The sequence below is a fragment of the Canis lupus genome, chromosome 4 (genome assembly GCF_011100685.1).
Source record: "Canis lupus familiaris isolate Mischka breed German Shepherd chromosome 4, alternate assembly UU_Cfam_GSD_1.0, whole genome shotgun sequence".
In the NCBI taxonomy this organism is placed as follows: domain Eukaryota; kingdom Metazoa; phylum Chordata; class Mammalia; order Carnivora; family Canidae; genus Canis; species Canis lupus.
Window position 1 is genome coordinate 59,883,067 of NC_049225.1, and position 575,125 is coordinate 60,458,191.

The 575,125-nt window shown below is 46.2% G+C and overlaps 8 protein-coding genes, 3 long non-coding RNA genes and 4 other non-coding genes across 40 annotated transcripts; 5 read left to right on the forward strand and 10 right to left on the reverse strand.

The window, feature by feature from the left end:
- The first annotated feature begins 12,548 nt into the window (after positions 1 to 12,548).
- Positions 12,549 to 42,505, forward strand: CSF1R (colony stimulating factor 1 receptor). Its single transcript, XM_038535049.1, has 21 exons — positions 12,549 to 12,773; positions 17,021 to 17,278; positions 17,718 to 18,002; positions 19,231 to 19,367; positions 20,035 to 20,194; positions 23,714 to 23,900; positions 26,561 to 26,676; positions 26,867 to 26,987; positions 27,095 to 27,282; positions 29,003 to 29,118; positions 34,418 to 34,544; positions 34,683 to 34,787; positions 35,283 to 35,393; positions 36,035 to 36,197; positions 38,200 to 38,291; positions 38,418 to 38,515; positions 39,557 to 39,679; positions 39,763 to 39,874; positions 40,409 to 40,508; positions 41,391 to 41,499; positions 41,596 to 42,505. Exons 1-21 carry the CDS (start codon positions 12,725 to 12,727, stop codon positions 41,740 to 41,742), a joined length of 2,904 nt encoding a protein of 967 aa, XP_038390977.1. The 5' UTR covers positions 12,549 to 12,724; the 3' UTR covers positions 41,743 to 42,505.
- Positions 42,506 to 42,648: 143 nt separating this feature from the next.
- HMGXB3 (HMG-box containing 3) lies at positions 42,649 to 89,698 on the reverse strand. Of its 3 annotated transcripts, none has more exons than XM_038535048.1 (20): positions 89,549 to 89,698; positions 86,803 to 86,941; positions 85,730 to 85,904; positions 82,095 to 82,592; positions 80,932 to 81,030; positions 75,356 to 75,487; positions 69,893 to 70,311; positions 67,680 to 67,855; positions 67,460 to 67,557; positions 64,873 to 64,971; positions 62,944 to 63,093; positions 58,938 to 59,239; positions 58,299 to 58,426; positions 53,793 to 53,924; positions 52,772 to 52,956; positions 48,835 to 49,054; positions 47,869 to 48,002; positions 46,917 to 47,033; positions 45,084 to 45,293; positions 42,649 to 44,075 (listed from the first exon to the last, which is right to left on the reverse strand). In XM_038535048.1, exons 2-20 carry the CDS (start codon positions 86,937 to 86,939, stop codon positions 43,608 to 43,610), a joined length of 3,879 nt encoding a protein of 1,292 aa, XP_038390976.1. In that variant the 5' UTR covers positions 86,940 to 86,941; positions 89,549 to 89,698; the 3' UTR covers positions 42,649 to 43,607. The 3 variants fall into 3 exon arrangements, with proteins under 3 accessions (XP_038390976.1, XP_038390975.1, XP_038390974.1); XM_038535047.1 differs by lacking the exon at positions 89,549 to 89,698 and adding an exon at positions 89,410 to 89,427; XM_038535046.1 differs by lacking the exon at positions 89,549 to 89,698 and having other exon boundaries at positions 69,893 to 70,068; positions 70,165 to 70,311.
- A 413-nt stretch (positions 89,699 to 90,111) lies between these two features.
- Positions 90,112 to 96,649, forward strand: TIGD6 (tigger transposable element derived 6). Of its 2 annotated transcripts, XM_038535051.1 has the most exons (3): positions 90,112 to 90,302; positions 90,535 to 90,609; positions 92,926 to 96,649. In XM_038535051.1, exon 3 carries the CDS (start codon positions 93,009 to 93,011, stop codon positions 94,581 to 94,583), a length of 1,575 nt encoding a protein of 524 aa, XP_038390979.1. In that variant the 5' UTR covers positions 90,112 to 90,302; positions 90,535 to 90,609; positions 92,926 to 93,008; the 3' UTR covers positions 94,584 to 96,649. The 2 variants fall into 2 exon arrangements, with proteins under 2 accessions (XP_038390979.1, XP_038390978.1); XM_038535050.1 differs by lacking the exon at positions 90,535 to 90,609.
- A 3,826-nt stretch (positions 96,650 to 100,475) lies between these two features.
- Positions 100,476 to 122,682, reverse strand: SLC26A2 (solute carrier family 26 member 2). Its single transcript, XM_038535052.1, has 4 exons — positions 122,549 to 122,682; positions 110,570 to 110,747; positions 109,221 to 109,957; positions 100,476 to 107,675 (listed from the first exon to the last, which is right to left on the reverse strand). Exons 3-4 carry the CDS (start codon positions 109,926 to 109,928, stop codon positions 106,155 to 106,157), a joined length of 2,229 nt encoding a protein of 742 aa, XP_038390980.1. The 5' UTR covers positions 109,929 to 109,957; positions 110,570 to 110,747; positions 122,549 to 122,682; the 3' UTR covers positions 100,476 to 106,154.
- Positions 122,683 to 135,892: 13,210 nt separating this feature from the next.
- Positions 135,893 to 195,800, forward strand: PDE6A (phosphodiesterase 6A). The gene is given in 22 exon segments (NM_001003073.1): positions 135,893 to 136,463; positions 143,572 to 143,724; positions 144,463 to 144,552; positions 145,108 to 145,248; positions 150,342 to 150,416; positions 156,658 to 156,722; positions 163,865 to 163,931; positions 167,093 to 167,140; positions 169,832 to 169,981; positions 170,511 to 170,654; positions 172,555 to 172,620; positions 172,836 to 172,982; positions 173,967 to 174,074; positions 175,685 to 175,794; positions 177,297 to 177,384; positions 177,564 to 177,664; positions 178,079 to 178,186; positions 189,597 to 189,660; positions 189,949 to 190,023; positions 191,594 to 191,677; positions 193,176 to 193,323; positions 195,230 to 195,800. Coding segments are annotated over 22 exon segments (2,586 nt in total). The 5' UTR covers positions 135,893 to 135,989; the 3' UTR covers positions 195,310 to 195,800.
- Positions 195,801 to 202,051: 6,251 nt separating this feature from the next.
- Positions 202,052 to 310,958, reverse strand: PPARGC1B (PPARG coactivator 1 beta). Of its 3 annotated transcripts, none has more exons than XM_038535054.1 (12): positions 310,810 to 310,958; positions 232,205 to 232,378; positions 225,133 to 225,354; positions 221,781 to 221,897; positions 219,368 to 220,514; positions 218,385 to 218,421; positions 217,716 to 217,780; positions 215,624 to 216,416; positions 212,277 to 212,352; positions 210,122 to 210,243; positions 207,562 to 207,716; positions 202,052 to 206,647 (listed from the first exon to the last, which is right to left on the reverse strand). In XM_038535054.1, the coding sequence occupies exons 1-12, from the start codon at positions 310,885 to 310,887 to the stop codon at positions 206,547 to 206,549; spliced, it is 3,087 nt and encodes a 1,028-aa protein (XP_038390982.1). In that variant the 5' UTR covers positions 310,888 to 310,958; the 3' UTR covers positions 202,052 to 206,546. The 3 variants fall into 3 exon arrangements, 2 of the variants coding, with proteins under 2 accessions (XP_038390982.1, XP_038390981.1); XM_038535053.1 differs by having other exon boundaries at positions 210,122 to 210,246; XR_005358436.1 differs by lacking the exons at positions 202,052 to 206,647; positions 212,277 to 212,352 and having other exon boundaries at positions 207,579 to 207,716.
- Positions 308,305 to 308,364, reverse strand: MIR378 (microRNA mir-378). The gene has a single exon (NR_049320.1). It is a non-coding gene; the product is annotated as a microRNA mir-378 (primary transcript).
- Positions 310,959 to 329,707: 18,749 nt separating the features above from the next.
- On the reverse strand, positions 329,708 to 329,814 carry LOC119871745. The gene has a single exon (XR_005358723.1). It is a non-coding gene; the product is annotated as a U6 spliceosomal RNA (small nuclear RNA).
- Positions 329,815 to 344,079: 14,265 nt separating this feature from the next.
- On the reverse strand, positions 344,080 to 363,858 carry LOC106558733. 12 transcript variants are annotated; one of them, XR_005358438.1, is made up of 5 exons: positions 358,542 to 358,929; positions 354,943 to 355,191; positions 352,845 to 352,996; positions 349,331 to 350,391; positions 344,080 to 345,059 (listed from the first exon to the last, which is right to left on the reverse strand). It is a non-coding gene; the product is annotated as an uncharacterized LOC106558733 (long non-coding RNA). The 12 variants fall into 12 exon arrangements; XR_005358440.1 differs by lacking the exon at positions 352,845 to 352,996 and having other exon boundaries at positions 349,331 to 349,488; positions 350,217 to 350,391; positions 358,542 to 358,923; XR_005358445.1 differs by lacking the exon at positions 352,845 to 352,996 and having other exon boundaries at positions 349,331 to 349,469; positions 350,217 to 350,391; positions 358,542 to 358,922.
- Positions 363,859 to 389,536: 25,678 nt separating this feature from the next.
- ARHGEF37 (Rho guanine nucleotide exchange factor 37) lies at positions 389,537 to 444,754 on the reverse strand. 3 transcript variants are annotated; one of them, XM_038535057.1, is made up of 13 exons: positions 444,449 to 444,754; positions 427,257 to 427,453; positions 425,943 to 426,066; positions 417,477 to 417,624; positions 408,802 to 409,001; positions 407,320 to 407,450; positions 406,567 to 406,671; positions 404,001 to 404,111; positions 402,976 to 403,305; positions 400,633 to 400,761; positions 397,193 to 397,388; positions 395,277 to 395,434; positions 389,537 to 392,502 (listed from the first exon to the last, which is right to left on the reverse strand). In XM_038535057.1, the coding sequence occupies exons 2-13, from the start codon at positions 427,440 to 427,442 to the stop codon at positions 392,293 to 392,295; spliced, it is 2,028 nt and encodes a 675-aa protein (XP_038390985.1). In that variant the 5' UTR covers positions 427,443 to 427,453; positions 444,449 to 444,754; the 3' UTR covers positions 389,537 to 392,292. The 3 variants fall into 3 exon arrangements, with proteins under 3 accessions (XP_038390985.1, XP_038390984.1, XP_038390983.1); XM_038535056.1 differs by lacking the exon at positions 444,449 to 444,754 and adding an exon at positions 443,847 to 443,993; XM_038535055.1 differs by lacking the exon at positions 444,449 to 444,754 and adding an exon at positions 443,824 to 443,982.
- A 19,161-nt stretch (positions 444,755 to 463,915) lies between these two features.
- Positions 463,916 to 466,524, reverse strand: LOC111095594. The gene is made up of 2 exons (XR_005357633.1): positions 465,849 to 466,524; positions 463,916 to 464,357 (listed from the first exon to the last, which is right to left on the reverse strand). It is a non-coding gene; the product is annotated as an uncharacterized LOC111095594 (long non-coding RNA).
- Positions 466,525 to 466,654: 130 nt separating this feature from the next.
- Positions 466,655 to 517,255, forward strand: CSNK1A1 (casein kinase 1 alpha 1). 8 transcript variants are annotated; one of them, XR_005358451.1, is made up of 13 exons: positions 466,655 to 467,312; positions 467,954 to 468,060; positions 490,472 to 490,598; positions 493,970 to 494,068; positions 496,497 to 496,580; positions 501,174 to 501,313; positions 502,368 to 502,446; positions 503,563 to 503,637; positions 506,503 to 506,609; positions 507,431 to 507,543; positions 509,325 to 509,381; positions 513,285 to 513,359; positions 514,562 to 517,255. XR_005358451.1 is itself a non-coding variant. In XM_038535061.1 (12 exons), exons 1-11 carry the CDS (start codon positions 467,190 to 467,192, stop codon positions 513,314 to 513,316), a joined length of 1,086 nt encoding a protein of 361 aa, XP_038390989.1. In that variant the 5' UTR covers positions 466,655 to 467,189; the 3' UTR covers positions 513,317 to 513,359; positions 514,562 to 517,255. The 8 variants fall into 8 exon arrangements, 6 of the variants coding, with proteins under 6 accessions (XP_038390989.1, XP_038390986.1, XP_038390988.1 ...); XR_005358450.1 differs by lacking the exons at positions 513,285 to 513,359; positions 514,562 to 517,255 and adding an exon at positions 512,256 to 513,147 and having other exon boundaries at positions 509,325 to 511,542; XM_038535061.1 differs by lacking the exon at positions 509,325 to 509,381.
- A 14,559-nt stretch (positions 517,256 to 531,814) lies between these two features.
- On the forward strand, positions 531,815 to 535,700 carry LOC111095595. Its single transcript, XR_005357634.1, has 2 exons — positions 531,815 to 532,318; positions 535,007 to 535,700. It is a non-coding gene; the product is annotated as an uncharacterized LOC111095595 (long non-coding RNA).
- A 28,823-nt stretch (positions 535,701 to 564,523) lies between these two features.
- Positions 564,524 to 564,606, reverse strand: MIR145 (microRNA mir-145). Its single transcript, NR_049452.1, has one exon. It is a non-coding gene; the product is annotated as a microRNA mir-145 (primary transcript).
- A 1,322-nt stretch (positions 564,607 to 565,928) lies between these two features.
- On the reverse strand, positions 565,929 to 565,983 carry MIR143 (microRNA mir-143). The gene has a single exon (NR_049319.1). It is a non-coding gene; the product is annotated as a microRNA mir-143 (primary transcript).
- Between the last annotated feature and the right edge of the window lie 9,142 nt (positions 565,984 to 575,125).

The following is a 575,125-nucleotide window of genomic DNA, read 5'->3' on the forward strand; positions in this document are numbered from 1 at the left end:
TGAGCATCTTTTCATGTACCTGTTGGCCATTTAAATGTGTTCTTTAGAAAATGTCTAGGCACCCTTTTTTTTTTTTTTAAAGATTTCACTTTTAAGTAATCTCTACACTCAGTGTGGGGCCCGAGCTCCCAACTCTGAGATCAAGAGCCAGCTCTGATCCCAACTCTGATCCCAACTTCCAACTCTGAGTTCCACTGACTGAACCAGCTGGGTGCTCCACTTCCACCCATTTTTAACTCAGATTCTTTGGTTTATTGTTGTTTTTGTTTTTTGCTGTTGAGTTATATGAGTTCCTTAATATATTTTGGTTGTCAACCTCTTATCAGGTAGATGGTTTGCAGATCTTTTTTTCTCATTTAGTAGGTTGATTTTTCATTTTGTTGACTGTTTCTTCTGCTGTTGCAGAAGTGTGACCTGTGTACTTTTATCGGTGTAGTCCTTGCCACTGAGGGTGCCCAGCCCACTATGGCTAAGGGCAAATGGGCCCAGATCAAAGCAATCTCCTCCAAGAAGCCTTCCTGATCACTCAGTGGGAAGTGGTTTTTCTTCCCAGCCCTTTGACAGCCTCAGTCTCTGAATGTCTTTATCTCTTGGTCTGTTCCATGCTATCTCTCTTTTCTGGGATATTCCCTACTCTTCCCTGCACCTCCCTCCAACTCCTGGTCAGCTTAGGCAGACTCCTTTTGACTCCCCTCTTCAGTGTTCCCAGGAAGTCCTACCACCCCCTGAGTTCCTGGTTCCTCTCCTGGCTCTGCCACCAGGCTGTGAGCTCCAGAGCAGGGACAGGGGATGATGACAGCCATGTTCACCACTGTGTTCCCAGGGCCAGGACAGAATAAATGCTAGGTAAATATTTGGGGCGTACACTAGCCTGTGTTATTATCTCACCGGATCTAAGTCAATGATCCCTCCCGCATTTCACCAGTGAAGAAACTGAGGCCTAGGGAGGCCAGGGACCTGGCTGGGGTCACACAGCTAGGAGTGGAGCATTCCTGGTCTCTCTGGCTCTAAGGCTCAGGTCATTCCCCTCTAGCCTTGCCTTTCTGAGAGCCCCTGCCATTGCTGAAGGCAGATGGTTAAGCAGATGGGTTCTGGAGCCAAGTTCTTGGATTCAAATGCAGTTCTGCTACTTACTAGCTATATGGCCCTGGGCAGGTCGCTTGCCACCTCTGAGCCTGTCTTTCCGCATCTGTGAAGTGGGATAATTATAGCTGTCTCCAGATGTGCTGGTGAGGATAAGATGAGCTGGTCTGTGCAGAGACTGACACAAGGGGAGTGCCCAACAAGCAGGGTGATGGAGAATGATCCCTCCTCATGCCCCTGTGTTGGTGAAATTATGCATAGCAACCCTCTTGGTCTCAAAGGCCCCCATTTGGATGATGGACATGGCAGCACAGATCCTGCGGCTGCTTAGTGCTCATGTTACCTCCCACTGAGACGGGCAGGGCCCTGCAGGCAGGAAGAGCCCTGAGCCTTCTCCTTCCCAGGCAAAGAGCAGAGCCAGATGCATGAAGTACCCTGTGTAGTGGCTTCTGAGAGCCCAGAATTCCCTCCACTGTCTTCTGCCAGACGTGGGCCCAGCGCTGGGTGAACAGGAAATGATGAGGAGACACGTGGGCCCCACCAAGGAGCTTGCTTTGGGGGTGGAGTCAGTCAGCAACCCCCTTGGAACAGCACTTGTGCTGGGTGCTGTGAACTCAGGGGCCAGGGAGAGGGTGAGACAGGCCGAGCTCAGACCAGACAGAGGCAGGGCACATCCACAGCAAGAAGCAGCCAAGTGAGATCAGCAGCTGAAAACCCAGCATGCAGTGCAGGGAGAGGGTGGACTGAGAGAGGAGAGACCAGCAGGGAGGAGATCACAGGGCTCCCAGAGGCCCTGCTTGAGTAGGGATGTGAGCTGCACTACTGGGCTGAAATAGGGTCCCATGGTATCCTACACCAGCTGCTAGCGCCTACCTGATCCTCCAGCCTGGAGGGAGGGCCAGTGGGACCTCTCTGGCCTGGGGTCAAAGCAGGAACAGTAGCCAGCTCTCCTGGTCCCTGGCTCCTGGCTCAGGCTCCTCCGCTCTGAGATGGGGGAACTTTCCAGATTCGAAGGTATGGGTTGGGGCTGGGGTTGAGAAATCTGCACGGTGGGGGCCAAGTTGTCCCTGCCATGAGGTCTGGAGGTGCCAAGAGCCAGGAGCCAGGCAGGGAGATGAATTTCAGGCCCTTAGTATGTGCAGAAGCATGACAAGGCTCACACAGTTACTCTGGGATTTCCTAATCCTCGGGCTGACATGCAAACCCTTTCTAAAGTTCCTCTGCTGCAGGAAGGAGTGATGTCAATCCAGAATTCCTGCTCATCAGCCTCCCGGCTGCATCATTGAGGCTTCTGCTGGGCATCACCCCACTGGACCGCAGGCCACCTCCATCCCATGGCCGCTGGTGGTCAGCAGGCTTGCTGCTGGGGAGGACTCAGCAGCACTCTGTGCAGTGAGTGTGGTGGTCACTGGCACAGGCTCTGCAGCCAGGCTGCCTCGTTCCAACCCCAGCTGTGTCACCTGCTGGCTCTGGGACCTCGGGCAAGTGACCTAACCTCCCTGAGCCTAAGTTTCCTCATCTGCAAAATGGGAATAATTACTAGAACCAGGCTCATGGCTGAGCGGATGAAATGAGATAAATATGCAAAGAGCCTGATGTGGTGCCTGCCACATAAATGACAATCAGAGCATGTTAGGCTTCCAGAGACCATGTTCACAGGAGGGGAGAGTACTTTCCTGCTTAGAGTTTCAGAACACAGCCTTTATCCAGGGACTCATTCATTCTTCAAATATCTAAAGTCAGTGGATCAGAATGGTCATGGACACCATAGGCTCAGGAGGCAGAAATACCTTCACTAGCTGTGTGATCTTGGGAAAGTGACTTAACTTCCCTGAGCTTTGGAATAATAACAATACCTGCCTCTAGGGTTGAGGATTCAATGAGAAAACTTCAAAGAGCACGTGGTGTGCTGCTGATGCATAGTAAGCACCTGATAAACCTTTGCTAAACCTCATCTGCTAAGTGAGGAAAGTACCAGAATGGCCTGGGATGCATAAGGACACTTACCAGTCTGTCAGGGCTAGGAAGGCCTCCTGGAGGTAGGGGGTGGGAGGAGCGATAGGGGTTTGCTGGGTGGACAGAAATGACAGAGGGAGCAGCTTCTTCTGATCTGGGGACAGAGACAGGTTCTGCTGAGGTGGCCTAAGCCACCCCTCAGGGCCACCCACCGTGGCCTCCGACCCCCAGGCCAGCCGCGCCCCTTCTCTACCTCAACAACTTCCACCTGGGAGTGGTCTCTGCCAGACTGGGTCAGGGACTTTGTGAGAATGGCATGGAAGCTGGGCATCCGATCCTGGGCTCAGATGCAAACTTTACTGATATGTTAGGGGTTCTCAGGTTTCCTTGAGGCTATCTGTGGGCTCTTGAGAGCAGCGGCCACCACCATGAGTGAGCATCGGAGTCCCGTAGGGAGCGTGTTTCCTGTGCACCCCTAATTCAGCAGGCCTGGGATGGCCTTAGATTTTGCATTTTAACAGGTACTTCTATGAGTCTGAGGCTGGAGTCCCCAGACTACCTTGGAGGCTCCCATTAAAAGTCCATGGCCTACAGGGTAAAGTCGGAGCTCCAGGCCGGGTTGTCAGGGACTCTTTGCTTCCTACCTCCACCTCTGCTCCCTCCCTCTGGCTGGCCTGGATTTCTCACCCTCTCTGCCCCTACATTAGTCCTTCTACTAAATAACCTCTCTGCCTGGAGTACCCCTCCACGGCCCACTCTAAAGGCCTCCCAGATGATCGGTCCTCTTTCCCCTTATGACATCTGCACCCCTTTGGACCTCTGTCACCACATGAAGGAGCTCCCTCTAAATGTGTTGGACTTGAAAAAGTTAATGTCACATTGATGACCTCACGTATGTTAAAGATCTGATGAAAGTGAAGATGACCAGATGCTTTTGGAGACCAGGTCGGAGGAGGACTATTAAGGGATCAGAGTGCCCAACCCAGAGATGTGGTGTCTTCAGGGAACACAGGGCTGCCTCCACATCACGGGAGGCTTATCGAGAGGCAAGGAACACAGTTGTTTGGGGGTCCAGAAGGCAGAAGCAGAAGCGACAAGAGGTGCCCCAGAGAGGCAGTCTGTTCCTTGGTAGGGAAGCATGGGCTACAGCTTTCCAACATCAGGAGGCACGCGGGTGACCTGCCAGGGGACAGGGAGGGGAATGGTATTGGCCCAATGCCTCCAGAAGCAGGGAGTGGTGACCTTGGCTTAAGCTGAGAATCCCAAACTGGCTCTGAGTTTTCCCCAAAGTAGCCCTGACCTGAGATAAGTCACTTACCCTCTTTGACCTTCCTGTTTTCTTATCTTTACGGTGGAGATAGTGTGCACTTCGCTTCGTGCCTGTGGCTCAGGCCTGTATGAGAACGTGGAAATGAAAGTGCCTGGTAAACAATAAATGGCTCGCCCTGCCTTCGACCGACATGAAACCCAGAAGCCAGAAATGAAAAGCCCAACAGATTTGACTACATATAGAGTAAAAACTTCTGTGTACCTAAAGACATCAACAAAGAGAGTTAAAACGGTAGACTAGTGGAAAATACCTCAACGTATGTGATGGTAGGGTTGATAGACATAATGCAGAATACAAATAGTCCCAACAAATCAGCAAAAGACAAAAGCAAATAGAAACATGGACAAAGGAGATCTAGAAGAAATACACTTTAAAAAACGTGTAGATAGCCAATGATCCGTCCAATGTCCTTCCCCACCCTGCAACCTTGCAGTGCCACGTCCATCATTTATCAAATGCCTGCATGTAGAGATCTGTTTCTAGGATCTTTATTCTGTACCATTTGTCTGCCTGTGGGTCAAGAGCAAACTCAACCACACTTTATCACAGTATTTCTTCATATCTAGTAGAACAAGACCTTCCATTTCTTTCATCTTCTTTAGAACTGTCTTGGCTATTCCTAGCCCTATGCTTTTAGTTCTCGTTTTCTTTGTTAAGAGTTAAATAATACAGAGGAAAACTCGCCCTATTAATCTACAGTTCTTTATAGTAGTCTATAGTGCTGCTTCTGTTTTGTTTTGTGTAATCTCTGCACCCAGCTTAGGTCTCGGACTCAACACCTGGAGCTCAAGAGGTGCATGCTCTTTGGCCTGAGGACACCCCTATGGTGCTACTTTTGACAAAGGTATATAGTCATGTTATCACTACCACAAGTAAGATATAGTTCCATCACCCCTCATCGGATGGATCATTTGCGAAGATCTTCTCCCATGCAGTAGGTTGCCTTTTCGTTTTGTTGATGGTTTACTTTGTTGCACAAAAGCTTTTTATTTTGGTGTGATCCAAATAGTTTAGTTTTGCTTTTGTTTCCCTTGCCTGAGGAGCTATATCTAGAAAAGCGTTTCTACGGCCAATGTCAAAGAAATTACTGCCTGTGTTTTCTTCTAGGATTTTTATGGTTTCAGGCCTTACGTTTAGGTCTTTAATCCATTTGGAGTTTATTTTTGGGTATGGGGTGAGACAGGGGTCCAGTTTCATTCCTCTGCATGTAGCTGTCCAGTTCTGCCAACACCATTTGTTGAAGAGACTGTCTTTTCCCCGTTGCATATTCTTGTCTCCTTTGTCATCGGTTTACTGACCATACAAGTATGGGCTTATTTCTTGGCTCTCTATTCTGTTCGTTGTTCTATGTGTCTGTTTTTGTGCCAGTACCATACTGTTTTGATAATTACAGCTTTCTAGTATTCCTGAAATCTGAGTACTCCAGAAACCTCAAGCTTTGTTCTTCTTTCTCAAGATTGCCTTGGCTATTCAGGGTCCATACACATTCCATACACATTTTAGTGTTGTTTATCCTAGTTCTACAAAAAAATGTTGTTGGTATTCTGATAGAGATTGTGTTAAATCTGTGGATTGCTTTGGGCAGTATGGAAATTTTAATAATATTGGTTCTTCCAATCAATGAGCATAAAATGCCTTTTCATTTGTGTCATCCTCAATTTATTTCATCAGTGTTTTATAGTTTTTGGAGTACAGGTCTTTCACCTCCTTGTTTGATTTTATTCCTAGGTATTGTATCATTTTTTGGTGCAATTATAAGTGGGATTGTTTTGCTTCTGCTACTTCATTGTTAGTGTATAGAAATGCAACAAATTTCTGTACATTAATTTTGTATCCTGTGACTTTGCTTAATTCATTTATCAGTCCTAGTAATTTTTTGGTAGAGTCTTCAGGGTTTTCTATATATTATATCATGCTATCTGCAAATAGTGAAGGTTTTACTTCTTCCTTGCCAATCTGGATGTATCTTATTTCTTTTTCTTATCTAACTGCTGTGGCTAGGACTTCCAGTACTATGTTGAATAAAAGTAATGAGAGTGGATATCCTTGTCTTGTTCCTGATCTTAGGAGAAAAGCTCTCCCTATTGAGTATGATGTTAGCTGTGGTTTTTCATATATGGCCTTTATTACGTTGAAGTATGTTCCTTCTAAACCTACTTTGTTGAGAGTTTTTATCATGAATGGATGTTATATTTTGTCAAATGCCTTTCTGCATTCTGTTGAGATGATCATATGGCTTTTATATTTTCTCCCGTTAATGAGATGTAGGACCTTGATTGATTTGCAAACACTTTAACCATCCTGCATCCCTGGAATAAATTCCACTTGATCGTGGTGAGTGATTTTTAAAAATGTATTGTTGGACTTGGTTTGCTAATATTTCTGAGGATTTTTTGCCTCTGTGTTCATCAGTGATATTGGCCTGTAGTTTTATTTCCTTGTGTCTTTGTAGAGTTGTGCTATCAGGGCAGTGCTGGCATAACACAATGGTTGGAAAGTGTTCTCTCTGCTACATTGTGGAAAAATTTGTGTAAAGTTGGTATTATCTCTTCCTTGTTTTGTAGAGTTTGCCAGCAAAAATATCTGGGCCTGGAATTTTGTTTTGTTTTGTTTTCTAGGGGTCTGTTGTTATTGTTAGAAGGTTTTATATAAATATAGGACCATTCACGTGAGATTGGCACATTGTGCCTTTCAAAGGAGTAGTCCATTTTCTCTAATCTAAGGAATTTATGGGACTAGGGTTGTTTGTAGTATTTTCTTACCAGCCTTTTAGTGTCCATAGGGCTGGTAGTATTATCCACACTTTCATTCTTGATATCAGTAATTTGTGTCTTTCTTGTTTGTTTGTTTTTTCTTGGATATTTTATTTATTTTTTTCAAGAGTTTTACTGGTTTTTCTCCAACATTTTTGTTCTGGATATCATTGATTTCTGGTAGTATCTTTAGCTTCTTCCTTATAGTTGCTTTGGGTTTAATTTGTTCTTTTTCTAGTTGCTTAAGATAGAAGTTCAGATCATTGATTATTTTTTTCTTTCAGTTTAAAATATTTTCTGATTTCCTTTGTGATTTCCTCATTGGCTCATGAGTTGTTTATAAGTGTGTTATTCAATTTTCAAATATTTGTGATTTCCCAGAGATCTTTCTGTTAATGAATTCAAGTTCAATTCTGTTGTGGGGCTGAAATAATTTGTAAAATTTAGTTATCGGTGTTTTTTATTTTTATTTTTTGTGAGCCAGAATATAGTAATTTTGGTGATTTCCCATGTGCCCTAAAAAAGAATGTGTATTCTGCTACCATTAAGTGGATTATTCTATAAATATCAATTAGGTCGAGTTGGTTTATAGTTTTGTTCAGGTCTATATCCTTACTGTTTTCTCTCTACCTGTACTATTTATTATTGAGAGAGAAGTGTTGCCAGAGATTTGTCTATTTGTTTAGTTCTATTGGTCTTGTCTGCTATAGTTTGAAGCTCTGCTCTAATTGAGGTGCATAAATATTTAGAATTGTTACGTCATCTTGGATAATTGACTCCTTTGTCATTCTGTAATGTCCTTCATTATCCTTAGATGTATTCCTTGTTCAGAAGTCTACTTTGTTTGATATCAATGCAGCATGCCAGCACTCTCTCTTTCTGTGTCTCTTTAAAAATAAATAAATAAAGTGGGGTTCTTGTAGAAAGCAAATAGCTGGAGTTTGCTGTTTTTTTTTTTTAATTAAAGGTTTTATTTATTTATTCATGAGAGACACAGAAAGAGAGGCAGAGACATAGGCAGAGGGAGAAGCAGGCTCCCTGCAGGGAACCCCATGCGGGACTTCATGCCCGGACTCTGGGGTCACGCCCTGAGTCAAAGGCAGATGCTCAACCGCTGAGCCACCCAGGCGTCCGAATGTCTAGTTCATTCTTATCACCCCAAAAGGGAACATTGTCCCCATGGAGCAGTCACTCCTCATCCCCCACCCCCCCAACCTCCTCCTGGCAACCACCAGTCAGCTTTCTGTCTCTGTGGACTTATGTATGTATTCTGGATGTTTCATACAAATGTAGTCATACAATATGTGAGTTTTGCACCTGACTACCTTCACTTGGCATAATGTTTTTGAAGTACATTCATGTTGTGACATTTATCAGCACTTTATTCTTTCTTTTTTTTTGTATTATTTATTTTGTTTTTTAGTAATCTCTACACCCAACATGTGACTCAAACTCACGACCCTGGTATCAAGAGTTGCATGCTCTTCTGACAGAACCAACCAGGTGTCCCTAATTCTCTTTATGACTGAATAACATTCCATTGTATGGAGATGAAATGTTTTTGTCTATCCATTCATCAGTTGTTTCCACCTTTCACTTATTGTAAATGGTGCTGCATTAAACATTTGTGCTAAGGTATTTGCTTGAGTCTCTGTTTTTAATTCTTTTGGATATACCTAGGAGTGGAATTGCTGGGTCATATAGTAATTCTGTTTAACTTTTCTTTCTTTCTTCTTCTTCTTCTTTTTCTTCTTCTTCTTCTTCTTCTTTTTTATTAAGAGTTACTTATTTGAGAGAGAAAGAGAGCATGCATGAGCTGGGGAAGCGCCAGAGGGAGAGAGAGAGAGATAATCCTTAAGCAGACTCCCAGTGAGCACAAGGCTTGATCCCAGAACCCTGAAATCATGACCTGAGCCAAAATCAAGAGTGGGCCACTCAACTGACTGAGCCACCCAGGCGCTCCTGTGTTTAACTTTTTGAGGAACTATCAAACTGATTACCACAGCAGCTACATCATTTTATGTTCTCACCAGCAATGCACAAGGGTTCAATTTTCTCCCCATCATGCACTTGTTATTTTCTGATTTTAAAGTTATGGACAACCTAGTTGGTATGAGGCAGTATCTCATTGTGGTTTTGATTTGCATTTCCCTGATGACTAATAATGTTGAGCATCTTTTCGTGCTTTTTGGTCATTTATACATCTTTTTTTTTTTTAAGATTTTATTTACTTATTCATGAGAGACACAGAAGGAGAGAGGGGCAGAGACACAGGCAGAGGGAGAAGCAGGCTCCATGCAGGAAGCCTAATGTGGGACTCGATCTCGGGTCTCCAGGATCACGCCCTGGGCTGAAGGTGGCGCTAAACCGCTGAGCCACCCAGGGATCCCCTATGCATCTTTTCTGGAGAAATATCTACTCAACTTTTTTGCTCACTTTTAATTGAATTGTTGACCTTTTGATTCATGAGTTAGAAGAGATACATATATTATGGAGACTAATCCTTATCATATATGTGATTTGCAAATATTTTCTCCTGTTCTGTATATTGTCTTTTTATTCCCTTGATATTGTCCTTTGATGCACTAAAATGTTTCATTTTGATGGAGTTCAACTTATTGACTCTTTTGTTGCTTGCACTTCAGGTAACATATCTAAGAGATTTCCACACCCAGATCATGAATATTTACCCTTATGTTTTCTTCTAAGAGTTTTTCAGTTTTAGCTTTTGTATTTAAGTCTTTGATCCTTTATAATTTTTATATATGGTGTGAAGGGTCTAACTTCTTTCTTTTGTACGTGGACATCCAGTTGTTTTAACATCATTTGTTGCAGAGTTTTCTTTCCACATTAATGGTCTGGGCACCTTTGTTGAAAATCAGTTAACTATAGATATAAAGTTTTCTTTTGGGACTTTCAATTTTCTTCTGTTGATCTAATATGCCTTTCCTTATGCCAATACCACACTGTTTTTATATCTGTAGCTTTATACTAAGTTCTAAAGCTAGGAAGTGTGACTTTTCCAACTTTGTTCTTTTTAAAGATTGTATTGTCTACGTGGAGTCTCTTCAAATTCCATGTGGATTTGAGAATCAGCTTTTCCATTTCTGAGAAAATGGCCAGTGGACTTTTAATAAGGGACTGCATTGAATCTGCAGATCACCTTGGGGAGTTACTGCTATCTCTATGATATTAAATATTACAGTCTATGAACATGAGATGTCTTTCCATTTACTTGGTCTTCTTAACTTCTTTCAGCAGTGTTTTGTGGTTTTCAGGGTATATGTCTTGCAACTTTTTTGGTTAAAGTTATTCCCAATTATTTTTATTCATTTTGGTGTTATTGCAAATAAAATAATTTTTTAAACCTCCTTTTTTGGATTGCTCATGGTAATTGTATAGAAATAAAATTGGATTTTGTGTGTTGATCTTGTACCTTTCAACCTGGTTGAATTTATTAGCTCTAATAGGTTTTTTGTTTTTGTTTTTGTTTTTGTTTTTTTTACCATACATTCTTTAGGATTTTTCTATACATAGGATTATGTCATCTGTGAAGAGAGATCATTTTACTTCTTCCTTTTGAATTTGGGTACTTATTTTTCTTTGTGATTGCTCTGCCTAGAACTACCAGTACAGTGTTGAACAGAAGCAGTGAAAGTGATGTCCTTGTTTGTTCCTGATTTAAGGGGAGAAACTTTCAATCTTTCACCTTGGGTTAACTGTGAGTTTTTTATCTACGGTTTTAATCATGTTAAAGATGTTGCCTTATATTCCTAGTTTGTTGGTTTCTTTTTTTAAATCATAAATTTTGGCAAAGGTTTTCTCTGCATCACTTGGGATGATCATGTGGGGTTTTTTTTCACTCTAGCAATGTAATATGTTAGATTGGCTTTCATATGTTGAACCATCTTCTCATTTCTAGGATAAATCCCACTTGGTCATGGTGTACAATCACTGTAATGTGCTGTTTCTTTCCACATTAATGGTCTGGGCACCTTTGTTGAAAATCAGTTAACTATAGATATAAACTTTTAGATATAAACAGCTTTTAAGGTGTTTTTTGCTAGTATTTTGCTGAATATGTTTGCATCTATGTTCATCAAGGACATTTGTCTGTAGTTTTATTTTCTTGTGATGTCTTTGTCTAGCTTTAGTATCAAGATAATGCTGCTTTCATAGAATGAGTTAAGAAGGGTTCCTTTCTCTTCTATTTTTTGAATGAGTTTGAGAAGAATTGGTGTGAATTATTTGAGTATTTTGTAGAATTGATCAGTGAAGCCATCTGGTTGTGGGTTTTTCTTTGTTGGGACATTTTTGTTTACTGATTTAACCTCTGTACTAGTTATAAATCTATTCAGATTTTCTATTTCTTCTTGAGTCAGTTTTGGTTGGTATTCATGGTTACTCGATGTTAAAAACTCTTTTTTTTTAAAGATTTTATTCATTTATCTGACAGAAAGAGAGCGAGCACAAGCAGGGGGAGAAGCAGAGGGAGAGGGAGAAGTAGAATCCCTGCTGAGCAGGGAGCCCAATGTGGGACTCGACTCGATTCCAGGACTCTGGGATCATGACCTAAACTGAAGGCAGGCACTCAACTGACCACCCAAGTGCTCCTCAAAACACCTTTCTGAAAAAAAGGTATATATAAAATATATTGCATATACTTAAGTACATGGAAAGACTAATCATTGGAATTTTTTTTATGTTGGAATTTTTTTAGTTTCAAGAAGTAACTTCATAACCATGTTATTTAGAAATAAGAAGGAAAATACTAAGGGAATCCATTGAAAGGGATAAAAGCAATTGACTTCAGGAAAGGAAGTGGCAGAGGAATGCTATTTTTCTGAAGAAATATAGCTGCACAATTAGACTCTTTGTAAAAATAACAAACAAATAATAGGTGATGTAACAAGAGTTCTACAATCAGGCTGTCTAGATCTAAATCCCACCTTGCCATTCAGTAGCCGTGTAATTATGGGCAAGTTCAAGGTGTCTGATCTCTCAGAGCCTCAGGTTTTCCATTTGCAAAATGGTAATGGCAATGGTACCCAACATATAAAGGATCTATGGGAACTGGAGGAAACAGTGAATGTGAAGGGCTTAGCTGGGGAGTGTCCTGGAAATAGAAGCTTCTTCTACATCAGGCTGTCTCAGACCAAACTAACTTTCCTTTTGACTAAACCAGAACTGTCTGGTCACTCTAAAGACCCCCTACTTGTGTTACTGACTGACTACTTGACCTTCAGTGTGTCTCTTCTCCTAGGATCCTTTGGAGGCAACTTCAGAAGGGCCCTAAACTTAGCTAGCTCCCCCAAGCACAGGCTGGCCCTGTCCCAGACTCCAACTCCTCCCCCTGGGGGTCATGGCTTTGTTTTCTTCTGAAGACCCAAGATTTCCAAACTCTGTGGTTGCCTTGCCTTGCTAAAAGGGGAAGAAGAGGATCAGCCCAAGGAGGAGGAAGAGGAAAACAAGAGAAACAGCCAGTACAGCAGAGAGGAGTGTGTGTCCAGCAGCCCTGGTCCCTGCGGAGCTAGCAGCTGAGACCCCAGTGCCTTGTCTATCCCTCAGCCCCGCATCAACCTGCCGCCTCCCCACTGAGGCCATGGGCCTAGGGGCTCCACTGGTTCTGCTGGTGGCCACAGCTTGGCATGGTAAGAGCAAAATCGGGAACTCTTTGGGTTGGGGGGCGGAGATGAGTGACAGAGAAAGCCCCTGTGTAAGGACCTCGTAAACTCCTGCCTCTCCCTGAGTGTCCCCACTATATGCCTCCATCTCCTTAGCCTGGACTGCAGGTTTGTGGGTATCTGCTTTCGAGAGGCAATGGAGGGAAAAAGAAAGTGTGAGTGGGGTGGGACCAGCCCAGCCAGGGTTGCAAATCTGTCCCAGCTCAGATGTTGACTCACTGTGTGTCCTGAACAAGCCCCTGATGCCCCAGGGCTTCTGTGTGCCCATCTATTCAATGGCAGGTTGTTGGGGGGCAGTGGTGAGCTAGGCGAAAGAATGCTTTTCAAACTCAGCTCTGCACAGATTACCTGGGGATGTTGTTACACTTTCTCACTCAGTAGGTCAGTAGGTCCCAGGTACGAGATTCTGCATTTCTTACAAGCTCCTAGGAAATGCCAATGCTGCTGATCCAGACCTACAGCTCATTGGGAGGCCCTAGAGAGCTCCGAATGGCCCTCCAGCTCTGCCAGCCTGTGAGCCACAAAGTAGGCAGGACCTGACTTGGAAAGGGCCGAAGAGGCAGGGGTTACTCTGGGGAGGCTTGGATAAGGGGCTGGGAAGTTCGGAAATAAGAGGTTAGCCTCTCTGGTCCAGGGCTCAGGTGAGGCAAATTTGGGAGGCTACTAGAGGAGGACTCGAGTAGGGCCTGTGGAGAGGACAGTGCAGGTGGCCCTGGCCAGCACGTTCCCAGACACAGGCTGCCTGGCCTCAGGACAGGTAGCTCTGTGACAGACCCTGTCCCACCTCCTACCTTCTGGTAGCAGCAGCATTGATGCAGAAACTCTCATCCCAGGTGGGTGCCCAACTGGAGGTGAGGGGCTGGCGGCTTGGCTTGTAGCTACAGTTCTGTTTTATCACATGCTTGTTTGGAGGGACCTTGGGACAGGATGGTGATGGTGTGGGGTTGGGAAGGCAGACTCAGCTCTGGCCTCCCCATAGCAGGACCTGAGGAGTAGGTGCAGCTGGTCCCCATGAGGAGATAGCCCACCGAGGGTCTTTTGGTGGCCCAGGCTCTCTGGGCCTGAGCGTCTGTTCTTTGTTACTGAGATGTAGTTTACATACAAGAGAATGCAGATTCTTAAGTATACAGCCTGATGGGGTTTGACAAATGCATATGCTTGTGGACACGGCATCCCAATTAAGATGGAAACGATTCCCCTCTCTCCAGAAAGCCCCTTGGGTTTTATTTCACTTCCTTGTCCTATCTTCCTGTCCAGATTCTCACTACTGGGGGGTGGAAGGGTTGTTCAGTATCTAGACCCAGAAAAAGAAAAAATGGAAGGCAGCAGGCCAGGAGTCTCAGCTTTCAGCCCAGGAGACTTATGAGTGAGAGGTGAGTGAGTGGGGGTGCAGGGGTTGCTGTGAGGGAGTCAAGGGCCGGGCTCTGAACACCCTAGTGATGAGGAGAGGCTCACTAAGATCCTGCGCTGAGGAGACCGCGATGTCCTAGGCCTTGGTGTGCAGTGTGGGGGAGGTGTTGAGGGAGAGGTGTGGAGGTCGAGGCACATCCTGGAAGCCGAGATGGGAAACAAGACAGAAGAGGACCTTGATCAGTGTCCACCAAGGCCCCAGCCCCCACCCCAAGGAGGATGAGCCTGAGCAGGCTTTCCTTTCCCGCCAGCCAAACCAGCAGGGGGAAGTGAAGGGCAGAAGTTGAGGGTGTCAGCCTGGCCCTGCATGAATATCCGGGACAACAGGACAGGACAAAACAGGACACATTTCTCTGACCACATTTCCAGGAGACCGAGACAGGGGCTAGAGGGACAGGGCAGGGGAGGGGAAGGAGAAGGCGCCACTGAGACCAGGCGGGTGCAGAAGAGGAACACAACGAGAATTACAGAATTCAAGACAGCGGATGGTACAGTCACAGGCTGTGACCTTTAAAAGTTAAAAATTGGGACTCCTGGGTAGCTCAGCGGTTAAGCGCCTCCCTTTGGCCCAGGGCATGATCCTGGAGACCCGGGATCGAGTCCCGCGTCAGGCTCCCTGCATGGAGCCTGCTTCTCCCTCTGCCTGTGTCTCTGCCTCTCTCTCTCTCTATGTCTCTCATGAACAAATAAATACAATTAAAAATAAATAAATAAATAAAAGTTAAAAATTTTAGGGACACCTGGGCAAAGTCAGTTAAGTGTCCAACTCTTGATCTCTGCTCAGGGCTTGAACTCACAACCCCCTAGATTAAGGGGTTGTGATCTCGGGGTTGTGAGTTCAAGCCCCATGTTGGACTTCATGGCTGGCATGGAATCTACTTTAAAAAAATTTTTTTAAAACAAGTTAAAAACTTTAGGCGTTAAAGTGTCAGGATCAGAACGGGGGGTTAGAAATGTCATAACTGAAACTGTAGCCCAGGACAAGAGCAGTTGAACGAGCCTGGGACTGCTATAGTTTCATTGAATTCTCCCAAGACCTCAGAGGTGGAAACACACTGTTCCCATTGGATGGAAGAGTAGCCTAAAAGTCAGAGAGGTTAAGCAAGCTACCCAGCACAAGGAAGAACCAAGTTTCAGCCCATGGGGGTGTGACCCTACCATCCAAGCTCTTCCCTGCAGTAAAACCCCAGCTGGGGCCCTGCATAGCTGCAGCTATAATGGGGGAGCACAGGCTCCCAGAAATGGCGCTTGCTCCTCTGCCTGGTGGTCATGTGGCCCAGGAGGGATACAACCCCCGTGTTGGCTGTGGCAGTATTCACCAGTTCACTCCATTTTTTTATGCTGCTCAGAAGCTCAGGCAGTGAGGCAACTCACCTCTAGATGGATATAAAGTCAAAACATTTAATGAAGCCATCCTGAAATACTTCGACAGAGGAGATCTTCCCAATTCTGGAGTCCACGGTGGGGATGGGGTGGAAATACCCACCCAGAGAACTTTTGTGCAGGAGAGCGGAGAACCCTGAATTCAGCCGATACTCGGGGGGCAGCAGTGTCCATGGCCCTGTCACCGGAGTAGAGGGGTTGGATTCATTAGAGACACCCAGGTGGTCAGTGGCAGAGCCAGGCCCTACAGCCCAGCATGTTCCAATGTGCAGCAGGTGGCACTCCATCTCCTGGGGGTCTCTCCACTGGAGAGGGGACAGTAGCCAGGAGGGCCAGGAAACAGAAGTGAGAACATCCCTGGGACAAGGGCTGCAGGCTGAGCGGAAACTGGGGGCCAGGCTGGATGCCAGCAATGTGCTTCCGCCCACACAGGCTCAAGGGTGCCTGGCCGCCCCTCCAAGGCCTTGAATCAGCTCTCACTTCCCTCCTTTACCCCTATTTTAGGCCTGGAAAAATGCTGACACTGCAGAGGCAACGGGCCTTCTTCCCGGAGGGCCTGATACGGGTTTCAAGTTCTCTTTTCTCCTTCAAGAAAATTTTCCTTAAAAGAGATTGGCTTCCTAGTAAACACAGCAGTGCTGGTGTACTTGGCTAGAGTGATGACCAACTCTTACTATTTATTTGGAGATAGGTGAGGTTCCAAAGGCTTTCTCCATGCACTTAAACCTCCTGGCATCCCAAGAAATGCATATAATTATTGCTCCCATTTTATAGGTGGGGCAAGTGAGACACAGAGCCTCTGAACCGTCCCATGGTGCTGCAGAGCAGATGTCCAATGGTGGGGGTGGGCATGACACAAGTCTCCTGGAACCCTTCTAAATCTGCTGTGCCAAGATCCTATGGCCTTTCTCTTCTTCCCCATACAAATTATGTTGGAGGACTTTGCTATGAACATTCCACTTATTTGTTTTTTCTGTTGCTTGTTTGCGCCCCCTGCTCTGAGCCAGGTCCTGGGTCTCGCACGAGGGATACAGCACATTTTATACATGAGGCTAAAGGGGTCCGCCCCTAGGGAGAAAGTTGCATCACAGCTGGGAAGGCTGAGGCTGGGGGAGACTCCGTGGGACAGCAGCTGACTGGGAGCTGAGAAAGCTCCCAGGTCTCTGTTTCTCAGAGGAGGGGCCTGCTGGACATCAGTCCCTCACCTGAGTAGATTTGAGGTGCGGGGAAGGGAGGGTGGCGGGGAGGAGGGCCCAAGCAAATGACAAAGGGGACAGGACTGCTCAAGGTGACCCCAAGTCACAGCTGAACCCCAGCCCCATACTTCCCCTGCCAGGGCACCACCCATCTCAGAGGCTAGGGTCAGCAGATCAGGGAGTGCCTCCTCAGGGCTCACCTCTATCCCCTCTTTGCCCCACCAGTTCAAGGAGTCCCAGTGATAGAACCCAGAGGCCCAGAGCTGGTCGTGGAGCCAGGCACAGCAGTGACCCTGCGATGTGTGGGCAACGGCAGCGTGGAATGGGAAGGCCCCATCTCCCCACACTGGAACCTGGACCCTGATTCCCCCAGCAGCATCCTGAGCACGAATAATGCCACCTTCCTGAACACCGGGACCTATCGCTGCACTGAGCCTGGAAGCCCCCTGGGGGGCAGTGCCACCATCCACATCTATGTCAAAGGTGAGGACTCTGAGCCCACTCCCAAGAGGCCTGGCCCAACAGGCCCCGCCAGGAACGGGCAGGAGGGCTGAGCCCTAATATTAATAACCATAACAAGCCAGCTCTACATTTATTGAGCGCCTGCCATTGACAAAGACCAGTGGCAGTGCTTCCAATTTCATGTAGTCCTCATAATAACCCTGGAGGTAGGTTCCATGACTATGCTCATTTCCCAGAGGCTCAGATGGGTTGAGTCATTTGCCCAAGGTCACACAGCACCAAGGAGTAGGGCTGAACCTGGTTCCAGCGCCCCCACTCTGAAGCATCGGCTGAGCTTCTCAGGTGTTGTGTGACCTCTGGCAAACGATCAGCTTCTCTGAGCCTCCCTGTCACCAGTGTTCAGAGACCACTTGGCCTGGTAGAGGAAGACAGTTGTAACCCCATATCCGCTCTACCCCAGACCCTGTTCGGCCTTGGAAGGTGCTGACCCAGGAAGTGACGGTGTTGGAGGGGCAGGATGCGCTGCTGCCCTGCCTGCTTACCGACCCAGCGTTGGAGGCAGGCGTCTCGCTGATGCGGGTGCGTGGCCGGCCTGTCTTGCGCCAAACCAACTATTCCTTCTCGCCCTGGTATGGCTTCACCATCCACAAGGCCCAGTTCACCGAGACCCAGGGCTACCAATGCAGCGCTCGAGTAGGCGGCAGGATGGTAACGTCGATGGGCATCTGGCTTAAAGTGCAGAAAGGTGTGTGGGGCTGGGAGGGACAGGCCAACGTGGAGGGCAGGGACAGAGAGCCGGTGACTTGCGAGCCGTGGCAGGGCTTGGGCCTGATGGGGAGTAATGGGGTGTCCCTCTTCTTTCACTTCTTCCTTCTAATTGCATCATGGTCATCTATAAGGGGACCTTTGGGGCAAGAGAAGCAAAGTGTTGGGCCCAGAGGCAGCCCAAAGATAATCTCAGCTCATGAGACACACTATGCATATCATTCCACAAGGGGATAGGAGAGAGTGGGGAGGGGAGGCGCTCTGAGAGAGTGACATTTTATTGGAGCTGAACTGTGAATGATGGGAAGCAGGTGGCCGTGCAAAGCTCTGCTTCAGCAGAGGAAACAGCAGGTACAAAGGCATGAGGTGGGAACAGGTTCTGACTGTTCCAGGAACGGGAGGAGAGCCTGAAGCTGTCCCACATCCTCAGACCTGGGTTTCCCACTCAATTCATTGAACTTGAATTCAGTGTCTACTCTGTCTCAGGCACCGCGCTAGCCACCGGGGATACTGCTGTCCACCAGGGGTAGGGGAGACAGACTAGAGAGAGCAAATAACATGCTGACGGTGATCAACAAGAAACCAAGCTGGAGAAAGCTAGGTGTGTGTGGGATGGGGAGGCTCATTCAGCTGACTGGTCACAGAAGGCTTCTCAGAATGAAAGATCTAGAGGATGAGAGCAACCACCCACTCACAATGTGGAAGGAAAAAGCACTCCAGGAGGGTGGGCAAGTGTGCAGTCTGTGTGGCCAGGAGGCCGGTGCGGCTGCAGAGCGGTGAGCGAGAGGTAGCAGGCACTTGGATGGTCAGTAACGGGCCTGGGCTAGCATCCCATGAGTGATGGGAAGCCACCAGATCCCAGCCCAGGAGTTGCATGTGATCCAGTCCACATTCTTAAGAGCTCCTTGGGCTGCTGCAAGCAATCTGTGTTGTGCAGGGGTCAGAAGAGAAGTGGGGGTCTTCCAGGAGGCTGTTGCAGGCACCCAGAGCAGAGACCAGGGTGAGACTGGGGAGAGGTTGGCGATGCAGGGGAGTAGGCTTCTCAGAGTCCGTTTAAAAAACAGGACCTACTGTCTGAGGCCTCCAAGGCTGCCTCCTGGGTTTTGTGATAGGAGTGGGGTGGGGGCCTCAGCAAGTTTCTCCCTGTGGCAGGGAGCAGAGTGACAGCTCCGGCCTGGGTGTTTATGGGTCGCTTTCCCTGGCCTCAGTCATCCCAGGGCCCCCGACCTTGACGCTGAAGCCTGCAGAGCTGGTACGGATTCAGGGAGAGGCCGCCAACATCGAGTGCTCGGCCAGCAATGTTGATGTTAACTTTGACGTCTTCCTGCAACACGAAGACACCAAGGTCAGTCCCTGGGGTGACAGTGGGATTAGGTGTGCCCATCGTCCCAGCACACCAGGCCCTGCAGGATGGAGCCCCAGTCCTCCTACGAGCTGGCTCTCTGGACTGAGGGAACGGCCCAGGCCCTAAGATCTCACTGCCCATCAATGGCTGATTCAGAACCAGGACTCAGGCTCACGCCACTGAATCTTGTGGGGGGAAGGAGGTGATACTCTACCACCTTGACCCATGACCTTTGTTTGCCCCAGTCTGTAGACAAGAGCCAGAGGTCAGTTCACTTCTGACTTAGTGAGGGGTTCCTAGGCCACCTCAAAGCCCAGGAATATAAAGGCCATTTCAAAAAGATTGGAGAGAGGGAAGCAGAGAGCATCTCCAAAGGAGAACGGCACTGGGCTGCTTCGAAGAGCCCCTTGCTGTCCCACTGTGCCTACTGCGTGCCAGGCACAACCCTACCCACATTTACAAGCAATAGCTCCTTGTTCTTCCCTACAACCCTAGGAGTATGGGCTAGTATTAGTCCCATTTTGCAGATGAAGACACCAGGGCTCAGAGTTCAGTCTTTTGCCCAAGGAAAGGCAGATGGTAATCTTTAAGGGTTGATGATTTGAACGCAGGGTTTTCTAATCCCTAAACAATATTGGTATCCCATTTTCATTCTTTCTGGCTACAGCTCACAATCCCTCAACAATCTGACTTCCAAGGTAACCAGTACCAAAAAGTCCTGACCCTCGAGCTCGATCACGTAGGCTTCCAAGATGCTGGCAACTACACCTGCGTGGCCACCAATGTTCGAGGCATCAGCTCCACCTCCATGATCTTCCGGGTGGTAGGTAAGCATCAGGGTGATGGGGGAAGGCTGACAGAGATCCCAGCTGGGGGTGGGGGTGCAGAGAGAGTGTGTGAAGGGATTGAGAAGGAGGGAGTTGATGGCACAGAATGAAGAGACACTGTTGAGAACACCTGCACTAGATTCCCCTTATCCTGGGCCTGGCTAGGGAGCCACACCACTGGGATCCTTCCCAGGTCCTTCCCAGGTCCTTCCCCAGAATCCCTCACTCCCTTCCTAGGGCTCCTATCGTGCTTTTTTGTTTTGTGACTGATGTCCAGTAACTCCCTGTTGGATTGCCGTTCACTCCATCATTCATCCCTTCATGCCTGGAACACCCACATCACGTGGACATGGGAGCAGACGATGCTCACCCAGTGTGATCCATGCAGGAAGTATGGAGTGTCCTGAGGACACCAAGGGGACCCCCCAACCCTGACTTGAACAAAGTGGCCTACGTTAGGCTCAGAAAAATCGAGGCAGGTTAGCAAGGCAGAAGGGTAACAGCACAGCATGTGGAAGGCCTAAAGGGAAAGAGATCAGAGAGCATTTGAGACGTGGAGAGAAGTTGCCCATGGCTAGGATGTGAGTGGTGTGACAAGTGGCCCAAGAGAAGCAGAGACGGAGGCACCATCCAGATAGTAAAACGGGTGGGAGGTTTGCATCATATCCTGTTGGGAAGTCATTGAGAGTCTAAGAGGGGAGTGATGGGATGAGACTGTGTGGAGGGGTACGTGGTGGTGGCCTGCAGCCCATACTCCCAAGGCAGCATCCCAACCTGGCTCCGCCAATGACAGCACATTGCTTCTCTAAAAAACAGGGATACTAACAGTACTAGGAGTCACTGTCTCATAGGTCTGTTGTGGGAATTGAGTGAATCTATTTATCATTATCATCTATCTATCTATCTATCTATCTATCTAATCACTCTGGCACAGACTAAATGCTGCCTCGTGTGCATAGGAGCTGTGATCTCAGAAGGCCAGTCAGATGTCCTGTGCATTAGATGGGAGATGGGAGTCTGGGCAGGCTAAGTGGGAGTTTCTCAAGGTCAGGACAGGCTGAATGACTTTGGTCTGGCCACACCTCATGTGTTCAATGTTATGGGAGATAGAGGGGTATTGGGGAGACCAAGCATGACCATCACCACCCTTATAGCACCTGCACTCCCCTAGGCCCCATTGCTGGGAGCTGTGTGGGGTGAAAGAGGGGAGGAGCTCATAGCATTGTTCCCCAGTTACGGGTTCTGAGCCTGTGTGTTTCCTAGTGTACGGGTACCACAGTCACTCAATGTTCGTGTTCGTGCACACTTCTGGGCAGACACTGCTCTCGATGCTGAGGGTGCGGCTGCAAAGGAAACATACATGGAGGCCCCTGCCCACATGAAGTTTGTGCTCGAGCTGGGAAAAGACAAGTGATGAGAAACACAAATTCTGAAAACTGAATCAGTTCTAGAGTTTGCCATTTAAAGTAGAGTGTGTCCTCAAGGAAGGTCTCACTGGCCAGCTCACATTTGAGCAATGACTTGAAGTTGGTGAGGGGGTAAGCCATGCAGATGTACTGCCGAACAGAGCTCCAGGCAGAGGGCAAGCGATGTCCTTGGCAGGACTGTGCTGGCCACGTGCAAGGAATAAGTCAGCCAGTGTGGCTGGGGTGGAGCTCGGGAGGAAGAATGGTACAAAGTGAGCCAAGACGTATAGTATCCAATTCCACAGGGCCCTGTAAGCTGATATAAGGACTTGGTTCTTTTCCCCTTGAGAGAGATGGGATGCCATTGGAGGATCTGAGTAAAGCGGTGTGACACAATCCGACTTGCATGTAATAAGATTTAACATGGTGCTTTGTGGAGAGTAGAAGAAGGGAGACGAGGTAGGAGGCTACTGTGATTGTCCAAGCTAGAGGTGGTGGTGGCTTGATTAGGCTTGATTAGGGTGGTGGAGGTGGAGGTGGTGGGAGGATGGATGGAGGATGGAGAGACTCATCCTCCTCAGATAGATGGCTGAGGGGAGAGAGAGAAGAAGACAGAAGCCTTGCCCTAAAAGCTCCCAGATTAGTTAGAGAGGATGGCTATCTGAAGGGAGAAGATGTATGAAGTAGAATAGATGTGGTGCCTAATGGATGTGTAGTCTAGAAGGGCAGCAGGAGTCCTGAGGAGGAAGAGCCCCCTGTGGCCTGAAGTGGTGGATGGGGACCCCCTGATAGGGATGAGCCTGGAAGGATGAGAAGGATTGAAATAGAAAAGAGGAAGTGGAGGGGGCTCCTGGTGGAGAAACTGGCTTGATAGAAACCTCCACGGTAGGAATGACTGTGGTGTATTCAGGGCCTATGAGAACGCCCAGATGGGTGGAGCAATATGTGTGTGTGTGTGTGTGTGTGTGTGTGTGTGTGTGTGTGTAGGAAGAGGGGCGACAGCTAGACGGGCATAAAGAGAGACCTGATTGAGGAGAGCCTTGACTGCCAATCTGTATGGCTCCAAGGGGAGCCAAAGGGACTTAGGAGCAGGCAGGTAAAAGAGTGAGTTTTAGATTTCATAGACGAGTAAGGAGAAGAACCTTTAGAGATCATCTAGTTCCAGGCTTTTTGTAAAGTCTTGGGGGATTTGAAAAAGTATTTCAGGAGCTTCCGTGAGAGGCATGGAGAGGGTAAGTGGGGATTCTTGCCATAGCTCCTCTGCCTGAGATTCAACCAAAGCAACTTGATTTTAATTCATGCAAGATTTAATTAGAAGAAACAAGTCAGGACTTTTTCAGGCATAGGTAACAGAAATCAACTTGAGCTAGCCTGATCACAAGAGGATTTTATTGGCCTTATAGCTAAAAAGCCCATGGATCTGAGCTTCAGGTGAACTGGATCTTGGTGTTCAGTTGATATGGACAAGAACCTGTTGCTTCTTGCCTCTCAGCTCAACATTTTTCTTGTGGACTCCTTCAAGTATCAGGCTTGACAACCCCCTGGAGTTAGGGCTTCTCCTTTCCCAGAGCTCCAACAAAAATCATGGAAGTAAGTGTCAAAGGACCCAAGGGCTCATGTGCCTACTCTAAACCACTCACTGGTCCAAAGGGGACACACTACTTTGACTGGCTGGCCTAAGTCACATGCCCTCCTTAGAGCTAGATGTGGAAGCTTCACTGCCTGAACTATAACCAGAAGAAGGGGAAATGAGTGAGGGTGTCTTTGCATTTTGCCACTTTGATTTTTTTGCCACTGAAAAACTTTCAAAGGTTATACCAACACAAAATATTCAATCTCTTGGTTATATAAATAAGGAGGCAGAGGTAGCAAAGAGGATAAGAATTTGTCCGAGTTCTCCCAGGGGCTCAGCGAAGTGTTTGGGTTTCTGTGGGGCTGTGGTGGGAAGGGAGATGCCAGAGCATGAGTCTTGGTTAGGGGTGGGGGCTGCACACCTGGTGCACACAGGAAGGGTCCAGCTAAATGGCTGAGTCAATGGGTGGATCACCAAATGAGCAAATAAACTGAGACATCTTCCCAGCAATGCCAGATCTTTACGTGTTCTGCTTTCCAGAGAGTGCCTACTTGAACTTGACCTCTGAGCAGAGCCTCCTCCAGGAAGTGACTGTGGGTGAGAAGGTCGATCTCCAAGTCAAGGTGGAGGCCTACCCAAGCCTGGAAGGTTATAACTGGACCTATCTGGGACCTTTCTCCGACCAGCAGGCCAAACTCAAGTTTGTCATCACGAAGGACACATACAGGTACCACCTGTCAGCTCAAATCTGGATGGCCCCACAGCCAGAAGGGGAACACTTCAGCCAGGAAGCAGGACACTGACTGGGTCATATCTCAGCCTTGCTAGTGACCTGGATCAAATAAATCCCTTCCCTTTTCCGGGTCTCACTTTTCCTGACTATAGAACCTCAATATCAGTCATCTGTGTTTGAGACTTTGATAAAATTGGCTTGCCCCTCTGTCCCACATCCTTGGAAAATCCAATGCCCTCCTCAAGAGTTCTACTATTTCTTGGGGTGTGTATTCTCAGGCTCACTGAAGATTCTTTTTTTTTTTTTTCACTGAATAATTCTTAATCCCATTAATTCTCTTCTTTTGTGGCCAATCCAAATATAGAAGACAGTGCTTCATGATTTCTTTTCTTTTTCTTTTTTTTTTTTTTTTAAGATTTTATTTATTTATTCATGAGAGACACAGAGAGAGACACAGAGACACAGGCAGAGGGAGAAGTAGGCTCCATGCAGGGACCCCGACGATGTGGGACTTGATCCCGGGTCTCCAGGATCACGCCCTGGGTTGAAGGCAGCGCTAAACTGCTGAGCCCCCCGGGCTGCCCCATGCTTCATGATTTCTACTCCTAGACACCCTCCTAATAATGACTACACAGGCAATCTACCGCATACATGGGTTTAGGGGGTAGACAGAACTAGCATCACACAATCACATATACATCAAAAGTTCTTTAAAGGGCTCATTCTTCTCTACAGGCTCAAAATGCTTCTCATAAAGTGTCATCTGACTCCTTTTCCCCCTTCTTTCCACTTCTAGAATCTGGCTTATCTCCCAAACACAACATGTTAGAAGTCTATTTTCTGTCTCCTTACGACCTCAGGGTGTCACTTTCCCATCCAAAGTGGTGTAACCAGGTTGTCTACTACATAAGAGTCTCGTCTATAGGAGGAACACCAGTAGCAGGTGTTAAAACAATAGCTTCTTTACCCACTTGTGTCTGAACAAGAGTACGGCACTCAAGAACAGCAAGCATGCGCTGTGCATGCAACCCATTCCTATCCCACGCTCTTGACAGACTTCTCTATTCTACTGTCGAGCTCTTTCCCTCAGGGTCCCCATGCAGCCTGGGAGTCCTTGACACCATCTCCAGCCAGTATTTTCATCATTAATTGACTTAGGAGAGGAGACATATTTGCCATTATTTAGGGATTTGCTAGATGTTTGCTAGATACTCCCTTAGCCAACTTCTAACTCCAGAACTCTCCGGAGTTCTTTTTCTAGCTTCTGAAGCCCAGACTTCATGAATGCCTGGCTTCCAGCTTGCCAAATTTCAGAATCAAAACAGAACAAAATGTTCAGCAGGACAAAAATGTTTCCTTGTCCTCCTCATTTTTCTCCTCCCAGTTCCTTTCTCATCTATTCTGGTCAGGATTTCTAGCTTCTCCTTGTCTAAAGCAGAAGTTCTGAATCTAGAGTCTATAGACCCCTGGGAGGGGGTGGTCCATGGACAGGTTTCAGGGATCCATAGACAACAGGGACATTGCAAAAAAGAAACTCTGGAGATCCCCCAAACACGGTAGTGTGGGGTCATCCAGCACAGGGCAGAAAAACCTGGTCACCAAACAGCCACCAAACTGAGCTCATGTGATGGATGTGTTCATTCATGATGGTGACTTTGAGTCACACAAAAAAGTTAAATTCTTCCAGCTTAAGAGGCAGGTGTGTAGAGGGGTTCTGTATGCCTAAGGTCTAGCTGAATGAGATTGCCCTTTGAATACCATGGGTATTAGCCCAGTGTAATTTATAATGATATGCTGTAGTTTATTTTTAAAAAACATATCTGTTACCTAAACAGTGCATGTCCATAATGGACAAATGCTAAAATAGAGCTTAAGAAAAGAAAAAAAAAAGGAAAAATTATCTGGAATCAGCTGAGGATAACTTGTTATTTGCATTTGCTTCTGGGTCTTTTCTGTAACAAAAGGCACCATTAAATTGGTATATAACCGCAATCTACATTGAGTTGGGCTCTGAGTCAAGTACCCCGAATATATGCCCCTTTCGTCCCCAGGCCAAGCCTGTGAATTAATAACCATCAGTGTAACCCTCACAGAAAGGGAAGCAAAGGATCAGACGTTGAGTACCTTGTCTAAGATCACACAGCTAAGAAACAACAGCACAAGAACTTGAACCCTGGTTTCTGCAGCCCTGGGGCTACATCCTGCCTCTCATCCCTCTCACAGTCCCTCTTGGCAGGGTTGGTGCTTTCGGGGCTGCAGCTAACCTGGGTGCTGGTGTTTTGAGCAGGGACTGCTTAACCCAGTGATGGTGGTGTAAGTAGATACATTCGGGGGCTGGGGGGAGGGCTTTGATGTGCTTTCCAGGGTCGGCACTTCACAGACATCATTTCTATGAAATCTCAGGACAAAAAAAAAAAAAAAAAAAGAAGAAATCTCAGGACAAAACTACTTTGCAAATGAGAGAAGCAATTAAGGAATTGGGTTGCTGATTAGGTTTGCTGATTTTCCCATGTCTCAATGGCACTCAGCCTGTGCCTGGCTCAGCCAAGGCCTTTGTGTCCTGGACAGTTTACCAAAAATAAAAAAGCCCTTTAGGAAGGTTGTCCAAGTACCAGGACTGGGGTTCACTCCAGACAGCTTGCCCCTCTTTGCAGGTATACCTCCACCCTCTCCCTGCCTCGCTTGAAGCCTTCAGAGGCCGGTCGCTATTCCTTCCTGGCCAGAAACACTAGAGGCGGGGATTCTCTGACCTTTGAGCTCACCCTACGATGTGAGTGATGGGGCAGGTGCGTGGGGGTGGGAGCGGGAGTTCAGTTAGGGGGCTGGGGAGTAAGGTCCCTGGGCTGCCTGTAGGTCCCTGGGGCTTGCAGATGGACGATGGAGGGAAAGCAGCTCAGTGCAGGGGACTCGGGGCGTCTGGGGCTGATCCTTCCCTCTTCCACTCCTCTTTTTCTCCTCAGACCCCCCAGAGGTCAGGATCACATGGACCACTGTCAACGGCTCTGACGCACTGCTCTGTGAAGCCTCTGGGTATCCCCAGCCCAATGTGACATGGCTGCAGTGCAGAGGCCACACAGATAGGTAAGAGGCTCTGCTCACCTTCTTCACCCCAGGCCGAGGGGCTGAGGGGCCGAGGGGCCGAGGGACTGGGCATCCTGAAACTCTAAGCCACACTCTGCTCTTCTCAGATGTGATGAGGCCCAAGCGCTGGTCCTAGAGGACTCCTACTCGGAGGTCCTGAGCCAGGAGCCCTTCCACAAGGTGATCGTCCACAGCCTGCTGGCCATGGGGACCATGGAACACAACATGACTTATGAGTGCAGGGCCCTCAACAGCGTGGGGAACAGCTCCCAGGCCTTCAGGCCCATCCCCATAGGTGAGCCCTCACCCCTCCCAGGCCAGCGTGGGAGCTGGGCCCAAGAAACTGCCCCAGCCCCAGGGAGCCAGGGAGCCAGGGAGCTGGAGCCGGAGGGCCAAAGTGGAGCAGATCCCAGCCCTACCGAGTTCCACCTGTCTGGGTCCGACTCCAGCCACCTCCTGAACAAAGGTCTCCTGAAGAGGCAGGTGGAGGAGTCCAGAACCCATAGGACTAGAAGCACAGGGGGCGGGGAGGAAGAGCGGAGGGCAGGAAGCCATGAGGTCCGGAGAGAAAGCAGCCTGAAGCGTGGCTTCGCAAGTATGTATTTAGCATGAGCTGTGTGCCAGGCACTCAGGGATGCACAGGGGGACGGGGCATCCGTGCAGCTCCGAGCACGGGGACAGAGACAGGCAACAGGTGGACACAGCCCAACCACACCTCAGGGCCAGCCCCCTCAGCCTCCTCCTTCCCTCTCAGACACTCTTCCCTCCAGATACAGTCTCCTTCACTCCGGGCCACTGTCCAGGGGTGCTGATGGCTAGCCGGGCACTGACGCAGGCCGCGTCTGCTTAGAGGAAGGGGTGCCTTTCCCTGTCACACAAGGGCTCCGGCTGAGTGTGAGTGAGAGGCCTGCAGCCGCAGACACCCGCCGCACCTTCAGACTTCGGCCAAGCAGGACTCAGCACCACTGTGTGCCTGGCCCTGGCGGGGCTCTCTGGGCGGACAGCGCAGGGCGAGCCTGTGCCCAGCTCAGCGGGGGCCCTGCGGGGGCCTCGGAGCAGCTGCGACTAGGCCCAGACTCCACACGCAGCTGCCTGCGGCTGCTCTGCCTCACTGCTGGGGGGCGTATGTGGACAAATCTAAACGGATGGTGCGCTGAGTGCTTACGCTGTGCCAGGCGTCGTGCTGAGCACCTTACGGTCATTGTCTCAGCTCACACAAGCCTGGGAGGTGAGCACTATTTTCCTTCCCACCTGGGAGACGATGAACCAGAGGCTTAGGGAGAAGTCACAGACTCGACGTCACATGCCTCTTGAGAGGCAGAGGGGAGATTTGGCCTCAGACCCCCACACTATTGATCTGGGCAAGATGATGGACACAGTGTCCTTCAAACGTATTGAAAGAAGTAAGGTTATTGATCTGGGAAGAGGAGGCCCAGGGGCCATAAGCCAAGCTTTCAGACCCTCAGAAAGGCTGTGGTTCCAAGGGATGTTCGAGAAAGCAGTGGGGGAAATGCTGGGACGGCAGATTAGTCCAAGCGCTAGGTCTTTCTGTGTGAGCTGTCCGGAGGTGTGGGTGGTGAACGCCCATCCCTGGGGGTGGGGGTGGGTGGGAGTGTGTATGGTGTGCATGAGTGTGTGCATGCGTGCATGCGTACACACAGAAGCCACAGCTGGGCACTAGGCCAGCCTGCTGCAGAGGCTCCTTGTACTGGCAGGAGGGGGTACTGCAGCGACCTGAGGGGCTCCAGCCACAGAGGCTGTGACTGAGCAGGATTTGGGGCTGGGCGTGAGCAAAACTGGAGGGGCTGTCCTCCCTGCTCCTGGCTGGGGGAAGGTCTATAGGAATACTCCCTGAGGCTCTGGGGCCTTCTGGGTGAGAAGACACTTTGTTCAGTCAACAGGCATTTATTGAGCACCTACTGTGTTCCAGGCAGTGCAGTGGCCTGATCTCAGTGGTGGCAGGAGGTCTCGGAGGCCCCCTCTGCCGGCTTACTCCTCTGCTCCACCCCTTCCAGGAGCCCACATCCAGCCTCCTGACGAGCCGCTCTTCACGCCTGTGTTGGTCACCTGCATGTCCATCATGGTCTTGCTGCTTTTGCTGCTCTTGCTGCTTTTCTACAAATATAAGCAGGTGAGCCTGGGCAGGGCAGTGGCGGGGGGAGGGTGCATCCGGGCGCCAGAATGAGCCAGACCCTGGGACGGTGCCACCAGGTTGCGAGAATCCACCCTGTAGCCCCCCTAAAAGCTCCCTCATTCTGTCAGCCATTCAGCCAACAGCTCTTTAGTGGGCACCAACTGTATGCTAACATGAGCAGCCGGGTGCTGAGTGAGCCAAAACTCAGAGCCTCTGAGGCTCTTCCCTCGAGGGGTTCACTGTCTAGAGTAAGAGGTGGTTGCCTGTCAAACAACCAGAAAAGGGAGGGTGAGGATTACAGAGCCAAGGATGCAGTGGGGAGAGGAATGGTGTTCCGGGCGAGCAGGAACATGGGGGTCTGTCCCCCTGGGGGATTCAAGCACACAGAGAGGGCCTCACGGGGCCGGGTCTGTGTCTCACGTCGGGTGGTGGGCGGTCTAGTGGAGGAGGAAGGCTTGACCATCATCATCCCCTTCGTTAGTTACTGCTAACGGAAGCTGCCCTGGACGGCACATTGACGTTTAGCGCACTGCCTGTCACCCTGAGCTCTCAGTCAGCGATGGCAATTTTAGGGGCAATGTTGTGAAGCCTGTCACTTACCTCCTCTCACTGAATGTCCTCGACAACAGCGCGCGGATAGCATCGCTAAGCCTGTTTTACAGAGTTGGAAGCTGAGATTCCGAGAGGTGGAGGCAGCTGCCCTAGTCTACGGCTGGTCGGTGGCAGAGGCTGGGTTTTAAGAAACCATGTTCCTAGTCATCATGTGAAACACTGAATCATCTTATCTTCCCCTCCCGACAAGCTGGGAGCAGGGACTGTCTGGCAGTCAGTATTTTATTTCATTTTTTTGGCAGTCGGTATTTTAGAGTTAAAGGCGCTGAGGGCTGGCGAGGTTGAAGAACCGGCCCAAGGGTCCCAGGTGCCTCCCACATGGCAGCCCGAGGCCTCCTGCCACCCCGCCTCGCTGCCTTCCTACACAAAAGGTGGTGTCCCCTGCAACAGTGGCTGAGGCCAGGTCAGAGCGGGATGGATGTCTTCCCCTAGTGGGGAAGGGAGACTGCTTGGAGAAGGTGGTTGTCATGAGTGGGACAGATCTTGGAGAATGCAGGGTGTAGCAGGGGGACGGTAAGGGATGGAAACAGTATCTCTGGGGGAGAGGGCAATGTGTACCCGGGGGAGGGTGGGGTGGGGTGGGGACCACCAAGGCAAGATTTAGAAATGTTGGTGCCTAGAAGAGGAGGCAGGTTGGGGAGTCCAAGGAGTTGGGATCCATCCTGTAGGCTCAGAGCTATCAGTGGGTTCGAATAAGGGAGCAATGTGATTTAGGGGTGAATAACCCACGTTGCGGGCCTCCTCTGGGCCTTCTCTTCTGCACCCCTGCCTTGGGGGTTTTAGTATGAGAAGAGGACTTAGTGTGGATGGGATGAGGGGGCCCATGGGGGCCCATGGGTTCAGCTCTCATGCTCATGCCAACACCCAGCCTGAAGAGGCAGCTTTGACCACAGCCTCCAAGAAGCAAAGCTGCCGGGTCAAGACTTGAAGGATCTGGGTCCCGCTCTGAAACTCTTATTTGCCGTGTGACCTTGGCTGACTCACTGCCCACTCTAGTCCTCAGTTTCCCCACCTGTACCATGGGACTGGTTACCAGTCTTCCTCCTCTGACACTCCAAGAGCCTACTGATAGTCTGGTTTAAGAGCCAGGGGTTGGGAGTTGGATGGATGTGGATCCTGCCTCTGCCAGTCTCCAACTATGGTAACTCAGGGGAAGCTGGAGGTGTCTCTGTTTCTCCATCTTGCAATGGGTTTAATAATGGTGGCCGCCCCACCAGGTTGTCATGAGGATTTAACAAGGGACTGCATGTAGGGGACTTAGCAAGGCGCTGGGCACAGACAGTGCTCAGGACAGAAGCTGCACGCCCTTGTGCCAGGAGGAAGTGGCCCGGGGAACCCATGTTAGCTCATGCATCTTGGGATTGTAGGAGTGTCCCAGATTGGGCATCTCCTTGACCACACACCCACAGTGGTTGTTGGGCCCTGCTCGCCCACCTCTGAGGACAGGCCTTAACTCACTCCTGTGGCCACCTCTTCCTTCTCTGAGCAGCTCCAATTGTTGCAAACTTCTTCCTTTTATGGAGCTGAAAACTGCCTCCCACTGCCCCTCCTAGAACTGCCTCCTCAGCCCAGGACACTCCTGCAGAGATTCCAGAGTAGGGCCCAGTTCCCTCTCCAGCCCTTTCTACCTTGAGGTGCCCAGCTCCCCGGGCCAGCATTGGCTTGGGGACACCTTACCCTCTTCTCCATGGGACCATTTTTGGAACATGTGGTCCCAGCCACCTTGTTTCCCATCCAGGAAATGTAACTGCCCCCCTGAACCAATCAATCTAAGGCCAAGAAAAGGAGGGCATCCCATGGGACAAAACCTCAAGGGGTCAAGATGGTCATGCTCTTGCCTCTAGGCCCTTCCGTCTAAGTCCCCTCTGCTTTGCCCCATGGGGTTCTGAGCTTTGCGTCTGCACTGGGGACCCAGCCTGGCCCGGCCTCCCTGCCTGTGCCTGCAGTGAGGGGGAAGGGTTGGTTCTGCCTCAGGCCTGAGTCATCACCTTTCTGGCCCCTAGAGAGACCACGGGGGTGGGGCTGGGGGTGGGGGGGAGAAAAAGGCAGGAGTCAGCAGGCTGGAAGGAGGAAGGAGGCAAGGAGGAAAGGATGAGGCAGGGAGGCAGGAAGGGTTGGGATCCTGGAGTCAGAACTGAGCTCTGGGGCCTGGAGGCCAACTGGGGCAGTACTGGAGGGTCCCCAGGGTTTCCAGTGGGAAGTGTTGAGGTCCTACCTTTTCCTAAGACAGAGAACATCCAGCAGCCCAGAACCGGCAGGCCTAGATGGGGAGGGTCACAGGACTTGGAGGTCGGCCTGCCCAGCTCAGTCACTGAGGGGAAGTGGGGTGAGGCCTGGGCCTGGGCCTGTCCTACGGAGTAAGTGAGATGTGAGATGACGCACACCCAGTGTGCTGCCACAGGGGCTGCTCAGGGAGCACGCTGCCATTAGGGACAACTACTGCCATTAGGAAACCTGGCCCAGGTGGCCCGTCCCGACTTCCCTGGAAGGGCTCTCCGTCAGGCGGGCACCCCAAGGGAGAAGCCCTGGGCGGCCAAGGGCACAGAAGCCGAGCTGCAGGCTGCCTCCCAGGAAGGGGTCGGGATGCCAGAGACGTGGAGGGGGAGGTGGGGGGGGGGGGCGAGCTGCGTCTTCCTCCAGGTAGAGTCTGAGATTCAGAGACCAGAGATCCAGCCAGAGGACATCTTCCTCCTTGGAGCCCCCCCTTTCCCCAACACCCCTGCCTGGCTGGGGGCGGGGCAGCGCTGGGGAGGGGGCTGACTCAGCTGCAGGGGCCAGAAGGAGAAGTGGCGAGGAGGAAAAACAGCTCTGGCCACAGGAGCCCCTGGAGATGGAAGTGGCCTGGGGGAGGTCAGAGAGTCCCCTCCACCCCCCCAGGGCTTTCTCTCCATGTTTTGAGCTGGGGAAGTCACCCCACACGAGGCTGGAGTCCTCTGTGACTCGGGAGCCTCCTCCTTTGCTCCTGCTTCCGACTCTCCTCCCCAAACCATGGCATGGATGTTAAGTTTGCCCGCAGGCTCCCTCCAGAGTCAGAACCCGGAAGTTCTTCTTTGTGTCTAACCACAGTCTCCTCTCCCAAACTGCCATCAGGAAGTTCTTCCCTACGGCTCTCTGGAGTCTTTTCATCTGGTGCAACTTGCAGCCCCCGGCTGCCTGCCTCCCCAACACCCATTCACGTACCCTTTAGCTCCCCCAGGCTGGGTGCCTGGAGAAGGAGCCCAGCTGCTAAGCACAGCCCAGCTGGTCCCTGTCCCCAGGGGCCGACCGGAAAGAGTGGGACTGCTGAGCCAAGGCCTCAGTGTCCTCTACCATCCAAGCCCAGCTTCCACTTTCCCCCTAAAGTCCCTCTTCCATCAGCACTTCTCAGGGGCACCCCCCCTGGCATGATGCCCCCAGGCAGCTGCCACCCTGGGCAGGAAGGGGAGGCAGCCATTCTCTTCCCCAGATCTGGCTCTGGCCTCTCCCTCCTGCTTTACCGATATAAAGTCCGACGTCTCCCTCACTTCCATCCCACCCTCAAGGGCTCCTCGGTGCAGGTAGGAGGGAATCCATTCACCTATCCCAGTGCTCAAGATTTGCCGCCTCTGGAACAATCCCCACCTCCCTGCAGCCCACGGCAGCTTCCAGCCCCGCACACTGGCTAGGACTTTGCCCACTGCAGGCCTCTGCACCTGCTACCTACTGAGCCTGCGACGGTCATCCGACCGGCTTCGCACCTCCTCTGGGGCCTTCCCTGACCTGCCCTCGGACCAGCACTCTCTAGCCCATTACCCGGTTTTATTTTCTCCACAGCACTATACGAAAATGTCAGACATATACATTTGGTTGAGGTGAAGGCCTGTCTTAGCCCCTTGCATGCAAACTCCGTGGGGGCAGGGGCTTTATCTTCTTCGGGTCTGAATCCATGGTGTCTGGCACTAATAGGAACCCGGTGAAATATTTGTCTGGAAATGTTATTCAGCCTTAAAAAGGAAAGAAATTCTGACACTCAGATGACCCTTGAAGACATTAGGCTCAGGAAAATAAGCCAGTCACAAAAGGACAAATACTGCACGATTCCAAATAAATGAGGTACCTAGAGTCGTCGGATTCAGGAGATAAGTGGCCAGGGGCTCAGGGGAGAGAGGAATGGGGAGTCACTTAATGAGTACGGTCGCTTAATGAGACGCTTAATGAGTCACTTAATGAGTTTTGCAAGATGAAAAGAATTCTGGAGACGGGTTGCACAAGAGTGTGAATGAACTAGTGAAGGGTCTACTCAAAACTGGTTGAGATGGTAAATTTTATGTTGTATGTAGCTTACCACAATTAAGAATAAAACTAGACAACATTTGGATGGGAGGATGGATGGATGAATGGGTAGAGCTCAAGATCTTCCCCTCCCTCCTGGCTCAAGAATTACCAAGTTGTCAGAGCTGCCAAGGCTCTCAGAGGTGACCCTGTCCACGCATTTCAATACAGGGATGGGGAAACAAAGGCTTGCCCAAGGGAAGGTCACATGGTGAGGCCAATCCAGGCAGGGACAGGGCTCTCAGTGCCAGCCCCTCCCACCCGCATCTCAGGCCACCCCTGCCTCCTCCTGCCTGCCTTGGAACTGCCCACACCCCTGTTCTCGGGGGTCAGGGATGAGATCCCAGATCCGCCTGTGGGTCCAGCTGACATATGCCTCCCCTCTCCCCTGCAGAAGCCCAAGTACCAGGTGCGCTGGAAGATCATCGAGAGCTACGAGGGCAACAGCTACACGTTCATTGACCCCACCCAGCTGCCCTACAATGAGAAGTGGGAGTTTCCACGAAACAACCTGCAGTTTGGTGAGATGGGATCTCAGCACCCACCATGCCCTCCCGTCATGGTGCACTGCAGGGAGCCTGTGGGCCCTCAGATGAAGGGCCCTTTGTCGTCCAGGGCTCTAAGTAGGCTATGTGTGTGTGTCTGTGTGTGTGTCACAGGGAAGACTCTCGGAGCCGGTGCCTTTGGGAAGGTGGTAGAGGCCACAGCCTTTGGTTTGGGCAAGGAGGATGCTGTCCTGAAGGTGGCTGTGAAGATGCTGAAGTGTGAGTGAGGGGCAGGGGCTTCGGGAATTTGGGGGAGTCAGGAGAAGGTGGGTATGCTAGGGGAGGGCCTGCCCTGGCCTCACAAGAGGCACCACCCACATTTTTGGCCTATCAGAGCCTGGGGGACAGGGCCTGAGATTGGGGGCAAGGACTCTTGGCCTCTTTTGTGAGCTCCAGCCTCCCGCTAACTCCTGGGTCAGGAGAGGCTTCTGATGGAGCCTGAAAGAGGCCAGGCACACAGAGGTCACCCTGGGCCATGGTCTGGCCACAGCTTGGTTTTCTGCCACTTAAGAGCAGTTCAGGGATGAGCCACCTCTCTTCTCTCCCTAAGTGCCATCTGTGTGTCTGCATTTTTCCTTTTCCCTTTTTTGGTCACTAATCACTTTGGGGCACTGGGTGCACCTGCTTGCTCTCCTGGGTGTCTCCCGTCTGTCTGTGTGACTCTCTATGTCCTGCTTTCTCCCGATCTATGGGACCTGTGGTTCCATCTTCCAGCCACAGCTCACGCAGACGAGAAGGAGGCCCTCATGTCGGAACTGAAGATCATGAGTCACCTGGGCCAGCACGAGAACATAGTCAACCTTCTGGGAGCCTGTACCCATGGAGGTGAGGGGTCCTGGCAGGCAGTGGAGCCCATGGTGTTGGAGCCTCTTGAGTGTCTCAGGGCCCAGGGCCACCTCACTCCATCCTCTCCTTCCCATCTCCTCCAAGTGACTGTAGGATTTCTATAGACCTCAGAGTTCCTCAAATTCCTGGACCAGGTGCCTGGATTGGTCAGAAGCTGTTTATGACGGATTGACAGTTCTGTGTGCTCTGATCAGTGGTTCTGACCTTGGTGGGTGTCTGAGTCAGCCAGAGAGGGGATAGAGTGCAGATCCCTAGAGTGCAGAAAGTCTGATTCTGGGGATCTAGAGTGAAGCTCCCATCCAAAGACACTTGGACACACCACAGATGGGCCTCAGGGCCCGTCAGGACTTCCAGTCTCTCCCTTCCTCTTCCAGAGCAGCTTTGACCCATGGAACCCATGGAACTACCATAGACTTCCTTTGAAGAAAGAATTCTTCAGCTACAGTTTTTGAGATTCCTCTGCTTTAGACAGATGGGATTACTGAGATGCAGAGAGCAGAAAAAGCTGTTCACAGACAGGATTAGAATCTAGGACTCCCGAGTCCCATTCCAGGGGGCCATGTTGCCCCACCTCATATTCCTGTCCATGTGCCCTTACCCCACTGTCTTGGCTGCTGTAGGCCCGGTTCTGGTCATCACCGAGTACTGTTGCTATGGTGACCTGCTCAACTTTCTGCGAAGGAAGGCTGAGGCCATGCTGGGACCCAGTGTGAGTGTGGGCCAGGACCCCGGGGCAGGTGCTGGCTACAAGAACATCCACCTGGAGAAGAAATATGTCCGCAGGTAAGATCCTGGCAAAGGACAGGAGCAGGGGTAAGCCCTGGGTGTGGCCGTAAAGCTAACTCAGGCTTGGGTGGCTGTGTGGCCTTCGCATTCCTATCTCTGCCATGGGGAGAAGTCACCCCAGATTATATGGGCCAACTCAGCTTTTCTACTACTTGTTCCTATCATCCAACAAATACTGGGGCATCTACTATGTTCTAGGAGTATTGAGGGCAAAGATGTGCAGCTCAGAGTCTGGTGGAGACAGGCATTAATAAAATCATCACTTTAATGTATATAAAAGATCAAACAAGATCCATTCAGGGCTCTGGGCAGAGATGGGCAGATCTTGGGGGCAACTGCCCTATTTCTCCCATACTGTCAGGGGCTGATGCTGTCAGGGGCTGGCTGCACAGCACCTGGACAGAGTCTGCTGTTTGTTGGGTGAGAAGGTGCAAAACAATGTGACTGTGGCCAGGTCCCTGATCTACTTGGGCCTCAGTTTCCCTGGGGTGAGCTTTCAGGGGGTTGAACCTCTCAGAGTCTTTCCTACTCTGTTATCCTATGATGCTGTGATTCCTGGAAGCCACCCGGACGCAGATGGACAAAGCCACATGGGGAACCAGAGAGAGGAAGTGGCCAGTTCCCTGTCACACATGAGTCAGGGGCAGAGGCGGAGCCTGGGCTAGAACTCTGTTCCCTGAACTCCTGGTCCAGTACTCACCTAAGCCCACACCACTGTCCTGAAGTCTCAGTCTTGGGGCGTGTGGGGCCTCAGGGTCAGGCTGCCGAGACAGGAGCAGAACGAGAAGGGTATACATTGGGTTCCTAACTTAGCCACTGTCAGCTGCCAAGCCTGGGGAGGCGAAAGGGGAAGGAGGCCATTTCATTCCACCCAGTATCCTCGAATATGAGGGCTGGCAGGATCTGCTTCCTCTTCTATTCTCTGTTGCCCCTCTGAGAGGGCAGCTCACGCTGGGCCCCTGCAGGCTGGAACCTCAGGCCAGGTCAAATCAAAATGAGAACTAAAGTAAAGTATTAACTTCTTATCTTCAAACATACAGGTGGGGAAAGTGCTCAGTGGAGCAACTTCAAGGGCAAATGGCATGTGAACCAATCTTGCCAGTGGGTTCCCAGGCCACATTAATGGAAGTATAGTTTCTAACCCAAGGGAGGGGATGGCTTTGCCATGGTCACAGCATAAATAAGACACTCCCTTCTCTTTCTGGGAACACTAGAGTATGGGTATTGTCAAGGTGCACATCTTCATCACAGAGGGAACAGGAGGGGGTGGAGAGAGTCCAGAAATCATACCTAGTTGGAATATTAGAAGCAGTAGTGACTATTCAATCTAAAGAAGTGCTTTCTTCAACTGCCAACTCAAAGCATGAGCTCATAGGCGTCACCTGAGACTTTTAGAAATGTAGGAGCTCAGGCCACCAGACCTGCTGAGTAATAAGATCGCTATTCATAGGCTCACAAATTAGTTGTGGTCTCAACTCAGGCTGCACCCTGGAATCACCTGGCCAGATTTCAAAGTGTGAATGACTGGGTTTTGCCCCTAGTTTTGGAGGTGGTCTGGGCACAGGGAGAGTTGACAACTCCCCAAGTGGTGAGAGACACTGTCCAGACAGAGAAGGCTCAAAGAAGGGGCCCTAGAATATGCTCAAATGCCTGCAGAGCTGTTATGGGGAAAGGGAGCTTAATTGTCTATGGCCCTTGAGCAAGAACCAGCGGGAGGAAAATCCCAGGGGGCAGACCGGCATGAGGGACAGTGAAGAGCTTTCTAGCAGGCAGAGAGCTGCCCAGCGATAGAACAAATTGTCAGCTTCCTCATGGAAGGCCAAGCAGAGATCAATGTTTACTCACATAGAACGTGGCATGGGATTCCCGGTCAGAAAAGGATGTTCAAGTTGACCTTGAGGTCACTGTCCTTCCCTGCCCATTGGTGAGGCCAAGGCCTGAGCTGAGTGGTGTAGCAATAAGAACTCACCCGCCGTCCCCAACCTTTTCTCCTGTACAGGGACAGCGGCTTCTCCAGCCAGGGTGTAGACACCTACGTGGAAATGAGGCCTGTCTCTACTTCTTCGTCAAACGACTCCTTTTCTGAACAAGGTGAGGAGGTGCTGGGCTGCAGGGTGGGGTGGGGGTGGGGTTGCTGTGCAGAGAAGGGCTGCTGGGGTCTGGGCAGGGAGGGGCAGGGGTGCGATGGGGCTGCTGTGACATCTCTCCCCACACCAGACCTGGACAAAGAGGATGGGCGACCACTAGAGCTGCGGGACCTGCTCCATTTCTCGAGCCAGGTGGCTCAGGGCATGGCCTTCCTTGCATCCAAGAACGTGAGTCATAAACTGGGTCTGAGCATGATCAGGTTGGGCAGGGGGGATGGCTGAACCTCTCCCCCACCCCTACCCCGATGAGGCTGGATGACTGAGGATGAAGGGGAGGAAAGGGGAGCATGTGATGGAGCTAAGGAGGAGCCAGAGTGGCAGAGAGCAAGTGGGCAGCGGCCACACTGCCTCTAGGAGTGAGTGGGAGAAACCTGTGCCTGCGAGTTCCTCCTCCGCAGGACAGGGAGAGCCCCAGCCTGCGCAGCCCCGTTTCCCTGGTGTGCAGCAGGCTGCAGAGGACCCCATTTCCAAGAACAGGCTTCATTCCTTGGTTTGGGTCAACAGTGTGAACAGGACAACCCATGTGTCCCCTTGTGAAGCACACGGTCTCGTGGGGCTGATAAAGGGAACTCCCTGAGTTGTTGTGAGAGTATGAGAAGGTGTTGTGAGGGTATGTGTACAACACACTCAACCCAAGAAGGGCCCAGTGAGTGGGAGCTGTGACCGTCCTCCTTACAGCAGATCTGGGAGTCCAGAGTTTGATTATTGGCTCTGCCATTTGCTGTGCGACTTTGAGCAACTATTGCGATTCTCTGAGCCTCAGTTTCTACATCTATAAAAATGGGCATAGTCACAGGGTTATAATGTGGGTTGATGCTTAGAGAAGAGCCTGGCTTGGTAGAGCCCTAGAGGTGGCAGGTGCTGTTGTTAGTAACCAGCGAGGGGGGCAGAGGCTGTTCCCAGTGCCAGGGCTCACTACTTCTCTGCCCGAGCAGATTGCTTAGCTCCAAGTCAAGACCTGGTGCTCAGGGCCAGAGGGCCACAGCAATTGGTGGTTTTTAAATACTAAACTATCTGACAGCATTAAATTTCCTCCGACCTGGGTCTCAGTAGAAGGTAGGGACAGGAGCCAGAGTAGAGGACCATGACTGATGCCCACCCCCTCAATGAGGAGCCCAAGGCCTTCTGGGGCCCTGGCTGGTCCCCCCCAGCACCTCAGGCTCAAGTAGGGGAGGGGCTGAGACTAACCCTGCAAGCGCTTCCCTTCAGTGCATCCACCGGGACGTGGCAGCCCGAAACGTCTTGCTGACCAGTGGGCGTGTGGCCAAGATTGGGGACTTTGGGCTGGCCAGGGACATCATGAATGACTCCAACTACATCGTCAAAGGCAATGTGAGTGCGGGGATGTGAGGGTGGGCCAGGCTGGGGAGCGGGGGTGAGCCAGGGTCCGAGATGACCGGTGTCTGCTGTGCCAGGCCCGCCTGCCCGTGAAGTGGATGGCTCCAGAGAGCATCTTTGACTGTGTCTACACGGTTCAGAGTGACGTCTGGTCCTACGGCATCCTGCTCTGGGAAATCTTCTCACTCGGTAAGCCGCTGGCCCAGTGCAGGATCGGCCTGGGGCTGACTCGTGTTGTTACCATGGTGTCCGATAACTCATGGAGGATGCCACTCAAGGATACCTGGTGCCCAGGGCGGAGCAAAGGCTGATGGGAGTGAAATGATGGGCAAAGAGTCTGAAAACCAAGCAGTGCAGCTCCCGTGAGGGCTGAGCAGAAGCTCACGCCACCAGGCATCCTCTCCAACCTTTTCCCTCACTTGCCTGCCCATGCAGTTGCCACTTCCTCGATGCAGTTTTCTCTTGTAATGTGCCTATCTTGCTTTTGGAGCACTAGGCCCAGGGACTTGGGCTAAGCCCTTCAACAAGCTCCTCTAACATCTTATTCCAAAGCCTGTGCTGGAATTCTGGGTGTAACTGCGAGGCCTGCGTGAAAACCCCCCAGTTCTATTGAAGCCTACGGCCTTTGTAATGCGCACCCCAGCCTTCCCAAGATGTATGTGGGTGTGGGGAGATGAAGGTGAGCACTGAGCATGGTCTCCTACGCGATCTTGGCCTTTGCAGGGCTGAACCCCTACCCTGGCATCCTGGTGAACAGCAAGTTCTATAAACTAGTGAAGGATGGATACCAAATGGCCCAGCCTGCATTCGCCCCCAAGAACATGTAAGTGAGGGACCCCAGGAAGGAAAGAAGACACCCCAGGCTTTGGCTGAAGGGGCTAGAAGTGCGCCTGGTCCCAGTCTCCCTATCGGGTGGTCCAGGGCCAGGCTTTACCTCCCCCACAGTGGGCCAAACCAAACCTGTTTCAGAGCGAGTTCAGGGTTTGCACTGGTTTCCCAGGTAGCCTAGAGGGTGTTCTCAGAGGTCTCCTAACTGGGACTGGTTACACAAATGATTTTTAAATCAGACTCTTATCATGACCTCAAGGCAGGCTCCTGTCATTTCTTCTGTCCTGGCAAACCATAGTGTCAGCCAGCCTTTCACTGCACAGCCTGCAGCCACTGCGGCCTCTCCACTGCCTCAGCACAGCTGGCCCACCAGGAGCTGCTGACCCCCCACCGCACCGCGGCCTCTGCACAGGCCAGCCGGCCATGAATCCACCCACTGCACTCCTCCCTGGCCACTCAGCACAGCCGCTCCCCGTGCCCCATCGGGTTCACCAGCCCCAAGCCCCTGCAGCCCGCCTGCCCTTAAGTCTCCCGTTAGCCACTTACTCATCTCTCAGCCCAGCCCTCAAACCACCTACCGGCAGCAAGAGCGCCCCTTCTTAGCTCTGGGAGCTTGGGCAAGAGAACACTTCTGAGCTTTTTCTCCTTTCAGTTGTCAAATGGGCATGAAATAAATACCTCCCAAGGGCTACTGGGGAGATTAAGATAATGCAGGTCAAGGGCTTGGCACAGGTCTTGCGTCAGGCCCGTTCTCACTAGGTTTCAGGACCTCTGCTGGGCAAGACTGCAAGGTGTGGGGGGGGGTGTGTGTGTGCCTGCTTGCCGCGCACAGCTGTGTCACGATCCCCAGATCCATAAGCAGTTTCTGTCCCATCAGATACAGCGTCATGCAGGCCTGCTGGGCCCTGGAGCCCACCCGAAGACCCACCTTCCAGCAGATCTGCTCCCTCCTCCAGGAGCAGGCCCAAGCAGACAGGAGAGAGCCAGTGAGTGGGGTCAGCCTCAGGGTGGGTGGGTGGATCCAGCAGGCCAGGCTGGGCCTGAACCATCAGGACTGACCACCCCTGGCCTCTCCAACCCAGGACTACACCAATCTGCCAAGCAGCAGCAGTAGCAGTGGCAGCAGTAGTGAGCCAGAGGAGGAGAGCTCTAGCGAGCACCTGGCCTGCTGTGAACAGGGGGATATTGCCCAGCCCCTGCTGCAGCCCAACAACTACCAGTTCTGCTGAGGAGACGACCGGGAAGCACTGCTTTTCCCTTCCTCCAAGCTTCAACTCCACTGTGGATGGGGCACCACGGCGGGGAGCCTACGGACTCTGCCCTTGGTCATTTCACTCAACAGCTCGGCCCAGCTCTGAATCTCAGGAATGTGAGATCCACAGGAGTTTGGGAAGAACCCTTCCGGGACCTGGGCCATCACTGCCAGTCAGGGGCTAGGGCTGAGCCCCCCGCCCACTGTTCTCAATGCTATGGCCTCATGCTTGCTATGCCAAAGGGGAGAACCCCCAGCTCACCCTCTTAACCTTGTTCCCACTCCCAGGAACCCCCTTCCCTACTCTCCCTCTTATCTCATTGGAAACGGACCGGTTTTGTGCCTATCAACTTTGGGAAAACCAGGCTTCTTGGGCTTTGTCAGAGTAGGACGCCTCCTGTAGCTGAGTGCAATGGCAAGAGCAGAAGGGTGCTCAGAGACTTGTGCCTGGCTCGGGCGCCTCAGAGCAGGGTGGCTCCTAAGAATGAATTGGACCTCCTAGTCCGCGCCCTCTAACCTGGTCTCTACAGCCCCACTCGCTCTGGATCTGGTCGCTACAATGAGCCAGGTGGCAGCTAAAAGTTCGGGGTTCTGACCAGTCCCCTATCATTCTGAGCTGGAAGGCAGGGGCCCGTGTGGCTGGCCACACCAAGCAAGCAGCATGCACTCCAAGCTGACTCCCCGTAACTAACAGTTGCCCTGCGGGATGTCTCAGTCATTAAACTAACAGCATTAACACAGCTGGCCTCCAGTTCTCTGTGTCCCTGGGGGGCCTGTGGATTCCCCAGGGTCTCTTCCACCCTCCATGTCAAGTGACCAGCTTGGCACCTCAGATGCTCAACCACACTGCACCCCACACAATGAGCATGGAATTGACTCTTGCTTCACCAAAACAGATAATTTAATAAATTTTATTCTTGGCAGGGGAAGAAGGAGGGGAAAAAAGCCACCTACTCCACTCCTCTCAATAAATTAAATAACACACGGCCAATTCCCGTGCCCTAAGCAAACCTTAGGCACTTGAGCCAGTCCCGCTGTTTCCTTATGGCCCAGTCTGCTTCCCCTTCACAGAAGGGAGTTTTTCCTACTGCCGCCAGGTTATGTCATGCCAACGGGCCACATCCCCTCTGTGGTGAGGGTCCAGGGCCCAGAAAGGATGTAGGATGCAGCAGCAGTGGCCAGGGAAAGGAGGAAGGGGATCCTCTTCCTCAAAGCTCAGGGCAGAGAAGACAGTCCTGGAAGAGAGCTGTGGCTGTTTCTCCCTCCTCAGCTTCCCCTAAACTTGGGTGGAGGAAGAGGAGGAGGAAAATGCATCCCTCCTCTGGGAAAATCAAGAGCCCAAAGGGACCCCTAGAGCTAATGAGGCCCCCAAGGCCCCAAGTCAAAGGCAACAGGCTAAGGAAGTCATGTGGCTGCAGGGGCTGGAAAGAACATTCCCCAGGGGTGGCAAGAGAGACCGCAGCAGCCTCCCCACCTAGCGCCGGACTCCGCCGCCTTAGCCTACCCCAGGTTCTCCACCCTGACCCACAGGAGGCTCCAGGGAAGCCACCAGCTACCAGCACTCCCTCAGCCCTCCCTTCCTCTCCGCTGAGCATACGATGTCCCCCAAGTGTTCTCTCAGGGCTAGTAAGGAGTGTCCTGGTGCTTCTCCTGACCCCCAGAAGGTTGAGAACCACGGACCCCAGGCCCCACCGTGCTCAGGAAATGGAAGCTCTTTGGTCAGTCCCAGCATCAGAGGCCTCCCCAAAGGTGAACGTTCCCGTCAGTCCCCTGGATGGATCTGCCTTGGGCAAGGGCCTCACTATGGCTTGAGACGGTGCAGTCCCTGTGCAAGAGCCCAGCTTATACTGTCACTGCGGCCACCTCTTCTTCTTCACCCTCCTCCTCTGCCTCTGTCTTGATCTGAGCAACCCCAAGGCGGTAGAGGGTATCTCGGATGACCACCTCGCCAGGCTGGCAGCTCTGCACAATATCATGGATCTGCCGGTTGACAATTTCACGGCTGGTGAGGAAGTCCATGAGGCGGTTGTAGAGGTAATAGTGGGTGGCATTGTCAAAGGCAATGGGCCGCTGGCGGACACTGTTTGGTTTGCTGTCTGCTATGGAGGCCAGGATGGTCGCATAGGGTGCCAACTCAGGGCACAGGGCTGAAGAGTGGTGCCCAGTGCTGGGGTCACCAGGACTGGGCTGTGTGTCTACGTGGACGATGTGACGTGTGGCAGTCTTGGTGACTGGGTGCTGGACAGAGTGCTCAGCCTCCATCATGTCCACGGTATAATGCTGGTCCAAGAGTTCTGGGCAGGATACGCTCTAGAGATAAGAAACCACTCTGACATGAGAGAATGACTATGGTAAAAGCTGTATGGTGGGTGAGAGTGAAGGGGGGTGGTGTCAGTCAGCCCTACTGAAACCCTCAAGTTACCACATATGCTCACATCTCCTGGGGCAAGTCCCCTCTCCTCTTCCTGGGCTTCCGTCCCCTTGGGAGGACAGTGACAGTCACAGAGGCCACTTCCCAGAACAGATGTTAGATTACCTGAGCTGCTATTGCTTATTACCATGCCTAGTCACTTCAGGCTGGGCTGCAGGGGAGTGGAGAGCGGGGCTCTCACTGAGGCTCAGGTGCTTTTCAGCAGTGCCTGGCACAACCTCCCAGAGCCAGTGAGTCCCTGGGAATAAGGAGAAGGTAAGTGATGATAACGTCCCCTTCTTCCTGTTGCCAGTCCTAACGGCTCTTCCAGCAAAGTGCACGTATGTCTGGTAGGAATCACTGCCTGGTACAAAGCACTAAAATACTGAGATGAGGGTCCTGCCACTTATCTGCTATGTAACACTGGACAAAGTCCATCTCCCCTCTCTGGACCTTACTTTACATTTTCCTAAAAGGAGAGGGTTGGCTAGAGTGGCATTTTCTAAGCCTCTGGGCCTCTAGATCACAACCGGTATGCCATGCATTATATTCAGTCAGACCCAAGACCTGATTGATCCAGGCCTTTAGTATGCCAATGTGCATGACATCTCCCAGAGGCAGTACTGTTAAAGGCTTATCAGTACTTGGAAGGCAACCCCTTTGACCCAAAATATCTGTGCTTGGGACACCTTGGGCACTCTTAAGTGATATGTAGGGGACTCACACACACATACAGGGCTTGGTCAGTAAAAATCTGTGCAGTAAATGCTGGCTCAGAGCATCAAGACAAAATATTAGTTGAGACAAAGGATGCTAGAGATGGTTCCCAGAAGGCCTTCCCAAATAACCAGGAGGTGAGACATGGTCAGTCTGTGGGACTTATTCTAGCTTCTCAGAAGGGAACTTACCACAGGTGGCTCTGCGGGGCTAGAGAAACAGCCCTGGTTCCTCCCCCACATTTGGTTGGTCAGCTCGGGGTAGCAGAGGTCAGCACACAGGGCCACTGGTGTGGCCATGTCTACCACGTAGACAGGTGGCCAATGGCGGGAAGAGACAAGCAGATCCACGTGGTCGCGGGCACTCTCACCTCGCACAAGATACTTGGAGCCACAGATCACCTGAGCAGGGAGATGGAGGGCATAGCACAGAGTTAAGAAATCAGCAGACAGAGTTGAGTCTTCTTCCCAGAAAGATGAATAATCAGGTTTCATGACTAAAGCCATGGCTGTCCTGCCAGAGCCCATCACATTCTGCTTCCTATTTCTGTCCCTAAATAAAGTTGCCAACTCATCCCTGACTTCCTGAGAGAGTACAGCTGGGAGCATCTGGTCTTCAATCGAGGCCAAGAGGTCCCCAACCCCACCCTCCACACTGCCCTACTAAGTACCATCTAGTCCACAGGCTCCAATTCCTAGCCACACAGCCCCAGCAGCTAACAGCTGGTTAGACGTGGGGGTTCCTGGACCCTATCCCAAACCTAAGGAATCAGCCTTTGGGGATGGGGTCTCAGCATCTGGGCTTTTGAGCAGCTCCCCTCCAGACCCGGATATGTCGCCCAGATGGGAACCCCATGTAAACTAGTAAACACCTCCACTGATTGTGCTTCCCAGGAGCCACTTCATTGCTGGGGAGGAGGAGCTGTGTGTGCAGTGGGGACCCAGTGTCTCCCTCCACCTCCTTTCCTTCACCCCCACCAGTCTTAGTTATAACCTCTTAGTGCTACCGCTCGCCCATCACAGCCCTGAGCTCTGTAGCTCTCACAGCTGTGTGGTCATGTGCTTCTCATGAGCCAGTCCCTAGTCAACAAACACAGTCCTCTGCTCAGGGTCTGTTCTGCCAGGGGAAAGGCATCAAGCCTGCCCCTCAAACACGGCTTTTGTTGAAGAAGTTGATAATCAGATTCTTTCTTGACAGCCAGTTGCCATGCCCACTCATGCAGCTGAGTGAACTGAGGGCTCTGCTAGGAATCCCTCCCCCATTTGGTACCTGTTCAGTGGGTCTTCAACCCCAGTATCTTCCTGAACCTGCTTTGTCATACAGTGCGAAACCTTCCCAGAGCTATCCCAGTGCCTTACCCTGTCCACGCTCCACAGACTTGAGGTGTGCCCTCCTTAAACCAAATCAGAACTACCTCTTCCCCAATTCCTACTCAGAAGAGTCCAGTGGGTCCCTCACCACCCTCAGAAGGAAACCCAGACTGCTATTGCGGCCTACAAAGCACTACATGATCTGGTCTCTGGTTACCTCTCCAGTCTTCCTCTTCTGGGCTCACCATGTTTCCCTACTAAGGACTTAGTGGTCACCCTTCCCTCTGCTGGAACATTCTTTCCATAGCTCATCATTGGGCTTTCAACCTTCTCTGGCTGCGCCAGACAGGAGCTCCCTGTTGCCTTCTATCTCAGGGCTTTATCTTGTTCCTTCAGAGCTAGCCCCCTAGGCCATGGTAGCTCTATTTCTTCTCTAAGTGAGGTCAACTAGAGAGGAATGACATCTTCACTAGTCACCTCTGTACCTTCAACAACTGACACAGGGCTAGCATCCGAAAGGGTGCTTAATATTCACTGATGATGACCCAAGCTCCCTTCCTAGTCCAAAGGGTGGCATCTGACCCAAAATGAGCTATTCCACAGGCTGTCCAGTGACCTAAGTGCCAGCTCCCACAGGATAAGCTGATCAACCAGATTCTGTGTGGGCAATCTGTCATGGACAAATTCACCCCAAGCTCCTCGTTATCCACTTACCTGATGGGGGCACACCTTGTAGATTTTACCCCCCGTGAGATGAGGTGGGGGCTGTCTAGCTCTGGTTCCATTCTGTACAGACTCATAGAGAGCCAACAAGGAGAAGCAGAGCTGTTCCTGGAGCAGGACAAGATTAAAAACAAAGTAGTAAATGCTAAGGGACCAGGCTTGGTGTGCAGCACCAAATGCTCACTTCAATACCCAAAGCAAGAGAATAAACTGTCAAGGTCAGAGTATGCCTTGGAGCCTTACTAGCTTAATGTCTTAGGTACAGATGGGGACTCTGACGCCCTGAAAGGACCAGGTCCCAGAGAAAGCCAGCCAGAGTGATCAAGGTGCCAGAGTCTTTGAGGCCTGGGGGTCTTCCTACTTTTCACAGGGTAGGGAATGCTTCAAAAAGAAGCTAATATTTGAATCTGAACTTGAAGGAAGCATAAAATGTTCAAAAGAACATTAGTTTGAAGAAAAGTAAATAATGAATGGATAATGCACACACACATAGCCTCCGTCCCTTTCTCCCTACCCCTCTCTCTGGATATAACAATGCTCATTCACAAAGGGCCTGGAGAGGCGATAACCACACACTGCAAAACGCCTTCCTCACAACCTTGTCAGGTCAGTATTTTGGTTATTTCCACTTTGTAAACCAGGAAAATGAGGCTGAGATGAAAGATAACTTATCCAAGGTCATACCTAGACAGCGGGAAAACCAGTATTCCTGACCCCAGAGTCTGGACCCATTACCTTGGCCAGAAGAACTGATTGGAGGGAAAGGCCTTGCATACCTGTCATGACCTGGCTGCAAATGATCCCCCAGGTCTCCCTGACTGCCAGCCAAGCACCTTGTGTACCACAAGAGGCACTTGTTGCAGATGCTCATCTCCTTGCTCAGAAAGCAAACCACCAGTCTGCTCCCTAAGTCCCTGTCTGCACGGAAGCCCCCACCACTCACCTTGGAGTCCTCTGTCCCAAAGGGGATGCCACACTGCCTCAGCAGGTGCCGGAGCTCCTCCTCACTGTAGGAGCCGATCTCCTCCAGCTTGCAAGTGCCCTCGTGGAGCAGCCTCACCAGGGCACTACCATGGCCTGTAAGAGACGACCCTGCTGAAGGGAGGACACTGCCACCAGGCAACAGGGGTTACAGGGAGTCCCTCAAGTGTGAGGATGAGAACCAGGGAACGAGGCCTAAATCCGGCAAGCAGTAGAAGCAGGCTCTGCCCTGAGCACTGCCCTCGGTGCTGAGGGAGGTGGACTCCAGGTGGGTCTTCTAACTTCTGCAGATATTTCAAGTCTCTCAGAACTGGCTTTTTGACCTTGAACGTCTAGGATAGAGATCCAGCAGAGTGCCCTTGCAAAGAACTCGAAAATCGGTATGGCTTTTCATCTTTTAAGGTTTTTCAGAACCAAGATCTCAGAGGATTACCACAAGGGCAGCAACACGATGAGCAGTGGGTCTCATTTCAAAACTGTACCGCCTAACCAACAGTGAACTATGTGGAGATGTTAAAAAGGAAAATGAATTTTAGGCCCTAAAACATCAAGTATGAGGTGGGACCTCAGCATCTAAAGTTAGGAAGTACTGTTTGAGAACTAGTGGATCACAACATACTCAATACTTATAAAATCACCTCAGTGGGTCATATCCAGAATTTTAAAAATGAAATAGAACAGAAAATACATTCCACTTTGTAAGGAAAAGTACTGTTTTGTGAAAGGTGGCTGCGGCTCTTCAAAATTCTACACCTGACTTTAACCTCTAGGGAATTTCATGACCCCTTGTCATGATCTTTCTATTAAGAGCCCTCTAAGTGGGCCTTCCTCCACCCCCTTCTGCCACTGATGCTATCTGGCCATGGAAATGTTCCAGCCTCTGGACTGGGCCCTTCCCTGACCCGAGTGAGCCACCAGGTGATCTTACCAGGTACCGGCTGCACATCCAGGTTTTTGTCCTTCTCGGTGTTGACGACCACAGCGCCTCTCATGAGTGGTGGGAAGAAGGGGGCAATAACAGAGGCATCAAACTTGGTGATAGGGATGCTGGCAGGGAAGGCCACCTGCTCAATCACCTCTGTCTCCATCGTGGCCCAAAAGTCCTCCACGTTTACCTCACTGGGGCCCAAGAACTCGGGCCAGGTGAACTAAAAGGTCAGGATAAAAAGATCAAACTATAGGAGCCACAGAGTATCAGTAACACAAGAGTCCACCATCTTGATCCACTCAAGACAACAAAGGTGGAAGGTGTCAGCCAGCCATGCACTGCTGGGCGCCCCCAAATCTGATATCTTAGTACCTAACTGCCTTTTGGCCACATTCATCTCCCCCATACCATAGCTCTCCCCAATACTTGAACAGCTCTCAGGCCCTTCTGCATCTGCCTTTGTTCAAGTCCTTTCCCTGACCTGCAAGGAAAGGGGAGCTACCACCAAATACCTGTTACATGTTGGACACTGTCTGTCTGATTAACTACTGCACAAGTCTGGGGGCTGTCTGAGGTGAGACTACCACAGCAAGGGGTTGAAAGAGAATGTGACTGAAGGTCTAGTTCCAAAGGCCAAGCCCCCTGTTCCCCACCACCTACAGGGCTAGTGCACACTGTAACTACACAAGTCTCCCACCACACTTCGCAGTCACTGAGCCATCCTCTCCATAAAACAAGGGGGCAAGGAATGCCAACTGAGCGTACTGCTGTGTGCACAAACTGATGTGTGACTATCATCAGTCTAGGGGGTCCTTCTCTATGCAGTCCCTGAGGGGAGAGGCCACCAGACAGTCTCCTCGTGGACAACTGCCAATTTGAGTTTAGTTCAGAAACTTGTTTCACCTCACTGACTTCAGAATACCCTTTACCTGCTTTTCCACACAGGCACCACATCACTTGCAACATACAAAAGGGAGAAATAGAGTAGACCCTGATCTCTAGAGAGATATAGCCAGTACCGTAGAGAAGAGACATGCATACTGAAAGTGAAGGGAATTCTACTCGATTCTGTGGGAAAGAGCCTTGATCAGAAAGGCAGAGGCAGATGCCAGTTAGGACTAGGAGAGGAGTTTTTGCAGGGAGGTGGGCATCTGTGGTCTCTATAGCTAGATGTGTTTTTAAAATAAAACTTGGGGGATCCCTGGGTGGCGCAGCGGTTTAGCGCCTGCCTTTGGCCCAGGGCGCGATCCTGGAGACCCGGGATCGAGTCCCACGTCGGGCTCCCGGTGCATGGAGCCTGCTTCTCCCTCTGCCTGCGTCTCTGCCTCTCTCTCTCTGTGTGACTATCATAAATTAAAAAAGTTTAAAAAAAAAATAAAATAAAATAAAATAAAACTTGGGTTCAGAGTCCCAGGAAATGCTAGTGAGCATGATGGCAATGCTCAGGAGCTCAGACTCTGGAGTCAGACAAAGGTCAAGTCCCAGCTCCACCCCTCCTGGCTGAGTAAGCTTGAATAAAACCCCTGGGCTTTGGTCCTTTCATCTACAAAAATTCACAGGGCTGAGGTGAGAAGTGAGTCAAGCCCTGAGCACAGCATAAGAACTGGCACATGTAGGGTGGGGGTGAATGGGTGATGGGCACTGAGGGGGGCACTTGACGGGATGAGCACTGGGTGTTATTCTGTATGTTGGTAAATTGAACACCAATAAAAAATAAATTATATATAAAAAAAAAAGAACTGGCATATGTAGTAATATGCTCAATGAATCCTAGCTGTGTCACTATTAACACTGCCATTAGATTGCCATTTGACAAGCACATCCAAAAGAGTTTGAAAATAGACTCTTGGTGAGATAACATAAAAAAGCAAAATTTTTTATAGTTCATTTTATCTATGAAGAACACTTAGAAGACTCCAGAAAGCATTATACTTACTTTCATATGTCTTGTTATGCACCAGCATCCTTCAAATGGGATATGTGAACAAGATATAGACTTTTTTTTTTAATTGGGAAGAAAAGGAGGAATATACATTAAATCTCTAAGAGCCTCAGCTGGCTATGCCAAAACGCATCCAAGCTTTTCTCTAGAGGGCTCACAGCACCCCTGGTGGTGAACAGGTGAGCTGCAGGTCCAGTGCCTAAACAGACACTTCATGTTGCAGTGCTCCTTCTGGGATGGAAAACTCACCCCCATCCCTCACACCTGCTACTACTAGCACACTCACAGGTACTCCATCCCTATGCAGGCAGACCAGACCTCCTGAGCATGATCATGGGAGAAAGTTCAGCAATCTATGCAATTTTTTAAAAAACACCATGTACCAGGTCAAGAAAGATTTCTATTATTCTCAGTTTAGTAAGTTTTTTTTTTTTTAAAAGATTTTATTTATTCATGATAGTCACAGAGAGAGAGAGAGAGAGGCAGAGACACAGGCAGAGGGAGAAGCAGGCTCCATGCACCGGGAGCCCGACGTGGGACCCGATCCCGGGTCTCCAGGATCGCGCCCTGGGCCAAAGGCAGGCGCCAAACCGCTGCGCCACCCAGGGATCCCTCAGTTTAGTAAGTTTTATCATAGATGGTGTTGAATGAGAACGAAAGCCTTTTTTACATCTACTGAAATAATCATATGGGTTTTTTTCTTTTAAACTGTACAAGAGCAGGGCAGCCCAGGTGGCTCAGTGGTTTAGCACCGCCTTCAGCCCAGGGTATACTCCTGGAGACCCCGGATCGAGTCAGGTTCCCTGCATGGAGCCTGCTTCTCCCTCTGCCTGTGTCTTTGCCTCTCTCTCTCTCTCTCTCTCTCTGTGTCTCTCATGAATAAATAAAATCTTTAAAAAATAAAAATAAACTGTACAAAAGCAAATTATATTTGTATATTTTCTCATGTTGAAACAATGCTGCTTTCCTTGGATAAGCCTGTCATGATGGGTTACTTCCTTCACTGTTAGATATGATCGGCTATTATCCTATTCAGCACTGTGGCATCTATATTCATGAATACAAGCAGCTCCAATTTGTTTTCTTATATTAAAAGTCTGGCTTTATTTTCAAGGTTATCTAGCCTTATACAATGAGGTGGGGAAATATATCTGCTTTTGTCATCTATGATTAGAATCATATTTCTCGGGTAACTGTTAGAATTAATGTATGAAACCATATAAATCTGGTATTATCTTTATGTGAGCATTTTTTAGTTAAGAACCAAGTCACAGATCAAAATCTATCCACAGTTCTCCATCTCACTCGGTCTAAGTCCTCACAGTGGCCCACATGCCCCCATGGAGAGTCTGGCTTCCCGCAGTCTCTTGAACCTCACACGTCCTACTGTTTTCTCTGCCAGTCACGTGCTCCAGCCACATGGCCTCCTTGCTGTTCCTCAACCATGCACAGCAAGCCCAACTCAGACTGTTTCACTTCTTTCTCTGCCTAGAATATTCCTCCCCTGAAAGCTACTTGGACTTCAAATTTCTCCTCAAATGCCACCGTATCAGAGAGGGCCTCCTTGATTACCCTCTAGAAAACAGGAATCCCCCTCTTTACCACACTATTCTCTTCTCCTTACCTCCTTTACTATTACTATGCTACTTTTAATTACTACATACTGTTTATACAATAGACATTAATATAATATATACAATTATTAATAATGTTTGTTTCCTGTCTCCCCAAATCAGAATTTGAGCCCCATGAACACAGAAACTTTAAGGGTTTCTTACTGGCATGTACAAGCATCTAAAAAATGCACCTGGTTCATGTTTAATAATTCGTTGGAAAGTAACAAATGCCTCTATTTCCATCCAGCCTTCCTTAGATGAAAAAGCCATTCGCCTCCCCCAGGCAGGACTAGAGCCATCTGCTCCTGGGACAGCATGTAGGAAGGTGGCTGCCGAGTGAGTGTGAAGACAGTTCTAAAGGTGGCCAGGAGGCACTTACTTCCACACTCTTCAGTGCCAACACGTTTTCTTCATTCCTCTGGGCCATTTCCACTTTGGGGGCAACACCACAGATGCCACAGATCATGTCATTATAGTCTCGGACAGTGAGGCACTCGAAAGCCCAGTAGCCATTGCATAGCAGCTCCTGCAGCTGGCTCAGCTCGTCTGAAGTCAGAGTCTTTTCTGCAAGGAGAGCAAGAGCTCTGAGAAGGTCACAAAAAAGACCCCTAGGTCACTGGGGATGAGCGAGGGGCCAGGCCAGCAAGAATAGCGACTCTTCAAGAGTGCTCCTCTAAGGACACTCAAGAGCACCAACCACCCCAAGGGTCAAACACCCTGGCCTTCAAGGGCTTGGGTGGCAACCCCTAAGGGCAATTCCAGTCAGTTATATAATTGTCTTGCACTAACACCTATCAGGCACCAGACTGTGCTGACAGCTTCAGATACGTTATTTCACTTACCTCACACCTTTACAAAACAAGCTATTCTCATTCTCAATTTATAATCGGAGAAATTGAGGCACAGAGAATAATTGGCTCAAAAATCATACTGCCACTAAGTGGCAGAGCCAAGACTCAAACACATGGCTGTCTGACCCTAGAACCTTTGCCCTACTCCATCTGAGCTCATAGCAGGCAAGGTGCAAGGGAACTGAAGTCTACAGGGTTAGGAGGGAAAAGTATCAAAAGAAGGAAAGCAAGTAGAAAAACAATTTCTAATATTAAGGAGGGTGGTCTCCACCTTCAGGTCTCAATATAACATGCAGCAAGGCCAACTCTACTTATGATCCTTTGATCATAGAGTCAGCTTACTTTTGTGCTCAGGGTCTCTGGATGGATGGAAAGACTCACACTTTGGGTATTTGTAAAATTCAAAAGGAGGAGTGTACCAGGGAAGCCAAGAATGTCTCCTTTTCAAACTATTAGACTCTTCTCTAAGGTGATTCAACCAAAGCCCATCACTAAAAGTTCCCAGGGAACTCAGGACTAGTACGGGAAAGGGAGGAAGCCAACCTGTACCTGTCTGTTCCTGCACCGACTTCAGAACAGCACTGATGGACACCCTGGGGTCCTCTCCCAGCTTGATCTGGTTCCGGATTGCAAAAAGCAAGTCCAAGCTCACTAGTAGCTTGTTCCCCACATTAAAGAGACCTGCAAAGTTAAAAAGAGGCAACAGAGAAACTCACTGTAAAACATCCACAATGGCAAAAAATTAGAAATAAACTAAATACCCAGTAATAGGGGAACAGTTACATTAATTATGATACATTCCTAAAACAGAAAATTATGCCTCGTTAAAAAAGAATAGGGACGCCTGGGTGGCTCAATGGTTGAGCATCTGCCTTTGGCTCAGGGCATAATCCCAAAGTGCTGGGATCCAGTCCCACATCGCGCTTCCTGTAGGAAGCCTACTTCTCCCTCTGCCTATGTTTCTGCCCAACTCTGTGTCTTTCATGAACAAATAAAATCTTTAAATAAAATAATAAAAATAACATAGACCTAATTGCTCTGACATGGAGTTGTCCATAATACACTGTTAAATGAAAAAAGCCAGCCATGAAATCTGTAGAGAAATTTAAAAAACAAGAACAAAAATCCTCTCTATGGGCCACCTTAGCCCTCACGACCACCAGGGCCCACTCTTCCTCTATTTCTTAATGACTGCACTGTGGGTAAAGGCCAGGAGCACACTCCAAGCCCAGAGATGTGTAGGAGATATAAAAAAGCTACAAAATCACCCCTAACCAAACAAATCCCAAGATAAAAGACTCAGAGGGATTTATATGCAGTCAATTTAAGACAAATAAAAGAGGATGATTTTATAAATACAAATTTTTTTTGCACAAAGTACAATGCACAAATTTGCACAAAATCAGGTTCTGGAATGTGCAACCATGAAAGAAGAGTATGGAGGAGTGGGGAAAGCCTTTCTGGGAATGATACCAAATGCTGAAACCATAAAGAAGATCAAATCTGATTACATAAAAATTAAAACAAAAACAAAAAGCAAATAAAATCCCCAAAAGACAAAAACACTTTGTGTCCAAAAAAAAAAAAAAAAAAAAACCCACAAACAAGTTAAAAGATGATTGATAAAATGGGAAAGAACTCAGTCAACAAAATATTCCAATGAATGGAAATATTTACAAAATTCAAAGAAATTAAAAAAAACAAAAAACAAAAAAACCCCATATAATCCTCCTTGTAATCAAAGAAATGCAACAAATTAAGATATGATACCCCAGGTTTTACCCATCAATATGGCAAATTTCAAAAAATATTGATCTACAAAAAGTTCCTAAAGCTGCTAAGTGAGTTTAGCATGATCACCAGATAAAAATTCAATAGACAAAACCCACTGTGTTTCTACACTGATACTGAACAGTTAGAAACTGAACCACATCATTTAGCATTGAACACAGTAACTTAAATAAAACAAAACATGTAGAGGATCTACATGCTGAAAACTACAAAACACTAATGGAAGAAATAAAAGAAACTCTAATAAAATGGAAAGGGATAAGTTTTTAGGGATTAGAAGACTCAATATTTTTAAGCATGTCAAGTTTTCACAAATTGATCAACGGATTCAACGTAATCCCAATTAAAATTCTAACAGGATTCTGCAGATACTGAGAAGCCGATTTTAAGATTTATACAGAAATGCAAAGGAACTAAAATAGCCAAAATAATTCAGGAAACAACAATTCAGTAAGAAGGCTGGAGGTCCCACACTGATTCTAAGATCTACTACATGGCCGTAGTGATAAAGACCAGTGTGGTATTGGCAAAAGAATAGACAACATGAACCAAAAGAACAGAACAGACCATAGAAATAGACCCACACATATATGATCAACTGTTTTTCAACAAAGGAGCCAAAGCAATCCAGAGATGGCTGACCAACTCTGTTAATTTACGAGTCACTGAATTGTACACTTAAAATGAGTTTAACACTATATAAATCATAACACAATAAAAAAAAGTGGAAAAAAATGACCCAACTACATTCCATAAGAAACTCATTTTTTAAAAAACATGAAACTCACTCAATGCAGAAAAGACTACCTTTCAACAAACGGTGGTACAACTGTATGTCCACATGCAAAAGAAGAAAATAAAGAACTCAATCTGGGTCTCCCACTAACAATTAACTCAAAATGAATTACAGACCTAAACACAAACTACAAAATAATAAAACCACCAGAAGAAAACATAGAAAAAAATATTTATGATAATCTTTACCTACACAGAGAGACCTTAGATCATTAAAAGCATAATCCCTAAAAGAAACACTTGATGAAGTGGTCTTTGTTATGACTAAGAACTGTCCTGTGGAAAATTCCATTAAGAGAATGAGAAGTCAAGCCAGAGACCATAAGACAACATTTGTAAATCACTTATCTGACAAAAGACTTATGGATCCAGGATATATAAAGAATTCTCCAAAAAAAAAAAAAAAGAATTTTCAAAATTTGATAGTAAGAAAACAATCCAATTCAACAGGCCAAAGATGGAATAGATACTTCACCAAAGGAGACACATGGATGGCTAATAAAACCATGAAATGATGCTCAATTTCATTAGTCATTGAGGAAATACAAATCAGAACCATAGTGAGATTCCACTTCACACAACTATCAGAGTGGCTTAAAAACAAGAACCAAAAAATGGACAATACCAAGTGCTCACAAATGGAGCAAACCAGAACTCTCACTAACTGTTGGGGTAATGCAAAATGGTACAAACATTTAGGTAAATAGTTCGGCAATTCCTTTAAAAAAATTAAACCTACACTTAGCATATAGCTCAGCAATTTGACTCCTTGGTATTCACCCAAGAGAAATGAAAATTTGTGTTCACAAAAGCTGGTATGTGAATGTTTATAGCAGCTATATTGGTTAAGTGTCAAAATCTGGTAACAACATAGATGTCTTTCAACAAGTGAACAGATAAACAAATTGTGGTATTCCACACTGTGGAAAACTACTCAACAATGAAGAAGGAACTATTGATACATTTAAACAATATAATATAGATGGCTCTCTTTTTGAGAGTGTGCATGAACATGTAAAGTAGCAGAGAATTCCAGAAGACTCTATTCTGAATGTGGAACCTGATGTGGGGGCTCAATTCCAGGACCCTGAGATCATGACTTGGGCTGAAACTAAGAGACACTCAACTGAGTAAGCCACTCAAGTGGCCCCAACATGGATGACTTTCAAAGGCATGATGTTTAATCAAAGAAGCCAGATTCACTTAAAATGCTACTTACGTTGTATATTAACTATACTTAAAAATTTTGTCATTTTTAAAAATCATTTTTAAAAAATGCTACATATTATGATAAATGCCATTCAGAAAAGATGGAGCTATAGGAATGAAGAACATTATCAACTGGTTGCTAGAGGCTCAGGGGGAGGGCTCAGGGGGAGGGGTAGGTATGATTATCAAAAGCACAGTACAGGAGGGTTCTGGGCAATACAACTCTTCTATCTACTTATGGCGTTGGCAGTTACACATCTAGGTGCATTTGTCAGAACTCACGCAACTGTCAAACGACGAAGTAAACTTCACTGTATGTAAATTTAAAAGTAAAGCTAAAATTTAAAAAACATAATCCTGTGTACTACTGCACTAGACAGACTGAAGGGAAATGGTGCTCTCATTAACTGCTGGCAAGAGCATAAAATAGTACAAACTAAATAGAGCAACACAAGACATTAATTAAGAGCATGAATTCAAAATAAGGCACCATAAGGTTCTGAAGACAAATAGAAAAATATTCTTTCATCTTCAGCGCTCAATTCTACATGTAAAATTCAAGATCCAAATTCTGACAGTGTTGGTACATGGTGAATGTTCCATAGATGTTTGACACTGATGAATGTATAGGGGGAATGGGTGAACACATAGCAATTCCATTTGGAGCACTTATCCAAAGGAAATAATTAAGGCCTACACACCATGAGTGAGAATTCTAAAATGGAGTCCCACACAGCCCTTAAAAATGGTCATGGATTTCTCTACTTGCTGGCATAGGAAGATGCCTATGCATGTCACCGCTAAACTTAAAAAGAATATTCCAAAATGATGAATAGCACAATCCCACTTTTGTTGAAACAAAAACTATAAACCCATTAATCTCATACTTCCTTATATTCTCTATAGATGAAAATAACACATCTGAAAGATTAAAGAGCATAATGTTAAGTGTTTATCTCATAGCAGCACAATTACTAGTGATTTTAGTTTCTTTTTTAGATTGTCAGCATGTCCCATTTTTTCCACAATGGAGATGTTATTTAGGAATGAACTTTGTTTAAAGATCCCAGATTAAGAGTCCTAACACTTGAGAAATAAATATCATCTACTGGGGCTGAGATACCCAGGAGGAAAAATTCCCTCTCCCTCAGAAGCCCCATCTGAGAGAAGGTCCAGTGCTCAAAGGAGCAGAGGTGTGACCCACAGAGGCTGTTCCCAAGCCTGCTTTGGGACCTTTGAGGAAGAAAGGCTGACACCCACCTGTATAGATGTCCATGAAACTGTGCAGGGCCAGACAATGAGGATTCAGACACACCTTCACCTGGGCAGTCACCACCTGCAGCCGGCTAGCTGTCAGCAGCCAGCACTCCTGCGGCCCAGCCAGGGAGCTAGTACCAAAACATCACCAACAGAAGAACAGAAGGGAAATCAACATGATGCAGTTCCTGGGCTCAGGGATCAATGGCAAAATTCTCAAGACTCTAATGAGGTAGGCAAATGAAGGTGCTGAGTGGGGCTTGTGTTCCAGGGTTTTCTAGGCGGGTATTCCCACTCTGTTGGAACAAGGTCTGTGAAATCACCCCTAAAGTTAACGTAACTCTGGATTTATTACCCAATTTAACCAATCCCCTTGAACTCCCAAATCCAAGCTTTGTGCTGGATAGTCCAGATGTAAATAAAATCCTAACTTGGTGACAGTAACTTTCAGGCATTTTCCAATAGAAATAATAGATAATTACTATTATTTTACTTTAGCAATTCAAAAGCAAAGGAAACTTAAGAGAAGCAGAGAATAACACCTTCAAAGGCTATAGTTTTACAGCTGTCTGAAATAAGGTACAATATGGGCCGAGGAAGACCGGGCACTACAGACAGGGTAATTCTGAAAGGGGTGCTTACTTTTGTCCCCCTTTGAATAATGGGCTGCTACAGAGTAGGCACTGCGTGGACGGAGACTCATAATAATTCGACCAAGACGTTTGCTCGATGGTGACTGTCTCCTCACTCACGTTGGACAGAATGAGTCGAGAGCTGTTGAGTTCGTGAATCAGGGCGAAGACCTCGGCCAGCTCTGACTCGTTCTCAGGAATCTGCAGGACTTTGCGCAGCAGCTGCAGCGTGGACTGGCGCTGGATCTCCCTTTGGGCCAGGCTCAGCGGCTCTGTGGCACTCAGCACATCTGGGAGGGGGGAGCTGACCTCCTGGGAAAAGAGCAGACTGAACGATCAGCCAGCACCGAGACTCAATCAGAGAGGCTACAGGTAACAGAGGGACGGGCCTGGCCATGGTGGAGGGGAGGAAACCAAGGCTTCAAACCAGCTCAGTTAGTAATTTGCTTTGTGACTCAAAGCAGGTGCTTTCTCTCTCTGGCGCTGGTTCTCTCTCAGTGAAACAAGAGGATGACACACACTGCTTAGTAACAGTTCTAAGAGTCAGCTTCCATTCACCAGGGATAGGGTTTGGAAAAGAACACACCCAGGTCTCACTTCTGGACATGCCACCTAAGAGCTACACCTGTGTGACCCAAAGCAATATACTTAAATCTTTCTGAGCCTCAATTTCCTTACCTATGAAATGAAGGATGAAATACTAGTTATCTCCTATAGTTGTACAGAGTAAATAAAATATTGCAAGTATAGTACTTGGGATAGTACCGGGGAAACAAGGAAAGCTCTACGAACAACAGTTTCAATATGTAAATAAGTAGCTGCATTGCTTCAAGTATTTCTCTAACACCTTTATCTTGCAGGTACAAGGGAACTATTTTAAACACTAGTCAGAGGCTTTCAGGAACAAGGTTCTGAAATGCTCATAAAAATAGGTCCTTTTTAATGGAGGTTCCTCCCTAATCCCTTGTACAAATGCAGTAGGAATCACTCCCTCCCGGATACTCCCAGCATCCATTCTTTTACTGCAGAATTCACTGACTCACAGTTGGTGAGACTATTCCCTCATCTTTGGTGAGTATAAGCATCTTTTCCGTGCTTGTTTACACATTCTCGATACCAGCATAAGAGCACACAAAAATGCTAATTCATACCTGCTGGACATATTACATGTTGCTTTGCAGAAATTAATTGCTTAATAACAAGAAGGAACTTTCTATTAACTCTGCACACCTACAAGAACTCTTACCTCATTATAAGTTTGGCTACCTATCTTTATTCCCACACTAGACTGTAAACTCAAGAGAAGGGACCACCTCCTATTTATCTCTGTATCTCCAAATGCCTGACCTATAGTAGGCATTCAATGTATGCTTGCTGAAAGAAAGAATGAATGGCTGCAGAGAGTTGACACGAGGAGTTGCCCCGGAAGATAGTGTGTTCCCAGTCATGACTATGTGAACCATGGACTGGAAGAAGAGTTGGCAGGAATACTGTATCCCTTTGCTCGGAGTCACAGATCCAAGATGGAAAGGGATGAATATCATTCCTGTCCAAAGTCTTAATTACAGCCTCCAATTACAGCATGGGCCATGCACAGGAAAATGTATGGCCACCAGGGGACTCCAAAGAGCATGACAAAGGATCCGGGGTCTCTGACCAGTGTTTTAGTTTATGAAAAACAGGACTTACATTTTATTTCTCTAAAATTTAGTAAGCTGAAAAGAGACAGAATGTCAGAAAATAAATGTCCTGCGGGTAGGCAGCTATTAGCCGAAGACAAGAATATAGATACAAATCTCATAAAGTAGGATTTGAAATCAAATGGCCAGAAGTCCTGACCATTCCCATCTGACCTGGAAAGGTAGGTCATCTCATTACCCCAGATCTAGGGACCATCATTCATTTCCATTCTGCATACCACATCAACAGCTACAATCAAATAGGAGAAAGGAATGTTCAGAGCCTCTACTTATACAGAACTCAATTCCATTCTATAATCACTGATCCACACATTGAGTATGCACATTCCAGGGTCAGAAGGTACAATGAAGGGATGCCTGGGTGGCTCAGGGTGTGATCCTGGGGTCCTGGGATTGAGTCCCGCATCGGCTACCCTGCAGGTAGCCTGCTTCTCCCTTTGCCCATGTCTCTGCCTCTCTGTGTCTCTCATGAATTAAAAAAAAAAAAGAAGAAGAAGAAGAAGGTCGGGAAAATAGATATACCTGCCGTAAAAGAGATTATGATGTCACAAGGAGCTAAGAGGAAGTCAAGACACAATGTGGTCAACCTTAAGTGAAGAGTACCACATTAGAGCATGGAAGATCCAGGAAGCTCATTGCCAGCAAGGGACAGCCAATGGAGCAAGAGAAATCTAATGGAAGCTATGGATCTATTTTACATGCTATTTCAGGGATTTACACTTTTTTTTTTTTTAAAGATTTACCTATTTGAGAAAGAGGGTGTGCTTGCATGAGCACAAGTGGGAGAGGGACAGAGAATCTCAAGCAGATTCCGTGCTCAGCGCAGAGCCCAATTCCACGACCATGAGATCAAGACCTGCACTGAAACCAAGAGTCTGATGCCCAACTGTGCCACCCAGGCGCCTCAGGGTCTACAGACTCCTTAAGGCTCAATTCTGAGTCTTCTCTGGGTCTGATGGCCCTGAGAATAAAATATCCAGACGGAATCTACCTTGCCTGCCTTTTTTGTCAATGGAGAAACTAAAACTCTGAAGAGGGAAGGCATCCAGCTCAGGGCCAGGTCTCTCAATTCCTGGTCCCTGTGTTTCTTCTACTAGGCCATCAGTGCCCACATACTTTACCTCCACTTCACTTTCTCACAAGGACAACCTCAGACCACCACCTTGAGCATGGAAACAAAGCCAGGACCAGGGGGATGAGATTCATCAGTCAGGAGTTCCCCCTGCCCCACCCCTCCACATGTATTGAAAACAGCTTGAAATAGTTCCTCACCACCTCAGTAGTCCTGTCCACTCCCAAACCCCCAGAAGTCTCTCTCCTGACATAACATCTGGGCCTCACTCTGGCTCAAGGACATTCAATGTGACCCTATTGCCTAAAAACCAAATTGCCTGGTCTAGCACTAAGGATCTTCCACAATATGACCCCAACATGCCTTCTGAGCCTTATTTTCCATACTCCTCCCTAAATATCCTTCTCTTTTAGGTGACTGGACCACCCTCTCTAGCTCTTTACTTTTAACCTTGCTTAACCCGGAGTATGGCATGCCCTCCCCTTCCATCCAAATCCTGCCCACCGTGCAAAGTCCAGCTTAGATGTGGAGTGGCCAGGCTCCACCTTGGAACCTGACCTGGTCTGGATGCCATCCTGTGTTGCTCCAAGGCAGATGGGGAAGACTGTCTTCTCACCCCCATCCTACTCATTCTATCTGCTGTCTCAGGTGCTACATTTTTCTGTTCAGTTCATGAAAGTCACAGGACCTCTGAAAACACCCATTTTTCCTGGTTCTGATAAATAAAACACCAGCCCTAAGGAGCCAAGTGGAATGTGTTTTACTATCCACAAACAGCTTGGTCCAACTTCAGAGAGATTTGCCAAGACTGCTAGAAGTAAAGCTCTGTGTTAAGCCACAAGCTCTGCAAGGAACCTGAGAAGCAGTGATCTAATCTACAAAGTCTTTGGGTCAGCCTTCTCCAATTCCCAAAATAGTCTCTGAGCTAAAGAATGTAACCCTTCTATCCCTCTCTTCTTCAGAACCCTCCTTACAGCCTGTATTCCATTCTCTTTGGAGAATGAACTCTTGGTCCACTGGGCTAGAAAGTTCTCAGAGATTAGGGTACCTAGGCAACCTAAACCAAACTTAACAATAAAGATAAGCAAATCTGGAGAGAAGGTGGCTAGGCTCAGAACTTAACTGGTTCTAATTCTGGTGTTCTAACTATCATCACGTACTAAGAAATCATCTTACTTCTACTAAAACAGGTGCACTAAGAGCTCAACACAGGGCTAGGGAGTGTGTCCAGGGAAAGAACTCACGAGAGCCTTGGTGGTTTTTTCAGTCCGGTCTTTGGCAAGGTTAAAACCGCAGCTGGGACAAATCCTCGGCTTATGTCTGTTGGTGTAGACATAGTTACAAGAGGGATTCTTGCATTTTCCCCGGCCTCTTGAAGTAGCCAGGCCCAAATCCTAAAAAAAAAAAAAAAAACAACAACAACAACAAAAAACAATATTCAATTTTACAAAAGTGACACCTGAGCAGAATCAAAACCAGGATGACCAGCTATCAGTCAATCAAAGAGAGTGACAACTGCAAAAGCCGATGTGGACTAACTTCCAAAGGGCCTTGAAGCAAGATCCTTTTCCTGTATTAAGTTGAAAGTTACCCCCTTTCGACTTAATGCAGCCTGCGTAATTTTGGCAAGTCCTTCTCCTCCATTTGTGAAAGAAACAAGTGATGAGTGGACTCTTAAGAGTCAGGTATTCAAGGCCATTGGCAGAGTGAAGTACGCCTGTTCTAACAGCAGGCTGGTCACTGTGGTGAACTAAAGAGTGTGCACCCTGCCTGAAGACAATCGTGACCTTTGTACAACCTAAGCTCAAATCTCAGGGATCTAGGCTTCTATGACAAACAGCTATCTAATCAACCAAAAAGAAAGGTCCTGAAAGTTGCCCCGGATGGTAACCCTAGTAGCCTCCTGTAGCCAAGGGACAGGGAAGTAAAAGTACAGATGGCATGGAGAAGGTAGTAATTAGGTCTCTGGGAAAAAGAAACCTGAGCAGACATCCAGGGTAAAGGAGATATTCTTTTTTTTTTTTTTTTTAAAGATTTTATTTATTGATTAATGAAAGACAGAGAGGGAAAGACAGAGATGTAGGCAGATGGAGAAGCAGGCTCCAGGCAGGGAGCCTGATGTGGGACTCGATCCTGAGACGCGGATCACGCCCTAAGCCAGGGGCAGGTGCTCAACGGCTGAGCCACCCAGGCATCCCTAAAGGAGATATTCTTAAGGATCAGCGCAGACTATGCACTAATCCACCATTCTGTGCTGTCTTGCTACTGTGGAAGCATCAGCACAGGGCCTGGCCAGAGTAGGTGCTCAGGAAATATTTTTTGAATGAATGAATGGTTCTCCATCTGTCTGCCTTCATCAGATAAGAATTTTCAAAAATCCAGCTGCTCTCTCAAAACCTGTGTATCTTACTCAACTCAGAGAACCGCCTACCTGATACCTAAAGGACCAACAAAATTAGAGGATATTAAGAGCAAACAAAACAAAACCACCCCCCCCCCCAATATGATATCTAAAACAATGCAGCATTTTACAGATGGTGAAAACTGAGGACCAGAGAAGCAAAGAGCCTTGGCCAAGGTCACATGGCATGCTGGCAACCAACAGAGCCAGAACCACTTTAGGACTAAGTCCTTCGAGTGTTTAACCCACTGCTCCATGTGGCTTACCTTGCTGAAGAATGCCCCAGAGTCACACAAAAATAAAAGGTGGGTAGGGAGGGAAAACCTTGGTAAGAAATGCCAAGTGAAACAAAGTTGCTTTACCAAAGTACTTCTCAAATCCTTTGATACATCAGTACCGAATGTGACACTGTTTTAAGGAGGAAAAATATAACTTTCTCAAGCTTATCTGTGGAAAACACTTTTGAGGCTGAAAGTTCCAAAGATTGCTGAATGCTAAAGCTGGACTGGATTCTCATCTCCAATTACTCTCCAAGAACCTTCCATGGCTCAGTTGGCCTACACTCTGTAGATCTCATCTGGGAAAAATATAGCTGATTTACCCAGCAACTATCATTTTTTAGTAATAGAATCTTCAGAACCAATGATCTGTCCCTGACCCTACTCTCACTCCCAACTACCACTCCCCACCTCCCTCACACTTCTACTCACCCTCTGCCCGAAAACCAAAACCACCTCCATGTCAACTCACCATCACCTGTGGCTGCACTTACCAGTGTTACAGTGCAACTGTACTTGTATGGAGGAAACATATCAGGCTTGACCTCTACAACTTTCACCTGAGACGTCCTACTGGCTGGGCCATTTGGTAGCTGTGGATCAGAACAAGTGATTTAGTGTTTTTATATAAAACCTCAAACTGCTGAGGTGCTGTGTCCTGAAACAGCTTGAGGAAATAGTTTCCCAGGGATGAGTGGAGCTATGCACCATGAGAACCCTCTAAGGTGCTAGTCAGCATCACCAGCCCACCACAGGTTGAGTATCACTTCCAAGTCCAGGGTTGCCACACTCTTCTGTGCAGCGTCTAACACAGTATATTAGAAATATTGTGAGTCAGATTTATAACCACTACCAAGTGAGAAAAGCTCATAATAGTTATACATGTAAATATGTGGTTGAATAATGTTGGCACAAAAAAACATCGGAAAGATTGTTTACTAAATATAAAATCTCACGTAACTTAACTGGCTTAAGACTAGCAAAGGAGGGCAGCCCTGGTGGCGCAGTGGTTTAGCACCACCTTCAGCCCAGGGTGTGATCCTGAGGACCTGGGATCGAGTTTATTTTTATTTATAAATAAAAATAAAATAAATAAATAAATAAAAAATCTTTAAAAAAAAAAAAAAGGACTAGCAAAAGGACTATGGCTTTTAACAACCCAATGTTGTCAGTCAAAAGGAAACTATTTACAGAGAAGACTGAGAGTTTACAGAAGTAAAGGGAATCTCAGGGCTGGAAATCTACAAAGCAGTGGAAAGCTGACTAGATCACCAGCCTCTACACCTAGAAATCCCATACAGTCCCAGTGCTGACACCACCTCTGGGTAACAAATAGATCAGACTTCAAAGTAAAAGCCACTTGATGTTCTTCTTGGGGCAAATCTGGAACAAGGGAAATCTGCTCTACATTGCCTGGTAGAGCACACAGCAAGGGAAAAGGCCAGCCTGATTTTCCTATTCCAATTTGGTCTAACAGGGTTTTTGAACTACAGGTCACAATCCACTTGAGGGGTCATGAAATTAATTTAATGAGTTAAAGCCAGCATTCTACAAAAATGGAAAATACCAAAATGACTGGCTATAATCAAGGCATAACTTCCTTATACTTCTTACATATGTAGGAATATGGATAAGTTTACTGGGCTGTGATGTGAAATATACTACTGAGGGTCATGATCTAAAAAAAAAAAAGAGGTCTAGTAAAAAATGCTGATTTAGGGAATTTTGATAATTATTCTAGTCACAAATGGAAAAAGAACTAAGAAATAAAAATCTAAGAGTAAGTGTGCTAGAACACTGAATTTTTGGCACCTGGGAAACCTCTAAAAACTCTATCATTAAAGTTGAATGAATTATACTGGCTATAAACTAGAATGCAGAGTAAGAGCTGTTTTTTGGTTTTAAAAATTTCTATTAAAACACAAATAAATAAAACATACAATACAAAATACACACACAAGGGGTGCCTGAGTGGCTCAGTTGGTTAAGTGTCTGTCTTTGGTTTGGGTCACGATTCCAGGGTCCTGGGATTGAGTCCCTCATCCCGCTGAGCAAGGAGCCCGCTTCTCCCTCTCCCCGCCCTGTTCATGCTCTGACTCTCTCTCTTAAATAAAATCTTTAAAAAACACAAATATAGGAAAGGACTCAGGATGCTCAGAATGGGCACAGAATGCCAACAGTAGTTCTGGGCAGCAGGATTTCATGGGATTTATTTTCTTTCTGCCTTAACCTAAATTTTCTGTATTTTCTACAATAGCCATGCATTCATTTGTTTCAAAAGAGGCTAAAGGAACAATATAACTAAATGCAATATCTAGTCCTAGACTGAATCCTGTACTAAAGTGGGAAAATGCTATAAAAAACATAACTGGGTAAAACTGATGAAATGGGAATGCAAATGACAGACTGAAGTATTGTATCAATGTTTCAGCAACAGAATATCCTGATTCTTATGAAATACACACTGAAATATTAAGAAGCAATAGGCCATGTAACCTCCCCTTAAATTACATGTATTTTAGAAGTACATTGGAGCACAAATGACAAAGTGATAACAAACGACAAAATGGACGATAAGAGAAAATGACTACAGGTAAAAAGTACATGGCTGCTCTTTGTACAATCTTTATGCTACTAACTCGTTTCCTAAGTTTCAAAATTATTATTTTTTAAGGTTTTATTTATTTGAGAGAATGAAAGAGAGAGAAAAAAGTGGGGGGGAGGGGCAGAGACGGAGAACCAGGCACCCTACTGAGCAGGAAGCCCACCAAAGGGCTATCCCAGGACCCTGAGATCATGACCTGAGCCAAAATCAAGAGTGGGATGTTTAACTGACTGAGCCATCCAAGCACCCCTCAAAATTATTTCGAAAGCCAAAGTTTAAAAACATGCATTCATTTTATAACAAGAAAAAAAAATTAACTAAAAATGAGTGACTCACTCATGCTCAGCTTCATTTCAGAGGTCTACCAATATAAGAACAGGCTTTTTGCTTATAGCTTTGATACACTAAATAGAAGCCCTGTTCTCAGAGCAGTAGACCCGCAAAAAGGCCCACCTCTGGACAGTAGTAGATCTTACCTTCACCTCACTGGTGTTAGATGGCTGTTGGAGCGGCTGGCCCAGCTGCTTCAGCGTGCTTGGCTTCAGGCCACAAGTCCTCACAGAGGGGGTTTTATCTGAGACAATCAGGAACCAAACTGGTGACTTAAGTGCACTGAGTCTCCATCCTCAACAATTCACATTCCTGTCCCTTTCCCATTGGACAGTCCCCCACTCCCAGGTTTGTCCTAGCCCTTACCACTCAAGGGGAAGGGCTGCCTGGCCCTGGGCAGTCCCATGCTGCTGCCTCGGCCCACGTTAGATGGGGCTGGGAGAATTGCTCTCATGGGTCTTGCTGCAGCCAGTAATGAGGGCTTGCCCCGAGCTTTGCCTTTAAGCTCTGGGGCTCTGGCCCCGGGAGTGAGCAGCTCAACTCTGAAAAAAACAAGAAGGCAAATCTAAAAATTTCAAACCAAGGGAAAGAAAACGAAAGTACAATATCCAAATAGCATTTTAGTAGAGGAATAGTATAGTAAACCGTCGGGCTTTAGCCATACATTTCACGGGATCATTATGAAGATTAAAAAAGCACAAAATAGTGCCCACAATGTAGAATACCAATAGTTATCATAGCTATACGACCTGACCTGCCTCAAATTAGTATTTCAAGTATATCAGTCTCCCACAAGAGGGCAGCTAAAAGACCCCGCAGAACAAAATCCATGTTTTCTTTGCAGCTTTCTTTGTAGCAGAGTCTACATGACAGAAGGCCTCAATACACATTTGCCAAGTGACTCAGTTACCCAAAACAAAAGGTCTGAACTGCATGGCTTCATTCTCTAAAGATTCAGAACCATCCCAAAGTATACATTAAATAAAAACAGGAAAGACGTAGAAGTATGTAAGTTATGCTACCATTTGTGTAAAAAAGGTAGGAAAAAGTTATACCTACAAATACACATCTCCACATACGTATACATGTATGTGTGTAAAATTATGTCTAGAAAGCAGAAAGGTGGAATATTTTTTTTAAGATTTTGTTTATTTATTCATGAGAGAAACAGAGAGAGAGAGAGGCAGAGACACAAGCAGAAGGAGAAGCAGGCTCCCTGCAGGGAGCCCAAAGTGAGACTCGATCCCGGGTCTCCAGGATCACGCCCTGGGCTGAAGGTGGTGCTAAATTGCTGAGCAATTACCCGGACTGCCCAGGAAGGTAGAATATTGACTGTGTCAGAAAAATGGAAATGGATGAGTGAAGGACAGGCTAGAATACAGATTTGTTTCAGTTTATATCCTTTGAGTTTGAACCATGTGAATTTATTTCCTATTCAACAAAACATTTTAAATCAAATAATATACACCAGAATTTCTAAGTCTTGGCACTACTGACATTTTGGCCTAGATAATTCTGTTCCCAAAGGCCTGTCCTGTGCACTTTAGGATGTTTAGAAGCACATCTGGCCTCTGTCAACTAGATACCTGCAGCACCTCCTCCCCCACAGTTGTCACAATCTCAAAAGGTCCCTAAACATTGCCTCAATGTCTCCTGGGGGCACAAGTGTTCCCTGTTGAGAACCACTGATATAAACAAATAAGGGCCATTAGTCATAAGACCACAACGGACGCTGAGAAAGGGCCACATGAAAAATCCAGTCAGGCCTTTAAGGAGGGAAGTAGGAGGAAAAATAGTCCACATTTATGGGCCTCCTCCTATCTGCAAGGTACTGGGCTGTGCAAGCTTTACACATAATCTTTTCTGTAAGATTGTAAGTCTGTAAGGTCAGCCATTTAAGATTAGATTTGTTCAATACCCAACTCAAGATTTTTCAGAGGAGAGAATGGATATGAAGGGACAATGTCCAAGGTCAAACAGAAATCAAGGGGATCTTGGGTGGCTCAGCGGTTTAGCACCTGTCTTCAGCCCAGGGCGTGATCCTGGAGTCCTAGGATCGAGTCTCACATTGGGCTCCCTGCATGGAACCTGCTTCTCCCTCTGCCTGTGTCTCTGCCTCTCTCTCTGGGTCTCTCATGAGTAAATAAATAAAATCTTAAAAAAAAAAAAAAAAAATCAAGAGACTGATCACAACTACAATTGAATTCTCTGACCACCAGGACAAGAGTCATTCTGTAAGATGACTTAATAAAGCTTTTCTTTCCAAATCTAGTAACCACGATGCTAGTTTGTAACACCACCCTCAGCGTGTACCAAATGGACTCTAATAATTGTTTTAGGGAAAATGACAAAAAGAGATGTACAGGAATGTAATAGCAATGCACAGACAGCAGAGTGTAAGAGGAAAGGCAAATCATCCCATGGTTCTAGGCCTTGGTTTCTTTATCTCTAAAATAAGAACCATTATTTGGGGTCTCCTGTCTCTCAAGAATGCTGTAAGGACATAGGACAAAACATGGCTCATTTCCCAACCTGCCATTCTAAATACAGTCCTATAATATATGAACATATTAGTTTACCCTGTAGGCTTCTTAGGAGCAGGGAGAGGACTGGAAGTGCTAGTCCTCTCAGCTGGTGGTGGTAAGTCTGGTCCAGGACTATCGTTCTCGGTTGTCCCCAGAGAGACCTCAGGCTGCACACCACTCTTGACCACCGACGTCTTCATGGCTGTTGTACCACGATTCCGAGGAGCTTCCTTGACCAAAACATGGGCATCTGAGATGATCACTTCCTCCCACTCATTCTCCTCACCCACTTCTCTTGGAGGAGCTACACTTAGGAGCTGGCTTACAGCTTCTGAGTTCTCCAGAGTCAGTTTGGAGGCATTTTCCTTTGGGGAATTTTGCTCAGTGTTGACAGGCTGATGATTTCTTTTAACCACCGAACCTTTGGAGGAGATACCAGGAGCCAATTCCACTTTGACTTTGGATGGCTTTTCCTAGAAAAAATAAGACTGCTTGTATGCACACACCATTTTACAGTGAACAACACATCACAAATATTCTCTCATTCGATCCTCACAGCTATGTATGGACAACAGATTAAGAGATGAAGACCAAGAGAGAGCAACAGGCTAATGTAAGGGCCAAGTACAAAACTGGCCTGAATCTAAGTCTCCTGACTACAGGTCCCTTCTACTACAGTATTCAACACGCAGGATAGGATAAAGCTGTTCTTCCCCTAACAAATTTCTCATCAAATTTCTCTTTAAGTGGGAATCCCTGGGTGGCTCAGTGGTTTAGCACCTGCCTTCCGCGCAGGACATGATCCTGGAGTCCCGGGATCAAGTCCCACATCAGGCTCCCTGCATGGAGCCTGCTTCTCCCTCTGCCTGTGTCTCTGCTTCTCTCTCTGTCTCTCATGAATAAAGAAAGAAAATATTTTTAAAAAATTTCTCTTTAAGTTTCCAGCAAATAAATGCTGATATTTTGAGCCTGATCTTTGTTCAAAGCCTGCTTCTCCACATCTAGAAAGAAGCTGACATGTTGCCATACTGGGTCTAGAAATCCTAAATTGTCATCTTGGTGGTCCCTTTATGAGATTCAGTTAATCCCAATGTAGTCAACTCTCACATAGGGAGACTCAAAGCCTCCAATTCTTTTGGGAAAACTTCTATTTTTCGTTCCAGATTCTTTTCAGGTGAGTCTTAAGGCTAACTTACACACATACCACAAACTTCTCCCTTGGTCAAATTAATCCATACATATTAATTACTTGCTAGAAAATATTCAAACTCACTAAAAATACCAGCTGCTATTTCAGAACAACCTATTTTAAAAAATTCCTTGGTATGGTAGCTTTCATTCCATCAGCTCTGCTGTGGAAATATACTATTATTTATACATATACCTGTACACATACACATATATTTAAATACATATATATAGAAAATTTTTTAAAAGTCTGTAGTTGTCTCAAGAATACGTCTCAGAAAGGTTTTTAAATTCCATGTGAATAGCAAAAGGCACTATAAACAAGGAGGTATAAAACATAAAAGCTGAGTTCTACCTAGGTGGTGCTTCACCTCTAACTACTTATGTCACACAAGACAAACGTCATTAGAACCCCCCATTCTGCCACCATGAAATAGGAGACAGGCTCTCAGAGTTCATCAACAACAGTGCAATAGCCTTTTGGGTGGCCCAACTTGTGGTGCAGGATTCCCCTGACACTGCATTAGATTAAGATCTGTGGCTACTGAAATTAAATGTCCCTATTCTCACCCAGTCACTGACTACCAAAACCCCTTATATTTCCAAAGCCACCTGGGCAGGACAGTGCTTCTAGTTAAGAACAAATAAGGATGACCTTTAAGAAATCTCCAGTAAAGGGACGCCTGAGTAGCTCAGCGGTTGAGCATCTGCCTTCAGCTCAGGACATGATCCTGGAGTCCTGGGATCGAGTCCCACATCGGGGTCCCTGCATGGAGCCTGCTTCTCCCTCTGCCTGTGTCTCTGCCTCTCTATTTCTGGGTCTCTCATGAATAAATAAATAAAATCTTAAAAAAAAAACCAACCTCCAGGAAAGCATTCTCAGATTCTAACACACAATAATAATCCATGAGAATAAGTAATACAGAGAAAAATTCCCAGTAAACCGCACAGAGCCTACTGACCACTGGAGAAGGGAAAAGTCATCAGAAAAACAGGAGACAAGTTAAACTAAATCCCTGTAAAGAAATCTCTGAGCAAAGCACGGCCCACTAAGGAGGCTATTTTAGATAAAAATCCTTTGCAGGGAGACTGAATAATTTAAGAAATCACAGCAAAAAAATTAGCTAGTGAGCTAACATTTCCTTAACTCAACCTACCCTTTTTAGATGTCACTTTCTTTCAAGATGGAAGGTAAATGCTACCAGTTGCCCGCTTACAGAGACCTCAATTACCATTATTAGAGAGCTAAAGGAGTAAGGCCTTGAGCTAAAGAACTTTATATGCCATCTTTTGTTCCATCCAATTCATTGGGAACTGTGCCGAACGTTTCTTGGGTTAATTTTAGCCAGTATGAACTCTGGAACAATGCAAGAAAAGGTGAGTCATTTCCTGACGGGCATGAACACATTTGGAGCTTTTAGAAACTATTTATACTTGCTGCTTCAAAAATCAGACAAGAAATCTTAAGATTCTGCAGCTAAACAGCACAGCAATGCCTGAGAAGTGTGATTTAGTGGAAAAGCACTGACATAATTAGCTATGTGACCTTAACAAGTCACTTCTCTTGAATCTATTTTTCCTCAGCTAGAGATCTGGACTTGAACTATCTGATAACCAAAGTTACTTTTATCTCTAAAATTCTTTTTTTTTTTTTTTTTTTTTTTTTTAAGATTTTATTTATTTATGAGAGACACAGAAGGAGAGGCAGAGACACAGGCAGAGGGAGAAGCAGGCTCCATGCAGGGAGCCTGATGTGGGACTCGATCCCGGGACTCCAGGATCATGCCCTGGGCCGAAGGTAGATGTTCAACTGCTGAGCCACCCAGGCGTCCCTATCTCTAAAATTCTAAGTGCACTAATGCTAAATGTTACACTTTTTCTTCTTACACTCACCTATTCTGATCCTATGAGATTTAGTAAGTAGGGCATCTACTCTTTACAGGGTAATTCTTTTTTGTTTTTTTTCAAGATTTTATTTATCTGAGAGAGAGGAAGGGAGAGACAAGAACAGGAGCAGAGGAGGAGGGGAAAAGGGAGAGAGAAGCAGGTTCCCCACTGAGCAGGGAGCCCATTGCGGGCCACCCAGGTGCTCCTACCAGTAATTTTCTTTTTTAAGATTTTGTTTATTCATGAGACACACAGAGATAGAGAGAGAGAGAGAGAGAGAGAGAGAGAGGGAGAGGCAGAGACACAGGGAGAGGGAGAAGCAGACTCCATGTAGGGAGCCCGATGTGGGACTCGATCCCAGGTCTCCAGGATCAGGCCCTGGACTGAAGGCGGCGCTAAACTGCTGAGCCACCCGGGCTGCCCTCCTACCAGTAATTTTTAAAAAACCTTTGGAGAAAAAAATCTGGCTTAACACGTCAAGATGAGGGACAAGTAGCTAAGAAAAAAACTGGTTTCACATCATGAGTTTGATCTCAGAACCATGGCTCAAAAGTTATTTCAGTCAAAGGGGGAAAAAAAGACATAAACAAAAAAGTCAAAGTAAAAACAGAACCTGAAGGAGACACAGCCACAGGATCAGTTAGAACCCTTCCATACAAAAGCACAAGAAATAAGGTCATCTGACAGACCTGCTGAGCACCTGTGAAGAAGGGCCAAGGAGAATCCCGACTATCCTAGTCAATCTCTCTACTGCAGATGAGGTTGGGGAAAATAATTAGGGTAGGAGGAAACCAAGTGTTGTACAGCAGCACAACAGAGATGGTGAGCACAAGAAACTCAACAAAATCTCCTCAAACACACTGCCACTAGGTCCTTCCTGCCCTTGAAGAGATAGTGTGAAAAGCAATAATAGAGACAATTACATTGGTGCCAATAGTCACAGCAGTGACCCCTCTACTGAAGGATTTCTATACTAGGAATATGCCATCCACTTTAGAGAGATAATCTCATTTGATCCTTCTGTCAATCCTCATGAAGCAGGCACAACTATTAATTTCCATTTACAAATGAAAGATAAACCAAATAAATAGACATAAAGTGACTTGTCCAAGGTTTCACAGCTAACATCCTTGGGAGGCTGAAGTTTAAACTGAGGAAAGCTGACTCCAAAAGCTTCCCCCCCCTCCCCCCAAAGATGCTCCCCTCTCTTTTTATCACTTGAAATTTCTAGGGTTTTAGGAACTCAGTGCCAGGAACCTGGTGCAGACACCAAATACATTTTCTTTTTTTCTTTCATGTTTGTTTATGTCTGTATGTATGTAATCTCCACACATGGGGCTCGAACTCATGACCCCAAGATCAAAAGTCTCATACTCTCCCAACTGAGCCAGCCAGGCTTCCCCAGGGGTGTATTCTTAATTATGAACCTATTCTGTCTCCTGGAATTAGTGATGCTTTAAACTCCCAACACACAGCCAGAGGGGAAAAAAAGTCACCACCCTAGTATTTTACAGAGATGTTCTATGGAAACTGCCTCTGAGGAACTTAATAGATGTGCCACTATATAAGTTTTCTCCACACAGCTAAGTCTGGACCATGCTGAGTTAGACACCTAACAAACACAAACCTAGTCTAAGTTATTTTCACAAAAACAATGCCCTCTTTTTTTCTACCTACCTAAATTCTACTGATCTTTCAAGATCATCTGCTTTATAATCCAACCTTGACTACTCTAGTTCTTTTGACCCTAATAATTTAGTCTTAAACAAAAAATGTGGCAAGTATGTATGATTTATATAATCAGTGCAAAGCATAAAATAAGTAACAACATGTTGAACTGAATTTTACAGGGCGTAGCTCTGGTACTCATTTATTTATCAAGCATCATTTACTTAGAAACAGAGACAGAGGTATACATTTGGAAAGTTAATAATGAAAGACCTAAATATCAGGTTAAGGACCTTTGCTTTTAATAGGAACTATAGGATACTGAAAGGACTCAGCTAAAAAGTGAACAGATGTGAATTATGTATCTAAATAAAACTAAACAGTGTAGAGGGTAGATTATTAAAAATTTAACCCTAACAGGAAATGAGTAAATCAAAATGGTGTAGTCATTCACAGAAGTTATAGAGCAATTAAAGATAATGGTCTTGAAGAGTATTTAATTACGTTAAGTTAAAAAAAAAAGGGCAAGCTACAGAACTTGTAAATTCAAAGAAAGAAAGACTGGAAGAAAATACACCAAAATGACAATAATTGCTTTTCTCTGGATGGTATAACATTATAGGTAATATTTTATTCTCGTTTTTAAACAGTCTACAATAAAACTAACTTGTATAGTCAAAAAATAAAAACAAATATTTAAGTCCTCTGTTCTAAAGGGGAACAGGGAGCCTACTTTGTGGGGCTTCGAAAGCAGCAATGGCCAATGGACCTTACCTTTGGGATCCACTTCCCTCCTAGGAAGTTACCACAGGTAGGGCACTTAGGTGGTTTGTGCCTGGTAACATATGTAAAGGAGCAACCCGGGCTGGTGCACGTCCCATGGCCCCGGCGGGTGTATGTAGTGGTCTGTAAGGAAAAAAGCAAGTCAGAATCAACACCACAGTATAACCCCTCTCAGATCCTGATGACCATTATAACCCCAACAATGCCAGGAGGATGCCAGCTTGCAGAAGAATCGTCCATTCATGACATCTCAAAAGGTCAGAATTGGAAAGGTACTAAGATACAGTTAATTCACTTTTCAGAAATAGAGAAATTGAGTTCAAATGAGAGAAGACAGCTGCTCAAGGTTACACAGATAGGTATAGGAAGAATAAAGATAGCAACAACCACTACTAATTAAACCAAGGACCACACAGTGCTAAAGGCTTTACCAGTATCTCATTTAGCACTCTCAGCAATGCTATCAAGTAGATATAATTATTGCGATTCAAAGTGGTTAAACACTTTGGCTCAAATTTTACAGTGAATCAAGGGCACACGTAGACCTAGAACCTGAAGTCTTTGCTTCTTGGTCCAAGATTCCTTCCACATACTCCACTACTTGAAAACCAAGGACTTAGGGTTCAGAGAGATAAAAATAGATCATGGCCACTTTAAAAAAAAAAAAAAGGGAATTCCAATAGACCTCAATAATTTATTTGCATATGAATATATTCAGCTAGTGGCTCTCATTCCCTCCAATGACTTCTCTTTGAACGTAATGATTACAACAGGTTATTACATTTCAGCTACAAACAGAAATTAGCCATGCTCCATTTCTTGATTAATGCTGCAAAGAAAACATTTCCGTCTCAGATTTGTTCTGTCACTTATGAATGCTTTATCAGATATTAATCCCACCTTCCCTAGCCTGGCCAAAAAGCAAAAGCCTCTCTTAGGGAAACACCAAGCTACTAGTAGGCTATCCCTGCCAGAATGCCTAGGGAAAAGGTGATGGTAATAGCAGCAGCAAGTCAAGGATGAGGGTGAAATGGTGTGGCACTGAGGAAAGAGATTGGGCTTTGAGTTCCAACTCTACCACAGACACACTAGATGACCTGGAGGTATGTCACTTTAGCTCTTGGGCCCTGGGTTTCCTCCTCTGTAAAATCATCTGCCCTTCCTATTTCATGGATGTATCCTGAAGAGCAAACAAGGTAAGAAATTAGGAACCATGTCACTTAAACTGTACAAGATTCTATAGGTTTGTGAGAAATTATTGCTAGGATATAAAACATCTCTATCTTTGTTCACTGTGGCTCCATATAGAATATTCATTCTGAACACCACCAGAAAGCAGAGTAAAAACTTAAGTTAGGTCAGTTCTATCAATAAATTACCATGAACTTGGAAAGACTCCTAAATAGCAGCTTATAGAAATAGCTTTAGAAAAAAAAAATGTCAGTGTTCCAGGCTGATGTTTCATTCTTAAGTATTATTTATAAAAGCCTTCTGGAAAAGTCTGGCTGACACTTATTAAATCATGAAAGAACAATAATAATTTCCAGGAAAGCAAAGGCTCAGGAGAAACATGTAATTTCTCCATGAATGAGAATGCAGTGGCTGTTCCTGTTCAAGATATGACAACTTTCTCATCTAAAAATATACTGTTTATCCACAGGTTTTAGAAGATAATCTATTGCAAGTTAAGGATGTACACTATAAACCCCCAAAAAACCACAATAACTAAAACAAAGTTAAAAGCTAAAAAGCCAAGAAGGGAGTTATTAATAATATGGATTCATAAGAAACATTCAATTCCAAAGAAAGTAAAATAAAACAGGACAAAGAGAAAACAAAGAGTAAAATGACAGATTTAAACCTAACTATGTGTTTATACATTAAATATATATGGCCTAAATACCACAATTAAAAAAGAGATTGTCAGATAGGTCTTGCTTTTAGATCTAAACTGTATTACTGCCTACAAAAAAAAAAATAAATACAAAGATAAGCTGGAAAAGTAAAACGCTGGAAAAAGATACAACTTCCTAATAACAATAATCAAAAGAAAGCTCATTACCAAAGTAAATGAGATAGCAGGCAATACTGCCAGATAAAAAAAGTGGTCATCTCATGATGATGGAGGAGTCGATTCATCATGAAGACATAACAATCCTGAAACGCATGGGTAGCTCAGTTGGTTAAGCATCTGCCTTTGGCTCAGGTCATGATCTTAGGGTCCTGCCTATTGGGCTCCCTTCCCATGAAGAGTTGAGTCTGCTTCTCCCTCTCCCTATGCCCCTCCCTCTGCTTGTGCTCTCTCTCAAATAAGCAAAATTAAAATAAAAAAAAAAAAAGACATAACAATCCTAAATGTTTAGGTACTTAACAGAGTCAAAATAAATACATGACAAAAAAACTAATAAAAATGAAAAAAAAGATAAAACTTATTAATAGTGATAGGTGGATGCCTTCTCTCAATAACTGACGGAAGAAACAGACAGAAAATCAGTCAGGATATAAAAGAGCTGACCACTATCAATCAACATGACCTAACTTGACATACATAGAACACACTACTCAACAGCAGAAGATAACATTCTTTTTCAGGGCACACAGAACATTTATCAGGACACACCACATTCTGGGCCATAAAATAGGTTTCAATAAATTCAAGAGGATTCAAGTTTTATAAACTGCAGAGTTCTGACTATAATGGAATTAAATCAGAAATCAATAAAAGGGAGTATCTTAAAAAAAAAAAAAAAGAGAGAGAGAGATATCTGGAAAATCCCAGATATTTAGAAAGCAAATAATGTACTTTTAAATAACGTATGGGTCAAAGAATAAATCAGAAAGTACTTTGAACAAAATGAAAATGAAAACATACCATATTAAAATTTGTGAGATGCCACCAAAGTAGTGCTTAGAGGGAAATTTATAGTACTAAGCAGCTGTATTAGGAAAGAAAGGTCTTGAATCAATGACCTCAGCTTCTATCTTAAGAAACTAGAGAAGAGGAGTGCCTAGGTGGCTTAGTCAGTTAAGTGTCTGCTGTTGGCTTATGTTATGATCTCAGGGTGTTGGGACCAAGGCCTGCACACATTGGGCTCTCTGCTCTGCAGGGAATCTGCTTCTCCCTCTCCTTCTGCCACTCCCTCCCACTCGTGCTTGCTCTCAAGCTCTCTCAAATAAATAAAATCTTAAAAAAAAAAAAAAAAAACAACTAGGAAAGAATAAATTAAGCCCAAAGGAAACAGAAGAGAGATAATAAAGATCTGGGCAAATATCAGTGACTACAACACAGAAAAACAATAGAGACAATCAATGAAACCAAAAGTTGGTTCTTTGAAGGTCAATATAATCGATAACTTCTAGCCAAGCTTGTCAGGAAAAATAGAAATGAGACCCAAATTACCACTATCAGTAATGAGAGAGGTAAAATCACTACAGTCTACAAATATTATAAGATAAGCATTTATTAGAATTTTAAAACCCAGCATTACCGTATGATCCAGCAATTCCACTCTTAGGTATCTCCTGAAAAACTGAAATCAGGGACTCAGACACGTATCCACTAAAGTTCACAGCAGCAATATGCACAATAGCCCAAAGATGAAAACAAACTCAATGTCCATCAATGTCTATGAATGGATAAACAAAATGTAGTATACACACACAATGGAATATTATTCAGCCACAAAAAGTAATGATCTGATACATGGCACAAGACAGATAGTATGCTAAGTGAAAAAAATGAGACCATAAGGATATTCGCATGATTCCATTTACATGAGGTACCTAAAATATGCAAATTCAAAGACAGAAAGTAAAACAGATGTTACCAGGAGCTGGGGGAGAAGAATAGAGTTACAGTTTAATGGGCATAAGGTTTTTGTCTGGGATGGTGAAAACTTCTGGAAATAGGTATTGGTAATGACCCCACAACACTGTGAATATACTTAATGACCCTGAATTGCACACTTAAAAAAATGGTTAAAATGGTAAACTTGTGTTATGTATATTTCATCACAATTTTAAAAATAAGGGAATGTTTTGAACAATTTTATGTTCCCTGAAAGACAAACTACGAACGCTCACTCAAAAACAGATAATTTAAATCTATATAAAATTATTTAAAAATATATAATCTAAATAGTCCTATATATATTTTAAAAATTGGACTTGCAATTAAAAATCTCCCCACAAGAAATCTCCAGGCCCAGATTTGACCTCAAACATTTAAGGAAGCAATAATACCAATACTACACAACTCTTCCTGAAAAGTAAAGAGGATAAAGTATTTCCTGACTCTTTCTACTAGGTAATAGTAGATACTAAAACCTGATACTAAAACCAGACAAACATTATACAAGAAAATTGGAGACCAACATCCCTCATTTTGTGTCTAGAATATACACACAAAACTTCTGAGAAAAGTTTTAGCAAATTAAATCCAACAATATGCTAAAAGGATAATACATGATTGCTAAGTGGCATTTATTCCAGGAATGCAGGATTGATTTAACATTTGAAAAACAATGAAATTAACCATATTAACAAACTAAAAAAGAAAATTCCTACAACCATCTCAGCAGACCTAGGAAAAACATTTGACAAAATCCAACATCCATTCCTGATAAAAGCTCCCAGCAAATTAGGAATATTAGAGAATTTCCTAAACTTGAGGAGGATATCTATGAAAAACCTATAGCTAATATTACACCTAATGATTGGTGAAAGACTGAATGTCTTCCTCCTAAGATGAGGAACAAGATGACAATATCTGCTCTGACCATTTCTAGTCAATATTGTACTAGAGATCCCAAACAGTACAGTAAGAAAAAAGAAATAAGGAATCCAGATGAGAAAGGAAGAAATAAAACTGTCTTTATTCACAAACAAAACTATGTAGAAAATACAACAGAAACTACAAATGTTAAAGTTGTGAACACAAGTTTAATATGCAAAATAAAAGTTGTAGAATGTAAGTTTAATATGCAAAAAAAGTCAACTATGTTATTATATATTAGTAGTGAATAATCAGATATTGAAAAGTTTTGAACTACCAATTATAACAGCACTAAAAACCTTAAAATATTTAGGGAGAAATTTCAGCTCAGATGCTGCAGTATGTGATGAGGAAAACCATTAACTGAGAATCAAAAGACCAGAGTCCTGGTTCTGGCCTGTTTTGCAGCTCAGTGTCTTTGAATCATAGAGTCCTTCCCCTTCTCTAGGCCTTTTTTCTAATCTGTACAATAATAGGATTGAATCAGATCAGTGGCCCTCAATTTTTCTATACCACATATACTTCTGAAAATTTGGTAAGAGGCACTGAATCTATCCCAGGTAAATGTTCTTAAAGAGAAAAATTTGTATGTATCTTGAGGAGTTTAAGATCCTGCAGAGCTCCATTCAAAGACTCTCCTCACCACCCCCACACCCACTAAAGAATACCTGGAGCAGGTGATTTGAGACCTTTGGCAGTCCTATCTCCCTCAACGTCATCAAGACTTTTAGAAAATTACGAGGGGGAGAATTCTTACAGAGCCCTTATCTCCATTAACTCTCCACACACTGACCAGTTTGATGGAGGTGGGGTTCTCCACAACTGAGTAGGCAGGAAGAGGCAACATGATGAACTGTGTGGCTGGCACAGAGGAGCTACTCTCACTGGAATCCTGTGGGCACAACGGAGAGAAGGACAGTTATGGAATGAAGAACACCCAGGGCCGCCCACAACACAGACTGATCGAGTTCAATAATCACAAACAATGTGCTTATCCAAAAAGATGAATCTATCTCAAAACTTTAAGAACAAAAATAAGACAGAGTAAACTGTTATCGCAGAGAATGCGGACTATCCTCATTTTAAAGATGAGAAAACTGAGGTCTTAAGAAACTTAAGACTCCTAAAAATCACATAAGCAGTTAGTGAAAGAACCCAACTGTTCTGACCCTGCCAAGTGTTCTTAACATCCTATTGATCTAGCTTAACTAGGCAGGTGGCATGCTTCATTATCATAAATAGCACTAAGGCAGGAACAATAAAATGGATTTAGGTCTAACACAGATTCCTTTGCATGGGGCTACAATGCTCTCGTACTTATAGGTCATCCTATATTCCTCTTGACCGGGGCAGAACTCCTCCTCTCTGAGGATGCCACACTACCCAGGGTAATAGAAGGCGTGGTGGTAGCTCCCCTGCTTCTGGGGGGACCAGGCTGTGGGATTGCTGAAACTGCTCTTTTCCTTCAACCGGGAATGGCTGGACTTATGCCACTGGAGAGACTTCCCTCTTAACTATCGTTCTTATCAACCTGGCCTTGAAGAGAGCTTTCTTTTTCCTACCCACTCTGCACCCAGGAAGACTATTTGGAAATTCTCCTACTAAACAGTTCAAGGTGCCATTGTGTCTGCTGACACAATCTTCAGGGAACATAAAATCCTAATAGCCTGAGAGATCCTGGCTTTGATTCATGGATAGCCTGTATTATTTAAATGCTGTTACATACTTCAGGTACTCTCATGTGAAGAAAGTCCTGGCTATGCTGGGCAAAAGGAGTTGGTTGAGTGCTTAAGAAACTGAGGAGAACTTTAAGTAAGCCCAGGGGCAAAAGGTTCAAGAGGACTGTAGTCCTACTAGAAGTCCACACCAGTACTCTTAATCACCACTGCACAGTGCTAGCTGCCTTTGTAGTAGTTCCAGATAAACCAAAAGAGACATCAGTACAAAGTCACTTACCCTCATGACAGTTACCACTGACATGCTCTCCCCAACCTGGGGGTGGGGCACAGCCAGGCTTCCAGAGGGGAGGTCTGGTGAGCCATTCACTAAGGTCTCTTCAATTACCAGGCTTGTCTGGTATGGTTGGTGGCTCTCCCCTACCTCCAGGGAAGCCTCCTCCAGGAGCACATCCTGGCTGAGGATCTCTGAGGTGGTGATCTCTTGTACGACACCCGGCTGGGCAAGGGCTCCCACCTCCTCAGCTAGGGCCTCCACAGCCAGGCACTGCTCTGCCATGCCCGCATGGCTGGGCACTGCCTCCGGGGCAGTGTTGGACACAAGCGATGGTCCTTTAGGGGACATCTGGTTCTGGGCCACACAAAGCTCTAGCTGAGGGCAGTTGCGGTCCTCCTGCAGGCTGCTCTTGGGGATGATGATATAATCTGAGCGGGGGAGGATCTTGCGGAAACCTGGGATGTCCGGAACAACAGCAGTCAGTGCAGAGAGCTTGGAGTTCTGAGGGCCAGGAAGCCGGTGAGGGGGAGACAAGCAGAGATAAATGTAGTTAAGACCACATGCACATATATTTATGATTACATTTTTCAGTTTTTGGATTATTTTCTGCAAAAGGGACCAGAAAGACTCCTCTCTTGACCTAAGATTTTGAGAGGGTCAGCCTCTGCCAACAGCAACGCTGTCTTCCTCTGAACCACACTTAAGCCCATGTAGCTTACTTGCTCAATCACACAGGAGCTCATAACAGGGATCAGACTCTGGAAAGGGCAATGATCTCGGCATTCGAAACTGGGAGCTGGAATCCCAAATCTGCACAGCCTTGAGCAAATACTTTCCACTTTTATGTCTTGCTGCCCTATCGGAATATAGTTATTTATGAGCTCCTTTCCAGCTCTGATACTTTAGAATTCCAAGGTAGTAGAATGTATAATGTTCAGTAAAACCCCCAAAAGCATAAAATACAAGCCAATAGGCCATACTGGACCTCAAGACAGAAAGCAAGGGTTCTGATAACACTGGTTTCTCCCAGACTTACAGAGCAGAAAATGAACTGATCTCTTCACGAGAGAAAGGATGTATGGATGGGGATATCTGACAAGGACCTGAATATACTGGGGGATACAAATATTAACACTGACTAGGATCTTAAAGTTTAGAAAATACTGTCCTGACCTTAACAATGCTATTAAGTTGGGTAATATTACTATTCCTATTGAAGCTCAGAGAGATAAACCTTCTCCAAATACAAAATCAGTAAGTCGTAAAGCTAGGATTCCAAGCCAGGTCTTCTAAGGAGCAAGGAAACCAGGTACTAGAAGTGCAACCTTTCATGGCTAAGGAAAAGGTACTTTTGTTTTTTATTTTTTTCAAATTAAGCTTCAAGTTACCCAATAAGGAAAACAGAAAAGTTCAAAGTCAAGTTAAATGAAAGCTGAAATTAAATGGAAATCATTTCAGATGCATCTTTTAAAAGGAACACTAAGTCCATTACAAAAGGATCCTTAAATACATCAAAAGCAAGAAGTCGATGAGACTACTTAAGGTACAAAGGAAGCACTCAGAGATGAAAGTTGAAAGAAGCACTCAGATGAAACATAAAAGCAGACAGGCCAAATCCTTTATGGAGCCTTTACTGAAGAGATAATGGAGAAATGACATTCTCAAGTCACCCTTTGAAGCAGACAGGTCAGAACAAGATTAAATGGTAGCAAATGCATAGAATGATCTGGACTTAATCAACAAATCCAGGCACCTAGACACCACGGCGGCCTGAATGACATGGAACCACTGGTCCAGCAAGAGACTAGAAGGGCTGCCGAGAAACCAGGCTGCCAGTAGGTCTCTGACAGGCTCCCAAAGTATGCAGGCTAGAGGGTCTCACCTTCATACCAGGCAATCTGAGAGAGGTCAAACACGGCACCCCAAAGCCTTACCTAGTCTTGGCATATTCAGACGCTCATTAAATCACGCCTTTTCTTATTATATGGTCACTGGACACTTAACCTACTAAAGAGTGATATTTACTGACCAAGGCAATATGTGCCAAGGGCTCAGCTAGGTCCCTTATATTATCTATTTTAAACATTGTGATACTATTATTCCCCACTTTCAGATGAGGAAATGAAGACTCAAAGGTTAAATGATTCTTCCAAGGTCACAGTTAGTAAATATCAGAGCTAATTCATTCATGTCTTGATAATAGCAGTAGAGATAATAGTAGCTATAAAGTCCCAGACAAGAAAAAAATCATTGTAGATGATTTATATAAAAAACGTCTTATAAGTATTAACCTACATTAGTGTCTAGCTTTAAAACGGTTATCCCTCTGGGAAAATGTAACATTTTCTTGTACCAGGGCAGAAGGTTGCTGACTTTATGATGGGGAAACCACAGAGAGTAAGTGCACTTTTCCTAGACTTCACTTGCCCTCCCCTCTAAACTGTCCCCCAGATTCAGTTTAGAAACAAATCATCTGGGCAGCCTGGGTGGCTCAGCGGTTTAGCACCTGCCTTCAGCCCAGGGCCTGATCCTGGAGATCCGGGATCGAGTCCCATGTCAAGCTCCATGCAGGGAGCCTGCTCCTCCCTCTGCCTGTGTCTCTGCCTCTCTCTCTCTCTCTCTCAATAATAAATAAATAAAATCTTTAAAAAAAAAAAAAAAAAAAAAGAAACAAATCATCTAAAGGAAGGGGTATGGACTGGTATCTCCAAGACTTTAGATAACACAAAACTTTTCCAGAAGAGGAATGCCAAGCCAATAAGAGCAAGTCATTTAAATGGCAGTGGCAGATGGCCTCCACTAAGGGAAAACACAACCTCTTCTGCTATAACATAGCTGTTGCATTCCTAAAGAATCTGTGCTCTATATTATCAAAAAAGAAATCAGAGGGATCCCTGGGTGGCGCAGCGGTTTGGCGCCTGCCTTTGGCCCAGGGCGTGATCCTGGAGACCCGGGATCGAGTCCCACATCGGGCTCCCGGTGCATGGAGCCTGCTTCTCCCTCTGCCTGCGTCTCTGCCTCTGTCCCTCTCTCTCTCTCTCTCTCTGTGACTATTATAAATAAATAAATTAAAAAAAAAAAAGAAATCAGAAATAATATTTTAAATGAAAAGAGGAGTTAAGGTTAACCTTGCAATAACAAGGTTGTTTTTCCTGCAGGAATCTCAGTCTAACAAAAAACCAGCGGTACAAATAGTTGTCAGTGTTATGTTACTATTAACTAGAAATACAAAATGGCTGACAAACTGGAACACCTCCTCATGCATTCTTTATTTCAAGCCTGTCTCCTCCATCATCTTCGGCTTCTGGCATAGTGCATAACCACCAGTGGTAACTGAAGAACATCACATTATACAAGGCAGCTGTATCTACTTCCAAGCTCCCCAGCCCAATTGCTGATTACATTTTTAAAACTGACACCAATCAGTAGAACACATACTCATGACCTTCAATGAATAACATGAACCCATGGTGCAGGAGAAATGCCTACATAAGCTACTCCATTAAGATAGGTAAAACTGACTCAACTCAAAGTTTGCTCAAGAAGAGAAAAGGAAAAAGGAAAACAGGGGGTGGGGGCTTCCCAAGGCCTTCCCTACTGACCCAATGGAGAAATTAGCTGGGAAAAAAATTACTTACAGGATCCAAGCCTTCTTTCTCTAGTTTGGCTTTCTCCAGGTAATAACTCCTTTCCGCCACGCTGAGGAGCCTCCAACTTTCACTAATCTTCTTATTGATCTCAGACTGAGGGAGGTGGGGGAGTTCCTGCTGCACTTTCAAGTAGATGTCGTAATAGTATAGAAGGTAAGCCGACCTAAAGGAAACAAGGATTTCTTAAGATTTTCCTTCATTCAACCAGTAAGTAGTTCAATGGTCAGGTCTGAGAGTGAAGAGGCAAAAACCTAGCTTTTCATTTCAAAGCACTTATCTAAATATGGGCTGAAGCAAACAAAGAAAAGCCCCAGATAGTATATAGGAGGTTTCTCCCTCCAGAAACCTGGAAGCAAAAGCTTGTCTGATTTACTTTTCCATGGACTACTTTTTCTGCAGGAATGATTGGCTTTAAAGGTCAGTATGAGCAGATACACATGTGCCCTGTCATCCCACTATCAGAAAAGGTTACTCATGGAGCTAATCAGTCTGGTTATGGCCCCCCCCACACAAGCTTTACTCCTCTACACAGCCTCTGATCACCTCACGGGTCAACAGCACCTCCCGAGAGCTGAGAAACGGAAGTAAATTAACTACCAAAGTAACCCAAAAGTGGTGACCTCAGCAAGAAGTTGGAGTGTCCAGTTAAGAGGGAGATTAGAGCTAGAACATGGATAATCTTTACACATATCACTGGTACTACTCATAACGCTGTACATGAATTTCATTAATTCTCTATTTTCAATCCTTAAATGTTGACAATGTTAATAATAAATAACATACTTCATTTGTACACAGCTTCCACCATTTGTATTGTACAATTTCCTATGAGAGCCTGAAAACATGATCAAGATCCAGCCCAGGAATGGCAACTGATGGTATCAATCAACCACTTCCTATTCCCCATCTCCCTCTCCCCACAACACCAATGCCCATCCAGAGACTTCAACAACAGGCACAGCACCCTCGGTGAATCCAGACACAGCCTAAAGTCTTCCTCAACACAGTTCTCCAAGCAGCTTGTGTTTATAAATGTCAGCTACCAAAAGGTGTTGGCTAACCTGGGTTTCTTGGCCTTTTCTCCATGTATTTTATACTTTTTCTTCTTCTTGGGTGGCCCAGGGGAGGTATAACAGTAGGCTTCCTCAATTTCCTCCATCACGACAGTTACCTCAGTACCATCATATGATGCATCCATGGCTAGAGGAAAAGTCAAATACAAACAGGTTTCAAGAATTTATCCTAAAGGTGGCAGCCACTTGATCCAATGATCCCCTATCCCTGCTAGGGCCTCAAGGTTGTCATCTCCCAAACTCAGCAGATCCTAAAAAGCACTGGGAGTACTTAAGAAACATACAGAACCCAGGGTTCCACCTCAGCTCTTCTGAATCAGAATCTCCAGAGGGTATGGAACTCTATATGCTTAAGTACCTCCGGTGATTTCTCTGACCAGGCAAATTTAGGATCACTAGCTTTGACAGCTCATTTGCTTATATTCACTCACGAGATATAGTAATTCTTCAACTCAAAGATTAGGCCCACAGTACAAGAATTCCACATGGTAACGGGTGAAAGGAATACTTGGCCAGTAGTCAGAAGTTCTGGACCTTCTCTCATGTTTAATTACCTTAAGCAAACTGCCTCACTGATTCATTCAGTTATTCATAAGATATGAAGTGCCTATATGTAAGACATTTCTTTACACCCTGCCAGCTTGTGTGACTTTGAACAGGTCCTTTAGCTATTTCAGGTTCAATTTTTTCACATATAAAAAGATAGGTATCTCACCCATCTTAGTACAGATTTATGGTGACAAGGCTCAAAAGATATTATAGATATAACTCTATTTGAGAACAGTCAAGTGCTACACAAAAGAAAGGGTTCACCAGTAAAGATTAATAACTTATGGCTGAGGTGCTTAATGACCCGCCTAAGGCCACCACACCCAAACAGGGACTTGAAAGACAAGATTTTTTTTTTTTTTAATTCAAAAAGCCAACTCTCTAAGCCTTCTTTTGTTATACTACACTGCTCCCTATTTCCACTGGCAACCCTCTAAACCAGCACTGTTCAATAAACTTTCTGCAACGATGGAAATGTTCTGTATCTGCGTTCTCCAATACAGCTATTAAACACCTGAAATGTGGTTAGTGTGATTGAGAAACTGAATTGTTTTAATCGTAATTAATTTAAATTAGCCACATATGACTAGTGATAATGGTACTGGACAGCTTAGGTCTAAACAGTAATCTGACAGACCAGCATTAGTTCTCTGGCTTCAGAAACAGAAAATCTAACAACAGCTTTTCCTAGGAAAAGGAAGGCACACACACAAAAAACCCCTGAATGACTAGTTCAAGAACAGTTAGTCTATTTGTGGCCACATTCTTAGTTGGGGTTTTACCCAAAAGACTCAATCCTTGAAGGGAGAAAGGTTTCCAGAAACCACTTCAATTTTATGAGACAGAAATGATACACTGCAGTTGCTCTTAGGATCTGTCAGAAAAGAACTTAGGATTCTGGAAAGACAGAGTTGCGGCAATAAACACAGGATAGATCTGTGTATTACAAACCCACTCACACCTCATTTAAACCTCACTCTACAAATGAGGTATCTGGTAAGGTGAAATGAGAGAAAGAGCACTGCTTGATAACTCGGGAGACCCGGCTCCAAGGCTCAACTCTAACCATGTGATCTCAGACATGTCTACATCCCACCCTGAATTTCAATTGTTCCTCATGTGAGACCAGAAGGCTGAAATCAGTAGCTCCTAAATCTGGGGGAGGCAAGAATACCTCTGAGAATGTTGGGAAAGCCAAAAACTCTCCCCTAGCAAATGCAGACAAACAATAACGTGACCTACAGTTTTAAGGATCTCTCCCAGTTAAAAACACGTTATTCCTAAGGTTCTTTCTTGTTCTGCGTCATCTCTTCATGATTTTCCTTCCCATTTAAGACAAATAAATCCTGCATTCCGCCAGGGTGCAACCCAAGAAGAGAACATAGCCCACAACTTGGTTGGGTAAGCCATAGGCCAGTGCCTTCACAGGGGAAGGGCTAGAGTTCAAATCAAGGCTATCCAGGGCGGGATCTGTGCTTTTTCTCTGCCCCTAACAGTCTTGCAGGGAAGCAGTTAACTGCAGGAGCGCATCTGTAAGGGATGACATCTCGGTTTTACCACCCAGAGCAAAATAATTTAGGAAACATGGTCATTACAACCGCCTTGGGGTGGGGGTGGGGGTGGGGGGCAGGAAGGGACGACTCTGGATTTCTGCTTGTTTGACCACCCCCATTTTCAGCCTGGTTATGAGATTATTTTTCAAACCCTAGGCCTCAGTACAGCAACGCCCAAGAAGGCAGAATAATACAGAGGTTGAAACCAACCGAGGGCTTTGAAAGGCGAAAGCTGAGGATTTAAGTTGCACGTTTCTAGAACACCCACACAGAGCTCTATGACCTTGAGCAACCCATTTGCTCTAAGCCTCGGTTTTCTCATCTGTAAAACAGGATTAAGGGCAGTACATGAAATCTGAGGCGCTTCCGCTGTTCCAGCAGAGGCTCCTCCAAACCTCGGGAGGTGGCCTTTGACAGTCGGGCCGGCGGGGGCCCGGGCTGGCCTCTGGGCGAGCTCCTGTCGCGGCCCGGGTCCCGGATGTCCCGCACGTACCGAGCGCGGGAGTAGCCGACTAGGCGGCCGCTCGCGTCCGTGGCAGGGGCGACGGCACAGGGCTCGGAGCGCCGCGGCAGCCGCCCGAGGTCGCCCGGCAGGTCGGCGGCACCGTGCGGCGCTCGAGGGCGGGCCTTACCCGGAGGAGCGTGCGAGCCGCGCGGCTCACATTCCCGGAGGCGCCCGGCCCGGGGGCTGGACGAGGGGGCTGGCCGGCGCGCTCGCGCTCGCGCTCCCCGCTGTCGGCGAGAGGCGGCTCCGGTCGTGACAGCGGCAACAAGGAAGTGGAGGCGAGGGCTCGCGCGCGCATCCCGGGGGCTGGAGGAGCCCCGGCCCCGCGGCCCCGCCCGGCGACACACGGCGCGGAGTCGCGACAGCTCCTCTCGCTCCCCCTCGTCGGAGTCGCGACGTGGGGTCGCGGAGGGCGCGTGTGGGGCACGGGTTCGCCCCGCAGGCTCTTCGCCGACGCCTGCCGAGGGCCCCGGGGGTCAAGCCCCGGGGAGCCCGAGGGAGACGGCAGGACCACGGGCGTCCCCGCAGCACCGGTTCGGCGGCGGCGGCGGCGGCAGCGGCGGCGGCGGCGGCGGCGGCGGCGGCGGCGGCAGCGGCGGCGGCAGCACACCTCGGATCGCCAGGGAGACCCTTCCCGGCGGCCCTCGCGGCGCACCGGAAGCGGCCGGCCGCGCGTGACTGCGTGCGTCCCCTGGCGCATGCGCGACAGTGCGGCCCTCGTGGAGGGACGGGCCCCCGGGCACTGCCTAGACGCCCGAAGGGGGCTGATGAGGCGGACGGACTGTTTCCGGCTAGAGGTTCCGGGACGAGGAGGAAGCTGCGGCCGCCCGCGGTGGGACGCGCAGGCCGCTTAGCCCCGGGCGTTGCCGTGGGGCGCTCAGGTAACCGGGGCGGGGCTGTGCCGAGCGCGGGAGGTCGAGGCCCCGCCTCGCCTCTCCGGGCCGCGTCGGGCCCCGGGGAGCCCCCGCAGCACCCGGTCAGCGCGGTGTTGGAGGCCCGACCCCGACCCCGACCCCGGCCCCGCCCAGCCCGCCCCTGCGCGTTCAGGATGCGGCTCTCGCAGCTTAGTGCCGCATCGCGCCGTCCGCCCCACCGTCCCACACACACACTTAGGTGGGGAGTTCCTCGAGTGATTGAAACCGCGCCCAATGACCAAGTGGAGAGGCTCTGCAATCAGACAAGGATGCTGTACGTTTCTCCCGCCAGCGTCGCAGACTGTTCTACGTTTGGACAAGTCCTTGCACGACCCCACCCCACCCCCACTGTCTTGCAAGTGTATTTCCAATCTGCATACTTTCCTCCTTGGACCACTGTCCCCAGTCTCCTAGTCACCACTATCCCCCCTCCTGGATCGATGCAGTGTCTTCCCACCTCCCCTCTTGGCGCTCTGCAGTCCATTCTCCACGCAACAGGCCGATTGATCTTTTTGCATCTTTTTTGCGCCGTAACTGATTCAGTCAGTCCCTGCTCAAAACCTTCCAGTGTCTTTTCATTCACGTAGAATAAAATTCGAACTTCGCTTGACTTACCAGACGCTGGCCTGGCTCTTACGTCATTCTCTTCTCAGGTCACCTCTCCATATTGGTAGTTCCCAGAACAAGGTGTGTAGTACTGTATGTTCAGAACGCTGGCTTCGTGCTGAGTCTCCCTGGATTTGAAAATCCCAAGTCCTGCCGCTGTGTCAGCTGTATTAAAGCATGTAAAGTAACAAATTCTGATTACGAAGTAGATCTTCAATAACTGGTTTCCATCCCTTCAGTTGGTTCCCAATCTCTGTAAAAATGGCACGACCATCCATTGATGGCTCAGTGCTCCGGCCAGAAATCTGGCAGTTATCCTGAACTCCTCTTGCAGTTGACATCTAGTCCATTAGCAAGATCTGCAAAAACATAGTCCCTAACCAACTGCTTCTTACCATATCCACGATTACTGTAGTCCAAGCCACCATTATCGCACATCTGGACTCCTGCAGCAGCCTCCTAACTAGTCCCCTGCTATTTCTCTCAATTCCATTCTTTACCTAGTAGTTGTCTTTCTTCTTCCTTAAAATCCTTCAGTAGCTTCCCTTTGCATTCAAAGTACTGTATCCCAACTGTCTGTGGCCTACTAACCTAGCTTGCCTTTATCTTCAGATTTAGGGCCACCTCGTAGGAAAATGGATTTTACCCATTAGGTTCTCCATTTTGCAACCAAAGGACTCTTCTAAAGTGCAAATCTGATGGCATCATTTAAATAAACAGACCTCTATGGACTCTATTGTCCCAGGATCAAGCTAGAATTTCTATGATCTGGCTCTTGTGTTTTCTCCAAAGACTTTTTTCCCTGGACCATGCCATCTTGTTTTCTATACTACTTTGTTGCCTTTACACATATTTCCTTCTATCACATGAACTCCCACTTGTTTATACTTTAAGGTCCGACATCAGTATCATTTCTTCTTTGAAGCACACTACCCATCCGTGTCCCACCCAGTTGATCATCCTCATTTCCGTATTCTAGTTCATAAGGACTCTGTAACCTCTTATAGTTTTCATGCACTCCAGTGTTCATCTTCCCTGCTTCCCGGATAGGCTTCTCAATGGTGAGCAGTATGCTCCTTCCGTCTTTGGTTGGCTGGCATCGAGCACAGTGCTTTGCACACAGAGGATGCCAAGAATGGATAGATACTTGTGTGGAGGTGGTGGTAGGAGTCAGCCCTTGCAAAGGGGCAGTCACAGCAGCTTCTCTTGTCCTTTGAGGACTCTCATGATAAAATGTCTTCACAGGCAGTTACCAAAACTGCTACTGCCTGATTATGTTTACTTCCTTCATGGTCATATAACACTCTATAATTATCTTATTTATCTGTTCTTATTTTGTTTATCTTACTCCAACGTATTGTATGTTTCATAAGGGCAGGGACCTTGACTGTGTTGTTCATCACTGTATCCTTACCACTTGGCACCTATAAATATTCACTAAATGAATGTGTGGCTACCAGAAACATTCCCTCACTGAAAATCCATCCAAGCCAAATAGTGATAGAGCTTTGAAGATCTGATTTGGGTGGAATATCCAGCAGGATTATGGAATTGCAAAAATGGCACTAATTGAGTCACGAAATCTGAGCTGTATGAACTTGAGTAAGTCCCTTCTCTGAGCCTCAGTTTCTGTTATAAAATGACCCAGGTAATAACACTTTGAATTTATACAGTGCACTGCTGTTTGTAAACCTCTTTTACCATATATCATTTCAATCTATTCCCACAATAGAACTGACATTATTTTTATAGAAGCTCCAAAAGTTTAAGTGAACTAGATCCTCTGTAAGATCTCTTCTATTTCAAACACTCCTTGAGCCTATATAAGTAATCCTTACAAAAAGTCAGTTGTATAAATCCTATTTTCTCTTGGCTTTGGCCTTATGTTATCATTTCCTAGTAGGATTTTGAAAAATATGACATCTTTTAGGGGGAATTCATTATCTTTGGTTCCTGACACGTACGCCACATTTTGTCTCCTCAGTTTTCTACACTTGCAGCAAAACAAGCCAAGAGGAGGAACACACTCAGCCCTGGTAGTTGTAACCCAGCACTCATTCTGTGAATATGGCAAACAAGGGGAACAAGAAACGTCGGCAGTTCTCCCTGGAGGAGAAAATGAAAGTTGTGGAAGCTGTAGACTCGGGAAAGAGGAAAGGTGATGTGGCAAAAGAATTCGGTATCACTCCTTCTACTTTGTCTACGTTCTTAAAGGATAGGGCCAAATTTGAAGAGAAGGTACGGGAGGCATCTGTAGGACCCCAGCGGAAAAGGATGAGGAACGCTCTCTATGATGACATTGATAAGGCTGTTTTTGCTTGGTTTCAGGAAATCCATGCCAAAAACATTCTTGTGACTGGTTCTGTCATTCGGAAAAAAGCACTAAACTTGGCCAACATGCTTGGCTATGACAATTTCCAAGCAAGTGTGGGCTGGCTGAACAGATTTAGGGACCGCCACGGAATTGCTTTGAAAGCAGTCTGTAGAGAGGATAGTGACAGATTAATGAATGGTCTAGGAATAGATAAGGTTAATGAGTGGCATGCAGGGGAAATTATAAAACTGATTGCAGACTACAGCCCAGATGATATCTTTAATGCTGACGAGACAGGAGTGTTTTTCCAGTTGCTTCCCCAGCACACGCTTGCTGCTAAAGGGGACCATTGTAGAGGAGGCAAGAAAGCAAAGCAGCGGTTGACAGCACTCTTTTGTTGCAATGCTTCCGGGACTGAAAAAATGAGACCATTGATTGTTGGTAGGTCAGCCAACCCACACTGTCTCAGGAACGTCCATTCCCTCCCATGTGATTATCGAGCCAACCAGTGGGCATGGATGACGCAGGATCTGTTCAATGAGTGGCTGATGCAAGTGGATGCCAGGATGAAGCAGGCAGAGCGCCGCATCCTCCTGCTCATCGACAACTGCTCTGCTCACAACATGCTGCCCCGCTTGGAAAGGATTCAGGTGGGCTACCTGCCCTCTAACTGTACTGCCGTCCTGCAGCCACTGAATCTCGGCATAATTCACACCACGAAAGTGCTGTACCGAAGCCACCTCCTGAAACAGATCCTCCTCAAGCTCCGCAGCAGTGAAGATCACAAAGAGGTGGACATTAGGCAGGCCATTGACATGATTGCTGCAGCATGGTGGTCAGTCAAGCAGTCCACGGTGGTGAGATGCTGGCAGAAGGCAGGCATCATCCCTATGGAACTGATGGATTCTGACACAGAAGCAGCAGTCAGTGAACCAGAGGTAGCCATTGAGAAGTTGTGGCACTCCGTGGCTATTGCCACTTGTGTCCCCAATGAAATCAATGTCCAGGACTTTATCACTGCAGATGATGACCTCATCATCTCGCAAGAGCTGATAGACGCAGAGGTCATCCCAGGCATGGAGGTTGGTGAAAATACAGATGAAGCCGGAAGTGAAGAGGAAGAGGAGGCATCTTTAGCACAGCAGCCAAAAATCACCATCACAGAGGCCATCTCAAGTGTACAGAAACTTAGACAGTTCCTTTCCACTTGCATAGGGGTTCCTGATGCCATTTTTGGACAGCTGAATGGTATTGATGAATACTTAATGAGAAAAATGACACAAACTCTTGTTGATTCCAAAATTGCAGATTTCCTTGAAACAAAATAACATAGGCATTTCCTACCTCTATTCATTTTGAAAATGTAGTTTATGAGAATAAAGTTTTTTTTTTTTTAAGATAGGCTATTGAACTTAAAATGTAAGCAATATTATAATGACAACATTCCAGTCCTCTGAAATAATCAGGAAACTTCCTTGAGTGGAATCTGTAAATGAAATTTGACTAATGTGTGTTATCTTTTGATTAATCAAGTGGTTCCCAAAGTTGTCTGCACCTAAGGATCTCTTGAGGATCTTTAAAAAATTTCCAAAGCACAGGCCTTATCCCAGACCAATGAAATCACAATCTATGGTGCTGGGTCACAAGCCTTAGTAGTTTGTAAAACTCCCCAGGTGATTCCAATGTCCAGAAAAGTTTGGAAATTACTGTGCTGACCACAGGAAAATCAAGCACACTGTGGGTCTGGAGCTCAGTGGTTTCCAAATGTTAGCTCACTTGGAAGGTTTGCTAAAACCCAGATTGCTGGGCTCTACCTCCAGTCTTCTGATTCAGTGGGTCTTAGATGGGGCCCCAAAATTTGCATTTCTAACCAGTTCCCAGGTCATGCTGATGCTAATGTGGTCCAGGATCCCTACTTTGAGAACCACTGGTCTAGCTGGATTCTAGTACTTCTCCCTTCAGCCAACCAACTGAATACTCACACTAGCAAAAGAAAAAGAGGGGAGCATTAGCTGTTCTTATTCCGGATCCACTAACTCCTTTCTACTGATTTGGTAACTCTAGAATCTTCTTAGCTTTTCTCTTGGATGCCCCACCAGCTAACCAAGTAGTGAGTAGAGGTACATCTGTCTGTGCCCAAAGCATTGACAGGAGCCACCGAGCATATTAACACATCTCGTAATGCTTGAGGCTTGTTACCCAGAGGGAGCTGGGGCACAGGAGAATTTGAGAATTAAGGAGAAGGTATGATACAATGTAGGGGGCCTTGTATATCAGAATCCTGGGAGAGAACATACAGCTTTGTGTACCTCTGACTTTCCAGACAAGGTGAGAGGGAAGTTTGTGGGAGAGAGGACACGTGTGACAGGATTTGGATTGGTCCCTGTTTGGATTATTCACGCTGCTCTCCACACCTGTGGATAATCCAGCCCAGATTTTGTGATTAAGATGAAGGCACACTGTTTGCCTTTGTTAAAATCACTTCACCTTTAATTCCTTTATGTTTGTTCTGCATAGACGTCTGCAAGAGCAGAGTTGATTTTAAATTATTTAGAGCTACATAAATTTATAATCAGATTTATATTAAAGTTTTTCTCCTATAAAGAAGTCATTCTTAATATCCTTTATAACCCTAGTATCTGTTCCTAATATGGAAGATAAGTGTCTCTTTCATTTTTAGAAGATACATACAAATACCTGTCAGTGTTGTAGTATAGTTTTTCCTTTCATACAGGTTAATTTTGTGGTTACTTCAGGAACCCATTGCAATTCAGTTATTTTTCTTTCTGTAATCATTTAATCAAAACATATATAAGGCAGATATATCATAGAATGTATGGCTCAGCGGTTTAGCGCTGCCTTTGGCCCAGGTCATGATCCTGGAGACCCAGGATCGAGTCCCACGTCGGGCTCCCTGCATGGAGCCTGCTTCTCCCTCTGCCTGTGTCTCTGCCTCTCTCTCTCTCTCTCTGTCTCTCATGAATAAATAAAATCTAAAAAAAAAAAAAAAAAGTACGGCTTCCATGTTGAACAAAACAACAATCACAAAAAGCATATTTAAATGGATTTTTGAAACCTTATTTTGTATATTTTTCCTTTTAACAAGTATAATTTTAATTAAAAGTACTACACATATTTTAAATCCCTAACACTTCAGAAAGGAAAATAGTGTCTTCTGGCTAAGTCCTGTGGTTCCACTTATTGACAGCAACTTCACTACGTTGCTGTGTCATCGTTTTGTGTCAGGATTACTGACACAATTTCAAATTCCTTTCTTCACCTTTCTTCTGTTTGGCACATAATGTTAGATCTATTGACATCCTGCCATTTCCCCTGCCTGAGTGTCTGTAGTAATTCTCAAATGCCTAAAATAAATAAATAAATACAAGACTAATTATTCAGTTGAGTTTTAGCACCCTCTAGAGTTGGCTACAACCTACATTTCCAGCTTGCTTGCTCAGTACAATTCAGTGTGGGCACTGCCCCCGATAGGCGGTTTTCTTTCACTCTGTACCCACGTGTGCTGGCATGATTTCACTTGAATGCCTCCCCCTGCTCTCTACCAACGTAGGTCCTCCACAAAACCCCTTCAAGAACTGGAGTTCTCTTTCATAGCCTTTTTTGAAGATTCAGTACCTGTTTTACCCTTTTCTCAACTCCTTGGCACTTACAGTCTCTACCAATTTTTATCAATGAAAAAATATTTTTTTATCAATGTTTCGTGGCTCTTGGACTAGACTGTAAGCTCCATGGAAGCAGGGACCTTTGGTTATAACCTTAATGGTGCCTAGCACTGTGCTGGGCCCATCACAGGCACTTCAATAAACATTTGTGTATAAATTGATATATACATATAATGCGTCAATGCCACCTTTTTATAAAACTGCATGAAGCACTGATTCTATTAGAAAATGACTTGAAGATAGGGTAAGGCTGTCCTCTATTTGATTTAATTTTTTTTTTTTTTTTTTTTTTTTTTTATTTTTTTATGATAGTCACAGAGAGAGAGAGAGAGAGGAGAGAGAGGCAGAGACACAGGCAGAGGGAGAAGCAGGCTCCATGCGCCGGGAGCCTGACGTGGGACTCGATCCCGGGTCTCCAGGATCGCGCCCTGGGCCAAAGGCAGGCGCTAAACCGCTGCGCCACCCAGGGATCCCCTGTCCTCTATTTGAAAGAATTTGCAAAAATTTTCCATGGATATTATTGCCTCAAATAGTATTCCAGTCCAGATTATCATCTGTTTTTTGATAGTGAATAGTTCCAATATATAAAGTTAAGCCTATTTCCTTCCACATAAAGTCATTGCAGGATTTACACACATAAGACTTTGGGGGCGAAAGCTTTAAGTGCCTTGCACATAGTAGTACTCAGTAAATATGTGCTTAAACTTGCTTAAAAAAAATACCATGTTCTTGATTCATTTAATATATCATAATGAATTAAACCCTTGTAGGTGGAAATTATAGCCAAAAGAGAGAGCTTCTGTAGTCTGGTTTACACTGGCTAAACGTTTTACTTTGATTCTGTTGGTACATTATGGTTTTGTTTGATACTTTGTTTTTTAAACTAAAAGAGGTTGCTATTATCCCTTCTGAATCAGCTGTTTCATCAGGCCTGTATAGCTTCTCCCTGACTCTCTGGTCCCTCCTTCCCCACTTGATTTATTTCGCCCCAGTTGACCAATTCACTCGGTAGGCCAACATTCTGGAACTAGGCATCTACCTCAATTGAGCTATTATGAGGAAAAGAAAGTATATCTGGCAACAAGCAGTATTCTACAAATGTTATGTCATTACTATCCATCCTTATTTGGAACTTTACAAGTACTATCTAAAGGCAGGGCCCTCCCTTACCAGACTTTCCTTTCACTAACAGATTTTGGGGTTTAGTGTTCCAGAACCAGCAAGCCTGATTATTAGATAAAACTCAAGTTTTCTTTGCCCTGTTCTTAAGATGGGCTCTTTCATTAAAAAAGAAGAAAGCTGAGAATTGTTGCCTATTACATGCCAACCACCATTTTACTCCTTGTCATTCAATCTTTCCAGAAAATTGTAATGCAAAAGGACGAATGGGCTCAGATAATGAATTCCAAAGTTGCATAACAATTAAAGAATTGTTCAGGCTACCAGAAGCCACATAGTTCTTTGAAGTGGAATGTGGTAGCATATTCTGGCCACCAGAGGGCAGAGGGAGACTATATAATGGAGACCACTTAGCCAACTCCAGAACCCTTGGAAACAGCCGCGTGTAATTTCTCTGACATGGTAGAGATTGAAAAGGAAAACAAGGAAAGATAGAAAAGATAGGATGTGAGGCTTGTTCAGGCAACTAAGAAATAATCGTAGCTTGGACTATCTAATCTACCCCATTACACACCTATCCCTCCACCGGGGAACGGGGAATTTTTCCAACCTATTGATAACCACAGGCCATGTAATTGACCCTGGAAAGATAGACATGCTCTGCAGATGAACCAATGTTAGAGCACTAACTATCCACCAAAAATATCTATGCTTGGACCTTATACCCACTGCCGGCCATAGAGGTTTTAAGGATGAAATACAGGGGCCCATCTTCAGCGAGTCCAGTTAGTAGGTGAGATAGAAAGGAAAAAATAATAGAGTGGTAAATGCCATTTTAGAGAATATGGAGAGATGAAGTCCAAACGAGACTTTGCATGAGAAGAGGAATTCAATAGGAAATATTGCAAGAGCAAAGGGACATTTAGTAAGAAGTATTTGGAAGAGGAGTAAAAAGTTACACATACAGGGCTGGAAGGCTACCCCTGGCAGAAGGAACAGGATATATATATATATAAAGGCCTGGGATATTTTTAAATGGCCCATTTGGGATCATCCAAGGTTGAGCAAAGGGATGTGTGACAGGACAAAAGATTAAAGATGTAAGCAAGGCCAGAGTTTTTAAGGTCTTGTTGGCTATAGTATTGATTCTGAACTTACTCTGAAAACACTGTAGAACCACTTAGAAGTAACAAAGGTCTTTTTTTTTTTTCTTTAAGAAAATAATTGATAGTGTGGGCTGGGTTATAGATAAATAGATTAACTAGTAAGGCTGTGGAATTGTCCTGAAGATAAATGAACATTGAGGGCAAGAAAGAGATGTTAGATTTCAGACTCTTACCAGGTAGATGGACTTGGTGATGGAGTTGAAGAGGAATATTCTAAAATTTTCTAGGTTTCTGGCTTGAGTTGCTGGGTCATGCCATGATCAAGACAGGTTAACGGAGAAAGAGAAGATGAGTTTGAGGATGTGTTGCATGTGAGGTGCCTCTGGGCATCCACCTGTTATTGGACAGCTTTGAAGATTTATATATAGATACACTGACTGGTGTTCTAGAAAGACTAGAAATGTTTGGCTGCCATCAGCACACCAATAATAAAGCAATTGAAGCCATAGATGTGGATGTAGTCATCTAGAGAGAGGCTTATATGCAAAGTATTCATGACACGGGGGTCCATGAACCAGCCTTTTTTATAATCGTGTGTATATACATGCACATGTGGCATTTCTCTAAGAAGAGCCATACTTTCATCAGTCTCAATCAGATCTGAAAATTCAAAACTTAAGCAATGATGCTGAGGAGAAAAGAGGCCAAAGACACAAGAACTGAAAGGACAGGTGGGGAAGCAGAGCCTTCCAAGGTAGCTGGAGAGATGCCAGAGACTGTGAGGCACATCACAAAGCTCTGGATCCCAGGTGCCGCATGCACACAGGGGGAGTATATAGGATGGTAAAATTGGAAAGGCCCTTAGAAGACCATTCAGTCCAACTCCTTCATTCTATTAGGTAGGTAGCCTCAACCTATTCATGGGGGGAAAAGTGGCTCAAAATTCACTTATCAAAATTCAGAGTTAGGAGTAGTAAATCATTAGACAGTTTGGGGTTTTCTGATTCCAACATGGTATAGAATAGTAGTCATGCAACATGAGAACTGGAAAGGTCCTCAATCTAAAGCTCCTCCCCTCTTCACTGATGAGTCCCCAAAGGGTTAATGTATTTACTCAGAACCACAAAGCAAAAAGGAAAGAAATGTGTGTTTTTGTGCATTATGTCTTTCTAGAAGGACAGATCCTCTTGTTAGAGTTGGGAAAAATTAATAACTGAATCACTCTGCAAATATAAAGAGATGGTATTTCAAAGCTTACTGGTGACCTGAATGTGTTTCTTAGTTGCACTTAAATAATTTCGACACAGAGCAATATTTTATTAGCATAACAATTAGCAGAAATTAAAATGACACCTCTAGATCTCAACACATGTTGGATCTTACATAATAAACAACACAAACATATCCTTCCAGAAGAAAAAGACCTGCTATTAACCAACTCCCCCCTCTCCTGCAACAAGCTGCAATCCATCAACTCATCCTCATCCCATAAAGGGTTAAGCCTGATTTATATGGAATGGCATCAAGGCACTTGCTTTAATTAAAAAAGATATATGTGGTATAAAATATGTTCCTAAAAGTCATTAGCTGTGAATAATTGAAAAAAAGGGCAGTATACTGAGTACACAGAACTGAGACTTTATGTTCATTCACCTGTCACCTGATAATGTCTTGTTTTGTATATAAAATTGCAGAGACAAAAAGGGTAGCATTTCATATAAATTGATTTGTTCCCACCAATTTTTGAGAAATCATAGTAGCATCAGAACTTAAATAGTAATTTCCCACCTGATTTGAATGAAAAAGACATGAGCTTTTTGATTCCCGGTTTCTTATTATTTTAGGGTTAGGGGATGGGAAAGAGGGGGAGAGAACTTCCCTAAAGTAAGTTTATTAAAGCTGCCGTTAAAAATCTCTTCTGGCTAAGGCTGCTTATCTATCTGCCAACTAAAAAACCTTCAGTTAGAAATTCTGTCATTGGTATTTCAAAATAAGATTATAATTATTTGGCCTTTTTCAGAGCCATAATTCAAGTCCAAGAAAGGTACAAGGTTCCAGTGTAGACTTGCAAACATGGTATCTCAAATAAGGGCATTTAGTGTCCTTCATTATTCTAGTTTTCACAATTCTCCTCCTTCTTTTATATCACTAAGAGAAAAATAGAATACACACCAAAAAAATCCAGTAGTTAGTATATTGCTTATTTAACTTTCCCAACTGTATTTAACATGTTTACTTAAAAAATAGGTGCAAAACACTTTTAAAAACAATAGTCCTTGTCAGGATAAAAATGACCTTATAAAAATAAATCTTCCCCTACTCCCACATCTAAATTCTCCTTCCCTAGAGTTACTAATGTTAAAAAAAAAAAACAAACAACACACACACACACAACTAAAATGTACCTTTAACTTACAGTATTTCAATAATATTTTACTTTAATAATAGGCTATGATAACAAAGCAGTAGATTTATTATTTTGGCCTGTTTCATTATATTTTTCTTTTTCTTTTTTTAAGATTTTATTTCAAAGAGCGAGCACAAGCAGGGGGAGGGGCAGAGGGAGAAGCTGGCTTCCCCTTGAGCAGGGAGCCTGACAGGGGAATTGATCCCAGGACCCTGAGATCATGACCTGAGCCGAAGGCAGACACTTGACTAAGCTACCCAGGAGACCCCCATTCTACTTTTCATTTTTGTATTAACACTTGATGATTCCAATCTTGATTATCTAATAAAATCTTAATACAAACGGGGGAAAAAGCCAAGTTAGTTCAAAACTGAAAAGGTTCCTAGATCTAATTTCCTCCTCCTTCCAGTTTTTTAAACCCAGCTTCAAATTAAGGCATCACTAGAATAGATAAAGAAAACAGGGGGAGAAAAGAAAAACATCAAAGAACAGAAAAACTAAGCAAAAAGCCTAAACTCTGTTGACTGGGTTTTTGCGATCTCACTGTAGAATCATTCCCTAAATAGATCAGGGGCATCCATGCCTCCTTGTTTGCCTCAGTTGCCTGTCTCCTGTTCAGACCTCGGTCCAGGCTCAGCTTGGCTCCTCCAGAAAGCTCCTCCAAGTGCCCCGGTGTTACCTAGGAGAGTTACCATATGGCCCATCTACTAGATTTGGTACCATAGTCCCAGCACCTGGCCCAGGACTCTAGACCCCTGCATGGGTCCTCAGTAAGTAGTGAGGTATTATCTACACTGGTGCAAAAAAGATCCTATAGCTCATCTATAGCAATATATAGAGGAAAACAATTCATTAAGAACAGTAACAAAGACCATAGAGCTGAAATTGATCATTGTAACTTCCAGACTCAATTTTAGTTCCCAAGAAATTCACTGCCTTTTTCTCATTTTTATAATAAGATCAGGGCTAACACCCAGACAATGTGTTTGTTCTTCAGTGACAAACTATTTAAGTATACATCTGCAGAGAATAACTGTTCCTGTTAAAACATGTTCATTAGCATTAGAATAGTCTAATGAACTCATCTAACATCTTGATACATGTTTAAAGATCACCATTTATCATACTGTAAATTTACCAACAAATTCTGGCTTCAATGACTACTACTGTTTCAAAGCTAAGTTGGACTATTCAGATTTTCCTTTGGTTCCACTAAAAAAAAAAAAAATAATAATTGTCAATTAGACATTTGTCCCTTTTACCACCATCAGAGGCTACAGTCACTCAGTCTATGCTCCAGATTAGGTCAACCGGGCCTTTGCCCCAACTCTGGGGTTCCACATGCTCCTCAGCTCTTTCATCTTTGGTGAATCCACCCTCCCTTTCTAGAAACCAAAACCAGTTCTGACCCTGCTGTCAAACTAAGGTGTGGCTCCTATTTCTGATCTCCCTACTGCTACATGGGGCTAAAAAGGGATTGTATCCTGTTCAACTTAGTCCTCTCCTTTAGCCCTCTTTTGGTCAAAGAGGTTTTTTTCTTTTTTCTTTTAAAACATTTTATTTATTTATTCATGAGAGACACAGAGAGAAAGGCAGAGAGAGAAAAGAAGGCTCCGTGCAGGAAGCCCAATGTGGGACTCTATGCCGGGACCCGGGAATCACGCCCTGAGCCACCCACCCAGGCATCCCCAAGAGTTGTTTTCAACAGTATATTCCTTTCACTCCTCTTGAATGTTATCCTTACTCTGCACATTAGCATACTCTGTCTCTGGCTCTAAGTTTTTAAGCATCAAGAATATATACACTATGTTTCAATTAAATGACTATTTTAAGATATTTAGAATTTTATACATGTCAATAAGCAATGAGAAAATGCTTTAGACTCTAAAGTGTAGCATAAGCAAGATATTTTTGTATCAATAAAGTGTGTAAAGTATCAGCTTTTGAACTAAAGTCCAAGCCTTGAGCAAGAAAGAAAATGAAAATAGTTTTGTTGGTGAGTTAGATTTTGGCTTTAGGCTGATTTCTTTAAATACTAGCAACCAACAATGTGTCACAAAAGGTGGACCGCAACCTGAGCAGAGAAGTGAGATATAAATTTCTGTGAATCTTAAATGTTTTTACAAGTGGCTGCCAAAAGCAGAATCTCCTGTATGTTTGTCTGGGTAGAAGAGGAACAAACCAGAACATAATTCAAGAATTTGCTTAATTGCATAAAACTCCAGAATTGTTAATATCCATATATGGACAGAAATGTCAGGTAAAAGATCCTGTTACTCCATTCTAAGGCATTTTCTAAATTTTTTGGATCCTTTTTTAATTTTTTCTGTGCTAGTGTTTGCTAAATTATAGGGTCATCTTTAATATGTACTCATTTACTTTCTCACATGGCATTCGACATCTGGATTCAAACCTGGAGGGTGAGGGGGTGGATAAGAGGGATTAAAAATAACTAACCAAGACACTATAATTGTACTATTACTATTCCTAAAATTGGATAGAAAGGGCAAATAGTGGCTAAAAACAAAAGGAAAAAAACCCACAAATACAAACAGCAGCTAATATTTCTGAAATTCTAGATTTAAATTCTAAAAGGATGTCAAAATTTAGTACTATTATACTTAATCATGAAGTCAATCACCTTCAAGACAGAAATCCAGCTTTTCTATTGAGCAACTGCTTTGTTTTAATAGAAAGGCATTTTCCATGTAAACAGATGGACAGAGTTCTATCAGTAGAAAAGCAACACTTGAAGGTTTTGGAACCAAAAAGAAAGTTAAATATATTTAAAAGTGTCCAACTCCAATAGATGCCCAACAGATAGGGCTTGCTTCTCATAAATATTTAAGTTGTTTAGAATGTAGTAACAAGTTAAAAAATTATTCACATTTCTGTAATTATTATTTTGCTTGCTTTAAATAGTGTGGGTAAATGTTTCAATCTTGAAATTTTTTATTTGTTTATGATAGAGAGAGAGAGGCAGAGACACAGGCAGAGGGAGAAGCAGGCTCCATGCACCAGGAGCCCGATGTGGGACTTGATCCTGGGTCTCCGGGATCGCGCCCTGGGCCAAAGGCAGGCGCCAAACCGCTGCGCCACCCAGGGATGCAATGTTTCAATCTTGAAAAATTATTCTCCTAGTCCTAACTTTGGAAAACTTTTTTTTTTCCTTGACTATCAAGGTCCACATACAGAATAAGCTTTTAATGTGGGACATTCTTGCTTTTCAAAAGGAACTGAGTAAAGATGAATAGTAGCTTCTATTTGAGAAAGACTGTCAATCCCCAGTGGACCCTTGCTAAAATGCCATGGAAAGGAAAAAAAATTCACTGCTAAGTAAAAAAATTCTTTTTTTTTTTTTAGTTTTTTATTTTTTTAAGATTTTTATTTATTTACTCATAGAGACAGAGAGGCAGAGACACAGGCAGAAGGAGAAGCAGGCTCCACGTGGGGAGCCTGACATGGGACTCGATCCAGGGTCTCCAGGATCACACCCCGGGCTGCAGGTGGCGCCAAACCGCTGCGCCACCGGGGCTGCCCAGTAAACAAATTCTTAAGGGAAACCGTCAATCATCTCTTTTTTTCAATCCATCCTTACAGTAGCCTCAAGCTCATTTAAAATGCTGTCTAGAATTGTGTAGTCAGCATTCTGCCCTTTACCGAGCAATCTTGTAGCAGGTAATGTGTAGCAGTATAAGACAGATTCTGTGGGAAACACTAAATGAACGAAAGCTACAACAGAGGTAATAGTAGAGAAGAGTAGAGAAATACTCAGTGACAGGGACAGACTGAGATCACAGGAAAGACATGGAGGTGTCCTAGTATTTGGCCGATTATGAAGAAGAGCTCTTTGCTTACTTACTCTAAATAAAGAGGCATGAATAAAAACATCAAATGTATTACAAAGAATGTTCTAAGTAACATGAGGCTGGCTGATAGGATTTCACCTATCAGCCCACCCAGCCATCAAATTCCTAATAAGACTATGCCTGTGGAGTTCCTAGCCCTAGGAAAGGAATGGTGCTCTCCTACTAAAAGCCAGAGATCCTACTGCCATAGGGGAGCAAAGACTGGGACCGGAGAAGTACAAGTAAGAACAAACCTTTTGCCACAGAAGTCCCCTGACCTGCTGGTATCAGAGCAGGTACAACACTATTTCCCTGCCTCCTTTCTATTCTCTCCTAAGAGTCACATCAAGTAGCCTCTAGCACTTCTCACGTCAATGTCAACTTTACCTCCAGGAGAAGGAAGAGTCCAAATGCTTTATCTTCTAAAACAGCATGGTAATTGAGTTTGAAGCCTACTTTACAGTTCAATTCAATAGGTATTTATTTAATTTCAAGAATACCTCATATCTGCAAAAAGGCCTAAAACCACAAAATTGTCTTCTTTTTGATTCTGCCTAACTATAAGCTCTACTGCATTTGTGTCTCTACAAAGGCCATCAACTTCAAAGGAATAATATCTCTCCATAGGTTAAATTTTCAAGTACAACATTTTCCACTGTGGAACTAGAAAATATTACATACTTCAAATCTTAAGCTATTGGCTAGACATCATTCTTCTTTCCATCTACTTTCTCAGTCAATCACTGGAAAGGCTTAGACCATTGGGAATACACACTCCTTTCTGATTCTGAGATTCTTCTGCAAAGGCCATTGCTTCATACACACTATAAAAGAGAAGGTTTTCTTCTTCCTTTTTGCAATACTCTCCACGTGCCAGGGAATCCCTCACAGAGGGATTGCACTGAGCCAGCAGAACCTGGATGCCGATGGCTTCATAATCTCTACGAACCTCTTTCAGCGTATGAATCCCCGCTGTATCTAAAAACTGTATTGCACTGCAGTCAATCACTATGGTTTGAAGCTCCAAGGGATCATGGGAAAGTTGCACTGAAACTTCATCCTGGACTCCACTGAGAATCACTGTTTCCTTTGTGATCTTTCTCTTTGCGGCCTTCTTCTGAGCTGCCTTTACTAAGACTGGGTTGAGTGTTTTTTTGTATAAAGCAGATTTAAAACATTCTTTGTTTATGTAGTAGAGAGGGGCTACAAAACGGAATATCTTGATTCCCGGCTTAGTCTGCAGATTCTTGTAAGCAGACATGGATTCAAAGATTTCAGACTCTTCCACCAAACCAAGCAATGAAGTCTTTGGCTTCTGAGTACGGAGAATGACACAAAACATAGAAAAACAAACCCCAATAAGCAGGCCTATTTCAGTACTTATCAGTGCAGAGGACAGCATGGTAACAAACCAGATAACCGTATCCATTCTGCTAACCTTCCACATTTTGGGCAGATCCTTAAACTTACGTAGGGCTCCCCGGAGATTTACAATGGTGATTACACCAAGGACACTTTTCTGAAGGGAATAGAATAAAGGAGCTATTACTAGGAGGACCAACAGAAGAACCAAGGCTGTTATCACACCAGAAAGCTGAGTTTGGCAGCCTGTTGATTCTTTAACCAAGGTCTTTGCAAGAGCTGCACTAGTAGTAAAGCAGTGGAAGAAGGAAGGGATGATATTGCAAAAGCCAATGGCATACATTTCCTGATTAGCTTTGACTGAGTAGCCATGTTTTTTGGCAAACATCTCAGAAAGTGATACAGTAATAGCAAAACCAATGATTGAAATAGCTATTGCATCTACGGCCAAACTAGGTATTAGGTTCCAGTCCGGTGCTGTGGGTGGCATAAACCCTGTGGGAATAGACCCAGCAATACTGGTATTATATTTCTCATTTAGTTTTCCAAAATGAGAGGCTAATGTGGCTGCCACAACAACAATGAGTTCAGTAGGAATTGGTGCCTTAAGCTTGGACTTGAAGTGCTCATTGAGTTCTTTGGTTGGCAAAAGAACCAAAAGGCACAAAAGGCTGGTGATGAGATCACAGATATTGGTCTTATGGATGTTTTTGAAGATATGTATCCACGTAGTGATGAGCGAGCCCACACCATTACTCCGAGGAAGGCTGAGCCCAAGGAGATACTTGGCCTGAGATGTAAGAATAGTGAAGGAGGCACCAGTGACAAATCCACTCAGCAAGGCATCTGAGAGGTAGACAGAAACAAAGCCCACTTGAAAGAAGCCCATCGCTACCTGGAAAGAAGGATATACAAGTGTTAAATATAAATGGAAAAGAGCTTCCAAACACTCTAATAAATACCCTGGCATTGCTTTGTGTGGAGGCATACCATCAGAGCATCGCAAAATGTCGGAGGTAGAAAAAACACAATTGTACATCAGTTTTACAAAGAGGGCTCTCATTTTACAAAGGGAGGGCTCATTTCACTGACACTCAGAGGGCTAAGCAACTAGCCCAAAGTCACACTATTACTCCGCCTGGATAAGACAAGTAGTTAGGATTCCTACTGTCTTATACAATCTTTCTTAAATGTGGATAAAGTTCAGACCTTTTTGAAAAGAAAAGAATTCTTAAAGACCCACAAGAAATTATAGAAACTCAAATTGGAAAAATTCTCCTAATTAAAAAACCATGTATTTTCATTAAATTACAAATCATTACTATAATAAAGTGAAGTTTTAACTGATAAACAAAACTGGATTCATATCAAAGAATCACATTTAAAATTATTATAGAACACACTTCTTTAGCCTCACGCAGAGAAACTCTTCTCATTCAGGGTATATGTGCTTATTATGCCAAACTACTTCCCATACTTATTCTGTATCCTCAAAGAGAACTTTTTTTATTTTTTCCTTTTTCCAATGATTCCTCAGAACTCTGCTGAGCCCTTCCTCATTCTTGATGAGACATACTAATAAAAAAAGAACAAGAGATCCTGCAGAACACCAGTCTTCTGCACATCCCCCACTTCTCCTTTTCCTCTTCACCAGGCACCATATAAAGTGAGCTACTCTTCCTCTGCCCATATTGGAACCAAATGCCCATATTGGAACAGAGAAGAGGTTTAATGCTGGCAATGACTCCTGGATGCCAAAGACAGGGGCATGATAATAATGGCGGGTTAGTGGATTCTATGAGAGACTCGAAGAGAATCTCATTTTCTAATCCTTTCTTTTGGCTGATTAATATGAAATTGTGGTTCTCAACTTGTTCCCCAGAAGTCCAAGAAAATTGCTCTCTTTGGCGAGGGTCACTCACTAGAGCAACAAACCTAAAGGCAGGCAGGAGGCGGGGTGAAGTATGGAGGGGAGACACCTATAGTTTGAGACCTCCTCCACTCCTCCCTTTGCCATCCTTTATCCTGTTACCCTTCTCCTGCTTGTTAATGCTGACTCTGCCAATAACCAACCACAAATAAACTCAAGCAAACCCAATGTTTCTCAGCATATAAGATTAAGGAGTTGTACTAAATGATCTAAGGTCCCTTTCTGGTCAACATTTTTACAAGCAAATAATTACAATCTGGCTGACTGAAATTGATTGGCTAAGAGGTAGCCTAAAGTTGAGAAAAGAGAAGCAGCCTTATCTTACCTGTAAAGCCAAATCAGGGTTAGAATTTTGGCTCTATCCTTCATATATCCTAAACAGTCAGTAAATGATAGCTTTGATTATTATGATCTCAGACATCCCTTGCAGACCTGAGATTTCATGTACAGTGATTTTTTTTTTTTACAGTGATTTCTTTTGCTAGCAATAACCACTTGTTCGTTTCTTACCTGATAAACTCCAGCCATAAAGGTCACAGTGCTGCCAACTGCAATTGCATAGCAACTTCTGTCACATATCCGGTCTGATGTCTGGTTTAATAATGTGCTCCCATTCAACACCAGTCCTAAATCAGAAGGCGCATTATCGGCAGTGTCATAGCCAGCTTTGTGTAGTTCTCGGTCAACTACCTCACCAATCATAAGGCACAATATTCCAAAAATGCCCACAGAAATGTGACGGGAGGTACCCAACAGGAAATAAATGATGCTGGCAAAAAATGATGTGTACAGACCATAGATAGGTTCTTGGCCAGCCAAGAGGGAATAAGCAATGGACTGGGGCACTAATAAGATGCCCACAATCAAACCAGACATCACATCCCCTAAAATGTTTTTCTTCATATCATATTTTGGGAGCCATCGCAAAACAGGAAGGAAATCAAAAATCATATTTTTGGCTTTGGCTGGACTGCACTGGCAACTCTTCTGCAGTTTTCTAATGACAAATTGCTTGAAGTTAGTACTTGATTTCTCTCGAGGCTCCATATGGATCCTACGATAAAGTGTGCATTGATCATTGGCTTCAAATTGCTTGAAGTCAGTACTTGATTGCTTTCCAAGCTCTGGATGCATATTAGACAGAGGACTGTGTTGGTCATTTCCTTCAACTGAATTCTTGAGTGACAGATCATGTTGTTGTTTACTTTCCAAAGACATTTCTGGAGATAGACACTTCAGCCTCTACCCTGAAAAAAAACACCAGAATTAACCAAGTAATTCTCAGTGTTCACACATTTTAACGGTTCTATTAGTCATTCATGAGAATTAAGAGGAGTTCAGTTTGGAGGTAGTTATCTCATATTTACTTTCTTTATTTGACCCTCATATGTCTTGATGGGAAAACAAAACCAACAAAACAAAACAAAACCAACAAACCATAATTAGCCAGTCAAAGCAAATAAGTCACTGGGTATAGGATTTCCCAAAAGTATAAACCATGAAGAATTTTTCTCCATCTTGTGTTAGTTAAGTAAGAGTCTCTCCAGCTCCTAGAGGAAAGGATATCTTGTTCATCGTTGTAATCACCAACAAATGTATAACGACTCTGAGATAGGAGGCTTACAAAATATTTGAATGAATTGAAGAATAAATTAACACACAACTTTATGACTTTAGCCAAATACAGATAAGATATATTAGATGGAAGACTCAAAATTTCCTATTTTGGAATTGATAGAAAAATACACCCTTTACTGTAAAATTAACCCACATTAATTTTAATAAGAGTAAAGTAATGTTACTTGATGGTCTTATTAAGTACATAAAGAAGAAAAGAACAGATTTAGATGACCACTTACCCTGAGCAAGTCAATCAAATTTGTGGCTACACACAGCAACTCTTCATTCCTCAATGCAACTCGTCTATAACTCTCTTCTTACTTCCTACTCAGGCCAAGCTAGTTTGAATACATTTCTTATGTCCTTCTATTTTGGAACAGCTTTTAGTGATTCCTGGGTCAAAAGGCTTTTCCAAACCTAAGATATGCAAAAGAGGCATAAGAAAAAAACAAAATCCAAATCTTGCCCTACATGGCTGCTATCTGGGACGGAAAAAGATAAAAATTAATGCTAGAAAGTCTAACAGTGATGGAAACTGTAAGAAAGAATTGAATTGAAATACTAAAAGTGAAAAAGACAGTAACAGATGAAGAATGAATGCCTCTGACAGGATCATCAACATGCTTAACAGAGCCATAGAAAGAATCCATGAAATTGAGGACAGGTCAATAGAAATTACCCAAACTGAAAAAGAAAGAGAAACACAAAATTAAAAAAAATCAATGACAACAATGTAAGAGAACATTCAAGAGCTATGGACATATTAAACAATCTAACTTATGTTTAATTGGAATCCCAAAAGGAAAGGACAAACAGTGGTCAGAAAAAATATTTGAAGACATAGTAGCCAAGAATTTTCCAAAATTAAACACAGACACCAAACTATAGATCCAAGAATCTCAGAGAATACCAAAAAACAAAAATATAGAAATGAAAACCAAACAAAACCCCACACCTACACATATATTCAAGCTATGGAAAATGAAAATAAAATCCTGAAGACAAAGATACCATCCTGATGACAACCAAATTAAAAACACACATTAAGGGGCACCTGGGTGGCTCAGTGGTTGTCTGCCTTTGGCTCGGACACACACATTAAACAGGGCACCTAGGTAGTTCAGTCAGTTAAGCATCTGCCTTCAGCTCAGATGATGATCCCAGGGTCTTAGGATTGAGCCCCATGTGGGGCTCCCTGCTCAGCTGGGAGCTTGTTTCTCCCTCTGCCCCCATGCCCCGACTTGTGCTCACTCTCTCTCTCAAATAAGTAAATAAAATCTTTAAAAAACAAACAAACAAAACACACAGGAATAAAGACAAAAATTATAGCAGACTTATTTGAAACATCAGAAGATAACAGAGTAATACCTTTATCACAGAAAAATAACTGTCAACCCAGAATTCTTTACCCATAGAAAATATCTTTGAAGGAGATAAAGGAGAAATAAAAACTTTCTCAGACAAACACTAAGAGAATTTCTAGTAGACCATCACTACTATATATACATATATACAAAGGACATATATATACACATACATACATATATATCAGAAACTATGTCTACACAATACACAACAAAGAAATAAAGTCCAGGAATGGAAAACATGGAAATTACATACAATTCATTTTTTAATTTAAAATATATTTAATTGCTTTAAAAGATAAACATCTAAGCAAAAATAGGAATGTATTTTGTTTATAGCATAAGCAAAATAAAATATATAAAAATAGCACAAAAAGTGGGTGGAGGAATTGGGAATTGTAAGGTCTTAAACTAGATGTGAAGTGATAGATTATTATTTGAAGGCAGGCTCTGATTAAGATGTATATTGTAGGGGCACCTGGGTGGCTCAGTGGTTGAGCATCACCTTTAGCTCAGGTCGTGATCCCAGGGTCCTGAGATTGAATCCCACATCAGGCTCCTGCAGGGAGCCTACTTCTCCCTCTGCCTATGTTTCTGCCTCTCTCTGTGTGTCTCTCATGAATGAATAAATAAAATTTAAGATTGTAAATAAAATCTTTAAAAAATGTAAAGATGTATATTATAAATCCAAGAGTAATCACTAATTTTTTAAAGGTATAAATAGTAAGTCAATTGTAGAGATACAGTGGGATCATAAAAAATTCTCAATCCAAAAGAAAGCAAAGAAAGGAAAAAAGGGACCAAAAGTCAATGGAACACATTGAAAACAGCTTGCAAGACAGTAAAATTTAAAACAAACATAAAAATAATTACATCAATTGAATGGTCTAAACATGTCAATTAAAAGGTAGCAAATGTCAGATTAGATTAAAAAAATAAGATTCAGCTATATGCTATCTATAAGAAACTCAACCAACCTTCCTTCCTTCCTTCCTTCCTTCCTTCCTTCCTTCCTTCCTTCCTTCCTTCCTTCCTTCCTTCCTATCTGAGAGAGCTGGGGGCAGGGGTAGAGGCAGAGAGAGAAAGAGAGAATCTTAAAGCAGGTTCCACACCCAGTGTGGAGCCTGACACTGGGCTAGATCTCACGACCCTGAGATCATGACCTGAGCCGAAATCATTCTCTGTCTTAAGAATCAGACACTTAACCAACTGTGCCACTTAGGTATCCTAAGAAACCCACTTTAAAAACAGATTACTAAAGTGAAAGGACTTGCTCAGTATAGTAATTTATTTAGCTTGTAAGTGACTGAGCCAAGTAATAAAATCCAGATTTTAGGACTCTAAGCATAGCTCTGTTAGAGCATGGCACTATTCCTATCACCTATCTAATTAGCTTTCTCTAACTTCAGATACTTCCAAACACTTTAGAATTCAGCTATCCTTCACATCTCACTATTACCTCCCTGCTACCATAAACTTACCACTGACAACCATAAACTTGTGCCCTCTCCATTTGCTATACTCTTGGCCATGGTCCTTTTCTACTTCAAGCTTTCAAAAATTTAGGTATTCATCCACAAACAATCCTAGAAGTAGAACTGACACAGCCATCAGTCTGAACCCAAAAGTCATCTAGTCTCCTTTATCTGTCCTATTCACCTTCTAAAATTCTCAACACTATATTTCTTCTTCACACATATCTTAAAACCCAAAGCAACATAAAACTACACTTAAAAGTGCCTTAAACTAAATTGTAGGTATGACCTTCATACTAACGAATTTGAGAGCAAGCTCCACTCTCATTCATCTTTGTATCCCCCAAAATGTCCAGGTATGTGCTTTCTAAAGTAGGAACTACAACATCTGCTAAGCAAATAACTCAAATACAGAAAAAGTAGGATGCAAAGCAGTATTTATTTTCAAGTGGAAATATCTACTTCAGAACATATTTTCCAAATATTCCTTTCTGCACAAAAATCCTCTTACTTCCCAAACCAGTTACTGCTTTTAATTACAGTATTCATCAATTATTTCATGAAAATTAAGAGATGACAGTGTTTATTCTTGGAATAGAGCCTACATCCAGACATCCATTTTAAGGAGACTGAAATACAAACTATTCATCCCATGAAGTTCAATAAAAGACAATTCTACTGTATTGATTGTCTAGGGTAGTTTCTCCCTTTATTAACACTGATAACCGAGAGTGAGAAAAGGAAAGGCTCAAGGGGAAGACACTTGGACTTTCCACATTACTTTGCAGAAAAAAACATAACATTTGAAAAATACATTTACATATTCATACATAAAGTACAACAGTAGGTCAAGCAGCACAAAAAGGAAAGATATTCTGTCCTTTCTTCTTTGACTATCTAGAGAGTGGACTGATCCATATGAGTAACCAGCAGCACTGGCATCATTCCCATGTGAATGAGAAGCTAGAGCACTGGACTAGAAGAGAAGTTGCATCTCTTCTTCTTCTTCCTCTTTTTTTTTTTTTTTTTTAAAGATTTTATCTACCTATTCATCAGAGACATAGGCAGAGGGAGAGGCAGGCTCCCTGAGGAGAGCCCGATGCAGAATTCGATCCCAGGACTTCAGGATCACGACCTTAGCCAAAGGCAGACGCTCAACCACTGAGCCACCCAGACGCCCCAAGAGGTTGCATCTCTTCTATATATGCCCAAGAGTGGTCAGCCAACTTTTTTTTGAAGATTTGGTTATAAGCAAAACAATGTCTACTTTTGGTAATTATAGCATATCATTTTAACTAATGGTGCTTATATAGCAGTTTTGCAATTTGTGAAACCGAAATGCCTTTTCAGGGGACAATTGTTTTCAGAGGACAAAAGTAGAGTCTACCTCTGAAACATTATGGTTCCGTAGTTAACGCTTTGTTTGACCTGTATGTGCGTGCCACAACTTACTGCTACATAAAACCGAAATTGCCGACTATGATCACAGCATCTACACAGGGGAGATATCTCCAAGAGCTGGACTAGTTTAGAAATGCTTCAAGGGAAGAACCTGTCTCATGTCTTACCTGGGCTCTAAACTCTAGGTCAGAATTGAAAGGAGAGGACTTGGAAAATGTAGAAGGGAGAAGAAAACTCAGAGATAGTTCTGAGGTTAGAAAAGAATCAGGAATTAGAATGTTTAAAGCACCAGATGTACATGGGGAACTGGTAGAAGAAGGAGCTGCCAAGGTACCTGGGAGAGATTCTGAAGGGTCCTATATGCCAGGTTAAAAAGGTAGACTTTAATCTGCAGGCAGTACAGCATCCCTAAAGGTTTCTGAGAAGGTTTCAGATATTATTCATTTGATAAATGATTATGTATTATCTTACTACATCTTCTGGTCTGTTACACTCTTTAATTATTTTCCTACTAAGCAATTAATATTTTACTTTTTTTTGCCTTTTATGAATACAGAAATAGGCTTAAGATTGTTTTAGAAAAAACTAAACCATAAGCAAGTACAACTAAGGGAGAGTCTCCAGTTACACAGTGCCATCTGATCCTCCAACTTAACTGTTTGTTGCCAGACAAATCCAGGGAAGATCATAGCTTCCATTCCACTCTCCATCCCACTCACAGGTTCCTGAGGCCAGGATGGCTGGCGCCTAAACTACTATTCCGGGCCCCTGACCTAGATTAAGAAAACACTGAGAGCATAGGAACTCCTGGAGGAAAAGGAAAGACTGGTCCCCAACAGATGAAAATTCAGACCCATCTTATCTTTGTTCTATGAGTTTGCAACCCTTGCTTATTCCATAAATGTTCATTAGTGCCAACAAGTCTTCCATGGCTAGATTGGTTAACTTTTCTATGTGAGCTCCTAGAGACTGGGTACTGGTCTTCCACTATATTATATTTACTAAGCACCTACTATAAGCTAACCAATGTGCTAGACACAATGCATCAGAACCTAGACCCCTGGGATGCCTGGATGGCTCAGCAGTTGACGGTCTGCCTTTGGCTCAGAGCCTGATCCTGGTCAGGGGATCGAGTCCCATATTGGGCTCCCTACGAAGAGCCTGTTTCTCCCTCTTTCTGTGTCTCTGCCTTTCTCTGTGTCTCATGAATAAATAAAATCTTAAAAAACAAAAGAACCTAGATTCCAAACCGAGAAGTCAGTCTTTCTTTTCCCTACCCCACTAATCAATCCTATCCTATATATAATCCATTAGTAAGTCTTGTCTGTTCTACTTCAGATAAGATATTCTTCTTCTTCTCTACTGCCCAAACTACCTGGAATCTAATCACTTTTCACTCTTCACCACCATCACATCTTATCTGGGCTACTCTCTAATAGCCTACAAAATCTGAACCCTGCCTATCTCTCCACCTCATTTCTTATTGGCTTTCTTGCTTTTCCTGGAACATGCCAAGTTGATTCCTTTTAGGGTCTTTGAACTTCTCAAGTTCTCTTTGCCTGAAACAATCACCCCCAGGTCTTTGGAGGCTGTTTCTCATCCTTCAGGTCTCAGCTGATGTATCATCTCCTTAGACCTTCCCTGGCCATTCCAAATAAAATAATACTCCATCCCATCATTCTCTAAACCCTTACCTGGCTTTATTCCTTCATAATACTTTCACAGTGACTTCTGAAATTATATTATGTATTTATACATTAAAGAAACTATTACAGTCTTTCTCACACATACTGTATCCCCAGTGCCAAAAACAATGCTTAGCACATGATAGATCAGTAAGTTCCTATGAAAATAAATAAGAAACCCAGGTTTTACCCACAATCAAAGGGTTAAAATAATTATTAACAGATAATCGATAAAACCCTCAGACTGGGCAGGGATGGAAGAGGTTTGACTTTTCAGTGTACAACCAGACAAGAGACAGTAAAGGAGAAGAACAAATCTAAGATGAATCTGAGATGGACCACACAAAAGGAAGAATTATGTACAGATATATGGAAGAGGAAATGGAAAGAAAGGAGACAACAAAAAGCTTGACTTTAGGTTTCATAGGTTTGAAATTTCTATTATGTCCAAATGAGGATGTTCACTGAGCACTTCGAAATGGAGGTGTCAAGTACAAGAGAGAAGCCAAAACTGGAAAAATAAATGAAGAAAGGAAAAGTATTTTGATCATTAGCACATAAATGGTATCTCATTTTTCTCTGAGTTCCCATTGTGTAGATGTTCAATAAATGTTCAATATATGCTTTACCTTCTCAACTAGATTAAAAATCATTCAAGGAGATGTTTCACACATTTTGCATACTCTCACAATTTGTAGCATAAAACTTGGCACACAGAGAAGACATTTAATAAATATTTTGTTAATCGGCAAACTACTCTCTATTTTTAAAAAGTTATTTTAACAAAAAACTCCAAAAAGAATTACCTTTGACTTTTAAAATCTGATTTTTGTTTCTCGAAAAGATAACTGATACACTGCTGGTGGGAATGTACAATGGTGCAACCACTGTGGAAAACAGTCTGGTATTCCTCAAACAGAGAGAATTACTGTAGGACACAATTCCACTCTCAGGTATATAACACCTCCCCCAAAAATTTAAAAATTGGGACTTAAACAAATACTTATATGCCACTGTTCATAACAGCATTACTCACAACACCCAAAAGGTAGAAACAACTTAAGTATCCACCCACAGATGAGTGGATAGATACAACTGGTACAACCATATTGTTTAGCCACTAAAAATGAATGTAGTTCTGATACTCCTCATCTACATCATGGATGAACTCTGAACCTGTTATGCTAAGCAAAAGAAACCAGACACAAAAGGACAAACACCATATGATTCCGCCTACATGAAATATCTACAACAGGCAAATTTATAGACAGAAAATAGATTAGAGATTACCAGGAACTACATAGAATGATTTCTTGCTTAATAGTTACAGTCTCTATTTTAAGTTTTAAAAATATCGACTGCAGATAGTTATACAACATTGTGAACTGTACTTGATGCACTGAATTGTAAATTTAAAATGGTTAAATGGAAAAAAAAAATAAAAAATAAAAAATAAAATGGTTAAATGGGACACCTGGGTGGCTTGGCAGTTAAGCATCTGCCTTTGGCTCAGAGCGTGATCCTGGAGTCCTGGGATCGAGTCCTACATCAGGCTCCATGGAGCCTGCTTCTCCCTCTGCCTATGTCTCTGCCTCTCTCTCTCTCTGCATCTCTCATGAAAAAATAAATAAAATTAAAAAAAAATAAAATGGTTATATGGCCAATTTTATGTTTAATATATATTAACGTAAACAAAAGTAGGAGGAGAGGAAGCATAGTATTAGAAGTACAGTATTATGCTAGACACAAAACGGTACAGTATCACTGAAGATAGGCTATGATAAATTAGGGATTCCTACTATAAATTCTGGTGTAATTCCCTTAATAACACAGAGTTATGGCTAAAAAACCAACATAGGAGATAAAATGAAATCACAGAAAATATTGAATAACCCAAAAGCAGAGAAGGGGAAATACATAACAACTATATATAGTAACCTAGATCTAAAGTTTTTGGAAAACTTGAAGTTTTAACATTAACCTAATATTAACGTGAACAAGTCCTCCGCCGAAAGACTCTCTTCACTTAAGTGGAAAAATCTCAACTAAACTAGGCTGTAACTGGCGTGGACTGTGTAGTTTGGAAATAATTTTCCAGTACCCGTGCTGCTTATAAGCATTGGAATAGTGACTGGAACCAAAGCCTGTCTGATTCACACCTACTCTGTCTCTGGATTGCTTATTTTGAAACTTTTCAAATCTTCAGAAAAGTTAAAAGAATGATACATGGAACACTGGTATATTCACAATTCACCTATTACACAATTTAACAATTCACCAATTGTTAATGTTTTGCTACATCTGCACTTTTGCACTCTCCAAACGTACTTGTTTGGGGTTTTTCCATTCAACAACTTGAAAATTACAGACATATTTCAGCCTTAAACACCTAATGGAACTAACTTTTTTTTTTTTTTTTAAATATTTTATTTATTTATTTAGGATAGTCACAGAGAGAGAGAGAGAGAGGCAGAGACACAGGCAGAGGGAGAAGCAGGCTCCATGCACCGGGAGCCTGACGTGGGATTCAATCCCGGGTCTCCAGGATCGCGCCCTGGGCCAAAGGCAGGCGCCAAACCGCTGCGCCACCCAGGGATCCCGGAACTAACTTTTTTTTTTAAGATTTTATTTACTTACTTATTTACTTATTTTTTATTTTTATTATTTTTATTTATTATTTATTTATTATTATTTTATTTATATTTTATTTATATTTTATTTATTATTTTTTATTATTTACTTATTATTACTTATTTACTTCTTTATTTTATTTATTTACATGAGAGAGAGAGAGAGAGAGAGAGAAGCAGAGACATAGGCAGAGGGAGAAGCAGGCTCCATTCAGGGAACCTAATGAGGAACTCGATCCTGGGACTCCAGAATCATGCCCTGGACCAAAGGCAGGTGCCAAACTGCTGAGCCACCCAGGGATCCCCGAACCAACGTTTTTTAACCACCATGCTATGCTGCCTCTTTCCAAAAGAAGCATTCAATAACAACATGAGATCAAACCATTTGGATACACCCTTCAAAACCTGCAATGGCTCCCCACCTCCTCCTGCATATAGTCTAAAAAGTTTAGTACAGGCTTCTCTCTATCAATGAGCTGAACTTGCCTTTCTTTTGCTTCCTTTCATGCACTACTGTTCTAGTCACCAATCCACGAAAATATTACACATCCTTTGTTTCTCTGGGTCTTTGCTCATGTTGTTCGTTCATCTGGAATGCCTTTCCCTTCTATCTCCATCGATCTTAGTCCTTTTCCTAATCCTTTAAGGTTCACCTCAAATGCCACAGGGCAAAGAGGTTAAAACTTCTGTGGCTATGCTGCCCTGACATATTCCATATAATCCTTTAGCACTTAAGGCTCCATGTCTTTCAAACTAGAGTATACATTTAAAGGCATCCTCGTTCCTACATAACCCAACACCTGACACAATGCCTCTATTGGTGTGTAGGTGGTATACCTATATTTATTGAAATGGACAAACAGGTGAAGTTTCAAGTAATTGGAATGAAGACAAAAAAGTCTATCTATTTTCCAGTCATCACAAATAATCAACAATGTTCTTTTATGTCTGTGATGCAAAAAGAAGAACCACCATAAGGCTTATACAGTAGTACAAGCACTATGACATATCATTTCTGGTATAAAGCCCAATGTAAGACAGAAAAGTAAAATACCCAAGAGGAAAATAACAATGTAAAACCACAATCGAATTATTTAATAGTTCCTTCACAGTAATTCACTGCTTTCAAAAAGATTTTATATATATTTCCCAACTGCCTCCTGAATAAATCTGAGAACAGATTATGAATCCTTTCCTTCAGTCACTTGCTCAACTAGCAGGACCAGATTCTCAACCTTCATTTTCCAATTTCCAAGGCTCCCTCTCTTTCTAAAATACCACTCACTCACCCCTAAATTCGTTTCCTTGCTAAGAAGTTTTAAGAGCTAGCTCAAATCAATATTTCGTGGTCAAGTGCTCAACTCATTTCTGAATCTTACTAATTTTAATAAGTCAAGGTAACAAACTGCCTGAAGCAGTTTACACAACGTTATTGAAGCAGGTGTGGTAAAGGAATAAGAGTGAAATTACTTTTATCTTTCATATGAACACACATGCATTGGTAACATTTTCATTTACCTTTTCTATCAGGAGGAACAATGTAAAATTTACCTCTGTAACTACACTTTGGGTTCAAATTCATATCCCAGCCAAGAGTCAAACAAGCCAAGCAGGTTCCTCACTCCATCTACTTTTGCTGGCTCTAACTGGAATGCTGCTCGGGGCTAGGTTCATGGCTTTGCCTCTTGCTTCTTTTAGGTTTCTGCTCAAATACTGTCCTAATTGGTCCCTTCTCAGACACAACTTATAAAACAGCACCACTACCAAAACCATGCCTCCCTCCTGGGCCCATCTCTGTCCTGCATTCCTATCCCCCACCTCCCCTTACTTAGCTTTATTTTTTTCCATGGCCCTTCTCACTGTCTCACACTATATACATCTATCTATCTATCTATCTATCTATCTATCTTCTATCTATCTATCTATCTATCTATCTATCTATCTATCTATCTATCTCCATGGCCCTTCTCACTGTCTTGCACTATATACATTCATATTCATTCACTCATTTATAGTTTCTCTCTCATGGGGCAGGAACTTGCAGTTTTGTTCACAGCTGTATCTCCTGTGCCTTGAACCATATATACAGCACCTAATAAGTGCTTAAACATTTGTTGAGTGAATGGATGATAGGTTAACAGCTATGGAGTAAAGAGAAAGGAGTGAACCCTGTCTTTCCACCTCCATACACCGTAACTAAGCTACATCAAGAAATTACAGTTTGGTAAGCACCTGCTTGGGGATTTATGCTCACTAAAAGTAATGTCAATGTTCAAAATGCTCACCCCTCATAAATCTAGTCTAAATCTCTCCAAAGCCCTAACTATGTTAACTCTAGACCTTCCCCTGGGAGGCAGCATATTATAGTACAATGATATTTAAATGCAGAGATCTGTTAAAATTCAGATTCTCAGGCAAATTCAGGAATGAGATGCAAGTGGGCACCCTGGGTGACTCAGAGCCAGTGAGGTGACGTCCATAAGAGAATCACTGGGTATATACTGGAATCAGACAAATCTCTATTCAGATCCCAGCTACACTATCCAACAGCTGTATGGCATTGGTATAAAAGTCCCATTTTACTCACTATCAATTTCTCACCTGTAAAATGGGGATAATATTATCTGACTTGCAGGTTGTATAAAACTAACATGAGTACTTAGTGCAGTGTCTGGCATATAGTATTTGTTCAATAAGAAAGCTACTAAGTCTGTCCTTTGAGATTCTTAAAAGGAAAAAAAATGTGCTCATTTCTTCCAACAGGATTGGCTCTCCATTTCTAACTCGATTTTCACTTGGTCGTACGCAAAAGGCCGAGAAGCAATCTTGCCTGATTTTCAAAAACAAGAACTTCTGCTTAAGCCAATACTGGATCTCACATGAGTTCCAGATTTTACATAAAAGTCCCTAGAGATAAGGAGGGGTGGGGGTGGAAAAACGGTACTAGGGTGCCAGAAAGTTTGAAGTCCTGTATGCTTCTAACTCACGTGGTCCCCCAATCTGTGCAAAGGAAGGGGCCCAGCCTGATAGTCTGAGTTTGGGGGAGCTGGGAGCAAGTTCCATCTCGGCAAATGACTTGCTGTGTAACATCAGGCAAGGATCTGGCCTTCTCTGGGTCCTTTCAGCGTCTCTCCATCTTACCCAGCGAAAGAATTCCAATTTGGCCTGCACGAGACTGCAAGAAGTACAGTTCCCCGTTTGTACCTAACCAGGCATGTGGTTTTAAAAGCCAAGATAATGAAGTCCTCTCGCGGGTCCGAGCCTCTCAGTCTCCCCATCTGTCCAAAGGTGGGAGGCTGGGTGGAGCTGGTGGCTCCAGTCTCCTCGGTCTTTCTCCCGGTTATCTGGGTTCAAGACGGCTGGACGGAAGACTCCGGCAGAAGAACAGCACCGGTATCCGCGGGGGGCGAGGGGCGCGGGGCGGGGGGCGGGGTAGAGGCCCGGGGAGCGAGGAGCCCGGGCGGGAAGGCGGCGGCGGGAGACCCGGGCTCCGCCCCCGCCGCCCCCGCCGCCTCCGCCGCCGCCCCCGCCGTCCGCGGGACAAGCCCGACGCACGCCCACCCGCGACGCCCGCGCTTCCCGCCACGGCCCTCGGACGCGGGCCAGGATGCCCCCAGGGGCGCCGCTGCCGGCGCGGGGCCGGCACTGTCCCTCCCTTCTCACCTGTCGGTCCTGGGCCTCCCGGCGCGACGAGGCCCCGCGGCGCGTCCTCCGCCGTGGCGGGAGCGAGGGGACACGACGGCGCGGGCAGCGGTAGCCCGGTGCCGGGCCGGCCTCGCTTTAACCTGCCCGTCCCCTTCCCCGCCCATCGCCCGGCCCCGAGGAAGGCGGGGCCCGGCCGGGCGGCACCGCGGGGAGCGCCCGGCGCACCCGCCGAGAGGCGCGGAACACCCAGCCCGGACGACCGCTCGGGAGGTGGCGGTCACGTGGCCCCGCGGGCGAGCGACGCGGCCGCCAGCCAATGGCGCGGCCCGGCCCGCGGGGGTACCGCCCCCTGGCTGCTCTCCTCCTCCCCATTGGCTGTCGTGAGCCGCGGAGCCACGAGTCCCCGAATCTTAGGCAGATTCCTCCTCCGCGCTCGCGCTCGCGGGGACGTGTCACCCGCTCTGCACCTTAACTCTGGGCGCGTGGGGAGGAAAAGAGACCCGTCGGCGGAGACCCGGAAGCTCTCTGTCTGGAGCTGTTAAGTGGTGTGCGTTGCGCGGGGCGAGGTCCTGGTCCCCGACTCCTTGGGACCCCCTTCCCTCCCGCCTCCGCTCTGCAGACGGCGCCTGAAGGCCCAGGAGGGGGAAGGGGCGGATGGGAAGTTAGGCGCTTTGCCCCCAGGGCAACCCACTCTCCACTGAAGGTCCCAAGAGCCGGAGTTGCCTTTTCAGATGTGAATAACAATATAAGAATAAAAAATATATATATATAAGAATAAATATGAGATATGATTCCAACCTCTTTTAAGATCCTCAAGTGGCTTTTCTTGACATTTGTAGATCAAAATCAAATTCCTCCCTATTCTTTCGAGGCCCTGAATGCTCTGGGCCCGCCCTGGCACCTTTCTCCTCGCTAGGATCTGTCTTTCCCTCTCTGCTCTCCACCATCCTGGCCTCCTTTGCCCGCCAAGCTCGTTCTCTTTTGGGACTCGGAACACTGCTGCTTAATGCCTGGTTTCTTTCTTGTCTCAGGTCTGGGCTAAAAGTTGGAGCCCCCCCCCCCCCCACCCCGGAGGCCCACGTATCCTGCCAGTCACATCCTATGGTGTCATCCTGCTTTAATGATCTGCCCCCTAGCTGGGCGCTCTCTGATACCGAATTCGTGTTTATTCTTTTCTTCCTCTTGTTGATAGCCCCCGGGGCGGGAGGGCGGGTGCCACTAGCCTTGAGTGGAAGGTCAAGAACAGCTGCGAAAGAAGAAAAATGGTTCACTTCCTTTCTTTCCCTTTCCAGTGAACCTCGTCACAGTAATTTTAAGGAACTCCGTTTCTTGTCTAGAGATGATCCTCATGTTTCCATCAACCATCAGATCCAGAGCTTCCAGAAGTCACAAGCCGTATTGGGAATCAGAACACCTGGATTCTACTCCTCTTGCTGTCCCTTGTAACCAGAGTTAAGTCAATAGACATGATGAGTGTTCTCATGTCTCCAATATAGTTAGTTGATTGCTCCCGGCCTCCCAACTCACACCTCATGTACCCCTCCTTCCAAGTCCTGGAGAGGGTCAAGTAAAACAACGAATGTAAAGTACTTTGCCGACTCCCTGTAGGCTACAAAACATACAATGGCAACAGATGCTGATTTCTGGATGTATATTTCTGGATGCACAAAACTCTTTCCATTTATTTTATTTAATCCTTATAGCCACTTTCAAGGAGGTCCTGTAGGTGAGGAAATGAGACTCAGAGGTGTTAGGTGACTTGCCCAAGGTCCCAGCTAATAAGTGACATAGATATGATTTTAACTCAGTTACATCTGACTGCAAAGCCCACTTTTAACCACCACACCCACTATTTTGGTCAAATGTAAAAATCGACCTTGCATCCTTGCATGTAATAGACACCAATAAAAACTGCCGTCTATTTAATAATGGCTATGGTTTTCTTTCCCTTATTCCATATTTTTAATCCACATTATGGATGAGGAAACTGAGGGTCCGAATATTAAGTTATTTAAGAGGTCACACAACTGGTAAGTAGCGGATTTTGAGGTGGGATAGAGATGGATTTTGGAAATGCCAGATGCCAAGACACAAGAACGGGTGCTATGACCTAATGCAAGGGGAAGGTGCTAGAGAGGAAGTTTAGGCAAGTCATTGGTGCCTCTCTCCTTCCCAGTTCAGCATCTCCAACTGCAACTTAATGCAGTGGGCCTCTGTGCCTCCCTTCACACACATGCCCAGGGCCCCTGGAAGCGGACTTTGGTCTGCCATTCCTACCTTATCCTCGTCAATGCTTAGGTCCCTGCAGGAATCTAAGAGGCAAAACAGATTACCAAATCCCTGCTATTCTGCTTTTCCTCAATAACAGGAGGTCAGCTGCCCCAGCCAGCCAGAACCCAGATCTGTTTATCCCTCCCATGTAAGCCTGGATATTTTCCTCCTGTTGGTCTCAGGGTTCACAGAGGTGCTGGCAGCTGGAAGGTCACGTATTATAGCCATTACTCTGTCCTAAACTGCTTTCCAAAGTGTAACTAAACTTGAGGGTGTTGTGGGTCAACAAGTAAGTCATTTCAGGTGAGAGGCCACGTCAGGATTTACCTCTGCAGCACTTTCTGACCAGTCACACTTCCCAGGTAGGACAGGTCACTTGCTCGGAGGCCTTGCTATAGTGGGCCCCAGACTGACTCCCATTATTGAATAGGCTATTCCCGATTTGCTATTCTGATTTATTTTCACTGCTATGGGTTAATTTTACTTTTTTAAAAATGTGATTGTTCTTGAAAATGGGTAACATGTATAAGTAAATAAATTCAATAGATCAAAGAGTTTAGGATGAAAAGTAAGTCTCCCACACTATCCATTCTTACCCCATTGTTCCTTCTGGAGTCAAACACAGCACCGGTTTCCTGTGTTAGCTTCCGGTTATTCTATACCAGCAGTTCTCAATCCTGGCTATACATCAGAATCTCCTGGAGAACTTTTTTATTTTTAAGATTATATTTATTTATTCATGAGAAACATGGAAAGAGGCAGAGAAATAGGCAGAGGGAGAAGCAGGCTCCCTGTGGGAAGTGTGATGTGGGACTAGATCCCAGGACCCCAGAACCCCAGGATCACAACCTGAACCAAAGGCAGACGCTCAACCACTGGGTCAGCCAGGTGTCCCTCTCTTAGAGAACTTTTAAAAGATAACAATGTTTGGGTCCCATTCCCAGATATTATGATCGAATTCTAGTAGAATGCCTGAGCTCAGGCATTGATATATTCTTAAAAAACCCAGGAGATTCTAATGCCAACACAGGATTGGCAAACCAGTGATCTATGCATATACAAAACTATTTCTTTTTATTTTTTTTTATTTTTTTTTATTTTTTTTTTTACTATTTTTTTTTAAATAAAAGGGACAATATACACTATTTTACACTTTTAAAAAATTAATATTATACATTGAAGACTGTTCCATATCAGTGCATAAAGAGCTGCTTTCTGGCTATCTACTGCTGAATAACGAATCACTCCAAAACTTTTAGTGGCTCATCATTTTGCTAATTTGCAGTTTCTGTGGGTCAGGAATTTGCTAAGAGCTTGACTGGGTGGTGTCTCATAGACCTATAGTCAGAAAGTGGCCAGGTTGGGGACAGGGCATAGGGATCAAGCTGAAGGCTGTCTGGGCCTCTCCTTGTGGCTCTGTGTGGGCCAGTTTGTGCTTCCTCACACTATGGCAGTCTCAGAGAAGTCTCTGTTTAAATGACAGCTAAAGGCTTCTAGAGCCAGTGTTCCACCAAAAAGGACACTGGATAAGCCTTTTACAATCCAGCCTTCCCGCCTTGAAAGGCTCATAGCTTCACTTCTATTGCACTGAGTAGGTTGAAAATCATAAAAGCCTGACCAAGGGGTGCTGACTATGTGGTTCAGTTGGTTAAGCTCAGATCTTGATCTCAGGGTCTTGAGTTCAAGCCCTACATTGGGCTCCATGCTTTCTGTAGGCATGGAGAAAAAGAAAAAAAGAAAAAGAAAAAAAGAAAAGAAAGAAAGAAAAGAAAAGAAAAGAAAAAAAGGAAAAGAAAAGAAAAGAAAAAAGAAAAGAGAAAAGAAAAGAAAGAAAAGAAAAGAAAAGAAAAGAAAAGAGAAAAGAAAAGAAAGAAAAGAAAAGAAAAGAAGAAAAGAAAAGAAAAGAAAAGAAAAGGAGGGAAGGAAGGAAGGAAAGAGCAAGCGAGCCTAACTAATTTCAAGGGTAGGGCAGTAGACCCCAAATCTCCATGGGAGAGGTGTCAAAGTCACATTATAAGAAGGAGTGGGATGGGAAATATTTTTTTTTAAGATTTTATTTATTCATGAGAGACACGCACAGACAGAGGCAGAGACATAGGCAGAGGGAGAAGCAGGCTCCCCACAAGGAGCCCGATGTGGGACTTGATCCCAGACCCCAGGATCATGCCCTGAGCCAAAAGCAGACACTCAACCACCCAGGCATCCCTGGGATGGGAAATATTATGGCTATCTTTGGTCACAGCAGCTGAATAATATTCCAATGTTTGGGTATACTGTCATTTATTTAAGCATTGAGGGACATTTATGTTGTTTCCATTCTTTTAATATTACAAAGGGTGCTTTGAACTATTATGGATGTTTTCCTTCTGCTCCCTATCCCCACTCCTTAGAAGGGGCTTGGTCTTTTGATCACTTACCTCTCAGGGCCACTGTGCAGCAGGACAGGAAGTAACCATTCTCAGGCTCAAGAAGAGATCCCCTCCCTCTTTGGACCTTTGAGGGAAATTGTGCTGAACTGTCCCAGACAAGGAAAGAATGGAGAGCCAAGTCATTGGGGGAAAGGAGATTTTTGAAAGCCTCCCTAAGGTTGATGTGGGCTTGGCCTTGTAGGACACTTGAGTGGCAAGGATCTAGACCTTTCTCTACCCTGGGCAGGCAGGAAATCCTCCCACATGGGTTGCCCTGGAAGGCTGGAGGACCTTTGAGCCCCTGGGAAGAGGAGAATTGTGGGCCTTTCAGGGGCCATACCAAACTGAAAGAGGGGCACATTTATGGTATCAGGGTGAACGGAAGGCCAGAGGGCTGTTCCCTGGCTGCCCTGAGTTAGACTGACAGACTTTCACATGAACCTGGGGTGGGCAGCAATCATAATAATTATCCAGATTAATATCTTGCCAGCACTGTGGGATGGGGGCTTGGAACAGAGAACATTTAATCTGGAGAAAGAAAAGACATGTGACTCTTAACCAGGGTAAAAAAGCATAATTCACTTTTCCTACAAATATTTAGGTACAGAAAGTAATCTGTTATTTGACTTGTCCCAGCAATCACAAGCCCCAGAGTTCCAGATTTGTTCCTTCACAGGTATGTGCCAGGTGCTATGGGAGACGGTCATTCAAAATAGAACATGATCTTTGCATTAAAATATTGACTTTCCCACTACTTCTTTACTTAAACTTTTACTTAAACTTTCGTATTTTGGGATAGCCAAGGAAAATCTTCAAAGATTAGTAATGAAGTTGTTCTGTCTTTCAGGTCAAGTTTTTTAATAACAAGGTAAGAAGATAACCAGGCAAGTATGCAAAGGTTTCACCACAAAAGTATTCATTGAGAATACCAAAAAATTCGAAAGAGCCTAAATAACCAACAGCTAGAAATACATTAGACAAGTTATGATTCAGCCACCCAACAGAAGTCTATGAGGCCATTAAAGAAGAATATTTAATGGCACAGAAAGATGTTTGCATATGTTATTAAACAAATAAAATACAAGATTACATAGTCACAGTTACATTATGAACATATTTATATGATTAGAAAAGAAGGATGTACATCAAAATGTTTCTCTGGGTGGTAACCATTCTGTTCTTTTTATTTGCCTGTATTTCCTCAATTTTCTACAACAAGATGTATAACTTTATAAAGAGAAAAATAACAAGAATTTTTGCTTAGAAAAGAATAGGAAAATAGATATATTTGCATTACTTCTGTTTTCTACAAATACCACTGCCTCATATTCCACTATATTATCATTATTAAAGGTTACATTTATTGAGAACTGGCCATCAACCAAGTTCAATAGATACACTGTCTCCAATCCTCACAACAGCGCTATAAGTATTGTTATCCACAATCTGCACATGAGAAAACTGGGACTAGAGATTAAGTAATCTGCCAAATGTCAAAGTTTGTGAATGATATAGGAAGAGGATTCAAACTCAAACCACTCTGGATCCAAAGCCCAGGTATACTCTCCTATTTGTTGCCTTTCTACTGCTATGGTCACAGGGCAGGTATTTAGGACCTAATTTTACTTGTCTTTTCAGGATTCCCTAGAGTTCCTAACTATTTTTGAGTTACAGATTCCTTTCAGAATCTGACCTTTGAGAAAATGAACAGAAGGTTAAAATGCACTTAGGACAAACTTCTACTAGACGCATCCACTGACCCATATAAGACCCTGAAAGTCAAACAAGGAGAACATCATGGACTAGCCGAGTAGCAAGGATCGACCAACAGGTAACCCAAGGAGTTGAATAAAGTTACTAAGTCAACAGATGACTGGACAATTAGGAAATGATAACAACTGTAGGTCAAGGGTATGAACACGTGAAACATGGAAGTGAGCCAAGCTAAGTATAAACGAGGGTGGAGACCAACCAAACTATTTCTTTCAGCAGTTCTAAGGATGTAGCCAGAGAATGGCCTTCTCTTTTGTGGCCTCACAAGGACATGGGGTTTGGCAAGCCTGGAGAGGAAAGGCCTTCAACCAAGAAATGGAGACCAAGTCAACATTGGACACCAGTGAAATGTTCTGAAGGGGGCCACACAGTGCCAAGTTTCCTATAGGGATCCAATAACACACAAATTACCCAGGCCTACCCCATTCTTTCTTATGTTTCTCTTTCCCAGTCAGCCAGGATGTCTTCAACAGCCTTCCTCTTGCTTCTATGCCCACTCACTTCTCTTCACTCTCTCAACCTTCATCCTAGACCTGTTCTTTTCCTCTGGGAAGATTGAGACAGCTTCCTTACTGACTTCCTAGCCCCAGACTCATCTTTCTAATGCTGGTGTTTGAAACCTCTTTGCCAAGTCCTCAGCTTGTATACCTTCAAAGACAGGGAGCACACTATCTTCAAGTTAATCCAGCTCGTCTTTGAAAGTTGTGATAACTAATGACAATAGGATAACTACTTTTAAATTGAACCATATATAAATTGTTGTTTGTGTAGGACAAAAATAGTCAAATGGGATGATTTCATAGAGTTCACCTTAATATGCACTGGGTAATACATCGCTGGGCATTATACTATAAATTATCTCAATCTCCACTACAGTCATGGAAAAGCATTCTAATTTTAGAGAAAAGCAAAATGAGGTCCAGGAGAAACTCAATAATTTACAGAAATAGTAAGTGACAGGCCCAGGGTCAGTCTCAGATCTGACTCCTGAGCTCTACCTCTTACACACTCTGGGTATTGCCTTCTTATAATAACCTATTCCTCTGTCCTCCTCCCTGGATCCTCTCTGAACAAACTGGCACACTCTCCATCCCCAACATCCTTTCAGAGCTTCCTCCCAACTGAATATCTCTGGTTCCTTCACTATTGCTATTTATAAGAGGGATAAATGGTGGGGAGCCCATGGAGACCTTTCACCCAGCACTAGAATTTGTGGAACTAATATGCTGATCATTCCCATTCAAAATGATCCCAAATTTCAGAGTCCTATTCTTTCCAAAAAAAAGTGTCTCACAAAACACCTTTCCACAATGCATCTTCTTGACCCAGTTGGTTCCTTGCTATGTCCTATTTCTTTCCTTATACCCTCCTTTTACCTTCAAATTCAGAGTCATAAAATAACCCATGGACCCAGCAATTACACAGCCTGGGTATATACCCAATAAAACTGAAGGCTTATCTCCATATAAAGACTTGTGCGTGGATGTTCATAACAGCCACAAAGTGAAATAACCAAATGTCCATCAACAAATAAATGGATAAACAAAATGTGGTATATCTATACAGTGGAACATTATTCAGTCATAAAGAGGAATGGAGTTCTGATACATGTAACATGGTTGAACCTTGAAAACATTACGCTATATGAAAGTAGTCAGACACAAAGGGCCACATATTGAATAATTCCATTTCTATAAAATGTCCAGAAGAGGCAAACCATTAGAGAGAGAAAATAGATTAGTGGTAACCAGGGGATGAAAAAGTAGATCATTGGTGGCATATCATAACAAATATACTAAACAAAAAAACAAAAATGCTGAATTGTACAATTTAAAATGGTGGATTTTATGTTATGTGAATCAGTTCTCAATTTAAAAAATTTTTAAGTCACCTATGATTTGAGTCATCTAACTTTTCAAAACTTTTCACTTTTTTCACCCATGAAACATGGATCCTGGAATAGAGATCATTCTAAATAAATGGTTCTAGGTAGTCTTTCAAAAGAATCCTTTAGCAAGGCTTATGGTCAGGGATGGACAAGTCAGCTGTTTCAGGTCAGTCATCCTGAGCCCATCTGGAGTCATGGATCCAGATGTGTTTGAGACACATTATTAGATGTTTCTGTGAACTGGGAAATCAACAAAACCTTGAAGGAAGACAAGACTTTTTCAAAGTCACAGAATGAATCAGTGGCATTGCTGGGCCTACAGTCTTGTTTTCTTCTTTCTAGTAGCATTGTTTCTTTTTCAAGACTAGACTACAGAAAAAAATCTTTCCTAACCCTACTGCTAGTCCCTGCTCCCAATAAAAGAAGTTTCAGATTTCCTTCTGCTGATACCTGAAATCAGAACCATTTGGCAAGCAAGGTAGGAGGTCACCTGCTGCAAACATCTGCTTATATGTACCTACCCAATGATTAGAACTGAAGTTTTTCAACAGGCTCGATTTCCTCATTCTGGCATATTGAAAAATGAGGCGAAAGTAGATTTCTTACAAAACTCTTGCTTCCTTGATGGGCACTAAGGAGGGGACTTGATGGGATGAACACTGTGTATTACACTATATGTTGGCAAATTGAATTTAAATAAAATATTTTTAAAAAAACAGTTGCTTCCTAAGCCAGTTGCAACTAACCCAATATAACCCGTTGGTATATTATGATAAAATACTTGGGCTGGGCTTTTTTGGAGATTTTAAGAAAAAGTAAAGTTTTACTCCTATCTTCAAAGAGCTTGAGTTTGGTGAGAGGACAGATGAGCAGAAGTAATACAACCTAGAATGAAGAAACTCCTATTGGAATGGAAGGAAACCAATAGCTTAGGGGTTCCAAATAGAAAAAGAGTCTAATTGAGGCATCAAAGAATCCATGGAGGGAATGGCATTTGAACTGGACAAACAGCGGGCATGGCAGGTATGAAGGTGCAAAAACCAGAATGAAAAACAGTAGGGTGGAGCTTATAGTGTTTACAGAGAAATTGTGAAAAACAAAGCAGAAAGAGTTTTGGAGCCACATTCTGGATTTCTGTTAATGCTGAGATTAAGAAAAATTGCTGGGACACCTGGGTGGCTCAGTGGTTGGGTGCCTGCCTTTGGCTCAGGTCGTGATCCCAGGATCCGGGATTGAGTCCCACATTGGGCTCCCTGTGAGGAGACTGCTTCTCCCTCTGCCTATGTCTCTGCCACTCTCTCTCTCTCTCTCTCTCTCTCTCTCTCTGTCTCTCATGAATAAATAAATATATCTTAAAAAAAAAAAAGAAAAATCGCTTACTTTCTGATGGGAGGGGTGGGGGTAAGAACAGTCTCATATACTCTGGTATAGCCTTGGAGAGCAAAAGTAGCATTCTTTATCTAAATGCTTAGAGAGCTATAAGCTGGATCTCCCTTCTAGGTTTTTCTTGTTTGTTTGCTTTTTGTTTTTTGTTTTTTACTAAAAAATATAATGATGTTCGTTACAGCATTGTTTATAATACATGAAAATTATGAACAACCTAAATGTCTAACTGTAAAGTAGTGGTTCTCAACAGAGGTGATTATGACTCTAGAGAACATTCAGAAATGTCTGGATTTATTTTTGGTTGCTGTCACAATTTGAAGAATTCTAGTCTAGTAGATGGAGGTCAGGTGACTAGTAGGTGTCTAGTAGGTGGAGGCCAGGGATGCTGCTAAACATCCTACAATATGTAAGACAGTCTCTAGAGCAAAGAGTTACTAGGCCCAAAATGTTGAAAGTGTCAAGATTGATACTATGTATATATTTTTTACTTTTATGCCTAAATCTTTAAAATACATATTTTAATATCTTCCAAAAGAATATATATATTCCATATATTTAAAAATATCCAAAAAATATTGCAATGGTAATATCTGGAATTATGTTTAATTTCAGTATTTTTCCTTTGTGTCTTCTTGTCTTTTCCAAATCATACTCAAGAATATATAGGAATTTTTATTTTGTATGAGTCAGGTTTCTCTAGAGAATTGGCTCACGTGGTTATGGAGAAGTCCCACAATCTGCTATCTGCAAACTGGAGAACCAGGAAAGCCATTGGTATAATTCAGTCTGTGTCCAAAGGCCTGAGAACCAAGGATCAAAGGTGGAAGTCCTAGTCTGAATCTGAGAACCAGGGGTGCCAATATCCATGGGCAGTAGAAGATAGATGTCCCAGTTCAGGCAGAGGGCACATTCTCCCTTCCTCCACCTTCTGTTCTAGTCAGGCCTTCTACTGATTGGGTGATGCCCACCTGTACTGGTGAGAGAGATCTACTTAGCTTACTGATTCAAGTGCCAATCTCTTGTAAAAGCATCCTCCTAGACACACTGAGAATTATGTTTTACCAGCTATCTGGATAGCCCTTACCCCGTCAAGTTGGCATCTAAAATTAACCATTCCAGACTTACAATTAAAACAATTTTGGGGGACAGCCCTGGTGGCTCAGCGGTTTAGCACTGCCCTGGGCCTACAGAGTGATCCTGGAGACCTGGGATCGAGTCCCACGTTGGGCTCCCTGCATGGAGCCTGCTTCTCCCTCTGCCTGTGTCTCTGCCTCTCTCTCTCACTCTCTCTCTCTCTGTCTCTCAAGAATAAATAAATAAAATCTTTAAAAAAAAAAACAATTTTGGGGGCAGCCCGGGTGACTCAGCAGCTTAGCACTGCCTGCAGCCCCAGGCATGATCCTAGAGACCTGGGGAGTCCCAAGTCAGGCTCCCTGCATGGAGCCTGCTTCTCTCTCTGCCTGTGTCTCTGCCTCTCTCTCTCTTTTTGTGTCTCTCATGAATAAAAAATTAAATCTTTTTAAAAAATAAAATAAAAATAAAACAGTTTTTTACTGAGCATCAAGAATGTGCCAGGCAGCATTGCAAGGCCTAGGGAATCAGCCCTGGCAGGTCCCCACCTCATAGAACTCACAGTATAGATGTGAAGACAATCAATTGACAAAGAAATGAAACACAAACAAGATAATTTCTAACAGTAATAAATTAAATAGAAGAGATAAATAGTATGATGTAACAGAAAGAACCTGAGGAGGGCTGTACTTGGAATAAGATCACTAGAAATGACTAACTTGAGCAGAGACCTGGAGGTTGAGAAGGAGCTTGTATGCAGAGCTGTGGAAGAGCATTGCAGGCAGAGGGCTCAGGTTATTTATGGTGGGAATGTTTGCAGAAATTCAGGTTGCTGAGTGGCCTGCCAGACTGAGCGGTCACCTGTGTACACAGGGCTAAATGGGCACAATACTCTAAGAATTTACTACACACTACAATAAAGGAAGTAATCTACTCTCCATTAAAGTTCATTTGCAAAGTTCAGAGTGCCAGCAAGAGTCCATTGGTCTTGCGATGCCTGAGGTGAGTGGCTCAGCAGTTGAGTGTCTCTGCCTTTGGCCCAGGGTGTGATCTGGGACCGAGTCCCACATCGGGCTCCCTGCATGGAGCCTGCTTCTCCCTCTGCCTGTGTCTCTGCCTCTCTCTCTCTCTCTCTCTCTCTCTCTCTCGCTGTCATAAATAAATAAATAAATAAATAAATAAATACATAAATAAATAAATAAATATCTTTTTTTAAAAAAGTCTATTAGCCTGCATTCCACAGTGTTTACAAGACAGAGACACCAGGCTCTCACATGTATATTCACGGAAACAAAAGTACAGAAAGAAAATGTTCTCCTCCTCCCCTATTGTCCTGGAGGGTACTTCAATGAAGATTCTGGTGTTTTCAAGATTCAAAAAGAGCCGATAGCATTTAGACTCTCGTGTGCATTTCTGACTGACAATCCCAAAAGGTACAGATCGTATCCAGAAAAACCACATTAAAGTATCAAGAGAAAGATAGGGGGTGGGGGTGGGGGTGGGGGGGAGATGCAGTCAAGGGAAATAGATTTTAAAGGTAAGTCTCTACAGAAAGGACAGAAACAAAAATGCTCACTAGAGGTTACCTCTGAGTAGCAAGATTATGGGGGACTTTAATGATCTTCTTTGCGTATTTTCTGCAGTGAACATGTGTTTTGTAATGAAAGAAAAAGTATGAATGGCGTTATTTTTATGAGGGCACCTCGAATTCTACAGTTAAAGGGTCGTTGAAATCTAAAGCTGGGAAAGGCTTTGATGCAGATTCTGAAATCGGGGCCCATTAAGTGCCAGAGCCGCACCGAACACAGGGAAGCAGGCGGATTGGCGAGCCGGCGCAGTGAAGCTGGACTGCGGGGGCCCTGGGAAAGGGGGCACAGAAGGGTAGGGGTGACAGCCAGGGGGGCTGGGGGCTGGGTGGGCAGTTGCTCTCGGCTCTGGCCATTCCAGTAGAAAGCAGGCCCAGGGTCGTTAGGTCTTCCAATTCTCCAGGAGAAGCTGAACGAATCTCAACAGCATAGGTAGGCTTCTGTGTCAAACACTGAAGAAAAACACCCTGCAGGGCAGAGAAAACACACCTCCGTTAGTAGCAGTTGGTCCTGTGCTGCCCTCTGCCTTGGGGTGGTTTTTGTTTTTTTTGGTTTTTGTTTTAAGATTTTATTTACTTATTCATGAGAGACACACAAAGAGAGAGAGAGAGAAGCAGAGACACAAGCAGAGGGAGAAGCAGGCCCCATGCAGGGAGCCTAATGGGGGACTCGATCCCAGGTCCCCAGGATCAGGCCCTGGGCTGAAGGCGGCACTAAACCACTGAGCCACCCGGGCTGCCCCTGGTTTTTGTTTTGCCCACCTCCTGCTCTGTCTAGAAATCCCTTCTCAGCTGTTAGGCCAAGGTGAAAAGGAAATGCTCACCTTCTCCCGTCTGGGGCCTGGCAGCATCTGGAACCCTCTTGATCCTCATAATCCTTGTTCTCAGGAAATATTAATAATTTAATCTCCTGAGCCCGAGCTCTGTGCCTCACCTCTACAGCCGTAGTGGCCACATCCCACAGAAGCCCAGGTGGGAACAAAACACCTCCTGACTCTGTCTTGCCCCCAGCTATAGACCTTCCCTGGGCAGGCCAGCTTTAGGCTCTCCTGGGAAGTAGCCAGCGGGATTCCAGTCATGGGTGAGGTGACAGCAGAGCAGGTGGAGAAGTTCCTGGACTCGAATATTATCTTTGCCAAACAGTACTACAACCTCCGCTACCGGGCCAAGGTCATCTCAGACATGCTGGGGGCCAAGGAGGCAGCGGTGGACTTCAGCAACTACCACTCGCTGAGCAGTGTGGAGGAGAGTGAAATCATCTTTGACCTCCTGCGAGACTTCCAGGAGAATTTGCAGGCCGAGAGATGCATCTTCAATGTCATGAAGAAGCTGTGCTTCCTCCTTCAGGCAGATCGCATGAGCCTGTTCATGTACAGGGTCCGAAATGGCATCGCAGAGCTAGCCACCCGGCTCTTCAATGTCCACAAGGATGCTGTCCTTGAGGAATGCCTGGTGGCGCCCGACTCAGAGATTGTGTTCCCCCTGGACATGGGTGTGGTGGGTCACGTTGCCCACTCTAAAAAGATCGCCAACGTCGTCAACACAGAAGAGGTACCCTCTTCCCCAATGAGAAGGGGCGCAGGGAGGCATTATTTCCTGGGGTCCTGGGCGGGTTCAAGTGAGGAGAGAGAGCTGCTGGCCATCAATGCTGGGATGGTGAAAGTTTGGTGCTTCTCTTAATTTATTTATTTATACAATTTTATTTGGAAAAAAATCCAAACCTAACAGAAGAGCTTAAAAATAGTACAGACAACTATATGTCTTTCATCCAAGTTCATTCCTTGCCACATTTGCTTTATTGCTCCATTTTTCTGACCCATTTGGGAGTCCATAGCAGACAACATGCTGCGTATTTCCAAAACAAGGACATTTTTTTTACCGTCTCTGCAGTGCAGTGATCAAATTCAGGAAATGTAGCATTGATGCGCTACTATTTTCAAATAAATAGTCCCGATTCAGTTTTTGCCAGTTGCCTCAATTACCCCCAGATAGCACTATCTCTTTGGTCCTCTCAAATCTGAAACAGTTCCTTGGTCTGTCTTGTTTTCCACAATGCTGATGTTTTTGAAGGGTACAGGCCAAATACTTTGTGGAAATGTCCTTCCATTTGGGCTTTGTGTCTTCATGATTAGATTCAGGTTGCATGTTTCTCTCAGGAGTATTGTAGAGGTGATATTGTGGTTATCTTTGTGCATTTCGTTAGGAGACGTATGATGGATGTCTGTCTCATCACTGGAAATGTTAACAGTGCCACTTGGTTAAGCACTTGACTTTTGTTTCTGAGTCTAGTGTTCTGTGGGATTCTGCTGGCAGCTCTGATAAAGACCTCTTTGATCACCAGGACAAAGCACTTCATACAGCTCTCCACATGGCTCTCTACCCCTGGCCCAACTCCTACTTATCCTCTGGATCTCAACTTAAAGGTCACTTCTTCCAGGAGGCCCTCCCAGACCCCTCTGTTACAGTTTCCTTCCTAAAATCATATATCATAATAAGCCTGGGGGCCAGGGACCATGCCTGTCTTATTCTCCACTTTATCCCAGCAAATGTCTGGCACAAAGCAGAGGCTCGGTAAACACTTGGCATTAAAAAATGTACCATCAAGTAATTATACTTAATTCCTTTAACTCCTGTTGTGCCCAAAATGTTTGCTCTATGAAAGCAGGGCCCAAACCTGGTGAGCAGCACTGACCAAACCAGGAGCCTGTGTTCAGGAATTTCCAAGATGCAGCCTGGACATTTTGTGACTTTGCTCACCTTACCTCTGGCCTTATTTCATATTAGCGGTCATAAGGTTAAGAGGGGAGAGAGGAAGCTTCAGAGATTATCTCATCCAACTGCCTTATTTAATGGTTGAGGAGTCTAGAGTCAGGAGAGCTTGAGAAGGGACTTGTCCAAAGTGACCAACGAGTTAGGGCAGAGCCAGGACTTCACATCCACAAATCCAGGAATTCAAACAAGTTATTTTTTGGACTTGGGTTCCTTGGCAAGATAAAAAGCACAGACTTCAACCTCCATGGGAGATAGTTTTCTTTGAAATACACTGGGCTGGATCTTCCATGGGGTTCATCTGTCCCTTGTTTCCCCTTGGACATCCAAGAGCGGGGGGAGGAGGGAGGATGGTTCTGCCTCCAGGAGGCTTTCAATGGGACTGGAATCTGTTGTCCCTTCAACTCTCTCTGGACTTGAATTGTAGCCAACATGGACCACCAGTCTTATGACATAACTGATTATCCCTGTTTCACAGATGGTGAAGCAAAAACCCAGAAAGGTTAATAACTTGCCCAGAGCCTCTCTGACAGAAAGTGGTGGAGCAGGTATTTGAACCCAGGCACTCTGGCCTTGTGCCCACATTTTCCACTGCTCTGCTATTCTATCCTTCTTCCTTATCTGTAAAATGAGGGCATTGAACTAGGTGCTGTTTACCAGTGGTCATTTCAATTCATATGGCAGAGAATTAAGAGGTTAAGCCTTGAGGTCACATCTGGGTGTGAATCATGACTCTGTAACTTTCTTAGACCAGTGCCTTGGCATATTGTTGAGCCGTCTAGGCTCACTTCCTAATTTATAAAATGGGGTGAGAATACCTACTGTACAGTGTTGTTGTAGGATCAAAGGAGAGAAAGATTTCTCATCTAGCAAAGTTCTTGGCACATTGTAGTGGCTCCTATTGGCAGCTCCTGCTCCTTGTTGTTATTATTATTATTATTTTGTTGTTGCTAAGGATCTATTCTAAGGGATGGACTGTACTGGGTCTGTGGTGGGATTTGGAGAAGAATCCAGTCCCGCCCTTCTGGAGCTTTCAGTGGGAAAAACAGAAGAGAGGTGCTGACAGTTTCTGTAGATTCTGGTGTTGAAGGACTGAGCATTTAGGCTGGTGCTCTGATGCTAACGTACTCTAGTGCAAGAGTTTGCTGAGCCCCTGTGCTAAGGGATCACCCAATATTTCCTGCTCAAGACCAAAGTTCACTCTGGAAGTAATGTCTGCACTTACCTGGAAGCTTTCAAGCCTGGGTCAGTCTCCCTGGTTGGTGACTCAGGCCTGAGGGTGAAGTTCATCCAGGATAGTAAGCCTTGGTACCTACTATTTGCCTGTGTTTGTTCCCTTCTAGAGAAATCTTGCTCTGTTCGGGACTCTGGAGAGTGACTGGAGGCTGGGTGGAGGAGAAGGAAGATGGTATAGACTCAGGTCTGGGTTGATCCTGCAACATAAAAAAGTGATAGCCTTCAGCACCCTCAAAAAACTTGGGGCATGGTTACAATCACTGGATTTTTGAAATGTGAAACGATGAATGAAGAATCTCCCCAGGGTTGTAATATAACTCCCCATGTCCTAGCAAATTCCTGCTTAAACTTGGGATCTCTTCAGGAAGACTTGCCATTAGGGTTGCCAGATGAAATATGGGATTCTCAGTAAAATTTGAATTTTAGATAAACAAAGAACAATATTTCAGTATAAATATGTCCCATGCAATATTTAGGATATACTTGCAGTTTAAAAAGTATTTACTTGAAATTCAAATTTAACTAGACATCTTGTGTTTATTTGTTAAATCTGGCAACCCCGCTAGCCCTTCAATATTTGTGTGTTTTATTCTTCAACATTTCTCCTTAGGAAAGCCCACAAGGCCTGCCTATTCCTGTCTGGTTTATTCACCACTGGTCCCCAGATTCTAGTCCAGGGCCTGGAACAGAGTGGGTACTCATTACAGATTATTGTGTAAATTAATAAATGATGGTCCTTACCCAGTTGGCTATGATATTGAGATTTATAAAAAGAAGTATTTATTTGGTCTTTGTCCTGGTTCCTGACACAGAGCTCCTGAGACTCTTATCATTTCCTGAGTAATAGGAGCATCTGACACAGAGCTTCTAAATTCCTTAGAATTTCCAATATATTAGATGGTTTTTTTGTTCTAATGAGGTGACTTTTGGGCTCCTGGATGAAGCCAGTCACCAGAAAGATCAAGTCATGATTAGAAACTTGGAACCCTCAGCCCACCTCCCCATTCTCTGACAACAAGGGGATGGGCTGGAAATGGAGCTAATAATCAATCATGCAGGTGTGATAAAGCCTCCATAAAAATCTGAAACATCAGAGAGTTTCTGGGTTGGTGAACACATGCATGTGCCAGGAGGGTGGCACACCTCAACTCTAGGGGACAGAAGTGCCTGCTCTCAAGGGCCTTCTGGATCTCACCTTATATATCTCTTCATATGAAAGCTTGTCTATATCTTTTATTCTGTCCTTTATCATACAATAAACCTGTAAACATAAGTATTTCCCTGCATTCCATGAGCTGTTCTGGCAAATTATCAAACCCAAGGAGGGGGTCTTGGGACACTGCTATACCCAGCCAGTCAGAAGCATAGGTGACAAACTGGGACTTATAATTGGGATGTGAAATGCCAATGGGGGCAGTCTTGTGGGATTGAACTCAACCTGTGGGGTGAGATGCTGACTCCAGATAGATGGGGTCAAAACTGAACTGAATTGTTGGACAGTCAGCTGGGGTCAGATAACTGGTCGGTGTGGGAGAGACACCTACATATCTGGTGTTAGAGTGGCATGAGTGTGTTACTCGTGTGAGACGAAAGGAGAATAGGGAGTTTTTCCAACACACGACCATTCCCATTTCTCAAGACTGAACCTGAGAGCACATTTCCAGAGACTCTCACAGCTATTGTCCTTCCTTGCATGGGGGACCCAGAACCCAGCATTCTAGACTAGGAGAAAACCTCAAGGAGGACCCACTCCAACACTCTGATTTTACCAAAGGGCAAACCAAGGCTCAGAGAATCTTCAAACTACTGATAATGTACAAATTGACCCCCCGAAGCCCAAGAGAACAAGTCCCTCTCTCCCCGTCACCCATCCTGTGGGGACATCCTTCATGTTATGGTTTGAACTGTGGGTTCAAGTTTTGCATGATGTTCCCAGTATCCTGGAAGAACCCAGTGAGGACAACCCCTTCTTTCTTATTGGTCTTGGCATATCCAATACTTCTCACAGAGCCTATGCTCAGCAAATATGAATGAATGAATGAATGAATGAATGAATGAATGAATGAGTCAGTGTATCAGTATATAAACCAGTGAATGAATGGCTGTCCCGCTTACCAGCAAGGGAGCTGTCTATGTGATGGTTCTATGTGACAGCGCTGATGTGTGAGTTAATGAGATAATAGATTAAGTCGTCAGGCTTGGGGCTGCATACATCACTATTGCTCCATAAAAAGATCTCACATGGGACACAATGGAGCTTGGCCCCATGAAGGTTTGAAAAGAGGAATTGGGGTTTTCAGGAATGAGAAGCCATCTTCTCATTGGAAGATGCTGCATTGGAATAGAATTTAAACTCTTTACAGTGGCCTCCAAGGCTCAGCCGCATGGGGCCCCTGACCACCTGTCAGACTTCCTAGCCCTCCACTCTGCCTCTCCCTCGCTGTGCTTCAGCTATGCTGGTCTTTCTGTTTCTCAGATGGGTCAACTCACTGCCCTCTCCTGGCCTTTGCATTCTCTGTGCTCCCTGCTTGGAATGCGTTTCATCCACCTGGCTCCCCTGAAACATCAGCCCTCAGCGTGGTTCACTCCCTTGTTTGCTGCTGTAACCTCAGAGTCTAGATCAGTGTCCAGCATAAACGTACTCCACGAATGCTAACTAACTGAATGAGTGAATGACTCTGGGTTTTCCCTAAGCTGGGCATCTGATTCCCAGACCTTAAAATAAACAGTTTGAGCTAAATGGCTGCTAAGGCCCCCTCTGCTTCTGATAATCTGAGGTTCTGTGACATGATCGTGTAGAGCACTTTCTATGCTGAAAATACAAGGATGGCAATGATTGTGCAAACACCAGTCAGTCGGCAGCTGTGTTATTTGTGAGAGAGTTCTGGAATTCTCAGTGGGAAAGAGGGTTCTGGTGGCTTAGTAACATCTGTTTCAGATGTAGGTAAGGCTCAAGTGTTGCTTTCCTTGATAGAAGTGAATATTGCAGACTGAGCTGACTTCGTGAAATGAATCTGCGCATGCCCCACCCAGGCCTGTGTTTAGGGATTTATCAGTGTCCTTAGAGAAAGACATGGAAAACCCTTCATGGCTAATGCCTCTTTAGAGATTTTGCTTAATCTTCTGATGCTAATTCAAGCAGAGCCCTACAGGTGTCTCTTAATTACTGTACTCTTAACCTGGTTTGAGACATCTTCACTGACAACACGGCTGTTGCCTGTCTAATCCCACTCCAACTGGAAGAAAGCCAAAGATGCAGAGCATTACGCTCTGAATTTCTCAATTGTGGGAAAGGTTCTGCACACCCAATCCTAGAAAAGCTATGTGAATCAGCTCTGTGAAATACACGTCCTTTCTCAGAACAGCATGAACTGTGCATATCTGGGCTGGCTTGTGTACCAAGCAAGGCCTATGGTCGGGAAAATTCATAGTGCTACCAAGAAACTGAAAGGTGGATTCTTTTGGATTTAAGACAATTCATGCTCTGTCTCTTCTTTCTGACCACTGCCCTGTGCTGGCCTCCCAGGCTGCTTTAGGGGTGGGGGGAGTCGGGATGTGTACTTCTCTGTACTCTCACAGCTTTGAGCCAAGCCCTGTGTCCTGTATTACTATTATTGATTTGACTGTGAGCTGGCCTGAACCTTAGTATCCCCAGCACTCAGCACAAGGCCTGCCATACAATGGGGCTTCCATGAAGATCTGCAGAATAGGGATACCCATTGGACAGACCATGCTGTGCTAGAATTGCTCAACAAGCTGGAAGTGCCAAATTCTTTTTTTTTAAAGATTTTATTTATTTATTTGACAGAGAGAGAGAGAAAGAGGGAGAAAGAGCACAAGCAGGGGAAGGAGCAGAGTAAGCTGCAGAGGGAGAGGGAGAAGCAGGCTCCTGGCTGAGCAGGAAGCCTGATGCAGGGCTGATCCCAGGACCCTGGGATTATGACTTGAGCCGAAGCAGAACTTAAGTGACTGGGCCACCCAGATGCCCCAGTACCAAATTCTTTTGTTCGATGACCAAAATGCAGGTCTAACCTCACAGAGGCTTCCCTTAAAGACAGCAGAGCTGAGGGCAGGTTCTGGAGTCACACACACACACACACACACACACACACACACACACAGAGTATGTCATGTTAACCTGCTTGAGTCTCAGTTTCCCTTTGTAGAGAATGGGCTACTAGCAGCCCCCATCTCATAGGATTAAAGTGAGTTGATGCACATAAAGCACCACACGTGATACCTGCTAGCAGTGGTGATTATTATACTCACTAAAGTCTTTTTCTCACTCAAGTTTCTATTTTGGCTAACTGCCATACACTCAAGAGAACCTCCTCTAGCCCTCACTCCCCAGGCAAAATCAGTCTCCCCATCCTCAGGTTTCCACAGGGCTTTGATCGTATCCCCTTCACAGTCCTTAGTAAGTTGTATCTCAGACTTTCTCCTACTGGAAATTGGAGGCTTCCAGGGCAGAAATCACCCCTGATGGCTTTACTCTTGCTGAAAGAAGTATATGGAAATATCTTAACTCTCTTGTCAACAAGATAATAGTGATACCCTTCCTCCCACCTCCTACCATGGGCACATGGGGCTCTGGGCTGGTTTACTATCTTTGCTCTTCCTCCAGCCACCCATGCCTGTCTCTGTCTTCCTTCAGGATGAGCATTTCTGTGACTTTGTGGACACCCTCACTGAGTACCAGACCAAGAACATCTTGGCTTCCCCCATAATGAATGGGAAGGACGTAGTGGCAGTAATCATGGCTGTGAATAAAGTGGACGAGCCCCACTTCACCAAGAGAGATGAAGAGGTAAGAATGCTTCAGAAACTGCTGGGGTGGCCACGCTAGCACATTCTCCCAACTTGTGAAGTTCTCCGAGCCTTGTTACTTGACCTGGCCTTGGTTTCCCCATCTGTAAGATAAGGGGGTTAATCTGATGCTTTCTGAGGGAGGCAGGACAGGGTAATGGTTAGGATGTTGGGGTCCGGAGCTAGGAGTAGAGATAATTGTCCTGGCTCTGCAAATACCTAGCTGTTTGATTTGGGCAAGTTACTTAATTTCTTTAAACCTCAGGGGGTTTTTGTTTGTTTTTGTTTTTGTTTTTCCTTTAAGTAGGTTCCACTCCCAACATGGGGCTTGAACTCAGGATCCTGAGCTCAAGAGTCAGGTGCTCTACCAACTGAGCCAGCCAGGCACCCCTAAACCTCAGTTTTCTTATCTGTAAAATGGCCCTAGTTTTACATCCATCTCTTGGGGTACTTGTGATGATCAGATAAGATAACATACCTAAGTGACTTATCACAGGAACTGCAAACTCAATAAATAATACTGATTTTTTATTAATACATCCTGTGAACATTGACATTCTACATTCTATGAGTTTTACATTCTAACAATGCAACATTTTATGAGTCAGCATTCCACGATCCATCTGTGAAAATTGCCTCTGATGCTTTTAAAGTATTCAAATATTTGCTGAAGGTAGAAGTGGCCAGAGGAGGAATTTCTTCTTCTCACCTATTACCCCTCGTGCTGTTTGATTTCCAGATTCTTCTCAAGTACCTCAATTTTGCAAACCTAATCATGAAGGTATACCACCTGAGTTACCTACACAATTGCGAGACTCGGCGTGGCCAGGTAAGGGGCTTGGTTCAAGGGAATGGACTGACCATGTCTTTTTACTGAAGCATTGATGTGGTCAGGCTGGAAAGGCTGTGGTGATAAAAGTGCCTGGGAACCATCCTAGAGTGTCTGCCCAACATCCCTAGTGTTAGTAAGGTGGACACTAAAGCTGTATCCCAGAATTATTATATGCACAGTTTTCAAGTCAGGCAACTTAGATTAAGTTATTAAACCATTTACAAGCCCTAAGACCCTACCACTTCCCCTGTCTAAGCTTCAGTCTCTCCCATTTGAAAAATGAGGCTTATTATTATTATTATTATTATCAATAGTAAATGAGATAATGCATGTAGAACACTTATGTTCAATCAATATTTGTTATTATTATTCTTATCAAACAATCTGTGAAACAAAAGAAATGGAAAGAGTTGGATCCAATATTTCAGCTCTCTGGACTTCAGTTTCTCCATCTGTAAAATGGGGATAATTATCCTGTCTCTGTCTTGGAGTTATTGTGAACCACTGCTTTGTGTCTCAAAAACTTTGACTATGTTTTTGTACTTTGTTAAGATACTGCTGTGGTCTGGGAGCAAAGTCTTTGAAGAGCTTACGGACATCGAGAGGCAGTTCCACAAGGCCCTGTACACAGTCCGGGCCTTCCTCAACTGTGACAGATATTCTGTGGGACTCTTAGACATGACCAAGCAGAAGGTGAGAGGGCTTTAGAAACAGACATCTCCAAGAACAGGTTAAATATACAGTGGAGCCTAGACTTGTGTTGCACATTCAGTTCATAGGGAAGAGGCAGGGAGGATGTGGCTAGTTGCAAAAAGGTCTTCACATTGAAGTCTTTTATACTGAAGAGTGATGCACCAAACTTTAAAGAGGAAAAGTTGACCAGGGCATGAGTGAGTGAAAACAACCTGGTCTTCCCTGGTCCGTGGCAAAAGAAAGCTTGAGGAGATGGTGACGGGGAGTGATAAAGAGGTTCTACATAGGGTGAAAACCAGAAAGAAGAAAGTTGCCAACTTCACGAATTAGAATTGTACCCAAACCTTCTCCATGGTTTGTCAAGCCTCCAGCTCACCCGGGCAGTTGAAGTGGAGGCAAATGATTGGAACTGGCCCTCTGGACACTCAGGGGGCAGATCTGTAGAAGCTAAGGATTCAGAGACTTATACAGCCCCTGCAATATTTTTCAGCCAGGTTTTCAACCCAATCAGTTTCCCCATTTTCCTTTCTCTACCTGTCTCTGCTTCCTGCAGCTAATCATTTTCTGCCTTGAAATAGAGTTCCAGAGTTATCTAGATTTGTGATCTCTAGTTATCCTAAAGAGCCATGATCCACGATTCCTGTCAGTTTCATTTTTGTAGGGCTGTGTGCTGAGTGTGGTGCACAGACCAATGCAGACCCTCCAAATATTTAGTTTGATGATTCAATGAATTGCAGAATCTGGAGTTGGAAAAGACTTTGGGTCTAGTCCAGAGGTTCCCAGACTTGATTCAGATTCTTCTGAGGAAATGTTTGATAAATGCTGGATCACATTTCCTGATAGTTTGCTTTTTTTTTCTTAAACTTAATGCTTGTGAACATCTTACCACATTAGTACATGTGGATTCTTTTTAATAAGCCTTTATGTTGAAATATAACATATATACTGAGACGAGCACTAATTATAGGTGAATAGGTCAATGAATTGTACAGAGAGTCTCCTCATGTAACAACAAGATTAAGAGATAGAACATTACTAATACCTCAGAAGCCCCTTGCCTACCCGTTTCCATTAACTTCCATACCCTCCTCCCTAAAAGTGACCACTATGGCCTTTAATGACTTCATTAAAGAAGTCTCAGGTAGGCCGTGAGCTCAACAAACCATGGGGAAGGTTTATACCCACCTTCGAGGGCATTTTCTGAGAATTCCTGAAGTTGGCAACTTCTTTCTGGCTTTCACCCTGCATAGAACTTCCTTATCACTCACCTTTAATGCCATGTTAGTTTTGCCTGTTTTTCAACCTCCTGTATACAGAATCATACAAATACATATTCTTTTGTATCTAGCTCCTTTTGCTCAACATTTTGGTTGTAAGATCCATCTTTATTGTTCCACATAGAATTATTTCATTCATTTTCATTCTTATGGGATGTTGCATTATAGGAATAATCCTCAAAGTATTTATTCATTCTACTCTTGATGGGCATTTGAGTTTTCAGGTTTGGGCTATTATGAATATTGCTATATTTTTTTAATTTTATAAATTTATTTTTTATTGGTGTTCAATTTGCCAACATATAGAATAACACCCAGTGCTCATCCCACCAAGTGCTATTATGAACATTGTAGTACATATCTTTTGCTACACAGTTGTACCCATTTCTGTTAGATGTTTACCTAGGAGTAGAATTTCTGGGTATTAGTTTTAACAGATACTGCCCATCTGATTTTCAAAATTATTTTACACTCTCCCTAGCAATGTATGAGGGTTTCCTCCCAACATGTCGTTATCTCCAGTCTTATTAATCTTAGCCATATTGGTGGGCATGTGGGTATTATCTCATTGGGTATTAACATGAACCCCCCTAATGACTGATGAGGTTGAACACTTTTTCTTGTTTATTGACCACATGGATATCTTCAAAAGAAGTACCTATTCCAGTCTCTCTCCATTTTGAAAATTCTTTTGTCCTTTTTAATCTTAGGCTTTGTAGGCATTCTTTATACATTCTAGAAATGGGTTTTCTGTGGAATACACACATTCTAAATATCTTCTCCCACTCTGTGTTTTCATTCTCTTAATAGTATGTTTTGATGAATGTAAATTCTGAATTATAATGTAGTTCAATTTATCAATCTTTTTTTTTTTAATGGTTATTGACTTTTGTGGCCTATTTAAGAAATCTTTTCTGGCCCCAAGGGAATAAAGATACTCATCTATGTTAACTCTAAAATTTCATTGTTTTAACTTTCACATGTAGCTCTATGATCTACCTGGAATTTTTTAAATGTACAGTGTGCAGTAGGGTCAATATTAACTTTTTTCCAAATGGAGATCCAATTGACCCAGCACCACTTACTGAAAAGACCATTCTTTCTCCACTGTCCTCTTGAAAATATCATCTTTCTCTAATGTACCTCTGTCATCAATCAAGTAACCATATATATGGGACACTTGAGTTTTGGATTCTGTTAAGAAGGACTTCCCCAACATTAATATTATAAAGATAATCTGAAATAATCTGGTATGCTTTGATTAATATATTTTAATCTTTCATTCATCTTGAAATTATGAATGTGTATGGTTTGAGGTAGGGGTAAACGTTGTCCCTCACTCATTTTTCTCCAGTTAGAGAATAGTCTACCCTTTCTCCACTGTTTTAAAATGCTACCATTTTGATATGCCATGTTATCATATACCACATTTCCATATACTCATGGGTCTATTATTCTGATTTTTAAAATAGTTCTGTATGTGATTTTTGGTGCAGGTGGGCTATCTACTGATTTTAGGGAACCTCTGATTCTAGTGTAGATATCCATTTGACTTCTGCATACTTATGAACCAAATACTTTGCTAAATATTGCCTAGTCCAGCAATAAGTCCTTTGACACACCTTCAGGAAGTAGCAAATGAATAAATTAATACAAATGAATTGTTCTTTCTTAATCAAAAGAATTTCTGAATAGTTGAACTCAAAAGGTGCTCACACCCTAAAGGATCTGGCTCCAGGTGTGGGCTACTGTGTGTGGTTGTATTCTGTTTCTCCTGAACTCTCTCTCAAAAAGGAAAGTCACATTTAAACAAGAATATTCTGACTTAGTCATCCCCCAAATATGGAACAATCTAGCAATTAGAAGTGGGCTGGCCTGCACATAATCATTCTAACGACTTGCCCCCTCAGGTAGCTAAGCTCTTATCTGAGCTATTGACATTATGAAAGAAGTCAATAAAACCACTGACTTGTATATTTCAACTGGGTGAATTATATGGCATGTGAATTACATGTCAATAAAGCTGTTTAGAAATAAAAGAAAGGAGAGAGATTGAGAATGAGGAAGACAAGCCTGAATACGCCCCACTCTCTGCCCAACCCCTCTGCTTCTCTCTGGGGCAATCTTCAAACCCACTCAGTGTTTGACACAAAGGCTGTCAGCCTGATGTATTTGCCTTTCTTCTGGGCTCCTCTAACATTTTTGTTCTTTTTCCATTCCTGTTTTGGTTTTTACCCTGTCTACCTGATATATTTACTTGAGTACTTGATTGTCTCCTCCAAGAGATAGCAGGTTCCCCCAGGGCATGAACTCTGCCTTATTTGTCTCTGTGCATCTAGCAGCAAACATGTTGTGGGGCTTACGTAGACTCCCTCCTCACATTTTCACCCAGAATTTAATTTCTTCCTGTTGTGTAGTCAAGACAAAGAGTCCAACTGGGCAGAAGGTTGAGGACAAGGAGTTTGAATTTCATGATGACTTTCTTCTGCTTGTGCTCTGGATGATATTAGAATAGTAACCCACTGTGTTCAAATGAGAAAGAGGCCAAAAGCAGAAGGGCTTAGCATCCTATCTATGATGACCCAACACTAACAGATCACTGTACCTAAGCAGGAACAGATGAATGAACAGAGAGGGCAGTGAAGCATGGAGGTCTCCTGTGCCAGGCCCAGGAAAACCAGCAGACAAGTGGCAAGGAAGAGCTTGTGCAGTGTCCCAGTTTTTTCTGAGGCTGTGTGTCCATGCGGTGCCTTAGCTGGACCTTTCTCTCTTCCCTATCTGTTCCTTTGCCAGTTGTTTTATGGGTGTCATTTTTCTTGTTGGAGCACAGCTACAGGTCTGTCCATTTTTGGCACCATTGTTTTTTCTTTCTTATTTATTTATTTATTTATTTATTTATTTATTTATTTATTTATTTTAATTTTTATTTATTTATGATAGGCACACAGTGAGAGAGAGAGAGAGGCAGAGACATAGGCAGAGGGAGAAGCAGGCTCCATGCACCGGGAGCCTGACGTGGGATTCGATCCCGGATCTCCAGGATCACGCCTTGGGCCAAAGGCAGGCGCTAAACCGCTGCGCCACCCAGGGATTCTTTCTTATTTAGGCAAGATATTTTTTTTCCTGATTTCAAAAGCAATTAATTTTATTACAGAAAAATTGCTAAATAGAGTCTCACTGCGACTACCCAGAGAAAACTAGTTATGATGCTTTGTTGTGAATTCTTTGAGAGGATTTTCTATGTGTAATTAAGCATTGAAGTTACATGATCTATATTTTTTGTTACCTCACATTATTCACTCATCAATGCAGCAAGGACACCTTTTTAATCAACATATAGACATCTGTAGCATTAGTTAATAGAGGTGCCATAATTGTTTCATAAGTCCCCTCTTACTGGACACTTAGGTTGTTCTTAACTTTCCACAACTATAAATGATCCTGCAGAGGACATCATTTTAACTAAACCTTTGGTCACATGCTTAGCATGCTTAGCAACTTTTTAGACATAGAGAGCCCAATTTCTTTCTCATGTTGACTTCCACAGCATGGAGAGCATTAAGGTGCTCCAACTCAGCTCTTACTTATTGCTTAATGATTAGACATGCTTAGTTCAACAATATCTTGAAGCACAAACATGACCAACATCCTCTGACACTAATGAACTTTGCATCCCTTCCAAGCTTAGTTTTCAATGAACTTTTCCCACCTTCCAAATTTCAGTGATAGGTGACTCATATAGGTGGGTCTTCTTTTCTTAATCTTTTTTCCCTGACCTATTTTCAAGACTGTAATTATTGTCTTTCTCATTCCTAGGAATTTTTTGATGTGTGGCCAGTCCTGATGGGGGAGGCTCCACCCTATTCTGGTCCCAGGACTCCGGATGGAAGGGTAGGTCTCTCTCTGGCCTGCTCAGTATGATCTAATGTTTATTGAAATACAAATGTAAGGCACTGTAGACCTTGCTGACATTTCCTTTTTCACTTATTTATCTTCTCTGGGTTGGGTCATTTCCCTTGAAGTTTTAATAATTGTTCATAATTGCCACGCCTTATAATTTGCAAGGTATTTTTAATATCTTGCTAGAGTTTCATAATAACTTGGTGGGATAGACTAAGGAATAATTAATATCCTCATTCCACAGATAAGAAAATAGCCCCAGAGAGGTCAAGCTATCTGCTCAAAAATTCACCCAGCAAATGTTTAGAATTGCAGACAATTAGAGCTGGAAATAACCTTAATATCTAATTGAGACTGTATAAATTGATAGCTAGAACATCAATTCCAGCCAATAGATAAACCTATTTGGCTGCATACATTTAAAATGCTTTCTTTGGGATGCCTGGGTGGCTCAGCAGTTGAGCATCTGCTTTTGGCTCAGAATGTGATCCTGGAGTTCCGGAATCGAGTCCCACATTGGGCTCTTTGCATGGAGTCTGCTTCTCCCTCTGCCTATGTCTCTGCCTCTCTCTTTCTGTGTCTCTCTGAATAAGTAAATAAAATCTTTTTTAAAAATTTTAAAAATACTTTCTTTTTACTTTAATTTTTTTGAATTTGTAGCTTAACATTAAAAAAAAAAAAAAAAAAACACCAAGATTTATTTCCTCGGACCCACAGTCCCACAGGGTAAATTTTTTTTTAATTTTATTTTTAAGTACTCTCTACACCCAACATGAGGCTTAAACTTACAACCCCAAGATTAAGAGTCACATGGTTTGCTGACTGAGCTAGCCAGGTTCTCCCACAGGGTAAATTTGATGGGAGCCGAGTGACAGCTACCTCCTTGGAACCTGGCCTGAGCTCTCTAGCTTGTCAAAGCCCCCACCACTCCCCTTGTGTACCCCTGCCCCCCAGGCCCCACTCTCATTTATGTTCCTATCAGACCTCTCCAGGCACTGGAGTTTGTGACCTCTGCTTTTATAGCATTGCTATTTTATTTTATTTTATTTTATTTTATTTTATTTAAGGTTTATTCATTTATTTGAGAGAGAGAGAGGCACTTAATCAACTGAGCCACCCAGGTGCACCCCAGTGCTTTATTTTAAAAGATGAGGCATAAACAAACACCTTAGAGAAGCTGAAATGGTATCTGTGGAGAGGAGATGAGGCAAGGTAACCGGATGTGTCACTCAAATAGCCTAGGGCACCTGTGGAATAACTGGTTGACCTTAGTTGAGACCATATAGTACAAGTAAGCAGCAGAGTCACCCCCAGAATTGAGTTTGAGTCTGGTGCTTGTCCCAAAAGATCTTTTAGCCTATCTGAAATTGTGTAGCGATTTTCTGGTAGGAGGCCTGATTCCCCCAGCCAACGGTAACCCTGCCCCAAATTAAAATGTGCATGGGTGTGCAAGTATGTGTGTGTATAATGGACTTTATCTTAATTCAAACTCAAAGGCATTGAAATTAACACCCTTGCCTGTGAGCTTCATGTACTCACCAGGAAAGATTTCACTCTGGAAATCCATATCATCTGCTGTGCTTCATCCAAAGTATCTTTTTTAACCTGCTCTTGTTCTGCTTCAAACCACTGTTCCACCCACACAATTCCATGATTTCATAACTGGGAAGACTGAGTCTTCAAGTACTGCATCATGTGCTGCTGCTGGAAAGCAACTTGGGGACACTTTTCTTTTTAAGCACAGCCTTTTCTGTCAGTATAGTTGACATGTTACCACTGAGCTTTCTAATTCATATAAGAGCTGGGTTTGTATCTTCTGGAAATTTAGATGTTGAGGACTGGAATAGAGTTCACCATTGCTTTCAGACACCACCAACTTCAGTTAACTTCAATTTCCTAGGCTGTTTTTAATATTCAGCTCTCTGAGCTGAGTCCTGAGGTCAGAGGTCATCTCCAACTCCATGATGGCCAGAGCCATGCTGGGCTCTGAATTATCTGGCTCTTCATCCTCCAGCACCCCAATCTTCAAGATGGAGCCGAACAGAACATATTCTCACAGCACTAGTCCAAGAAATGCTGCCAATCGTTTGATCAGTTCAAGAAGTTTGGCATTCCCCAAGGTGACTAGCACATTTATGGTTAAGACTTTCCTTTCCAGAAACTCTTCCACACCTCAGGTAGCAAGGGCTCAGTCCTTGCAAGCGTATGATGCATTAGGTTGTGATGGAAAAGGCCAGGAGGCAAAGGACTGTGGTTTTGGTTGGTTGCTGACCTGTAGGGTGAACTTGGTCAAATAATCCTTTTGGTCCTCGATGTACCCAACTATGAGGTACTGTCACCAAACTTGTCTCCAAAGTCAGTTGTAGGTCCAAGACACAGCTAGGGAGGACACACACATAGGCCTGAGCTGGGGCCCAAATCCAGTAGAAAAGGACTGACCCAAAGTAGATCTTTTAGAAAGACTGGGCTTGGAAAGAACCAGCCTCAGTTCCAGAGATCCCTGCTCCATCAGCCAGTTGTGTGGCCTTGGGCAACCTCTCTAAACCTCACCTTCCTCATCTGTAACGCCTGGGTAGTCGAGATGGCCTGGCAGGACCATGGTAGCTAAAGCACACCACACACAGACACATAATAGGCAAACAATCATCATGGCTACTGGGGTTGAATCTCATTATCTGCTGGCACTTTACCCGGATTATATTATTTACTCTCCTCAACAAGTTCATAAAGGAAGTATCCTCATGATCTCCATTTCACAGTTGAAGAGATTGAGGTTATGAGGGGTCAGTTTATTTGCACAAATTCAAAGGCAAGCTGCTTTTCTTTCTGCTAAATCATTACAGTTGTGCTTTTTAGCACTCCCTCTGGCCTTCTAATGGCCTCATGCTTTACCTGCCACATTCATGTGAGAAATATAGCTTTTGTCTGGACTATGACCAATTAACCTCCCCAAATCTTGAGTCTAAAGATCTCCAACGGCAGCTACACCTCACTTCATCTCCTTTTAAAAATAAAACATTATACATGTGTGTGTTTTATTATTAAAAAGTTATACAAGCTAATGATGCTTTGTGGAAAACAAACAAACAAACAAAACACCAAAACAGCACTCGTTTAAAAACTGGTATATTTTCATGCAGGATAATTTCGCTCTGGCTATATTTTAAGCTCTTTCAAAGCCTCTTGTGTTATAGCCTTAGCTGCTCAGGTGGAAGGTAACAAAGGTGCCCATTGATGGCTCAGTTTTGACTTTCCAAAGGCTGGTGAATTCTTAACACGAATATGGCTTTAAAGGCAACTTGGCTGAGCTGCAGTGTGTGGAAAAAGCCCTATTTACCTCAAGCACACTGATCTTTTTGTTGCTTTCTGTGAAAGCAAATTTATTCTCCTGTGGGCTTCAGAAAAAAAAAATCAATTTCTAACCTTTCTAAAGGAGTCTCGTACAGACCCCTGGAGAGGGCAGCCTGGGGGAGGGGGGCCAGGGAGCCAGCAGCCCACTTCAAGGAGCACCCCAAGTTCAAGGACAGATGGCCTGAAACAACGACCTGAAGGTCGAGAAGGTTCTAGAAATCAGCCTCCTTTTCCCCACAGGGGGCACTTAGCTATACCCAAGTCTCAGCAGATAACGTTGCCATTTTTGTTTTCAGGAACTGCCTATAGGGTAGAACCTCACTTTAAAAACTGTCCTTAGTGCAATCCGTTTACATCTATTGAAAAAGTGATTCATGAGCAAGTGAAAAGCTCATACTATACAAAATGACGCACCACAGAAATCCAGCCTCCCCGAAGGCAGCCAGTGTGAGCAGTCTATCCTTCCAGAAATGTCCACAGATGCCCAGATAATCCTAGAATTCTACCCCCAGCCCAACCCTCAATAAATGGGATGCTTCTGTTTTGTGCCTCATTTCCTAGCCTGACGATATTTTGGCATCTTCCCTTATCAGCCCAGATACAGCTACCTTGTTCTGGAGACATGCACGGCACGCAGCCAGTTGGCCACTCTCCTAATGGCAACATTACATTGTCTCCAGACTTCGGAAAGCAGTCTGGCTGAGACGCTGGATGGGGCAAACGATGCTTTGACCCACATTTAGAAGGGTGTCTCTAGGGTTCATTACCAATTATGGAATGGCTGGGTCAAAGGAGATACGCATTTTAATCTACGAGGGATTTGACTAACCATCCAACCACAATCTTAGAAGCATAGCTGGGAAGAACTTTGGGGATTATCTAGTTTAAGTTTTAAAATGTTCTGACTGGGGACCCCTGGGTGGCTCAGTGGTTGAGCACCTGTCTTCGGCTCAGGGCTTGACCCTGGAGTCTCAGGATCCAGTCCCATGTCGGGCTCCCTGCATGGAGCCTGCTTCTCCCTCTGCTTGTCTCTCTCTCTCTCTCTCTCTCATGAATAAATAAATAAAATCTTTAAAAAATAATAAAATAAAATGTTCTGAGTGTCTTTAGACCCTTCCACTTCTACAGCGGTTGCCTTGGCCAGCAGCGACTAATGAGGAAGGTAGGACAGGAAAGGCAGTGAGAGGAAGCAAAGAGAAATGCTGGATCGACTTGTGCCCAGCTCTGCCTCCACTGTGGCAGCTGGAACAAACACACACCGCTGGTTTTCCGACTGGGGAAACTGAGCCCCCAAGAGTGCACATAGTAGAACCAAGACTAGAGCATGGGTCTTTTCAGTGGCTGCTAGTCAGGAGAAGCAGAGCTTCTCCCTCTGAAGCCTGAAGAAGGTCATGATCACCTGTCTACCAAATGGGCTTTCAGACACCTTTGGCTGGATCAGGAATTTCTTTTTGTTGAGGTCTCTGAGGAGACCAGGATGGAGCTCAAGTATCTACATTTAAATCTCTAGAGCAGGGCACCTGGGTGGCTCAGTGGCTCAGGTCATGATCTCGGGGTCCTGGGATCAAGTCCCATATTGGGCTCCCTGAAAGGCATCTGCTTCTCCCTCTGCCTATGTCTCTGCCTCACTGAGTGTGTCTCTCATGAATAAATAAAAAATAAATAAATAAATCTCTAGAGCAATACTTCTCAAAATACTGCCCTCAAGGAACAGTTTTGTTTTAATTTCCAATCCATTTTGGACTGATACTTTTTAAAATGTGGTAATATATAACTAGAAAAATAAAAAATTTCAAAGACATACAAAATGTAAATCCCTTACCCCTTTTTTTTATTAGTTTCAGCAGGCCTAAGCTAACTCAGTCAGACTGCTATACAAGTTTCTAAACACCGACTCTCAGTTTCTGTTTTTATGTCAGCATGGAATGACACCTGATAGTTTGCCGGCAGTCTCAGTCTGGGGCCCATCTTTCAAATAACTTTCTTCTGGGTGAGAGTGGATGCAGAGAGTAAAACACTATCTTTGATTAACATAAGATTAACCTTCAGTAGCGTCACAGAAAGAACCCTGAGTATAGGACTCAGGGGCTTTGCTTTTGGCTCACTGTCTACTATAAATGAGTCTCTTCCTCTCTCTGGGTTTCATTTTTCCCATTTGTAAGATGGTTTCTAACCTGCCCATCATAGCTGGGTGTTCAGAGGATCTAATAAGGCAATAGACTTTTCCCTGGAGGGTTAGGGGAAAGGAGCCACCTGCCAATATCGTACTACATGTTAGGAAGTCATGTAACTGAACAGATCTACTTTAAAGGATGGGAGTTTTCATGGTGCAAGGAGGTAGGAGAGATGGAAAGTGGGTTGGGAGGCATGAAGTAAGATGGGGAAGACAGGTCTGGAAGAACTGACAGAGCAGAGAGTAGCTGAGTGATGGGAGACAAGGAGAAAAGGGGGTGGTGACCATGAAGCTGAGCCCTGCTGGGATGGCTGAGTTGACCACAACTCTGAATGGGACAGGAGTCTCCTTTCCACCTCCCTCTCTCCCTCAACTCCAGAAAGCAGTCTTTCTCTCTGTCTCCTTGTACTCACCCCCCAGCTCCCCTTGGAACACTTCCTACCCCTCTTTCCCAGATCCTAGCTCCTGCCTGGCCCCCGTGAGCTGCTTTGAAGGTTAAGCACGCTGAATTGTGAGTCAGCTGAGGACAGTGAGCTCCAGAGGCAGCCGGGATACGCCCTGAGAGGGCCAGGCTGGTGTTTCTGGAAAACCACAGGGTACACGGTAGAGAACAAGCCTTGTCTCATGAACACACTCATGCTGAAGTTCTGGGATCTGGGAAAGAGGGATCTGGCTCTCGAGTTATGTATTTTTTATCTCTTTTGCCAGGAAATCAACTTTTACAAGGTCATTGACTATATCCTACACGGCAAAGAAGACATCAAAGTAATCCCGTAAGTTTCTTCTCAAAACCTGTAGAATTGTAAGCATGTTATCAATGTCCACAAATACTCATTCCAAGATCAACACCCAAGAAGGCCACACATTTAGTTAGAGGCAGGGAGAGCAGTAAGGAGACAGTGTGGAAGAAAGACCATACAGGTTGGGAAAAGAGGCTGGATTTTGAGTCAGCTGCTGGGAGTTCTGGCCCCAGGCCTCAATTCTCCATCTACAGAAAGAGACCGTGGGATCTGATCAGGGTTTTCCAATGGTTTTCTGTGGAGGCAGATCTGGAGCCTGGTCAGGGAGGTGAGGCAAAGGCAAGAAGCTGGCACAGGGAAAGCTCATTCTCTGTTGTCCTCTTCCTACTGACCATGGAGGATAATGAAAGGAAAGAACTTCCTAGAGAGTGAGGCTTCTACCTCCCTGTACATGGTAAGAACTCAAGGCCATTTTAAGAATCTAACAGTTAAGAACCTTCTTTAGTATAAGCTTATCCATTTTTGGTCAGTAGATCACTGGCAGAAACCTAGCTGCCTTATTATTTATTTGAATCCTCTCTGCGTGCTAAGAGGCACACCCACAGTTCTGTCTTGAAATTGGCTCACTTTCTTAACTGAATCGTAGACACCTCCAGGCCAAAGTCAGACTCTGGGATTTACTGTTGGTCACCTTGCTCCTCAAACAGTGAGTATGAGAGGCCACAATGGGAGTTAATCTTGGTCATCACCAGACTGAATGATAATAATCCATCGCACAGACAACGCAGTTCACAAATTTATCTGTAACTGGTTGGGGTTGAGAAGTTGCTTCAAGGGCCTGAGTTTCTGGGTTCTCTCTGTTCATTCCTGTTTGTATGAAAACTGATTTTCTAAGCTTACCCCTTCCTTCCTTCCTCTTTCTTCCTCTTTCTTTCTTTCTTTCTTTCTTTCTTTCTTTCTTTCTTTCTTTCTTTCTTTCTTCCTTCCTTTCTTTCTTTTTTTCTTCTTTCTTTCTTTCTTTTCTTCTTTCTTCCTCTTTCTTTCTTTCTTTCTTTCTTTCTTTCTTTCTTTCTTTCTTTTTCTTTTCTTTCTTTTCTTTCTTTCTCTTTCTTTTCTTTACTTTTTGCATAGGCTCCAGAGCCAGCGTGGAACCCAATGCAGCACTTTAACTCACAATCCTGAGATCAAGACCTGAGCTGAGATCAAGAGTCAGATGCTTAACTGAGCCACTGAAGCACCCCATGTTTTTTTTTTTTTAACCTTTAACCTTGTCAAAGGCATACCCTTTAACCATTCTAACTTCTTTTCTAGGGATAAAAGTTTATTAAACTCATTATCTGTTACCACAGATCACAGTTTCCCCCAGTGTTTTACCACCTGTGCTCAAACATTGTGTCCTCCTAACTTCTGCTAACACTCACTTTGCTACCTTCCACACAGACCATCCTAAGTGGTGTCACCTATTTTAGATTCTTTGTTATGGTGGCACCCTGTCACTGATAGTAATTTTTGTGTCAGCCAAAGCAGGCCAGGCTGTATTATGGCAACAAACCCTTAAGACCTTAGTGGTATGGGCAGCCCGGGTGGCTCAGCAGTTTAGCGCTGCCTTCAGCCCCAGGGCGTGATCCTGGAGACCTGGGATTGAGTCCCACATCAGGCTCCCTGCATAGAGCCTGCTTCTCCCTCTGCCTGTGTCTCTGCCCCTCTCTCTCTCTCTCTCTCTGTGTGTGTGTGTGTGTGTCTCATGAATAAATAAATAAAATCTTTAAAAAAAGAAAAAAGACCTTAGTGGTATGAACAGTAGAAATTTATCTATCCTCCCTCTCCATGTTAATTGCGGGTTGGGGTGTGGCTGGAGTATCTTGTATGGACTGTAGGCAGGTAGGGATCACAGCTGATAGAGCAACCACCTTTCGAGGTTAACTAACCTTTCGAGGTTAACTAACTTGCCAAAGGGAAGCAAGAACACAACAAAACACACACTGGCTCTTAAACATCCCTCTGGAGGTGGTGCTCTTCACTTCCTCTCATGTTTCATTGACCAGAGTTAGTATAGGGCTGCACCTAACCTCAAGTAGATAGAGAATGCAACCATCCCACAGGCCAAGAGTGAGAGCCAGAATATTCACAACTATCCTAAATGACTGCTAAAGTATATGCCATCTGAACTCAGAGAGGGGAAAACAGAACAGTAAATAAATGGTTAACCAAACCAAGAGAAGACAAAATAGGTTTAGAGAGAACATAGAACAGATGAAAAAAATAAAAAGTACACATTAAGGTGGTATTTAAACCAAAATATATCAATAATTACTTTAAATGTCAATCAACTAAATGTTCTAGTTAAATGATAAAGATTGCCAGACTGGAAAAGAAAGAAGTCTTTCACATTTCATTGATTTTAAGATGCATACTCTTCTACTTTTTGACATTTCTGGAATAGAATCAATGACACTATATAATTTCTGTCAGCCAGATGGCAGTCATGATGTAGGTGTTGCTGCCTGTCTATGCGTGAACTTGGCAATGACAGTTCATATTGCTAGGACTTCAGTTGAGTTATGTGCACTGTTGTTTGTACCCATGTTTAATTTAGTTACCATATAAAGTAATTTAAAGAGGGGTGCCTGGGTGGCACAGTCAGTTAAGTGTTCAACTCTTGGTTTTAGCTCAGGTCGTGATCTCAGGATCATGAGATTGACCCCCACATGGGGCTTTGTGCTCAGCTCAGAGTCTACTTAAAACTCTCTCTCTCTTTCTGCCCCTCCCCTCTGTGCTTTCTCTCTCTCTCTAAAGTAAATAAATAACTCTTTTTCTAAAAAATAAATAACTTGAAATTATATTCTATAATGTAGCACTGAAACAAAAAGTTGCTTTGAAAAGCACAAAAAGATAGGAAAAGGTGTGAAATATAAAAATCTATTTCTAAACTCTAAAAGAGTTCTATTGATATTAATAAAGTAATAATACAAGTTCAAAAAAAACATTGTGTTACTGATTAACTGCAGCATTCTATCTTTCTAGTTGCATGTATGAAATGGTCTGTCAAGGAACAGTTGGCTTTCTAGGTATAAAAAAATATTGTACATCCTGTTTATTAGAAACCCATCTAAAAGAAAAGAATACAGAAAGGTTAACAGTAAAAGAATGAAACAAATATATACTATACAAATGCTAATAGAAAAAATTAATATAACTATATTAATATCAGATAAAATAGACAATATGACAAAGAGAACAAGTAGAGATGTAGTCACTTCTTAATGATAAAGGGGTTAATTCACCTGGCTATTACAGGAAGATATTATAATTCTAAATTTGTATACACTTATTAACATGGCCTCAAAAAGAGAAAAAGCAAAAGCTGATAGTAATATAAGAAGATAAAAGCAAATCCATATTTGCTAATTGATAGGAGGGACAGACTAAAACAGAATATAGGATATTTTAATAACACAAACTTAATCTAATCGGTATGGAGAGAACATCACACCACATTCTCCAAGCTAGAGGACACTCGGTCTTTTCAAGCATATATGTGACACTTAACAAGAACTGGTGATAAAATGGGCCATATATTTATATATTTCAAAAGATTGAAATAATACATGGAATGTCTCTTGGTCACAATGAAAATATTCTGGAAACCAATAACAAAAAAACTGATTAGAGTAATCTTCATATGCAACCATGAAGCTAGAAAATACCTTTAAAAAAGATTTATTATTTATTCATGAGAGACACAGAGAAAGAGGCAGAGACATAGGCAGAGAAAGAAGCAGGCTCCATGCAAAGAGCCCGATGTGGGACTCCATCTCAGAACTCCAGGATCACGCCCTGAGCTGAAGGCAGACGATCAACCGCTGAGCCACTCAGTGGTCCCAAAAATATGCTTCTGAAAGAACAAAAAAGGAGTCACTTCCCAAAAAACTCATGCGTAAAAGAATAAATCAGTGGAAATTAGTAATATTCTGAACTGAAAAATAACAAAAAGATACTATATATCAAAACCTATGTGATGCAGTGAAATCATGCTTAAGGTGAGACTTACAGCCTCAAATATACATATCAGAGGTTGTCAAGGTGCCAACAGATGGTAGGTGTTCAAACTAGGATAATTTGAGGAGGGTTTATATACAAAGGGAAAATTACAGAGGTGTGGGTGGATGAAGGAAGAAAACCACAAGAGAAGGTACTAGTAGTGATGCTGTTATAACCACTCCTGGACCCGAAGAGAGATTTCTAAAACTTGAAGAAAGAAGGGGTCATGCAGAACAGGCCACCTTGAGAGAAGCATTGCCTTTTAGTCAGGGAACAGAGTGAGCCCAAAGTGACCTTGCCAGGGGGGACCCAGGGAAATAAATAACCTCAGCTCGCTGTTCTGTCTTCCTCTAGTCTTTGGCCAGGTCCCCCCACTGGGCCAAACCCAACTAGAACCTAGAAGGCCAAAAGCTCTGTTGATGTAGTCCCTCCTGGCACAGGAAGGAACAGGTTTGAGAGTGGATCTGGAGGGGCAGACAGATGCTATCTACAACATCATCTTAAGAAATCAACAACAAACTAGCAGAAAAATAAACCCAAAGGAAAAGATAAGCAGAAAAGAAGCAAGCCCAGAAATTAATAACATAGAAAAATACAAATGATGGACAAATGCCAAAAGTTGGTTCCTTTTTTTTTTTTTTTTTTCAAAAGTTGGTTCCTTGAACAGACTAACGCAATTCACAAATTTCTGACAAGACTAAGCAAGAAAAATAGAAAATCAAATGAGTTATATCAGAAATGAAAATGGGGGTAGGGATCCCTGGGTGGCGCAGCGGTTTGGCGCCTGCCTTTGGCACAGGGCACGATCCTGGAGACCCGGGATGGAATCCCACGTCAGGCTCCCTGCATGGAGCCTGCTTCTCCCTCTACCTGTGTCTCTGCCTCTCTCTCTCTCTCTCTGTCTCTCTCTGTGTGTGACTATCATAAATAAATAAATTTTATAAAAAAGAAAATGGGGGTAGCTTCAATGGCACAAACAGTAAAAAGATAAGAGGATATTTTGTGAAAAATAATTTAAATCTAGATGAGCTAGGCAAATCCCTGGAAAAATAAAACTTACTAAACACAAATTGAGAAGAAATAGAAAACTGTAATAGTCTTACAGCAATAAAATAAATCAAAACCTTCCCACAAGGACTGTAGGCTCAGATGTCTCCAGGGGTGAGTTCTAGGAAATATTAAAGGAAGAAATAATGCAATTCTCATGCAAATTATCCAAGAGGACAGAAAAAGAAATGCTTGGTATAAACTTGGTAACAAAATCCAACAAGGGTTGTATAAAAAAGGAATATTCCGATCACTTGTGAACATAGATGCAAATATTCTAAATAAATTTTAGCAAATTAGAAATGAATAAATTGGGATCTCTGGGTGGCACTGCGGTTTGGCGCCTGCCTTTGGCCCAGGGCGCGATCCTGGAGACCCGGAATCGAATCCCACGTCGGGCTCCTGGTGCATGGAGCCTGCTTCTCCCTCTGCCTGTGTCTCTGCCTCTGTCTCTCTCTCTGTGATTATCATGAATAAATAAAAAATTAAAAATTAAGAAAAAAAGAAATGAATAAATCACAGGGATAAAAGGTACAGCATAAGAAATACAGTTAAGGGTATCGTAATAGTATTGTATGGTGACAGATGGTAGCAACTCTTGTGGTGAGCATAGGATAATGTATAGGGTTGTCAAATCACTATGCTGTACACCTGAAACTAATGTGTGTAACTGTACTTCAATTAAAAATTCATTGAATAAAAAATTCATTATTTTTTTAAATTTTAGCAAGTAATAACTAGAAAGGATTATATGTGGTGACTCAGTTGGGTTTATTCCAATAATGCAGGGCTGGTTTAACATAAGAAACATCAGTCAGAAAAAAAAAAAGAAAAAGAAAAAGAAACATCAGTCAGTACAGTTTACTACATTTAGAGAAACATGAAATACTTATCTCCATAGAGAGTTTTCTTAACTTTCTAAAAAGAATGTCTGTAAATAACCAAGTATCAGCAGAGACATGGAGCAAAAGAAAACTCAAATATACTATTGTATACTCTAGAGTAGGCTCTACTATACTAGAAACAACCACTTCTGAAAATAGTTTGGTTTTACCTAGTAAAGTTGAAAATATGTACATCTTAGAAGATGTACATCTCAATATTTCTACTCCTGAGTACGTATCACATAGAATGGAGAGCAGATATACCAGACTGTGCGTAACATCATTGGTTATATTAGCCTTAAACTGGGGGAGATGCCATCAATAATTGAATGGATATGTTGTGATATAGTTTTACAAGGAAAAAATGTAAGTCAGTAAAACAAATGAATGACAGCAGCATGAAAAAGAGACCAAATGAAATCACATACACTGTATGATTCCACCCAAATGAAATGGAAAAACATAAAATTAAACTAGAGGGTACTGGAAAGGATACTTAAGTAGTCAAACAAGACTGTAACTTATCATCATGTCAGAACACTGGTTACCTTTGGAGTTAGGGAGAGGACTGCCATTGGCAGGGACAGGTCAGGAGTCTCCAAGGTGCTGACAAGGCTGTTCTCAACCTGGGTGTAGTTTAATAGATGTTCACTTTCGAACGATTCATGAAGATCTTGATGCATTTTTCCACATTTATATCTTTTCTCACAGCAAACAAGTATAATCTTACCGTAAAAGAAAGATAATAATACCGAAAATGGTTATATTGTTGTGGGAGGTAAATAGATATGTAAAGCACCCAGCTTAGTGCTCGGTACATGGTAGGAGTTCACCACAGATGAGTTTCCTCACTCTCTCTATGGAATTAAGCTACCTTGCTCTGTGTAAGTACTATTGGAGGGAAACGATGGTGCCTGTTTTTGCCCAATAGTCAAGACAATCTGCTGAATGAATGTTGTACCTTTTCTTGGGTAATCAAACTCAGTGTGCTGCCATAAAATATTGTATTCATCGTGTCTTTTTTCCATGTCTAAATTTGAGACAGTAAGCTGCTTAAACAAGATCTGGGGCTTATTAAGGCCCCGTGGATGTAAGCAGGAGCTGAGAGCCACAAGAGAGTAGAGGGGGGCAAAGACCCAGATTCAAGATTTTAGTCCAACTGTCCCTACAGCAAAAGTGACCAGTTGTCTTTGGCCTTTACAGGAATCCACCTCCTGATCATTGGGCTTTAGTAAGTGGTCTGCCCACTTATGTTGCCCAGAATGGCCTGGTAAGTAATACAACTTTGAAGCTTGAATCCAGTAGAAGAGTGAAAGGATTTCAGATCGAGAGAATGGGAAACACGATGGGAAGCATGGGTCTCTAAAAACTTGATTCTCTCTCATTTCTCAACTTGCTTGACCCTTGGTCCAAGGACATGAACAGAGAATTGACATTTGAGGAAATCTGAAATACACAGAGATGTTAATCCTTAGATGGGAAGGTGCTTAGTCTCACTGACAACTAAAGATACCTACTCATATGTCGGGGACAAAAGCATGGCAGACTGGTCTTCCAGGCTCATCACACACCAAGTCCCAGCCTCTCATTCTAGAGACCTAGTTGCCACTCCCTAGCCCTCATCCCTGCCACATTTCCAACTATACCACCTACAGCAGAGTTTAAATGCCCTACCTCCCACTATGCCCCACTCACTCAGGGTAAAAAATGAAGTAAACAAGACCCTAGAGAGAAGGGTCTTGTCTGTTAGCTGCACATCACCCCCATATTTGAGTCTGATTACCCTTTTATCCTTTTTCAGGCACACACTACTCAATCCTGCTCACATAACAAGAAGTTTATTTATTGAACATTTTCTATGTACCAAGCACTGTAATTGGCTCTGGGGATAGAAAGATAGATGCATCAGATACGGTTTCTGTTCTGAAGTTCATGATCACATGGGGAGATGTTTTAAACAGATTCTTATACTCCAATGTGCTAAGGACATAATAGAGATATACACGGTATATTCTAGGAACACAGAGTAGGAGGCATCTAAACCAGGCTTCACTTCCTAGAGTGTTTGTTTGAGTTGAGTTTTAAAATAAATAGGCACTAGGCAGGTGGGAGCAGGAAAGGGGATCTCAGGTAGAGGCGACAATATGCACAAACACAGGCCTGGAGGTTTGAACGGCATGATATGTGCGGTCCAGTGTTGTTGGAATATTAGGTTTGAGACAGGAAGATGTCAAGAGATGAGGCTTGAGGGGGAGGGGAGTGCCAGATAGCAGTGGCCTTGGATGCCAGGTCATGGGGGTAGGACTTTATTCTATAGGCAGTGAGTTTTTAAGCAAGAGATTGGCATAGCCAATTTTCATTTTAAAAAGATAACTGAGAGATCTGAAGGGATTAAGAGGCAGAGCAAAAAGTACATCCTTACAAGCAGGAGAAGATGAGCATCTCATCAAAGGCATAGGCAGTGACTAGTACTATCCATGGTTAACAGCCATTGAGTACCTATGAGGCATGCAGTAAATACATTTGCTCATTTGACACTCACACAAGTCTGACAGAGACAAGATGGAGAGAGGGAGATTGGGGATCAGATTTAATATCAGGAGGGTAAAACTGGCAGGACTTTGTGATTTTGAGCAGAGAGGGAGGGAGAGAAGAGTCAGAGCCAGTTTCAGGCTTCTGGTTGGATAAGTAGTGCTGACATCAAATTTGGATGTGAGATGAGGAGGTCAGCTTCAGACAAGGTGACACTGAGACATTTTTTCAGCAGCAAATGTCCAGTAGGCAGCCAAAGAGATGACTCTGAAGTTGTGGAAAGAGAGGAGGGACAGAGATGGGGTTTTGGAAGACATCAGGATAGATGTTACTTGAAACTATGTGTGTGGATGAAGTCACCAGGGAAGGTGAGAGGGACCTGGGGTGGGATACTGTTGGATGTCAGCATTTAAAGATTGGATGGAGAAAATGGAGTGTGTGAGAAAGGAACAGAAGGAGGGTTCAGAGGTCTTAGGAGTCCCAGGAGGGAGTAGTGTCACGGAAACCAAGGAAATAGATAGTAAAAATGATCTAGCGAGATAAGAACTGAAAACACTATTGAGTTTGGCAATTAGATCATCGGTGGCCCCAATGAAAGCAGATTTGGTGGTAAGGTGGAGGTAGAAACCTGTGTGTGGTCTGTGAGGTATGGATGGGTAATGAGGAGGAAGAGAATCACAAAAGAAAAAAAGAGGAGAAAGCCTGGACGGTTCCTATGGGACCATGTTTGGTTCAAGGGAGGATTTCATTTTCAAGGATGGGAGACACTCTAGCAAGCTCACGGCTGAGGGGAAAGAGCCCTTGGAGAGGTCGGAGATCAGGAGGGAATAGTGGCAACTAATGGAATTGGTCTAAACAGAGGCCAGAGAGATGTACAAGGGGTAAGCAGTTTTGGAACAGGAGCAAAAACAGCTGACCCCCTGAGACCACAGTATGGTCAGGGCCAATGGGACAGGCAGGGTTACTTCAAGCCCAGATGGTGCCTTTTTGAGAGCTAGAAAAAAGTACCCCTTCTCAGCGGGCAAAAAGAGAAAGACTAGGTGCATGGCCTTGCAAGTCAAGAGCAGGCTGGATTTCAACTCCCAGTCAGCCCTTCAGTGAAACGCTTTTGTGCAGTACACATGCTATGCAACTGTATACCATAACCCCATGCAGGGCTCTGGAGGGATCAGGTTAAGTCTCATATGTATGGTAGGGTAAATTGGTTCAATGCTTAGAAGAGGAATCTGGCAATATAAAACCAAAGCTACAATTTTTTTTCTCATCCTACTTTGGTGTTTATACCCCAAGAAAAAACTCCTTCCTTACAAACAAACAATACCAAACCTAAATGTAATTGCCTTAAAGATGCTTAAAGTAGCCTTACTTGCACTAATAATACCAAAATTGGATACAACTCAAATATTCAACAAGAGAGACATCAAAAATGAGATACTATAATACAGCTATTAAAAATGACAAATTGGGGATCCCTGGGTGGCGCAGCGGTTTGGCGCCTGCCTTTGGCCCAGGGCGCGATCCTGGAGACCCGGGATCGAATCCCACATCAGGCTCCTGGTGCATGGAGCCTGCTTCTCCCTCTGCCTATGTCTCTGCCTCTCTCTCTCTGTGACTATCATAAATAAATAAAAAAAAAATTTAAAAAAAAATGACAAATTGTCGCCTTCATTTTTTCAAAGCTTGGAGCCAAGCAAATGGCAAGAAACACTGTTTATAAGGTAGCTTTTCTGTCCAGCAGCCTCAGTTAATCATTGAAAACCATCTCGAGCATGTCTACCTGATGAAAGAATGTGAACGCCTTGGGCAAGGACGTAGCATTTCTGAAGATAGCACGCAGGGCTTACTGGGTATGCTATAGAATCTAATCATGGCTCCATTATTCCTCTTCACGGCTTTCAGATTTGCAACATCATGAATGCACCTGCAGAGGACTTTTTTGCATTCCAGGTAAGTCATAATTTGTTTGTTCTCTTAGTCATCTGATGTTTTTCCCCCCAAAGAGGGTTAGAATACATTAAAATCCATCTATTTATTGGGAAACAGTTTCAACAAACTGAAAACATGGATGGAAAAAAGTCATGTGCCTATGAAAGTGGGGAGGGAGTTACTTTGGTAAATTCCAAGGTCCTATTTGGTTTTAATATTCACACACTTTGCTTTCTGGACTCAGGACCTTTAGCTATGCTGTTCCCCCACCCCCAAACCATCACATCCTGCCCAAATACTCTCTGCCCTTCCATATAACCTCAAATTGCTATGAAACTTTGATGAAGCTTTATTGTTTCCTCTGGCTAAAATAATTTCTGTCTCCTTGGGAATTTCACGGAATATTGTTTAACACTCCATTTGATTTTGTGCATCTTTTTAACAAATATTTATGGAGGGCATCTTCTGGGCCAGGAATTGACACAGTGCTACATTGGCTGCAATGGTGGACCAGACAGACATCATCTCTGTCTCTAGGGGGCTCATGATTGTATGGGGAGAAAGCCCTGGTGTGCAGGTCAGAGAAGGACAGAGGGAGAGAAGAGGAATCTCTCTGGGAACTTAACTTAATGTGGAAGAAATCAAAGAATGTATCCCTGAGAAATTATATTTGGGCAGCAAAGAAAGGAGAGAAGATTGTAGGAAAGAGAGAGTTTGTTGGTAAGACCTAGATTAGACCAATTACTCTGAGTGAGAGACATAGTGGAGAGTGTCAGGAGGGGATTCCAGAGAAGTAAACCAAGGCCAGATGACACATGGCCTAGAGGGCCTTGCCAGGGAATTAGTTCCTCCTACTATAGTCTCTTTACTTTATCTTTTATTACCCTTCCTTGCTCTCAGATTAATTCCTCTCAGCAAAATATCAGCTTCTTTTGGTCAACGGTTGGGCCTTATCTTTGTTAACATTTTCAGCTCCAGGTGCCCTATCAATATTTGTTGAGTTTAGCATGCTAAATGGAAGAAAAATAAATCATTATTAGTAATCAGGAAATAATTAAAAAGAAAATAAAAATGACTCCTAGAAAAATTAGTGAGTTACTTTTTCACCCCTTGAAGAACGTGATGAGAGAGTTAAGTGAGAATATCCTTCCAAAGTTAAAGCTGTAGGTCTTGTGTTGGGATTTTGATCCTAGCGAGGTGACAAGCCCAAATCGTTGCTGAGAGCTGCTAACCGGATTATCACCATACAGAACCTGGTCTCTAGCCAATTAATTCAGTTTACCCACATTAAGATAACAAATCGGATCTCGTTTTTAGATTCTAGACTTCTTCCTCCAACTCATCCTCTACCAAGTAGCCTGCATAATTTTTCAAAACTCAGGCTGCATCAAGTAACTTTTCTGCTTAAAAATCTTTAATGCTTTCTCGTTTCACTTTCAATAAAACCTGTTTCCTTATCATGGCCTTCAGAAGGAAGGGATTCCCTGAAGGTTAGGTAGAGAGTTGGGGGGAAGGCAGACCTGGAACTCCTGTTCCCTGACCAACAGCCCTTTGCTCTTTAGACTGTAATCTGTATCCTACTAGAGTCACTTTCCCACCAGCTGCTGACTTCCAGTTTTCCCGAAACCATCATCATCATTTCACCGCCTTAAAAATCTTAGAACTTTTGAATTGGAAGACTCTCCGAGTACAGGAAGGCTTCCTTGATTTCCTTCCCTCCTCTGGCTCCCCAAGAACCCTAACAAACTCCCCACAGGCAATGTCATTGCTCGCTTACCTTCTAGATTATGAGCAACCTGAGGACAACCTTTGTGCCTTATTTTGCCTGGGTTTTTTCAGTTTCTAGCTTAGTTCTTTGCACATTGAAAAATGTTTAATATTTTACGAGTTCATGGGAAAAGAGTCTAGAAGTGACCTAGTCGGGTCATCTCCATGTTATAAATTATAAAAGTGAGAAGCTCAAACAGACAGGAAATGACTCACCAAGGGGCACTTTACCACTGATGGAGAAATTTCACCTCCCTTGTCTCATTTGTTCCATGAGGGACACCTTCTTGCTCCCATCCCCATCTGTGGATGAGACAATTGAGGGCAACAGAAAAAAATAACATGCCAAAAGTAGCACAGGAAGTCATATCAAGAGACAAACAAACAAACAAGAACTATAATGATGGCTTGCTTAAGCACATCCATAAGTGATTGTGAGAGACACTGTGAACGATCAGAAGCAGGTGAAACAGTCCAGATTCCTTTTACCTGTTGCCAGAACAGACAGGTGAAAAACAAAGCAGGGAGCCGGTCATAAAGCCAAAGGTTTTGTTGACATAGCTACAATTGGATTTCATAGCCTTGTTTACCACCTACCCACAGAAGCCCTAGTTATTTTGCAGGTCTCATTTTGTAGATATTACCTGGAAAGCATAGGCACTTTTTAAAGAGACCTAAATAGCTGGTGTGGCAGAAAGTCTGAAAGCTTTGACGCACAGAGGCCCGTGAACTATATGCTATTTAAACTCATCGGAACCCCTCTGGACTGTGATTATCTTTACTTTCCTCTGTTGTTGCTCATGTTGTTGATAACGAGCAGATGGAATTATCCTTCCCTTGTCCTTCCCTGACTGCTATTTCTAGGGCCAGTTCTATCCAGACTTCTGAATGAAAGGTCCTCCTGAACAATATCAGATTTGTAACCTACTCTGGCTTCTCTTGTAGAAAGAGCCTCTGGATGAGTCTGGATGGATGATTAAGAATGTCCTTTCTATGCCAATTGTGAACAAGAAGGAGGAAATTGTTGGGGTGGCCACGTTTTACAATCGCAAAGATGGAAAACCCTTTGATGAAATGGATGAGACCCTCATGGAGGTATGGTTTGGGAGGAGGCCTTTGCCACTGGGTTGTGGAGTCGGCTTGTTGCAAGTGTGCTGGGGGCATTCACTTGTGGAGGGGAGGGGAGCTCACCTTGTAGACACTACCCTAACTCAGCCTCAATGGCTTTCTTTGCTTGCACTTCTGCACTCCATGTGTTGTCAGAAAAATCCACCTTCCCTTTACAACAAATTTTAATTAATAAACTTTACCTTTGCAAAAATGAGCAGAAAGTATAAAGTTCCCATATGCCTCCTGTCCACACATGGACACAACACATTCCCCTTGAGTGGAGTTACTACACATAAGAACGATGCTTTATGTGTGTTGGCACTTTATTTTAAAGTACATTCGCATCCATTGTTTTCTGTTCATCCTCACAACATCTCTTGGAAGAGGGCAGCACCTAGCTGATCAAACCTGTCTTATAGCTGAGGAAATGGAATCCTAGAGTCTTGCCCTGAGTCGCAGAGGCATGATAAAGCCTGGATGTTCTGCTTCTGATTATTCTTCTCCTTCCTTTCAGTCTTTGGCTCAATTCCTGGGCTGGTCCGTCTTAAATCCTGATACTTACGAGTCAATGAACAGACTTGAAAACAGGAAGGATATTTTCCAGGACATGGTAAAATACCACGTGAAGTGTGACAATGAAGAGATCCAGAAAATCCTGGTGGGTAAAATTGTATTGTTTCTGCTCTAGCAGGGACTGCACCCTGGAGATGTGGCCAGAGCAATACAGAAGCTCCATGAGGGCAGAGACAGGTGGACTAGACTTGCATAGGGATGCCCGGGCCCCTCACATCGAACAAATGGATGGATGGATGGGTGTACCAGAGAGTCCTACATAATGGCTGATCTGTACAAGTACCAGAGAGTCCTACATAATGGCTGATCTGTGTGGCTTGGCGACAGCCGTATCTAGCAAGCCACCTCAGTGGGGGCCAAATTTTGGCTTAATATCTCTAGAAACTCCATTTTCCACTGTGCTGAGTGAGGGCTGACTTAGGTAGTAGAGATGGAGTCATCCAACCACAGCACCTACTCTGAGAGGAAGCTCTATCTGACAGCCCAGTGGACAATGGTCGGTTTCTCAGAGTCTCCCTCCATGAGGTCAGCTTACTTAGAAACCCAATCAGATCAGAGGAGTTTGGTGAACAAAGAAGTATGACAGAAGGAATTAGATGTTAGTAGGGAGTCCTCACATAATTTCATCACTTTACAGTTTATAGAGCTTACAGTTTATTTCATACTTAGGGTATTGTTTGATGCTCGCAACAGTGCACTAGGGTGGGTAGGGTGAGGATTTCTATTCCCATTGTAGATATGAATAAACTGAGGTCCAGAAAGGGGAAGTAACTTGACCCCTAATCACCCGGCTCATTAAATAGGTCTCACTTAAGCTTTATCAGGATAATGTGCAAATTCTCTACCACTTTTATGAATGGGCTGCCTCATGAGGGAGTGAGCACCCTGTCAAGAGAGGTATCCAAGTAGAGGCTGGATGATCATTTGTCAGGAATGCTATAAAGAAGAGTCCTACCTAGGGTAGGTTACTGGATGAGGTACTTTCAAAGATATGTGGCAGTTAGGGACTCATCATTCCTGGGATTTTGTTCTAAAAGAGACCATAATCTTAACAGTAAATTGAGTTAGCCAAATGGCATTGGTTAAGACGCCCAGCTGAGCTCCCCAGACCTTGCTTATAGACCTCACAAGTCGAGACAATACAGGCCAGTGTTTTCACAAGTGATTTCTTAAGCTGGGAAGCTATCACAACAATTTTTATCATTTCATCCCAATAACTGATAAATTCAAAGGACAAATCATCGAGTTTGGATGAATTGACTCACGATTTGCTTGTGCCAGTCTGTGATTTCAGCCAAATGAGGGATATGGGGACCTTATGGAAGGATAGCCCCAGTGAACCCCTGAAAAGTGAGTAGACTATACTCTGGGTCAAGAAATCAGAAACAAGTAACTGGCTCCATGTCCCCCCCTCCGCTGGCTCATGCATGGTGCCGGAGGCCCAGGGAAGGAAGAAACTTGCCCCAAGTCACACAGTAAGTAAGAGGAAGAACCAGGACCATGAGCAAGACCTTCTGACTCCTGGTCAGTAATAATAACAATATCAGCAACAACATTATTTAATTCTAGTACTTACTGTGTTATGTGCCAAGCACCGCACTAAGGGCCTTACGTGCTTTATTTCATTTAGCTGTACACATGTGTTTTCAAAATGAATTGGCGTAAATCTAACCTGAATTCACCAGTTAAGTATTTATTATCCCCATTTTACAGATGAGGAAATGGAGGATCGAAGGCATTCAGTAGCACTGAGAATAAGTGGCAGAGCTCGAACTTGGACGCAGGTCCCCACAACCCCAAAGCCCAGGGCTTTGAATTTGCCGGTCAACAAATGGTGAAGGGCAGCCTCTCTGAGCTCGTGGCCCCGCTGCAAGTGCTTAGGAGGGAGGAAGAGAATGGAAATGGAAAAGTGGAGGTATCTCTAGACCTCAGATAGAGTAACCAATTTTTTTCTTCTCTCTGTCTGCTACCTTGGGCCCTGACAGAAAACCAGAGAGGTGTATGGGAAGGAGCCGTGGGAGTGCGAGGAAGAGGAACTCGCTGAGATCCTGGTGAGCAGGGCAGAAGGGCCCTGGCCCTGGCCCGGAATAGGGCAGGGTGGCCCCGAGCGTGTGCGGGGCGGAGGGCTGCCCTGCAAAATCCGACCCTTGCCACCCTGCTCTGATCCTCCCAGCCGGCCTGGGATGGGGACAGGGCTGGGGGCTGCGGGGGAGAGACCCACAAACACTTCGTGCGCTCCGACCACTGGGCTCCCTTCCTTACACAGCAAGGAGAGCTGCCAGATGCAGAGAAATATGAAATCAATAAATTCCACTTCAGCGACTTGCCCCTGACCGAACTGGAGCTGGTGAAATGTGGGATACAGATGTACTATGAGCTCAAAGTGGTGGATAAATTTCACATTCCTCAGGAGGTAAGGTCGAAATAAGCCTCTTCGATTTCCCTTTTTCTTTTTCTTGCCTTTTTTTTTTTTTTTAAACTCCATCTGCAAACAGCGCGCCCTCAGCTTTGAGGATACAAAGCATTAGTCATGTTGCACAGATGAGTCATTTATCAGAAAAGAGACACACAGTTCCTCTGAATGGTGGCATTTGGGGTGCATTGGCTTCTCGAGGTGGGTTGTGAGACGCGGAGTTCTGAAGGCTGGGTATATATAGGAACCTATAGTCAAACAAGGGTGGGAAACGTGGGTGACATCAGTTTAAACAGGACGTTTCCTCTGCAGGACTCCTTCAGTGTGCCTGGAGGGACAGGAAGGTAGGGCTGGTTGGGGGGAGTGTTAAGCTCAGAATTTCCCAGACTTGTTTGATTAAAGCAGCAGTTCTCAAAGTGCTAGCTGAGAATGTATCAGAAGCACAAATTTGGGGCGCCTGGGTGGCACAGTCATAATCTCAGGGTCCTGGGATTGAGCCCCACATGGGGGCTCCCTGCTCAGCGGGGATCTGTGAACCTCTCCCTCTGACCCTCCTCCTTGCCTGTGTTCTGTTTCAAATAAAATCTTTTTTCCAGAAAAAGAAAAGAAGCACAGATTCTCCCTTGTGAACGCATTCTCCTGGCTCTAATGAATTAGAAATTGTGTGTTTTATCCAACCCGTTGGGTGCTTCTGATGGGCACTCAAGTTTGAGAACCACGGATTTCAAGACCCCCTTTGTTTTCCTCCCCTGTAGCTCTCTGGGGCAGTTAGGAAGCTCCATTAGTGGGTTGAGTGGAGTGACTCACACCCACCACGTTTCATAACAAGGCCCATTTTGCTGGTACTTAGCAGTTTGCAAAGTACACTCACAGCGTTAGGGTTACCGCAGCTGTTGCTCCCCACCCCTCGGGCCCAGTGGGGCGGCGGGAGGGCCTCCCCTGGACACAAGGCCCCAGGCCTCACTCCCCTGCCTGTGTTCGCAGGCCCTGGTGCGCTTCATGTACTCGCTGAGCAAGGGCTACCGCAGGATCACCTACCACAACTGGCGGCACGGCTTCAACGTGGGGCAGACCATGTTCTCCTTGCTGGTGGTATGGTGGGAGCGCGGGGGGCTGGGGCTCCTGCCACACCACAGGCCTCTGCACCTCCTCCGGGCAGCAGCAGCTTTGAAGAACATGATGCAAGAGGAGTACATGCTTAGCATACATGGATCCCAAGCACAGAGAATTGTATACAATAAAAAGTGATAAAAGGCCACAGGCTACCCCCCACCCCAGTGCAGTTATTTAGATAACCATGGCACAACTCCTTCCAAGTTATCTTCTGGAAGCATCAAGACCTATTTTTACATACGCACACAGAGTTTATTTTGTTTATAACCTACTGAATAATAATATTCTAGAACATGCTTTCTTCGTTTGAAAAACTATATCAGTCACATTCTTCGTTTCATTTTTTATTGTGGTAAAATATACATCACAGAAGACTTACCATTTTAACCGTTCTTAGGTGTACAGTTCAGTCGATGGTATTAAGGACATTCCCAATGTTATGCAGCCATTTCTACTATCCTCCCCTGGAACGTTCTCATCTTTCCAAATAGAAACTCTGTCCCATTAAACAACGATTCCCCACTTCCCTCTCCCCAGCCCTGGGGACCACTTTTCCCTTTTTGTCTCTGTGAATTTGACTATTGTAAGGACCTGATATAAGTAGTCTCCTACGGGATTAGCCTTCTGTGTCTGATTTATTTCACTCAATGTGATGGTTTTCAAGGCTTATCCATGGTATCATTTCATGGCCACATAGTATTCGGTATTGTTCGAATACACCATAATTTCTTTGCCCAGCCCCCTATTATTATTAGACACAGGGGTTGTTGTTGATCTTTCACTGTTGGGAACACTACCATGATGTCCTTGGGTGGACATGTGTATTTGTGTCAGTCTTTTCAGCTCCGAGGGTTCAGAGATTCATATTTCTTTAAAAGTGTTTCCTATCCAGATCATGATGCAAATCTCTGGCCTTGTCCAGTGCGCCTCATCCTCATTTCTTCCCCCATGTCTGGAATGGTTGGGTGGGATAGGCACTAGGACATCAAGGCAGGAATATTGGCCAGGCCACCACAGAAGACGACAGTGACAGCACTGAGACTTGATTTCTTTGACTCACAGAATCAGCATCACCTCTTCAGAGGTCTTCCCCACCCTGTTCTCTAACACTCAGCATAAACAAGAAGTATTTGAAAGAGACTTAGGGAAAGATTCTTCTGGGCTGTGCTTAAACCAATAGACCAGTTTGGAGAGATTGCTTTGCCACTCTGGGCATATTCAAAAACCCTCCAGATCCTAAAACCTGGCAGCTACAATTTCTCAACAGTCATTTAGTCCAGTGCCTACTACCTCCAGGGTGCAGACTGGGATACTGAGGCCCAGAGGGAGACGGGACCAGTTAAGGTCACTCAGGAGTAGGGTGACCAACCATCTCCATTTGCCTGGAACTGTTCCAGTTCTAGTACGGAAAATCCCATATCCCTGAAAAACCCCAAGTCTCAGGCAAACATCTGGCCATGCTATTTATTGTGCCAGGGATAGAGCCAAGGTCAGACCTGTGTTTCCAAGTGCCAGGCCCTCCCCCTCACACCTGTTTGCTTCCAACCCTTCAAGAAAGGAGTGAGTGGCACCTCTGATTGCTCTTCCAGACCGGAAAGCTGAAGCGATACTTCACAGACCTAGAGGCCTTGGCCATGGTCACCGCTGCCTTCTGCCATGACATTGACCACAGAGGCACCAACAATCTCTACCAGATGAAGTGAGTCAGCCCTCATGGTCCCCTCTCTCTACCTCCTGCTCCCATGATTCATTACCCAGATCTAAAGACTCTCAGACAGAGAGTCACTGGCCAAGGGGAAGTCCCACTGTCCATAGCTTCCTACTTCCTCCTGCTCTGTGGCTCTTAGTAAACTCCTGTGATAGACAGAATAATGACTTCCAAATATATCCAAATATATCGATGCCCCCATTCCTGGGGCCTGGGAATATGTTGCCTTCTATTCAAAGGGACTTTGCAGATGTGATTAAAGATCTTGAAATATCCTGGATTATCCATGTAGTTAGAAAGGTCCTTATAAGAGGGAGATGGGAGGTCAGAGACAAGAGAGGATGCTATACCATTGGGTTTGAAGATGAAGGATGGGCCACAAGCCAAGGAATATAGATGGCCTCTAGAAGCTAAGAGCAAAGGGAACGGATTGTCCCTTAGTGCCTCCAGAAGGAAAGCAGCTCTGTAGACCCATTTTAGACTCTGAACTCCAGAGCTATAAGATAATAAATCTTTACTACTTTAAGCCATTAACTTTGTGGTAATTTGCTATAACAGCAATATATGGAGTAGGGTCCCTCCCACTCTCCCTTTCTACCTGCTGAATGAAATTAAGCCAAATGTTAGTAACTGATACTGGCTCATTCATTCACCTCATATTTGTAATGTTTTCTATAAGTGTTGTAGGCCCTATGCTAGGCAAAGGAGGTACCATGGTAGCAAAACAGACACAGTCCCTGTCCTCACATAGCTTATATTCCAGACAGCCTCTGAAACATGGTCCTTGAATTTAGTGGACCTTATGACCACATTGTAGGCTGGGTAGAGCAGGGACTAGTGTTACATTATGGAGGAAGAAACTGAGGCTCTGCCCAGGGCCCACAGTCTATAGGTCATAAACAAGCCCTAGTACATGCTGCTGAGGCTAGAGGTCATGCTTATCTTGTGGGAAGCTAAGTATTGAGCTCAGTGCTTGGCACATAGTAAGCATTCCACAATATTTATTGAATAAAGACATGGATAAACACATGGCTTGTGGGAATTCAGCGGCTTCTCCTGAGATTCAAATATCATATCTAGGGCTTGGTCTTTAAAGTATGACCCAGGGCCAATGTCCAATGGATGACTACGGGGAACCCATAAATCTCTAAAATTGCATGTGGCATTGTGTGCGTTTGTGCCTTTTGGGTACACATTATTCAACAGCCTCTCTAAGGAGTCCATGAGCCTAGAGAGGCTCGGAATCAGCTGTGGAGAAAACTAAAGCCTGAGAGTCAAGAGGCCTGACATCTAGTCTTATTTCCCACTCTCACCATGTGACAAACTCCTTATTTCTGGCCTTCAGCCTTTCTGCCTACAGAACTAGAAGGGGGCAGGACTGGGTGAGGATGATATTTTTAACTTCTATCTTGGTCATTCCATGCCGACTCGTGTGTGTGTGTGTGTGTGTGCGTGTGCGTGTGTGTGTGTGTGTGTGTGTGTTTCCCATTCAGGTCCCAGAACCCACTGGCCAAGCTCCATGGGTCCTCCATCTTGGAAAGACACCACTTGGAGTTCGGCAAAACGTTGCTGCGAGATGAGGTAGGATGGGTGGGGGCTTCTCACAAGAAGCTTGAGTGTGGCCCCACAGGGCTCTTCCCGCTGGCCCTGGCAGCCTCTCCCATCATGATGACCATCAGAGGTCAGAGGTCATCATCAGTAGCTGCATGGCTATCCTACCAGCATCACTTCTCACATCTCTTCTACGGTTTTCTCTTTAGAGCCTGAATATCTTTCAAAACCTCAATCGCAGGCAGCACGAGCACGCCATCCACATGATGGACATAGCAATCATTGCCACAGACCTCGCCCTGTATTTCAAGTTGGTATTTCTTTTCATTTTAAGAACAACAATAACAATAACAATAACAATAACAATGACTGTAATAATAACAAACGCCATAGATCCAATTGACTTAATATGTTCTGGCACAACACTTGTACCACAGAACAGTAACTCTCAGTAAGATCCTGGAAGTTAGACAGTCTCACCCCCATTGTATCCATGAGACGCTGGAATGCAGGGGAAGAGATTTGCTCAGTAATAGCAGGTAACACAGTGGTGACAGAGTCTGGGTTAGAACCTAGGTCTTCACTCCCAGGCCTTGGTTCTTTCCACCTTGTTTTGTTAATTATGTTGTTTTCAGAAACCTCTGTCTGAAACAGGCAAAGTTAGAAGCCCGGGTGTTGCCTTACTCTAAGATGAGCTTCTTTAATAACCTGGTATGTTTTGCAGGAAGAGGACAATGTTCCAAAAGATCGTGGATCAGTCTAAAACATATGAAACTCAGCAGGAGTGGACACAGTACATGATGCTGGAGCAGACACGGAAGGAAATTGTTATGTGAGTAAGACAGGGCTTTAACCCTGATTTTCCTAAGCCCAGGGTCCTGAGGTGAGATGCTGCACACAGGCCTTAGTGCCCTCAAGAGAGCTCTGGGACACTTGCCGTTTTGGAGTCCTCCAATATCTGAAAACAATAAAGTTATGCCCAAATGGAGTTGCAGAAATTATGGTATATGTTTAATTTTGAATTTAACACTAAAATACAAGATAATATATTACTGTTTTATTTCTCTGTAACGAAAAGGACAATACTTGAAGTGTTGCTATCATAAGATTCAGAATTTTGGTGGTAAAGTAATGTAACTTTAAACGTGTTGATAAAACACAAAGCATATGCCAATTATGATTTGAGTGATATCTGTGTATCGCTCAAAATATGTAGGCTTAATTTTTTTAGCATACCTTTATATATGGCAATGTCCTACTATATAGCTCTTCTAGTCACAAATCAGGTACATGATTTATATTAAATTTATAGTCCCTTGTTGGCAGGAGGCCTGATAATGGGAGTCACAGTTAAGTGTTTTGGGGTTTTTAAAATGATTTTATTTATTTATTTGACAGAGAGAGAGAGAGCACAAGCAGGGGGAGTTGGAGAGGGAGAAGCAGGCTCCTTGCTGAGCAGGGAGCCCAACATGGGGCTGGATTCCCAGGACCCTGAGACCATGACCTGAGCCAAAGACAGACACTTTATCAACTGAGCTACCCAGGCGCCTCCCCATTTCAGTTTTTAATGACTATCTTCTTTTGGTTCCCTCATGTGCCCCATGATTCACCTCAAATGATGATGGGGTGAGAAGTGTAAATCTGAGGCCTTTTCTGACTATATGGCCCAAGCCAAATGGTCCCCTGGTTCCCCTGTGATGAGTCCTAGGTATTGATGGTAAGGGAAGATAAAGCTTGACCCAGTTCCCAAGGAAGTTATCAGGTTTTATCTCCAGATGCTTCTGTGGAGATGAGGCTTGATTAAATCACAAATGTTGCGAGTTCCTGCAACAGAGAAGGGGTGGCTGCTGGGATGGGCTCAGGGGAGAGGGACCAATGGCAGGCTTTCCTTCCCTGGGCCTTGCAGTTGTCCAGCCAGGCAGATCCCCTGATCTTGAGGAGCTGTGTGACCTGTCACCACTGAATACGGGGGCACGCTGAGGCTGTGGCTGCTCCCAGCTAGCTGCCTGATTTCAAACTGTGCAGCAGAAAAATTGATCAAGCGGGAAGCACATCTTATTCTTGGATAGAGGCACTTAATATTAAATGTTGTTTATTCTCCCTAATTAATTATTCATTTAAGGTGATTCCAAGGAAAATATTGACATTCTTTTTGGGATCATCAGGAAGCAATGCTAAAATTCTTATAAGAAATAAGTAAGCAAGAAGAGTCAGAAAATCCTGAAATACAAGAGTAATGATAGGAAAAAACAGAACTAAAGGCAGTTCAGTCCTAGACATTAGTAGGACAGGTCAGTGGGGCAGACTGGAAAGACTATGCCTGTGTTAAGAGTGGATTTTTTTTTTAAGATTTTATTTATTTATTCATGATAGACATAGAGAGAGACAGAGAGGCAGAGACACAGGCAGAGGGAGAAGCAGGCTCCATGCAGGGAGCCTGACACGGGACTCGATCCCGGGACTCCAGGATCACAGCTTGGGCCAAAGGTAGGTGCTAAACCACTGAGCCACCCAGGGATCCCCCAAGAGTGGATTTTATAAGTGCCTGGCTGATTCAGTCAGAACAGCATGAGACTCTTGATCTCAGGGTTATGTGTTTGAGCCCCACATGGGGTGTAGAGATTACCTAAATAAATAAAACTTTTAAAAAGTGGATTATATAGTAGTGAAGAAGGGGATAAGTTCATAAATGATGTTGGGATGGTAAGGTAGTCTAGTGGGTTTTTTTTTTTTCTCCATTTCTTGGTGGACCCAGACTGGGTGTTCTACAGATTAACTCAATTCTGACACTGTCTAAATGGAGGTAGCATTAGAACCCACAGGTTAAGGGCTAGTCCCACAAGACTGCCCCACCGCAGACATCAATTGCAAGTCAAGGTTACCACTTCTGCTTCTGACCCCCTGGCTACAAATTGCAGGTTCCCATGACCCCATCCTTTGGTTTCTATTCATTTGCTAGAGCAACTCACAGAACTCAGAGAAACATTTATTTACTAATATTTACCAGTTGATTATAGAGGATAGTAATTATAAAGGCTGCAGAAGAATAGCCAGATGAAGAGATACATAGAGTGAGGTTCAGAAGGGGATGGCTGGCACAAGAGCTTGCATCCCTATGGTACTAGAGTGCTCCACCCTCCTTGCAAGTGGACACTTCACCAACCTGGAAGCTCATCAAATTGCCATTGTTTGAGTTTTACAGAGCTTAAGCTGCAGGCCCCCTCCTTTCACAAAGGTTGATAGGTGGAGCTGAAAGTTCCTCTATTTGCTTGGACTTTCTGGTGTCCAGTCCCACCTTGAGCCTATTTAGGGACCTCGCACTAAATCATGGCCATTAACATAAACCCATAGTGGGCTTTCCATGAAGGGCATTCCTATCACTCAGGAAACTCCAAGGGTTTGAGAAGCTTTGTTCCAGGAACCAAAAACAAAGACCAATTATATAGAGCATGAGACTGTAGGTGATCGCAAAGCTGGATCGCTATCTCACTCCTGTAGCAAAATAAGTTCCAGATGAACCAAGGATTTTAAAATGATGAGAAAACAAGCTAAAAAAAAAAAAAAAAGGGAAGAGAGGCAAAGGGGCATGGTAGAATTAAAAAGAATAATTTCAGAGTGAGCATTTCTAAGTGTGACATAAAATTCAAAAGTCGTAAATAGATTGATAAATTTAACGACATAAAAATTAGGGATTTCTGCCCAACACGTGTAAAAACACATAGCTGAAGTCAGAATGCAGGGGGGAAGCTGGGGCAATATATCCAACAGAACTTTTGGCAGAAAAAGAGCCCATTTCCTTAGTAAATAAAGTGTTAATACAATTCAAGAAAAAGACTAATCCAATAGAAAAGTCGGCCAAACACTCATTTCCCCCAGACATTTCCCAGAAAAGGAATTACAGAGGAAAGTAAACATATGAAAACAGGATGGCCTTACTCAAAATCAGAGAAATGCAAAATAAAACTAGAACAAGATATGTTTTTGTCCTTCGTGTCAGCCAAGATGAAGACGTTTGCAAGCACACTGTGCTGCAGGCAATCCCGTCCATGGCCGTGGGCAGGTAAATAGATGCAGCCTCTGTGGAGGGCCACTCCTGTCCAACTGTAACCACCCACACCCTGACCCAGCAGTTCCCCGTGCAGGATTCCCCCCCGCCGGGTACTGTCCCCCTTGCGTGCCAACTGTGTGCACCTTTGAACACAGCTCTTCAATGCAGCAGTATTCGTAATCATCGAAAAGATGAAAACACATATCCATGGATTGGAGAACGGGTTAACTACATGCCAGTATTTTCATACAACGGGATGTTATACAGACTCTACAGAGAATGATAGGATTTCCAAAATACAATGTTTAATTTAAAAAAAAAAAAAAAGGCCACAGGCAGGACTTCAATCACTGCAAAAGCCAAGGTAGTTTTAATTGGAAGTCTTCAAACTGAGGTACACGTACCCTACCTCTCCTACTCCCACTCCCAGCCCAAAGCCTTCCAAGAAATACATGGGCATCGATGGCCTCAAGGGAGTCAGTGTTCTCTTTCTAAATATTATCTTTCTGAGATAGCACACGAGTGAAGCATTGTAAGTTAGTTCCCTTACTCTTCTTCCTCCTTACAAAATAAAGTCAAACTCAGGCCTTCCCTGTCTGTCTCTGTCTCTGTCTCTCTCTCAGTCTCTCTCTCTATATTTATAATGCAAAACAAGGCATTAGAGAAGGAGAATTCTGTTCTGAATTGTACAGTGGGGCAGCAGGAGCTAAGGCAGCTTTTATTTAACAATATTACTTCCTTCAGAGAATGTACCACTGTCCAGGGATGTCCTGCAGATATCAGGGCAAAGGGGGCATCAAAATAAGTTCTGATGACAGCAGCACTGATTTAATCTGTGCCACTTTCTCTTATCTATCTATTTATCATTTATCTTCTATCAATCATCTATCATTATCTCTCTATCTCTATCTATCTATCTATCTATCTATCTATCTATCTATCTATCTATCTATCATCATGTATCTGTTCTACCTACATAACTAATCGATTTACCTACCTCTATCTTTCTTAGAATTGAAAAGAAAAAGTAAGATGGATGACACTGGGATGCATTCTAACATGCTTATTTAAGTTGGCAAATAAAATCAGAATCTTTCTGACAAAAATATGTCTGATCTGCTTGCTCTAGTGGACAGTAACAGACAGGCATGTCCAATGATATTATATAGCAAACATTTCTGTAGATGAAATGAGTCAAGTCTGCAGCTTCAAAGTTTTGATGAAAACAGTTAAAACTTGTTCTAGGATAAAAGCACTTTGTAAAAAATATAACGCTGGAAAATATATTAAATTAATAATGTTTTAATTGATCTCACCCATTCTGAGTATCTTGGCTTAACCAGAATGCTGCAGAGAAAGTGTCAGGGGTGTAATTAATGGGAAAATCTTTATGGCATGCTTCCCAGAGATTGAGGAAGTGAGTGATTTCTAAGGTTTGCTTTAAACAAAATTGAAGGAGAACCTAATTGAATTGTCAGCTGATAGATCATTCAGACTAATGATCAGAGTATACTTTTTAACAGCTAATTTGGAAGAATTGAAAGAATTGAGTGACATTGCTGTAACAAAACTTCCATTCCCAAGGCTTCTAATTACTTGCATCTAAAAAAGAAGAGTCAGATTTTTAAATGGATGAATGGCTGATGGTTGGCATGAAACTGCTATGCCATTTAGATTTCTGTGTATATGAAGAATGATGTAACAATTTCATTTTAAAAATGCCAGTATCAATTGGATGCCTGGGTGGCTCAGTTGATTAAACATTGCCTTTGGCTCAGCTCATGATCCCAGGGTCCTGGGATCAAGTCCTGCATTGGGGTTCCCTGCTCAGCGGGGAGTCTGCTTCTCCCTCTACTCCTCCCCGCTGCTTGTGCGCATTCTCTCTCTCTCTGTCAAATAAATAAAATAAAAATAAAAAAATCTTTAAATAATAAATAAAATAAAATGCCAATATTTACAATATGCTTTGCATTAGCTCCTTTGCAAATATTTAAGCTTATGATGAAATTGTCAAGATGTCAACTTAAAAACACATAAAAGAGTAAGCGTTTCTCATCTGAAAACCTGTAAAGCAGAGTTTCTCAACCTCAAGGTTAGTGTTAATGCTGTTGACATCTGGGGACAACTCTGTGTTGTCGAGAGCTGTCCTGTGCATTGTAGGATGTTTAACAGCATCTCTGGTCTCTCCCTACAAGATGCCAGTAGCAGCCTCCTCTTTAGCTGTGACAATCAAAAATATCTCTGGGGGGAAATATTGCCAAATATCCCCTAGGGGCAAAAGATAGTCCCTGCATGAACACCACTGCCATCAAGCAGTCTTGAGATCCATCGGTGACATAAAATTAGAGCTTCCCGCGTGGCTCCTCCTGTTACACAATGAAGGGCTTCCACACCAGGCAGCCTGGGTTCAAGTCCCAGCTCTCTCTCACTTACTGCTTGGTGTGACCTTGAGCAGGTTATTTCCCTCTCTGTGCCTCGGTTTCCTCATCTGCTCAAAGAACATGAAGGATCCTACCTCCTAACTCTACCTGATGGATTATCGTGGGGGCTGAGCAGGCTTCTTCACAGTATGTAGTGGTGTCGGGAGCTTCCTGGACTTTCATAAGATGTATGTGTTAGGTCTTTGTACAGTTCCCAGACCCGGAGCTCTAAACTCTTTTGGAATGTTCTGAGCTGTAGGAGTGATAGGAGTGTCTTTTGTTCTAATGAGGTGACTCTGGAGGACTGCAGGATGGGGGCTGATCCCCAGGAAGACTAAGCCATGACTAGAAGCTTGGCAGTTTCAGCCCCACACCCAATCTCTGGGCAGAACAGAGTGGCTGGAAACTGAGTTGGTCACCAATGGCCAATGATTTAATCAATCATGCTTACATGATAAAAAAAAAAAAAAAAAAAACTCTGCAGAAACCTCTAAACAACAGAATGCGAAGGGCTGCCGCGTTGGGGAACACAAGGAGGTGCTGGGAGGGTGACATGTCCAAAGAGGGTGTAGAAACTCTGTATGCACCCCACCTCCACCCCATACCTTCTCCCATACCTCTTGTCCATTGGCTATTCCTGAAGCATATCCTCTATAATAAACTGGTAAATGTTAGTAAAGAGTTCCCCTGAGTTGTGTGAGCTGTCCCTGCAAAATTTTGAATCCAAAGGTGGTGTTTGTGGGAATCCTTGACTTTGTGGCCACGTTGGGCAAAAGTGTGGGTAACCCAAGGACCTGATATTTGTGACTGCCCTCTGATGTGAGGGTTTTGCTTGTGGAGACTGAGCTCTTATACCCGTGGAGTCTGACAGGTCGTGTCAGAATTGAATCGCAGGACATGAAGTTGATGTCAGAATTGGTTGTTGTGAGGGAGAAAACACCGCCCCCCCCAACCCCTCCCCCCCGCTGCCACCCCAATGCTTCGATTAACTTGGAGGGCTCCTGTCAGTGAACCCCCTCTAGTCTAAGGTCACACCTAAACCCCTGACACATCCTAAACCCACTGATTTTCACTGGCTGCACAGCTAGTTTCTAGGTCACCCTACATTGTATATTTATATTGGGCTGAGGTGTGAAAGTAACTCTAGATTGAGGGTGTGACTGCCCGTTCTTCCTGAAATCCCTCATGTCTCCACTTAATTTCCAGTTTCATTCCTCACAGTCTGACCAGACCATGAATTGGAAGGGCTCTGGGACCCTCTAGCTCTGGGGTGTAAGGCCTGCCACCTGTTTTTGTACCTCTCATGAGCTAAAATGCCTATTATAGTTTTAAATGTTTGTAGGGGGAGAATCAAAAGAGGAATATTTCCTGACAAATAAAAAGTTTAAGAAATTTGAATTTCAGTACCCATAAGTAACATTTTATTTTTCTACACAGGGCCACATTATGACTTCGGTGGGTCCTAGGCACTTTGGCCTCTGTGGCTTCTTCCTCTATTAAAATAAATTTTTAAAAAAATGGTATTTTATGACTGTGCTGGTATAAAGACAAATATAATGTGGGCTGAATTCACTCTTACATCTTTGTCATTATTATATGATTGTTTTCTTCTGACCTGAAAAGAAATTAAAATTCAAACATTTTCATGGGCCCCTAAAAGTATCCTGGGTGCTCTGCCTTTACTTGCCTCTGGCTGCTTTCACACCACGATGCCAGAGTTGAGTAGTTGAAATAGAACCCACGTGGTCTGTAGAACCGAAGCTATTTACCATCTGTCCCTTTATAGAGAAAGTTTTCAAGCTCCTGGTCTAGTGTTTTATAAACGAGAGACTGAGGACCAGAGAGACAATGTGACTTACCTGGTGTCACACATACATTACGGGAGCATCAGTGACTGGAGTCACCCTCCCCCTCTCCTGCACGCCTCCAGCTTTCTCAGGCTTCTGTAGGCCCTCCCCCGCAGGCCGCACCCTCCAGGCCAGGTGCAATTCCAGAAGTGTCTGAATGCCAGGCCGGGTTGGCTGGGGTGCTTGCAGGGCCAGCCAGGGGGCAGAGAGAAGTGCCACTGAGCCGCACATCCTTTCGAGACATTTGCCTTGAGGATGGGCCAGGTGAGCAGGAGCCCTGCTTGCTGCCAGCGGCCCAGCCCTGTGCACCTGGGCAACCCTGCTTAATGTGATGAAGGTGATGATAATGAAGATGAGGACAATGTGTGCACTCACAGGGCCGTTGTATGTGACAGTCACAGTAGCCCAGGGGACGGCATGTATTACATCAAACCTGTGTGAAATTGCTGACTTTGTGTTGGTTTTGACCCACAAAGTCAGAATTTCGTGATCCAAGCTAATATGATGATCTCCTTTTACAAAGGAACAGAGGCTCAAAGACACTAAGTCACTTGTCCTGGACACAGGAAGTAAGGAGAACAGCAGACCCCTAGTTGCTCTGATTCCAAAGCCCTGCATGTCCTCCCACTCAGCTCCGTGCCCTCCTCCCCTGGATGCCCCTTGCTCACCCAGAGCAGCTAAGATTCACATGTCTCCACATCTAAAGTCTTCATGACTTGTGCTCTTGTCTGCCTGGTAACCCTATTGTCTTTTGCCCTCCCCCATCCTGACACCTCCCTCTTCCTGACTTTGCATGTCTCATCTGTCCCCACGCCCTGTTGAGTTTACTCCTTCAATGCCTTGTTTATCTGGATACTTGTCCTGGTCCTGCAATGGCTTCCTGGCTGGGCTCCCTGCTGGTGTTCCCGTCCCCTCCACACTAAAGCCACAGTGACCCTGGAAAACACAAATCTGATGGTTTCACCCTTCTGTTCCAACTCTTCTTCAGTGGCTTTTCCTGTTGTTCTTGGTATGAATACGTTCCCCCGCCATGGTCCAGGCTCTGTGGGCCTGCCTTTGTGTCTCTTGGGCCTCATCTTACCCCCTTTCCTGCTGCTTCTTGAGCTCCTCTCACCTTCTAGCTCTTTGAATGTGCCAGGCTTCCTTCCACCAGGGCCTTTGCAATAGATGTTGTCTCTGCCAGGATTGTGTCTCCCCATCCACTTCTTTACAAAATTTACAGCTACACTGCCTGCAGACATCAGCTCACAGGTCACTTGCAGGAGGGAGTTCTCCCTGACATTTCAGACCTATTCTCCTAGAATCGAATTCCTTTCCTTCAGAGCAGTTGTTTACATGCTTACACTCATCTGTGTGGTAAATATGTGACCCCCCCCCCATGTATGTGTAAGCTGTCTGAGAGCAGGAACACTGATGGGTGCAGGGTAGATAGATGAAGGCTCCCCACAGTCACCTCCTGGATGACCCTCTGCCCTATGGCAATCCTGCGCAACTCCACTGCATCTCTGCTTACTGTATCCTCTCTTGGAGAACTCCTATGCAGCCCTGTCATCTCTTGCATATCCCCGAGCTACATAATTGTTTTTCTCTTACACCTTGTACTTCTTTCTGCCATCTCACTGAGCATATTGTGAAAACAGCTTTTTGCTCTCTGTTCTCTGAGTGACTGTGAGCTCTCTGCCAGCCTCTCTGAATGCCCGATACCTAGCATAGCACCTTTGCCCCACAGCACTTAAGGAGGTGGTGCTGACATGAATGCAATGCCTTGTCTTTAGGGCATGAGGCTTTGGATTTGCTTTCCTGGCACCCTGAAGTCCTCACTTCCCTGCTCCCCCATTCCCAGGCACACAATCTCTGTCTATAAAACACCTGGGTGTGTTTCCCCTACAGTGGGAATGATTTTCACATGAACTCTCCAGCCAAAGAAAGTAAACATCCAGTGTTCTCCTGAAGCCACGCCTAGTTGTGGACTGAAAATGTGGACACTGATGGGTAATAAGGAACCAGGGACTCTTGTGTGCACAGCCAGACATTCACTTGCTTAGTGTATTTGATGGTAACGTGTCTATGACACTTGATATTAAGCATAGGGCACATGTTTTGAAGCTATTACAAAGCTATAGTTGTTTCAAAGGAAATGTATGCATTTCTGAAAGCTTATTTACTTAAAGAATCCTACGAATTTTTGAGGGTTTACTTAATGAAAGATCACCAAACCTGTTAGAATTTCATGAATAACTCTTTATTGAAGTACTGTTGACACACAGTGTTACATTGGTTTCAGGTGTACAACATAGTGATTGGACAAGTCTGGAGGTTATGCATCACTCCCCACAAGTGTAGCTCCCATCTGCCACCACACGACACTGTGACAAATTACTGACTGTATTCCCTAGGCTATGCCTTTCATCCTCTTGACTTACTCATCCCATAACTGGAAACCTGTCTCTCCCACTCCTCTTCCCCCATTTTGCCCAGCCCCCCAGCCCCCTCTCCTCTGGCAACTGCCCATTTGTTCCATGAGTTATTCTGAAGGCTTCCCAGACCAGCTGATATGAATTATGCCAGATACACCTGGTTAATTGTAAAATTGTCCAAATAGCAAGACCCCCAGCCTTCTCCAACTCTCCCATTTCCCCAGCCCCTGCCCACCTGCCTCACCAAGTTTCACCAAATCCCGCAGACCCCAGCAAGGTGGCCTGACCAGCAGACACTGCGGCAGGTCAGGCCCTCCTGCCCTCCTGCCTGAATCACTGCAGCAATCCCCTCCTTCCTTCCCACCCTCTCCTTTCTGCTCGATCCTCCAGGTGCTGCCAACCTGCTGGCCTGCAGCACAGCTCTGAAGAGGTCATGACCAGGCCTTCAACCTTCAGTAGCTCTCCATGGCTTATCAGATACAGTTTCCATTTCCCAGCTTGGAATGTCATGTCCCCACCACATGCTCCTGCGTTCCCATCCTGGATGTGGATGCCACGGCACCCCCATCTCTGAAACGCCTTCTCAGATTCCACCCCCCCCCCCAATTATTTGTCCACGTCCCTTCTTGTCTGTCTTATATTGTACGGATCTAGGTAATAATACCTGTCTTACCTTCTTCCTGTTGTTGCAAAACTGCTTTCAGAGTTCATGTCTTAATCCCTTCTATTCCTAATTCTTCCTTCTACTTCTTAATGCAAGGCTTCCTAAAATGACTAACGGGGTACTTCTTATATGGTGCATTTTCAATGGAGGCGATATCAGCCACCACCCCAGGCAAAAAGTAGTTCTTGGAGGAGAGGCAAAAAACTTTATGTATTACAGTGACCTGTGGCCCTCCAGACAGATATACAGCATGGCTATGGTCTTAAGGTTTCCTGGTGGAGTGATTACAGAAAAAAATGTGCATAGAGGCTGTTTGACGTGGAAGGTGGAGGATGATGAGATAAAGCCTGAGAAACATTGGTCTCCACTAGACAAGAGAGCAAAAACTCCAGAGAGGTGCTGAGACTGAAATGAAATCGATGTTTCAAAGTGCCTAGAGCAGTGCGTGTCCCCATAATAAAAACCCGATGGAAAAAAAAAAAAACCCGATGTATGTTAATGATTATCACCAGTATTTATTGGGCACATACTATGTCCAGACCCTGTGCTATGATTTTTACACACATGATCTCACTTAAACTAGCACCCGTCTGATGAGGAAAGTACCACTATTATTACAGATAAGGAAACTGAGGCTTACAGAGGTTGGTTTAATTGCCCCATGCCAAACTGCTAGTCATTGGCAGAGGCAGGATTTTAACCACTGACTTCAAAGCCTGCGCTCCAAAGGCAATGCAGCAGTGGCCTCCTCCTCGCAATGCGGTGCGGAGACAGGAGAGACGGTTGGAGTTAACCAGCACTTGCGGCCTTAATTAGCTCCAGGCTGATGGATGTCCTTGTGTGCAGGGCCATGATGATGACCGCCTGTGATCTCTCAGCCATCACCAAGCCCTGGGAGGTGCAGAGTAAGGTATGGAGCCCTCCTGACCTGAGAGGAGGGGAGTCCTGGCATCATGACAGCAGCCAATGCGGCTCGGACTCCCAGCTCCAGAGGCAGCCCACCTTCGTCTCATCTGCCAAGACATGGAAACCACTTTAGTGCCTCTCCAGTGATGACAACAAAGGGGGTGGCGAGGCAGGGGTGGGGTTTAAGTTTTCACTGAGCTGGAAACCCAGGAAGGGTGGGAGCAGGGGTTGGAGGACCGGCGCTGGGGCTTGACTCTTTGGGGCGTGTTGGGGGGGGGTCTGCCTATTGCAGGTAGCTCTACTGGTTGCTGCCGAATTCTGGGAACAAGGTGACCTGGAGCGCACAGTGCTGCAGCAGAATCCCATTGTGAGTAGGGGGGGGATGTCAGCCTGATGTTGAGCTTGTGCGATCATGACCCCTGACATAGGTGCATGTGATCTTACCATAGAGACAACCTTTTCCTGTTGCACTGATTCTCAAAGTATCGTCCCCAGGCTACCATCAACCTCATTACTTGGGGACATATTAGAGATGCAAATTCACAGGCCCTACCCTAGACTTTCCTAAGCAGAAACTCTGGAGGTAGGCTCAGCAAATGTGTGCCCTCCTATATAATAAGCCCTCCTAAAGTTTGGGTACGTATCCTTGGCTCACTCAGCTAGGTAGAGGTTGACAAGAGGACACAAAAACAGATTTCCTCTCAGTTCCAACAGGCTAGGGGGCCACCTCTCCAGGCCCTGCTGTGACAGTAGAGTGTACAGGGAAGACCTTGGCAAGCTGAACACCCATCAACATTGAAGAAGCTTGGCTGGGAGAGTCAGTTGGCTCCCCACCCAAACTGGGGAGCCCAGGAAGCGAGATTCACTAAGGTCCTGAGCCAGGGCAGGGCTAGGAAGCAGAGGTGGGATAAGAGGGAGAGACATCCTGGGGACAGAGCCACTGATGGAGATAGGGACTATAGGGACGGTGAAGCCTGTGGCAGTGCCGAGGAGGCGGGGCCCCCTGTGTGGGGCTTGGGCAGGGGCTGAGAGGGACAGGCAGTGAGCGGTGTGCCAGTCTGAATGCAAGCATGCAGGGAGCATCCCAACTTGAGTAGCAGGGGGCCACGGATTGGGATCTCTTGTCTTTCTTTTCCACGTTTTAACAGTAGAGGGACGAGTGAACAAACTCTAGAGACCCATCAGCCAGGTTCAACCACAATCCCTAGTGACGGTCAGCCATTCTTGTTTTATCTATCCCTCCACCCCCAGGCATTTTCCTATCTTTTGGTTGAAGTATTTTAAAGAAAATTCCAGATGTTATCATTTTTTCCATAAATACTTCAGTTGTATGGGTCTCTAAGAGATAAGAAAAACACGAGGCATGTGTGCGTACCCCCTCCCAGTACCACTGTGATGCTCACAAAATTAGTAATTCTTTAAAATCATATAACCGTCAACCTCTGTTCATTTTCCCTCATCAAATGAGAGAAATAATTAGGGAGATATGCTCAAATCAGGATCCAGTCAAGCATCACACTCCCTCTGGTTGTTAGGTCTCTTGAGCCTCTTTTAACACATAGCAGTTTTCTGGTTGTTGTTGTTGTTGTTGTTGTTGTTTTTAATATGCCATGTATTTTATTTGTTGAAGACTGTGGGTCTTCAACCCGCAACTGTTGTATAGTTTCCCACATTCTGGATTCAGTTGATGGCACCTACATGGTGTTATTTAATATGTTCCTTTATTTGCTGATTGTTTCCAGCAAACCACTAGTCAGATCTGGAAACTTGAGGAGTTCAGGTTTAGTTGGGTGTTTTGCTTTGTTCTGTTTTGTTTTGTTCTGTTTTGTTTTGTTTTGTTTTATTTAACAAGAATGCTTCATAGGTAGGGTGGGTCCCTTTTAATGCATCATGCCAGGAGGAGCCCAGTACAGCTAACTCTTTCTCTGCCATGACAGCCCATGATGGACAGGAACAAGGCAGATGAACTCCCCAAGCTTCAAGTCGGCTTCATTGACTTTGTTTGCACCTTTGTCTACAAGGTAGGTCCTTTGCTTCCTCAGGCCCGATGAGATAGCTTTGAGAAACCGGAAATTCACGAACACCATCAGGAATAATAAACCCTGACTAGTGACCAGTGGGTGATAGTTTACAAAGAGCTTCTCCTCTGCAAAGGCATTTGGTCCTCAGGACAAAACAATGGGGTCTTGAGTGACTATCTGCCTAGGCCAGAACCTGGAGCTTCACACACTCTAGTTGCTCAACACCATAGGGACAGATGACTAAGCATGGTTCCAGACAGGAAAGGGGGAGCTCTATCAGACATACACTCTCCTAACCTCCCTAGCTGGTGGAAATGTGATAGGTCAAGGTACCCAATTGTCAAAAGATAATGTGGAATTTCTTTGAGCTCTTGCTCAGAGAAAACCCACTGCTCCCAACTCCATGTGATTTGTGCTACCATCTGCCTCCCATTTGTTATTTTTATTTTGGTCATGTGTAACACGAGGAGGCAGAGGCCAGACGTGAGAAATGACAGGGCCAGCATCACAGGAGTCAGCCATGCACCAGGACTAGAGCCAGGGCACCTGATCCCTAGTCCGGGGCTCTTTCTGCTGTGCTAGGGACAAGTGCCTCTCCAATATACTGTGGCTAATGGGGGTCCTCTGAGTAACCGTGATCCCCACTATCATCAGCAAGGTTATTAAACCAGGTAGGCGAGGCTGAGTGCCCTAAGTGCGCTCTCACAGCCCTGTGAGGTAGGTGTTACCCTGTGCTGACTTTATGGCTGGGGCTGAGCTCTGTAGGTCACACGGCTTGTGGCAGAGCTGGATCCAAACCCAGGCAGCTCAGAGCACCACCGGCTCCGGCTGGAACTCGGCAGCGGGCCCTGGATTTGCCCTTCTCACCGTGAGCCAATCTATCCCAGCAGCCTGCCTGCTGGATTTTCTCCCCTGCGAAAGTAGGAGGGGTGCATCCTGTTTTCCCACCTCCCAGGAGTTTCTGGGGATCAAAGGAGATGAAGCGCTTTATCAATTATGTGCTGTGCTCAAAGGCATTATTTTTATTCCTGGAGTTAAGAGACCTCAAGAATCCCCTTCATGAATCCCAGTCTCACTCAGCAAATGCTTCCCGGTATCTTTATGCCCCAGACACTGTGCTGAGCCGGGGCCACCCCAGTGAGCAAGGCGCCCCTGTCCCTGCCCTCTCCAAGGTCACAGCCCCTGGGGGAGACCAGCAAAGGGAGTCCTTAGGATGGAGTGAGATGTGGAAGAGGCTTTGGGAGCTTCTCACTGGGGACTCTACTTACCCAGAGGGTTCAAAATGGTGCAAGGGCGAGGGGAGCGACTCAGGAGGGGTTCAGAAGCCGAGTGAAGGCCTCACTCCCTTCATCCTGAAGGCCAGGCTGCCACAGGAGGGTCAACACACAGGGACCACTGGGTGATGGGACACCCGCCGCCCCAGGCCGTTCACTGCTGTGTCTCCCTGGCCCCGGACCCTGGCGCGTGGCCCCTGCCCCAGAGGCTCGCTCTCTTCCAGGAATTCTCCCGTTTCCACGAGGAGATCACTCCCATGCTGGATGGGATCACCAACAACCGCAAGGAGTGGAAGGCGCTCGCCGATGAGTACGACACCAAGATGAAGGCCCTGGAGGAGGAGAAGCAGAAGCAGCAGACAGCCAAGCAAGGTCTGTGGGTCGTGGGCAGGGGCGACACGCAGCCCGTCCCCACACATGACACTCACAGCGTGCCTGGCCTGGTCTCAGAGCCTCATGCGTGTGGTCCCATCCGGGCTTCCCTCGTTCTGCATATGAGGGCACTGAGGTCGCCGAGATGAAGCACCATGGCCAGGTGACACAGTCCGTGGCAAGGCCTCGTTCCCAAGATTGAATCTCCCAGCCAGGACCTCCGACTGTCCCCCAACCAGTGTAGGCCGGATTCCAATTCCAAGGCTGTGCAGAGGGCCCTCCCCAGGGGCAAAGGAGAAAAGCTAGAATTGTTCTTTGAAGGAATTTGAGGGGTCGTATTTCTGGCCTTTCATTTGATGTTTGAATGCCCTCTATACCATCGTGAGCCTTTGCTTGCACACTACCAGTGATGGAGCGCTCACTACCACACGTGACATCCTCATTCAGTACCACTATTAGAAAGCTCTTCCGTGACCTGCAATCCTCCTGGTTGAAACCTCCACCTAGTGGCCGTAGTCCTGCCTCCAGGAATCAAATGGGATTTGCTTGCTCCAGCTCTTCCCAACTGACACACGCTTTCCCTCCCTCAGGTCATTTCTTTGACTGGTTGAGTGAGTCCAGTTCTCTCATAGGACATGACTTGTGGTCCAGGCCTCACTCTCAGGGCCCTCCTCTGCACACCTGCCCCTCCGCCGTGCTCTTAACACGGACGCTGTCATGACTCTAGTGACGCCCTGGCCATCATGGGGTGATTCTAAACGGGTGGCTGCAAATGTGGAGCTACCGTTTACATTTTGCAAGTTGTGCTTTTTGCACAGCTCCAGGAGGTGTCCTGTACATTACAGTCATCATAGGTTTGGGCTATCTTAGAGATTTATTTATTGTATTTTAAAGAGAGGGGGGAAAGAGAGAGCATGAGTGGGGAGGAGAGGCCAAGGGAGAGGGAGTGAAAGATTCTCAAACAGACTCAGCACTGAGCCTGCCGTGGGGCTTGAGCTCATGACTCTGAGATCACAACCTGAGCTGAAACCAAGAGTTGGAGGCTTAACCTACTGAGCCAACCAGGAACCCCCTTTATCATAGATTTGTATGGTTATTACAATTTTCCAGAAATGGCAGTAAAGTGTCCTAAGGAAGATGCATCTTTTTCTAATTTGCAAATTATCTTTTGGGCTTGTGGCAGGTCTTGTAGCCTGCAGATATCTTTTGTTTGGACTGTATTCTTTTAAGGTGAATTTGCTGTCCATGTTTTAAAATTGGGATATTTCAGGGGCACCTGGGTGGCTCAGTCAGTTAAGCATCTACCTTTGGCTCAGGTCATAAGCCCAGGGTCCTAGGATCAAACCCAGCATCAGGCTCCCTGCTTAGTGGGGGGCCTGCTTCTCCCTCTCCTTCTCCCTCTGCCCTTTTCCCCCTCCCCGGCTTGTACACACACACATTCTCTCTCTCAAATAAATTTACCTTTAAGAAATAAAGTAAAATAAAATTGGGATATTTCAGATTTTTTGAAAAATCCAGATTTGCAGTATTTCTTTTTTAAAAGATCACTATTTGGCCATACCAGTCTGCATTTCTGCAGAACAGTTAGCTGGAGCTGAGTGGCAACTGCCCCCTTTAGATAAGACAGAGGATCTCTCCAGTTTGCCACAGTCTCCACCACTCCCTGTTGCATCCCAGAAGTACCAAGTGCCAGTTGCCATTTATCGTCATGATTTTGCTGCTCTTATTCTACTTCTCATTCTTGATTTCTCTGATTCTCCTTACAGTTGGCTTGCCTTCTGCATGTGTGATTATCTGTGAGCCTCAGAAAGCCCCTTAGTTTGCAACTTGGTCTAAACCTGGGCAAAGGGGAAGCGCATGGTAGTTTCCTCTCACCTAGTGGGGTCTCTTTCCTATCTGATTGCAGGGGCGGCAGGAGATCAGCCGGGGGGCAACCCCAGCCCGGCCGGGGGCGCACCTGCATCCAAGTCCTGCTGCATCCAGTAACGCTGCCTGGCATCAGCTGCACCGAATGGTACCACCCTTCCTGGAAAGAGACCACCCAAGCCAGCAGAAAACCAAAACCCTGCTTGTGAAGTAAAATAGTAATCGGATTTGAAAGCTGGGAGAGAATTTAGCTTACTTTCATCTAGTGGTTTTTGAACATTTTTTCAGTTTTGAATACTTTTTACTGAGCTAAAACCAACATTCTAGCTTTAATAGACATCAATTAAACATTTAATTAAGGCCAAGTTCATCTGCTTGCTTAGAATCATTTTCACTCTTATACTTCCATTTTATGTTTTCTTATAACAATTGTCTAGCATCCTCAAAAGTAGAGAATTGTTCAGTGAATCCCTCCTCCTCATCACCCAGATTCCAATATCAGGGTTTTGCCCCATTTGCTTCATCCATTCTTTTACATTTCTTTCGCATTTTTTTCTTAGCTGAAGTGAAGTATTTTCTTTATTAAATTGATGGTCTTTTTTCTTTTTTTAAGTGTATTTATTGATTGAAGTAACCTCTACACACAACATGGGGCTTGAACTCATAACCCCAAGATCAAGAGTCACATGCTCTTCCCCAAAGGAACCAGCCAGGTGCCCTTTAGCTGATGTATGTACAAGCACATTCCAGACATACCATTTCACTGCTTCATGACACATCTTTAAAAACATCTGGGTGTTTTCTCATAGAACCACATCATTATCACATGCAGGCAATGAACACCAAATCCAGTTGTGGTAGATGCGGTGATGAGCTGGACAGACATTTCTTAAAGAGTAAAGGACCTGTGGTCCCTGCAGCACCCAGTGGTGTCCCACAGCCCTCAGAGATGACCTCAGCTGTGGGGAGACACTTTGCCCACGGCCATGCCCTTTCCCGGGATGTCCTACACACAATGACAGACCCATGCCAAGGGGTTAAGGCCTGGCCACCTTGGCTCCCTGCACAAGACAACTCCAAAGGGCCCTTCTCACTCAAGGATTCCTCATGGGGTCACCACGGCTGTCACCGGAGCTCCATCACAGCTCAGCTTCTTCCTCTGCCCATTTCTACTGCCTTCCCTTCCCCAGGAGTTGGTCCCATGGGCATGCCTTAATAAACAGCCTGCAGACCAAGACTCCTGCAGAGGCTGCTTTCTGGGGAGGTCAGCTGGGGATACCTGTCCTTCGTGGTCTCACCCCCTATGTCGCCAAAGTGTCCTAATTAGTTGGTTTGCTTGAATCTGACCCAAAGGTCACACTTTAATTGCTATGTCTCTTAAGCCTCTTTCAATCTACAAAAGCGCTCCCTCCTCTTTTTCCTTTGCCAGTGATTTGTTGCAGAAACAGTGTCTGTTGCCCCATATTCTGGATTTACCCATTTGGCTCCTTGTGGTGGTGTCTTTCTCCTCTGTCCCCGGTGGCCGGTAGCTCTAGAACTTTCCTTCCTCCCAGAGAGACTGTCTTAAAGCAGATGCTAATGTATTAGAGCATTTGCTTGGAGGAGGGGACCAGAGGGTTTCTCCAAACTATAAACCAGGATCTCCTCTAACCTTCCTTTTTACATAAATGAGGAAATTGAAGGCCCATAAGAGGACAAGCTGGGCCAAGTTCATGGCACAGTTCCCTGGCTGCCCCCAAGAATCAGATCCCTGAAGTCCCAGAGAACGCAGCATACTTTGCACATGTCCCTAGGACTTCCACAGCAGATCAATCCCAGCTCCTGACGCATGAGCCTGCCCAGGTTTGCAGGTCATGATGTCATTAGAGAGCTGGGTCTCGAACCCTCCTCTTTTAACTCTTAGGTTAGATTCTTCAGCCCTCCCCAAACTGACAATCTCAGAGCAGTAGTCTTTAAACAGAGACATGTCCCTAAGCACGCCACATGTAGTGGTTAAGTGGCAGGGTAAAGAGGAGAGGTATGTGTCACTCAGGAACATACAGATGCTGGTCCTGGCTCCATTCCTTGGGCAAGTTCCCCCTGCTTTCCCCAGCCCTCAGCCTTCCCCATCTGTCAAATGAGAGTCACAATCCTCACCATGCCTCGCACAGCGCTGTGGTTAGCACCCACAAGACGGTGCATGAGGATAGCAGCTTATGTCGATTGTCTCCCATGATGTCCGGGGTACTGTTCACGATCTTAAATTTCATCTTCACAGCCCTACGAGGTAGAAACTATCACTAGCCTCATTTATCACATGATGAGGAGACTCAGAGAAGGTAAGAAACCTGCCCTTGGACACCCAGCTGGTAAGTGGTGGAGTCAAGACTCAAAGCCAAACAGCCTGACACCAGGCTCCTGGCTTGTCACCATTTCCCCTGCACCATACTGCTTCTGAGAATCAGCTGTTTTAGAACGGAAGGGACCTCTGAGTTCATCTAAGCAGATCATCTGGCATACTCGGGGAAACCAGGGGCCAAAGAGGTGGCTTGTGCAAGTTTGCACAATATCCAAGTGGCAGAGTTGGGTCTCAAACACAGGTCTTGAGCCTCTAAAGCTCTCACACCATTGAATGTATTTTTGAAGGGATTATTTCTGTGACTCTGTGGCTTGGCTGCCTCCCTCGCCGTGTACAGTCATCAGGCCACGGATAGGATCCACTCACTCATCTATTCAGGAATTCCCGAGCAATAGGGCCGGGCATCCTGCCATGAATGGAGAAGCAGCCCTGCTTTCCTGGACTTTACCATCGAGTAAGAGGGCGACAGATACTGAGCAATCAGTCACCTGGATAACCTCTGAAAGAGTAACTTGTACCCTGCTGCCCAGCGGAAACATCCTCACTCATCTGAACGGAAAATATCATGGTGTGCGCCTTTCCAACTGCAAAGTCTAGACCATTTCCAGATTGAGAAAATAAATCACCTGAAAATGAGAGCTAGTTTCCGTAGGAAATCAACAACTTACAAACAGTGTGCACAGAACATAAAGTGGAACGGCTTAGTGCACTTGTTCTTGTGTATCTAGGATTTCTTCCCCAATGTTTCAACCCTTCGGGGGCACATGGCGATCCGTGGGTCTCTTGCACTCCAACTGCACTTAGAAAATAAAGCAAAAGCAGCTTTAAGGCAAAACAAAGGCTAAACCCAAGAGAGCTTGAAACCAAGGAAACAACACATACATCATCCAGGCTGGAGAGTCATGTCTTGACCGCTCTTGCTGGGAGCAAGTGAGCAAAGGAAAACACTGCGAAGTCACCCAAATGCAGCACACAATTCAAGCCTGTTCTGCACATCCCCTGGCCAGAAATGAGTTTTTTGTGTGATTTCTTTTTTCTTTTTCTTCTCTCTCTTTTTTTTCCACCCGAAAGTGTTTTGTAGTTGTCAGTTGGTGAGGGTTTTTGCTTTGAAAACATGTCAAAATATCGCTTCTGGCATGTTTATTTAGTGTGCTCGTGTGAAAAAGGAGTCATAGTCAAACAAGGAAGTCCTTGTGCAGAAAGTGGGAGAGCTTTTCTAAAAGTCATGGCCAAAAGCTGGTCATGGAATGGCTGTCGTGAGAGGCTATGGCTCACAATCACCGTGAAATGTGCTGTCACAGAAGGCAATGTGAGCTCAGAGCGTTTGGCAGGCTGCGGGGCACACCCTGACCAGGGTCTTCTCTGGGAAAGTGACCCCGAAACCAGAATCCTTTTCCCATTTAGTGGGCAGGGTGTCCCCTCCAGGAGCGCAAATAAAGACACGTCTAAACGGGGCTGTGGGTGGTATTTTCTTTTTAATCTCCATAGTGTATTTGTTAAGTTTATTTATAAGCAGATCACTTCACTATTTACAGTACATGAGCATAGAGATTCTACAGTTTTTGTGATGTAAACAATAACCCCACAGTGGGAGTCTGAGAAAAGAAGCCAGTTTTGAAGTATTTACAGACATTAAAATAGAACTTTATACTCACGGAATAATAATACATAGAGCAATTTGGTTAAATTATCTATGAAACTATAGAATCTGACAATGTACAAATACAGGAAAACGGTTTCTCATTTAGAAGGTAAGACAGATAAATCACACCAGAAATAAAATAGGGACGATGACAACCACAATAATTAAAAGCAAAGAAGGTCTCTTCCTTGCCTCTTACAGATAAAGTATTTATATAAATAAGGACACAACCCAACAAAATGGAAAAAATATATAAAAATCCTCTACCAATTAAAAAAAATAGCAAAACTAAAAACTCGATTCTCAATCATTAGCAGTGTCCTTTAAAAAATTAAAATTTAGCTTTCTATTATAAATAACAAAGCAGATGTGTCCCTCTGTGTAGGTGAAATTCTTGCACCTTTCTCAAGAAATGCATCAATGTAATTCCACACATACACACACAGGCGTGCACATGAGCGGACAAATACACACACACACAGGCACACACGCACACACACGCACGCACGCACACACATACACAGCCTTGCGCTCACGCACCCCAGGCTGTAGTTACCTTGTTGAGCTTCCCAATCAATAATGCCCCCTACAGTAGTACCCCTGGGGATGCCCAAACCTAACAAGTTTAGCCATTCCCTGGTTTGACCCTGTCACAGAGCCGGGGAAAGCCCTGGCTCCCTATTGCTCAGAATTCTCTAGGCTGCACGGTCACACCAAGAGAAAAAGATTTGAGTCCAAGATTTGGAAATGCTGGAAGGGACCATAGGGACCACCTCGCCCAGTCGATTAAGGCTAGCTACAGACACCGTCTCTTTAAAACCTGGGGTTGGGGAGAGGGATCTTGTGTCGGTTTCAACCTTAGCACCTGCCTCTGGAGGAAGCTGTGCTCAAAGCTCAAAGCCAATGCTAATACCGTGGCACAAGGGGGTGGGCGTGAATTTCCCAGCAGGCTGCACTGAGCCAGCCTTCCGGATGGTCACCTTCCCCCCAGGAACCATCTGGAAATTCAAGTGGTCCGCCTCCCCGTTCCACTGACCACACACCCCTTGAGATTTCCAACCTGTTTCCATCGGAATCAGAACACCCCTCAAGAAACGAAGTTGGGAAGAGTTTATGACTTTTTATTCCTAACACAAAAACACTTGACAACATTTTTAAAATACAAAATACAAAAAAACAAACCAAAAAACCTGTTTGGCTCTTCAGTGGACCGTATCAAAGGCCATGGCCAGGCCCCCTGCCCCCAAGCACCCCCACCCCGCCCCCAGAATCCTCACACCCAGCCTCTTTGCCTGCCCCAAGGGTACAGTGCGGGCCCCCCAGCAGAGGTTCACTTAACAAGATCAGCAGCTGAGCTGCTAGTATTGCAGTTAGAGTAACCCCCACCCCCTCCCCGGGGCCCACTCCTGTCTCCTCTGCCCACAGGATAACTAGTGTGCTTCTCAAGTCTGTGCAAGAGTCTACTTAGTGGTTGCTTCTGGAGTCTTCTGACTGGTGTTACATTGGGCTCTACACACAGAAGACGGTTCACTCAAGCCATGACATGTAATTCCCCGAATGGGTGTTGGGGCAGCAAGGTGGCCGAAAGGATGTCTTTGCCTTCCTTCTGGGTAGCTGGTGGAGACAGTCCTTGGCCACTAGAGGGCGACCAGACGTCGATAAGGCAAAGTGCTGAGGCGGAAGCTGACCAATCCCTTCCCAAGCCCCCCGGGCGCCAGGCGGCCCCGCGCAAGAGGCGGCTCCGCTAGGCTTCCTTGCAGGATCCTTTGACAAGACAGCACAGAGGGGGTTCAGCTATAGAAACAAGGCTTTGAGGTGTTGCTCTGCCCCGGGACGGACCACCTAACAAAACCGGATTTTCCAATTGGCCCAGTCCGGGGAGTCGGATGTCTATGCTGCTTCCAAATGTGCAAGGTGTTCTGAGGACACGGAATACCTGCAAACCTGTCCTCCGGGATCTCAAAGCCTCAGCCACCGCTGCTGTATTATTACAGAAACAAAAAGCAAAAAGCTGCCCTAGATATATGCGGTGTGATCAATGCCTCCCTGTTGCCCCAGAGGTGTTACAATCATTTGGAGGAAATGTATGGAAAAGTGCCTAAGTTAAGCTGTTTTGGGGGGGCGGGGGGGAGAGAGTGTATTGCTAGTATCGTCTGAGAGCAAGAGACAAACAGCCAAGCGGTCATCACAACATTCGGATTAAAAGCTGTTCGGTGGGGACGATGATGAGGCTAATGTGAGATTCGAAACCGCCACCTGGCCAAGCTGGGGTCGAACTTCTCACCATCCCCATGAGAAACTATGGCTTAGATCTGTCCTGGGGAGCTGGCCTGCACACAAGGTAGCTCGGCCAGGACCGGGTGGGCTTGAATCTGCTGCTGGTTGGTTACCTTGCGGAGAACCCTCTCACCCAGGCCTCGAGCTGGGCGCAGCCAGAGGATGGGATCGGTTTCACAGGTTAGTGACCCACGCCCGGGGCTCCAGGGTGGGAACCTGAGCCTATTGGGCTCGAAAGGGACCCTGGTGCTCATTCTGCCCAATGTTCTCCTTCATTAGTGGAGGGAACAGAGGTCCCAGATCACACAGCAAGTGAGAAACATCGGGTCTCTCACTGAGATGGCTTATATAGTTACGTGACTTGCTCTGGAAACCCGTTTCCGTCGGCTGGGCTGCTTTGACTGTTTAATCCATCCACGAACAATCGGTACCAAGATCTAAACTGGGGCCTCCGACAAGAAGGCGGGCCGAGGGCTCACTCTAGGCCTGGCTCTGCCCTCTCCCACCAGCCCCGCTCCCGACCCCCGCCCAGGGCCTAGGAGAGTCCCTCACACAGCCCAGGGAGACCCGAATCTGCCGGGTAGAAACATGGAGCCGGGCTGCAGTGTGGTTTTCTCAAAGTGCTTTTATTGCTTCAATGCAAAGTCAGCCTCTGCCTGCCTCCTGGACGTCCTGCAGCCGCCTCCCACGGGTCCTCCCCGCACCCCGCCATCTGTTTCAGGCCAAGAACATTTCTGTGGGTTTCCCAGCTCCCGAGCTCTCCCTCCATTTACCCTGTACCTCCGGACTCAGCAGACAGCCCCGGAGCCCACCTATGTGGGCATATGCCCCCCCGGGACTCGGGGGCCAGCTCCAACATATTGCACACAAGCACTAACTGCTCTCCTTCTGCCCTAGTGGGAAGGGGTGAGGGGGTCCCTCTTCTTTGGCCAACAAAACCATGAGGTTCACTTTATTTGCTACCGTACATCCAATTTCTTCCCTTCGTCCTATTGGAGGGGAATTGCTAGATCCCAAACGCTAAGAAAACACTGCGGTTTTGACGTCAGGGAGTTAGATCAACCGAGTGTCTAGGGTTGGTTCTGCTTCACAGCTGGGACAGCCCCTCCCTCAAGCTGGAGGCTCAGCTGTGATTTCAACAGAAGCCCAGGCCTGGCAGGAGATCCTCCCCAGCCCACGCAGGAGGACGACGTGTCAGTGCCCTCCCTGCCGCCCCCTCACCGCTTGCACGGGGGCCTCGGCACGCGTGCCGCATCTGCCCGGAAGAGACCACGCTCAAAACCTCTAAGAGCATAGGCTTTATGCATCTCTTCCTGCATCAGGACTTGGGTACTGAGTGTTTGCAGCTCCGAGCGCTCCTCCCTTCCTCCCCCTGCCCCCCGAAGCCCCCGAAGCCCTGCCTCTCCCCTGAGCACGGTCAACATGCCAACACTGCAAGGCCTCACAGCAGATGCAGACACCTGACTTGTGGCTCTTTGACTCAAAACAGTTTCCTGGCTTGGGAGCAAGATGTGGTGGGCTAATGGGGGGCGGGGCGGGGGGGTGGTCGGCTTTCTCTGCACTCCATCCACTCATATTCTTTACCTCTTTGATGCATTTTCCTTAGGCAACCAGAACCCCCAAGAATGAGGATTCTGATTCAGCCTGGTACCGACTGAGGAAGGAGATGAATTCCACTTAGCGGTTGGATCGGACATTTCTGGAAACACCAGCACGGCACAGAGACGGACAGTACAACCCGCCCCACACGGGCGGCTGTCAACACAGTCTACAGTAAGCTTTTATGGCAATCACATGTAAACATCATCCAGAGCAAATACTAGGACAGAGCTACAATGAGATGGTTGCCAGTGGCCGCTGCTCCCTCTGGGTTTACTCCTTAATATGGTGGGCAAGAGACCAAGGTGGACAAGTTTTCCTGGAGAGACCTTGGAGTCTCCTTGGTTAATAATACACAGCACCGAATGAGTCTTCCAGATAGAGGTTGTCTGCAGGCTTGGTCAATTTTAGAACTTGTAGCCTTTTATGGATGGGATGGCAAGCAGAAACTGCTTGGCGGTCTTGGCAGGCTTCCTCTCCCACCACAGCCAGCCCTGACCTTAGGCACGTTACCTCCCAGTGCCATGCTCAGATCTCTGCTCTGCTCAAGGGGCAGTATATAAGTGACTTCAAGTGCCCTGTATTAATCCGAAGTGGATGGGCAGCCTCAGCTGACCCAGAAGAGGGGAGGGAGAGACTGGTCTTCCACTACAACCTGGTATTTCTTTACCCTCTGGTACCACCTGCCCAGGGTAGAAGCTCTGGCCTAGGGTGAGCAAAGAAGAAGCAAGTAGCAGGGGCTTAGAGAACCTCTAGTCCAACTCCTTCTGGTGCGGAGGGGAGGGCGAGGATTTAGCAAGGTCACAAAGTCCTTGGTGGAGCCAAGACTCAACCCAGCTCTCCAGACTCTGGAGTTCCTTCCCATTGGCTTCCACAGGATGAAACCTCAGTGTACTCCTTGGTCAAATCAGGACTTAGGGGAGGCAGCAGACAGATTTAAATTCTATTCTATTGCATTCCATAACCATTTATTATGTGCCTACTGTATGCTAGGCAGTGAAGAGCTATAAAAGGAATTTACAACGTTCAGGTCTGTGCTGTGGAAAGTCCTTTTCTTGGGTTTATCCTCATAAACCCCACCTCCCTCAAACATTTCACATCTGCTATTCCACTTGCTCCACCCGCCACCCAAGTGGGGGTTGTGTGTCACAGTATTATTGGGAGTCCTGTGCCAATGAATCGCTTTCGGGGAATTTTCTCTCTTAGATCAGGACATGAGAGACAGGGATGAGCCAGCATGAAACCCAGTCACCATTTGGTTCTGTAGAATTGGGAGCCTTTCAAAGATCAGACCAGGATGTCAAATAGGTTAAACTCTGATGTTAGTAATGGCTGCCCAGAGCACTGTGTTGAGAGTTCTAAAAGTATGACCAAGCTCAAAGAACGTGAGTACTGTGGTCGATTAGTTATGTCTGCCACTGGCCAAGGATGTGGGACTAGTGGCACATGTGCCATGTATTTGCCATCTTGAGCTAGATACCACTTTTGCAGAAGGCAGAAGGTTAGATTCAGAGAGGGCTGGGACCTTAGGGATCGACTTGCCTACGTCTCCCTCTCAGTCCTTTCAGAAAAGGAAGTTGGGGCCCAGGGAGGTCAAGTGACTTGATACACAGGAGCTCAAATTCACTATTCCTTCTAAAGCCCGTTTCCTCCAGCCTTCTCCGCAGGCTTGGAGTATGTTCACCTCTCAGGACAAGCTCATTGGCTCAGCATACCTACTAAGGCATTTGATGATCAATTAAAATAATCATTTTATCAAATGATTAATTTGATAAAAATAATGATAATCAACTACCAAGTCTCAAATTTCTAAGCCTGGCAATCGCAATAGATTAAATTAGCTTCTTTTAGTTTTAATGGGTTAATTTCAAACATTTTGAAAGCAAGCAGGACTCTTTCTCTTTTCTTTTTAATACAAACATTTCCCAAGGAACCCTGACATATGAACCAGATTAAGGTGGAGCCGCTCTGTCTGAAGCAGAAGTAACAAGCTCATACCCTGCCTGGCCATGCTTTCCCTCACGAATGGCCCCGAAGGCACCTGCAGAACATCCAAGGTGGACACGGTTTGACATCACTCAAGAACAGAAATTTTAAAGTAAAGCCCAATTAGAATGTTGTCAAAGTTGGCAAGGACCTTGGAGACTGTCTTATCCACCCCTGGCCCTCACATGCCCCTCCTGCTCCCCTCGCCCCATGCCACCAAAACGGCTTTACAAGTGAAGACAAGGGAAAGACAAGCTAGTAGGAGTAGGATGGGTTGATGGCTGGCCCCAAAGGGATGATTGCTCCCAGATCACCTGCCTGTGCCTCTCCAGGTATGTCACTGAAGCTCTGATGGCATGTCCACAGGTGTAGATATCCACAGAACCCTCTGGATTAAGACACATGCCTGAGCCTAAACTTGCCTAATGCTGGTGAGTCAGCGGTTGACTTACCCCTCAGAGTAACCCCACAGGCTTCTTGCTTGTGGCCCAGCGTAGCTGCCCTCACCTCTACCAGTCCCTGGAGCTGTGTACCTTTACCCCAGCTACTGCACAAGCAGGGGCCCAGGAATCAGGAGACCTCAGCTGGGTCACTGCTCTGCCCTTTCACTGGCCGTGGGACTTCGAGCAAGTCATCTCACCTCTTGGGACCACTGCCCGCCTCCCCTGGAAAAACAAGAGCAATGCAGCTTGCCCCACCTTCCATACAAGGCTGGCCAGGATAGGATATGAGCACTCCAGGCCAGGCACAAGCCCTGAGCACAAGCTGGCACCAGATGGGGGCTCCAACCATAACTGGACCCGCACGTGCTCAGTGAGCAATGGGGCAGAGCTAGGCAGGAAGGTCCCAGAACCTCTCTCCACTGCTCCCAGGTGTGGCTGCAGGCCACACTTCCCTGGGGACCAACCCACCAGCTGCCCAGCACCTCGAGGGCATTCTGGCAGAGGGAGCAGAGCAGCTCAGTGGCAAACACCTCACGACAGTGCATAGTTAAAAAATCAAGGAAGCGATACAATAATCCCAGGCACAGTACATCTGAGCCATAAATACATTATTTTAAGGATATACTTTTTTTTCTTCAATTAAAAATGAGTTTATAATCCTGATTCTATTCACGAGTAACAATTTCATCATCACATACTATAGACAAGAAATGTTATGGTGAACACGGCTGCACGTCTACGAGGGGAAGTTCTCGGGAAGAAAGGGGAGATGGGTGACTGACCCAGCACTTGGAGGCGCACCCGGGGCCACCCGCCGGAAGCGAGGACACTAATGTGGCAGTGGAACATTAACACCATGGAAACTCACAGACAGAAGCAGCTTTGTTCAATGTAAACATTGATTTTTTTTTTTTAAAAGGACAGCAGTTTCAAGTCTCTCTCTCTCTCACGTGTGTTCTCTCACGCGCTCGCTCTCTCTCCTTCTCATAGACTTAATTTCTTTGAAAACGTAAACATATTGGAAGGGCCTTGTCTGAGGTATTGAGGTATTCCTCGAAGGTTAAGGCTGTTATCAATGCAGGCTCTGCTGGGCCTCCTTCAGTAAGCTGTCAAAATCCATGGCTTCGTACTTGGTTTTCACTGATGCAGGAAGGGCCTCTTCTGAATTGGAATCTGGGCAGGGGGTGGGGGAGTCAAGGAGAGGGGGAAGGCAGTGAGCAACTCAGAAAGGCTCGACCATCAGAAAATCTGCCACCAGGGCCAGGCCCACGGAGGGCATGTGGCCCACGGCCTCACAGCACTAGACAGCACGCGTGACCTCCGCCGGCCTACCGTGACACCTCAGCCCTGTCATCAACGTCTCAGGGTGGCCTTGTTTCTAGAACATGGTGGCCCCAACTAGAGCACCCCAGAGATCTCTTCTGGTTCTGATTATCCTGTAAATCTATTTCCCTAAGAGCTTCTTGCCCACTAGTAAACCACTGCAGAAGTCGCATAAGGTGGCCAACAAAGCTAGGATGCCCTCCCTATGTAGATATGGAACCAGACCTCATGCGTGGACAGAAAGTCAGGTGGAACAGTGTCTGGCCCGGAGCCGTCCTGTGTCTCCTCGCACTCAGCCCAGTACTTCGGGAGGCTGTGTCGGACTCTCCTCCACAGATAATTCTCTCCTAAATTGTCCTTCTTCACCAACTCGTCCCCAAATGGGGAGGGCATGGTGACAATATTATGTCCCATGTGGCCCATTAATGGACAAGGCTGTCTGCTAGCTGTTGGGGCCACCACAGAATGCCCCGGAGGGCAGCAGGGCAGCCACTGGCCCTGTGAGGTCAGAGGCAGTAATCATGGTTCTGCCAACTGGCTGTGAACACAAGACTGGACCTTCCAAGGGGCCCCGGGGGGCCCGAATCTCTCTCTTGGTATCAGTCTTGAGACAGGACAAGATGGGCCAGAGACCAGAAGGAAAACCAGATGGCGGCCTCCCAGCTGCAAGGTTGTACCAATGGCACATTAGAGCGTTAGAGTGGAAGCTGGGTCCAGAGGGGGTTTAGGCCTCGCTGGAATGTGCCGGGGCCTTATGTACTTACCATAGTCAGTGTGTCTGGGCCAGCAGAAGTGCTGGAGCCCTCCGTAGCTCAGCTGGAAGGAGGGCTCGTGGCGTTTCCGCAGGGCAGCGCCGTTCCTCAGAGACAGGGCAGCGTGCTCAGAACACCGGTAGGTGATGAAGCCATACTTCTCACCTCTGTGGGGAGAGGCCAGGGGGAGCGTGTTACTGAGCCAGCTTGGTCTACACTCTCAGGCCACCCATTAGTCGGCGACGAGCAGAGAACCACACTGCTCAGTGGTTAGAACCACTAACCATGTCCATGGCCCCCCAAATACAGATGATGGCAACTGCTAGGCTGACCTCTACTGTGCAGTAACAGTAAGAGCAGGTGATTCACAGAATGTTTGCCAGAGTGCCTCACTCTTCAGACCGCTGGGTGAGTGGCTTCTGGCATTTTCTCCCCCTCAGGGATAAGGAAATAGGCTCTGTGGAGTTCAGAATTTGCCCAAAGGCAAGGGGCAGGGCAAGTTTTCGAATTCAGACCTCCCCCCAAGAAAGCCTGTTTGCCATACCTATGCCCCCACCCTACCCCTCCTGCCTCCTTCAAAGCCAGCCTCAGCCACCACTTCCTTGGCTGCTAATGCGGCCTTCCCCCTTCCCTAACGCAGCTGGTATTCGCTACGCATCTCGTCCTTGATGGTAGACATCTCTGAGCTTGCCCTGCTCAGCATCCATTCCCCCTCCTCTGACAACGGTGCCAAGTGTTCACAATGACTCGTTCAAGGATGAGCCTTTGGCCCACAGCAGAACCTCAAAGAATTCATCCAGCTCGTGGCTGGAACTGTGAGGAACACTCCCCCCTTTCCCCAGTAGGAGGAAACTTAGAGCTGGGGGCAGCCTGTTTGAGAAGGATGCTGAGGCGAGAGGGTCCGAAGGTCAGCTCTTCCCTCAGCTCTTCAGCTCCACAAACAGCAAGAAAGAGACTCCTGGCTGCTCCGTCCCTCTGCTACCTATACTCCTCAGCACAGAGACAAGCTGGAGTCCCCCGACTGCTCAGGACGGGCTCACCAACACTGGGCCACACTGCTGTGAACGGATCTCCTCCCTGTCGGCCTGCTGTTTCCAGGAATTAGACTACTCCAGATACCCCATGTAAGTGGAGGCGTTCAACATTTCTCTTTCTGTGGCTACTGATTTCATGTAGCATAATCATTAGGTTATCCATGATTATCAAGGTTCATCCATGCTTGTAGCATGTGACAGGATTTCCTTCCTTTCTAAGGCTGAATAATACATTCCATTGTATGTGTATATACATTTTGCTTATCCGTTCATGAGTCGATGGAATACTTGGGTTGTTTCCACTTCTTGGGTTATCGTGAATAAAGCTCCTATACACATGGGCGTGCAAAGATCTCTTTGAGATCTTGCTTTCAATTCTTTTAAGTTTATACCCAGCAGTCGGATTGCTGGATCACCTAGTAATTCTATATTTAATTTTTGGAAGAACCTCCACACCACTTTCCATGGTGGCTGCACCAGTTTGCATTCCCATCAAAGTGCAAGAGGGTTCTAATTTCTCTATACCCTTGCCAATGCTTGTGATATTCGGTAGCCACCTTAATGGATACGAAGCATGTAATGATTCCTATATAGAAACTATTTTGTCATTGAAGCTCTTTAAAATTATTAAATTAGAATTTAAAAGCCTTAATAATTTAGTTGGCAAATATAATGGGAGATACTTCAGAATGACCTCAAAACTGACAAAGTTTTGACATCTAAGTTGTGCATTTATATGCAACCTATTCTTCTTGCAGATACCCTGACTTCTGAATGCTGCTTCCCCAAGTAAGTGAGGAAAAAAATCAAGAATCAGCACAGCAGAATCAGTGGTGTGAAACTGGCTGCTCCAGAGGAATGGAGGGATGTGAAGCAGGGGCTCTTGCAGGGCAGTGAGGTTCTAGTACAACTGTGTCCTTAAGCCCCAGGGGCTGTCTGCCGCCCTGGGCCAGTTCCAGGGTAGAAAACCTGAAGCAGACATGTAGGCTATAGATTTGGCTCTGCTACTAACTAGCTGCTTACTTAACTTGCCTCAACTTCCACGAAAGGGAGAGCAATAGAATGAGTGCATAGGTCACAGGTATGTTAGAAAGTTTAAGAGAGAGGGGCACCTGGATTGTTCAGTTGGTTAAGTGTCTGCATTCAGTTCAGGTCTCGATCCCAGTGTCCTGGGATTGAGCCCCACATTGGAATCTCTGCTTAGTGGGGAGCCTGCTTCCCCCTCTACCTGCCACTCTGTCTACTTGTGCTCTCTGTCAAATAAATAAAATCTTTAAAAAACAAAAATCAAACAAATTTAAGAGAATGCACAGGAATTTGCACTTAGCAAACCATTAGCAGCTGTTTGCTGCTTATTGCTGGGCCACACAATTGTTACTGGACCTTCTCTGGGGCCTAGCTCTTCAGGTCCAGGCTGTGGATTTCCTCAGATATGTGTTCTACAAATCTTCTCTGGCATCTTCTGTGTAGCCAGCCCTGGATCGGGACTTCTGCCCCCCCTCCCTGCCCTCCTCTGCAAATAGCTCGACTCGACTCACCTCTTGCTTCTTGTCAGCACCTGGCACTCCACGATCTCACCAAATACTTCAAAGCGCCTCTTCAGCTCTCGGGAGCTCATGTCACTGGAGAGATTTCGAACGTACACCACACGGCCTTCGCCCTGCTCCAGAAGGGAGACATGGAGAGACCCAGTCACTGCCTGGCTTCCTGGGACCTCTTTGATGGTGGGCTCCTACGGAGTCCTCATCCTCAGCCCGTGCTGCCTGGCTGAGCAGGTGACACCACCTGCGGCTGGAGTCAGAGAGAGGACGAGGACAATCCCTCTCCCAAAAGACTTGCCTTGGAGGAGGGGGCCGCCGAATGTCGGGTTGGGATGTGGCTCCCAAAGGAAGCCACTGCTCACTTAAGGAAATGAGCAGAGAAGGGACGAGACAAGAGGGTTCATCAGTATTAATATAACTGTGTACCGTATTTGTGTTCTGAGTCTGGGGCTTTTTTTTGGTAGTTGGGGGAGGCTGTGATACAAAGGCAAGTTGCCAAGATGGTAATGGGCAAGGATGGGGAACCGGGTCATTGTGAGGGTCACAGTGGGCTGGGAGGAAGGCAGTAGGACCCCGGGCAGAGGGCTCGGAATCACCATCACCTTCAGCTTTGCCAGGGCAGCGTGCGGACACGAGGACTAAGAGGTCACTTCTGGTGAGCTGGGTGCTGTGTTGTGGGCCCCCAGAATTGCCCAGCAGAGGGAGGGGTGGGGAGAAACCCAGGCTGAAATGTCCCCTCCTCTTCCTCTACCATCCGTGACTGGATCCAGTTAAAGCCACTGCTAGTGGAAGAGTTGCTTTGACCCGCTAGGTAAACTCCAGCTGCGTTCCTGGAAACCTGCACTCTTGTGGGTAATACAGACAGCTCTGGTTTGGACAGGCTTAGGGTAAGGCCAGGGACTCTGGAGCCATCCCATTCTCCTCTCACAGAGGGGCAGGGAGGAAACCAAGGCCCAGGGACCCAGCAGGGCTCCGCCCTAGGTTCTGGATTCTGCTCAGTGAAGAAACACCCTCCTCCCAGGCTCCTGGCAGCTCCTTAACCCGATAAGGTTCTTTCCTGCCTCTGTTCCACATCCTCCTGAAACTTCATGGTGGCTCCTTTCATCCATCAGCATCTAGCTCTTTGCAGATGCCCTTCCCAGACTACCCTATAAATACATCCTCGCCAACCATCAAAACACAACTATTTCTCTCAGAGACTCGAGCCTGACGTGATTAATTCCACCGCGCCTCTCCCCATCTCTGATTATAGTGTTTATTCCTTGTTTATAAGTCTGTTGTACGTCTCCCTTCTGCCCCAGCCATGAAAACAGGGGCCTGGTCCGTCTCGTCCACGCCAGGCACATCACAACCGCTGCATGGTCACATGTGGATTCCAAGAAGACGCTCCAGGCACAGCCCGTGGTTCTAAGCACCTGCTTGCAGACAGCTGTGGACCTCTGGGGTACACACACCTCATGTGTCCGTCCACGTCTCTGCCCTGAAGCACCCTCATGGTGGAAAAGCAATCAAGTGCAAGTCTGTCTTTCTGTGCCTCTGTCTGAATACTTTCCCTTCCCTTCTTTCTAGTGACATGGAGCGGCTGGCTCTGGCTCTCCTCTGCAGCCTCCTAGCACAGCCGAGGCCCAGAGACTAACTCTGGAGGAGGGTCAACAAGGTCAGTGGGAAGCAAGGAGCAGGCTCTCCTGGTCCCTTAGCCCTGATCGAGCCAGGGGACCCTTAGGAAGGACAGGCCCAACTCCCTGGTGTATGGATGAGTAAACTGAGGCTCAGGGAAGCTGGGAGACCTGCCCAAGGTCACACAGGAGGTAGTAGCAGGGCTGCTTTGTGGCCTGGTTGGCCTAGCTCTGCTCCCTGCCCCCCCACCCCCCGCCCCACGGCCTGTGCTCTCAGCTCTATCGAGCCTGTGATGCTCAGCACTAAAATCACTACCGACTACACGCCTCACAGCCAGTCCCTCAGCCGCACTTTGCACGATGCCACCTCTGATGCCCTTTGGTGACCCTTGTGCCTTTTTAAGTCAAAGAAACGTAATTATCTTCTGCAGGCCACAGCCAGCCACAAAGGGCTTCGGGCCTCTGAAGCCTTGGCATGTCCTGCTGCCCCTGTTCTTCCCCATTCACTCCGGGCTCCGGGGCCCCAGGTCACTTACAATGGCCTTTTCCCGCCGCTTCCTGGCGTGCCGGACGCTTGGCGTTCTGTCTGAACACGGCCCTCTGCTCTCACATCTGTCAGTGAACAAGCAAAGCAGAGGCACTCACTCTCAGGAGGGACCACAGCAGGGTGGGTGGGCGGGTGGAGTTGCTCTAGGAAGCAAGGGACGCTTCTTTCAAAATTGCTCATGAGGGCAGAAGTAGCAGGACTGGCGCCCACGGAAAGCCAGCGTCCCCCTTAGCAGCAACAGCCCAGGGTTGTGTGCGGCTCTGCACCATCCAACACGTGCCTTTGCCAGCTTCCTTGACTGGATCCCTGGAAACCACCATGTCCCTAATCAGCACCCTTCTGCCTCTTTATGCCATGAGGGGTGGAAAGGTCCTTTTGCTTCATTACTGCATGTGATCTGATGGGGGGGAAAGCAACCCACAAGGCCTTATGCTTCCCCATTTTCCAAAGGAAAACCCTGAAGCTCAGATTCAGTATGGGATTTGCCTAAAGCCAGAACGCGGGGGAGGCACAGCTAGCAGGAGGGGTGCTGATCCTAGACCCACCACTCTCTAGTGGCTGATGCCCAGCCAAGAGGCAATCCCGGCCATCACAGCCCCCATGTCCCGTCCGGCTATTGGGCTCATCAGCTCAGGTGCACAGTCTGAGGACACTCGTGGGTGCCCCACGCTCATGTCCTCTTGCCTGTCTGCATGCTGCCTCTTCCTCCTCCAGAGAGCCAGGCTGCTGGAGTGGAAGGAGCATGGCATGTGCGGTCTGCAGGGCATCCTGGCTCTGCACAGACTGTCTGCATCCCTGGGAAATTCAGTACAGATGACAAAACATCGGCTCTCCGGTCAGACGGCCTGCATTCGATGCCCTGCTGGGTGACCTTGGGCTAGTTACTGATATCCCCTTAGCTTCAATTCTTTGACTGGAAGACAGGGAAAACTGACTGTACCACCTCCTTGGCCATTTGTGAGGTACAGAACACAAAATGCTGAGCTCAAGACCTGCTCAGTTAATTGCTTGCTTGCTTTTCAATTGAACCTCTTACAGCCTCTGCTCCCTCATCTCTAAAATGGGGACAAAAAGCAAATATGCCCTCAGTGCACCTGGGTGGCTTAGTGGTTGAACATCTGCCTTTGGCTCAGGTCATAATCCCAGGGTCCTGGGATCAAGTCCTGCATCAGGCTCCCTGCAGGGAGCCTGCTTCTCCCTCTGCCTATGTCTCTGCCTCTCTCTCTCATGAATAAATAAATAAAATCTTAAAAAAAAAAAAAAAAAGCAGATTGTCCTCTAAGTGCATCTGGGAAGCTAAATACAGTAATAGAAGGGGATGTGACTTGCAAACGTTAAAGCACTATAAATAACAGGGGGCATCTGGGTGGTTCAGTTGGTTAAGCAGCATCCAACTCTTGATTTTCGCTCAGGTTATGATCCCAGGGTCATGAAATAGAGCTCTGCATCGGCTCCACACTGGGCATGGAGCCTGCTTGGGATTTTCTTTCTCTTCCTCTTCCTCTCCTCCACCCTCTCTCCAATAATAAACAACAAACAAATAAACAAATAAGTAAAGTGCTATAAATAACAGTATCATCATCCATTTGCAAAGCATTGGCAGTTTCCCCACCTGCAGAGCTGAGGGTGACTGGTTTGTGTTGTTAAACCCCCTCAAAACACTTCTGTTGACCAATGTTTGGTACGGGAAGGACAGGTGAAAAGATGTGGGTCTGGAGAAGACTGATGACAAGTTCACCAGGTTTACCAAGCACTGAACTTTGCCAGCTGAGCAAGAACCAAGTTAACCAGTTACTTTTCTCTAGTGAGAAGAAAAAGCCAGCCCTGAACTTGGCCCAAAACCAAGAAGAGGGAAAGGAGAATCCATGGGAGTTTCTAAAGAGGCTCCTAACTTTCTGCAGGCAAGTTGGGCCTACCCTGACAGCCCTGAGCTGGTCAGGAGGGAAAGGAGGCCAGAAAACCTCAGCTCCAGCCTTAGAGGGAGGGAGGGAGGGAGGGAGGGAGGGAGGGAGGGAGGTGTTTCAAAAAGAAGAGAACCTTAGTACCTTCTGAAATACTAAACATTGTAGAGGAAACTGCCTAATATGGATGCCAAGTCACTTAGCTCAGTGACCCCCGAGGAATAGAGAATGGAGCCCTCATCCTGGCTTATTACATAGAAGGGCTTTACGAGAAATCGCTAGGGAACTCTTTTGAGTAACAGGTAGCCCAGGGCTTCTTAACATTAGTATCTGGAGAGTCTACAAACCTCCTAAAACCTAACGCCAGTTGGAGGTCTATGTACTTTTTAAAGGGAAGAGGAGTGTTTGCTTTCATTAGATTGTCAAACAGTTAAGAGTTACTTGTGTAGATAAGAGAAAGCCTAGTTTTTCTAAGATTTTTTTAATTACCTGAATTCTGCGTCTGAGAGTATGGCTCTCTGGTGATATCATCATCACCTGGGAACTAGTCAGAAATGCAGATTCTCCACCACCACCCCCAGATGTAAAGAATCAGACACTGGGTGGGTGAGGTCCAGTGGTCCACAGGTAACCAGCGGCCGCCACTCACTGCTCAGGACCCCAGAGCACCATCTAGTGGTCGCTCAGGTGCATCTCAGGTGGAGGGTTTGCGACCTGCACCAGCTGACCCGCCTCAGGCCTCCCTCAGGTGAAGACTCACTGGGGTCCTGCTATGAATCAGGGAGAGAAGCAACGGGTCTCCACCAAAACACGCCAAACCCCTACTCTTTCTGCCTAACTCCCCACTGACTTTTGAACCAGCTCCTTCTTTCAGACTAGTTCAGTGGGCCAAGATGCTATGAGCCAACAGGCTCAGATGCATCATCGCAGCGGGAAGGTAAAGCAGCTTCTCAACTGCTAGAAGTCCTGCACAGCTCGCCAGGCCCAAGAGATGGGAGTAAACCTTATCACTGCTTTAAGTCCAGGTGTTCTTTTTTTTTAGAATACAGATCAGAATTCTGCTCAATTTCCTTTCACATGCAAATGTCACAAATGTCCCAATATATTAAACTGAGTCCAATTTACAAATGTAAAAGCAGAAAACACAGATGAGAAAGGGACAAGTTCATTTAGACATAAGGCTGCGAATGGCCAGGAAGTGGGTTTTCTTCCTCTCCCGGGGCCAAGAGACTGGCGTCACTCCTGACCATTTCACTGCAGGCTTTACCTGCCTCCAACCGGCCCACAGCTCCCCCAGGGAGATCACCTCCAGGGCCTCTGACCAGGACGCAGGCCACACACAGAGACGCAGCCCCAGGGCTCCTCCCTCCCTTGGCACCCCAGGAACTGGGGTCCTCAGCTGCCCACTGTCCCTCTCGAGGCTGCCCATCTATACCTGAAGGTCCTTCGGGTGGCTGGTGACCGGGAGCGGCAGGAAGAGGAGCCAGAGCTGGAACGGCTGCGGGAACAGAGCTGCCGACTGGCCTTGCTTGGTGGGCTCTGGTAGGGGCAGTGGTCAGAGCGAGGGGGGCTGACCCCTGAGTCCTCTTCTTCATCCTCCTCTTCCTCCTCCTCCTCCAGGAGGAAGCTGCTCTCACCACTGCTGCTGCTGCTGTCCTCAAAGACCGTGTCATATTCAGGACTCTTACAGGAGGCCAGGTCTTCATCCTCCAGGGCAGTCTCCAGAAGCCCAAAGTGCTTGGTGAGGCTGGCACGGATCTCATGGTCTCTCAGGGGCACGCTGTCCTTGGCGGGACCCCCACTGTCACAGCTTCTGTCTTCCTCCCTGGCAGAGGCCTGCACCTCAGCCCGTGGGGCACCTTGTTGGTGGCAGTCCTCAAGGTGGACTCCAGACGGCTCCCAGGACCTCAGCACCTTCCTCTGCAGGGCGCCTTCTGGCTTAAGCACCTGGCAGTAATCGTGGTCTCCAAAGGAACAGGAGAAGGGGCGCTTCTGACCCGTCTGGGAGGCTGGCTGGGCTGTAGCATGCCGCAGGTGTGACAGGAGCTCGCTCCGTTCTGGGTGCTTCTTTGGCAGCTTGGGGGCAGCCGCTGTGGTGGGCCCAAGCTGGAGGCCCTCCAAGCTGGGGAGACTGAGAGCTCTGTCTTTGCCTGGGCTGTGTTTGATGTCTGGCTTGAAGGGGTCCTCCTCTGTGGGTTTGTAGGGAGGTGTGGTGGGTGGGGTGAGTCCTAGCCAAGCAAGAGGAGAACCAGAGGTGAGGGGGACAGAGACTCTAGTTTGGGATGCCACATAAGCAGCACAAGTACCTCTACTTCCCCAACCCAATGAATGGCAGGCATCACTAATCAATCACTGCACTGCCAGCCGAGCCTGAATGTGGCCTGGGACTCCTCACACAGTCTGCGGTCAATTCTTTTTTCCAATTTGAATTCAATTAATTAACATATAATGTATTATTAGTAGTTTCAGAGGTAGAGGTCAGTGATTCACCAATCTTATATAACACCAAGTGCTCACTACATCACGTGCCCTTCTTAATGGACAGTTACCCATCCTCCCACCCCCCCTCCACAGTCAATTCTTGAGCTGGCATGTGATGAAATCCACTTGCCATCCCTCTATAGCCCAGTGATGGTAGCCAAAACCTTCAGGTCATTTGAGATATCTCCTCCTGCTCTACACCCTGTCACTCAACAGCCTCTGATGTCCCCAGAGCTGAGAGGTGCCACAGGTCAACTGCCCTCGTGGACTGGGCCATCACAGTGCCATTGGTGCTTCCTGCATCCACCCTTGGCCTCCCTCCTCCCCCCCAGTGCACCAAAGGGAACTTGCTAAGTGCCTGAGGTCTCTTCCTTTCTGGGGCTCCTGAAGCCTACAGGATCAGGATCACAGCCTCAGCCTGGCATTCCTCTGGGCCCTCTGTGATTGCTCCTTCCTGCCCGCCCTGCCTTTGCTATGCAGCAACGGCAGGTGGTCAATCTCAGACGCACCTGTGCTTTCACCCCACGTGCCTCTGCTCCTGCAGATTCTGCTGCCAGGGATCTCTTTCCCGCCTCTTCGTCTCTATCTCCCCAACTTCTGCTCCTTCCTCCCGCAAGCTCAGATCATATGCGCCCTGCTCTGGATGCCTTGCAAAGCTTCCCAGGCCATGCTCCTGCACTGCCCCACCCCGCCCCTTCCAGTACCAATGCTCCCAGAGCTCTTGCGTATCCTTTGACTAGTACGAGTCATAGTGTGAGTCTGTCTCCTCCATAAGATGGCAGGCTCCTTTGGGGGAAGACAGTGTCTCTTTCTTTCCTAACCTTGCCCTCAGCTTATGTGCGGATTGTTTGCAGATGAAAGGCTGACTCTCCCCCTTATGACACCCTCACTATGTATCCTAAGACCCCATGCAACCCGTGCAGCAGTGGCAGGATCAGTGGGGTACACCCCCAACTGCCCAAGGGGCTGCTCAGGGTAGGGGACTTGCTGCCAGGAGTCACGTCTGCTCCCCCAAGGGCACCCTACCAGCTGAGCCCCTGGCTCACCTGCGGTGCCACAGAGCTCCACCGTCAACGTCTGCTCAAAGCTCTTCCTGCCAAAAGGAGTGTCACTGGTGGGGGTGGGGAGGACAGAGAAGAAAGAGGCCAATCAGCAGCAGGCTCCACTTCCCCCAGCATGCAAGGAGGGCAAGGGGACACTGCGACGGACCCTGGTTCTGCTGCCCATAGAGGTAGGTCCTGGGGAGAATTTCTGGGAAACCCTCATCCTGGCTTAGAGGAATTCAAAGCAGCATATACCTCTTGCAGGAGACACAAGAGGAATTTGCTGGAGGAGGGGGACAGGGCAAGCATCACTACCCTTCTTATTTTACAGATGGAGCACCCAAGTCTCAGGGTGGGGAGGAGACTTGCCCAAAGCCACACAGCATTTGCAGCTCTCCCCTGTGGAGAAAAGAATTCTTTCCCCTGTCCTGGAAAGTACAGTTTATGAAATGGCCTGAAACCTTAATTCCCCCATTTTCCCTGGGCCTGCAGAGACCTCCCTTCTAAAGGAGCCCACCTATGGCGGGCCCCACATGGCAGAGCGAGAGCAGGTGCAGGGGGACAGGGGCAGGCTTAGAGGCTGAGGAACCACCCATCCCCCCACCCCCGAGACACATATCCAACAGGATAAAGACTCATGGAATAATTAACCGGTGATTTCCAAAAATCTACCTTTGTGACAAGGCCAGCATGAGGCACCTGGGAGAGTCTGAAAAGAAGATGAAAAAGAAAAAAAATAAGATTCCCCAACATGGCATCATTAGCATATGTTTCCCTCAGGAGGAAACCCTGAACCCCCACTGGAACCCAAGCAGTACTCCCTTCAGGCATGTGACCCAAAAGTCTCTGTCATTTTCAGGAAAGGGCAGGAACAACTCAAAGCACCTTCATTCCCAGGGTCTCAGCAACATTGGCAGTGGGCAGACTACTGGAGGTTTCCGAAAAAGCAAGTGGCTATGAGGGTGATCCCTTCTGGCCAAAGAGTGCAGTAGAGTGGGGAGGAGCCCCAGGGAAGGCCAGGGCCTAGGGTACTCCCCCAACAGGTGGACGCAGGACTCCCTAGCTCAATGGGTCACTCGATACCTCTGTGCCTCAGTTTCTCTGTCTGACAATGGAGATTATGCTAGCATCTACTACACAGGCCCCCTGTGAAGAATCACCGGGGTCAAGTGGTGTCAAGTTTTAGACCAGCACCTGGCACAGCGAGTACACAACAGATCACCCGGTATGATCACCACCACTACTGTTACCATTTAAAATTCAACATCATTATGGAGCTGGATTTAAGACTCACTCCTTTTGTCACATCATCACCCAGGACGTCTTCTTTAGAGCACTTAGCACAATTTGTAATTATCTTCCTTTTTTATTTACTTTGTGATTGCCTGTCTGCCCCACTGACACAAAAGCCCCAAGAGGGCAGGCATCTCGCTCCGTGTTCATTAAGTGGTGCCTGGCCCACGCATGATGAAAAACTCAGAGATGTGTGGGTGATTTCTGAAGAGCCGCCCAACTAGCCCATTGCACAGAAAGGGAAGTCGGGAGCCGGAGAGGGGAAGGGACTTGCCCAGCACAGGGCTCCTGGCTCCCAGCGCAGTGGGGAATGCCACGCCCCATCCCTGCCCCCTCTCTTGCAGACCATCGACTCCGACTACCTCTGGAAGGGAGCCGTGGGCAGCTGGGGTCCTCATCCGTGTCCCCACACCCACTCTCACAGGGGCTCTCCAGAGCCGGGATCTGGGGTCCCCGTGGGAGCTGCTGGTCCTGGCCACTGTCCTCATCTGTGGGGCTGCCCAGTGCCCCCTCCACGTCGTAGGCCTCGGGAGCCAGGCGCAGTGAGGGCAGAGTTCCCTGGGGCTCCACAGGGACCAGAGACTCATCAGAGAATGCCAGCCAGGGGCCCAGCTCTGGGTTCAGTCTCCTGGAACGCCGCACGGGGCACACAGAGCTCTCCAGCTTCCTCCCCAGCTTGGTCCATGGCAGGCCTCGACCTGGTCTTTTCCGGCCCCACTCCTCCTCCTCCTCTTCCTCATCTTTTTCGTCCTCTTCCTCCTCTTCATCCTCCTCCTCCTCTTCCTCCTCCCGCTGCAGCCTGGCTGTCCGGCCAGTGTGTCCTTTCACGTCAAGCCGCAGTGGGCGCAGGCTGGGTCTGGGCCCGGTGCTCCGGGGTGAAGCTGTGATCCTCACCTCCTCCACAGGGGATGGGTGGCCAGGGGAGGCCTGGCTGTCTTTGGGGGGCCTGGGCCTGGGGCGGGGCGTGAGGGAGGCGTAGACAGGTGTGGCCAGGCGGTAAGGTTTGCTGACATCGCAGAGGACATCCTGAGCCAGAAGTTCCCTCAGGATGGAGAACTCGGCCCAGGAGCCTTTGGAAGGGTGTTGGGACCGGGGCCGGGGTTTGACCTGCTTGGAGGGGCTGCTGCAGGGCTGGGGGGCTGGCTCAGAGGCCTGGGGGGGCAGCTTCCTCTGGGGGAGGCAGTAAGTGTGCATGTAGCGAATGAGCTGCACCATCGCCTGCATGTCTTCCCGGGACACCTGGGTGCCAGGGCCTGCCCTGCCCGGTGTTGGGGAGTCCTGGGGCAAGGCTGGAGCTGGCTGGGGGCTCGGGCAGTCCTCACTAGCTTCCTCATCCTCCTTGGCTGGGAGCGGGGGACTCAGGGCCGGTGGTGGCTGCAAGCCCCTGTCTGGGGAGCGGGCTTTAGTCTGGGGGCAGGATGGCACTGACGTGAGGTGCTTATGCAGTTCTGTACAACTCCGGCCCTGAGACTGCACTGTGGGGGCCTTCTTGTCTTGGGTGCTGTCCATCTAGAGAGAGAAGGAGGACATGGTAAGGAATGAGGCCCACATTGCCCCCTTCACTCTGCCCCATGCCTACAGCCACTGGCTGGGGGCAGCGTGGCACCAGGCAGTGCTCAGGTGACAAGGAACAAAGGAGTGACCAGCCTCCTAACAGGCCTCCCAGGCACGGATTTTACCCCTTCCTGGTTCACTCCCCAAGCCCTGCTCTGACCACCCCGCTCTCCTGCACTACACACTTCAGTTGTGTCACCAGGATCTACATTAGTGGTGGTCGGCTTGGGCATGGGAACAAGGAAGAAGTGTATGTGGGAGTGCTGGGGAGATTTCTGGGATGATGGGAATGTTCTAAACTCAATTGTAGTCATGGCTTCACAACTCTGTAAATTTACTACAATCATCGAATTATACTTTTATTTTTTAAAGATTTTATTTACTTATTCATGAGAGACAGAGAGACAGAGACAGAGAGAAAGAGAGAGGCAGAGACATAGGCAGAGAGAGAAGTAGGCTCCATGCAGGGAGCCCGATGCAGAACCCGATCCTAGGACTCCGGGATCATACTCTGAGCCAAAGACAAGACACTGAACCACTGAACCACCCAGGCATCCCCGAATTATACTTTAATAAATGCCTTTATGATATTTAAGTGACACCTCCATAAAACTGTGTAAAAAAAAAAAAAAAACATCCTGATTCTGCCCTGAGGGCATGGGATTGCGTGCAACAGTCCCCTGCAGAAGTGTCTAGGGACCAAAGAAAAGGACTGAGCGTGGGCTTTGAGTAACGGGAATGCTAGGAAATCACCTGCGAAACCTCTCTGAAAGTCTTAGAAGATGGAGCCCAAGGAGGAAAAGGGATTTGCTTCATTCCCTGGTGTTCACGACAGAGCTTTGGTTGCTCCAATGGCTTCTTTCCCCAGAAGAAATCCAAACTCCTTATTGAGGTCCCCACAACCAGTGAGGAGCTTATGTTTCAGTGTGTCACCCACTAGAATAAGCCCACTGAGAGCAGGCCACATCTTTCTCATCCCTGTTCTAACCCATCCTCTAACACGGTGCCTGCAATACTGAGGTGGAAGAGAAAGCCCAGTGCTCTCCCTAGAACCCCAAACTAGCCTGGGTCTCAAGAAACACCAAGCACACCAGCTACAGGGGTAATGGAGGGAAACCAGATGCTGATTGAACTTGACACCCTCTAATAAGAGTGGAAGGTTGCACCCCCTTAGAGGCCACCTGGGAGCCCAGGTGGATTTTGGGATGTGCACACAAATACCTTGACACAAGGCCGCTGATTCCTGGACCTGAGGCCTGCCTGGCGCCAGGTGGTGCCTTCCTTCTGGGTGTCGGAGCTTGAGGCTGGGTAGGATGTGGCGAGAAGGAGTTTCTGCAGCTGTGGGAGAAGCAGAGAGGAGGGGAGCTGGGGCTGTGCTCCGCTGGGGGACATGGAGAAGTGTGTGGCGGGGAGAAGCCTAAGCCCAGAGCTAGCTTCTAGGGACCGAGCACGCCCTGACTCTGGGTCATCACAGGACCATGGGAAGAACACAGGGAGGGCATTTAATGACCTAGAATGTTTCCCATTACATTAAGCACAGAAAGCAGATTGTCTAACAATGTAAGACACACACAAGTATCCCAATAAAATATAAATCCTTTTCAGAGTTACTAACCCGAGAGGAGTATCTGTGACTTTGAGAAATTCCAAACAGATCTGGTGTCATGTCTTCCCATTAAAATATGCCACGTACACCTTACTGGGACACTCTGCATATGCTTGCGATACACATGCGCATGCATACACACAATCTGGAAAGTCAGGTACCACAAGGATTCTTTGGTATGGGATTCCAACTGACTTTCCTTTTGTTCTTTTTGCTTATTCATACTGCTTTGTGTAAAGTTAATTTCTTTAATTTAAAAAGAAATGCTTGTAAGTAGTGAAAAAAATATACACTATAGACACTAAGGGGTGGACAAGTCCCCCTCCTGCCCGAGGTCCCTTCCTCCTTCCCAGAGATAACTACTATTAACCACCTTCTGGCAACCCCATTCTGAGGTGGGATTCAATCACATAGGAATGTATGTACATATCACCCCCAACACACCTGGTTGTTTGTACACAAGTGGAAGCATACTATACTAAAGCTTGTCTGGCTTTTCTAATTTTTCCATAAAAATTGCTGAGTCTCTTACACTTCTGCACCCAGAGGACAGGTGCATAGTGTATCCCAGAAGAGAGCGGGGGAACTGAGTACACCTGCAAGTCCCACCAAGGATCCTGTGACAGCAAGACTGAGAATAAGCCAGGAAGCAGGATGGCTTTTTGCTACAGCACCAAGTATTTCCTCAAGTGATATGCCCTCCAGGTCACCCCAGCAAGGAGTGCTGGGGTGAGCCAGAGAGAAGGCCAATCCTCACTCCCCTAGGAGCTAGAGGATTCCCACCACCCCACCTAGACCCCAAACCAACACACGCAGGTCCGTGATTCTCTGACATGGATAGAACGAGATTCTTGGGCTGGCGGGAAGGGATCTGGTTCTGGCCCAGCTCAGCCCCACTCACTACGAGCCCTTGAATGAGTCCTTTCCCTCTTCAGGCCTTGGCTTTTCCATCGGCATATTGGTGGCAAGCACATTAAATGATTGGTTCTGAACCTTTTTTGATTCAGGAGTCCCTCGAAAGATATGATAGAAGCTGCTGAGCTCAGAAGGATGCACAGATATGTAGAGGCCAGCCCACCAACGGGCTCTCTGGGATCCGTGACTCCAGGTTAAGAACAGGGCATCTGGATCACTCGTCAGGGCCTTTCTGAACTCTGCCGGTGTGCTGGAAGTCTAGCTGGTGAGTCTGTTACCTGCGTGCCTAGCACACTTCCTGAAATGCTCAACAGGTGTGGGAGGAATGAAGGCAGTCGGAGGCATGGGAGGGAAACACCCTGTGGCCAGCAGGGGTCGCTCTCTGCCTCTCCAGAACCCCCACAGAGAATTCCTCATTACTACTGCCACCAGGACTATTACTTAGATAGCATTTATTGAGCAACTTCTATGTGCCAGGCACTGCTCTAAGCGCTCTCCATGCATTATCTGCTGTACTCCTCCTAACAGCCTTTGAGATAAACCCTATTATTAACCCCACCTTATGGACCAGGAAGCGGAGTCAGAGAGATTAGGGGCCTCAAGGACACACAAGCACTAACTGGTGGGGCTGGGATTCAAACCCAGTCTGAGTCCTGTCAGCAGAAGCCACCACGTACGACTGAACATATTCTCACGCCCAGCACACACTAGGTCCTTACTAAATGTTTCACACCACTCTCGGGAACTTGCAGGCCGTGGGAGAGAAGAAAAAGGATCCTGGAAAAGGAGTCAGAATACCTACTTGCTGTGTGACCACAGGAGAATCCCTCCTTGCTCTGGGCTTCAGTTTCCCCAGAGCTGCACTTGAGAGTTACCAAGGGCCTTTCCACTCAAACCTTCCATGACCTAAGACCCTCGCCAGCTCAATAAGCCCTGATTTTCCAGCTGAGTCTTATCAGCACCTAGGTTCTCCAGTGCCAAGGCAGGGAGCCCAAGATACATGAGTGAGGTGGGACTTCACACGCCCCATGACATCTCAGCTTCCAGCTTCCAGCTTCCCTCTGCCTGAGTCAGCAACTGCTTTCAGTAACTTTTTGAGGTCTGGACTCTTCTGAGAATCTGATAAACACGGAGACCTTCTCCCCAGAAAAATACAACGCCATGTGCCCATTCTTCCCCATCCCACAGATACTCAGACATTTAACTTCTGCTGGGGGGGAGGAGGGTATTAACCAGTCTGACCTCTGTGGAGGGCAACCTGGAAATATCTGTCTAAACTGAAATACCGGGTCTCGGTAGACCCAGGAATCCCACTGTTAGCAACTCATCCACTTAGATGTGCAAAGGCCTCTACCAAAGCACTGACCGCAGCAGTGTCACAGGGAGAGGTGGAAAGACCTAAATCTCCACCAAGAGGGGACTAGTCAAATAAGTTATGGTCCATCCTTACAAAAGAACACAATGCAGCTAACAAAAAGGATGGAGCCGAGCTACCTGTGCTCATCTGAGTTTTCAAGGCACACAGTTCATTGAGAAAAGGTGCAGAGCCATTTATGAGGTCAACTCCCTTTTGCAGTGTTAAAAAAAAAAAAAAAAAAAAGTAGAAGAGGAAAGTCACACAACAGATTGGTAATCATGGTTACCTCCAGCCAAGGAACTCAACTGTGGGATGGGCAAAGAGGTGTTTTTTTTTGCTTCTAACTACCCACGTTTTCTGCTTGAATTTTTACTGCCATTGTGTCTGTATAACCTTTAGAAAGAGGTTTACATGTAATTTCGAGGTTTTACCACACAAGGAAGGTCAATCCATGAAATCCCAAAGGACCTACAGAGTGCAGGTGGAGCCTCCAAGGTGAGCCCCGCAGTACCACAAGGAAAGGGGAGGCCCGGAAGGGACTTCCATGCCCTGTCCAGGCTGCCCGCCATGTGTCAGTGATACGTAGACATCCCCCCCACAGGGGCTGGAGCTGGCTCCCCTACACCTGCTACCCCTACAAGCAGACACCACAGCCCCAGCCACTACCATCCCCGCAGCTAGAAATAGGTTCTTACCAGTGAGAGGTCGTCCACCTCAGGTGCCGGGGGCTGGGGTCTCTCCAGTGAGGGGCTGGGACTGGGGGGTGAGGATGAGGGGGCAGGCGAAGCTGAAGTGCAGGATGGTGCATCTCCACCATCCAGGGCCGGGAAGGCAGCCAGACCCACGTCATCTTCAGGGATGTCGTCCAGGGTCTTGGTGAGCGCTGCCAGGAGGGCCTCATTCTCGCTGTCAGTTATCTGAAACGAGGAGCGCGGGTGGAGCAGAGAGGGACATAGTTAGTCAGTACCCGGGCTCAGCCGTCTTCACGTCTTCGTGGTAGAAATCTGCTCTGCACATGCAGCTGCACCACATCACTCTCTTGCCAAATCCTCTCCCATCCTTCCCCCGCCCTCAGATCTCTCGGTATCACTGGGATGGCAGATGCCTGAGAAATATGTTATCGACTCCAGGAATCACAGAGTCTGTGAGCAGGCAGCAGGTGAAACTGGAAGTAGCCTTGCCCTAGGAGCCCCAATCCTGGCTCTGCTGCTCATCGGGGTGGGCACAGGGCTATCTACCTGAAAGACACCTGCTGTCCCCTGTAGCAAGGACAGCAGCTCCACACTATAACCTCCTGTTCTAACTCCTGGGACAAGCCCTTGGTCCCCAAAGCTGGCCTCTGCCTCTGGGAACAGCATGCCATTGCAGCCCCCCACTCCCAAGGACACTGGGTGCCAGGCAGGCAGTGTACAGGCTGGCAGCTTCGGGGTTGACCATGACAATGAGAACGATGGCAATAATAAAACCGCTACTGTTCCCCAGTGGGCTCCTTGGCCATGCTCACCACTCAGGAGGGGTCAGGAGCTTGGGCTCTGGCTGCGGTTGCATCTCAGATCCCACACTTCTCAGGTATGGGTCCTTGGTCAAGTTTTAGTCTCTTCATCTGTCTCATGCAACGACAGTACCTACTTCTTGAGCTTAATGTTGAGGACCTAACCTCATCTCAGCTAACGTACATACAATAAGCTGCTTAGCAAACCAAAGGAGCCTGCTGCATGATAAGTGCTCGGTCCTGCCACTACCATTGCCACTATGATGGCGGTGGTGGAGGCAACGGCAGGCTCTCCTCCCGCCTCCTCCCTCCCTTCCCCTGACATGCATGTACTAAATGGCTACTCTGCACCTGGCACCGTCTGGGCACTCGTCCTACCGCATTGCCAAGACAGGTGTGGCCCCTGCCCTCATGAAGCTTCCTCTCCAGCAGAGAACAGACTTATGAAAGGGAACAAACGAGATCATTTCAGAGAATGAAAATCTAGGAAGAAAGTAAAAGGAAGTTGCCATGGAGAAGAACGTGGTGAAGATTTACAAGCAAGTTAGGGTGGTCACAGACAACTGCTCTGAGCAGCTGGCATTTCAACTGAGGCCCAAAAGGCATGCGGGCACCAGGCGGAGGGTGGAGAACCAAAGACCCCAGGCAGAGAAAAAAATATAGAGCCAAAGTCTGGGATAAACACTGGGGGCCAAGGAGAGGAGCATCCAGGCCTCATGAATACCGTCTTGGGTAAACCTCACAACAACCTCTAGGAGAGGAGTTCTACTCTAATCTCTGTTTTGCAGTTGGAGAAACTGAGGCTCCTGGAGGTTGAACCAGGTGTCTGGGGTCATATAACAAATCCGGGACAGAGGCAGGACCTCCACCATGGCCCACATCAGCCAAGAGTTGAGCCTTTCCGATGTCTAAGACCTATAATGACGGGGGTCAGCACATAGATTGCCAGCCCACCCCCAGACACCAGCCCAGTGGCCCCCATGCCCAGAGGCCCTGGAGCATGGCAATCACGTAGCTTCCAGGTGAGGCGCCAAGCACCTCGTTCAGTAAGCCCTGGCTGCCAGGCCTGTTCTGGCAGGAGGCGCCTTTTGTCACATGATGCCTCCGCCAGCACTCTTTCCCAGGTCAGGCTGTTTATCCTTCCTTCAGGAAGTGCATCTGAAATACGCATCTCGTGACAGCCTTTTTGGCTGCACTGAATCTGTTCCGGGCCTTGCAACCAGTGAGGCAGCTGAGTAACTCAAAGAGGGGGAACATGGAGTGAAGAGAACAAATGTGCTTGTAGCTTTTGGATTAGAGCTAAAATAAAAGAAGGGTCAAAAGAAGGTTCTGGTCGGGCCTGACCCAGGCCCCGGGGAGTATGTGTGTGGAAGAGGTGGGGGGTGGGGTGGGAATGACACACAAGGGCAGATCCTGGCCTGTGGACTCTGGCTTAAGAATGTGATGGGCTCATTTGACTGCTTGCTCCTCTCACCCCATACCACCCCCCGCCCCCCCACCCCACCCACACACACACACAACCACCACCCTCAAGCCAGAGTCCCCTATATTCCCAGAGTGGTCTGTTTAGCCTGACAGGGAGTTAACTAAGACCTTGGAACCAGGGACCCAATGACCACTCTGGGGGCTGACAACATGGGGCTCCACCACCACAGGGTGGTTGCCAGCAAATCGGTTCCCTCTTCTAAGCCTTGCCGCTTTTTCTGTAAAATGGGAAAACATGACTCCCCCACCCCACCACCACTGTCTGCTTAGGAAGGCCAGATCTGGACTGAAGGGTGCTCCCAAGCCCAGCCCAGCCCAGTGCCTGGGGCAGGTGGCACCTGGGCAGATTTGTTAAATACAAGGAAAAATGTACCAAACAATGCATTCTGGCCACTGGAACAGATTAGCTAGCGCCTCAAGGGAGAGATTCTAGAGGGAAGTTATTCAGAAATGATGTCACCAGCACTGGATCAAATAAGAGCCCCCTTTCTCACAGGGACAAGAGCCAGTGGTCCAGTGGTAATACTATGAATTATCACACACATCAGAGCTGGATCCCTCAGGGATCACAAAGTAACCAATGATGTTAAGCATGGGGTCCTGTGTGCCACTGCCCCCCTATATCACTACCCAATTGTGGCTCTTGTTCTTTCCACACCAGTATCTATCGTTCTATATTTCTTTCTTTGTGTTTTTTTTTTAAGAGGGAGCTGCAGAGGCAGAGAGAGAATCCCAATCAGCTCCATGCCCAGCGCAGAGCCCAATGCAGGGCTTGATCTCACAACTCTTGAGATCATGACCTGAGCTGAAATCAAGAGTTGGATGCTTAACTGACTGCATCACCAAGGCGCCTCCCATACCAGCACCTGTAACAGAGCCCTCCAAGCAATAACTGCCATTCCTCATTTCCTCATGAGGAAATCTATTTGTCACTGGTGATGGTGGGAGGGGGGGTATAGGGGTGGGGTTGTGGAGGCGGAGAAATGAAAGTCCAGGAAACAAACTTGTCAAGGTCACACAGCAAGTCAGGGTGGTGGTCAAGGATGTACTGTGTACCAGGCACCATGTGAAAATGAATACAAAATGGCAAAGACCTCAGGAAGCACCCAACAGGCTGAGCCAAAACAAAATGAGTAACAAAAGGCCTCCTCCCTCTCCTCAGCCCACCCTGGGCTGCTCCAGCTCGGGAACAGCCAGACAGACAGGGTTGGAAGCGCTGACCCTGCCAGGAAGGAAGGCCCCTCTGCCCACAGCGTCCACGGCGTCCGTCAGCACCTAGGATGATACATCACGGGGGGCCGCGCCATCCTCTCCTCTTCCTGGGCCCATTGGCCAGGCTCTCCTGCTCTGCTTGGAAGCGGAGTGCAAATTAATGGAGAGTTAATCAGGGAAGGAAGAGATATTAATAGACTCAACCCCACCCCAGCCTTCCTGAGCTGCACTCAAGCCGGAGGAAAAAGGAGGAAAAAGACTTGAAGAAATCCGAGGGAGGGATCCCTGGGTGGCGCAGCGGTTTGGCGCCTGCCTTTGGCCCAGGGCACGATCCTGGAGACCCGGAATCGAATCCCACGTCGGGCTCCCGGTGCATGGAGCCTGCTTCTCCCTCTGCCTGTGTCTCTGCGCCTCTCTCTCTCTCTCTGTGACTATCATAAATAAATTAAAAAAAAAAAAAAAGAAAGAAATCCGAGGGAAAATGCTTCACTTTGAAGGCCTAGGAGGGGCCTGAAGGAATGACAGAGAACAGGATTTCTGCTTCGAGGGCCAGAAGAACACTCAGAAATCCCCACCCCCACCCTCCAGCCAGGGGGCTCAACTGGGCTCCAGAAAACCCAGGAAATCAGTTTTTTCCTCCCTTTTTTTCTGGCAGTGGGCCCACAGATTCCATCAGAAAACTGCGACGGGGACCCTCCCCTCAACAGACCAAGAACCACTGACTGAATCCACCACGTTCCTTCCCCAGGGAGCTACTTGCCCACGACCACACAGCAAGCTGACAACCAGGTGCCTGCTTCCTCCAAAAATACTTGGTGATGGTTGTGGCCCTGGCCTGAGGACTCTGGGAAGACAGAAAATCGAGGCCACCATCCCTCCCTGCCCTCGAGGACTTGTTCACCCTGTCACGCTGCCTCGAGGTCTGTTTCCATAGCAATGGTGCCATCTGCCTGGGGGAACACAGCTCGGACCCAGGCGGTGGCTCCAGGGTTCCCGCCGCTCAATGAGAAAGCTGAGCTTGTGGCCGCGGGAGAAGCCACGACGCCAGCTTGAGGCCTGTGGAACGGGCCACGACGTCTGGTCCTTGACAGGAAAGAAAGCTTCACAATCAGCTTCTTCATTCAACGCACGAGAGCGAGAGCGAGTCCTCACCACGTACGACGCCCCCAGAGCCTAACCAGACGCAGTTTGCCCTCCCCGGGGCTCACCGTCCAAGGGGCACAGGGAGACGGGCACGCCACACAGATGGCGCCTGGGAGAGGAAGTAACTCACCGACTGCCTAAGGAGGCGACACGACAGCTTGAAGGGGATTATCCACTTGGTGGCTATTCATGAAGCCCTGGGAGAGTGCGGGGCTCTGTGCAGAGCCCGGGAATATAATAGCGCATGGTGCCATCGTGACCCCAGGTCAGGGGGTTTAGGATGTGTGTGTGGCAGGGGGACAGCCACTGACCACACCATCACACGCACAGGGGCGCATCTGTGGGGAATGGGTGGCGCTGGCCTGGGCTTAGGAGGGCAGGTGGGGTGTGCCGACCACGACCGGGGCGGGGCTGGGTGGGCAGAGGTCGGCCAAGGTCCTCTCCGTCTGTGGGGCTGGGAACCCGGGGGCCACACAGGCTCACTTGGCGTCCAAGGCCATTTCAGGCGCACAGTGGGATCTCGGCAGGGGCTGGCTTCCTTTCTGAGGAAGCAGGGAGCCCGTACAGCTCGGGTGGGGTTCTCCATGCACCATCTCAACCTCTCTTGCTCATCAGCCCTCCCTGCCTGAAGGTATTTTCTGGAAGTGAGCCACACACACCCCCGGGGGGGGGAGGGGGGTAAAGCAGCGTAGTGTAGGTCTCACCTCTATTGTTCAAATAAAGAATGGAGGTCCCTGGACCTAGCCCAAACCAGAGCCCAGCCCTGCTGCTCTGCATACGGTTGGCAGAGAAGCTGTACAGCAGCGAGGGGCAGGGCTTCCTCAGATCTTCACTGACCCTTGCTCGCTGTGTGACCTGGCGTAGGTTACTTAGCCTCTCTGAATTTCACTTTCCTCACCTATAAAATGGTTATTAATAGTCCTTTCTTTATAGGTTAGGATAGTCTCAGGAAAAATCTAGACCCCTTACCATGGCCCCCGAGACCCTGCATGCATGATCTGGCCCCTGCCTACCTTTCCGACTACCCTCTGGCACAATCCCTTTAGCTGCTACCTGCCAGCTCTTCTGTTCTCCAACATAGCCAGCTTTCCTGTTCCCGGACTTTGCGCTTACTGCTTCCTCTGCCTGGAAAGCTCGGTCTCTGCTCTCTGAGCTTCACAGGGCTCCTCCAACCATCCTCCAACTGAAGCACGGCCTCCTCAGAGAGGTCTTTCCTGACCACCCAGTCTTTAGATCCCCTTCTCACACCTGGTGCGTTTCTTTTGCGCACGTGTCACCATGACCACAGTTTTGGTGTTAACTGATCTAGGGTCACTTTTCTCTCTAGATTGTAGACAGCACAGTGTCTGACACACAGAGGGAGCTTCCATTTCTAGAAGGAATGCTACAATCTGTTGAGACTATCTGAGATGATGCTCACGGCATACGAGCACGGCACAATAGTAGGTTAAATTGTTGTTTATTAGTATTATATTGCCAGACAGGCACGGGGACTAAGGGTTCTCCCCCCAGTCTTTATAGGGGAGCATATTTCAAGGAAATAATAATAAATCCGATTGTACCCATCACTCAGTTTCAACACGGCCAATCTTATTTCCCATACACCCTCCCCTACACACCCACACCCACATACGCAAATGCAAGCAGAGCTTGCTGTATGTTGAAGCAAATCCCAGACTTATTATTCCATACTTGAGGGCTTCTTAAAGGAAATGTCACCCATCACATGCCCTGAGACTGGACGCAGAGCGCATAAGGTAAGAGGCCTTATGTTCACAGTTCTTGGCACTGCCTCTTTTTAAAGAATCTCTGGGCTCCAGTTGAAAAATGGAGACAACTGTATTTGCTCTAAGAGTTGTTAAGAAAATTAAATAAGTTAATAGACACAACAGGGACAGTCCTGCCACAGAGCAGTTGTTCAATACATGTGAGTCATCTCCAATATGGCGTAGCCGTGGTTACAAAGCCCTGGCTCAGGAGGGAGGCAGACTGGGTTTGCATCTAGCTCAGCTACTGACTAGGTAAATCGCCCCAGGCACATGACTTTTAACTTCTCCAAGCCTCAGTCTCCTCATATATGAAATGGGTTTATAATCATGCCTGCCTCACAGGGTAGGGATGAGAATTCAGTGAGGTAATAGAGGGTAGGAGGGTCTTGGGGTTTTAAGCCACCCGGGCCCACGGAGGGGCTCATTTCTGACTGGGGGGCATAGCAGGAGCAGCTCTTCCCCATCCTCGCTGTCCAGGGGTGGTAACGGGCCCAGCAAGGGGTAAGAACTCCCAAGATCAAGAGCAGATCCACGATAAGAGGCAGGGTCCCAAGAGCTTTGGTGGGTGATAAGACTTTTTTGCATGAGCAAATGCAAAAGAAGGTGGTACGGGGCAGAGCCAGGCTTTTAGGAGCAGAGAGCTACCTGGAGGCTCAGAGGACATACCTGGAAGAGCTCGGAGTCATCGGGGCTGTACTGGCTGGGTTCAGTCTCAGAGTTCTCTGGGCACCACTGCAGCTCCCCAAAGCAGGTGGCTGAGTCAAAGTCACTGGCGTCCAGCTGGGAGAGGTCAAGCTCAGGAAAGTCTGCGCAGAGTTGCTCCTCCCCAGACACCCCACTCTGAAGAGACAGGAAGAAGGAAGTTGAGTCAGAGCTGGGCTTGGCTGGACCCAGGCACAGACCCTCTTAACTCATGGTGCTGCCGGCCTGGATCTCTGGCAGCTCTCGGTCAAGGCCTGATTTTGCCACGTGACCAAGGAATGGCAAGGTAGGCCTCACCCTCCTGCAACGGTTGAATCTACCAGGAGCTAAGCCAGGCCCTGGCAATACAAATCCTGCCTGCTGCTCCATCCCCTCCTCCTTTGCACTCCTACACATCCCTCAAAGCCCTTTTCCCATAGCACCTCTTTCCTCTTATCAGAACTGTTGTGTTGAAAACTTCATTAGAAGCTGTAAATAGATACTCATGTACATTACTGTCCCCACCAGAAAAGGGATTTCTGGAATTCAATGTTAATAATGAAACAAAACCCAGTAATAATAATGGCCGACATTATTGAGGGATGACGATGTTCTGGAGAAATACTCATTTATGTTCTCAGGGATTTTATCGGACTATGTGTAAAGTCTAAAATGTGGAAGACCACCTGTCCGTGGACATAGGTAAATAAAACCATAATCACTGTAGCATGGAATACCACGGTGCATCTAAAAAGAATGAGGCAGAGGTATATGCCCAAGACATGTCAAGTGGAAATAAATTGTAGAATATAGCATGTAGAATATTATCCCACGCATGTAAAGAGAAAAATCCAACTATACAACTCTCTGTGTGTGATAATACGTAGCAAACATACAGGAAAAGGTCTACAAGGCTATAAATCCACCTGTCTGCAGTGGACGGGGTTGGGGGGAGGCCCAGAGGACTATGGTGGCAGCCCTGACTGACCCAGCCTATCTCAAAGTGTGGTCCCAAGACCGGCAGGGTCAACACCACCTGGGAACGTGTTAGAGACGATGCAGATTCTCAGGCCTAACTCCAAGCCAACTCATCAGAAGGCAACGGCTTTCTGACCCTGGTCTCGCACTTTGAACAACCACCCGTAGAAGGGCTGCCCTGCAGATTGACAAACAGCCCGAGCTGGGAGGCTGACCCAGAAACGGCATACACCACAGGCCTTGGGGGCTGGTAGACTTGAATCATAATCCCCATGTGCCAGCTATGAAACCTGGGGCACAGCTCTTCTCCTCTCCGAAGCTCAACTGCCTCATCTGTAGAATGGGACAAAACCTGCCTCACAGAGTTAAGATTAAACAAGGCAATGCTACAGCCTGGCTTGGGAGACGCTCCATGAATGGTAGTAACAGTACTAATAAAAGTAAGAAATAATAATAATTAAAAAAAAAAGTGTTTCATGGCAGTCAGAGAGCGTAGACCTGTCTTCGAGAACAAGAAAAGGCCTATGTAACGCTTAAAAGAAATAGGTTTTGCACAGGCCTTTTCCTTAATTGTTCCCACTTACTAAGCCTCATAAATTATGAACAAATGTATATTATTAGCTCAACTTGACACAGGAAAAAGGCTTTTATCCGAATTTGGGTCAAATGTCTTAATTGGTGTTTTGCGAGAACTCTGTATCCATGGGCACCACCAGCGCCAGGTTCTCTCAAGTGGCTGGTCCCCTGTTCTCAGACCAGACACCAGGGTGCTCTGCGAGCCTCTGTCTCCAGGGCCATCCCTGGGATCGCTGCAGGCCCCTCCCAACACCCTACTACTACTACTGGCCACCACCACTCAGTTGCCCTGGCTGCAGGAAACACTTGGGTGGATTCTCAGCCACCTCCGGGGGCTTCCTTCCCCTCTTTGTCCCATCAGACTGTGGGGATGCAGCTAGATGGTCTATTTCCAGTTTTTGGCTATTGTGAACAAAGTCTGCAATATGTGTGTACACATCTTCGTGTGGACATGCACCTTTAGCCCCCTTGGGTAAATGGAGTGGCACTGCTGGGTCACAGAGTCAGCATATGTGACTTTTTAAAAACTACAAAACCATTCTCCAAAACTGTTGTGCCATAGTACATGCTCACCGGCTGTGCTGAGAATGCCAACTGTTCCACACCCTGCCCAGTGCTTAGTGGTGTCAGTCATTTTAATTTTAGCCGTGCTGGTGAGTGTGCTCCCGCATTTATTAAATGCTACAATGAGCCGGGCCCCGAGATATGTAAGACAGTTTATTCCTTCACGAGTTGGCATCTTAGGAGGGGAAAAACACATAAATACTTCCTTATGGGTGGTGGTGGTGCTCTGAAGGAAACAGGCCAGGTGTGCTGAGCGAGGGTAACAGAGGGAAGGGAAGTCTCGGATAGTGGGGGCTCAGGAAACGCTTCCTGGAAGAGCTGACTCTGAGTTGAGACTTGAAGGAGTCAGGCAGTGGAAGATGTGGGGAGGAATGTTCTAGGCAGAGGGCCCGGCAAGGCCAAGACCCAAGCGTGGGCCAAGGCTAGAGCATAAAGCACTGACCAGAGGTCAGTGAGGCTGCAGCTCGGGGAGCGAGGGGGAGATGGGGGAAGATGCCTCCAGAGAGGCAGGTGGAAGCCGGATCAGGGAGGGATTGCAAGGGATTTGGGTTTTACTCCAAGTGTGATGGGGGTGGGGCCAGCACAGAGGCGCAGGCAGATAGGTTAGGCAGGTCGAGCATCCAGGAGAGGGACAGGTGGCGGGCTATGAGATCCCACTCTGCTGCAGTGAGGGCCAGAGCAGACTCATGAGTACTGGGCAGCTGGGGTCCCCCCGGTCAGCAAAGCCTTTAGCAATGAGCTCTCTGGGAGCTCTTTCTATGTCCCCGATCCCTCTCATCCCAGGAACTCAGCAAAGCCACATTTGTAGGACCTGCTTCTTGAGGCTTAGAAACCACTTTAAAATCAGAGTCTCAGAATCCCAGACTGGCCAGGAATTGGCAGCCCTGAGAGGTTGTCCAGGAGAGTCACTGCAGACAATCTGGGAGTCAGAGGCCCCTTCGGGAACCAGACAAGAGCTGTGGATAGCCTTTATGTTGCCCATAAAACATGTCTGAGCAACGCATGCACATGCAAGAAATGTATATGTAACTTCCAGGCCTTCTCACAAAGCTTCAGAATTCCTGGCCTGCTTGGTCTCCCTCCTTCACTTCACAGGAAGGGAAACCGAGGCCCAGGGAGACTAATGGATTTGCTCGGGGTCATCCGGTGAGTGTCCTTCCCATCCAAACCATGCCGCCTCCTTTACCAAACACGCATTAAATGGCCGTGACTACTGCACTTATGGATTATCCACAGCAGCACAACATACTCAAAGTGTACCTAGGACATAAAAATAAAGAAACCTCAGCTTCGCGGCCTTGTCGATTAGGGCTGAGGCCACTCTCTGGCTAAAAACCATTAAGAACTGCATTAATAGTAATTTCTCTGGCCTTCTCCATATTTAGAGAGGCTTTTTGAAGGGGTGCCTTGGGTGACCCAGTTCTCTTTGAAAGGTCTGACTTGAGGCCTTGCTCCATCCCGGGCTCTTCTGCAGGCCCCCTAGCGGAGCTGGAGGGCACAACACAGGACTCACATCCATGGTCATCAACAAATGCTTGCTTACCAAAAGCCAGGGCCGCACTACATGCCTTAGAAGTGTCCTCGCATCTGATTCTTAAAGCAACCCTGCAGGGCAGGTATCATTGTCCCCATGTTATTCATCAGAGAACTTGGAGATCCAGGCCCTCAGATCAGCCTGCCAGGGCTGCCATCACAAAGCACCACAGGCCAGGAGCTTAAACAACAGGAATGTTTTATTTTCCAGGTCTGGAAGCTAGAAGCCTGAGCTCAAGCGGTTGGCAGGGGTGGCTCCTTCTGAGGCCACTCTTGTTGGCTTGTGGCCTTCTCCCTATATGCCTTCCCATCGTCTTGCCTCTGTGGGTGCCTATCTTTCCTCTTTTGATAAGGAGACCAGCCATACTGGATTAGGGTCCTTGCTAATGACCTCACTTAAACCTGCTGACCTCTGTAAAGACCCTATCTCCAAATCAGGTCATTTTCTGAGGTGCTGGGGGTTAGGTGCTGTGTGGTTAGGGCTCAAACCTATCTTCTTTCAGAAGACACAACTCAACCCACAGTACCCAGGGTCCCAGAACAGGGAAGCAGAGATTAAAAGCCAAGTCTTTTTGCTCCCTGCAAAGCTTATGCCATTGCCTGGCATCTGCTTCTGAAAGTGGACAGGAGCATTCAAGACCATTTATATTCCCATTTACAGGCGGGAAGGCGGGGGGTTTTCAGATAAGGGCTGAGAAAGATCCAAGTCACATGGCAAGTTCAGGGACAGGTCTGGGGCCACAAACACTGTGCTGTATACTGGACTCATGCAGATGGCCAGCCATCTCTGGTCCCCACCAATGGTCTGCTTACACCCATGCCATGGGATGTCCCTCTGGTTGCTGAGCCTTCTGTACCCATTCCTCCAGCAGCATCATATCCCTGATCTGAAAAGGCTGCGGCTGCCCTAAGCCAGGGAGATAAATGGCCCTAGCAGTGGATTAATGGTGTTTTGTACAGATTCACATAAGTGGCTTCATTGGAAGCCTGTGTATCTTGTTGGAAATCGATTCTCTGCTTAAGAAAGAATGCATCTTCAGGAAAAACTGGTGGCTCCACTTTCCTGACTGCAATCAGCAAATTGTCAAGCTTAGTCCTTGGCCTAGAGCACACTGTCAGAGTCACTGAGTGGTAGGAAGCAGGAGGGGGAAGAAGGGAGGCTGCAGTGACAGAGCCTGGATTCTGGGGCTGTGCATATTCACTATGCATCCTTTACCACGTGTGCACTTCACAGTCACCTGTCCTCCCAGTTCTCACTGTCCCTCTCTAGAAAAGAGAACATCAAAGGGACAGACCCCTCTTGCTCAAGCATTCGATGCAATTCTGTACTAATCTAGTTTCTGAAATCCATATAGGCTTTCAGTAAATATCTAGGTAGAACCTGGCACTTAATAAATAAGTGAATGAATGAATGAATTTACCAAGGGGAAGACAAAGGTGGAGCGAGAAGGACTGTCATGAAATGGAAAGAGGCCTACACAAAGGTCTGGGCCCTGGCTTTGCTGTTTAATGCTAACCTTTTGAGGTCAGGACATAACTTTGGCCACCTGGTTGCTACTGACGAAATGGAGAAAATAAAAAGAATCCTACCTCATAGCGTTCTCACAAAGGTAAAGCAATATAGGGATGTGTGCCTAGCATGCATTGGACACCCCATGAATGGAATGATACAGAACCTACAGTTGACTTTCAAGAGACATTCACAGCTATGATCTCATTGGTACCTTCCCAAGATGCAGGAAGAGGTCGATGGTCAGCATCTCCACTTGACTGATGGAAAAACGGGGTTCTCAGAGGGTCAACGCTTAAACATGTCTTCTGACCCATCCCCTTAGTACTAAACCTTACTGGCTCTTCCCTTCCAACCCTGTGTTCCTTCAACCTCCACCAGCCCCCAATCCCACTGTTATCATCACTCATGGTTTCTGTTGAAGACATAACCTTTCCCTGACAGCCAGACTACACTGGCTCTTTCCAGGCCTGCCTGGGATGGTGAGGAGCAGAGCCCCTACCCAGGCCTGACAGACCTCTTGACCACCATCTTGGTTACTCTATGCATAGGACGGTACTTAGGGTGGCACCCTACTGCCAGCTCAGAACCTCCTCCACTGACAAGAAGTTGCATTTGATGGTCTAAGGCACATTTCCCCTTTTAAATTGCAATCAGGAATGCCCAGACCAGCCACGCCATCTGCTAGGGTGGCAGGTACCTGGCAGTGGGGTCACCTTTCCCACCTTCCTAACCATGGTGGACACCACTAACTGAACACAACTATACTTCCTGCTGAGCCCCAAGCCTGCTCAACATGGAGCCTCAGGAGCCACTACTGATCAGATAGAACTAGCCTGGTCTAGACCTATGACTCTGTACCTGTACCTGCCTTCCAAGAAGGAAATAAGGTAAATGTTCGTAAAGTCCCTGCAAAGCATTTCATTTTACAGATGTTTTCTTCTCCTCCCACCTCTGTGATTTGGCTGGCCTCCCACCCATTCCTCCTCCTAACGGTGGCAGCCTGCTGATTTTTCTTGGGGAAGCTGCTTCTGCGTGCCAACCAGACGGTCCAGGTAAACACAGTCTGGCTAATTAAAAATGCCTCATCCAGCGACCACAAGTACTTCACCTGGTTCAGGGATGGCTCAGAGTGAACACCAAGACTTTGCTGAGGCACGTAGACAAAGGGGCTCAGCTGGTTGAATTTAATTCTGGAGAGGCTGGCAGCCATCTTTGCCACTGCCTGGGGAGAGAGCCTGCCTCAGAATGAAGTCGGCCCGCAGGATGCAGAGCCAAGAAGCAAAGAGAAAGAGAGAGAGAGAGAGACCTGATAAAATCATTTAAACACTTGGGTCCAGCTGTGCCTGAAGTCAGTCTGTTCTTTTTACTTCACAGTTACATGAGTGAATAAGTTCTCTTTCCAGATTACATGCCAGTTGGAGTTTGTCACCTATCAATGAGAAAGTTGTGACTAACTCATCTCTCTTATATCAAAAAAAAAAAAAAAAAAAAAGAAAGAAAGAAAAGAAAAGAAAAATCTAATCTTCCCACTGTCTTCCAAATGAGTACAAAACTCCTAAAGAGGCTTCTAGGAGTACAGTGAGAAGAGTAACTGAGCTTAGTCCATACAGAAATACTTATAGCATCCCCTGAAACAGGACTTAGGAACCACAGACACAAAGTTAAATTCCAGGAAAGATAAGTAGATAATTGAGGGGTTCTGAGCCCAGCCTAAAAGAACAAACACCCAGAGCTTAGATAAACCAGGCCATTGAAAGGCTCTCCCACCAAAACACTCAAAGCTAAAGCACCTCAGCTCCTCAACATGAGGCCCTTTCCACGTGGAAGCATCAGGCCCCAGGCCTGTCGAGCAAAACTCAGTGATGCTCAGCCCTTTTCGGCAGCACCCAAGGCCCCAGCCACACAACTGCCCATTCAGGGCTTTAGTGTCAAGGCAACCCAACAGAAGGTCATCAGGTCTGGTGAGTGAGTCCCCCAGCTCAAAGAGCAAAACGGTTTCCAGTACTCCAAACTGGGCTACTCCAAGCTGGCCAGACTCCGCTAACCAGGAAGGATGACCAGTTACCAGCGACCTTGTGAAGGCAGCTCTGCACGGTAGGCAGGGCAATAGGATGGAGCTCCCCTAACCAGCTGCCCACGTTCACCAACACTGTCCATCTCCTCCTGTGACAACAGTGTTCGCTGATGCCTACAGTGCTCCGGAGCTGCAGGGAGGACTCCCTAAGGCCACTCCCACTGGCTGGATTGCTTGTTTATACTGGGGGTCAGCTGTGCTTCTTCCCAAACCCGCTTGTTACTATAAATTCTTGATCTAGTGGAATGAATCCCCAATCTGGAAACGGGAGCCCTGGTGCAGTTGTGGGTGTGGCCTATGCAGGAGATGAGCTGGGATTTCGGCGCTGGCACCACAGACAGCTCTAGAGCAAAAGACTGGAAATAATGTACATGTCACATGGCTTCATTATTATGTTTCACGATTTTGCGCTTTCACTGACTTTTCTTAAGAATTGCCCTCTCCAGCCCCTACCATGCCCTGCCACCCCCAGCTACTGTTCCCCACTCCCATCAGATAAGATGCCTATTGTACATGGTCTGTGGCCTGCACAGCACAGGAAATAAATCCTTACGATGGACTACAAACACAGCACAGTATGGGGCAGGTGGTGCTGGAAGACTGTAGAGAGACTTCTAGAGACTCATCTCTTATTTTGAAGATAAGGAAACTGAGGCAGAAAGTCTCCTGAGGTGGATGTTATCTTACACAGCCATCTCCTTTCTTCCTCCATGTTGCCTTCAAGCAGCCCCTTATCCAACAGAGATCTGCAAAGTCTTTTGGAGCTGTGCCCAGGCAGGGTTACCTGGGGTGGAGCAGCTCTCGGATGCCCTGGCAGGTGGCTATGCGGGGCCCAGGTGCCCCTCCCTTGGCAGCTAAGCCCTGGCCCCACGGTGTCCCCACTGGCATCTGTCAGAGCGGCCTTTCAGAAGGCACAGGCTGCCCCCGGCCCAGGAAGGTGGTGTGTATTGCATTTTTTACTTTAAAACAGGAAAAGGCTGGAGTATGTCCTGCCACTTGAGTGAGCGAGGCAGCGAGCGAAGGTGTTTTGGGGACAGTGTGATCCACGCATTGTGCCTGCCTGCAATTGCAGTCCATTTTATACACTTGAGTTCAAGGGCTCTTGAATTCAAAGAGTGGCAGGAAAAGTGCTTGGTAAATTGCAAAGCGTGTACACGTATCTGTTGTTAAGATTTGCAGGGGCAGAGCTGGCCCTGACTCGTCACTTGCTAGTTGCAGGGCATCACCTAGCCTCTTGGCATCTCCTGAGACCAGCCTCCCCCAGGGAACTGTCGTATGGCTTGAGTTTCCAGCCTGGGGCCTCTGTGCTGACGCTCTCTCCACCCGGAGGGCCTCCTCCTCCTCCTCCTCCTCCCTCTTGCATCTCCAAGGGGCTGGTCGCTTCCTAGCATCCCTGTGGCAGGTGCAGGGCTTCTCCCAGATGGGCCTTCCTGACCACTGCACCCCGCAGCAGCTGCCCATCTCCCCTCTTATTGGTCACCCTGCTGCCATGCCCTCCATTACCACTTTCTGATCCCTGACATCCCTTCCTCTCCTTTTCTTTTTCCAGAACTAAAAAAAAAAAAAAAAAAAAAAAAAAAAAAAAAAATCATGGTAAAATACACATAACATAAAATTTACCATTTTAGCCATTTTTAAGTGTACAGTTCAGAGGCACTGAGTCTATTCACCCTGTTGTGAATAGACAGCCGCCACCAGCTCCCTCTAGAGCTCATCCCCAGTTTCCATGTACCCACCTCGGCGCTGTCACCTCCCCTAACTAGTAGCTCTGCACCAGCAGGACCTATGCTCCCCTAGTACTAAGCAGATACTCAGCACCTAGTAGGTGCTCAATAAGCAAAATCAGATAAATGTGGACATGCCTCATAAATTGTGCATGAAAGTAAAAAGACAGCATGGAGATTTTCCCCATATAGCCCCAAAATGAGGCTGACGTGCCTGGTAGCCTCTGTGACCAGATCACGATTTCAAGTTTAATCCATCTCTGTGGAGGCAAAACCACCAAGAGCTCCTTTGCTTTCCTGGTTCCAGGCCCCTCTGCGAGGTCAAGAATGAAGATATCCGATCACACAAACCACCTGACATGAACACTCACCATTTCAACACATCAGCTGTACCCAGAGCAACATTTTATCAGTCGCTGAAGGGCAAGCACAAAAATAGACTGCAGAGAGCCAATGCCACTCTCAGCAGTGGTTGAGAAGCTTTGGCATATGGTGACCTGAGGCCTGGGGACCTGGGAGGTGGGTCCTCTGTGACACTAGGACACCGAAATTGGAAGGGGGAATCAGAGCCAGGGTTGGGATGAAGTGAGGGAGGCACCTCCCCTTTGGGCACCCAAAAACTTCATTAATCAAGACAGATTGTTCCTAATGCAACACTCCGAAAAAAAACATTAGTGCAAAACCCCCACATTGAGCAAAATATCAAAATTCTATATAAAGACAGGCCAGTAGTACTGATTTTTCATTTTGCTTCAGGCACCTCTGTGACTCCTCTGTATGGCACTCTTACTGCTCCTGCCTTTATTTAAAGATTTGGTTTTTGTTCTGCATGGCTATGTAGGTGCCAACTAATTATTTTTAAACATTGCATTAAAATAGGATTTCTCTTGATTACTGACTTTTTGGCATCTCCTCTAGTTTTGTGCCTGAACCATGTGTCTCCTTGGCCTCACCCTAATGCCAGTCTGGACGAGATGGTGAGTTACTGTATGTACAGAAGACTGGAGGGAGCCCAATCATGTCCAAGATCATGTCACTCTGGTCTCCATTTCCACATCTCTCCAAAGGGATCCGTAACCCTCTGGTGGCTGTGGGATTATCCCAGGCCTGTCCAGTGTGGTGTTTTAGATGGAAACATGTTTTGGGAAAACTGAAGTGCTGTCTGCGTGCAAGGAACTGTTATGAAACTTTTATCAAAGGTAGTGAATGGTCCAACCGAGTGGGAAGCAGCATTCAGCACCATGGTGAGCTGCAAAACATTTGCCCTATTTAAAAGGAGTGAAGTTTGCTAAATGAGTACATCTTGCTTAAAGAAGAGAAAGAGATTAGGGGCACCTGGGTGGTACAGTCAGTTAAGCATTGGACTCTTGATTTCAGCTCAGGTCATGATCTCAGGGGTGTGAGATTGAGCCCCAAGTAGGGCATGGAGTCTGCTTGGGACGCTCCCTCTTCCTCTGCCCCTCTCCCTACTCATGCCCTCTTTTTCTCTGTCTCTCTCAAATAATTTTTAAAACTTTAAAAAAAACAAAGGAAAGAAGGCGATTAGAGCAGATCGAGGTTCTCCCTGCAACCAGGACATCCCCGCCTGTCTTGATCCCTTTCCTGAATGGGAAGAAAGACAGAGGGTTTCAGCGGGCCCTGGGAAATCTGCCCACTCCACGCTGCGGAAAGGGGCGACTGCCGACATTCTAATCAAGTTGTGGGAATCCTGAACTGGCTGGGCCTCTCTCTCATCATCTCTCAGTTTGTGCGGTTTCCTCAAAATCTGAATTTCCTTGGGGTGATGGAAGGTCCTAAGCATGTGCCAGCCGTCTTCATATGTGAGATGGCTTTGGGATGACAGGAAATTTCTGGAAATAGGTGACAGTGATATTTGTTTGACATTGTAAATGGGCCAAACGCCACTGAATTGGACCCTTTAAAAAATGCTCAGTTTTATGTTATGTATACTTTACTACAACAAAATAAAAATAAATATTAAAAGTGCCAGAGACCTTAAAAAAAAGAAAAAGTAGCCAGCACACTCTGTCTAGAGGTATCCTCTGGGGTCCTACAGTGTCCGTGTTCTTTGGTTCTATTTATGTGTCTCTTGCCCCAGCTGCCAGGAAGAGTCTCAGAGAGCTGGGCCAGGGCTCAGCCGAGAAGCCCTTTTGCCTGTTAGCACCGTTATAAATAACCCAGAAGGAGGCAGAAAGGGGGTCCTGGCAGGGGGGTGAAGGTCAGGCAGCCCCTCTGTGGCATTTGAGGAAATGTCACACTCCACAGGCCAGCAAGGTGCCAGCTCACATCTCCAGACCGGTGTTGCCCAGCGCTGACTGCAACTCTGCCCTCATGCCAGGGAGCCTCTGGGCAGCACTCCCACCAGGAAGGGCAGCGGTGCTAAGGAGCTGGGCCGGGACGCTGGGTGGGTGGAGGGGTAGTGGGTAGCTGAGGATCCTCCCCCCGCCCCACGTCCCAGCCTCGCAGGAAGAAGCCGAACTCAGCTCCCTCAAGAACCCAGGCCAGGTCTCAGCCACCAGCACACCAGCCTCAGCTTGTCAGCCAACACACACGGCCGCGGAGGGAGAGATGACTCAGCAACGCTCACGCCGCAACTGCCCCTGCTGCGCTGCTGCACAGCGTGGGAGCCGGGAGGGGCCTCGCAGCCCATCTGGCCCTGTGGTTCCCACGCTGGGCTCCCTGGGGAACCCCCAGCATCATCTCTCCCACAGCCCACCAGGGCCCCGGGCTTTGAAGTGGGAGAGATTAGGAGGGAGTTAATTAATTAGTTTTTTCCATTTTTATTAACTAAAAACCATACAGCGGCAACCCAGCATACTCCTATTGAACCTAAGTGAATTCAACATTATGAGCTTGGCAAAACACATGCACATAAGAAGCCAAATTCCTATTTCTTTCTTAGAGATTAGAAATATGGTGACATTATACTCTGCACATGAATTCTAGATTTCCCCATACCCACACACTCGTACATACTTATTATACACACACACGCTATTTCACAGGCAACTGAAGGGTTTTCGGAGGTTAATTTGTACCCTTAGATTAAAAGCCGCTTCCCAGGTAGGTGGTATCCATCAGTAAGAGCACCTGAATGGTAGGTGAGAGCCCTGCAAAGGCCGTACTTCCCCATTCTGCAGATGACAAAGTAAGGCTTGGGGAAGTAACAGGACTTTGCTAAGCAGAAATAAGAATCCAGACTCAGGTACCAAACTCTTGGCTGCTACACCCTCTTGCCCCTACTCAGGTCGACTACAGCTGTCAATAACACTATTGGGGCAGGGGAGGGGGCTCTTCTCCTTGCTCTGTGCAAGTTGATCTACTAGACCTTGAAATAATGGGGAGGGGGAAACATTCTCAAAGCCCTGCTAGTACCTTTGAGATTCTTTATGGGTTCAGGAAGTCTAGGTCCCAGGCTGCTGGTATAGACCAGCAGAGGAGGGATCCAAGGCCCCATCCGAGAGAGCAGGGGCTCTCCTACCATCAACCAGGGAGCAGGGAGCAGGGAGCAGAGCTAAGACTAGGGCTAGTCACTCACTTCCCTATTTAAAAACCTTCCCTGACTCCTCACTGCCATGGACAAAAACCCAAAGTCCTCAACAGGTTATGAGGCTCAGTATGGCCTGGCCTGCGCCCCCCACCCCCCCAACCATCTCCTGGACCTTCCCACATGCCCCACGCCACAGCCATAGTGGCCGCCTTCTCCCTGGAACAAAGCCCTCTTAGCTTGGGCTTTCCACCTGGGACACTTCCCCAGGTCACTGGCCACGTTGCCAACATTCAGTCTCAGTGAGAGAGGACTTTCCTGACACCCAACCCACTGGGCCACAGGGAATGTTATCCACAGCACAAATCCAGGGGGGCATCTGTCTCTCCTCTAGAATGGACGCTACATAAGGGCGAAGGACTGGGCTTGGCCCTCTATTGAATCCCAGTGCCTGGAACAGTGTCTGACACAGAGTAGGTACTCACTAAAACTCGGCGGGACAGGGGGAGGGGGTGGTAATAGGGACAGAACCCCCATTTCCCAGGGCAGTTTTGGTATCTAAGCTTCATATTACTGTGATCCCTGCAAAGTCTCGCTCACACTCATCCCTGCCTTTACTGGGGGTGGGGAGGGGGTGGTTTCCTTCCATATCCATTTATTCCCTTATGGAAATTCCTGCCTTTTCTTTTCCAGTGGGTCAGATGATGAGAAACCCAGACCCATGGACTCCCAGATAAAGCTGGTGGGAAACAGATTCTCTTTGGCCCCAGCAGGCCCTCCCTGGTCATGTGGTCAGTGAGGGCCAGAGGAGGAAGGAGGCCAAGAAGGCCTACTTAGCAGGCCCCCTGTCACCCATGTCCCCCATGCCTGAGGCACTGGCTCCTTCCAGTCACAGGTGGACCTGCCTTGTGTAGAAATGTGTTAACTAGGAACAGAAAATGGATTTGCATCCAGACAAATCCCACATTTCCATTCCCTTCTTCTGCATCCCATGAGAGGGTGCCACGGGCTTCCGGGCCAGGGCAGAGCTTCCTTAGTAAACACTAACAGTGGAGTTAACAGGTGCCTAAACTATGAAAGGGAAACCACCTCACAGTGTTTGATTATCACCAAAGCCTTATGGGAAATAGGCAAGAAGTGGGAAGCTTTCAAATACAGGACAGTGAGACCTCTCGGGGAACAGAGTTCCTGCCATCCCCGCATGTAAGCGCCATCTGAAGCACCTGCTTTTCTCTGCCATGTGAAGTCTCCCTCACCCAGCTGGGACCGGAGGGCTCAGGGCTCATATGAATTCTTCAGGCTGTAAACTAGACATTCTCCCATCTGATTGTCACAACAAAGCAAAGGTGAAGCCATGTTTCCCTGGGGGAAGCTAAAATTCAGAGAGAACTAATTTGCCTTCAATCACATAGAAAGCTAAAGAAAGGAGCAGGATTCACAACCCCAAGACGGCAGACTCCTAGTTGAAGCAGTAACAGACAACACTGATTGGGGGTCAGAACCCTGAATTCTCTGCACTACTGGTGTCCAATCTTGAATGAGTCCCTCTACTTCTCTGAGCCTCAGTTTCTCTATATTCCAACACAAGCCAGCACTGGAGACCATACATAGTCAACTGGGGCTTTGGGATGTGCAGGCTCACCCCATGATGTGCCAGGCATGGTGGGAAAGCCCCTGATGCCCCTTCCGTATTGCACGGAGTGGTGGCCACTGAGGGATGGAGCTCGCGGTGGCCTGGGTCTGCACGGGAGTCATGGGAGGGCATGTGGGAAGATCTGCAAGCTCCTCACTATGCTATTCAAAGTGTGGCCCACAGGCCTAGAGCATCGGCTTCATCTGGAGCCTACGAAATTCTGCAGGCTCTCATGCTGAATCCCAGACCTCCTGAATCAGAATCTGCATTTAAACAAGAACCCCAGATGATTCATATGCACTTTTAAGTTTGGGATGCAAACATTTTAAAATGAGGCCTCAGGTTGTAGCATGTGATCCTGGGTTCGGCACTTCAGGCCTTGGAGCCCCAGCATCCCCTGTCTGCAGAGGACAGATAATGACGCACACCCCTCCAGTGACGGCTGTGAGGGTTACGTAAGACGGTGCCTGCCAGAGCCTTGCCCGGTGCCCCGCAGGTAACAGCAGCCCAAACCGCTGCTTCCTCTCCTTCCTGGAAGGCCTCTCCTTCCATTCCGAGTCCTGCCTGCGCATGTGGGAGGCAAAGCAAAGACCCCCACAGGGCAGTAACAGATGGGGACAGGGTGGGAGCAGAGGGAAAGGAAGACAGAAGAGGAAATAAAGAAGCAAAAGAAGCAAACAAAAAACAAGCAGCAGAGACATCTGAATCCCCAAGAGGCAGGCGACATGTGAAACCCAGAGATGCAGCCGCTTCAGCTCACGTCCTGCAACCAGGCTTGTCAAAAGCACTGCCAGAAGCTACCGGGCTGGGAGGGATAGAGGAGCAAGAGCCACACATACTGTGTCCCCTCGGCCAACATGTGACAATGCCTTTCCAGGCCAGCTCTGAACGGGTCCTGTGGCCAGGGGGACCCAAAGCCGAAGGTCACTGGAGCAAGCAGACGGAAGCCAGGGGGCTTGGGCCGAGCCCTGAGAAGGGTCAGGCTTGACTGCAGGACACTGACCCAGGGACCGTGCTGGACAGTGGGGGGCTGAGCTATGTGATCTTAGCAGGGTGATTTAACCCCTCTGGGCCTCAGTAAACCAGAGGATAATATTCTTAAGAGGGTTTAAGAAGAAGGGCTTTGTAGAGCGTCTGGGGGCAGAGTAAGTGCTCAAAAGACAATGGCCATTTGTGAGACTATTACACAAGTCCTGAAGCAACTGCTGGCACTGCTGCAGCCTCTCTGGGCTGCTGGAGCTTCCTCACCACCCAGTCAGAGTTAGTCCTTCACGGATCCAGTCCACACTGCCATCAGCTCACACCTGAATGGCAGCCACAGGCTCCTGCTTCCACTTTAGACGCCCCCAAGCTTCTGGACAGGAACTACCACAGCCATCTGGTCAAGATGCAGATCTCATCCCCCTGGGCCCTGTTTCATACACAGCCTGCCCGATTCCTCCCAGATAAAGACCAAAATCCTTCCTGAGGCCTGGAAGGTCCTGCCTACCTGTCCCAGTACTAACCTACCCCTACCTCCACTTTTGGTCCCCCGGGCCTTCTTTTCACTCCAGCACTTGCCAGGGTCTTTTCCTACATAGAGTCCCTACATGTGCTGTTTTCTCTGCCTGGGATGCCATCCCCACCCATAGACCAGCTGTGCCTAGTTCTCTCTTCCATCTGTCCCTCACTCTTTACTTCTCAGGGGAAGCCTTCCTTGAGCCCCGAAGACCACGTGAGGAGCCCTACTGCACCCTCTCTCGGCCTTCGGGAGGTCCTGAGCCTTCTAGGGCTTACCACAGTTAGTAATCAAACATTTTTTTTGAATGGGCATTTTAATAATGCTCACTGTTATATCCCTGGCACCTGGCACCTAGTAAGTGCTCAATGAACAGTTGGGTAGTGAATGAATAACCCCATTCTTGGGCAACCGCCTCACCCCCTCATCCCTCTTACCTCATCCCCTCAGCCTTAACTTTCCACACACATGGAACCAACCCCAACACTGCTTGATCTTCAACCTGCATCCATGACCCGCTGGCCCAGTGCCAGAGATCCAAACTTTTCTAGATCTGATTTTCTTGAAAGCAGCTTTGGGACACGGCCAGGGGAGGCGTGTGCCGCCGGCCTCAGCAGTAAACGCTGATGAAGCTGTCTGGACCAGCTGAGCTGAGATCAGGAAATGCCAAGATTTAAAAGCATCCGGAACCCATTTATTTATTGTTGTTCTTGCACTTCCAGGCTATTTTAAGCTTCGGATCGATCTGTTGGCCCTCCTCTCTCCAAATGTCGCTCAGAAACACCCAACATGCACCTAGCCCTACCTGACAGGGCTCGGCTGCCCCTGCCCCATATGATGCGTGACAGCAACAGCTACAAAAATGGGTGGCTGTTCTCGTTTGCCAGGTGCCTCTGTGAGTGGTAAGTGCTTTCACTCAAAGTCTCTAACACTCTCAGAGAGAAGCATTATTAGCTCCACTAGAAAGATGGGGAAATCGAAACTCAGAGAGGTAAAGAAACTCGCCCAGAGCCACACAGCCGGAAAGTGCCACAACTGGGATTCAACCCCAGATCTTCCAAATCCGAAGGTCAGGCTCGGTTTCTGACCACTTGGCAATACTGCTTTCCGCACACCTCTGCCAAAGCTCCTTGCACACACTGAGTTTTCTCATCTCGCTGTACCTTCCAGGCCACCCGCAAGGACCACACAACCAGCTGAAGTAAACTGCCCCCATGTGCACTGCCATGAGAAGATTGCCAAGATGGGTCGCTAAGTGAAATGGGGAAGTTAACACTATAGGATCTTGTTTGTGCTTTTAATAAAAAATGGATGGATGTAAAAAATAAAAATAAAAATAAATAAAAATTTAAAAAAATGGATGGATGGATGGATGGATGGATGGATGGATGGATGGAAAAATAGATACATAGTTCACATATTCATAGACTGTTGCTAGAAGGACACAAGAAAATACTAACAGTTTAGAAACAGGAACAAGGAGTTGGCTGGGGAGACAGGGAGGTCAGAGAACATTTACCTTCTGTTTTAAGTCCTTCTTCACTCTTCAAAGGTTTCATTTTTATTTGGTCATATACATGTTTCAACCCATCCTCCAAGGAAGGTCCAATGCATAATGCTTCCTCCCCTGTGAAGCCTGCCCTGATTGCCCCAGCTTGTCCCTCCTCTCAATCCCTATCATATTCTGCTTGCATCTCTCAGGCACATAGGCCACTGAGCCCACATCCTCTAGTGGATACAGATACAGGAGCACCCCACCAGGCAGGAGCCCCAGGGCCTGAGTCAGGGCCTTGGGCCTCCACAGTCTCCCCCACACTGAGCCTGGGGCCTCTGCTGAGGCAGGGGCATGGACAGCCTCTGCAAACAAGTAACTGTTTCACTTTCTATCTTGGTCCATGGCCTCCCAAAGCCAAGGAAGTTGGAAACTCTAAAATGGAGCTTGGGGGCAGGGAGGCAAAGAGGAAAGCAGAGAATCGGAGGGTAAATTCAGCTCCTGGAAACCTGCCCAGCGCTCATCCCTGGGAAATGACTCAAGCACCGCTTATGCCAGCAGACAGTCCATTTGGGCCCTGAGGTCACCGAATCTCGTCATGGTCCTGCTTATTAAATATAGAGGAGCGTGAAATAAAGCCACCACGTCTGGTGCTGAGGCTCTGAGGAAGGGACAGAGAGACAAAGATGAGAGGCAGGGTGTCTGTCCCCTGTCAACCAGTCCTGATTGCTCACCTAGGAAGCTCTGAGCTGCAGCTGAGACTGGACCCACATGTCAGACTTGGCTCCCAGCCTTGGTGGGAGCTTGGTGATGAGCCCATCTCACCTCTTAGGCAGCAAGGGAGTCCCTGCCCTCCTCAGTAGCCAGCCCCTGCCTGAGGACCTCTGCGAACACACTTTACAGACATCTCATTTGATACTGTCCAACAACCAGCCAGCCCATTTTACAGATGAGAAAACAGAGTCATAGGAATCGTAAATAAGGTGCTTGAGATCACGCAGCTAAGTCAGTGCTATTGAAACTGGACCAAGGTTGCAGCAGCAGCAAGAAAAGCAAGAACTAGGACTTCAATGGTTGGAGCTCTGGGATTATAAGCAGACCACCCAATGGCCGAGGCCTCACTTTTCTCATTTGTTCAGTGAGCTAGGCAGCAACCCACAGGGCAGCATGAGAGTCTACAGAGCTTCTCTGTCTCTGATCACACATCCATTGGGGATGCAGTGGTAGGCTGAGAAATACTCAAATGCATGGGACAGGCATGGTGCCCCTTCTCAGATCTCTACTCCCACCCCCTAAGATCTGGCACAATGGAAAGCTAACTCATTTCACCGCCAAAGAAAACTTTCTTCTATTATAAAAAAAACAAGGGTACACTAGCAACTGGAATGCAAAAGCTGCATTCATCTTTTCGGATAAAATAGGAATGGTTTTTATGCTGTGGATTCTGTTTAAATCAGTCATAGTTTTAACAGAGGGGCTACTTTGGAGGTGGCAATGGGCCTCTCAAGAACACTGACCTTGGAATCAGAAAGGTCTGCCTTCATCTAAGCTCCCTCACTCAACCAGCTGTATGACCCTGGCCAAGATCCTCACCCTCTCTGAGACTTAGCATCTTTATCTATAAAATGAGAGTGATAAGATCGTGCTTGTAAAGCAGGAGTCAGTCTCTTTTGAGTCACTGGGTCCCACTGGCAATCTCGTGAGGCCTATAAACTTCTCAGAATGTTATAAATGCATAAAATAAGTAAAATGTTTTAAAATGCATATAACAGCATTATAAAAAAGCAATAATATCAAGATACATTTATAAAATATTAAAAAGAATAAATTTGTGCTACGGTAATAGAACATACTTCCTTATTACGATGTTAAATAGTAAGACCTAGGGCAGCCCTGGTGGTGCAGTGGTTTGGCGCCGCTTGGCCTGCAGCCCAGGGTGTGATCCTGGAGACCCGGGATCGAGTCCCACATCGGGCTTCTTGCATGGAGCCTGCTTCTCCCTCTGCCTGTGTGTCTCTCATGAATAAATAAATAAAATCTTTAAAAATAAACAAATAAATAGTAAGACCTAATAGCAAGTATAATAATTACCCATAATTTCTTTTTTTTTTTTTTTTAGAGAGGGAGGGAGAGAAGGGCAGAAGGAGAGGGAGAGGGAGAGAGAGGAATCCTAAGCAGGCTCCACACCCAGCAGGAAGCCCAACACAGGGCTCAATCCCACAGCCCTGAGATCATGACAGGAGCCGAAATCAAAAGTCAGATGCTCAACCAACTGAGCCACCTAGGTGCCCCAATAACTACCCCTAGTTTCAAACTAGCAATGAGCATAAATATTTCCAGGTAACTGAAATAACTGTAATGTGATATGAAAACATCCGTGACTTCCACTGGTGACAAAGTCACAGGTACCACTAATATTTTCAGTTTGTCATCTAAGTTCCTAATGAATAGAAATTCTAAATTTCACTTACAGGTTGGCAAAAAAAAAAAAAAAAAAAAAAAACCTTTCACCCGGAGGTCAGAGATAATTTTTTTTTCTATCCAAATCCACAGATCACCCACTCCCCCATATTCTAACCCCTTGGGGTTCATGGGCGTGAAGGTTAAGCAGCTCAGTTATAAACCATTTCCCACAGGGCCTGGCTGGCTCAGGCTGGCTCAGGCTCTGTCCCCACATACGACAGGGCCCAAGGTTCCACCTGCATGCCATCAGGAGTCCTCTCAGGGAGTGGCTGGAGCAGCCTTGAGCCCATGAGGGGCCCGGGGAGCGATGTGGGTCATGCAAAGCTATCGAATGAGTAAGGGAGGCCCTTAAAGCTAATCCAGAAGCTTAGGGCTGGAAGAGGGTTAAGCTCCAGTTAGATATGCACTTGGGCTGTCTCAGCTCAAAACAAGCAGTTCCTTCTCTACATTAGCTGTGTCCTCAGCTACTCTTGCAAAGGAGCCCTTTCAGATCTTGTCCCCTTGACATCTCCCCTTGGCTGGTTTACTGGCACCTCAACCTTATGTTCAAATGGAGTTCTATTTCCATCCAAGCCAGTTGCTCTTTCAAGTCTTCCCCATGTCAGTAAATGGCAAAACTCTCACCCAACTGCTCAGGAGCAACACCCTGGCACACCTCTCTCTCTCATACTCAATCCATCGGCTGGTCTTGTCCACTCTCTCTCTGTCTCCGCTGTCTCCATACTAGCCCGTGCTACCAACATCTCTAGACACTTACAAGGCTGCCTGGCATTACCTTCCACTTCCATACTTGCCCACCCCACCCCAAGCTGGTCTCTTCCACCAGTAGCCAAAATCATCTTTAGAAAATATCAGACCGTGCTGCCCCACTGCCCCCTCAAAACTCTCTGAAGACTTTCCTATTGCACTTAGGATGGAATTCAAACACTCATGGCTACCCCACCTACCTTGCCAGCATCCCCTCTGGCCACTTTCTGGCTCACTCACCATACCCCCCACAACCTGGCATTCTTCTATACATTAGAACTCAAAAGTTGGTTACTGCCCCAGGGCCTCTGCACAAGCCATTTTTGCATGGCTGGCTCCTTCCTGACACTGAGACCAAATGTCACCTCTTCGAAGAAGCCTTCTCTGACCGCTCACTCTATAAGATGGCTACTCTTCCCCCACTTCGTCATGCTGTCCATTACATGGCTCTGTCTTCTCTTCCTCGTGATCCACGTCACTGTCCGAGATGATCTTGTCCGTTCTGGTCATGTGTTTGTTATCTGTCCACCCTCACCAGAAGGGAAGCTCCTGATTCCTAGAAACGAGTCTGGCTTTGTTTCCCACTATATCTTGGCACACAGTAGGCACTCTTCAGATTTTACTGATTGGGCTTATTTTGTGCAGGAAAACGGGCTCAGCTGACATACCTTCTGTCATTTTATCCTCACAGTTGCTATTATTTCTATTTTCCAGGAGAGCTGAGAAGGCCCAGTGAGGTTCCTTAGCTGGCTGAGGGCCATCTGACTCCAAAGCCAAGTTCTTAATCACTGTATTATACTGCTCAAAATGGGAAGAAAAAAAAAAAAAGATTCCTTCCTTCTTCCGTATCCCCCTCCAAAAATCATCCCCCAAACAGAAGACAAGGGAAGGATGATTCTGCAGAAAAGTGCACAGGGATGGGGCGGAAGTGATGGTATCCCAGGCCTCACAATGCTGCGACCTCATCCTGCTCAAGAAGCCGTGGCCCTCCTGGCGCTCTCCCCCCTCCGGGGGAGCTGGCTGGCAGGGATGTGGCACCCACACCTGGACCCACATTTGCCTGCAGGGCCCGGGAAACTCCCTACAGCTCCTTTCTCCTCAATTGCTTTTCCGGGCCTCTAATCCCCCGATCAGGTTTCCAGAGCTGCGGAGTATCCTCTGCTTGGAAATTCCCCAGTCGACAATAGGAAAGTGAGGACACCTGCCAGAGGCTAGAGAGCTGGAATTAGAACCACAGAACCCCAGGTAGGAAGAGACCTTGTTGACACCATTAGTCCAATCCCCCTCCTATGCCTTCACCAAAAAATAGCTGCAGGGACCTCATGGGGGAGGCTCCCTCTTACCCCCATTTTACCGATGAGGAAAGCTGAGGCCCAGAGAGGTTTGCTGACTTCCCTTGCAGACACCCAGCTAAGTAAGTCACTGAGCCAGGATGAGAACCCAGAAACGTGGCCCCCTAAGCCATGGTATCTTACCTCTCAGCTAGAATAAGAACAAAGCCCTTTTTGTTTCGGAGCCTCTCCACTGGAGGCACAGGTGCCAGAGTCGCAGAACAACAGACTAAAAAGAATCTGTGGACAGAACTGGGGGAAACTGAGGCTCAGATGCCCAGCCTGCATCAAGCTGCCTCTGGTGAACTCCCCACGGCCCTGGACACAAGGCAGGGCACACAGGTGGCACGCAGCTGGGGGTCCCAACTCCACAAAGGACCCCCTTGAGGCCTGCAGCCCCCAGAGCCAACATTCCAATCTGGTTCCAACGGGAAGGACAGGTGCCGGCAGACAATGCTCCGTCCGCAGCAGGCAGGAGGCAGCTGTGGTGCAGAAGCTGCCCTTAAACAGAGCTCCCTGTTTCCATTTTAGCCCTGTTGCCATGGGATGGGGCTGGCTGGGACAACAACCTCCTTATATAGGGCAAGGCAGGAATCCTTGCCCCGCTTCTCCAAATGCTCAGGCAATGGACACAGAAGAGACAAAATAAGCAACTGCCCTTTAGAGGCAAACACATCTCTGCCATTTTGCTGCTTAGAGATTTTTGCTTGTGCGTATGCATGCACATGCATGTGCCATAAAACAGCAAATCAGAACAAAGTGCTCTGGCCTCCATCTGAGAGCAAGAGCGGCCACTATATGCTCACCTCCCTGGGCCTCAGTTTCTCTGTATGGATGTGAAAGAGTCAAACGAGACACCAGGCAACAGCCATCTCAGCCTTAATGGTAATTCTGTGAAATCCAGATGATCTGAATGACCAAAATGGCTCTTTCCCATTCATTAAAGCACCAACACGCGAGTGACACCACCATCAGCCAGTCTGGAAGTCCTTTTCCAAGAAACTTCACACCTCCTGGTATTGCTCTAACAGAGGCTGAATTTTAACTCTTCCCCTCATAGCTCAAATCATCAGCAAGCGCTTACTGTAAAAGGCCAGATAATAAATATTTGAGCTCAAAAGTCAACCACTCAGCTCTGTGGCTGGAGTGTAAAAGCAGCCACAGGCAACGCATAAACCAGTAGGTGTGGCTGGCTTCCAATAAAACTTTATTTGCAAAAACAGAGCTGACTGGGTTTGGCCCTCAGGGCCTTAGTTTGCTGAGCCCAGGAGCCATCATCTTCACCACTAGCCCCCTCAGAGGGGCCCTTTGCTCCAACACATCTCTGCCCTCCACCGGCAGCTCCTCTGGCCAGTAGGAGTCTGGGCTTCCCCGGCTTCCCCTGTGAGCCTGCCAGCCTTCACCAAATTCCACTCCTCTGCTTCGGCGCCATTTCTGATCTGCAGCGAACTGGTCAACCGGATCTCCAAGCTGAAGGCTGTATCTAAAAGCAGAACGAGTAGGCTCTGAAGGAGAATCATTTGGGGAGCTACAGTCCCTGGCCTCTGTCATAACGGTTTTGGCTTCCACAAGCTCTGCACGAGATTCCAGAAGGCAGAGACTGCTGGATGATGTGGGTCTGAGGCATGAGGAAACCAGGGTGTGACCTGTCCTCCCCAGAAACATATGTAGCACAGACACCAAATGAGACAGGGCAAGAGCATCCTAAACAGGGGTCCACTTACACTATTTTTAAGAGCACACTGGGATTTTGGGATGACAGAGGATGCTCTGATGAACCAGCTTCCTTCTGTCTTTCCCCTGGGAGTTGTGATATAACCACTTCTCCCTTCTGACAGGAAAACATCTCCTATGAGTCAGGGGCTCCTCCTGGCAGGCAGAAACCACTCCCCTGCCAACGAAGAGCTTGCCCATTGCCTCCACCCAGTTCTCAGGAAGGCGAAGGGGAAAGAGCAAGCAACAGCAGCAGCTCTGCCCACCAGACTAGCGACCCTGAGGGCAGGGAGGTCCAGAGGGCTGGAGGGCACACCTACCACCAAACCCAGGGACCTAACTCCTCAGTGCCCCTGACTGGGTCAAGTAGTGGAGGATGTCAGGTCCCAAGGCTGTGGCCAGCCACTGTCATTGGACATCTCTGAAGGTGTTCCAGGAAAAGATACACTGACCTCTCCTGTGGGGCCCCAAGGGCAGATCCCAGGACCAATGGGTGGAAGTCACATTTTTTCCCATACAAGGAAGAATGTCCTAATAAAGACAGCAATTTCCTCTGTGCTGGGATTTATGCAGAGGCTGTCAGTGTGCACTGCACAGGGGACTCCTGCCCCCAAGAACGGGGACAGCTTTAAGGAGTCAAGGACTATGCGACTAGGCTGTGTTCTCTTCCGCTTCATCGGCATAGTCTTCAGACTTCACAACAATCCTCAAGGTAAAAAAAAACTACTATCCTCCTGCTTTGCAGAAGGCAACTCTCATGCTCAGAAAGGTTGAAACAGAGAGGCAAAAGCCATGCAGCCAGCCAGGAAGAGAGAGCCCAGCTTCTTAATGCCAGGGTCTCCAAAAATCGCATTCCCGCAATGACACGTAGAATCCGAGTGCCATCCCCAAAGTGGAATGAATCCACTTCAGGACAGTGTCATGGCCTTTGAGGTCTCCCACCTCTGGGGAGCTGCTGTGATGAGTGAGGGCCCCACATCTGAAAGAGGCCCCAAGGAGGAAGACTTCTGCCTCCCTCTTCCCTAGGGATCAGAAGTCTCCGTCAGGAAACCTGAAAGAGCCCTGCTGGCTCCGGGACGGGCTGTCCATGCAGAGCCCACTTGCTCAGTGCCCTGTTACAGCCTCCTGCCCTGCCCCTCCCCACCCCGTTTTCCAAACACCCTGAATGGTCCCTCCTCTGTACATACTGTTCCTCCTTCCACCACCCCACCCTGCTCCCAGCCTGCCCTGCTAGGGCAATTTTGTTCCCTGCACCATGTCTTCAGGGTGCTGCCCTTCCAAGTTTTGCTTGAGAACACCCTGTGCTCAGTTCACACCCTTCTATGGCTTTAGCATCACTCCCCCTTGGGAAGGCCCCAAACCCAAGACCAGGGGATTATGGGGTGCATCCTAGGGTCCCACAGGTGCTCCTACATCCCACCTTTGTTGAATGAAACTCTTACGGATGTACCCTTTTATATTTCCACAGGAAAACAACAAGCAGTGAGACCCAGGCTCTCAGTACAGTCATCTGGAGAAGCCTGCTGACCAGGGAAGGGGGGCTGCTGGCCGCTGGTCCCATCAGAGCAACTCCACTCGTATCCTCCACTCAGCCCACTGTGGGTTAGGTTCTGTCTGCAGAGGGCAGAAAAGGACCCCTCGGGCGAAGAGCTACCTTCCGGTTCTGAGATTCTCTCCTCACCCCCCAATCCACAGAAACTGACTTCTGCTATAACAGAGGAGCCTCTCCAGGCAATGAAACCATAGACTTGGGCAGCTCCGGTGGCTCAGTGGTTTAGAGTCGCCTTTAGTCCAGGGTGTGATCCTGGAGACCCGGGATCGAGTCCCAAGTCGGGCTCCCTGCATGGAGCCTGCTTCTCCCTCTGCCTGTGTCTCTCATGAAGAAAGGAAAGGAAAGGAAAGGAAAGGAAAGGAAAGGAAAGGAAAGGAAAGGAAAAAGGAAAGGAAAAAGGAAAGGAAAAAGGAAAGGAAAAAGGAAAGGAAAAAGGAAAGGAAAAAGGAAAGGAAAAAGGAAAGGAAAAAGGAAAGGAAAAAGGAAAGGAAAAAGGAAAGGAAAAAGGAAAGGAAAAAGGAAAGGAAAAAGGAAAGGAAAAAGGAAAGGAAAAAGGAAAGGAAAAAGGAAAGGAAAAAGGAAAGGAAAAAGGAAGGAAAAAGGAAAGGAAAGGAAAGGAAAGGAAAGGAAAGGAAAGGAAAGGAAAGGAAAGGAAAGGAAAGGAAAGGAAAGGAAAGGAAAGGAAACCACAGACTCCCACCACCAAAGGAGGTTCTGTGCTTGGTTGGCTCAGTAGCCCAGATCCAAAGCAAGCATGCTCAGGAGCTCCTTGCACACTTCCAGAGATGAGGAGCTCACATACAAGCAGAGGTTCATCTCTAGAAACTCTAAAAGTAGGAGCTCTGGGCAGCTGGCAGGGCCTTAAGCTGCCCCGAGTTGGAGGTGGGGTAGCTAGGAGGGGACAGCCTAGGAGAAGCTGAAGAGAATCAAAGGATATACTTATAAGAAGAGACAGTATTTGCAAGGTTTGGTTCAGTTAACCAGCTGCTACTGAATCTCCTGGAGAAGCCAGTAAAAATGCAATTTCCTGGGTCCTACCCCCCAAAGGTCCTGAATCCACCTCTGGGGAAGACCCAGGAATGTACATTTTAAACAAGCCCCCAAGTGATGAAGGAACCATGACTGTCCATTGTCTGGAACCCTCCTCCAGTGTAGGAATCTATACACTTCACACATCCCCCCATAGATTGCCAGGCCCCATTTCACAGTGGGGTTCCTGAGACCCACTCCCAACAGAAGGAAGTGTACCCAGACTGAATTACAGGAAAGCAAATCATCCATGAGCACTGTCAGTTATGTCTTTGCTTATTTCATCTGGTCCAAAAACAAGGGCACTTGTATACTCTCAGACGCCTCACCCTAGTATCAGAATCGCTTCAGACGGTGCTCCTTATGTTACATTGTTTAAGCCTCAAAGGTCCCCAGGAAGTGCAGGCTGCAGACTAGCTCGCTCTGGATTTGGCTGGTTTAGGGCTGCCGCAACATGGACCAAGGGTGCGACAACTATCTGCAGTGGGAGAGCCAGTGAGAGCAGAGGCTCACTCCACAGTGGTTAGCAAGCCCCATGTCTGGGGGCTGAGGGTGGAGGGTACTAGCTTCCCTCTAGGGGGGCAGTGATCTGCTCAGGGCTGTCCAGGGCAGCATCATAAATACTGCTGCAGAAAGCCCCTGGTCCTTGGCCCAGTCCTGAGAGGGGCAGCTCAGGCCCACCATTTCCGGTCCCTTCAGCCTCTGTACCCACATTCCCACCCCTACCTCCATGACCCATACTGAGTATTTAATGTTCCCAGGTACATCTCTGATGTTATCCTATTTACTCCTCACAATAGTCTCACATGACAGATCTGATTATCATCTCCTTTTACAGATGAGAAAACCAAGGCTCAGAGAGGTTAGATTACTTGCCCAAGGTCGCCCAGCTAGGGAGTGCTAGATCCAGGAGGTAAACCCAGGCAGTCTGACTGGGGATCAGGGATCCACTCCTCGGTTTACACCACTTTCCCTTCCTTACTGCCTATGAAGTCTTGGGAAAGTGTCATTGAGCCCTGAAACGTTGACACACACACCAAAGCAGACCATTTTCACCTCCGTGAGTGTTAATGAGGGAGTGGATTAGTGGGACATTTCCTGAGCAAGGAAGGAATTAGAGGTGCTGCTTCAGGTAATCCCTTGCAGGTGCAGTTCTCTCTACAGTTTTACGTGAGAAGCACCGTAATGAAGGGATTCAGCGCAGTGCCGCCAGAACCAGGCTGCCTGGGTTCGAAGCCAGCTGTGTGGATATGTGACTCAATGTCTGAGCCTAAGCGCTGTCTTCTTTAAAAGGAGGATTAACAATAGCAACTATCTCATAGGGTTGTTTTGGGGACAAAATGCGGATAAAGTAAAACTGTGCCTGGAACATAAAAAGTGTTATTTAACACTTGCTGTTATAATTGTAAGCAAGACGGAATGATTTCACATTTATCAGTTCATCTGATCCTCGTAACAATCCCTCTAGGTTCACAGGACTGGATCATTTGTCCTGTTTGCAGACGAGAAAAGTGAACATCAACAGGGAAGAAGGACTTCCACGAGGAAACACAGCCAACGGTATAGGTCTCTGAATTCTCTAGTCACTTCCCAGGCAAGTCCACGTTTACATTTGTTTCTCCTTTGAGCCTTGATGTTGACCTCATTTGTTCTGTTGGTTCGTGCCTACAATGAGAGCTTAAAAAAAAAAAAAAAAAAAAACACCATACAGCAGTGGCATCACCACTTCAACGCCTTTACCCGTGGCAGACACTGCTAATCAATCACAGGCCTCCTTCCTGCTGAGCCAGAGCACAGCTTTGGACTCTCCTACACAGCACTCTTGACAGTCATTACCAATGGATCACAGATGGTAGATAATCAAACCCAACTCTTCCATTGTATGGACAGACTCTTCTAGCCAAAGTTGGGTGATTTCCAAGCCTAGTTATGACTGGGAGACAAGGGTGCCCACAGCCATCACATCACTACACATGTCAACCTCCCTGCAGGCAGATCCTTTTCATAGATTATAGTGTCCCTGTGGATAGAATGTGGTCACAGCAGCATCCATCTTTCCCCACATCCAAGAAGCTGCTCAACATGGATGGCTTGCTTAGAGTCGGGCCCACAGCCTTGCCTTTGTGATTGGCAGTCATGTCAGGTCATGGGGGAAGCAGATGCTCTTAGCCTTCCACGTCAGCAGGTCTCCTCTGTGTGGCTAAGGGCACTGGTGAAAGGTGCGGTAGATAATTCGTTATTATCACATTTAAAAATCCCAATCTGGAGGCAACCCGGGTGGCTCGGCGGTTTAGAGCCGCCTTCAGCCCAGGGCCTGATCCTGGGGACCCAGGATCAAGTACCACGTCGAGCTCCCTGCATGGAGCCTGCTTCTCTCCCTCTGCCTGTGTCTCTGCCTCTCTCTCTCTCTCCTTCTCTCTCTCTCTCTCTCTCATAAATAAAATCTTTAAAAACTTTTAAAAATTAAAAAATAAAAATCCCAATCTGGAGATGCCTGGGTGACTCAGTGGTTGAGCATCTATCTGCCTTTGGCTCAGGACATGATCCTGGAGTCCCAGGATCGAGTCCCACATTGGGCTCCCTGCTGAAACCTGCTTCTCCCTCTGCCTCTTTCTCTGTGTCTCTCATGAATAAATAAATAAAATCTTAAAAAAAAGAAAAGGTTAAATAAATAAATATCCCAATCTGGAGGATGATTTGGTTTTTAATGTAAAGAGGAGCTGTTCAGTGGGCACAAGGAGTTTTTATCACTCTACCATCTATCTGGAGAATAGTCCCTTCCCATTCTAGGTCTCACAGGTCAGTGACGCTGAACCCATATACACACTCTTGCTCCAGAAGTGCCATGCCTTAGTCCTGGGCAATCCACGACCCTTGTTTCCCAGCCATCACAATGGCTCAGAGCTGAGCATGTGCCCCCAATCCAGACAACAAGAGTCAGTCCCACAATTAGCTGATGCTTTTGGAAAAGAAATGCTCCTCTCCTATTGTGGCTGCTATGTTGATCCATGAGAAGCCTTGGAGCCATTCTTCCCGTTGACTGGGAAGAACCTGTATGAAAGCGGTACCCACCCACAAAGGAAAGTAGAGTTGAGAGATGGAGCTCTTAGGTCCGACTGAACCTGAACCCCACATTTTCACTTATGGGACCAAATAAATTCCTGTATTAGAGGGTGACTCTGAGTCAGTGCTCTGTCCCTATAACCAAAACAATCCTGATAGTTAAATACTCAGTATGGGTAAGAAAGAAATCTGGGAAGTGCATGGCCACTGTGGCTTCTAGCCATGCCAGAACTGGTACCTACCCTGGGCATGCGTGGGGAGCAAGCCTGGGCTCTCCAACATGCATGCTGGATAGGATGTAAAAGTCTGAAAAATCACTGAGCTTAACCCTGTGGCTTCCTTCTGACTTTTTCTCTCTACTCTAGCCACCTAATAAAATTGATAAGGCTTGAGCCAAGCAGGTTAAGGCTATGCTTCTGAGGCCTAGCAGAAGATTCTGCTTCTAAAGGCAGGGAGATAATACTCTTATTCATTCACTTGTTCACTTGTGCATCTATTCATTTTGCCGACATTCACTGCTGTTTGGTGATCTCCATTCTGACCCTCTGAATTCTCCTTCACCTTTTCTATTACCTAAGACCTTCCTCCCCGGCTGCCTCCACATCCAGTTTCGGCAGTCTGCAGCAGACACACAACTGTGGTTGCACATAGGCCACCCCTGTGGCAGGGTGTCTGGAAAGCACCTGCACGGATACCTGCCTCTTTCTCTGGGTCTTGGCTCTTGCCGCTGGGGCATCGTCTCATTAAGAATGGGCAGCGTGGGCAGCCCGGGTGGCTCAGAAGTTTAGCACTGCCTTCAGCCCAGGGCCTGATCCTGGAGACCCGGGATCGAGTCCCATGTCAGGCTTCCTGCATGGAGCCTGCTTCTCCCTCTGCCTGTGTCTCTGCCTCTCTCTTTGTGTCTATCATGAATAAATAAATAAAATATTTTCTTAAATAAATAAATAAAAATAAGAATGGGTGGCTCAATCGGTTAAGCATCTGCTTTTGGCTCAGGTCATGATTCCAGGGACCAGGGATTGAGCCCCAGGTTGGGCTCCCTGCTCAGCAGGGAGCCTGCTTCTCCCTCTCCCTCTGACCCTCACTCTCACTTGTGCTTTCTCTCTCTCTCTCTCTCAAAAATAGGTTAGAAAAAAAAAAAAAAAAAAGAATGGGTGTCAGGCTCAGCCCTCCCTTGGCTTGCCTTCACTCTGAGCCAAGCCTGGCCCAGACCCTTGGGCAGCTAATTTGTAGATGTGGGCAGAGGGTTACCAAATGATTCTGTTCTCTGGTCCTCATTTAGTACCCGCCTGGGTTGGGGTGGCATCAGCTCCCGAGTCACAACACTAACCTCCACAGACACACCTGGACCACTCAGGTGGTACCACCCGGAGACTAAAATGTCCTTGCCCTGTGTACAGAGCAGGGGGGTGCGATCTCAGAGGTGAGACCATCTTGGTGAGTAGAGGCAGGACCAGATGCCCAGCAACCTCTCTACAAATAGCACAAGGTAAGGGGGGGGAGGAGAATTTTTCTTAATGAATCATTTGAACTGCCACGTTCCATTGTCAGATTGTAAACTAAAAAGAAAGGGGCCCCCACTTACTGCATATGTACTAAGTGTCAGGCACTGACATTTGAGACTGCAGAAATAATTATCTCCATCTCCTTCACAGATGGAGAAACCAAGGGTCAAGGAAGCCCAAGATCACCAGGCCAACATTTGATAAAAGTCAAGATTTGAACCTGGGTCTGTCTGGCTGCAACGTCCGAGACACTAGGCTCTGCCTTTTTTCCGTCCTATCATGAGAACTAAAAGGGCCCTTTGATGAGGGGTCTGGTTCAATCCTTTGTCAAGGAGACTGATGCCTCAGAGGAAGAGGCCCACATGGGACCCAGCTCCCTGTGGTCCTGGGTGGGGCTTCTCTCCAGACCTCCCGACCTGGATATCAGGCTGGAGAACTCCTTGTCGCCCCGTGAGTACATAAGCACCTTTCCTTCTTCCTAAACAGTTATTTCGATGCTAACCTGTGCCATGTATCTGGGGACACAGTGGCAATAGAAAGATGGGGTCCCCACTGTCTAGTAAGATGGAGAAGCTCCCAGAACTGGGCCCAGGTGATCCAAACACAAGGAGAGGGAACTGACAGATGTTCAGCTGGCTGGAGTGAGGGTCCGGGGAGACCAGGAGGGATGAGAGGGAAGTATCAGGGCCAGACCCTGCCAGACTTCTAACCATGTGTTAAGGCTGGTCTCTACCTGAAATCATGGGGCTCCACGGAGGGGGATTTCTGCAGGACAGCATGACATGACGGATTTGTGTTCTGGCTGACATGTGGAGATAGGTACAAAGTGGCAGGAGGAGGCCCAGTGAGTGGCTGTCCCATAGACTAATGTGACACAGTGGCGTCTGGGCAGAAGGAAATAAAATGAAGAGGAGCAAATGAATTAGACCTATTGTGATCTGTGTTCTGGTGACCAGACTTGGTGAGAGCCAGGCTCTCCTTAAGAAGGGAAAGTTAAGGAGGGCTGGGAGAGCAGGGAGTGAACCGTAAAAGGAGCTCTACTTCGGACCTGCTGAGTTTGGGACAAGCAGGGGAGCAGTACAGGCAGCCTCAGGCAGGCAAAGGCAGGGGGTCTCTCATACCCACCTTGCCCAGGTAGGCCAGTACCGCCCAGAGCAGGCCAGTGGCCATGTGCACAGGTGCGCAGGAGCGGCAGGTAGGAATACTGCTACCATACCCCTGTCTGTGTGATGCTACAGAGCAGATCCATGCACTCTCTTATGTGGTACTTAGAGCATCCTGGTGAGTTCTCCCCATTTCGCAGATGAGGAGCCTACAACCCCAAAAGGTTGGATGAGTTCCCGTAGGTCACTCTGTCTCCCAAGCCCCATGCAGTCATTGTTGAGGTCACTAATCCTCTTTACCCTGACATGCTACTCTCTCTCTCATTTTTTTTTAAGATTTAATTTATTTATTCATGAGAGACAGAGACAGAGAGAGAGGCAGAGACACAGGCAGAGGGAGAAGCAGGCTCCATTCCACGCAGGGAGCCTGACGTGGGACTCGATCCCAGGTCTCCAGGACCACACCCTGGGCTGAAGGCGGCGCTGAACCACTGAGCCACCCGGGCTGCCCGACATGCTACTCTCTTTACAAAAAAACTCTACACGGCTTTAATGGAGTTTCCAACAGGGCACAATGGGGGCAGGTGTGCTGATCAGTCAAGACAAGTTCCCCAATCCTGGTGGTGGCTGTTTGTCTCAGGGAAAATTAACTAACTGGCCTCTGAGGTGCCGAGTATTGTAGGAGGGCAAAAGATATGTCTAAGGTTGAGGAAGGCCTGAGTAGGCCAATGGTCTCTCAGTCTCCTCTCTCTCATTCCCGTGTGACACTGACACTGGGACCCAGGCATTCTAGTACCCATTCTGGGACCTCTGCCCTTAGCACCCTGACTTTCCGTCAACCCTACAAGCTCAGAACCATTGGCCAGGACAGCCCCACCAGCTGCCTTCACACAAGCCCTTTCTTCCCTTCTGTTCTGCCCCGCTCCCACCTCTATCCCAGCCGGCACTTGGCAGCCCCCCAGAGGCCTGCTGGGAGTCAGGAGGGAATGTTGAGCATCTGGCCAGAGCCCAGGCCAGCCTTGTGGGTTCACATTAGGGCACCTGCTAATGTGCAGGACCCTGGGGCCAGCCGCCCTGTGACTGGCTGGCAAAGCCAGGCATCAGGCCATCCCAGTACCCAGGACCGCGTGACCCCAAATCCCAGCTATAAATAGATGAGAACCTGTCAGCCCCCCTGCCCATACCCAGCCTCCCCTCTCTCTTGGCCAAGAATGAAAGGGCGCCTTGAAATGATGCCGAGGCCCAGATACCCAGCTCAGCTGCTCTGGACCCAAACCTGGTGCTGACCTCAGGGAAAATACTCCAGCCGCTGGGAATCCAGGGTGATCTGTAGAGCCCAAGCCACACTCAGCCCACATCCTGCTTCTTCCCCCAGTAACTATCCTGGTGTACTTACTGTTTCCAGCCCCCAGATTTCTGAGTCATTTGGATCACACTTTAATATGCTGCCACCAACAAGGCATTCATTAGGAACCCACCGCCTGGGGAGAGGGGTGCCTCTGTGTGTGTGTGTGTGTGTGTGTGTGTATGCATGTGTATGCGTTTGTGTGTGTGTGTGTCAGAGATGCTGGTCTTTATAGAAATGTTTTTTAGAGCTTCTCAACAGCTTGAAGGATATTAGATGAACGTGTGCTCCTTACATTACACAAAGGGAATGGGCCTTTGCCAGTGCCACAAATTGAAAGGTGGGTTTCTGCTGACATTGCCAATGGCCTGGAATGCCCTTGCTGCTTCTCCCTTCTTCTCTTATTCTCACCGTTCTTGGACTTAGCCCACTACCACCTCCACCAAGAAGCCATCCCAGCCTAATTTAATTTAGCTCAATGCTGCCCCAGTCCCCACTCCCTGCCAGCACATACACTCCCCTTAATGCATTTACTGAGTCACTTGCTTGGCACTGACCAAAAATGGCATTAATAATTATTTTCCTTTATTTAGAAGTAGCAAATAGGGTTTATCTCACAGGCTAAATCCTAACAGTACTAGCTGTCATCATGTGTGTAAGGATTATGAGACCATAACCAAAATCAGAAGGATGAATGTGGTGATTGATTGGTGATGTCTGTCTCGGCCAGAGCCCATGTCAGCACTCACACCAGGTTTCATTATCCCTGCTTCACTGTTGACCCTTCACGCTGTCGCCCCCAAAGACTAGACTCCTAAAGGCAAAATTTCAGCTATTATAGATCAGTCAGCTTGAGCTGTGAGAAGAGGGGTTCCTCTCTCCCACGCCCCTACCCAAAGTGTCAGCACAGTGGAAGCAGATGATGCAGAGGGAAAAAAAAAAATGACAATCATCTCCTTCTCCCAACTGTGGGGGCCCCACACAAAGGACTCCACAGCCATCACTGCAAATGATCTGGACAAAAAGTCTGAGAGGCACACAGATATTCTCCCTCTTGTCAGGAAGTAAACTGAGGCACGTGGAGGTTGAATGACTATCTCCGGGTCATGCTACAGGAGTGAGCAGGCTCGGACCTGAACCTGGTTCACAGAATGGCAGCCGTCCAGAACCAGCAGGAATTATCCAGTCCGATCCTCCAAAGAACAAAGGACAGCCAGCCTGCCAGGTGACCGTCCCACCTGCTCTTTCCTATCTCCCATGGCAGGAAACACCCTACCGTCCAAGGCAGGCCAGCTCATTCCATCTGGAGGCAGTTCTAGACTTTTGGGAAGCTCCTCCTTAGCCTGAGCTGGAACCTCTCCTTATGACCTCCATTCACCAGCACCACCCTCTCCAACGTCAAATATTCACAGATAAATCTCAGGCCCTCCTTAGAATCTTGTTTCCTCTGGGTTGCACACTGCTGCAGCCCCTACCCTTTGGAAGAATACATGGTTTAAAGTCATCTTGCTTTTCGTTCCTTTCTCTGAGGGCATATCTGTTTGCCTATGGTGGTGACAGAACCATCTCCTCCCTAGTTCTAGACCCCAGACTTCTATTAATACATTCAAATTCTCAGAACTATCAATGAGCTTTTGAGATTCTTTGTGCTTCATACTATACACCCCTCTCCCCAAAACACCCTCCTCTGCCAACATCCTGCAAAACTAGAATAAACCAGAATTACAAGCTGTCAGAGCAAGACGGGGCTTAGGGACCCCTAGTTTAATAAGCCTCTCATGTACAGATGAGGGACAGGGGTCCTATCAGCTTCGGTGGCAAGATGGTAGAGAGCCAGACTGGAACCCAGATATCTTCCTCCGAGTCCTGGACTCTGCCCACCAAACACTAGGTAATGTTTGACTTGAAATCCTGCACCCAATTCAAGGTCAGGCGAATGAACCTGGGTCATACTGAGAACTGTTGACGGGTCAGGATGAGAATCTGAACCCTGCAGGCCTGGGGCCAGGCCTCTGGCCACACTTGGCTCCAGCTGCACTCCACACAGGGCTCATCCGTGTACCAGAATCTGTGCTTGGGGCTTCACCCTCCTGGGTGCCAATGTTCCAACCTCACACGGCTCTGCTCCCCACTCTGCTTACCCAATCCCAAACTCCGTAGTAGGCACGGGCTTTCCACCTGCCGGCTCAGGCACTCACTGCAGGGCCCTCCCTTTCACTCCACCCAGGATACAAGGCCCTTCACCCAGATCTCCTCTCAGCTTGGGGACAGGGAAATGGTCACTCCCTTGCTGCCAGCCAGAGGGTGTTAGTAATGCCAACGGAAACAGGAGAGCTCCAACGTGGAGGGGCTGGGCGCGGGTTCTATCTACAGTTTATCAAACATCACAGAGCACCAAACTACCAGGACACAGCAACAAAGGCGGACTCGGTGCATGCCCTGACCACCCACTTGCCCCCATTCTGTCTCCTGATTTGTTTCCTCATTTCTGTGCCTCTAGAACACTCAAGAATGCAGGAGCCTGTCTTTCCATCACCGTACCCTCAGTTTCCAGTATACAGCACGAATGACGCATGGTGCCTGAGATGATCCAGTGACACTCTGGGGAAAAGGGGTACCAATATTTGACCTTGAGGGCACAGATGGCAGCTCCTCTCCCAGACCAGATGCTTTCCGGTATCTGGGCCCTTAAGGCGCACCAGGTACTTGCATTCATCCCATGGGATCTGAGCAACCCTGACACCTTCCTAAAAGATGGGGAGAGTCAACCACTGAGGTCAGAGACGCTTGCTGATCTGTCTGTGCTGTGCACCCAAAAGGCAGCTGAGATGGGACTAAAAACTCAGGACTCTCTCACAGCTGTACTCAGAGCCTGGCAAGCCATGATCAGATCATGATGAGCCTTCAGTGTTGTGAGAAGGAAGCCGAAACTATCCAGTAGTCAACAGAAATCTAGGGAAGACCCTTCTGAGGAGGGGCCTGGCGGGGGGGCCTTCAATCTGTGACACTCAAACACATGTCCTGTTGGGAGCAGTTCTCAAAAAACTGGTCTGTGAACAGACTTGCTGTCAAACACAGATACGGGACACAGGTCATCTCCCTATGTCATGTTTCTAGAATCTTCTGGATAATTGCTTTCCATGGAATCCTAGAAAAATGGGACGAGGACATCCTGAGATCATATAGTCACGCTTCCCTTTTATTCAAACAAGGAAACGGAGGTCACAGATGCCAGGTTTTGTATGAGATGAGCCAGCCACAGCCAGACAGACTGTTACAGATCCAGGATGTCTGGCCTTGTGTGTCAGTGTGTGGGGACTGGGAGGAAGGGGATAAAGTAAAGGGCTGTGACTTGTAGTAGGAGGGATAAGCTTCACTCTCTGAGGTCCCATGAAGCTGAGCCAGCGCCCAGGGTGGGAGCAGAGGCTGCAGCTCACTGATCCTAAGAGAGCCCTGGGACAGCCAGAGCTGGATTGGTCCCAGGCAGCCTTGGAGGTGGCGAGGGCTCTGTGACTGGGCATGTGCAAATAAATACAGCCTGCTTGGTAAGATGGCAGGAGGCACGAGCGACAGACAGTGGTGGTCTCGATGAGACAGGCTTGAAAATCCCCTTGACCTAGAGAGCCCACAGCCCTGCTCTGTGCCTCCCCCCAGCTGCTGTCAGGGTTCTCTCTGGCCCCTGGAGGTCCAGGTGGAGTCAGGAAGCCTCACAAACCTCTTTGCCTCCCGCCAAGTTGTAGGCTGGGTTGAGAGAGGCGGAAATCTTCCTGCCAGGAACACAGGCCTCCTCCCTGCTCTGGGCTCAGGGGCGGCCTCCCTCATGCCATCCCCGATGGGTACAGGGCATGCGCCGAGAGCCCATGGATGCCAGTCAGTGCATGTGGACAGCTGGACACTGTGCGTGTGCTTTCAGAAGAGTCTGTAAGCCCTACTTCCAAGTGCTCCCCTCTTGGGAAGCTGGAGCTCTGGGAGGGGGTGGGGCAGTGCAGCCTCCTAGGGAGAGAGGACCAAAGAAGGCAAAAAGTTAGGATGGAGGGGGAGGGGGTGGGCCACAGGCAGTTTCCTGAGGAGACCCAGGCTGTAAAAGGAGTGAAGAGGCCTCCGTGATCCATAAGGGACGAGGCAGCCATTTAACTCTTCCCTTCCCCCGTGGGAGGGTAGCGTGGGACGGCAGTGGAATTTCCCAACACGTTCCTGGGCACAGAGCCCAGCACGCCCCCTCCCATCCCTGGGTGTCAGCACAGCTCGGGCCAGGCCTTACTCCTGAGCGTGGTGGCCTGGCAATGGCCCCGGGGGTGGGGGGCTTTGGGCAGTTGGTAGGAAGAGTATGCGTGGGTAGAGGAGACAGAGGAAGTGACCTCGGATGCTGGCTGTGCCAATCCCGGGCGGCCTTGGCATGCATTCTGGGACTTTCATATCTGTAAAGTGGCCTGAATGTATGCGTGCGTGCGTGCGTGTGTGTGTTTGAGGTGATGGGGGAAATTACTCTAAAGCCCTGGGCACACACTAAGTGCTCGATAACTAGGAGATGAAACAAACCACAAACTGCCTTGGCAATAATGACAGCAACAAAAATGAATTCAGACCGAGTCCTGGCCCTGACCTTGCTGCTTCATTAAGACAAGTCACATCACTTTTGTGAGCCTTAGGTCCCACACCTGCACATGGGATTAACAGCCTCCCTCTTGGCCAACTAAGAAGTGCAACACGCCGGAAATGGTTGTTCCTGTGGCAGAAGAGCAGGGTGGCACGTGGGTTAGGAGTCAGGGGCAGGAGCCGGGCAGGAGCATGCAGGTGTGCGCACATGCATGCATGCAGAGCACAGGCATGCATGCAGAGCACAGGCAGCCCAGGATGCCTCACCCTACCTGCTGCCAAAGGGAAAAGGTTACTGGGTTATTTCCATCCTCACCTGAGAACCAGTCTTGTTCAAACTTGTTAGGGCTTGTAAGGGGCCGAGCGCAGACATAAATGCAGGTCCAAATGCTGAGACCACCATCCCACTGTGACTCTCCAGTCTGGCCTCCGTGTGGACCATTCCCAGGGCCACTGGGTGAATTCACTGCACCTAGGCTGCAGCAGCCATCTCAACATGATCTCAAGAACCTCAGGTCTAAAGACACCAGTCATGGGTGGTACCACTGCTAGGGAGTATTTGGGAGTTTCAGGTTGGCACGATGATCTGGGGCCCGGGGAAGCTACATGTCCTGAATGCACGGGCAATCCTGTGCAGTGAAAAACTGTCCAACCTAAAAAGCTTTTGGCACCTCTTTTGGGGAACGCTGAACATAAGTAAACTTTTTTATAGTGCAGATAGGGAAACTAAGGCCCAGAAAAGGGCAGGAATTTGCCGTGGTCACAAAGTAAGCTAGAGTGGGAATGAGGCTACAGTCAGCTCCTCTTGTTCCCAGTCCAGTGCCCCTTCATAGCCTTCATCACCTCTGCTCTACTGTCTTTTCTATGATACATGGCAGAGTTAGAGAAGTGGAGAAGGGAGCCAACAACACAGATGGAGGTGAAGTGGTGGGGTCCTGGCTTGGCAGGGGAAGGAAAGGGAGCAGTGGAGATAGGGTGGTGCAGTGAGCACGCTCTCACTGCTGACCACGAGGGGGCAATGTTGGTCTCAGGCAGCTTGGTTGTGTTGAAAGACCAATAAGAGGAGGTTAAGAAGGGGAAGAAAGAAGTCTCTATTTATGGATGGATTTATTTTTAAGATTTATTTATTCATTTATTAGAGAGAGAGAGAGCATGAGCGGTGGGAAAGGGCAGAGGGAGAGGGAGAAGCAGACGCCCTTGCTGAGCAGGGAGCCCAACATGGGGCTCGATCCCAGGACCCTGAGATCACAACCTGAGCGGAAGACAGACATTTAACGGACTCAGCCATGCAGGCACCCCTATTAACTGATTTCTATCTCACTTGACTTACTTTCCTTATAGACCACCTCGTGCACCTAGCACCACAACTCCCCTCAGTGCCAACTATGGAGAGAGGTACCAGTGGGGGATATGGGGGGGGGGGGGGAGAAAGGGGTCCAAAGGCAGATGTAGACCAGAAAGCCACAGCAACCCAGCCCTGAGTACTTCCTGGCTCCCATCCTAGGACAGGAAGAGAAGTAGGCATCATTAGCCGAAGCCTTCAACACAAGATAGGCCCAGCTGCAGACTCAGCATCCCTTTCTAGATCTCTTAGAAAATGTTGTCTCAAGCGCCAGCTCCAATTGATTGGGAAGACTGCCTGAAGCCCTGTTTTGGCAAAGGAATCTGGCCAGCTTCAGAGGACAGACAGTGGTGATTGATTAGTTCTGTCTGCCCTGGGTGCTGCAAGGGGAGTTCCCCCTTGTGTGACATCTCAGACCGATTTTCTCCCTTCCAGGAAGCCTCTTCCGACTGCACTCTACTGTCTTCCCCCAAGCAACCCGGGCAGTGGGCAGGACAAGAATGATTAAGCCCCTTCAAAGAAAAGGAATTGAAGGCAGGGAAACCATCTGAGGTTACAGAACAAGTCAGAGAATGATAACAGAGGTGAGAAATTGAGACTCCATCTGTCCCCCATTTGCTGTTTTGCCCCTGCCCCACAGAAGTGCATTCTCAGATGCCTCTGCCCCTTCCCCCTGACCATGGTTTATGGCTTCTGCAATAAAACCTCAAGGAAGGGTGAGAGTTCACCCACGTGAGGTTGTCAAGAGGCCTCTACAGCAGGGAACTACCCCTACACACCCCTGCACACCCTTACACACCCCTCACACACCCCTCGCTGTGCATGAACACACCCCACCGAAGGAGGAAAGGGAGGCCAATCCAGGTGAAGCTGTGTAACCAGTCCCATTACTGGTGCCCACCCCATAGCTGCCACTACCCGCAGCAGCTCACCCTGCTCTCTGACTGGGGGACATATCACTCAGCTGGGCCACAGCCCTGAGCCTCACACCAGCTAAGATTGAGGAACCACCCCCAAAAGGCTATGCTGGACAGTGAGAAGCACTGGATTTGGAGTCAAGTCTTGGACTGGGGTTTCCACTCTGCCAATCGCAGACTCTAGGGCCCTGGCCAAGGCCCTACTTCCCACCTTAGGCCTCAGTTTCCTATCTGTTCAATGTGGATTCATGGCCTCCAACACCAGTCTGTGGACCAGCAGCTTTATCAGAGCAACTCACACAAGAGACTTATGAATACACATAGGCCAATCCCAGTGGCAGACCAAGCAAATAGCTGGGACAGGACCTGGAATCCACACTTGAACCTGTGTCCCAAAGGACTCTGAGACCTAGGCATAGAACCCCACCCCTGGGTGAAAAGCCCTCAGCTCTCAAACCTGCAACTTCATCCTTTGAGCAGATCCTGGAGGATTGCAGCCATTTTCTGAGCAATCCAACAGGGCCTAGCTACAGAGGAGAGTATGCAATGCGGGGCAAAGACAGAGGGGAGAGGGGGTAAGGTTCAGACCCAGCCAAGCAGTCAGGTCACACGTGGGGCAGGTGCTCAGTCATGCGTATCCCTGAACACCTGTCACCCTGAAAGGCCTGGTTTATATGGGATGCAGCCTGTGAGCCAAATGAACAAATAAATGTCAATGCTGGGAGTCAAGGATCATCCCAAGTCCCCCCTTAATGCCCAGCTACGATAACTATGGTCAGGCAGGCCATCCTGGGACCAGACCCCAGAGAAGGCTAGTAGTAGCAAAATCTACTTATTCAGGGCCACGCCCACTGCTGAGTGCTTTACTGGTGTCATCCCACTTAAACTTCATAAGAAGTATGTACCCCCCACAAGTATGTAATATTTTTAGCCCCATTTTGGAGGTGGGGAAATTGAGGCTCAGTGCCCACAGCCAGTTAGCAGCAAGGCTATGGCGCCATCTCAACAGAGTAAGGCAGGGGGCTTCACCAGGCTCTCTGCATCGTGGCTGCTACAAGATACCAACCCCTGGACTTCCCACTGAGTGGTGGAGGATGCCCCTGACCTCTACACAAAGGGCAATAGGTCAGAGCTGTGAGGGGAATCCAGGACAAAGGCCTCGGTTGCTCTGTTGCTAAAATGGCCAAAACAGGCAGGGCTCGGGATAGAGACCTGAGGCACACCTGCAGACACCCCCTTTCACACCAGCTGCCATGGGGCCCCATGCAGGGCTGGGTGGGATCCTAGGGACAGAGCTCCAACATCCTAGAGAAACACCAGGAAGGGGAAGGAGGACCTGGCATACCAGGCCCTGGCCACAGGCACCCCATCCCAGGGCCTCTCCATCAAGTCAGGCCATCAGGTCTCCTCCTTCAGAAGTTCACAGCCAGCTCCCTCCCTGGAAGGCAGATCCCCACTGCTCCACCTGCTTCCACCTCACCAAGAGTCTCCAACGAGGCTAAAAGCCACCCTGCCCTGGCTACTTCAGTGGACCTCCCTGGCTGCTCAGCCTCCCACCACCACGTGTGTAAGCTTCAGAGCACTGGCTCAATGTGTAACTACATACTGATTAGGATACTTGATTATTGTCAGTCTTCCCCCACACCTCATCCCCTTCCACCCAGACAGGATGCCATCTTGTTCACTTGCCCAGTGCTGGCAAATGCTGGGTACTCAATACGTGCTTATTCAAGCAAGGAGTTAAGTCCAGCAGGGAAGAAACATGCAAAGTTGGGAATGGTCCCAACAGCAAGGGCCAACAGAAATCCAAAAGGGCAGAGATCACTCCAGGGTGTGGAGAGAAAGTCAATCAGGGAAGTTTCCTGGAAGAGGAGTTAGGCTTTGATGAGTGAGGAGGAGTTCAACAGTCACTTGGAGAGAATGGTGCCTCGTCCCACCCCTGCCCATGAGCCAGAGAAGGAGCCATCACCACAGCAACCTCCATTCTCAACCCCACTAAAGTCTGTGTGGTTGGGACGCCTGGGTGGCTCGGTGGTTGAGCATCTGCGTTCGGCTCAGGGCGTGATCCTGGGGTCCTGGGATGGAGTCCCGCATTGGGCTCCCCGCAGGGAGCCTGCTTCTTCCTCTGCCTATGTCTCTGCCTCTCTCTGTGTCTCTCATGAATAAATAAATAAAATCTTTAAAAAAATGAAATAAAGTCTGCATGGTTACCCCAAACACCAAGAAGCTACAGAGAGAAAGCACCAGTCCAGCCAGCATTGGTCCCCAAAACCACCAAGCACCACAGCCTAGTAGGAAACACCATCCTGTGAGAGCACCCCAGCCAGTGCCTCTACCTGAAAAGCCAGATGCCTCCATGGTGTGACTGTCGACATGGGACACTGCCACAACACCTTCGCAAGGTCACAGTCAGTCCCACCGACGACCCCCTCCACCCTCCACTTCTCCACCTCTACCACTCAGTGACTGGGAACACAACAAAAGCCCCGGCCGGCTGTACATCCTCCACAGCCGGTCCAGTTTACCAAACACTGTGACATCGTTAGCACAAACCTCAACAGCCGGTGTGACGCAGACCCACCACACCTAACCCACCACCGACACATCACAGCAATGTCCCTGCCAAACACCCTTCTCGCGACCTATCATACTTGCCAGCCCAACAAGCTCACGGCACAGGCCTTCACCACTGAAGCTGCTAAAACACACTCTGACCCAACATCGAGTCTTACTGCTGTGCCTGCTTATCACGGGTCTGGTAGCAACCTCAGGCCAGAGCAGATGAGAGAGGCCCCTCCAAGGGCTCTCCACCCACATTCATTGTGGGGCTGGCGTGCACCCGCTCTGGTCCTTGACTGTGCTGGCTCCTGGCTCCCAGTGCACAGTGTCCACCCTGACCATGCTCCACGGCCACGGGTCAGAGGCTACGCACCCTGGACTCCTCTTGGCCCCTTTGGGACCTGCCTTCTCCCTTCCTCCCCATTCCCACCCCCACCCCAATTCTTGGTCACATTCTCCAGATACACAGGGCCATCAGTCACCCTGGATGAACTCGCAGAGTCACTAGTAGACCAGAAGGGTAGACTTTTTTTTTTTTTTTAAGATTTTATTTATTTATTCATGAGAGAGAGAGGCAGAGACATAGGCAGAGAGAGAAGCAGTCTCCATGCCCAATGTGGGACTTGATCCCGGGACTCCAGGATCACACCTGAGCAGATGCTCAACCTCTGAGCCACCCAAGCGTCCCAGAAGGGTAGACTTTTTAAAAAGCTCCCAGGGGCTCTGACACTGAATCGCAACCCCTGAGAATCCCTGTGGTAGACTGGGAGAGAGAAATGCCCCAGCAACCCTCTGTGCCTCTGGGGCGCTATGTAGCTGCTGTTGACCTTGATGGGCTAGGATAGGGAAGCCCTGTCTGCCCTGACGTCTGGCAGAGGCAGCACCACTTACCAGGAAAGAGACCCGAGGGATGACCTCAGTTTCCCTATCTGTAGAATGGGGACAGCCATCCTGTCTTGCCAACCCCAGTGGGTCCCTGCTGCATAGATATTCCGTAGCACCTCTCATAGGGCCAAGCCGCCTGCAAAAAAAGCTGGCAGGATGAGTCAGTGGATGATAACAGGCTATGGTCCTGGGGCCTCAGGGCCGTACTATTAGAACAGATTCGTTTGCTAGGGCTGCCATAACAAAATGCCGCAGACGGCATGGGGCAGAGGGAGACCCTAAACAACAGACATTTCTTTTCTCACAATTCTAGAAGCCAGAAGTCCAAGACCACAGAGCCAATAGGCTGGTTTACAGACAGCTGCCTTCCTGCTGTATATATGCGTGGCTCTTCTCTGGCATCTCCTCCTGTTCTTATCAGGATACCAGCCCTATCAGAGAGCCCACCGTTATGACCTCACTAAAGGCCTGTCCCCAAATACAGTCATATTGGGGCTTACAGCTTCAGTATAATTACGGGGGGCAGGGAGGGGGAATAGAATGAAGTCCATAACGGGAAAAGGCTCAGTATAGCATCCATACAGGTTAGGAGTCTCACAGGCCTGGGCTGGAAATCTTCGCCTGAGTCCATCGCCTGTCTGCAAATCTAGGATGATGGCACCTGTCCACAGGATTGTTGAAAGATTAAAACAAAATGTAAAGCAGATGAAAGCTGGAGCCAGCTTGGAGAAATAGTCAGTGGCATCACATCAGTAGTATGAAATTGGCCACAGGAGGGAAATTTTACATCATGGAAACTGGTAAATCCTAAAATCCAGGGCTCCCCAGTCTACCCCAGAGCCGGGTGTCCCTCTTTCTCTGGCACACCAGGGACTGTAAGGTAGAGTAAGCACAGGGCTGTCCACATGGCACTACCAAATAGGCAAACAGAAAGAACAAGGAAAAAGAAATACAGCTCACTATGTCTTTCTATGCAAAATTGGCAGAGGAGAAAGAAAACACTTTTCTTACTATAATTTATGTAGTACACAGTGCAACATAATAATAGGTGGTTACTCCATGCCTTTGTCTCGGTTCGTCCCCACCCCCAAAATCTGACCTCTCGGGGCCCAAAACCACACCCAGCTAGTTCCTGCCTCCACGCCTTGGCCCACAACCCTGCCCCCTAAATAGCTCTTCAGACCAGAGCTATCAGGGCCCTCGCTCTGGGCTTTGCTTCTTAGAGGGCATCGCTCTGGCCCAACTCCAGACCCCAAATGCCCTGCCTAAATAGTGCTGAGCCTGCTTCCCGGCTCCATGCAAACATCTCCCCCAGGTCCACCAACCATAGTACAACTCACAGCATGAGTGGTGGGCAAACCCCTCAGCCCCAAGGGTGACTAAGCAGTGGTCAGCTGCAGGGGAAAAGGCAGACAGAGCTTGGACGCACAGCTGGGGCCACCACACTGAGTGCAGGCCCAGGACCTCTGTTTGTCCTCTTGCCTTCACCTCAATAAACCAGTCATCCAATTTCTTCAAGGTTCTAGAACACAAAATTTGGTAATGATGATGATCTTTCAAAGCCCAGGGTCCTCATGTCTTCCAGAGCAGACCTCATCCTCCCCAACCATAGCCAGCCTTCTCCTACAATAATTATGTGTCACATTTACCCACTAAGTCCTTATCATGACTGTTTTGCTATCATTCAAAGATCTCATGCCATTCCAATAAACCCTTGTATTTCCATAGTATCTTCTGATGTTTATCCTAACCCAGCCCTTGGGGGAAAAGGAAGATGCTACTGTTCCCAGGTCATAGATGGAGAAACTGAGACTCAGAGATAGTAGGTTCCTTGCCAAAGTCACACTGCTTCGTAAAGGCCTTGACTTTGTGTGGGGGCCTACATCTCCTCCTAACTGGATGATCAGCTTTTTTGGACTGCAGAGATAATGTCATATTTCTTTGTACCTCGAGGGGCCACCAGACAACGGAAATAGCCTTCCTGGAAGGTAAGAAGCCAGTCTTTTTTTTTTTCACTCGAGTCATAAGAAACTGGATGGAATCAGACAGCTGGTGAAGGCACCTTCTGGACTTCAGCATTTCTCCCCGTTAGGAAGCCAGACTCTGCAAAAGGGGGTTCCCACAACCCTGATGGAGGAAGGCAGCAAAGGTGCAGCGGTGGCGGGGTGGGGGGGGGCGGGGGGTGGTAACGCTGAGCTGTCGCAGAGCTGAGGGGGCTCTGGAGAGGATGGAGTCCATCCCAAGGGCAAGCAACATCCCCCTCAAAGTCATCCACATCCTCATTCCTGAAACTGTGAGTGTGTTACCTTACATGGTAAAAGGGATTTTGCAGAGAGAATTAAGGTAAGGATCTTGAGATGGGAGATCATCCCAGATTATCTGGTGGGTCCGATGTAATCACAGGGTCTTTATAAGAGGGAGATGAGAGGGGTCAGAGCCACAGAAGGGAGGTGTGATGATGCAAGTGGAGCAGTGTGACCACAAGCCAAGGAACTCAGACAGCCTTTAGAAGCTAATATATTGTGTCCTCGAACCTCCAGGAAGGAATATAGCCTTGCCAACAGCCAGATTTTAGCCCAGTGAGACCCCATCTGGACTTGACCCCCAGACCTGGAAAACTGAAAATCTGTATTGCATTAAGCCATTAGGTTTGTGAGAAATTGTTAGAGCAGCAATAGAACACTAATAAGTGCCCCAATCAGTGTGCAAGTACAGAAACTGAAGCCCAGGAGAAGAAGGAAGTGGCCGGGGGGGGGGGGGGGGGTCCCTCAGCTGTGAGAAGCAAGGTGAACTCCTCTATCCTCGATGGGCTTCCTGTTCCAGTGAGAACTTACCTCTCCTGTAGTTTCTTTTAGCCACTCAGATTATCATTTGTAAGGGGGAAATGTAAGCTGTTATGTAGGAGAATGTGAACAAATGCTAGAAAGTTCCAGGGAGCAGAGTTCAGCTCAGTGAAAGGAACAGTTAAGCTGTCAGATGTCCAAAAGGAATGGGATACCCCCCACAGGAATGAATGTCCTATCCCTGGAGATGCACAGAGGAGCGGGTACAGCATTTTCCAGGGATGCTAAGAGAAGCTTTCTTACTTTGGGAAGGAATGTTAGGCCAAAGGATATCCATCAACTCATGATTTAAGATGGTTCTAGATTTCCAGATGTTTTACCTTGAAAACAAGGTTCTAGATGCTCCTGAAGTTGTAAAATCTGACTCTCTCCTCGATAAAGTCTGAGACCCCATACCATCTCTCCACACATCCTCAAAGCTTTCTGGTGTCCACGGACTCAGAGGGAAAAGCAGGAAGAAGACTCTTCCCCTGGGAGTCCTGAGTAAACCATCATTTCTAAACAATTATTTTATTATCAGGGAATCTTTCCAGCCAGCCTCACCCAGACACATCTCCCGAAGCAGGGGGAAAGGCTGGAGGTACAAGATTGCATCCCTGGGCTTTTGAACCTCTAAGCACAAACACCCCCTCAGGTCCCAGCCCACTGCCATGAACTTTACACCCCAGCCCACACCCTGCCCTGCCAGCCAAGCCAGCGTGGGAAACAGGCAGAAGCATCCAACTTTACAGAAAGAAGCCTGTTGTTTCCTAGTGTGGGGCAGACTTCCTCCCCTGGCCCAGGAGGATATCCTTGCTGGGGGCCAGGGTGTTGCCAGGACAGCTCTCCACCCACTCAATGCGGGGACCAGTCCCCATCTTCACATCAGCTATGCCAGGCCTGTACCACCAGCAAAACGGACTTGGAAAGAAACACACCAGTTCTGTTTCCTCCTTACACTCCTGCCACCTCCACACTGATTGTGGGTGGGTTCTACACTCAGGTTCTCAAAGTACAAGCAGAAGACCTGCTTCTCTCTCAGAGGCACTCAGAGAAAATCCACCTTCCCAAAGAGACCAGCCACCTGATTGGGGGGTAGGGGTAGCCAAACAGGGAATTCCATCATCTACATTCAGTGGGATACAATGAACTCATGATGGGTGCTCTGTAAAGCAAACAGGCAGGACTACAGGGCATACACCCAGGTGCTGGGGTTATACAGTGTTTCTTTAGGTCAGCTGCAGGCAGAAACCAAGAACACAACCCACTGACCTCTCCAGGGTCCAGGAGCACGACAGGTATTTGGCCTGGCCTTGGTTGAGAGACGGTAAAAAGGTTGAGATCACACACAGGCTTTGGAATCAAACTGCCTGGTTCAAACACCAGCTCTGCTATATATGGGCTATGTGCCGTCAAGCAAGATACTCGGTTACTTCTGAGCCTCAGTTTCCCCTTTTGAAATATGGTACTGCTATGGATCTTGCCATGTAGAACAGACTACAAAGGATGTGTGCAAAGTGTTAATCAAATTGCCTGGCCTATTAAGGAAAGAACTTAAGGGCAGCCTGGGTGGCTCAGCGGTTTAGTGCCGCCTTCAGCCCAGGGTGTGATCCTGGAGACTCGGGATCGAGTCCCACGTCAGGTTCTCTGCATGGAGCCTGCTTCTCCCTCTGCCTGTGTTTGTGCCTCTCTCTCGCTCTGTCTCTCATGAATAAATAAATAAAATCTTTAAAAAAAAAAAAAAAAGGAAACAGCCTGATAAGTGGTACCTTTATGTATATAGATTAATAGATCATTAAGTCACTGCCCAGTCGGGTAGTCTATAGACAAATATACCCTAGCCCATCCTTTTTGGTTACTCTGAAACCCTATGAAAGTACATTTTCCAGCTGATCTCCTTCTTTCAGCCAACCCCTTTCAGGCCAAAAACAAAATACAATCATAACAATAATAATAAATATTTTTAAATTAAAAAAAAAAAAAAAGAAACGCTGAACCTGCAATTTGGGCAAGTGGCCACAAGGTGGCAGATCTCTCATGGAAAGGTCTGATTCAGAGGTAAAGTTCTGCTCTTCTCTCTCAGATCAGTAATCATTAAATTTCTTCATGCATTAACTAAAAGTCTTTATTAAAAAAACAGCCTAAAATATATACAGTAATTTCTTGGCAGATACTGCCAGGTGCTTAATCTTGTTTAATCCTAAAAAAAAAAAAAAAAAAAAAAAAAAAAAAAAAATCTTGTTTAATCCTAAAAATAATCCCATAGAGGCTGGCATTACTATTGCCACTTTTGCAAATAAAGAACTAAAGGCTGAGAGGGGTCCAGTGACAAGCCACATAGCCTGTATCTCCTAAAGAAAGGACTTCAGGTAGGAAAGAGCACCTCTTTCCTGAAGGTTTGCCCTCAGTTCTGGGTGGCTCCAGGCTGTGATGCCAGGCAAGCAGCTCCACCAGCCTGCAGTTTGGTTTACTATTTACCAAAGATGCCAGCGGGCTGCCTCAGTGCCTTCCAGAAAGGAAGCGACACAGGCTGATGTGAGGCCTCCCTGAGTGCCTGTCTTTCCCTAGTCTAAGGGAGCTCTTCTCTTATTTAATAAATAGAAGTGAAAAAGAGGGCTTGTCCCTCCTTTCTGTTCATAGGATTTATTTGCCTTAAAAATAAATTTCTGGATTATCTCAGGGCACACCCATAATACCTCCCTACCTCTTGAATCAAGAGGTGACTCGGTTTCCTTCTATCAGATCCTAGAGGCAAACTCCCTCGCCTGCATTCTGGCTATCAGTAGCTGTGATTCCACCATTCAGCACTCCCACCTCCTCCCCCCGCCCCGCACTTTCTCATGCCCCCTCCCCCAGCACCCCCTGAAGCTGCTGTTCTGGGGGGGGGAGAGATAATAAGCAGTGAATGCATCAGTGAGTCAGACATCATCCCAAAGCAGAGCAGATCAGCAGGGTGATGTGTCTGAGTCAGGGGTGCCTGGGACGGCCCAGGAAGGCCTCTCTGAGGGGGCGTTAGAGCCACGTCTGAAGGAAACTGAAATCAAATTGCCTGGCCTATTAAGAAGGAGCTTAATAAGTGGCACCTTTAAGTGCACAGATTAGTGGATCATTCATTAAGTCTCTGCCAGGTTCGGTATTCTGTAGTTAACCGGGTGAAGGTACCTTAGCCCATCCTTCTTGGTTCCTCTGTAACCCTACGGATTTAGAGTTTCCAGCTGATCTCCTTCTTTCAACCAACCCCTTTCAAGCCAAAAACAAAAAATAATAGTAATAAATGTATCTTTTTAATTTAAAAAAAAAAAAAAAAAAAAAAAACCTGGGACAGGCACCTGGGTGGCTCAGTCGGTGAAGCGTCTGCCTTCCACTCAGGTCATGATCTCAGGGTCCTGGGATGGAGCCCAGTATCGGGCTCTCTGCTGGGGGTGGGGGTAGGGGGAAGGTCTGCTTCTCCCTCTTCCTCCATATGTGCATGCTCAGGCTCACAATCTCTCGCTCTCATTCTCTCTCAAATAAATAAAATCTTTAAAATAAGTAAGTAAGTAAGTAAGTAAGTAAGGGCACCTAGGTGGCTCAGTCAGTTGGGCAACTGCCTTCGGCTCATGTCATGATCCCAGGGTCCTGAGATCAAACCCCACATTGGGCTCCCTGCTCGGCTGGGAGCCTGCTTCTTCCTCTCCTTCTGCCTACTGCTCCCCCTGCTTGTGTGCTCTCTTTCTCTCTGTCCAATAAATAAATGAAATCTTTAAAAAATAAAATAAAATAACCCCCCCCCCCCCCCCCCCGGGAACCAACTGGACCTCCCAGGGCAGAGCAGCTCCACCTTCTCCTATTTCTCCAGTGGCAGCCACAGGTGCCTCCGCCACCAGGAGGGCAGCCTGTGCCTTCCACGCCCAGAGAGCAGAGACTGACCTGAGTCCATCACTGGACAGGCCCTAGGCAGCTCTTCCAGCCACCATATGGCACAGATTGGCAGGAGGTGTGTCACTCTCCTTCCCATCTTCTTAGTCGCAGAGCTAAGGACAACCTAGACAAGACCCACATCTTTGGTCAGAACCCATTGTGCACCATCAGGCTGGAAGTGGCCTAAGCTCAAGTTCTGGAGAAAAGTCCCTAAGTAGCTCCAACCTGCCTGGTCCCTCCTTCTCTTTTGTTTCAGTCACTAAAAATACAAAAACCACCCCAAAAAAAAAAAAAAAAAAAAGGCCGGGGGCGGGGGGGCTGGCGGGTGCTTGGGTGTCCCAGTTGGTTAGGCATCTGCCTTTGGCTCAGGTCATGATCTCAGGGTTCTGGGATCGAGCCCCACATCCAGCTCCCTGCTTAGCGGGGGAGCCTGCTTCTCCCTCTCTTTCTCTTCTTGGGAAGCAGCCCACCTAGAAGGGACGGAGGGGGCATGAGAGCTTAGATGGGCTCCCCTTCTGTCCAAAGGGGCGCCCATCCTCAGGCCTCAAGGGTCAGCCTGGATCAAATCTGTCTGTCATTAGTGTAGTGGGGACTAGAGAGCTAGGTTCCCATGCCAGCTGCCTGAGTTGCACCTCTCTACTACTTCTTACCGGGTATATCTTTAAATCCACTCATTTTTTTTCCTCCTTAGATTTACCCTTAGCAATAAGTTATATGTACTAGCTATATTTTCTCAAATGTGCACTTATGTACTTAGCTATTAAAATGAAATAACTTAAAAAATAATAATAAAATAAAATGAAATGAAATAACTTGATGCACTTGCCACTCCAAATCACCCAGCAGACCACCCATGCCACACTTTGCGACTCTGGAGTTCACCTGTTTCACATGTACTTCCCACCCTCCTGCTCTTGCTGGCCTCACTTCCTCCCCTGGAAAATTCTAAACAGTAGCATCTGAGGCCTTTCCAACCCAACGCCTGGGTCTCCCTGAGTCTGGCACCTCCACTGGCTAAGGATCATGTCATCCTTGTACTGGAGCCCGTCTTGATTCCACCACGAATTCAAAGGTTGCACATCTCTAGCCAATTCCCACCCGACCTCCCTCTGGCTGCCATGTTTGTCCCAGCCTCCTCTGCAGAGCCTCCATCCCTCTGGGTCCTCCTCCTGGCTCCTCTCCATCCCAACCCTGCTCTGTGTGCACCCACCCCACAGGCCCTACCTCTGGCTGAGCTCCTGATCCCATGGCTGATCCACCACGGCTATGCTCCTGATCCCCAGTCTCCTGGCCCCTGGTGCTTCCTCCCACCCTTCCTCCCTCCCCTCTTCCAGCCCACCAGTAAATGGAAGTATAGGGGTGCTCCTCTGGACCTCAGATTCCCTGTCTGTACAATGAAGGTGAAAGGACTCAAATATTAGTTCTTATTTCAGGTCTGTATGTGGCATTGAGGATTCATGAAATCACATGTAAACCTTTTCATGTTCTGACTTTCTGATGTGAAGAATGAAGGGGGACCTCTGGCCAAAGCCCCAGGAATCGACAGTCTCTGAAAGCCTTCTGGTTCCCACTCACATGCTCAGAATCCTCACACTCAGGACCCAGAGCACAATGGGCCCCAATAAGACACTTAAACTCCACCCCTCATGACCAACAACATCCCCTGCAACGAGAAAAGAAAATCACACCAAGTGTTTGACACCTTCTGTTCTACACGAGAGCCAAAGCGAGTTATCTTTAATAGAAGAAAAAAAGTAAAGTTCAAGAGTCACCCCAGGACCTGGGGCATGGTGAGCTCTCGACTCTACTCCACTGTGGCTCCCCCCAGAACCCAGAGTGGGAACTGTAGGACCAGGGCCAAGCACCAGAGGGATTGAGGCTACAGAGCCAGGGAGATGGAGGGACCCCAGGGGCATCGGAAAGAGTCCATGGGGAGCGAAAGCAGACAGAAGAAACACATTTGGCTTAGCACCCACCCACACATCACCAACAGTGTCCCCCAAACAAAAAAGGGGCCTCCAGAGACAGTTAGCACCTACCTTGTCCTTGTATGTGTACGAGCAGCAGCTAGAAGATCCAAAAACCCTGCCTGGGAAGATGTGGGGTGAGATGCCTCTAACATCACCATCTAATATTCCTTTGAACCTTGGATTCTTCCTCAGGACAAAAGTGAAGACCGGGGCCCAAGAGGCAGGGAAGCCACTCAGAGGGGCCTCCATGTCTGAGTCAGGCCAGGATCAGAAGGGAGGCATGTAGAGGCCACCACAGGGGACTCCACTGCCTCCTGCTTGTCACTCCCCTGCCTTTTATCCTGGCCCCCTCACAGGAACCCAGGGAAGCCAAGGGTCTTGCCAGAGAAGAGGATGGGGGAGCGGGGCAGTCCAAGCTAGGGAGGGAACAGCAGAGGAGAGGAAGAAAGCCCTAGTTGTGAGAGCAGACATGAGTGCTCATGGGGGAAGGTGCTATGCTCTGTTCTTTATGCATATGTTATCTCTGATGAGGATGGCACCACTGTCATGTGTCCACCGATGTCCCCGGGGACAACAAGCATTGCCCTGGTTATGCATGAGGAGACAGGACAGTGGGGACCCACAGCCCAGTGAGCTGATAAGCCACAGAAGCAAGACTGGACCCCAGGCAGCCCCTCTGAGACCTGCAAGACCAGAGCAGAGCTGTGAAGTGTGAGAAAGGGCCGGATGCCCAGCCAGCATCTGTCCCTGAACAAATTCACCCAGACACCTCTTGCTGCTTTAATAACCAGAGCAGCAGGAAGCACGCTGACTCCAGAAGCTTTCCTGCTTCTCCCTACCTACCCCGCCCCCAACCCCTCCCCACTTCAGGGTAGGAGCCTTTTCTTTCACCTTTACTTTCAGGATGGGCAGGCTCTCCTGGAATGCTCAGGGTGCTTGGTGGGACCAGGTCAAATGGAATCCTGTTATACCTTGGGGCTAATTCCAGAAATGACTCCACTCCTGCTCATAGCAAGGAGCAGCCAAGCAGAGCAGGCCTCGGTCCCGCTCTTATTAATACAGCAGGTACATGAGATCATTAGTAGGATACCATCTATCATGTTTGCATAGTATTTGGGCTCTACTTAGATTTTACTCCGCAGTGTACAAGCAGTGGCAGTCCCGGGTGTGTCCCAGATTCTGCACACCTGCTGCCACGGCCATGAAGGACAGCGGCCAAGAAGCTGGTGATGATGATCATGGCTGCTGCAGATACAGGAGGTCCACTGATTATCATTGCATTCTTGCACCCTTTTTATTAAGGGTTTCATTCATTTGAGAGAGAGAGAGCACAAGTGTGTGGAGAGGCAGAGGCAGACAGAAAAGCAGACACCCCACTGAGCCAGAGCCCAATGCGGGCCCAATCCCAGGACCTGGAGATCATGACCTGAGCCAAACACAGATACTTAACCATCTGAGCCACCCAGGTGCCCACCTGCACCCTTTTTAAAACAGGATAGAAGGTTCAGAAAAGCCAAGCAACTTGCCTAAAGTCACACAGCATGTCAATCAGCAGAACCTTCAGACCTAGCTAGCTACTACAGACTACCATTCAATGCCAAGGCCCTACCCTGGCTGCTGGGGCACCTCCATTAGGGCACCCCAAGCTTAAGTCCCACCTCCAGCAATTCTTCCCATGGACTGGAGCCCAGAGCCTTCTGCCAACTACACAGTGCTCTTTCCAACACTGGGCTCATCAGCCTCAACCTGCCAACAGTTTGCTGTTTGCCGGTCGATGCCATCCGCTGGCTCACAGCTACGTCCATGGAGCTGAGCACAGGGCCTGGCCCAGCTTAAGCTGAAGGGATGAACCAGTGGACATCCCTACTGGGTCCTTGACCATCACAGTATCTCCAGCATGGTCTGTGCACTATTTCGGCAAGGACTGCACCCATTCTTTGTCCCCTGACCGTTCCTTGCATGTAACAGATGTGCCATCCCAGTGGGTGAAGGAGTCAAAAATGGAAGATATGGTAGGAAAATCCTGGGTTCAAATCCCAGCTCTGCCACTAACACACTGCTTAATTTGGATAGCTTGGTCTCTCTGAGCCTCAATGGGCAGAGCAGGTGTGGGAGGTCCGAGGTTTGGGGGGCTCTGGGAGGCTAGGTCCTTCACCAATTCCCAAGGAGCAGCCTAGCAGCTGCCCCACACTGAGGCTGGAAGCATGGCTGGAAGCATGCCTGGTGGCGGATGTGGGTTATTCTTAACCAAATGCACTTCCTCCCGGTCTGGTTTGTGAGGACAAAGGGGGGGAGGAGGAAGAGTTCCATCCTTACACTAAACTTCCCTTTATATGCTGCTCAAGTTCAACCCAGCTCAGCCGCCTAGGGCAGGTGACCTCATGCTCAGTGTCCAGCTCCTGGCCACCTGGCCCTCCTCCCTCCTTACCCGCTCCCCAGTAGCAGCTGTGGTTCTGGCATATTCCAGGCACCGGAGCATGCACTCCAATGGGGAGAGACGGTGGTTTCTCCTTTTAACAAAGAAATAACGAGGCAAACAGAACTCAATTCCTTGCCTGAAGTTGTGAGTAAAATCTAACTGGCTATGAGAGAACAAACCACAAAACAGAATCTCAAGCTCCATCCATGAGGAACATTACCTTGCTCGCTGTCATCAAAACGGTGAGTTTAAAAGTGTAAGGCCATGGAAAACACCTTCTATAAAACCTTCATAAAGATTAATAAGACCTTAATAAAAATACATTATCCAATATACCACCAAGTGAAAAAGTCACAAAGATAATAGGATCTGATTTTTTTTTAAAGGAAAAATGTATCAGAGAAGAAAGAAAAAAGAAAGGTTCATGGTGGTCCCTTCTAAATAGTGAAATATGGTATGGTTTCTATTTCCTTTTGGAGGGTGTGTCTACTTATTTAATTTTCTTTAATAAAGATTGTATTATCTTGTAATAAAAAATGTTTACATCCATTTTTGGTTTATATTTTAAAAACAAAGCAGGAAGGGCGCCTGGGTGGTACAGTTAGTTAAGCATCCGCCTTCGGCTCAGGTTATGATGCTGGGGCCCTGGTATGGAGCCCTGCTTCAAGCCCAGCATCCATTCCTTGCTCAGTGGGGAGTCTGCTTGTCCCTCTCCCTCTGCCCCTCCCCCAACTCATGCTCATGTGTGCTCTCTCCCTCTCTAATAAATAAATAAATAAATAATAAAATTAAAATTGATTTTAAAAAGCCGAAGTTACCCTTATGTAAATGAAAGGAATTATGAATGCGTAAAATTAATGGCCAATTCCTTATTTATACCTGCTTTAAAACAAAAACTGGAAGTCAAGTGCAAAAAAATGTGTAATCCTTAAATATCTGGTGAATTTTTTTTAAAAGCAGGATATAAACTCATAGTAGAAACACAAGACACCGTTAAACCGGGAAGGAAGGCCCGAGTACACGGGCAGAACTGGCCTGCGGTCATCTTTGAATCCTGTGGCAATGAGCTCCCAAAGGCAGCACCTACCCTGGCACATGACCACAAGGAGATCCCACATGGATTCGGATCCCTTGGCCAGGTGCTTATCTTTTGAGGTATATTTCACAACAGTAACTGACACGCAGCTTCAGTGACAAGTGTAACCATGATGATGATGATGTGTGCAATGCACAGGTCTGCTTCCTTCTTCTTATCCCTGTGGACTCTAAACTCTAAGACAGTGGAGAGCTTTCCTGTTGAGACTGTGTCCCTAGCACCCAACACAGAGCCTGCCATGGACTATGGCTCCATAAGGAATAAATAAACAAAAGAAACAAAAGTATGGCTGATTAGATGGATAAGCGAATGGATGAATGAATGGATGAATAAGTGAATTCTAACCCAGAACAAGGGCAGGATTACCTGGCCAGAGTCCACTCCACAGAGATATAGATAGGAATTGGCCAAGTAATCTTCAGTCTTACGAGCTACACCCTCACATGGCCATCATGCAGTAGCTCTGTGCCCAACAGCAGCTGGTGATGACCACAGACAGTACATGTGTGGGATGCAGGACGGGGTCATGGTCTCAGGGCGCGAGAAGAAGAGGAGGTCCCCACTGCCCAGGCTGTTGCTAGGAAAGATTAATCCAGCACAGAAAATACCCCAGGCTGCCCACATGGCCTTTTTTCTAGAACATAAACCCCAGAGGAGTGCCGTCCCTGGGCATCCAGACCCTCCATGCTAATTAATCCCTGTCACTTCAGCTCTGTTACCAGTGGCTCCAGCCAGCCCAGCCCCCCCCAGTCCAGCCTTGCTGGTTTCTCTGCATTGTGACCCTGCCCCAGGCCCAGATATTCCAATCCTAAGAACCTCCCTCTTATGAAGCAACCCAATTAGCTCCCTGACCTCAGCTCTCTGCAGCTCTCTGCGCAGCCGGGCGTTAAATCGCAGATCCAAGAGTGGAAATTGACTTTGCCGACGGTGACTGTGGGTGCTGACACCATTAGGTGGTGAGCCGGCAAGGAAGTCCTCATCTGTTAGGAGGGCCTGCCAGGGCTGCTCGGAATCCAGGAATGCCTTGATTCTGCCCCTGCCGAAGGCCTGGTGGATTCTATTCATTCCAAACAAATACTGAAGCTCAAGCCACGGTGGAAAATGCATTTGCTCACTCAAGCACCCAGCACCCAACCAGACGCAGTGATCCCCTCAGGCAGGGCCCACTCTGATTGATAACAAATTCACCGCCTGCTCTGAAAAGATGCTCCAACACACCAGTTGTGCTTATAGGGCCTCCCCTTGGATGCTGTTTGCACCGGCAGTCGGCGCATTCTGTGAGTGACAAGCCCTGCCACACAAGGCCCTGCTCTTGCTGTTCCCACTGCCTAGAACACCTTTTCCCAGAAACCTGCTCTCTTTCTGATTTCTCAGCCTCAGCATGAATGTCATTCCAGACAGGCTTCCAGACCACCCTTTCTACCGTAGCTCACACACCACCATTGGATGTTCTTGTCTTTCTTACTGATTCTCTTCTCAGGGCTCATCACTAGCAGAAATCATCTTGTTTCCTGCCGCCCTATGCCAGCTCCCAGTGGGCAGGACTGGACTCACTGCTGTGTCCCCAGGCCCAAATCCAGTGTTTGGCACAAAGGAAATGGACTTAAATATGGGCTGGATGAGAGGGAAGCTTCCCATGGCCAATGAATGAAGCAAAGAGACCCAGGCTGAGGGGTCAGGAAGCCAGGTCTAGTCTTGGTCAAACAAGCCACTAGACCAAAAGGCTTCAGCCCCCAGCCCTTGTGAGGGGATGAGGGTGGCAGGCTGGGTCAAGTTCCCTATAATTATGGAAAAAGAGCATCTCATAGGAAGTAAGTCATCTGCAGAGTCTACAGGAACAGGGAAAACCCCCCAAGTCCCTTCAGAGTGTGTGCCCTAGAGCTTCTAGACAGAGGCCAAGCAGAGTCTAGGGACACCAACCAGACCACGCTGCCGTTACTATGATGAGAACAACAATTAACATAAATAAGAATCTAGGACATAAGCTCCCCGAAGCCAGGAACCCTTCTTCTTTTCTGCTAAACCCCAACATCTGGGCCACTGCCACCACATCCAGGCACTTCAGCAAAGTACTTTTTTCGTTACTTATTTATAAACGCCTCCTACGTGATAAGCACTTTGTATTCAAAGTCCACTGATTCCTCAAACCAAAGCGTTGCAGCTGGGACTCCTATGATTACCTCAGAGAGGTGAAGTAAGATGCCCAACCAGCAAGGCAGGGCAAAGCAAGGCCTTGAACCCCAGGTGTCTGGCATCAGAGCCTGGCTCCCTGATTCCCCGGCGGCCACACCTCCTGCGAAGCCAAACAACAATAATGACACCATTTACCAAGTCCCATCAGGCGCTAGACGGGCAGGGCCCCACCACTGTGGTCTCGGCAATCCCTCCACACACAGCCCTCTGCCCTCCACAGAGAAGGCTATTGTGGTCCCAAAAGGTGAAGTCACCTGGTGCAGGGGCAGTAACTCCCAGCTGGCAGGAATGGGAGCCAATCTAGAGATTTTTCAGTTCTGAAGTATGGCCTCCTGGGGTTCGGCCACACTGCATTTCCACGTGGAAGTTGGAATAATTTAATATAAAAATCAGAATGCTCTTGAGGAAACCGCATGACAACCCAGGACCCCGCTGCCTTATGACTCTGGCAGGTCCATTCTCTCTGTGCCTCCCTTACCGCACCGGTTTAACCAGGTGACTCAACTGGCCTCTAAAGTTGTAGGAATCTAAACTCTAGCACTCACTTGCAACTAAGTCACTATTAATGCAAGATTGTGTTTTTAAAGCTTTCCACGGTTTATAGAACACTTTTACATTGATTATCTCATCCATCCAACAACATCCTGCTGTTGAACTAACATCCTCACTTACGAGGTGGGAAGCAGTGACTCAGAGTTTAAGTGACTCAGTCAAGGTCACACAGCAGGAAGGCAGCAGCACCAGGATCTGGATTGTGACTCTAGCCCTGTGGGCTTTCTCCTCCAAACAGTCTGCCTGAGGGAGGTTGGAGCCCAAGACAACGCCGGGGGTATTGTGAGGTAAGTAAGGGAAAACAAGCACACCCATGTAAATCAAGGAGGAAAAAATTAACAACACAATAGGCAGTTCTTTGGAGGGGAAACACGAGTGACTCTTAACCAGGAGAGAAAGTCTGCAATTAAAACTCCAAAGACACACCAGATTAACAAAGATCAAAAAAGTTTAAAGCCAAGCTGTGTTGGAGAAGGTGTGGGGGAAACAAGTATGTCTTATTCATCTCTGTAGGAATCTAAAACTGATAAAATTTCATGAAAGGGAATGTGGCAACTGCCATCAAAATTTTAAACGCACACACCCTTTAACTGAGCAACTGCCCCTGGGAGTTATTTTTCCCATACATCCATCACACAAGTGTGCAAAATGACGCTCACACAAAGATAGATGTTCACTGCAGACTAGCAGCAGCGCTAAATTAGGAACAATTTAAACGCTCAACAGAGAACTGGTTAAACCACTTCAATCAAGCCAAAAAAATGAAGTAGATTTTTTTTTATGTACTAATATGAAATGACCATCAGGATACATTACGAAGTGAAATAAAGCAAAGGGCACGGCAGTGTTCTTAGCTTGTTACCATCGGTGCAAAAAATGAAGGTAGGAAGCAAGACCCTGTATATGCTGGTGTCTGCATGGTTTATCTCTGGGAAGAACATGTTAGAAATTGGTAGTGGGGTTCCTCGGGGGATAGGGACACAAAAATGGGAGAGATGACTTCCATTTGTAACTTTGACAATTTCCTCAAGGAGGCTCCCGTATTACCTCTTCAAAAGAAATGCAAAAGTAGGTCTATTGTCTGTTTCCCGTTGAACAGGGCTGTATGTTGAAACGAAAATGAAACTTGTCAAGTACAAAATGAACCTGTCAAGCAGCTGCATCTTCCTGGGGCCCTGCTCCCAGGGACCCCCACCCATCTCCTCCCCTTGCGTGGGCTCCAAGTGTAGCTTGAATCACAAGAGGGATCAGTGAACCCTTCAAACAGCCCAGCTGAGTAATAGATTCTAAATCAGGAAGGCTGTGCTGGAATACCTTTCCTACCGGCAAGGGTGTTAATCGTGCTCTGTTCATGTTAACAAATGTATATATAGACAGATGCCGCACACATTGTGTGAACGAGGAGCCAAGCCTCAGAGTGATCAAATCTTGGAGTATAATAGCATTTGGTCACATGAAATATTTGGAGGTAATCAAAGATTGTCCAAACCTGATACTGTCTGGAGTTAAAACAATAGCAGTCGCTGTGGTGGCCTTGTATCTGTTTATGACTCTATGACTTGCAATTAGCTTTGAAATCCATGATATGTGCATTTTCACAGCAATGCACAGATTGTTCCCATTTATGAAAGGCTGAAAGAGGTCACATGGTGGGCGGCAGTTTTACACCAGGCCTGGAGCTGAGGCTCTCTCCCTCTCAAGGTCACAGGCAGAAATCAGCTCACAAATGCCAGCTGAAAGGCAGGGAAAGTGTGCCCAAGGAGGGCAGCTTGGCTGCAGGTGGAACCTACAATGTTACTTTAAAGGGAAAAAAAAAAAAAAAAAAGCACTGCTTTTGACTCGTTATTTCTGGGTGCTGGGATAACTTTTTCTTTTTTTCTTTTTTTTTTTTTTTTTTTTTTGCCTATTTCTATTCTCTCAAATTTCAATAAATTAATACCTGCCACCTATTCATAACGAGAAAATACAACTTATATGAAAATAAAACAGATAATCTCGTATTCAGTTGAAAGGCATTTAAACACACCAAACTGCTAAGATTGGTTGTTTCTTATGGATAAGAGATTACAAGATGGGAGTGACCTCGTTTTTTTCTGACGAGTTAATTCCAAACATTGGAAATTTTTTAAATATTACTTTAAAAAAAATTCTTGGTGAAGAAATTTTAATTTTCATTTAAAATATACAAAATATCTGTTGAACCAACAAACAAAATATAAAATGAAAAAAGGAATTTAAGGCAGGAAGGTATCTTTCCAAAATCTTTTGGGGTTAACAGCAAATTATGGAGCAATTAAACAAATGTCCGAGTTACAGTAAATCGTTTTAAATCTCATCACTTTTTGTTTCCTTTATTATTTAAAAAAAAGGGGGGGGTTTAAATTAACTTGCTTTGTGAGGCTCAGAACAGAGCTTCCCCTGGATATAGGCAGATCCAGTCTCCCGGGCTGACGCAGAGCCAGGCCGCCTGTGCGGGCACCCACCCTGTGCACATGGACCTGCCTGTCAGGCAGGCAGTCACCTAATCCACGGGGCTGCAAAATCCAGCAGCTGGTGAGGGCCTGAGGGGGTTGGGTAGCTCTGGTGTTGAATTGCCTATTGGCCACATGGTTCGGGTAGTGTGGTCCGCTCTTTTTCCACTTGATGCGAGCTTTCCTTAAATAATTGCAGACTTTGTGGTTGAGCCGGCAGGAGCTCTACGTCTAAGACACCAGGGCCCAGGGCCCAGGGCCCAAGGATGGCCATCTGAGCCTCAAAGAGCACCCACGGCCCCCACAATATCTCAAAACTCACTGGCACCTTCCCTCTCCCCAGCTAAAATCTTTCTTAACTGAAACCGAGAGAGCTCAAAGATAGTTTTATAGATCACAAAAGCATTCAAGATGGATAAAACAGCACTGTGGAGAGAAAAAAAAAGGGAAGAAATCAATTTTAGATATAATCTATTGGTAGAGGATTTTGAATAATTTGCTCCTTTGAAAAAACCTGGCCCAAAGTTCCTAATTTTCGCCCAATCTTTCCACCCCCGTGAGTGACTTATCCCAGTGTTCCGTGATTCACTGGGGAGGTTGGAAATCGGGGATTCTCTTGCCTAAAGTTCCTCCTCCTCCTCTGCCTTCTCCTCCTTCCAAACCCACACATTTAAGACACATGATCCCATGATAAATTTCTTCCAACTTGCAGTTCAAAGAGAAGTCAGCACCTGTCACCAGAAAAAGGGACACAACCGGGGAAGTTAAGAACCTGCGACAGGCTCTGCTCACTGGATGTAGGGAAATCATGTTGCCCACCTAAGATGTGACAGGTTGCCTAGCTCCATCTGTCTCCAGGAACAAACCTTCTCCCTCTCTCTCCAGTACCTGGCAGTTCCGCCCCAAGCAGAATTGGTAAGACAGCCCCCACAGTAGGAAAATGAGTCACGGCATGGCAGAGATAGGGAAACTCAGAGCCCAGAAGGGGGCCAGACTTGTCCCCAAGTCACAGAGCAAAGAGGGACAGGTAGGGATGGAACCCAGACCTTCTTCCCAGAGTTCCAAGTACAATGCCATCATCACGGCACTGATCTCCAGTACAGTTACAAACTTCTCTCTCTCTCTCTCTCTCTCTCTCTCTCTCTCTCTCTCTCTCTCTCTCTCTCTCTCTCCCCCAAGTAGGCTCCACACTCAGAGTAGAGCCCAACCTGGGGCTTGAACTTGCAACCCTGAGATCAAGACCTGAGCGGAGATCAAGAGTCAGACCCTCAACCGACTGAGCCACCCAGGCGCCTGTACGAGCTTCTCTATAAACAAACCTCTTCCCTAACTCTAACTTAGAGGAATCAATGGAAATTAGACTTTTCTGAGGGGGAGTTGCAACTATTGCAAAATCCTAACACGGAAGGATGTTGCAACTCCCAGAAGACTGGGGATCACCGCTCCAAGGAGAATTCAAAATAATCCTGGGAACTCAGTCTAAGACAAGGCACAGACAGGAAGCGCTGAGAGGCCCTTTCCAAAACCATCCTTTCCTGACCAGGTGGGTCTTGTGGCCCCCTCCAAATCCACTTTCCCCTCAGGGTGGAGGGGGGCACAAGTCCCACATTCCTGCTAAGTGCCTGCAACGGTGACCTTATTGGGCAAGACATTTCAACATCCCTGGCCGCAGGTTCTTAATCTGTAAAATGGACAAGAAAATCCTCCTGAGGACATGGATTATGGATGTGAAATACCCTGAGAATTTCACAGTAGTATGCTAAAAGGGATAACAGTAAGTTGTAAAAAGAGTAACAGTAATTATTACTATGGCAATACCTATCATTATCATCATTAAATCTATTCAAGGTCTACTCTGTAAAGTTACCAACCTTCTCTCTGCCCCGCAAGTACCTGGTGGGTGTGTGGGGCCTGGCCCCACCACAACAGGGATAGCTGCTTTATCAGGCAAAGGCCTCTGGTCAGGACTGCAGGTGAGAAGCTATGCCCCAGCCTTGTGTCTCTGCTCCATGCCTAGGGCCTGCATGCCTGCACAGACCACAGGGTGATACCACTAGTCCACCTGCCTGTGAGGCCCAGAGAAAACCTAGCCACCTTTCTTCAGGCCTCCCCATGCCCCCCAGCAGCCTCCCGCTAGTTTTCCAGGCTGGAAATATCCTACTTGTGTGTCTTCCTACTTGCTCCTATTGGGTGTCTTCCAGACACTTGGACCATCCCTTACGTTCTTTGTCCTCATCAAGAGTCCTCTGGCCAGCTCAAATCTTCCAACGGTAGGAAGGGAGCTCCTGTCTCCCCCGAGTCACTCACTGATCATTCACCAGCCACAGGATATCCAGGGCCTTATGACAGGCTGGTCTCTCCCTGGGATGCCCCTCCCCACCATGTCAGTCAGCTCCAGCTCACCCCTCCACACTCCGTCTGCTACACAGACTGTCTGGACACTCCCTCTGCACTGGCCACCCTCCATGACCATCTGCAGCTTGGTTCTCCCCAGGCCAGGGAGCAGGACTTATGCAAATCTGTGATCCTAGCTTCCCACACAGAGGGAGTGATTGCTGCATGGAGAGAAAAAGAGGCATCGAATGATAACCTGCAGTCTGTAATTCATAGGGTCGTCCAGTATCCTCCACCAATCTGTCATCAAACCAAGCAGTCGCGCTGTCATTGCTATTATTAATAATACCACCCAGGCACAGCACTCTCTTCAAACACTATTACCTTCTCATTTCAACCACCCACTGAGATACTTACTTTCATCCCATTTTGCAGATAAGGAAACTGAGGCCCAGGCAGTTTAAATAACATGCTCTAAATCACTCAGCTGCTAAAGATCCTAGACCCAGACTGACTCAAATTTCTCATCTTAACTAACGTCTGTTCAAGTCTGCCTTCTGCTGACCCTCAAAATCCAAACCCCAGGCTGAGTCTACCACCTGGAAGCAGCTGATACTGCTCCTCTCTTATTGTCCTGCAGGTAGATCGCTGAAAATTTACTGTGAGGCCATCTGAGCAAAGGAGGCCTTCCTCCTCATTCTGGGGTGGATTCTAAATCTCCCTCCTCCCTCTCTCATGCTTTTCATCTCATCCTTGAGCCTACTCTGCTCTCCCCCATGACTTGGTCCATTAATCTGGGCCAACTGGGGCTCTAGGGAGAAAAGCCTCTGGCAAGATCCCACCACTGTCCTCTAGGTCCACGGGCTACACTGCACAGCCTGCAGACCACCCCACGCCCACACCCACACCCAGAAGCAGGAGACCCCCACACTCCTGCTGGTGGCTGATCCACAAAGTTCAAGTCAAGCAGCTGCTCCCTCAGCCACTAGGACAAAGAGCAAGTGCTGGAGAAGGTGGAGGCCCGGGGTGCTGCTGAGCAGGTACTCTCAACTGTACCCACGGGACAAAGAAGGGCTGTTGCCCAACCCTAGGGAGAAAGTGGTAGGAGGTCACTGGGACACTGGGGTAGGACTCCTAGGGGACAGGGGGCTGGTCACACCCATCTGTGGGGCCCCAGATGGAGAGGCCTGATCAGCAAAGGAGCTATATCCTGGGGATCCCTGAGTGGCTCAGCGGTTTAGCGCCTGCCTTCAGCCTAGAGAATGATCCTGGAATCCCAGGATCGAGTCCCCCATCAGGCTTCCTGCATGGAGCCTGCTTCTCCCTCTGCCTATGTCTTTGCCTCTGTGTGTGTGTGTGTGTGTCTCTTATGAATAAATAAATAATATCTTTTAAAAAAAAAAGGAGCTATATCCCCTAGCCCCACCACTCACCCTCTGAGCCTCAGGTCCCTCACCTGAAGAATGAGGCTTCATCTCCAGGGGTTGTTGGGAGAATCAAAGTGAGCTTACCACAGGGGCTGGTACAGATTAAGGGCTTAATGCAAATTCATTCATTCATTCATTTATTCATTCATTCAAGACACATTCAGTGAGTACCAATCATGTGCTGGGCCCTGGGCTAAGTCCTGGGGATACAGTGGGAACTAGACAGGCGATGTCCAGCCTTATGGAGCCTTCCATTCCCACAGGACAACAGGCAACCAACGAGTACAAAATCATAAATACAAAAGTAGCTGGGAGTGGTGCATATCTTAAAGAAGAGAGAACATGTGCTAGGATAGATAGAAATCAGGGCTGGAGGATCAGGGAAGGCCTTTCTGAGGACATGATGTCTCAGCAGATCTGGAGAGGAGAGGGAACAGCAAGCCATGATGCCTGGGAAGAGGATTCCTGGCAGAGCGAACAATACTTGCAAAGGCCTCACTACACTACCTCAAAGATTACTTTTATTATCACTCGAACTACACTCTGTCTACTCTATAGAAGAAGCTCATAGAGCTGGGAGGACAGTGAACTGGGCATCAGAAGTAGGTTCAAATCCCATTGCTTCTCCTAAACTACCATAAGGCCTGGGACCATGACCAACATTCTCTGATCTTTAAGCATCCTGATAAATCAAAAGTTTCCTGATCTGAGGGTCTGTAGGTAGCTCCCATTCCCTCAAGCTCTTTCCTTTCCCCCTCTTTCAACCTACCCACATCTTGAAGTAATCATGATTTCTTCCCACTCCCCAACTCCCCACCCCGTGAGTGGCCCAGGAGTGAGTAGGTTACTGAGGATCAAGGAAGACAGATATGGGGATGAAGGCAATATTTGAAAACTGATTTGCTGCAGTATCCTATTGAACCACTGAGGCTCCCCGATCTGTAAAATGGGAATACTCCCCTCCTCCTGCCTCCAACCCAGAATTGATGTGAAGATAAGTGGAAATGCAAGATAAGGAAGCCACCCAGCTTTATACAGCCATTAGAAAGGGGTTTCTATCTGCTTTTGGGTCATTTGTATCCTAAGGGCTACCCTGTGGCCTGGGCCTAATGGCAGAAAGGACAGAGAGGGGAGGGAAGGACAGAGTGGATGCCAGACACTCTACAAACAGTATCTGATTGTTTAGGACCAAAGAAGGGGTGTCGTGAGAGGGAGCCTTCTAAAAACATAGAAACTTAAGGGCTTGCTCTCAAAGATTCTCATTCACTAAGTCTGGGACAGCCCCAGACGTATAATTATTATTTTTTTTAATTACACAGTTGATTCTGATACACACTCATGGTTGAGAACCACTGATTAGTTCTACCAACCCTGGAAGGCAGGATGCATTCATATTCCCATCTGGGAGCTGGCTAACGAGAGCACAGAGAGGCTACGTAACTCCTGGATCACACAGCTAAGATCTGAACCAGGCAGTTTGCTCTCATTAATTACGAGGCCACACAATCTGTTTTCTAAGATTTTATTTTTAAGTAATCTCTACACCCAATGTGGGGCTCGAACTCACGACCCTGAGATCAAAAGTTGCACACCCCACCGACTGAACCAGCAAGGCGCCCCAAGGCCATACAATTTCTTGAGGCCAAACATACTCCTAATTCTCCGTGCAGCCCTGAAAATATGAAAAACATCTCATAATAAGAGACAGCATTAACTTTCAAAGAAAGTTTTATGGCGGGACACCTGGATGGCTCAGTGGTGGAGTGTCTGCCTTCGGCTCAGGGCGTGATCCTGGAATCCAAGATCGAGTCCCACATCAGGCTCCCTGCATGGAGCCTGCTTCTCCCTCTGCCTATGTCTGTGCCTCTCTGTGTGTGTGTGTGTGTGTGTGTGTGTGTGTGTGTGTGTCTGTGTCTCTCATGAATAAATAAATAAATAAAATCTTTTTTAAAAACTAAAGAAACTTTTATGGCTAGACTCACTCCTTACTCACCTGGTGTTACTGAGCAATAACGGATGCTCACAGTCAGTTAAGTCTGTAGGTAACTTTGGAACTTTTCCTGCTTTTGATAGACTTCCTGTTTTAGGTGGTAACACCAAAGTGTATTTCCCTCTTCCTTGCTTCCTCCAACAGAGAACGCTGAGCAGAAATGTACCTTTCCTTGGGGACGGCACAGTCTGTATGACTCATTAGCTCTGTAACTTGCATATAGTATATTCAGCAACAAGGAGCCTCCTTGGCCCCTGACGAAAAGGACCCCGTGGCCTGCAAAGCTGTGGTCCAAGTGTTTCTGCCTCTGGTAGATTCTCACCACCCCACCCCCGCCCCGTCCCATGCCTGCATGGACATACACTAATAGAACTGGCTTACTGCTACTCAAGTCATGAGGTGTGGACAGGACAGGCCACACCTGTAAGAATTGTGTGTAAATGAAGAGTCAGTTGGCCCTAAGCAGGAAGGGTAAGGGGTGATCTTGTGTGGAACAGGGTCTTGAGTGGATTCTGAGCAAGGTAAGATTGATATGATACCGAGTTAATTCTCTTGGGCTACAGAGTGTGGTCACTGGTCCCCAGGTGCTCCGTCTGTCCTCTGTCCTTCACCTCCCTGCATTTCCTCCTTCCTTTAGAGTGAGGCTAGCCATCCCAGTCCCTCCAGAATAAACAGATGGGCAAAGGACATAAATCCTGGTGTGAGGTGCTGGTTTCAATCTCCCTGGAAGGTGTGAATTATTTGACCAGGCACCTCCCTGCAGACACTAGACCCTAAAAGCTCTGAGCCCCTTCCCAGTTGGGCCAGAGCAATGCCCTGTAACAGACTGGATTCCTAGCAGTAGTTTAACATTCTACAAAGACCTGTCCACTGGAGGCATGTTCTGATAGGGAGTTCTGGAGGCTCCAAAAAATGTTTGTCGTTGATTTCTTTGTGTGCAAGGCTTATCTTGGGGACGACGGCAATAGGCCCCTTGTGGGGACTGGTACAACCCTTCTCCCAATTCCCCTCACCTACATGTCCTAGCACAGTTCCAAGCAGGGAAAAGGCCTTTGGGGCCAAGCAAATGGTTGGTGAATTTCCTGAAAGATCAAACAGCACTTGTTCATTCAGACAGTGAGTGGACAAATATTTCCTGGGGGCCTATGGTGTACCTGCCACCCTTAAGGCACTGGGGGACCTGATGGTGAACCAGACCAATGAAGTCCTTCTCCTTAGGGACCTCTGGTCCTGAATTGGTAGGAGAACAGTAAAGAATAAAATGTAAGCAAAGGTTATCACAGGCTGGGACCAGAGTTTTACATTTAACAAGGCTCTGGGGAAAGCCAAGGGTAGGGACAAACCCGGCACACGGTGCGCCCGAATAAATGGATGTCTACTCACACAAATCCTCCCCCAAAGCAACTCCTCTTCTGCACCCCTTATCTCAGCTATAGGGATGCCACAGAGCCCCCTGCACTCTGTGGCTTCTCTCCCACATCCCATTCACTCCCACTCACCCCCCCTCCAGCTGAGGCCAATTGCAGAACCTAGGTTCAAGTCCCGCCCTTGCCACTACCTGCCTGAGGGATGAGGGGCAAGTCACTGACCTTGGGTTTGTTGTTGTCCCAACCTCACCGGATGGCAGAGGATCCAACTAGCTAATGTCCCAGCCTAGTGCCTGGTAAGTGGTCATCGAATGTTAGCTGTTTTCTACGATTACCAAGTGGTCATTGAATGTTAACTGTTAATGTAATTCTATGATTACTGTAATTAATAACAATATTCATGAAAACCTTTGCTGACTCCTCACTGCCTGCCAAGTGCAAAGTCCTGAACAGGGTGGTCAAAGCTCTGCCCTTTAGCCAGCTTCCCTGTCTGTTTTGTTTTGGGCCAGTTAGAGGTCTGGGTATAAATTCAGCAGGGTGACAAAATACACAGACAAGGAGGGCACACAAGAGGTCTCTAAAGGACTGTGGGGTCACAGGGCAGAAAGGGCCCACTTAGAAGAGGGGGAATAAGAAGAGGTGGCACTTGTGCTGGGCCTTTTGAAGGATGCAGCTGGGGAATGGGGAGAGGGCAGATCCGTCATGGCAGTTCTAGAGCCTCCCTGGTACAGGGAAGCAAGGACTGCAGAGTGGCACCAGCACAACAGACTCTGGAGCCAGCCTCAACCTACCCAACCGTAAAACGGAGAGAAGAGTAGGGACTACTCCATGGGATTCCTCAGAGATTAGATGTGACTGTGAATAATTTATGTGACTAACTTAGCACGGGGACTGACTCAGTCAATGGGGGCCAGATTGGGAACCCCTAGCACCAAGTCCATGTTCAAATTATTATATTGTTCTGTTCCTACAGCAAGGGATACAGTGTTGCATGGTCTCAGGCTATTTGAGGAACAAATTGATACAGACGGACAGATGGACAGGCATTTGAGGCCTCAAATGCCATACCCAGGAGCTCCCTTCAGCAGGCTGTGCAGGGTAGGCCTGCAGAGGTTTTCAGCTGTGGCTGCTGCAGCCTGAGATCCCCAAGAGCACGGAGACCGGGTCATCCTCGGTGTCAAGGAGCCAAGACAGGGCCCTCCCCAGTGTCCCGGGTACCACACTTCCTGTGAGGAGGTTGGGATCAGAAATAAAGGCTCCAGCAGCCACGTTGCCAAGGCTGTTTGCCATGGCAACCTCAGGGAGCCACTCGTGGGCCGGCTGCTGCAACTGCTCAGGGCCTGGTTTCTCACGTCTCCTAGCTTTCCCTCTGCTAAATGGCTGTGCTCTGCCAGGCAAGCACAGGGGAAAAACACGGCTGCAGAGCTGCTGGGGAGCATCCATCTCAGACACGCAGGGCTCGCCCGGCTGAGTTCCCAGACAGTGGGTCCCAGACAGTGGAGTGTCTGCCATCCAGAGCCAGCCTTGCCCACGCAGACAGAGGCTAGGAGTCCTGTCCTGCCTCTGCTAGGTGGTGATCTGAAGCCAATGGCTGGTCTGCTAAAAACCAGCCTGTTTCCTCACTTCAAGGTAAGGGCATTGAGTCAGACGGTCTGCGTGGCACTCCCAACTCCCTGAAAACTCAGTCTTACGCTGGTGTTTACACCCTCGTCACTGTCATCATCATAGTGGCTACTATTTATTGAGTGCTCTGTGTCAGGCAATGCTCCAAGCATTATCCATCCTCTGTTACAGCCATCCGAAGGGCACAACACTGTCATGCCCAGTATTGGATGCGAGGCCCTGGATGCCATACCAGGAGCTTGCTTCTACAACTGAGGTCAGAGTGGTTAAGCCGCTTGCTCAAGGTCACACAACTGGTAAATGGTAGGCCCCTGGGTTTAAACCCTCTGCGGTGGAACTCTAAAGCTCTTAACCACTATCTGTTTCTTCTCTCTTCAAGCAGCGTCTATAACTGGATTTGGTTTTCTCAAAGTCAATACTGCGGTCCTTGCTAAGGCTGGATGGGATTCCTCTTCAGTTCCCCCAGAAGTACAGGGGAAAAGAAAACATAATGCTCTGAGAGAGAAACCACAGGCCCTCAACAGGATCAAGGACCCAGAGCTCAATGGGAAGGTAAGTGGCAGGCTCTACATGGTACGTGTCTGTTTTCTTACTAACAATGGTCCCCACGGACTGAACATTCCTAAGCACTTTACAGGCATCATTTCAACTTGTCCTACAACCCTCTATATCACAGGCTAGGACCAGAATCTTGTCAGTCCCATTTCCCATGGAGCTTATATTGTCAGTCCCATTTCCCAAATGCAACACCCCAGGTACAAAGAAGCCTCATGCCAAGGCCACAGGGCTGCCTCAAGCAGAGCCCAACCCCAGGGCTCAAAGCCCTCTCAGCCACCTAAACAAATAATTAGAGCAAATGTTTGTTTTCTTACCTAAAAGACTGAGCAGTAATTACAGGCCTTGGGGGATAATTAATCAATGACTTTACCCTCCCATTTATAAAAGTCTCTCTGGTCTACCCTACCCCTGGGCAGCAAATCAGTCTCTGCCCTGAAGAATGGGCAAGATGGGGAAATTTTTTTTCAAAGAAAGAAAGGGCAGGGTGGGAGCCCAGGAGTCTAGCTACCATCAAGGGCCTACAGACCCTGTGCCGGGCCCAGCTCTGCGCTTTAAGTCAGATGCCTCCTCTCAGCCATGTGAACCCAGGTTTCTGACCCTATGGTCCCCCTGACTTGCTTACTGGAAAACCCCAATGAAAGCACCGAAGGAAGAAACACACTCCCCTGCAAGGGGAGTGGGGGACCTTTGGGGTTTAGAAGCTGTGAGAGCAGGAAGCAAATGCAGCCTGCCCAGTGGTAGTGGTAGTGGACTGCACCCCAGCATCCCCACAGCCACCACAAAGCCCAGTCACCTGGGCAACATTGTCTCTCATCCCCCAAAGCAGAGATACCCCCACCCCAAGTCCTGATCCTGGAAAAGAAAGGGTCTGAGAGTCTGGCACCTGGGCTTCCTCCAGCTAGATGGCTTCTCCAACTCTGCCTCAGTGACCCTCTTCTGGAAAAGGGAGGGGGAGAGTGGATCTTCTCCAATGAGCCTCTCAAGCATGGTAGGAGAGGAAGCAGCTCAGGGGTTGTCATTCAAATCCCAGGTTAGACCCTCGCACGCTGCAAGACCCAACAGGACTAACCTAACCCTCTGCACTTACCAAATGGGGACAACAGAACCAACCTGACAGTTATTGGGAGAAACCATGTGCTAATACTAAAAAGTCTCTTCACAAATACACACTGAAATAGTCACGGATGACATGATGTGGTGTGTGGATGGATGAACAAGAGTGGCATGGGTCCGAAATGGCTGAAGCTGAGTGATGGGAGCTTGGGGATTCACGATACCATTCTATGACTGGCTCCTTCTGTAGGTGCTGGACATTTGCCACAGGAAAATGTTTAAAATACAAACCCCTCTTCAGAGACCCTGACACCTCATCACAGAAAACATTCTTTTGCTCAAAGATCTACTTAAATGGTAACCACAAAGCTAGTTCAGGATAACAATTCTCGCCCTCCCAGAATTGTCAACCTAGCGGTAGGGACAACAGCACGCAGACGTGGGGGGGGGGGGGGGGGGCGGGGACAGTAGGTAGTACCCTCCACATGAGTGGCAGAGGCACAATAGCTGACTTGAAAGTCTTTCCCTGGAGGGCAGGTGTGGGGATGAGGTTGAGGGGCAGCCTGAAGTGCAGGGGGGCTGTGAATGCATTTAGGTGGTGGGGGTGGAGTTGTGGGAGCATATTCCAAGGCCATTTCACAAGCATGTATCACTCTGTCCCTTCTCAGGAACACACAGACTGCGGATAACAAAAGGAGGAGCAGTGTCTGCCCTGAAAAGGTTCACAGTCGAGCATACTCATCCACTCAGTGAGGATTTAGAGTGGCTGAGTTCTAGGCACTTGTCTATTCCCCGTGGGAAAAATGGAGAGTGAAACAGACCAAGATCCTTGCCCTCATGGAGCCTGAATTTTCAGGCTGTGATTTCTTAAGTGGTTAAACTTAATGGAACTTAAAATATCTTTTATTTGGTCCTTATTACCTAGCACACATTGTGCTAGGCATTTTATTAATTTTAAGATTTTTATTTATCTATTTATGAGAGACATGGAAAAAGAGGCAGAGACATAGGCAGAGGGAGAAGCAGGCTCCCTGCAAGGAGCCAGATGCGGGACTTGATCCCAGGACCCTGGGCCCACAATCTGAACTGAAGGCAGACGCCCAACAACTGAGCCACCCAGGTGCACCTATGCTAGGTGCTTTAAATCCATTTGTCAGGGGATCCCTGGGTGGCGCAGCGGTTTGGCGCCTGCCTTTGGCCCAGGGAGCGATCCTGGAGACCCGGGATCGAATCCCACATCGGGCTCCCTGCATGGAGCCTGCTTCTCCCTCTGCCTGTGTCTCTGCCTCTCTCTCTCTCTGTGTGACTATCATGAATAAATAAATAAAATCTTAAAAAAAAAAATAAATAAATCCATTTGTCATTAGGTGTTCGTGGACTTCTCACAACAGTTTTAAATGATCCAAGTGGAGAAGTTATGGGATCCACCAAAGGTCTCACAGCCAGCACGGCAAACGCGGACAGGCCCCCTTCAAAGTGAGTGCAGTGGCCCACGCAAGGGACGGAGCAGCTGTGCCCAGAGGGCAGGGAGAAGCCAGCATGACAACAGTGGCACGGCAGCTGGGTCAGGAAGGATGAGTGGTAGGAATGGAAGAAACAGGGGCAAAGGAGACAGACAACAGCAGGAGGAGCCTACCCTTCCAGGAAGAAGACTCATGACCTACACTGCAGCGGACATATCCCCAGGGGAAAGCAGACAAATCAGAAAAAAGTCAGGGGCCTACCTCTCTGACTTCAAGTACCTGAAGGTTCTTGAACATTGGGAATCAACTTTAGGCTCTAATGTGAAAGTACTGGGGAGCTATGGGTGATGTGTAAGCAAGGGAGTGACATCAGATACGGACATCTGCTAACTACAGGAATCCCGCGTTCACATCTGCTAACTACAGGAATCCCACGGTAGTGAAAGGACAAAGATCTAGACCAGAAGAGGAAATGCATAGAAAGGGCAATCCAATCCAATTGATTCTGCAACAACTGAGTGTCAGTTGAGTACCTAAGAGGAGAAATAGGAAATGGCCCTGCTCATTCTCTTCCAAATGACTTTATCTGGGTTTCCTTCACCTTCACATAAAGAATTATGCTTCCCCTTTTTACATAAAAAAGATTACATGGAATTATGCTTCCTTTTTTTTTTTTTTTTTGCATAAAAAAGACTGCACGAAGGGGAGTTTGCATTACACTTAATCCTGCCCTTCTGAAGTGCTTCCAAAGAGAATTCCAAGTTTCCTGAGCAGTAAGCTGCTACTCATTTTGCAGACATTTTATTATTTTACGCTCAATCCTGAGTCAGGGCTACAATCCCCATTTCAGAGACTGAGAAACTGAGGGCTTTAGGAGTTGTCTTCTCTCTATGCATCGTGCCTTCATTTGCTCAAGGTGCTAGAAAAACAATGAACAGAAGTAGAGAGTAGTCCCTGCCTTGCGAACTTGGAGTCATGTGGTCTGAGAACCTTGCCTCTGATCCTGGTTCTTCTACTCAGTCCAAGGCAGTGGAGTAGGGAGACTGTGTTTAGCAAGCCAGTGGGTTCTCTGAAACTGTGAAATCCTCATCTGTTAAATGGTAATAATCATGGCACCTACACATTGTAGACTATTTACAAGGATAAAATGTAACAATGCAAAAGAAGGCTTGGCAGAGTGCATGGCATCTAAAGGATGCTCTCACAAATGTCATGGGTGATGCAGGAGGAAGCTAGCTGTTAACACTGCAATGTTCATGTTATGACCTCACTTCTAAGCCCAAACCCCCATTTGCAAAGCTGCTTCTGACTCAAACCAGTATTCCTTCTATTATCCCAGAGAGAGAGGGAAAAGGGTGACTCATCCCCTGGCAATGGTGGAGCTTCTGGCTGGCCTGCACCAGCTGCAGAGAGGAGAGCCCCAAGGTGAAGGGGAAATACGAGCCCCTGGGGCCCCATTGCTAGGCCACTGCCTTTCCTGGTTCCGAGGGCATCCTGATCATTAGTACCAGCCAGGGAGCCCCCAGTGAAATCGGAGCCCCCGCCTCTGGTAGACGAAGCCAGCAAACCTGTCCCCTTCTGGGCTCAGGTGAATAAGTTATTCCCCCTATTCTCGCACGGGTGAAGGGTGGACAGAGGCACCCAGCCAAGGCTGTGCTACACCTGCCCCTCCAGATGCCTAGGACTTTGGCTTGGAGAAGAAGTTAGCCCTGGCTTCCCGGACTGTGGAAGCAGCACCACTGCAGACCTAGTAACCCATTAGATGTTCAACCCATTTCCTGATTCTCTGCGTGATGGGGCCCCCTCTATGTACTCAGACCCAGGTCTAGAACAATGAGGGGACAGGATACCAATGGAGAAATGGGCCAAATTCACAAGCATGAAATTTCACAAAACAGAACCCCAAATGGCCCATGATCATATTAGGGGGGGAGGGGCATCCCAAGTGATCAAAGAAATGCACATTAAAACAAAAGGGTAAAAGAATTTATTGATGAACAGACTGGTAAAAATGAAAAACAATTAAATACCAAGAGTTATCTGACTGTGGGGAACCAGGCATTCCCACACAATGTTGGTAAGTGTGTAAATTAGCACAATCCTCCTAGAAGGCACTCCAGAAATGTGTTTACCAACCGCCTGCATAGTTCCTTTGTCAGAGTAATTTCACTTCTAGGAATTTAAATGAACGAAAGAAGACATATGCAGAGACATTCATTTCAGCGTGGCTTACAAGAACAACAACAAAAATTATAAACAAATTAAATGACTAACAACAAAGGGCTGATTAAATACATTTTGGTTCAACCCACAATGAAATACTATATAACCATTCGGATATTAAGACATGAAGTAGAATATTTATTGATGTGGAAAGACAATCACAGCATATTGTTTGGAAGGGGGGGGAAAAGCAAATTACAACAGTATGATTCCAAGTTACAATGAATATATAATGAAAAACTCCATTTTTGTGTAACAGATATAATCCATAGGAATCGATAGGAAAGAAAAGCCTGGAAGTATACATAAAAATTAACAGTGGTTACCTTTGGGTAAGATTACATACTTTCCATTTTTTCTTTATGCCTGCCAGTATTTTTCTAACAACTCTACTACTAACTATGTTTCAATGATAAGAGATTGGACCACATGATCCGTAAAGTTCCTGCCAACTCTGACATTTGGGGCATCTATGATTGATGTCCCAAGTGACTTCAAACAACCCATATTTAGTGTGGGCTTACTGTGTGGCCTTTGGAGCTCAAGTCATGGCCCACAGCTGTAGCTTTCTTCATTCCTCTCTACCCATGCTTGCTGCCCAGCTGTCCTGGGGGCCAGCCTAGGAGGCTCCCCCCCTCCCATCCCCCCTGTAATTCACCTTCGGACCCCCAGACCAAGGGCTGAGCAAAGGAACTCAGTCAGCATGGTGGCAGGTGCCAAGGGGGCACAAAGATAAAAGGCACAACTCTAGTTCTAGAATCCTACTGGGCCACAGGACTCACACAGAAAAACTGCTTTTGCTTGGTTGTATAACACCGACTACAAAAACCAGAAGAGAGAGAGAGAAAGCAGGGCAAGCCAGGGAAGGAAGGCCTGCTAGAGAAGGCCATGCAGGAATGGTGGGTGAGGGCAATGGAGGCAAGGGGCACAGGCTGGGCAAAGGTGAAGCCAACCCAAAGTCCTCTGGAATACATGCCCCAAACCTTTCCAAGAAGCTTTCACAATCTTTGGTCTGCAGAATTTCTGAACTTTGGCCCGAATGGGTAAAAAGTTAATTCTCCCAAACAGAAGTCCTCCCTCTATCTGACTCTGGATTAGCCACCAAAGACAAGTCCTTGGGATAAAGACAATAAATTACCTTTTTATTCACTCTCCCCACCCCTTCCCTTCCAAAGGGGGAAATGGAGGGGAGGACCAGGGAGGGACTGGAGGAGGAGAGGTAGTCACAGGAACAAGCAGACATCTCGCATGCAAGCAGTGCTCACCCCCACCACCTCGACCCGGTCTCCTCTTGCGGCAGCACCAGCCCCATTTGACAGATGGAGGAAAGGAGGCTCGGAGAGTTAAAATGGCTTGCTCTGGGGTCACCCAGCCAGAGAGTGGGGAAGGCGACTCCACTCAGGCCTTCTGACTCCAAGTCCAGTGCTATTTCGAGGTAACACACAGGACCTGGAGTCAGGAGCCCTGGGTGGCTCTGTCACCCGCTGGCTGCGTGGTCCTGGACAAGCCGCTCACCCCTCGCAGCCTCTCTCCCCAGCTGTAAAATGAGGAGGCACGCGATGGCCCGCCCAGGTCCTCTTCCGGCGGGGCTCTGTGAACCTTCTAGGGGTGGCTGCAAAGCTTCCCTATCAATTACATTTCCCAAGTTGGGCCGGCGAAGATCACCAGAGGAGCCTCGGCCCGTCACGTGGTTAAATAAAAAAAGCAAACGTCCCAGATTAACTTTCACTGTGCTGCTTCTGCTGACACCTGATTACCCAATTTTCTAGTATCCCTGGGTGAAATATCCCTGCAGGGGAGGCCCGCTGGGCGGCTCGAAGGACAAATAATGAATTATCGGTGAGCCCAAGAACCCCCAGTGATGGAGTTAAGAACCGGGGTGCAGACTGACGGGTTCTCGCTACAGGGGGTCCCTGACCGAGTCTCCGGCAATCTCAGGCACCCCCAGACCAGGGCGAGGACAGAACTTTCCCAGGGGCACCTCGGTCCCGCCTGCACCCAGTCCCCCGGGTCCCGGGCTGCCCGCAGGCCCGGGTCGGGGGTGGGGATGGGGGTGGGGGTGGGGGTGCAGGGGGGAGGTGCGAGGAGGGCGCGCGGGGGGGATGGAGCCGGGCGGCCGTGGCACCGGGGCTGGGATCTGCCTTCCGAGCAGACGTGGGCGCGGGGCTGGCGACGGTGCCGGTGACCGCCGCGGGAGCTCCACCGCAGTTTCGTCAGAGGTAAAGGTACGCGCCCGGCGCGCGCGGCGTGTGCACACACTCACACACACCCGCGCGCGCAGCCCGCTCATCACACCCTCCCCGCCCCCGCCCCCGGCCCGAAGAACGCGCGGTCACACGCCGCCACCGGCCCTTCGGCCCCCGCCCCGAAGCCACCCCGGCACGCCCGCCACCGACCACGAGGCCCCGCGGCTCCCCGCGCAGGGCTGTCTGCGGCGAGCGGGGCCGGCCCTCCCCGGCGCGCGGCGGCCTCCTCTCCGCGGCACCCGCCACGCCGCGCCGTCCCGGCCGCCTGGGGAGCGGCCGCCCGGAGCCCAGCGTCTCGGCGGCGCGTCCCCTCCGAGTCGCGGTCTCACGGCTCGGAGTCAGCTTGCAAGCCTCTCCCCGCCCACCCGGTCCCATGACAGCTGCTGCCGCCCAAAGACAGGCAGATTAGAACGAGAAGCAAAGTTTCCCTCTCTCTCCTCCCACCGCCCGCCCCCCCGCCTCCCCCCTCCCTCCCAGTGTTATGCAAAGCGAGCCGGCACCGGCGCTCCGACTCCAGGTACCAAACCAGCCCTCGCGAGCCGCGCCCGGTTCCGCCCGGCGGCCCCTCTCCGCGCCCAGCCGTGCGCCCGCATCCGGGGGCTCCTCCTGGCCTCCGCCGCATCCCCAGCCTCCCGGCTGCCCGCAGCGCGGCGCCGGGAGGGAAAGCCCTAACTATGGGGCCAAACTTTACGCTTGCAACAGGCATGGGGTGGGGAAAGCCAGGGAAGGGTGGGGGGCGCGCACGCCTAGCGCAGGCATTTTCGGTGGCGGCTCGTCCCGGCAGCACCCCCCCCCCCCGCCCCGTCTCCAAGTCACCAGCTCCCTCGAGCCCCCCCCCCCCCGCCCCGGCACACCAGAGCACCCTCTCCTGTCACGCGCGTGTCGCCGGTGGGGCTCCCAGGCGCAGCCAGAGCCCGGGACGCCGCCTCGCGTTCCCTTCCCCCAGCATCGCCGAGCGCGCACCGGGGCCGCGCGCCGCAGGGGGACCCAGGCGCCCCCAGACAGTCTTTCCACCCCCATCCTGCCGTGCTTTCCTCCCGAGGGGCTCCGCCGGTAGCGAAACCAGGAAGGTGCTGTCCCCGCCCGCATGCCCACGTGCCCCGCAGCCCCCTAAGCCCTCAGCCGGCAACTGGCAGGAAACTCCGCGCCGCCGGCGCCGCCGGGGAGCCGCGGGGGGCCAGCAGCAGCACGCGGGGCGCGGGAGACCCGAGGACCGGGGCGCTCCGGGGACGGGGGCAGGCGCCGGAGCCGGGGCCCTAAGTCCACGTGAAAGTACGGCAGCAAGTGCCGGGAGTCCGAGGGCGCGCCTCCGACTCCCAGGGCCAGCCTAGGGGTCCCCCACACCTTGGCGCCGCTCCACCTCCCCGAGGAAACGCGGTACCCCCACCTCTGCCGGCAGGGGGGTGCGGACTCCCAGCGACCGAGGCCAGACCCTCCCCGGCGGCCGTAGCGCCCCCACGCCCCGGCTTGCACGGGGGGCGCCTCGGGCCCCCTGCCTCCGTGGCAGGGCGCATCGCAGGGCGCAAGGAAGGGGGGCTCTGCAGCCGGAGCCCCCGTCCCCCCCGCTGCGCCCACCGCCGCCTCCCGGCCTCCGCGGCTGCGGCGGCAGCCCCCGCAGCTCAGCACCCCTGCCCCGGGCCCGCGGCCCCTGCCGGCCGTACCTGCGCGTCGGCGAGATAGTTGAGGAAGAAGGAGGAGAGCTCTTCGTCCAGCAGCGCGCCGCAGTCGTTCCCCGCCATCTTCCAGCCGCGGCTGCAGCGTGCGGCGGAGTCAGCGCCGAGCCGGCCGGGGGGAGGGAGCGAGCGAGCGAGCGAGGGAGGCGGGAGGAGGGAGCGAGGCCGGCGGGAGGCGGAGGGCGGAGCTCGGGCCCGGGCTGCCGCAGGGCCGCTGGCTGCGGGGGCGGGGCCGCGCGGGGCCCGCGCGAGCCGGGGGTCGCGCCCCCGCTCACTGCGCCACGTCTGGCTGCGCGGTGCTCCCCGGCAGCTCCCCGGCAGCCCCCCGGCCCGGAGGGAAGCGCCCGCGGCCGGGTGACGCTGCCCCAGCCCCGGGCCCGATGCCTGCGCAGCAATGCGGGCAGCCCCCCGCTCCTGCCCGAGCGAATCACGTTGCGTTAGCGCTGGGCGGGTCCTTTGAGAAAACCTGCTTCTGCACTGCTGGGGAAACTGAGGCCCGGGAAGGCGGAGGACTTGGTTTGAATTCGCGGTGCATTTCAGCAGCAGGAAGACAAAGCTCAGGCCTGACTGGCCCCGAGGTTCCGAGGTTCCGTACCTGAGCTCCAAGGCCAGAGAGAGGAATATCTTAGGGCAAAGGTGGAGAAATCCGGGCAGGCTCAAGGAGGGGGTGGCATGTTTTTCTTTTCTTTGAAGGATGCGTTGACCGATATTCTGTTAAGTTTGGCCATCACCCTCAAGCTTTCCTTCACTCCCCTACCACCACCGCCGCCGCCACCGCCGCTGCCCATAAACTTGAATGACTTCTCTTACCATGGCCCACAATGCTTAAGGTGGCCAGGCTCACGCAGGCTTCCCCAGGCCCCGTGGCTTCCCAGGTCCTTCCATGAACCATCTCACAAGGAGCTTCCACACACAGACTGGTGTCTCCTACCCAGTGGCCATTCATTCACCCAGTAACCACATCTTCAGCGCGTCCTTTCCCACTGCCCCTCAGACTGTCAGGGGGTTCCTTCTCCCGGCCTCGCCCCACTGTCATGGGCTCTCCTAGCTCTGCAGGCCTTTCCTTGAAAACACTGGCCACAGCTGCCATTTTACGTTTGTTCCAGGGAAGATTTGATCTTCGTGTGTCTTCTTAACTCTAAGACTCTAAGACCCAAGAGCTGAATCTTTTTTTTTTTTTTTTCATATTTGCCATGTCTCCGGTGCCTGGCACATAGTAGATGCTTAATAAATAATGTGCCAACCAGAGGATTTGGATTCCCCACCACCACCACACATTGCACACATAAGAAAACTTACCAGGCTGCAGCCTTGAACTCTCACCATCATGCCCTGCTGTTTGTTTGCCAGACAGCAGATGAGGGCACCGCCTGAATAAAGGCGAAAAGGCGGGAAGATTTAGACCTGTTTCATTGGGCACGCCTGCCTCCTGCCCCCACCCCCCCACCCCCTGGCACTCTGGAGGGCTGCCCCACCCTGCCCACCCTGCGTGGGCTCCCTCCCAGCCAGAGGAGGAAACAGGGAGAGTCCTCAGCTCACCTGCTCAGACTTGAACACCAGAGCAAGAGCTTCCTTCTCCAGTCTGAGGTTCCCAGAACCGCAGGGCGTGATTTCACTCTTTGGGCTGTAGGCCAGAGCGCTTTTAAGGAACAATGAATCCCAACAGAGAGCCTACATCTAGCCTTGGAGCACTAGCCTGGGAGTCAGGAGTCCTGGGTCCTGGTCCAGCCGTGCTACATCTTGTCTCAGTATTGGGCAACTCAAGAAGTCCAGAGGAAGGGCCCCCTGGTCGGACTGCCCAATTGTGAACCCCTGCATGTAGTGTCAGGCCTCAATTTCCTCATCTACATCATGGGGATCGTAGAATTACTTACTTCATAGAGATGTTATGATGATGGAAGAGGTAATATATGTAAAGTGCTTGGCACAGTGCCCGACCTCATGAGAAAAATAGCTAAACTCTGGTCCTCTGTTTCCTCATCTGTAAAAATGAGGATAACATACATGTTCCTTGAAGGACTTTCTTTTCCTTTCTTCCAGCACTCACAGGCTTCTGGCTGCCTTGGATTCCAGTAGATCTGGATTTGAATCTTGGTGCTCACAAATAATGTGCCCCTTGGTCCTTTATTTAATGTCTCTGAGCCACATTTCCTTCCCATAGGGTTTTTGTGAGGGTTGCATGAATCTGTGCACATAAAACAAATTGCTGGGCCCTGCACCTGGCAGATAGGAGGGTTCCTCCTCCCTCATCGTCATCACTATCAGCAAGGTCATCACCATTAGCACAAAGTGCTTTGCTCCTCCTGCCCATGGACCCCAGCAGGACAGTTTTCCAGAGATGTTCCTACCAGATCCAACATAGCCTGTGACTGGTGTTGAGGCCCTCATAGCTTAAAGGCCAGACCTGAAGAGTCCCCAAGGGCAGCCATCTCCCGGCTTTGGCCTTGCAGAGCTGCAGCACCAGGTAGGGCCTCTCAGGGAAGGCCTCAACAGTGCTCGCCCAAAGCAGCTTTAGTCCTTAAAACTCTAGTGTTGAAGGAATTGCTGCAAATTAACCGGCTTCAAGGACCTCCTCACCAATCACCACCGCTTCCTCAGAATAGGCTTCTGGCTGGCAAGCAACTCGGGAGAAGGTACCTCACCTGAGATAATGTCATTTTCTTTTCAAAAGCACATTTCAAAATGCTTTCATCACAGGCCACCTACAGAGCTCAGCCTCTTCACCCTCTCTGGTTTGAGGAGGAAGTTGAGGTACTTCATTGAGAATGGAAGCTCTCCAGAGACCTAAGGCACTAGGTGATCTTGTGCAATTCGCTTGCCCTCTGTCAGGTTGTTTCCCTACCTTTAAAACAAAAGAGCTAAAGGATCCTCTACTGAACCCTCCGGCCCAAATAGGATGGCAATTTATAGATATTAGCCAAAACTGAGCTTTTCCATACTGCACATGTGCCAGACACCTGAGTGTGTATCAGCTCAGATCATTTCCAACAGCCCTGAGGAGTTGACATTCTGATGTCCAGTTGACAACAGAGGAAACTGAAGCTTAGGAGAGATTGGAGTGATCAGCCCAAGAATAAGCAGTTAGAGACACAGCTGAGATTTGAACCCAAGCCTGCCTGGTCCGAGCTATAGACTCTTGGAAGGAATTTTTTTTTTTAATTTTTTATTTATTTATGATAGTCACACACACAGAGAGAGAGAGAGAGGCAGAGACACAGGCAGAGGGAGAAGCAGGCTCCATGCAGGGAGCCCGACGTGGGACCCGATCCCGGGTCTCCAGGATCGCGCCCTGGGCCAAAGGCAGGCGCCAAACCGCTGTGCCACCCAGGGATCCCATCTTGAAAGGAATTTTAAAAAAAACCTCACACCAGTCAACCACTCCCAAGAAGCTGGAACGGTGGCACATTTCTTATTTTATGACTTCTAAATGAAGGGCAATAATAATGCCAAACTTGGACTTCATGTGGCTCTCTCCTATCTGCTCTGCCTTTTTATTGGCCCTGCCTCTCCCGAGATTAGTGGAAGTTTGTCTTGTGCATACACCAGGCAAAGCCCTGACTCCTCCAGCCTCCACAGAAATGGCTACCGTAAAATGAACCTTTTTCATTTGAATATTAGTCACTACTGACAAACGCTCAAAATTAAAAACATGAGCATTTCCTCCCTTCTGATAATAGAAGAATGCTTTATTCAGATGCTATGACCATGTCTCAAATTCTGGAGAGCATGACAGTCACCTGGGCTCTGTTACCAGAGATTATAATTCAGTAGGTCTGCAATGGACCCAGGAATCTTCATTTAAGAGGCTCCCCTGGATGGCTCTCCTGCAAGAAACTGCCTATCATTCAACCAATGTTTACTGAGCACCTAATAGCCAGCCACCGCACTAGGTGCCTTGGATAAATCAGTGAACACAATAGCTGCCATCCCGGCTTATATTCTATTCATGATCAGTGCCTGGCGAACTTTTATTGAAAGAGTGAAGGCGCTAGGGCATAGGTCTTGATAATCACTGAGGTTTCCTGCCTGCCACCCACAACTCTGTGATTCTATAAGCCAGGCCAAGGAGTCAGAAACACACCTATTCCCCAGTTTCTGTCCAGGAGGCAGAAACTGGAGCCAAGAGGAACTAAAAAGGCACTTGCTTTGTATTGTTAATTCTGACAGCCATCTCCACCTTTCATTGAACGCAGAACTTTAGAACGGTGGCAGGGCAGTAGAGAGCATGTTATCTACCCGCCTCACTGTACAGGTAGGAGAATGCGGCCAAGGCCACCCAGCCCTTCAGTGGCAGAGCTGGGACTGGAAGCCAGGGCTTCCAGTGTGTGTCATGCTCAGGTGGCTTCTCCTCAGGGCTGAGCCTTTGGAAAGACCCCACCTAGATGGTGTCATCCTCAGGTCTCAGCGTTGGGGGTGAGGGGTCTTTGACACTCAAATATCCATCATAAGCAAGGCATTTCTGGTGTTGGTCAATGCCGTCTTCTTCCTGCAGGGTTAGCCTATGAACCCGCAGTACATTTTGGGGCTACATTTAGCAGACCTCTCTTTCATATGCTACAGTGATTAAAGAAAGGGCTTCTAGGTCAGCCGGTGAGGGACATTAAACAGCCAAGGTATTGTCAGCTACTGCTGTCTCTCCATATGCAAGGGCTACCTGCCTTTCTTTCTAAGACTTTTATTTATTGAGAGAGAGACAGAGAGCAAGAGTTGGGGTGGGGGGAGTAGAGGGAGAGGAAGAAGCAGGCTCCCCACTGAGCAGGGAGCCCAATACGAGGTTCCATCCCAGGATCTTGGAATCCCAGGACTCTGTAGAAGGCAGAAGAAGGCTATGTGGAAAACATATAGGGAAAATGTATATTAAGTGAAACAAGGCTATAAACATGTTTATGAAATGATTATAGCTCTATGCATAAATGCACATGTAATGTACATATGTTAGAGTGACATGAGAAATCCAAACACATGAAACTGGATGAGGATGGAATCATGACCTGAGCCAAAAGCAGGCGCTTAACCCACTGAGCAGCCCAGGCATCCCAAAGGCTGTCTTTCATTCACCCTCCTTAGTCTTGTAAATGACCATGCATAGATCATGGGAAAGATGGATCAGAGGAGGGATAGAAAAGTGCTTCCTCCTCATCTGCCCATAGAGCTAAAAGATCCTTGTGCCCATTTGATAGATGTTGAAACAAAGGCTCATAAATGTGAGGGTTATTTTGATTTGTTTTGTTTTTGCAGAGGTGTAAATTCCACCAGGTTGTTATGTGTGTACCAGAACAGCAGCATTTAAAGCAACAGTCACCCAACATTAAAGGGCACCATCTAAATTTAGGAACCCTATCAAATAAGGCAAGTAGATGGCAAGACCCAAGGACCTGTTCTTTACACTCTGTCACTTACTGGCTTTGGGACCTTGTGAAAATGACTCCTTGGCGAGGCTTGTCTTATCTTACCTGACCTAGAATTTTGTGTGGATCAAGTTCACTTACGAAGGACTTTGAGTGTTAGGTTCATTATCTTAAGTCATCAATAATAGTCCTTCTGGGAATTTATCCTAGGGATCTGATTCAAAAGATGGGAAAACTAGAGCACGATGTTTACATACTTTGATTTATCAAATATTTTTAGAAGCTGCCAGGTGCCAGGCACTGTGCTATGGCTGCACAAATGGAAACCATGATACAGTCTTTGCTCTTGTATAACTCACACCTCTGCTCTCCACAACATGCAGGGAAGAGATGTCAACATGCAATTCACTAGGGTTTAATAAGTTCTTTAACACACCGGGAGGCTGGAGACAGGATAGGCTGGGAGGAGACCCCAGGCAGAGCTGGGGGCCTGAGCCAAGACAATGAAAGTAACAAGAGGGATATGAAGGAGTGGATGGGCTAAAACCAGATTGTAGACTGAGAGTCAATAGGCTTTGGTCATAGGTAGGAAATGGTGGGGAAATTACAGGCCACCCAGTTTCTGACTTCAGTGGATGGTGGGTCTTAGAGGAGAAGCAACTCAGAGGGAAGTCTCCTAATGGGGGTATCGTAAGTCTGTGGGTCATCCAAGTGGAGACATGTAAAGGGGAACAGATTGATGCCAAGCAAAAAACTGGAAATAACCTCAACATGGAGTAAGCCAGAACATTCAATCCCACACCCCTCACCGAGAGTAGACAAAAGCTCACGCGTACACAAAGAACTAACTGTCCAAGGATGCTCACTGCAGCATTGGTAATTGTGGTAAAAAGAAGACTCTAAAATTAAAAAAAAAAAAAGAATGGTGGTGAGATCACATAGTGGAGTATTAGACGATAGTGAAAATCAAAAACACCTTCATGAATCCACACAGATTAATCACAAAAACAATAAGTGAGACAAGCAGCCTAGGGATGTAGTATGATGCCACTTAGATAATATATATTTTTTTAAAGATTTTATTTATCCATTCATGAGATACACACAGAGAGGAAGAGAGAGGCAGAGACACAGGCAGAGGGAGAAGCAGGCTCCATGCTGGGAGCCTGACGTGGGACTCGATCCCGGGACTCCAGGATCACGCCCTGGGCGGAAGGCAGCACTAAACCACTGAGCCACCCAGGGATCCCTAGATAATATTTTAAAATACAGAAAGTAATACTCCATAATGTCGGTCCATATATGTATACTAAGTAAAAGCATAAACATGGGACAGCAAAGACACAGATCACTTTTAGGAAAGTGAGAGGAGAGAAGGCATCGAGGCTGGCTTCAGGGTGTACGACACATGCAGTCACACTGGGCCACTCGCTTAGAAAGACCCTATGTTTGGTTGAATGCTCTGCTGTCGCTGTCTCAAAACTCATGATTTTTCAAGAAAAGTCCCTGAATTTTCACTTTGTCCTGGGCCTTGCAAGTTATGTAGCCTGTCCTGGGAGATTAGGGTCCATTGTACAGAAGAGCACTCCGACTGTACCTGAAATGGTTTATTTTCTTGAAAAAAGTCCCAAAAATATTTTTAAAGTGTCAATCTTTGTTAACTTGTGTAGTTTATTGTTCCTATGCTTTTCTGTGTGTTTGAAATATTTTATAAGAGCAATGAAGATGTCCTTATGTAAATACAGTTTATTTACGTGATGAAATACTCTGTAGAAGGCAGAAGAAGGCTATGTGGAAAACATAGGGAAAATGTATAATATTAAGTGACACAAGGCTATAAAAATGTTTATGAAATGATTATAGCTCTATGCATAAATGCACATGTAATGTACATATGTTAGAGTGACATAAGAAATCCAAACACATGAAACAGAATGAGGATGGCAGAAATAATTTATTTTAACATTTTCATTTGTGCTGTTACAATTTTGTTTTTTTTAATTTTTAAAATTTTATTTGTTTTAAGACTTTATTTATTTATTCATCAGAGACACACAGAGAGAGAAGCAGAGACACAGGCAGAGGGAGAAGCAGACTCCATACAGGGAGCCCAATGTGAGACTCAATCCCGGGACTCCAGGATGACGCCCTGGGTGGAAGGCAGGCGCTAAACCGCTGAGCCACCCAGGCGTCCCTACAATTTTGTTTTTATAATAAATAAAATGCAACTTGCTATCTGCTTTCTACGCTAAAAAACCAGCTCCTCTGGGAAACTAGGTTGCCGAGTGCTGAATGTGTTCTTTAAGTAACAAATGTGCATTGTGACAAGGACATTTTGGAGACAAGGTCTCTACCTAAAGGAGAGCCATGATGGTGGAACTTTTAGCACCCTCCCTAAAATGAGCTCTGCACTGAGAGCCAGGTCAGTCTCACTCTGGCACTAAACTCACATTTGGATGAATCTCTTCCCTACTCTAAGCCTCAGATTCCCATTCTGCACAATGGGCCATCTGCACTGCATTGGCCATCCCAAACATTTATTGGATGGGCATCTCCCCCGAGGCCTTTGCCCTGACTGTGAGATGCTCGGATTCCCTCTCCCATTTGCGGGAGAAATCATCTGGGCCATGTGTAGTTTGGCAGCAGAGGCAGTTGGAGTCAGGATACTGAGAAGAGAATCCAGGTCAGTAGGCCACCCCAGGAAGGTTTTATATGGGTGGAATCTCCTTGGCTCCTGGAGCAGCCAGAACCACAGAGTTCCAGGGAAAGGGCACGGCCTCACAGGCATGACAAGGTAGAGAGGGTACAGTGTGGCATCACGGGCACAGCATCATGGTCACTGCAGAGATCATGGGGACAGCGTCCTGGGCGCAGCAGAGCGTCATGGGTGGAGCAGAGCATCGCACAGCGTCCTGGGCGCAGCGGGGCTTCCTGGGCACGGTGTCATGGGCACAGCATCCTGGGCGCAGCCGGGTGTCCTGGGCACAGCATCCTGGGTGCAGCGGAGCGTCCTGGACACGGCGTCCTGGGCGCAGCTGAGCGCCCAGGGTACAGCATCCTGGGCACAGCAGGGCGTCACGGGCACAGCATCATGGGCACAGCATCATGGGCGCAGCAGGGCGTCCTGAGCGCGGTGTCATGGGCACAGCATCCTGGGAGCAGCAGAACGTCCTGGGCGCAGCGAGGAGTCATGGGCACAGCACCTGGGCGCAGCTGAGCGTCCTGGGTACAGCATCCTGGGCACAGCGGGGCATCCTGAGCACGGTGTCATGGGCACAGCAGCCTAGGCGCAGCAGAGCATCCTGGGCGCAGCGGGGCGTCACGGGCACAGCGTCCTGGGCTCAGCAGAACGTCCTGGGCACAGCGTCCTGGGCGAAGCGGGGCGTCATGGGCACAGCATCCTGGGCGCAGTGGGGCGTCATGGGCACAGCATATTGGGCTCTGCGGGGCATCCTGAGCGCAGCACAGCGTCCTGCCTGGGCGCAGCAGAACGTCCTGGGCACAGCATCCTGGGCGCAGCGGGGCGTCCTGGGCACAGCATCCTGGGCGCAGTGGAGCGTCATGGGCACAGCATATTGGGCTCAGCGGGGCATCCTGAGCGCAGCACAGCGTCCTGGGCACAGCGTCCTGGGCACAGCGTCCTGGGCGCAGCTGAGCATCCTGGGTACAGCATCCTGGGCACAGCGTCCTGGGCGCAGCTGAGCATCCTGGGTACAGCATCCTGGGCACAGCGGGGTGTCCTGGGCACAGCGTCCTGGGCGCAGCAGGGCGTCCTGAGCATGGTGTCATGGGCACAGCATCCTGGGCGCAGCAGAGCGTCCTGGGCACAGCGAGGCGTCCTGGGCACAGCATCCTGGGTGCAGCAAAGCGTCCTGGGCGCAGCAGAGCGTCCTGGGCGCAGCGGGGCGTCACCGGCACAGCGTCCTGGGCGCAGCGGGGCGTCCTGGGCACAGCAGAGTATCACGGGCACAGCCCTGCTATCTTCAGTTTCCCTCAGAATACTGACAGACATCTCGGGGTGGGGGTGGGGGACAGATTAAAAGGGAATATTCCAGGTTCTGTCAGAGTTGTTTTATTATTTTTTCACTACAACTTATTATTTTTTTACTTTTTATTTTTTTAGAGAAGGACGGGGAAGGGCAGAGGGAAAAGGAGAGAGAGAATCTTAAGCAGACTCCATGCTGGGAGCAGAGCCCAACAACGGGCTCCATCCCCCCACCCCCCACCCCCGTGAGATCATGACCTGAGCCAAAATCAAGAGTCAGAAGCCTAACCAACTGAGCTACCCGGGAGCCCCTATAAATTAAATTACACAAGTGACACACAATTATTATCCCTGTATAAAAAATGGAAACAACAGAAAGGACATTTCTATGACTATGACTACCCCCACGCAATACCACTCTCTCCCCAGAGGTGCCCACTGTTAGTGTTTCATGAGTGGCCTTCGAGACTTTTTTCTTTGATTTATACACTTACTATGTTCACAGAGAAACTCAAAGTTTTGCTTGGGAGATTTTGTTTTTAATGAAAATGGAATCTTCCTGTAATTACTGTTTTGTAATTTCCTTCTTAATGTGTCTAGAGCTGCTTCCATATCAGCATATGTAGATCTGCCTTATTCCTTTATATCACTGCATGGTATTCCCCAGGGTGAGTGGGGCACAGACTTGATTTGTCACTGTGGCCCATCATGACTGTAGATTTGTCTTCTCCAGGCGGTATATGGCCCTGGTTATGTCTCTGAAGAATATATAAAACTAAAAATAAAAAATAAATAAAAAATAAAAATAACTAAAAAAATAACTAAAAATAGGAAGTAACAGCAAAGGATGAGTTCTTTCATTCATTCAGCCAACTAAAGCCTGTAAGAATGCTTACTTTAAGTAGATCCCTCATCTTTTTTTTTTTCTTTAAAGATTTTATTTATTTATTCGTGAGAGACAGAGAGAGAGAGAGAGAGGCAGAGACAAAGGCAGAGGGGGAGGGAGGCTCCATGCAGGGAGGCTGACCTGGGACAGGACTCGATTCTGGGTCTCCAGGACCACTCCCTGGGCTGAAGGCGGCGCTAAACCGCTGAGCCACCTGGGCTGCCCAGATCCCTCATCTTTTAATACACAGATCTGTATAGATGAATTTAGTAAATAATATTAATCATGTTGCCACATTGTTTGAAATTCATTCATCATTCCTTCATGAGCCACCTACTTTGTGCCAGACACTCTGCTGAGCTTTATGGGACTGTATTAGTTATGACCGCTTTGATTTCAATGAACAGAAAACCCTACTCAAACCAGCTTTAACAGATAATGTATTGGCTTCCGTAATTAACACATTCATGGGAGGAATGTTGCCAGGAAGTTGTGAGTGTTCATTTCTCAGCTCTGCTTTTCTCTGTGTTGGCTTCATTCTAAAGCAGGATCTGCTCGATGAAGGCAAGGTGTGTTTGATCCAGGCCTGGACCCAATCTTCTTTAGCAAATCCAGCAGAAGAAACTGTCCCAGTCTTCCAGCAAAGGTCCAAGATTCACTCTGATTCAATTAGTTTGGCTTAAATGCCTATCGCTAAGCCAGTCTCTGTTCTGATTGGCCGGTACTGGGTTACATGCTTACATCTGAATCTGGGAGTCAAGCTGTTTCTAAACAAAGATTTCTTAACAAGGGACCATTAATTTGCATAGGAAAAAATTATATCTTTCGTTTTACTGACCTCTAACTGAAATTTAGTATTTCCTTCTGTTATGAATATAGCAAACAAATCACAGTAGCATTAAAAGTACCTGTAACTTTGTCACCAGTATGAATATTTCACACCACATCACAGTTGTCATTAGTATCTCAAACTTTCATTTATGTTCATCACTATTTCAAATATGATAGGTATCAGACCAACTAGATCTTGTTATTTAATGTGCTAATAAAGAAGGATATAGGGGTGTCTGGGTGGCTTAGTTGGTTAAGTTTCTACATTCGGCTCAGATCATAATCTCAGGGTGCTGGGACTGAGGCCTGCATGGGGTTCCTGCTCAGCCAAGGAGTCTGTTTCTCCTTCTGCCTCTGCCCCTTCCACCTCATGCTTGTGCTCTCCCTCTTTCTCAAATAAATAAGTATATATAAATAATACTATGCCAAATGTTTGTTTTTCTAATCATTTGAGAACTTTTTTTTTTTTTTTTGAGAACTATTTCAATATAATTGACTTCCTTTAGGGGTACTGGGTGGCTCCATCAATTGAACGTCCAACCCTTGATTTCAGCTCAGGTCTTGATCTCAGGGTCATGAGTTCAAGCCTCACATTGGATGCTGGGTGTGGCGCCTACTTAAAAAAATAATTTAAAATATATATAATTGACTTCTTTTAAATCATAAGCAGTCTACAGTATGCATTAAAAAAAATCCATCTGGGGGTGCCTATGTGGCTCAGCTGGTTAAGCATATGCCTTCGGCTCAGGTCATGATCCCGCAGTCCTGATACTCAGCCCCAGGTCATCCCAAGGTTGTTGGGCTCCCTGCTCAGCAGAGGGTCTGCTTCTCCCCTCCCTTTGCCCCTCCCCCCACTAATGTGCACTCTCTCTCTCTCTCTCTCACTCACTCAAATAAATAAATAAAACCTTTTTTAAAAAAAACCCAGCTGAAGAGGAGTCCATGGACTTCTTTCTGTAGACTGCCAGAAGGGTCCAGGGCACACACAAAAAGGTCTAAATATAATATGGGGCAGAGAGGTCTCCCTGAAGGAAAATGAGGTGCCTTTGTCAGAAGTAGACAGAAATGACAGATATCCACTCCAAAAAGTTGTAAAGATGTGCTAAATGTGAGCCTGCCCTCTAAACCATTTAGGCTAGAAGAGCCCTGCAGATGCTGTGGGTCCAGGATGAGAAAAACAGGGACTCCCAGCTGGCTCAGTCGGTAGACCATGCAACTCTTGATGTCAGGATTGTGACTTCAAGCCCCACGTTGGGTGTAGAGATTACTTAAAAAATAAAGTCTTTAAAACAACAGCAGCAAAGACCCAAGAGTAGCAAGGACTTGCCAAGATTACTTAGCAAGTGGCAGTATCTGGACCCAGCAAAGGTTTCCTAACTCTAGACCTCTCAGGGTCAATGGAGAAGGTGAGAGTGAACCTCAGACTCCTGAAGTTAAAAACAGCACATGAGAGAGAAGGAAATGTAAAGCACTAAATGCCTCTATCAGAAAAGAAGTTCTCAAATCCATAATCTAAGCCTCTGGGCTTAGATTTGTGACACTGGAAAAAGAAAATCAAACTAAGCTGAAAGCCAGCAGAAAAACAAAAATAATAAAGTTTAGAGCCAAAATTAACAAAATAAAAGAACAATAGAGAAAATCATCACAACCAATAGTTGGTTCTTTGAAAAGACCAACAAAATAGACAAACCTTCACCTAAATGGACCTAGAAAAAAAAAGGGAGAAGATTCAAATTATTAACATAAGATATGAAGGAAGGGACATTACTACCTTACAGACATAAAAGGGGTTATAGTGAATGCTATGAACAACTGTACGCCAAGGAATTCTATAACCCAGGTGAAATGATCAAATTCCAGGAAAGACACAAAGTATTAAAACTAATTTAAGAAGAAATAAAACATCTGAACAGATCTGAAACAAGTAAAGAGTTGGAATTAGTAATAAAAAAACTACCCACATAGAAAAGCCCAGGCCCAGATGGTTTCACTGGTGAATTCTGCCGAACATTTAAAGAAGAATCCATACCAAATCTTCACAAACTCTTCCAAAAAATAGAAAAGGAAGGAATACTTCTCAACTCATTCTATGAGGGCAGTATCACTCTGATACCAAGACCAGACAAAGACATCATAAGAAAGCTACTGAGCAATAACTCTTATGAATACAGATGCAAAAGCAGTACACATAAGGACTTAACCACAGAATTAAATATCATAATGGGAAGAGATTTATAAAGATGTCTCTAGTTCCCAGAAGATTCCCATCATCAAAAGTAATAAGACATAATGGTGATACATGAAATTAAATTTAAGCATAGAAGTATAGTGGGACCATTTTGGGAAAATATGCAAAGATAGTTCATGAGAATATTTTGTTCCGTAAAGCAGGATTAATAATACTTTTCTGCCCCACCTTACCGTTTTTGGAATCATTTTGAGGATCACTTAAGGATCATAATAATGTTGAGAATCTTTTAAAGCCCTCTTGTGTAAAATAATTACTATTGGAGCTCTTCACAGTTTGTAGAACATGACCCTACTTATGAGCTCCATTTTATTCCTTGTAATGTGTTATCTCCTGACTCTAGACCTTTGTATTTGCTGTTCCCTTGACCTAGAATGCTCTACCCTCACTTCCCCTTATGCTCTTGCTCCCATTCTTCACACCTTGACCCAAATATCACTTTCTTAGGGAGTCCTTCTCGCTGTGTGATTTAAATTCAGTCTCTGAAATTATATTGCCTGTCTACTTGTAAGTGTCCCCCAGAGCCTAGGACAGCACCTGGCACATGGAGGATGCTGTTAAATGAAGGATGATCCACATCTTTGAAATTGGTAGCTAGGCCTGTTGTATGGATAAGGAAGCTGAGGCTCAGGAGAGAATTTACTTACTCCAGTTTTTGTGGCACATAGGGTATGCATAAAATATAGCTATCAAGATGGCAGCCAGCAGTCCCCCCCTCCCCCCCAGCCCCCATTCTGCATGCATGGTGCTCCTCCAAGCAGGAGTGGGAGCTGTTTTCTTCTCCTTGATTCTGGACTGACATTGTGACTTGCCTTGACCAAAAGAATGCAGCAGAGAGAGGGTGTTGTGCCCATTCCCAGCCTAGCCATTAAGATGCCTTGGAGGGCAGCCTGGGTGGCTCAGCAGTTTAGTTTTGCTTTCGGCCCAGGGTGTGATCCTGGAGACTTGGGATCGAGGCCCATGTCAGGCTCCCTGTGTGGAGTCTGCTTCTCCCTCTGCCTGTGTCTGTGCTTCTCTTTCTCTCTCTCTGTGTCTCTCATGAATACATAAATAAAATCTTTAAAAAATAATAATAAAACATAAAAAAAGAAAAAGATGCCTTGGAGCTTCTGCTTTCAGCCTCTAAGAAGCCACACACCCATAAAGAAGTCCAGCCAACCTGCCAAACAAACCGCATGGAAACAAAGAGACCTGGGAGGACTAGTGACCACAAAGAGAGAAACCAGCTAGCTCCCCTCCATTTCCATCTCCCCTGAAGAGACACCAGGCATTTGAATAAACCCATCTTGGATCCTCCAGCTCCAGTAAAACTGCTTCAGTCAGTACCACATGGAGCAGAGATGAGCCAACCTCACCAAACCCTGGCCACATTGCAGAATCATGAACAAATAAGCTGATATGGTTGCCTTAGCCACTGCATTTGGGGACAATTTGTTACACAGTGACTGATTCCTGAAATGCTAGCTGTATGAATTTTGGTACATTATTAAAATTATATGAACCTCAGTTTCCTCATCTGTAAAGTGGGATAATTTTAATACTTAATCTAAGGGTTGTGATGATGCTCAAACATTACATAGTACACATTTAGTGATTTTGAGAAATATAAGATATGACAATATCATAAAATTTCCCACAGGGGTTGAGATAGGTTGATAGATGAACTCTACCGGGCAGGGTCTTATGGAACCATTAGAAAGCAGCAGCATAAATTTCACAAACCACTTTATTTATTAAGTAATTTGAAACAAAAATAAAGTAATAAAAAGAGCGACACAGAGCCATTCTGATTCCAACAAAGTAAACGTTTTCTGAATAAAAGTTGAAGGCAATGTGGAGAAATGAAAAGTGTTAGTGTTTGGAGTCATGGTTTTATATAAAAATGTACCTTTAAGGATTTCTTTTTTGCTGTTGTCAGGTTCTTCATAATAAATCACTTTAAATGCAAGTTCCAAAAGGGGATAAAGGTTTGAAGAAAACATGGAGAAATGAAACAGTGTATTTGAATTTTGATTTTAGTGAAAATGTTCTCTACTAAAATTTCCCTTAATTCAATCTTCATAAAAAATAATTTCAGTGCAATTATTAAATAGAAAAGCTGGCCATTGTGTAATTTATCCATTGCTGTTATGAGCTCAGCAGGGAGCTAAGTGCTTGTATTCCTTCATTTATTCAACAAATAGTAAAATCCATAGCTCTAAGGGAGGGCTTTCCATGCATGTGAAGTTTGAAGCCTCTCTGCAACTCTCTAATGTCAGTGCTATTATTATTATTCCCATTTCACAGATGAGGAAACTGAGCCTCAGAGGTTAGGTTCCTTGCCAGAGTCATTCAGCTTGGAAGTGGCAGAGTTGAGGTTAGAATCTAGGTTTCTCGAGGCTCTCTCCCCACCCTCCCTCACTCCTCTGCCCACAGCGGCACAGACTGCTTTAAATGTTTTTTTTTTTTTTTTTTTTTTGCTTTAAATGTTTATGGACTAAATAAACAGAGACTGGGACATCTGGGTGGCTCAGTCAGTTAAGCATCTGCCTTTGGCTCAGGTCATGATCTCGGGGTCCTGGGATTGGTCCTTTACTTATTTTTTCCATGTGATGGTTCTTTGTAAAATTTTAAATAAACGAATGTCTATACTTTTTATAAAGAAGAGTGAAAATATCATGACAGAAAAGACACTATCAGATGTTGTTGAGAAAGCATTTCTGCTTTCTGCTCAGTGGGAGCCTGCTTCTCCCTCTGCCCTTCCTTCTGCTGGGGAGGTCTCTCTCTTTTTTTCTCTCTCTCAAATAAGTAAATAAAATCTTTAAAAATAAGTAAATAAAATAAACAGAGACAGACCAAGCAAATAAGTGAGCCCAGAGAGGCAGCACTTACATAAAACAACAATACGGAGTCAGGAGACCTGGACTTAGATTCTGACTCACTCTGTGGCCGTTCCCTCTGGACCTCTGTGGCCTCACAGGCTAAATGAGGAATTCGAATAGATATTTAGAAAATTTTGGAAAATAACCCAGACCATAACCCTTTGGACCTTAATTTTAACTGATTATAGTTAGTATGTTAGTTCTAAAAGGATACTAAAAATACGTCAATGGTACTCAGATACTATTCAAAGCAGTATCAGGACTTTTTTTTTTCTTTTAAAGGTTTTATTTATTTATTCATGAGAGATACAGAGAGAGAAGCAGAGACGCAGGCAGAGGGAGAAGCAGGCTCCATGCAGGGAGTCTGACGTGGGACTCGATTCCAGGACTCCAGGATCACACCCTGGGCTGAAGGCGGTGCTAAACCGCCGAGCCACCCGGGCTGCCCAGTATTGGGACTTAAAAGTCCCAAGATTTGAGTTCAAAGATTGGCTCTACTTTTGAGTGACTTTGGGCCAGTTTTCTAGTGCTCTGGCTCTCAGTTTCAAAGACAATAGCAATCCTAATGTCCCTTGATGAGCACTTGGAATTCCTCCAAGGTAACCCATGTGAAATAATCAAATATTTAATAAGTTCATATATCTTAATCGAAAGACAACTTAATGAGACATCAACATAAAATTCTATAACATATACAATTTGCATATATCTGTTTTGATGTTTCCTAATCACTCAGCAATTCTTTTACAGGTAGATACATATTTTTTATATAAGTTGCCACGAAGAAAGGAAGTGAATGTGTTGCCCTGACTCTGTAAGGTCCGTGAAACAAAGACCATGTCTGTCTGGTTCATGCCCATCCCCTGAGCCAGCACAGCATGTGGTCCACAGTAGGTGCTCAATAATTGTGTGATGGATGATTGACAACATGCCTGTATCTCTGTGAAGACAGTTCAGAGCTGAGATGGAAGTTCTCCTGAATTCCCTATCTCATCTACTTCCTTTTTTAAGACTTTATTTATTTATTCATGAGAGACACACAGAGAGAGAGAGAGAGAGAGGCAGAGACACAGGCAGAGGGAGAAGCAGGCCCCATGCAGAGAGCCTGACGCGGGACTCTATCCCGGGACCCCAGGATCACATCCTGGGCTGAAGGCAGCACTAAACCACTGAGCCACCCAGGCTGTCCAGTATTGGGACTTAAAGTCCCAAGATTTGAGTTCAAAGACTGGCTCTACTTTTGAGTGACTTTGGGCCAGTTTTCTAGCGTAGTTTTCCTACGTATGGCAAACAAGCACACGGAAAGATGCTCAGTATCACTAGTCATCAGGGTACCACAAGTGGCAATTACAATGCAATACCACTACACATTCCCTACCGTGACTACAATTTTATTTTTTTTTAAAGATTTTATTTATTTATTCATGAGAGACACAGAGAGAGAGAGAGGCAGAGACACAGGCAGAGGGAGAAGCAGACTCCATGCAGGGAGCCTGACGTGTGACTCGAGCCCTGGTCCCCAGGATCAGGCCCTGGGCTGAAGGCAGCGCTAAACTGCTGAGCCACCAGGGCTGGCCCCATGACTACAATTTTAAAAACTGACCAAGTGTTTGCCACAATGTGGAGCAACTGGAACCCCTGTACAATATTGACAGGAGTGCAAAATGATACAGATGCAAGACACTACTTTGGAAAATAGCTCGGCAGTTTTTTTTTAAAGTTAAACATAGGGCAACCCGGGTGGCTCAGTGGTTTAGCGCCGCCTTCAGCCCAGGGCCTGATTCTGGAGACCCTGGATTGAGTCCCACATCGGGCTCCTTGCATGGAGCCTGCTTCTCCCTCTGTCTCTGCCTCTCTCTCTGCCTCTCTCTCTCTGTGTGTGTGTGTGTGTCTCTCATGAATAAATAAATAAAATCTTAAAAAAAAAAGTTAAACACACACCTCCTGCGTGACCCAGAAATCACATTCTAAGTATTTATGCAAGAGAAACTTTTCAAAATATGTGCACATAAGGATTCACATGTGAATTATCATAGAACCTTTGTTAACAACAACCAAAGGCTGGAAACAACCCAAGTGGTGGGTTGAGTAAACCGATTGAATGAATAAACAAATGATGGTGACATCCATTCAATGGAATAGTATTCAGCGAAAGAAAGGAACAAACTACTGATGCATGCAACAACATAGATGAATCTCAAATACATTGTACTAAGTGAGATATGCCAGGCTCAACGATTCAACAGTGTGCACAGCTGTTGCTTGAACAATGCAAAAGTTAAGGACACCGATTCTTTGTGTAGTTGAAAATCGGCATATGACTTTGGACTTTCCCAAAACTTAACTACTAACAACTTTTTGTTGATCAGAAGCCTTACTGATAACGTGAAGAGTCAACTAACACATTTTTTATATGTTACGTGTATTGTATACCATATTCTTACACAAAGTAAGCTAGAGAAAAGAAAGTGTTAAGAAAATCATACAAAAAAAAAAGAAAATCATACGAAAGAGAAAATATGTTTACGGTGCTGTGCTGTATTTATTGAAAAAAAATCTGCAAAAAAAGTGAACCCTCACGCTTTAAATCCATGTTGTTCAAGGGTCAACTGTAATTCCACTTAAATGAAATTCTAGAAAAGGCAAAAATATAATGACAGGAAGCTGAAACCAGGGGTGGCAGTGGGAGCGGAATGGCTACAAAAGAAAACAAGCAAACTTTTTGGCATGATAGATATATTCTTCATGAATCTGCATGTCATCCTTGTGCAGGGGCCATGCTAATCTTCTCTGCATTATTCCAATTTTAGTATATGTGCTGCCGAAGCGAGCACACATGATAGAAATATTCTAAAAGGCATTGTGGTGGTGGTTACATAACTATATGTTTGTCAAACTCATTAAATTATATACTTAAGTTGGTGCATTTTATTTTACATCAATTAAATTCAATATAGCTGAGTTTTAAACTACTGTTTGGGTGGTTGCTTGTTAATATGGATTGCTTTTTGAAGCAGCGAGTACTCTATCCCTGGAGAATTCCAAAGATAGGCCAAATGGATATCTGTCAGGCATGCTGTAGAGGGGATTCCTGAGTTGGGTGCAAGCCCGGAAGAGATGGCCTTGGAGTACTTAGGGTTATAGAATTTAGGTTTATGGTCAGGATCGCCTGATGCACAGTAGAAAGAACAATAATCCAGGAGTTAAGAGCCATTCATTCCTTCATTCATTCACTCATCATTTACTGAACACCTGCCATGTGCCTGACACTTTAGTCTCCCGACTAAAGATCCTTCTGTGCTGTCTCATTGAACCAGATTAACGTGCAAATCCCCCAGCATGGTTCATAGGGCCCCCAGTGACATAGCTGTAGGTGGAAGGAAGATCAGCGAGGGAGGAGTTGTGGCATCCCTGTGCACTGGGGTGAGGAGCAGGGACAGCAAAGGATGGCATGTTCAGGAAACAAAGCCAGCTACTTCTGGCCCTGGCCCTACTGCTGGCTTGTGTGATGCAAGTCTCAATTTCCAGGTCATGCAATGAGACAGGTGATCTGGAAGGGTCCCTTCAATCCCAGGGTTATAAGTCTAGGCATGTAGCCCTGCTGCCCCTCTGTCTCTGTCTCTCTGTGTGTCCCTCTCACTCAACAGACACCTTTATAGAAAATTGTTATCTGCAGATATGAGTCACAGATTATTACTGGCTCAATCTGCAGGAGGCTTCACAGCCCATCCTGCTGACATGATTCTCTGCCCAGAAGAGCTTGAGGGTCATGTTACTGACCTGAAGTGCAGAAGAAAACCTGGTGAGCATACTTTGAAATGGGAGAAAGAATGTACTTATAGCCACTGACACTCTCCAGACAATGATCTTTCCCTGGAATCCAGTAAAAGGGAGTGAGTGGGAGAGAGAATAGTCCAGTCTATCAGATCTTTCAGATGCTGTGTGTCCAAAGCACTCAAGGCACTACTGGGGTGATGTTTCCTTCCAGTCAAATGGAAAGGTCACAGAACTGGCCATGAATCAATGGGCCACTCAGTCTTGGCTTGACCTTGACAATGTTACTTCACTTCTAGCGTTTCTTTACCAACCAAACACAGTAAGAACAGCTCATATTATCAAACATTTCACATTTTCAACATTACAACTAATACATGTTTATTAGAGAAAATATGAAACATGAATAATTAGGGATGCCTAGGTGGCTCAGTGGTTGAGCATCTGCCTTTGGCTCAGTGCGTGATCCTGGGATCCGGATCAAGTCCCACATCGGCCTCCTCCTGGGGAGCCTGCTTCTCCCTCTGCCTATGTCTCTGCCTCTCTCTCTCTCTGTCTCTCATGAATGAATGAATGAATGAATAAATAAATAAATATTTTTAAAAGCATGAATAATTAAACATATATATGTATAAATAAATATTCTTTAATCTCACATTTTGACAAAACAGATGTTTCTCTATTTTGACCAAAATGGGATTGCAATTGCACATTTCCTTCTGCACCCAATAATTTTCTTTAACAACATATTGCAAACATTTTTCTATGTCGTTAAATTTTCTTCTGGGGCACCTTGGTGGCTCAGTGGTTGAGCATCTTCCTTCTACTTAGCGCATGATCCCAAGTCTGAGGATTGAGTTCTGCATTGAGCTCCCCGCAGGGAGCCTGCTTCTTCCTCTGCCTATGTCTCTGCCTCTCTCTGTGTGTCTCTCATGAATAAATAAATAAAATCTTTAAAAAATTTTTTTTTGTTTCTCCTATCTTATGACATTCAGATGTGGCTGGATACTCATGGGTATAGATCAAAGCTAGTTTCTATATTCCATTTCACCCTTCAAAAACACACTTGATCCCAAAAGCACTGCCAGGCCCTGTATATTTTACTGAAGACTTTGTGGGCCATGGAGAGGAGAATTACATTGTTCACCACGATCAAAAGTCCCGTGTGATAGCTCTTTTCTCCTCTAGTCTGGCTTCCCAGCTGTGCCTACACACAGCTGATTCCGTCATTCTGCAGAATGGTGGGTGACTGGATGGTATTGGAAGGAGGAACAAATGTGGCTTTGACCAGTCCCCTCATATCAGGGCTGAGCCTCATCTCATCCTAAGTCTTCTGTCTACTGTATATCAAACCGACCTCCTTCAGTTGTGTCAGAGGTGGGTGGTAGACTGACAAAGCATGGAGATATTTCCTGTGGTGTGATGTGTGGGAGGATCAATGGGGAAGCGTCTCCTAACCCTGATGACCCCTACCCCAATGAACCTGGCCCAGCTCTCATGGGACTGCATTCCTTCCTCACTCACCCCAGCCTTGTGGGTGCTGGAGGGAGACAGTCTGACCAACTGGCATGAACTTTGGCCTAGTGTTATCACTTTTCCTGAGAAACTCAAAAGTGGCCAAGCAAATCAAAGGTCTTTTATGACCAGGAGGACAAAAGTCCAGTCCAGCCATCAGCCATTGATTATTCCTCACCACACCTTGGGCAAGATCCTTGCCCCAGTTTTTCAAAGAGTACAACTGAGGGTTATCTTCCCAGGTCCCTGTATGATGCCAAGATGTCTTATCAGACTTGCAGGCAGGTTTGTTCAGAGAGAGAAGGCTTCTAAACTCACGCCCACTAAAGCTGTGTGTGCTGGGGTAGAGGATGGGGGCTCTATGGCCTCTCCTGCAGAGGAGAGATGCACACCTAAAACCAGGATTCTCCATAACAACAACAAAATGGTAATTAAGTGAGGTAGATGATGTGTTAACTAACCATATTGCGGGAAATATTTTGCAATATATAAGTGTATCAAAGCATCGCATTGTAAACTTTACACTTATGGGTCGATTGTATCTCAAGAAAGCTGGAAATAAACAAACAAATAAATAATTGAAGAGTAAATCAAACCAGGATTCTTTCTCTTCCAGCAGGAGTGTCAATAACAATCTGTATAGGAACTTTAAGAATGTCTTCACCCTTTGATCTAACAATTCCGTTTCTAGGAATCTTTCCTAAGGAATTAATCCTCAATGTGGACATGGCTCCAGACACAGAGGTGTTCATCATAGCATTATTCATGATCGTTGAAAAGTGAAATCAACCATCTACACTAGCAATAGATGAATTGCTAACATTTATTGCATTTCCCTGTTAGCAGAGATTTTTAACCTGCATTGTCTCATTGAATCCTTGCAGGAGCCCTGCAAGGTAAATATTGGTATCATCCCCATTTTGCAGGTAAAGAAATTGGGGCACAGACAGATTAATAATATGTCCAAAATTATATTTCCAATAGCACTGTAGAGCCAGGATTTATAGCAACATGAAAAAAAATGCTTCCGTTGAAATGGTTTGTGTTAAAAAGAATCAAAGTTATATATGGAATGATCACAACTATATAAAGCAATAATAATAATAATAATTGTGACTCAGAGGTTTATTTTTAAAGGCTTCAAAGAAGTACTCCAAAATACTACAGTGGTTCTCTTTAGGTACTGGGTGTGTGGCTATTTTGTGACTTTTGGTGGGGAAGGTTCTACCTTTTTCTATTTTACACAATTACATATTTTTATAATTCAGAGGAAAAATGAACCTTCTGTTTGTTCTTAAATAGGTATTTAGAATTGAGAATGCCTGAAGGTGGTTCTCAAATGGAAGGATTTTAGGCAATAGAGGAGTTATCCAGGGTAAAAAAGACCTTGCAAGAGCTGCCACCAGAGAAGCCTGGAAGTTTCTGACTGGCCCACTTTGGTCTGACCTAGCATTACCTCAGAAGTGTGCAGGGAACAGTAGGTCAGAGAAGCCAAGCAGGGGTAAGGCTCAGAAAACAAGTCCCAGGAGAAAGCTTTGAAACCTTTGGTCCAGACCATGGGGCAGCCCAGGAAGATTTTTCAATGACATATCTGGGGACAAGGAGGCTGGGGGCTATTTGCTTTCCTCTGTCTTTTGCAAGGTGGGAATGGGCAGGCAGACATCAAGTTTTCCCCATCATGGCCATAGCACTGGGGGTGGGGGGGCAGAGAGGATGGTCCCAGGGCCCGCCCACTTCTCCGTCTCCATCAGTTCTCCCCCCAACATATGCACACCCACTGACCCACTGTTAAAAAATGGACAATTTTTGCTCAACCTATCATAAGGAAGAATAAAAAATTCTTTTGAAAACTCTAACATACTATCAAAGTGAAAACACTGTGCTTGGTGGACAAAACACTTTCAAAACAGCCCCCATGCCCCGCCCCCCCCCCCCCCCCACCCAGAGAATAATCCAGAAGCACCCTGCCCTCTGCCATGCCCTGGTTCCACCAGGAAGTCCGGAGAGCTAAGGAAGATGAAGATGAGGGACAGAGTGAACGGCTTGGCAGCCAGGACAGGCCATCTGAGGGCAGCAGGAGAGGCAGGGCCCAGAGTTTGGGCCAAGGAAACTGCAGAGAGCAGGGCCAAAGGGAAGGGTCTGGGGCTGCCAGGAGGTCAAGGTCAGGCCAGCTCTGCTTTACTGGCTGCCTAAAGCCCATGGCTTTATGTTCAAGAACTTGGTTAATTACAGATCTGTTCCAAAATAAAATAATAGATGTCATTATAGAAAATCTGGACAAAAAGAAAAAGAGAAGTAAAAAAAAAAAAAAAAGAAAAGAAAGAAAATGACTATTTTTCTGATACATCTATTTTAAAATACATTTTATTTTTAAATATACTTTCCCTTTGTAAGTAAGCTAGGAGTGTTCTGCTTAAACCTTCCTGTGTTGTTTGAATGTTTAGGAATACCTGCCTTACTTATGTTAAGTAAATTTAATTGTTACTTTGATAAATACAAAATAAGGCAGAAACAACCTTTTCTTACCTGAATATCTTTTTATGTCAGAAACTTTATTTTATTTTTTATTTTATTTATTTTTTTTAAAGATGTATTTATTTTAGAGAGAGGGAAAGACCAAATGGGGGCAGGGGCAGAGGGAGAAGGAGAGAGCCTTTTTTTTACTGTTTTCTTTTTTGTTTAATTTTATTTAAATTCAATTAATTAATGTACAGTGTATTATTGGTTTCAGAGTAGAGGTCAGTAATTCATCAGTCTTATATAATACCCAGTGCTCATTACATCACATGTCCTCCTTAATGCCCGTCAGCCAGTTACCCCACCCTCCCCACCCTCCCCTCTAGCAACCCTCAGTTTGTTTCCTATGATTAAGAGTCTTATGGTTTGTCTCCCTCTCTGATTTCATCTTGTTTTATTTTTTCCTATCTTCCCCTATGCTCCTCTGTTTTGTTTCTTAAATTCCACATATGAATGAGATCATATGGTGATTATCTTTCTCTGATTGACTTATTTCCCTTAGTATAATACCCTCTAGTTCCATCCACATCATGGCAAATGGCAAGATTTCAGGGTTTTTTTTGATGGCTGAGTAGTATTCCATTGTAGATATACACCACATCTTCTTTATCCATTCATCTGTCGATGGACATCTGGGCTAAGGAGAGTCTTTTTTTTTTTTTTTTTTTTTTTTTTTTAGGAGAGAGAAACTTAAGCAGACTCCACACTGAGCCCAGAGCCAGACGTGGGACTTGATCTCCTGGCCCTGAGATCACTACCTGCACTGAAACCAAGAGTCCAGGGCTTAACCAACTGTGCTATCCAGGTGCCCCAGAAACTGTTTTTATGATGCAAAGCAAGTATTCAAGAAATAATAAGTATATATCTTTTAAAGTACATGCCACCAAATTCAAAAGGTACAGCAATGGAAAGGTACACATAGTGAAAAAGTCAGCCCCCATCCCCTTCCCCTCTTTTTTATAGTATTTTATTTATTTCTAGAGAGAGCTCTCACAAGCTGGGGGGGGAGGGAGAGCGAGGGGCAGAGGGAGAGAACTCAAGTAGAGTCCCTGCTGAGCACAGAGCCCAATGTAGGGCTTGATCTCACCCGCAGGGCTGGATTTCACCACGCTTGAGATCATGACCTGAGCCGAAATCAAGAGTCAGATGCTTCAGTGACTGAGCCACCTATATGCCCCACCCAGTCCCCCTCTCTGAGAAAAACTGGTTTTTACTGTTTTGTTTTGTTTTGTTTTGTTTTAATTCATCTTGGCAGGGAGTATCTTTGCATTTGCAAATATATGTGTTTACATTCTTTAGTGATTGTGTGTGTGTGTGTGTGTGTTTACAGTAATTGGAGTACTATGTTCTAAACCTTGCTTCTTACACAATATATCTTGGGGATTCTTTCTTTCTTTCTTTCTTTCTTTCTTTCTTTCTTTCTTTCTTTCTTTCTTTCTTTCTTTCTTCTTTCTTTCTTTCTTTCTTCTTTCTTTCTTTCTTTTTAAAGATTTTGTTTATTTATTCGTGAGAGACACAGAGAGAGAGGCAGAGACACAGGCAGAGGGAGAAGCAGGCTCTCCATCAGGAGGCTGATGCGGGCCAGGGTCCCAGGATCACGACCTGAACCAAAGGCAGATAGATGCTCAACCAGTGAGCCACCCAATTGCTCCTCTGGGGGAATCTTTCTATAGCACACGTAAAGAGTTCTACTAGCTGTTACCTCACCCCTATTGACCTGAAGTGTCCTTCTGGGTGTCTAACCAGAAAGCCTGACAACTCCCAACACCTTTAGCAAGGCCTGCAGCCCCAGGTAGATGGGAGAGACAAGGAGGGAGGTGGTTCAAGGGCTCCTGCCTTCTTTCTCTCCTCCCCCTTCTTTCTTCCTTCCTTCTTTGTTCTCTCCCTCCTTCCTTCTCTCCCTCTCCTCTGTCCTTCTCTTCCACTCCTCCTTTTTTCCTTCCTTGTCTTCTTGCTTTCTAAAATGAAACAATTCATTGTGGCTTTTATTCACTCTGATTACTAACACAAAACATGCTTAATTGTAAAATGATCAGTAAGTTTAAAAAGAGAGAGAGAGAGAGAGAGAAAAGTCACTCTTAACTATTACCCGGAAATCATCATTGCGAACATTTTAGTGTCTGTTCTTCCAGTTATTTTTCAGGAAGGCACACCTTTTTTTGTTTTTTTTCTTTTTTCCTTTTTTTTTTTTTTTTTTTTTTTTACCATTTTAACCATTTTCAAGTGTACAATTCAGTGGCACCTAGTACATTCACAGCATTGTATAGCCATGAGCACTACCTATTTCCAGAACATTTTCATTGCCCCAAAAGGAAACTCTGTACCCATCAAGGAGTCACCCCTTATTCCCCTCTCCTGGCCTCTAATAACTGTTAATCTGCTTTCTATCTTTATGGATTTGCTTATTCTAGGTATTTCATATAAATGAAATTATATAATAGGTGGTCTTTTTTAAAGATTTTATATATTTATTCATGAGAGACACAGAAAAAGAGAGAGGCCGGGACACAGGCAGAGGGAGAAGCAGGCTCCCTGCAGGGAGCCCGATGTGGGACTCAATCCCAGGACCACGGGATCACACCCTGAGCCAAAGGCAGACGCTCAACTGCTAAGCCACCCAGGCATCCCAATAGGTAGTCTTTTGTGTCTGGCTTCTTTCATTTAGCATAATATTTCCAAGGTTCATCCATGTTGCAGCTTCTATCAGTACCTTCATTCCCTTTTATGGCCAAATAATATTCCATTGAATGGATATACCATACTTTGTTTATCCAGTGATCAGTTGAGGGACATTTAGGTTATATCTTCCTTTGGCTATTGTGAATAGTGCTGCTATGAACACACATGTGTACATTTTTGTTTGAACATCTATTTTCGATTTTTTGTAGGTTTACACTTAAAAGTAGAATTGCTGGGTCGAATGGTCATTCTATGTTTAATTTATTGAGAAAATACAGAACTACTTTCTACAGTGGCTGCATTGTTTTACATTCCTACCAGCAATGTATAAAAAATCCAATTTCCCCACATCTTTCTTAAGATTTGTTATTTTCCACTTGTTTGTTTCCTTGTTTGTTTTCTAGCCATCCTAGTGTATATGAAGTGGCATCTCATTTTGGTTTTGATTTACATTTTCTTAATGACTAATGACACTGAGCATTTTCCATGTGTTTGTTGGCCATTTGCATATATTCTTTGGAGAAATATCTATTCAAGTCCTTTGCCAATTTAAAAAATTGTGTTGTTTGCTTTTCTGTTGTTCACTTGTACAACTTCTTTATATAGTCTGGATACAAGACCTTCATCACATATATGATTTGCATATGTTTTCTGCCATTCTGTGGGTTTCTTTTCACTTTCTTGGTTGTCTCCTTTGATGCATAAAAGATTTTTATTTTGATGAAGTCCAATTTATCTGTGTTGTTTTTCTTTTGTCACTTGTGCTCGAGGTCATAGACTTACACCTATGTTTCCTTTTTTTTTTTTTTAATGTGTTTTCTTCTTATAGTTTTACCTCTTATATTCAGGACTTATATGTTTTGAGTTTATTTTTCATGTGGTGTGAGGTAAGGGTCTAACTTCATTCTTTACATGGAAGATATCCAGTTGGCCCAGCACCACTTATTAAAGAGATTATTCTTTTCCTATTGAATGGCTTTAGCATCTTTATTGAAAACCCATTGTCAAAGATACGTAGGTTTATTTCTGGGCTCTCTACTCTATTCCACTGATCTATATGTAAGACCATCCTTATGCAATACCACACTATTTTGATTACTGTGGTTGTATGGCAAGCCTTGAAATCAGAAAGTGTGAGAATTCACACTTAGTTTTCTTTTTCAAGATTGTTTTGGCAATTTGGGATTTCTTGCAATTCCACATAAATTTCAGAATTGGTTTTCCTATTTCTGAAAAGTGGAATTTGTGGGGTTTTGAGATTTTTGTGGGGATTGCATTAAATATGCAATTGCTTCGGGAATTATTGTCATCTTAACATTTTTTTTTAGATTTTATTTTATTATGTATTTATCTTAGAGAGATTGAGCATTTGCACGTGATCTGTGGGAAGGACAGAGGGAGAGGGAGAGGGAGAGGGAATCTCAGGCAGACTCCAAGTTGAGTATGGAGCTGACCCTGAGATCAGGGACTCAATCTCAATGACCCTAAGATCATGACCTCAGCCAAAATCAAGAGTTGTACAGGTTTGTTTGTTTGTTTTTAGGAGTTGTACAGTTAACTGACTGAGCCACCCAGGCGTCCCTTACCTTAACAGTATTAAGTCTCAAGCCCATGAACGTGTGTGTCTGCAATTTTAGATCTTCTTTAATTTCTTTCAGTAATGTTTTGTAGTTTTAGTATATTGCATCTCCGCGGTTAAATTTATTCCTAAGTATTTTATTCTTTTTCAGTGCTATTGTACCCATTTGTTTCTAACTTTTTATTATGGTAAAATAATGTAAAATTTACCATGTTAACCATTTTTAAGTGTACAGCTCAGTGGCCTTAAATACATTCATAATGTGCTACCACCACTGCAATTTATCTCCAGAACTCTTTTCATCTTGTTAAATTGGAGCTCTAGGTCCATTAAACAGTAACTCCTCATTCTCCCCTCCCCACAGCCCCTGGCAACCACCATTCTATTTTCTATCTTTATGATTTGACTATTCTAAGTGACTCGCATAAGTGGAATCACACAGTACTTGTCTTTTTGTAACTGACTTATTTCTTTTAGTGTAATGTCCTCAAGGTTCATCCATGTTGTAACACATGTCACAATTTCCTTCCTTTTTAAGGCCAGATAATGTTCTATTCTGTATACACACCACATTTGCTTATCCACTCACCTGTCAACAGATACATGTTGTTTCCATGTTTCATCTATTAAAAATAATGCTGCTATAAACTGGAGGATACAAATATCTCTTTGAGAACTTGGTCGTATTTCTTTTGGGTATACACCTAGAAGTGAGATTGTTGGATCACATGGCAATTCTATTTTTTATATTTTAAGGATATGCCACACTGTCTTCCACAGGGGCTGTACCATTTCCTATTCTCTCCAACAGTGCACAAGGGTCTGATTTCTTTGCACCCAACTTTTTAAACTTCACATATGGCCATATTTCCATGTCTGTGGCATAGAGGGCCACCGACTCATTTTACCACATTTTACAGCTATACTACAATTTGTTCCAATAATCCCTTAATATTGACTATCATAGTTTTTCCAAATTTTTAACTATCATAAATAAGGAGGTTGTGAGCTTCATTATAATGTACATCTTTGTGCACTTACTCAATTATTTCCTTTGGATAAGTTCCCAGAAGTGGACTTATTAAGTGGAAGGAGAGCCATACCTCTAAATGTGTGATTACTGTTGCCAAATCGTCCTCCAAAAAGTATCAGACCAACACCTACTGTGCATAGCAGTGGAAGAGGTGCCTCTACCTCAAGCGTGCGCCCTGGTGTCACTTCCAGGGGAGAGTACGGGGGTCCTGGCATGCTCCTTCATTGGAAGAACCCTGAAAGAAGATAGAACAGTCCCATTCATTCAACAGAGGGGTCCTCCTCTTAGATCTGGAAGGGCTCTTATCTGGAAGGACAATCTTTCTCAGAATTGTCATAAAGATACTTTGCGTTTTATTGTTGTTGTTTTGTCTGTTATTTGTCTGTTTATTCCTCTAGACCATGAGCAACCTGCAGCCAGGCACTGTGTTCATGGGAAGGGCAATGCCTTGAGTAGCACCCGGCACAGGGAAGCTCTCAGAAAATACTAGTTCTCAGTAGGATGGGGGACAAGACGATTTAACCGCAAACTGAAGCTCCATGGGAGTAGGAACGACCCCGGTCCTTGCTTCTGTGTCTCCACTGCCAGCACCGTCTCTGGCACATAGGGACTGCTCAGTAACTGTTTGTTGAATGAATAAACAAAAATGCCTCTAGGGTGCTGGTGGTCGTAGCAGATCTGAAGACTCTTAGTTCACTGCTCTTCTATCTACTGTACCTACTGTACTCTCTTACTCAAATTACTCTAATGTTTGCACTGAATTTCTGTGTGGTCCCTTGGTTTCTGTGCTTCAGCAAAACAGCCACATGGCTGCTGCCAGACAGACAAGCGTGGGGCATCACCCATCAGAGCTCTGAGGTTCCATCTGACGCTCTCCAACGATTTTCCAGTGGTAAGGATCAGGAAGGGACTTTCCCTGTGCTCACCCAGCTCTGGCCCATCTGTACCCCCTTCACTTGGATGCTGTTCTGTAGGCTGGAGTCAGCATGAGAGCTATTTTTGACTAAGTGGCTACCTAATCTTACATAACCCTCAGCGATTCAGGCCAAGGTCATTCGGCTTAGTGCATGAAAGACACTTCAGAGACAGTGATCCCCCTTTCCCAGAGCCCCTCCAGAGACCCAAAGCTGGGAGAGTAGTGCCATGGTGGTGACTCTAGGCCTCTACCACAAAGCCCAGCCAGGACCTTCTGAACACAGCTCAGCTTCTGTAACATTTTCTGGGAGAATTCCCCAAATGTTGTGTTCCAACATCCCTGGCACTTGGATGTAATTACAAATCCAGGAAGCAGGGTGTGGGGAAACCCTCACCACATCACCCCCAACATGTGGAGGTGCATTGTTCCTCTCCTAATGTGGAGATGCACAAGCTAAAGATACTCAAGAGGGCCCAGGGTGTGTGAGATCTTTGTCCTTCCTGGGAGATAAGTGACAAGCCCACATTTTTAAGATTTTTATTTAGTTGAGAGAGAAAGAGAGAGTGCACACAAATGGGGAGAGGGGAGCAGGAGAGGGAAAGGGACCAGCAGGCTTGGAGTTCGATACCACATGGGGTTCAATCCCAGGATCCCCAGGATCACAACTTGAGCTGAAGTCAGATGCTTAATAAACTGAGTCACCCAGGCGCCCCAATAAGCCCACATTTTATTTTTTATTTGTATTATTTTTAAAAGATTTTATTTATTTATTCATGAGAGACACAGAGAGAGGCAGAGACACAGGCAGAGGGAGAAGCAGGCTCCATGCAGGGAGCCCGACGTGGGACTCGATCCCAGGACCCCAGGATCATGCCCTGGGCTGAAGGCGGCGCTAAACCTCTGAGCCACCCGAGCTGCCCAAACCCACATTTTAATTTCAGTTTTGTTTTATAGGAAAAAAGTTAGAATTCAAGGTCCTCTGGAATTGAATTCCAAATGCTTTTCCTATTTGATCAGTAAGCCCTTAGGCAAAAGCCGGGCACATGATAGATGCTCACTAAATGCTTTGAGAATGGAGTTCTTGCCTGTCCCCTCAGACTCCCTGCCACACCCGGCTACCTGCCAACTGCTGGTGAACCTTGTACCTTTGCATACACCCCAAGACCTCAGTGCCTCAAACCACCTTTCAAGATCCCCATAATCAGAAGGTGTTGCTCTTTGGTCTATATTTTCCTGGCATGCTGTTCACACTTCTGTTTTGAGCTTCTTTAAAACATAACTGATATGCATTCTTCTGTTTCTTCCTCCAGACTGGGAGCTCCTCCAGGGCAGAGTCTGGCCCTTACTTGTCACTGAATCTCCAGGATGCACTGCTGCCTGGCACTTACTGGGGGCCTCAGTCAATACCCATTAGTTGGATGGATGGGTGACTGGAGAACAAGTGAGGTCTGCAGGTCACAGACCTGTTTGTGTTTCAAATCCAACATGGGCTGGCTGAAGGGGAAACGAAGGGAAGATTGAGTCAACATTCTGAATACTCATGGAGTCAATATGGCTTTTATCTCTTAAAAAAATTGTTTTTCCTCTCTTAAAATTTTTAATCTTAGGGGCACCTGGGTGGCTCAGTCAGTTAAGCATCTGCCTTCACCTCGGGTCATGATCTCAGGGTCCTGGGATCTAGCCCCAGATTGGGGAGTCTGATGCTCCCTCTCCCTCTATGCTCTCTGTCTCTCACTCTCACTCAAATAAATAAATAAAAACTCTTAAAAATATTTTAATCTAATTAAATTTAAATTGAAAAAAAGTTTTTTAATCTCACAAATCATTGAGTCTGTTGTAGAAAACAGCACAGCTGCAAGAAAATCACTTCCAATACTTTAGAATACCTTTCAGGATTTTTCTCCTATTGCCTCCCCCCATCATTTTTACAGAAATGAGGCCTCACTGTGCTTCCAGTCTGTATACTCATTTCCTTGAACACTAGGTAGAGGATAACTGAGATTATTGGCCAGTTGTCTTTCCTAGGAACCACTCCTAGCCCCTGTTTAATTCTGGAGCTCTCCTGTTAAATCAAGGAGCCCCCTTCCCTGGTCTTAGTTGATTGATCCAGAGGCAGGTCTTGACCCCAGCTGGGTCAACCACAGTGCCAAGGTACCCTGCCCACAGTTGGCTGGTTCTGGTTTGGATCCTCGACCTATAAGGTGGCCAATATACTTCTTGCTTAAGATTTTTTTGGGTTTGGCTCAGGTCTTGATCTCAGGGCCATGAATTTGGGTCCCCTGTTGGGGTCCACAGTGGACATGGAACTACTTAAAAAGAAAAAAAACAGTTATGGGGCACCTGGGTGGCTCAGTTGGTTAAGTGTCTGCCTTCAGCTCGGGTCATGATCTCAGGGTCCTGGGTTCAAGCCCTGTGTCGGGCTCTCTGGTCAGCAAGGAGTCTGTCTCTCCTTTTCCCTCTACCTGCTGTTCCCCCTAATCTCTCTCTCTCTCTCTCTCTCAAATAAATAAATAAAATCTTTTAAAAATACTTTCTTTGTGGAGGGGCACCTGGGTGGCTCAGTGGTTGAGCGTCTGCCTTTGGCTCAGGTCACGATCCCAGGGTCCTGGGATCCAGTCCCACATCGGGCTCCCTAAAGGGAGCCTGTTTCTCCCTCTGCCTGTGTCTGTATCTCTCATGAATAAATAAATAAACTCTTTTTAAAATTAAAAAAAATATATTAATTTGGGGCTAAGACAGCTTCCAGCAGCCTCTTTCCTGTGCTGCAAACTTATTTCCCCCTCTGGTCTGCAGTGAGAAAGTGAGTCTGGAGATGGGGAGAGGCAAACATAGCAGACAGAGGGGGAATCCTGGAGCTGTCTCAGTCCTACATTCCAGTTTTTTTTTTTTTTTTTTTCCCAGTTGTTTTTAAGGTTTGGTCACACCATGGTCCTTTCTGAACCTCGATGGTCCAACTCTCCATTGGATTCCATAAACCAATAAATCCTCCCTTTGTTTTTTTCTATTTTGAGATAGAGTCTGTCACTTGTCACTGAAGAGCTCTTGACACACACATGTGTCATAGACATAATTCCATGTCAGTAACGTAACAGGTACAACATCATTTTTAATGGTGGCAGGGAACTGTCTGAATTTTTGCTTTTAACAAATCTCCTGTTGTTGGCTATCTAGATTATTTCCATTTTCCACTATGATAAGCAACACTGTAGTAGATATCTCATAAATTCATCTCTGTTCCATGCAGCATTTTATTATAATAAACCCCTAGAGGTGCAATTGCTAAAACAAAGGGTACTCATACCCTTAAGGCTTTGTGACACAGTGTTTTACTGCCTTCATGCTCTATGACCATTGCCTCTTCCAGAGTCATTATCCAACTTGTTGTTGGATGCCTTCATGGTTTTACATTATTTCAGCTTGAGCTGGCCCCAGGGGGTTTGACCTTCAAATGTTTCTTGCAAGGGGTTGGGTCCAGGTTGGGGCTTTAATCTGCTTATAAACTATGTCCAAGCATTCTGTTGACAAAAGTAGGTGTGGGTCAGTCATGGTCATGAGCATTTTCAGAGGATTTTGTAAGCACAAGGATAAGTCCCTGAGTGCACAGTGGACACTGGGTTTGGGGGTATGAATGAAGGATGCCCAGTTTCGCAGTCATTGGCTGGGTCTCGAGTTTATCCCAGAAGGCAAGGGAAGAACATGGCTGTGAGGACATGTCTGACATCTGCTGCCAGGGAGCAGGGCACAGTCCTCGGTCTGGGAGGGCGTGGGATAAGTCCTTCAACTGTCCCTGTGCTGAGCACGGAACTCAGTTCCTGGAGCTCACAGCCTGGTGGCTAAGGCAAGACACTGAATGAGACCTACCACGAGGGGCAGCGAAGGTCGCATCCGGCAGTGCTGGATTGCCTAAGGTGAACAGTTCAGGGTTCATCCTGTTCAGACAATGGGGAAGCCTTCCTGAAAACAGTCGATGAAGCTGATACGTGAAGGATGTGTAGTGCTCAGCCTGATGAAGAGTGAACGAGAGGGACCAAGTTTCCCAGGCAGAGGAAACAGATGGCACTAAAACCTGGAAATAGGAGAGAACGTAGAGCATTCAGCAGGAGGAAAGAGAGCCCCTTGTGTCTGGAACATGGAGAATCTGATTTAAAAAAAAAGTGAAAGATGAGGCTGCAGAAATGGTAAGGGCTTCTGCCTGGCTAGCCCAAGAACTCCAGCCTGAGCGTAATGGGGAGTTTTGGAAGGTACAGGAGGGGCAAGATGTGATCCATGTTCTTCAGGGGGAGGCAGGGACAGATGGAATCAAATGGTATCAGGGCCCATGTTTCTGCACTGTGGCCTGTCCCAGGGGCCAAAGGCTCTCTGAAAGCTTCTCTCTACACACACTTGGGTCCTAGACCTCTTAGCTCAGTTCCCCTGCACTGAGAGCCAAATCCAGAACCTCAACCAGCCATTCCAACACAGCGGATGCCCTCTGCGGGTCAGCCAGCCTCATAGTCCAGGGCCCACTCTTATAATATATAAACATAGCACGTTCATGTAGCAGCATACACGTGAATATATCTCTGCTTTCTACACAAAGAAACATTCTGCCCACCCAGCCCCCCGCCATGCCTCATATACAGATAAGGCTTTAGGGGGAATAAAAGGCACAGCATTGGGAATACAGTCAATGATATTGTAACAGCGTCCTGTGGTGACAGATGGTAGCTACACTTGTGGTGAGCGTAGCATAACATATAGAGAAGTTAAATCACTGTGTTGTACATCTGCAACTAATGTAACATTATGTGTCAACTATACTCAAATAAAAAATTTTTTTTGAAGAATTTTTGTCATGAAGTTAAGTGGAATGAGATAAGGAAACTGAATGTGCTTTGTAAAAAAGACATTCTCCTAAGCAGCAGAAGATCTTTTCTTTGTCCAAATGAAATCGTACTGTAGGGCGGCCCGGGTGGCTCAGCGGTTTAGCGCCGCCTTCAGCCCAGGGCCTGATCCTGGGGACCCAGGATAGAGTCCCGTGTTGGGCTCCCTGCATGGGGCCTGCTTCTCCCTCTGCCTGTGTCTCTGCCTCTCTCTCTCATGAATAAATAAATAAAATCTTTAAAAAGAAAGAAAGAAATCGTACTGTACATCCATATATCTCTAGTATCACCAGTGCCGTGGCTTCCTCTCCAGTGTGTGTCTCCAACCCATTCTCAAATCTCCATTGCCACCACCACCCCTCCAGACCAATTGTCACTCACCTGGATCCTGCTGCAATAGGCCTACCTCATCTCCCCCAGACCGCACCTGCCTCTTTCCAAGTTCAACACCCACAGACTGGCCAGAGTGGAACATATGTGCAGAGTCGCGCACAAATCCTAAGTGTTAAGCTTGATGAACTGAACACACCTGTGTAACCGGTACCCGGCTCGAAAGCAGAACACAAGCAGCACCCTGGAAACCCCTGTTTCCTCTCCAGGATAACCACTCCTCTGACTTCTAACCCCAGATTAGTTTTGCCTGCTTCTGAGCTCTATATACATGGGTTAATACCACGTGTACTATTTTATAGCTGCCTCAATTCCTGTATCACTGCTTTTGTCAGACACATCCACAGCATTCATTACGTACCGTTCTAATGTGTTCCTTTTCGTTGCCATATAATATTCCATCGTCTAACTACATCAATATTTATTCAGTCAAGTATGGGAGGCATTTCAGTGGTTTATAATTTGCAGCTATGATGAAGAGTGCACTTGTCCATATTTTTGTCTCCGGTGCCTATAAGCATGCACTTCTGTTGGGTACCTACCTACCTAGGAGTAGACCTACTTTATCACAGAGTGCACACATGTCTGCAGAACGGTGTTTTAAAGCACAGTCACATTGTAGCATTTCCTCTCTTAGAACTTCCATGACTTTCCAATGCCTTCAGAATAAACTCCAAGCTTTTCATCTCAACCCACAGAGGCCTCACATGCTCTGGCATGCCCTGACCTCTCCCTCTTTCTACCCCAGACCTGGCACAGATTGCTTTCCCACCATATTGACCTTCTACTCATGCTTGGAGCCTGCCAAGGAGCCCACCCAATTGATGGGGTGCAGTTTGCAACTGGCCAGCTCTTACTCATTCTTTATGTCTTAGGGCAAGTAGAGTTCTCTCAGAAAGGCCTCTTCTGATCCCTCAGTCAAGAAGAGCCACCACCATATTGTCTCTCACCGCAAAGCTCATAAGTGCAGGGACCCACAATTTGAAGTTGTCTAGTTGTTCACAACTACCTCACCCAGTAGACTGCCAGCAACAAGAGAATGATACTGTCATATTCACTGCTGGACTCCCCAATGCCCAGCACTGGGCAGGAACAGAGTAGGTAACATCTATGTGGTAGAGAGTAGGTAAGAGAAGACTCAGGACCTTGAAGTCTCCTAGAAACCAAGGTGCAAATCTTGGCTCAATTACTTGCTACTCTTGTGCCTTTAGGCAAGTAACTTGAGTTCCTGGGCCTCAGTTTTCTCCTCTGCAAGACCAAGATAATCCTGCTGGCCTCTCAGATGGCTCATAAGGATGGGGTGACAACATAGGTATGTACATTGCCTAGCACACTCGTGGGCACATGGTAAGTGCTAGTTAAGCAGTGGCTTTCCATGGGTCAGTTCACTGGAGTCTCAACACCACTGTGGGGGCAGGCACTGTTTAAATCCTCAGGATATTAGGATGCCTGGGTGGCTCAGTGGCTGAGCGTCTGTCTTTGTCTCGGGTCATGATCCGTGGTCCTGGGAAAGTCCCACATAGGCTCCCCACAGAGTCTGCTTCTCCCTCTCCCTATGTCTCTACTTCTTTCTCTGTGTCTCTCATGAATAAATAAATTTTTTTTTAAATCCTCAGGATATTAAACTCAGGCCCAGGGAAGTTCAATATTTTGCCCAATACCTCCAGCCCTTCTCTACTGCAGTATTGGTGGTAGCATGTGAACGATCAATGACAACAGGGGAAGGAACAGTGGCAAGCGCCTCAAGGCCAGCAGCCCTGCTCACCCCACCCCCTGACATCCGTTCATCCCCACGGACCCCGAAGGTCAGGAGTACGGTACGAAAACCACTGGGTTATGGAAACATCTGTGGTTATTAATAACTGGGAAGGAAAAAATAGAAAGATCTGATCACAGGAAAAAATGTTAACTTCTGTATAACAAAAGCCATCACAAATGAGGCCAAAAGATAAATGAGAGTGTGGGAGAAAATATTTTAACTTCATATAACAAAGACTTACCATCCCTAGCGTGAACATGCTCCAACAAATAAACTGGAAAAATACAGATGACCCAATGGGAAAATGGGCAAAGATCACAAACAGTGCACAGAAGAAGAAATTAAGATGGTCAACACACATATGTCTAAGCAGGGAAATGAAAATTCAATAATCAGCCCCCATAGATCTCCTAATCCTGGCAAACAGGAAAAATATTGGTAACATTCATGGCTGATGAAGGCAGAGGAAAACCAACACTACCATACCCATTGTAAAAAAATTACACCTTTTAGGAAAAAATTTGAAAAATTTTATGACAATAAATAAACATGTGGGGTGCCTGGCTGGCTCAGTTGGTAGAGCATGCAACTCTTGATCTCAGGGTTGTGAGTTCAAGCCCCACATTGGGTATGGAGCCTACCCTCCCCCCCAAAAAAAGCGACAATTTTCAGAAATGAAAACAATAATACATAGTGAAATACACAAGAATAGACACCACAACATTCTTGTATAACAAGAACTTAGAAACACCCTGATTGCACCAATATAGTTGCATATTATGTAGCTATTAAAATCAATGAAGTAGGTTCATGTGTGCCAAATTACAATTCTCTCTAAACCGTGGGAAGCCAAAAAAGGATGTGAATGAATAATGCCTAATTTCATGGAAAACAGAATAAGCATCTCCAAATCACCTTGAATACTTGTTTAAGCAAAGAAAAGTAGGAAAATCAAACTTCTAATTACAGTGTGTCAAAGAAGTTGGACTGGGGGGTGTTAGTTTTGCTTCAGATATGTTTTTAAATTTGAGTTGTCTCAATGACCACACATTTTTTTTTCTTATAAGTAGGGTCCATGCCCAGCAGGGCTCAAACTCACAACCATGAGATCAAGACCTAAGCTGGAAAAAAAAAAAAAAAAAAAAAGACCTAAGCTGAGCTCAAGAGTCAGATGGCTAACTGACTGAGCTGCCCAGCACCCCATGATAAGTACATATTTTATAAAAAAAAAACAAACTAATTAATAAGCCTTGCTCATTGATAATGACTCAATAAATGTTGCCTGCCTGTCTACTCTCATGAAATCTTTTCTGCTTTAACACTTACCTTGCTTCAGCTCCTACAATTAAGCTTCTGGTTGGAGAAAAGGTGTTAATTGTCTTCGGAACAACCTCCTCTGATTAACCTCTTGACTTGCTCTGCTGCCCGAACTTCCAGGGGAAAGAAATCTGATTGTGTGATTATTCTAAAATGAGACATATGTTCTGGATATGGAATACATGCACATGGTAAAAAAATAAAATAAAAACAGAGTATATTAGTGAAAAGTGAACCTCGTTCTGTCTCTGGTGTCCTGACCACCCAGCCCTATGCCAGTTTCTTTTGTATCTTTCCGGAGATAATCTAGGTATGTACTAGCATGTACACATACATATTCTATTTTTTTAAAGCAAATGCTCTACATATTGTCTATACACACAAACAAGTGTGTTCATACGGAAGATGCCTTTCGATTTCTTCTAGTCAGAACCTGATTTGTTCCAAGGTTGCATTTCTCTCCTTGAGAAACCAAATTCCCCCACTGAGATAGTCCATCCATCCATCCATCTATCTATCCATCCATCCATCCATCCATTTATCTATCCACTAACATCCTCTAGCAAGTATTTGGTGAGCACTCACTCTGTGCCAGACTCTAGGCTAAAAGTTGGAGATATAACAGAGAAAAGATAAGGTCCTTGCTCTCACCTAGCTGACCTTCTATTGAGAAAGAAACAAATTATGTAGAGGAAAACACATAATTGAAGAAAATTAACACATTAGAGATAATGGGATGTGCCTTGAAGATACTCATTCTCAGTTAAGAGAGAGAGTGAGGGAGAAGAGGGCACGTGGGGAGAGAGCCTATTTTAGATGGAGTGGCCAAGGAAGATCTCCCTCAGGAGGTGACATTTAAGCTAAGAACTGAATGACAAGTAGGAGCAAATGTTACTGGTTTCCTTGCTCTGATGATGTTCCAATGAGACATTCCACAGGCAGAATTTCAATCTGATCCAAGTGGTGAGCAGGGTGGGTTCTGAAGTCCTGGAAACCTTCGTCGGAATCCCAGTTCTGCTGGTGACCCTTAGGCAAATTATTTAAGCTCTCTGTTGCCTCAGTTTCTTCATCTGTAATATAAGGTTATATAAAAATAGTGCCAACCTCATAGGATCACAGTGAGGATTAAGTGGGTTAAGCAATGTGGGCTTCTCAGGCCGGCATAAAGAAAGTGAGTGATCCCGAAAATGAGAATGTTAAGAAAATATGATAATGTTAGGCGAAAAGTCGAACATACAATCGATAAAAGACAAAATTGGTCAAATTTTCATCAAAATTAGAAAGGAAATTAAGAGGTACAAACTTTTTTTTTATGATACAAACAAGGCAGTCCGGGTGGCTCAGCGGTTTAGCACCGCCTTCACCCCAGGGCATGATCCTAGAGACCCAGGATCGAGTCCCACATCGGGCTCCCTGCATGGAGCCTGCTTCTCCCTCTGTCTCTCTCTCTCTGTTTTTCATGAATAAATAAATATCTTTAAAAAATAATATAAACAAGCCACAAGGATAAAAAGTACAGCACAGGGAATATAGCCAATAATATTGAAATAATGCCGTATGGTGGCAATGGTGAGCACTGAGTATTGTATAGAGTTGTTGAAACACGATGTTGTACACCTGAAGTTAATATCGCACTGTATGTTAACCCTACTCCAAGAAGAATTTGTTTTTAATTGGAAAAGTTTGTTCTGTGAGAAACACTGTTAAGAGAATGAACAGACAAGTTACAGTCTGGAAGAAAATATTTGCAAATCACGTATCTGACAGAAGGCTTATATTCCGAATATAAAGAGAACTCTCAAAACTCAACAGTAAGAAAATAACAACCCAGTTAGGAAATGGACCAAAGACTCGACCAGATATTTCACCAAAGAGGATATACAATGGCAATTAAGCACGTAAGAAGATATTCACCAGCATTAGCTATCAGAGAAATGGAAAACAAAACCATGCTGAGACACCACTGCACATTTATTAGAGTGGCTTAAAAAAAACCTGACAGTACCAAGTGTTAGCAAGATTTGGAGAAACCATAATCCTCACGCATGGCTGGAGGGAATGTGAAGTGATACAGGCACTCTGGAAAACAGTTTGGCAGTTTTTTACAAAGCTAAGCATATAAAAAAAAAAAAAAAAAAAAAAAAAAAAGCTAACCCTACACTCACTATATGACTCAGCAACCCCAGCAACCCCATTCCTAGGCGGTTACCCTAGAGAAATGAAAACTTAGGTTCATATGAAACCTGCACACAAATGTGTGTAGCAGCTCTATTTATAATCACCCCCCAACTAGAAGCAACGCAGATGTCCTTTAAGGGGTGAACGGGTAAACAAACTGTGGTTAGTCCATTCTCTTAGAAAGCTACTCAGAAGAAAGGAAAAAGGTGCAAACGATCAATGCACACAACAACTGAATGAATGGGAAATTAGCCCGTCTCAGCAGGTTCCATGCTACGGGATCCCATTTCCCATTCTTGAAAAGACAAAGCCAGAGCAATGGAGAACAGATCAGTGTATGTGTGTGTGTGTGCGTGTGTGTGTGTGTAGGGGGCGGGAGTTGTAGGTCTACAGAGGGGCACCTCCAGGTGGGTTTTGGGCTCATGGACCTGATTTGTATCCTGATTGACTTGGTGGTTACACCAATCTACACATAGGCTAAAATTCATAGAAATGTACCTGAAAGTCAATTTTACTTAAGGTGAATTTTAAAAATGAGAAAAAAATAGTGATCAATGATACTGTCATTCTAACCCAGCCACTCACTGCCAGTCCCTCCTCCCTCCTTTTTCCTCATTCTCTGCAACCAAAAACTTCTTAAAGAGGAGCCACCTTCCACCCCCTAAATATTTGAAAGCATCCTAAGTAACCTGGCTTTGTTGCTCTGCACACAAAGCTAACACATTTCTGTTGGAAAGGAAGGAAGGAAGGGGGGGCGGAGGGAGGAAGAATTCAATCATTACAGAAATGTGTGTAGAAGCAAAAGCCCTCAGGAATCCCACCTTCCAGAATTAACCACTGACAGAAGCTTCCACCAGAACCATTTCAAAGCAATTTTATACAGTTGTTTCCTCACAAGGTTCAGAACCCATATGGTGGGATGTACTCTGATTGATTGTTCAAGGAAACAAGGAGGGCCTCGGGGAGAATGACCTTGAAAGGTTAACATCCAGGACTCCAGCCCATCCTCACATCAAGTCAAAGCATTTCACAACTGGACAGAGTCTTCCAGTGATCTGGTTCATTAAGGATCCTCCAGGCCCACCCTGTCCTTCTCTGACACCACCCCCAACGAAGCTCTGTGTCTCGTGGCAGCCTGTTGCCCACAGCTCACCCTCCCACCGTGTGTGCGTGTGTGTGTGTGTGTGTGTGTGTGTGTGTGTGTGTGTGTCTGGGCTGCCATTATTTCCAGCTCAGCTAGCTCCATTTGCAATCACTGTTTGGGGTCATTTAGTCAACACTCAATAAATCATTCATTGGCCTGTTCCTTGCTTCCTCATTCCAAAATACCTCCTGAGCAACTCACCTAAGCCAGGGTCTGTGCTGAGTCATAGAAATACCTTGGTGAACAAGACCCACACAGTTCCTGCCCTCCTGGAGCTTCCATTCTAGTCAGAGAGAGCAACTAGCCGCAAATGACTCCATTGCGTGCGTATTCCTCAGCATCTGTGCTGAAGCCTAATAAACAGAGGTACATGGTGTGGTGAGAACACAGCTGGCCAGTCCAGCTTCCCTGAGAACAGGGATGAAGCTGAGACCTGCAGGTGAGCAGGAGCCCGGCCAGAGTCAGTGGGGAGGGAAGTGCATTTGAGGCAGAGGGAATGGCATCCCCAATCGCGTGTATTGTGGGGACTGGTGGTGCTGGGGTCACCACAGTGGACAGGACATGATGGCAGCTCTCCAAAATGTTTTGGGGACTTTTGCCACTGGCTTTGTGGCCTCCTTTTCCATCTCCCTGCATGTGAAACAGAACTCTCTGAAGTCAGAGTGATGTAGACTCACCAGACCTGGGCTCCTAGGAGCTCATGATGTGTGCGAAAATGGGAAAACAACTTAATCTCTCCATGTCTCATTTTTCCCACTTGCCGAATGGGTGTGAAACAGCAACATACAAGGGTTTAACAAGGTAATCCACGTAAAGCTGTGATCACAATACGTGGCACTGCAGCAGTGTTTGGTTCACGGTAGCTTGTGCTGTTATTAATATCATTAGAGACTCCAGGGTGCCTGACCCTGGAGCTGTAGTCTCTTTATAGTCACATATAAAATTAACACAGAGCCAGGGAGGGTCTTCCAGCCTCTGGATTCCTGTTCACAAAAATCCAGGCAATGACTTGGTTGGAATGACATTCCTTGAATACATCAAGTATATTTTGGGAGTGGCCTTAACATTTGTTAGTAACACAGGCTGGAGGGTAAAGGACAGCTAAGACCCACCAAGGCTCCTTAGATGACAGATTGGTGTTGCTGGTTGACATCAGCCCACTCCCATCTCTGCGGTCTGCCCTAAAGCCAGACTCCCATCCAAAGGATTCCAACTATGCCGTCAGTAATGAGAACCCCACGGAGTCCTCTCTGGGCTGAGGAGTCACGGGGTTTGCCTTCCCAGAAAAGCACCTTTGCTTCAGTGGGAGTGTGCCTTTGGACTGATAAAGACTCACCCTGTCCCGTTATGGGTAGGAATATTGCAAGGGGGTGAAGCTATTTTTTGCCTCATGTTCTATCTCTCTCCGGCAGGCACAGTGACATTGCTTGGGATCAAATAGCCCCAGCCATAGAAGGTCACGGAGCTGAAGGGTAAAAGGCCTGGCTCCCAAAGGGCCAGCTTGGGGGTGGGCGGGATTATTCGCATCACCAGATGGGGGTCTCAGGACCTGTAGCTGTCCTCCCTTCCATCTGCTGGACCAGCCCCAACCTGCTGTCCACAGGACTCCTGTTGAACCTTTTCCCTGGACCCAGAGTCTGGTGGTGACTTTATTTTTAGCCTATGATTCCCCAAGAATGCGGGTGGGCCTCTCTGAAGCAGGGGGAGGGAGGAGGGAGGAGGAAGAGGAACTCCAGGGCCTGGAGGGCCAGGGAGGACACAGCCCAGCCCAGGCCCTGAACTCAGCGCTGTGACCGCCTCCTGTAGGGACAGGGCCAAGTCCTCTCCTTTCTTGCTCCAATCCATCTCAGGACCAGCTCAGCCCCATGTCCCTGTGTTCCCCTTTTCTTCTTTCCTGATGACCCTAGAGACTTTTTGTTGTTCCAGCTACCCCTGCGTTCTTGGTCCGTTGGGCTTCTCGTCCTCAACCACAGTTGGTATGGAACAGGACTCGTCAACAGCACCCCTTTCTTCCTGCCTCTAAAGAGATGTCCCTGGCCCGTCTCCTGGGCCTGCCTGGCACCAGAGTAGGTGCTTAATAAATATGAATAGACCGAAGGATACATCTCATTGCTCTTTCCCATAGGCAAAAGGCCTGAATAATGTAAGAACTAATAAGGGGAAGTCATAGTGGTTTAGAAACTTAAAAAACCCTTAAGTCATTGTCCCTGGTTGCTAGTTCCTGTCTCTTTTCTGAGAACTTCCCTGGAGCCCCTGGGCCTCAGCTTTGTCTGTGTGATCCACGGGGAAATGCACCTACCTCTTCTTTCTCTATTCAACCTTTGGTCTTCCGTTGACCCTTCTTTCCTGGATACCCAGGCCCTGCCCCATGGAGGGTCTGGCAAAAGGGAAACCATCTGGTTGAGCTGGCTCCAGCCTGACTCCGCCACATACTTGCCTATGACCTAGGGCAAGGTGCGCTGCCCCTGTAGGAAGTTGTTCAGCTGCCAGTGGGGTTGTTGGGATGACTGGGTGGTCTTGAAGTAAAACGGCTGGCACATAGTGGGTGCTGCAAAATTGGTGGTGGTTGTTTTATTATCATGAAGGAAATAGTGCAGAAAACCGAGCCTCCTTCTTTCATGCTATACCTGGTCATTCTTGTATTTATAGGAGGCTTTAATATTTTATAAAGCACTTTCACATCCATTAGCTCCTCTAATCCCCATACAACCCCCTCAGAAGGGCCGAGTCATTATTACATGATTGTTATTCCCATTATACAGATAAGGATGCCCATGCTCCAGAAAAACACAGATGGGTCTTGCTTGCCATTATGTTGTCAGTGCCTGGCATGGAGCAGGTGCTGAGAACAAAAGAAAGTAAAATGCTTTTGAAGGAATGGCCTCTACAGTGTAATCCCATGCAGGATGCCACTTACTGTTTCCTCCGCTATAGAGTAGAGATTGATGTTGTAGGATATACACAGGAAATTCAAATTCTAGAACTCATTTTCACAGTAAGCCTTGGTCTTTTAGACAGGCAGAAAGGGAGGGAGGCATGTGTACCAAGCCCTTTCCCCTTCTCCTAGAGAGACCAGTTGGTAGGTTCAGGAGAATAACTAGTGCCTCTAACAGGGACATAGTTAGAGCTCATTCCTAGAAGATCCCCAAACTAGATCCTCAATGTCCTCACATACTGGGACTTTGGTTTCTCCTGGTTTCCCCAGCCAGAAGCTGAGTTTTAGACGGGAGACAGGCCTATGTGTGGGTGGTCGTGGGGAACAAATCTCAGGGGAAATGGGAAGTCTTCTAGTGTAGAAATTACAATTTCCTCTAATACTGACACTGTGGGGAAAGCATTCTGCTGCGTTTGTAAGAGATGGGGTGGGATGGATGAAAATGAAAGGGGAAACCAAAATATGTACCATCCCTTTTTAGGTCAAAAATCATTTTATTAATTTAGGGACATAAAAATGTATGGTGTATAAGCTGATTTCACTGCAAATGGTCACAATCAGCATATTACATTTCAAAGTATAATCCTTGGGGATCCCTGAGTGGCTCAGCGGTTTAGCCCCTTGCCTTTGGCCCAGGGCGCGATCCTGGAGTCCCGGGATCGAGTCCCGGGATCGAGTCCCGTGTCGGGGTCCCTGCATGGAGCTTGCTTCTCCCTCTGCCTGTGTTTCTGCCTCTCTCTCTCTCTCTCTCGTTCTCTCTCTCTCTCTCTCTATCATAAATAAATAAATAAATAAATAAATAAATAAATAAATAAATAAATCCTTTTTAAAAAAGTATGATCCTTGCTGTCAGGCAATAATTATAAATCGGTGATTTACTTCTAATTCATCGACTTTTTTTTAAAAAAACAGAGCTATAGCTACTAAGTTTCTGGAAACCTCTTCAGCTTGCCTGCTGAGGAGAAGCAGAAGTCACCTGCACTTGACGTCAAGAAAGCCTCGAATGTTATGGAGCTTGGGGCTGATGAAGAGACACCATGCATCTTTTACAAAGGTTGCCAAGACTGTGTAGGAGGAAAGACTCCAACTCACTGATGACAACATTTGTCCCTTGAAAATTTTCTCATCATTGTGTGTGTTTTGTTTCCTAGTGAATGTAGTTCATGGGGGGGTGGGGGGGATGGCGTTCCTCAGAATAATTTACAGGGCTTTTAGGTTCTTGGAACTGAGCTCACTCTATCACAGAAAGGGAAAACCGGGGAACTGATTATTAAAGCTGACATGTATTGAGCACCTACTATGTGGGAGCTGGCCACTGTTCTAATGGCTTCACACTCATTCATTCATTTAATCCCAGTAACAGCCCCATAATATAGGTACTATCATTATCCCCATTTCACAGATGAGAAAACCAAAGTTTAAGGAAGCAAAATGACTCGTCTAAGGTCCCATGGCCACCAAGTGGCAGAACCAGGATTTGAACATAGGTCGAGAGCAAAGCGGTGGGTGGTTTGGTATGAAAATCAGTCAGGCTCCAGTCAGCCAGCATTTAGTCAAGTTACCTCCTCCAAGTGAAAGAGGGCAAACTCCCCCTCTCCAGCCCCATCGTCCCATGGAACCACTCAAAACCCTCCTCTTCCCAGATTCCACTACAACAGGAACACTTCTGTGACTTAGGTGGTTCATAAAAGCACACCAGTGCTCCTAAAATATGGCTTTAGATTCTGAACTCAGAACAAGTGTCAATTCTTTACATTTTCACTTTATTTATTTTGACTTTTTTTTTAGTCTAGTTATTTTTTAGCCATCTCTACACCCACTGTGGGGCTCAAACCCACAGCCCCGAGATCAAGAATTGCATGCTCTTCCAACTGAGCCAGTCAGGGGCCCCTGAATTTTCATTTCATTTTTTTATTTTTAAAGACTGTATTTATTGATTCAATATATAGAGAGAGAGCCAGAGAGCACAAGCAGGGGGAACAGCACAGGGAGGGGGAGAAGCAGATTCCCCACTGAGCAGGGAGCCTGAAGTGGGGCTCCATCCCAGGACCCGGGGATCATGGCCAGAGCTAAAAGTAGATGCTTAATCCACTGTGCCACTCAGGTGCCCCTAAGTTTTCATTTTATTTATTTATTTTTTTAAGTTTTCATTTTAAACGAATTCTTTCTTCCACCCCTTTTATAAATGATGAGGTCACTGGGGCAAGAAAAGACCAATTCCTAATCTGCTCCCAGCTCTGTATTACTCAGGATGCTCTAACTAGTCTTTGTGGGACCTAGTGAGGAAGCACACATTTCTGACCCTTCCCATTTACTCTGACACTTACTTAGGCAGTGCTGGGCCCTGAAAGGCACTGGGAACTCAGGTGAGAACAAGGCTCTGTCCTCTTCCAGCTGACCTCCTAGTGAGTGACGCTACTCAACCAGGAAACACCGAGAATTAAATTATGGAGACTAAGTGCTCGGAGGGAAATCCCATTTTTGGATCTGGCGACGCCCAGTGCCCAGTCCAGCTCCTGGCCACCAGGGCTTGGGGGGTGGGCAGGAGAACACCCACAAACCACCCACTGCCACCAAGACCGAAAGTGTGTAAGAGGAAGCCCCCAAGCCAGGGGGCACGGAGTGCTGAGTCTTGCAACAACGGCGATTCCCCAGCCGCAGAGGGACCGCTTCCCCTTGCTGACCCATGCCCAGGTCACCCTGCCCTCGGTGCCCGGGAGCTGTGCGGAGTTGACACTGGCGACCGCTTCACGTCCAAAACCTCCCTATGGCTTGGCTTGATTTTTGACATGACTTCGGGAGTGCAAAGTCTACCTTGGTAGTGTTTGGGCAACTTATCTTAAATATTTTATCTTCGGAGAGATTTGTTTTTCAAGAGCAAAATTTCTTCGAAGAACCAAAGAAGTCCCTGGAATAAAATGACACTAGTCTCCCCAGGGCTGGGCTTCTAATCCCACCTGTACCTGCACAGCCGTGACCCAGCAGGAGGATGGGGACGGGGACCGCCTTCGTCCCTCACTGGCTGTACCTCAAGAGTCCCGAAGCTGCTTTCTCGTCCACGATGCCAACCAGTCCTGACGACGACCGGCAGGAGGGCAGAGGCTGTTCCCCCCACTCTGGGGAGCAGAGCCGGTCATTTGCTGGGCAGCACTCGGGCACAGCTGAAGGACTCCAACCCTAGTGCTCTCTTGCCCATCACAGTTTCCCGACCTCCCGCCTGCCGAGTCCTGCCAGATGCCTATACCACCCAGACCATTAGCAGGATACTTTATAGGTGGCCCATCTTTTCCCTTTAGCTTAAATGCTTCTGCTTGAAAGCGAAACTTGGTTTCACTGCCCTAATTGGAAATCTGGTTTCACTTACCATAAATGGAAAGCAGCCATGAAAATAAAGGCAAGGAAATGCTCTCAAACCCCGGCTAGACGCGTCTCCCGCTGAAGGCTCTGCGCCTGAGGCCTGATCTCTCTTTGTAAAAAGGGAGAGTGGCAGCGGCAGAGGTGGTAAAGGCAGCCTAGTTCCCAGCGAGGCTTTCTCCTGGAAGGACTGAAGCAGAACTGAGAAAGTGAACTTTCTGGCTGTGAGAATCATGCCCCACCTCTCTTGGAGGCAGCAGCCCCTCAGGAGGGCTTATTTTGCTCTTGGGGAAGAAAACAAACAAACCTGTGGGTGCAGAGCAGAGGCCTCACCCTGGGCCACCCACAGGTCGGTTCCCCAGAGCCCCACCCCCGCAGCCCCCCATGTGTCTCAGAGGCCCTCCTTTGCAGGGCCTCTTGTCTCGGCCTCCTCAGCATGAGGTCCTGAGCTCCATTGCTGCCCACTTGGACCCTAGCACAGGGTCCCTCCTCTCACCCACCGGCTGCCTTCACAGGCGCCTACCCTTAGCTCCATGCAGTGCAGCAGCCCCTCCTGAGCACTCCCCCCGCTTCCCACTTGGCCCCCCTCTATCTAGCCTCCACACCCAGGTGCCTTCCAGAGCCCAGATCCAATCTGGATCCTGCCACTTCCGGGCTGTCCCCACACAGCCCTCAGGCTCCCGGCCCCCCGCCCCCCCAGACTCACTCCTCACTCCTTCCAGCTCCAGCCCTAGGGTCTCACCATGTTGGGCTGCCTCACTTTCTTACCAGGCTCTCCCTTGACTGCAGCAGCGTAAACAGTGTACGTGAAGCCGCTGCAGCCGCTCACTGTCACCCACTCATTCTTCCTGTCTCCGGGTAAATGCTACTGTCCCTGGGCAGTCTCTCCTCCTCTCCCTTGAGGTAGCACCCTGACCCCCACCCCGACCCCAGGCCTTGACAGCCCTGTGTTTCTCCCATCCCTCACACTGGGTTGGAATCGTCCGTGTCTGTTGCTGCAGGGCCCAGCGCGGGACCAGAACCGCGCGGAGCCTCAGAAGCGCCTGTGGATTGCGTGGAGGCTTATTGATTCCCTGCACACCAGTCCCCGCTCCCACTTTCCACCTGTCCCGCCCTCTGTCCTCCTCTAACTAAATTCTGTCTCTCCCTGCCTTGAGGTTCCAGATCGGTTCCCGCCTCTTCCGTGAAGTCATCCCTGATTGCTCCAGCCCAGCAGAGCTCCCTCCAGTTGAACCCCTACAACATCTGTGTCATGGTTGAATGAATGAATGGGACATGTTATAAATGGAACTGAGTGAGAAAACAATTTAAGACTCAAGCTCACTGTAATGGCTTCTGTGTTTCTAAGGGGGAAGCGTGGCCCCCAACAGTGGAAAAATAAATCTTTAAACTGTTTACTTCGGGCAGCCCGGGTGGCTCAGTGGTTTAGCACTGCCTTCAGCCCAGGGTGTGATCCTGGAGACCCAGGATTGAGTCCCACGTCGGGCTCCCTGCATGGAGCCTGCTTCTCCCTCTGCCTGTGTCTCTGCCTCCCTTTCTTTCTCTCTCTCTCTGTGTCTCTCATAAATAAATAAAATTAAAAAAAAAATAAACTGATTACTTCTTTGGAGAGGCTGGTGGGAGAAGAAACAATAGGCTGAAATCGCACAGCTTTTCTTCTGTTTTTTCTTTGAAATAAAGGTGAGATCCTAAGAAAGACTCTTTCAAAAAAGTACTTGGCTTGGAGAGAATAAATACTAGCTGTACATGGTATAGAATCCAAAAGGCAGATGGTGTGTCCTTGGCACACCACGTTAATGAACCTTTGAATGTGCAAGGAGGTAGGTACAAGTGAGAGTGGGGAATCCCCTTGCCTCAAGTGATACGGTGAGGAAAACTGCACTCCTGGGGGAGCCCACAGGGGCAGAAAAGTGGACTCCAAGAGCAAAGGGGCAGAGCACTCAAATGGAGTTCCAAGGTCCTGAAGGTGGTGTCCGGAGAGGAGGTCTTAGGGCTTTGTGGTCCAAAGGCCTCCAGGCCCAGAGCTGGCCAGCATCTACATTACTGTTGCTTGCCTTACTGACCACACACACCAAGGCATCGGTATATGGGGCTGCGCTCAAACCTCTGGAGGGAGAGTTCTGGGGGCAAAACAAGGAAAGACAGCTTTAATTGCCTGGAACCAAAACAGCTGCAGAGGGGTACCTGGGTGGCTCAGTCGGTTAAGCATCTGCCTTCAGCTCAGGTCATGATCTCAGGGTCCTGGAATGGAGCCTCACATAGGCTCCCTGCTCAGTGGGGAGCCTGCTTCTCCTCTCCCTCTGCCCCTCTGCCCTTCCCCGCTGCTCTGGCTGGCTCTCTCTCAAACTTTCTCTATCTCTCAATAAATAATTTTTTTTTAAATATCTAAATAAATAAATAAATAAATAAAAAAGGCCAGCCTCAGAAAGAGCAGGAACCCAGGGCATGGGGACATAGGGAGAATAGAGGTCCCTGGGAGCTTGTGGAAACTCAGAGAGGGCATCACACTTCCCATAGAGGAGGGCTAGAACTCCAGCTAATTTGATTTAATCTCAAAAGACACAGGAAAGGGATGTCTGGTGGCTCAGTGGTTTGGTGCCTGCCTTCGGCCCAGAGCGTGATCCTGGGGTCCTGGGATCGAGTCCCACATCGGGCTCCCTGCATGGGGCCTGCCTCTCCCTCTGCCTGTGTCTCTGCCTCTCTCTCTCTCTGTATCTCTCATGAATAAATAAATAAAATATTTTTAAAAAAAGACACAGGAACTTAGTTAACATTAGGATTACAAGAAACCTTGCTTTATATTACCATCTTTTGTTTGTTTACTAACATTCTGCATTCTCGACTATAGGCTGTCTGAGGCCAGGGACTGGCTCTCATTTGTTCTGTTCCATCCCCCTCTCCCCACCAGCACTGAATCCATTTTTGTGGCAGCTTATGACAACATCACTCAGCAAGGATTGTGACTGCATAATTCATATCTACCCCCAGTACACACACACTCACACACTCACACACACACACACACACACACACACACACACAGACACATACACACTACGTGGAAACAGCCAGGAGAGGGCAGAGGCATCATCTGGGTTCCCAGGAGTCCCGGGCCCTCACCTGGCCCCCACTAACCCTATGTTGCTTGCAGCAACCTTGGGGAAAAGCCCTTGACTAACTCAGCTTTTGTTTCCCACACCCTTCAATCAACAACTCAAGGAACCAGAAAGCAATCTTTATGGCTGTCATTCTAGCTGGATTGTAGAAAGTACAAATAAGGCCGTTTCCAAATAATTCCCAAACTGTTCAGATATGAAGTTTGTAATGGGCAGAGACTGGCATTGGCCGGGGAGCAGGGCAAAGCAAGATTACAGGAGGCCTCTGTAACTGTTTACTGCAGCTATAGGCCTGGAACCAGCTCCAAGTCAAATACACATACAAAGAGGAGGCTCGAACTCCACCTCATGGGGCAGACCTGGCCGTCTTGCTGCCTCCACTGGAGAGATAAGGAAGCAAAGACAGAGAGGTTAATACAGTCATGTGAACATCAATAGGTTAGTCTGGAATTAACCCCATTATGCCAATACCTAATTCCTGACTTCTGCAAGTCTCCAAGTTAGCAAATTTCTGCCAACTTGAGGTTTTCATTACCTTATAGAAGAAAAAAATTCTCCAAAGGATGCCACCATTATTTGTTTTTTAAAGATTCTGTTTAGGGCGGCCCAGGTGGCTCAGCGGTTTAGTGCTGCTTGCAGCCTGGGGTGTGATCCTGGAGACAAGTCCCACATTGTGCTCCCTGCATGGAGCCTGCTTCTCCCTCTGCCTGTGTCTCTGCCTCTCTGTGTGTCTCTCATGAATAAATAAATAAATGAAAATTAAAAAAAGAATAAAGATTCTGTTTATTTGAGAGAGGGAGAGAGAAGAGCAGGGTGAGGGCAGAAAGAGGAGCAGGGTGAGAGCAGAGGGAGGAGCAGTCACCCCTCTGGACTCCCCAATGAGCAGGGAGCCCCAAGCCAGGCTCCATCCAGGGACTCTGGGATCATGACCTGAGCTGAAGGCACATACTCAACCAACTGAGCCACCCGGGCTCCCCTGATGCCACCATTATAACAGTGTGGGACTGTTGGGGCTTATGGTCAGACCAGGTACTCATCAGCTTGGTACTCTGGATTCTTGACATCATTCAGTTTAAATTCTTAGTTTTAATTATTTGAGTGAGCCAGAATGCTCATGGCAAGTACAGGTGCGGCATTTTGCTGAGCCCAAATTTAAATCTCAGCAACGGGGCCTGGTATCCTGGAAATATTAACAGCCAGTAAATGAGCCGAGCCTGCTGTCCAGCAGCTACATTTCAACATTGCTTTGTTGTTGTCACTTGCCAGGTATCCTGCAATTCTCAGGAGGTAATCCTCCCACCACCCAAAACAAACAAACAAACAAACAAACAAACAAACAAATCTTTGACTTTCTGTAAAATATGGTTCCTTGAAAAATAAGCCAATTTGTGCTGGTGATAGAAGGGAAGAGTAAGAGAAATATATAAGCTCATGCTGGTCCTTAAGCCAGGAAAGAGAAGTTGTGGATAAACTATTGAGTGGAAGATTGGATCAGGTGGGGCTCAGATCCTAACAGTGAGAAAGTTCACCTTCTTCTTTAAGTGGTAACTTTAAACAACAATTTACAAAACTATTTTAAGAAATCACCAGCAACCACACTGACAAGAAAAAACAACTCTTTGGTAAGCAAGAGAAGAAACTGGAGAGAATTGGAAAAGGCATTCGAAGCGTAACCCTTGATGGAATTGGGGAGTAATGCAAATACCTGAGCAAAGACCACCAAAGGTACAAAGGGCTTGCAAAGGTCTCCAGCTGTTAGTCTGCAGGAGATTGGAGGTCCCGCCGGGAGGTCTGGCCTCACCGGATCTACTGGCTCAGCCTTCACTCTTACCCCCGCTCCCAGCCCAGCTCAATGGAGATGTCATGGCGGCTTGCCATCTAGTGGCCAAGATGATTACTGCAGTAACTGCTTTGAGCTTTCTCTAGATTTCATTACACCTTCATTCTCTAAAGTTTTTTTTTAAGATTTTATTTATTCATGAGAGATACAGAGAGAGGCAGAGACACAGGCAAAGGGAGAAGCGGGCTCCACCAGGGAGCCTGAAGACTCCAGGATCACGCCCTGGGCCAAAGAGAGGCACTTAACTACTGAGCCACCCTGGAGTCCCAAGATTTTATGTTTTTAAGTATCTCTACACTCAACGTGGGGCTCGAACTCACAACGCTGAGATCAAGAGTTGCATGCTCTATCGACTGAGCCAGCTAGGAACCCACACCTTCATCCACTTATTTTTTCCTTTAATGCACCGTTGTGTGTCTGATGCTGAGGCCATGATAGACAACAATAGATATAGCCTTTCCTTCAGGAACCACATAGTCTAGTGGAGGGGAGATGACACATAAAATACAATATGAGGGTAAGATCATGAAATACCATAGGGAGCCAAGAGAACTGTCAAGGGGACATGTAAGCTAGATTTGGTGGTCAGAGAAGACTTCCCAGAGGAAATGCAACCAAATTTGGGACCTGAAGATGAGTAGAAGCTTGTTAAGCAAAGGAGAGGAAGGGAGAGACAGCCTTCCAGGAACAGGGAACAGTGTGCCTAAAGCTGGGTGTCAAGAGTACACGACCAGTTCATATAGGGCTTTAAGCTTTGTTAAGAACGTTGAATGTCACCACTAAGAGCAGTGAGAGCCATTTCTTTTGCGGGGGGAAATTAAGAAAGCCATAGAATTTGAATTTTCTCCAGGCTGTAGCTTATCTGTCTCTTTCTTAAAGCCCATAGCCTCACACCCACCCCTGAAGAGCAGCATGATGCTTTCTTTAATTTTTTGTTTTCCTCCGGAGCATGAGTTGCTCATCCCACACACCCTTGATCTTTCTCTTCCTTCTGTCAGCAAAGAAGTTGGTCTCACATTGTAATCATTCCTAAGCTAGGACAGAGCTTTAGCTCCAGCCAGAATAGGCCTGGCAATGCCAAACTTCTTTCTAGGGCCAAAGACCTTGATGGGGAGACGGTGGTTACTCTCAGGGTGAGGTCCTGGGTACCTCATGCATCAGCGTCCTCTGGGCCATTTGTTAAAGAGGTGCTCTCCAGATCCCATCCCAGGCCCGCACCGTCCTCTTTCAGGGTAGGGTGGCCCTGGGATGGGCACCGGTGTCCAGGTGACCCCACTGCCTCACTCAGATTAGAAGTACAGGTGCAGTGGTCAAGAGCGCAGCTCTGGGGTCAGTGCCCTCCATGGTTCAGTCCTGGTCTTGCCTCCACTTCATGTGGCTCAGCTGTTTGACCTTAGGTCACTTCCATCATCTCCCTAAGCCACTACTTCCTCTTCTTAAAGAGGAGAGTAACAGGATGCCTGGCTCGCTCAGTCAGAACAGCATGCAGCTCTGCATGCTCGATCTTGGGGTCATGAGTTTGAGCCCCATATTGAGTGTAGAAATTACTAAAAAAAAAAAAAACAAAAACTTAAAAAAAAAAGGAGAACAATAATCATAAAACCTACCCATTAGGGTTATCGAGAGGAGTAGTTGAGATTATGCGTGCAAGGCACTTGGCACAGAGTCTGGCATGCAGGAAATGCTTGAAGAACAAAAACCGTCCTGTCTTGGATCCCATTTCACTCACAAATGGGCGTGGGGGTGAAGGGCAGCAGGCCTGGGTAATCAGGGGCTGGGATCTAGCACTCAACACACCCCCAGGAGTGGGCTGGTGCCCAGGGAAAGTCAAGAGGCCTAGGCACACCAACCTGTTACCCAGAGAGGAGGGTGAGCCAGGGGCCAGAGGAGTCAACAACCTGGGGGCAGCTGGGGAAGCCTTGACAGAGGGTCCAAGCGCATGGCAGCCAGGGGGTAAGTGCAATTCTCCATTAAGTGTTCGGAGAACCTGGTAGGAATCTTGGCTCCGCCAACTTCAGGTAGCAGTCTCGATCCTTGCCACTACAAACCAGCCTAAGTGAAAAAAAGGATTTTTTGATTCATTCAACTGAAAAGCATGGAAGGTCAATGAATTCATTTTAAGTAATGTCATCAATCTGTCTCCAGTGCTCGGCTTGCCTCCTTTCTGTCTTAGCTTTGTTCTCAGGCACACATGCTCTGGTCATGGAGAAAAGTCAACCAGCAGCTCCCAGCGTCGCTGTGCAAGTGGCAACCCCAAGAGAGACACAGCATCTCTTCTATGGCAGCTCCAGCTCCGGCAAACATCCGGAGGCCTGCCTTGGATCACACGCACACCAGTGAACCAATCACTGTGACCAGAGCAATGGGATGTTCTGGTTGGCCAGGCCTGTATCATGTATCCAATCAGGTATCCAAACTACCTGGATTGAGCATAAGGAGTCCTCGGAGTAAAATAGGGGCCTTGGGCAGCCCCAGTGGCTCAGAGGTTTAGCGCACCCTTTAGCCCGGGCATGATCCTGGAGACCCAGGATCTAGTCCCACGTCGGGCTCCATGCATGGAGCTTGCTCCTCCCTCAGCCTGTGTTTCTGCCTCTCTCTCTCTCTCTCTCTCTCTCTGTGTCTCTCATGAATAAATGAAATCTTTAAAAAAAATAATAAAATAGGGGCCTTGATTCTGGAGGAAGGCATGAGGACAAGTACAAGAGTCCGTGTGAGACATCCCTGTCACCAGCTGTCCCTGGAGCCAAGCACCTGGGCACCTGAGCATCCTTGTCATGGTGCCACAGCCATCACAGGCTTGGTCCTTGGGCTGGGATTCTTGCAGCCCTGGAAGGCAGGTAGGAGGAGCCTCGCCTCTCAGAGTGGCTACACCACAGATGGTGCTTGCTGAAGACGCAATTCTAGGGAGCAGCAGGTGCAGCTGGTATGCACGAGTCCCCAGCTGGATTTCTCCAATGTCCTTCAAGAGAGGTGGTGAAGGACAACAATTGAGGGACCTTATCAGGAGGGGGAAGAGGAGAGATGCTAAAATGCCCCCAGCTCTCCAGAGGCTAGGACTCCTCAACCAGCATGCTAAAGACCCTGGGAAGCCACGGCCTTGGGCTAGGAGGGCATCAGGGATTATGCTCAGTTACTCTCCACTTTCCCCTCCCTTCTTCCTGGGCCACCTCCACCCCCACCCTAGAACCTTCTCAACTCTGCATTCCTCCTCTGAGCTTACGCCTTCACTCCAGATACACATCTCTGGGGCAATTGTATTCATTCGGTAACTAGATTATCACCTAGAATGGGCCCCACCCCATACCAGGAGCTATAGTGAATCCCCAGACAGGCCTAGCCCACAACCTCGCAGGGTGCACAGCTCTAAAAAGTGTGCATCCTTCATTTTTAATTGCACAAGTTATGCACGAAGTGATTCTCTTTGTAAAATGTTCCAACAATATATTTACTACTGAGGCCAATTGACTTTTCCCAGACAGGTCCTCCCTCAAAGTACCATCAGTTACTCATTTGGTGCATAGCTGTAAAATATGTCCTACATACGCACTTCCCAATATGTTCACATGCAGAAATGTATAGCTTTTGCTTGGTTGACAATTACAACAATAAATCCCAAAGAGTACACGGTGAAGACTCCCTTTTACTCCATCTCCCAGCTGCTCCATGCCCTCCCAGAACAGTCGCCGAAGTCACCAGCTTCCAGATAAGCTGGGAGAGAAGTCAGTAAAACTTGTCTGTGAAGGGCCGGATCATAAATACTTTAGGCTCTGTGGGCTTATGGTCTCTGTCACAACTAATCAACTCTGCCACTGTACCCGAGAATGCAGCCGTAGACAATACGTAAATGAATGAGTGTGGCTGTGTGCCAATAAAACTTTATTTAAAGCCGTGGAAATTGTGAATTTTATATCACCTTCACATGTGATGAAATACTTTTCTTCTTTTGGTTGCTTTTCAAACATTTAAGAATCTACATACCAGTCTTAGCTCGCTGGGGATGCTAAGACAGGAAGCAGGCTGGATTTGGCCCTTGGACTGTTGGATGCCAACCCTGGCCTCCTCACGTAAAAAACAAATATGCCCCAACATTCTTTGCCCTCTTTCTTATTTATGTGAGGAGACCACACTATACACATTGTCTTATACCTTAATGTTCTCATTTTGTGCTATGTCCTAGAGATCATGTCATACAGTGCTCCATGCAGAACTTATCCACTTTTGCCTTTGGCATATTACATTTTATTCCATGATAATGTATTTAGCACAGTTTCCTTAGCCAATCACTTGTTCATGTGTGTGTGAGAGTGTGTGTGTGTGTGCGTTTTGAGCTCTATTGAGATCTAATTCACATACCATACAACTTATCCATTTTTAAGTATACAATTAAATAGCCTTTAGGGACACCTGGGTGGCTCAGCCAGCTGAGCATCTGCCTTCAGCTCAGGTCATGATCCCCCAGTCCTGGGATCCAGCGCCAAGTCAGGCTCTCTGCTCAGTGGGGAGCCTGTTTCTCCCTCTCCCTTTACTTGTTGCTCTGCCTACTTCTGCTCACTCGTGTTCTCTGTGTGTGTGTGTGTGTGTGTGTGTCAAATAAATGAATAAAATCTTTTTTAAAAGGTGGGGGGGCAGCCCCGGTGTGCCGCCTTCAGCCTGGGGTGTGATCCTGGAGACCTGGGATTGAGTCCCATGTCAGGCTCCCTGCATGGAGCCTGCTTCTCCCTCTGCCTGTGTCTCTGCCTCTCTCTCTCTCTGTCTCTCATGAATAAATAAATAAAATCTTTAAAAATATATTAAAAAATAAAAAAAAATTTAAAAAGGGGTATCTGCAGAGCTGTGACATGGCAACACGGTCGATTTTAGAGCACTGCCATTACTTTGGGAGAAACCCCTCACTCCTTAGCGATCATCCCCATCCCTCATAACTCCCCTGAGCTATAGGCAACTACTAATCTATTCTCTGTCTCTCTGCCTATTTTGGATATTTATAGAGAACCATACAATCTGTGGTCTCTGTGAAAAGCCTGTTTCACTCAGCATGAAGTTTTCCAGGTTCATCTCTGCCCTAAGCAGGTGTCAGGACTTCATCGCTTCTTACTGCAGAGTGCCATTCTACTGTATGGCTCATGTATCCATCAGCTCATGGACATTTGGGTGGTTTCCACTTTTTTGACTATTGTGAATAATGCTGCTAAGAACATCTGTGCACGGGCTGTTGTGTGAACACATCGTTCCATTCCTCTTGGTTATATATCTAGGAGTGGAATCGCTGGGTCTTATGGCAACTCTATGTTTAACCATTGGAGGAAGTGTCAGTATGTTTTCCAAAGTGGTCGCGCCATTTATATTCCCAGGGTCAATGTATGAGGGTTCTAATTTCTCCATAGCCTTGCTAACATTTGTCATTATCTGTTTTTCCCCCCCCCATTATGGTTGTAAAGCAGGATCTCATTGTGGGGCATATGTGTTTTTAGCCAAATATATTGTTCTAAAAAATTCATTTCTAGATCTTGGACTTTTCCCCATGTGATTACATACAGATCCTTGTGCTTTTTAAATGCTACATAGTATTGCTAAGCACAGCTGGAGTCCTGTTCAGCCATTCCCTTTGATGGCTAACTGGGCTGTTTTTAACTTTTTACCATTACAAACAACAAAGCAATGAAGATTCTTGTTGTGCACAGAGGACACATTTCTTGAGGACAGTCTTAGAAGTAAAATTGTTGGGGCACCTCGGTGGCTTAGTCGATTGAGCGTCTGCCTTGGGCTTAGGTCATGATCCCAGGGTCCTGGGATTGAGATCTGCATACTGGGATCAAGCCTCATGTTGGGCTCCCTGTTCAGCAAGGAGTCTGCTTCTCTGTCTGCCCCTCCCCTTGCTCATGCTCTCTTTCTCTCTCTCAAATAAATAAATAAATGAATAAATAAATAAATAAATAAATAAAATCTTTTAAAGAAAAGAAGCCAAATTGCTGGATTAAGGGCTATACACATTTAAAATTCTTGAAGATTTTATGAATTACCCTCTGCAAAAGCTCCACCAATTTACACTCCACCAATGGTGTATGAGAATATTCATTTCACTACCGCATGCCAGCCCTGGATTTTAGCCCTTTCATTGGTGCCAAAAGCCTTTTCCTTACATTTGCAGTTCCTTCATCAGTGTCAAGTTGACTAGGCGCCTTATCCTAACACATGGCTGTTCTCTTTGGTGCTAGGGGCCACCCCTTTTGTCTCTGTGTCTTCCATGCTGCCCAGCATGGAGCTGAGAGCAGCAGCGGGTGATAAATGCGAGTTAGGCACTGTGGTTTTTACATGACTAAAGTGTGTTCTTTTTTTTTTTTTTTTTTTAAAGATTTTATTTATTTATTTGAGAGAGACAGAGATGGAGACAGAGATAGCAACAGAGAGCACGAGCAGGGGGTGGCAAAGTGAGAAGCGGGTTCCCCATTGAGCGGGTGGCCCAATGTAGGACTGGATCCCAGGACCCCGGGATCATGACCTGAGCTGAAGGCAGAAACTGTTTTTTTTTTTTAAGATTTATTTATTTGTTCATGAGAGACACACAGAGAGAGGCAGAGACACAGGCAGAGGAAGAAGCAGGGTCTCTGCAGGGAGCCCGATGCGGGACTCCATCCCAGATCCAGGAACGCAGTCTGAGCCGAAGGCAGATGCTTAACCTACTGAGTTACCCAGGGGCCCCTAAGGTGTGTTCTGAGATCCACAGAATTCACAGTGTCTCAGTTCTTCAAGATCTCACTGTGCATGCTGAGCTTCTCTCAGAGCTGTGTTGTCCTCCAGGCCTTAAAGAAATCAGAAGTCCTGGGCTGGTCTAGGGAGAAATTCTTTAGTAACCAGCAGAATGACTTGAACACCTGGCCAGCTTGGAGCACAGGAGTGTGTTTCAAAATAGGTCTTAGGATCCTGGGAAGCAGGTTCTTCTGCTGGATACTTTCCGATACCATCATCCAAACGGAACCAAAAAAAACAAAAAAACAAAAAAATCCAACCAACAAAAACCCCTCAGGGGTCAGCTAAAGCCATCCCACTGTACAGACTAGGAGATGGAGGGAAGTGGCTTGCTCCAGGTTCCACAGCTAATCAGTGGGGGAACTGTGAGTGCAACTCAGATTTTCATTCCAGCTCAGTGGTCTTTCTTCAAAACCTGTGGAATCTGAGGGTTCCCCTCTAAACCCTGTCCCAAGCTCCTCTATTCCTAACTGGACACCATGGCTTCTCCTAGAAGGCAGCAGAGTCGGGATTAGGGCCCTGGTTGTCAAACCAGACCGTCCTGAATTCAAATCCCAGCTCAGCCTCTCAGGTCTACTTACTCTACCCTTTGATCCTCGGTGTCTTCATCTCTGACAGTTAATATTACCTACCTCATAGGGTTATGTCAGATTTCGATGAGCCAAACTCATTGCTGGCATACAATAAGCTCTCAGTAAACTGTGCCTGTCATTTTTCCTTCCAGTTCTTTCCCTCTTGGGTGAATCAGTCCGCCTGGGGGAGGGGGAGATCTGGGTAAGAGGGGGACCATGGTAGAGATTAATTTATCACACACAGGGAAGCCACAGTTCAGACTCCATGCAATTGGTTGGGTCACATGTCTCCCGCACATTGTTGTTTCACTTGGTTTGGCTTGAGTTGTCACATGCCCGACTCACGGCTTTAATAAACTACCATTCATAGCAGAGGGACTGTCCACATCCTCTTTTATCACTGCTACAGAAGTTAGAAGGAGCTGAGAACAAGAGTTCCTTTGAGGGACGCAGTTGAGCACCTGCCTTAGGCTCAGGGCATGATCCCAGGATCTGGGATCGAGTCCCACATCCGGCTCTTTGCATGGAGCCTGCTTCTCCCTCTGCCTGTGTCTCTGCATCTCTGTGTGTGTGTCTCATGAATAAATAAATAAAATCTTAAAAAAATAAAACTCTCTAGGTAATTCTAATTGAAATCAGGTGCAAGATCTTCTGGTCTATATGAGGGATCTTCAAACTTCAGCATGCCTCCAAATCCCCTGGAGGGCTGGGTGCCATCTGTCCCATAGGTCTGGAGAATTTGCATCTCTAGCAGGTTTCCATGTGTTGTTGATGCTGCCAGTCTTGGAGGGAAGGGGCACACTTTGATAACAGCTGCTCTAGATGAGCCTGAGTGGGCCTCTGGAGGTCTTTTCCTTCCCAGCATTCTTTCCTCCCCTGACTTGTCTTTAGTGAATTACCCTCCCACTCTTCACCGCTTAGACCATAGATGTGAATGGTATTCACCTTGCTTGCTACCTAACATTTGGAGCAGGAACATGACCAAATCCAGCCAATCAACAGAATCTATGCCCTGGCTCCAGGGAATCGTGGTTCAGCTATGGGCATGTCACTTAATAGAGTCCAGTGACAGTTAGCCCTGTGACTTTTGCTGGAATGCTGGGGAAGAGGCACTAGGCTGGCAAGAGGTAAGCCTGGGGCTTTTGCATCTCGCTTTTGCAGGGGAAGAGACTGTCTGATGACAAAGCAGGAAACAGATAGCAGAAAAGACCGATAGAGGGGTGTCTGGGTGGCTCAGTCAATTGAGTGTCTGCCTTTGGCTCAGGTCAAGATCCCAGGGTTGTGGGATCAAGCCCCACGTTTGGCTCTATACTCAGCAGGGGTCTGCTTCCGACTCTCTCTCTCGCCCTCTCACTTAGGTGCTGGAGCTCTTTCTCTAAAACAAACAATTGAATAAAATCTTAAGGGACACCTGGGTGGCTCAGTGGTTGAGCATCTGCCTTTGGCTCAGGGCATGATTCCTGGTCCATGGATCGAGTCCTGCATTGGGCTCCTTGCAGGGAACCTGCTTCTTCCTCTGCCTATGTCTCTGCCTCTCCCTGTGTGTCTCTCATGAATAAATAAATAAAATCTTTAAAATAAATAGATACATACATACATAAATAAAATCCTTAAAAAAAATCTTTAAAAAAAAAAAAAAGAAGAGACCAATAGAGACCAGTTGCCCTGATACCCTCTTCCCCTCTGGATCCAGCCAAGCCCAACTCTGGACCTAAATGCTTCAGCTACATGAACCAATCGATTCTTTTTCACTTAAGCTAGTTGGAGGTGGGTGTTTGCCAGCTCAAGGACAGGAGACAGGACATCTAAAGTGCCTTCTTGCCCAGAGTGGGATTCCAGTGGCTCTCCTGGGTGCTGCTTCCACCAGGCAATGACCTTTAAAAAGGCCCCAGAACTGAACAGCACAGCTAATCACTTAGTCCCAATCTCTCCTTGTTTATGTGGGGTGACCTGGAGGCCAAAGCGGACGAGGACCAGTCCTGAGTCATGTGTACAACAAGGGCAACGGAATATCAGTCCTGGGCTCTGTCCATAAATCCACCCATACCAGTGGGGTGATGAGAGGTGGCAGTGCCAAACAATGACCGTGTCCCCCACTCAAGGGCACCCATGCAGGGACAGGGCTCACTCCTTCAGCATGAGGAAGGGCTTCACTGCCCTTTGCTCAGTGTCTCGGGTTCTCTAATTGCAATCGAACAAACACACACGAGTATTGTTGTTATGATGAAAACCATAAATGTAAATAGGAAGCAATCTTTCAGGAGATGAGCTGAAAGGGGAGAATGAAGTCCTCCAGTCATCACCACCCTGTACTACTAGCGACAACATTTGGGGAGCATATTCTTTTGTGTTTGTTTACTTTTTCTACGAGGATAAATATGAGGCAAAGTGGGGGCCTGCCCTGGAGGACCCAGATTATCCTCTGAGGAAGGAATTGGGGCGAGTCTTGGAAGTGAGAGAGGGAAAGAGATAGTCCATCCTTGGGGGTTGTATCAAACGGGGTTCTCAGCATAAGCACCAGAATTTAGAGGACAAGAGCTCTTGGGGCTCAGGCCAATGGAAGCGTACACAGTTGAGAGACTAGAAGAGCAGGTTTGGGTTAGCAGAAATTCAGGGAACTCCGAAGGCCAAGAAGCAGCAAGTAGGAAAAGCAGCCATTGCCTTTCATCAGGACAGTGGATGCGACCAGTGACCTCAGCATCGCCACTGCCCTAAGAGAGTGACTAGAAACTATTCCCCTGCCCCCATCAGAGCCAAAGTCCATAGAAAGAGCAATTTATTTATTTATTTATTTATTTATTTATTTATTTATAGATTTAGTTTATATATTCATGAAAGACACACAGAAAGAGAGGCAGAGACACAGGCAGGGGGAGAAGCAGGCTCCACGCAGGAAGCCCGATGGGAGACTCGATCCTGAGACTCTGGGATCACGCCCTGAGCCAAAGGCAGATGCTCAACTGCTGAGCCACCCAGGCGTCCCAGAAAAAGCATTTTATTATTATTATTTTTTTAAGATTTTATTTATTCATGAGAGACACAGAGAGAGGCAGAGACATAGGCAGAGAGAGAAGCAGGCTCCATGCAGAGAGCCCGATGTGGGACTCGAGGATCACACCGTGAGCTAAAGGCAGATACTCAACCACTGAGCCACTCCAGCATCCCTGGAAAAAGCATTTTAGATGACATGTTCCCCACTGATTCGCCCAGGGGAGTGAACCCTTTGTCTTTAACTGGAGGAGGCCAAGGGTAGGAGGAGGAAGCCAAGAATCACACCTGCCCAAAACAGTCAGGGGGAGAGGCAACTTCCCTTAGTGAAACCGGGGAGGGAAAGGGTTTCCTAGTTTCCAGGCTCTGCTACAAACGAAGAGCTACCCTCCAGTGAGCCTAGAAAGGGCAAGAGCTTGGGGCTGCTGCCTCTAGGGACAGTGTGTAGCTGAGCCTGGAAATGGGCTCCAATCCAGCTACCCAAGCACACTATTGGTATACCTGGGGAAATAAACCAGTTGTATTTAAGTATCCCTGTATAAACAAAGAGTTCCAACACTGGATGTCCAGGCCTGTGTGTCACAGAGGGGCCATAGCCCTGTGAGAGATGTCTTTTCCCTTCCCCAAAGCCCCCTGAGAAACTGTTGCAGGATCAGCCAAATGGAATGTGCCTTGATCAAGCAAGTGCTTTCTTTTTTCTTTCTTTCTTTTTAAGATTTTATTTATTTATCCTTGAGAGACACACAGAGAGAGGCAGAGACACAGGCAGAGGGATAAGCAGGCTCCTTGCAGGGAGCCTGAGGTGGGACTCAATTCTAGGACCCCGGGATCACACCCTGAGCTGAAGGCAGACGCTCAAGCACTGAGACCCAGGTGTCCCAAGAAAGTACTTTCTTTAGGGAGTAGGGACCACATCTGGGGCTGAGGCTATAGTACTATTGACTGTGTTTCCAGGCTCCTGCAGATGGTCATAGAGCACTGGCACCCCACCTCACCAGGAGGGCAAGATTTTTGATTCATGGAGTCTTTTTTTTTTTTTTTTAAGATTTTTAAATGTTTTTGACAGAGAGAGATCACAAGCAGACAGAGTGGCAGGCAGGGGGAGAGGGAGAAGCAGACTCCTGCTGAGCAGAAAGCCTGGACATGGGGCTCGATCCCAAGACCCTGAGATCATGACCTGAGTCGAAGGCAGACGCTTAACTGACTGAGCCACCCAGGTGCCCCAATTCCTGGAGCTGAGGGTGGAGTTGTCCACAGGTGGGAGAGTTTGGAGGACTTGAGGTAACTGATGGGATATAACATAGTAGCAGCATATGATGTCCATTTAAATACAAAGCATAATGTGCTGTCACCAAAGTGAATACAATCTCAGGCTGAATTAATAGAAGTAGGTCTAGTAGAAAGAGGAAGGAGATGTCCTTTCCTCTACCCTGACCAGCCCATGTCTTATTCCAGGGAATTTAACAGAGATGTGGACACAATTGGGGGCATCCCCAGACCTTCTCATCAGTTGAACTGGTTTTCTCCTTACCCTCATCATCCCTGGCCCCCAGGAGCAGCTGATAATCCTCAGCAGTTCCTTTCTTCATGAGAAACACACAGAATTCTCCCAAGTGTCCCCTGGTGAAAGTGTGCCTGGAGGATGAGTCCTGCTGCGGATCAAGAATCCTACTTTAGGGCAGCCTGGGGGCGGGGATGGCGCAGTGGTTTAGCGCCGCCTGCAGCCCAGGTGCGATCCTGGAGACCCGGGATCGAGTCCTGCATTGGGCAACTTGAATGGAGCCTGCTTCTCCCTCTGCCTGTGTCTCTGCCTTTCTCTGTGTGTCTCTCATGAATAAATAAATAAAATATTTTTTAAAAAAGAATCCTACTTTATCAGCAGCTGCAGAAATATTAACCTAATCCCGAGGGCAAAGCTTAGTCTGGGTGATCCTGGGATCACCTAGCCTCAGGAGATCCTGCATCCCCCAGTAGTCACAGGGACTGGGTGGCCCATCACAGTGTCTTCAAGGCGCCGTCCCATGCACCTCTGGTCAAATTTCCCAACTTCATCTCCCATTACTCCCTTTTACACACACATGACTCAGCCAAAGATGAGCACAGTTCAACTTTTCAAAAACACATGCTATATTAGTTGTTTTTTTATTACAAGGGACAGAATGCCCACTGAGACCAGGTTGACCAAGAAAAGAAAGTGAGATGTGGAGGGTTGTCTGGCACCAGGCCCAGCTGGATCCAGCAGCTCAGGGTCTCTTGGCCTGGTGTTAGCTTCATTCTCAGATCAGCTTTTCCCTGGAAAGTTGCATAATGGTTGCTGAAAGCTTGCAGCTCAACAACCCTGGTAGAAATAAAATCTCTCTCCCCTCAAGAGTTGGAGCCCAAGGCCCAGGAGTTGACTCTCATGGGGCAGACTGGGGCTATTGTCCATCCTAAATCAAGTCCTGTGGCAGGAGGCATTGAACACAGTGATTGGACAGGCCTGAATCTCCTGCCCCGGGATGCAGGGAAGAGGCTTTCTAAGAGCTGGGGTTGACATGAGGATCAGTGTTGCCTATGCCCCATGGTTTGAGAGTGGGAGAGGGTGGGTCCCTAAGGAACAATATGCATGTAATGAGAAGCAGGGGAAATAAGGGATGGGCAGGCCAAAGCCCTTGCCCACCAGCATGCATGCCAAATCCGTGGTCCCAGCAACCGGGCCAACTGGTGGAAGTCAAGGGAAGTAAAGCCAGGTAGAGCAGCTCTGGATGTTGGAGGGAAAGTCCTGTGTTTCCTCAGGACATCTTATTGGCTGTGGGAAATGACTGGAAAATGGACCAGGAAACCACATGGAGGATTTTGAACTTTGAAAATGGATGTTCCTGCAAGATCACGCCTAATGAAAAGAGAGACGCTTCTGGAGGACCCTGGAGTATTCCAGGCTTAGAATCAGGGAGGGAGACTCAGGGAGCAGGAGAGGAATTGTGTGTGTTGGTGTGGCAGACAATGCCCAATACCCTTTGTCTTTTTCCGTCCTTCTTCAAGAGCCCCCTATTGTTCAGGGGTCCACTGGGCCCAGCCTCAGGTTGAATCGTGATTGGTCCACACCCATCATGATGCTCCTACCCCTTTTGCCACCCACTGGACTAGATATAAACATGTGATAGAATTCTGACCAATGATACAAGGGGTCTATGGGGAACCAGTTTTTTCACAGGTGAAAGGACCTACAACAGGAAGAAACAGACCATCTACCTATGCTGGGCATTGTCATATATATTTTTCTTTTTTTGACCACTTTATTTGTTTGAGAGAGAGAGAGAGAGAGAGAACAAGCTGGGAAGGGGCAGAGGGACAATCAGACTCCCTGCTGAGCAGGGAGCGGGAGGTGAGGCTGGATTCCAAGACTCTGAGATAATAACCTGAACCCAAGGCAGATGCTTAGCTGACTGAGCCACCCAGGTGCCCTGGGCATTGTCATGTCTTGAAGTGTAGCAGCTATCTCATAACCAAGAAGAAAGCCAGCCTGAAGGACAGCTGATATCCAAAGAGGACAGAGCAGAAAAATGCAAAGAACCGAGTTCTTAATTATGACACCGAGTCCCTGAATTAACCAACCCTGGATACATCCTACTTTGGGACATCTTAGAATGTAGTATAAATTTCTTTTACTGTTGGGCACCTGGGTGGCTCAGTGGTTGAGCGTCTGCCTCAGAGTGTGATCCCAGGGTCCTGGGATCGAGTCCCACGTCGGGCTCCCTGCACAGAGCCTGCTTCTCCCTCTGCCTATGTGTCTGCCTCTCTCTCTAAGTCTCTTATGAATAAATAAGTAAAATCTTTAAATAAATTTCCCTTACTGTTGAAGTCAGTCGCATTGGCGTCCTCTCTTATTGTAGCCATAGCACACTAAGTGACTCAAATAGGCTTTGCTTATTGAGAGAGTCTCTGAAGAGAGAGGACATTTTCAACATCAGCTATTGAGGCTCTAGGCAAGCTGAATAACTATTCAGTAGAATCCTGGAAAGAGGATGAACTTCAGAGACTCACACTCCCAGATCCATTACTGACCAGCTGTGTGCCCTTGGACACTTACACTTACCTCGCTTGGCCTCAGTGTTTTCATCTGTAAAATGGGAAGAATGACATGTTCGTCACAGAGCTGTGGTGAAGGTTGAGACCACATATACCATTCTGACATACAATGACAATGGCTACTTATGGAAGGATCACTTTTATCTGTGCATCACAGGACCAGGATCTCAATGATGTCCAAACAATGATTTATAAGGTGGTGACACTTTATCAGAATTCCCTTAGAAGTGTTTTGAAAAATCTGGATTCTGGGAATCCATCCATGGAGCTCATGATTCAGTATATCTGAGATGGGGACCTATGTAGCGGTCAGGACTCTCACTTGCAAGTAGCAGAAACTCCAACTCAAACTGGCTAAAGCAAAAAAAAATAAAAAAGGGCATTGGGGAACTCTGGGTAGCTCAGCAGTTGAGTGTCTGCCTTCAGCTCAGGGTGTGATCCTGGGGTCCCGGTATCGAGTCCCATATTAGGCTCCCTGCATGGAGCCTGCTTCTCCCTCTGCCTGTATCTCTGCCTCTGTGTGTGTGTGTGTGTGTGTGTGTGTGTGTGTGTGTGTCTCATGAATAAATAAATAAAATCTTAAAAAAAAGGGGGGGGGTATTGGCTCATGTATCTGAAGAGTCCAGGGAGATAAACTTCAGAGATGGCTGGATCCAGGTGCTCATAACGTGTCACAAGGAATGTGGATGTGTCTATGTCTCTCTGAACCCTTGTCATCATGGTCTGTCTCTGTGTTGGCTTTATTCTTAGCTAGCAGTTCCAAGCTGACAGCCACAGCCTAGGGCCTCTGAGAAAAGAGAGCATCTCTTCCCCTGCAGCTCTGCCAAAAGCCTGATGCTGCCCCTGCAGCCAAGCTTTGGCCCTGGGCTGACCACTGTCTGTGATTGGCCAAGCTTGGGGAACATGCTCACCCCTGGAGACCCAGGGGGGATCTCCACCTAAATGACACAGGATTGCATGTTGGGGCTGGGATGGCTCTCTAAGATGGCACATGGGCTTTCCTAGGGGGAAGACAGATGGATGCCGCATGAGCAAACACCCTACAAGGCTCAGAATCTGTATTTCTGACCAAGTCACCCACTTGATTTGGATTCACAGGCAGGTTTGCAAATGACGGCTGGATAGATTGTCGGTTTTAGGACTTATTAGAGCCATGGAACCCCTTTCTTCCTAGGAACTCTTAAACAGGAGCCAATAAACAAGATTGACCCGAAAATAGCCGGGTCCTAGCGGAAGGAGGGGGTTTAGAAGCCTCGGGTTATGCCCCCAAGCAGCCTCTAAGGCACCCAGGGGCTCCCCTGAGCTCCCCAATTTCATTGCTCTCTGAGGTCCCTTTGGCTGCGATTCTCCAGCCCTGCATTTGATGCAATGGGGGCAGGGGGGTTACGGGGAGCTCACCTAATGCAGTGTCCCCCCTCCAGCCCCCGCAGCTGCCTTAGAAGCCAGTGCCCGAGGAGCAAATCAGGACAGGAGAGGCCGGGGGCTGGCTTGGAAGGTGCGTCAGACGCGCCACATCGAATGCTTCTGGCTTTGAAAGCCTCCCCGGGCCCGGGGCCAAGCAGCCTCGGGCTCTGCAGAGCGCTGGGCCGTGGGGCGGCGTGGGCGGCGTGACCCGCCTGCCTGCCTGCCGGGGACGCAGGGGCCGGAGACAGCGCCGCATCCGCCGGAGCGCAGGGACATGCTGCGGGGACACGCTGGCTGGGGAGATGTGGTGCAGGATGAAGCCAATTTCACACTTTATTAGTCAGTTCAGGGCCAATTAAGGGCATCCAGAAACTGGGCTGAGGCCCCTTCTCTCCCTCCTCCCTTTGCCAAGAAAAGAGGCTTCGATGCCTGCAACTCTTCTTGTTGAAAGAGCACAATTTTTTTTTTTTCTCAAAACCTCATGGTATTCAAACCAGGAGTTGAGATCCCTTTTATTCTGCAAGAGACTGCAAAGCAGAGAGGTGAACAATCCAGTGTGCGTCTGGTAGGGGGGAGAAGGGGAGAGGAGTTGAGCTATGTTGTTTATTCCTTCATTCATTCATCCGGCATCCATTCAACAGCTATGTACTGGGGCCTACTGTGTGCCAGCAAATTGAGCTTGGCGCTTACTGTGATAAGACGTAACGTCCTGGGGGCACCCTCACTGACTCCCTGGCTTTTCACTGAGTCCCAGCCATGTAGGACACCCTGCAGGCTCTAGGGGTGCAGCGCAAATAGGCAGACACAGCCCCTGTCCTCATGGAGCTAACTCAGTGGAGGAGACCCCCAAGTGAAGATGCGACTTCAACAGAGTGGGGGAAGGACCCGAGCTGGAGGTACACAAGGGAGGAGCACCTGAACCAAGCAAGGAAGGCTTCATGGAGGAAGTGACGTGTCACTGGGACTTGAATGACTTAGGGGCAGCCCCGGTGTCGCAGCGGTTTGGCGCCGCCTGCGGCCTGGGGTGTGATCCTAGAGACCTGGGATTGAGTCCCGCGTCGGGCTCCCTGCATGGAGCCTGCTTCTCCCTGTGTCTCTGCCTCTCTCTCTGTGTCTATGAATAAATAAATAAAATCTTAAAAAAAAAAAAAAAAAAAGAAGAATGACTTAGCAGGGTGTAGGGGACTGGGGAAGGGTACATCACCTGATGAAAGAGCGAGTGCAAAGGAGGCCAGAGAGGCCCAGCAAGAATGCGGAGGTCAAGGAGGGGAAGGGATAAATGGGGCCACACCATGAAGCTGAGGTCAGGCATCCACCCAGGAAGGACTTCCCAAAGCCTGATATCAGATCTGTGTTTTTGAAAGCTGGCCCTGGCGGTGGCCTCATGAAGAAGAGAGGGAAGGAAGGGGGAACTGGAGGCAGGAGACACAGTCCAAGGCTGTTGCAAGATGGCAGGTGAGCGCTTCTGCAACCCCAAGTGACGGTGTTCACTGGCAGTGGGGATGGTGAAAAGCGGGTGACTTTGGGAGATCTGTGCTCTATGGGGATTCTCAGTAGGTCAGAGGGCGAGTACAGGGGACAGAGACTGGACTGGGAGTCAGGTGAAGCTACGTGTAGAACCTGCTCTGTTCCTAACATCTATGTGGCCCTCGGCAAATCCCTGTACATTCTCTCTCTCCCCTTCACCTGCCAGCTTCATTCTCATGGGACCATGTTCCCAAGATGTGGGACCATGGGGGTCAAGTTGGGTTACCAGCTAAAATACAGGGCACCTTGTTAAATTTGATTTGCATATTAACCCAAATAACTTTTTAGTATATAAATGTATCTCATTTGGGACATGCTAACACATTTTAATTTATGATTAAATAAGACAGATAAAATCCCTACCTTTGAGGAACTTTTTTTTTTTTTAAGATTTTAAAAAAATTTTAAGTAATCTGGATGCCTCGGTGGCTCAGTGGCTGAGCATTGCCTTCGGCTTAGGTCGTGATCCCCGGTCCTGGGATCAAGTCCCACATCGGGCTTCCTGCATGGAGCCTGCTTCTCCCTCTGCCTGTGTCTCTGCCTCTCTCTGTGTGTCTCTCATGAATAAATAAATAAAGTCTTAAAAAAATTTTTTTAAAGTGATCTCATGAGGCTCAAACTTACAACCCCGATCAAGAGTCACACACTCTACAGACTGAGCCAGCCAGGTACCCCAAGGAACTTACTTTTTTTTTTTTTAAAGATTTTATTTATTTATTTATTCATGAGAGACACAGAGAGAGAGAGAGAGGCAGAGACGCAGGCAGAGGGAGAAGCAGGCTCCATGCAGGGAGCCCCATGCGGGACTCGATCCTGGGTCTCCAGGATTACACCCCAGGCTGCAGGCAGCGCTAAACCGCTGCGCCACTGGGGCTGCCCCAGGAACTTACTTTGTAATGGGGGAATCAGACAACAAACAAGAAAATAAGAGGGAGTGATAGAGTCTGTAATGAAGGTCAGGGTGATGCAGTAGTGAGTGACAGGGTGAGGGTGAGGAGGGTTGGAGGCCACCCAGATGGAGTGGTCAGCAAAGGCATCACTGAGGAGCTGCCCTTCCTGGCAAGAAGCTAAGCCATGAGCAGATGTGGGAACAGACAGGCAGAGAAGGGAAGGGCCAGTGCAGAGGCCCTGAGTCACGAATGAGCTTGCAGTAATTGAGGAGCAGAAAGAGGGAAAGAGTGTGACCCTTGTACAGTGACCAGAGCGGAGGGTGGTCCATGATGCAGTGGGAAGAAGGCAGGGGTCCCTCACACTGGGCCTTTTAGGTCTGAATAAGGAGCTGGGACTTGGCTCAGTTTTCAGCAGGGGCATGATGTTCTCTAATTTACTTTTTTGAAGAATCACTGTGACTGGTCTGGAAGAGAGTGGGCTGAGGGCGAAGGACCAGGGTGGGGACAGAGTGGCCATCCGGAGGCCCCTGCAGGGGTCCAGGAGCTGCTGCTTCACCTGGAGTGCCGGCAGTGGACGCAGGAAGTGGCGCGACTGCAGGAAGGTTGACTGGCCTCGCTGACGGTTGAACGTGAGGGGCTGAGAGGAAGACGGGAAGCAGAGGGAATACCAGGCATTGGGGAAGAACAACTGAACGGATGGTGGTGCCATTTACTGAGAGGAGAAGGCCGTGGGCTTTGGGGTGGTGGCTGCAGGCGAGTTATTTGTTGCTGCTGTACCTTATAAAGGGGCAAATAAGTATGACAGTGAAGGGAGGAAGTGAATATAATTCAGACTCCACATTCAATTTTGTTAAAAATAACTTGGTACCGGGCTGCCCGGTGTCTCAGGGGTTTAGCGCCTCCTTCAGCCCAGGGCATGATCCTGGGGACCCGGGATCAAGTCCCATGTCGGGCTCCCTGCATGGAGCCTGCTTCTCCCTCTGCCTGTGTCTCTGCCTCTCTCTCTGTGTGTGTCTCTCATGAATAAATAAATAAAATCTTTATATAAAAAAAATAACTTGGAACCTACATATTGTGATACGCCAACAAAAAAGCACACTATCATTGCAATACGACTACAGAAAGGAAATTCGCAGCAAGAGTTTTTGGCTGGTGGCTGTGATTCTCCAGGTGGGGGTGGGTGGGGGTGGGGACACGTGACTCCTAAGGGGTGTGCCATCGCTTGGAATCTCGGGCCTGGAAGGTGGCCAGGGGTGTGGTGCAAAGAAGATAGATGTTGAGAGTTTTCCAGTTGTGTGTGGGGTGCGTGCATGTGTGTGTGTGTGTGTGTGTGTGTGTGTGTGTCATTGTGCTTGTGTTTTTATTGTATGTTTGCTCTTCTGTCCCATTGCTTTTTGGACGGGCAGGGAGTGTGAAAAAGAATTTAAGGTAAAAAGACTTAGGAATTTGAAAAAGAAGTCAGGGGAAGGCATACTGGCCAACGCCGGCTGTATCAGCAAGGCTATCTGCCACGGCGCCCACGCCTGCTGGGAAAGCCTCCCCAGCGCATGAAGTAATTCAAGGTGGCGACTCTAATCACCAGGGAGTATCTGAGGACGTGGTCCCAGTTACGTTCCCAGGGGAACAACCTTTGGCCTCTTAAGACATCCACTTGTTTTCAGTTTTGAAAGAGCTCACATAGTGAGGGGGTATTTTCCAGAGTTTGAGGTGGTGAAGGGTCAGGAAACACAGACATTAGAGGAAAGGTGAAGGCACAGGGAGCGGTAGCCCAGGGAACAGAAAATTTGGGTGCCAGGTCACTGCCTGCCAAGTCTGGAAGGGATCCCATGGAGGGGTGGCTTGTGTGCTCAGAGATCAATCAGTTATTAAGCACTCAGAACAGCGCATCACCAGATACGGGCACTTCCATGCCGTATCCCATGTTGACATCCATCCCAACCACCCTTCGAGGTAGGACCATTTCCTTATTTGCCCACAAAGGGGAAAGTGAGGTTTTAGAGGGATGGAGTAACTTGCTCGCGGAGGTCACACAGCTGCTAAGTGTCGAGCTGGGATTTGAACTCGGGCATTTTGCAACAGGAAGCCTGGGTCCCTGACTGCCACCACCTCTTTCTCCTCCGTCCAGTCCACCATGCTCCCTAGGTCCAATTCTGTCCTCAGACGGTGGGTTTCAAGCACCTCTAGGCCAGACCCCAGGGTTCAACATGAAGTCCCGTGTGCTGCCAGCTTCTAACCTTGAGCCCAGCTCTTAGTCCTGTCCCCTACTGGGACCTCTGTATCCTTGGGCCTGATCCCTGAGTCCCCACGGCCTGGGACTTGAACCTCAACCCAGAGACTGAGGGCCCCTACTGTCCCCTCTCTGACCTGGCCTTGATCTCTTTCCTGTCCGGACACTAGGAGATGGCTGTCCTCAAGTGCCCCGTGGCGGCTCTGAGCTGGATACCTGCGGCCTCCCCAACGCCCCCAGGGAGTGTGCCCCCCCAACCTCACAACTCCTTTACCCAACTCAATCCTCTTCCTTGCCCTGGCAGCTGGATCTGTGCTCCCAGCCCTGGCTCCATCCCAGGGGAGAAGCTCGGGCTCAGTCCTAAGTAGGACACCAGCATGCCTCGTGAAATGCCTGCAGAATGAGTTCTACGGTGCTGGCTGCTGGCGAGGTTTGTGTTTGTGTTTGTGTTTGTTTGTTTGTATGTTTTTAGCCTGCAGCGCTTGAGAGCTTGCTGTGTGCCAGGCACTGAATTAATCATGTCAAATGGATTCCCTCCCGGAACCCTCAAGCAGCCCTGTGAGTCGTGAACAGAAGCTGCAGTGATTACTATTAATGCCCTGGTCTTTCCCCACACCAGAGGTTCTGCTGAGACACCCAGGAGCCCCGAGACCCCAGAAGCAAGAGAAGCAGGCTCTTCCTTGGTCAGGAGCCCACCTCTACTTCCTATCACTCTGACTTGGGGCTCACTACCCTCCTGAGCCAGGGCCAGACTCCAGGCACTGTGGCTGGAGGGAGGTGACCCTCTCCTGCCCATAGCCTGGCTGTGCTCTCATACAGCTGCCTTTGGGTCTCTGTTTGTTTAGGACCCTCCAGGGACAGCTCAGCTGGCCAGGACCGGGGACAGCTCAGCAGATTCTCACAGCCACTGACCCTGCTGCATCACCCACTCAGCTGCTGTCTGCTGCTGAAGACACTCCTGAGAGCTCCAGGCAGGAGGGCCAGATAGTCCCCTGAGCCAGGGAAAGAGCAGCAGGCGTGGGGATGGTCCCAATCCTCCCTGAAGGCTGGGCAGCCTAAGGGGCAGGGGCACCTGAGAACCCCATATTTCCACTGCCCTGTCCCTGCCTGCACCCCTAGCTCCTGAGCAACATATCAGTCATCAGTCACTAGCCGGTCAGAAGGAGAACCAGTCTATGCATTCTGAACAGAAAAATGTAATATAGGGAGGAGATTACATAGGTGGAAGGAGACCCAAGAAGCACCCTAGAGATTAGCAACAGCAAATAGGCACTCCGACCCTTAGGCTAGAGAGACATAGGGAAAAGGCAGTGTTTTTAGTGTCTAGTATGGGAAGCTACTGGACAGGAAGTGGAAGCATAGCCCGGCCTGTCCAGTGGGACTCCAGGGAGGGGCTGTCCGTGGGGGCTGGAACCACGGCCACTGGCCACAAGGAGACATGCTGTCCGAAGAGGGGGAGTGTGGTGGGAGGGGGGGAGAGAGAGAGAGAGAAATACTTGGGTTCTCCCCTCCTCCCTTCCACCAGGAAACCAGAGGATGGAGTGGGGGGTGGGGGTGGGAAATGTGTTCTCCACAGTCCAGAGCGGAACAGGGCAAGGGATGCACGTGAGGGTGAGCAAGCAAATAACCAAGCTTTGGAGAAGTGAGCTGCCCAGAGGGATGGCTGCAACTCCCACTCCTGTTCTGCCCTGAACCTCCCGGGGCTCACGGCTGTCCCAGGCCTGCAGCCACCGGTTAGAGCTCTTTCCTCTCACAAGCTCCAAGGACGCCCAGCCCCCTGGTGACCGGCAGATGGGCCCAAGACAGGGCCCCTGGAAGCACCCGGAGATGTGCCGGAAACACGAGGGCTGCCGGAGGCATCGGTAGTAACTGAGTAGGGGCGGCCCGTGCTCCTGAGCCCAGCCATAGGTCAGAGCCCGGGAGGACGAATCTTTGCTTCCTAGGCTGCTACCGGGGCCCCCAGCAAGCCTTGATCCCCAGAGCTGCTGGGTCCCCTGGCAACATGCTCCTGGGTGCAGGAGGCCTGAGCCTATGGCCAGAATTGCTGCCCGATTATTGCCCGAGCGCCCATCTGACCTGTCTGGGTGCAGGAGACAGCACAAAGCCCTATGCTGGGGACAGGTAGGAGAATCCGGGCCACTCATGCCCATGAACATTGCCCTGGGTGGCAAATCTGTGCACCCTGACCCAGCCTGGCAGCACCACGGATGGAGGCGGGGGAGTCCCAGGAATGCCTTTGGGGTGTGACAGGCCCCTCTGAGGGAAGGCCTGTGCCCAACCGCAGCCAGGTGGTCAGGAGCCTGCAACGGGGATGCTCCTCTACATAGGGGAGTAGCAAGCCTTGTCTCCACCCCACATACAGGCAGAAAGGCCTGGTGAACCTTCCTCCAAATGTCCTGCCATCTCTGCCAAGGTCCCCATGATAACGATAACTGTGTATACTGAACACTAATGTGCCCAGTGCTGGGGCTAAGTGATTTTCTTTTTCTTTTTCTTTTTAAAGATTTTATTTATTTATTCATGAGAGAGAGGCAGAGACAGAAGCAGGCTCCACACAAGGAGCCCAATGCGGGACTCGATCCCGGACCCTAGGATCACGCCCTGAGCCAAAGGCAGATGCTCAACCACTGAGCCACCCAGGGAATCCCAGTGATTTTTTTCTCATTTATCCTGAAAAGGACTTTGCGGGATAGGTACCACAGACATCCTCATGGGTGGGTTAGAAAATACGGCCCACAGTCCAATAAAAATTTGAAGATGGATGGGACACCATCTTCATAAATAAAATCTTTAAAAGAAAAATTGAAGATGGTGACAGTAACGTTAGCATAAAAGGAAAGAGCACTCCCAGAGATCCAAGGAAGGGGATTCACGTCTGAGTAAAGTGGAAAAACATGAAGGCAATTCACAGGAAATAGAAAGTTATGAAACCAATTCTTCAGAGGAGATTCTCCACCCACAACGATCAACCCACACGCAGGCAGAAAATACAAAGGGGGAACCTGTTGTGGCCCACACAATCCCCACAGCGATTTCACATCAAGAAATAAAAACAGGGCACCTGGGTGGCTCAGTCGGTTGAGTGTCTGCCTGGGGTTGAGGGTCCTGGGATAGGGCCCTGTGGCCGGCTCCCTGCTCAGTGGGGAGCCTACTTCTCCCTCTCCCTCTGCCCCTCCCCTGCCCGTACTCTCTGTCTCCCCCTCTCTCTCAAATAAGTAAATAAAATCTTTTAAAAACATTTTTTTTAATTAAAAAAAAAAAAGTCAAAACCCTGGTTTCTGGCTTCTTTTGAACAATCAGAATGTCTGGCACCACTGGGCTGTCATTCTGATTGGAATGTTGGCTGGAGCCAGAAAGCTGCTAGCTCCTTTGGACTGTGATCTGGCCCCGGGGCGCAGTCCCCATCCCTGTCCGGCTCCCCTAACATCTTTCATCTGGTCCTTCTGCGCCCCCTGCCCAGCCCCATGGGCATTTCGGGGGGACCCTCCGCGGACTGGTGGGGCGCTGCTGCCACCTGGTGGCCACAGCTCACACCTTCCATCATGGCCATTCGCACTGTGCCATCCCGTCCTCTCACCCAACCCCTGAGAACAGGATACGCACCCATCTTACAGATGGGAAAACAGAAGAGGCAAGCTCAGAAATTACCGACGAGAGAACAGATGAGCAAGGCTAAGTGAATGGATTGTTCAGGCTACCCGTCCTTCCTGATACTGCCGGCAGTGGAATCCTGCTCCTTCTGGAACCCAGTCCAGGGTACTTGAGGCTCTGTGCTGCCACAACAGGCCCTACGGTGGCGTCCACGCTGGTCCGGGTGGAGGGAGCCCGTGGCTTCCTGGCATAAGCCAGGACTCTACAATGAGTACTTTTAGAAGACAGGGCAGGCTGGGGACGCTCATCACATTTCTTGGCATGCAGAAACCATGACGAGTGCATCTGCTACTTGTCTATGGTCAAGTAGGCCTTGAACTCAGGATTTCTAAGGTCAAAGGCAAGGCCACTTTTCATACCACCATGCTGCCTCCCCAGGCCTGAGAAGGCTTCTCTTTCCCTTTTGCTTTCCCCGATCCTACTTATCCCAAAGAGCCCGGCACCCACCCTGCTTCCTCCAGGAAGCCTCCCTGACCACCTCAGTTCCCTTCTTCCAAACTCCCCCTAATCTGAGCACCTACCAAGACTGGTCCACAGTACTCTTCTGGGGCCGAAAGCATCCTGCCCTGTGGTACCAGGTAACTGCCTGATGCCTGTAGGTCTTGCCCCTCCAGCTGGCGGGGAGATTCCTTGGAGGTAGGGCATCCTGTCCCCTCTGGGGTGCTGGGATGTAAGCAATATGCATTGAAAATCTATTATTACTTGAGCCATGTGACAGAACTTTGGGAAATCCCAGAATGATCTAGAGCTTGCATCCTAAAATACAACCCTGGGCATGTCACTCCTCTACTTCAATCCTTTCAGTGGCTCTCCACTGCCCTCAGAACACAACCCAAAGCTCCTTCCCACGCTGACTAAGCCATCTCTCACTGCATCTAGCACTCCTCCACATACCCTGTGTTCTAGCTCTGCAGCATTTCAGTCCCCTGATGAAAGGTGCTCATGCCCACCTCTGGGCCTTTGCATATATGCCTCAGCTCAGGTATTACTTCTTTCAGGAAGCCTTCCTTAGTTGCCATGTCTCAGTTAGGGGCTGACCCCTCCACTGGGCGCCAGTGGCACCTGTTACCACCCTATCCTAACACTTACACTGCGTGTAACTGACCACCAATATCTGTTTCCCTCCCCAGACTGTGGGCCTTGGGAGGGACACGGCCCTCATCCACCTGACTTCCCACCATATCCCAGCAGCTCAGGCTGACTCCTGCAGGTGCCAGAGGTGTGCGGTAGACCCTCATCAAATGAACACACTAGAGGCCCTGGGGGGCTCAGTCGGTGAAGCGTCTGCCTTCAGCTTGGGTCATGATCTCAGGGTCCTGGGATTGAGCCCCGAGTTGTGCTCCTTGCTCAGCGGGGAGTCGGCTTCTCCTTCAATCTCCCCACCCTACTCCTGCTTGTGTACACATATGCTCTCTCTTGAATAAAGAAACAAAATCTTAAAAAAAAAAAGAAATTAAAAAATGAACACCTGAAAGAGGAGTCCCATTTTTATGAATAGCAGGTGTCCAGCGAGCACATGTCACACTGGGGCATGTCTATCCAATGGGTAGAGAGTCATGCAAACTCCAGAGACATTTTCATCGTTCAAGCCCTTTATTCTCAGCAGTTCACGTCGCTGATTCACCAAGCTAGAGCTCCTCATAGTAAGCAGGAGTTCGTTCATCTTTCTTCCATATTGTAATCTTGTCCTCATGGTCAAAACTGGGTTTGGGCCCAAAAGGTTAAAGAGGTCGCACTCTGTTGCAGGGAGCCAGGGCCACCCTCGTGGATTAGTCTTGTTTGGTTCACAGGCAAATACTTGAGCAAGCTTAGTATGTGACGGCCCCACAGTGCAGTAAGACAGTGCAATGGTTCTAGGCATCTGGCAGGCAAAGGCACGTTACACACAGGCCTTGGAGAAAATCCAGGCCATTCTCTCCTTCTCCACATGCATTTTCTCAGCCGTCCGTGACCCTGGCCCTCCTTCCCTGGTCTACCAGAAACCACAGCCCGTGTGCTACCGAATACACTTTCATTCCCCCCAACCCCCCCATATAGATCTGCTTCCGAGTGTGTTCCAGGTTTCTCCCCTGCCTTCAAGAACATCCAGTTTTGTTCAGGTCCCTCTTAATGGCACTTCATAAATATACATTCTGGGGCCTGACAAAACAGGCTGTCCTCTTCCAAACCACTTCTAAAACTGCGTGTTCGAAACCACGGAGCTAGGACAGAACTCAGGTGGGGTGCACCCTAGCTTACCACGGGTGGCCACTTCTGACCGCAGGCCTGTCTGGTCCACTACTGCGTGTCCCCAGTCCCAGTGACACCCCAGAGGTATCTGGGAAGGCTTCCTGAGTGCCTGAGGCCCTGGCCACACACCAGACCAACTCCACTGGAATCTCTGGGTGTGGGGTGGGGGGATCCTGGCCTCAGCCACAGCTGCAGCTGCCCAGGTACCACAAGCAGCCAAGTCGAGAAGCCTGAGCTGGGGTTCTAGCACACAGGAGATTCTCAGTAAGCTCAGGAACCCACAAATAGACTGCTTATCTCATTATCTGCTCTCCTGTGCTTCCTATTTGTATTAGAAATGTGAGCAGGAAAGAGAAAGGAAAATGAGGTACGAGCGTCTCACAGAGTGAATCCAGTGCCGGGAGAGGGCCGGCGGGGACTGAGCTTCTCTTGCGCTATGCATCTTCCTGTTTCACAAGCCGAGGAGCGAGGTGCGGACTCTCACACAGGCACATATGTATTTCATAAAAGCCCTCCAAAAACCAGAGCTGCCGGCTTTAGGCACTACAGTTACAATACCACGGAGATGTTCTTGGAAGTACGTCTAAACTGCCACCGGTTTTTGCCCCCACTCTCTAACCTGGGTCGGTTCCAAAATGTAGAATTTGTATTAAAGATCAGGCCCGACCACCTTTTCCCTCTGCTGTGAACCTTGAGATGTACCTTAGCCCAAGTGACAACTGAGCAGTGATGATTCAACAGGGGGGTTGAACAGATTCAACTCCCAACGGGTCGGTCTGCCTTGAACAGGAACTGTTTTTCCATTTCCAGGTCCTTAGAAAGGGATGACAGTGGATTGATCTCACCAAGTTCTGAAGATTGGCCACCTGGACCGCAGTGTGGAAGGATCCTGAGGCAGCCCCTGGGCTGAGCCGAAGGACGCCAGGCTGATTCCCAGTGCCTGACCCAGCTGGGGGCAGGGCCGCGACCACATGCGGGCTTCTGTGTGCAGCTGGGCCAGCTGCTGCTGGGGCCACTCTGAGACCACTTTGAGGGGGTGCGTTCCTGCTACCAATGTCCATTTACATTTATATTGCACTTCACAGTGTACAATGAGCTTCCCGTCCTTAGCCTCAGGCCATTCTCACCACAACCCTATGTATTAGGTCTTTGTGGATGGGAAAACTGAGATCAGGTTGTGTCCTATATGTCTAAGGCCCTACAACCAACTGACAGCACAGTCACTGCTGCCTCCAGGCCCTGAAACCACCAGGGGTTCCCCCTGCCTCCTGACTTCCAACAGGAAAGCAAGCCATCACCTGTGCTCCCCCACCTACTGGGCTTTTGCTCACCTGCTGCACAGAGTTGCCTAAGTGATTTGCATGCCCTGTTCTCTAGTCCAGGGAACACAATAGCAGTGGTGTACAACAGCCTCACACGCCCCACGGGACACACCCTCAAAATCTCCCCTTCCCTGGGACAGCCTCTGGATTTGCCTAAACATATTCCAGAACTGTTACCTGGCCACACCTGCCCCAGGGCTGAGCCAAGAATCTCCTGAGAACCTTTCCACAAGCCCTTGCTCCCCTGCTAGGGAGGGCTCCGAGGGGGTTCACTGCCCAGGGTGACTCAGCTCCCAGGGTGAGTCGGCTGTGCTGTCTCCTGATGCCACATGGAGGACGTGAACTGTCAGGCTAGGCAGTTCAGGACTCCTCCAGTGGGCCCCTGCCCTTGCTACCTGCACCACCCCATCGCACACAGGTAATATTCACCTGGGTGGCCCACACCGGGGGCCAGGCCTGGATGAAGTGAAAGCACAGGCAAGACTGGTCATAAGCTACAGCAAGTCTGTATCAACCGGACCTGCGATCCAGGCTGCCGTGACTTCAGATGGGAACCACTTCTTCTGCAGACCTAACAAGTGGTTCTGGCCAGAGCCTTTCATGCTCCCCTCTGCCAGGCGCTCTTGCAAGACCCACCACCTCCTCTGGCTGCCCTTCACTCTCCCTTTGCCGGATCTCCCCCTCCACCCCTGCCTCCTCTTCGCTTCCTTTCCCTGGCCGGCTCACAGCATCTAAGCCTCCTCCATCCCTTAGCAGCACGGGGCTCCAGGCAGGGCACCCTAAGAGGGCAGGCTCCAGCCCCAGGGAGCTGGGCTTGGGGCCCTGGCCAGGAAGCTGGAAGGCACATATCCCCTCTGCCCGTTCACTTCCACGAGGCTCCATTCTGGGTTCCCTTTCTTGTCCTGGGCCTCCAGGACTGTCACCAGCTGGCCTGCCTGCAGACTCACTTCATGGCTGCTTCTGGCCACAAAGGGGTACACCGCCACCACCTGAAACACATGGAGGATGACACAGTAATGGTTGGGGTGGGAGGACCACCCAGAGAGGCTGCTCATCCTGTTCCCTCCACCCAACTCAGTCCCCATGGCTGAGCAGTCACCGCCTCCCCAGGACACACTTTATGCTATCGAGGAAGGCTACCCCTGCCATTGCCACACCAATCCCTACTGCGTGCCAGGCTCTGTGCCAGCACTTTACCTGGGGTTGATTTTCACAATGCTGTAATTCTCCTTGCCCCATTTTTCAGCTAAGGAAATGGAGACTCAGAGAAGTCAAAGAATTCATTTAAAATCACACAGCAATGAAGCCAGGCCTGTCTGAATGGGTGCCCTCGGTCCACTGTTGGCACCCCACTGAGAGGACGTGGCACCCTCTCCCCCAACACCCTCCCTGGATCTCAGGATGTCATCTGCCCAGGTCTGCTTGCCACCTTGGAGTAGAGCCTGGGGATTAGGAGACTTGGTTATCTTTTTAAGGAAAGCCATTGAACTGAAGAAAAAATTGGAGGGGAGAGCATTTATTAGGCTAATATTTCACCCCCCCCCGGCCTCAGTTTCATCATCTGTGAAATGGAAATAGTAACATCCTCCCCCTCCAGGCAATTGTGGGAATTCAATGACCGAGGTATACACCCGCACCTGGTACATGCTCAGGGCTCAGTAAACACACGCTGCTCTGGTTACATTTACCATTCCTGTTGTTACTGCGGCCAAGCTTCAGGAATAATCAGAAGCAAGGGAGGACTGGGCCGATCCCACACACGTGGACCCATGAACATAGGAAGCAGCTGATGTGTCTGGGAAGCTGGATGGGGCTCCTAGAGACATTGCCCACACTGGGTGGAACTGGGGCTGAGCTGGGGGGCCAGGCCCTCCTGGGAGCTCCCTGTGGTCCTTGGCTAATAGGCGGGAACATCCAGTAAGAGGCTGCCCCAGTGCACTGCTTGTGGTTAATGCTCCAGGCACTGGCCCTCAGAGCCTTCCTGGGGTTGTGCCACAAGCTGCACACCTCAGACTCTGCCGGCTTCTATGCAGCCCCCATGCAGCCCACTTGAGGCTCCTCCTGGCCTCAGGCATCCCTCCCCCTCCCTCCCCCGGCTAGTCACCGCCAGCCTCTGGGTTCCCACTGCTGTTCCCTGTCACCGCTCCCACCCTTTGTGCTGCTTACCTGTCCCCTGTGAAGCTCTTCTGTAACTGGGAGTGCAGTTTCCATTTACTAAGGCTCACATATGCCCAGCCGGGCCTCCCTATCTCATCCAGCCCTCACAGCGACCCCTCTGAGCTCCTCCCTCCTCAAGGACTCTCTCAGCAAAGCCAAACCCTTCGATGGCTTCCTATCACTTTTGTTGTTGTTTTGAGATATAATTCAAATGCTATTAACGATCCTCTTTTTAAAGTGTACAGTTCAGTAGTTTTGAATGGGTTCAAAGCCTGTGCCACCACATTACTAATTCCAGAACATTTTCGTCACCTCAAAAAGAAAGAAACCCCATACCAGATAGCAGTCCCTTCCCAACCCGCACCCCAGCCCCTGCCAACCACTGATCTACTTCCTATCTCTATGCACTTGCCTAGGGATCCCTGGGTGGCGCAGCGGTTTAGCGCCTGCCTTTGGCCCAGGGCGCGATCCTGGAGACCCGGGATCGAATCCCACGTCGGGCTCCCGGTGCATGGAGCCTGCTTCTCCCTCTGCCTCTCTCTCTCTCTCTCTCTCTCTCTGTGACTATCATGAATAAATAAATAAAATCTTTAAAAAAAAAAAATTCTATGCACTTGCCTATTCTGGCCATTTCATATGAACAGAGTCATACGACACGTGGCGTTTGTACCAAACTACATGTGGCAGCACATAATGGCACTTCCTTCTTTTCTGTGGTCAAGTAATATTTCATTGTATGGCTATGCCACATTTTGCTTATCCATTCATCCACTGATGCACATTTTGGTTGTTTCTGCTTTCTGGAAATTATGAATAATGCTACTATGAACATGCATGTAGGTTTCCCACTGCTTTGAAGCGAAGGCTGACCCCCTCGCCAGAGCCACAAGGCCCTGCTGGCTTGGCCCTGCCCATCTCTCTATCAGCACCTCACCCCTACCTGCCCTTCCCCGGCCACACTCCTTTCATTTAGCTTCTCATGCACCCCACCTTTGTCCACATACATATACTGGGCTTTTGCGCTCACTATGCACACCTTCTGGGGAGCTCTTCCCATCCACACCCTGGCACGCTCTCTTTATCCAATTAATCCCTGCTCACCCTTCAAATCTGAGCAAAAGCATCGTTCTCAGAAAAGCCTTTCTTGAACTTCTCCTATACCCAGTGCTCTGGCATTTATCACTGCCACAACTTCACAATTATCCACATGATTATTTGATCAATTGCTGTTTTCTCCACCCCCAGATTATAAATCTGAGGAAGGCAAGGACCAAGATTTACTTTTGCTCATCATTACATCTCTTATCTAGCACACTGCCTGGCAAATACTGAATGAATGAATGAATGAATGAATGAATGAATGAATAAACGAACGAACGAACAAACAAATCCTACTTGCCCTGCTGATAGGGAGCAAGGAGTTATTGACATGGTAGGGATGAGAGGCTCCTTTTTCCCAGTCCACTCCTGACCAGGACACTGGTGTGGCCAACTGACCAAGGCCCTGGCCTCACAGTGTGGGACCCTCTCCACACAGGAACAAAGTCAAGGCCCCCCACTCCAGGTGACCATGGGGAGGCAAACCCCATCCCTCTCCCAGACTCACCTGGGTCACCACTGGGACAGAGGAGACTGGGGCTGGGGTGGGCTCTGGTGTCAGGTGACGGGAGTCCTTGTGAGGCCATTCTTGCCCTCGGACCTCCTCCTGACTGGGGGTGACACGGTACAGCTCCAGTTTCCCAGCCGGTACGTACCCTCGATGTCCTAAGGGACATACATGTAGAACGTTATCTGGCTGCAGACCACCCTTCCCACCCCTTCTGGTGGTAGAGGAAGTCACCACCATCCATGGATGTGAATGCCTCCAGCACAGCTTCCCAGCACTAAAGAGGACCTGAAAAGGTCATCCAGGAACCTCACAATCCCACCCCTAACCCACCTACACTCCCTGTTTCCAGCTTCTGCTTGCACACCCCTGGTGACAGGGAGCTCATTCTCTACCAAGGCAGCCCACTCTGTTTTGAACAGCTTTGACAGAAATAAAAGGTTCTTCTTCTGGCTGGCATGAAAACTGCTTTCCTGGTGTGGGGCCCACTGGCCCCCTTCTCCTCAAGCATAGGCCTAGAGTAGGGCTGCTTCCTCACCCAGGATGGCTTCTTCCAAGAGGCAGAAACTGCTCCTCTCTTCGCTAAGTGGCCCCAGTTCCTGCTCATGAACAACTACTCCAGTGCTGTTCTGGTTGCCATCACTGCATGTGGCCAGCACCTCTCGAGAGCTTGCTAAGTGCCAGAACTGGCATCGATTGTCCCGTCTTCACATCAACCCTCCAGCTCAGTCTCCATTAGATGGCTGAGCCACCGGAGCTCAGAGAGCCTCTCTAACTTCTCTGAGATCACCCGGGTAGTAAAGTGGTAGACCGGGGACCCAAACTCTGTCCTCTTGACCCCAGCAGCCAGCTCGGATCCTCATTTGGCTGTTTGTCAACTAGTCATGAGGCTGTCCTTTCATGGTTTCTGCTGGCTTGTAACATTTTTCTCCATGCCTAGCGTGGAGCCCAACGTGGGCTTGAACTCAAAGCTCTGAGATCAAGACCTGAGCTGAGATCAAGAGTCAATACTTAATTTTCTGATAGAACAAGTCTAAGGTTTAAAGAGTGAGTCTATCAATAATATGAATAAGGGGTACCTGGGTGGCTCAGTGGTTGAGCATCTGCCTTCAGCTCAGGTCATAGTCCTGGGGTCCAGTGATTGAGTCACACATGGGCTCCCTGCAAGGAGCCTGCTTCTCACTCTGCCTATGTCTGCCTCTTTGTGTCTCTCATGAATAAATAAAATCTTAATAAAAATAATATGAATAAAATCACGGGTTTGTGTACTAGTTATACCTTTTCTCAGATCATAAAAATATTCCCGTAACAATTATAATAAACCGTCTGGAGGGGTAAAACTGTCCATGGATCCCCTCCCAATAATCCTGCATGGCCCTCCACTTGGGGGCCACATGCCTCTCTCTGGAAGACACTGCCAGGCCACCTCCTCTTGGGTGCAAGGTATCACCTGCCATCTGTCCAATTATACTGGGGCACCCAGACATGAGCAGCACATCCAACGGTGGAACCAGTGCATGGGAGACAGGCCCACACATCCCTCATTCTGGATGCCAGATGTCTCCCATGTAGCTGGGATCGAAGCACCCCCTCTGCATATCTACCTCTTTCAGGGTGAGGCTAGAGTTCTCTCCATATCTGTCTACCTCAGGGGTCTGTGAGGTCACCAAGGCAGCGTCCTAGTCTTCCTTGCACAGTGCCCAGCACACAGCAGGTGCCTGATAACGGATCTGTGGCATGTCACTGACCACACTGAGCTGGCTGTGCCCCAAGCCATGCATTTTTCACCTGTGCCAATTCCCATCCTGGATTTGCACAGTCAGACCCCTGCCCACACCAGTGCCTGCATCTCCCTGCTGGCTTCCCATTGCGGGTTTCCCCAGAGGGAGGGGAAGAGCCCATGAAGCTCCACATACCCCCAGTGTCCACTAGCCAGCGGCTGCTGTTGCCTTTTGTGTCTTTGTTTTGAAGGAGAGCCACAATTTGGCCCCGTGGCAGTGTCAGGTCCAGAGTCCCGGCTCCGCTGATGTTGCTCGTCACCTGGTACAGCTTTTCGGGGCCATACCTGCTCAGGAGAGCCTGCACCTGGCGTTCAGCCCCTGGAAGGAGTGGCTGGGGGGGAGGAGGGATGAAGAGAGACACAGGTGCCTGAGTCGGCATGTCCAAGCCAGTGCCTGTATTTGCCCGCCCGCCCGCTGACAGCCAGGAGTCGTGGGCCGAGCCTACCTCTGCTGCCAGTGGGCAATTGTCTCCTCACTAATAGATGGCTGACTTGGAGGAAGAACACAGACTCTCAGTATCCAAAGGAAGCTCAGAAAAAAAACCCTCTAATTTAGGGAGCCTGGGTGGCTCAGAGGTTGAGTGTCTGCCTTTGGCTCAGGTGGTGATCCTGGGGTCCTGGGATCGAGTCCTGCATCGGGGTCTCCAGAAGAAGCCTGCTTCTCCTTCTGCCTGTGTCTCTGCCTCTCTCTTTCTGTCTCTCATGAATAAATAAGTAAAATCTTTAAAACAAAAACCTTTAATTTAACCTCTGAAACCCCTCCGAGGTCTAAACTTCTGGGATTTTCTAAAATCCTAATTCAGGTTCCCAAATTTCTCCAGGTTACAGAACTCCAGGATTGGGCCCTATATTCTGGCCACAGCATCAAGCTAAATTATCCTGCAGGAAAAAGCCTGCCACAGGTCTTTCAGCCTGAATGAGCAGGACTCTGAGTTTCAGGCAGGCACCAGGCCTTACTCACGCAGCTACTCTGACAGCCAGCACAGGGTGACACGTGTAGACCCTCCCTCACGTGTGAAGAAGTGCTACTTTTATTCCACAAGTATTTACTGAGCACCTACTGTTTTATTTTTTAATTTTTAAAAAAGATTTTATTTATTTATTCATGAGAGACAGAGAGAGAGGCAGAGACACAGGCAGAGGGAGAAGCAGGCTCCATGCAGGGAGCCTGTCATGGGACTCGATCCCAGGACCACCACCTGAGCCGAAGGCAGACGCAACCTCTGAGCCTCCCAGGCTCCCTAAATTGGGAGATTTTTTTTCTGAGCCACCCAGGCATCCCGTACCTACTGTTTACAAGGCACAGTAAGCTTTGTGAATGGGGTAGCAGAAACATAGGAGACAGCTTTGCCCTGATGGAAATTGCCATCCAGCTGGGAAGAATGACTCAGTGGCACTTTCCACACATCCAAAAGTCTCCTGGCATTGCCTTTGTTTTCTTGTTCATTGCTTCCAGCAAAAGTCTCACCAAGAAGGGGCTCAGGGGTGACTGTCCCCTTTTTTATAAAACAAAGGAGAAACTAAAAATGTTGAATACAGATTGACGATATATTCCCTCTCTGACTAAATGTGTGTATCTAGCCATCATATTATACATAGTTATTTTTGGGGAGGAGATGCTTGGTGTGGGAAAGGCAGGCAGAAGTGCCCTTCGGGGACCTCTGGGCACAGACTGCCATCACCCCTGCTCCAGTGGGTTTGCTAGTTAGGATCAAGAACCAGGAGAACCTGATATTTCTAAATAGGCCCTTAGGTGGAAGTGGAGACAGAGCAGCTTTTTTTTTTTTTTTTTTTTTCCAGAATGGAGCTGTTAACCCGAGTAGAAAAGCCAGTGGTGTAGAAACATCTGCCTTCTTTCTCAAACCGGGAGGCCCAGGCAGAGAACGGCAGTATTCCCTGGAGGTACCAAGAGGAAACATGGGAAAGTATCACCAGGACTGTATCTGTCCTGGGTGCCACCTCACGTCTGTGGGCTCTGTACCCTTGGCCAAAGAAGTCAGGAATTTATAGGAGGGGTGTGTGGGGTGGGGCTGAAACATAGGTGGAAAAGAGGGAGTATCTCTTCTCTTCCTGTCAATTTGCAAAACACATTGGGATATGGTCTTTCCATTCGTTTCTGTTGTTTTGTTTTTCTGAGTCTTCTCTTTTTTTCTATAACCAACCTGGAATGCTGAGTGGCTGCTCTGCTCTTTATTTTCCACACCTGTCCTCCCCCCACACTGCAGGGCCCAATGCCACTCCCCTACACACCCTTCCCGTCCCCCCCAGGGGACCTGGGACCTGCGGCTGGGGCAGTCTCAGTGGGTTGGGTGGGGTGGGGGGAGGGCGGCTGTGGCCCAAGGAGTCAGCCCTCCTCAGAGAGGACCTGCTTCTCTGATAGGTCTTTGACCTTCTCTGCATTGCAGCCAGGTGTGCAGGCCACCTGGCTGGGGTGGCTCTGCTGGGCTCCTTTACTTATGTCTCTGTGTCTCCCTTCTGGGGAATCCTGGCACTATCTCCTGACACTTCACTTCACATTTCACATGTAATTGAATATACGGCTTCAGTTTCCCCCAGTCCAGGCCTGCCATTCTGGGATCCCCTTCTCCCTTCAGCTACTTCAGTTCTGCTTAGAAAATATACAACTTGGGGATCCCTGGGTGGCACAGCGGTTTAGCACCTGCCTTTGGCCCAGGGCACGATCCTGGAGACCCGGGATCGAATCCCACGTCGGGCTCCCGGTGCATGGAGCCTGCTTCTCCCTCTGCCTGTGTCTCTGCCTCTCCCCCTCTCTCTGTGTGACTATCATAAATAAATAAAAAATTTAAAAAAAAAGATAAAAAAAGAAAATCTGGGATCCCTGGGTGGCGCAGTGGTTTAGTGCCTGCCTTTGGGCCAGGGCACAATCCTGGAGACCCGGGATCGAATCCCACGTCAGGCTCCCGGTACATGGAGCCTGCTTCTCCCTCTGCCTATGTCTCTGTCTCTCTCTCTCTCTCTGTGTGCGACTATCATAAATAAATAAAAATTAAAAAAAAAAAAAAAGAAAATCTACAACTTGGATATATCCTTTGAGTCGACTAGAAGATGCCCTTTCCTTATATTGTAGAGAAAAATGTTTTCCCCCCAAAAAAGCATTTGACCAGCTGAAGTCTGTAAACCATAATGCAGCTGAGATACTCTTTGCAATTAAAAATTCCATTGCAAAAAGAAAATTTAAATGAGGTGTTATTCCAACTTTTTATTTATCCTAAATGCTGGTATTTGAAGCAGGTTTGGTGAGATGGTGAGGAAACAGAATAAGCTTTGATAAAAAGAAAAAAAAAGTGCAAGTTCCAGGTTTTTGGATGCTAATGCCACTTGTCTGTTCTTATGTCTGATTTCGCTTACTATTCTGCTGTGCTGTGTACCGGCCACGAAGAGCATGTGCATAGGTGGGTGTGAATCCCAACACCCCCTCCAGCTCACAGACAGAAAGAAGAGGGAAAGGGCCCAGGGAGCACCAGGGATGTGCAAGGAGAGCGGAACAGGGGTGGGGCCTTGCCTCACTGGCAGGTGAAGGTCTGGACCCTCCACGAGGCAAGGACCAGCACTTACTTGGGTGGCGGGAGGCGGCAGCACTTTGTCCAAGTTCTCTCGAAAGGAGCGAAGCTGGTGACCAGTCTGGCCCAGCGTGTCCTCTACCAGCTTCCTGAAGGCTGGCTCCGAGAGGTGGGAGTGGGGCAGCTGGGTAGGACAGACATGTCATCAGAGCATTCTCTGGGACAAAGGGGACAGACTCTGGCAGCCTACCTTCTAGCCCCAGATGTGTGAAGTTGGGTCTTTTTGTCTGGGACTACCCCACTCAGGGTCCTTTGAGAAAGTGTGCCTGGGGGAAGGGGGGGTCCATGAGTACTGCCTGCCGTGGAGCTGTAGCCACAGGGCTGGTGGTCACGGCCTCCCTTCTCCCATAACTGTGAGCAGCCCACAGACTAGATGATAAACCCAAGCAAGACCAAGTGGAATCCTCCCGTCAGATTTAGCATACGAAGGCTGAGAACGAGAGGAAAACTGTTCCTTTAGATCCCGAGGTGTGAAGGTGTCTGCGATGTAAAGCTGTCTCTCCCACCACGCAGAAAAAGGTCGGCCGAGAATGAAGCCGGCCCAGAGAGGGAAACAGGGCTGGGAGGTGGAGCAAAAGTCGGAGCCCTGACGACACTGTACTGAATGTACCCTGTCGGAGGCTCGACCCCCTCCCAGGTCTCCCTGTTATGCAGGTTAGGATGTTCTTCTTTATGCCTAAGCTGGCTGGGAACCCAAGGAGTTCTGAGGAATGCTCCATCAGAGACCTTGGCCCTGCTAGCCACCTCCAGCATTCTTACCCTGGAGGAACCAGTAACAGAGACGCGTCTTCTCTGCTTGTCACCAAACCCCCGGCTCTTGGTTCTGACCTGGTGCCTTTCCACCGCCCCCGGGAGGCAGACAGACTTTTGTTCTACCATGCAGGCCTTCCCCGGGCTCCACAGGACCGGTCCAGGTGGATGGGCCACGAGCCACAGGCAAAGAAGCTGGCACCAATCACTGACTGGCCCGAACATTCTAAATTACAGGAGAGGCCCTCTTTCTGCTTTTATAAAGTTGATCTTCCCGCTATTGGCATTCTGCAACAGTCCCCAGCCCTGCACCTCCCAGTCTAACACGAGGGGCCTGGCCGCCCTGCAGACAAAACTAGAGGGCAGGAAGAGAATGCCAGGATCGGCTAATCAGATTGACCCTCTGCCTTAAGGAAAGAGGAACGCTTCTTTTTACAGATGGTTCAGGCTTAATTAAATTCAAAGGGAGTGTCTGAGACAGAACTCTGTACTAAATGCTTTGAAGGCCAAAAAGAATAAAAGCCAACAGTTCCAGCCCTCCTCAATAAGGAGAAACAGCTTCACTCAGCACCCCAACCAAAGGCAACCTCTGCTAAGTGCTTAGTTGCACATCCTAAGGGCTGTTGGACTACAGAGGATGGGTGAGTTCTCCCAGCCGGAGGGGGATCCTGAGAGCTTCAGGGGGAGCTTCATTCACCTGTCACATATTTGGGGTGTTCCTACCATACACCATGCACTGGGACAGGCATGGCAGGCAATGGGCTGGGGGGGGGGGCATTCCAGGAAGGAAGGAGTCTATGCAAAGGGACGTGGTCATGCTCAGAATGGGTGTGCTGGAACCAGGACTGTAGGTGCGCAGTGGGACAAGATGCTGCCGAGGTGGTGAGGCATGCGTGGGGGACCACTGAGCTGGGGCCCATGAAACACAGGAGATGGCATGTGGTATGAGGAGTGCTGGAACTGCCCCAGGGCCAGCTCTTCTCATAGGCTGCCAAGCACTGTTCAGAGTCCAGGCTCTGGAGTGGAACTGTCAGGGTTCAAATCCTGCCATCAGCTATGTGGCCCTGGGCATGCTGTTGAACCTCTCTGTGCCTCAACTTCCTTTCGGAATGAGGATAATGATGTTACCTGCTCTACAAGGTCACTGTGAGGAGGAGGTGGGATGATACAGAGAAGGTATGCAGTAAGTGCTCATGAAGACGCAGCTTCTAGAAGTAGGCAGGAACACCAGCTGGAGACATTTACCCCTGATTGTGTAGAAGGGGCCTGGCCTCTGTCACCAACTTCTTCTAATACACTCCAAGGATTGACCCCAAGGTCTGCTATTTTCCCAGCAGAGCCTTTTGCTTCTGAATCCCAGAGCCCATGAATGGCCTGGAGTTCCAGTTCTATCCTTGCTTTCATGATCTGATTCCACTAGTGCAGGGAGAACTGGCACAAGAGAGATCCAGAAGGTGTCTGGGGCCACCTCCTGAGCACCTGATGGCCTAATCTCACTCCATCCCAGCCCATGCCAACGGCTGGCTGAAGGCGCTATGAGGCCTTGCCTGGCTATTCTGCAGAGGAGCCCCAGTCCCAGAGGCCTCACCTGGGCCAAGCTGCCCTCTGCCCTCTGCAGCACGTGCTTTGCAAGGTCCCGCTGGAGGCCCACGAATGTGCACAGGATCTGGCCCAGCCAGTGCATGGCCAGCTGGTTAAGCTGTGGTAGCTCGGCCACTAAGAGGGAGTTGAGGGCCTGGTACGTGTGCCGGGCCTCCTGCTCCTCGTATGTCACACTGCCCGCCTCCAACAGCTTCTCTTCCACCCTCTCGAAGTCCAGTAGTTTGTCCAGACGCTTCTTGATCAGGTTCTGAGGGCCAGCCAGGGCTTTAGCCAGGCTGCACAATGGCTGCCACACCAGGCCTTCCAGCCGCTGCTTCTGTGGGGAGAGGTGAGCTTGGGGCTGGGGAAGGAGGTGGCAAAGGGTAGGCACTGCGAGAACGGGATTTGGGACCTAGGTAGCACCAGTCCCACACCGACCAACTAGCTCTGACCTCTTGCATGTTATCTATCTTTCTTGTGCCTCAACACACTCATCTGAAAAATGGGGATAGTGCATATATGAGCTTAGCAGAGTGCCTGGCACTTCCTAACATCTGCACACGGATCTTAAAAGATTTTGTAGAGAGTGGTGATCACAAACACAGTCTTTGGGGATCAGATCTCATCTACTAACTGACCATCTGAATAACAGGAAGTCATCATCTCTTGGCCTCTAGCTCTTGCCTGCAGAATGAGACCCTTAATAGCATCTACCCTATAAGCTGTGTTGTGAGGATTAAAAGAGATGAGGAACGTAAAGGGCTGAGCAGCTTATCTGCCTGGCAGATAGTGAGGCACAACAAACATCAGCTGGGGCTATTTTTATCAGTAAAATGCATTAATAATAATCCCCGCTTTGCTGACTACTCTGGGTGGTTACAGATGTGACAATCCACTGGGGCTCAAATTCACGACCCTGAGATCAAGAGTTGCATGCTCTACTGACTGAGTCAGCCAGGAGGCCCCTAAATATTCTTAACGCCCTCTATCACCTGTCTCACCAAGAAAGGGGAAAGGAGAAGCTCCACTCACGAACTGTGGGAAGGCCTGCAGCTGGAGTTCTCTCATCAGGCTGCAGTACTGTACCACAGGCCCCCCAGGGATGTCCAGATCGTATTCCTGGGGCCTGAAGCGGAGGAAAGCCTGGACCCAGAGCAAACGAGAGAGACGGCCAATCAGGACCCATCGTAGCCCCCTTGCACCTAAACCTCCCACCCCCACTCCCGAAGAGATTATCTGGGCTCTCTGCACACCCACCATGAGAAGGAAGCACCCAGCCTCTTCCATCCTTGCACATCTTGGGTGATTAGAATGTTCTTCCTTAAACTGAACCAACATCTTTCTCCTGATTCCAATGCTTCCCAAACTTCATGTGTTTGCATATCACTTTTGTGATTTTACTGCCATGTCCATAGTCCACATATTCTATTAACACTTGAAATCAACTAACCATTCCTATTTATATCAATGTATTTTTTAAAAGATTTATTTATTTATGATAGACATAGAGAGAGAGAGGCAGAGACACAGGAGGAGGGAGAAGCAGGCTCCATGCTGGGAGCCTGACATGGGACTCGATCCCAGGACTCCAGGATCATGCCCTGGGCCAAAGGCAGGCGCTAAACCGCTGAGCCACCCAGAAATCCCTCAATGTATTTTTTTAAATCACCTTATGACATAACCACAACGGGCAACCAGCAATAACTGCATAAATAGGCATGTAAGAATAATTGCTATAGGGCAGCCTGGGTGGCTCAGCGGTTTAGCGCCGCCTTCAGCCCAGGGCCTGATCCTGGGGACCCAGGATCGAGTCCCACGTCAGGTTCCCTGCATGAAGCCTGCTTCTCCCTCTGCCTGTCTCTCTCTCTCTCTCATGAATAAATAAATAAAATATTTTTTTTAAAAAAAAAGAATAATTGCTATAAGGCGTCTGCCTGGGTGCCTCAGTGGTTGGGCATCTGCCTTTGGCTCAGGTCGTGATCCCAGAGTCCTGGAATCGAGTTCCACATCAGGCTCCCTGCATGGAGCCTGCTTCTCCTCTCTCTGCCTATGTCTCTGCCTCTCCCTCTGTGTCTCTTATGAATGAATAAATAGAATCTTTTTTTTAAAAAAAAGAATAATTGCTATCAAAACAAACAATGTCATTAAGTTCTGTCTGGATGTCACTGCCTGCAGACAACACCCAATCCAAGACTGGCTCTGCCTGTGTTAAAGAGATACCAGCAAAAGAAACTTCTCCTGGGGATGCCTGGGTGGCTCAGACCATTAAGCATCTGCCTTTGGCTCAGGTCATGATCCCAGGACCCTGGAATCCAGCCCCACACTGGGGTCCCTGCTCAGCAGGAAGTCTGCTTCTCCCTCTGCCCCTCTTCCCTGCTCCTGCTATCTCTAAAGACTAAATAAAATGTTAAAACAAAACAAGAAGCTTCTCCTGGACTCAGAGGATTAAAGGGAGTCATGTGCTTGCTATGGGCTTCTACAACTACACTGTGTTGTCATGTAAGCCTGCATCCGGGGAAACATAGCCTAATGCTTCCAAATACCTGTCCTACTCTGCAAAGCCAGATGTGTCTCCCACGTGCCTCTGCTTTCTCTCTCATGGCTTCTCCATCCTCTCTCTTGTGGGCTCTGAGAGCCTTCCCCTCCTGTCTCGCTGTACTGTGACAGGATCCTGCTGCCTTCTGTTGGGGGGCCCAGGATGGAGCAGGAACAAGCAGGGGGACCTGCCCCTCACAGACAGGCCTGCAACTATGACCTGTCTCATTTTCCACACTTCCTGGAAGGCCACCCATTATCCAAAGAGCCTGTTATTATCTGACCAAGCTGCTTTGTGCAAATGGACATGACTGAGAACCACACGAAGGGACGAAAGGGATGGAATGAGTCAGCATCGATGACAAAAGTGAAGGAGGATTTTGGCACAAGGAAAATGTTGAGCTGGATGGCATGCAAGCTGGTGTTCCTGCGGGCTACATTTTCTTGGGCCTGTGTAGCATTTAAGTTTTCATCTAATTTGTTGCTCACATGGACAGATCATGAGATTTCATCTGAAAGTTGTTTTTTTCCCCCTAAAATCAGAACTGGCTACCCTGGCTCCAGATTCCCAAACAGCAACAGCTTCTCTAAGCCAAGTAACAGCTGCCCCTTTAGATCTGATTCATCCATACATTCAGTCAGTCAAATTCTAAATATTATTATGTATTTAACTCTACTGAAAAGTCTCATAAACAACTGGTCACACATTAAGCCTCAGACACCTGCACATTTCACTTAATAATATTATCTGTCTGACTCTTTCAGGCACCTGAGTTTGTTACCTGCTCCAGGTGCCAGACTGGCAGGGTCCCTCTGGAGGGTTCAGACCCCAGTGAATTTTAATCCTGGCCAGTGGGAACCTCACCCCCTACGAGCTCCATGAGTTCAGAAACTGGGGAGTGCTTGCCTATGGCCCTTCTTCTGACCTGCAGCCAGAGACTGGGTGACCACGTCCATTTGGTTCCTGCAGCTGGTGCTTTTACCAGCTTGGCGGATGGGCCCTGCATGCCTCCTGCCTAGGGGACCCAGCCCAGCCCAGCCATTATTAACTGCAGGATCTCACCTCCAGATTATCCAGGTAGACAGCCATATTGTTCTTCATCTCTGTCACACACAGCGACACCCAATGGAACCTCTCTTCTAAATCATCAAATTCCTTGTCTTCTGTCTGAGAGGAGAGTGAGGTTTGTGAGAGCAGAGAATATCCATGCCTGGGGAGTGTGGAGGGGAGTAGTATACACTCACGGCCATGTCCCAAGCTCTCATTGGGGACCACCTTTCCACAGCCCCACCCATCAAAGCCAGGTCCTCCAGCCCTAAAGATGAGTGGGACGGTTAGAGGCAGTGAGTGCAACTTAATGGTTTTGTACTCAGGCCACGGAATCAGATATATGAGCGTATGAGTCCTGGTTCACTTGCTTCCTAGCTGTGTGACCTTGGGCAAGGGTTTTACTCTCCCCAAGTCTGTTTCTTCTTCTGCAAATGGGGTAATAAAAACACCTATTTCATTGTGTTGATCAAATAATGCCAGATTTAGAGTAAGTACTCCATCAACCTGAACTGCTACTAGTAGCTAGTCCAGGCCGGTTCCTTGCCGGGACCCGAGATTAGCTCTCCTATCTGCGTAAAAAGAAACTCAGAGAAATAGTAGCACAGGATACAGTGGAGAAAGTCCTACCCTGGCCTCTGCCTGGTGACGCGGTGCTCAGAGGTCATTTTAGTCCCTTAGCCTCAGCTTCCTCATCTCTGAAAGTAATCTAAGCCACCTGCCCCTGTGGAATGACTGGGATGCCACCCTTTCTCCATCCACGCTCACCTTGGGCACGAGCCCCGCCTCCTGCTTCAGCAGCTGGCTCAGCCGAGTGGTCTTCTTGGAGAGAGTGTGTGTGTTGAGGCGGGCCAGCCGCTCCCGGAGGGTCAGCTGCTCCACTTTGGTGTACTTGGAGGCTGCGCCAACAGAGGAGAGTCAAGGCATGGGGACCAAAGCTGACCCAGGAAAGCAGGCAGCCCAGACATGCCTGGCTAGGCATCTACTTGGGCTCTCTTCTCAAACATCAGCGGCACACCTGTTAGAACCCCAACTTGTAGAGGAAAAGCCCAGGGCTTGTTCCAAGGTGTGAGCTCTGGTAGAACAGCTGCCCGTCTGCTTGACTTTGGCAAGGCGCCACTTCTTGGGGCTGTTCCTCATTTGTACAATGAGACCCGCTACCTTACATGATTGCCAGGTGGATCACATAAGATAGTGGGTCTGAATGGACTTTCTAAAGAACTCAAGAGAGATGATTGGCCTGAAGCTCCTTGGCCATGGTCAGCCAAGCTGGTGCTCCACGGGAACCACGCTTTCCCCACTCCTGGTGCAGGGCCTTTCACTGACCCGTCACACCACCCCGGGCCTGAGTGTGAAACCCGGCTCTGCCTCTCACCAGCTCCATGATCTGGAGCAAATGATTTAAGCTTTCCTTTGACCTGTGAGATGGGGCTGCCACTGCCAGCCGCAGAGGGTAACTAAGGATCAAACCAGATAATGAATGAAAGACGTGTCACAGCCCTTAGTAATCATGAGCTAAATTATCACTATTATACCGTCTAGGTCATGCAAGTGAGTTTACTCTCTACTTGGGACACTGCTTCATTTTCCAAACCTTTCTGTTTTAACAATCTGGGAGACAGAGTTCCCCATGCACTAGCTGCCCTTCCCAAGGTATATACACAGCTCTTGGATTCCTTGGTATTCATTTCTCCTCCACAGCATAACACCCATGTGGTTTGCATGGGACTGATCTTACTTTGGTTCAGGAGGTGGGTGCTAACTGGGATAAATCAATTCATATAGTCCCAACCCCCTGGCCACAGTCATTGGTTCCAAGAATAATACATAAGCCAGGTCTACACCAATCGGCTCATGACATTCCCCTAACCATGGTGATTGGTTCAGGGTGAGCACATGACCCAAATGGGACCTATCTGAATCTCGAAGAAAGGCCCTGTTTTATGCTGGGGGTGCGTGGGGTGGTGGTGGTGTGCAGATATGAGTATTAGAACAGCAATAGTCATTTACTATTATGAGGGAGGCCAGCCTAAAGATGAAGCTGACACGCAGTAAAGAGCCCAGATGAGAGAGTTATAGGGAAATGGAGCCAGCACCCTGATCAAACCCTACCTAAAGTCCTATTACCTCCAGACTTGAGGTTATAGGAGCCACTACATTTACTTTATTAATGAAGATAGTTTGAGATTAGTGTTTTTGTAGCTGGAAGCATTCTTACTGACAGAGCCCCTAAATCCCCCAAGTCCTTACCCACTTCCTTGCGCCTCTTGTACTCATTGATGTTGGTGTTCACGTCCTGGAGGGCAGAGGCAGCCCTCTGAAGTACAGGGTAGGCACTGGCGTCAGGGACTGTGTTCTCCAGGATTTTCTGCAGCAGCAATGGGTACTTGGTAATCCTCTGCAGAGGGATTACCAGTAAGAAACTGAGGCCTGAGGGCCCAGCTTGTGGCCTGAGGGAGAAGGCTGGCGTTAGGTAGGGAAAGCCCACCCTTTTGGGCACCAGGAGCCCTGGGCTCTAGGCCCAGCTCTGCCATTTAACTCACTGTGTGCTCTAAGGCAAATCAACCTCCTTATGTGGTTCTGTTTCTTCATCTATAATGCGGGAGATCTAGATGCTAGACAGGCACTGCTAGTTCTGGGCCCTAGTCCCCCATCTGTACTAAATGTAATGATCAGTTCTCTGTCCTCTGCCTCCTTGGCTTCTCAGCAGCAGACACAGCTGATTAATCCCTGCTCTTGAAACACTTTCTTCTTCTAGCCCCAGAGGTACCCTTGGTCCTGCTCTTCCTGTTCCATGAGCCATTCTCTTGGCCTCCTCTACTAGACTTGCTCCAATGCCAGAGTGCCCTAGAGCCTTCACCCCCCTCCGCTCACTCTCTTACTGACTTCATTTAGTCCTATGACTCTAAACACATCCCCAACCCAGACCTCCATTTCCAGCTTCTGTCCAGAGCACCAGACTCACACAGTCAACTGCCTGTGTGACATATCCACTGGGCTATGTCCCAAGCACAACTCTGTATGCTGGACATCCATCTGATATTTTATTCAATAAAATGGTTCTGCAGCTTTAAAAGCTGAAAGTTTAAAAAAAAAAAAAAAAGGGATCCCTGGGTGGCGCAGCGGTTTGGCGCCTGCCTTTGGCCCAGGGCGCGATCCTGGAGACCCGGGATCGAATCCCACGTCGGGCTCCCGGTGCATGGAGCCTGCTTCTCCCTCTGCCTATGTTTCTGCCTCTCTCTCTCTCTGACTATCATAAATAAATAAAATTAAAAAAAAAATAAAATAAAATAAAAAAATATTTAAAAAAAAACCACAGGAATTCTAAGTTTATAGAGATGCATTTAAAGTATTTAAAGGTAAAAGGTCATGATGTCTATTATGTGTCTTTAAAATAGTTTAGCTTAAAAATAGATGAAGCAAAATGTTAACATTGATTAATTTTAAAGAGTGGTATGTATTTATTACATTCATCTATTTTTCTATAGGTGTGAAAATTTTCACTGAAAAAAGTAAAAAAACAAAACCCAAGAATGAGTAGTGTCAAGATCCCTTCCAGATGCACTACTGATAAGTGAACGACTACTTCTAGTTCCTTTCTTGCTCATGTCTGGGATTTGCAGATAGAGTGCCCAAGTCAATGGCGTCTGGGGAAAGGCTCCCTTAGTCTTCCCTTGATCATGACCAGTGGCCCTCAGATCTGCCTTTCAAGAAGTTTCGATCTTCAGTGTCTAAGCATTCCTCCTCCAAGAAGACTCACAGATGCTGCTCACAGCCATTCTCTGGCCCCCTCTCCATGGTACCCTTGCCTCTGCTCTTCCTCCTAAGGAAATATTTCCAGACCAAATATCCAGGAAAGCAGTCGTGAGGCTAAGAATAGGCAGAGCAGGTGGGTGCTCCTCATTAGCTGTGGGGTGTTAGGGGAGTGGCAGGGGTAGGATTACCTGTCAGGACATGCCTACGCTGACCATCTGCTCTCACCACGGGTTTCCTAGCACTTGGCTGACCATGGCAGGGGAGATGGAAAAAGTCACCAGATATCTGCAAAACTCTGTCCTCTGCGCTTACTTTCCATGGGAAAGGGCCAACTGCCTCATGGGGACAGCTGTCACTCCACAAATAAGAGCACAGGGGGTCTTCAAAGAGATGATCACAGTTCTTCTCCACAATTATCAAGGAGTCACAACAGAATTACGGCAGCCTTTTATGTTTAGTTTTTCTAAGGTAATCTGGAGGGGAAAAAAATTTTTTTTTAAGTAGGCCCAACATGGGGCTAGAACTCACGACCCCGAGTTCAAGACCTGAGCTGAGATCAAGAGTCAGATGCTTAACTCACTGAGACACCCAGGCAGCCCTGGAGAAAATTTTTTAAGCGGCATGTCAAATAGGCAACACAAATTAAAAGATAATTCCCCTTCCCCAACAAAGAAGAAAAAAGAGAAGAAAAGAAAGAAAAGAAAAAACAAAGGAAAAAAAAGAAAAGACTTGATGGGATGAGCACTAGGTATTATACCATATGCTGGCAAATCGAACTTCAATAAAAAGAAAGGAAAAGAAAAGAAAAGCCAAAGTAAGGTAAAGAAAGATAGATAATTCCCAGAGCTGGGTGGGTACAGGGAGACAGGCCCACTTATATTCTCTTGGTGGGAGCAGTGATTGGTAAATTCTTTTTGAAGAGCAGTTTAGCAATTTGTGAAATGTACAAATCCTTTGTTCCATCATCCTACTCCAGAAATTTATCCACAGAAATGTCAACTCAAGGGAGCAAAGATAAAAGCAGAAGTTACCAGCAACTCTATCACAGTAAAAAACTGGAAACAAACCAGATACCTATCAGCAGGGGCTTCGTTAAAAGACCATAGTCTGTGAGCCACCCTGGAAAGGAACTGTGCCGCCCTTAACAAGAACACAGTAGAACTACTCCTAGGGTTGTGAAAAGATATTTATAACCATGGTTATGTGAAAAAGTGAAAAAGTAAGTTCCTGAGGTGCCTGGGTGGATCTGTTGGTTAAGCGTCTGACTCTTCACTTCAGGTTACATCATGATTTCAGGGTTGTGGGATCAAGCCCCGCATCGGGCTCTGTCCTCAGTGTAGAGTCTACTCATCTTTCTTCCTCTGCTCCTCCTCCCACATCCTCTCCCTCTCTCTCTCAAATAAACAAATAAGATCTTCATAAAAAATGAAAAAGTTCTAAAAAAGCATGTGTAATAGGAGCCCCTTAAAATTTCTCCCTTCCTTCCTTTCCATCCATCTTGTCTGTCTGTAAATGAACAGAAGAAAGTCTGGATAGAAAAGGTTAACTATCAGGTGGAGGGATGAGGAAATGTGGGACCAAGACCAAGGGATGATGGACTTTTTTACTCTTTCTTTATATACCTGTGTTTGTTTGAATATTCCCTTTTTATCAGTAAGCATACATTACTTTTATATTTAAAACAAAGATTGCCAAGATTGCCAATAAAGGAAAACAAAGACTGTCTGCCTTCTCCAAACACTGCCCCAGCCATCATTCTGAAACTGTGGGTGCTTTGTGCTTGCCTCTGCAGGCCAGTCTCTTCCCTGCTGCTAGCTGCAGAACTTCTGCCTCCTGTCAGGGCAAGCCCTTGACCCCCTTAATGCAGGAGCTGCATTGAGAGACAGGATAAATTAAACACTCCACCCACCCAAATAAAGGGTAGGGGGCAGCATGCATTTTGGAATCACTAAGAATCTGATTAGATGGTATCATCCATCCTGACTGGATGAGAAAGAACCACTTCATAGTTGGTGTGGTGATTCCAGTTGGCTAAGCTCCAGAAAGAGTCCCATGATCACACAAGAAAGGCAGGATTATTGTTTCAAGAGATAGGAGCTGAAAAGCAATCCTGGCAGGAAGAATGGCATTCCTGGTGCAACTTTAGAGCACAGGCTCTCATTGAGGGCATGGTGGAAATGTGCAGGCACTGGGCTGTTCTAGGCACTCAGTGGGCAGGGACCAGAGCAGCAGGCCATCTGCAAGGTCAGCCTTGCATCATTGACAACAGTGCTGTGTCTCCTATGTCCCTGTGAGCATGCACAGACTGAATGAATGCCTCAAGATTGCAATTGTGATTTCAAGAACTGGGATTTTTTTTTGTGGCACTTCAACTCCATCTACTTACCACAACGCTGGAAATTATTAGGATGCTACCTTTCATAAACAAGACCCAGATCATCTGCAAGAACATCATACATCCTACTTCCTCACATCCTCTGCCCCCTAGAATGTAATGTTATCCCTACGTCATTTATGTTATTTCCTTCTTTTCCTTATCATACACCAGGAGGTCAAATTTGCTCTCATTGCTACTTGTCATGCTAGGGCATGCACATTCTCTGCTCTTTCCTTTTTCGATACTTCTTATGGGGAATGGTTTCTGACTTTTCCTTCCTTGAATCCAAACTTCTTTATTATAAGTAGGTGCCAGCATCTGATTGCTTCATTAGATTTTCTCGGGTAGTGGTGCCCAAGCATTTGCACACTGAAATAATATCACTTTATTAGACATTATTTTTCTTTTACTTCTCCTTTTTATTACAGTTAAGCCAGTACATTGATTTTTTCCAGTTCTATATATATATATGCAAGATATACACACACACACACACACACACACACACACACATATATATACACACACACATATATATATATTTCAAGACTATATGTCAGGATGATAATTTAATGTTTGTTATAAAAAAGGAGCATTGAGGGACACCTTAGTGGCTCAGTTGGTTGAGTATCAGGCTCTTGATTCTGGCTCAGGTCATGATCTCAGGGTCATGAGATTGAGGCCCTCATAGGGCTCTGTGATGAGCGTAGAGCCTCCTTAAGATTCTCTCCCTCTCTCTCATTCTGCCACTACCCTCAACCCTTCCCTCCTTCCCTCTTTTAGAAAAAAAAAAAAAAAGGTAAGCATCTGCCTTTGGCTCAGGTCATGATCTTGGGGTCCTAGAACTGAGCTCTGCATCAGGCTCCCAGCAGGGAGCCTGCTTCTCCCTCTGTTGCTCCCCCTGCTGTTCTCTCTCGCTCTCTCTTAAAAATAAATAAAGAAAATTCTTTTTTAAAAAGGAGCATTGAAACCAGTAGAGCCGAGAGCCACAGTGTGGTTTCAGAGAAATACAACCCCTGCCTAGACAAGACAACTGGGGTTTACAGTGTCATTTGGGTACCATGAGTCCATACCCCAATGAGGTATAGTTATTATGCCCCCTTTACACACAAGGAAACCAGGTTCTGAGACATGAAATGGCTCTGCCAAGGTGAATTAGATTCACCTTGGCAGAGTCAGATTGGCCACTGGACATTGTGGCACCAGGGCCCATGAGAAAGCCTGGACTGGTCTGGCTGGGAAAGACCAGAGTGTGGAAAGCATGACAAATAGCAGCCTCTGTGCCAACCAGGGCCCCTGGACAGTGCTTCCAACATGCCTGAGCTAAATGCCAGTATTGGGCACCTGGGAGATGTTATATCAAAGTTTCTGACTTCATTAAAAAAATCAAGAGGATCTGGCCACAGTGGATTCACATTCCTACACGACAACTGAGGCAGATGGTTTGTAAACTAGGGCTGTAATTATTCGACTCTCTGTATTCACATCCTTTGTTGTGGTGGCTACTGTTGTATCCACACACTTTGAATATGTCTTCGGAGCTCCTCCCTTTGAACAGTCGGGTCTATTTTTCCACCCCTTGGGTCTGTCACAGCATGCCGATTCCCAGCCAAGACCTCCAAAGTCCCTCCCTGCCCCCCTCCCCCTTCCTCTGCCCTCCCTTCTGCTCTCTCCCTGTCTCACCTGTGACCACCATGTGAACAAGCCTGGGCCACCTGCCAGATGATGAGAGGCTGTATGGCCAGAGCTGAGTCAGCTCACATGTCTCAGATACACAAGAGAGCCCAGCCAAGATCAGCAAAGCTGACCTACAGTTGATGACAGGCATATGAAGTACGCAGCCAGGGCTAGAAGGATCATCTACCGAGCCCAGCTACGTTGCTAACATGCCCCAGCTTGAGCCAAATAAATGTCTGTCTTAAGCCATTCTGTTTTGGGATGGTCTCTTACATAACAAAAGCTACTCGATAGAGCAGCCCAAGGGAGAGGCTGGGCTGCAGCCTGTCTCTACACAGGATCTGTTGGCTCTGGTTGGCTGCAGTCTCCACTGCTCCCTTTTGCTCCACATCCGCCTCCTTGCTTTCCTCATTTTTGTAACCTGCCACTTTCCTATTGAAATGTATTTAGCGACCTTGTAAAAATCTAAATTTGTAAGAACAATGGAAGGATCGATCAAAGGGAGGAAGTATGGGACACCTGGGTGGCTCAGCAGTTGAGTGTGTCTGCCTTTGGCTCGGGGAGTGACCCTGGAGTCCCGGGATCAAGTCCCACGTCGGTCTCCCTGCATGGAGCCTGCTTCTTCCTCTGCCTATGTCTCAGCCTCCCGCTCTCTGTGTCTCTCATGAATAAATAAATAAAGTCTTTAAAAAAAAAAGTGGTGGGGAGTGTATGTACTCTGGCGGGGGGAGGGCAGCTGGGAGGGGCCAGGACATGGGTACTTGAAAAGGAGGCTTCAGGGGGTTAAGGGGATAGGCAAGGGAGGAGGGGAGGCAGTAGGAACTTCCACAGGAGGCAATGTCATCTCCAAAGATCTAAATCTACATGGCCTTTCTCTGGGTGTAAAGGGAACATCTAAGTAAGATGAAATAATAGTAGCCTCTCTTCCTCCTACACTATTCTGATTATCAGAAAATGACCTTCATCTATCTCCATTTGGGGAGCTTGTCCTGAGGGAAAATAGAAGCCTTTTTGAAACAGAAAAGAAGAACAATCCCAGACAAGGAAATATAAACAACTTTTAAATATACAAAGAAATGACCAACTTTAATAATAAGAAGTAAATGCAAAATGAAACCACATTGAGACACCATTTGTCACCTCTCTCAGTCGCAAATATTCTAAAGTTTAATGACACACTCTGGTGTGGCTATGAGGAAACAGACACCCACATCTTGTTCATAGGAATGTAACCTGGTATAGCCTTTACAGAAGGAAATTTTGCAATACCAGAATTATCCATACATACTTTCTTTGAGTAAGAAGTCCACGTCTGGACATATACCTTACAGAAACACCTGTACCTATGGGGCACCTGGGTAGCTCAGTTGGTTGAGCATCCAACTCTGGATTTCTGCTCAGGTCATGATCTCAGGGTCAAGAGATCAAGGCCCGCATGGAGCTCCGCACTCAGCACAGAGTCTGCTTGAGAGTCTTTCTCCCTCTGCCCCTCCCCTCACTCATGTACATGCACTCTCTCTCTCTAAAATAAGTGAATAAAATCTTTAAAAAAAAAAAAATACTTGCACCTGGACAGCCCAGGTGGCTCAGCGGTTTAGTACCACCTTCGGCCTAGGGAGTGATCCTGGAGATTGGGGATCAAGTCCCACATCGGGCTCCCTGCAGGGAGCCTGCTTGTGTCTCTGCCTCTCTCTCTCTCTCCCTCTCTCTCTCTCTCTGTGTGTCTCATGAATAAATAAATAAAATCTTAAAAAAAAATACTTGCACCTAACTAAAATGGCATATGTTCATGAATAATCACTGAACACTATCTGTAATATCAAAAGAAAAGAAGCAAACCACTGTCCATTAATAGAGACTAGTTAAATAAACTGGGGAGCAGCCATGTGGTAGAAGAACATGCTATTCAAAGGATTATACATGTATATATTGAAATGGGAAGATGTCCAAGACATATGGTAAGTGAAAAAAAAAAACTTTCTTTAAAAAGGCAGTAAAATAAGAGTATATACTTATATTTGCTCTATATGTATTAAGGAACACTGCAAAGATCCATAAGCAATTTACAAGTGGTTACCTCTACTTTAGGGCTGGGAGTAGTATTTGTGTGGATGAAGGGACTTGATTAGACAGGACACGATATTTTTTTTATTTTTTTTTTGCTGCATAAATGTGGATGTTTTAAAGCTTTTGAACTATGTAACTATTATCCGTTCAAAATCTTAATTTAAAAAATATCTTCTAGGGGCAGGCCAGGTGGCTCAGTGGTTTAGCGCTGCCTTCGGCCCAGGGCCTGATCCTGGAGACCCAGGATCAAGTCCCACGTCCGGCTCCCTGAATGGAGCCTGCTTCTCCCTCTGCCTGTGTCTCTGCCTCTGTGTGTGTGTGTGTGTGTGTGTGTGTGTCTCTCATGAATAAATAAAATCTTTGAAAAAAATAAATAATAAAAAATATCTTCTACCCACTGATGCCAGCTCTGGGCAGTGAGGCCACTCAGGGCAGTTTTGATTCTGTTTCATGGGGCAGTTTTCAGCTATCTATAGAAAGGCCTTCCAAGGTAATACAAACCTGCTTCACACCACTGCCACCTACAGCACATAGTTCCCACCGTCTCACTGCCCTTCCCATGGGAGACATGAGTGCTGTTCACCCAGTGTTTCTGCTTCTCCACCTCTGGACACCCTGGCAGGGTAGCACACCCTGGCCTCCCAGTGGTTGGACATAGCCATGTGATTAGTTCTGGCCCATGAATTGTGAGAAGTGATGAATATCATCTAGTCTGGAGCACTTAATTACCAGCATCAGACCCTCCAGAGCTCTTTTGTCTTTTTCCACAGTAATTGGCAATAATCCAGAGAGGGCCACATGTCAGCTTAGGTCCCAAAGTGAGGATGGCAGAGAGAAGAGGCTCAAGTCAACCACAGTGGAGCATAAGGAAGGTATAAACCTTTGTTATTTGAAGCCACTGAGAGTTGGGAATTGTTTGTCTCCGCAACCTAACCTAAGATACTCCTGAAGCAGCATGAGCAGCACCAAGGAGGGGTGAGACCTTGACAGCTCCCAACCTCAAGGTCAATGGCAGCAGGAGCCAGTGCTCACTGGTTATTCTACTCACACCACTGTTTCAATGATGCCCTGGATCTCTCGCTGCAGCTCTGGCTCTTTCCGGTAGGCCTCCACCAGCAGCAAGGCCTGGTCGTAGCTGGCACAGTAGACCTTGTAGACTCGTTCCAACTCCTCTTGGAATTTCAGGAATAAGTTACCTGATGGTGAAAAGGCAATAAGAAGCCCTCAAAGGCATATCTGTATGTTCCCTTACTTGGGACACAGAGGTGGTGAGTGAGACGGCTAAGCCCTCAGCTCTGGAGTGAGACAGACAGGTCTAGCCAGTTCTGCCACTTTGGGCAAGTTACCTTTTCTTCCTGAGTTTCCATTTTTTTAATCTCACTTTCAAAAGGCTGCCATAAGGATTAAGTGACAGAATGATGCAGAGCTTCAGGTTGGTGCACTGGGAGTCTTAATAAAGGGTAGCTGTCATAATGGCAATAATATTAATAATTCTCATATTTGCCTTACAGTTTACAAACCATATGCAAACACAGTATACTTGTGTTATAGCTTTACAATCACCATGTGTGGCAAGTACAACTTCAAACCTCCAGTCCAAAGATACACTTTAGCAGAGCACAGATAGTCACAAGTATGGGCTTTGGAGTCAGAGAAAACTAGGGCTAGATCTCCAGTCAATCCTTCCCCTGTGGCACAACCTAGCGCAAGCACTTGACCTCCTGGACCCTCCATTTTCTTATCCATAGACTGGAATAAAAACAGTATTTACCTCCTAGTGTTTTGTTAGGAATAAATCAAATAATGCATGTAAAAATACCTGACAGAAATTTTACTCACAAAATATTTACCAACAGCTTATTTATGGATTATATGCAGGCATTCTTCCAAGCTCTGTGAACAAAACAAAGCCTCTGCTTAATGGAGCTTATATTCCAGTGGGGAAAACGACAATAAGTAAATATACTGCATATGTTAGGTGATGATGATACCAAGAATCAATAGAAGGTGTTAGAAAGTAGTAGATCTATTTAAGGAAGGCCTCCATGAAGATGTGCATGTTTAGCAGAGACCAGAACCACCTGGCCCTGGAAATGTGTAGTGGAAGCTACACTCCAGGCTTACGGAAGGAAAAATGCAAAGGGCTTTAAACTGTAGGCAGGAGAACACTGGACATAAGGACAACAGCAAGAAGGCAAGAATAGCTAGACCAAACAAGGGCACAAAGCAGAGAAAATAAAAAGAAACTAACACCAGATCACATGGGGCCTCAAAGTAGGTAGGTTAGATAGAGTAAAGTGCTTGGATTTTATTCCAATGGTGGCTGGAAGCAATAAGAGAGGTTTGAGCAGAGGTGATCTGGTTTCTGTTTTAAATAGGTCACTCTGGGATCCCTGGGTGGCTCAGCGGTTTAGCATCTGCCTTCGGCCTAGGGCATGATCCTGGAGTCCCAGGATCGAGTCCCACATCAGGCTCCCTGCATGGAGCCTGCTTCTCCCACTGCCTGTGTCTCTGCCTCTCTTCCTCTCTCCCTCTCTATGTCTCTCATGAATAAATAAAATCTTTTAAAAAATAAAAATAAATAAATAAATAAATAAGTTACTCTAGGGACGCCTGGGTGGCTCAGCAGTTGAGCATCTGCCTTCAGCTCAGGGCATGATTCCGGGGCCCTGGGATCGAGTCCCATGTTGGGCTTCCTGCACGGAGCCTGTTTCTCCCTCTGCCTACATCTCTGCCTCTCTCTCTGTGTCTCTCATGAATAAATAAACAAAATATTTAAAAAAATAAATAAATAGATCACTCTAGTGCTCGATTTCAGCAGCACATATACCAAAGTTAGCGTAGTCTCTGCACAAGAATAATAGGCAAATCTGTGAAGTATTCATATTTTTAAATCAGTAATTTATAAGATTGGTTACCTGTAGCAGGTGGATGGACTGGGGTAGAAAGAATGAGGGAATGGGAAAGGGTAAAAGGGATGAGAGGTGAGCATGGAGTGAATGGACTGGAACTGTAGGTATCAGTATGAACTCATTGTTTTTTATTCATGAAAGACAGAGAAAGAGGCAGAGACATAGGCAGAGGGAGAAGCAGGCTTCATGTGGGGAGCCTGATGTGGCACTCGATCCCAGGACCCCGGGATAATGACCTGAGCCAAAGGCAGATGTTCAACCACCGAGCTGCCCAGGTGCCCCTGAACTCATGGTTTTAAATATATAGATAAAGATAGATAGATATAGAAAGAAATATAGATAAGCGTATATGCATACGTTAGTATGTATATATTTCCTAGCTCTATTAGCTGACAGGGCAAAGCAACAATGACACCCCAGAGGCAATGAGCACACCTACAGCCTAGAGCCTGGTGTCTAAATACCATTCCCCCCAAATGGGAACCAGGGCTTCTAGGAGAGATGGTTGATTCCGAAGATGGGGCAGGGAAATACAGATGATCCTGGAACATCTTGTGGTGTCAGAAAACAGGATGCACTCAAAAATTGTTAGAGGCATACTGACAGGACACAGGACACGGGAGCCAACTTGAAGGAGCTCTCAACTGGTACAATCAGAACAAGAAAATAAATAATGATAGTACTAGATTCTGATTCATGGAACAAAGTAAATGTCCAAGAGTCCATATTGACATAAATAAATAATTGAACAAGTGAATAGGTGAGAAGAAAAACTGCAATTAATAAGTGTAGAAGGAATAAGCTATAAAGAAATTACCATGAGAACACCAGTAATAATTATTGTAGGCAAGAGCCACTGATGGATGCTAAAAATAATGGGTGAAAGTTTGCAATGAAATAGGACATTTGCATAATATCGAAGTTTTTCTCCATAAGCTATTTATAACAAGGAGGAAAATAGTAACCTTATAGCAGAAAAACATAGAAGATATTACCTTCTACCAACAATGTGATCAAAGTTAACATTATTCAGGACATCTTGGGTGGCTTGGTGGTTGAGCATCTGCCTTTGGCTCAGGGCATGATCCCCAGGTCCAGGATCAAGTTCTGCATTGGGCTCCCTACATGGAGCCTGCTTCTCCCTCTACCTATGTCTCTGTCTCTGTCTCTCTCTCTCTATGTCTCTCATGAATAAATAAAATCTAAAACTAACAACAAAAACAAACAAAAAAAACAAAGTTAACATTATTCTAAGTAGTAACACATAGCAACATCATGTGCCCCTGTTCTGAGGCACTAAGGAGGACAGGACGCTGGCCATGATGTTATTGCCAAAAATGCATAACCTCAACTTAAGAATGAAAATCACTTTAATTTTATAAATATATAAAATGTTTATAAAATATACATTTTTATAATTTATAAAATATATATTGTACATACCATAAACTTTCATAAGATCTATAAAATCATTTCAATATTAATAACTGAAAACTTCAAATTGAGGGCTATGCTACAAACTTGGCTCAGATTCTTTAGAGGTATTGTGGTCACAAAGGACAGACAAGACTAAAGAAGGCTAAGAGAACATGGCAATAAAGTGAAACGTGGTAACCTAGATTGGATCCTGGACCAGAAAAAAGACATTCATAGGAAAGCTGGGAAAACGTGAAATATAAGGTCTGTAGCCTTAACAGCATTGCAATGATGTTCATTTCCTGGTATCAACAATTGTACTTGGAATATCTGAGATGTTAAAATCAGGGGAAACTAGATCAAGGGTTATACAGGACCTCTGTATTTGCCACTTTTCTATAAATCTAAAATTATTTTAAAATTTAAAAAGTTTAAAAAGAACTTTGAGGGCACTATGCTAAGAGAGAGCAAAATATAGTAGAACAAATACTGTATGATTACACTTCGATGAGTTAGTGGTAGCCAAATTCACAGAGACAAAAAGTAAAATAGGAGTTACCAGAGGCTGGTTGTGGTTTAGAGGGTGCAGAGTTTTGATTTACGATAATGAAGCAGTTCTGGAGATGGCCAGTGACTATGGTTGCACAACAATGTAGACATACTCAATGCCACTAGACTCCCACTTAAATATGGGAAAAATGGCAAATTGTATATGTTAGGTAGATTTTACCACAATAAAGAAGTTTAAAGATGATTTTTTAAAAACCCTGAACACCAAGGTTTATAACAGCTTTATTCATAAATAAATGAATATGCCTAAACGTGAAAGTAATCAAAATGCACTTTAGTAAGTAAATCCATCAACTGTGCCATGTTCATACAGTGGAATATTATTCAGTGATTAAAAAGAGAAAAAGAAAAAAAAAGAAATGAGTTATCAAGACAGGAAAAGAAAGGAGAAACCTTAAATGTATATTGCTAAGTGAAAGAAGCCACTCTGGAAAGGCCTCCTACTATATGATTCCACCTATATGACATTATAGAAAAGGCAAAACTATGGAGACAGGAAAAAGATCAGTGTTTACCAATGGTGATGGGGAAGGAGGGATGAATAGGAAGATTTTTAGAGCAGGCAAAGCACAAAATTCTGGGGGTGAGGATACATTCTACTGTAGAGTCTACTCTGTACACTCTACTTAATTTTTCTATAAACCTAAAAACATTATAAAAAGTAGTCTATTAATATAAAAAAGAGATCTATACTATGTTGAGACTTAACTAGGGTGTCCAAAGTGGTTATGGGAATGGCTGTTAGAACACTACTTCAAGGGCAGCCTGGGTGGCTCAGGGGTTTAGTGCCGCCTTCAGCCCAGGGCGTGATTCTGGAGACCCGGGATCGAGTCCCACATCGGGCTCCCTGCATGGAGCCTCCTTCTCCCTCTGCCTGTGTCTTTGCCTCTCTCTCTCTCTCTCTCTCTCTCTCTCTCTGTGTCTCTCATGAATAAATAAATAAAATCTTAAAAAAAAAAAAAGAACACTACCTCAAGTACCCACAAGAGTCTTTGGTTGTCCATCTAGAGGGAAGTGATTAGGATGAAAAGAAATGTGTTAGCCATGAAAGAGGGTGGGGAACTGTGGACCACAGAAAGCCCAGCTGACCCTACTGCCTGCTGAAGCTACAGGCTGAGCCTCTGACCTGGACTAGGCCCCCGTCAGATGCATGGGATGTTGCCTTGCCCACCGTGGTCCAGCTTTCAGCAAAGATTTCCACAATGAGACTGCCACCCAGGACCAGTCCTCATCCCCAGTTCTGGTCCAGCCAATCCTCAGAGAGAATGCCTCAGGAGAAGCCCCCAGAAGGAGGGAGAAGATAGGAAAGAGGACACAGAAGTGTAGCTATCGAGAATCTGCATGCTAAGAGATGAGCCAACTACAGAACCCCTCCCTGCTAAGAGAGCCCGGGCGTTGCCTTGACATCTAGGGTGGTTCTCACATTCTCCTTAACCCAGTGCGCATCAGCGGGAATGTGACTGATGGCAAAGAAACTGTATCATAACCCATGTGACTAGGGGCCGAAGAAGGCAAACTCCCAGAAAGCACGCTATCCAAAGGAGCAGGAATGCCAGGAATGCAGAAATACAGACATGTTTCCTTTCCTCTTGTCCTTTGGACACAGACACAAGTCACAGTAGTGAAAAAGTTATTCCCAGCATCAGAAGAATACCCGTAGCCAGGATTAACTGGAAAGATGAGAAGGAGAGGCAGGATGGACAAGAGTTAGGGCTCAACCCTGCCTGGTCAAGCTGCGGAACCTTGGGGAAGTTACTTAACTTTTCTGAGCCTCAGGCTTTCCTTTAGTAAGATGGGGATAATAATAATAGTAATCAACAAGTCACAGTACTGTGAGAATGAAAGAGCTAGGACATGTTACTCAGAGTCACGAATGGCACATTTCAAAGAGGCAGAGACTGAGACTCAGAGACATGAAGGAACTTGTGGCCGGCAGAGCCTTGCCAGCCAGACTCCAACCCATCAGACCCACCCTGCCCAGATGTGGTAGTCACCAGTTACACGTGGCTTCTAGGCACTGGAAATACAAGATCTCAATTGCAATGTGTATAATACAAAAGACACCGGATTTCAAAGACTTAGTACAAAAAAAGAAGTAAAATAGCTCATGAATCATTTTATATTGGTTACATGCTGAAATGTTAGTTTGGACACACTAGGATAAATCCAATATATCATTAAAATTAATTTCTCCTGCTTCTTTAATTTTCTAAATACTCAAAAATTTACAATTAAATTTGTGGCTTGAATTGCATTTCTACTGGACTGTACCCAGCTACTGCATGGTGCCTTCTAATGAGACAACCCAGGGTAGGGACTCCTGGGAAGGTCAGAGTTGTGTTGGACTCGGTCAAAAGGATGGGGGCCCTAAGTCACCTGGGAGGAGAAAAGCCTGGTAAAGACAGTCATGCCTGAGGTCTGAAAAATTTTTTAAATGCTATGGCTACAGGACTGGAAAAAGGGTCTTCCTTGCACAGTGAGGCATGGGGGCTGGATGGGGAATAGAGAGCTGGCAGGAGCGAGGGCAGTCGTGACCTAGGACATAGTGCACCAAAGAGAAGAGCCACGTGGATTCTTTGTGCTTCTTTTAGGCTAACCACAAGGGGCAAAGGATGAGGGGGCTATTTTCTGTAGACTCTGTAAACATCAAGAAATAGGACTGCCAAATTAGAGGCGAAAAAAGTACAGGACTACATTTCAGTTAAACAATGAATAAATGTTTAGTATAAGTATGACCCAAATGCTGCATGGGATGTACTGCTACTAAAAAATTATTCATTGTTTATCTGAAGTTTAAATTAAATTGGGGCCTGTATTTTATCTGGCAGCTCTACTAGGGAGGCAGGGAATGGAGTTGTCACTAGGTATGCCTGGGAAACAAAGTGACATCCTGACTCTGCTGCACAACAACCAGGAAGGTAGAGACTGCAAGCAAGGACACTTCAACAAAGGAAGCACACTGAATTTCAAACCACAGAGCAGAAGAACCTGACCTCAGGGTCCCCAGATCTTTAGCGTGTCTTCAGCCTGAGGCTATACTGATTCCCACTCAAATAAGTGGTAATGAGTAACAGAAATAAGGATACAATGATGAAAGTTGAGAATATCTACCCAGATACTTAAAAGAAAGTCTTGTTCCTTAATTTAGTATTCATTTATCTTTTATAGGAAACGGTAACTCATTCACATTGCTGTTTCAATAAGGAACTCTATTTTCAAAGGAATAATAAACATACAATACACAGGCTTTGATCCCATTCTCTACTACGTGGAAGCTATTCAGTGCCACTGTTGAGAGCACTGGCTCCAGAGACGGAATGCCCAAGTTCAAATCCCTGGCCGTGTGACCTAGAGCAGGTTATTTCCCATCTACGTGCCTCAGTGTCCTCAACTGTAAAATGACGTAACAGCATCTACCTCTCAGGGTTCTTGCGATGAAATGAGTTAATATGTGGACAGTGGAATAGTGCTAGGCTTTTAGTAAACACTCAGTGGGCTTTCTAAAAAATTTGTGTGTTTGTTATTTTTAATCCTGATCATTCATGTCTCAGAAAGGGCAGATCGGTGATGTAAAGGCCAGGGAACTTGGGTGGGTACTGTGCTGGGTGCCCTTCCCTCCCCCTCCTCTTTTCTATATGGCACTCCTTTAACTTCCCCATCTGACACCCCTCAGAAACCCCTGACCTTGAGGTTTTGTCAAGTGACCCCTGGGCAACAGATGGGGAGAATGAGGGACACAGGTGTGTGAGGTTTATACCCACTCATCCCTCCTTTTTTATACTCTACAGGGTCATCCTAACCATTCCACAATGAATACACTCTCACCATTTCTCACCAGGGTGACAGTAAGGCCCCCGATGTTCTCATGCTTCCACTCTTGCCACTCTCACAACCCACCGTCCACAACAGCCAAATAGGTCATCAAAAAACATAAATGAGACCATATCACTTTCCTGCTCAAAACTGTCCAATGGTTTCTCATCACATTCAGAATAAAATCCAAACTGCTTACCATGGCCTAGAAGGCCCTACATGATCTGGTCTTTCTCTGCCTCTTCCATCTTATCCCCTAACACATTCCCCTCACGAACTCCCCTGGAGCCACACCAGGGTTCTTTCTGTCTGTCCTTCACTCTAAGGCCTATCCCTACCTCAGGGCCTTTTGCACAACCATTCTCTCTGCTCTCCCTCCAGATCTTATTAAGTATCTCCTTCCTAATACTCAGGCCTCAGTTTAAATGTCCTCTTCTTGGAACTACTGTCATACCCAAAGGTTACTACAATTGTTTCTTTTCTTCAAATTCCAAATTATTACCTAAAATTCTCTTCTCTCTCACTAAGTTGTCAATCCTTAAGAATGGGAACCTGGATTCACCAATTAGTTCCTCCTTGTGTTTACGCCCCAGTAAATGCCCTCCTCTGTAAAGTGATGGGGTTGGGCTGGATATTATTTGAGAGTCCTACCAGCTCTGATATGCTGTGTTTCAGGGATCCCCAAAAGAAACCCCCCTTGAGCTACATTACCCTGAAATTCTGGTGACAGTTCAGCAATGCCCACATGCTGAGGACAGTTCCACAGAAATCTGGGGCTGACCACTGCCCTGTCTTTTGCTTACCAATTAAGTGCACTTGTTCCTCTTCCCTGGATTCTGTCTCTTGCAGATCATGAAGAAATCTGTTATTCACCTCGATGACATCATCAATGTTTGAGAACAGGACATCCAGATCTCCCTGGGGCAGCTGGAAGGAACAAAGAAGCCACAGGAGTCTCTGGTAGTTGAGCAGATGACTTAACTGAGGGCCTTGGAGATCAGTCCAAAACATTCATACCTTCAGGGTCCTATTACTCTTGGGAAGACTGCCCCAGTAGAATGTTTGTGAGGCTTTGAAAAACGTTATCAATGATGCATAAATTAGGTGTTCTCATTATGAGGAGGGAGGGAGACAGAGTGCTCAGCATGAAATGAAAGCTGAATTGGTGTTTTATCCTAGATCTAGTAGCCATCATGTTTCTTCTCTCAGTTCCCTGTCACAGAGGGTGGAAAGCTGGGCTTCCTTCCAGCTCCGACACACTGGGCACTCACTACCATTATCTTGAGAAGTCTTCTGAACTCTGGCTACCATTAACTGGCAATACCACAGAAGGACATCTTTATATGTACACAGGTATATATAGGAGATTGTGTGTGCGTGTACGTGTGTGTGTGTGTGTGTGTGTGTATCCTGGATACACAATCAAGTACCTAACTGTAGAAAAAATCTCTAGAGTATGCTCTTATTTTTGCTAGAATAAGTAAGGATCTATAGTTGTTTGCTTAATGCCTACAGAGAAAACTCCTAATATCTGGAGGGTAAAATAGGAGAGGATTTTGGCCTCCCACATTTCCTACTTCAGTACGTCATTCATTCAAGAAACACTAATTGAAGTCTCTGATTTATGAGTCCAGATCTGGGGCTATTGAGCTAAACAGTCTTTGACCTAATGGAGCTTACATGTTAAGGGATACTTAACATTTTATAGAGAGAACCTTATTATTTCTGAAATCAGGGGGAAGAGGTATAAAAACCCATCATAGCAATAATATCTTCATGTTGCCATCTTCTAAATGAGACAAGTACGATACAGGTCAGTTTAAGCACTCTGTTTCAAATTCGATAAAGGGCTATTTTATCCATTAGCTCACTTGATTCTCTGAGCTAATTATTCCTCTCCCTGTGTAGCAGATGAATACACTAAGGTTCCAGTGTGTCAAAGGCCTTGCTGAATGTTGCATGGCCAATACACAGAAATGACACAGCTTATATCCAGGTGGCTTCACACCCATCACACCTTCCCCTCCATCAAGCCTGCCCCTGAAACCAATGTGGGGTCTCAGAAGCCAAGAGCCATGTCTGCCTAAGGAAGGTTGTGTGCAGCCCCACCAAGATACCTGCTGCAGGCGGCTCCTGATGTCCGAGGCACAGAGCTGGAGCATGTGCAGGTATGAGACCTCAGTGTCAATGAGCTCCCTGACAGCCAACCTCTGATGCAGCAACGATCTGTCCTCCAAGACCTGACATTCTCCATCAGGACTCCCTGTCCTGGAGGACGGCTCATCAGTCCCATGTTCAGCCATGTCAGCAGGTTCTAGGAAAGGCAAACATATCCTGACTCACTCTTGGGAGCTCCACCGGAACACTGCTGTCTCTCATCCAAAGACAACTATTCATCGAGCGGCCTAAAAACATCTCTGGCTTGCATGCTGCAGGAAGAACTGTGTATTCGCATTTGTGGGTGGTATCTGAACAATTTTAAAAGGTAGAACATGGCTCAGATAATTGTCGATTTATCTTCGAGGAGTCAGATAATATGCTTGCTTGCCTAGCTTTTCTTCTATTTATTTCCCCAGCTCTTGACCCAGATTTCTTTATTTGGTTCAGCTGAGTCTCCCTTACCATCTCTCCTGGGGGGTCCTAGGGGTTACCTCCTTTCTACCCCCCACTACCTACCTACCTACCTAACCTACCTACCTACCAGGCCTCACAACCGACCCCTGGGCTCTTTCCACAGCCTCCAGGAGCATCTTTCCAAGTCTAAATCCCTTTACCTCTTGCTGCCACCCACACCCATGCATCCTGGAGGTGTTTCCAGCTTAAACTTCCTGAAACAAAGCTTGTGATCGTGGCATTCCGTGCTGTAAGGCTTAAACAGTTAGCTCCCTGCTGCTCTGTGGTCCAGCTCCAAGCTCATTTTTCCCTTCCCAGACCATACACCAGCAAAAGGGAGCTGCATGCTTTCCTCTATGTCTGCACAATCATTTCCTGCTTCTGTGCTTTTGCACCTGCCGGGCCCCACCCCCTCCTGTGTCTCTATGCTTGGATATTCATCTTCCCTTCCCCTTCCTGATCCTCCCAGCCAGATGGACTCTCCCTCCCTGAAACTCCCACAATCCCTTATCTCTAGGCTTAAAAGTACAAATGGCAGTCCTGTGGATACCATGGCCTGAAAACCCTCCCTACTACAGAATATCCTAGAAACGCTGGATCACATATTACCAACTTCCTTTTCATGCCCTGGCAGGGCTTGCAAGAGAATAAAGGAAACAGCAGAGCCCCCAAACAGAGGAACTGGAAAGCAGAGCTGAAGCAGCTGAGCAGTTGTGGCCCAAAGTGGAGGGGTAGGCAGGGAAAGGGGCACATGGCCAAGTTCGGGGAACCAGGGACTTGGGTGCTGGTGTTCAGATGGGAACAGATCTTTACAGAACTAGGACCCCCAAAGACTCCAGTGAAATGGTGGGTCAAAACATCGTCCCCATGCTCATGAGGACAAAAAGTCCCTTCTGAAAATTTATAAAAATAGGCCTGCCTTCATGGAGTTTTAGGCTCAAATTGACATTATACATGTGGTCTGAGTAACCCAAAGCTGAGAAATTAACAAAAACAGTTCTGGACTAATGCTACTGAGTGCCCATAGAAATAAAATGTCTCCAGAAGAACATGTCCTTACAGCCTAGGTCATGTGGTATTCCAGCAGCCAGCCCTGTCCTGAAAATGAGTTTACAATCCAAAATGACAGACAAGAACTCCACAGCAATGAACAGAATTAGATCCAAAGAATATCAGGTAAAAACTATAAAATAAGCAATAAAAGAAAAAAAAAAAAAAAAAAACCTGGGGCACCTGGATGGCTCAGTGGTTGAGTATCTGCCTTCAGCTCAGGGCGTGAACCCGGGGTCCTGGGATCAAGTCCCACATTGGGCTCCTTGCAGGAAGCCTGCTTCTCCCTCTGCCTATGTTTCTGCCTCTTTCTCTGTGTCTCCCATGAATAAATAAAATCTTTTTAAAATGTTATAAAAAAATAAAGACCTGTATGATTGTGATTTTTTAAAGCACCAAACAGAACTTAGAGAAATTAAAAATTTAGTCTTTGAAATTAAAAACTGAATAGGCAGATTAAACAGACATCTAGAAAAGAGAAACAGCAAAAGGGCATACAGACCTGAATAAATTATCCAGACTGCTAAAGAGAGAGAAAAGTATGGAAAATATGAAAGAGAACTGAAGGGATCTCGATATTGAAATAAGAAGGTTCATGCATCAAATCTGAGTTCTAGAATACAAGAATAAAGAGAATGAGGAGAGGCAAAATTCAAAGAGATAAGAGAAGAGTAAGAATTGTCCAGACTTTATAAAAAATATGAATTCTTAGATCCAGAAAATACAAGTCCCCAACAGGATAGCTTTTTTACAAATCCACACCTAGATACATTGAGGAGAAATTGCAGAACCTTGACAGCCTAGAGAATTCATCTTTGTATGTCCTTGTTCTCAGGAAACTATGAGAGAATGTGCCCCACCAAAATAAAGAAATAGGAAAGAAGAAGACATAGGGTACAGGGGACTGGTGATCTAATGTGAAAGGGACCAGGGAAATCCCCAGACAGGTGAAGGAAAAATTCAAGGATTGACCATTGGCTATAGGCAGATGCCAAACAGTCTACAGTATTTCAGAAGGTACTAGAATGTCTTGAGAACTGATTTATTGAATTGGTAGTGAATCTGGTGTTTCAGGATAATCATACAGATCATACATATAAAACTAAGAGACAAACCAATGAACAAACACAAAATAATTGTTTAAAAAAGCTGTGCAGCAGAAATAAAAGTAATTGTATGTTACTGCCTATTTCAGTTATAAATACAATTTACACACATTATATTGCAAGTTATCTAAATAATATTATGTATAACTATATTGAGAGAACAAGGTAATGGGAGGGGTGTACATGTGTGGTGGAGGGGGAGTAAAAACAAAAAACAACTAAATCTTCATCTTCCATTGTAGAAAGTCAAAGCACAATACCTAAATGAAAAGCTCAGTAATAACAGCAGCTGCATGCTATTTAAAGACATGGAGGGTTGCCTGGGTGGTATAGTCAGTTGAACCCCCAACTCTTGGTTTTGCTTCATGTCCTGATCTCAGAGTCCTGATGTCAAGCCCCACATCAGGCTCCACGCTCAGCCAGGAGTCTGCTCAAGTTTCTCTCTCTCTATCCCTCTCCCCGCTCTCCCCTGTCCCCTGTGTGCTTTTTCATTTTCTCTCTCTCTCCAATAAATAAATAAATAGGGCAGCCCTGGTGGCCCAGTGGTTTGGCGCTGCCTTCAGCCCAGGGCGTGATCCTGTGAGACCCAGGATCGAGTCCCATGTCCAGCTCCCTGCGTGGAGCCTGCTTCTCCCTCTGCCTGTGTCTCTGCCTCTCTCTCTGTCTCTCTCATGAATAAATAAATAAAATCTTAATCAATTAATTAATTTAAAAAAGAAAAAAAAAGACATGGGGTAAACTTTTAAAAATATATTATTTATGTGAGGATTCCTCAATTTTGCTGGATATCAATATTTAAAAATAAATCCTATAACTGTATATACCAATAATAATATTTTGAATGCGATTTATTTATTTATTTATTTATTCTTGAGAGAGAGAAGGAGAGACAGAGCCAGAGACACAGGCAGAGGGAGAAGCAGGCCCCATGCACCGGGAGCCAGACATGGGATTCGATCCCGGGTCTCCAGGATCGCGCCCTGGGCCAAAGGCAGGCACCAAACCGCTGCGCCACCCAGGGATCCCTTGAATGTGATTTAAAGACAGTAGGATAATAAAAAGGTTTGATATTGTAATAAAAACAAATAATATTTATTCCTTCTGAAATATATTAAATTAACAAAAAATGTATAAGATCTTCATGAAAATTTTTTAAAAACTTTATTGAAATTATTGAATTGAAGAAATGATAACAAGTAGGGATACACTATGTTCATGGATAGGAAGACCCAATATCATAAAGAAAAAAAATTTTTCCCAACTGGATCCAATTATAATTCCAATAAAACCCCCATCAGGGTTTCATTTTGGTCTTGTTTTTCACTAGAACACAATAAAATAATTCTAAAATATATACAGAAGAGTAAAAGGCCAAGATGGCTAAGAGAATCCTGAAGAACAAGATGAGGCACCTGTCCTATCAAATATCTAGATCTGGGGCACCTGAGTGGCTCAGCAGTTGAGCATCTGCCTTTGCCTCAGGTCATGATCCCAGGGTACTGGGATCGAGCCTGGCATCGGGTTCCCTGTGTAGAGCCTGCTTCTCCTTCTGCCTATGTCACAGATAAAGAGAGAGGCAGAGACATAGGCAGAGGGAGAAGTAGGCTCTCTATAGGGAGCCCGATGTGGGACTTGATCTCAGAACCTCGGGATCACGCCCTGAGCCAAAGGCAAACGCTCAACCACTGAGCCATCTAGGTGTCCCTAAATAAATAAAATCTTAAAAAAGAAAAAGATATCTAGATCTACTTGAAAGCCATAGTAATTAAAAAGTAGAGTGTTGATACATGGGCAAACATATTAGTAGAACAGATTAGAGAGCCCAGAAATAGACCACAGTAATAATGGAAATGTTTTATATGACACATGTATCATTTTAAGTCATTCAGAAAAGGATGGTCCATAGGATAAGTGTTTTCCCATATAGAAAAATAAACAAATGCAATCCCACATCACACCCCAAATAAACTCCAGATATATTAAAGACCTGAATGTCAAATATGAAACTCTAAAATTCTTAGAAGAAAACATAGGAAAATATTTATTTTTCTGTTCTCTGAATGGGAAGGATTTCTTCAACAAGACATAAAATGTACAAAGATTGGTTAGGACCCATAAATATGATGACAGTGATATGGAAATTTTCTGTTTATCAAACAATTCTACAATCAAAAGGCAAAGAGAGACCTCCAATCAGGAGAAGATATTTGTAAAAAAAGTAACCTGCAAATGTCTAATTATCTACACTACATAAAGAATTTCTATGAATCATTTAAACAAGGCAATCTAAAAGAAAAACAAAGCATATTATTGCACAGACAGTATTTTGGTTCATTCAATGTTAATTCTAACCTCCTCCTATAATACTGAAATTAGAAAGCTACACCCCAGATTTCTAGGCTTCCTTACAGCTAAGTATCCAACATGTGTTTTCAGCCCCACCAATCAGATAGTCTTACGTGAGCCCTGAATCTAGAATTGAGCTAAGTCAGAAGAGAGGTGGTGTTTGAGGTATCCATTTAATGGGACAAGTATTGCATTGTTCTTAAGTCATCAGTTCTGGCAAAAGATTATGACTAAAGTCATGGAATTATGAAGCCAACAACAGAGACAGGAGCTTCCCAATTCTCCAATTTCCTGATTGTTGCAGAGGGCAGCAATGCCTTTGGAGGGTCATTCCTGTAGCACTGCCTTGGGACCTATTCTGTTCTGTGGTCCACTTGTCCAGCCCCTCCATTTGATGTGGTAAGCACCTAACACACTCTTTTAAATCCTTTACGGTTAGGGGCACCTGGGTGGCTCAGTCGGTTGAGTATCTATCTAACTTTTTTTTTCCTATGTGACTCTTGATTTCAGCTCACAGCACCATCACAGGGTCGTAAGACTGAGCCTTGCACTGGGCTCCACACGCAGCATGGAGTTGGCTTGAGATTCTCTCTCTCTCCCTCTCTCTCTTTGGCACTCTGCTCCCTGCCCCCTCACCCTCATCTCTCTCTCTCTCTCTCTCTCTCTCTCTCTCTCTCTCTCAAATATGTCTTTAAAAATATATATCCCTTACTGGTTAAAATAGAATGACTTGTGTTCTTTCCAACTAATCTCTGGCTGTTACAGGTATGAACAGGTCATTGACAAAAGAAGAAATTTAAATGGCTAATATACAATGAAAAGATGCTCAGTTCACCAGTAAGTAGGCAAATGTGAATAAGTAAAGCCACAGTGGGGACATCTGGGTGGCTCAGTTGGTTAAACGTCGGACTCTTAGTTTTGGCTCAGGTTGTGATCTCAGGATCATGAGATGGAGCCCTGTGTCGGGCTCCATGCTCAGCATGGAGTCTGCTTGAGACTCTCTCTCCTTCTTCTGTCCCGTCCCCTGTGCTCTCTAAAATAAATAAATATATCTTTAAAAACAAAATATCACAATGAGATACCATTTCATGCCCATTACATTGGCAAAATATAAAGATGTTGGTGAGACTGTAGATAAATGGGAAGTCTCATGTACTGTAGTATAAATTGTTGCAACCCCTCAAAAGAGCAATTTGGCAACAACTAGAGAAGTTAAAAATGCTCACACTGTTAGGCCAATTAGTTCTACTCTTAGATATGTCCTGCCTTTAAGAAACTTCACCTATACACAAGGAATGGAGACGCGTGTTCACTGCAGCACTGCTGATAATGACAGGACATTTGAAACCACCTAGATATCCATCCACAGGAGAGGGGGTTAATAACTTGTATCATATCCATACCATGTAATTCTCAACAACAGTGAAAATGAACAAACTGCAAATTCATGTATCAACTTGGGTAGCCTCACAACACTGTAAAGGAAAAAAAAAAAGGAAATTCCAGAAGGATACACAGAGTGGAATACTTTTTTTTTTTTATTTATTTAAAATATGTAAAACAAGGGCAGCCCAGGTGGCTCAGCAGTTTAGCACCGCCTTCCGCCCAGGGTGTGATCTTGGAGACCCGGGATGGAGCCCCACATCAGGTTCCCTGCGTGGAGCCTGCTTCTCCCTCTACCTGTATCTCTGCCTCTCTCTCTGTGTGTGTTTCTCTCACGAATAAATAAATAAAATCTTTTATTTTTTTTTTTTTTAATAAATAAAATCTTTTAAAAAAATAAAATAAAATACGTAAAACAAGGCTAGATAGTGTTTAGAGATATATATGTATAGAGCACCATGATTAAAAATTTTGTGGACATAATAACAATAAATTCAGGATGGTAGTAACTTCTGGGGAGGGAAGCAGAAAAATGAAATTAAGGACAGTATCAAAGGGGACTTAATGGCATCTGATGGTGTTTTGTTTCATTTTGTTTTTATTTACACTTTTAATTTTGAGATTAAGATTCACATACAGTTATAATAAATAATACACTGGTTCTGTGTACCCTTTGCCAGATTTCCTCAATGGTAGCATCTTGCAAAACTCTGACACGATCTCACAGCCAGGATATTGGCACTGATACAGATCATTTCTATCACAAGGATCCCTCATGTTGCCTCTTCACCCAATTTCCTCCAGACTCATCCAATCCTTAACCCCTGGCTGCCAGGAATCTGTTCTCCCTTTCTATAATCTGGTCATTTCAAGAATGTAAGTAAATGGAATCATTACAGTGTGTAACCTTTGGGGGACTGACTTTATTCAATCAGTATAATTCCCCTGGAGATGCCTATAAACTGTTGCATGTATCAATAGTTCCTTCCTTTTTATTGCTGAGTATAGGAGATGTTTTATTTGCTTAGAAATAATGAAGCACAGGGTGCCTGGGTGGCTCAGTTGGTGAAGGGTCTACCTTCAGCTCAGGTCATGATCTCAGGGTCCTGCTTGGCGGGGAGTCTGCTTCTCTCTCTTCCTCTGCATGCACACACACACACACTCTCTCTCTCTCTCTCTCTCAAATAAATAAATCTTTTTAAAAAATAATGAAGTACATATGGCAAAAATGTTAAAATTAAACAAAGATGGATAGTAAGAATGTGGTATTTATTGCACTGTTCTTTCTTCTTTTCTGGATGGTTAAAATATTTCCTAATATTTAAAGTGGCACACGTCCCGTTCAAATTTGTACCTGGTTATTTAGAGTTATTTAGAACCAGGCCTCACCTTCCTGGCCAGACACTAAACGCTTAGAGACAAGATGAGCACCCATTCACCTCATGTCCTTCTCTATGTCTCACAATACTGATGATACTTGCATACATAAATGGTCCTTTGGAAGGACCTAGTAGCAGCAGAAGTTTCTGGCCTGGGCCATAAGCACTGACCTGTGGATCAGATAATATGTAAACTGAGTGGGGAGAGCAAAGGGCCTAGAAAGATCCTGGAATGCATCTGTCTGATGCACAGCTCTATTCCAGCTCTTGAACACTGCCTGTGGCCTGCTGACCTGATCCTGACCTGAATTGCTGACACTTACCACCCTGTGCATAGGTTCTCGAGAAAGATTCCAATAGGATTTCAGAGAGAGCTACTCAGGTTCCACTACTCAGAACTGTTGCTAAATAAGCAAAAAACACAAGTAATACTTTATAGAGAACTGCTAAATATTTAAAATAGCATTAATTTGCCCTTAGATTAACTGCAAGCTGGAGCTCTAAGCAGGCCTGGTAAAACCTCCCTGTGATGGCAATCTGTTATCTTTTAGTATACAGTCTGTATCATAGAAAGAAACACACTTTTATTTCTTTAAAAATATTATATATTGGGGGCACATAGGTGGCTCGGTGATTGAGCGTCTGCCTTTGGCTCAGGTTGTGATCCCAGGGTCCTGGGGTCGAGTCCCACATCAGGCTCCGCTCAGGGAGCCTGCATTTCCCTGTGCCTATGTCTCTGCCTCTCTGTGTCTCCCATGAATGAATAGAATCTTTTAAAAATACAATTATATATTATTTGGCAATGAAAAGGAATGAAGTACCATGGATATGTGCTCCAACATGAATGAATCTTGAAAACATGATGCTAGGACAAAGCAGCCAGTCACAAAGGACCACGTGTTTTATGATTTGATTTATATGAAACGTCCAGAACAGGCAAATCTGTAGCAAAACAGATCATGGGTTTGCTAGGCTGAAGGGATAGGGTATGGAATGTGGTGGCTACTGGGTACAGGGTTTCTTTTGGGGGTGATGAAAATGTTCTAAATTTATTATAGTGATGCTTGCACACTCAAAGAATATACTAAAAACCACTGATTTGTACACTTTCAGTGGGTGAAGTATAGAATATACATTATATCTCAATAACACTGTTACCAGAAAAATAGATAGTATAACTGTCACAGGGATGTGGAGAAACTGGGTTGCACATACATTATTGTTGGGAATGCAGAGTGGTTCAGCCACTCTGGAAAATAGTTTGTTAGTTACTTTTATTTATTTTTTATTTTTTATTGTTAGTTACTTTTAAAATAAAACATACACTTAACAGAAATCATACCTCAGGGCATCTATTCCAGAGAAAAAACTTACGTCCATACGAAAACTTGCCCACAAATGCTCATAGAAGCATTATTTGTAATAACCAAAGTAGAGAAAATCAAATGTTGTTTTAATAGGTGAGTTTAATAGGTGAATGCTTTAGGAGCACCTGGCTGGCTTAGTCGGTAGAGCATGACTCTTAATCTCAGGGTCAGGAGTCCAAGCCCCATATTGGGCGTGGAGCCTACTTAAAAAAAAATAATTAAAAACAGGTGAATATGGGGCACCTGGGTGGCTCAGTGGTTGAGCATCTGCCTTTGGCTCAAGTCATGATCCCAGAGTCCTGGGATGGAGTCCCGCATTGGACTTCCTGCATGGAGCCTGCTTCTCCCTCTACCTATGTCTCTGCCTCTCTCTCTCTGTCTCTCATGAATAAATGAACAAAATCTTAAAAAAAAAAAAAAAAAACAGATGAATACTTAAAGAAAAAAACAAACTAGGAGATCCAATACCTCTGAATACTCAGAACAGGTAATGGGGGTGGCTCAGTCGGTTAAGTGTCTGCCTTTGGCTCAGGTCATGGTCTCAGGGTCTGGGATTGAGCCCCACATCGGGCTCCCTACTCAGGCAAGGAGCCTGCTTCTCCCTCTTCCTGCCTCTCTGCCTACCTGTGCTCTCTCTTTCTGTCAAATAAATGAATAAAATTTTAAGAAAACAAAAGACAGGGAATGAACTAATAAACTAGAATCACCTGGATGGCTCTTGAGGGTACTGACTGAAAAAAAAACTAATCTCAAAAGGTCATACACTGTGTGATTCCATTTATGTCTTGTACAAAATTATATAGAGAACAGGTTAGTGATTATTACCTGGTTAGGGATGAGGGTGGAGGGCAGGTGGGTGTGACTATAAAGAACACCAGGGAGAACACTGTGGTCATGGGAGAGTTCTGTGTCTTTGCTTTTGTTGTCAACAGTTTTAAGATTTTATTTACTTATTGGAGAGAGACAGAGCAAGAGTGAGCAGGGAAGCTAAACTGATTTTAGTTCTCAATCACCTATCATGAGACACGGAAGAGATCCCAGGATTGAGCACGACTGGGCTCTATGGAAAGCCATGTTTCCAGAGCTCGTTCTCTGAGACAAGCCTCCTTATCTGGCCACACCGGGAAATGGAACAAGGATACCAGCCTCCTCTCCCAGCTGTTTGAGCTGTACTTGTCCAGAGAGAGCTGCAGAGATAGTGGATAAGTTAAGCTACATAAAATTTTGTTTTTAAACTTTTTATTTTGAAATACTTACAGACAGGAAAAAGACTTACAAAAAAAAAAAAAAAAAGGAAAAAGACTTACAGACTTATTCAACAGAAAGTTGCAAGGATAGAACCAGAATTTCTGTGCACCTTTCAACAAGGTTCTTCTAAGTGTTATTTATTATTTAAACATAGCACAGTATCAAAACCAGGAAATTGGCATCAGTATACTACTCATGAATGATTGTTTTATGCCATTTTATCACGTGTTAGATTTGTATAACCACCACCACCACAATTAAGATGTAGAACTAGGGGCGCCTGGGTGGTTCAGTTAAGTGTCTGGCTCTTGATTTCGGCTCAGGTCACGATCTCAAGGTCGTGGGATCAAGCCCCATGTCGGGTTCCGCTCTCATTGGGGAGTCTGCTTGGGATTCTCTTCCTTCCCTCTCACTCTGCCCCCTTCTCAAATGAAAATAAATGAATCTTTTAAGAAAGAAAGAAAAAAAGAAAAACAAAGGGAGGAAACACCTATAGAAACAAGAGTGGCCACACTGGGGTCCTGCCTAATGTGCCTGGTGTATATACATACAACAGTCAGGGAGAAGGGTACTGTACAAAGAGCTTCCAAAACTATAAACCCAGAAATCTGGGATGGACAGAATTATAAGAATAACTTCTAAAGCTCTGTCCCTGCTATGACTGCCATGTATATATAAGATTTACGTTCAGGGGGCACCTGGTGGCCTTCAGCTCAGGTCATGATCCATGGAGCCTCAGGACTGTGCTCTGTGCTCAGCAAAGAGCCTGCTTCTCCTTCTCCCTCAGCCTCTCCCCCATGCTCCTGCTTATATTCTCTCTCTCTCTCTCATGTGCACACATGCTCTCTCAAATAAATGAATAAAACCTTAAAAAAAAGATTCATGTACAGAAAAAGTAAGAAATAGGTACACCCTTTGATGGCTGGACTTCAAGAGGCACTGTGAAGGCCTGGAGCCAGGAAACCCAAATTCAAATCCTGATTCTGCAATCAATTGGCTAGCTTTCTCAGGATGCTTTTAACCTTCTTTATAAAACAAAACAAAACAAAAATCAAAATAAAACAAAACCTTCTTTATAGGGTGGTTATAAGATTTCATAAGGTAATCCATGTAAAGTGCTTAACAGAGTACCTGGTACAAGGCAAGCTCTCAATATCGGTAGCAGTTGCTTTCGTTACTATTATTGTTAAACTGTAAAGAACAGCATTACCATGGATCCAATGGATCAAGAAATCGTCTAAGGACATTTGGTTAATCATATTCAAGCAGATGGTGACAACAGCTGATCATGATAATAATAGGTAATAGGAATGAAACACCAGAGCCTGACTCAGAGGGCTGCTAACACCAAAGAAATAGAGTTGAGGACTGAGGGACTGTGAGACTGAGCCCTGATTACATTACCCACTTCAGCCATGACAGAGACTGATCGTCTTTTGGAATTTTTTTTTTTTTTTACGAGTAGTGGGAGAGGAAGAGACTCTCAACCTGACTCCAACACAGGGCTCAATCTCACGACCTTGAGATCATGAGCTGAGCCAAAATCAAGAGTCAGACACTTAACTGAAAGTCCAGGTGCCCCTGGACTTCTTTAGGAGCTAATATATTTTCTTTCCTCACTCTTCTTTGGCCTTAGCCATTCTGAGCTGGGTTTTTGCCATTTCAGTAAAACAGAGGGTCCCTCAGCCTTTTGAAAGGGAAACAGAGCGCACTGGGAGCCAGCATAGGTTAGCAAAAAACAAAAACAGAATTACCAGACTATCCTCATTCCCTTACTGAAAGGCAACTAGGTCAGCAGATCAAAGGAATGCTGTAGACTAGAGTAACTGGCCCAGCAAGGTGCTGACGTATTTCTAAGGTGTCTAAGGAGCAAGACCTGGGTGATGGAGACTGAGAGCTAGGGGTGTGGGTGGAGGGGGCCAAAGGACAGTAATATGAACTAAAAACTCATAAAACTACACTATTCAAAGAATGTTGATCAGTCTCAACCTCTGGGATCTGCCAGTTTGATTAAAGAGATGAAAGCACTATTCTTTCAGTGCTTTCTTCTCTAAGGCCACCTGAATCTAAACCTCTACCACCTTTCTCCTGGACTACTAGAACAGTCTCCTGATTGGATGCACAGCACCAGAGTGTTTCAAAAACATGAAACTGACTGCTTTACTTCTCTGCTTGAAACCCGGACAAGTTTTTCCTGACTCACATCCCCCCTTCCAAAGAAGCACTCCTTTCCCCCCAATAACTATATTTCTTATCCTATTTGTTTTACTGTTTCATTTAATAAAGGGTAAGCTCCATGAGGGCAGGGATTATGTCTGTTTTATTCACCAACACGTTACCTAGTGTCTATTCTAGGTCAAGTACATGGTAGGTGCTCAATTAATTGAATGAATTAAAGACATGAACAAACACTGACAGATCAAACTGCCAAGACACTGTAACAAGTGGACTTAGACTAAAATGATCATACACAACTCTTTGGAACCACCAAAAAGTTTAAGGTCAGGTGAGAGACAGCAACTCCCCTCGAATTTTATATAAGTGGAATTCTAGAGTATGTACTCTTTTTGGTCTGGCTTCTTCTCCTCTTTTTTTTTTTTTTTAATTATTGGAAGATTTCTTTTTTTTATTTTTTTTTTTCATTTACTTATGATAGTCACACAGAGAGAGAGAGAGAGAGAGGCAGAGACATAGACAGAGGGAGAAGCAGGCTCCATGCACCGGGAGCCCGACGTGGGATTCAATCCCGGGTCTGCAGGATTGCGCCCTGGGCCAAAGGCAGGCGCTAAACCGCTGCGCCACCCAGGGATCCCTCTTCTCCTCTTTCTTTTCAGTGAAAGAATATCCATGCACTGGATAAAGAATTGATTTTCTATTTTTCTAATACAAAAAACCTGGACCTAGGGATGGAATGTCTGGATCACAAGAAAGATATATATTCAACTTTTTAAGAAAATAAAGTGGATGTACCATTTTACATTTTCACCAACAGTGCATACAAGTTCTAGTTCCTCCACATCCTTATCAACACTTGCTATAGTCAATCTTTTTAATTTTAGCTGTCCTAATAGATAGGTGAAATCTCAATGTGGTTTGGATGTGTATTTCCCTAATGATGAATTATCTTGAGCATCTTTTCAAGTGCTTACCAACTACATGGACATCCTAGTTTGTTCAAATTACATAAGAGGCTCTCACTCATTACATAATTTAGACAAACAATACAGAATTTATAGGGAGTATATAGTCCTCCACTACCAATCCCATCCCAAAAATCCACACAGATAACCAAAGGTGCATACGAATCACCCAGGAGCACTTGTCAAGCATGCAAACTCTTGCCCCCACCCTTGAAGATTCAGATTCAGGCAGTCAGGGATGAGGTATTTCCACAAGCCCCTAGGTGATTCTGATGCAGGTAGTCTATAGATCATTTCTTGAGGAAATTCTGCTTTTAATCTCATCCTACTAAAGAAATGTTGGAGGAATGAAGGCAGCGAGGCTGGAAGGAGAAACATGAAAGGGGTCCTTGGGTTCAAATAAGGAAGAGTCTTCGACTGAGAGCACAAGTATGTTTGCTCTATGTTATCCTATGCAGCACCAAATGTTTGGAATCTAAAGGTCAAATTAGAAAGAACTTTCTAGGAGCACCTGGCTGGCTCAGTTGGTAGAACATGTGACTCTAGATCTTTGGAGTTGTGGCACCATCAAGCCCCATGATGGGTGTAGAGCTTACTTTAGAAAACAAAACAGGGACACCTGGGTGGCTCAGTCAGTTAAGTGTTCGACTTTGGATCTCAGCTCAGATCTGATCGCAGGTCATGAGTTCAAGCCCCATGTTGGGCTCCACGCTGAGCCAATAAATAAAATCTTTAAAACAGGGGCACCTGGGTAGCTCAGTCAGTTGGGCATCTCCCTTCGGCTCCAGTACTGATTTAGGGGGCTTGATCCCAAGATCAAGCTGCTCAGAGTCTGCTTCTCCTTCTCCCTCTGCCACTTCCCCGCTTGTGCTTGCGTGCTCCCTCCCTCTCTCTCAAATAAGCAAATCTCTAAAAAATAATAAAATAAAATCTTTAAAACAAAAACCCAACCTTCTAACAGAGCTACTGTGAAACAAAATCAGGTCACAGAGGCAGGAAAGGAAGGAACTTGCCAAAGTCACTGAGCTTGCAGAAAAAGACTTCTCTGGGTTGAGAAATGATTGGCTGAAGGGGAGGCAGAGGGGGGCAAGAGACATTACACACATACACATTCTCTGTTTTTTAGAAAAAAACTCTCCTTTATAAACACCCAGAGAGGAATGTAACCCACCAGACAGGTATTATGCATCCTAACCCAAATTAAATAGCAGCTATTTGCCCTAAGCCATATTTCCCTGACTCTATTTGCAAGGCCTAAAATGGTAGAGAATGGAGACAACACACTATTTTGTAAGAGCAGTTCTTTTTATAGGTAAGTAGGCCCGCCCCAGGCCCTGTCCTCACAATTTTGGATCTGCAGATTTCAAAACTCTTAAGCCTGTCAATAAACAAGCAATAGGCTTTGGACAATCAAGCTCAACAAATGCTATTTTGCTTCAGTCACAGCTCTCAAACACCACTACCCCCCCCCCCCCACTGGCTAAATAAAAAGCCATTTATTTGATCTAGAACAGAATCAACCAAGGCTCTGTTTACCACGGCAAGCTGCTGATCCAAGAGGGATGAGAGCCAACTGCCAGTAACTCCTGTACCCTGGCAGAAACTCCGCTGAGCCCCCACCACCTGGCAAGACTGGGTGTTGCCCAGGTCCCCACATCCCCCCTCCTCTTTCCTCTCATCTAAAAACAAGCGATACAGGTGCTGGTTCCATTCAAGAGAGGCAAGCAAGGCCCAATAAACAGTCCTTATTAGAATGTCTGGTAGCTTCTACTTTCAGCATTTCACCTTAGGCCAAATATTGATGTGCGCTGTTGCACTTTTATTTAGATTATCATCACCAAGATACACATTGTCGCTCATAAGTCATAATAAGTGTTCACTTTGTAGTTTCACGTTGACAATTATTTAAAATTTATTTCGGATATAGCCCAAGGTCTTCCAGGTCATCACCTCTCCTAACTGGCACAGCTGTGAGCCACTGCGGTTCTGTGCACCAGCACTTTTACTTAACACTTCCTAAGGGTCAATCACTGGGCTCAACATTCATTCATAAGTCTGACAATAACGAAGGATGAAGCAGACAATCTCTCTTTTACAGCTGAAACTGGACGTTGGGCTGAAACAAATACTACACTATATAAGTGAACTTGAATTTTAAAAAATCTTGAAAGAAAAAAACAAAAAACAAAAAACAAAAAAACTGGGCCCTGGAGAGGTTAAAGTATGTGTCCAAGATCACACGGCTAGCAGAGTCTGGACACTGGACTGACAGCAGGTACTCGCTTCTTTCCCAGCTACCTCCCTTTAAAGCAGAAATTTTTTTTTCTCTGAACAGCGCAGCCTGAGTGCCAGCCTTCGGTCCTTTCTTACGGCAGAATGCTTCATGTCAAATCTGAAACTGTGTGCAAGGTTCCGCGTGAACCCCTCTGTGGGGAGGAACGCAGATCTCTAAGGGGTCAGGGATCCCAAGAAGGCGAAGCACGGGGCCAGGCTGCTGTCAGTTTCTCTTCCCCCCTGCAGATTCTGGGCGCTCGCTGCACAGGGAGGGAAGCACTGCAGCCCTGAGGAGCTGAGCCGGAGGGTCAGGCTTCTGGTCCCCGCTTTGGCACTACTTTTCTGGGGGGGGTCCTTGGCCAAGGCCGCTCAACACAGGGGGTGCACATTTCCTTTCTCTCTTTCCTCCTGGCCTGTAGTCATAATTACATTTTCCTCGGCAAGGATTCTTTAATATTGTTTGCATTTTTCCATTGTTTCAACATAGGGATTCTTATTAAAAGTCATCCCAGGGGCATTCCGGGTGGCCCAGCGGCTTAGTGCCACCTTCAGCCCAGATCGTGATCCTGGAGTCCCGGGATCAAGTCCCGCGTCGGGGTCCCTGCATGGAGCCTGCTTCTCCCTCTGCCTGTGTCTCTGCCTCTATCTCTCTGTATGTGTCTCTCGTGAATAAATAAATAAAATCTTAAAAAAAAATCAAAAAGTCACCCCAAATCCTACCCAGGCATAAACAAACCGATGCAAGAAATAATCCTTTTTTTCCCCCAGGCCACCTTACCTCTCCGGGCCTCAGTGCCCCACCTGTAAAAGGTCACGTGGATCAGGCTGCTCGCAGTCCCCAAAGAGCTCCAGACACAAAGCTCGACCGCGCGCCCCCGCCTCCCCGCCGCTGTCCCGCGCCCCTCGGCGCCCAGCCCGCCTGCCCTGCCCTGGCCGCCGTCTCGGGGCGGGAGGGGCTCGGGGCGCCGGGGAGCCGCCGCGGCGGGAGGGGCGCCCCTTCCCCCGCCCCGCGGCCGCGCCCGGGCCTGGGCGCGCGGGTCCCACGGAGGGCGCGGGAGGGCGCGGGAGGGCGCGGGCGGGCGCGGCTCTGCCCAGGCTGCGCGCGTGCGTGCGCCGCGGAGGGGCGGCCCGCTGGCGAGCCTTTGTCGATTGTCTGCGGCCAGGTTGTTTTCCCGTCGCCGCTCCCGGGACCCCGCCCGGCCCCGGCCCCGGCCCCGGCCCCGGCCCCCGCCCCCGCCCCCGCCCCCGCCCCGGCCCCGAGGTGCCCTGGCCGGCCGCCCGCGCCGTGAGCTGCGGTTGCGGGGAGCGCCGCACCCACCGCGCCTGCTGGGGCAGCCGCCTTCCCGGCCGGGCCCGGCACCCCCAAACACCGGCTAGCGCCCCGGCCGCCCGCCCCCGAATACCTGTGTCCCCGTGCCCCGTCCCGAGCACCAGCTGTTAGCGGGGACCTCGCTGTCATTCCCAGGGCGTCCGCTGCCCAGGAGGTCTGGGTGCCCCTTCCCCAGCTCCGCCACGAGCTCAGTCGGCCGGGCTCCCTGCGCCCGTGTCCTTCCCTGTGACACAAAGGTATCGGCTCCCTGCGCCCCAGTGTCCTTCCCTGTGACACAAAGGTATCGGTCTGGCTCTCGCCTGCCGAGAAACGGGACCGTGTTCAGCGCCCTAAGTACCCAGGCCAGTGCGGCAGACAAGGCGCCCGCTCTCTGAGGTCGCACGCGGAACGAGAGAACTGCTATGAAAAAGTGGCCTATCCGGGAAGGCAAACCTTGTGTGGGGGGGCAGGAATCGACTAGATTTTAACTTTCCTAAAGCTTCTCGGTTCTAATTCTTGTTCTCATTATTAGGGCTTCTGGTTCATTATGATTAGTGAGAGCGATAGTAGTAATGCTTACGAAGTGCCGGGCACTGTACTAAACATTTCACTTGTGTCTTCCCATTGGTCTCATTCACAGCTTCCCTATAAAATACACATGCTTCGTGTTATTATTACTGTTATTATTCTCATTTTAGAAAAACAGAAGCCAGGAAAATGAAAGCAACTTGCCCACTGTTACAAAGCTGCTAAGCTACAGGACCAGAATTCAAATTCAGAGTGTCAGAGGCCTGGAGGTGCTTAACCACTAGTCTGCATCCATAAAAACGTGAAGACCAGGGGTGCCTGGGTGGTTGAGTAGGTTAAGCATCTGCCTAGGATCAGGTCATGATCTCAGGGTCCTGGGATGGAGCCCCCCACCCCCACCCCGTGGGGCTCCCTGGAAGGGAGTCTGCTTCTTCCCCTCCCTCTGCCCTTCCCCACCACTGGTGCTCTCTCTAATAAATAAATAAAATCTTATAACAAACCCACACGGGGGTGGGGTGGGGGTGAATGGGTGACAGGCACGGGGTGGGGGGGCGCTTGACGGGATGAGCACTGGGTGTTATTCTGTATGTTGGCAAATTGAACACCAATAAAAAATAAATTTATTATTTAAAAAAAAACAAACCCACAGACCTGAGGACCAAAATGGAGTCATCTTGAATGTGATGGATGAGAACAGCAGAAACGGAGAGGGGGTCTAGTCTGTAGACTGGAAGAGCAAAGGAAGTTGAAAGCTTTCTGATCCATGGACTAGACTTCATGGGTATGACCTGAGAAGTCACTAGCATGGGGAAATCTATAAGGGACACATTGCAACATGTAAGGAAGAACTTCTCTAACACAGCATTTCAAAGTGTCCTCAGTGCCTGGGGAGAGGGAGCATCCTGCCAGTAAAGGTCAACTTTCAAAGTATAACCCTGCAGGGTGCCTGGCTGGCTCTGTTGGAAGAGCATGTGACTCTTGATCTTGGGGTTGTGAGAAGGAGCCCTATGCTGGGTGTAGAGATTATCAATAAATAAATAAACTTTAAAACAATTAAGAAAACCCAAAATATAATATTGCATGTAACTATACTTTGATAATAAAAATATATATATTTTTGAGTCAGCTTCAGATAGGCTTATCAGGAATGGTTTAAAGAAGAGTCCCGTAAAAGTTAAAGACTGGTTTAGTCTTTAACTTTCTAAGTTTCTTTCCCATTTGGAAGGAATTTTGAAGGGATATGGAATCCTAGAGTGGTTAGGTGACCTATCCAAAGGCCCGTAGGGACTAAAGACCTGGCCCCAAAGCAAGGCTGACTTCTAAATCAGACTTCTTGTTTGTGGGGAGGGTCTTGAGTGCTTAGCACCTCAGTTCTCCTGTAAAGTATGTGTGTCAAGGGGTGTGGGGTGACCAGTCTTTTCTTGGGGGTATGGAATCATCTGCTCTACCTGTTTCACTTCAATTGCTAATGTGCACCCCTCTTCCCTGCTTGTATTGAGTATTCTGTGATTTCGGACACAAGTGTCAACACTCCTTGGGCAATTGCTGTATTACAGGGATCCTAGAGGTAGTAGGGTTCCACTCCCCCCAAGAAGTATTTATTTGGTTACTTAGGAAAAGGAGACAAGCTAGATGGTATTTTTTTAATTAAAGATTTTATTTATTTATTCATGAGAGATGCACATAGAAAGAGGCGGAGACATAGGCAGAGGGAGAAGCAGGCTTCCTCCAGGGAGCCCTATGTGGGACTCGATTCCAGGACTCTGGGATCACTTCCTGAGCCAAAGGCAATCGCTCAACCACTGAGCCACCCAGGTGTCCCAAGCTGGATAGTATTTTCATTTGAAACAGACATTTCTTAGATTCTGTTTGAGGACTCTCGGTTATCTTGAATTAAACTCCTAAAGTACTAACTCCTAAAGTACTAATACCCCATCTTTTATCCTAGTCTCAAATAATTTGATAAGCAGTAATCTAAAGGCCAACTTCAGAAAAGCCATTCTTTTTTCAGTGCTCCAGAGAGCTACTTGTTTGTTTTCAACTTGAAACCTCTAAAAAAAGAATCCAAGTACTTTTTGGGATTGGTTTTCTAGAACATTTACAAAGAAATGGACATCACCCTGCCCCTAATAACACTAACTCAAAGATAAGAGTTCCTTCGTCTTCACTTCTACCGTTCACAGAATGGTCAATTTTTTAAAGATTTTATCTATCTATCTATCTATCTATCTATTTATTTATTTATTTATTTGAGAGAAAGGGATCACGAGCAGGGGGGAAGGGCAGAGGGAGAAGCAGACTCTCACTGAGCAGAGAGGCTGAGAAGGTCCTGGGATCATGACCTGAGTCAAAGGCAGATGCTTAACTGACTGAACCACACAGGTGCCCCAGAGTGATCAATTTTTAAATTTCTTTAAAAATTTCCTGGTTCGAAATTCAAAAGTATATTGTCAGGGCTACAGCTTACAGAATATTTGGGTTCCTTTTAGTGCCTGGTATATTGCCTTGCATACAGTAGGTGCTGAATAAGTTTTTATTGACTAGGTGGATGAGTGAGTGTGAATTAAGAAGTTGTGGGAGACAGAGGAAGAAGTGGTTTAGGATGGGGCAGCAGACATTTTGCCTGAGATGCATGGGTTTCAAGGGAGTCCAGAAGGAACTCCCAGACCCCTTGCAAATTTGACCACGACTTTATCCAGAGATCTGTGCTAAAAGCAATTTAACATCAAGGGTGTCTAGTTGACTCAGTCATTAGAGTTTGCAACTCTTGATCTTGAGGTCATGAGTTTGAGCCCCATGTTAGGTATAGAGATTACATAAATACATACATGCATACATACATACATACATACATACTTTTTTAAAATCTTAAAAAAAAAAAAGCAGCATCATCAGACTTGAGTTGAGCACTACCTAAAGACCATGTGCCAAAAAAGGGCACTTGCTTCTCCCTCTGCCTGCTGCTCTCCATGCTTTTGCTCTCTCTTTCTCAAATAAATAAATAAAATCTTAAAGAAAAAAAAAAAAGACTCACACTCTAAAAGAGGTAAGCAGTTAAAAAAAAAAAAACTTATCAGAAAAGCAAATTGGAGGGTGCCTGGGTGGCTCAATCGGTTAAGCATCTGACTCTTGATTTCTGCTCAGGTCATGATCTCAGGGTTGTAAGATGGAGTCCCATGTTGGGCTCTGTGCCAGGTGTGGAGTCTGCTTAAGATTCCCTCTCTCTCTTTTTCTTCCTCTGCCCTTCCTCCTGCCTCCCTCTCTCTCTAAAAAAAATAAATAAATAAATAAATAAATAAAAATAAAAAAAATAAAAGAGAGAGAGAGAAAGAAAAGAAAAACAAATCAGATTATTAGGCTTATGGCACCACTGCTATTGTGCTGCTAAGTACAGATTTGGCATAATTTACCTCTTTTCAACCTTTCTTTGCTCAACTGTGCAATTATAAGTGACTTCAGAGAGAAAGAAAAGGAAAGACTTGGGAAGAAAATACTGGTGCTGTAAAGAAATTCTCTGATAAGCTGAAAGTTTTAAAAGGGCATTTGGCTGGTTCAGTTGGTAGGGCATGTGACCCAATCTCAGGGTTGAGAGTTCAAACCCCATGTTGAGCATAGAGCTTATTTAAAAAAAAAAAATTTGTTTTAAGTGTAATAGCCACCTCTTCTGGTTTTGAGAGTTCAGCTCAGATTCTGTATTATATAGCATTTTATACAGATTATACTCTTTAATTCTTTCTGTTTGGGGCCTACAAATTATTAGAAAATAACTACATAGTGGACATCTATCATTTTTCAGATTGCTCAGCCTCTCAATTGCCTTTATGAATTTGGAGAACAGGCCACAGTGTGAGACAGGGCCTGTATTTCATTCATGGAAGCCAAAAGGCCCAGGTATCAGTTTTCCCTGATCACTGATTGCTTGGACTCAGTCAGTCCCCTCTGGATAGCAATTCAGGAGATAAGAGCCCAGAGAAGCAGGCAATATGCAAAACTTACTCTGGTTATGGTGGCACATGGTATCTGTGGCACATGGCAGCTGGGGCAGCTATGCCCCTCTCTTCATTCTCCATATGTTGCCCGTGTCCAGCAGCAGCATTTTTTCTGCGATGTGTTTTCCTCTGTGAGTCTTGCCCCCAGCCTCCCTTTGTGTCTGCCTGTATTCCTAGCCTGGTTCTCCACCCTGTCCATTGATTCTTTGAGCTCAATACTGTTTCAATAACATTCCTTTTTTTCCCCCAAAGATTTTATTTATTTATTTCAGAGAGAGAGAAAGAACAAGCTGAGCAGGAGCCCTACATGGAGCTTGATCCTGGGACCCTAGGATCATGACCTGAGCTGAAGCTGGACACTTAACTGAGTGAACCACCCCGGCACTCCAGTAAATTCCTTTTCTTGCATCAATTAACCAGAAGCACCTTTTATTGCTTGCAACCAAAAGATTCTGGTTGGTACATAATCTTTTTTTTTTTTCTCCTAGTCTTTTTTTTTTTTTTAAGATTTTATTTATTTATTTGAGAGAGAGAACATAAGCAGGGGGAGTGGTAGTGGGAGGGGGAGAAGCAGGCTCCCTACTGAGCAGGGAACCTGATGTGGGGCTCGATCCCAGGACCCCAGGATCATGACCTGAGCCAAACACAGATACTTAACCGAATGAGCCACCCAGGCACCCCTAGAATTTCAGTCTTGAGATTATATCTATTTTTTTCATCCAACTTTGTGAAATGTACCACTCTAATTTCTACAGTAATAATAAAAATAAATGCCCTTTATTGAATGCCTAATACATGTCAGAAATTTCTCACAGATGATCTCTAATCTTGACAATCACCCTATATAATAGATATTATTTTCATTTTACAGTTGCAGAAACTGAGGCTCAGAGAGATTAAGTAACCTATCCAAGGTTACATGGATCATAGGTGACAAGTCTTTAGCCAAGTCTACCACTACATCATTCTGTCTCTCACATGGTTGCCTTCTCCAAATATTCTCGTCATCATTTAAGGAAAAATTCTACTGGGGCACCTGGATGGCTCAGTCAATGAAGCATCTGACTTTGGCTCAGGTTATGATCTCATGGTCCTGGCATGGAGCCCTGAGTCCATCCTCAGTCAGGCTCCGTGCTCAGTGGAACCCTGCTTCTCCCTCTCCCTCTGCCCTTCCCCCACTTCTCCTGCACATGCTCTTTCTCTCTTTCTCTCTCTCTCAAATAAATAAAATCTTTAAAAAAAAATTCTACTAAGTCTGAATGTCATTATTTTTTAAATAGAGGACTTTTTTAAAGATTTATTTATTTTGTTTTTTTTATTAAACAGAGAGAGAGAGTGTGGCAGAGACATAGGCAGAGAGAGAAGTAGGCTCCATGCAGGGAGCCCAAAGCAGGACTCGATCCCAGGACTCCAGTATCACGCCCTGGGTCGAAGGCAGGTGCTCAACTGCTGAGCCACCCAGGCACCCCTGAATGTCATTATTTCTTCTATCTTTGAAGATATTAAACCATTAGAAAGACAAGTCAAGAAATTATTAGTTGCTATGTTCTTAGCAGAATTAAACTTTTATATTAACAAACTTGTTTAATAATCTCAAGTATAAAAAATTTTATAACAAGAGTGTCTGCTTTATTGAGCCCATATTATAAGCCAGTTATTATACTAGTTAGCTCTAAAGGATAAGTTCATCGTGCTCTATGAATAAGAAACATGAGAGTTTCAGAGACAGAAACTCCCTGGGGACCTGGCGGCTAGGAAGGGGTAGAACTGGGCCTGTGGCCTCAGCTGTTGGACCCCTAAGCCTCTTCGCGTCTGACTTGTCACACCATCGCTGGGCTAGTTTTATAATTTGGGCTGAGAAACGCCACTTCATGTCTCTTCTGTTTCTTTCTCTTCCTGGTTTCCAATCGCTTCCACCTATTTTCCTGGCTTGATGCCTGGCTTGTTGCAGGCATCACCCTTTTAAAGACAGGGCTGTTCTCTCTTCCCTTCTAGGTTTACCAGCTCCGTCTTCCCACAGGCAAGTGCACAGCTGTCTCACACAGACCCAGTCAGGCTTGAGCTCTGTCACAGTCTTCTTAATCGGTAGAAATATGTGGAAACTTAGCTTTGAAGTTTGGGAGATACTATCTATGTCTACTTTGCTGGAATTCCATCATGGAAAAAGTGCCTCAGCTCTAGGAATTGACTTTAACACATTATCATCATGATATTTATTTTTTAAAATATTGTATTTATTTATTCATGAGAGACACAGAGAGAGAGAGAGAGGCAGAGACACAGGCAGAGGGAGAAGCAGGCTCCATGCAGGGAGCCCGATGTGGGACTCGATCCTGGGACTCGATCCTGGGACTCAATCCTGGGACTCCAGGATCACACCCCGGGGCTGAAGGCAGGAGCTAAACTGCTGAGCCGCCACCCAAGGACCCCCACCATCATGATATTTAGACCAGTTTTGGGAAAATGTTTTGCTTTTACTATGCCATACTACTAGTCAGTAGTTTTTTGATTCCAGCGCCAGAAATCCAACTCATCTAGAAATTATAACGTCCATTAGAAGAAAAGACCATCTCTGCTTAAGTGTCTCTTCAAAAGAACAAGCCCTCCAAAAAGCTCTCCAGCAGACATTTTCTCCTATCTCATTGAGTAGAATAGCATGTCATACCAAAGCATACCTAAACCAATCGCTGCCTGGCTTAGATGGATGATGACCCAACAGGGGGCCAGCTCCCTATGAACTATGTAGTCATGTAGCCTTAATAAAATTGGAGTTTTTGGTGGGGAGAAGAAAAACAAGGGGAATGCCCTTGGGTAGGCAGCCAACAGTGTCTGCTGCAGGAGAGAGTGGGCAATTCTACAGGGAGGATGAGAGGCCAAAGATAAGGTGACCTTTCCTGCTGAGTCTTTATTTTTTTTTAAGATTTTATTTTATTATTTATTCATGAGAGACACACAGAGAGAGGCAGAGACATAGGCAGAGGGAGAATCTGGCTCCCTGCGGGGAGCCCGATGCAGGACTCAATCCCAGGACCCTGGGATCATGATCTGAGCCAAAAGCAGTTGCTCAACCACTGAGCCACCCAGGCGTCCTCTTGCTGAGTCTTTAAAGAAAGAATTCTTACCAAGCAGATAGACATGGAAAGTTATGTGAGGTAGAAAGGATTGCATATGTGCACATCAGTATGCAACTACTTTGTGTTTTCAGAAAATGCGATCACTTCATTATAACTGGATTGAATGCTATACATTGGAGTGTGCAGTGACAGCTGCAGGCAGGCACCATATTGTGGAAGGCACGTAAGGCATGCTAAAGAATTTAAACTATTTCTGTAGGCAATGGGGGAGTCATTGAGGAATGGGGACAGCGTGAGATTATGTGAATTTTAAAAACACCATCTAGTAGGAAACGGATCCTGGAACAATATAAGGCTGAAGGCTGGGAGATTAATTAGAAAGTTGTAGTATTCAGAGAGGGAATAGATAATAAGGCTTCAGGTTAAGGCTGTAGTAATAGTGAAGTAGAAGAGGAAAGGATAAGAGTAAAATGTTGAAGATATATCTGATAACCTACAGGATGTAAGGGAATGGAGAACCTAGGCCAACTCTGAGACTTTTGTCTTGAACAAGTAGGTGCACATTTGGAATCTTTACTAAAGAAAGGGCATCCTAGAGAAGGAACAGGTTTGGGGCAAAGGTTTGGGAGGAAAGTAATGAGATTACTTTTAAAGCAGCTGATACCCGGAGTATATCCAAGTGAAGGTGTCCGGTAGGGAGATGGGTGTAAGGTTCTGAGAGAAGCAAGTTGGGATTGGTAATGCAGATTTGGAAGTACCTGAGCATAAGGGTGAATGAAGTTGGCCTGGGAAAACAGGAAGGATGTGAAGAGAAAGCCAAGCGAGCACAAGCAAGAGGCAGGCAGAGATAGGGGAGCTGGCAAAAGAGACGGGGTAGGAATAGTTAGATAGAATGGGAGGTGAGCCAACATTGTATTAAACTTCCTTGTAGGGGATCCCTGGGTGGTGCAGCGGTTTAGTGCCTGCCTTTGGCCCAGGGTGCGATCCTGGAGACCCCGGATTGAATCATTGAATCCCACGTCTAGTGCATAGAGCCTGCTTCTCCCTCTGCCTGTGTCTCTGCCTCTCTCTCTCTCTCTATCATAAATTAAAAAATAATAATAATAATAATAAACTTCCTTGTGAAAAATTTCCTTTGACTGTTGTGCTTTGGCCTGTTCACACAGCAAAGTCAAACCACAGTTAAAATATTTGGCCTTTCAAGTTTTGTTTGAATTATTTTAATATCTGATTTTTATTTATTGGTTCCTAGTTGGAAGTCCCCTTAGTCAATGCAATGCTTTCCTGGAAACCTCATGAGAAAAAAATGTCTGATGATAAAGAGAAACTCCTTCTTTTGCAATGTGCACTCCTTGTCCTGGAATACAGCTTCAAGGGCCTGTTGTTGCACATTTAAGGGTCTGTAATTGTGTGGGCAAGTGTGTAATTACATTGTAAGACAGTAAGTTGATAAAACCTTTGTGATTCAGCAATCTCAGTTCTGTTCATTTATCCTAAAGAAATCCACACACAAGTGCACAGAGACACGTGCATAAGATTGTTTATTGGGACTTTTAAAAAAATAATCAGGGGGATCCCTGGGTGGCGCAGCGGTTTGGCGCCTGCCTTTGGCCCAGGGCGCGATCCTGGAGACCCGGGATCGAATCCCACGTCGGGCTCCCGGTGCATGGAGCCTGCTTCTCCCTCTGCCTGTGTCTCTGCCTCTCTGTCTCTCTCTGTGTGACTATCATGAATAAATAAATAAAATCTTTAAAAAAAAAAAATCAGGGATGCCTGGATGGCTTGGTGGTTGAGTGCCTGCCTTTGGCTCAGGGCATGATCCTGGGTCTGGGGATCAAGTCCCACATCAGTCTCCCTGCGAGGAGCCTGCTTCTCTCTCTGCCTGTGTTTCTGCCTCTCTCTCTCTCATGAGTAAATAAATAAATTGTTAGGAAAAAATTATCAAAGTAAAGAGCTGGAAATAGTCTAAATAACTGTCAGCAGGAAATAGTCAACTCAATTCCAATGTCTATGTCATGGACTACTATGCAACCAGTAAAAAGAATAAGGTTTATCTATAGTCATGGACATGTAAAGATGTCCATGTTACAGATATTGTTTTTTTTTATTTAAAAATTTTAAAGATTTTAATTTATTTATTCATGAGAGAAATTTACATACTAATAAGTGCTATGAAGGAAAATAGAATAGGGTAAAGACCTGAAGAGAAGCTAGGTATGATGAGGGGATGTGGGTTATTTTTAAATTTTTTTTTTTAATTTTTTATTTATTTATGATAGGCACACAGTGAGAGAGAGAGAGAGGCAGAGACACAGGCAGAGAGAGAAGCAGGCTCCATGCACCGGAAGCCCGACGTGGGATTCGATCCCGGGTCTCCAGGATCGCGCCCTGGGCCAAAGGCAGGCGCCAAACCGCTGCGCCACCCAGGGATCCCGATTTTTAAAAATTTAGTCAGGAAAAATGTTTCTCAGGAGAGAACATCTTAGCTGTGATCTGAACGAAGTATGGGAGTGTATTAAGAGTTCTCCAGAGAAAGAGAACCAATAGGTTTGTGTGTGTGTGTGTGTGTGTGTGTGTGTGTGTGTGTGTAGAGAGAGAGAGAGAGACTGGGTGGGGAGGAGATTTATTTTAAGGAATTGACTTATGTGATTGTGGAAGCTTAGTAAGTCCAAAATCTGCCAGGTAGGAGGCAGGCTGGGTACCCAGGGAAGAGTTGCAGTTTGAGACCAAAGGTTGGTTGTGAACAGAATTCTTTCTTGCTTGGGGGAGACCAGTTTTTGTTTTATTAAGGCCTTCAGTTCTTTGGGTGAGGCCCACCCACATCGTGAAGAGTATTCCGCTTTACTCAAAGTTCACCTATTTTAAATATTAATCTTTTCCAAAAAAACACCTTTGCAGAAATGTTCAGAATAACATTTGACCAAAGATCTGGAAAAAAAAAAAAAAAAAAAAAAAAAAGATCTGGGCACCATGGCCCAGCTGAGTTGACACATAAAATTAACCATCACAAGTCCATCCCTTGTCAACTTGGCACCCCTGTGCACCTCCTGAAACCATACTGAGTCTTTGAATAGACAATAACAAGGTCACACTTTCATCTAACATGACACAACTATCTTGTGTAAAAAACAAAAGCATGCTCTTTCTCTATAAGAGGATGCAAATAACAATGCAGTGTTTGAACTTGTTCAGAAAGTACGAAAACTTTGCTCAAATTCTTGACACTTGCCTAGCCCCCTCGAGTATTATTCTAAGTTATCTGACTCCAGCCTTTTCCTGGGCATCTTACATTAGACTGTTCAGATCCAGCTGGGTGATTCTGGCCATGCATTATGCTAGGCTACAGAAGTCGGCAAAAGTATTAGAAAATGACTAAATCCACAAGGTGGCAGTATTGTATAACTATTGAAAACCATGACACAGCATGGGTTCTTGAACATACCCACCCTCTGTGGCATATTCTGTGATCTATTAAGTGAAAGTCTGTTTTTATATCTTTTTTTTTTTTTTTTTTTTTTTTAAAGATTTTATTTATTTATTCATGATAGTCACACAGAGAGAGACAGAGAGGCAGAGACACAGGCAGAGGGAGAAGCAGGCTCCATGCTGGGAGCCTGACGTGGGATTCGATCCCGGGTCTCCAGGATCGCGCCCCAGGCCAAAGGCAGGCGCCAAACCGCTGCGCCACCCAGGGATCCCTGTTTTTATATCTTCACTAAATCTTGAAATAAAAGAGAAGTTTCCCAGGGTGTTTTACAGTTCTGAGATGCATGGATTGGAGAAATGAAAAAGCAGGATTTTTTTTAGAAGCATAAAAGTAGAAGAAAAAAAATCATAAAAGTCTGAGTTCAAGTGCACGATGCACCTTTGGCTTACTGAGTGCACCTGGGCAAGTTAACTGAGATCTCAGATTTAGAGATCTGCCTCAGTTGCCCTACCTAAAAATTTAAAACAATTAGGGGAAACTGACCAGCTCAGTAGAGCATGTGACTCCTCATCTCTGGGTCCTTATTTCAAGCCCCACACTGGACATAGAATTTACTTTAAAAAAAATTAAAATGTAAAACAATGAAGGGGGCCCTAGGTGGCTCAGTCAGTTAAGCATCCGACTCTTGATTTTGGCTCAGGTCCTGATCTCAGGGTCATGATCTCAGTGTCCTGATCTCCAGGTTGTGAGACTGTGTCAAGCTCAGAGCTCAGTGAGGAGTCTGCTTGAGCTTCTCTCTCTCCTCTCCCTCTGCCTCTCCACCCCCTCAAATAAATAAATAAATCTTTTTAAAAAAACTTAAACGATGAAATTATTTTTTCCATGAAATATTTTTATGACATAATATAGGTAAGAATACTACTATAATGCCATATAAATATTAAAAGTAATTATTATCATAGCATGAAAAATCAATCAGGGTAGATGTCATCTGAAAACTTGGTGTCTTCAAGTTAATTCAAAGAAAGGTTCTGAGGCCTTTATTTTTTAAGATTTTATTTAATCATGATATATCCACAGAGAGAGAGGGAGAGAGGCACAGGCACAGGCAGAAGCAGGCTCCATGCAGGGAGCCCCTGTGGGACTCGATCCTGGGTCTCCAGGATCTGGCCCTGGGCTGAAGGCGGCTCTAAACTGCTGAGCCACCGGGCTGCCCTTCTGAGGCCTTTAGATTAGCCTAGAATATTTCATTTGTTTCCTGTGTCACATCTTAGTCTATGGTGACCCTGTGAAAAGTAATCATCTACATAAAGAAATCAGTTGTTGTACTGTCATAGTTATTACTTCTCTTATTTTTGGCTTTGTACAAGAATTATGAAGTTCCTATTTCAGCTGACAGCCTATCTCCTTCCACCAGGAATGTTAGAAAAAGTCACCTCTGGCTTGAATTACCTAATAATAAAAGCAGCAGAGTATATTTGTATGAGGTTTATGGCTTAAACAAAGTGCTTTTACATATCCTATTTCAACTAGGGCAGAAGCTGTGGCAATCAATGATACAGTGTGAGACAAGAAAATATAGGCTAAGAAGGTCAATAGGATTTGAAATTCTAAGCAGCAAAAGAAAATATAAAAATATTTGAGTCTTGGGGTATCTGGCTGGCTCAGTTGGAAGAGCATGTCGTGGTGGATCTTGGGGGTCATGAATTCGAGCCCCACATTGGGTGCAGAGATTACTTAAATAAACAAACACACTTAAAAGTATATATGAGTGATGTGTGTGTGTGTGTGTGTGTGTGTGTGTAATATAGGTCAGAAGGAGCCAGAAGGTAAGTAAAAAGGGTCTTATGTCTATCACTTGCCTAGCAGAAAGAACACAGAAAAGAAACAGTCATGGGATTTCAGATCAGGTTCAGGGTCCAATAGGAAGTGGGAAGGGCTGGAAAGTCTGGGGGACAGCTATTTAAATAAGTCAATTGGTTTGGGAATCTGAAAGGGAAAGAGGCAGAAGAAATTAACACCAGAATTAGGCAGGAATAAACAGTGCTGTCCAAGAGGGATAGCTAGTGGGGACAGGAGGATGGAGGTAAATAACTGAGATCAAGTAGCCAGGATCAAGAAACCGCTAGAGAGCCGGGGATTACTGTCCTGGAGGAGCTGGGTGTCAGCCCTCAAAAGTGTGGGAGTTCAGACTCAGCAGAAAATCAGACCCTGATAGAGCACCAAGTTGGAGAACTTCAACACTGAGAAATCCACTGAGCTACAGAAGGGCTTGGCCCACCTCTTAGAAGGGGATGACTTAGTCAAATGTGGGTCTGCTCAGGTAATGACTGCTAATTGCTCCCTATTCAGATGTAGAGCAGGCTCTGGGGTTTGGACAGGACATGCTAAGAGTCAAAGTGAACAGGCATACATCATAGAAGAGTGGTTTGGATTGTGGGGAGTTCTCAAAGGCTGGTAGTGTTGAGTAAATTTCCAGAGCTTCACCTTGCTCACATACAAGTTAAATATAATGATAGATGCTCTGATGCAGGTCATGAAAAACATGAGTTTGTGCATCACAAAATACTTTATGAACTGTAAAGGGCTATACAAATATAACTTGACTTTGCTTTGTGGATTAGGGCCCTACAATCCAGAGTTCTTTTTTTTTTTTTCCCCAATCAGGCACCTGGCTCTGCTCACTGCGGAAAGTCTTTCTACAGCGGCTTTGGGCTTGGCCAGGATTTTCTGGAATCAGGATCAGTACTTCCTGGCATTAACGTGGGGAGTTGAGAATTAACAGGATGCGTTTTAGGACCCATTCTACTCAGGAATGGCGACTCAAGCTTCTTCCAAATTTAGTCTCACAAAGAAGAGTAGATTTCTATAGTGAGTAATAATGAGTCACTGGGAGCACAGTTTCGTGCCCTTGCCAATGAACAATGCAGAGGAAGAAAGCAGGGGCTGAGAAAAGGAAGGGATATAGAAATGGCAGAAACTCCAAAACACAAAACTCTTCCAAATAAAAATAGCCAACACAAATATCCCCAAATGTGATGCATGACAGCACATTTCCAGGAATTAATGGTTTTTGTGATTAAAAGAGAAATATTGAAATATAATTTGATTATCAAAATGTTGCCAGGTCAGACCCACTGGGCCAGAACCAGATAACTCGGGTGAAATGGGGAACACAAGGGTGAAACAGGCATTTCATCTTCTCAAGTCCTGCCCTTAGTATGGTTTCCAATGAGTACATGGAACATCAGTGATTTGAATTTCATCCCTGTCAGGACATATCTCTGGCATTTAAAATATGACACTGCAGAATGTTCATTGCCGGCTAATGAGTTAAAGCCTCAGGCATTATTTCAAAGCAACTCTGAAAGGAAGGGGTGGGGCTAGTGGAAACAGTATTTTAAGAAGACAGGAAACAAGCTTTGCTTGATTTCCACTGTTGAATCTCATTCCTTGCCAAGAATAAGACTGTGTTGAGTAAAATCATTTCATGGTTTCCTTCTATGAGAATCTAAAGATTTTTTTAGGTTAAAAAAAAAAAAAAAAAACAAACCCACCCAGAAACAAAAGAAAAAGTAACGCCTACAGACATTTCACTGAGACCTCTCCCCTCACCTTTAGGGCGAGCTATACCTAAAACTAAGATTCAATTATTGCCTTTCTTAAACACTTTAAAAAGAAGATACTTCCCAGTCTCTGACATGGTAGCCTCTTCTAATTTCCAACTATGTAACTCTTCCTATGTTTCACTGTTAGAGAATCTGATCTTCCTGATAAGTGGTAAGGAGAACAGGTAAGGGCCTACCCAATGGAACTTTATGTATTATCTGTATTTTAAGAAGCTGTAAAAGAAAAAGAGCATGTAAATTTCCTCCTCCTCCTCCAAAATTTAGGAGTCATTTTCAGTAAATAGCACAATATATTTAAAGCTAGAAAGAACCTTATAATCTGACTTCTCTTTTAAAAGATTCTACCATTGGGCAGCCCAGGTGGCTCAGCTATTTAGCGCCGCCTTCAGCCCAGGGCCTGATCCTGGAGACCCGGAATCGAGTCCCATGTTGGGCTCCCTGCGTGGAATCTGCTTCTCCCTCTGTCTGTGTCTCTGCCTCTCTCTATCTCTGTGTCTCTCATGAATGAATAAATTTAAAAAATTTTAAATATATATATTATAACATTGAAGCCTAGGAAAATATTTAAGGTAGAGTCACAACTAAAATCAGATTTCTTGGGATGCCTGGGTGGCTCAGCAGTTGAGCGTCTGCCTTCAGCCCAGGTCCTGATCCCAGAGTCCCAGAATCCAGTCCCGCGTTGAGCTTCCTGCATGGAGCCTGCTTCTCCCTCTGCCTGTTTCTTTGCCTTTCTCTCTCTCTCTCTCTGTCTCTCAAAAATAAATAAATAAAATCTTTTTTAAAAAATAATAAAATAAAATAAAATTCTGATTTCTCTGACTACGTAGGTCAGGATACATTTCCTCATATCACTTTACCTAGTCCTCAAATACTCTACTTTTGTTTCTCCTCTCCGACCTCAACTACTTTTTTTTTTTTAACTACTTTTTAATAATAAAATTAATTTCCATTCCTCTATTATTGTTTCCATGGGCTTTTACTTAAAGCTAGGAAAACTTCCAGGTCCTCTACTACTCTAACTGTAGATGGCAATGATTTACCTACATAGGTGAAGAAGGACACATTCTCATTTAATAAAGTACACTGAAGTGCCTAACTTAAGCATTTTTTTCTAACTTAAGCATTTAAATTAAGATTACTGTAGTAAACTCTAGGTTAATCTAAGTTTTAGAACACTGTTGAGCTGAATTCTTCTCCATCTCTAAGACCTCGCACACTTATTTTCGTGGGAATACTTGAGCTCATGCGAAATATAGGAGATGTGAAAACATATGAGATTATTCTGTTTTTCCATTTGGTTAACTGCAGTCTTGATTTTGAGAGGCCTTTGAGTTCATTTTCTCTTACAGGAAACTAGTCTTCCCCTCTCTTCAACTAAATCTAAATATCTGTAGAATACAATTGTTTCACTAAAGGCCAACAAATGTGTCTTGTTAGCTGTGTCCATAATAGGGTCATTTTCAATTGTATGAGCACATCCCTGTAAACCACAGACTTGCAAAATTCTTGAGATTTTGAAATGGGTGGGGAAAGGAATAGTGAGCGGCAAAGAAAAGCTTCCTTCTAACTAAATTTATTAGGTTTTACAACAGGTGGTCAGAAAAGAAAACCTAACAACGTCTTTTAAGGATAGAGTGAGAAAATTAAGATTTAAATTCATAAAGATAAATTTAAGAAATGAGAGGATAGTTCATGAATGAGTTTGATCATCACAAACTGTACCAAAATGGAAGATTTTATGATACAAGGAGTTTTAAGACTCACAGCATTTCTAGAAATATATCCTAATCAATTAATTTTGGATGTGAGCATAGATTTAGCTACACAAATATTCATTAAGACATTGTTTATAGGGGATCCCTGGGTGGCGCAGCGGTTTAGCGCCTGCCTTTGGCCCAGGGCGCGATCCTGGAGACCCGGGATCGAATCCCACGTCGGGCTCCCTGCTTCTCCCTCTGCCTGTGTCTCTGCCTCTCTCTCTCTCTCTCTGTGACTATCATAAAAAAAAAAAAAAAAAATTAAAAAAAAAAAAAGACATTGTTTATGCTATCAAAGGTTTGGAAATAACCAGAATACTCAATTGGGATTGGTTAAATGTTGGTCCATCAATAAAATATATATTCATAGGTGAACATTAAAAATGATTCTTTGGGAGAATCTGGGTGGCTCATTTGCTTAAGTGTTCAGATTCTATTTCAGCTCAGGTCATGATCCCAGGGTTGTGAGTTCAAGCCCTGCGTTGGGACTCCACCCTGGGTGTGGAGCCTACTTAAAAAATAATAATAATAGTAAATAAAAATAAAAATGATTTTTTAAGTTACATGTGTTAAAAAACAAAATTCAACCCAGTAAATTTGAACATCTAATTGGCTTTATTAAATGATTCATGATTCTGTACATTGCATCTCACCTGGCAAGTAGAGGGCAGCTCCAAGCAGTTGTACAAAATGGAAGGCTTGTATAGGAATGAGGGTGGGGCAAGAAAATTATACACAAAAGAAAAGAAAGGATTGTTTCCAGCAGGATCACCTCCCCTGAGGGGGAAGGGCAAGGGGTCTCATTATACAGATTACCTCACCTTCCTTTGGGAGATGGAGGAGGCCTAAGAGACAGTTTATCTCATTGGTGGTTATCACAAATTCTTGACTGACCGGTTAAGGCTTACATTTCTGAGGGAGGTTGAAACTACAATTAGATTAGGCCTGGTCTACTGTCTTGGGGCCTTTACTCAGGAGAGGCTATCTTGGGCCTGTGGTTTTCCTTTTAACCTATGGAAACATGTGTCCAACAAATTATTAACCGAGGAAAAAAACAGATCTCAAAACTAAATGTGCATTATGAGAACTTGTAAATTTTAATAAATAATGTATACACATATTTGATAGATATACTCACACCTAACATACACACACATACACACACACACACACACAACATGCATATAAAAAGACTGGGTATTTATACACAGAAAAATGTTAACACTTGGTGATTATCTCTTAAGAGATTTTTATTTTCTTTTTTTTCCGATTTATATAAATTTTCAAACGAATATTTGTCACTTATTAAAGTATTTATCAAAAAAAAAAGTATTTATCTATTTGTTCATTCATTCATTTAGAGAGTGCATGTAAGGGGTGGGGCATAGGGTGAGGGAGAAAATGAGAATTCAAAGCAGGCTCCAAGCTCAGCACAGAGCCTGATGTGGCCAGATCTCATGAACCTGAGATCATGACTGGAGCTGAAATCAAGAGCCAGAGGCTTAATCAACTGAGCCATCCAGGCACCCCAAATATTTGTTATTTATAATTAAAAGAACAGTACATGTTTTATATCTATATATGATTATTAAAAAGTCATTGGGTAGCATACAATGGAACTTATCAATCTTCAGAATCTTGAAGCCATATGAGTCAAAAGCATAAATAAGTTCAGAGAATGAAATTAAATACATTTATGGATAATGATTCCATTGAAAGTTAAGAAATGTTCACAGAATGTCTCATGTATTTGAAGTAGCTACCATAGATGCAGCAATCCATTTTTACAAAACCTCATGAACAATGATGAGGAGGAAAAGAGGAACTGAGACAAGAAAGGGATGCAGAAATTGCAGTCACCGTAAAAGACTGTTAAACAGACTAAATGGATCATCACTTTGATCCAACAGGACATTTCTTTTTTTTTTTTAATATTTTATTTATTTATTCATAGACAAAGAGAGAGGCAGAGACACAGGCAGAGGGAGAAGCAGGCTCCATGCAGGGAGCCCGATGTGGGACTCGATCCCAGGTCCCCAGGATCACACCCCAGGCTGCAGGCGGCGCCAAACCGCTACGCCACCAGGGCTGCCCCAACAGGATATTTCTGATGGACTTGTTTTCAGTGACTTCACTAACTTACGTATCCAATGCTGTTTGTGCACAAAGCAGTCTAACAGTTGAACTGCACTAAGAATGTTTGACATCTTCTAAGACATTCCATTTTTTCAGAGATCCCTGGGTGGCTCGGAGGTTTATCGCTGCCTTAGGCCCAGGGCCTGATCCTGGAGACCAGGAATCGAGTCCCACATCAGGCTCCCTACATGGAGCCTGTTTCTCCCTCTGCCTGTCTCTGCCTCTGTGTGTGTGTGTGTCTCTCATGAATAAATAAATAAAATCTTTAAAAAAAAAAAAGACATTCCATTTTTTCTATTTATTTGTACTAAACAACTCTGAGATTGGCAGACCACTCTTGTTTTCATTTTCTTCCTTACAGCATCCATCTATAATTATTGTGCTTGTCTTTATCATTTTACTCAAAAATGCACTCTGGTTACTGTGACCTTTCCTTGGGTAAGTACTGTGGCTTTACAAAGTTTTCAATTCATTTTGACCTCTTTATGAACATAGAAGTAATCACTAGGGGATGATTGTCCCAAATTTCATTCTACTCCTTTTTCTAATTCCTTTGGTTAGAGGTTGGGGTTCTAGACCTTTCTTTGTCACTAAGATCTGTGTGATCTTGGAAAAGCCTCTTGTGTCCTAGCAGACACAATGTGTGTGAAGCCACTCTGTACATTGCAAAGCTTTTAAAAATGTGATTATTGAAGTAGATGATCTCTAAATTTCCCTCAAGGTCTAAAATCTTTAGTCTATATTTTTGGTTGTATTTTTAGTGAATTCATGTGATCCAAGAATTGCATTTTGGCACATTTTAGAAGACTCCTTCCATTACACCAAAGCTGCTGCTGATTCGATATGTAAAGAATGATTTGTAACTTTAATAGTAGCACCAAAAACAGGTAATTCTTCAATTGCTGAGGTTGAAAATTACCAGAAATGATGCATGATTTTAAGGAAAAGGCTGAGTCATAGTCAATGCCTAAAAACTTTATTTTCTACATTACCCCCTCCAACATTTGCCCTTAAATCTGACAAATTTCTTTTCTTTTTTTTTTTTTTTTTTGGACAAATCTAAATCTTAAGATGGGAGTAATTGAAATCAGCATTTTGGAGCATTTTGCTGGATATTGTCAATGCTGGAATAGTGACTACAACAGGCAGGAAACAAATGAGGCAGCTCACCAAATATACACATTAAAGCAAATCTCAAAGTTGGAAGGGCTTCTATAGGTCATTTAGACGGGTGGGTCCCAGTGTGTTTGATTTCAAAAGTTTATAAAAGTTCAAAATAAACAGCAACAACCAAAAAGGAGGGCAAACATACAGGATCCCTGGGTGGCTCAGTGGTTTAGCACATGCCTTTGGCTCAGGGCATGGTCCTGGAGTCCAGGGATCAAATCCCACATCATTCTCCCTGCATGGAGCCTGCTTCTGTCTCTGCCTCTCTGTGTTTCTCATGAATAAATAAAGAAAACCTTAAAAAAAAGAGGACAAACATAAAAATGTCAGTTTTTAACTTTGACAAATAAGGATACAAACAAAAGAACAAAACAATCATCTACCATTGGCACCCTTTTACAAAAAAGGGCACTGTAGGGGCACCTGGGTGGTTCAGCCGGTTAAGCGTCTGCCTTTAGCTCAGGTCATGCTTCCAGGACCCTGGGATCTAGCTCCATGTCCAACTCTCTGCTCACTGGGGAGCCTGCTTCTCCCTCTCCCTATGATGCTCCCCCTGCTTATGCTTCCTCTCTGTCAAATAAATAAATAAGATCTTTTTTAAGAGGGAGGACACTTTAATGACATGTGTAGGAAGATAAAACTCAGATAAAGTCTCAGAATAAAGTACAAATTGAAATTAAATAAATGAAGAAAATATGCACTATACTGCTCTTATTTTTCTAATATCTTTATGGAAAACTGCTAGACTTGCCCCTGTCCATACACAAAGCTTTGGGAATCCTTAATCTACTCCCTTCCATGCACACCCCAACCCCCTTCCCCCATTCCATCTCCTACACTGGAGCAATTCTATCCTCACCACATCAAAAAATCGCCTTAAATGTATATCCCACCCAGTGTGGGGAACTCCTCAAGCTGTGGAATCCGTTAAATTTTGGAGTCTGTGGTAGAAAATCAGCAGAATAGTAGCTATCTCTGGGAACCTCAAGATGCTTATGCTTGGCTTTTTTTTTTTTTTTTTTAACTAGAATCTAACGGAGAATTTTAAGTACGCCAACCGTGCTTTAGAGTCGCTAAACGAAAATTTAGAGTCACTAAATAGTGCTGGTTTGGGAGTCAGGCAATCTTGAGTTTTGGTAGACCACAACTTCATTCTAGTGACACCTGGGTGGCTCAGGGGGGTGGTCCTGGGGTCCTGGGGTCGCGTCCCACATCCGGCTCCCTGTCGGGTGCACCTGCTTCTCCCTCTGCCTGGGTCTCTCTCTGCCTTTCTCCGTGTCTCTCATGAATGAATAAATAAAATCTTAAAAAAAAAAAAAAACCCCGCTTCATTCTAAAGCTTAGGGGATCTGTTTTCACATTCAACACATTTGGATTAGAGCTTTATGAATACAAGTATTTAAATCGGAATTAGAATAAAACGCAAGAATTTTAGGGAAGGTAACTGTCAGGATGCAAGTCGTCACTAATTATTGGATCAGCTCTCCAGGCTGCAGTTGTCTATATTTTTCTCCCATTTCCGTTTGAATGAATTCATTTTGAGAGATTCCGGTTGCATTTTTACAACTGAGGTTTGATTCATTCATCGGGGGTTCATTCCTATTGCAGGTGAACGCTTTTACCAGGCCGTTTTCTCAGGTCAAATTTTGTAAACCAAAATGCGGCCAAGATTTGATTTTTTAATCAATCTTCAGTTAAAAGAAGAATTACTGTGTAAAGGCCAACAATAACATGAACATTGACTGTCTTAAACGTTATCAATCATATTTTGCAATAGTTATTTCCACCTTATGTCTTTTCTTTTTGGATCGACACCGCAGTTTTCGGTATGACCGAGGTAGGACTATGGAGCTTTCGAGGCGAGGGGGGTGGGAATAACTTCTTTGTGCGGTTTCTTTTCTTTTTTTTTTTTTTCCAGAGTTGTAAATTTTATTCTCTGTTGACTCATCGGCCTCTCAAATTATGAATCAGGTGTTGGTTCTTTCCCAACCGGGGACCGAGTGTATCCGTGGAACAACAGCACAGAGAGGTAAGATAATTCCTGCTTTCCCGCTCCCCCCCCCCGTAAAACGAGATTCCCCGGCACTCCATACAGCGCGGGCTCCTAATTCCTAGAGGCCAACCGGCTAGAGCCTCTGCTACTCTCGGGAGCCGCGGCCAGAGCCAGGCCGGTGAGGGGTGAGGGGTGAGGGCGGCCTTCCTCTCCCAGGCCACCAGAGGCCAGAGCCGCCCGCAAAACAGAAGTGGGCGGGACCAGGCCGGCCTGAAAGATCAAAGGTTAAAAAAGAGAATCAAACAAAGAGCAAATGTCAAAACCCAACTCCCAAGGAAGGCAGGAGTTCCCATCTTCCACGAAAAATGAAGGCGACTCCTCCCTAACACGCTCTCGAGGCCCAGGGCCGCGCGCCGACTCCCGCAGACCCGGAGGGCCCAGACGCGACTAACAGGTAGCAGGACCGGAAGTGGAAGTGAGCCCCGGGCGGCGGGGGGGCGGGAGGGGGGGAAAGCCACCGCACGCCTGCGCAATCAGCAGGGCTGCAGGACGCATGCGTGGCTGGGCGGTGACGGGGTGACGCTCGGAGCGTGGGCCGCGACTCTCACGGATCCGGTTCCGCCCTCCCTCTCGCTGTCGACCCTCCGGGGCTAGCGCCCGAGATCCCTTTCCCAGCGTGCTCTGCGCCGTGAAGAAGCGGCTCCCGGGGACTGGGGGCATTTTGTGTTGGCTGGAGCCGGAGTAACAAGATGGCGGCGTCGGCGGAGTGACAGGGGTCCCTCCGGGCGGGAGCCGGCGGCGCTGGTGGCAGCGGTATCGCCGCCCTACACCACCGCGCCCCTTTTCCAGCCCGCGACGTCGCCGTGAAAGCGAGCCAGCGGCGGCCGCCCAGAAGCCAGTGGCCCAGTCTGGTAACCGCGAGGACCCCCTTAACAAGCCGCGGCCCCTGACTGAGCGGCGGCGATCAGGTTCCCCTCGGCCGGTTCCGGGCCCCGTAACGCCTTGAAAGAGCCCACGTTGTCCGTTTCCTGCCGCCCTCCGCCGCAGCCTCGTTCCGCGGACGAGCCCCAGAGGCCTCCGTGCTCCCCTCAGAGGTGTCGGGGCTCGGCCCCAGGCTCCATCTTCGTCTCTCAGGATGGCGAGCAGCAGCGGCTCCAAGGCCGAATTCATTGTCGGAGGGAAATACAAACTGGTACGGAAGATCGGGTCTGGCTCCTTCGGGGACATTTACCTGGCGATCAACATTACCAACGGCGAGGTAATCACCCGGGGTGGGGTTCACGGCCACGCCGCGCCAGGCCTCCCCCGCGCCGGCCCCCGTAGCGCCCGGGCCTTTGCCCACCACACACGCACCTCCTGGGGAGGGGAGCCCGGGAGAGGGAGCCAGCCTTCCTGGCTTAGGAGCCTCCCCCGCTCCCTCTCCCTAAAAGGCAAGGAACCCGGTAGGAAGCGCGGGGAGAACCTGTGAAGTTTCCCAGCTTGTTAAAAACGTTCTTTAATCGAACTTTTTTAAGCCGTCGTGTAAAGCGAAAACGGCGACGTCGTATTTCTCTGATGCCCATGTCCGGTCCCCCCGCCCCCCCTTCTCCCCCCAATGGATTTATTATGTCGGGGGTTCTTGCTTTCCATCGTCAGTTTCCTTCTAAACCTCTCATTACGTTTTCTGGATGAATCATTTTCTGCACCTTCGAGGACGTGCCGATTTCGTCACGACCCCCTGAAGAGTCCTTTGAGGCCGGTTGCCTCGTTTTATAATCACAAAGGGAGCTTTCTCTTGTGAGGCTCTCGCTTCACCTTCTAGTCTCGAGTGGGAGCTTGGCTCGATGTCTCCCCCTCCTCTCCCAAGTGACATTGAATCCTCAGGGATGTTGATGCCATCCTCCCCTCTCTCCCCTGCAGGAAGTGGCAGTGAAGCTAGAATCTCAGAAGGCCAGGCATCCCCAGTTGCTGTACGAGAGCAAACTCTATAAGATTCTTCAAGGTGGGGTGGGCATCCCCCACATACGGTAAGAACCCGTCAGCAAACGGGCGGTCGCACCGAGGGAAGGACGGCATGGGGGAGACGGGCAGAGGCGAGCAGTAGCACCAGCGGCATCCGGGCCTTCCTGTCTGAGTTACCTGGGTTTACGGCCGAGAACCGTAAGACGCCACAGTCACCGAGATTTTTTAGTTTGCCAACTTCCTTTAGAATTTGTTTGTTGCACTCTGCTCCGTTTAGCTGCCGTCATTCCTCTCGAGGCTTTCACTTGCAGTTAAGTATGCGGGTCATCTTTGATCCCTACGCTGCAGGGTTGTCTGCTGCTTTCGGTACGTCGGCACCTCTGATGTTATTAGGTTTATCCAGTGGAGTGGATTTGAAGGTGCCAAGTGACCGGGTTCGGCCAGTTCGGGTTGCTATTGGAGCTGGCTTGGGAAATGGCTGCTCTTTTGTTGTGTTTTTGTTCCAACATGTCTTCCTCCTCCGCTTAGAAAATGGCGGAACGACGTGACTCAACCGCATATTCCTGCCCTTTGCTATGCTTGAGTTCATAAGTTATTCTTCCCTGGTTCCCCGTTTAGCAGCCCCGAGTGGATTAAACCTTTGAAAAGCCAGGAATAAAGGTGCGGGCGGCCATGGGGTTCAAGGAAGGAGATGGCATAATGACAGTATGTGATCTCTGCACCAGATGGGATGTGAAATGGTTAAATTGTACTATGCAAAATTCCTCATAGCCCCTTTAAAAGTGTTAATTATTCTTTCATGAAGGGGGGCGTTTGCTACATTTCAGCTTGTGTACTAAATTTTCATGAGTAATGGCAAAGGCAGTTAGAGCACTGCTGTGTTGAAATTGACTCAAATCAGTTGCATTAGAAATAAAGATTAATCACGGAACCACAGTGTGGTAAGTAACTTTAACCTGTTGAGTTACTTGGCCAGTAACTCCTCACAACAGGGAAATTGTGGCCTTTTGGAGGGATGGGATATTGGTGAAGGCAAACAGTAATAGGATAAAAGATGACCAGATACAGACATTGGGGTTTTTTTGAATGGTTCACTTTAAAGGTTATTTTGACTTTGAGATTAAGGAGTATCTTCCTCGAATAGAGGCTAAAGCGTAGTTTAAAGCCAAGCCACTGGAGGGTATTATGCTGAGTGAAGTAAGTCAGTCGGAGAAGGACAAACATTATATGTTCTCATTCATTTGGGGAATATAAATAATAGTGAAAGGGAATATAAGGGAAGGGAGAAGAAATGTGTGGGAAATATCAAAGGGAGAAAGAACGTAAAGACTGCTAACTCTGGGAAACGAACTAGGGGTGTTGGAAGGGGAGGAGGGCGGGGGGTGGGAGTGAATGGGTGACGGGCACTGGGGGTTATTCTGTATGTTAGTAAATTGAACACCAATAAAAAATAAATTAAAAAAAAAATAAAGCCAAGCCATTTTTCAACAGTCAAAAATAACATTTGTAAAAAAAGAACCAGAGACAGTTAAGTGGAGTGATAGTTACTCTAATCTCTTTGTATTCCAGTTTATATTTCTTAAAACCTTGAATTTAAGAACTGGATTGCATACATTAATTCAGATGTGGAAACTGCCAATGTAATACTATCCTTAAATCTCCAGTGGTGATAGGCATTTTTATTTTTAATGGAGAAATTGAATGACAAGATGTTGTATTGGTTGTTAGTGATAAATTATTTAGAAAAAAACATTCAGGTTTATTTTGTAATGTAGATGAATGTGAAATCCAGGATTTGAAATCCAGGATAATGGGAGATTTTAAATGATTCCGGTTCTTCACCTCCCCCTCCCTCCCAAAACCTGTTGTATGGGAAAATAAATGTTATTCTGGAAGAATGGAAGAAAACTTTTTAAAGAATGAAAATATTAAAATATCTAGCTTTTTAGTTCCCTCAAAATAAAGTCAGTTGCGTTAGCCAAAAAATTAAAACTCCCTTCCTTTTGCCTTTAAACGTATCTCTCCACCCCTGACCCCTGCTGATTTGCTTTCCATCATTTTGGTTTTCCCTAGAATTACACATAAATGCAATCGTAGAGTATGAGGTCATTTGTGTCTGACTTCTCTCAGCATAATGCTCTTGAGATTCATCCATGTTGAGAGATTTTAGACATTTCACAAATCGGGTTGAATTTAATGTACAAAATAATTTTCAGAAAGCAGTAAGCATCTGGCATTTTCAGTGCTAAACCCTTTTATCTGATAGCTTTTATTTAAAGACAGTGCTGATACAGACCAATAAGAACCATAGTTAATATACTAAATAAGCACATGAATAAATGAAATTAACTTGTGAGCAAAATAGTAGGCATCTGTTACAAGATGCTGAGTACAGAGAGTTGTAGTTATAAACTGTGGGTGGAGCTAGAGAGATTAACCTGGCTTTCACATTAGCGCTTCCTGGGAGAGGAGATGGGATTTCAGGCTTTGGCTCTAAGGAAGAAAGCTTGGTTGAACTGGTTGGGGAGGGCATCCAAGAATACAATGTGGCTTCTGGGAGTAGTCTCTAATGGCAGAAGGTAGTAATTGGATGAGGGTGGGGAAAGAGTAAATTTGTTTTGGAAGTGGTAGTCTGGTACATAGAAACAATAGTGGTTCATTGGTTGTAAAGTGTGAGAGAACTTTTTCTGCTGCAGTGAAAAGGATAAGAAAGATTTACATCAAGTGTTCTTTATTTGATGGGAGTGTCTGTCATCCCATCCCTTCTGTTCCCCACTATTTCCACATCTATATATAGCATGTACATAAATATTTATTTGGTAAGTACTGAATTAAATTGACTTTATCGAGATTAAATGAAGCAGTCTGTATTAACCATTGTTTTAGCTGGATATAAATATAAAATTTTAGATTTGTGGTCCCTGGCTTGCTCCATCAATAGAGCATATATGATTCTTGATCTCAGGGTTGTGAGTTCAAGCCCCATGTGGGGTATAGAGCTTACTTTTAAAAAGCAATTTGGATTTTGCTACAGTCCCACTTAACTCATCTTCCCTGCACCCCATAACTGCTTGAATTTATAGTAAGATACTTTGGGATATCCTAAAACAAGAGCTGAAAATGATCTAGCCCACATAGCCAACCTGACTAATCTTTACTTGGTAAGATTATGCAAAAACATAGTATTCAGTGTAAAGAGCGGAATGAGGGTGGTGTTCTGTCTCCGTTTAAGAAACTAAGGTCATTCTTTAGTTAAGGAACTGAAATCATTAACTCCTGGAAGTTCATTAAAACATACTGTATTTCTGCTACAACCTTCTCTTTCTTTGAAGGTACTCAATTTGAATTGAATTAACGTGATCCCTAAAGAAGCATTTATGATACCAAGCTTTAGATCTGTCCTTACCAATGTGATCTTGGGTCAGTCAGTCATTTGATCTCTTTGGGCCTATCAGTTTTCTCATCTAGGAAATAAAGAGGATTTTACCAAGTTAGTAATTTTCTAATTCTTTTGGAATAGCAAAGAATACAGAAGAGAAAAGTTTAGGGTTTCCTACTCTTCTGGAACAAGTTTCTTTATACTGAGCTTTTGGGTAGAGTTTCATTTGCATAGAGTTCCCTACTTGAATAAGTCACTGGCCTAGTTGATCTCAATCTAGCTCTGAAGTTTTAAGACTTTTTGGATGATGGTAGCTAGAAAGCATTTCATCACAGCTTCATGTTAGGTCTGAATCCTACCTTTGGGTCTTATTTTAGTACAGAGACCCCGCTAAGGACTCCTAAAAATGCCATCTGCATCAGATGACCTGTCAATTATCATTTAGAAGGAAGTAAGTTAGTGAAATATATATTATTCATGAGAGATACACAGAGAGGCAGAGACATAAGGCAGAGGGAGGAGAAGCAGGCTCCATGCAGGGAGCCTGATGGGGGACTCCATCCCTGGACTCCGGGATCATGCCCTGAGCCACCCAGACGTCCCTGGAATACATTTTAATAGGAATAAAATAAAGGTGATGGCGGGGGCATGGGAGAATTGGTTCCTTGTCTTCAACCACTTTTTTTTTGCCCTCTCTGATTGTCAAGTATTAAAGAAGATATTATAAGGTACAAGTTAATCCTTACTCTTCAATGTTGAAAACAGCTTAAATTTTAATCTTAGCTTTTTGGCACTGAGCATATACCTTGCAAATAAGTTCTAATGCTGTTATCAGAGAACAAAGATGACATCTACACCAGATATGTCTTTATTTGTTACAGATCACTGGGTGCATGAGCAATGTGATTTTTTTTTTTAACTCAGTAACTGAATCCACAATATACTAAAGGTGTTCTATATTGGCTTATAATGGATTTCTAGTTATGAAATAATGTAATGATGCTTAAATAGCATTTGTGAACTAAATGAAACCTGAGAGGTACAGCCTAATATCTCATAAATTAGACTGCAGTCTCTGAAGGGTTACCAGACTTATACTATGCCTCCTTCACTTAATGGAATTTGGCCTCATTCAGAGAAAGAGAAAAAGTCTTCTATAAATGTAAGCAACTTATTGTTTGTATTATTTAACTAGATTCATGTGGTTTTTTAATTACTGTTTTTTAAGATTTATCCATTAATTGTAGAGAGAGTGCGAACATATGAGCATGCAGGCACATAAGCCGGGGAGGGGCAGAGGGAGAGGGAGAGAATCCCATACTGACTCCCCACTGAGCCAGAAGCCCAATGCCAGTGTGAGGCTCAATCTTACAACCCCAAAACCTTGACGCAAGCTGAAAGTAAGACTCAGACACCTAATCCACTGAGCCACCCAGGCACACACACTCCCCTTAATAGTTGTCAAAATTTAGGTGAATACCTAGTTAAAATGATAGGTTTTGTTACTGTTTTTGTTTCCAAAACCATTTCAATTGGCTCTTGAAATTTAAATGACCAGTAGTCACAGAACAGGACTAATGAATTTTTTTTTTTTTTTAAAGCTTTTATTTATTGGGCAGCCTGGGTGGCTCAGTGGTTTAGTGCTGCCTTCAGCCCAGGGTGTGATCCTGGAGATAGAGTCCCACATTGGGCTCCTTGCAGGGAGCCTGCTTCTCCCTCTGCCTGTGTCTCTGCGCCTCTCTCTCTCTCTCTCTCTCTCTCTCTCTCTCTGTGTGTGTGTGTCTTCCATGAATAAATAAATAAAATCTTTAAAAATTTTATTTATTTATTCATGAGAAGCAGAGACATTGAGGGAGAAGCAGGCTCCACAGGGAGCCTGATACAGGACTAGAACCCAGGATCTGGGGATCACAACCTGAGGCAAAGGCAGACGCTCAACCACTGAGGCACCTAGGTGTCCCAACTAATACATATTATAGTGGTTTTTTAATTTTTATTTACTTAAAGAGTTTATTTATTTATTAATGATAGACACGGGGTGGGGAGGGGGCAGAGGCAGAAGGAGAAGCAGGCTCCATGCAGGGAACCTGACGCACGACTTGCTCCCGGGACTCCAGGATCATGCCCTGGACCAAAGGCAGGCGCTAAACCGCTGGGCCATCCAGGGATTCCCCCTTATTTTTATTTTTTAAAAGATTTTATTTGTTTCTTTGACACAGAAAGAATACAAGCAGAGGGAGCAGCAGGCAGTGGGAGAGGGAGAAATGTGGGCTCCATCCCAGGACCCCAGAATCATGACTTGAACTGAAGGCAGATGCTCAACCCACTGAGCCACCCAGGCACCTCTATGATTTTGGATAGTTTTTTGTGTTTTGTTTTTTTGAATGAGATGAATATATATAGTGAAATGTATAGCATTTCACGTGCCATCAAATGAGTTTTGACAAATGCATACATTGGTATAGCCCACACTCCCTACTGAGATAAAGAATATCTGATTTTTGGAATACTGTTAATCCTTGCTAAGCTGCATTTTGTGGCAAGATAGCTTTTTTTTTAATCTTGGTCTTCTGGATCATATTTACATATTTTTTCTGGATATGATGATTTGTCCATACACAAAACTATAGGTTAATAATGTTTGATCACCATGCAATAGACTATACAAGTTGCCTAATAATCAAGGTAGGGTGCTGAACACTGAATGGCAATTGAGACCTTTGCCTTATTCTCCTTTGAAGAACTAGTATACTGCTTTTTCCTTTTCTGAAAGTCCTCAGTGGGATAGGTTTTAATGGGGACTTTGGAAGTATTGTACAAAAAGATTTAGCTGGAGAGTGCATTCTGATCCTCCATGTAAAAGGAAATGGAAAGAGCATTATATGAGAGCCAGGAGTTAGAGATCCATGTGCGATGTCATCTAGATTTCAACCTAGAATGAATTCTGTAATTTGTAATACCAGCTTTCATTTATAAAAGGGAATTTGTATAAATGAGGTCCTAGAAGGGATATATATATATATATATATATATATATATATATATATATATAATGCATTATATAAATTGATGAGATCAGGGGTGCTTGGGTGGTTCAGTCTGTTAAGCATCTGCCTTAAGCTCACATCATGATCTTAGGGTCCTGGGATTCAGCCATGCACGGGGCTCTGCTTAGTGAGTCAGCTTCTCCTTCTCGCTCTGTGCTCTTATCTCCCTCTCTCGCTCTCTCCCTCTCTTAAATAAGGTCTTTAAAAAAAAATAACAATAAATTGATGAGATTGGGCACCTGAGTGGTTCAGTGGTTGATCATCCGCCTTTGCCTTGGGTCACGGCCCTGGGGTCATGGGATTGGTTGACTATAGTGTGGCTAAACAGTCCTTTTTCCATCTATGTGCAAGAAGAAAAAGTAGACTCGACCATTATTCAGACATTGCACAAGGTCGTATTTAACGGTCAAAACAATCCTGTAATTTGGGGTTTCATATAATGTGTGAGAGTCAGAGTGGCTAATTTGCCTAAACTCACATAGCTAATGTGTTGTTTATTTACATGAGAGAGAGCTTGGAGTGGTAGGTGAGGGAGAGAGAGAAGAGCAGCAGAGGGAGAAGCAAGCTCCCTGCTGAGCAGAGAGCCTGACCTGGCATCATGACCTGTGCCTAAGGCAGATGCTTAACTGACTGAGCCACCACCCCAGGCAACCCTGCTCTTACAGTAAAGATCTGACTGCTTTTTCATACTATTCCAGTGGTTCCTAAACTTTGCTGCACATTGGAATAACACGGAGAAGTTTTAAAAACTTGACACTTGAGAGACACCTGGGTGGCTCAGAGGTAGGGCACCTACCTTTGGCCCAGGGTGTGATCCTGGAGTCCCAGGATCAAGTCCTTCATCGGGCTCCCTGCATGGAGCTTGCTTCTCTTTCTGCCTGCGTCTCTGCCCGTGTCTCTCTCTCTCTCTCTCTTATGAATAAGTAAATAAAATCTTAAAAAAAAAAAAATTGACACTTGGCTCTTGGCTCCTAACCTTATGTATTTTGATTTACTTGGTTTGGAGGATGCCTTAGGCATCAAGGGTTAATAAAAGCTCCCTACGTGATTCTGTTGTGCAGCAGAGTTTAGGAATCATTTTACTGTGCCATATTTCAAGGTTATTATTGTTCTTTGCTGCCCACACCCACCAACTCCCATCTTTTCCTACTATAATTTGATAAGCCTGGTTTCTTAACTTATTTCCTCCTGTGAATTGGGAGGTTAATTCAGGAAATCCTGTACCAGGAAACATGGCCCTGGAAAGTACACTGTAATCCCATACAATCAAATGCTTTGATTTCTGAAAAGTATCTGACACCAATATTTGAAACCATTTTCATACTCACATATCCCAGATGCATTCCTATAAGAAAGCATTCTAGAAATTCCTTGGGGGAAAGAACCATGTCTTGCTGATGTATTTCTCAGCATAGTGTCAGCTAAAAAGCCACTAATGTTTCATAATAGGGAAATTCTACTTTAATTTATGTGCATTTATTTATTTATTTATTTATTTATTTAAATATTTCTTTTTCTGATTTTAGAGAGCCAGCAACCAGGGGAGGGGCAGAGAGGAGAGAGGATCTCAGGCAGACTCTGCTTAGCTCTGACTCTGCTTAGCTCGGAGAGCAGCATGGGGCTCCAGTTTATGACCTGAGGGGAAGCAAAGAGTTGGGTGCTTAACTGACTGTGCCATCCAGGTGCCCCATCTGTGTGCATTTACTTCTTTAATGGAACCCTGTAGAGAGTTTGGCTTCTGCACATTTATAGAACTTTGGGAGTACCTGATGCATGCATGGTTCCTAATGAGAATATTTATCATCTCTATAGTACTTAGTATTTAAGTATTCAGCTGAACTCACTAGCTGGCAGCCAATTTACAAATGACAATGTGATTGTGCTAGTTTCCTTTAGCTTTAAATGCTGGTGTAAAAATACTACCTTATCGTTAAATGCTAATGTCCATTTCACAGTGAAGGCTTGCTATTGTGGACTTTTACCAGCTTAATTATCTATTAGCATCTGTTAGTATCTATTGGTGTTGGCCTTTGGAATTTCGTTTGATTCTAGTTCAGCAACATCAGGAAGTTGAGACTTTTGTACTGGCGGGTTTTTTAATTTTTATTTTTTTTAAGGGAGACAAGATGATGACAGCAGCTATGCATATACCATATTCATCATCCATATGTTTCATTTGTGCCATCATTAAGTGTATAGTGGAGAGGTATGCACATTAACCTGAAATTGAAGTTATCCTGTGTTTCAACTCATCTGGAAGCTGCTCTAAGTATTTACCTATTAAATTTGCCTACACTAAAAAAAAAAATAAAAATAAAAATAAAATAAATAAATAAAATTGCCTACACTGTCAAACTGTTCTGTCCTTGAGATGACTTTTACGGAAAGGGAAGTATGAAATCCACTAATAAACTGCATTGTTAGGAAATAGAATGAAATATTTGTAAGTTTTAAGTTTCAAATTTTCCAAGTCTTAGTTACATTAGAAGTGTGCAATGTAATACGTTATTCTTGGTAACAGCTAAAATAATGAAATTCTTCTAAGGAGACTAGAATTTATATTTTTACATAAATACCATTCTTTTCCATTCCTTTACCGTGCAATTCATTATGTATTTGGGTTAGATTTTCTTCTTGGCTGTTGTCACTTGGTTAAAATTTTTTTTTTTTTTTAATTTATTTGAGGGGGTCCTTTTGGGGAGAGGCAGAAAGAGAGTCTCAAGCAGGACTAAGCAGAGCCTGATGCAGGGCTCAAGCCCATGACCCTGAGATCACTACGTGAGCCAAAAGCAAGAGTCAGCCACCCAAGCACCCCTTGATTAAAATTATTCTTATCACCTGCTGAAATCCTTGTGTTCCAACTTTTGAACCTCCATAATATTAATACTTTGTATCTCTCTTAAAGAACAGAGTAAAAAAACAAAACAGAGAACAATAATGTTAGCTTCTACTCTCAAATGAAAGCTCAGACTTTCAAAAGTGTCTTAGGGACTAATATACTTCACAGCACCTCCTAGAGTACTTTCTCGAGGATAAGCAACTTTTTTTTCATTCAGTCAGCAAACCTATATGAGCCCCTATTATGTGCCAGGCATAAAGTACTGGGCACATTTCAGTGAACAGGAAAAAAATTCCTGAGACTTCAATTCTTTTTGAGCATATGCCATGCACCTGGCATATAGTGTGAATTTATCTCTCTTGCTAAAAATTAGGAGGAAACATGTATAGATCTCCAGACAGTGTGAGGACATGTTTCCTTATCAAAGGGATGGGGTGGTATCCTGAGTATGAGCCCCAAACAGTACCCTGAATCATGTAGAAACTACCTTGATTGATCAGGTGAGCAGGACCCCATTATGGTTCCCTGTGAATCATACTTAGCATTTCTCAGACATAAAAACCATGCATGATTATTACTTACAGAGCTTGTTAAAGGTTCCCATAGTGCTTAATCTGCAGTTTCAGGCACACAGTAGGTTCATTAAGTATTGAATCAGATTGGAGAAACAGATTTCGGGAAAGTATTTTTTTTTAAATATTTAATTTTAGTAATCTCTGTGCCAACATGGGGTTTGAACTCAAAACCTTGAGATTAAGAATCTGACACTCTCCTGACTGAGCCAGCCAGATAACATCTAGAAAAAGCTTTTTTTTTTTTTTTTTTTTTTTTACAGCTTTAAGGAGATAATGACATACATAAATCATCTAATTAAAATGTACAATTTAGGACACCTGGTGGCTCAGTTGGCTAAGCATCTGCCTTGGACTCAGTCATAATCCCAGGATCCTGGGATTGAGTCCCACATCGGGCCCCCTGCTCAGAGGCACCTGGGAGTCTGCTTCTCCCTCTTCCTCTCTGCCTCTGCCCCCTAATGAGTGTGCTCACTCTCTCAAATAAATACAGTCTTTTTTTTTTTAAGATTTTCATTTATATATTTATTTATTTGAGACACAGAGATGAAGAGAGAGGCAGAGACACAGGCAGAGGAAGAAGCAGGCTCCATGCAGGAGCCTGATGTGGGACTCGATCCCAGGTCTCCAGGATCAGGCCCTGGGCTGAAGGCGGCGCTAAACCGTTGAGCCACCCAGGCTGCCCATAAATACAGTCTTTAAAAAAAAAAAATGACAAAATGTACCATTCATTGGTTTTTAATGTAGGTGCAGAGTTCTGTGCCTGTCACCATAATCTGATAATGGAATATTTTTATTATCCCAGAAACTGGAACATTAACAACCACTATCCATATCCTACCAACTCTAAAACAGCCACTAATCAACTTTCTGTTGCTATTTAGAAAAGATTGAAGCCTTTATAATTGGTATTATGAAAGCTATAGATTATATTGTCCATTTCTCTACCTGCTGTCTTCAGTAACACCACTACCAAATGTTAGAGCAGTGACAAAAATTGACAAAAACAGATTTTTTGTGATCTTTGAAATATAATTATGGGTAGTATGACAAGAATGATAACCATTTTACTGGGAATCAAGAAAAAAATTAGAGTAAGATATTAGAGAGAAGCTAGGTTTTCAACAAGTTAACTGGTAAACAAGTAAATAAGATGTTGTTTCACTGTGTCCCAACCATGCTGCTTCATCAGAAAAGCTTTCCTTCGTGACTCTCTAAAAGATAAATTAGGTTGCCATAATTTGGGCCCCCTCAGCACTGGTCTCTCCTTTATCACTTGTATTTTTTTTTTAAGTAGGCTCCATGCCCATTGTTGGAGCCCAGTGCAGCACTTGAATTTGGGACCCTGGGATCTGGAGCTGAGATCAGGAGTTGGCCGCTTAACCAGCTGAGCCACCTAGGTGCCCCAATCATGTATTATTTGCAGGCACACGCACTGCTCTAAGCTATGAAAGCAGGAATTATTTAGTTTTTTGTTAGGTACCATAAATATTGAATAGGTCAATCAATGATAGGTTTAGTACTGGATAGTGATATGCCTATATATAAAGTACATTTTTTTGGTTTTGTGGTTTTATAATTTTTTATAAATGTTAGGGAACATTTATGCATCTTTGTATAAATGCAAAGGCAAAGGGCAAGGAACAGGGCAAGTTATAGTGTTCAGTATTTCATGTAATTAATTTCAAACTTAAACATTACAGCATTAATTCAAGGGTATATTGTGACCAAAGGATTAGTAGTAGCAGTTTTGTAGGATTAGGATGAAGAAGGAAAACAAATTATCTTAGTAGATAGTGATATTGCTAAATAAAACATGTTTGATGTTCAGTTGGACTGTGGTCTCTTTACCTTAAAAATTAGTTTTTGGGGGATCCCTGGGTGGCTCAGCGGTTTGGCGCCTGCCTTTGGCCCAGGGCACGATCCTGGTAGACCCGGGATCGAATCCCACATCAGGCTCCCGATGCATGGAGCCTGCTTCTCCCTCTGCCTGTGTCTCTGCCTCTCTCTCTCTCTCTCTGTGACTATCATAAATAAATAAAAAAATTAAAAAAAAATTAGTTTTTGGGGAAAAAAACTAGTTTTTGGGGGTGGGTGGGTGAAATAAGTGAGGGGGAGTAAAGAGTACACTTAGTATGATGAGCATTGAGCAATATATAAAATAGTTTTGAATCACTATATTGTACACCTGAACCTAATACAACAGTGTATGTTAACTAACTGGAATTAAAATGAAAAACTTAATAAATTTTAAAAAATGGCTTCAAAGCAGGGATTCTTAACCTGGTAGGCCCGTGTCCCACTTTACCCTCCCAAGAGGGAGGGGATAAGGAGAAAATAAATTTTTTAAGGGTTTATTTATTTATTTGACAGCATAAGCAGGGTTGCTGCGGGACCTACAGGCAGAGGTAGAGGGAAAAGCAGGCTGCCCACCGAGTAGAGATCCTGAGAGTGGGACTAGATCCCAAGGTCCTGGGATCATGACCTGATGGAAGGTGTAAGGTTAACAAACCAAGCCACCCAGGCGCCCCTACATCTTTTACTTTCATGAACTTCTAACTAAATCTAGTAAGATGGTCCCAGATTTAGAATGGTTCAACTTAACGGTTTTTAGGCTTACGATGCTGTGAAAGTGGCATGCATTCAGTAGAAACCATACTTTGAATTTTGATCTTTTCCCAGGCTAGCAATATGTGGTATTACACTTGTGATGTTGCTGGGCAGCAGCAGGGAGGCAGCTTCCAGTCAGTCAGGTCATCACGAGGTTTCACAACTGGTACATTTACAGCCATTTTACACCATATAACTGTCTCTTTTTCCCTTTCAGTACTGTATTTAATAAATTACATGAAATATTGAACACTATATTATAAAATAGGCTTTGTGTTAGATGATTTTGCCCATCTGTAGTCTAATTTAATTGTTTTAAGTACATTTAAAGTAGGCTGGGCTAAGTAATCGTGTTCAGTACATTGCGTATATTTAAATGCATTTTTGACTTAGGATATTTTCAACTTAGGATGGGTTTAGCAGCATATAACCCCCATGGTAAATTGAGGAAAAATTGTATTTCTATTACAAATGTAGGCACAAAATCTCCCACTAGTTTTAGCAGTACCTATGGCTTTGTTGCCAATAGAAGTCACAGATACTTCCATAACACTATTGTTGCAGGTATCTCAGAATATTGTTTACACTCATCATTACTTCATAATTATAGTACTAACTAGATCTACTCTTAATGCCTCATTAATAAAGATCATGTACTTTACTGTATCAAAATTAAGTAGTCTTAGTGTGGCTGAATTTCCTTGTAATTGTTTTCCTAATAATGGTATGTATTTTATTTTCTGCATTTAAAATATTCTGAGAGGGAATCTATAGGCTTTATCAGACTACCAAAGATGGGAGATCTGTGGCACCAGAACGATTTAGAAATGTTGGTGTAGGAGTTATTCCACCTCCACTCCCCAGCTTGTTGAGACAAGTTCTTTGTTGCCTTTGTGGCTAAATACATTTAATGCAAAGTTGGTCACTCATTTAGTAGGTATCCAATATTTATTTTCTTTTCCCTTCCTATCATTATTTAAGTCTCAGTTACTTCCATATTTGCTAATGCCCTCTTCCAGCATATGACATTGTAAAGGTGGGAAAATCAGCCAGTTAAAAAAGGTTGAACAGTTCAAAGAAAGAATTAAAAGTGAATTAAGTTTGAATTAATATATTTAAGTTTTTAGTATCATCACATTATCAGAATTATTACTTTGATTGCTATCCCTACAGGTAAAACTGTGGTTCTTTTCTCAGTTACTTCATGTCTAAAGCAGTTGTCAGTATGAAGAAATCAGTCTAATAAGTATTTATGGTTATAGTTCTAGGTATTCCATAGTGTGTCTGTTTATTAAACCTGATCCTCCACTTCCTTACAGTAGCCAGATAGCATTGAAGGTCTTTTCTTTAGTGAAAATGCCCTGAACCTCAAACCATTTTGGAAGTATTTCTGCAAGTTAAAAATCCAAAGGACTGTGGATAAAAAATTGTGTGTTACCTTTTAAAATCTGAATATTTTATTTTGCTTAAAAAAATTTTTTTTTTTTAAGTAGACTCCATGCCCAACCCAGATCCCAGTGAGGGCTTGAACTCATGACCCTGAGATCAAGACCTGAGCTGAGATCAAGAGTTGAATGCATAACCGATTGAGCCACCCTTGTGGCCCTGAATTGTATTTTAAATGTGAAGTTGTAAGAGAAGGAAATAGATTGGTGCTCTTAAATTTTCATGGCAGGAGAAACCAAACTTGGGTCGTTAAATTCTCGGTGTCCTGTAAAATAGAGGGCACAAATCTAAGGAGCAATTATGAGCAAGGAAGCTTAAGGAGCTTGAGAGTTAACACAGCAATCTTATTTATCAAGAATTAATAGAAAATTAAGAAGTAACCCACACTTAGTCCTGTGTGTAGTTCTCTTTCAAAAGGGCTGTAATGAGTGCCATTAATAAGATGGAGCTTAGTAAGTACTGACAGTTTTAGGTTAGAAGTTACAGTGTCAAAGACTAAAGTTCTTAAGATGGCTGTAGATTCTAGAAGTAATCAAATGAATGCAGTACCAGAAGGACTTGAGACTCAAGTATTTAAATTGAGAATAGAGGGGTTTTGGTGTGGTTAAGAGTGTCCTGTTAGGATGCCTGGGTGGCTCAGCGGTTGAGCGTCTGCCTTTGGCTCAGGACCGGGATTGAGTCTCTCACATCGGGCTTCCTACATGGAGCCTGCTTCTCCCTCTGCCTATGTCTCTGCCTCTCTCTCTCTCTCTCTCTCTCTCCCTCTCTCTCTCGTGTGTGTCTCATGAATAAATTTTTTTTTTAAGAGTGTCCTGTTAAAGTCTGGTAATTTAGGAGTTGGGTGGGAGAGGGAGAGTGTGGATCAGCTAGATTATACTAGATCAGAACTAGATCAGATCTTATTTTCTACCCTTATAAAAAGGAACATCAAGATTGGATGATGATCGGTTAGAAAAAAACCCAAGTTTGACAGACTGTGTCTTGAGAATGGAGATGCTGTTATAGCACTGATTCAGCGCTCCTGCTTTTTAGTTATTCAGTGAAGACTTTGACATTAATGACTTAAAGATGGGAAGATAAGTGGCATAGGAAGAGACATGTACCTGTTAAGAAAATTACTTGTAAACTTTTATAATTACTTGGCTAATTTGAATCAAAGATGAGTAAATGCTTCCTGATATTTTTATACTTGTAGTACAGAGTGTTTTTGTATTCCTTGTTTTGTTTTCTTCATGTGCCTAATCAAGCACTCACACTAGCCTGTTAGAGCCTCTACTCTGGCTTTTCATTCTTTAATTTAGCAAATGTTACTGAGCATTTCCTGTGGGTAAGGCATTGTGCCCGAGGCTGGGAATACAGAGTTGTAAACAAGACAAATACTGTGGCCACCTATGCTGTGTTAGTCAGGATTCTTCAGAGAAACAGAACCAATGGATTATATATAGATAAACAGAAGGAGATTTATTATGAGGCATTGGCTTAACACCTATGGAAGCAAAGAAGTACCACAATTTGAGGTGTGTAAGCTGGAGGCTTAGACAAACCAGTGGTGTAGCTTTGGTACCAAGCCTGAAGGCCTGAGAACCCTAAGCATGGATGACTGAAGAAAGAAGATGGATGTCCCAGCTCTAGCAGAGTCAATTTTCCCTTCCCCTGCTTTTTAGTTTTGTTCTATTCAAGCCCTCCACTTTGGGGAAACTGATCTTCTTTACCTAGTCTATCATTCACATGCTAATCTTGATTCAAATGCTAATCTCTGGAGACCTCTTCACGGGCACCTCAAGCTATCCCAGTATACCTTAACCCAGTCAGTGTGATGCGTAAGATTAACCATCACACCTATCAAACTGACAGTCTGAGGGGAAGGCCTGCGTTAAACAAGTCTTCTCTTATTGTCCTAGTCATAGAGATGGAACATATTAGAGTGCTTTAATCTGAATTGCATACTTAATATTTGAGAGAGAGTGAGTAACAGCACAAGCTGAGGGAGATCCCCGGGACCCTGAGATCTTGATCTAAGCACAAGGCAGACGCTTAACTGACTGAGCCACCCAGGTGCCCTAAACTACATACTTAGGATAATTATACTAGTTTAGTTTTGGGGAGTCCTTAGGTCTCATAAGCAGTATTTAAGATACTTCAGTCATTTTACTTGTTTTCTAAGATTTTTTTTATTTTCATAAACAGATTTCTGAAAGAAACCTCTAGCTTTAAATCTCTAACTATAACACTTTTTAAATAAGATTTATTTATTTATTTATTTATTTACAGATTTTATTTATTCATGAGAATCCCAGAGAGGCAAAGACAACACACAGGCAGAGGGAGAAGCAGGCTCCATGCAGGGAGCCTGACGGTGGGACTCGACCCCAGGTTTCCAGGATCAGGCCCTGGACTGAAGGCGGCACTAAACCGCTGAGCCACTCGGGCTGCCCAAGATTGATTGATTGATTGATTGATTGATTGACTGATTGATTTAGGGGGGGAGGTAATCTCAAGCGGACTGCACTGAGCACGGAGCCCTAAGTCGGCCACTCAAGTGACTGTACCATTTAGGCACCCCTCCAGCTCTAACCTTTTAATTGATCACCGTGTCATTGTCTTTCCTCCCACTTCCCGATTTCTACATTGCATATTGATGTCAAGGCTAATCTTAAAATGTTGATTTAATTATGTGATTTTGTGGTCCAGTTATTTATAGAATTTAAAGCTCTTTAGCATAGCTTTCAAGAGTCTATAATAGAGCCCTGAATTATAAGCCACCTTAAATTTACTCTTAGAGGAGCCTGGGGTTTATTTTTGTCCCTGCCTAGTATGCCTTTACTATCTCCCTATCAAAATAGGGAGGTTTGTTTGTCCCTTTGTCAGCATCTGACTGGTAACAGACCATTTTCACAAGACTTCTTTGACAAATGTAAATACTGTTGATCTTTTGGTTTCTTGAATTCTTTTAGCACTTTTTGTTGGCCTAATGACTCGTGCATGTATTGTCTAACATTTCTGTTTTTTATGTGTCTTAATTTTTTAACAAGGTTTAGTTTGGAATATGGGTTTAGAGGAAGGGAAATGAGAACAAAGAAGTGAACCTTGCCTTCTCTTAGCATCTTCTTCAGACCTTAAGATAGCTTTCTAAAAAAAAAAAAAAAAAAAAAGATAGCTTTCTAATGCTCTAGATAATGATGGTTACATAAATTCAAACTCATTCTTCAACCTACTACTTCCTTGATAGGTCAGGCAACACTAGGTCTGAAAGCATTGATTTAAAACAAGTAAATGGAAAATGAGATGCACTTTTAAAAAATTTTTTATTTATTTATGATAGTCACAGAGAGAGAGAGAGAGAGGCAGAGACATGGGCAGAGGGAGAAGCAGGCTCCATGCATGGGAGCCCGACGTGGGATTCGATCCCAGGTCTCTAGGATCGCGCCCTGGGCCAAAGGCAGGCGCTAAACCGCTGCACCACCCAGGGATCCCTGAGATGCACTTTTTTTTAAAGTTTCATCTGTTAAGTTACTTGATTTTTCTGCATGTTTTGAAACTTAGTAAGAATAAGGTCCAGGACGCCTGGTTGGGCTCCTGCTTTCGGCTCAGGTTGTGATACCGGGATCTGGGATCGAGTCCCTCATCAGGCTCCCTGCAAGGAGCCTGCTTCTCCCTCTGCCTCTCTCTGTCTGTGTCTCTCATGAATAAATAAATACATCTTAAAAAAAATTAAGATCCAAATCAAACCAGAGTTCTTTCTTTAATCATAGATATTTGAGTAACTACATTGTGCAATCACTTTATCATGGTATACTTACTAGCAACAAATACCATACTCAACATAAAAAAGGTCTAAAGATAATATTGGAGTTTTTTTGGTTGGTTTCAGATTGTCTACAAACTTAAATGATCGCAGAGAATCAGATTAGTGCTTGCTCATTAGCCAGATTCTGTGAAGACAATTTCAAACAAACAGTAAGGTCTATCCTACTAGATATAAAGACAGGAACACCACAGAGTGACAGAGCCCTGGATATTGTATTGTCAAGGGATTTGATAGGGTTATGGGAATTCTGTGAAGTGGGGGACCAGTGTGGAACAGGCTACTTAAGATTTATTTGGTGTCTGGGTATTAAGACTTTGAGGTTAAAGCAGAGTTAGAAGCTTGTTTAGAATAGAAGTGGAGGGATCCCTGGGGGGCACAGCCATTTAGCGCCTACCTTTGGCCCAGGGTGCGATCATGGAGACCCGGGATCGAATCCCACGTCTGGCTCCCGGTGCATGGAGCCTGCTTCTCCCTCTGCCTATGTCTCTGCCTCTGTGTGTGTGTGTGTGTGTGACTATCATAAATAAATAAAAACAAAAAACAAACAAACAAAAGAATAGAAGTGGAAAACATGGAGGTGAGGGTAGAAAACTGGATAAGTAGTAGACTGTTCCTGGCTCCTGATCTGTGTGTACTAATGTCTGGATGAGTTAGAGAGGTAGAAATCACAGATGGGGAGAGTGAGGTGTTAACTTTAGAGAAATAGCTATATATTCCTTGAGACCAAAAGGAAGTAGGAAAGATAGAAACACCTGTCGCTTAGATTTAAGGAGTTTTGGTGTCAGTCTCTATACAGCAGGAAAACCTAATTTAGAAATGCATGGTTTTTCTGTGGAGAAAAGTGCTTTTGCAACATTTCCATTTTATTTATTTATTTATTTATTTATTTAGAAGATTTTATTTATTTATTCATGAGAGACAGAGAGTGAGAGGCCGAGACACAGGCAGGGGGAGAAGAAGCAGGCTCTATGCAGGGAGCCTGATCTGGGACTCTGATCCTGGGTCTCCAGGATCAGGCCCTGGGCTGAAGCGGTGCTAAATCGCTGAGCCATCCGGGCTGCCCAACATTTCTATCTTAGCTGCCTTTTATGGACTATTTAATCTTTTTGACATTGAGAATAGCAGATATGTCTTAACACACTTATACAAGTAGGGAGGAAGATGCCCAATAACTTGATTCTTTTATTTAGTGTGTTTCTGAAATTCATTTAATTCCTTCCAGTTTCTAATTATTATTATTTTTTTTAATTTTTTATTTATTTATGATAGTCACACAGAGAGAGAGAGAGAGGCAGAGACATAGGCAGAGGGAGAAGCAGGCTCCATGCACCAGGAGCCCGACGTGGGATTCGATCCCGGGTCTCCAGGATCGCGCCCTGGGCCAAAGGCAGGCGCCAAACCGCTGCGCCACCCAGGGATCCCCCTTCCAGTTTCTAATTATTATGGGAGTATTGTGTTAAAGGCCTACTTTGCAGGTGACTTCTCAGAAAATGCTTCATGAAATCCTGTGTAATTGCATGAAGATAGGAAATACAAATTTGTGCCTTGTACATTTCAGGTTTGTATTTGGGTTAGATAGATGGTTGTAAAATTTTCTCAAATGTTGTAGTTTTCTTAGTGAGACATCCAATGGAAATTTGTCCATGTAGAGATGACATATGGCCTGAGGAGAATTGGTTTTTGCTTTCCCTTTTCACCTTTGACTTTGTGCCGCCTTCTCACTTCTTTAGCTCTTTCTGGATTTGGTGTTCTTGTATAGAACATTTCTTTTTCTTTAAAACCTAGATAAATGTATATTAAAAATCTATAACTTTTAGTATTGATACAAACTTTTAATATTGGTATTTATAATGGCAAAGACTGATTTTGAAGTTTTGACAGCTGGTAGCACAGATTTGCCTCTGCAGTTAAGAGGAAAAATAAACAGGAAAAAGGAAAGAATTTCTATTACCTATTCACTTGGTTCATCATTTGCCTTTTAATATTATTATTTATTGATGTATTTATCCATCCCTTCTGTGCCTACCTCCAGCCCCAGAAACCCACCACTGTGAGTCTTTCTTTCAAGTAAATGTTTGAATGAATGTGAAGGGTGTTGAATTCCTATATGGAAAACAAAGGCTGGAAGAGGGAAAATAACAGCTTTGTATACAGTTTAGGTACAGTAAGTTCTAGACTAACTCTGCCATTGGCATTTCTGTTGCTTAGGGTAGTGGGCAAGATCTCTGAAAGATTAAGTAGAAACTTAAAAAAAAAAAGAACTTTTCCCATCAGGCTACTTTTTTCTGCAAAATTTGGGTGTGAAAATTGATTCCTTTTTGTGTGTTTGGTAGCAATTATTTATCATGTTTGCAAAGTAATTCTCAAGAACAGTTGGAACAGAAGTATAGGAAGGAGTGTGAATTTTTTTAGATTTATTTATTAACTTTAGAGAGACAAAATGAGCACCAGTGAGAGGGCGCAAAGGGAGAAGGAGGGAGAATCTGAAGCACACTCCACGCTGAATGTGGAGCCTGAAGCGGGCTTCTAACACTGAGACCAGGACCTGAGCTGAAACCAAGAGTCTGATGCTTAACTGTGCCACCCAGATATGCTGTATGTGAACTTTTTATACTAGTTCCTTTTTGATCTTTTATCTCATAACATGATTCTAGGGGGCGTATTCCTTGTGTCTGAATATGGAACCCACCTATGTGGTAGTTAAGTTTGCATTTCCTGGAAAAATGCCAGTTTTTAACACCACATACTCTAATTTTTTTAAAGATTTTATTTATTTGAGGGAAAAGGAAAGTAGACTCCTGCTGTGCAGGGAGCCAAATGCAGGACTCTGTCCCAGGACCCCAAGATCATGACCTGAGCCAAAGTCTCAGCTGCTTAACCAACTGCTCACCCAGGCACCCCACATACATTTAAATTTAATCTTGATTTTTTTTTTAAATAACTGGCTTATCAATGAAACAACATATTAAAGCAAAGTTTAAAAAATAGCAATAAACAGTTTCCCATTAGACTAATGATTTGTTAATGATATTGCCACAGATTTTTGTATAGCCATTTTCCCTCTTGTGAACATTTTTAAAACAAACTTGTCAAAAAGTGGTAAATCTTGGTATCAGTTTTTATTGAAGTTAAAAAGAAATTACTCCAGTCTGGCTTTTAAAGTAACTTTTTCTTTAAAAAAGTTTTTTTTGTTGTTGGCCAATTTTCTTTTCAAGTAGAATCTAGATAAACTTGAAATTCATTTTATTTATTTGTTTGTTTGTTTGTTTTTAAAGATTTTATTTATTTATTCATGAGAGATAGAGGCAGAGACCTTGGCTGAGGGAGAGGCAGGCTCCATGCAGTCCCGATGTGGGACTCAATTCAGAACTCCAGGATCACCATCTGAGCCAAAGGCACATGCTCAACCTCTGAGCCACCCAAGTTTGAAATTTAAATGGTAGTGCTGGGCAGCCCTGGTGGTGCAGTGGTTTAGCGCCGCCTGCCGCCCAGGGTGTGATCCTGGAGACCTGGGATCGAGTCCCACGTCAGGCTTCTTGCTTCTCCCTCTGCCTGTGTCTGCCTCTCTCTCTCTATGTCTCTCTCTGTATGTCTCTCATGAATAAATAAATAAAATCTTTAAAATAAATAAACAGTAGTGCTTATATTTAGGAAAATGCCCTTACCAGAAAAACTTAAAATCATTATAGTAATTCCCAGTCCTTGGAATCTCTAAAATGTAGCTATTTCTTGAGTTTGGGGAGGACAGTGTATTTACCCATAGTAATAAAGCATTGGATAATTAAAACAGGGCTCCAGTTAAAAGCACATGTATGGGCAGCCTCGGTGGCGCAGCAGTTTAGCGCCGCCTGCAGCCCAGGGCGTGATCCTGGAGACCCTGGATGAGTCCCACATCGGGCTCTCTGTATGGAGTCTGCTTCTCTCTGTCTCTCTCTGCATCTCTATGAATAAATAAATAAAGATCTTAAAAAAAAAAAAAGCACATGTTATCTTTGTGGTAATACTTGTTATTTTCTGTAATCTAAGCAAAAATGTGACTCCTTTTTTTAAAAAAAGTAATTATTGATTCATATAACTTGTGATGGGACAGGAGTTAAAAGGGATCTTCGCTTTGTAAGGCTGGTATAGTGTCCATTTCTTCAGTTAGGAAGTAGCATCAGCTAACATTAAGGAACTTGCCAAAGATCATGGGAATCAGTGACAGATGGATATAGAATTCACATGCTCTGGTAAGAGGAGCATTAAGGTCACTGTGCAAGTTCTGTCTTAATACAGTGGGGCCACTTAACAGAATAAACTCTACTTACCCTTATTTTGGGTTGAGCAGTGTAGTCAGTCAGTGGACTCACCATCTGAATAGAGGAAAACTTAACCATAAATGAAACCTAACTGGGAATATCTGGCTGGTCATTCAGTGGAGCATGCCACTTTTGATCTCGGGGTTGTGAGTTCCAGTCCCACATTGGGTGTAGAGATTACTTAAAATGTAGGTTAAAAAAAAAATACATATGGTACCTTTATTTATTTACTTATTTTTAAAGATTTTATTTTCTCAGTAATCTGTATACCCAGTGTGGGGCTAGAACTCAAAACCTTGATCAAGAGTGGCATGCTCCACTGAATTACGTCAGCCAGGGGCCCCTGGGGTAACTTTGAAAAAAACTAGATAAGGAAAACTATCTTAACATTAAATCTTAAGAATTTAAAAATTTTAGTGATATTAAGTGATAATCACCTTTTCATAAAGCTCTCCTTTTCCCCCTTTATTTTGCTAGGTGGTATGGTCAGGAAAAAGACTACAATGTACTAGTCATGGATCTTCTTGGACCCAGTCTCGAAGACCTCTTCAATTTCTGTTCAAGAAGGTTCACAATGAAAACTGTACTTATGTTAGCTGACCAGGTATGTGAAATTTTGATGAAAATAAAATTTGAGAATACTAATATTAACTGTAATGTAAATTTTTATAAACCAGAGTATGTGTCATTTTGTAATATGTAACCTTATGTTCAGCCAAAAAAAAAAATCGTAGATCTCATCAAGTGTTATACTACTCTAATACAACTTAATAGAGGTTTTCCTGTGGCAAAGGACAGAAAGGGATTATATTGATTTGTTACTCACCTGTAGACTAGTAGTTTTCAAGTTGTTCATCAGATGGAGTCTGTTTTAGTGAAGAACACAGGTTTCTTTATAAGATTTTTGAAGAAAGGGCTCAAAATATAGAAATGCTGTAGCGAGTAACTTTTATTTTAAAAAAATTTTTTTTTAAAGATTTTATATATTTACTCATGAGAGACACACACAGAGAGAGACAGAGGCAGAGACAGACACACAGGCAGAGGGAGAAGCAGGCTCCATGCAGGGATCCCGACGATGTGGGACTGATCCCGGGTCTCCAGGATCACGCCCTGGACCAAAGGCGGCGCTAAACCACTGAGCCACCCAGGCTGCCCTAGAGTGACTTTTAAAATTTAGATTGGATGTGAAAATAAAATGAGATGATAAACTGGCATTTGAGGTAGAATTCCTTTTTTTGGGGGGGGGGGGTAGAATTCTTAAAAGTACAAATTCAAAGAATTAGAAAATAGTGTTAATTCTCTGTAATCAGCACCCGATTTTCCAGTATGATTAACATAAAAAACTTAAGTGGCTCAAGCAAGTATTAGCAAATTACATTGTATTTGTGGTACATTAAGAACTCCAATGTTGAAAGGTTAAGATCCTCCTAATATGTGTTAACTAACAAGTGAGTGAATCCAGTCAAAAGGGTATATTCTGTAGGTTCTGTAACACATAGTTATTCATAAGTGAACATTTATTGAGGGCCTTTCTGCATTACTTAGCACTGGAAGGTGCAAATAAGAATAAACACTCTGGTCCCCTTTTCATCTAGGAGGGTACAGAAAGATGTAGAGAAAAATAAAAAAAATATGTACATGGTTTTGTGATAGAAGGCTGTATATTGGGTACCCTGGTAACGGGAAAAATGTACTTCAGGGAAGGAGGGGGGTTGCAATAAAGCAGTGACTTAAGGAGGTAGCTGCTGAGTCTGGGCTCTGTAGATGCTAGATAACTACTTGAGGGTAAGTAGTTTGTGCCATTTATTATCTTCTGGCACGCCTTTTCCCAATGAATCCATGATCCAGTATCACTTAGCCTTGGACAAAAAGCACATCAGGTGAGACAAATGTTTTGGTTTTCTTCCTTTAATAAAGTACAAGTTGCTGCTTATAACTAAAGGTGTTATTTGGACATTATATACATCTACTTTCTTGAAAACGTAAATAGTTTAAGCTAGAGATTACAGATTTGGCTTCAAGAGGTACTTGTCAAAAGTTCAAAATTTGTATGGTAGTAAAAGCTCTAGGGAAAATGGGGACAAATGAAAATTAGAATCCTGACACATCCTACTGAGAAGAGCAAGAACATACGCTTGTCTTTGGATATTGAAAACATTTTCAAATACTTAACTATCTTACAGAAAAGATATTTGATAATTTGGCAAAACTATTTTAGAAATGATAAGAAGAAGTGATGCCATAGTTAAAAGACAGCTTTAAAATTTAAAGTTATTTACATAACAAGGATAAACATTTTGTGTGTTTTTTTAAGATTTAATTTATTTATTCATGAGAGGCACACAGAGAAGCAGAGACATAGGCAGAGGGAGAAGCGGGCTCCATGCAGGGAGCCTGATGTGGGCCTTGATTACATGACCACAGGACCACACCCTGAGCCGAAGGCAAACGCTCAACCACTGAGCCACCCAGGTGCCCCAATAAAAATATTGTTATATGCAAAGAATTCTTAAAGTTAACAAGAAAACGACAAGCCAAAAGAATAATGGGCAGAGTATGGATTGATAGTTACAAAACAGTAAATGACCAGACTTCTAAACTACGTGTTAGCAAAGAAGTGAGGTCAATACCTATCATGTTGGCAAATTTTAGAAAGAACTAAAATAAGTTGGTTAGTGGGAAAAAGAATACTCTCAAGTGCTGCTGGAAAATGAAAGTTAGAGCCTATTTTAAAGATAGTCTGGTGCTACCTATCAAAATGATAGCTGCTTCAACCCAGCCACTCTCTACAATTGTATGGGGTTTATAGCCCATAGAAATAAAGCACTACTAAGGTAAGGAAGCATTTGATTTACACGTTAATAGCCGGCTGCCTGGGTGGCTCAGTGGTTGAGCGTCTGCCTTAGGCTCAGGGTTGTGATCCTGGAGACCCGAGATGGAGTCCCCGAGTCCTGTGTGGGGCTCCCTGCCTGCATGGAGCCTGCTTCTCCCTCTGCCTGGGTCTCTGCCTCTGTCTGTGTGTCTCTCATGCATAAATAAATAAATAAATTTTTAAATATGTTAATAGCATTATTGTTTACAGTGTTAAGACAGTGGGAATAATAATGGTTGGGGAAAACTTATTTATACCATAGAATATTTGTGGCCATTAAAAAGAATGCTAAGACCTATACCATTTGACTTGGTAGAATTTCCAAGAAATTAAGAAAAGATTGTTAGAATGATAGGCTTACTATTCAGTTTTTGAATATGATTGCTTTGTGTGGAGAAAAAACATGGGAGAGTACAAAAAGCATCTAAGGAATGAAACCCAGCATGTGTATGTCCCATGTTTTATGTTTATGTTATATGCTACTAACTTCCAGGAATGTTTAGTTAAAAACAAGCAAACAAGAAGAAAATGCGTAGGATGCTTCTATTCCAGTTTAAAACAATAACACCTTATATCTTTCAATTGGTCAACATCCTCATTCCCAAAACGACATGTGTGTCTTGACTTCATGAATGTGTGTGAATAAGAGCATGGAAATGGATAATGCCAAGCTGTTCTAACATGGGTTACCCGGGGGGGGGAGCGGGGGGGGGTGCAGAGCTGGTTGTGGAAAGTTAATGATTTAGCTCTTACTAACTGAAAATTCTAAATTGATTACTTTGTAACTTAAAAATTGCAAACACCGATTCATCCTACCAGGTTAGATGTTGTGTTTATTATAATCATTAATACTAGAACATGCCAAAGAATAAGGCAGGTTTATGTTTAAGTATCCATCAATCTAGAGATAAATGGAGAGCCTGGTTGCCGTTTACATTTAATTTTGTCTGGCACTATCTTTTTGTGAACTCTAAATGAAGTTGTTAAAATATACCTGTGATCTTGAAGGACTGAGATACTGAAATAATTGGGACATAATGTGTTGCTTTCTTGTATTACAATTCAAATTACATTATCTTTCACCCCCTCTTTTTTTCCAGATGATCAGTAGAATTGAATATGTGCATACAAAGAATTTTATACACAGAGACATTAAACCAGATAACTTCCTAATGGGTATTGGGCGTCACTGTAATAAGGTTAGTCAAATGTTCTTTGCATGAAAGAACAAAGAGTAAAAACTCCAAGCATTGCTTTGGTAAACTTTCAGTCTTTAAAAGTCATAGAAAATTGCATTTGCTGTTGATGATTGTTTTAAAAGCTTGTGCTAGAAGAATGATCAGCTAACTCTATTAACTTAGTAACTTGAAATAAATTTTCTCCCAACTTAACCCAACCAAGGTTAATTATTTATATGGGAAAAAAAATTCCCAAGGGCTTTATAATGAAATGTAATCATATGTTACTTAATTATTCAACAGTTGTATATATTTTTCACTCATTCAAAAAATAAAAAACCCCATATACTTTTTTTCCTGAATGCTAAAATCAGATTTTAACCTTTGTCTCTGAAGTGTGGGTTTTTGTAATATATGTGCTTGTGCCAGCGTGGGAACCACTGACCCATCTGTCACCATGGCGTTAACATTTGCTGACTGAGCATGATCATAATGAGAATTCTTCAGTCCTTGGATTTGTGTATTCAAAAGGATAACTTTTGGGCCTGCTTCAAAAGTAGTTGACAGTTTCTTACTTGGGTGCATCATTGGGTGGATTCTCTACCCTTCCTCCCCCTTTCAAAGGAAAATTATAGTCAAGTGAAATGAATGTTCATACAACAAAATTAGTATGCTTTGGGGTCTCAGAATGGTTGAACATACGGGGTGATTGGGTTTTAGCTAGTGGCGCATGATTGTAGTTAGAAACTAATTGTGTTGAAATTTTTTCTGCAATGATTAGTTTTATTGAGTGAATTGCTTTATTTATCGATTCAATGTTGAGCTCGGGCAGACAGGCAGCATTGGCAATGCACTAAGCATGTTACGATCTGATGATCTGATAGAAATTCTCAACTTCAGGACAACTTGGGGCTTTTTGGTTTTTGTTGTTTTTTTGTTTTGTTTTGTTTTTGGAAGGAAGATTCCCATTTGTTTTATTAAATCTTTAGGAAATGTTTGGTGTTTTTAGGTCTGGCTATACATGTTTACCTTTGTTTGCCTGTATGAATGCCAACTTGTAGCCATTACCATTAGAACTGGTGTTATTTGTTAATGCGTGAGACATAACTGTTGGTCTGACCAAGTTTTAGGGAATTAAATTTTTTGTTGAAAGTTAAATGTTAAATAACAAAAGGTGTGTATATCTATATATAACTTATCTTGCCATTCCCAAAATGCATCCTTTTTTTTTTTTTTTTTTTTTTTTAAATATTATAAAGCTTCTCTCTCTGAAGCATCCAGGTTCTTAATTGTTACTGCAAAACCTGGTAATTTAATTAAGATAAAAGAAATTACTGGTCTTAATTTTTTGGGCAGCTTTGTCAGTTTGACCCTGATCTTTGGCCATTTCTCAGCCCTCCTTCCCCATTTTCTTCCTGCTAAATACCCATTATCCTCCTGTGATCTGTGTTCTGCATGTCAACATTGCAGTACATGGTTTTTGGCTTAAAATCAAATGATGACCTAGATAATACCTCTTTGCTTCCTCCCCTTTAAAAATAGCTTGTTAATTACATAGTTGTATTAAGGTGTCCATTTTGCCCCGTGATGATAACCTTTTTAGGATATGTTGTATCCTCTTTAGAGATATTAAAAAATATATATCATGGAGCAGATTGCTGTTAATACAGATTCAGAGAGACCCTAGGGTAGAAGTGCAGTGTTTCACTTAACTTTTAAGATTCCAATTCTAAATGTTGTTCTTGAACATTTTAGATTAGTGTTTTGTTTATGTAGTTGGTTTTTAGTGTTTTCTTTCTGTATTGTAGTTTGGAAAAATGCCAGTTTTATGAGACTGGATTCTTTGGTTAGCTTGTTCTAGCAGTTTTCTATTCATGGGGAGAAAAGAGTGGGGGGCTTTTGAGGGTTTTTTTTTTTTTTTCAAGTCAAATTTCTTATTTGGAAAATTGTTCTGAATTTGATATTTAGGAGTGACCACTCCAATCTTAGTGAATTTGTTCATCTCTTCCAGTAATTAGCCCTGCATGCTTATGAAATACAATTTTGAGGTGACTAAATGCCTTCTACCTCTTCCTTACTGAAGATTTTTTTCCCCTGTACAATCTTTTTTGGGGGAAGGGCAGATTGTGATACCAAATATTACAGAGCCAAATTCCCCATTCTTTTTATTTAAAAATTAAAGAGCCAAATGTCACCATTGCTATCCCTGATTCAGGCAGTGACACAATATAGTGGCATTAAAAACTTGAGTATTTTCCAGAATTCAAATGTTCTTGAGCATGTGATTCTTATTTGGAAAACTGAGAAGCTACAGTGCTTGGTGGAAGAAGGATGGCATTTGGCTACCCTGTTCTTTCTCTAATGCCTCGGTGTTGCCTGTCTGCGCCGGCCATTGTTGCAATGTAAGCAATACTGTTTGATGCACTGCCACCCTCTATTGTCTGTTTAGTGTTTAGAATCTCCAGTGGGGAAGAGGAAAAGAAGCATGACTGTTAGTACTTCTCAGGACCCATCTTTCTCAGGATTAAACCAGGTCTGAAACTGTCTCCTATTCCAACCTCAATCCCAAATTCATGTGCTTTTCTTTTTTATTGTTTTATTTTGATTATTTTTGTTTTGTTTTAATTCTGGAGAATGTAGATCTTGCTCAAGCATCTCTTACGTTGGCATTATTCAGACATACTTGGCAAACATAACATTACTAAGATTTTTTTTTTTTTTGTGTGGCTTATGCTTAAAGCTTGTAAAGTTTAGAGAAAACCTAAATGAAAACAGGATTATGTTTAGATCTCTAACATCCACATGAGGAAATGATATGTTGGTCTAGTATTGAAATTCTTTGTCTAATGGTAAACTTGAGATAAGACTGTTTAGTTTTTAAAGATGTATTTGGAGTTGCAGAACTTTAATGCATGAAACATATCTAAATTCTGTTGCATTAGTGATGTATGATGAATATATTCTGCCTCAACTCTCTTCCCCTTTCTTAGTGAACTTCAGGTAAGTGTAGTTTAGATATGAGATCTAGTGTTTCTAGAATTGATTTTCTAGAGTTATGAATTCTCCAACTTCAACCAAATTGCTTTTAATACGCTGAAAGAGCATTATATACTCTTGAACTAGGAAACGTTGCAGTCTAACAATATAACAATAACATCATTGAAGCACTTACAAACAATTACCATTAATAATATGTGAGTTCAATTAAAGGAATGATAATCTGATGATTTAGGGTTTGGCAGGCTAAGTAAACACCCCAATAATTTTCTTTTTTTTTTTCTTTTTTTTTTTTTTTTTAAGATTTATTTATTCAGAGAGAGAGAGAGAGAGAGAGGCAGAGACACAGGCAGAGGAAGAAGCAGGCTCCGTGCAGGAAGCCCGACATGGGACTCGATCCCAGGTCTCCAGGATCATAACCCAGGCTGCAGGCAGCGCTAAACTGCTGCACTACCGGGGCTGCCCCACACCCCAATAATTTTCTTAAAAAAATCTTTTTATGTAGGTGGAACTCCACATTTTCTTTAAACTTTCATAGAAGTTAGCGAGCTTTGTTACGCTCTTGAGAAAATAAATGAATCTTGATCAGTCAATTTAGTACATACTGAGAAGCAAGTATTGACATGACTAATCAAAAAGAGAAAAGTTGTATTTGGTGTATGAGCATACTTTGTAGTTTAAAAGTATGTTCCATACCTTATACCACATGCATCATCTGGGTGATTGTTTAATCCTTTTCCATACTGTCCACCATTATTCTAGGGACCATCTTCTTTTGCTATTAAATAGGTTTCTGAAATTCAAACTTCTATTTATTCACAAAGAAATAACAATTGTGACTAATTCTTAATTGGAAGGAGCCAGGTGGAGAGGTTGGGGGTTAATTAGGCACATTACAAAGCACCTAGTGCCCAATTTTTGCTTATCCATTCATTCACATATTTATATTTTATAGCATAATCATTTAGTAATTTCCATAAAATTATATTGAATTGTTTATTTTCTCTACATACAGGTTAGTTCAATTGTGAGGAAAGTGATCTTGTGAATTTTTTGGAAGGGCAGGGAAATGTGACCCCTGTTTAAGAGAAAAATTGCTAGATATACTAAAAGCTAAAATTAGTGGTAGTGTTTCTGAGGAAAGTGCACCTCTGCTGGATGGAATTACCCTGGTATTTCCAACATTAACTCATTCCCACATGTCTTTGAAGAATAGGCTGCATTCTATAACACAGGCATAAATTTTACTTGGAACACAAAATACAAATCCACAGAAAAACAGCTTGACCCACCAAAGACATTAGACTTTTTGCATATGCAAATCTATAAAAAATACATTATCTTATGACTTACTGAATATTGACTTTTCCTGGTTTGGTTCTTCCTTTACATATATGCGGCTCTTTGGTTGTATCCTTGGTATTCTGTGGTGTCATGTAAACACATCCATTATGTTTATATTCATTTTTAAATTCCAAGCAGAGAGGGCTACTATAAAGCAGCTTGATAGGTACCAGAAGATGATGAAACCACCAAGAGATTGAGATTTTTTAAATTTTGCATAGTTTTCCTTTTCAGTTGTTTGCTCTTAAAAAAGAAGACACTTCATTTAGCAGTGAAATTATTTTCCCTGACTCATTCTCAGTTTTTATATGAAAAGAAAATTTAGAGTTGATTTGCTTTGTAATTTTTTTGTTTTGAGATTAAAGTTTGAGATCGTGTTTGAGAAGATAGTGTTTGTATATATTTTGTTTTCTTAATAAACTACATTTCATCCATTAGAGTTGTGGAAGGAAAGAATCTAGTAAACACTGAAGTTTTATAAAGTAATCTTTTTAAAAGTTGTGAGAAAATGTCTGATTATAGTTGCAAATGGAGCTCTACTGAATGTAGACCTAAAATAGGAATGAAACTGTCAGGTATATTCTTGTCAGTTCCTGTCTTCTCCATTTGGAAGTATTAAAAGAAGCAATCCCAGAAAATATCCTTTAGAGGAGAGTCATGTCCTAATCACCTTTTATTTAAAACCCACAGAATTCTTAAAGGTATTTTTAAAAATATTTAAAATTAAAGTTGGATATCCTTTTGTGATTGTTTTTGCCTTGTTTTAAGTGTGAATCTGCAGAGCTTAAGTCATAATTTTTGGTTTGCTTAACAAAAATGTAGTTTGCTCATTTTAATATTTGTATACTGAGTCCATTTTCATAGCAAGAGAACCTTGAGTGTGAGCTTTATTTCTCTTTGTGTTTTATAAGACTGACTTTCTCATAGTCGTTTAATAATGTGATTGCTGAGGAAGTGAATTTAATTTTACTAGAGAGCTGTCATCCAGTTAAATTTTACTAAAAATTTAATATTCATTCTTTAATGGTAGGCTAGGTCAAAATAAGTATCTCATTGTTACCTTGGTGACACAGATTCAAATCTTAGTGTCTCATCCAGTGTCCAGTTAAGGCTAGGGTACAGTCTGCCTGATATGTGTTTTTCTTTTTCTTTCTCTTTTTTTAGATTTATTTATTTATTTAGGTAATCTCTGTGCCCAACATGACACTTGTACTCACAGTCCTGACATCAAGAGCCTCATGCTCTACCAACTGAGCCAGCCAGATGCCCCTCTCTCTATAAAAGTTTTTTATCCTCCTAAGAGAGGAGCTTGATCAGATTTTTTTCACCTAAATCAGTCACTTTATTTATTCTTAAACAGACCCTAATAAGCTAGGTAATGTGTTTCCCAGGACGTCACAGATTATAAAGTGAGCAGAAGGGATCCAAAATCTGCTTTTTGAAAAGAACTACAAAATTTAGGCATAACTAGGGGAAAAAAAAAAATCTAGGGCACATAGTATGTACTGTGGGGGCACAAAGACCTGCCTTGTTGGATAATCTTTGTAAACATAACTTAAATAAATGAGTTTATGATCAAGACTAAAATTTGAAGTAAAGATTATTTATTTTGCTTTAGTAGGTAGGTAAATATGAATATATTTTGGATTTTTTTTTTTTTTGCCAGAAATGGGTATGTTCCTTCTTTTATTTATTTATTTATTTATTTATTTATTTATTTATTTATTTATTTATTTATTTATTTTTAAAATTTTTTATTTATTTATGATAGTCACAGAGAGAGAGAGAGAGAGAGAGAGAGAGAGAGAGAGGCAGAGACATAGGCAGAGGGAGAAGCAGGCTCCATGCACCGGGAACCCGACGTGGGATTCGATCCCGGGTCTCCAGGATCGCGCCCTGGGCCAAAGGCAGGCGCTAAACCGCTGCGCCACCCAGGGATCCCTGTTCCTTCTTTTAAAGTGTTAATCATGGAGAATAAACCCCAATTACTTTTTAAAATTAGCTACGTTATAAAAGAATTTTTATTCTCTGTGTACCATACAAATAAGACCACACTAAACATTATTTTGTTCTAAAATACTAGTCTGGTTTTTAACTCCTTTAAACCGCTAGTTGTGTTATCATGATGTAAATAAACACTAAGTAATTTTTTTTTTTAAGATTTTTGATCAACTTGTATTTCCCAGTAGTTTAACCTGATATGTGGATAAATGTCAGTGGGAAGTAATAGACTGTAATGCATGCTTTTTAAAAAAAATCCTTATTTTTTCATTAAAATCTTGGTTTTGTTGTCAATATCAAACTTTCAGAGTTGTCTTATTTTAGATAATGAACATTCTGTTGGCATACTGATGAAGAATGGCCTTTGTAAAATGGAAGAATTCCAGATAGTTTAGTTTTTGAAACCTCATGCTTGTTTACCAACAATAACAGGATGTCAGATTTCATCATGGCACACAGCACACTTGTCAACTCTGCTATCAAGCATGTATATATTTCTTCACTGCTTTACTAAAGACAGGCTCCTTAGTATATAGTAAACTGGGCCTGTGAAATTGGTTCAGCTAACAAGGATCAACCACTTAACTATTTTTTTTTAACTCGATTTATTGATGAGGACTAGTAGAAGCTTATTGGAATGTTAAGTTTGTTCATTATCTTTTCTGCTTATGATACTTTATTTTAATATAATTGAACAAGATGGTATAGATGCTGTGTAATGAATAGGAAGCAATTCAATTGAACAAGGTTGGAAACCTAATATCTTCTTTATTTTCTTTTAAAGTTATTCCTTATTGATTTTGGTTTGGCCAAAAAGTACAGAGACAACAGGACAAGGCAACACATACCATACAGAGAAGATAAAAATCTCACTGGCACTGCCCGATATGCTAGCATCAATGCACATCTTGGTATTGAACAGAGGTAAGTTTGAAAAATGAATGTATTTATCAGATCCATAGCAAAAGTCACTAAAGGGTTTTTGAAATGTTTTAGCTAATTTCTTATGATACCTAACTATGTCTCTTGGCTGAGGATGTGAAGGACGCTTGTTAATCCTTTTACCTGTTGGCTTTAGTCAGAGCTGAGAAGCCAATTAAATGAGAGACCTTTTGTTTTCTTTGTTTTAAGGTTGCCTCTCAGGGAGAAAATACTGCATGGTGGAAAGGTTAGCATAAATGCAGTTTTATCTTGATGTTTATATTTTTTTGCAGCTGAATACAGTACTTTTTTTCTTAAAGCTAATCTTAGACATTTTATATTTTAGCAATAGAAGTTAAGTTTTGGAGGAGAATGTATTACTTATAAGGAAAATGTTGTCTGAGTCCTGATGGACCAAAAGGGGGGTTGGTAGGCCATCTCATGTTCTCTTTTACTCCTACACAAATTAATAGGATCTGGTTTAAGGTAAACATTGTCATGATCTCTGTGCTTTTTCCTAGGTCCCCCCCCCCCCCCCCCCCCCCCCGGCTTTTTGTCTTCCCTTCATCTTTTGTCAGTCACTTTTTGCTCCTTAAAAGAAGCATAGAAATGATAAATGATGTTTCCAGGTTAGGGAACTTCAAGAGAAGAATTTTCAGCTTTAGAAATGTTTAGTGTATGTATGTGAATATATTCATATAGAAGTTTAATTAGCTTTAAAATATTGATTTATTTCATCATCCCTCAAGTTATTTTTTATAACCTCCTGCTACTTTGTTCTTTCATTTTCATTAACGTCATTTGGAAAGTTGTTTAGGTAAATCCTTTTTGCTTTTTAGAATTTAAATTGCACGACTGTTTTGTAGATTTTTTAATAATTTTATATTCTGTGAGTAAATTTTATTTACATGCAACTCATTATGAACTTTTATTTTAAGCACCTTTCTCACAAACCACCAAATTGGCTCTTTCTCCTCACTTAGGAAAACTTGTGTGCTTACTTTTTCTTTATGTTTTCCATAATAATTCCAGCTCATAAATTAATTTTCTTTTCTAGTCGCCGAGATGACATGGAATCATTAGGATATGTTTTGATGTATTTTAATAGAACCAGCCTGCCATGGCAAGGACTAAAGGTAAATGAGACTTCTGTTAACAGTTTTCTGTTTCATTTTAAGAATAAAAATACATAGGGATGCCTGGGTGGCTCAGCAGTTGAGCATCTGCTTTCAGCCCAGGGTGTGGTCCTGGAGTCCTAGGATCAAGTCCCACAACGGGATCCTCTTCTCTGCTTCTCTCTCTGCCTATGTCTCTGCCTCTCTCTCTGTCTGTCTCTTGTGAATAAATAAACAAAATCTTTATAATAATAAAAAAAAATAAAAATACATGTTGAAGAAAAGATTCCCTTTCAAAAATGAGGCTTATTTTTACCTTTTATTGGAAAAATAAAATCTGATCATTTTAACAAGAATTAAGTTAATGGAATCCCATAGTTAGGCCTGAAGAACAATTTCCTCTGGGACAGTAAGCAGGTACCCATCAGTAACCAGTAACTTTAATCTGAATGGAAATTGACATGGGCCAATTAAAGCTGGAGACTTTCTGATTTTGATGTGTTGCCAGTATGTTGAAAATGTATACTTTTTTTGTGTAGTAAAACTGGCTGATCTAGTATAATTATCCTAACATTTGTTTCTATTAATTAGGAGTATCACCTTGACTTTTTTTTGAGTGTCTTAATTATAACTCACTGTGTCCTGGAATTCTAATGGTTTATTTTGCCACTTTATTGATACTTTTAAGGAAAACGATCCTTGTATTTATTGAGCATTTATGAACTAGACCATTTGGTCAGTGCTTATGTGGATAGCTCTATCCAATATGACTTTTACATTGGAAAAACATTTTGACTTCACTTACTAACGTTACTAAATGATGGACCCTTATTTTGGTATTGCTCTGTTTATATTTTTGCCCTTGTGTTAAATATGAAAACTTTTCAGATTTGACTTCACTCATTTTTCTTAAATCATATTCCTATTAAGACTTACCTTTTCCTAACAGCTAAAAACTCTAAAAAGCTAATTGTTTAGAGGAGAGAATTTTTGGCGTATTATACTTTGGTGTCTCTTTTATTCTAGGATTATTTCTCTTGAATTGCAAGTTTACATTTCTGTCTGGTGGGTTAAACTAGTAAGGTTCTTCTCAGTAGTATTATATATGTCATCTGGTTTGATTCTTATTTTCCCCAGGCTGCAACAAAAAAACAAAAATATGAAAAGATTAGTGAAAAGAAGATGTCCACTCCTGTTGAAGTTTTATGTAAGGTAAGTAAGTGTGCATGATGGCTTTTCTTTTTTTTTTTTTTTAATACAATAATAATCCAAGAACTCTGAAACTTAAACATCTCATTAGGTAGTTAGCTATTTATCATTTTAAATGTTCATTTTGATAATTCTGAGTATTTTTGAGAGTGGCTTGAACATATGGGTCATTTTATTTTAAGATTTTATCTAAGAAAGAGTATACACATATGAGGGGATGGGCAGAGGGAAAAGGAGAAGCAGACTCCTTGCTGAGCAAGGAACCAGATGCAGGACTCATCTGGGATGATGACCTTGTGCCCAAGGCAGATGCTTAACTGAGCTAGATAGGTGCCCCCATATGAGTCATTTTAAATAAACGTTTTGTGTTTCTGGTTTGTTTGGGCCCTATAATTAATCAGTTAAAATTTTGAGAAAGAAGAAGAGGGCAGGTAAATTTTCTAGTGGAACCTCATCAATTTGCGACAAAATTAGGAAATAATTCTCTTTATCTCTAAACTGGTGCCAGTAAAGAAAGGATATCAACTGTTGGCAGGGACATCAAGGAGTAGAAAAACAAAGGCAGATCATAGCAATCCAAAATAGCCAGTGTTTAACAATATAGATGACAATTTGAGTCAGGCTTATTCCCCTAAAATCTCAAACTTTGTTGAGAAGCCTATAAGTTGAGAATGGAAAAATAGCTCTGTCATGATGGATAACCATGATCTCTTTATAGGAAGAACATGGTCATCTTGAGGCAATTGGATAACTCAGATTATTAGTAGACAGTATATAATTTATATAGTTGGGTGTTAGAAGGAGAAAGTCAACGTGGAGTTGAAATAGTACTTTGTGGAAGGGGGAGAGGTAATGTTTTTATGTCTCCCTGTCCACAGTTTTGCTTTTCCTTTCTCTAGATCTATAGTAAAGGAAGGGTTGGGGTCAGTGGTGAGATACTATATTCTTTTCTGAGACTCTTTGGGATTTATTCTAAATTATAAAATACATTTTAGGTCAGTGAATAAAATGTTCATGTATTATAGTACACCCAAATAACTCCAAAATCTGTATACTTCAGGAAGCAAAACATTTTCTATACACTACTTTATCTGTGCAACATGATGATGCATTTGGCTTACTGGAAAAGTCAGCCATTTTTACAGGAAAAGAAAGGGTTACATTGTCTGCTCCTGGGCTGTCTCTAATTTTGATCTAGAAATAACTAGGTTGTTCTGGATTGGCCACACATAATTGATCAAGGGTACAGTGAACACAGAATGTTAGTATTGCTGTAAAGTAGTGAGATTGTTTTCAGTCTTGTGGTCCACTGGTAACTACTTAATTCATATCTAACACAATATTGGTAGTTTTCTTTTAAGATTTTACCTGTTTTCATAAAGTAGCAATGCATGAAGAAAACTGTTGGACTTGTAGTTGTGGTGGTTTAGCACCATTTGTAAATCCATGTAAAAAGCAAGTTTATTTGGTATATGGTGCTTACCATTAACACAGACATGAATGTATATTAAAAATTTTAAAGTCATGTTAAGAGTTTCGATAAACAATGTACAATATATCTATCACTTAAAAGGTTTCAGCTGTCCACTCCTCAACAGTGAAGTAACATGAAAATGAAATCTGTTTATATCAATACAGTCAATAAAATTAAATGTTGCAAGTATGTCCATTCTATCTCACCTTAACCTCCCACTGGGGAGAAGTTTCTCAAAATTGGAAGGTTGTGGAAAGAGATGGTCTCTTTTAACTTAGAAACATTTCACATTCACATATACTCAAGGCAGGTGTGGGGATTTTTGTTTTAATTTGCATTTCTACATTCCTGGTGGCAAAATCTTTTTGGTGATAAATAGCTATAGGCTTAAAGATGTTTTTTTTTTTTTTTAAGATACTATTTATTTGTGAGAGAGATACGAAGAGAGAGGCAGAGACACAGGTAGAGGGAGAAGCAGGCTTCATGCCGGAAGCCCAATGTGGGACTCAATCTTGGGACTCTGGGATCACGCCCTGAGCCAAAGGCAGATGCTCAACCGCTGAGCCACCCAGGCGTCCCTTAAAGATGTTTTCTATACATTTTTGAGAATCTTTCCTAAGAAACTGAGCATGGAAAAAGTTTATGGCCACAGATGTACTTATTAGTATTGTTTATGAAAATGTTAATACCTAAATGTGTAGTTATAGGGAACAAGTTAATTATGATGTATTCACTGGTGTGGATATTATGCAGCCATTCAGAAGCTTATGAACAGGTTGGAAATAACAGAATGATAATTGCAATAAAATGTTAGTGGAAAAACAGTATGTTATGTATGTTATATCATCACAGTTATGGAAAAAAGAAAAGGCAAACCCAGTCTGTTCCTAGGATAAAGCATTGGATTGATTTGTATCACAACAGTGGTTGCTTTGTATGTTTGTACTCTTAGTGATTTTACTTTTCTGTTTATATAGGTATACAGTTATCCAAAAAGAGGTGATTTGAGAGTCAGGGAGAAAGTGCCAGTTCACTGTTCTATTGTGGCAGAGGAGGGGTATTGGCCTCCATTCTTCCATTTGTTCAGTGTTGCCATTGAATTATTAGACACTGAAAAATAATAAGTGGGATATCCAAATTATTTAAGAACATTATACTGTAGGGAAAGGATTCATGTTTACTTTGCCAGTATTCCAAAATGTACATGATGAGGTGGTCAGAATGATGAAATTGTGTTAAATTTATGAGGATACCAAGTCATATTGTAGTAAGTTTAGTTCTTGATCTTATGGCCAAGTAGTGAAACACTCCTCAAAAACAAATTTTACTTGTATTTAGATACTTTTTTTTTGTCTTAAATTTTGTTCTTTGTGTTTTAACTCTTGAACTTGTAGGGGTTTCCTGCAGAATTTGCCATGTACTTAAACTATTGTCGTGGGCTACGCTTTGAGGAAGCCCCGGATTACATGTATCTGAGGCAGCTATTCCGCATTCTTTTCAGGTTAGTTTTTAAGGTGTTTTTAAGACTATAGATTCCAGTGAGGGAAATGAGTTAAATCCATCCAACACATCTGTTCTGACAAGTGGAAAATTAACATGAGTTTAAACCCTATGAATAAAATTTTAAGAAACTGAGGTGTTTTGTTTTTTTTTTGACATCTTTCCATTTGTGGTGCAGATGTACCTGAAATTATTTTTGTTTCGAATAAGAAACAGTTGACTCAAACTCAAAGTAGAATCTAACTTTTCCGTGATAATTGCAATTCATATTAGATACAGAAGTGATTATTGGGGGACCTTGAAATTTTCCAACTTTGCTACAGAACCCTACTTAATATCAAAACTAACAGCAATTAAAATAGAGTTATGGGGTCTATGATTGTGTGGATGCAGGCCTCAGACTCTAGGGTTCACTAGGTGCAACCTAGAATTGGTCTTGAGTGGAGGGGGGAATAAAGTACATGTGGCTGGAAATTTTAGTTGGAAAAGAGTAAGAGTTGAGGGTAATCCTCTAACCCCAGAAAAATCTTTCCAAGCTACCAACATACACATATCTCCCACAAGCTTACATTCTTATACTTACTCTGATTTGTTCTTAGAAGGTACCTCTTATTCAGATGGTTCTCTAGATAATTGACAGCCTGACTCCATGTTTTTGTTGTTCACTCTGCCTTTTATTCCCACCCCGCTGCCTCTTTGAAGAAAGTAATAAAGGCGGCTTCTTTTTGTTAAAAAATGCCTTTACTGAATTGAAAGCTCAATAGAGTGTTTAGCGAGACTCTATTATTAAAGGATTAACATATATCATTTTATATTTTCCAGGACCCTGAACCACCAATATGACTACACATTTGATTGGACAATGTTAAAGCAGAAAGCAGCACAGCAGGCAGCCTCTTCAAGTGGGCAGGGTCAGCAGGCCCAAACCCCCACAGGCAAGCAAACTGACAAAACCAAGAGTAACATGAAAGGTTAGTAGCCAAGAACCAAGTGACGTTACAGGGAACAAATTGAGCACAAAATTGGGTAATTCATTCATTGCTAACAGTGTTAGATCAAGGAGGTGGTTTTAAAATACACAAAAATTTGGCTCTGTGTTTTTAAAAAAAGACGTCCTTGGAAAATTTGACTACTAACTTTAAACCCAAATGTCCTTGTTCATATATATATGTATATGTATTTGTATATACATATATGTGTGTATATATATATTATATCATTTCTCTTGGGATTTTGGGTCATTTTTAACAACTGCATCTTTTTTACTCATTCATTAACCCTTTCCAAAACACATTTGGTGTTGGGAATATGCTATAATCAATCAATCCAAAATCCTAGACCTAACACTTGTTGATTTTTAATAATGAATCTGGTTGGCCATGGTATTTTGACTTTCTTCCAGACTAACAGTGTTAAGAATTTTTTTCTGCATGTTAATGCTTTAGCATTTAAAATGGAAAATTGTGAACATGATCTAATTTTCAGAGGTGAGTCTGGCATTGCCCCCAAAGTGTCTATCTTCTCAGTTGCAGAGCATCTCATTTGCGCTCTTAAAAGCTCAAATAACTGAAAAGCTCGACACGTCTTTCCTAGTCAAAAAACCAGGTCTTTCTTAGTTGCTGTTTACATAAGGTTCTTAATTTCAAAAAAACAATTTTTTTGTTTTGGGCTTTATTTTATAACATCTTGCAAATATTCAGGGTCTGGGAGTTCATTGTGGAATTGAATTCTGCAGTTAGGCTTCGCGAATTGAAAAAACTGGGGCAAATGCCATTGAACTGGTAGTCTGTTTCTTTTCTGTCTCTGGCAATCCTAGTGCTACTAAGGAGTAGAACTGTTAGGGCACAGTTCCATTCTTGTCACTGTTGCCATACAGTTCGACTCCTGTGTTTCATGGTTTTGTTTGTTTTTCTTTCCCCCCTTTCTGGGGCTTATTACCTCCTGATACTTGCCTAGTTTCTGGAAGTGGTGGGCAGGTAAGGTTTGGTCTTTGGCTTCTAATTATTTAATTTCTGAACAACTGCTTTAGTCTGAACTTAGTCTTCTTTGGTCAATTTTTTTGGAATTGTATTTAAACAATTTTGTGATTTAAAAATAGACTCTAATCTGAGGATACTTTTCAAGAAATAGCATTCACTGATGTCATCCTCATCCCAGCAGCTTATCTATTAGGAATGAAGTTGAGATTTTTCTCTTCCACGTTTCTGTATTTGGGAAGGATTCATAGTTGAAGACTTAATGTAATGGGGGTTCTTAGATGATGAAATTTCAGCTCAGGATAGCAAACACTAATGGTTGCCTTTGCATCTCAGTTGGGACTTAATTGTCCCTTTGAGTGTTTTAATCATTGTATGACTAATCGCAGTGTCAACCTCTTAATGAAGTAGGTTTACTAGCTAGTGTCGCTGAGAAATGATCCTACCAGTGTAATGTTTTAGATTTAGGACTTGTTATACCTGATATCTATAGGGTATTTACTTTTTTTCATAAAATGAAACCAATTTTTGCCTAAAGCTAGCTGGGATAATAGGATCATCACGAGTTGCATTTTCTAGAACTAAAATTAGATTGAAATCTCATCTGACCTAGAACATTTCACTTCAGGCATTCAGCAGCTTTCAGAAAGAATTCCCTTATTTTGAATTAGTTCCATTGTTAGTTTACTGTTTGTCTCTTTCTCAATAAACAAGCAGAATTTTTGTCCTGCCTTATTTAGGTCTTAAAGATGAGAAGTTGGATCCACGGAGTTAGTGTGTTTCCTTGGAAAGAAATTGTAAATTAAGTTTAATCCTTAATTTTGTATTGTAACGATTTTTCATAAAAGCAACTTTAAAAATCTTATAAAATTTTTACGGTGCTTGGCTGGCTCAATTAGTATAGCATATGACTCTTGATCTCAAGGACATGAGTTGGAGCTCTACATTGGAGGTAGAATATATTTTAGAACAAGAAAGTCTCATAGAATTTTCATAGCAGTGTTAGACAAGGCTTGTACAAATTATCACATAAACACCAACTTGTAAAATTTTGAAAAATTGGACTTTCCATAAAATGTTATCATTTACCTTTGTGATAACCTTCAGAGAAACATTTTAAGGTGGTGTATTTTGACTCCAAGTGAAATGTTGCTTGCTACTAAAATGTTCCATATTGTAGAATACGAACAACAAAATTGTATTTGATCTTTGATTTCTTGAAAACATTAATTTTGGGTATAGAGCCCCAAACAGATCTCACATGATATCCCTTATGTATAAAGCTATGGAAGTATATCAAGTTTGAGGGTGGCATGAAAGTAAATAGTTTGAGCCTATTTTCCTGACCCAAACCCCCTTATCCAGACTATCAAGAAATCTTGAAGTCTGGAGTTGAAGTCTGGAATGAAGATAGTCACTTTAGGTTACTTATTTCCTGATTTCAATCTCTAAGTATTAAGAGTGTTTTAAAAAGCATACCATCTTAGGGTCCATTACAATAGTTTTTTATTCAAGGAAGAGCCCGTGCAACTCAACTATTTGCTGATTCCAAGAAATCCTTTCAGTGATGATAACATCATAGTATTAAAATTTTAGAAGATGCTTTTTAAATACAGCATCTCAGTTTTCAGAGTTACACTCTTCAGAGGTTTTCCACAACAGAGAATACAGTTTCTTAAATGAGTCTTCAGCAAGTAAAGCTGTATATTGCAGGAATATGTTCCTGGAAAAATCCCTCAAATGGTGCTCTTGACTAATAACATATTTTGCATTATTATTTTTATTTTTGAAAAATCTATATCAAATGTTTCTGTGGAAAAGTATAAATTGTTTCAGCAGTTGGTTAAGAATTTTCGTTAAGAGATTCTAAAGTCTGCCTTACTCTTATTTCAAAACAGTAAGCTGACTTACTCAGCTAAGATGGGCTTCTTCTATGTATTAGACTTCTAATTAATTTTCTAAAGAAAAGATCTTTTGAAATATTCCATTCCAAAACCTATCAAAAGAGTATGAAACAAGGCATTTCTCATAAAGCCCACCACAGTGGCTAATTTTCAGTGTTCATGTGCCACAAGATTATAATTACTGTTTTGTACATGTTAAGGAGAAAAATAAAAGATTCATATCTGAGGCACCTTCAAATTCATTTCACTTCCTTTTCTTCAACTATATGTGATTATCATAAAAGTACTCGTCAAGACATTTAAGAAGTACTAAAGGAAAAGGAAATATTTTTAGGACATTCAGAATCCAGTTAAGTTCACCATTTCTTTAGTTGAGGTCAGAGAAGGGGAGAATTCCGGAAGGTAGTGAAGCCAAAGTTGGATCCTTACATAATTCTTTTCTCATTATCTTTATCCATCTGTTCACTACTCCTGCCAGTGATACTAAACATAGTTTTATCATCGTGTATGTGGATGTCAAATTGTTGACAAAAGATAGATTTTTCCATCACATTCTCCTACAATGTCCATGGTCTTCCTTGAGTTACCTTCCAGTATTTACTGGGATTCATCTACCATTTATGTTTAGCTTAACTTTTTCTGACTTGACCAACTGCTGCTAGGAATGTGGCTGGTCACTCAGCAACATAACCCAAATCACAGGGGAAGACCTTGAAATATCTGGAGACTGATCTTCTCTGAATACACTCAATCTAAAGAAGTGCCAGGGAGCTACATCTGCTTGCTGAAATTTTTGTCAGCTTTTTTCACTATGGACAGTACAGCTGGAGAGAAGAGCTCAGTAACCCAACAAGAAATGAAGAAGAGTGTGCAAGAGTTGATTTGTGGTGATCTGAAGCCTACATCTCCAAGGCTTGCTGGACCGATCAAACTTCAACTTGTCAGATTGGATGGATAGGATACCACAGCAGTTAGAAGACAGAAGAGTTGAGTGTTGCTGTGACTCAGTATATGCAGATCATCTACCAGTTGGGGAAGGAATCCATTTTAACAGGTATTTTAAAGTTCAACAACCTCAGAATTCTCTATTAGGGAAGACAAAAGAAATCAGAGTTTTGTTTTTTGTTTTGTTTTGTTTTTTTAAATACAGTTTAGGGGTAATGTGTACTTTGTATACTTAAGATGTCATTTATTTGTAGTGATAGAAATAAAATGTATTTTCTTTCCCAATTTCTAATACATTTTTTTAGTTAGGAAAAGTTATTGTAGTTGTTTTTGTTTTTCTTAATTAACTTTTATAGTGTCAGTCTGATTCAAAATTGTCCAAGCTTGATCTGATTTTTTGTGCAAACAAAAATTCCACACAAGCATGTTATAGAAAAGTTGACTCATAAATGGCATTGCATTGTGAAGATGAATATTGTCTTCAAACTATTTTTTAAAAGTTCTGTCTTCTACTGTGAAAGGATCCAAAAATTTCAAAAGCCCATCAAGCCATACTATTATATAAATAGCCCTTTGAACTAGTTTGTGGTTCTGTTTAAAAAAGAAAGTCAAGGACATATGAAGTGAATTCAGAAGTAAGAGCTGATATATACTATTCAGATTTTGGAGTAAGGGGTAGAATCTCATTAGTTAAATACACATAAACATTTTTTTCCTTTTGCAGATTTGAAAAGGAACTTAAATGTAGCTATTATAATTCAGTGATCCCAATGATTGTCCAACCCTGTTTTAACTTTGTTTTTTCCTTTTTTTTTTTTTTAGGGACAAAGGGTTCCATTCCTTATTTTAACTGTTGTTGCAGTGAAGATGGGTTTTGGGACTTTTAGAAGCCAGAAGCCAGGAGAAGACTACCCAAACTACAAGATAAAAACCAAGGACTCATGCAGGCTGGGGAAAAAGAATGCTTAGCATTCGAAGATTGAATGCTGAATTACCTGCTAAATGCTCCCATTGAGATTTTTCTTTTAACTTCAATAACATCTTAAAACAATTCACTGGAGAAGCATTGATCCCTGGATGCACACATACCCTACCACTGGCCAACCTGAAGAGTTATATCTGGATGTGACTGCTCTATTCTACCAGGAATATTTTTAGGCTAGCCTTTGTCTGATCCCTAAGCAATTGTAATCATTAATTGACCCAGTAATTTCTCAAATACCAGATTAAAAGATGAACAGATAAATTCTTATTTAGATATAATTTTTATCCCTATTAAAGACCCCAAATTTTCTAATATTTTTGTTGACATAACTTACCTTTTCTTTTTAGTTAGTGACAGTGGTTTCTATTTTAAGGCTGTTTTGTATATTCAACATAGTGATTAAATTACTCCATATATTGTAACTGCATAGCAAGCTATGATAAACTGTTTTAGTAGTTGTGTAAATGTTTTTCTTTATCATATTTAAGTATAATTGCAGGACTTCAAATGCTCATCAGGGTAAGGGTCATTTCTGTTTAGCTAATTCATAGTGTTAATCTGCTTTTGATACTCTGTATTTTAACATTGGAATTAGGTTACAGAATATGGTCTTATTTTAAAATTTAATTCATTGCTTTGACAGCCGTTTCTTTTTATACTTACCTTGGTATTTCTGTTTAGTAATACACCAAATACTCCTGTGGTGAAGTACATTTTCAGAAAGTTTCATTGTTTTGTTTTTCATTTTTGGCATTTGCTTTATGAATTTTAATACTTGGGCAGGCAACAAAGGTCTATTGTGTGCCTACTCTGTTAGTAATGTAGAGAGAGAAAGAAGTATATGACACTTACTTGTTTGTCCTCAGGTCTCAAGCACAATATATTTTTAAATGGATGAAGATGACTTTCTGTTCTCAAATGGAAAAGCTCCTAGTTAACAGGTTGAGACAGTATTAAAACCAACAAATGATCTATAAATATTTGACATTATTCTGGGGAAAAAAGGGCATATATGCGTGCTAAGTAAATTATAGAAGCATATTATTTGTCCCACTAAAGCCCATTGGAGATGGCCCACCAAATGTTTGAGAAGCACAAAAAAGGGAGAAGTTTATGATTAAGAAAAATGTGATTTCAGTGCTAAAGAAGTGAGAGATCAGAGTGGGCTAGAAAGAGTTATAATGAGCCTGCAGGGGGTGGTGAATCAAGGGACATGGGCACCTCAAAGAATGGCTGTTGGTGAGAAGAGGGTACTAATGGGATTCTCATGTTATTGTTGAAAAGTAGGCATATTTCCTTTCTGTCTCTAGCCATATATAAAGCTTGTAGGTAATAGAGATCAGCATTTCCTTTAGTGGTCTTTAACCACAGATGGAACATGCAGCTATTACTACCTAAAGCTGTTTTCTATTCAAACCTGCCTGGATGTGGAAGTCTTAAAAGTCTAATTGTGGGGGAGGAGGGTAGTGTGTGTAGGGTGGGAAGGCTTAAGTAAAGAAAGCCAAAGTAAAGGCTTCAGTTGTTTATATTTTCAAATCTGGAGCAAAACCTTTCCTTTTTAATGTAATTGATGAAAGTAAAAAATTTTGAAAGGTATATGGTTTGTGTATAAAAATCATATACATAGCAGTTTTGTGTTCTATGGAATAATTCAATTATCTTTTGAATACATTCATTGTTAAAGCTTACTGTTACTTATATGCATCAGAAATAATGTGCAGAGAGGTTCCTGCACACAGTATGGTTAAAATGTATATACTTTGTAGTTTTTAAGGCAAAGCAATCTGTTTTTCATTCAATAAATATTAGAACACATAGTATGCTCTAGGTACTAGAGAAATAGAAGTAAACAAAACAGGCTTATTGGAACCACCAGTAATTCTCTAGCTTGAGAATTGTGTGCTGACTGGGAAGAATGATACAACTCCTACCTAAAAGCATCCAGAAAAAGGTTTTTTGTTGTTCTAAAAATTGAGCTAGTCATTTTCAAATAGATGAAAATAACACAAATCACCATTCTCAAGTAATTATTAGCTCAATTTCATCCAATTTCCCAAATTTGGGTGTAGGTTTTTTTTTTTTTTTTAATCTTTTTTAACTTGGAATTTTAATTATTTTTTCTGTTCTGATTTTTTTTTAACAGGTTTCTAAGCATGAATCGAGGAACAGAAGAAGCAGAGCAGATGATCGGAGCAGCATTTGTTTCTCCCCAATTCTAGGAATTTTAGTTCATATGTACACTAGCCAGTGGTTGTGAACAACCATTTACTTGGTGTAAAGAACTTAATTTCAGTATAAACTGGCTCTGGGCAGCATTGGTGATGCCGTGTCCTGAGTTGTAGCCGCTGTAATTGTGAATATTAACTGAGATAGTGAAACATGGTGTCCAGTTTTCTATTGCATTTTTTCAAGTGGAAAAGTTAACTAAATGGTTGACACACACAAATTGGTGGAGAAATTGTGCATATGCCAATTTTTTGTTAAAATCTTTTATTTTGAACTATACTGCTTTGAGATCTCATTTCAGAAGAACGGCATGAACAGTCTTCAGCCACAGTTGTGATGGTTGTAAATGCTCACAATTGTGCATTCTTAGGGTTTATCCATCCCTGGGGTTTGCAAGTTGTTCACTTAAAACATTCTTAAAATGGTTGGCTTCTTGTTTGCAAGCCAGCTGATATGGTAGCAACCAAAGATTCCAGTGTTTGAGCATACGAAAGACTCTGCCTGCTTACCTGTGCTAGAAATAACAGCATCTAAAGTGAAGACTTAAGAAAAACTTAGTGACTACTAGATTATCCTTAGGACTCTGCATTAACTCTATAATGTTCTTGGTATTAAAAAAAAAAAGCATATTTGTCACAGAAGTTTAGTTAACATCTTACAACTGAACATGTATGTATGTTGCTTAGATAAATGTAATCACTGTAAACATCTATATGATCTGGGATTTTGTTTTTATTTTGAAATGGGAGCTTTTTGTTTACAAGTTCATTAAAAACTAAAAACTGTTTCTGTAAGGAAATGAGATTTTTTTTAACAACAAAAATGCCTTGCTGACTCACTATGAAATCAAAATCTCCCCAATTTTTTAATAGACTACTTCAAGCCATTTGTTACATACTATTCCTTTGCAAATCATTTTAGATTTAGTGTTATAACTTTTCCTCAGATTTTTTTATTTAAAAAAATTATTCTTTCGTCTGAAGGGGAAAGGCATTCTTTTATTTTTCCTTTTTTAATGACTTGCAGGCACAATACCTAGTAGCTGCAGCTGCCAGGACTTGGTGTTGTAATTCCTGCAGCCTCAGACTACACAGCTGGACTGATTTTGAATAAGAATGAAAGCGTTAAAGGGTTTAACTACCATTTGTAGTTTTTCTTTAAATTCCTTGTTAATTGGAGTTGAGCAGATTGATTCTTAACCTTGGAGAGCATCCCACCAGGTGAGGTTCATATGATTGCTGACCCTCCCTTTGCCCCTATTTTCCTTCAGTTATCTGTGCTTCCTCTCAATCTTAAATGCACTCATTTCTTGCCTCTTTCTGACCCAAGAGAAAGAAAAGCTTGACGGTAATTCTTTAAATAGTGTAATTTATTCATTTGTAGATTAAAAGAACCTTTGTCTGAAAATGTGACAGGACCTGTTGTGTAAATGTAGGTATTTTGTAAAAATAACCTTGAAACTGTACATTGACACATATTTGGTCGGATTGTGTCAGGCTTAATTTTTTTTCTTTTTTCTTTCTTAAAACTACTTTAGCAATAATCCCATGAGTACCACATTCTGCTATTAAAGATCTGTTAGCACCATCACATGCAGAAATCTTAATGAGTGCAAACTTGAGGTAGGCAGCTTACTTGTGTTTTTTCTGTCCACCATGTCAGTTAAGGTATTTGTTTCTTGACTAATAAACCCTTTGATACTTTTAGCCAGAAATCAGTCTCATAAAGCTATTTTTGAGTATAGTTTGTGTAAAATAAAAATGTTTAGCTTTGGTAATAACTTTTCCAAGCTGAACTCCCTCTAGCAAGATATTTTTCAGTGCTTTTATTTACTATGCACTTAGACTATGCACTTTTTCTGAAATATTTTTGTAACACTTAACTTTTTTGTATTTTTGCCATTTGAAAAGGTTGTGGTGTAGTTGGTCTGTAATTAAGTTGCAGATTTAAAACTGCTGTTAGCTTTGTAAATCAAAATATAGGTGTTTTTGTCCTGGTATATCTTCATTCCATCTGCAGCTGGAGCTGGAATCCCATTGATCTTCTAGCTACCATTCATTTTCTTCACAGTTCACAAAAGAAGAATGTGAAATTCAGTGAATGCTGTTACTAATCCTGTCGGGAGATGAATCTCATTTCACCAAAATTAAATTATGTTTTTCCACTAAAATGATGATACAAGTTGAAGACACATCACTCTGAAATTGGAAGACCTCACCACTTAAGGCTCCGCAGTGGCTTACCCAGCTGAACTCTAGGTTACTACTCTACTTTGTTCACCCATTGGGGGGTGCAGTTTTTTTTAAATGTTGGGAGATGGCCATTCTAACTACTGTTGAATGTCTCTGTTTTGGGAAGGTATAACAAGAAAATAAAAAAGAATATATATGAAGGGAGAGACTGGTTATCTCCTCCCATATGGTTGTGCTCCTGCTCCTATGGCCTACAAGTGACATTTTGGAGGTTTGCGTTTACTACTATTTTCCATCAACAACTAGCAAGAGATTTTCCTATTTCTACTAGTCCTTGCAACACTATTAAAATGTTTCAAGCAGAGAATACTGTAATGATTATAAACTTAATTCCATTGTAATAAAAATACAAAACAAGATTTTAGAACCCAAGTCAATAAGTTAGTGTTCCCTAACATTTGCTGAAATACAGAGAATGGGTTCTTTTAACTTGAGTAGAATGAACTGTGGGACTTCTAAGAAGGGTGCCCCAGACTCCCAGCTCCAGAAAATTCAGTCCCTTTAGAGACTCTTCCTGAGAGAAATGGATATGTATCAATATTTTAGGTTTTCTCTGTTTTTAATATGAATAACCATGTAATAAAAATGTAAGTAAGTCTTTATGAGGTGTAGCAGTCTCAAAAACAATTCATCTCAGATATGCTGTCCCCTTTTAAATGGCCAAAGATGGTGATGAATCAAGAGTAAGTCAATCTAACCAGGTTGTGCATCACCAAATGGTACATTGTTGCAATGAAATGAGTTATTTTCTGAAATGACTTGTTAGATCAGTTTTGAGAACATAGGCAAAAGGCAAAAGTAATGAAAACGTTGAGCAAGAGGGGAACTATTAGACTAGCTGTTCAAGGCATGTTTTAGGTTGTGGTCAAACGACATTGTGGACCCACCATAACTAGAATGCACGACGAGAAGGAAAACTGCAAGTTGGAGAGACCTGGGAATTCACACTTCATTCTGTTGTTTGGTCCCTGTTCTTTTTCAGCCTGGCAGGGTGAATTGGTTCATTTGACCTTTTGCCTTTACCATACCAGATCCCTCAAAGACGTTTTTTGTTTTGTTTTGTTTTGTTTTTGTTTTTGAGGAATGGCTCCTATTGGCTACTATGAAGACATGTTTGTGATGGTGATGGTTTAAGTACTGGGAACGGCTCTCTGGTGTCAGTACTACCCTAGACCTGAGCCAGAACACCTGACTCCCTAAATGACTTCTGAATGGGTAGAAGAGTAGAAGAGTAAGGTAGAGATGGATAGAGTGTTTAAATGATCAGTAGGTTAGATCCACATCCTTCATACCGAGGAAGCCAACCAGAGTATGTATGAGTTCTGGTTAGTCGTCTGATACTCAAATTGAGGATTTCTTACATCACATGGCCATTCTATCACTCCAGTCATGTTATGTTTTTATAGGTGCGTATTTGGTTGCAGAAGCATTTGAAGAAATGAACTGAATTATTTTGGCATCACAGTGCACATTCCAAATTGATTTTAGACTGTCCGTAGCTGTGCAGCTACCGGGAGTTCAGAAGTGACCAAAACCCTTTCAACAGCTCAATGTAACTATTGCTGTAAGAATAAGCTTTTAGGTGCTATGAGAGCACCCAGCAGGGACAAACGGTCCTAGAGTTTAAGGTTTTAAAAATGGAAGTGTAGACAAATGTGGGAGCAGATCAATAGTGAGCAGTAAATGAAAACTCTGAAAGAACTAAGTATGGAAGGTAGAAAACTGGTGTAGGACCATAAAGGGAAGTTAAAAATCAAGTGCTCTTTGAAAGGATCACAAAGTACTCAAGGGATCTAATGGAGGTGGGCAACACATGGGAGCTGTAGGGAGACCAGGGCCATTCCATGAAAGCAAAAGGGTGTGGAAAACCAGTGAATAGGAAACCAGTATTTTCAGTTACTATCCCCAAAACTACCTTCACCTATAGCAAAATTTAGGTGTTTGTATATACATTTCTTTGATGCCATTAAAGGTTTATTTCAGAGTGAGAAGTAGGGGTAGAGGGAGAGAGTCTCAAGCAGACTCCAGCTGAGTAAGGAACCTGATGTGGGCCTTGATAGGATTCAAATCAGGACCAGAACTGAAACCAAGAGTCAGACACTTAAACCCTTGCACCACCCAGACACCTCTTTGATACCAGTAAAGAGGTTATAGGGACACCAGGCTGGCTCAGTAGAGCATGCCACTTTTGATCTCCAGGTTGTGAGGTTCAGCCCCATCTTGGGTGTAAATCTTTAAGAAAGCTGTGAAGTACAGATTGTTTTAGCTTTATTTTTGAGTTAAAAATTTTTCTGACTTCGTTGATTTAAAATCATGAGTTGTACATTTATCTACTAAGTATCATGGTTCAAACCTTAAGGCCAGAGCTAGGTCATCTCCGTGAACTGAGTCAATATCTGCAGAAATTGTCTGCATTTTATATAGGCCTTTAGTTTACAAGGTGCTTATTAAGCTTTTAATTTTTGTTACTTTGGTATAAGACTAGTAAAATGAGTCCCACTGCTCAACAGATTGAACAGTTTGCATTTTGCCCCTTTATTGTTATGCACATCTCTTTAAAGCATGCATTGAACATTTTTATTTTTATTTATCTTTTTTATTAGAGCATGAGAGGGGTTCAGAGAAGAGGGAGGGAGAGTGAGAATCATAAGGAGGCTTCACAGCCAGTGCAGAGCCCTATAAGGGACTTGATCTCACAACCCTGAGATCATGGTCTGAGCCTAAATCAAAAGTCAGATGCTTAACCAACTGAGGCACTCAGGTGCCTCTGTACCTAAATATTTTAATGTAGATTTCTCTAAGAACAAAGACCTGCCCATATTAATCGTGGTACAGTTACCAAAATCAGAATATTTTAAGATTGACCCAATTTTCTAGTTCAGCCTGTTTTCATCAGTTATCCCAAGTGTCTTTTGTAACACTTCAAGTTGTTCAGGATCCAACACAGGGCCATTTATTGTACTTAGTTGTGTCTGTGTAGTGTTTATTAATTTGGAACAATTCCTCACCCTTTGTCATTCATGACTTTAATATTCTGTGTGTGTGTGTGCGTGTTTTATTTTCCAGCTGTGTTCGCTGAGGGTCTGGAACCTGTGCTATTAACAGTAGCAGTGAGCACACCTGAGCACCCACATCTTAATTTCTAAATACTGAAAGGAACCATGGGTTCTTGGAGAAATGTCCAGCTTCAGGGCTGGGGTAGAGAAAATAGAAGATGAACCTGGAACATTCTGTTGTGCCAGAATGAAAGGAAATCTCAAAAAATGATGAGTGCATTTCAGAATGCTGGAGTCACACCCCAAATGTTCCTATTGGCCAAATGTGATTATGAAAGTATTGATTACAATATAACACTAAATATCCATGATTTCTTTATTCGTATAAAAAATGGGGAGAAGGGAAAGCTTATTTTAAAAGAGTACCAGCCAAGAAAAGTAATGCTGTGTTTGAAAAGTCATAATTTTACTAAAGGGAGAAGGTACAGTTTTGATGAGCAGGAATGTTTATGTCATCCTAAAACTATTACTTGCTATGTAAAAATACACCTTGCCAGGAGATATTCTAAGAAATAACTAGCCTGGACACTCAGTTGGAAAGGTGGTGTAATTGTCCCCATTTTAAAGATTGAAAGTTTCATAGAATGTCTTGGGGAATTAAAGAATTTGAATCCATATAGAACTTGACAGTTGTCAAAATGTTGTGCTTCATCTGACTTCATTATAACAGTCCTGAAACAACTAATATTCTTTCCATTAGAAAATAATTGAGAAAAGTAGGATTACCCAAGATGCAACCTTTGTCAAGTTTTACAGAGCCAGGATCGAAACCTGATTTCCTTTAGTTTTTATATGGTTAGACCTGGTACCCATCCCTATATAAATTTTGTCACCATTTGAAAGCCAGAGGTTGGAAACGCCTGGGTGGCTCAGGGGTTGAGTGTCTGCCTTTGACTCAGGGTGTGATCCCCAAGTCTTGGGATCAAGTCCCACATTGGGCTCCCTGCATGGAGCCTGCTTCTCCCTCTGCCTGTGTCTCTGCCTCTCTCTCTCTCTCTCTCTGTGTCTCTCATGAATAAATAAAATCTTTTAAAAAAAGAGGTTGATAATATTAACCATGATTTGTTGAATGCTATATGCCAGGCACCTTTCCAAGTGTGTTACATGTATTCGCCTAATTGTCACAGCCTCCCATGAGGTAAGTCATGTCTCCCTTTTAATTTTGAGGATCCTGAACCACAGGGCTGCAGTAGTTACTTCCATGCTCTTGACATCTCTAACAACTTACCCCTTTAAAATAATTTGTTGTCTGTATATCTTTAAATGCATATCAAATGGGATGGCAGCCTAGGAGTTAAAAGTCCAAAACCATGCCCTAAAAGGTTTTCAGAAATAAGCTTGGGATGTTGGTAGAGTCTGCATTTAGGGCCAAATACTACATTGTTTTCTTCAGTCTGTTGAAAATCAGTTGATGAAAGTGAAGCCCAGAAAGATTCATGTACTGAAATTAACCACAACGAAGACTAGAACCCAGGCCAAAAAGAATTTCCCTCCCAGTGGCACTTGCCATCAAGCCAGAGCAATTCGTTTATATATTGCATTTATCAGCCAACTTTTACCTAGTTACACCAAGTACCTCATCCGCGTGCTAATGATGGCAAGAAAATGTTAGCCTGTTTTGCTACTCACTGGTCTTAGTAAAAATCGGGAAAAAAAAATTTTGAAATCACCTTAAAGCAATTAAAATGTAAAATTAAGTATCACCCCTGCCCAGGTACCTAGCGTGCCCGGCGCAGAGGTTTAAAAGACCTTTGGGGGTCGCCGATCCGCCTGGGGTCAGGGCGGTCGGGCCCGTGGGGACAGTCCCTTCCCCCCAGACTCTGCCGTCCACCCCCACCCCCGCGGGTTGGGGTCTCCGCGCCACCCACGGGTCCTGGCGGCGGCCGGGACGGGGCTGCCCGGTGGCTGTGGGGCCGTGCGCGTGCGCCCCCAAGTCCCCGGCGTGGGGCTGGGCAGGTGGGAACCTGTGGGGTTAAAAAAATTGTCAGTGTTGGGTTGTGTAAGATTCGCTATCTATGATCAAGAGAGGAATGCATTAAAATTGCATTCTACTAGATACACAAATTTGGTCAAGGTACTTTTCTTTGTGGTTATATTTCCTGTACATTTTTTAATTTTTTGTTTATTTATTATTTATGATAGTCACACACAGAGAGAGAGGCAGAGGGAGAAGCAGGCTCCATGCACCAGGAGCCCGACGTGGGACTCGATCCCGGGTCTCCAGGATCGCGCCCTGGGCCAAAGGCAGGCGCCAAACCGCTGTGCCACCCAGGGATCCCTATTTCCTGTACATTTTTGGAGCATTTTCACACAATCAGGTCTGTGTAGGTTATTCTAATACATTAATCCATTCACTGAAAGGGTATTCCTTCAGTACTGTAGTACTTTTATAGCTTGGTAATGACATTTATGGACTATAGTGTCTTAGGTAGAAAAAATGTAGCCCTCTCTCAACATTACCATATTAAGTCTGCAATGTTACTGTACAGAGAAGTAAATAGTTTGAATAACCATTGGAAACAATTTCTTGTTTGATGTCAGGCAGCCATACATTGGTTCTCTGCCAATGGACAGTGGCACAAATCTTGGTGGTGATAAAGTGCATTAGATATTTAGGATTGGAAGAAAGGGGGAAGGTGGGTATTTTTAGGAACTGCTCTCAACAGTTGCTAAGTAAATATTTTTTATTAATTGCAAAACTGGTTTGAACTATAGTAACATGCAACTCCATTAAGAGTGTAATGATTTAGTCTAGATTTAGAAGCACTGTAAAACATACTAAGTTAGCTTCTAGATGGTATGTGTGGGTGCAAGTGCACATGTGAGAATAAAGACCAAAAAACATGACAGTATTCTTGAGTATTTTTAATATTTTGACCACCCTGCCCCTTGCAAAATGGTGAAGAAAGTATAAGTTACTGCTTCTCTATTTTGAATATTATATGACAAAGCATGTATGGTTTTTTATCAAGCCTGTGTACAGAAGTGCAAGTCGTGCACAAACAGTAATAGGGATTAATTTTATGCACAAATAGATTAGCAGATAAAGAGCATTTACTGAGTCTCAAGTGCCAGGCACTGTGCCACTCCCTGGGAATTCAGGAGTGACAATTCATATGAGACTACGCAATATGGGATGTTACCAAAATAAGTGCAATACTAGTGAAGCAGATGGAAGTCAGAGGAGACAATCAGACTTGCATCTTGAAGGATGAGTAAGATTCCATTAGGCAAAGGAGACTCCTCACTTTTGAGGCTATTCCTGGAGGAATGGTACCAGAACACACTCACAGGAGTAATTTAATCTGGCCTGATACTCTAGTGTGGAGCCAGCTAAGTGGCTCAGGCAGTGGATGGTAGGGATTCCACATCTCTTATAATGAGATTACCTGAGTCATATGTAAGCTATACATGGGTTTGTACAAAAAGTTTAAATAATTCAGAAGTAAAGACCGTTTAGCCCAAATACAAGCCCTTGCACTGCAGTCAAGGAGGAAATCAGCAAGGAAATAATGAGAGAAAATGACCTTAAGTGGTAGGGGGCAGAGGATGACAAGGTATGGGAAAATCCAAGCTGCAAGCATAAACTGGACTTATGAGAGGTGTTGGGCGGTGGGTGGGGGTGGAGATGAGGTGGTTTCCCCAGCAGACAGCAGAATATCATCCCTTTACATCAATCCCACGTCTGCCTACAATGTCATGCTCATGATACTAACAGTTGGCTCAATAACCTTCTAAATTGGTGATGATGGTTAGGAGTCCCTGGGTGCTGTTACATACTGAAGGAAATCTTTTTGTTGGACTTTAAGGCTAATAATCTGCCCCAGTAGAATAAATGTATTCAATGTCTTTAATTAAAAAAAAAAAATTTATGTGTTTGGCAGCACAAGTAGGGAGAGCAGGAGAGAGAGGCTCCCCACTGAGCAGGGAGCTCGATGTGGGGCTCGTTCCCAGGATGGGATCAAGGCCTGAGCTGAAGGCAGATGCTTAACCAACTGAGCCACCCAGGCGCCTTCAATGTCTTTATAAATGCCATTTGTCTATCTTCAATTTCTACCTTTAGAGGAAAATGTGCTGTGTTTATAACAGCATCAAGAAAGACAATATCGTACATTAATTTTAGTGTGTATTGTCACCCAGGAGAATATTAAGCCTGATGGGGGACTTTGCTGCTTGCAAAATCTGGAGATACCCAATGCTCTGCTTTTGTGTCTCCAAATGCTATATATAGAATAGTAACCAGCTAAGATGGATAAACAAAATAACAATACATTGGAAAGTCAATACGATCATTGAAGCTTGAAGCTTGTGATCTTCCTTTGGAATAATACCCTGTCCAAAGTCACAGAGCTGGTTAGCTGCAGGTCTAGGAAAACGTCCAGCTAGAGCCCTTTTGAGCTGCTAAACTGCTACCCTAAGCACAGGGTAGTGACTGTCATCAATATAGTCCTGGGAACCAATAGCAGTATGTGGGAATTTGTTAGAAATACAAATTCTCATGCCAAGCTCCAGACCTACTGAATAGAGCTTAGAATGGAGCCCAGCAATCTGTTTATTAAGAAGAACCTTCAAGCGATTCTCATGCTCACTAAAATTTGAGCAACACTGGCACAGGAGAATGAGACCAAATGAGAAATGAAGGGAACCTGGGAAGATAACCTGCACAGAAGACCAATGATTTGTTTCAGTTTGCTCACCTATAAAAGGAAATAACCTCCGGATTGTGGCCCTACTGGTGGCTGAGTACAGAATGAAGTCAGAAACCCCATTTGGGAAAAAGATTTGCCCCAGACAAGGGGAGATTGAAGTATTCTCCTCTTCACAAAAACTGTGCATCTCTTCCCAGCTCCACATTTGGTGGCATGTTGGTAACTAGAAATGAGCTGTGGAGAGAAGTTGGAAAAACCTTTCATTCCAGGGTGTTCCTGTTGATCAGTACATAACAGGTTTCAGATTACAAAACTCATCATTTCTTTGTCCTAGTTTGTAACCCTCAGAACGTGGGTTAAAATTACTTTGTAAATGCTTGACATAAAAAAATCCCTTTAAGTTGCAAACTTTTAAGAAATGTCAATTTAGGGAGGAAACCTAATGCATACATCTTAACAGGGTTTTGTTATCTATTAAAACCAGTTATCCATGAACCCTGTGAAGCCCCATATTTTGCATGACTTTAAGGCATAAGGTCAGAAGTACCCCAAGTCAGAGATGTAGATTAGGAAGTTGTCACCAGAGGGGTGATAATTGAAATCCCAAGACTAGGTGAGTTTTTCCAGATTCCATTTTGACCTGGATGTGTAGAGGGTTGAACATAGTACCCCAGGGCATACAAAGGTAAAGGATAGAGCAGCCCGGGTGGCTCAGTGGTTTAGCGCTGCCTCTGGCCCAGGGTGTGATCCTGGAGACCCAGGATCGAGTCCTGAGTTGGGGTCCCTGTGTGGAGCCTTCTTCTGTCTCTGCCTCTCCTTTTTCTCTCTTTCTGTGTATGTCTGTCTCTCATGGATAAATAAAATCTTTAAAAAAAAAAAAAAAAGGTAAAGGATAATGAACCACTGAAGAATGAGAGTCGTCACAGTGAAGGACATCCAGTAAGTCAACAGTGCCATATGGGGAGGTCAAGAAGGAAGCTTCACAGTTTATTAGTCAAGACAAACTTCATGCTAATTGCTGCAATGGCCAAACTTGAGAATAATGGCTTTATGCAAGATGTATTTCTCCTTAATGTGAGAAATACATCTTGGCCTTCCAGGCTAATGCAGCAGAGAAAGACACTGGGGATAGGTCAACAGTGAACTGCCTCAGGGAGTGATGTGTGTCACTTTTTTTTTCTGTAAACCATTGGCCAGAACCAGTCAGGTCCACTCTTATTTGCAAAGGAGGCTTACAAATGTAAGGGAGAGGATAGGTGTTCAGGTAGTTCCAATTTTCTTGGTCGCAGATTGTTTGCAAGTAGTGTTGTAGAGAAAGTCAGATGTGTCAGAAAACTGCCTCTGGCTGTTTATACCCTCAGGTATCCAGGCTAGGTTTTCCAGGAAGGCAGAGCCTAGAGCCAGTAAACTCCCATGGCTCTCTGGCACAGATTTTCTTGCCACTGTCAGGGCTTGTCACATAGGAAAACAAGCCATGCAGTTCCCGTTGCTAAGAAATATATAAACACAGTGAGAAATAATCTCTCTGCTGAGGGTTTAGTGTTGCAACTCTCCCATAAATGACCAACAGTTGTTTGACCTTTGGGGGGGCCGTATCTCTGTTGGCATAGCAATAAGGAAGAAAAAAGTGTGTGTCTCCCCTGCAGGAAGAGGAGTTTCTTTTAGGGTAGAAGTCATAATTTCATTTTTTACTTTGTACTCAAACTAGCACAAGAAGGTAACCAGTAAGACTGCTGTAGAATATTCATGCAGACCAGGGTAGTATTACCTTCCTTTCAGCACTACTATGCTGTTGATTCATTGCATTTGTGGTCAATTAAAATCCTGAATTATATCTTTTTTAAGATCTGTTGCCAGGCCACATCTATCTAGAACCTATGCAAATAACAATAAATAATTTATTTGTCTATGTGCTGATTTTAATATATTTTTTCTAAATAAGCTCTATGCCCGACATGGGGCTTGAACCCACAACCCTGAGATCAAGAGTCCCATGCTCCACCGACTGAGCCAGGCAGGTTCTCCTATCTATATGCTGATGTCAGATTCAAAGCTTTTAAATGGCTCCCCATCAGTCAGTACTACCCCCAAAAGAGATCAGCAAAAGCTCCCCAGCTTCAGCTCTTTGAAAGTAGAATTCTCTCCCTAATTCCCTCCCTAGATGCAAAAGGGATTTTATCAACCTTTGCTCCAGGGGCTGTGCGTGTGTTGCATTGTGTTTAAATATGTTTTCAAAAGGTCTGTTGCAGGCCTACCTAAGTCTCATGCAACTTTAATTCTTTTTCTTCCTCCAAACTGTGCTGACCCCTCAAGAAGACTGATCCATTAGAAAGTACTTTCTTAGGCTTGCCCATCGCATCAGAACCTGCCATCTCTTCTGCTCCCCCAAAATCCACCGAGGTGGACTTGCACTTACTTGAATCTGGTTACTAACCGGCCCTGGAGCCCATACTTGAGGTGGCTCGTTACTTCGGTTAAGCCGTGTGCCCTGCGATTTGCCACACACAGTGTGTGATAATCTCTCACCTCCAGCTGTTGTGCCACTTGAGCACCGAGTACCATGCCTTACAATGGCTAAGTATCCCTCGTCTCCACATGAATCTACTATTTTGCCTGCTGATCCTCTAATTAATTCTCTCGAGGAATGGCAACTTCCCAGCAGAACACCTGAGAACGATCCTTGACTCTCTTTTTTTCTTTTTTTCTTGACTCTCTATCAAAGTCCAACTCCTCACTGTCCTTACTGGTTCTGCCTTCACTGGGCCTTTATCATCCCTTATCCTGACTGCCCCAGTAGCCTCTGATCTAGTCTCCTTGCCTTGGGTCTAACCTCCCCAGTCATTCTGCACATCATTCTTCCTGAGTGTGCCCCCCACTCCCCAGCTTTCAGCATAATGAGCAGACTCCATGATCTGGCTCCTGCTTACCAACCTATCCCAGCTAATCTCTTGACTTCTATCCCTAGCCCCAATCTCCAACACTCTGCCCTCCAGATATACTCGAAGTTCCCAGAACTCCCTGTGTCATCATGTCTTCATCTACTCCTCTGTGCTAGTAACGCCTTCCACTTTCTCCTCCAACCTGCCCACTAGTTCAATCCAAAGTTTTCTAGAAAGTTTCACCCATCCCACCAGAAGGGCTGACCACTCTCTCCCTCTGTGCCTCACCGCAGCACCTTCCTGTGTTTGCAGTTATACTTCTGTGATTACTCAGCTGAATGTTCCTCCCTCACCAGATTGAGAGCTCTTCAAGGGCCAGGACTCCCTTTCCGTCTGTAGTGTTCATGTGTGAGGAAAGGCACGTGAGGAGCAGAAGCTTAGTGAATGGTTCTTTACTGATGGACTCATGGACAACATTAGCTCAAAGCTGAGATAAGACTGCCTTGGGGGTAGGGGACAAGGGACTTCAAACCAGATAGGAACTCAGAAATCTATAGGACACAGTGTCTCAAAACAGGCATATGTTTCACCCAGAGATGTGTTTGTCCCTCTCTAGGAACATAGTGGGGAGACGGGGAGAGAACACAGGTTTAAATATTAAAAAATAGCAAAGAGTCTAAAGATGTTATTATACTTTTTTTTTTAAGTGAAGGGACATTCATGATCATAAATCTTTAGGACAAGGTTGTACCTTTTAAGTGTATGTTTAAAAATATGATCCAGGCAGCCCCAGTGGCACAGCATTTTGGTGCCGCCTGCAGCCTGGGGTGTGATCCTGGAGACCCGGGATCGAGTCCCACATCGGGCTCCCCGCATGGAGCCTGCTTCTCCCTCTGCCTGTGTCTCTGCCCCTCTCTCTCTCTGTGTCTATGAATAAATAAATAAAATCTTAAAAAATAAAAAATAAAATAAATAAAAAAATAAAAATATGATCCAGGGGAACCTAGGTGGCTCAGTTGGTTAATTGTCTTAGCTCTTGGTTTCAGCTCAGGTCATAATCTCAGGGTCCTGAGATCAAGCTCCATATCAGGCTCCGTGCTCGGCTGGGAGCCTGCTTGTCTCTGCTCCCTCTCCCACTCGTCTCTAAAAAAAGAAAAAAAAAGAAAAAAGAAATCCAGTACTCTTTGCAAGAGGAACTGAGGACCAGAAAAGAGGGACTGGGGCACCTGGCTGGCTCCATCAGTGGAGCTTGTGATTCTTGATCTCAGGGTCATGAATTCAAGTCCCATGTTGGGTGTAGAGATCACTTTGAAAAAAGAAAAATAGGGACGCCTGGTGATCAGTTGGTTAAGCATCTGCCTTCGACTCAGGTCATGATCCTGGGGTCCTGAGATCGAGCCTCATATCCAGCTCCCTGCTCAGCAGGTAATCTGCTTCTCTCTTCTCTCTCCCTCTGTCCCCTCCCCTCCACCATACTCTCTCTCTCTTTCAAACAAATAAAATCTTAAAAAAATAAAAAATAAAAAGGAAACTGAGCACACTGAGGCCACAAAGCAAATGGCATAGTGGTTTCTTCCCTCCTAATCCTGTTTTCTGGTCACACTATACCATACTTCTTGTGTGAATTGATTTAGACCAGAAAAGAGGGAGAGCAAATGATCTTCTCACTCCTCCCAAAATAAGGAACTGCAAGTTAGGTAAGAGCTTCTCTTCTCTTCGGGGGCGGGGAGGGAGGAGAGGCTCGGAGAGGAGAGGCGATGAGAGGAGAGGAGCGGGGCGGTTCGGAGCGGAGAGGAGGGAAGTAGAGGAGAGGGGGAGAGGCTATGCAGATGAGGGAGAGAGCAGAAGGAGCGGTAATTTCAATCCTCTCCAATCTCCTCTCCTCTCCTCTCCTCTCCTCTCCTCCTTTCTCTTCCTTTCTTCCTTCCTTTCTCCCTCCCTCCCTCCTTCCCTTCCTTTCTTTTTTCCTAAGTAATCTCTATGCCCAGTGTGAGGCTTGAACTCACAAACCCAAGATGAAGAGTCATCTGCCCCACCAACTAAGATGGCCGAGTGCCTCATAGATAAGTTTCTTGAGAAAAGTAGGGTGTGGATGGCCATCTTGATTGCCATTGCTCACTTTTGTCTTTATACTCTTTTGCTCACATGTCTCCTAAAAGACATTTGAAAAGTGGTGTATCCCTTTGTACACTTTTAAGCTGACATCAAATTAAAAAAAATATTTTTTTTTACTATAACCTTAAATAGTTGCAAAGGATGTTCTTGGAGGGTTTTTACAGGGTGCCAGGGTGCTGCACATTGGTGCCTCTTTTCTGAGCACCAGTAGAATACAATTTTGAAATTGTTATCTTCAATTATATCCCTAAGGAATGTCAATAAAAGGTATCTACAATGTGACCTCCTTTCAAGTGTAGCTTGGTGAGCTGGGGTATTTGTTGAGGAACGGAAGCCACACCTTTTGGGGTCAGTGGTGCTCAGCATCATCCCTTGAAAAAAGTACATGGGCAAATTCTGGTCAGAAATTTTACATTATTCCTTTCTCTTCTTCCAACTCCTATTTATGTTCATCCTACTGTCACCACAGGACTTTATCATACGTACAATTCGTTTTCTTTTTTTTTTTTAAGATTTTATTTATTTATTCATGAGAGACACACAGAGAGAGGCAGAGACACAGGCAGAGGGAGAAGCAGGCTCCACGCAGGGAGCCCGATATGGGACTCAATCCTGGGTCTCCAGGATCACTCCCTGGGCCGAAGGCAGGTGCTAAACCACTGAGCTACCCAGGCTGCCCTGCACTTCATTTTCATGCCCTACTGTCTTTTTTTTTTTTTTTTTTTTTTTAAGATTTTATTTGTTCATGAGAGACACACAGAGAGAGGCAGAGACATAGGCAGAGGGAGAAGCAGGCTCCATGCAGGAAGCCCAATATGGGACTCCATCCTGGGACTCCAGGATCATTCCCTGGGCTGAAGCCAGACACTCAACCCCTGAGCCACCCGGGTGTCCCATGCCCTACTGTCTTTTAATGATTGCCATTTTGTACCTTTTTGAAACAAAAATACTCACTTAAATTCCAATGTTAATTTTTTTTTTTTTAAAGTAAACTCTACAGCCAGTGTGCAGCTCAAGCTCACCACTCTGAGATCAAGAGCCTCATGCTCTACTGACTGAGCCAGCCAGGCATTCCTCCAATTATAATTTTATTTTCTTGTGGCTATAAACCTTGAAGTGTCATTTCTTCTGGCTAGAGATGCCATTGCAGTTCTTATACCTAATTGACCAAAAGCCATACAAGTGCATTACAAATTTTGATAGCTATTTGCATATGGAGGGTTAAATTGTATTTACTGAGAGGGATTTTTTAAACGCACATTCACATATACATTCATCAATGCTATTTATGTCTAGGCTGAGACAGGAATCACCATCAGTACTACCGCTAGTACATTTTAATCCATGTATGAATTTTGAAGCCTTGCTTGCATAATCAGATGGAGCTGGAGAGGGCTTAGTTATTGCAGTGCCACTCAGTTCTTTGAATTCTTTCCAAGATACACGCCAAAAATTACTTAGAGATCTTTTATAAAAAATTAATGAACAATTCCATTAGATCTTCCCTCAATGCTGTGCCATGGCAACCTCTTTTCTCTAAGTCTGTTTCCCTGAAGGAGCTTCCAGAACAAGGTAGAACAGTTGCCAATATGCCCACTGACTGGAGGCCCATGAGAGTAGAGGCTGCTTGGGCAGAGCTACCCACAGGTCTCAGCGTCCTAAGCCCACAAGAAGCCCCTGATAGTTCTCCTCCAGCTCTGGCTTACCCCTTTTCCCTCTCCAGGTCCAAATCTCTGGATCTGGTGCCTGAAATTCCCTGGAGCTGAAAATCAGGATTGTTTTCCGCCTCCCACTCTCTCCCTAAGCTGACTACCTCCGCGGGACAAAGACTCACACTGTGTAATTTGCCAATCAATCCGGTAATCTAAAATGATGGTGCTGCTCTTAAAAACAGCATCAGCAAAGAGATGGCCTCTGCAAGCTGGCCTGCCACATTCACCTCCTGGGTTCAAAATGATGTGCTTTTTAAAAGGCAAGTTTGCTGAAAGCTTTCGGTGTCAGCTTTTTGAGCCATTTACAATCAGCTCTCATACAATGTAGGCCACTAGCAGGCTCTACCCGATTCACTAAACCACTCTAGAAAATTGTGTGGCGCTGGCCCCAACTCGCCTCTGTTAGCATTTTAGTTCAGAGCATTCACTTTGCTTTTGTATCTGGGCCTACTTGGATTCTTGCCTCATTCTGACCGCATTAATTATCTCAGGTTTCACCAGGACCCTCTCCTTGGCTTGCTCCCGTTTCTAATAAAGTCACAACATCAGAGCTGTGTACATCCGTAACTTCTTGCATTATTGACCTTTGCTCTGAAACAGAAACAGAATCCTCTTTGCTCCTGGAAGGCTGCTTGATGCCTTGGAAATAGCCCGGAAGCTGGTGGAGGCAGATGCCAGGGTAACTGGTCTGCACCGTGTCACGGACAGTGAGCCAGGCTCGCTCTCTCCTCTACCAGCGACAGTCAGTCCTACACCCACACAACTGGATACAGACGTTTGCTCTGTCTTATCCTCCCACCCAGGATCTCGGGAAGTTCAAAAGCTTTGGTGTGTTTAGATAGATAGCGCCAAGCGTGCAGGTAGTTGGCGAATGTTGGCGGCCATTGTTAGAATCCAAGAGGACCATATTCCTCAGAATCGGAGGCCTGTTTCACGAGGAAATCTTTCTCATGATTTCAGGGAACGTGGTGGATTTGGTAGATTTCGATGGATGAAGAACAGAGCTGACTGGTAAGCAGACCGCTTAAGAGGCTTGAAGCATTATCTCCTTAGGCCCACGGTCCCCAGGGGGAGGAGGAGGGACCACAGGGCTGGGGCCTGGGCTGCCAGGGAAAGTGGGTGAAGGGCTGCTTTGTCAGCTCGGACAGGGCTGGTTTCCACAGCTCTTCAGGCCAGCGGGGTGGAGCCCAGGCTGCGGGTGAGTCATGGTGGCTGCGTGTGTGGGCAGCAGTTGGCCCCACCTGCCTAGTGGAGGGAGCGCTGGGGCACCTGGGAGAGCCAGTCCTGCCCCGGGTGGTGGCCCCACAAGAGCCCCCTTTCCCAGCCCTGAGCCGGGGACACTAGGAAATGCTCCCCCTGAAGCCAGGGAAAGAGCATGAGTTCATGACCAGGGCCCACGGCCCCCATCCAGGAGGTGGAGGAGGCCCAGGCCCTGCCCTCAGACGGCTGTGGTCCCCCCGGAACATAGAGACCCACCCGGAGGGGCGCGGGGAAGCCGAGTGAGTGACCAAGGCTGCAGCCTGGAGTCGCAGATCTGGGTGTCGTTTGTGGCTGCTGCTTACTAACCACACGAGTCTAGGCAGATCACTCACTTTGGCTCCAAAGAAGGGGATGATGCCGGCCCCACAGGGGTTTTTTTTATAAAAATTCAGTAATGTTTCATAAAACATAGGTCAATATAAAGGTCTCTGCAAATGGCTAGCTGACAGACTTGACGGTTTTCTAGGCAGAGCCCAGTCAAGGGTCTAGGGCTGGAAAGTGAGGTGGTTTTTTTTGAAAGATTTTATTTCTTTATTCATGAGACACACACACACACACACACACACACACACACACACACACAGAGGCAGAGACACAGGTAGAGGGAGAAGCAGGCTCCATGCAGGGAGCCTGATGTAGGACTTGATCCTGGGACCCTGGGCTCATGACCTGAACCAAGGGCAGATGCTCAACCACTGAGCCACCCAGGTGTCCCAGTGATGTCCTTCTGAGGTCTGAGGAGGCTGCCGTGTAGTTCCAATGGCTGACAGGAGGGTACCTTGACTGTGGGGGTCATGAAGACTAGACTCTAGAGGTAGGCATTTGCTCCTTAAGTCATGCAGAATCTGTGACTGTCTGCAGCAGGAAGGGTGACTTCAGGTCTCTAGAAGATGGGGCTATACTGTGTCTTCCAACATAGGGCTTGGGGGGGTTTGGTCAGTAAAACAACAACACAAAAACAAAAAAATATAAGGCTTGGCATGTTTCCTTGGTGAGGTGACATGAGCAGTGAGGACAAGGCAAAATGTCCACCCCCCTGGGACACACCCGCACTTCACCCTTGGCGAGTTAAGAAGCCAGTGAGTGACCCGAGGCTCAGCTGAGAGACCCCCCCTCGCCGAGCTCCTCAAGGCCCAGACCTTAGTGTAGAGACCAGGCTTGCAGAAATCTCTGGCTACTGCAGTAGAATGAAAGAAAAATCAGGAGGGCTTCCTGGCTGGCTCAGTTGGCAGAGCATGTGACTCTTGATCTCGGGGTTGTGAGTTTGAGCCCCACCTTGGGTGTAGAGATTACTTAAAAATAAAATCTTGGGGATGCCTGGGTGGCTCAGTCAGTTAAGCGTCTGACTCTGTGATCTCAGCTCAGGTCTTGATCTCAGGGCCATGAGTTCAAATTCTGTGTTGGGCTCCACGCTGAGCTTAGAGCTTACTTAAGAAGAGAAAAAAAGTCTTGGGATCCCTGGATGGCGCAGCGGTTTGGCACCTGCCTTTGGCCCAGGGCGCGATCCTGGAGACCCGGGATCGAATCCCACGTCGGGCTCCCTGCATGGAGCCTGCTTCTCCCTCTGCCTGTGTCTCTGCCTCTCTCTCTCTCTCTCTCTCTCTCTCTGTGACTATCATAAATAAATAAAAATTAAAAAAAAAAGAAAAAAGTCTTAAAAAAAAAAAAAATCAGGAGCCTCTGAGCCAGTCCCTTATTTTACAGGAGGAAGAACAGCCCAGAGTGGGAGCTTGATGTGTGTAAGTCACACAGCAGGCAGTGAGAGCCAGCCTCCCATCCCTCCCCCTTCAAAAAGGCCTTGTGGCAGGGAAGGTCGACCTTAGTCACCCAGCAGCCCCCCGCCACACACACACCTCCTCCAGCCAAGCGATGGCCTCCCAGGTCAGGGAGTGGCGGTGAGGTCAGCACTTCTCAGAGGAGGGGAGAGGAGGTGCCGCCCTGCCCCTGGGATGGTCAGGTCTCCACCTCACCTCTCCCTCTCTGGCTCTGGGCAGGAGCTTCCAGTGAACCTGGCTGGGCAGCCTTTGCCTCCTTGGAAAGGCTCCAGGGACATTACAAGGAAAGGGCTCTTGTCTGCAGTCTGTATTCTCCAAGGGCCCTGGCACGCCCTGTCTAGGGGGGCTCGGGGCTGCTCCTCACCCCCTCCCTTCCCCTTCTTTCCATTTCAGGGGTGCTGGGGGGCGGGGAAGAGCAGAGGCACAGCGCACTGAGTCACTTGCAGAAACGGCCCGGGCCGCGTCATCCTTTACAAACTTACAGCCAGCTTATGGCAGCCCTCCGTCCAAAACCCCTCCTCGGTTCCTCGGTCCAGTAAAGCCCGAGTCTGAACAAACCCTGCCTTTCGCGCCTTTGTCACCTCCCGGACTGCAGTTCTGTGTCTCTCCCTCAATCACCCCATCACCCCTCCAGCCTGACCCCTCTCTGCTTCCCTCTCTCCAGACATGGCAGCCCGGCAGCCTCAGGACATTTGCACTTGCTGCCATCCCCCCAGAGCCCTCCTGATCTTTGCTGCGACGTCACCTTCTGGGCTTCTTGGATCACCGTGTTTGAAGACGACACCTGCCCTTCACCCCTCACCTCTTCCTTGGTTTTATTTTTCTCCAACTAACATACTATGTACTTCACCGTTACTTTAACATAACAGCCATCTCGGCCCCGCCAGGATGACAGCAACGTGACAGCAGATGTTTTTGTCACTCTGTACATTCACTGCTGGATCCTTGGGATGTTGCATAGCGCCTGGCACGTAGCGGGCCCCCCACAAGCCCCTGGTGAACACCAAGTGGATAAATGAGGGAATGATTAAACAAATTAAGAGAGCAGCAGAAGCTATTTGGCCCCTCCTGGGCAGAGGATGTCCCTGCCCTCTGTTCTGGAACTCCTGAAAAGTGCCAGACTATGGACTTTGTAAGAGGGAACGGACAAAACCGGGGTCCAGATCTTGGCTGTTTACCAACACCCCCCCCCTGAGGCAGTCACCACCTCTCCCCTGCTCCTCCAAGCCCATCTTTTATTTTTTAGACAGCTTAGTCAGCTCCTTTTAGCCCAAGCAAAACCGTCTGGTTTCTTCACATCTGTCTTATTTGCTGGAGGTACAAATTAGACATAATAAAAGGCACAGACCTGAAGCGTGCAGCGTGATGACTTTTTATATGTACGGCCTCCTGGGCCACCACCACCCAGTCCAAGACGCGAGCCATTTCTACCACCCCGGGAGGCTTCCCAAGGTTAGAGACCCTCCTGACTTTATCACCCCAGGATTGGCTGCGTCTAGACCTTCCCCTAAATGAGTCGCAGAGTAGGTGGGCTTTTGTGTCTGGCTTTCCCTGCCCAGAGCTGTGTCTGTGAAGCTTCTCCATGTGGCCTCCTATTGCAGGGTTTGGCTTTTTTACTGCTGTACAGATTCCTCTTCACGTCTTCCTGAGTCGGGATTACGTGATTGGGGCCAGGTTCTTCGTCAGGCCTCACCCTCAGCTCTCGGGTCTCTGGCTTTTCGTGGACACACAGGCTGGAGGGGGACTCAGTTGCTCTGCTCCACACTTGGTGAGGCAGACCGGCCCTTGGAAGGCAGACCAGCATCCCGGGCGAGGGCTGGGCCCTAGAATCAGGCTGGCCTCAAACTGCTCATCTGCCACTTGGGGAGGTGATTTTGGCCAAAGCACTAAGCCTTTATTTCTTTGACCTTAAAATGCAGATAAAATCATACTACTATGTGGCACGGCTGTGAAGATGAAAGAAAATGGCCCATGAGTCCGGTACTCGGGGCTGGGGGATGCTGGATGCATGCTACCTACCTCCGCCAGGGCTTAGACCGCCAGATGCTCGTCCGTAATTGTCTTTATTGGGATCTTTCCCAAGAAGCCAATCCATAGCTCTTTCCTGGCCATCTCCCCTCACCCCCCAACGATGCTGCTTGCTCAGGCCTCAGTTTCTTCAACTTGCATAACATTTTATAAATGGGCGAGGAAGAAATACAAGGAAACGCACCTACATAGGGACCATTTACAAGCACCATAATGAAAGCTTTGTATCCTCATTAAACAGGATTCATTAAGAGACCTTCGTTCAGGACTTTGAACTTGAACTTCATAAAGAGCTGAGTGAAGAAGTAGTTTTAAGTGCAGAACGCAGGCACCAATTTGAGATTCAATCTGCTTTCCCAGATGGAGAAGCCTGAGCCACCCACACCCACTCATCATGGTCTGTTGCCTCCCAGCTGGAAAGCCGCCACCTCCACGACGAGGCCACACATGAGACGCAGCCCCACTGAGGGGGCCTGGGCGCCTTATGGGAACACCAATGTCACCCCATGACTCAGCCCCTCAGGACTACCAGCCTGGCTGCAGTGACGAGGCACATGCAGTGACTGTATCAAGGGCACGACTAGGGAGCACTTAGTGACCCAGTGACGACCATCACCTCCCCTTCGAACCGTCACAAATGATTAATATCAGCAGTAATAGTATCTGATATGGGCGGGCAGTCAACAATGTGCCAGTCACCCATGAAGTGGGACTCTGAGCCTCTGGGGAGTCACTGCTGCCTTTGTTGATGGGTGAGGTGAGGTCTCAGGACCGGCAGCGAGTGCCAGCCCCCACCCCCACAGCCTCTCCTGACACTGGCCACAGGCCAGGGATGCACTGTCCCTGTGCAGTCCCCCCACAGGGCGGGCTGCGGCACTCGGGGGGCCACCTTGCTGGGAGACCTTTGTTGAGGGATTACCCTGCAGCGGGCCCTTCATGCCCTAGCTCATTTAATCCAATTCAACAAGTCTGCGGGGTGGGTGCCATGGGTTGAATTGTGTGTCTCCCCAAAAGAAGCTGAAGTTCTAACCCCAGGACCTGTGAATGTGACCTTCCTTGGAAGTAGAGTCTCTGCAGAGGATCAAGTTCAGATGAGGTCATTAGGGTGGGCCCGGATCCAGCAGGACTGGTGTCTCCTGACGCAGAGGGGAAGTCTGGACGCTGCACCACGCACAAGGGAAGCGGGGATGATGGAGTAGCTGAGGTGAGCCTACGAGGGTTCCCGAGAGGCTGCTTGCTCCCTCGCAGGTGGGCACGTGCCCGCCCCTGCTGTCCACACTGTCCACTGCCGTGCTGTCCACACCCGCTCACACCCACTGCAGCCTGGCGGCCTCCCCTGGAGAGGGAAGTGCTGAGTCAGTGGCTGGGGGAAGGAGACGCCAACACAGGCCCAGGGCTGGGGCGGGGAGGGCGGGGAGGGTGCTGCGCGTGGAGTGGGGGTGGGTGCTGTAGCTTGAAGACGGAGGAGCCACCAGAAAGCCTGTGCTGGAAGTGCCCGGAAGCGGTGCCCACCTTCCCTCTTCAAGGTCCTGCACTACCCCTGGCACAGGTGGGGACCCTGCCACGGCCACAGAGTGGAGCACGGGGCCGGCCAGGAAACGAAGGGGTGGCCGAGGGCAGAGGGTTTGGAGATGGGGTAAAGAGAGGGTGAGGGCGCTGGCGTCAGGTGCGCCTGGGCTCCCGTTCTGTTTTCTTCACTCACTGGCCCGGTGAATTTGAACTGACCTCCCTTGGCCTCAGTCTCCCCATCTGTAAATTGGAAATATTACCTTATGAAGTAGTGGCAATTTTAAAACTCCCTCAGTGGGATGTCTGGGTAGCTGAGTCACTCAAGCATCTGCCTTCAGCTCAGGTCATGATTCCAGGGTCCTGCGATCGAGCCGCACATCGGGGTCCCTGTTCCACCAGGAGTCTGCTTCTCCCTCTCTCTGATGCTCCCCACCCCCGGCCCTGTGTGTACTCTCTCTCTGTCAAATAAATAAATGAAATCTTTAAAAAAATAATAAAAATAAAAATCCCTCACTTAGCATAGTCCCTGATGTACAGTAAGGACTCCATAAATGTTAGTGGTTGTTGTCTTCATTGTTATGGGAGTGGCCCTGGACCATCCTGAAAATAAACACGGTGTAGAGGGAACAAGGTGTGGTGGGTCCTGTACAGAGAGGTGCAGCATGAAGCAGCCAGGTGCCAAGCCAGGGTCCCTGCCCGGCTCGGCACGTGTTCCTTGGGTGACCTTGGATGAGCACCGGGGAGCCAGTGTGTGGCTCTTGCAGCCTCTGTAGCAGAAGGCTGGGAGAAGAACAGGGCCGCACTGGGAAGATGGCTTTGACCAAGTGGAGGGATCCATTCAGTGGCTCTTTTCTTCACTTTTTCTTTTCCTTTCCTTTTTTCTTTTTCTTTCTTTTTTTTCTTAAAGATTTTGTTTATTCATGAGAGACACACAGAGAGAGGCAGACATAGGCAGAGGGAGAAACAAGCTCCCTGTGAGGAGCCCGATGACGGGCTTGATCCCAGGACCCCGGGATCACACCCTGAGCCAAAGGCAGACACTCAACCACTGAGTCACCCAGGTGCCCCTCTTTTTTTTTTTTTTTTTTTTTTTTTTAACAGCAGCAAAACTCTAAAAGAAATCTAAGGCAGAAAGCCAACAGACACAGATGGAGGCAGCACACCAAGTGGCACAGCCTAGGGCTCCAGTGTCCCACCCTGTTAGGCCCTTCCCCCCCCACACCCACTCGACAGCACCCCAGGACTTCTCAGTGACCCATGGACTGAGTGACCCCCAGCCCTAATGCCCCAAGTCTTCAAGCTAGAAGTTCATTCGTCTTCTTCCTGGTCCCTTCCAACCCAGAAAAGTTGCGATGTGCTGCCTGTACCCCTGTGTGCATGCTGTGTGCATAGCAGGCTGTGCCCAGAAGTCAGGGCACCCCTGGAGTGGATGTGAAGGAGAGGTGACATCTACCCCTCCTTCACTCGAAAACAAACTGGAGGTGACCTGCTGAAAGGAGTTAACAAGTTATAGAGGTGGTCCTCCGGCTGGCTTAGTAACTGGGCCAGCCTTGGCTTACTGACTTCCAAGAGCTGATGGGTGATGTTCCAGGAAGGATGTGGCCAGGGAGGGGATCCCCTTGCTTGATCCAAACCCAGCAAACGCCATGGGGACCAGTGTCTTCAATTCTGGGGCCACCGGAAACATGGGGTGTTGCGCTTGCCTCACTTCTGCGGGCAAGGTCATGCTTTGATTTTTCCCCTCACACTCTGATAGGAATTGCAGGACTCGGAGAGAGATGGCCCCTGCAAGAACCTCACTTTTCCTTTATCCCCATGGTTTGCAGGGCCAAGAGCACCTTTGCGCCTGCAGGTGGGATTCACCGATGGTGAGCCTGAGGCTCGGAGGCCGGGGTGCAAGTCGGGGTCCCCAGGCCCTGAGCTCAGGATTCTGGAGACCACATGCTGCAGATCTCTCTTTCTCATGGGTTTTCGTGGGAATTGTAGGTATAAGTTCTCTGTCATTTTTTGTCTATTAACTTTCTTCAAGATCTTTCTCACTGAACGCATTTATTTATTTATTTATTTTTAAAGATTTTATTTATTTATTCATGAGAGACTCAGAGAGAGGGGGAGAAGCAGGCTCCCTGCGTGGAGCCCGATGCGGGACTCGATCTCAGGACCCTGGGATCACGACCTGAGCCGAAGGCAGACGCTCAGCCACTGAGCCACGCAGGTGATCCCTGAGCTCACCTCTCTAATTTGTACATAATCATGGGCAGCCCCCATGGTGGTGCAGCGGTTCGGTGCCGCCTGCAGCCCGGGGTGTGATCCTGGAGACCTGGGATCGAGTCCCACATCGGGCTCCCTGCATGGAGCCTGCCTGTGTCTCTGACTCTCTCTCTCGCTCTGTGTCTCTCATGAATAAATAAAAAAATTTTTAAAATCTAAAAAAAAAAAATTGTACATAATCAAATACATCAACATATTTTTCCTTATGGACCTTGTTGAGTTTCCTTTAAGGGGTCGTTTCCCGCCTCTGGGTCACAAGATGTTCTCCGTTTTATTGTCTAGCTGCGCATCTCCGCCTGTCCTGGGGAGAGTTAACCCTGGCTCACCCTGGACTCGCCTGGGCACCCTTTTCCTCTCCAGGCCTCGGTCTCCTCACATGTAAACTAACAGGCTGTCCTCACCGTCCAGTGATGAAATTCTGGATTCTCTTTCCTACCTTGAATGACAATAGGCACTGACTGAGTGATTTCTGGGTGTCTGGAGGCAAAGCCCTCCTCACACTCTACAGCCCTAGGAAGTACCTGCCAACATTGTCCCCACTCTACAGATGAGGAAGTTGGGGCTCTGAGAGGCAAGTGGCTTCCCTGAGGTCACATGGCCGGTAACTGGCAGGGATGGAACTCATGCATCTGTAGTTTTCTTTAAGATCTTGCTCCCTGGAACGCCTGGGTGGCTCAGCGGTTGAGCCGCCCAGGGCATGATCCGGTGTCCTGGGATCAGTCCCACATCGGGCTCCATGCAGGGAACCTGCTTCTCCCTTTGTCTCTCTCTCTCTCTCTGTGTGTCTCTCATGAATAAATAAATAAAATCTTTAAAAACAAAGAAAAAGAACTTGCCCCCTGCCCTGGCACTCCTCCCTCCCTCAGGCTCTGCACACTACCTCAGCAGGTAGCAGGAAGTCACTCTCCTGAGCACATTCTCCAGAAGTGCTTCCTCTTCAACTGATTTTTGAAGATGGAGCGAAGAACAAGATGAAGTTGTGCCAAAGCCAGACTGAGTCATGGAAGAAGGTGGTGAAGGGGGCGGCACCACTGGAACATGTGTGCTGCTTTCCTGATGGTGTGGGTCCTGCTCCCTCCCCCTTCCTCAGCCTCACCCAACTGGGAGGACCTGGCACCAGCGGGTAGGGATGCATCTCGGGCTGTAATTCGTAATTCGGGGCCCTCCTGTGACCACGGTCAGCCTAGGGCTGGCTCCATTTTCCCAGGACCAGGCATCACCAGCAATGAGGCCCAGCTGGGTCCCAAACTCCTGTTTGCCACCTTCGCTGCCTGAGGCCCGGTGCATGCCTGCTGCCAGGCTCTCCTGGAATTCTCTGATGTCATCAGGTGTGGGCTTTCTGGAAGGGCCTGCCTGGCTCAGAGGTGGGTCTGCTGTCTGGCCTGGCACTGACTGGTCAGTCTAAGACCAGTGTCCCACAGTGTGCCCAGAGCTAGTCCCATAGTCCATGTCTAAAGGCACCCTTGTCAGCCTGCTCCTGGGTGCTTGGATCCCATTTTGACTTATCAAAAATGCTATGAAATATTTTAACTGACCAGTACTCTCTGTACCGGCCACATGGCACCCTCTTCCCACGCCACTTCTTGGAGCCACTGACACAAAGGGATGCATGGGCATTCTGGTCGGTCCCTCAGGACTCTGAAAAGACGGAGAAGAGGCGAGACATCTTGGGCTGAGCAGGACCCCCCCGGTTTCTGTGATGACGAAGCAGGTGGTATTGGTGACTGGGAGCACCTGGCAGGGCACGGCTCTGCGCAAACCTCTCCGGCCCTCGCATGCAAAGTGAATGCAGCAGCAGCCCAGGTGCCCTGCACAGCTCAGAGGTCTGGGCAGCAGGTTTCAGAATCGGCCATCATCCGGCAGTTTGGTTTCACAGAGCTGACATCTTCAGTCCTGGTCATGAAGGAAGCTCATGGAAAACACTAGAAGCAAAAGCCTGGGGTTCTTCCTCCAACGATATTAAATGTGTACAAATCAAATGCCTCAAGTGAAGTGAATGCTCTGAATTAGCTGCCACAATTTAACAGGAAAAGTATTTCCCATAAAGGTCTGGATTTTGGGGGACACCTGGGTGGCTCAGTGGTTGAGCATCTGCCTTTGGTTTGGGTCATGATCTCAGGGTCCTGGGATCGAGTCCTGCATCGGGCTCCCAGTAGGGAGCCTGCTTCTCCCTCTGCCTATGTCTCTGCCTCTCTCATGAATAAATAAATACAATCTTTAAGAAAAAAAATCTAGATTTTTGTTTTCGGTCGAAAAATTGGAAAACCTGGCAGGACTGGGTTCTGTGTTCTTGCTTGGAAAAATTTGACAGGAGCTGAGAGTCCTAGTCCTGAGTCAGCCCTGATGCCCTCATTCCGGAACCTTTTCACCATGGCCCGTGTTCCTTATGCCCAGCCACCTCTCTTCATTTCTGTCTCTTTCCATAGGTGGATAAATTTATTTTTGTTGTTTTTTGGGGGGAGAGGGGTTGGTCTTATATTCTTTTATTATATATATGTAAATCTGTTTTGTGTACAAGGATTGGTTCTATCAGATAAAGTTTTTTTACTCCCATAGAGTCCATCTGTCAAAATAAGTCCCATAGTTGGAGAAAGCCGGCACACTTGTCCTGCTCTCGTTGATTCACAGACCGCATGAGCCACATGGAGACCATCTAAAGGCTCTGAGAGGTCCAGAGATTTCCCAAGCATAATGGTCCCATGTGACATAGTGGGTGACTTGCCAAGCAGACTCTGGGCCCTAGGGGTGGGCCCCAGGCTTGATGCGTGGGTATCCTATCAAAGCACCGGGCAGGCCTCACTGAGCTGGCAGATGGACACCTCTCTGATGTGGGGGAAGCTGTCTGTTTGACTCACAGGAGGGACACATAAGAAGATCAGATGATGGATTTCAAACCAGGGCCAGTGAGTCAGCGTCCGGCCCCCAGCCTTGCCCTCGGCCTGGGTGTCCCCTCATAAGCCCGGCCAACGCTGCTGTCCTAAGGGTTAAAGTGAGTAGAACCTCTACCCCAGGACACTGACCGTGGGGCCCAGCCCCTCCCAGGCGAGGTGCCCTGCTCAGGCAGGGGTGCTGACTCAGTTGGCCATGCCAGTGCCTGAAGCAGCTCCGGAGGTCACCCAACCTGTCGAGTTCTTTCATGTCAGCGGGAGCTGCCTGGCGACGCTCCCTGGAGCACACTGCTGCTTCTGAGCCTGTCTGATTCGCTGCTGGGCAAACCAAAGGGTGGAGGACTGCAGTCAGCTGGGGATGCCCGCCGTGGTGGGCAAGGAAGGGACAGTGGTTGGCCATGACATGGCATCCTGCCTCTAGTCGGAGGGCCAGATCAGAGGCCCTTCCTGGGGTTGAGGGGAGCCCATGAGAAGGAACTGGGCTCTGCAGTTTGGAGGGGAAGCTGAGGCATGAACCAACTAGATGATACGACCTCTTGATGGTGCTCTGTCCCAGCCAGCCCCAGCATGCCTGCCACTCCCATGGAGTCCTCAAAAGTAGCCATGGTGGTGTCACATGACACCCCTCCTCCACCCCCCACCCCTCCCCACTTGCCCTGTACTGTGGGTGGGGACCCAATTCCCAGGCTGATTCATCAGCCTTTGACGTGGCCAGGTGGGAATATTAACTGAACCAAGTAGATCCTCTTGGGGAAGGTGAATGGAAGACAAAGAGTAGACCAGTTGGCTGAGTAAAAACAGAGGTAAGATCAACAGACAAGTGGAGAGAGAAAGAGGACAGGAGCTGAGTGGAGTTAATGATGTGACAACCTGGGACTCCTTGGGTGGCTCAGTGGTTAAGTGTCTGCCTGCAGCTCAGGGTGTGATCCTGGAGTCCCAGGATCGAGTCTCGCATCGGGCTCCCTGCATGGAGACTGCTTGTGTCTCTGCCTCTCTCTCTTTCTGTGTCTCTCATGAATAAATAAATAAAATCTTAAAAAAAAAAAAAAATGCGGGCAGCCCAGGTGGCTCAGTGGTTTAGCGCCACCTTCAGCCCAGGGCCTGATCCTGGAGACCCGGGATCGAGTCCCACGTGGGGCTCCCTGCATGGAGCCTGCTTCTCCCTCTGCCTGTGTCTCTGCTGTGCTGTCTCTCATTAATAAATAAAAAAAAAAATTTTTTAAATGCGACAATCCCCCATTCCTGTGGCAGACACACCAGCAGAGGTGTGGGAGTGCAAAAGCATGCTTGCTCATTAATCACTGATCAATGCCCATAATCCTCTGAATCTGTTTGGACCAAAAGGATTTTTCCTGTGCTGAGGGTTTGTGCTTTTTAGGCCAGCCGGGGTCCTAGCCGCCAGCTGAGGATGTCAGGGTGGGGTCCTGGGGGCACATTGGCCAGATCATGGTGTGGCCTTGATTAAAATGATAGCCCTCTCCAACCAGAACTTGTGCTTTACTCACTCCTGGGCCACTTTGGGTAGGGCATGGCATCCCGCCTGGGGATTGGGCCTTCAGAATATATGTGAATTCATCATGAGTTGCAGCCTGGCTTTGGCTTTTTTTTTTTTTTTTAAAGATTTTATTTATTTATTTGAGAGAGAAAGAGAAAGTGTGAGCAAGCACCAGCAGGCAGGGGGTGGGGGTAGAGGGAGAGGGACAAGCAGACTCCCCATTGAGTGCAGAGCTCTATAGAAGGTTCAATCCCAGGACCCCCAGATCATGACCTGAGCCAAAGGCAGGTCACACATGACTGCCTAAGTCACCCAGGCATCTCTAGCCTTTTGTTAATTCAATAAATATTGATGAGGTGAAGATAAAAGCCTGGGCTCGCCAGCCATACCACCTGGGCTTGAGTCATGGCTCTGCCATTTACCAACAGGGTGACTTTGGGCAAGTCCTGTAGGATCCGTGTGCCTTAGTTTCCTCAGATGGAGAATGGAGATAATGATGGAATGTCACAGGGTTGTGGGGAGGGGTATATATCAGCCCTCAGAACGAGGCCTGGCATATGTGAGTGCTACTAAATGTCAGGCCTCATGCCAGGTGCTGCCTGACAAAGTGTACTTGCCACTGCCCCAGCCAACTCTAGAATTCGGGGGCCACTGAGGGCCCCTGCCCACCCTTGTCTTCCAGCTGTAGGAAAACCAGTCTTTTCCGGGCCTGAGCTCAGCCAACCTTGGTGAGACGGACATCTGCCTCCACACGCCTCCACCTGCCTCAACCCCTTGGCCCAGCAGGGCTGATGTACTAGCCAGGTGGAGGGGGCAGGGATGTGCTCTGTGCAGGGATGGAGGAGGGAGCCGCGGTCCTGGGATGCCCCTCCTGAGGGGCCCCCTTGTGGCCCACATTTCCTAGGGCTGCTGCCACAAATCACCACAAACCAAGTGGCTCGAAACACCAGAAATGTATTCTCTCATGGCTCCTGAGGCCAAAGTCCAAAATCAAGGCGTCTGCTGGACCACACTGCTTCCAAAGCCGGGGAGAATCGGTCCTTGCTCCTTTCAGCTCCTGGTAGCTTCCAGCGTTCCTTGGCTGGTGACAGTATCACTCCAATCTTGGCCTCCGTCTTCACGTGGCTTCTCTCTGTGGGTATCTCCATCTTGTCTCTGTGGCCAAATCTCCCATGAGGACCCCCAGGCATATCGGATTTGGGGCCTACCCTGACCCAGCAAGACTCATCCTAACTTGATAACACCTGCTGAGGCCCTATTTCCAAAGAAGGTCACATGCACAAGCTCCAGGTGGATGCGAATTTGGCAAGGGGGTTGCAGTAGTCAACCCAGTAGTATGTCCTAGCCATCACCTATCAGAATGAGTTCAGTGCTCTTTCTCCCATTTTAAAACTTTTTTTTTTAATATTTTTTATTTATTTATGGTAGTCACAGAGAGAGAGAGAGAGAGAGAGAGAGGCAGAGACATAGGCAGAGGGAGAAGCAGGCTCCATGCACCAGGAGCCCGACGTGGGATTCGATCCCGGGTCTCCAGGATCGCGCCCTGGGCCAAAGGCAGGCGCTAAACCGCTGCGCCACCCAGGGATCCCTCTTTCTCCCATTTTACAGATGAGAGACTCCAAAGGGCCTCTCTGACATCCTGAGGGCCTCTGAGGGCCCAGACACTGTGGCGCTGGGGGAGGGCCAGGAGCCGCATACACGAGGGACAAGGGAGTAGCAACAGGAAATTCCCTCTCCGGGCAATGTCCAAGGCTGCTTATCAGCCCCTCAGGGACTGGACTTGAGCCTCCCAACCCTCCGCCTCTCTTTCTCCAGCCTCACCGCCCTCAGCCCCTCCCAGCAGCAGGCAGGAAACAGCTTAGCCAATGCTTGCAGAGTCCTGTTCTCTGCTGACCTGGCCAGATTCAGCCAGAAAGGATGTTTATCTGGGGCCAGCAGAGGGGAACGGGCTGGAGCCCATAGCCAGCCCACTCTCCTGAGAAGGACCCTTATCTCCTCTGAGATGCTGGGCTCTCTCCTGTGTGTGGTGACCAGAGACTTTTGGGGAGTGGGGGGCTACTGGGGGGGACCCAGCCCTGTTGCCTGTCCTGGGGCCCTGATGATTCAGATCACAGGGGTATGTTCACCGGGACAGGAAGGGGCCTCAGAGACACCGAGCCTAAGGGTATCAAATAAGTGGCAGGTCTACCAGCAGACTCCCCCCCTCTGAATCTTCCTTAACCAGCACCCCACACAGCGACTATTCATCTGCTGGAGCTGGCACAAGAGTTTAAAAACTGCCCTGTGCTTCTAGCTGTAGACCTAGGACTTTGTGCCTCGATGAACCTTGATGACATCTCCCTGAAGGGAGTAAGAATGCCCCCCAGGTCCCACAGCCCGGAGAGGGGCAGAGCAGGACCAGCTCTCCCAGTCGAGATCCTAGGTACTGTTCACGAGGCACTCAGACTTTTGCACACACGGGTGATGCCCACATTGTCCTGTCTTCCCACTCCCTGTGATTGGTCCTGCCTGCTGCCAAGAACCAGGTTTCCCGGCTGCTGTGACTGTAGGCCTGGCACTGCCACCCAGGACAGCTGCTGCTGCTGCTGCTGCTGCTGATGCTGCAGGGCCTGCCCTGCCCCCAGGCGGGCGGTCTGTGTGATGGGAAAGCTCAGAATAGTTTTGAAGTACAGGTAGGAGTTGGCCTGGTCAAGAAAGTTCAAGGAGAGAATTCTGGGGAGAACAATCAGCATGTGCAGAGGGCCAGACAGGGCTGAAGGGAGAGGGAGGTGGGGTAAGGGCCAAAGAGGAGGGGAGGTGGCAGGGACACACGAAGCCACTGTCCACAAGACCTGTGTCCTGGTCTTCGCTTAGTCACTCTCCTGCCGTGCAGCTAGGGCAAGTCCCTGCCCTCTGGGGCTTGCTTTCTTCCTCTGTATGGTAGGGAGGCAGGGCCAGGTGCTCCCTACAGGCCATTCCTGCCTCGGCAGGGGTCCCCAGGTCTGTCCTCCTCCCAGTCCTTGCCAGTGGAGGAGACCAGATGTTGATCCTTAGAGAGACCGCCCTGACCTGGAGCTCACCTGTCCCTGGGCCTCTGAGCAGCCCAATCCAGGATCGGGGAGGGGAAAGATACACTATGTCCTTTTCACCTCCACACTCTGGGGCAGGAGGCAGCCCAGCAAAGGTTATTAGCCCCTGCATACCGCTCCGACCCTGGGTGAGTCATGCACCCTCCTGGGGCCCTCCCTTCTATAAGGCAACAGGCCACTAGCTGGGGCCCTGGGGCTCTGGCAGCTGGTGGGGTGGCGCAGGCCAGCTAATGCCAGCACAGCCTAGGAATGTGTTTACTTCCCCCTGCGCTGGGAGGAAACCGAGCAAAGCCCCCGCTGGATTCCTTCCCAGCCAAGCCAGCAGGCCTCTCCACCTCCTTCCTGGGCTGGCCACATTGTTTCAGGCAGCCCCTCCTACCGGCCACATCTGGGGGGCATTCCACCTTACTTCATCCCTCTGCAGATATAAACCTGACCCAGTAGGGGCTGGCCACCGGTGTCAGGCCCTCAGCCTGGTTACCAGGACCCACACTGCTCTGTGTCTAGCCACTGAGAGGCCCTTGCCTTTCCTGGCCTCAATTTCCCCTTTCTAGGATGCAGGGATGGGATGAGGCGAGCTCTGAGGGACCCTTCAGTCCCAGGAATCACAGCCTCTGTGAGGCCTCCCAGGAAGGCAGGGCCACAAGCACCGGCTGTCATTCATTCACTGAGATTTCAGCGCCGGAATGTGCCAGGCTCTGTTCTATGTGCCGCTGAGCCAGCAGCAAACAAGACAGATGCAGGTCCTGGCCTCACGGCGGGGGGAGATGAGCGTTGAACAAATATCTAATTATAAACCGTGGTGTGTGCAGAGAAGACTTATTATGAATGAACCATCTGAGAGGGAAGAGATCGGGGTTGGGGGAGGCCTCACCCAGGAGGTGACATTTTAGCTGAGATGTGGAGAAGGTGCCAGTGTCACTGCGAAAGGGGCAGGGAAGGGAGTTCCGAGCTGCGGTGCCAGCCTGCCTAAAGGGATGAGGAGGAAAGACTACAGGGTAGGGGCATGGGGGTCAAGGATCCTGCTCGACTGTGAGCGCCCATGATACCTTAGAAAGGGCCGTTAACCTCCCGAGGTTCATTGTCATCATCTGCATCATTGCTGTTAATTAGCAATGATAATATTCAACTGGCAAGAGACTTGTGAGAATTTAATCACATAGCGCCCCCTGTTTATTTCAGGACCTTGTGAAGAATAAGCACTCAATAAGTGGGCCGCCAAGTATCTAGTTGTGCTCTGTGCACATGTGATTGATATCTCGTGGTCTGATTATATTTTATGACCTGGTCCTCTTTATGTTTCTGCTCCTCTCTTTTTTTTTTTTCTTAAGGTTTACTTTTTAGGTCATCTCTACGCCCAACATGGGGCTTAAACTCACAACCCTGAGATGGAGAGTCACATGATCCACTCATTGAGCCTGCCAGGGGCCCCATCCTGCTCCTATTTTTACTTTGCACTTTCATGTTACAATTTATGTATTCCTTTAGATTTTTCTGTGGAGGGGATGTTATTATTACTATGACTATCATTACTATTACTATCAAGTGTGTAAGCAGCTAGGCAAATGTGAGGAATGCTTATCACATAGTCCAAGTATCTCCGGCCTCACTAATATATAATATTCTGCATCACAGAATCAAAAGCTCTTTGCAAACCCAAAGCCTCACTGATGTGCCAGGGCACTGCAGACATGAGCGTCTTTTCCCACGGGGTTCTGGGAGATAGCATGAGGAGTGCACTGAAATTGGGCAGGCCCTGTGAGGGAAAGAACCAGGAGGGACACCTGGGTGGCTCAGCGGTTGAGCGCCTGCCTTTGGCTCAGGACGTGATCCCAGACTCCCGGGTTCGAGTCCGTCATCAGACTGCTTGCATGGAGCCTGCTTCTCCCTCTGCCTGTGTCTCTGCCTCTCTCTCTGTGTGTCTCTTATGAATGAATAAATAAAATCTTAAAAAAAAAAAGAACCAGGGAAGAGAAGTCCTGGGAACCTGGGAGCATCATCAGCAGGACTCTGGCTGGCCCTTCTGAGCAAGAGAACTTGGTTGTGCACAGATGGTATGAATGAAGATGAGTAAGAATTTTCCAACACACCTCAACAATTCTATTCCAAAGATGAAATGACCTTCAGAGGTAGTAGTTGTGTGAGCTGTACAATTACCCTTTAAGCAATGATTTGGAGAGAACTCTGTATATTTGGGCAATGGTAGTAAAGGACATGAGAAAGGAAAGAGGAAAGGAAGAGGTAATGTAAATAACCAGGATTAGATTTGACTAAGGGAAACGTAAGTACAAACCAGTAATGGCTTACACAACATGGATGTTTGTTTATCCCTCCAAAAAAAGTACAAAGATGGGTGGTCTGGGGCTGGTGCAGTGGCTCTGCTCTAAATCCTTCTGGTTCATATCCACCTTCCCTGTAGTGTAGCCCTATTCCTCATGGTACAAAAGTGTGGCCATCCTACCCACAATCCAGAAAGATGGTAGATAGGACAGAATCAAAAAGATGAAAGGAAGGAGCACTTGGTTGGCTCAGTTGGTGGAGCATGAGACTCTTGGTGTTGGGTTGTGAGTTTGAGCCCCACATTGGGTATAGAGATTATTCAAAAGGAAATTAATAAAAAAGAAAAAGAAAGAAAGAAAGAAAGAAAGAAAGAAAGAAAGAAAGAAAGAAAGAAAGAAAGAAAGAAAGAAAGAAAGAAAGAAAGAAAAGGTGAAGGGACAAAGATGAAAAGGGCAAAAGAAGATCCTCAGAGGCTTCCAAGTGATGTGTATGCTTGCATCTCATTGGCCAGAACTAAGTCACATGGCCATGCCTAGTGGCAAAGGAGGATGGGAAATGTAGTCTTTATGCTGGGTAGCTATCATTCAAGCTGAAAAGTCCATGTTTGTGGAAGGGGAGAATGGAACAATCAGCATGATATTTCTGATCTCTTTCACCTCTAAAAGTTCAGTAGTTTGTGATTTTTGATCCTCTATCACTACAGCCAAGGTCTGAACCCTTGTTCTTGATCCAAAGTGGGTATCTGAGTGTTGTAGGACAACTGAGACTGCTGAGGGAAGGCTTGCAGAAATGCCTGACATGAGAGGGGACAACCTCTCTGTTCTTCAGGCTGACTGAATGCCAGCCTGATATTTGGAAGCTTCTCACTGGGAACTTGTGACCTTAGCAACCTACAAAATTGCCTTTCCTTGGGGCAATGAAATGTTCTGTCCTTGATTTTCACAGATTGGGAATTTATGCAAAGGGGAAGGATATTTCCATATCTGTGCAAAAATGGAGGCAAAGCTGTTGTCTACTATGTTGGACAATGTCCTGGATTCAACTTCTGCAAAGACACCCATTCTGGAATTCAGGATCAGGAAAATGACTATCTCCAGCTGAGCTCACATGATTTTCCTTCTCTGTTAACAAAGTACATGATGCAGTGGCACTCTGCTGTGCTGGTCCTCTTAGCATTATGAGTCCTCCTCCTCCTCCTATGGTAACACCATCTACTTTTCTTTGGCTTTCAATCCATGAGGTTCTTCTGGGGTGGCTAATTCCATCCCTTCTTCTACTTCAGGGGGAGGGCACAGTACCGAGGCCTGCTGCATGGAGTCATGATGATTGGTTCCAGGATTGAATTATGATGAAATCTGGGTCATTAGATGACACCCTTGGGACTCTTGCTGAAATTGTTGAGGGCTGGGGGATGTCATTTTTTTCTGTGGGAGGTATGAAACTGACAAGATGCAAATCTGAAGTTGATGATGACCATTTTCATTTATTTATTTATTTATTTATTTATTTATTTATTTATTTATTTATTTATTTTTAAGTGACCTCTCTGCCCAACATGGGGCTTGAACTCACAACCCTGAGATCAAGAGCTGTATGTTCCCCTGACTGAGCCCACCAGGCATCACCACCACCCCCGTCTTTTTTTAAAAAAGATTGTATTTATTTATTCATGAGAGACAGAGAGAGAGAGAGAGAGGCAGGGACACAGGCAGAGGGAGAAGCAGGCTCCACACAGGGAGCCCAACTCGGGACGCGATCCCCGGCCTCCAGGATCACACCCTCAGCCAAAGGCGGCGCTAAAGCACTAAGCCACCCGGGCTGCCCCATCACCCCCTTTTAAAAAAATATTCTTCTTCTTCTTTTTTTTTTTTTTTTTTTTTTAAACTGGTGACCATCTTTGCACCTTGTAGAATGAGCTTGCTGGAGAATAAGGGGGAAAGGCCAACACAGAGGAGACTGGAGCAAGAAAGGAAAGTGTGCTCCATGCCTGATGATATTATCTGAGCTTCTGGATCCAGGCATGTCCATCCCTGAATTTCTCAGTATGTGAATCAAGACATTATCTTTTTGGCTCAAGATAGTTGGGGCTGGGTTCCCATCACTTGCAAATGGAATAGTCCCCCATAGTACACTAACCAAAATGTAATTCTCCCTGGAAACGGAGATAGGAATTTTGTGATGAGGAGTGGAAAGTCATCCCAGGTGCCTGATACACCTAATGTTCAGTTTCTTTCATAGGAAACGTGTTGGGAGCTTAATGAGCACACCCATCGTGATGGAGTGCCTGCAAAAGTGGTTGCCAATGACTCTTTGCATCTCTGTGCATGTGTGCCACTCCTCCCACTGTGTGATGAAGTCCCTTTTTCTTCCCCTTAAGTCATGAATCTTGGCTTGCTTTATGACTTGCTTTGACCCATAGAATGTGGCTTCAATGACACTGGGCTAGTTCCAAGCTTAGGTCTTAAGAGGTTTGCAGCTTTTGCTTTTGTTCTCTTAGACCATGAGCTGCCATGTAAAGAAGTCTGGCTACCCTCCCAGAGAGACCGTATGAAAGAGGAGGCCTGGGCAGCCTCTAAATATTCCAGACACCACACAGAAAGCACTAAACATGGGAGGGAAGCCATCTTGGGCATCCTGGTCCCAGCCAAGCAGAGCACAGAATGGAAAGTGTGACACATTCCTGATGACATTGCTTGGGCCTGTGGGTCCAGCCATGCCTGAAGCCAGTCCAGCTGGATGCAGCTGAATGCAACTGCCTGAGGGCCAACACTATGTGGAGCAGAAAAACTGCCCAGATGAGCCCAGCCAAACCACAGAATCATGAGAAATAATAAATTGCTGTTTCAGGCCACTCAGTTGTTTTCTGTTTTTTAAAGATTTATTTATTTATTTGAGAGAGAAAGTGTGTGCATGTGCTCGCAGGAGTGAGGGGAAGGGCAGAGGGAGAGACTCTCCAAGCAGACTCCCTGCTGGGTACAGAGCTGGTCTCAGGGCTCAATCCCAGGAGATCATGATCTGAGCTGAAAGCCAGAGTCAGCCGCCTCACTGACTGAGCCACCGAGGCGCCCCTTAAGCCACTAAGTTTTGAGTTGGTTTGTTACACACTAAGAGCTGAATGAAGTATCCACTTGAGCAAGTCTGGAATATCAGGGATGTGTCATTGGGTAGCTTATTTGAATTCCAGGAACTTATCCCCTCATTGAGCAATGGTGGTGGGTCCCGTAGGGACTGAGGGTCAGACGAGTACAGCATGAGGACTGAGAATCTAGAACAATGAGAGGAGGCACTCTGCTTCAGCACTGGGGGGTCAGGGTGACAGGGAGCTCACCTTGAGGAAGAGCTCAAAGCCCCCATCTCAGCCCAGGAACCTACACGGTGATGGATGACAAACAGCTTTTGGGAGGAAGTTGTTCAAAGGTCCTCCAGCTCAGCAGCCTTCAGGGATTGGGGGGTGGGGTGGGGAAAGCAGAGCCTGGTCTGGTGGCCCTAGCAGCCCAGACCGTGCTCACACGCTGGCACGGGGTAGGGACAAGTGTGGGGGGCCAGAGAGCAGTGGTTTGGTCAGACGGAGGCAGGGCTGGGCGTGGGGCATTACAGACCACGGGGTCCTTACAGGGTTAGGAGGCCCTGGGCCTGGAGAAGCAAGAGTAATGATGTCAATGCTCCTAGCCTCCTGTTTGGGGGCAGGATTTAACCTTCTAAACCACCTCCAATCCGTTCAGGAAGTGGGCAGGGTGAGGCACCGGGTCCTAGAGGCCTAGAGCCGGGGGGAGCTCTGGAACCCCAGCCCGCCCCAGAGCTGACAGACAGACCCCCTGGGCTCCAGCTGCTCATCTCGGGCAGGCCCTCACGGGTGTGAACGTGTGTGACTGAATACATGTGAGTTGTGTACGGGAGCACTTGTCAGAGTTGTGCGAACATGGGTGTGTGTTTGCATGTGCGAATGTGTGAGCTGAGCGTGTACACCAGTGTGAGCACGAGCGTGCTGGTGAGTGTGCCGGCTGGGTGTGCATTCGCCTGTGTGGGTGTGTTCGTGTGTACTCCCTGCAGTAAATGTGATCATGAAATGTGTGATAGTGTGTACCTGGGTGCGTCCGTGGGCGCGCATCCGAGTGTGTGAGAACGTGTGTCAGTGTGAGCGTGTCTGGGTGTGCGGACGCGCACGAGAACGTGAGTGCGTGCCTGTTGAGTCTGTCCTCTCAGAGCACCCCATGATCTTTGGAGGACTAGGCGAAGACCCTGCAGGGCGGCCTCGCCCCTTGCACGCCGCTCCCGCTCCGGGTGTGGTCCCAGCTGGGCAGGCTGCCTCCCCGGGGCTGCTCCCGGCCTGCACAGCGTGGGGGTGGCGGCGGCCTCGGGGCCGGAACCCAGAGAATGCTGCGGGGCCAAAGGCGCTTGTGAAACTTTTTCCTGACAGCGGTGAGGCTGAAAATCCCCAGGCCTCCGCCTTCCCGGACTGCCAAGGTCACGGGCCCCGGCCGCTCGGGTCCCGCTCTCTGCCGCCCCCTTCTGGGCGTCTGCCGCGGCGGGCGCAGAGGGAGGCGCGCCCGACCTCACCCGAAGAAGCAGTGTCCCCAGCACCCCGGGCCCCGCAGACCGGGTAGGCAGGCTCGACACTCCCCGGGGCCTGGGATCCGGGGTCACTGCCTTCTGGACGCCACTTGCAGGTCTGACACTCAGTAGGTGTTCCGAGGTGGAGGGGGGTCCCGAAAAATGAATGCGTGGATGCGGTCAGTCCTCAAAGGGCAAAGCGAGGCCTCGAAGGGGGAGCACAGCAAGCGGGCTGCATACGCGGGCTCAGACGGAACCTGCCAAGTGGGGGTGGGGGGAGCAGGGCTTCACCTTCCACGGCTTCATGGTGGAGCGAGCCTTGGCCTTTCCCTGCTAAGCATGAGCCAGTCTTTCCCATCTGACTGGGCTGCCCCGGGAGAAATAGACTGTCCCCAAACTGGGGCACCAGGGCCAATTGGAGGCTGAGGGGGGCAGGTAGCCGGGGGCTGGAGCCCGGCCTGCCTCTGCTGGGCACCCTGCCAGGTACCCTGCAGGAGCTGGCCCATGCCTGGATGGAAGATGACTGGCACACAGACACACCTGGAGCCAGAGGGCTGGGGGTGGGGGGCAGGCAAGACACCTCCGCTCTACCCACTGCCTCTGCCATGGTGTCATTGTCCCCTGTGACAGATAAGGATTCTGAGCTTCAGAGAGGCCAGGGCTGCCCAAGGCCACAGCTCTTTCCCTGGCCCCTGGAGCTCACCTGGGAGTCCTGCTTGCTCTCTCTGGCCACCCAGGAGCTGCTCCCCTGCCCTTGGGGGAAACAGGCCACCTGATTCCCACCCAGGGGCTCCCAGACAGTGACAGCTTGTCCACTCTCTTCTGGTTACTCAATGTAGAAAAGGGGAAACAGAAAAGCGGAAAAACAATGACATCACCTGACATACAACCACTCTAGCCATCAGCCCCACTCCTGGTAGCTCTGCCTTTGCTTGAATCTGGATGGATCCCTCCCCTGGTACTCTCACCAGGACTGAACCCCTCCCTGAGCTCTCCGTGTGACCTCACCCGGTCCGCCAGGACCCTCCTGCCGCGGGGTAGGCCTCCACGCCTCGCCCTCTTCCTTCACTGTTCCTGCCTCAGCAGCTCAGGAGCCCTGCGGGCTGCAGGCACCAAGACTCTATTCTAAGTGAGGTGACTGGGTCCGCCGCTCCCTGCTCTAAGACCTTTCATGGTTCCCAGGCAGACAAGAGAAGGCCCAGATGGTTTAGTCTGGCGTTCGAGGCCCCATGCCATCTAACCGCCCCCCACAGGAATAGTGTAGTGGGCTTCCTTCTGGGCCAGCCTCCCCTGATGCCTCATGAGGTCAGTGAGAGCAGGAGCTGAGTCTATCTTATCTCTGTATTCCCAGGGTCTGGCTCAGAGCAGGCTCGCAGTAAATGTCCCCCAAAAGGAACCAGACAGGTTTGAGAAAACCAGTTCCCTCACTAACAGCAAGAAGCATTTTTTAAACACATACTATGTCCGGGCATCATGCTGAAAATGCATCACACGGACTTCTCACTCCGTCCTCAGAGTCATGCTCGAAGGCGGTGCTCCTATAATGCCCATTTTCCAGATGAAAGAACCGAGGCCCAGAGGTACTAAGTGATTTGATCAAAGTCCTGTGCAGGGTCCTGCCCCAGCCCACGCCCCCTCCTCCCTCTCCCCCCCTCCCCCGCCCACCCTCCTGGTGTCTCCGCATGTCTTAGAGGCATGCAGGCTGTGTCTACTCCTCTTTTCCCATCCTTCTCCATCTGGGCCCAGGGACCTTCCATTCTGCTGTCACTTCAGGCTCAGCCCCAGGCCTGGGCAGTGCCAGGCAAGGCCCCGGCTGGTCTCAGGGGCCTGGCTGTGGCTGAGCCTGAAGTGAGTGTTTTTTTTTTGTTTTTTTTCTGAGAACAGGAGCACACCTGCTCTTTCATGAGTCTAGGCGAGATTCAACAGGTCTATTTTAGGTCCTGATCCACAAGTTCCTGACCTGAGCTTGCTTGGATGCAGCGCTGGTGAGGCTGGCTTGGGAATTTGGGCCCAGGGACAATCACAGACTCCCGCTCTGTGGCTGTGGGCAAGGAGCTTAGTCTTGCTGAGCCTCAGCTTCCACATCTGTGCAATGGGGATGAGCATGTGCACCTCCAGTCATCACTGGAAGGATTAAATGTGAGCTGGAACGGGAAGGGATGCCCTAGCAGCTCTCCGATGGAGGGTGAGGAGGACGTCGTTGCCCTGTGGGCCGGGGGATGAGCACTGCCTGGTTTAGAGGCCGTGAGGCCGGGAGGCAGGACACCTGCTGCCGGGGGCCCAGGCACAGGCTCTCTGGTAAGGATGTGTGCGGTGGGGAAGGAGGGGGACAGGAGGAAAATGGGCTTGTGAAGTCAGGCGGGGGCCCCTGCTGAAGCTGCTGGGGATCCCAGAAGAGCTGCTGAGTCATTTCTTTCTCTTTAGGCTCCTTCTTTTTTTGTTGAGTCTTAATTGCTCTTTCTGCCTAGGAAAGCAGTCTCTGCTCACTGCAGGAAGTTTCAAACACCACCAAACCGGATAGAGTAGAAGGTAGAGAGTTTCCCATATTCGTGTGCCCCAGACGTCACCACCGTTGACATTTCCATGTATGTTCCTCTTGATGACTAGATGCATATTTTGTAATTCGAGAAGCATGTTCCTTGAAGAGGATCCAAAGCAATGCAGACTATAGAATATGTGCTCCCTCCCACACCCTCCTCAGAACCGGCCGCTATGAACAGCTCTGTAGGTATCTCCTTGCGCTTCTAAGATGCCCTTCTGTCCACGAGTGGGCATAGGTGGGGGGCAATGATTACAGACACCAATGAAGCAAAGCAGTGCTCCGCCTCATAATATGTCAGCAGGGGTTCGCAATCATTATAGAGACACATAAGGAGAGTTGTTTCTCCCTCCCACCAAAACGGGATCGTACCATGCGTACTGCCCAGTCTGGTTTGGGAAGCAGGATTATATGGAAAGATGAGTCACAGGGATCCTGAAATTTACATCAGAGATGGGAAGTCTTGCATTTAGATGAAAAGAACTGGTTGCATCAGTGTAGGACGGGAGAAACCTACATTCCCAGGCTGAGTCACAGCTGGCTCTGTGATGTGGCTGCAGCCCAGGCTTGCATGAGTAGATGCTGAGCTTTCAAAACGAGGGAGGTGACAGGGTTCCTGTAGCCTGAGCTTGTCCTCGGTCCACCTGAGGCTTCCATTCCCTTAAAGACTTTTGTAGTCCTCACCGCATGTACACACAGCTACCTATATGGTCCCTTCTCCCGTGAAGTGTCTGAAACCTCTCCCTCCCATGTGTCATTTCCCACTTCCCTGGAGCCCCCTTGGCCTACAGTTTTCTCAGCTTCAGGGAAGGCATCAAAGTCTACCCATTTGCTCAAGGCAGCCCCAGGAGGGGTAGGGGGTGGGGGATACTGCTTTCAGACCTTCTCTCCCTCCCACCTCAGATCCCTCTGGAGTCCTATGGGCCTTTGCTCCCACACATACCCACCTCTCCCCAACTCCCTCTTCTCCTGCTGTCTCCACCCTGACACCCTACAGTCCACTTGCAACCCCAGAGCCAAAACAGATTTTTTAAGTTGACTTTGATGTTTTGGAATAGATATTGTGATGAAAAAAAAAAAAGATATTGTGATGAGTAGAAAGGTGGTACCCCGAAAGGTATGTTCAGACCTGTTCTTAGAATCTGTGAACATGATCTTGTTCAGAAAAAGGGTTTTTTGCAGATGTGATTAAGTTAAGGATCTTAAGATGAAGAGCTCATCCTGGGTTTTCCCTGATTCAGTGCCAAGTACCCTTACAAGAGACACACAGGGGAGATTTGACAGAGAAAAGAGGAGGAGGCAAATCAGGGCAGAGATTGGAGTGATGTGGCCTCAAGCCAAGGAAACCATCAGAAGATAGAAGAAGCAAGGAACAGGAGCTTCCCTAGAGTCTTCAGAGGGACCGTAGCCCTGCCAGCACCTTGATTTTGGATTTCTGGCCTCTGGAACTACGGGAGAATACATTTCTGTTGTTGTGGGTCCACCGGGTTTGTGATCATTTGTTATGGTGGCCACAGGATGCTAATGCAGGTGATATACACATGTCATTTCAATAACATAAAGTGTAAATGCTGGGAGGTCTTGCTTTTCCAGGTAACCACTCTTACTAGTTTCTTTTTTATTTTCCTAGGATTTTTTTTTGAAAGATCTTATTTATTTATTCATGAGAGACACACAGAGAAAGAGAGAGAGAGGCAAAGGGAGAAGCAGGCCCCCTGCAGGGAGCCCGATGCAGAACTCATCTCAGGACCCCGGGGGATCACGCCCGGAGCCAAGGGCAGACGCTCAACCACTGAGTCACCTAGGTGCCCCTCCTAGGATTTTTTCATAGCGACAAGACTATGTGAAAGGGGAGGGGCCCCTGGCTGGCTCAGTCTGTAGAGCATGTGACTTTTATTCTAGACCTTAAAAAAAGAAGAAAAGAAAAAGAAAACGTTAAAGGGGAATGCATTTCTAGCCCTCAGCCCCATTTAAGAGTGACCTTTTAAAATGTATCTGGCTGTGTCACTTAGATCACTTAGGTGCAGCAGCCCCCAGGCCCCTCCTGCCTGAGCCCTGGGCCCCTCAGTCCCATCTCACACCCCCTGCACTGCAGGCTGCATCCTCCCTGGTCTCCTGTGTGAAGATCCCTTGCTCCATCTGCCTCAGGGTCTTGACACCCATCCTTGCACCTGCCTGGCCCTCAAGCCCTTCTGTCCCCACTGTCATCTGACCTCTATGCAAATGTCACCCCCCCAAGCCCTCTCTGACCTTCCAACTTAAAATAGAATTCCTCATTCTAGCACTTCTTATTATACTACTCCATTTCATTTTCTTCCTTGAATTTGTCACAATATAAAATTGACTCGACTATGCGTTGGCTTCCTTCTTGGTGTCTGTCTCCTGCTCCAGACTGTGAATTCCTGGAGGTGGGATTTGGTTTGTTCACACTTCCATTCTGGGCACCTGAAACAGTGCCTGCCTGGCATGTAGTAGGCTCTCCAAAAACATTTGTCAAATACGTAAATTAACCCTGAAGGCCAACCACTTTCTAGAAACTATGACATTAAGCAAAGTGTTCTTAGAGTTCATGGAACTCCTAAAATAATACATAACACTTTGTGTGGATATGCATTATTTTCCATGGAGATAGTTGACAGCTTTTATTAGAGTCTTGGAGGGGTCTTGGTCCCAAAGACATGAAGGAGTCTTAATACCAGGGCTTGATTGTGTAAGAAGAAAAACAAAGTTAAATTCAGTCTCCACGGCCCACTGGGGGCTCTGGGCGTGTTTAGTCTATAGGACAAAAGCCCAAGGAAACCAGCTCCATTGTTTATAAATCTCTGTAGGCAGTGGAGAAACTTGGAGAAATAAGCATTTCTCCCCAACAGGGAAAGGCCCTCCTGACAACCAGGCTGACTAAGGACATAGGGCTGATTGGTAAGATTCTTGTCGCCGGAGATATGCAAGCAGATGTGCATACCCCTTTGCCAGAAATTGTTCTTGGATGAGCAGGCCAAGAAAACACATAGTTTTGGGATGTAGGAGTGGTCAATTGCTTGGGTCAGAGAGGAGAGTCTCTAAATTAATGTCACTGTGGTTCCTTCCAGCCTCCCACATGTTGGAGGCCAATTGCCCCTATGTGTCCCAGGGTGAGCCACTTGAGTGCCACCCCCATATTCCACAAGTTCGTGTCCTCTGTGACTTCTCCCATGACCCTGGGAGAGGCTGTCTGGATCTGAAACGCGGGAACAGGCCTGGGTCCCCTCTTCACAGCAATGACCTTGGCCTGTACAGGTTGCCAGTGAGGATCGCAGGACTGCTGGGGTGTGTGATCCCCTGCAGACCCAATTGTCCTCCTCTGGGCTCCCTCAGGGTTCCTCAGGGTCAGCAGCTTTCTTTCAAGCCCTTTGGTTAGGGACCAGAGCACTCCATTTCACTTCCTTTGTCTTGATCATCAGATCACATCCTGCAGCAATTTCCAGGTGACTCTTTGCTGTCCCCACTTGAGAGAAGCAGCTCTCAGGGAGTCAGGGAACCTTTCTCCTTGAAGCAGGTTGTAAAATCTCTCAGCTGAGCCAAGAGTGCGAGTTTCCTCAGGGCACACTAGAAGGCAGAAGAGGGTGCCTCGAGAGGGACTCTTGGCTTCAAGGCCAACAGCATGCTCTTGGAGCCAATGGCATGTTGGGGTCTGTAGCAGGGTCAATCCTGATGGGTGAAGTCTCCCAGGACCTTCTTCCCACCTGAGGCAGCTGGGGAATCTTCTGGGAGCTGGAAGACCTCATTGGATACCCCTCTCTCCAAGTTTATGTAAGAAATGGTTGGCCTGGCTGGAGCAGGTGCTAGATTATCCCAGGTAGATTTTCCCAGGTTTGCTTCCTGACCGAGCTGTTTACCAGTTAGGGGACCCATGTCTAGTGCCTGGAACGCATTCTCTATCTGTACCATAAGGACCACCACAAATCTCACAAATGAGATAATGTGTATAAAACAAATTCACAGGGCCAGGCACAGAGTAAAGGCTCAATAAATCAGATGTTATTATTGTTAGTAGTAGTAGTAGTAGTAGTAGTAGTAGTAGTACTATTTTGATGAGTATTGCTTAAACTCTTTGGGCCTCTGTAAAAGTAAATGACAATCTGCACTTCATAGCAAGGAGCAAATGAGGTCATGTGATGGAAAGTGCATTTTGAAATGCAAAACTCTACATAAATGTGTCTGCTAATGGTCATCGATAAAAGTAATAACGGGGAAGTCCTTCGAAGCAAGCAGGGCTGTCTTCCCAGGGTGGACCACAAGAGGGCACCCTCTTCCTCTTGCCCCAGTCGTGCCCCCTCAGCCACTCCTCAGGGAGGCACCGGGGCCAGGCTTCCCCTGCAGTCAGAGGAGGTGTAGACTCTCCTACCGGAAGAGCCTGGGCCTCTAGTCCTTGAGATATGTCACTGGACTTGTCACCAGGGGTGCCACTTCCTCCTCTCCACAGGACGGAGGCCTGTGGCATTTAGGGACGTGTTGAAAACTGCTGCTACCTTAGGGCTGTGTTCAGAAATGGTCTCAGCGCTGAACTTCTGCAAGGGAAGCGCCCGAGCTCACGTTTATGTGTGTGTGATGGAGTCTGTCCTCACACCACGGGGTCCTCTGGTTGCTTGTTGGCTGCTGCAGCCCCAGCCCCCCGTGCCCGTCCGGCCCAGTGAAGGCGGGAGAGTTGCACAGTGGTGAATAAAGCGGGTCCTCCTTCGGTTACATATTTGCTGTTACTCCCGTCCACCCCCAATCCACAATGTGGAATCCTGTCAGGAAGGCCCAGCTTAGCTGGCGGTAAGTTCCCTGGGGTGTGCACTGGGAGTTCTAGAAGGACCCACAGCAAGGACAAGGCCAACGAGCTTCTGACTGGGTCCTGTTTCAAAACCGAACAAACTGGGGGTGGGAGTGTATCATAGGGACGGGAGGAGTGTCTCACACAGCGCACACAGCCACAGGGTCTTGCCCTCGGCCTGCCTCCTCCACCCCCTCCCCGTGGCTCCTCAGGAGGGGGGTGCAGGCTGGCAGGCGCTCCTCCCGGCCTGCCCTGGGCTGCAAAGGAGAGACGTGGGGAGGCCTTGTGCATCTGGGAATTGTCAGATGTAAGTGGCTGTTTGTCAGGTTGTTGGATTTTTTTCCCCTCAAAATGTAGCAGAGCTTGGAGGATCATGCTGAAGGGGAAGTGATTGTATTTAAAATGACCCCAAGTGTTGGCCAATGGTGCCTACGGTACAGTTAAAGTCCAGAGTTGCTCTGAACCCTAACACCTATGTGAGGTGTGATTTCCTGTTTGATCTGGTCAGTCACACCTTTGGGACTGAAGGGGAGAGGTCGCCATGAGGCTAGGCCCCTCGGCTCGTGCCTCGGTCCCACCCCAGTGGATCTTACCCCGTGGGACTCTTTCCTTCTCTAACCTGCCAGAGCCGGGTGTTCCTAGACATAGCACGGAAGCTTCCCGGGGCTTCTGACTGCCCCGAAGTGGGTCCTGACTGGTGTCTGTCGGTGGCCTCTGGAAATGGCTGGCAAAGTGAAAGCACTTGGGGATTTTCTCAGCTGGGCTTGTATTCTGGGCTGAATTGTGTCCACCGCCACCCAATTCGTGTGGAAATACTAACCGCTTCCCACCAGTAACTCAGAATGTGGTTGTACTAGAGAGAGAGTCTTTACAGAGGTAATCAAGGTTACCCGAGGTCATTGGGTGGTCCCTAACCCAATAGGACTGGCTGGCTCAGAAGACAGAATTAGGACACCCGGGGAACACAGCCGTCTACAAGCCAGAGAGGCCTTGGGAGAAACCAACCTTTCAGACACCTTGATTTTAGACTTCTGGCCTCCAGAACTGGAAGAAAATAAAATTCTCTTGTTGAAGCCCCCCCCCCCCCCCCCCCCCCCACCGCCGTGGTTCTTTGCTAGGACAGCCCAAACTAAAACAGGCTGTCAGGTTCTTCCCCTGCCTTCTCCTCCTCCCCTTTCCCCGTGTTCCCAGGAAGAAACAGGACACAAAGGCAAAGGTCTAGTGCTTTATTAGAACCACAGGCACAGGTCGGACCACTTGGGTCTCACTGAAGGATTGATTAACCCTCTCCCCGCCAGCCCCGGAGCCCCAGGGAGACTGCCCTGCCAGATAGGCCAGGCCAACGGGACAGAGGGGGCAAGGGCAGGTGAAAAGCATAAACACCGACTTGATGTGATCCCAGCTTGTTATTAGGTGGGTGACCTTAGGCAAGTCTCTTAACCTCTCTGAGCCTTGGCTTCCTCATCTGTGAAATGGAGTAAACGATGGAACCTACCTCACTGGGTTGTAGTGGGGACTGAATGGGACAATGCCTGGGAATTGTCTAGCACAGTGTCTTGCTAGTTGTAAACAGTCAATGAATGGATGCTATTATTATTATCATTTTCACTGACGTTATTATTATTATCATTTATTAGAAGCAAGTCAGCTCTCTCTACTGTCAGGCTGACTCCAGTCCGTGGAGGAGGGGGAAGGGCTCACATACTGCATAAATGTCTTCAAGATGGTCTGCTAGGAAGACAGCCAGAGCCACATGTGAGAGCCATCTGGTCCCTGGGAGTATGGGGACCAGACCCGCGGGTGAGGATTCTGGGGCCACGGCACCTACTCTCCCTACCGACTCCTTGGAAAGCACTAGAAGGAGTTTGCAAAAAGTTCTAGTGCAGCACCAGGACCACCTTGGGTCTGTGGCATTGGGTCATTAGCATTTCCTTTGTCTCTTTAGACAGTTATCTTTTTCTTTTTTCTTTTTGTAGCTTTTGCTTGTGGCTAAGGAATTGCCACAGGCCACTGAACTTGGAATCAATTCCAGCTCTGCGTTTGGCTGCCTGGGTGACCTTGGGCTGGTCACTTCACCTCTCAGCCTCACCCAGCACGGAGAGCTTCGAGGTCGAAGCCAGGCTGTAGGAGTAGGACTGGTCTCTAAGTGACGGAGGATCATAGGTAATGAGATGATGGGCAGGCTGATGTGCTCACTGGTGCGATGTGACTGGGGCAAAAGGACTGTCGGGGCATGTGTCGGGTGTGTGTGTCAGAGCACCCCCGCGCTTCTGGAGGTAAATAGAGGCAGGTGTCACCACAAGAGGGCGCGCTGAGCTCTTTTTGTCTTCTGGATGAAAAAAAGTTTTCGTTTTTCTGTGGTTGCATTGCAAGTCGAACTAAGACTTAAGGTTCTTGGTTTTCTTAAGTGATTTAATAAACTTAAAAACTCAGGTGCGTTTATCCATAACATGGACACCCCATCGCGGCCCCCACTGCAGGGCGTACTGGGAAGTGGGGCAGAGGCTCAGACTTTATGGTGACCTGGTTCCATCAGTCCTCACCGGGCAGATTTCCCAAGACTACAGCCCTGGTGAGGTGGCCTCCGAGGAACGCTTCGGAATGGACGAAGCGGGGAGAAGCAGCACCTCACCGTCCAGAACGTGCGCGAGCCCCTTACCTGCAGCGCCCGGCCTCCTGCTCGGCCTCCTCCCGAGGGTGCGCTGAGGTCCCGGGGGGCCAGGTCTGGGTGGGGCGGGGAGGTGAGTCCGGCTGCTAAACCATGACCTCAAGAACAGTATTTCCAGGAATCCCCATCTTAGCATCTAAGGGATTCCTGGGAAAACTGGACCGTGAGGACACGGCGCTGCCACGTCCCCGGGAACGCGAGCGTCCTCTTCGGCCTCCAGCGCCCTCCGCAGAGGTCAGCGCGGTGCCACGGTGACCGCTCCAGCCGGGCAGGGGACCTCAAGCGCCCTGGAAAGTACCTTGCCTGGAGTCGGAGGCCGCGTGGTTGACCAGAAACCCGGTGGCATCCAGCCCTCCCCCTCCTCCCCGCTCCCTCCATGACCGCCGGGGGCAGAGGGGGGGTTTGCGTCTACACCCTGGGCCCGCGGGGTTGGCAGTGTCCAGCTTCCTCCCGGGGATCTCCTGCAAGCCTCTCGGCCTCGGCTTTCCTCAGCTGCAAAATGGGAGAGGAGAGGGCCTCCCGGATGAGGTGTGACCGATGCAGCTGGGGACAGGAGGAGGAGAGGAGAGGAGGAGGAAGGCAGCCCAGAGGCTTAGTGGAAACCCTCCAGGTCTGTCTTTGTGAAAAGTGACCCAAGGTGAAAGGAGAAGACTGGATTTATTTATTACGGTCTCCTCCTGCTCCCCCACCCCTGGGGTGTGTGTGTGTGTGTGTGTGTGTGTGTGTGTTCAAATCACACGCACTGCATCGGCTAAGAACACAAACTCAAAAGCAGACAGATTAGAGCTACGACCCCGGGGTGACTGAGCCTCAGTCTTCTCGTCTTAGAATGGGTCAATGACACTGGCCACCTTCCAAGCACTTCGGGAGGTTAAATAGCACTACGGTGAGTCCGGTGAGTCCCTGCTATTCCTTGCTTGGCCCAAGCCTCTGAGACGGGCTGGACCTTCATGCAATGCCTGGATTGGTTCAGAAAATAGCCTGGAGCCAAGGTTAGGCCCTCAAAGAATGAGGAGCCTGACTCAAAGCTTGACTGACTTTTTAGGGATGTAAGGGTTTGTAGGATTTGTCCAATCCACAAGTGGTGAATGGGTTTCAGCTCTGGATTATGAACGGTAGCTATCCAGCACTTGGTGTGGAGAAGGATTCTGAAGGTGCCTCTGATCTCTTCAAGAAAGGATGCCCTGACTGATGAGCGGTGTCCACCATGGGCTCAGAAAGAGAAAGCAGAGGCAAGATGTCGGGGACCCAACGCCCCAACACTTCAGCTGCAGATGGTCCAACTGGGGTGTGCAGAGGAGTCAGGATTTGGCCACAATCATGAAGCAAATGATGGCATGGGTAGCACTTGTGTCCAGAAACTTCTCCAGCACTGCTGGGGAAGCAACGGGCAGCAGGGTGACTGGACGCTCTCCCATCCTGCCCGGTGTCCCCAAGCACTGCCACCACTTACCAAGTCCAGGCTGACGGCTGCAGAAAAACTTCTCCCTTCCCGAGCTACAGTGCTTCATCTCAGACTCCCAACTGACCAGAGATGCAGCACTGCACCTCAGGCTGGGAGACAGGGCGCACTGCTCGGTGCCAGGAGCTGCTGTCGGGGGCTCCACCCTAGGCAGGGGAGGGGGGTGTCAGGGGGCCACGGCCCTACAGCACAGCACCCCCCAACCACCCCCTCCCCATGTCTCCCCCCCAGTCTCAGGGCCTCAGCCTGGCTTCCCAGCCCTCTGGGACCAACCCTCCACCTCCCTTTACTCCTCTTTTGTTAAAAACCAGCTTTATTGAGATGTAATCCCACATATACACTTAAAGTGTACAATGAAATGGCTTCGGATACATTCACCCAGTTGTGCAACCACTGCCACAGCCAATTTTAGGACACTTCATCACCCCAACAGGAGACCTCTTATCATTCAGCCCCTCCCATCTGCCATCAGCCCCAGCTCTGGGCAGCCGGCTTTCTGTCTCGAGAGCCGCTGATTCTAGACATTCCGATAAATGGACTCATCCGATATGGGACCCCAGGCCCCACCTTTATGCTCTGTACCTTCGAGCCAAACAGCACAGTCGTGGTACTTGATATTTTATACCATCAAACATTTGCCCTGGCCTCCTACCTGGTCTCCCTGCTTCCACTCCCCACCCGCCCCGACGTCCACCCCCCATCCTTCCCAGACATCCTTCCAAAGTGACTTTTCAAGTGTAAATACGGTCATATCTCTTCCATGCTTTAGGATCCTGAAAGTGCTCCCTCTCCTCCCATCTAATTTCTAAAGTCCTCCCCAAAGACCACGAGGCCTCTCCCGCTTCTCCCGTGCCCACCACCTCCGGGCTCTCGGGTGCTGTGCTGTTCCCCTCACACCCCCTGCCTGCCTCCTTTTCCTGCGCCTAGTATCAAAAAGCCATTTTTTTCTGGGAAGCCCTCGTTGACTTCCTCAGACATCAGGACACCCCGGTCCACATCCTCACACCCTGTGTGCCCTCCTTCTAATCCTGCACCACACTTGTGGGCTGCGTCACCCACCCGTGAGCCGCCTGGGCTCACCACTGAAAGTGGGTTCCGGCAGTGTAGACCTCAGTAAGCATTGGTTGAATGACTGAATTACTTTCATCAACCTCATCTCCAGTGTCAGAGCTATTTGCATCCGGGTCTGACTGGGCTAGTATCCAGTTCCCTGGAGGCAGTGCCGACATTTGTTAATTTGGGGGTGTCCTTGGGCCTTGCTGAGGTCTTTGTACATGGTGATGGGCCCCAGGCAATGCCATTTGGTGGGTGACTGAATGGCCAATGTAGATAATTCATTTTCTTCTTGAGACCTGGCTTGGGTGGGAACCTCTGCGAGCAAGCAGGCAGGGCCACCTCTGTTCCTCCTGGGCACCCCCAGAAGACTTTCCTGCTTTGCTGGGTGTCTACGGTGGTGGCCTTGATACCAGATGACAGATACTTTCAGAGTTATATGAAGGCCTAAGGGGGTGGGTAGCCTTTCTTAGGGCTGGAAGAAAGCAAAACAAAACAAAACCTCCTCCTTGAAAAAAAAGTGTCTCCTATGCCTCTCCTAGAAATCTGAAATCTGGCCTTGAGCTGAAGAGTGTCTCTCTCCAGTCTGCCACTTGAGGGCAGGTCAGTCCCCATGGCCTCCTGAGGAGGACAGTCCCTTCCTGAGGTATTCCCAGCCCAAGAAATGCCTTTCTCTCATCTGGAGTTCTCCCGTAGGAACTCTCTCCAGAGCGCATTTGGCTGGGGAGTGAGTCCGATGGGGGGGTCCCACCTCGGGGGTCCTAGACAGCCCACAGCCTGTCCACTGTGCTCCACTCTGGGATGGGCCCCCACCAGCCCCGCGAGGGAACATGCTCGGCCTGACCAACTTGGAGGTTTCAGTACGAAGCCGGTGGGGCAGGTGGGGGGTGGGGGTGGTTCTTGACAAAGTGACAAACTTCCATGGCCAGAAACCAAGCTGATAAAGCCAGCCTCCTGCATTCCTCGATGCACAACTGTTTCCAAAGCCTTCACCGGACCACCTCTGGCGCCCTGCATGAGCAGTTCTGCAGAATCTGCGGGCCTCAGTCCTACCTGTGGAAGACAGTGATGCAAGCTTTTCCCCTCCATCAGTTTGCTTTCTATTTACGAGGAAGGGCGAGAAAGCCTGTTTGGTGCTCTCTTGTCTCTGAGGCTTTCCCAGCTCCTGCTCATTTCCCTTCGGCCTCAGACCTCAGGCCTCAGGCCCAGGGCCTCACAAGCCACCGCACTGGGGCGAAGGGTAACCACACTGTTCCCTTCTTGCTGCTTATCTTACCTTCGTCTCCTCGTTATGGCCAGTGTCAGAGTTTTTCACGGACATACGCGGGTACACATGACTCATCTTAAATGTAGAGGTACTGTGATTGTTTGCAGATAGAGGAAAAAAATACAGAAGGGGGTATCTGAGTGGCTGTGGTTTGGTTCCCATCGCATTTAACCTTTGGCCCAGCTGGTGTCACCTCCACGTGGAGGACCAGGATGGAAGGGAGATGGTTCCACGGTCACAGCCCCTCTTGGACCAGGGGAGTTGAGAGCTATTTCCGGCATGGGGCTCGGAATATTGTTGCAAAGATAGCGCCTCTCCCGGGTATGGAGACGGGAGGTAGATGGGAGGCAGGCCCACGTTCCTGTGGGAGAAACTCTGACGCAGAGGCAGGGGCTTGTTGACAGCCTTTGACCCGGGCACTCTAATTGCCTCCTTCTCCTCTGGCTATGGGCTGTGTGGTTCTGTTCCCTTGTACCTAGAAAAATCTGGTGATGCTGTCTGTAATGAGAACAGCGGTTTATTGGCTATTTTAATTGTGCTAACCCCCTTGTACCCCCAGGCTCTGTGGGAAAGGAATTTCCCAAGGCCTTGGAGTTAGGAGCTGAGCTGGGTTCTTAACTCAGAGCAGCCAGGGCCAGCACCCTCACTGTAACCTCTAGGCTGAATGTCTCCTCCCCCCGCCACTTTACCAATCCTTTGGGTTCGGGACAGGGTCTAACCATTTCACCTGACCCTTCAGCAAACCTAGGGCGTCTTCCGCCTGCAGAGGGGACGTGGCACTGAAGCTGACCCTGCCCCTGCCCTGGAGGAGCGCCGTCAGGCTGAGATAGAGGGGAAATGTCCCTGGCAAGGTGAATAGGGGGCAGACCCGAGGGCCACAACACAAGAGAGAGACAAGGTCTCAGAAGACAGAGAGCCCTCCCCCGCCGCCCCCCCTCCCCTTTGGGAAGCTGGGATGGCTTCCTGGAGGAGGAGGTGGCAGGCTGGGAGGAGGGGCACGGAGGCAGGAAGGGTGTCCTCTTGGCTCTCTGGCCCTGGGAACTCTTCCCTTGAGTCTTTCTTACTTGCCCAGCAGGCAGACACTGCTGACCCTGACCCCTAGTCTCCGCTGAATGAGAAGGGGGTCGGTAGCCCCACGAGAGGCTCCTTCCTACTCCTGGTCCCCAGTCCGGGGGGCAGGGGGCCTTGTGGGATACCCGACTTTGATCACCAGCTGCTGTGGTCACGTCTCCTGGCTCTCGCGGCTCCATATCCCCTTTGCCCAAGGACACGGTTGAACAGGTGGCCTTAGACTCTTACAGGGCAGATTCTTACCTGGTGCCGGCTGTTGGCAGTCTGGGGGGCTGCTCCCAGAGAATGGGCCGATTCCCCCTCCCTGCTCCTCACTGTCTTCAGGAAATGTCGCTGAGCCCAGCCAGTGGGGGGAACCTCTGTCTTCTTGGGAAGCTCCAGGAGGCTGGGAAGGAGAAAATAAACAGTGGCTGTCTGGGTTTTCTCGCCAGGCCTGAGTGAGGAGGCCTCTCTGGCTCCTTCCCTTATATGGCCAAGCCGCTCCGGGCTGGGAGCCCGTCCCTGTGCTCCCCCACCCTCCACCACCACTGAGGGCTGGGGGCCACGGTTGGTCACCTGGGACTCTGCTGCTGCAGAGGCCAGAGCAGAGCTGGAGGTGGAGGGTGGGACCCAGGTCCTGTCCCCATAGTTACCTATATAGGCTGGCCGCCTGGCCTGGCCTCTAGGCCACTTGGGGTAGAGCCAGTGGGGAGGATTTATACTGAGGTGAGGGGTAGGGGAAGGGGGTCCGTACCTGGTCCCGACTTAACCCCCAACTCACTGAGTGATCTTGGTCAAGCCCTTTCCCTCTCCTGCCTCTGTTTCTCCCTGTGTCAAATGGGAGTATGGAAAGTACTGATTAATCCTTACAGAGCTAAATAAATAAATAAATAAAGTTAAAAAAAATCCTTACAACGCCACAAAGGGGGAACTTTTGTACCTCCACTTCACAGAAGGGAAAACAGGCCTGAAGAGGCCAGCTGGCCCCAGCTATCCAGCTAGAAAGGGAGCAAGGCAGGTTTGAACTTGGGGCTGACTTCAGGGTCTGTGTTTTGAATGGGCTGACTGCTAAGGCTGCTCTCAGTGATAATACTCAGCCGCTCACATGCATCATATGGAAATGGCATCTGCTGGGACTGCTCCCCAGGAAGACCAGGGAGGCCCCAGAGCCCAAGCCCAAGGGAGACTGTCCTGTTTAGCAGTGGGGGTATCAAGCTGTTCATCTGAGGGCTCCCAGTACCCCACACAGGGCTGGAGCAGACTCAGGGCTCAGAAAAGGGAAGTTGTGGAATCACTGAATAGCAAAGCTCAATAGTCACATCTGTGCTACAGGCATCATCTCCCAGTCCCAGGCCCACTCTGAGGAATGAACAAAACAATGGATGAGAAAGCCCTGAGATGTCACTTTTATAATGGGCATCGTCTCCCTGTTCATAAGTTCATTTTCCCTGTGAAGTGCCTGCCTGTGTCTGGTCCCCCAGGCTATTGTCTTCTGAGCTGACCAGTTCTCACTTGTCCAGCTGTGGGATGGAGGATCCAGGGTGGATCTGCTCGGGGTCTGGGCTCCCGGCCCTGGCGGCAGTGATCGTGGGAGAGGCAGCGGGAGGGGAGGAGGGGGTGGGGTGCTGGGAACAGCTCAGAAACAAGCCTTGCACAAGCACCGACATCCTGTGTGCTCTTGAGCTAGCCCATCCATCATCCTGGCATCCTCTCAGACCCTCTTCCTGGGGCCCAGGGGCAGGTCTCCGGGACTGAGGACGGACTGTCAGCGTGGCCGAGAGACCGCAGCTGGCAGCTCTGCAGGCCTGCTCAGTGTCGGCGCTGGACGGTGCGGGGGAAGAGGTGCCTGCAGCCCTCCTAATCCAATTTGTTTAGACCCAGGCTCTGAGGCTCATTGGCTAGCGAGCGAGGGCCGGGTGTGCGTGCTGTGCTGGAGCACACGTTTGCTTGCACGTGCGGGACATGCAGAGGTGAACAGGTGTGCTGCGTTATGTAAGCCAGGCCTGGGCCTTGTCACCTGTCCTGGAGTGTCAGCTTCTTGCCAGAGCCCTGCGTCCTCCTCCCACCATTGGATGCTCGTCCACTCTTTCAACCCTTGGGAGATCCGGGGCCAGAACCCTGCTCCGCAACTGACTGTCCAGGAGAGTGGGGTCCTCCACTTCCCCGTGCCTCAGTTTCTCTACCTGTCTTATGGAGCCCATACCTCACCCTGTCTGCTCCACGTGCAGGGAACTAGAACTGGCAAGCGTAGAAGAATGTGATGGATGGGGAAAAAACAAAACAAAATGAAAAAACCCTGCTATGGTGTCTTGAGCCCACTCGGTGCCCAGCACTGCACACCCCGGGCCCACGCCCCAGCCCCGGATGCTGGGTCTGTTGTCACCAGACTCGCCAACCCCACCTGTTCCTAGAATCCGACCCTGGTTACTCCTCCCCAGGGAAGATTGCTGCCATTCTCCACATGTCCTCCAAATCTCTTACTCTCCGTAGCACATAGGCTTTGCTTCGCTAGTTTGTAGGGAGCATGGGATGGGGTGGATTTTTGCCTCCAGGTTGTTTCCCCTTCTTTGGCTCCACTTCTTTTCACTGACAGCCCACACCTCGCCGGCCGCAGTGGCCCACAACCCCTCCATCAGCAGAGGCCTTCTTTCAACTCTTCCCCTTCCAAGGCCCAGTTTCTCTGTCATTCTGAGGGCTGGGATGGGGAGTGTGGCCTGAGGCACAGGGCTGCTGCAGGAGGCTCCAGCAGCAGAGGTGGGGCCGTGGGCATGTGGGTGCCAGAGGCGGCCGGGAGAGGCACTCAGGGCTCTGTTTTCAGGGCCCCCTGCGGCCTGCCCTCCTCTCTGGTCCTCAGGAGGGCCCTCTCTGGGGTGCTCTGCACCTCCAGTGTTAGGTTCTGGGAAGGGCTCCCACCAGCCAGTAGCCTTGGCCTGAAGGAGACAAAGATACTGCCTCTCAGAAGGATGCTGGGGTGCCCTGTGGGTCCTGACTGGGCTCCCGGGGGCTCCGAGGGCCTGAGGATGGGCCTGGCTTCCTGCTGGGTCCTCAGAAGCCCCAGGCTGAAACTGCTGGGATCTTAGAGGCCCAAAGAGCCTGCTCCTTGGGCCCTAGGCAGCCACCGTCCTGCTTCACCTGCCTGGTTTTCAGAGGCAGTCTTCTGAGCAGCTCCAAGAGCAGGAGGGGTGGCTTTTCCTCCCCAGCACACTAAGGACCCATCTTGAAAGAAAAGGTGTGGAAGGAAGTTTTCCAGAGACCCCTCTGACGAATGACTCCGCCTCCGGCTCACACATCAGAAAGCAGCCATTTAGGGGTAAGTTAAAATTTGGGCTGGGCACCTGGGTGGCTCATCTGCCTTTGGCTCAGGTCATGATCCTGGGGTCCTGGGATCGAGTCCTGTATCTGGCTCCCCACGGGGAGCCTGCTTCTCCCTCTGCCTGTGTCTCTGCCTTGTCTCTATGTCTCTCATGAATAAATAGATACAATCTTAAACACACACACACACACACACACACACACACACACACACACAACTTGGGGTTAACACAGTGGCCAAGACTGAAGGGCCAGCCTTGGGGCCGCCTGTGACTGCTGCCAGCTGCCCAAGGCTTTCACCCCACAAAGTGCTTCCTTCCATAACTGAGGGCACCGTCACAACCTCCCCCAGAGGCCAGAGGTAGAAGTAACTTCCCCGCCTGAGGTTCCCAGCAGCCCTGCAATGTGCCCAGGGTTCATCACCCGCTGGCGAGAACCAGAGGCAAGCTTGAACCCAGGGCTGCTCACGCTCCATCCAGCTGCCCCCTGAGCCCAAGTGGCTGGATGACCCTGAAACAAAGCTCACAGCCTTACGGTCATTGCAAAAGCCGCCGTGCCCTCTGCTGGCCTTGCTTGTTTCCAAGGAACACGAGGGCCTGGGAATGGGCCACATCTGCGAGCCAGATGGCACCACAGTGGGAGAGGGCTGAGGTCGAGGCTCCGTGCAACCACGCGAACCCATGCCCACAGTGGGTTCTCTCTGGAGAGGCTTCCTTGCCCTCAGCTCCCCTTCCTTGGCCCCCTCAGGCACGTGGCTCCCCCAGGCTGTGTTTCCCTTGGGCTCTAGGGTCCTAGGGTTTCGGCCATATATTTGCAAAGAACAGAGAAGACAGGCCCTGGAGCCGGGCAGATCCGCACTGCATCTCGCCCCTGCTCCTTCTAGCTGTGCGATCAAGAGCGAGTGGCTGCTCCTCTCCCGACTCGGGCTTGTCTGTGAAGGTCAGATGAAGTCGTGTCAAGTGCAGACGCAGTTGCTGGCACGTAGTGAGCCCACATAAACGGCTGCGATTTCCATCTCGAGCCCAGGGCTGGACTCACAGTGAGGCATAGGCATGGGAGAAAGGGAAGCAGGAAGGACGAGGGCAAAGGTCCAGAGAGGCATCCAGAGAAGATGTGGAAGCTGGGGTGGGAGCTACCGTGTGGGGCCCCTTTCCAGGGCCCCTCGGTTATGCGGCTTCTCTGGGCCTCTGTTCCCAGGACGCCCTCCCATCCCCTTGACACCCCAGCTGAGTTCACTAGCCTCACACGCTCCCTACTTCCTCCCCAGGGAAGGCTGCTGCTGAGGACTTTTGAGCCAGCCCTGGGAATGCAGTTTGAGGCTGAATGGAGAGTGATGGAGGAAAAAGGGAGGACAGGGAGAGGGTAGGGGCCGCCACCTGCCCAGCCCAGGAGCCCAGACCTGCCTCGAGGTGCTCAGGCTCCGGGAGAGCCGAGTAGTGGGGGGCAGAGGATCACCATGCACTCATATACCCTGACCCCCCAGGGAAAACAAAAACAGGGACAGGCAGTGTCAGTGACAATAGCCACCACATAGTGACCTACACTGGGACATGCTGTAATCATAACAAGAGCTTTCAATGTGCTGCACACTTGCCAAGTACTTTCTTGTACAGAGGCTTTCTCATAGTCACCTAGGAGTTAGCTACCATTGACATTCCCACTTTACAGGTGAAGAAACTGAGGCTCCCAGAGATTACAGCACACGCTCAAGGTCACACAGCTAGGGAGTGTCAGGCTCAGGATTGGCTTCAGGCAGCCCAACGCGTATTTTCACGGCTCCCCTGTTAGACCAGACTATTCCTGGCACGATTTTTACAGAATGACAACCTGAGTCAGTGTCTCATGGCATTTTGTCAGGCCCATGTTAGTTTTTTATGGAAAGGGGGTTGTGAGCAAAGAAAGCATTTTCAGTGTCAGTGGAGGCATGTGGGCCTTGGCAAGGCTGTGTGTCTCCAGAAGCAAGGAGACTTCTCATTTTGGTTGTGGTTATGCCTCTTGTCCACAGTCTTTCTCCCGTGCATGCTGTTTAAAATATAAACACACACACACGCACGCACACATGATAAAGAGATTGGTTCTGCCTTCTGTTCTGTCCACTTTGCAAAGAACTGGGACTTCTGGGGTTACTGAGACTCAGTGATGCTTTCTGGATCAGATGCTGGTTTCTTCTGGAATGTGTCAGATGGGAGAGCAGTGAGTTTGACATCAGGTCACCTTGTGGACCTGCTGTGTGATTGTAGACAAGTCACTTCCCTTCTCTGGGCCTCACTGTGCTGTGGTGGGGAGGGGACTGGATTCCATGGATAGATAGATAGAGGGGACAGCTCGACCCCAGCCCACCCCCGTGGCGTTAGTGTCAGTGGGAAGGAAGGTGAATGGTCTGCACAGGGCTCCATGGAATGAGAGAGAAAGAGAGCCCCCAGCTGCTCTTGCTCTGTTTCCTACTGCCCCCATCCCATCCTACTGCTCAGCCCAGGGCAGGCCCCGGGGACCTGGAGCTGGTGGTTTTTTATACAGCAGGACTTGGAACATTAGTCCCAGAGGCAC

What these genes read in the sequence shown, in the direction of transcription:
- HMGXB3 (XM_038535048.1), bottom strand. Translation starts at nt 86,939, where the DNA reads ATGGATGCATCATATGATGGTACTGAGGTAACTGTCGTGATGGAGGAA. An exon ending in TGGCACTGAAGAGTGTGGAA is followed by an intron (nt 49,055 to 52,771) that starts GTAAGTGCCTCC and finishes CTGACCTTTTAG; the next exon opens with TTCACCTGGCCCGAGTTCTT. An exon ending in GCCCCGCAGAGCCACCTGTG is followed by an intron (nt 44,076 to 45,083) that starts GTAAGTTCCCTT and finishes TCTTATCTCTAG; the next exon opens with AGCGTATCCTGCCCAGAACT.
- SLC26A2 (XM_038535052.1), bottom strand. Translation starts at nt 109,928, where the DNA reads ATGTCTTTGGAAAGTAAACAACAACATGATCTGTCACTCAAGAATTCA. An exon ending in TTATGGCTGGAGTTTATCAG is followed by an intron (nt 107,676 to 109,220) that starts GTAAGAAACGAA and finishes CCTTCTTTCCAG; the next exon opens with GTAGCGATGGGCTTCTTTCA.
- CSF1R (XM_038535049.1), top strand. Translation starts at nt 12,725, where the DNA reads ATGGGCCTAGGGGCTCCACTGGTTCTGCTGGTGGCCACAGCTTGGCAT. An exon ending in CTTTGAGCTCACCCTACGAT is followed by an intron (nt 26,677 to 26,866) that starts GTGAGTGATGGG and finishes TTTTCTCCTCAG; the next exon opens with ACCCCCCAGAGGTCAGGATC. An exon ending in CTGGGAAATCTTCTCACTCG is followed by an intron (nt 39,875 to 40,408) that starts GTAAGCCGCTGG and finishes TGGCCTTTGCAG; the next exon opens with GGCTGAACCCCTACCCTGGC.
- TIGD6 (XM_038535051.1), top strand. Translation starts at nt 93,009, where the DNA reads ATGGCAAACAAGGGGAACAAGAAACGTCGGCAGTTCTCCCTGGAGGAG.
- PPARGC1B (XM_038535053.1), bottom strand. Translation starts at nt 310,887, where the DNA reads ATGGCGGGGAACGACTGCGGCGCGCTGCTGGACGAAGAGCTCTCCTCC. An exon ending in ATCAGCGGCCTTGTGTCAAG is followed by an intron (nt 220,515 to 221,780) that starts GTATTTGTGTGC and finishes TTCTCTCTCTAG; the next exon opens with ATGGACAGCACCCAAGACAA. An exon ending in GCCCAGACACACTGACTATG is followed by an intron (nt 206,648 to 207,561) that starts GTAAGTACATAA and finishes CCCCCTGCCCAG; the next exon opens with ATTCCAATTCAGAAGAGGCC.
- CSNK1A1 (XM_038535058.1), top strand. Translation starts at nt 467,190, where the DNA reads ATGGCGAGCAGCAGCGGCTCCAAGGCCGAATTCATTGTCGGAGGGAAA. An exon ending in GTGGGCATCCCCCACATACG is followed by an intron (nt 468,061 to 490,471) that starts GTAAGAACCCGT and finishes TTATTTTGCTAG; the next exon opens with GTGGTATGGTCAGGAAAAAG. An exon ending in TTGGGCGTCACTGTAATAAG is followed by an intron (nt 494,069 to 496,496) that starts GTTAGTCAAATG and finishes TTGTCTGTTTAG; the next exon opens with TGTTTAGAATCTCCAGTGGG.
- ARHGEF37 (XM_038535057.1), bottom strand. Translation starts at nt 427,442, where the DNA reads ATGGCTGAACATGGGACTGATGAGCCGTCCTCCAGGACAGGGAGTCCT. An exon ending in TCTACCTGGATAATCTGGAG is followed by an intron (nt 404,112 to 406,566) that starts GTGAGATCCTGC and finishes CTCTGGGTCCAG; the next exon opens with GCTTTCCTCCGCTTCAGGCC. An exon ending in TGCAGGCCTTCCCACAGTTC is followed by an intron (nt 403,306 to 404,000) that starts GTGAGTGGAGCT and finishes CTCTCCCCACAG; the next exon opens with AAGCAGCGGCTGGAAGGCCT.